Source organism: Erythrolamprus reginae, chromosome 3 (assembly GCF_031021105.1).
Source record: "Erythrolamprus reginae isolate rEryReg1 chromosome 3, rEryReg1.hap1, whole genome shotgun sequence".
In the NCBI taxonomy this organism is placed as follows: Eukaryota; Metazoa; Chordata; class Lepidosauria; order Squamata; family Dipsadidae; genus Erythrolamprus; species Erythrolamprus reginae.
The window spans coordinates 202,276,737-202,853,452 of record NC_091952.1 but is presented as its reverse complement, the minus strand read 5'-3'; the positions used below and the strand labels follow the sequence as shown (position 1 = coordinate 202,853,452).

The 576,716-nt window shown below is 39.2% G+C and overlaps 8 protein-coding genes and 1 long non-coding RNA gene across 18 annotated transcripts; 4 read left to right on the top strand and 5 right to left on the bottom strand.

The window, feature by feature from the left end:
• Positions 1–72,778: 72,778 nt before the first annotated feature.
• Positions 72,779–87,274, bottom strand: IMPACT (impact RWD domain protein). Of its 4 annotated transcripts, none has more exons than XM_070747652.1 (11): positions 87,158–87,274; positions 84,484–84,612; positions 84,015–84,067; positions 82,728–82,790; positions 81,954–82,039; positions 81,256–81,381; positions 80,079–80,173; positions 75,948–76,021; positions 75,449–75,539; positions 73,983–74,117; positions 72,779–73,534 (listed from the first exon to the last, which is right to left on the bottom strand). In XM_070747652.1, exons 1-11 carry the CDS (start codon positions 87,197–87,199, stop codon positions 73,466–73,468), a joined length of 963 nt encoding a protein of 320 aa, XP_070603753.1. In that variant the 5' UTR covers positions 87,200–87,274; the 3' UTR covers positions 72,779–73,465. The 4 variants fall into 4 exon arrangements, with proteins under 4 accessions (XP_070603753.1, XP_070603752.1, XP_070603750.1 ...); XM_070747651.1 differs by having other exon boundaries at positions 81,256–81,384; positions 87,158–87,273; XM_070747649.1 differs by lacking the exon at positions 87,158–87,274 and adding an exon at positions 86,985–87,144 and having other exon boundaries at positions 81,256–81,384.
• Positions 87,275–94,906: 7,632 nt separating this feature from the next.
• Positions 94,907–183,263, top strand: OSBPL1A (oxysterol binding protein like 1A). 4 transcript variants are annotated; one of them, XM_070747643.1, is made up of 28 exons: positions 94,907–95,064; positions 101,443–101,568; positions 107,264–107,349; positions 108,633–108,707; positions 109,857–109,968; positions 115,262–115,347; positions 115,564–115,708; positions 118,362–118,429; positions 118,510–118,554; positions 121,780–121,853; positions 121,957–122,020; positions 123,807–123,902; positions 124,518–124,643; positions 127,973–128,054; positions 128,457–128,563; positions 147,075–147,237; positions 151,449–151,605; positions 163,464–163,539; positions 164,600–164,734; positions 165,120–165,217; positions 165,571–165,753; positions 168,189–168,296; positions 168,566–168,655; positions 168,855–168,981; positions 172,970–173,086; positions 174,301–174,424; positions 175,424–175,514; positions 182,003–183,263. In XM_070747643.1, the coding sequence occupies exons 2-28, from the start codon at positions 101,448–101,450 to the stop codon at positions 182,103–182,105; spliced, it is 2,859 nt and encodes a 952-aa protein (XP_070603744.1). In that variant the 5' UTR covers positions 94,907–95,064; positions 101,443–101,447; the 3' UTR covers positions 182,106–183,263. The 4 variants fall into 4 exon arrangements, with proteins under 4 accessions (XP_070603744.1, XP_070603746.1, XP_070603745.1 ...); XM_070747645.1 differs by having other exon boundaries at positions 94,913–94,959; positions 101,448–101,568; XM_070747644.1 differs by having other exon boundaries at positions 94,913–95,064; positions 101,448–101,568.
• CABYR (calcium binding tyrosine phosphorylation regulated) lies at positions 181,626–204,315 on the bottom strand. Of its 2 annotated transcripts, none has more exons than XM_070747648.1 (6): positions 204,235–204,315; positions 199,010–199,192; positions 198,776–198,829; positions 189,484–189,786; positions 186,200–186,841; positions 181,626–183,825 (listed from the first exon to the last, which is right to left on the bottom strand). In XM_070747648.1, exons 2-5 carry the CDS (start codon positions 199,155–199,157, stop codon positions 186,207–186,209), a joined length of 1,140 nt encoding a protein of 379 aa, XP_070603749.1. In that variant the 5' UTR covers positions 199,158–199,192; positions 204,235–204,315; the 3' UTR covers positions 181,626–183,825; positions 186,200–186,206. The 2 variants fall into 2 exon arrangements, with proteins under 2 accessions (XP_070603749.1, XP_070603748.1); XM_070747647.1 differs by having other exon boundaries at positions 186,200–186,340; positions 188,425–189,786; positions 204,235–204,305.
• A 1,948-nt stretch (positions 204,316–206,263) lies between these two features.
• Positions 206,264–258,446, bottom strand: TTC39C (tetratricopeptide repeat domain 39C). The gene is made up of 14 exons (XM_070747641.1): positions 258,031–258,446; positions 239,986–240,034; positions 236,703–236,831; positions 233,054–233,168; positions 227,833–228,187; positions 225,347–225,515; positions 224,124–224,217; positions 223,389–223,505; positions 221,903–222,012; positions 218,896–219,019; positions 217,034–217,131; positions 215,140–215,244; positions 213,000–213,038; positions 206,264–212,695 (listed from the first exon to the last, which is right to left on the bottom strand). Exons 1-14 carry the CDS (start codon positions 258,165–258,167, stop codon positions 212,606–212,608), a joined length of 1,731 nt encoding a protein of 576 aa, XP_070603742.1. The 5' UTR covers positions 258,168–258,446; the 3' UTR covers positions 206,264–212,605.
• Positions 258,447–272,981: 14,535 nt separating this feature from the next.
• Positions 272,982–446,880, bottom strand: LAMA3 (laminin subunit alpha 3). The gene is made up of 75 exons (XM_070747653.1): positions 446,585–446,880; positions 436,159–436,311; positions 431,185–431,302; positions 430,058–430,176; positions 427,988–428,158; positions 422,093–422,190; positions 420,886–421,001; positions 418,793–418,911; positions 416,976–417,066; positions 413,832–413,963; positions 412,022–412,072; positions 409,953–409,994; positions 409,182–409,319; positions 408,767–408,813; positions 405,817–405,916; positions 404,142–404,194; positions 402,065–402,170; positions 400,615–400,714; positions 399,060–399,216; positions 396,332–396,464; positions 394,203–394,345; positions 392,912–393,006; positions 392,663–392,816; positions 392,026–392,186; positions 389,676–389,784; positions 385,086–385,177; positions 383,431–383,602; positions 381,956–382,082; positions 381,723–381,862; positions 377,420–377,535; positions 377,034–377,245; positions 375,999–376,203; positions 373,356–373,500; positions 367,907–368,047; positions 364,358–364,522; positions 363,284–363,385; positions 360,654–360,737; positions 357,440–357,670; positions 349,635–349,748; positions 344,283–344,392; positions 340,992–341,072; positions 338,601–338,704; positions 334,722–334,772; positions 334,037–334,188; positions 333,023–333,133; positions 331,259–331,370; positions 327,203–327,370; positions 326,101–326,297; positions 321,506–321,622; positions 321,035–321,189; positions 318,726–318,867; positions 316,194–316,293; positions 313,446–313,562; positions 313,014–313,193; positions 307,714–307,856; positions 307,253–307,429; positions 305,863–306,014; positions 305,624–305,783; positions 301,456–301,589; positions 300,488–300,629; positions 296,340–296,456; positions 290,394–290,521; positions 288,846–288,954; positions 287,732–287,872; positions 287,492–287,622; positions 286,996–287,127; positions 285,964–286,105; positions 283,646–283,806; positions 282,661–282,850; positions 281,681–281,824; positions 281,251–281,410; positions 280,118–280,248; positions 278,970–279,063; positions 275,833–275,952; positions 272,982–273,770 (listed from the first exon to the last, which is right to left on the bottom strand). The coding sequence occupies exons 1-75, from the start codon at positions 446,873–446,875 to the stop codon at positions 273,628–273,630; spliced, it is 9,891 nt and encodes a 3,296-aa protein (XP_070603754.1). The 5' UTR covers positions 446,876–446,880; the 3' UTR covers positions 272,982–273,627.
• An 11,548-nt stretch (positions 446,881–458,428) lies between these two features.
• ANKRD29 (ankyrin repeat domain 29) lies at positions 458,429–492,258 on the top strand. Its single transcript, XM_070749147.1, has 10 exons — positions 458,429–458,696; positions 464,342–464,452; positions 466,396–466,494; positions 469,713–469,811; positions 476,400–476,498; positions 478,821–478,919; positions 483,814–483,912; positions 484,788–484,883; positions 488,796–488,894; positions 491,208–492,258. The coding sequence occupies exons 1-10, from the start codon at positions 458,685–458,687 to the stop codon at positions 491,289–491,291; spliced, it is 897 nt and encodes a 298-aa protein (XP_070605248.1). The 5' UTR covers positions 458,429–458,684; the 3' UTR covers positions 491,292–492,258.
• Positions 492,259–501,731: 9,473 nt separating this feature from the next.
• NPC1 (NPC intracellular cholesterol transporter 1) lies at positions 501,732–547,337 on the top strand. Its single transcript, XM_070747637.1, has 25 exons — positions 501,732–502,402; positions 516,691–516,813; positions 518,045–518,151; positions 519,145–519,320; positions 522,750–522,917; positions 524,353–524,602; positions 525,643–525,719; positions 526,289–526,659; positions 527,846–528,072; positions 529,567–529,667; positions 530,073–530,175; positions 531,135–531,324; positions 531,877–532,059; positions 533,556–533,670; positions 534,884–535,011; positions 535,097–535,237; positions 535,650–535,739; positions 536,163–536,353; positions 538,216–538,331; positions 538,444–538,573; positions 539,062–539,262; positions 541,262–541,493; positions 543,341–543,454; positions 544,280–544,442; positions 545,606–547,337. The coding sequence occupies exons 1-25, from the start codon at positions 502,304–502,306 to the stop codon at positions 545,686–545,688; spliced, it is 3,879 nt and encodes a 1,292-aa protein (XP_070603738.1). The 5' UTR covers positions 501,732–502,303; the 3' UTR covers positions 545,689–547,337.
• RMC1 (regulator of MON1-CCZ1) lies at positions 546,087–570,722 on the bottom strand. Of its 3 annotated transcripts, XM_070747638.1 has the most exons (20): positions 570,389–570,722; positions 566,849–566,925; positions 565,399–565,483; positions 564,474–564,530; positions 563,638–563,724; positions 562,346–562,486; positions 560,813–560,916; positions 559,364–559,453; positions 559,149–559,254; positions 556,790–556,901; positions 555,667–555,711; positions 554,559–554,612; positions 554,142–554,270; positions 552,795–552,901; positions 551,654–551,773; positions 551,378–551,455; positions 549,716–549,820; positions 549,475–549,543; positions 547,734–547,959; positions 546,087–546,313 (listed from the first exon to the last, which is right to left on the bottom strand). In XM_070747638.1, exons 1-20 carry the CDS (start codon positions 570,503–570,505, stop codon positions 546,234–546,236), a joined length of 1,989 nt encoding a protein of 662 aa, XP_070603739.1. In that variant the 5' UTR covers positions 570,506–570,722; the 3' UTR covers positions 546,087–546,233. The 3 variants fall into 3 exon arrangements, with proteins under 3 accessions (XP_070603739.1, XP_070603741.1, XP_070603740.1); XM_070747640.1 differs by lacking the exon at positions 566,849–566,925 and having other exon boundaries at positions 570,389–570,716; XM_070747639.1 differs by lacking the exons at positions 554,559–554,612; positions 555,667–555,711 and having other exon boundaries at positions 570,389–570,594.
• On the top strand, positions 550,995–555,636 carry LOC139164924 (uncharacterized). The gene is made up of 2 exons (XR_011558711.1): positions 550,995–551,056; positions 552,547–555,636. It is a non-coding gene; the product is annotated as an uncharacterized lncRNA (long non-coding RNA).
• Positions 570,723–576,716: the final 5,994 nt, after the last annotated feature.

The window sequence follows — 576,716 nt, the reverse complement described above, 5'->3', positions numbered from 1 at the left end:
AAACCTCTGGTATCTTCTTTTCCATGTGGGGCTCTCTAACCTACAATGGATAATCCTAAACAATATTTTCCTAGTAAGTGAAATTATTTGCACAGTTAATTGTTAATTTTTGGAATTAGAATGTAGATTGACCTCTTCCAATCTATTGGCCGAAACATGGTGGTTCAGTAGATTAAAAGATGCTGGTGAAGGTCTATACTCCAGCTCTTCGAGCCCTGCTCTCATATAATAGAGTGAGTTCCAATCACTTGCCCCAGCTTCTGCCAATCTAATAGTTTGGACCATGTAATTGCAAGCAAATAAATAGGAACCACTTCAGTGTGAAGGTAACAGCATTCTGTATTTTGCCGCAGGTTCTATGTTGCAGCATGGTGTCATTCAGGTCACTTGACCATGGAAATGGCCTAGTAATGGAGATGAGCACCATCTTCTAAAGTTAGCTACAACTAGCAGAATAAAATCCACAGGGACATCTCTATCTTTACCTTGATATACTAGCCACTTGTCATTCTCCAGATTTATTGACGTAGCTTGGCTAGAACCTTTACTGATTCTTCTTCTATTGCTTGCCTTATTTCTATGGGTTTTCCATCAGTTCTTATAGCATTCTGACTTGGTAATGATCAGAATGCTGATCAATTTCATCTTTTAGTACTAGCATTCTTCTAAGTAGGGAATATGTTCTAAGGCAGTGATGGCAAACCTATGGCATGAGTGCCACAGGTGACACATGGAGCCATATCTGCTGGCACGTGAACCATTGTCCTAGCTCAGCTTCAACATGCAATTGTCTGCTGGCCAGCTGATTTTTGGCTCTCACAGAGGCTCTGGGAGGGTGTTTTTGGCTTCCAGAGAGCCTCCAAGGGATGGGGGAGTGCGTTTTTATTCTCGTCCAGTTCCAGAGAAACCTGTAGAGCATGGGGAGGGTGAAACACGAGCCTACTGGACCCACCAGAAGTTGGGAAACAGGGTATTTCTGACCTCCAGGGGGCATCTGGGCAGTGGGGAAAGCTCCTTTTGCCCTCCCGAGGCATTGAATTATGGGTGTAGGCACTCGTGAATGCACGATAGCACCTGCCCACACTTCTAGCACCCAAGGAAAAAAAGGTTTGCCATCATTGTTCTAAGGTATCTTGGATGTTGGAATCTCTACCGCACTGTGCAAAAAGATGGAAGAAATATATTTCAGTATGTTCCTTCCATTTTTTAAAATTTATTTTGCATCAGTTATTATCTGTCCATTGGCATTCTTTAACATACCAATTCAGGACTGGTAATTCCATGTTCAGGGAATATTTTGAAAGACTTTAATTGTTATTGTAACATTTAATATAAGATGAAATTTTAATACTAAACTGGGGTGGGGGTTTTTTTGTTTAGTTTGGCTTTTTAAAAGATTAAATAAAGAGATAAAGAACCTGAGTGTCAAATCTGTGCAACAATTTTGTCTTAATTTTTACCGAACAGCAAAAAAAAACCCGCAAAAAAATCCCCCTTCAATCATTTCAATGTCTAATTTGGGTGATACATGCTTGTTAATTGAACATTTAGGAAAGTTATTAAAAACCCTCATTCTATCTCGCATATGCCATCTTTATATTATTATACTAAGGGGACCGAAGCTTGCTAATGTAACACAAAAGCTCTTCAGACTTCTAACTGGGGTACATCTTTTCTTTGCACATCTCATAGAATGCTGTTGAAATGAAGAATAAGTGCAATATTTATTGCTGAGCTGTTTCATTTAAATACGAGCTTGATCAATTTGCATGGATCTAAACCAGAATATACCTATTCTGCACTGTGTCATGATTCTCACTCTTGATTTTTGCCAAAAGCTACAGGCACTCTTGATACTAAGAGTGTTCACACAGAGCATATAGCGAATGAGAGTATAGATGTGCAGTAGTATCATGGGATAATCAATGCAAGCAGTGCATTTATTTTTCTCTAAATGTTTTCATGTATTAAACAAACAGCGCTATGAAGTGAGAAAATATTGAAGCAAATTTTCATTAACATAAAAAGGTATGTGGAAATTGGAAATAAATTAATGTTTCTGCATGTGCTGGGAAGAGTTTTATAATTAATAGCTGAAGTATTCTTGCTTTGCACTTTTACCTTTTATTAACTGGTTAATTAGTTAATAAAAATTAACATAAAATTATAACATTACAAAGAAGTAGTACTTAGAGGAAACCATTTCTCAGGAATGAATGGAAGTACTCGGTCCTAGAGGACTTCACTCCGTGTAATTTATTTATTTAGTATTTTTTTAGCCACCCATCTCACAGCAATTGACTGGACAATTATTGGAGGGAGAACATAAATGGCTGGAGAGGCAACTAGGAGATAATGGTCAGCACAAGTCAACATCTGAAACATCCCAGGATGCTGGCGTAGCATTTGAGATTGTTTACACAGTGAAATGTTGCTGTAGAACATGTGGTTCTACAGAACATCTCCATAGACACTGCCCTGAGAAAAGAAACATAGGATAAGTGAGACAAGGGCATAGGGCTATTCAATCCACAAGGAGTGGTTCTTTGCATTGAACGGGAAATGAACACTCAGACACCAAGCTGGGTAAAATGGGTCACTTTATTAAATATTAACAGAAAGAGCTGCAGGGGTCACTAAATGGGGTGGAGTTTCCTGAATACAATATGCTTGGGCAACTAATGGCGTAACTCCATGCCCCGCCCACACCCTGTCCGTAAAGCCACACCCAGCGTGTGGGAGGGCTCACCCCCCCCATGACCCAGAACCGGAAATGACGTAGGTGAGCCCCAAGGGCACCCCCTTCACACCGCTCCGTTCGGTTAGGCAGCATAAGTTGTGCAATGGGGGTGCCAATCATCTTACAAGAGATGCCCAAAGGAGAATACCCAGTTGCTACTGATACCCTTTCCACCCCATTTCTGCCATATAGTGACCAAGTATATAAACATCCAATTGTTGAATCAAAACCTATTTACATACAGACGCACCCCGTAACCACAAATCCAATCTCCTCTTCCTGCTTGTTATACCTCTAGCTATGCAGCCAAGCATTCTACTTGCTTCCCCTACCACTTGACTGCACTGTTCACCCATTTTGAGACCGTCAGAAATCACCACCCCTAAATCCTTCTCTTCTGAAGTTTTTGCTAACACAGAACTGCCAATACAATACTCAGACTGAGGATTCCTTTTACCTAAGTGCATTATTTTACATTTGGAAACATTAAACTGAAGATTCTATTGCTTTGACCATTTAACTAGTAAAGCTAAATCATTTGCCATTTTACAGACACCTCCAGGAATATCAATATCAACTGGAGTAGGTAGTATTCATAATGAACCCCACAAGAGATATAGTCATGATCATTCCCCAGGGGGGGGAAAGGTAAATGGAGGAAGCGAAAGAGAATGTCAGGCAGACAGATAAACCAAACTGTGAAAAGTAAGCTAGTGACATGGAAAAGTGAAGGAATTCAGCCAAGAAATGGTGAGCATGATGTAATAGAAAATAATGAGACAGAATGTACAGAGTCATTAAAAAAATGAAATTAGGACCAGCTCCAGCAGCAGATGTAATAATGGTACTAGTAGTGTTTGTAGAAGTGAGAGTAGAAGCCAAAGCAGAGGCGTGGATATAACAGAGATAGAAAGCTTGATGAATATGTTAAAGCATTCAGCTGTTCAGCCTCAAATGGGAGGAGTGTCAGGGAAATGATTTAATAGCCAACCAGCTGTTGTAATGCTGTAATGATGATGCAATGGTAGTAATGAGTCAGCAGGGTTATTCGACTCTACCACTTTAAGAGACTGTATTACAAGAGAGATCTTGTGGAGTCACATCTCTCTCTCCATGTGTGCTTCCGTGCTATAGTTGATGATTGATTGTCTGTCTTTGCCTAGTACAAGTATGTATACTGTATATTCCTTGTAGATAAACCACTATTTGAAAGACAAACCTCTGTTTATTGTATTTTGCTCCTGTGTTGTCTCAAAATAGTCACATTGTGTGCACTCTGACAAAATAAGTCTTTGTAAATTATCTTTTCGGGTGCCTTTCCATTTGTTATGTTGGTTGTTGGATCTTAATAAAACACAGGTAGTGAATGAATGAGCCATCTTGAAAAACAAAGGCTGCAGGCTGCATAAATGGGAGTGGAACAACATGTAGGCTATGGCCCATAAGTTGTCCTTTCTTATAGGCAAACACAACTGCTTTTGCAAGTCACTCCACTTTGAAAAAGCTTGTTACGCATCTGTAATAAATTGGGAGGCATTGGATGCAGTAGAGGTGGGATTCACATAATTTCTCTACCAGTTTGCCCATGGGAGTGCATGCAAACGCTTGCTCACTTCAGGGATATGTGCACCTTCCGTGAATGCACACGGCTTTCCGCACGTGTGGCTTTCATGCAGGTGCATGGCTTGACAACTTGACCCAATAGGACAGCATAGCACCAAGGTAGGTGGGTAGGCCCATCTGTAGGTCAGTAGTACCAGTTTGCCCATACTGGTCAACTGAATACCACCTCTAGGATACAGATATTATTTTTCTGATATAATACCTTAAATTATTATATCAGAAAAATATCTGCATCCAATGCCTCCCAAATTTAAGTTGAATGTTAAACCCAACCCAACCCAAATTCTATGCTAGCCTTGCAATTCCTGCTGATATGGAATCAGAAGATAATAATAGCCGTGCAAGTAGTATATGTAGACGTTGCTGCCTCACAGTCACAAAGAACTTTGTGGTGTCAAGCCAGAATGACACCAAAATGTTATGTCCTGTTCTCCATGAATATATCTAGCCCACTTTTAAAGTCATCCAGTTAGTGGATATCACTGTATCAAGTGTTGATGAATTTTATAAATAAATTATGTCCAGCTCCATAACTACCACCCATCAACATTAGCCTTTACAATATTTTAGAATAATGCTATATTCTTAAGTTGATAATAACATAATAATGAAGTTGGAAGGGACCTTTTTGTCATCTAGTCCAACCCTTCAACCCAAGCAGGAGACCCTACCCCTGTGATGGCGAACCTATGGCATGGGTGCCACAGGTGGCAAGTGGAGCCACATCTGCTGGAAGGCAAGCTGTTGCCCTAGCTCAGCTCCAACGTGCATGTGTGTGCTGGCGAGCTGATCTTTGGCTCATGCAGAGGCTGGGGGGGCATTTTCAACCTCCGGAGAGCCTCCAGAAAGGCTGGAAGGGCATTTTTGCCCTCCCCAAGCTCCAAGAAAGCCCCTGGATCTTGAGAAGGGCAAAAAATGTTGGGCCTACCTGAAGTCAGGATATGGGAGATTGGGGATGTGTGGGGGGCATTGAATATGGGTGTGGCTAAAGCGCATACATGCGATAGTATGTGCATGCACTATTTCGGCACCCAGAGGAAAATAGATGTCAGGCCCAAGGTTAATATGTGAGTTCAAAGGCTGGTCTGACACAGTTTGAGTAGTGTTCTGTCGGGCTCTCTGGTAGACTCCTCCCAAAAATTCACAGGTACAAAGTTCAGAAACACACACGTTGAAAAGTCAAAACAATGTTTTTTATAATGAAAATTCACTTAAACCAAGCCCTCTTTTGGTGTAGCAAAGAGCACTCGTCTCCAAACAAACTGGTAATTTGTACAAGTCCCTTATCAGTTCTGTGATACTTAGCTTGCAGCTGTGAGGCAATTCACAGTCCTTCTTTCACAAAGTGAAACACACTTTGCTCTGGTTTAGTTTCAAAGCGGGGGAAAATCAGCACACAAAAGGTCAAAGTCAGTAAAGCAGTCACGAAACACAATGATCAGATAATCCTCCACAATAGCCAAACCCACAGGCTGCTATTTATACCAGCCTCACTAATTACCACAGCCCCACCCAACCACAGGTGGCCTCATTTTCTTTGATAATAATCTCTCAGTTGTTGTTGCCTATGCATCGCTCTCCGCATACGTGGCTGTATCATTAACTCTTGTTCTGAATCCAAGGAGGAGCTAGATAATTGATCTCCTTCTGAGCTGTCTGCCACACTCTCCTCCTCCCTGTCACTCATGTCTTCTTGGTCAGAGGAGCCTTCATCATCAGATTCCACCGGGGTGGGGGGCAAAACAGGCCTGCAGCATGTGGATGTCTCCCCCACATCCACAGTCCTTGGGGCAGGAGCTGGGCCAGAGCTAACCACAACAGGTAGTAAGGATAAAAAAAAACCCACACAGGGAGTGAGAGAGTGAGAGATTATGCCACGTAGCACACATTCCTTCACACAGAATCCAGAGTAACTGAACACAGGAAGGAATTAGAAACCCCTGCATTGGATTTGTCCTCATGATTGCCCTTGTGGGTGTGGGGATGGGAGATGAGCTTTTGACCTGGATGTAATCTTAAGGGACCTTAAGTTGGAATGAAGCATGCTGAATCCAAATTGGCTTTGTTAGTAAATGTGACTCTACGCTAAAGAAATAAGACGTGGAAGTTCATTTATTCTCTCCGATGCTTTTGGTTCGCTTGACAATATTTATTTATTTATTTATTTATTTATTATTTGGATTTGTATGCCGCCCCTCTCCGAAAACTCGGGGCGGCATACAATAGGTTCGCCATCACTGCCCTACACCATTTCTGACAGATGGCAATCCAATCTCTTCTTTAAAGCCTCCAGTGATGAAGCTCCCACAACTTCCAAAAGCAAGCTGTTCCGTTGGTTGATTGTTCTGTCAAAAAATGTCTCCTTATTTTTAGGTCAAATGTCTCTTTGATCAGTTTCCACCTGAAACTTTTCAACACCACTGACAACACACTCACTCTCCAAAAAGACCTGGACTTTGTTTCAGACTGGTCTAACACCTGGCAACTTCAAATATCAACCAACAAATGCTCTACCCTCCACATCGGCAAAAAGAATCCAAACCGCACATACGAACTGAATAAACAATCTCTCACTGCTAACCCACACTCAGTAAAAGACCTTGGAATACTAATATCGAATGACCTAAATGCTAAAGCCCACTGCAACAATATCGCCAGAAAAGCTTCTTGAGTTGTTAACCTGATCCTACGCAGCTTCTGCTCAGGCAATCTCACACTACTCACAAGAGCCTACAAAACTTTTGCCAGACCCATCCTAGACTACTGCTCATCTGTCTGGAACCCATATCACATCTCAGACATCAACACCCTTGAAAATGTCCAAAGATATTTCACCAGAAGAGCCCTTCACTCCTCCACTCGAAACAGAATATCCTACGAAAATAGACTAACAATCCTGGGCCTAGAAAGCCTAGAACTATGGCACCTAAAACACGATTTGAGTATTGCCCACAAGATCATATGCTGCAATGTCCTACCGGTCAATGACTACTTCAGCTTCAACCGCAACAAAACAAGAGCACGCAACAGATTCAAAGTTAATACGAACCGCTCCAAACTTGACTGTAAAAAATATGATTTCAACATTGCATAATGTTGAGTTATCGAAGCATGGAACTCATTGCCGGACTCAATTGTGTCAACCCCTAACCTCCAACATTTCTCCCTTAGACTCTCCATGATTGACCTCTCCAGGTGACTAAGAGGCCAGTAAGGGGCGTACATAAGTGCACTGGTGTGCCTTTCGTCCCCTGTCCAATTGTCTTTCCTTTCTCTCACTTATCATATATATTTTCTTTCCTTCATATATCCTCTCCTCTAAGTTCACTTTACCCTTATATATAGAATAGAATAGAATAGAATGGAATTTTTATTGGCCAAGTGTGATTGGACACACAAGGAATTTGTCTTGGTGCATATGCTCTCAACGTACATAAAATAAAATATACATTTGTCAAGAATCATGTGATACAACACTTACTACATGTTCATTTTTGTTCCTATGTATTTGTGTATTGGACAAATGAATAAATTAAATAAATAAATATGTAACATAAATCCACAGAGAGAGAATACAAATCCATTCCATGTCTTCTATCCCCAGCCATAGGATCGTTTTAAGAAGCTATGAAAGCTCAGCTGTAGAATATTCATTTCAACCATACATACCCATGTCCATACACACACCACACAACATTTTCTTCTTGTTGCACATCCTGTGGATATTTTTTTTCCTTCATTGATTTTTGCCCATCCAAGTTGACAGCCCAGTAATTAGAGGTGTGTGTGAAAAACTGAAATATTGAAATAACTCAGCATTATATTCTAAGAGATTAGTTTAGCTGCTTTGAAGAGGAAGTATCGATCCTCTTGATCATTTTGAATACTGATTTATACTTTGAACGGCACCCCTGGAAATGGAAAGCAAAGCTTTTAGAAAGATGTTTAAAATATAGTCATGACAATCCTATTCCTTCTAATGGTGCTATTATTTAACGTTAGTAAATAACTCCAAATGTCTTCACAAGATGTCTTCATTACTAATTGCATTATTAATTGTTGCCAAGTGTCATTTATGGACGTCTACAAAGATACTTAAAATGCAAGAATCCTCCTGGGTGTGTCTCACTGAGTTTTATAGACCTCATCTTTATGCAATGCTATTGATTTTTTCTTCTGTCTTCATTGTGTTCTATTTCAGATGTTCACTTATATTATTCCAAGCTTCCAAGAAAAATATGGTGATGGGTTATTTTTTATCAGACTTTTTAATGTGCCCAGGCTGTGGTCTACTACAATAATTTCATGAGATATCTAGATGACAATATCCTACCTTAGTTATGTCCTCTTCTACCGGGGATAATTCATTCAGTTAAAAAACAGTTCAGCAACGGAGTGTACATGGTATATCAACACCTTTATAATTTATAACAATTATGGTCTTTATAAAAGAACAAAGAGATCTGCTTTGGCTCTCCATCCTTACACAGTATCACTCCTCTTGATAGCCAATCTGGGGCTAAAGAACCGAAGAAGAGAAAATAGTGATTCTGACACCAACTATCAGTCAAAGGAATAAGAGCCATGAGTTAGCATTCAAACCTGATTTCAGGAAGGGAAAATCAACTAATACCTTGCTTGCTCGTAACGCAGGGAAACACCTATATTGCCTTAGAAGAATGCAAGAAAAACTACAGAGTATCTGGATTACTTTGAAGCTTTAATCTAAGCAATTTAAAAAATGAAGTTGCACACACTGTAGAAATACAAAGCACTTATCCATTCATTCACAAGTACCGCAACATCTAAGAGCACTGAGCAGAGAACAGTCCTACTAACTTCCAGTCATGAGTCACTGAATGGTGTTTTTTATTTATTTTTATTTATTTATTCATTTGTCCAATACACAAATACATAGGAAGAAAAATAGACATGTAGTCAGTGTTCCCTCTAATTTTTTGGGAGGGTGGGCGGAAAAGTATAGTGTCTGAGCGGCAGTCCCTTCGGGACTGGGCGGCACAGAAATAATAAATAAATAAACAAACAAACAAATAAAAAACCCACCCTGTTTTGCCTCAGAGAATTTCAAAATAAAATACTGTACTGTGAGCTCATAATAGGGCAACTCTATCAATATCAAAATACCACTTAAATAGTTGAGCTAGTTTCAAACTAGATTTTGATTTTCTTTCTCTCTTCCTTACTCCCATTCTTTTTCTTTCTCTTTTCCTTCCTCTCTTTTTTCTATCTGTTTCTCTCTCTTCCTCTCTTCCTCTCTCTCTCCTTCCCTCTCGGCTTCTGGGCAGGTTTGGAAAACTCTGAGTTGATGATGATTTTTAAGTGAGCGATTGCTCACTGCTCAGCTTAGAGGGAACTATGCATGTAGTAATATATATAAGGGTAAAGGGAACTTAGAGGAGAGGATATATGAAAGGAAGAGAATATATATGATAGGTGAAAGAAAGGAAAGACAATTGGACAGGGGACGAAAGGCACACCAGTGCACTTATGTATGCCCCTTACTGGCCTCTTAGGAACCTGGAGAGGTCAATCGTGGAGAGTCTAAGGGAGAAATGTTGGGGGTTAGGGGTTGACACAATTGAGTCCGGTAATGAGTTCCATGCTTCGATAACTCGATTGTTGAAATCATATTTTTTACAGTCAAGTTTGGAGAAAAAGGTTTGTATGACAAACTTTTTGCAAGCAAGCATTTAAGAAGAATTACTTGTGTAGAAGCAGTTCTGATATTTGCAAATAAGAACCAGTGGAAAAGTAAATCATAAAAGAGAGGGGAGAGAGGGAGAGAACGTGACATTGATACAAACATAGGCAGATATTTGAAAATCCTCAGAAAGGTATCCCGAAGAGGAGATTTCCTAAGACCTCTAGTTGTGCTGAACTGCATAGCCCAAGTACAATTTGGTTATCAAAAACCAACCATTTCCTGCAGGTGATGAATGCTTCAATGTACTTAGAGGTACCAAGTCCTTGGAGAGGGGCGGCATATAAATCAAATCAAATCGATCAGTCAATCAATCAATGAGTTAATTGTTTTAGGCATGTCTACACACAACAGGAAGGTAGAAAGAGAAAGATTTCAGTTAGCAATGCAAATTTGGGTGCATATCATGCATGGAGGCCGGGGGATTCTGGGAGTTGAAGTCCACACATCTTAAAGTTGTAAAATGTAGGAAACTGACAAAATACAGTACATACCTGGGGAAAGGTGTAGTGCTGTCCTCTGCTGGCTCTTACTAAACTTTTATCAAACTTCCACTAAACTTTTGCCTTAATCAAAAACACTATGCCAATTCTGATTTATGAAAATAGCAAGTTTTCACTTGATTGATTGATTGATTGATTGATTGATTGATTGATTGCAAAACGTCCTCACGCTATTTGCCATTTCATTTCTTCACGGATGGTGACCATAAATGTGATGTCAAATAAATACTATATCTGCCATTCAGTTACCTTAAGGAGTTAGTTTAAAGCTAGCTTTAAGTATCTACATAACCAAATACCAGTGAATTTATCCTTCACCAATTTTCCCAAACAATTAATGCATACAATTAGAACGGGATGGCCTAATTTTGATAAAGTTCAAAAGGACCTCTAGTGAAGGTTCATCCAAGGCAGTACCCTACTCTAAATAGAGGTGGGAAAATATTTTCATTTTCATGAAGCTTACTCAATTCCACATCTTTACCTAAGACACAAATTGAAATTTAGTTATTAAAATTTGCATTTAGTGAGGCAGCTGCAGAAAAATGAATATATTCATGAAAAAATGTACAAAAATGCATTAGGGGAATTGTTTACACATTTCCTAACCTAACAGTTTTGCAAACATAAATGCAAATGTATCAAGAACTTTATAGCAAAATAAAAGTGTGTGTCTCTGTCTCTGTTTCTGTCTGTCTGTGTCTCTCTGTCTTTGTGTGTGTCTCTCTCTCTTTCTCTGTGTGTGTGTGAGAGAGAGAGAGAGAAAGATATCAAGAAGAAACTAATTACATGTGAAAGAGTAACAGAACTGAGATATTGAAATGAACATTTATTTGTTTCTTTGTTTGTTTTGTTAAGTACGTATTGGTGCTATACAGAGATATAATAATATTTATATACATGATACTAGTAAAAGAGAAACAGTAGGACAGGAAATGGAAGGAACTGATGCCTTGATTCATCAAGGCGTACTCATGAAATATGGCACTTTATAGAAATAGCAGTAGCATTTAGACTTATATGCGGCTTCACAGTCCTTTACAGCCCTCCCTAAGTGGTTTACAGTGAGTAAGTATATTGCCCCCAACAATCGAGGTCCTCATTTTACTGACCTTGGAAGGATGGAAGGCTGAGTCAATGTCAGCCTTCTTTATATTGAGAATAAGATTCTGCCTTTTTGACTACATTTGCTTCTGATATCAGGTGTCTTCTATGATGTATGAAACTCCATTCAGTGCTATCTTTTAACTCTTTCTTTCATGTTCTTGTTTTCTAGACTCAAGATCTCAACGCTAGGGCCCCTTCTGTAGCTGTTTCTTCGCATTCTTGGTTTCCTGAAGAATTGTAGCAATGTAGCTCACATGCTCTTGACCGACAGAATTTGCATTTTCTTGGGGCTATTTAAACCAAGAGGCACTGATGATCTCTGACAGCAATAGCTCTGTTATCACATTCATTAACTCCCTCTATAGATGGCAAGTACTAGGTTGTTAAGCAAGAATATTCAGGAGCCCAATTTTTTAAGTTCAGCCTCTTAAATGAATCCGAGGCATATGGCTCTTTTGCTGTTGGTGGGTAATGATGCAGCCGTGTCCCAAACCCAGGTGTGAGTCTACATTTCTGCAGCTGTTCTGATGGGAATTGAATGGCCCAAAACATCTGCTGGTGGGAATCGGAGACATTGTACACCGGCAACCTTTCAGGGATGTTATTTTGGTTTGGTTTGATATTTCTGTCCTTTCTGTTTTTCCTTTGTTTCCAGATGATTTTCTCTATTTTTAAAGCCTTCCTACTGAGGAATAAATGACAGTATTTGAGTCATTAATATAGAGTACAAAATCCCAGAAGTCTAGAATTATGGCTTTATCTGGCTGAGAAATGAGGATCATAGAAGCCTGATGTGAGAGGGCACACTCTGTCATGCAAATAAATAGAAAGGAAATTCTAAAAATGAAGTCATTACTGTCAGTTGCATAAATATGTAAAGCGTGCTAATAATGCAGAAATGTTAGCCTATCTGGTAATTATATATTTAAAATATGGATCAGAGAAAGCTTTTTGAAGATTAGCTGTAGGAAAGTATGTCAGCCATTTTAAGGTCTCAAATCAAAGATGTTGGAGAATACATTATGAAATAATTAGTGACCAAATGTATGGGTAACAGAAGTATGTAAAAATAAATGTTTCTGCAGAGAAAAACAGGCAGAAGTATATCATTTATTTTTAAATATTTTATGATTACATGGATAGGATATTATTAGAAGCGTCTTCTGAAATTGTATTTCAAAGCCTAAAATTGAACCAACAAAGATCTTAAAAGCTCTATGAAATAATTAGGAAGCATCATAAAATACTTTAGAAATCAGTTCATCTTTATTCTTTATATCTAGCAGTGGCATTGATTTGCTTAATCTAGAGAATTAGTGTTAAGATATTCACATGCAAAGATCTGGCATGAGATTTAGGACATAAATAGAAGAAACACAAAATTGTATGACTGATGGATCTCCATTAGTGAAGTAAAACAGGCTTTAACCAAACTGAAGCAAGAAACCATTCAGATGGACATACAAATTGGCGTAGTGGAACACAAATTACTTCAATCAAAGTTGAAAGAAAAATTAAATATGACAAGAAAAATGTATGCTACTTTAATTCCAGATTCTTCCATTGTTGGTACTTTATCTATCTATCTATCTATCTATCTATCTATCTATCTATCTATCTATTTATTTGATTTGTATGCCGCCCCTCTCCATAGCCTCGGGATGGCTAACAACAATAATAAAAACAGCATATAACAAATCTAATATTTAAAATAACTAAAAAACCCTTATTAAAAAACCAAACAAGCACACACACAAACATACCATGTATAAATTGTATAGGCCGAGGGGGAAAGGATATCTCAGTTCCCCCATGCCTGACGACAGAGGTGGGTTTTAAGGGAGCTTACAAAAGGCGAGGAGGGTGGGGGCAATTCTGATCTCTGGGGGGAGCTAGTTCCAGAGGGCCAGGGCCACCACAGAGAAGGCTTTTCCCCTGGGTCTCGCCAATCGACATTGTTTTGTTGATGGGACCCAGAGAAGGCCAACTCTGTGGGACCTAACTGGTTGCTGGGATTCATGCGGCAGAAGGCGGTCCCGGAGATATTCTGGTCCAATGTCATGAAGGGCTTTATAGGTCATAACCAACACTTTGAATTGTGACCGGAAACTGATCGGCAACCAATGCAGACTGCGGAGTGTTGGTGTAACATGGGCATATTTAGGAAAGTCCATGATTGCTCTCGCAGCTGCATTCTGCACGATCTGAAGTTTCCGAACACTTTTCAAAGGTAGCCCCATGTAGAGAGCATTATAGTAGTCGAGCCTCGAGGTGATGAGGACATGAGTGACTGTGAGCAGTGACTCCCGGTCCAAATAGGGCCGCAACTGGTGCACCAGGCGAATCTGGGCAAACGCTCCCCTCACCACAGCTGAAAGATGGTTCTCTAATGTAAGCTGTGGATCAATGATTCCCCCTCCAGGGTGATGGATGGACAGATGGAATTGTCCCTGGGAGGCAAAACCCACAACCACTCCATCTTATCAGGGTTGAGTTTGAGTCTGTTGACACCCATCCAGACCCTAACAGTCTCCAGGCACCAGCACATCACTTCCACTGCTTCGTTGACTGGACATGGGGTGGAGATGTACTACTGGGTATCATCCGTGTACTGATGATACCTCAGCCCATGCCCTTGGATGATCTCGCCCAGCGGTTTCATGTAGATATTAAAAAGCAGGGGGGAGAGGACTGACCCCTGAGGCATTCCACAAGGGAGAAGCCTAGAGGTCGACCTCTGACCCTCCACTAACACCAACTGCGACCGACCAGAGAGGTAGCAGGAGAACCACTGAAGGACAGTGCCTCCCACTCCCAACCACTCCAGCCGGCGCAGAAGGATACCATGGTCGATGGTATCGAAAGCCGCTGAGAGGTCGAGAAGCACCAGAGCAGAGGATAAACCCCTGTCCCGGGCCCGCCAAAGATCATCCATCAACACGACCAAAGCAGTTTCCGTGCTGTAGCCGGGCCTGAATCCTGACTGCTGAGGGCCTTATTATTAATTTTTAAAATAAATGCTATGCTAATGCAATTTTGTACATAATATATATTTGCACTTATGTATGTCATTTATGTGTTTTATATACACATTGCTGTGTATGTAAACAAAAGGATTTATGTTTTACAATAATGAAAAAAGAAATACACAATGTTTTATGGAAATGCTGATTTGGCAATTGCATTATTTTTCTCTAAGTTAGACATTTAATTTAAAAGAGCAAATACAACATATGAAACTTAAGTAAAAGACAATATGTTATGGCTGCAATAATAATGTTATTTACAGATATTTTAAAGATAAGAAATTAGCCCTGACGTCTCAATGTCTAGCATTTATGTGAAATTTCTTTGTCTCTAAGAATTATTTGAAAAGTTTATTTAAAAAAAAAAATCAAACAAACAACCCTCTAGCAACCACAGAGGAAATGGTATTCTACCATTTCAGTTTTATGGTCTCACCATATAGAGTGCTGGTGAGACCACGTTTGGAATACTGTGTTGAGTTGTGGAGACCTCACCTACAAAAAGATATTGACAAAATTGAACGGGTCCAAAGAGGGGCTACAAGAATGGTGGAAGGTCTTAAGCATAAAACATATCAGGAAAGACTTAATGAACTCAATCTGTATAGTCTGGAGGACAGAAGGAAAAGGATGGACATGATCGAAACATTTAAATATGTTAAAGGGTTAAATAAGGTCCAGGAGGGAAGTGTTTTTAATAGGAAAGTGAACACAAGAACAAGGGGACACAATCTGAAGTTAGTTGGGGGAAAGATCAAAAGCAACATGAGAAAATACTATTTTACTGAAAGAGTAGTAGATCCTTGGAACAAACTTCCAGCAGAGGTGGTTGATAAATCCACAGTAACTGAATTTAAACATGCCTGGGATAAACATATATCCATCCTAAGATAAAATACAGAAAATAGTATAAGGGCAGACTAGATGGACCATGAGGTCTTCTATGTTTCTATAATATCTTTCAGAGAAGTCACAAAATAAGATCCCAAATGTATTTTGTTTCTGATGTATAAAATGGTGGCTGACTGCAGTGGTTGCTAAAGTGGTCTGAAGAGGTGAATCAGAATTATTTATGTGATGTAAATTTCATGAATACAAAAAGATACACAGGATGCTCCAACTGCACTCTTCCCCCAACATGTGTCTGCTTTCTCAATTAATCCTTTCCAAGTAAAACATATCAATTTGCGACTTCAAAGCACTGTTTTAAAATTAAATTTATATGTCATGCATCCTTCCTAGAGGTGACTTTAGGTGGCTTACAACCAAATAAGAGCAACATGATAGAACATTAATATATTAAATAATATTAACATTAAAATGACTGAAATATTAAAGATGGCAAGGAAGGGAGCAAGATGGGATGAGATAGAGTCTTGTCTCAGTCCATTAATCTTCTATTTTCATTTATAAACTATAAATATAGAATCTTTGAACCCTTTAGATCACCAGTGTGTAATGTCTATTGCCCAAGAACAGCTAGTACATCAGATACTAGTAGAACCAGGAAAAAAAGAATCAATATTTTCATGACCACTGCCCCTATTCCATTTTCATCTAGCTATATGGAACGGTCATCCTTCTTACTTTCCCCTCCCCCCGCCCCACATGTACTAAATATAGTTTGCGGTTCTGCAAATCTTAGAAACATAGAAACATAGAAGACTGACGGCAGAAAAAGACCTCATGGTCCATCTAGTCTGCCCTTATACTATTTCCTGTATTTTATCTTACAATGGATATATGTTTATCCCAGGCATGTTTAAATTCAGTTACTGTGGATTTACCAACCACGTCTGCTGGAAGTTTGTTCCAAGGACCTACTACTCTTTCAGTGAAATAATATTTTCTCACGTTGCTTTTCATCTTTCCCCCAACTAACTTCAGATTGGGTCCCCTTGTTCCTGTGTTCACTTTCCTATTAAAAACACTTCCCTCCTGAACCTTATTTAACCCTTTAACATATTTAAATGTTTCGATCATGTCCCCCCTTTCTGTCCTCCAGGCTATACAGATTGAGTTCATTAAGTCTTTCCTGATATGTTTTATGCTTAAGACCTTCCACCATTCTTGTAACCCGTCTTTGGACCCGTTCAATTTTGTCAATATCTTTTTGTAGGTGAGGTCTCAAGAATTGAACACGGTATTCCAAATGTGGTCTCACCCGCACTCTATATAAGGGGATCAGCTTCTCTTCTTCAGCTTCTCCAGGACCTGTTGTGTTCCTCTTGTACATTTTAAAGTATAAGTTGAGTTAGGCCCAATCTGAATCTTAGAAAGAGAATTATTAAACTTTATGAGGGTCATGCAGTAGATCCTGCAAACTTAGTTGTGCAGGTCATCTAAATACAACATTCAAGATTGATCTCTCCTGATCTCTAAACGGATAGTACTAGCAGCATACATGAATTGTCACAAGCGATAATGTCTCGTATGCCCACGATCTGAAATGAATTGATGCTGGCAATGTCATGTGAGTTTTCTGCTTTGGATTTTCGATCTGCAGCAATCATTTATACTGCTGTTCCTCCTTAATAAAATCCATCATGCACTCCAAAAGAGTAACTAGGACACTTAGTTTTTATTCTACATGCATCTCATTTGTCTTCAGCAGGTTCCTCCATAATCTCATCATTATTGCTATCACCCTCTGAGGATAGCTGACTTGCATTAATCAGCTAGGCCTCCCTCATCTCTCACTAGATTCTGTGCGGCTTTATGGTGCCCTTGGGCATCCTAACTTTACTTGAAAAATTAATAAACCTCCCTTCTCTTATCTTACCTTATTAATGCCTTGTCTTTGTTACCCATTATACTTGCATCTCATCAGTGACCATTTGAGAAGACGGGGAGTGCTCAAGCAGTGTGCCCTGGTGCGGCAACACACAAAAGCACCCTCCATAAATGCGAAGGAGGAAGTTCTCAGCCCAGCCTTCTGGTTTATAAGTGAAAATGGTTGCCGAGAAGAATGTAGGGGAATTGTGAGGATTCCACTGAAGCCATTAAGCCTTAACAAGATCCCAGCTGCCATATTGCATTGTCACACCTCCTCACTCTGCATCCGGGCTCCCCTTCCTATTGACAAGTTTAGACTTGTTAGCCTTGCAGTGTTTCAAAATACAGATACACTAATCACCTGTGTTTGCACACAGTTTTTGTGGGCTGTTGGTCATGGTTTGTAGTTATCCTGGCTGTCTCCCTTGCTTATTTAAAAGTACAATCCAATTGAAAATAAAGATTTTGCAGGTTTGCTCATTTCACACAGAGAGAGCAGCTGGTAAGTGTCTTTTGCAATTCATCAGAGGCCTCCCCGACCACCTGCTCTTGGCATCCTGCAAACAGCTGGCTCTGTGTATGTACCATAAGCTATTATCTTACTCAATAAATAATGAAATAAAGAATGAAAGCAGGACAGAGTCATTTCTTTGTAAATAAAATAAATTGATCGCCATCTATCTTTTTCCATCTAGGAAGATGCTATCAAGTTAAGAGTGTGCCCTGTTTACAGAATGTCTTAGACTCACGCAGGCACACATATCATACGGCTGGAGCAACTAGCATACTCAACTGCAGGGGGGGGGTTTCTCCTAAAAATTGCTGCATTTTATGAAGACCATTGGGAGATTTTTGTGGAACTTCAGCTAATGGGACCAGATGTCCCTCTATTGAGAAAGGGAATTATGTTTTCCAAAGACTGTCCCACTTAACTTCTCCAAAATTGATTCTGTCCTTTAGTTCTTAACTCTAGAGGGTTTCAGAAAGTTAGGGAGGGAACTGGATCCTATGTTGATGGATGACAATGTTTTCTATAACTTTAGGTCCTGTTTTTTAAACTACAGGAACCAATCCAGATTTGATATATTCTTCCTCAACTCTCCAAATCTCTAACTGGCCATGTTGATGGGCGATGCAATTCAACATACAGCATCTGAAAGAGAAGTCAACAAAGACTGAGCTATACATCAATAAGAAGCATTTGAAACAGCTTCTTATTTAAACAGTCACTTTTATCTGGCAACATATTTCTGCCGTATATAATTCAATTCAATTCAATTTATTAGATTTGTATGCCGCCCCTCTCCGAAGACTCGGGGCGGCTCACAACAATAATAAAAACAATATTCCAGTGAAAACAAATCTAATATTAAAAAGCACATAAAACCTTATCATATTTAAAAAAGCAAACATATACATATCCAAACATAAATATAAAAAAGCTTGGGGAAAAGGTGTCTCAACTCCCCCATGCCTGGCGGTATAGATGGGTCTTGAGTAATTTACGAAAGACAAGGAGTGTGGGGGCAGTTCTAATCTTCTAATATAATAGATATTTAAATCTGATAATAGGGCTATATATGTATATAAACCTTATACCAGAACTTTTGAAGGTGAACATGGGAAAGGTATATGTGTTTCTATGCAGTCTTTGAAAGTAAACCTCAGATCTAGAAAGACTATATAGAACAGATGTGTCAAACTCGCAGCATCACATTGTTGTCACATGATGTATCATGACTTTTCCCCCCTTTCACTAAACAGGAGCTGGGCGTGGCTGGCATGTGACACATCCATCTCACGGTCTGCGAGTTTGACACCCCTGATGTAGAGGATTTGGTAGAGATTGCAAAGTACTATTTTAGAAGGAAGTGTCATTCCTGCAGTTTTTCTCCACTGTTGTAGTACTTATACTTTAACTGATAGAAAAGTGTGCCACTATAAAATCTGCTCTCACCATTGTTAATCCCTGCCCTGCTTCTCTTTCAAGTCATTGTGTCATCTGGCTTCCCACAAAGTGATGAGTAGCAAAGATCTCACATTTTGAAGCTGCTTTTGAGTGTGCTAGAATAAAAAAAAACAAACCTCCCTTTTTACAACCCTGTAATCCCTTAATTTGGGGTAGAATTGGGGATAAGGAGGGAAATACAATTTTAATATCCATACAGCTAACTTACATCTTTCTCACTCATGGACTGGGATAAGGTCAAGGATATCAATATCTCAGGAGGACAACCCAAAAAAAGATTTAACCAACACACATTAGTGCCATTTTTAGGTGCAAATGAAGAAAAGATTATAGATTATAGATATAGTTTAAAAACAACGTGTATCAGAGAGTTTAATGTGTGGTTAAGGCAGTGGTGTAAAGCTGAAGGTTTTGGCTATGTAAGTCATGATGTCAGTAGGTGGTCTAATAGGGAGTTGTTTAAGAGGGATGGTTTGCATCCATCATACAGAGGTACCCAGGTGCTCGGTGAGGAATTCAGAACTTTTTTGGACAGGCATTTAAACTAGGTAAAGGGGACAGAGATGTAACTGATGTGGGTGATTTCTGTCCCCGACCAATGAGGATAAAGCAGTTTTTGGAAGCTTATGAAAAGGGAGCTGCAAATAATAACGAAAATAATGTTCTTCGGGTAATGTGCACCAATGCTCGAAGCTTGAGCAACAAGCTCTGTGAATTAATGGCCATAATATCTAGAGATAATTTGGACCTGGTTGCCATAACTGAGACATGGTTTAAGGATTCTAATGAATGGGAAATATCCATACCAGGATATACACTGTATAGGAAGGATAGAATAGAGAGAAGGGGAGGTGGAGTAGCCATTTATATTAAAGAAAGTCTAAAAACAACACTAATTCAAAATACGTGTCAAGATCTAGAGACTCTCTGGATTTGCATGCAAAATAAAGAAGGTTCTGTCATTAGAATTGGGGTGATCTATAGGCCTCCAGGGCAATCCGAGGAATATGACAACAAGATGGTGGATGAAATTACCCAAATGGCAGTAAAGGGAGATATTGTGGTTATGGGTGATTTCAACATGCCTGATGTTGACTGGAATATCCCCAGTGCCCTTACATGCAAAAGTAAGAATATAGTAGAGGCCTTTACAGGAGCAGCTCTGGCACAGCTGGTTAAGACACCAACTAGAGGGGAGAATATTTTAGATTTAGTTTTTACGAATGGGAATTGGGTTTCAGATGTCAAGGTGGGAGAAAATTTAGGTTACAGTGACCATCTATGTTTGTGGTTTGATGTAAAAACTCATTGTGAGCAATCCTATAATGCAACCAAAGTATTGGATTTCAGAAAAACAAATTTTAATGCAATGGGAGAATATTTAGATAATGAATTAAAGGGGAGGGATAAAATGGCAGGAGCGAGCATCCAGTGGACTGTATTAAAAAAGGCCATCTTAAAAGCCACTGGACTGTATGTAAGACAAATAACTAAAGGTAAAAGGAAGAAGAAACCGCTATGGTTTAGCAATGATGTAAGGGCTATAGTCAATGAAAAAAAGGCTGCCTATAGGAGGTATAAAGAGTCTGGAAGTATAGCTGATAGGGAGGTATATAAAATGAGGCAGAAGGAGGCGAAACAGATAATATATGCTGCTAAAGCCTCAAAAGAGGAAGAAATTGCCAAATCTGTAAAGAAGGGGGATAAAACCTTCTTCAGATATATTAATGATAAGAAGAAGAAAAACTGCGGCATCACGAAGCTTAGTACCGGGAATAATACATGCATTAATGGGAATAAGGAGATCGCTGACCATTTCAATAGCTACTTCTGTTCAGTTTTCTCAAAAGACACCTTACAAAATAATACTATAGAGGGATATAGCATTGCTTCCAGCTGTACGGATTCAGCTCCAGTGATCTTAGAAGCCGATGTCTTAGAAGAACTTGAACGATTAAAGATAAATAAGGCAATGGGTCCAGATGGCATCCACCCCAGAGTTCTTAAGGAACTCAGATCTGTCATTGCTACCCCCCTGACTGATTTGTTTAACCAATCCTTGTTAACAGGAGAGGTTCCTGAAGATTGGAGAATGGCCAGTGTTGTGCCTATTCACAAGAAGGGCAGTAGAGAAGAAGCTGGTAACTACAGGCCAGTTAGCTTGACATCAGTGGTAGTTAAAATGATGGAGACTCTACTCAAAAAGAGGATAAATCAGCACCTAAAAAACAATAACTTATTAGACCCAAATCAGCATGGCTTTACTGAAGGCAAATCATGTCAGACTAATCTCATTGATTTCTTTGACTATGTCACAAAGGTGTTGGACGAAGGTGGTGCCGTGGATATTGCCTACCTGGACTTCAGCAAAGCCTTTGATACGGTTCCACATAAAGAGCTGATAGATAAATTAGTGAAGATTGGACTTAATCCCTGGATAGTTCAATGGATTTGCAGCTGGCTGAAGCGTAGACATCAGAGAGTTATTGTTAATGGCGAGTATTCTGAGCAGAGTCAGGTTACAAGCGGTGTGCCACAAGGATCTGTTCTGGGTCCTATTCTTTTTAATATATTTGTGAGTGACATAGGGGAAGGTTTGGTAGGGAAGGTTTGCCTATTTGCCGATGACTCTAAAGTGTGCAATAGGGTTGATATTCCTGGAGGCGTCTGTAATATGGTAAATGATTTAGCTTTACTAGATAAATGGTCTAAGCAATGGAAACTGCAGTTTAATGTTTCCAAATGTAAAATAATGCACTTGGGGAAAAGGAATCCTCAATCTGAGTATTGTATTGGCAGTTCAGTGTTGGCAAATACTTCAAAAGAAAAGGATTTAGGGGTACTGATTTCTGACAGTTTCAAAATGGGTGAACAGTGCAGTCAGGCGGTAGGGAAAGCAAGTAGGATGCTTGGCTGCATAGCTAGAGGTATAACAAGCAGGAAGAGGGAGATTATGATCCCACTATATAGAATGCTGGTGAGACCACATTTGGAATACTGTGTTCAGTTCTGGAGACCTCACCTACAAAAAGATATTGACAAAATTGAACGGGTCCAAAGACGGGCTACAAGAATGGTGGAAGGTCTTAAGCATAAAACGTATCAGGAAAGACTTAATGAACTCAATCTGTATAGTCTGGAGGACAGAAGGAAAAGGGGGGACATGATCGAAACATTTAAATATATTAAAGGGTTAAATAAGGTCCAGGAGGGAAGTGTTTTTAATAGGAAAGTGAACACAAGAACAAGGGGACACAATCTGAAGTTAGTTGGGGGAAAGATCAAAAGCAACATGAGAAAATATTATTTTACTGAAAGAGTAGTAGATCCTTGGAACAAACTTCCAGCAGATGTGGTAGATAAATCCACAGTAACTGAATTTAAACATGCCTGGGATAAACATATATCCATCCTAAGATAAAATACAGAAAATAGTATAAGGGCAGACTAGATGGACCATGAGGTCTTTTTCTGCCGTCAGACTTCTATGTTTCTAGATGTTCTCCTAGCCAGTATAGTAAAGCCACTAGAATTAGCTAATGAAAAGCTCCATGGTAAATTCTATATTAGCGATTTTTCTCAACTGGGAAGTTTCCTCTGGAATAGTGATCACTCTGTCCCAGCACAATTTTCTCAACTGTCTATTTAACTATCATCTCTGGCTGGCTGTCAATTATCTGGCTTGGTTAGGCAGTTATTTGAATAGCCCAAGTAGAGAATGCAATTATACTTTTTCAAAATAGGAATATTGTACAAAGAAGTGGATTACCTTTTATTTTATTTTATTTTATTTTATTTTATTTTATTTTATTTTATTTAGTTGGATACATATTTGTAATATACATAGATATAACATTGCTTATATACATAAAATGGGTATAGACAAGAGAGAACAATTGTACAGGGGCAGTAGGTACATTGGTGTGCTTATGCATGCCCCTTACTAACCTCTTAGGAATTGGATGAGATCAACAGTGGATAGTCTAAGTGTAAAGTTTTGAAGGTTTGATGATGAAACAACAGAGTCAGGTAGTGAGTTCCAGGCATTAACCACTCTATTGCTAAAGTCGTATTTTCTACTGTCAAGTTTGGGGCAGTTGACTTTGAGTTTATATCTGTTGTGTGCTGGTGCATTGTTGTGGTTGAAGCTAAAGTAGTCATTGATAGGTAGAATGTTGTAGCAGATCATTTTACGAGCTATGTTTAGGTCGTGCCGAAGGCAATGTAGTTCTAAGTTTTCTAAGCCCAGGATTTCTAATCTAGTTGCATAAAGTATTCTGTTGTGGGTAAAGGAGGGGAGAGCTCTTCTAGTAAAGTATCTTTGGACACTTTCTAATGTATTTATGTCCAATATGTGGTGTGGGCTCCATACAGATGATCTGTATTCGAGGATTGGTCTGGCGAATGTTTTGTATGCTCTGGTTAGTAATGTGGTATTTCCAGAGAAGAAGCTAGTAAGGTTAGGCTAACAACTCTTTTTAGCAATGTTATTGCAGTAGACTTTGGCACTTAGATCATTTGATATGAGTATTCCAAGATCTTTGACAGAGTGATGATCATTTGCAAGGTCTTGTTTATTCAGCTTGTATTTGGTATTCTGATTCTTTTTGCCAATGTGCAGGACAGAGCATTTGTTGGTTGAGATATGGAGTTCTCAGATATTTGACCATTCTGACACAGATTCAAGGTCTTTTTGGTGGGTAGCAGAGTTGTCAATGGTGTTGAAGAGTTTTACATCATTGGCAAAGAGAACGCAATCACTTCCAATGTGATTTCAAAGGTCATTTATATAGAGTATAAAGAATGTTGGTCCTAGTACACTGCCTTGGGGTCCACCGCTGATAACAGGAACAGAATTAGATAGGGCGCTCCATATTTTGACCACTTGTCTGTTTGACAGGAACACAATTACCCAGTCATGAAGGGGTCCAGAGATGCCATAGGATTTTAGTTTTAGAAGTAGTTTATCATGAACCACTGAGTTGAAGGCTTTACAGAAATCTATATAAATTGCATCTATTGATTTCCCCTGGTCAAGTTTTGAGGTCCATATGTTTTTTCAGTGTAGTAGTTGTAGATTGCAGGATGATTTTTCCTAAAATTGAATTGCTGGTTTGAAAGTGGGTTGTTAGTTTCTAAGTGGAGGGTAATGGATTGGTTTATGATTGATTCTATGACTTTGCATGTAACACAGCATAGAGAGATTGGTCTGTAGTTTTCTACTAGACGGGGATCTTGCTTTTTGAAGATGGGGATGACTGTGGCTAGTGACTATAGGTTTGGTAGGGAACTGGTCCTGTAGGATTTTTCAAAGATTATGCTTAGTGGTTCAGATATGTCTGTGGAGAGCTTTTTAGGAAGTATGCACATAGTCCATCAGGTCCAATTGACAGGGAAGGTTTTAGGCTACATAGTGCCTTTTCAATATTATCTTCAGTGAAATCTAACTCTGTTAAATTGTTGTGAGTATTTGTGGTATGACTAGGGAATTTTGAGCATGAGCCGTTGCAGTTTACAAAGACTGAGCCAAAGAATATGTTGAAGAGGTTAGCTTTGATTGTTTTGTCATAACATTCTTTATTGCTGGGTACTTTTAGTGATAGGAGAGCTCTTGAGTCCTTGAGTTTATTATTTATGAAGTTGTAGAAGGGGTAGTTGGATTTTGTGGCAAGAAGTTTTCCTCTTGTTTGCTATGACAATTGGAGCATTCTGTCTTTATTTGCTGGCATATAGTCTTATAATGGTTTTTCAAGTTAGCTACATAGCCTGCTTTGCTTTTTTGCCAGAGGGATTTTTTTAAATTATAGTTTCCTTATTGATATGGATAGTTTGTTTTTCTTGTTTATGGTGGTTATCAGTGGTACGTGTAGTCTGATAATTCTTTTGACTTCAAGCAAAAGGTGTTTTAGAGTTCATTGACAGTGTTACTGCCAGAGAGTAGAGTTTGCCAGTCAAGAATTGAGAGGTCGGCATCTATGAGTTCATAGTTGGCTTTTTAAAAGTTGTACTTGGATGTCCCTTTATTAAGGTGATTCTTGCAATGGTGTTGATTGAGGCTAAAGTCTATTGTGTTGTGATCACTGTTGGAAAAGGGTTCTTTTATTTGTAGTTCCATAAAGTATGCTTTTTCTGTTGCAGAATATTTGGTCAAGACAGTTATTGAGTCTAGTATTGTTCATTACTAGTTGGTCAAGTCCCAGATTGGTACCAGCATTGTATAGGGTTGTATGACTGGGTTAAGTCATGCATTCATTTAGGGTCCAGTTAATTAGAGGAAGATTGAGGTCTCCAAGAAAGATAAGGGGGTATTGACAGGAGACTGCCCATATTACCAGTGAGGTTAATTTGTTCACATGTGTGATGTCGTAGTCTGGGGCTCTGTAACAGAGTAGGAAGCGAAGTGTGATATTTAAGGACAGATGATAGTTTCAGGAAATGAGAGATCATGTGTAACTTGCTATCCAGAGCATCCTACAGGTGACAGGAGTTTGAAGGAAAATAGATGGGGGAAAAATAGCCTTTTGAAACTTGGACTTTTTTCTCAATAAATTGAGTGGTTTGGGAAATTTTATGTCTGATTGAAATTGCCTCACATCAGATGAGAAATAAACCAATGTTCTCAATATTCCCTTTGGACTAGGTTTGTTTCTAAACACAGTTTTCTAAAAGTATGTCTTCAAACACAGAGATTAATCACACTACTTCCACTGCTTAACAAAGGCTTTAGCATATCTTTTCAATCTAAACAAATACATTCTTCAGACAATAGCTGCCAATTTCAGAGGCACACTTGAGCACTTCCAAGGTTCCCATATTACTTAAATAAAAATCAATCCAGGGTTTTAAAGATGTGTTGTGATAAATAAGTTTACACATTCAAAGAGAGCTGCGTGGAGGAAGCTTCTCTAAGGAATCTAAGAAAATCTACAAATAGCAAAGTTCCATTCGCTCTCTTTCGTAGAAATTGAAAGCCTAATTGTATGTTCTTCCTCTGTTTATTACTTTCCATTAATGTAGACTTAATGACAAATAACACTTTATTTGACTCTGAGAGTATCCTCTCTGAGAATAAAACTACACATTATGCATCAGAATAGCATGTAAAAGCTCTGTGGCTGCTTTGCTTGAGTCCTGGATAGGCAATCGCCAGCATGACATGAACACAGGGGGCCATTTAAATACATGTTGCATCCTTCACACATTCTCCAATGCACTCACAACTTGCTCCCTCCCAGTGATGTTAAACACTTACTGGCAGGAAGTGGTGAGTGATGAGTCTTCTTTCTTATTCCCACCATCCACTGCAGATTAATGATTCTGCTATCATTAATGACACAGAATCAGTGATCTGGTCCCTATTTGAGAGCTGATTAGTAAGAAATTGGCTGGGAGAATTGGTTCCTGCAGTTAATGACAGCAAAAAAAAATCAGTTATTTGCTTTCTGCTAGCCAGAAAATCATACTGTTCAGCTGGCTACTAGGACAAGTAAGTAAATAGAGATCCATGATATTCGAGGGGCTTCACTTTTTTTCTTCTTGCCAAAGGTCCACTCAGACATGAGTTAAATTGTCCCCTTTCCTTTGCATTCATCATCAACTCTTGGAACCTTGGGTGAAGCTTCTAGAGGTCCAGAATGGGGAATAATATTAACAGGGCATAATTGATTTTAATTACTTAAATTTGCATTTAAATTATATTCAATCAATCACTTCTTTCTCTTGAACCTTCCCAATTGTTCAACTTCTGCTACTGTTAATTCTCTCGTGCTAAACCGCTACAGTTCATTATTTGCTCATCACTTATTGTATATGGACAGTGGCATAAAAATGGATGGATGAGGATGATTTGCTGCGGATCACCTAGGATTTCTAACTCCCAATCCTTTAACAATAGCAACAATATCATGGCCCACCTTGCACTCTAGGTAGCACTGCTCAGATAATGAAAACCTATGTAATCATGGCTACAAATGGTTTTTGTGTGAGAAGAAAGTGTTCCAGAAACTTCAGATCGTGCAGAACGCAGCCGCAAGAGCTGTCGTGGGGCTTCCAAGATTTGCCCACGTTTCTTCAACACTCCGTGGCTTGCATTGGCTGCCGATCAGTTTCCGGTCACAATTCAAAGTGTTGGTCATGGCCTTTAAAGCCCTACATGGCATTGGACCAGATTACCTCTGCAACCGCCTGCTACCGCACGAATCCCAGCAACCGATAAGGTCCCACAGAGTTGGCCTTCTCCGGGTCCCGTTGACTAAACAATGTCGTTTGGCAGGCCCCAGCGGAAGAGCCTTCTCTGTGGCAGCCCCGGCCCTCTGAAACCAACTCCCCCTGGAGATTAAAACTGCCCCCACCCTCCCTGTCTTTCACAAACTACTCAAGTCTCACTTATGCTGCCAGGCATGGGGGAGTTAAGATATTCCTTCCCCCTAGGCCATTACAAGTTATGCATGGTATGTTTGTGTGTATGTTTGGTTTTATAATAAGAGTTTTTAGTTGTTTTATTAATTGGATTGTTACATGCTGCTTTTATCATTGTTGTTAGCAGCCCCGAGTTCTACGGAGAGGGGCAGCATACAAATCCAATAAATAAATAAATAAAAATAAAAAAGAGTATGAGTTTTATTCAGTTCTGAAACACAAAAGCAAAGCCCGTGGTACCAAATCTTTTCATTCCAGTCTCAGTGTTTCTTAACCTCAGCAACTTTAAGATGTGTGAACTTCACCTTCAAATTCTAGCATTCTGGAAGTTCACAGAACTTAAAATTCTGAGATTGAAAAACACTGTTCTAAAATCATTTTCATCATTATTATTATTCACATGCACAGCCATCCCTTACATTATGTGACAGTTATATATTCATAGATGCTAAAAAAAGGCTTATACGCTTTTCCCTGCGCAGCTAACTTTCACTTTTAATTTCTGGGTAATCAATTAAGTTCTTTCACTGCCTTTGTGTCAGCCCCTCTCAATATGTCAACAGTTTCACAGAAATTGTGCTAAAGGAAGGAAATGATGACTAACATCGGTGAACTCTGGGGCAAACTATGGAGTAATTAGCTACTTCCTCCAAACTTTTAGCAGACTTCCAGCAGTACAAGAATGCACTATAAATAAATAAAATAATTTTGGTGCATCCCATGCTGTTGATCCAAGAATAATCATGAGGTAGAAAACATCAAAGGAGAGAACACATCAGTCATCAATTATCTTGCATCACTCATGAATGCTTCTTTTGACAGATCCTGCCCATATTAAAACCAGCAAGAAATTTTCCTCTGATTTCATCAATAAGCAGGAAGAGGGAGATTGTGATCCCCTTATATAGAGCGCTGGTGAGACCACATTTGGATTACGGTGTTCAGTTCTGGAGACCTCACCTACAAAAAGATATTGATAAAATTGAACTGGTCCAGAGACGGGCTACAAGAATGGAGGAAGGTCTTTACTATAAAGCTTAGAGAGGGCTGTAAAAGCACTATGAAGCGGCATATAAGTCTATTGCTATATGCCCAGAACTACAGAGAGAAATAATTTATAATTGATATTGATAAAATTGAACGAGTCCAAAGATGGGCTACAACAACGGTGGAAGGTCTTAAGCATAAAACTTATCAGGAAAGACAAAGAACACAATCTGTACAGTCTGGAGGACAGAAGGGAAAGGGGGAACATGATCGAAACATTTAAATATGTTAAAGGCTTAAATAAGGTACAGGAGGGAAGTGTTTTTAATAGGAAAGTGAACACAAGAACAAGGGGGCACAATCTGAGGTTTGTTGGGGAAAAGATCAGAAGCAACGCGAGAAAATATTATTTTACTGAAAGAGTAGTAGATGCTTGGGAAAAATTTCCAGCAGACGTGGTTGGTAAATCCACAATAACTGAATTTAAGGATAAACATATATCCATCCTAAGATAAAATACAGGAAATAGTATAAGGGCAGACTAGATGGATCATGAGGTCTTTTCCTGCCGTCAATCTTCTAGGTTTCTATCACCTAACAGAAGCATTTTGATTTGTTCACCCAGGCATAATATTTCATATGAGATGTATCTCCTTTTTTCCATTAACGAAAAATTCAACATATTTTTCAATCTGTCTGCAATTGTAGTGAAAACTCACATATTTTAGTTAAAGACTGAAAGTAAATCGAGGATATGGAATATCAATGGGAGGTAGTGTTCCAGCTGCTAGTGCAGCACTGTTAATTACACAATACTTTTATGGAGCAATTCAGTGGTAATTCTTACTGCTATTCCTCCTTAATAAGATCCATTGTGCACCATAAAATAGTAACTAGGACACAGTTTATATTCCACATGCATCTCACATCTCTTTAGCTGCTTCTTCCATATCCATAATCTCATCATTATTACTATTACCCTCAAAAGACAGTTGACTTGCATTAATCAGACAGGCTGCCATTCCCTTGCCAGATTTTTTTTTCCTGCAGTTTTATTGTGCTTTTGGACATTTTAATTAACTTGAAAAATTAATTATGAAATCCAGCCTTAATAATGCCTATCTCCACTCCTCCACTTCTGCAATCCATTAGCTGCAGTTTTGCTGGAGATGACCCATTGGCACGCAAGGTCATCAATAAATTGGGCTCTAAGTATAGACAGTATACAAGGTTCCTTAAGTAGCTGGAAAAGTCTCCTTTCAAATTATAGATGCTGATCGAGTAGATCCAATCTTGTCTTCTCTTCCACAAGCCAAACTCCTGGCCACACAGTGAAAAAAAAATAATCTGCTGGTACAATCAGTAGTGGGTTCTAAATCTCATTGGTACCAGTTCATTCACGCGCTTGCGTGCACACGTAACTTCTGCACATGTGCAGAAGCATCCTGAGTGGGTGAGCAGAGCCTACCACCACCACCGCCACTGCTGGTTCGCAGAACCAGGCCAAACCAGGAGCAACCCACCACTGGGTACAATGATATGATACCCTTGCTCCAGCAGGAACACTCTTTATGTCAGTATAAAAGAAGAACATGCCTTGACAGCAGCATCAAAGACTGTGTGCAAGAAAGATGACATAAATTGAGACGTGACACACTTATCTGACTCCTCTGCCCTACTTCACCTTCAACCGCAACAACACATGAGCACACAACAGATACTAACTTAAAGTAAACCGCTCTAAACTTGACTGCAGGAAATACGACTCTAATAACCGAGTAGTTGATGCATGGAACTCATTACCAGACTCTGTAGTATCATCATCTAACCTCCAAAACTTTACCCTTCAACTATCCACTGTTGACCTCTCCCGATTCCTAAGAGCAGTGAGGGGCCCCACCTGGTACGGATGGGATCGGCAATCCGTTAGCATTTTTTGATGGGTTCCAGAGGCTGGCCCGGTCGCATGCACACCCAACACATATGTGCATGACCCCATGCGAGATTTCGCTTCTGCGCATGTGCCCAGGACACTCATGTGGGTGAGATTTTGGCAATTTTTGCCCCTTTTTTTTTGCTTCCCGTAACAGTCTCAGGATCTCGTACCGGGAGGAAAAGTACGGTAAGTGGAGCCCTTCACTGCCTAAGAGTTCAGTAAGGGGCGTGCATAATTGCACCTGAGTGCCTTCCATCTTCTGTCCTAATGTTTCTCTTTTATTAGTATCATGTATATAAATATTGTTATATCCTTGTATACCACCAGTACATACTTGACAAAACAAACAAACAAATGAATAAATAAAAATAAATTCCAGCAGCTCTGCAAAGTTTGAGGAGCCAGGCTAGAAGGTGCTGCAGATTTGCAAGGAAGAACATGACATGGTTTTGCATTTTGTTTCACTCACCAAGCGTTCATTATTTAGAAAACTTATTTAGTACCAGGGAGATTTAAAAAAAATTAATCCTAACACTATTCATACAATTGGTTGGAAAAAGAATTTGTCTTATACTTTTTTCAAAGAAAAGGAAAATTCCAAACAAATGGAGAAACTGCATACCTAATTAATTACAAAATAGTCAAGAGAGATAGGTGAGTATCTATCTTCCACTGTAAAAGCCAACCTCTCCAGTGGCTTCAAGATTCCCAAACTTCTCACATTTCAATTAAATGATAAATAAATATATGGGAATTCCGGAGGGACCTTCTGTACCGTATGAAAAAGCTGAGGAGGGATATCATGCTGTAAAAGTGGTGAAAGGATTTCAGATTGCAAGACACTGTTAATGTAACTTTACAATAAAGTAGAATTAGCTTATCTGGTTGTGTTTCCTGTTTGGTCTACTTAATAAAGCTGATATCAATCTTGAAAATCTGAAAGCAAAATACTCCCACAGTCACCTTTAAAAATGGTGCCTGCTTGAATGACACATGGGCTGGGGGAGAAGGGCCATTGTCCAGTTTTTTTGATTTGCAGTAGCCAACTCCTGCAATTTGTAGAGGCAAGACCTATTACTGAAGGTCATCATTTCTAAATCTTGGCAACATTGACATGGGTGGACCTCAACTCACAGAATTTCTCAGTTAGCATGTTTGAAATTGCCAAGGTAGAGAAACACTGTCTTAGCGCACTGAGGGACGGATGCCTCATGGCCCCATACTACCAGGATGGGAAAGGGGCTAAAATTAGAAGGTGTTGTTTCTCAGCAGCCATGCTGGGGTTGTGAAATGGTCTCCTGATGCAGATGAGGCTGGCCCTTTTCTTGATGGTTTTCAAAAGTTGTTAAAAACTGTTTTGTTTTGTTTTTTCTAGAGAGCATTGTGATGATTTTCACCAACTGCACCATACAATACCTAGTTACTCATCATTAATTGGTTCCAGGAAGCACAATAAGTATCCAAAATGATGATTACTAAACCATATTTTCCCATTAGGCAGTAAACATTGACAAGTCTAGCTTATGCATTGAATACCAAACAAGTGATGAGTACCAGGACAAACTTTTCAAACGTGATGAGTTTCAAAGCAGTTGAGTACCAAGGTACTACTGTATTTATTTATTTATTTATTTATTTGTTTATTTATTTATTTATTTATTATGTTTGCCTTTGTGATGTTCATAATGTGATGTTATCAGGTGGGGGGGGTTTATTCCCTCTTTATAGTATTTAATCTTACCATGGATATTTATTTTTTCTTTTATTTTTTTGCTTTCTTTCTTTCTTTTCCTTGATCCTAATGAGAATCTTGAGATCACAGAAAGATGCACTTTCATTCAATCAATCAATCATGCAAATTCCATAAATTTGGATTTAATGAGTTTAACAGGTATAAGACACATATGCCTCTTCCTCTAAGGAGCAACTTCCATCAACTTCCCCAGGGGAGAAAAGAGAAGCAAATAATAAGGGACACCTTTTCATCTCCTTCAAATAAAAAATTGTTAGGTTTTGCAAGCTATTCCTAAAAGGAAAAGAAAAGTGGGGGGGAAAATCCCAATGACTCAGTTACTCTGTAAAATAAAAAAGGATGGGGGGGACCCACTGTTCTTTTTGGTAGATATTCATTTTATGTCCACTATAACAGCATCCTCTCAACATTAAAACAAAAACCAATAAACCTAGGGTTTTCTGGTTGAAAGGAACAATAGCTCTGCTTCTTTTCTCCTCTGAACAATTTCATCTTATTCACCCATCCAACCCCATTGGCAAAACACCTAATTTTGTGATGAGTGGGAGAAATGGTCAATGCAGGCCAGCACTAGCTGAGATTCTATGCCCCCCACAAAAAAACATCATCTACATGTATCATCAACATCCAAAGCATTTCTGGTTTCTCTCAATTAAACTTCAGTTTCTTACTCTTCCTCCAGCCACCATCACTATCAATTTTCAGTTTTAATATCACCAGCTTCCTTGTAATTGTATGGAAAAGACCGGGAGAGGGAAGTGGCAGTGATGGGCTCCTACGGATATGGTCAGGTACACAGAACCAGTAGAAAAATTTTGGTCAGGTATACTTCAACAATAGAGAGAGGAGATGCATTAACAAAATAAAATAACTAATAGTAAAATAACTAAACTCACAATTCATGAATTGTATTTTTACTGATCAATCTCAAATGAACTAAATGACAACATAATGTGCAAAACTATGGTTCAGTTTTGCTCTTCTCAAACTACAATAAACTTTTGATGTCTAAAATACAGTACAGGAACATAATTTTGCCTGAACTGTTAGCGACCCACTGGTGATGTGACAATGTCATCACGGATCCAGTTTGGTAGGTACCAGTCCATGGGCATGGCCATCATTTTTTCAGAATCTTACTTTTTGAAGGTTTTTCCTGTTCTGCTGCTTGAAAAAGGGCCCTCCCTCCTGCCCGCCCCGGGGTTTAAAATGACCTTTATTCCTTTGCCCGAAGCACACCTGATCAGCTCCTTGGCTGTGTTTCAAGCCAATTCCTGCAGAAACCACATTGCATGAGGTTCCGTGCGATGCGAACAGTGACAGGGCTGGTAGCAAAGTTTTTGTCAGGTACACCGTACCGGTAGCAAAACTTTAATTTTTTCTTTTTTTCCCTTCGGGGCTCTGGGTATGTTTTTCCTATCACAGTAAATGAGGTTGAATGTGTATAATTTTAGAAGAGCTGTGTGTGCGTGTGTGTACATCCACTTTATATAGTAAATAATCAGGGGTGGGCTACTGCCCGGACGGGGGGGAACGCAGTAGGGTAGCGAAAATGGAGCTCCACCCCAGAAAACCCAATTTGCACTGAAAGATGTTGAAAGAAAATGCATAAGCCATGCCCACACAGTGGTAGTAAAAATTTTGGTAGCCCATCACTGGATGCGAATCAGTGGTGAAGGAAGTGGAACCCACCCCTGAACCTCCCTGAACATATACATATAATTTTGGGTGTGTATCTTAATCTTTTCCCTTTCTTTAGCTGTGAAATGCATCACCACATTCAGTGTGATTTGGAGTACTATATGCAAGCATTCCGATTCCCCTCCAACTTTGGGAGATGTGAACTGAATAAATGCATATAAATCTTTTGATTGACTGAATTTCTCATTCATTCCTGCTCCTCCGAGGCTCTACCTGCATCCCTTCCTGCTGTCTGTTCTTATTACAAAACAGTTCTTTGTGTGTGTATAATTTGTTCTGATCAGTAACCAGGACCATAGGTTGCTGTTCCTGCTTCAGTTCACATACACTCATACACTTTGTTAAATATATACCATAGTTCTGCAGCAACATTTTCTGTGAACCTGACATATTTCCTGCTTAAACACGAGTAATGCCTCATTGTTCCCATGCATCTGAAACAGTCTAAACGGGCCTATCAGCTTGACTTTAACAGGCATAAATAATTGAAAAAATTTCCCCATTGCATGCTGAAGACTAAAAAAATCTGTGTAGGTTGAGCCACCAGTTCTGTTACTTTAAAATGTTTCAGCCACTAGTGAATAGGAAGCCATATTCCATAGGCTGCTATAGATTTTCATAAGATGAAGCGCTATTAAATCTGGAACACAAAGCTTTAGAAATCAGTTTAAAATTACGCAGCTACTGAAAGCTAGAAAGAATGTCCTGAATAATTTAATAATCTCATGATGATGGAGGGAGGGAGGAAGGGGGGGAGGAAGGGGGGAGGAGGAGGAGGCGGAGGAGGAGGAAGAAGAAGAAGAAGAAGAAGAAGAAGAAGAAGAAGAAGAAGAAGAAGAAGAAGAAGAAGAAGAAGAAGAAGAAGAAGAAGAGAAAGGGGAGAACAAGGACAGAAGGAAATAAAACAATTTATTGCCCGATTGGGGATCTGGATAAAGTTGGTGGATGGAGGTATATATTTATTCACTATGGACTTTGATAAATTATTTACCAGTTCAACTGTCATTAACAAGATCTCTGAGTGGCAAGGTCTCTGCTGGAACAAAATTTAATCGCTCCTTTCATTATTTACACAGGTGAGATCTTCACCTTTTAATATAGAAATCTGGTACTGAGTTCCCTAAAGTCACCTGAATAATTGGAACAGCCCAGGCTACCAATTTAATTCAAGCTTCTTCCGCGTCACTACTCGGCACCATCATACTTGCCTAGAATCAAATAAGAGAAAGAGAGAGAGAGAGAGAGAGACCTTCCTTGCATAAGAGCTCCAAGATCAGAATCTCATTTGCCATAATTTGGTTTATTACTGCAGGGAATCAAATAGAAAAATCTGCTGGGAAGTTTTTTTGGAGTGATAGAGAGTAATAAGCTTTTCTCCTGTTGCTGTATGCAAGGTTTCTGTTCTGTCTGGAGAAGCATTTGAAATTTCACTGATCTGCAATTGATTGTAAGGATAACTTTTGCACTATATATATTTATACACACACACACACGAGCGCACACACATTGCAAGCACTCTGCAATTACAGTGATCCCCCGGTTATTGCGTCCCCGACCATTGCGAACAGGGTAATTTGCGATTTTTGAACCCGGAAGTCAAAACACCATCTGCGCATGCGTGCCCTTTTTTTCTATGGGCACGCATGTGTAGATGGCGCCCGGCAGATCAGCTGCTGGGCGGCTTCCCTGGGTCTTCCCCCTCTTGCTGGCAGGAGGGCGAGCGGCGGGCATCAGCAAGGAGTTTCCCCACCGCCCACGCAAACTCCTCGCTGCCGCCCGCCCTTCGCCCGCCCATGCCGTTCATTCTCGCCGCTTTCTACCTGAGTCCTGAAGCGAATTCGCTTCAGGACTCAGCTGGAAAGCGGCGAGAGCGAGCGCTAGCGAACGGCTTGTCCGCCGCCCGCTCGCGCGTCCCGCGCCCACGCCGTTCATTCTCGCCGCTTTCCACCTGAGTCCTGAAGCGAATTCGCTTCAGGACTCAGCTGGGAAGCGCGAGCGAGTGGCACCAGCGAACGGCTTGTCCGCCGCCTGCCTGCCCGCTAGCGAGGAGCCGAAGATTGGGGGCGGCGCGGCTGTTTTAAAACGTCGCCGCCGGCATGGGGGGCTTCCTAGCAGCCCCCCAAACCCGGGTTGGGGGTCCGGGGGGTGCTGGCAAGCCCCCCATGCCGGCGGCGACGTTTTAAAACAGCCGCGCCGCCCCCAATCTTCGGCTCCTCGCTAGCGCTGCGGAAGTAAAAACACCATCTGCACATGCGCAGATGGTGTTTTTACTTCCGCAGCGCTACTTCGCGAAAACCCGCTCGTTGCGGGGGGTCCTGAAACGGAACCCTCGTGACGAGCGGGGGATCACTGTATTTAGTTTTGTTGCATGAATCCATTTTTCAAGATTGATACCATCTATCTCTTACCTCATATCTTCCTGGACATTTTTTAGAAAATCTCAGTATGTTGAAATGAACTCTTTCATAACTTACAGACATTATTAAATATAGAACAGAGCAGAATAGAATAGAATAGAATTCTTTATTAGCCAAGTGTGATTGGACACACAAGGAATTTGTCTTTGGTACATATGCTCTCAGTGTGCATAAAAGAAAATATACATTTGTCAAGAATCATGTGGTACAACACTTAATGATTGTCATAGGGGTCAAATAAGCAATGAAGAAACAATCAATATTAATAAAAATCTTAAGGATACAAGCAACAAGTTACAGTCATACAGTCATAAGTGGGGGGAAATGGGTGATAGGAATGATGAGAAAAAACTAGTAGTAATAGTAGTGCAGATTTAGTAAATAGTTTGACAGTGTTGAGGGAATTATTTATTTAGCAGAGTGATGGTGTTTGGGGGGAAAACTGTTCTTGTGTCTAGTTGTCTTGGTGTGCAGTGCTCTGTAGCGACGTTTGGAGGGTAGGAATTGAAATAGTTTATGTCCAGGATGCAAGGCATCAGTAAATATTTTCACAGCCCTCTTTTTGACTTGGGCAGTATACAGGTCCTCAATGGAAGGCAGGTTGGCAGTACTGTAATAGTTTTTTCTGCAGTTCTGATCAATGTACCCTCTAATTTTTTTTCGGTGTGGGCGGAAAAGTATAGTGTCTGAGCGACAGTCCCTTTGGGACTGGGCGGCATAGAATAATAAATAAATAAATAAATAAATAAATAAATAAATAAATAAATAAATAAATAAATAAGAAAAAAATCCCTTTTATTAAAAGAAATTAATAATTTAAAAAAACCAAAATCCATTACTATTAAAACTAAATCAACCAGCAAAACCAAAAACATAACTATTAATAAAAACAGGTGAGGGCTGGGTTTTTTTTCTCTGTTATTATTTAAGTGCTTTTACCATATGCTTTAAATCAAGTGACTTCTCTCTCTGTTTCTCTCTCCTGTCATTCTCTGCCTCAATCATTTTCTCATTTCTCTTTTCTCCCCTTTTTTCTATCATTTCTCTCTATCTCTTCCTTCCACTCTTCTCTCTCTCTCTTGCTTTCTCTGTCTCTCTCTCTCACTCTCTTCCTTCCTCTCTCATCTCTCTCTTTCTTTCTTTCTTTCTTTCTTTCTTTCTCTTTCTCTCTCTTTCCCCCTCTTGGTCTCTTTCTTTTTCTCACTTTCTCCCTCTCTTGTTTTCTCTCTCTCTCTCACTCTTTCTTGTTTTCTTTCTCACACTCTTTCTCTCTCTTGTTCTCTCTCTTGCTATCTCTTTCTCTCCCCCCTTTCTCTCTCTCTCTCTTTCTCACTTTCTCTCTATCTTACTGTCTGTTGCTCTCACTCACTCTCGTTCTCTCTCCGTTCTTCTCAGCGGAGGCTGGTAATATTCAATGTCGGGGGGGCGCGCGATTGCGCGCGCTCCCTATCTCCATACCAGGCCACTCGGAACATTCAAAATAAGAAAAGCCTTCGCCGGCAGGCGTTCTCTCAACAGAGGCCGGCGAAGGTGATATTCAATGTCGGGGGCGCGTGCGCGGTTGCGTACGCTCCCTATTTCCATACCAGGCCACTCGGAACATTCAAAATAAGAAAAGCCTTTGCTGGCAAAAGTTTTTCTTATTTTGAATGTTCCGAGTGGCCTGGTATGGAGATAGGGAGTGTGCGCAACCTGCCCCGCCTCTCCTGCAACCCCCTTGCTGAGAGCCCGGGATGAAAGTGCTCTCAGCAAAGGGACTGAGACGGGCAGGGCGTGCGTTCCGGGTGAGGAGGAGCCGCGCCCAAAGGTAGGAGGCGGCGGCGGAGCAGAGGGGGCGGATCAGGCGGGGGGCAGTGACAAAAGGCCGAGGGGGCCGGAAGCAGCATGGGGAGGCAGGGGCGACTGCGGCTCCCTTCCCTTCTGCTGCCGGCGCCTCCCTGCCAACGCCCCCACCCCCCGCGGGACTGCGTGCCCATGGAAAATGGGGACTGCGCACCCATGGAAAAGGGCACGCGACCCGGTATTTTGGGGTGCGCGCACGCTCACGTGCACAGCCTACTGGGAACGGTGGTTCTGATTATCCTCTGAAGTTTGTGTTGGTCTTGTTGGCTTGCATATTTTGCTAAACCAATGATTTCTTCATCATTTGTGGACAGTAGCTATTAACATATTTCATTCAGTGGTTGTAGGAAAAGTTTTCAGTTGTTTAAAGATAAAACTTAACCTTTTAGAGAATCACAACTTCAAAAATGCAGTGAAAAAAGATTAACTGACAAAATGGGCTTCAGGAAGCTTCCTTGAACTCTTCAACGTGCAAAAAACAGTACAAGAATAAACTGAAAGTTTGGAAAACATACTTTCGGTTTGGCAATTGTGCTTTTTTTTTTGCACTCTGAGGCTTTAGGAAGCTGCCTGAACCCTCCAGAGTGCAAAAATCAGCACAATGGCAAACCGGAAGTGTATTTTTCTGAACTTCCGGTTTGTCCTTTGGGGGATTTTTTTACCTTTAGGGCTTCAGGGAAGCTTCCCTGAAGCATCCGGAGAACGAACTGGTCTTTCCCAAATCACGCATGTGCACTGCAGCTGAAACATTGCAAAGTCATCATAGATATGGGTCCCCATGCCACCCATCATACGCGTGCCATAGGTTCGCCATCAGGAATCTAGGTCCATCATTGAAACTTATGTCATGCGTGCCATAAGTGGCACACAGGGCCATATCAGTGGGCACCTGATGTTATGCCAGGCTTAAGAGCCCCAATTAAGTCCAAAGTGTAAATTCAAACACACACACTGTTGTAAAGTAAACAAGGTGTCAGTTTATCAAAAGAAAAATATTGTATACACGCACTTTAATCAGCCAAAGTGCTCTCCCACAAACCGCAAGCCTGGAATGCTGTAAAAAGCAAAAACAAAATCAGAGCAGATAAAGGCAGCTGTGAAGACGTCACAGCCACACACACCTTCAAGAGTCCTCAAGCTGTTCTTAACTGTGATATATTCAATGTCAATTTCAAGTGTTCATTTGTCACTGATTTTAGCCAGAATCAATGGCTATCATCTGACTCAGGAGCACTACAGTGCTTTATGTTCTTTTATCACTTTCATTTCCTCAGTTGTCCTTATGGAACTGTGTTTTCATTTGCTACCTATCAAGGATGTTTGCTGGCTAATTGGCTAGCATTGTAGGCCAGTGATGGCGAGCCTTTTCTTCCTTGAGTGCCAAAGGAGTGTAGGTGTGTGCCATTGCACACGCACAAGTGCCAACACTCATAATTCAATGCCTGGGGAGGGCAAAAACAGTTTCCCCTGCCACCCAGAGGCCTTCTGGGGGCCAGAAATAGCCTGTCTCCCAACTTCTGGTGGGCCCAATAGGCTCATTTTTCACCCTCCTCAGGCTCCAAAGGCTTCCTTGGAGCTGGGGAAGGATAAAAATGCCCTCCCCCAGCCCCAGACGCTCCCTGGAAGCCAAAAACGCCCTCCCAGATCTTCTATGCAAGGCAAAAATCAGCTGGCCAGCATACACATGCATATTGGAGCTAAGCTAGGGCAACAGCTCAAGTGCCAGCAGATATGGCTCCACGTGCCACCTATGGCACCCATGCCATAGGTTCGCCATCACTGTTGTAGGCTATAAACTGTTCTGAGTAAAGTAGCCTTTTGCAATTGACTGATGATGATTATTGTTGGGCGAACCCAACGAAGTTCGGGTTTGGTGAGTTCAGCTGAATTTTGCCGTGAAGTTCGCGTGAGTTCGCCGAACCCGAACCCGAACAGCAGCAGCGCTGCTGCGGCATCCTCTCCTTTTTATTTTTACGGAAAAAGATGCCGCAGCAGCGCTGCAAGCAAAAGGAGGTGGGGAATCCCAAGATGGGATTCTGGGGTGGGGCTTTGATGTCACTGAGACTCCTTCCTCCCCATTTCGGCTGGGCAGGAAGGAGTCTCCATGACGTCAAAGCCCCGCGACCCAGAATCTCATCGTGATATTCCTCACCTCCTTTTGCTTGCAGCGCCGCAAGCAAAAGGAGGTGGGGAATCCTATGATGGGATTCCCCACTCTCCTCCCGGGTGGCAGCACTTCACGGTGTTTGAGCGAACGCCGAACACTGCCAAGTTCAGCACAAATCTGAACTTTGCAAGTTTGGTTCGCCCAACACTAATGATGATGAATTTGTCAATGCCAATGGGGTTCAAACAGTGCTGTATGTTTACCTGTCAAGGGGGGGGGAAAGAGGGGTTATCTTTTACATAAAGGAAAATATCCAGGCAAAACCTGCTCATCATTCTCCATCCCCCTCTGGTATTCAACTTGGTCATTAAAGAAAGCTCATGCCACATTTGCTGGAACTGAAATGGGAACTTAGACCTTAACAAAGCAATATTATTCTGTAGCATACTCAAAAACTGTACTCAGATTTAAATAACTGCAAGTACATTTTTCCTTGTGGCTTCTGGCTAAATGTATGGGAGTTCGGTACCAGGAAAGCAGCAGGACCAAAATATGCCTCCTGTTCACTACTTAATTTGAAGCCCTTTGAGGCTCAGCTGAATGTCTGAAGGAGGCTACAATTATGCTTTGCAAATGCAATTGATGGGGAAAGAGTATGCTAAAGTGGAATTGTTTTATATAACATGCAGGCATCATAAGGAATCACACTGTCAGCCTCTCTTGCCTGGTTCCCCCCCCCCTCCCTTTTTTTTTTAGCCGCTACCAATTTATTGAAACTTAAGCTGAAAGATTTGTGGGTGGGTGCATACATATGTTACCTTTTATTCCTTTGCTCAGAAGTCTTGATTAGAAGCAGCCACTGGGGAGCAAATTCCAGTGCTGCATTTAAAAAATTCCAGATGTAGAGCAAAATGGATCAATGTCCTATTCTGTGAGCAGCCTGAAATGAAACACATCTGATCTATGTCGGTGGAGTTTGCCCCAAGCGAAGTACATTCCATTAACAATTCTTTAGGTTACAGAAAATTAAATGTTCCCATGGAGAAATAGCTTGAGGTCAAAGGTAACCTTCGCTATGTAACCCACATGTGTTTCCAATCAGCTCAGTCTTCTGATCAGCAAAGCTCAGTCATGCAAAGGAGTAGATTTGAGAAACAACATAGGGGGGGAGGAAGCAAGTCAGTGAAATCCCCCCAAAGATCAACGTGCTGCGTTCATCAATCACCTTTGCTCTTGTCGTGTGTAAAAAAGTCGCAATGAGCTTGATGCAGCCCGAAATAAACAATGAGGCTGGGCTCCGTCTGGTCCCTGCTTCCAAACGAAACCATAGCACATTTTAAGACTTCGAACAAACTTGATAACATTATAAATACAGATACACTGCAGATGGGAATGGCAGAGACACTCCTTACCCACTTTGGGTCTCTAGCTCAGTTGCAAATGTTCAGACTGCAGAAGCACAGCATTAGAAACTGCTCTAGATTTCTTTAAAAAAAGACGTTTTCATCTTCGTCTACCAAATATTTCTTTTGGAGTGTGATATTTTATGCTGAAAATTACTCAGTCGACCAGTTGTTCTTCAGGGTCCTTGAATTTGCATTTAGCCAGGACGGTTCGTAAGTGGGTAGCAAAATCATTTGTCGATTCGCCTTCGGCTTGTCTCATGAGTGCGAACTGGTGGCGGTAGACCTGAATCGGCATGGTAGGCTGAAAATGGAAGGCTAGTTTTGCTTGAAGAGTGGCCGGTGCATGAGCCATGACGGAGCTCATGGTTGCTTCAGCGGGATTTTGACCTCCTCGTCGCCACTGTTAAATCAGTGCTAGGAGACTACTTCAGTTCAACAGGTTTCTTTTATTCATCTTGGACATACGAAACACTCTCTACAACTATCAACTTGCAACAAGGGCAATGGCTAATCCGTTGCCCTATTTATACATTTCTGTTAGGCGGGAACATTTTCAGACAACCATTTAATTTTGGCAATTCTTTTAATTCAAGCCGCGTCTTAACCAATCAGCGATTTTACTGCTTATTTATTTAAGGACATAACAAATCCAAGATTACTACTCTGCTTGCTCCTACATATAGGTCAGTGACGGCGAACCTTATTTGATTCGTATGCCAAAAGGGGGTGTGTGCATGTACATGTATGTGCCCACACCCATTCCCTTCCCCCTATGCTGCCCCTTTGCATACAGAGCCCCTACACTGCCCCTGTGCCTATTCACAACACACACACCCATTCCCATGCATATGCACAGGCCTCACTGAAGCTGGTGAAAAAACAACCAGAAGTTCAGAAAAATAGACTTCCAATTTGCCCGTTGTGCTGTTTTTTTGCACTCTGGGGCTTCAGGAAGCTTCCTGGAGTGCGTAAAACAGCATAACCGGGAAATGTCCATCCATTTTCTGAACATCCAGTTTGCCCGTTTGGCTGGTTTTTGCACTCCAGGGCTTCAGGAAGATTCACTAAAGGCTCTGGAGTGCAAAAAACAGCACAATGGGAAAACCAGAAGCCCTTTTTTTTTCTGAACTTCCGGTTTGCCTGTTGGGTGGTTTTTTGCATTCTGGAGGGCAAAACAGCCTTCCCCAATGCTGAAAATCAGCTGGATAGCATGTACTTGGGTGCTGGAGTTGACATAGGAAAATACCTCATGTGCCCTCTGATATAGTTCCGCATGCTACCAGTGGTATGCATGACATAAGTTCGCCATCACGGATATAAGTAGTCCTTGACCAGTGGTGGCCTCCTATGGATATGGTCAGGTATGCAGTACTGGTAGCAAAATTTTGGTCAGGTACACAGTATTGGTAGCAATATTTTGATCCCACCCCCTTCTGGGCTCTGGGTATGTTTTTCCTATCACAGTAAATGAGGTTGAATGTGTATCATTTTAGAAGAGCTATGTGTGCATGTGTGTATACATACACTTTATATAGTAGATAATCAGGGGTGGGCTACTGCCCGGATGGGGGGGGAACGCAGTGGGGTAGCGAAAATGGAGCTCCACCCCAGAACACCCAATTTGCACTGAAAGATGTTGAAACAAAATTCATAAGCCATGCCCACAGTGTAGTAGTAAAAAATTTGGTAGCCCCTCACTGTCCTTGACTTACAATTATTTGTTTAGTGACCAAAATTATAACAGCGCTGAAAAATGTAACTTATAATTGTTTTTCACAGTTATGACCTTTGCAGCATCTCCAGGGTCATGGGATCAAATTCCAGATACTTGTCAACTAGTTCATACTTTTGTCCATTTCTGTGTCCCAAAGTCAGTGAAGGGCTACCAAAATTTTTACTACCACACTGTGGGCGCGGCTTATGCAGGATGCCCTGCATTTTCTTTCAACATATATCAGTGCAAATTGGGTGTTCTGGGGTGGAGCTCCATTTTTGCTACCCCACTGCATTCTCCCTCCGTGTCCGGGCAGTAGCCCACCCCTGCCCAAGGTCATGTGATCCCCTTTTGCAACCTTCTCACAAGCAAAGTCAATGAGGAAACCAGATTCACTTAATAAACAGGTTAGTAACTTATCAACTACAGTGATTCACTTAACAACTGTGGCAAGAAAGGTCATACAATTGGGCAAAACCCACTTAACTATTGTCTCATTAAACAACAGACATGTTCAGGGGTGGGTTCCACTTACATTCACCACCAGTTTGCATCACAACGTCTTGCGTCCAACTGCACGATTTCACTTCCACACATGCTCAGTGTTCTGTCAGGCTTTCTGATAGGAGCCTCCCGAAAATTCAAGAGTACAAATTTCAGACACACACACGTTTGAAAATTCAAAACAATGTTCTTTATCACAAAAGTCAAAATAAACTAAGCACTCTTTTTGTATTGCAAAGAGCACGCTTCCCCAAACAACCGGATAATTTGTACAATGTCCCTTAAGCAGTCATTAAGTACTTAGCCAGCAGCTGTGGAGAAACTTCACACCCCTTCTTCTTCCAACGAAGGGAGACACACACACATGCTGCTCTGCTTTGGTTTCAAAGGCGTGAAAAAGCAACAAAGTCCAGCACACAAGATTCCTGACGAAACTGCAACAGATATTATTTCACAATGGCCAAACCCACATGCTGCTATTTATAGCAGCAGCCCTAATTACTGGAGCCCCACCCAAACACAGGTGGTCTCCCTTATTTCCTGTAATATGTTCTTACTTGGTCTCTTCTATCCATAATTCTGCACTTGCGTGGATCCAAAATGTCATCATCTGAAGCTATAGAAGATAAGGAAAATTGACTGCCTGGGCTGTGTGCCAAGCCCCACTCTGCCGAGTCACTCCCACCTTCTTCTTTGTCCGAGGAAACTAAACTCTGATCTGACTCTGTCGGCAGTAACACAGGCCTGTGACATGTTGAATTTTCCCCTGCATCCACCTCCCCATTCCCTGGGGCAGGAGCTGGGCCAGAGCCAACCACAACACTCAGAAGGTAGATTCTGCCCAAAACACAGCTGAGGAGCTGATCAGCTGTGCTTCAAGTGAATAAAGGTCAGTAATAACCAGGGGTGGGCAGGTGGGCTTTTTCCAAAGCACAGAATGAAGGGAAGCCATCCAAAAACAGGAATATCGGCTGAAAATTCAGAAGAAAAGATGGCAGCAAGCATGGACTGGCACAGACAGAAACGGATCCATGACGCCAAAATTATGTCACCAGTAAGTCGCTAATGGTTCGAGTGATCTGAATCAGGAGGAACTCATCCCTGGTTGAGCTCAATTGTGGTCATAAGTCGAGGACTGCCTGTTCAACCTTTCCTGGAGTTCAGGATTACTGCAACATAAAAAATGGATGCTAATAGTAATACTGTTTCTGAAAAGGGAAAGACTTGGAGTTTGCTATTAGGTCTTTTCTGCCTCCCTCCACCTTTTCCTAGCAACTTTTACTAACTTTTACTATCTCATGTTCTATCTCAGTGATGGTGAACCTTTCTTTCCTTGGGTGCCGAAAGATCGTGCGCATGTGCTATCACGCATGCGAGATAGCCCATATCTATAATTTGTTCTGTCGGGCTCTCCGGTAGACTCCTCCCAAAAATTCACAGGTACAAATTTCAGACACACACACGTTTGAAAATTCAAAACAATATTCTTTATAATGAAAATTCACATAAACTAAGCCCTCTTTTTGTATAGCAAAGAGCACTGGTCTCCAAACAAACTGGTAATTTGGACAAGTCCCTTATCAGTTCTGTGATACTTAGCTTGCAGCTGTGAGGTAATTCACAGTCCTTCTTCTTTCACAAAGGGAAACACACTTTGCTCTGATTTAGTTTCAAAGTGGGGAAAAAGCAGCACACAAAAGGTCAAAGTCAGTAAAGCAGTCACGAAACACAATGATCAGATAATCCTCCACAATGGCCAAACCCACAGGCTGCTATTTATAGCAGCCTCACTAATTACCACAGCCCCACCCAACCACAGGTGGCCTCATTTTCTTTCATAATAATCTCTCAGTTGTTGTTGCCTATGCATCGCTCTCCTCATGCGTGACTGTATCATTAACTCTTGTTCTGAATCCAAGGAGGAGCTAGATAATTGATCTCCTTCTGAGCTGTCTGCCACACTCTCCTCCTCCCTGCCACTCATGTCTTCTTGCTCAGAGGAGCCTTCATCAGCAGATTCCACTGGGGGCAAAACAGGCCTGCAGCATGTGGATGTCTCCCCCACATCCACAGTCCTTGGGGCAGGAGCTGGGCCAGAGCTAACCACAACATAATTAAATGCCTGGGGAGGATGAAAACAGATTCCCCCACTCTCCGTAGGCCCTCTGGATGCTGGAAATGGCCTGTTTCCCAATTTTTTATGGGCCCAGTAGGCTCGTGTTTTGCCCTCCCTAGGCTCCAAAGACTTCCCTGGAGCTGGGGGAGTGTTTTGCCCTCCCCTGTCTCCCCGGAAGCTCTCTGGAAGCCACAAACACTCTCCCAGAGCCTCTGTGCAAGCCAAAAATCAGCTGACTGGCCCACACATGCACAATGGAGCTGAGCTAGGGCAATGGCTTATGGGCCAGGAGATATGGCTCTGCGTGCCACCTGTGGCACCCATGCCATAGGTTCGCCATCTCTGTTCTATCTGACGTTTTGCTGTTCAAGGTAGGAATGCACAACATTTTTACGGCAGTGAGCACAGATTATTTGTTCTGGTCTATGGAGTAGCACTTTTTGTGCCTCACGCAAATCTCTGCTCTTTTTCTAAGGTTAACCATGTGAATTGGGTGTGCCTGCACTTTTTAACAGGACTGCCTGAACCACTTTTGTACCCCTACTGCTTATCTGACATTCAATTTTCTCCAAGAGGCAGAATTGCAATTGTATTCTTCAGGGTCAAATATGATTTTGCTGCCAGCAGCTGTGCTAAATCTTTAGAAGAAGAAGAAAAAAGACAATTCCAAATTGATGCCAAATGCTTTTTGGCACTTACACAGGGCAAATTCCCTGTTTGACAATTAATGTTCCCATAAGACTCTGAGGAAAGATTATATTATTATGCTTATATTATTAGGATTGTATTATTGAAATTTAGCATATATGCAATAACGTTTTCCAACTTCTGTTTCATTTGTTGACTTGACCAGCATGATGGAAATATTATGTCTAGGGCTACCCTGTGCAGTGGTACCTCTACTTACAAACTTAATTCATTCCGTGACCAGGTTTTTAAGTAGAAAAACGTAAAAGTAATTTTTCCCATAGGAATCAATGTAAAAGCAAATAATGTGTGCGATTGGGGAAACCACAGGGAGGGTGGAGGCCCTGTTTCCTTCCTGGAGATTCCTCGAGAGGCCCCACAGAGGCTTCTCCCTGCCTTTTCCGGTTACAGTTTCGGAAGCTCAGGTTTGTAAGTGGAAAATGGTTCTTGAGAAAAGGCAAAAAAATCTTGAACACCTGGTTCTTATCTAGAAAAGTTCCTAAGTAGAGGAGTTCTTAGGTAGAGGTACCACTGTATCTTGTAACAACACAGCTATAGGTAGTCCTTGTTTAGTGCTGCCTCATTTGTGATCCTTACCAGTTACAATGGTGATGAAAAATAACTTTATCACAAGTCCTCACACTTATGACCTTTGCAGGTCCGTAAAGCAAAGGAAAGCTGAAGTAAGACTGTGAGCACAGTTGAAGTTTCCCTCAGCAACTGTTTTATTTAGGGATCAGGTTGTCGGTCCCAATTGTGCTAATTACATGAAGATCGGCTGAATTTAATCTATTTTTTTTCCAGTGCTTGGGTTATAAATTATTAATTTATAATTTATAATAAATTATAGCTTGAGAGACAGATTAAAATACTGGGTGGAGGAAAGCCTTACGCATATACAGTGTGTATATTACAAAAATATGATTATCATTTCATTCAATGATGTTTTATTATTTTTCCCTTCTTATATTTTAGCACACATTGATTGAAGCATACATTTTATGTAGGCCCATTCTGCCTGTCCCTGCCTGTAATTTATACTATAAAATTATCAGTAGTTGATTCCAGAGTAGGCTTCTTTTATGTGTGCTTGTGTTTATTAGATTTGTATGCCGCCCCTCTCCGCAGACTCGGGGTGGCTCACAACACAATAAAAACAGTTTATAACAAATCTAATAATTTACAATTTAAGATATTTAAAAAACCCCATTATTAAGCAGAGTTATGAGTTATGGCTGATTGGAGCAGGTGTGGGCAGCAGGCAGGACGGGGTGGTAGATGCGTGCACAACTCCAGATGATCGGCAGCTGTCATTTCCTGGATTACTGATCTCAGCTTGGCTATCCATTTTTTTCCCTGCTGCTGCTGCTGTGTCTGTGCTCCTTGCCTTTTTCCTCTTTCCTCCTTCCTGGCCTCAGACAAGCTTCCCTCTCTCCTGCCCGGCTCCCCTCCAGCCTCATATGGACACTTCCCACCTGAGGCGCAAGCAGAAGGTGTGAGTGGAAGTGGCGCTGGCAGCATTTATGCTTCTGGCAGCACCCATTCGCCTAGCTAACAGGAAGCAAATTGTCACCCCAGTGAGTGACACTGATAAGGTTGTAAGTCAGGGACTTAACAGTTCACGTGAACAATGATGACCATTCAAGCCACTCCCACCTGGTCACATGGCTGGCAAGCCACTCCTACCCAGTCACAGGACCATTAAGCCACACCTACAAAATAAGCCACACCCACAGTGTGGCAGTAAAAATTTTGGCTGGGGAATTCTGGGAGTTGAAGTCCAGATATCTTCAAGTGGCCAAGGTTGGAAAACACTGACAATAGAATATAACTCCAAGTAAATCAAACTTCTGTGAAATCAAACTGTCCACTTAGGAAGCAACACTGATTGACAATCAATTTCATTTTGTTGTCGGCACATTCAACTTTGGACAGAACAAAGTATTCAATAAGAATATTTCATTCATTCAGATCTAGGATGTTTTATTTGAGTGTTCCCTTTAATTTTTTGAGCAATGTACATTTCATTCTGTGATTCTTACTTGGAGAAATATTTCTAATTTGAAAGTAAATGTTGTTGGTGCCTTGCCAGATGTTATTGACTACTATGCAATAACTGCCATTCCCCAGTGGACCCCAGGGACCAAATTTATGTTGTTAATTGAGACATATAAGTCTTTGGAGAGGGGCGGCATACAAATCTAATAAATTATTATTATTATTATTATTATTATTATTATTATTATTATTATTATTATTATTATTATTATTTATTAGATTTGTATGCCGACCCTCTCCAAAGACTTGGGGCGGCTCACAACAGTAATAAAAAACAATATTATAGCAAGACAAATCTAATATTAAAAAGTAGCATATAAAACCCTATCATATTTAAAAAACCAAACAACACATACATACCAAACATAAAATATAAAAAGCCATGCCTGGCGGTATAGGTGGGTCTTGAGTAGTTTACGAAAGACAAGGAGGGTGGGGCAGTTCTAATCTACGGGGGGAGTTGATTCCAGAGGGCCGGGGCCACCACAGAGAAGGCTCTTCCCCGGGACCTGCCAAACGACATTGTTTAGTCGACGGGACCCGGAGAAGGCCGACTCTGTGGGATCTTATCGGTCGCTGGGATTCGTGCAGTAGCAGGCGGTTCCAAAGGTACTCTGGTCCAATGCCATGTAGGGCTTTAAAGGTCATAACCAACACTTTGAATTGTGACCGGAAACTGATCGGCAGCCAATGTAGGCCATGGAGTGTTGTAGAAACGTGGGCGAAACTGGAAAGCCCCACGATGGCTCTCGCTGCCGCGTTCTGCACAATCTGAAGTTTCCGAACACTTTTCAAAGGTAGCCCCATGTAGAGAGCATTGCAGTAATCGAATCTCGAGGTGATGAGGGCATGAGTGACTGTGAGCAGTGAGTCCCGGTCCAGATAGGGCCGCAACTGGTGCACCAGGCGAACCTGGGCAAAGTGAGTTTTGCCCTATTTTACTATCTTTCTTGCCACAGTTGTTAAGTGAATCACTGCAGATTGTGGCTTGGTTAGAGAGACTTTAGGAAGAGCCCCAAGTAGTGAAGACCGACCAAATTTTTTCCTACCACACTGTGGGCATGGCTTATGCAGGACGCCCTGCATTTTCTTTCAACATCTTTCAGTGCAATTTAGGTGCTCTGGGGTGGAGCTCCATTTTCGCTACTCCACTGCATCCCCCCCCCGGTCCAGGAAGTAGCCCACCCCTGACCCCAAGTGTACAAAATCAATTTCTCCCTTTACTCTGAGAATATTTTCCCACATCAACTGCTCAGGTTATATCCTAGTTTTCCTCCTTTCCATGAAGCGCTACAATATCGGACCAGAATATCTCCGGGACCGCCTTCTGCCACATGAATCCCAGCGACCGGTTAGGTCCCACAGAGTTGGCCTTCTCGGGGTCCCATCAACTAAACAATGTCGTTTGGCGGGACCCAGAAGAGCCTTCTCTGTGGCGGCCCCGCCCCTCTGGAATCAGCTCCCCTCGGAGATCAGAACTGCCCCCACCCTCCTTGCCTTTCGTAAAGTTCTTAAGACCCATCTCTGCCGTCAGGCATGGGGGAACTGAGACATCTCCCCCGGGCCTACACATGGTATGTTTGTTTGTGTGTATGCTTTTTTTTAATAATAGGGTTTTTAGTGTTTTTTAAATTATTAGATTTGTTCTTATATTGTCTTAGTTATTGTTGTGAGCCGCCCCGAGTCTATGGAAAGGGGCGGCATACAAACAAACAAACAAATAAATAAACAAATAAATATTGTTCTGTCGAGTTCTCTGGTAGAATCCTCCCATAAATGCACAGATACAATTTCAGACACACACACGTTTGAAAATTCAAAACAATGTTCTTTATACCGAAAATGCAAATAAACAGAGCACTCTTTTTGTATAGCAAAGAGCACTTGTCTCCAAACAACTTGGTAATTTATACAAGTCCTTTATCAGTTCTGTGATACTTAGCTTGCAGCTGTGAGGCAATTCACAGTCCTTCTTTTACAAAGTGAAACACACTTTGCTCTGGGTTAGTTTCAAAGCGGGGGGAAATCAGCACACAAAGATCAAAGTCAGCAAAGCAGTCATGAAACACAACGATCGGATAATCCTCCACAATGGCCAAACCCACAGGCTGCTATTTATAGCAGCCTCACTAATTACCACAGCCCCACCCAACCACAGGTGGCCTCATTTTCTTTGATAATAATATCTCAGTTGTTGTTGCCTATGCATCGCTCTCCGTATGCGTGGCTGTATCATTAACTCTTGTTCCGAATCCAAGGAGGATCTAGATAATTGATCTCCTTCTGAGCTGTCTGCCACACTCTCCTCCTCCCTGTCATTCATGTCTTCTTGGTCAGAGGAGCCTTCATCAGCAGATTCAACCAGGGGCAAAACAGGCCTGCAGCATGTCGATGTCTCCCCCACATCCACAGTCCTTGGGGCAGGAGCTGGGCCAGAGCTAACCACAACAAAATATAATGGGCACTTTTCAAGAAATCATTTTAAATTCCGGTGTTCCTCTTGAAATGCATTTTTCTCCTCTTACTTTCCCTTTTTCGGTGCAAATTTGAGCCTTTGTTCTACATTGTTACCTGGCAGCTTTATCTTTTCCAAAGAGGGTCCTCTTCGGTTCCCTTTTCACCCTGTGCGCACAGGCGTTTCACCAGCACCTCTGCTTTCCCCTTGTCTCTTCCTCTTACCTGTGACTCATCTGCAAGCACAAATTACCCTGGCTAAAGTATTCTTGGGAGAAATAATTAGCCACACAAGCACCTCCTTTGCAGGCTCTCACGTGTGCCTCCGAGACAGAGGTGCTTGACATAAATCATTTAGTCCCGAGCCCTTGCACATGCCTCTCCCAATGGGCTCTGTAATTGGCAAAGTAGTTGCCAACCAGGTTTAAAGTGATTCGAAATTGTTTTCTGTATAGCCTTGCTGATAGCTAAGGTTTCCTTTACCTCAAGCATGAGTTACAGTAACATGATTGAATGTAACCAGTTATTCAGTTCAAGCTGTGATTCTGATACAGTATAGACAATATAAATTCCCTGGAGCTCCGCCAGGCCACCTCAATGGTCCATTGGAGTCCAATTCAATTAGGCTCACTATAGTTCTTCGGATTTCAGAGGTCTGTTTGCGGCAGCCTTGAGGCTTGAATGTGAGAGCAGTATATTCATGGAGGACTTTTAAATTAGGTCTCAGGTGTCATCATTCTAAATGAATTATTACAGCGGTTATGTTGTTCATGCCACTACAGTTAAGGTTATGCGGATCTCTCTAGCCAACCATTTGGGTGCACCAAGAGAGTCTTGCAAGAGCCGTCTGCAACCGTGGTTTTAAAATTATTCAGGAAATAATGACACTCCCAGGAAAATGCAGCTGTTTTTCTCGGGGTGGCAGGAGTAAACTAGAAAGAAATGGGGACTTCCTGACAGATCAGAGTCTCCAAGTGGTGTCTGTTTAAGCAAAGTATTTTCCTGTAAAGTCAGTACCAGTTGGTACCGTGCAGCATTAAGAAGAGGCATCTGCCTCAAACAATTAGCTGTTTGATCCAGCAAAGATGACAGCCTAAGACCAATGCATATTGCCAGGTCATCTTGTGCTCAGAAGGGCTCCCCTTGGGATACAGGATGATACCTTGTTATAAGAAAATGGATATAATTGGGGAAAGTAGGAGGCGATTCCCCCCAAAATTATTTATTTATAGATCTCTATTCTGCTTTCATTGATAAGAGAGTCCTAGAGCAACAAAGTGAGCAATTTGTGGTAAAGACAATATTCGGAGAGGAGCGGCATACAAATCTAATTTTTTTAAAATTATTATTATTATTATTATTATTATTATTATTATTATTACCATTAAAGCAGTACTACAATAAAACCCATTTTAAAACCAACACATCTTAAAATTCATAGAGTTTTTAAAAGTTTCAAATTCCCATATAAGCAGGTGGGATATGAGATGTCCCAAGCAATTAATTTTATTCAGTTTTTGTGTATTTGCCTAGTAAGAAGATGCAAAATAAGCTCACAAATTCACTCCGTTTCTGATATGAGAAAGTAGATTTTTCTATTGTATCATATTTATCTAGAGAACTATTGATAATTATCTATTATTTCATTAATAATACCAATATCCTCTTCTTATCTACCTAAAATATATTTGCCATCATCAATCTTTAACTCATCATTGCATATGCACAATACTCTAATCTAAAAGTTATTATTTATTTATTCATTAGCAGGAACTGATTTAAAAACACAAGATCAGATCTTGCAAAATCCTCAAATCTCATTAATATAGAGGTAACCCAACTGTAAGATCTAATAAAAGTAGCTATAACATCCTGAATACATGGGTAGAAATCAAACATGATTTTAAGAAGATTGCTGTTCTAAATATAAACTCTATTTTAAAAAAAATAAAGTGCTTCTACATTCTCAAGCACAGGTCACCAACCTGTGCTCCATGGAACACTAGTGATCCACAAGAAAATTTTGTGGTCTGTGGAGAGATCTTGGCCTCTGGGCCAGATATGGCCAAGAACAATTGATACAGTCCATGAAGAAAGGAAGGGGGAAGGAAGGGAAGGGGCATGAGAGGAGAGGAGAGAAGAGGAGAGGAGAGGATTAGCTACAGCTCTAGAATATGGGTCTGCCTTTCCCAACAACATCAGGAAGCCACCATCAAATAAGCTTCAATTATTTTGTAATAATTGCACCACCTTTAATAATTTTGATACAATTAAACAACCTTTAAAGATTTTGTTATGATTAAATAAGTATTTATGATTTTGTTTTAATTAAATAAGCATTTACAATTTTCTTATGTTAAAGAGGTGCATTTCATATTAATAAAATGGAATCTCTCTGATCATTATTTTACAAATGTATTTATCTTTTTTAAAAAAAATCATATTAGTGGTCTGTGGGACTTAAAACTATGGATTTGATGGTCTGTGGGATTTAAAAGTATGGCCTTGGTGGTCCCTGAGATCCAAAAGGGTCTCCAAACTTGGCAGACTTGTAGACTTCAACTCCCAGAATTCCTCCCATGCTGACTGAGGAATTCTGGGAGTTGATGTCCACAAGTTATAATGTTGCCAAGTTTGGAGACCTCTGCTCCACAAAAGAAAAAATGGGCACAAAATAATACATGGGTACAAATTCATGATCAGTACAGATATTAACATTATTAATAAGTAGGGGAGAAACATTTCAATCTTGGCCTCAGCCATTTTTAAAGACAATTAGTTGCAATATATTTATGTCAATTCTATCACCTTTGATATGATCAAAGCAGTGACCTTTCTAGATCCTAATATTATGCCAGGATGTTTGTATAAAAACCATCTGTGTCTAATAAATCTTAACATATTGGACTTGGTTATTTTTTTTCTTCCCAACCTTTTCAGATTTTCCTTATACTCCTTGCACCAATGAGCATCTTCTAAACTTACAGATTTCAAACAGCCATTCAAGAGTATTCTGGTCTCAGAAAGTTTATGGTGTGATAAATTTACTAGAATCCAAAGTGCTACTGTCTATTATTTCTGTATTCAGAAATTCTCTAGATTTACCTCCTTTTCCTATTAGCGGAAATTGCATGAATCACATGATTGCCCACATTTCTATTTGTTTGACATTGAAATTCCCATTGGAAATATCTGGTAAATTATTATTATTATTATTATTATTATTATTATTATTATTAATTAGATTTGTATGCCGCCCCTCTCCGCAAACTCAGGGTGGCTCACAACAGTGATAAAAACAGTATACAATGACAAATCTAATATTAAAAGTCTATAATAATAAATCTAACATTAAAAGTCTATAATAATAAATCTAACATTAAAAGTCTAAAAAAAACCATTGTTTAAAAATCATACATACAACATACCATACCGCATAGGCAAGGGGAGATATCTCAGTTCCCCCATGATGGCAGAGTTGGGTTTTAAGGAGTTTACGAAAGGCAAGGAGGGTGGGGGCAATCCTAATCTCTGGGGGGAGCTGGTTCCAGAGGGTTGGGGCTGCCACAGAGAAGGCTCTTCCCCTGGGTCCTGCCAGACAACATTGTTTAGTCAATGGGACCCAGAGAAAGCCAACTCTGTGGGACCTAACTGGCCGCTGGGATTCGTGCGGCAGAAGGCGGTCTCGCAGATATTCTGGCCCGGTGCCATGAAGGGCTTTATAGGTCATAACCAACACTTTGAATTGTGACCGGAAACTCATCAGCAACCAATGCAGACTGCGGAGTGTTGGTGTAACATGGGCATACCTAGGGAAGCCCATGATTGCTCTCGCAGCTGCATTCTGCACGATCTGGAGTTTCCGAACACTCTTCAAAGGTAGCCCCATGTAGAGAGCATTACAGTAGTCGAACCTCGAGGTGATGAGGGCATGAGTGACTGTGAGCAGTGACTCCCGGTCCAAATAGGGATGTTCAGATGATTTACCCATTTCAGAGTTTGCAAATTCCCTCAAAAGTGTATTTCCTCAATATTGCCCTTAAGTGGAATAATATCCATATCATTTCCCCTTACTTTATATCATCATTTTCTTTCCGAGAACTGATAATTGCATTCATAACTATCCTGGAGGGTTAGAATAGTCTGAGATAAGATGTCTTGCCCAACACTGCCTTTCGAAATCCATAATTGAATTGGAGGTTTTATATTAAGAGACATTCAATCCTGCAGTCAAGTTGCTTGTCTCAAATACTGTTCTTGGCTGATTTTTTAGGTAATGTCCGAAACTCAAGTCTATACTGTAATGGGTTGTTAATGGCTGGGACTCAGACCTGAAGGGTTGTTCCTTTGTTTCCTGCCTTTCCTATCCATGCAAAGAAGATTAAAGCCCTACATAGCATTGGACCAGAGTACCTCCAGAACCGCCTGCTACCGCACGAATCCCAGCGACCGATAAGGTCCCACAGAGTTGGCCTTCTTCGGGTCCCGTCGACTAAACAATGTCATTTGGCGGGCCCCAGGGGAAGAGCCTTCTCTGTGGCGGCCCCTCTGGAACCAACTCCCCCCAGAGATTAGAACTGCCCCCACCCTCCCTGTCTTTCGTAAACTACTCAAGACTCACTTATACCGCAAGGCATGGGGGAGTTGAGACAACTTTCCCCCAGGCTTTTTTATACTTTGTTTTATGTTTGGTATGAATGTGCTGTTTGGTTTTTTTAAAAATAATGATAGGGTTTTATATGTTTTTTAATATTAGATTTTTTCCACTGCTATATTGTTTTTATTACTGTTGTGAGCCGCCCCGAGTCTTCGGAGAGGGGCGGCATACAAATCTAATAAATAATAATAATAATAATAATAATAATAATAATAATAATAATAAACATCACCTTTCCACCTTAATAAAATTTTAGATGGATGAGCACCCAGAACAAATGTTAGTATAATTTTCGGGGGGGGGGGGGGGCTGTTGAGAAAAAAAGTTTAGTGAGTAGGAAAAGATTTACCCTGAGATAAACAAAATTAAGATTATACTCTAAATATCATTCCTAATTATATCCTATATAATATCCTATATTATTTATTTATTTTTATTTATTTTATTCGAAATTTTTTATGCCGCCCTTCTCCTTAGACTCAGGGCGGCTTACAACATGTTAGCAATAGCACTTTTTAACAGAGCCAGCATATTGCCCCCACAATCCAGGTCCTCATTTTACCCACCTCGGAAGGATGGAAGGCTGAGTCAACCTTGAGCCGGTGATGAGATTTGAACAGCTGACCTGCAGATCTACAGTCAGCTTTAGTGGCCTGTAGTACTGCACTCTACCTGCTGTGCCACCTCGGCTCTTATATTACATTCACATTCTCTATACTGGAAGAGCCATCCCCTTTTTATATTCTTTCCGCTGTAGATTTTCTGTGATTGATTCCTTGCTCCCTTCTTTATCATGCAGGATTAAAATTATCTTCACCATTAACTAAGAGTAGAATACTTCTGTGCAATGCAGATACTAATTCTTTAGATGGAGGTCTGAGTTTGGCTGGTTTTACATACATGTTAAATTTTAAGGGTGCTTGGTTTGTGTTGTGGTTAGCTCTGGCCCAGCTCCTGCCCCAAGGACTGTGGATGTGGGGGAGACATCCACATGCTGCAGGCCTGTTTTGCCCCCGGTGGAATCTGCTGAGGAAGGCTCTTCTGACCAAGAAGACATGAGTGACAGGGAGGAGGAGAGTGGGGCATACAGCTCAGAAGGAGATCAATTATCTAGCTCCTCCTTGGATTCAGAACAAGAGTTAATGATACAGCCACGCATGCGGAGAGCGGTGCATAGGCAACAACAACTGAGAGATTATTATCAAAGAAAATGAGGCCACCTGTGGTTGGGTGGGGCTGTAGTAATTAGTGAGGCTGCTATAAAGAGCAGCCTGTGGGTTTGGCCATTGTGGAGGATTGTCCGATCGTTGTGTTTTGTGACTGCTTTACAGACTTTGACCTTTTGTGTGCTGATTTTCCCCCGCTTTGAAACTAAACCAGAGCAAAGTGTGTTTCACTTTGTGAAAGAAGAAGGACTGTGAATTGCCTCACAGCTGCAAGCTAAGTATCACAGAACTGATAAGGGACCTATATAAATTACCAGTTTGTTTGGAGTGCTCTTTGCTATACCAAAAGAGGGCTTAGTTTAAGTGAATTTTCATTATAAAGAACATTGTTTTGAATTTTCAAACGTGTGTGTGTCTGAAATTTGTACCTGTGAATTTTTGGGAGGAGTCTACCAGAGAGCCCAACAGAACAGTTTGTGAACTGAATTAATTTATTAATTCCTATTTAAGGAAACTATGGCTAACTAGTTTTCTGCAAGAAGCTGTTGTCAGTAAGTTCCGACACCAAACATGATCAAAGCAATGATGGAAAATGTACCAAAATATAATTGGAGAAGCCAGGATCTTCATTCATATGCTGGATGAATAGCAAATGTGTCCTTATTGGTAGTAAATATATTTCTTCATAAACTTCATTGAGTAGCTAAATATTATTGGAATGAGAAGGCTGCTAAAAAAATTAACAACTAAGCAATGCCTTCAAATCTTAAAAATTAGTATCCCACAATAGTATTTTATCAAGTAGAAATGATGACGCTTCTGGCTTCATACATGTGTCCTGTTTGTATGAATTAATTTATCATTCCTGTTAATTCACAAGCGTCCTGTAAAGGATGATATCTATATTTGCTATTGGACAATAGACTCCAGATCCCCCTCTTTCACACTGCTCTCTTGTCATTGTACTGACTACTGTGGAACAACATTGACCCCTAGTGGCCAGAGTGATGCCAGCAGAGACATTATTGCCAAGCAAAGATATATTTCTTATTCAAGGGCATTTTCATGCCAAAGATTTTTTTTTAATGGTTTAAACAAACTTTAATCAAAACTATTTATATCTTAATGAGAGAAAAAATGGCATATTGAAAAGGAGTCAGATAACATAGTAAAAATTGTGCCCCAAATTGTGTGCGATATTGTAAATACTATTCACCTTCTCTTGTAATAGTCTAAATTATTCTCATTATTTGTCCTTCAGCATGGACAGTCTTAACTGAAATGATTTAAAGTGACAGTATACAAAGCAAGGAAATGCATTTGCTTCAGAACATGGATAACCAAGATTAAGGTTTAACAAACAATTCTCAATTTATATTTTATACTCTATTATATTAAGCCATGTTTTGTTTTACCTAGCCATAGTGACCTTGTTTAGTCAAAACATTACAAAACAATTCTATATCTTTGACATTTAATATTTGAGTACTGTACAGTACAGTGCATTACAGTGGTGGCGAACCTATGGCATGGGTGCCACAGGTGGCAAGCAGAACTATACCTGCTGGCACGCAAGCCATTGCCCTAGCTCAGCTTCAACATGCATGTGTGTGGTGGCCAGCTGATTTGTAGCTCACACAGAGGCTCTGGGAGGGCATTTTTGGCTTTCAGAGAACCTCTGGGAGAATTTGGGAGGGTGTTTTTACCCTTCCCTGGCTCCAGGGAATCCTTTGGAACCTGGGGAGGGCGAAACATGAGCCTACTAGGCCCACCAGAAGTTGGGAAACAGGACATTTCTGGCTTCCAGGGGGCATTTGGGTGTCAGGGGAATCTGTTTTTGCCCTGTTGAACTGTTTGTACATAGTGTACCATTATTTTAGAGGCTTCTTGTGCTACCCAGCCTGTTAGCAATCATTTGCTGCCATTCCAGTCAATTGTTAATAAAAACAATTTAACTATAACGTGTCCAGCCTGGTGTACCTGATCTCCCCAGGCATTGAATTATGGCCATGGGCACTCATGTATGTGCAATAGCATGCACACACGCTCTTTTGGCACCCAAGGAAAAAAAGGTAGCCATCACTGGTGCAGTACCTTATCTGCAGTGTTGCATAAAACCACTAGATGGTAGCAGAAGGATATAGAAAACCTAAACATTGCCAAATATTGATGTATTCATTCATTCTTTCAACTTGTAGGGTCACCTGACTCTAGTGGTTGCTGGGTATTTTGCCAGTCAAACACGGGACTGCAGAGGTTACTTTATTGTCTAGCATTTAGCCCATGGTCAGCATTTAGCCCATGTTAATTATGTTAACAGACTTTCTCCATCACGTGAAATTTTCCATGAAAGATGTTATCACACCATCTTGAATAAGAAATGGAAGAAGATGTGGTTGGACCAATAATATATAACATTTTAAAACATGCTACACATAACAGATACAGCTGAATGCAGAGGGATTGAATAAGATCATACAAATGTGCCTGGAATGACAAGATCCAGTAGACAGTTTTATTCTGTCAATGCCATATTAAACTACCAAGGCAGTGAGAGAATGTCCTATGCTCAAATCTCCAGGACAAATGGAAAACTTCTGTTTCTGTTTTACCAATTCTTCCCAGGAAGCATAAAGACACGAAGAAATTTTAGCCTTCCCCAACCTGGGGTGATAAATACCATTTTCCAAAATCCTAGCCAACCATATCATGGTAGAACATCTGTGCAACTAAATCTGTACATGCATCTAGTTCTTGATTAAAATCGCACAAACCAGAATTTTAGCTAATCTGATATTGTCAGTAGTAAAATAGAACAGATAAAGATGATTTCTTCCAGATTGAAGAGAAAGGAAGACACAACCCAAATAACAGAAAAATGTTTTGCTGAATTTAGTTTCCCTAACTACACCACGTCCTCGTAATTCATAATTATAAGAAGAGGGAGTTATAATTTTGAAAAATTGAAATTAAAAGAGGCGCTTTTGTGTACGTGCATCACAAACTCTACTCTTTCACTAACTGTGTTTGTAATTCCGTGACTCCTTTCAATCTGGAACATGGAACAATTTACCATTGAAGATGAAACTTCTCAAGGGAAGGTTCAGGCTCCTGGGCCATCATGACATATAACCTTACGAAAATAATATTTACGTTTCAAACTGAGCATCTGTATTACAGTAGTATTTGTGCTGCCTAGGAAACAGCAAAAGGTAGAGCTGATGCTTACTCGGGGGCTAAAGGTTACTGAGAGAAAACACATTTAATTTCCCTTATTGCTGCAGCCAATGAATAAAAAAGAATGTATGCAGAGGTGCCTGGACTTGGGGGAAGCAAAGCTGCTTTGCAAAGATGAAATGGTGGAGAGAAAGTATGTTGCTGTCAACTAAGCTATACTTCCTGTTTTTAACCTCATTACTTTGGCTTCCTGTTTTTCTCCCTTTTCTTCCTTTTGTATAATATTTTTAATCCAGAAAGGAATCACATGATGGGTATGCAGGGGTGGGCAGCATGCAGGATGGGGTGGAATGCAGTTCCACCGGCAGAAAGGAAGCTGCATGCTTCTGTATAGTCTGGAGGACAGAAGGAAAAGGGGGGGACATGATCGAAACATTTAAATATGTTAAAGGATTAAATAAGGTTCAGGAGGGAAGTCTTTTTAATAGGAAAGTGAACACAAGAACAAGGGGACACAATCTGAAGTTAGTTGGGGGAAAGATCAAAAGCAACATGAGAAAATATTATTTTACTGAAAGAGTAGTAGATGCTTGGAACAAACTTCCAGCAGACGTGGTTGGTAAATCCACAGTAACTGAATTTAAACATGCCTGGGATAAACATATATCCATCCTAAGATAAAAATACAGGAAATAGTATAAGGGCAGACTAGATGGATCATGAGGTCTTTTTCTGCCGTCAGTCTTCTATGTTTCTATGCACAGTGACCGATGGCCATCACTTCCTGGATTACTGGTCTTGGATTGGCTCTCCTTTTTTCCCTTGCTGCTGCTGCACGCTCCTTGCTTTTTTCCTCTTTCCTCCTTCCTGGCCTCGGATGAACTTCCCTCTCTGCCCGGCTCCCCTCCAGCCTCACGCGGCCATCTCCCGAGGTCAGGAAGGAAGAAAGAGGGAAAAAGTGGGAAACACTAAACTGAGGACTTAACAGTTCACTTGAACAATGATGATCGTTCAAGCCACTCCCACCTGGTCACATGGCCAGCAAGCCACTCCTACCCAGGCACATGACCATTAAGTCACACCCACAAATAAGCCACACCCACAGTGTGGCAGTAAAAATTTTGGCTGCCCATTACTGTGGGTATGTATCAATGCATGTAGGGATGGACTGCCACAATTTCTAGATCAGTGATGGTGAATGTTTTTTTTTCTTCAGGAGTCGAAAGAGCATGGCTGTGCACTATCATGCATGCATGAGTGCCCACACCCATAATTCAATGCCTGGGGAGGGCGAAAACAGCTTCCCCTGCCCCCTGGAGGCCCTCTGAAGGCCAGAAATGGCCTATTTCCCAACTTCTGGTGGCCCAGTAGGCTTGTGTTGTGCCCTCCATGGGATCCAAAGGCTTCCCTAGAGCTGGGGGATGGTAAAAATGCCCCTTCCCCATTTCCCCTGGAGGCTCTCTGGAAGCCAAAAACGCTCTCCCAGAGCCTCAGTGCAAGCCAAAAATCAGCTAGCCAGCACACACGTGTATGTTGGAGCTGATCTAGGTCACAGCTCGCATGCCAGCAGATATGGCTCCATGTACCACCTGTGGCACCCATGCCATAGGTTCGCCATCACTGTCCTACAGGAATTGAGACTGGACACATGCACGCCCTTTCCAGCCTTTCAATGTTAATTCTTCAGAGACTTAATAATCCATCATCATGGGGAAAAAATAAGAGGCTCTCCTAGCTGAATTATTCATGTATTCAGTCTGCTAAGCCAGTTAATACAAGACGGCAGGCTCTTTCTTGGGCTCTCTCTGGGCATATTCATTTGTTTGAAAGATTAATAATCTATCCCAAAATAGACCTCTCAATATCTTTGTCTCCATTCATTGTTTGAACCTTGTTCTCAAGAAACAAAAAATGCCAATAATGTCTACCTCTGCAAACAGATTAATTTCAAGCTGAAACAGAGTGAAGCGGGTGCATATGTATGCATTCATTTCATACGAAATCAATATGAGGAAATTGGGACTGTTAGATCTATAATGCAAATTATGGTTGGTAATCCAAGCTGGGGTTTGACGTGGGCTGCCTTTTAGTTAGGTTGAAGAAAATGCTGATAGGGCTCAGCCATCACAGCTCTGTTTGTTTGTTTGTTTGTTTGTTTGTTTTTAATTTTTAAAAATATTTTATTTACAAATATACAATGAATACATATAATTGCGATTGACAATAAAAACATTTCAAATGACAGAAAACAATAATCATGTCGGGTTATAGTCTAAACAAGTACTTAGACAATAGACCAAGACAAATAAACAAAAAAAGTCGGTAAACATACAAACATACAGAGAGAAAGGAAAGAAAGAAAGGGAAAGAAAAGAGTAGAGGGAAAAAAGGATGGGCGGGTGTATGGTAGATCTGTATTGAAATTATGAACTAGATATATTTTCAGCAGCTCCTTTCCTTATATCTAATATCTGAAATTATAGATAAGTAAAAGAAAGCATTGAATAAATCAAGATAAAGAGGTTTTAAGAAAGCCAGTCCGATTTTAGAGTACATATCGATGTCTCATACATCTATTGAGAAAGAAGGAAAGATTTAATACCAGATTTGTGTCTGTTTGAATATATACAGTACAGTGATCCCTCGATTATCGTGAGGGTTCCATTCCAAGACCCCTCGCGATAATCGATTTTTCGCGATGTAGGGTTGCGGAAGTAAAAATACCATCTGCGCATGCGCGCCCTTTTTTTCATGGCCGCGCATGCACAGATGGTGGAGTTTGCGTGGGCGGCAGGGAAGACCCAGGGAAGGTTCCTTCGGCCGCCCAGCAGCTGATCTGCTCGGTAGCGCAGCAGCAGCGAGCAGACGAAGATCGGGGTTTCCCCGCCGCCCACGCAAAGGGGAAACCCCGATTCGGCTCCTCGCTGCTGCTGCGCTACTGAGCAGATCAGCTGCTGGGCGGCCGAAGGAACCTTCCCTGGGTCTTCCTCGCTGATGCCCCCGCTCGCCCGCCCGCCACCCGCCGCCCACCGCCCGCCAGCAAGAGGGGGAGAGATAGAGAAAGAGAGAGAAGGAAAGAAAGAGATGAGAGAGGGAGGAAGAGAGTGTGAGAGAGGAAGAAGCAAGATAGAGAAAGAGAGAGAGAAAGAAAGATGAGAAAGGAAGGAAGACAGTGACGTCATCGGGTGGAAAAATCGCGATATAGCGTTTCGCGAAGAACGAGATCGCGAAAATCGAGGGATCACTGTACTTGTCATTTGTTAGGCAAATTGTTCTTTTTTTTTCTAACCAACAGTAGAAAGGATCCCAACAGTTGTTAAATGAGGACTCAGTATTGTTTCTAACTGCCATAGTTAACTTAGTCATTTCTGCACAGTATTTGATTTTCCCTATTATTAAGTCATCTTGGGGTATATCTTCGTTTTTCCACCACTCTGTTTGGATGCCTCTTCTAGCTATTTACATGATTTAGTCCCACATGTGACAAGAAGTTCCCCTTTTTAACTTGCAACAAAAGAGAAGGTGCAGTTTGTTGTGTTCAAAATACTTGTGCAAGGCAGAGCCTGTTATCATAGAAACATAGAAACGTAGAAGATTGACGGCAGAAAAAGACCTCATGGTCCATCTAGTCTTTCCTGTATTTTATCTTAGGATGGATATATGTTTATCCCAGCCATGTTTAAATTCAGTTACTGTGGATTTACTAAAATATGTGAGTTTTCACTACAATTGCAGACAGATTGAAAAATACGTTGAATTTTTCGTTAATGGTAACACTTCAGGAAAAAAGGAGATATATCTCATATGAAATATTATGCCTAGGTGAACAAATAAAAATGCTTCTGTTAGGTGATAGAAATGTAGAAGATTGACGGCAGAAAAAGACCTCATGATCCATCTAGTCTGCCCTTATACTATTTCCTGTATTTTATCTTAGGATGGATGGATGTTTATCCCAGACATGTTTAAATTCAGTTACTGTGGATTTACCAACCACGTCTGCTGGAAGTTTGTTCCAAGCATCTACTACTCTTTCAGTAAAATAATATTTTCTCACGTTGCTTCTGATCTTTCCCCCAACTAACTTCAGATTGTGTCCCCTTGTTCTTGTGTTCACTTTCCTATTAAAAACACTTCCCTCCAGGACCTTATTTAACACTTTAACATATTTAAATATTTCAATCATGTCCCCCCTTTTCCTTCTGTCCTCCAGACTATACAGATTGAGTTCATTAAGTCTTTCCTGATAAGTTTTATGCTTAAGACCTTCCACCATTTTTGTAGCCCCTCTTTGGACCCGTTCAATTTTGTCAATACCTTTTTATAGGTGAGGTCTCCAGAACTGAACACAGTATTCCAAATGTGGTCTCACTAGCGCTCTATGTAGCGGAATCACAATCTCCGTCTTCCTGCTTGTTATACCTCTAGCTATGCAGCCAAGCATTCTACTTGCTTCCCCTACCGCCTGACTGCACTGTTCACCCATTTTGAGACTGTCAGAAATCACGACCCCTAAATCCTTCTCTTCTGAAGTTCCAACTATATTTAAGATCACAATGAAATCTCTTTGCTACATTGATGCCAAACTAGAATTTCTAGAATGCGCTCTACATGGAGCTACCTTTGAAGAGTGTTCGGAAATTACAGATCGTGCAGAATGCAGCTGCGAGAGCAATCATGGGCTTTCCTAAATATGCCCATGTTACACCAACACTCCGCAGTCTGCATTGGTTGCCGATCAGTTTCCGGTCACAATTCAAAGTGTTGGTTATGACCTATAAAGCCCTTCATGGCACCGGACCAGATTATCTCAGGGACCGCCTTCTGCTGCACGAATCCCAGTGACCAGTTAGGTCCCACAGAGTGGGCCTTCTCCGGGTCCCATCAACTAAACCAACACTTTGAATTGTGACCAGAAACTGATCAGCAACCAATGCAGACTGTGGAGTGCTGGTGCAACATGGGCATACCTGGGGAAGCCCATGATTGCTCTCGCAGCGGTTTCTGCAGTTATTTACTGATTTAAGAAAATATATGGTGGCTTTAAAGCAGTGTTTCCCAACCTTGGCAACTTGAAGATACCTGGACTTCAACTCCCAGAATTCCCCAGCCAGCATTCGCTGGCTGGGGAATTCTGGGAATTGAAGTCCAAATATCTTCAAATTGCCAAGGTTGGGAAACACTGCTTTAAAGCAGCGTTTCCCAACCGGTGTGCCGCGGCACAGTGGTGTGCCGCGAGACACTGTCAGGTGTGCCGCGGCGAGAGGCGGCAGAGGAGAGTGGGCGGATCGGGCGGGCAATGGGGCAGGGTGGAGAAGCCAGGGGCGCATTTGGCCGGAGGCACCGTGGGGAGGCAGGGGCAGCCGCGGCTCCCTTTACTCCTACTGCCGCACCACCCTGCCCCTGCTCCCCACGGTGCCTCCGGCCAAACGCGCCCCTGGCTTCTCCGTCCTGCCCCATTGCCCGCCCGATCCGCCCACTTTTCTCCGCCACCGCCTCCTGCCTTGGGGCGAGGAATCCAAGAGTCCGGGACTGTGTGGCTTTGCGCCATGAAGAGAAAACGGCCGACTTTTCCCTGCTGCCGTTTTCTCTTCATGGCGCAAAGCCAGGGCCGCCGATAGACGGGTACTACAGGGAGCGCGCTACCGGGCCCCGGGCAAATTGGGGCCCGCAGTCAGCGGCTCCTTGCACTGAGCTCCCGCTCGCAGCTGTCCCCTGGCTCCTGCTCGATGCCACGGTTTTCGGTGCTGTCCTGCTGGGCCCCAAAGACGGAAGGCAGGAAGGAGGAGAGCTCCATTCTTCTCGCCTTTTTCCCGCCTTCCTTCTTTGGGGCACAGCAGGACAGCGCCGAAAACCGCGGCATCGAGCAGAAGCCGGGGGACAGCTGCGAGCGGGAGCCCCAGGAGGGAAGTACCGGCAGCGCCCCGCCCAGCTGAAGCTTCACTGGCGTCGGCGGCAAATGTCCTTTGTGGCCCGGTGGGAGGGGGGGCTGCAGCGGCCGCAGGCAGTCGCAGGGAGATGGCGGCGGCGAGAGGGAGCTCCAGGCGGCGGCGAGAGGGAGCGCTCTCTCTCTCTCTCAGCTGACTGCAAGCGGGAGCCCTGACGTGGCGGTCAATTGAGAGAGAGAGAGAAAGAAAGAAAGAGAGACATATAAGAGAGGCAGAGAGAGAAAGACATAGCAAGAAAGAGAGACAGCAAGAGAGGCAGAGAAAGAGAGAGAGAAAGAGAGACATAGCAAGAGAGGCAGAGAGAGAGAAAAAGAGAGACATAGCAAGAGAGGCAGAGAGAGAGAAAAAGAAAGAGAGACATAGCAAGAGAAAAAGAGAGACTTAGCAAGAGAGGCAGAGAGAGAAAGAGAAAGAAAGAGAGACATAGCAAGAGAGACAGAGAGAGAGAGAAAGAGAGACATAGCAAGAGAGAGAGAGAGAAAGAGGGACATAGCAAGAGAGGCAGAGAAAGAGAGACAGCAAGAGAGGCAGAGAAAGAGAGACATAGCAAGAGAGGCAGAGAGAGAAAAAGAAAGAGAGACATAGCAAGAGAAAAAGAGAGACTTAGCAAGAGAGGCAGAGAGAGAGAGAAAGAGAAAGAAAGAGAGACATATAAGAGAGGCAGAGAGAGAGAGAGAAAGAGAGACATAGCAAGAGAGGCAGAGAAAGAGAGACAGAGCAAGAAAGAGAGACAGCAAGAGAGGCAGAGAAAGAGAGAGAAAGAGACATAGCAAGAGAGGCAGAGAGAGAGAAAAAGAAAGAGAGACATAGCAAGAGAAAAAGAGAGACTTACCAAGAGAGGCAGAGAGAGAGAGAAAGAGAAAGAAAGAGAGACATATAAGAGAGGCAGAGAGAGAGAGAAAGAGAGACATAGCAAGAGAGGCAGAGAAAGAGAGACAGAGCAAGAAAGAGAGACAGCAAGAGAGGCAGAGAAAGAGAAAGAGACATAGCAAGAGAGGCAGAGAGAGAGAAAAAGAAAGAGAGACATAGCAAGAGAAAAAGAGAGACTTAGCAAGAGAGGCAGAGAGAGAGAGAAAGAGAAGGAAAGAGAGATAGCAAGAGAGGCAAAGAGAAAGAAAGAGACATATAGCAAGACAGTGAAAGAGAGAGAGAAAAAAGCAAGAAAGAGATAGCAAGAGAGACAGAGAGAGAGAGCAAGGGAGAGAGAAAGACAGAGGAAGGGAAGGAGGGAGAGAGAAAGAGAGCAAAAAGAGAGGAAGAAAGAAAGACGGATGGAGAGAGAGAAAGAAGGGAAGGAAGGAAAAGAGAGAAAGAGGGAGAAATAGAGCGAAAGGGAGGAAGAGAGAGGGTTTTTTTGTCCAAACTTTTCTTTAGCCCGCCCCCCCCTTTCAATGTTCCCCAGGATTTTGAAAATATGAATAATGTGCCGTGGCTCAAAAAAGGTTGGGAAACACTGCTTTAAAGGATAATGGGTAGGCCAAGTTCGTGCTTCTATTCTCTGTATGGCATCCTTTTGAAATCAAACCTGAAGTACTGGATATCCACATCATATAATCATCTCCTCTGTTCTTCCATAATTGTTCCTCTAAAAATGAAAATATAGCTACAAAAATGGTTCACTCCCCAAAGAGTTCATAGCCTAAATAGAATGTAAATCCAAAAGTGAAAAGCAAGATTCATAGCTGATTCATAGCAAGAGTCAGAATTATAAATGCAAGATTCATAACTATCGGGTCTCCCAGTAGTTGTTTTTCTGAGAGCAGATTTGTGCAGCTTTGCATACTAAAGATAAGCAAATGGAGCAAGTGTCCTCTAATTCAGTAAGATTTGTTGGGTAATTAATCATTTCCCTTTATTAGGATAAATATGGTCCTTTGAAGGGAAGTTTTTGCATCTATAATGGCCTTTTTTTAAAAAAAAAAAGCTGCTCCTTTAGGAATAATTTCTGTGACCTTTACAAATGGTGGCTATAAAATTGTTTTTTTTAATCACAGCTATTGATGATACCATGCATATGTTTATTTTTTTAATTAAAGGTGCACATTTTTATTTATTTATGTATATGAATACAAACAAAGTATAAACATTAATATGAATATATAAAAAGTACAAGTATGGCTTTGAGTACATGATATTTTATGAACTACATGGGGAATTTAGGACCGGGATGGTAGGCACGCCCCTTACAGATCTCTTAGGAATTGGGTGAGGTCAACAGTAGACAGTTTAAGGTTAATTTTTTGGGGGGTTGGGGAAGAAACAGAGTCAGATAACGTATTCCAAGCATTGACCACCCTGTTGCTGAAGTCGAATTTTTTTGCAATCAAGTTTGGAATGGTTTAGATTAAGGTTGTACCTATTGTGAGTTTGTGTATTGTTGCGGTTAAAGCTGAAGTAGTCATTGACAGTTAGGATATTGTAGCATATAATTTTGTGTGCTACACTTAGGTCAGATCAAGTGGGGCGTAATTCTAAATTTTCTAGGTCCCAAATTTCAAGTCTGGTGGCATAAGGTATTCTGTTATGAATGGAGGAGTGTAGTACTCGTCTTAATGTTTGATATATAGTGTGGGTTCCAGATGGATGAGCTGTGTTAGAGAATTTGTCCAGCACATGTTTTATATGCTGTAGTTAGAAGTACAATATTATCAGAGAAGAAACTTCGCAAGATTAGGTTAACTACCTTCTTAGCAATGCTGTTGCAGTGGATCATTGGAAATGACTACTCCAAGGTCCTTTACTGATTAAGGATTGTCCGCAAGGTTGTGATCATCTAGTTTATATTTTGTTCTGATTATTTTGTCAATGTGTAAAACTGATCATTTGTTTATTGAGATTTGAAGTTGCCACTTGTTTGACCATTCTGATATAGTCAAGGTCTTTTTGAAGGGTAGTGTTGTGGTTAGCTCTGGCCCAGCTCCTGCCCCAAGGACTGTGGATGTGGGGGAGACATCCACATGCTACAGACCTGTTTTGCCCCCGGTGGAATCTGCTGATGAAGGCTCCTCTGACCAAGAAGACATGAGTGACAGGGAGGAGAGTGTGGCAGACAGCTCAGAAGGAGATCAATTATCTAGCTCCTCCTTGGATTCAGAACAAGTGTTAATGATACAGCCATGCATGCGGAGAGCGATGCATAGGCAACAACAACTGAGAGATTATTATCAAAGAAAATGAGGCCACCTGTGGTTGGGTGGGGCTGTGGTAATTAGTGAGGCTGCTATAAATAGCAGCCTGTGGGTTTGGCCATTGTGGAGGATTATCTGATTGTTGTGTTTCATGACTGCTTTACTGACTTTGACTTTTTGTGTGCTGATTTTTCCCCGCTTTGAAACTAAACCAGAGCAAAGTGTGTTTCACTTTGTAAAAGAAGGACTGTGAATTGCCTCATAGCTGCAAGCTAAGTATCACAGAACTGATAAGGGACTTGTACAAATTACCAGTTTGGTTGGAGACGAGTGCTCTTTGCTATACCAAAAGAGGGCTTAGGTTAAGTGAATTTTCATTATAAAGAACATTATTTTGAATTTTCAAACGTGTGTGTGTGTGAACTTTGTACCTGTGAATTTTTGGGAGGAGTCTACCAGAGAGCCCAACAGAACAGGTAGCAGCATTGTCAGTAGTATTGAATAGTTTTACATCATCTACGAAGAGGACGCAGTTGCTTTTTATATTATCACAAAAGTCATTTATGGAAAGAAGAGAGTTAGTTCTAAAACGCTGGCTTGGGAAACACCACTCTTAACAGGTAAAGGGTTTGATAAACTGTTTCCTATTTTTGACCACTTGTTGTCTGTTAGACAGGAACATAGTAATCCATTTCTGCAGGAGTCCAGAAATGCCATAGGGTTTAATTTTTAGAAGTAGTTTGTTGTATACCACTGAGTCAAAGGCTTTGCAGAAGTCTATGTAAATTGCATCTATTGCTTTGCCCTGATTGAGTTCTGTAGTCCATATGTTTTTGCAATGTAGAATGATAATATTTTTCTGAAACCGAATTGTTCATGAGTAGATTATTTGTCTCTAAGTGGAAAATAATGGATTAAGTCCATGACTTTGCAGGTGATGCAACAGAGAAATTGGTCTATAATTTTCAGTTAGGCTGGGCTCTTCCTTTTTGAAGATAGGGATGATCATGGCTAGTGGCCATAGTTTGGGTAGGGAACTGGTCCTGAAAGATTTATCAAAAATAATGCTCAGTGGTTTTGCTAGGGCAGTGGAAAGGTTTTTTTTAAGAAATAGACACATAGTCCATCTGGTCCAATGAAGAAAGATGGTTTTAGATTGCATAGTACCTTTCCATCATTGTCTTTTGTGTATTAAATCATTGTGATTGTGGTTTGACTAGAAAATATTGAACATAAATTGTTGCTGTTTACAAGGACTGAGCCAAAGAATGTGTTAAATAGGTTGGCCCATTCTGTCACCACCAGCATCTTGAGAATCCATTTATTGCCAAGAAATATGAGAAAATATTTGGCTTCTAGGTAGGAAAAATTTAGCACATACTTTCAAAAACAAGTTGGTTTTCCCCCCTTTTTTCTTAAAACCAAACTGAAAATCTTTCCCCCTTTAAAAAAAAATGGTACTACATCAAACTGTAGGATTTTCTTAGGGGATACTTTGGGGTTCTAAGGACTATGTTGCATTGGCCATACTAGAACAAGTCCTCTCCTGCTTTGAACAAAATCTTCATGAAGCTCAGTTTTTCAAGTCCAAATATTCCTTCCATGAGATAGGCCAGATCTATCAGCTAAGAAACTATTAAATTATTTTATTCATTCCCAGCACAACTGCAAATTGCCTACAGTTCAATTTCAGATTTAGGAAAAGAGTCAGGAAAGATTTATGTAAAGTTACTTTCCTAAAGCCTTTTCTCACTTTCACGGAAATAGGTATTCTCTCTCTCTCACCCTCACTAAATCATACATGAATGGCTCCGTCGAATAACAGCCACGCACAGGAAGAAAATTCTGCACTGTAGCTTTAAGTGGAACAGTCTTCTAAAAAGGTATGTGTGTGTGTGTGTGATAAGACTTACTTGGCTAGCACTCTCTTATTTGGCTCTGTAACAGTCACAATGCCTACTTGTTTTTTTGGAACAGAAATTGGGGGTTCAGGGTGACCCCCAGAAAGAACGGATTAAAAGAACAGATCTGATGTAAAAATAACTATTTATCTCCCTTGCTTGAACTACTTAATATATACATTGTGTATCTCCAATTATAGCAAGATAACAGATACAACTTTCCAATTAACAAGAACAGTAATGGATTTTCTTTTTATTTAAAGATTACTGCTGCTCTTTGCAATAGCAATTTATTGTGGATATGAAACACTTTGCAACCCTGTAAAACAGTGGTACTTACTTATTAAAGAAGCTAAGTGATAGCCAGGAAAATACTCCATTGTGTTTAGAAAGCATTAGCAGAATGGGGCAAGGTATCTCAGAACAGGTGTAGCTACTAAACTCTGCAATCTCCTTAACTTTTCAGTTAAAGAGATGGCAGAGTTAGTAACTACACCTATTATTTTCCTTACAATGCACAGCTATAGTGTAAGCCAAGCAAAAATGCAGGTTCTTTAGAAAGACACACATAAGTGTGGTTGATGGTGATACCTAGCCCCACTCTGAAACACATTTTCATATATGTACATTGCCCATAGTTTTTGGTTTTTTTAGCCCAATCCACAGTTCAATATCTGGGAGACTGAGGCAGATTTGTTTTTCCTTGTTTTCCTCCTCCAAAACTATTCCAAAACACATACATAAGCTAACAGAAATTCTCACTTCGATTACTTGGAATAATGAATACCTGTTTAACATTTTTCAAATTCATCTGGGTTGCAAAATAACAACATTCCAACTACACTACTTATACTCTGAAAAAATACGGTATGTACCCATTTCATGTAACCCAGGAGCATCCAACTGCCCTCTCAACAGCCACCCTTTGCGGAATGAGATTTCAATAATCTGATGAAATTTGGTGAAAACATGAAGTCAATTCTCAGACTTGCTTAAAGTTTGTGTCACAGTCAAGCAATGGGAAAAGAGAAATCTGAAATTCCTGTGTGGATTAAAATTGACACTTGGCATAAAAGGGGGTTATCCAAGACATTCAAGATTGCTTGATACAACAAATTCTTACTACCAAATATTATTAAAATATTTACCCCAGAAGAACAAAGAGAAGATAATTTCAGAAGTGAAATTCTGTCTTTCTTGTTGTTTTTTTAACAAAGACTAAATTTAGAGGAAAGCTTTTATATTGAAAGACTTTTAATTTGTCAGCAGCTAAAACAGTGAACAAATTGAAGGTGTTTCTGAGTCATCTGCTGCTGCTGCAATTGATTAATTACAAATCAATCAATTAATAAATTAATTAATTATGACAAAATGTTTTTTATTACAGCAAAGTGTATTCACATTTCTGGAACAAAAGGTTTAGAATATTAAGTCATATAGAGCAGTGTTTTTCAACCAGTGTGCTGCGAGACATGGTCAGGTGTGCCGCGAAGCTTAGAAAGAGAGAGAGAAAGAAAGAAAGACAGAGAAAGAAAGCAAGAGAGAGAAAGAGAAAGAAAGAAAGACAGAGAGAGAGAAAGCAAGCAAGAGAGAGAGAGAAAGAAAGCAAGAGAGGGAAAGAGAGGCAGGAAAGGAGGGAGAGATAGAAAGAGCAAAAAAGAGGAAGGAAGGAAGAAAGAAAGAGGGATGGACAGAGGGGAAGGAAGGAAGAGAGAGAAAGAGGGAGAGAAATAGAGTGAAAGGGAGGAAGAGAGATAATTTTTTGTCCAAACTTTTTGTAGCCCCCCACTCCCCCCCCCGCTCAATGTGCCCCATAATTTTGTATATGTAAAAAATGTGCCGCAGCTCAAAAAAGGTTGAAAATCACTGATATAGAGTCACTGAGTGGTGAAGATGAAATACTATGTAATTCTGCAAAATACATCAATGTTCTGCTTTCTTCTTTTCTTTTCTCATTCTTTTGTTCTTTCCAACAGTCATAGATGAATTTTGCTAGAGAAATAAATTAAAGAAAGAAAATAAGATAAACATAACTAATTAATTGTTACTTAATTGTTACTGTTCTACATATTCTTTTCTGAACACTGCTAGTATATATTCAGGGTTAATTATCTAAAATTAATATTCTATTACACTTACTTTATCCCTATCTCAAGAATTTGTTGGAGAAAGTTGTATATGGATAAATCATTTTAAACTATTTGTGTTGAGTAAAAATTGGTTATAAAAATAATAAAAGGTTTAAATGAGAAAAAACTTACAAGGAAGTTTTTGTATTTTTTTCTTAAATAAAAAACACTTCAATAAGTTAACTTATGGGATTCCACTGTAGATAGCATTCATTGTCACTGATTAGGCAGGGATTTCTGCTCTCCCTTACCCATACCAAAGGAACATATCAGAAGAAAGCTACTGCTATAGATATTTTATTAAAACTTACAGATAGATTATTGTAATTTTGCTCCACAAGTATATTTCTGGCACAATTGTTGATGTGTTTGAAACGATCTGGTCCCAAAAGGATACCACCATACCAGCGGGAAACCACCACCAAAACATTTTGAACATTCAGGATCTATTTAAAAAAAAAAAAAAATCACATACATATTTATATTTAGATGATGTCTTAATTGTCAGCTCAACCCATGCTACCTGCAAAATATAATTACAGAAAGACATGTCATATTGTTCGGAGTATAAGACACACCTTTTCCCCTCTAAAAGAGGCTGATAATTTGGATGTGTTTTATATCTTTGCAGGGTTTTTTTCCATTGCTCTAACTTGCTCCAAATAGGTTTCTTTCCAGACCTAACCAGGTGCTAGCAATATTCCCAGCTCTTACTGGCTTGCAAGCTCTTTCATTGTTACTCTCTGCAAATAATATTTTCTAAGCCCTAAGTCTTTCCGTTTTTTCATTGCTCTAACTTGCTCTGAACAAGTTTCCTTCCAGCCCTAACCAGGTGCTAACAATGTTCCCAGCTCTTACCATCTGGCAAGCTCTTTCATTGTTACTCTCTCAGAATAAAGGGGGTTTTTTTAAAGCCCTAAGCAGGTGATAAAATAATGTGCTGAAATTGACCAGACTAAGGACTCTAGCCAGATGAATATCTTCTAAGCAGATTCTTTTCCCTATTTTCATCCCCAAAAACTAAGGTGTGTCTTACACTCTGAAAAATACGGTACTTTCGCATCATCAACTCTACGACTTGAAGCAAGCCATCTTCATAGTTGTGGTTGATGCCATTCAATCAGTTTTACCAGGTATTCATTTTTAGATGTCATGCAAATCCCTCTCTATCTATCTATCTATCTATCTATCTATCTATCTATCTATCTATCTATCTATCTATCTATCTATCCACACACACACAATAATAAGTGAAAGGAAAAACTAATAAATCAAATGTTATTTCCTGTAACTTTAAACTCCTATTTATACTGTCAGACCATCAGCAATGACTAAAAAGAAAGCTAGATACTTCATATTTATTTTCCATACTCTTCCAAGGCAAGGCAAACCAAGATCTGGCCTAGGAGCCCTCAAACTTGGCAACTTGTGGACTTCAACTCCCAGAATTCTCCAGCAATAAGAATAAATCTCCTAATCATAAATATTATGGCTACAAAGCAGGGGTGGGTTCTGACTTACCTTACTGCCAGTTTGCTTCCTCCTGGGCTGCATGGGCACATGCGTACACATTCGTGTGCATGTGAAAAAGAAAAAAAAACCTTTACACTTTTTAAAATTTTGCCCACAGACCAGCACCACTGAACGTGGTTCCGTGACATCATTGAGACGTCACCAGTGGTTTGCTACTGGTTCGGGCAAACCAATCCGAATCGGGAGGAACCCACCTCTGCTACAAAGAATGAAAAATATCTTGTTACCAATTGATTCCTTTCACCTGCATAAGATGGAGAAGACGACCCCCAGCTGCTGTTTCACCATCATCTTCACAATCTTGTAAAAAAGTCTGCTTGTCTTCACAGTATATCCTTAACATGAAAACAATACTAGATCACAATGGAAAGATGTGTCTGACTTTATATCATATTACATTTGCTTGTTTATCAAGCTACTTGCTTTTGTAAAATTCTCTAAAATCCATGAATACTTTATTTGTAAAATTTATATTGCCGCTTATTCGCACATGGGCATAAAAACACCATATAAAAGAAATAAAAAGAATAAAAAGAAAAATAATAAAATAATAACCTCCCACTCCCATGGGAGGTTATTATTTTATTATTTTTCTTTCTATTCTTTATCCCATAATCCATGAACAAACATATGCAATTCTACTGGGTCTGAACATAAAGATCCAAGAGACAGAACCATTAATGAATCGATTTTTATCCTCTTCATTATTTTGCAGTAATTACTATGAAACCTTAGCTTCTTACCTGTAAGCATATATGTTGTGAGTAGCACTGGCTATTTTCTTATTTTTGTACAACTCAGCAAGAATATTTTTCACCTTGGAAGAAAAATAAAGTTTCAGACAATAATTAGGATTCATATGCTTTGCTTGAAGATTTTGCAAACTCGTTATTGATACTTAAGTCTTGTATATTTGAATACAAGTAAGTGCAACTTTGATCTGAGAATATAAAATGCATGTTTTAGCCAACACACTTTCTTTCTCTTATAATATACTGAACTGTGTAGCTGTTTTGTGAAGCATTCTTGACTGACAATTGGGGCAGAAACATAAACTTTAATTCTAACTTCCTATCCTTCAATAGAAAAGAGATCACAAAATTGCTCCTTTAGGGAACTCTGCTTCTAAGATTTGGTAAATTCTTAGGAACAGATGAAATGGCAAATGCCCAGAAGTAACTTTCCTGCTTAACTGAACTGAGTAGGAATTTAAGATGGAAGGCATTTATTATTATATTAAATAAGCATTATGGATAAAATAAAGAAATCAAGGAGGCAAAAATGTAGAATAAAAAATTGTGGAAAGAGAAGTCAAAACGATATAAATTGATGGTGGTTGATCTACATAGAAAATAGAGCAGCTTTCAGATTTCACATTAAATGGTAGAAATAATATCACCAAAATTGTCCTCAAAACAAATCAATTATTATTAGATGCAATGAAAAAGCACACACACACACACACAGCCAAAAGCCGGGGTTAGGTAGAGTGCTGTACTGCAGGCCATTGAATCTGTAGGTCAGCGGTTCAAATCTCATCACCGGCTCAAGGTTGACTCAGCCTTCCATCCTTCCGAGGTGGGTAAAATGAGGACCTGGATTGTGGGGGCAATATGCTGGCTCTGTTAAAAAGTGCTATTGCTAACATGTTGTAAGCCACTCTGAGTCTAAGGAGAAGGGCGGCATAAAAATTGAATAAATAAAAAAATAATATAATAAAATAAAATAAAATAAAATAATAAAATATTTATAGAAACTAAAATGATATTTTAAGATATATATGAAACAACAGTATTTAAGTTAGGAGATTTAATCTCTATGTGATTTTTGGTATTCAACATTAATGTTTCAGATTGTTGGGTTGGATCTAGATTTAGGCCTAATTAATTACAAAAATCAGGAAATCTGCTCTAACTATAACTAACCCATTAGTGATACTTAAATAGCTACATTCTTTAGTGCCTTTCTTCTACTAAATCAAAATGTATAGGACTGAAATATTTTAACTTTGCTTGCATCCTGCCTAGTAAATTGCAGAATCCAATGGGTTAGCTTGTAGTAATACATTCATTTCAATTGTCTGCATTGCGGTCATAAAAGATTTCAATAAATAATTAGGCTGTAATTTTTAAGTTGTCTTTTTCCTGTCTCCCTTCAAATATAGTAACAACTGTATTATTCTTATCAGAGAGATTACATTTCCCTATATAATAAAGGCTGTGTAAAGAAACTGTTTTAATAAACAATGCATAATTAATGCCACTTTAAGCAAAACAATATTAAAGCTCTGAGAGCTTGAGAAAACATGTCTGGCAAGCAAACAGCATTTAATTCAAAAGAGAAAAGTCATTCCTCTAGAGTCATCAAAATACATCTTCAGTATTTATTTTTGTTGTGTTTCCATTAGTTCAAAGCAAATTCTCTTACTATATGAGAAGAACACTGCTGAAGTTTAGTTCATACTTCCTAAATACTGTACAATATATCTCTCTTCCTATACTTGATCTTAGTTAAGAGGCTAAGACAAGTGACCAAGGAGGACAATGTGGCTAAATAAACAGTGCTACAATTTTGTTTGTTTGTTTGTTTGTTTGTTTGTTTGATGGATTTATATGCTGCCCCTCTCCAAGGACTCGGGGTGGCTTACAACATATAATGAGAAAATAATACAGTACAGTGCCCTAAATCCAATTAATTTAAAACTAAATAATCTAATCTAAAATCCCCAATTATATTGAAAGTCAATCATACCCACTCAGACATCAACCATACATAATATTCATCAGCCAGGGGGCTAGAGTCTAATCGCCCCAATTACCTACAGGTTCATTTGTATATTGCAAAAATGTTGCAGAACACACTTAAAAGGAATAAATTGGAACATCATGAGACACATGCATGAAGAAAAGCAGTGAATGGAAAACTTTTAAGTGTAATGGAGCTTATCCCAAAACAAATGGGCCCCACAAGCGGGTAATCCATAGTCTTCCAGATATTGGTGGAGCCTTATCAATAAAACCCCTGTGGATGCCCCAGTTCTATGGAACCAACTCCCCCTGGCTGTCCGTACTGCTCCCCCCTGCTAGCCTTCCAAAAGGCTACAGAGACCTGGCTTTGCTGGCAGGCCTGGGGGCCATGGATTTTACATCTTTCATGGTCAAATCGTATTGAATGGTATGCATGTGTTGATTGGATTGTTGATTTGTGCGTTTTAACTGGGGTTATTGTTTTAATTTATATTGACTTCTTTTTATTGTAAATTGTATTTCTATATTGTTGTAAGACGCCCTGAGTCCTTCAGGATTGGGCAGCATAGAAGTTGAATGAATGAATGAATGAATGAATGAATGAATGAATGAAAATAATAATAGTAATAATAATAATAATAATAATAATAATAATAATAATAATAATAGTAGTAGTAACCTTAATCGTAGTAGTTATAGAGTTATGGATAACGGGCACTGATGTCTCGATGGAGAACCAGGGACAACCCATTTCTTATCAATAGAAGTTTTGTATGTATATTTTATCTGCCCACCCATGCTGTTCTCTGATCTGTGTGGCTGTTGCATTACCATAAGTGAAAAGTTATGGGATTGTTTAATCATAAAGACATGATAGTAGAGGTAGATAAACTGACATTGTCAAAATCTTTGAATAGTAAATTGCCACACTGTCCATTAATATAGATAGTTCCACCCACTTACCTATCTGTCATGGCTACTGTATTTTTGTGTATTTTGCCAATATAAGCATCTGAGATAACTGTTTTTAATTAAAATTATATCCTGCCTTTGTATTTTAAGGTGGCAGGTTGAACAACTAGCCTCGTGGCGCGACAGGAACAATCCGTAGAATTGGTGGTAGACTTTAGGAGGAACCCTCCCATTCTACCACCTCTTAGAATACTAGACAGCCCTGTATCAGCAGTAGAGGTTCTATCTAGGTTCTATTATATCTCAAGACCTAAAATAGTCACCTAACATCAAAAACGTCATCAAAAAACACAACAAAGAATGTTCTTTCTGTGCCAACTCAGGAAGCTCAAACTGCTCAAGGAGCAGCTGATAGAGTTCTACAGAGGAATCATTGAGTATGTCATCTGCACCTCTATAACGGTCTGGTTTGGCTCCGCAATCCAACAAGACAGTGACAGACTTCAGAGGATAATCAGAACTGCAGAAAAAACTATTACTGCCAACCTGCCTTCCACTGAGGACTTGTGTACTGCACGAGTCAAAAGAAGGGAAGTGAAAATATTTACTGACCCCTCACATCCTGGACATAAATTGTTTCAATTCCTACCCTCAAAACAATGCTATAGAGCACTGCACACCAGAACAATTAGACACAAGAACAGGTTTTTTTTCCAAACGCCATCACTCTGCTAAACAAATAATTCCCTCACCACTGTCAATTCCCTCACTAAGGCTGCATTACTATTGCTATTAGTCTTCTCAACGTTCCTATCACCCATTTCCTCCCACTTATGACTGTATGACTGTAACTTGTTGCTTGTATTCTTACGATTTATATTAATATTGTTTCCTGATTGCTTATTTGTACCCTATGATAATCATTAAGTGTTGTAACTCATGATTCTTGACAAATGTATCTTTTCTTTTATGTACACTGAGAGCATATGCACCAAAGACAAATTCCTTGTGTGTCCAACAGTTGGCCAATAAAGAATTCTATTCTATTCTATTCTATTCTATATTACTCAATTACTGAATGGGATAGTGAGGTCTGCAGATTCATATTATCAAGCAATTCTTTGCTGTTTTTTCAATTAATTTATAGATATGAATATGCTGAACTTAACCTATTGGATAATATAATGCTATTGGTTGAAAGCAGACTTTACTAACCTGTTTGAGGCACACAACAGGTGCTAAATGTGCCTGAAATGTGCTTCTTCGGTCTGTAATTGGGTTCCCATGATAAATTGGAGGTAACTCTTCATCTGAAAATTGAAAAATTCAAATTTTGTGCAAGGATGGCTGACCGAACTTTCTACCTATTTCAAACAGAATTTTGAAATATTTTCTTCACAAATATTATCTCTGGGCTCTTTAAATATTAACAACAATCAATGATTTCTAGTCATGTTCATCAATCTTTAAAATTTTCCTTTTCCATGCTTATTGCTTTCAAGACTTCAATCCTGTTTTTCACCCAAATGCAAAGCATGGGTTGGCTCAAACTAGGAAACAAGATAGAAGAATGTAATGAAAAAGGCTCTAGAAGTAAAAAAAAATCATACTTAGCTCATATAATCTAATCACTAGTTCCTCACTGTTCTGTTTAACAAAGAACCAAGATACTAAGTCAAGGAACTAAGATTCCTTCATCTTAAGAATTCTATTATTTGTTCCTTGCTTCTTTCAACTGGGACCTAGATTTTAGAAACTGACATATTTGTTTAGAACCCTGTGAATTATGAAGTATCTCCTAGAAATCAATTCCAAAGGACTGCAAAGTCTTAACAAATATCTGAGATATGGAAATATAAGTAACTGTATATGTCTTCGGAGAGGGGCGGCATACAAATCTAATAAATTATTATTATTATTATTATTATTATTATTATTATTATTATTATTATATGTGTATATGCACAGTACATGTATACGCGTATGCACATTTATGTTGGAATCCTATGTAGTCAGGGCTGCAAATCCTAAAGCGCTGTTTCTTTCAACACTTTTCCCAATACAGATATTCATATCTGAGCCAGAGGAGACTGCATGGGTCTGTCACCTTTGTACAATAGTAAAACATATGTTTGACAAGTAGGATGTCCATGTCCATCCCATTATCTAAGAAGAAAAAAGCACTCTCGTTACCTTATTATCAAGGCAATCTATGTTAACATCCAAAGCTAGATGAACCAGTGACTTGTCTTAATATAGAGTAACTTCTCTGTTGTTATTATCTTGTTCTCTTCATATGGGCTTTGTATTATTATATTCATTGAGCTGCCTTTTCTCTTTATTGTTATATAAGCTTACGTGAAAAATAATGGGACAGCAATAGCACCTTTACCTTCTTTTTCAGGTAGATCAAAATTCAATGTTCTAGCTGTATAATCTGGAAGAAGTTCATATTCCAGTGCAAATTCTTCTTCATAGTCTACATCTGTTTCTTCTGTAATTTTTTTATTATCTGGGCCTACTGGTTAAAAAAAAAATCAGTGCCAGTTAATACTTACAGTATTTCAGTGGCAAGAGCTCTAAAGAAATCAATATTAAAATTCCATTTCCATGCTATTTTGCCCAATAAAACTTTATGTAATTTTTATATTTAAAAATGTATAGGTGTTTGCACTATTTTCCTGACTCTTATGTGTTTTCTATCAAACCTGAAATATGTAACACTTCATCTGTCTGTCTGTCTGTCTGTCTCTCGATTGATCGATCTATCCAATTCATAATGTTTGCATATTTCACCTGCTTACTCTCCGAAATATAACACTGCAACACCAACACCATGCATCTAACTATGACCTCGTGTCAATACTAAAACCACACTATGCAAATCATATATAGAAACTAAAATACAGGTAAGTGAACGGGCAAGAAAGCAAACATTCCAAAGGGAAAAAGTTTGGCCCATTTGCTATGCTGCCATAATGCCTCTCCTATTGCTACATTTCATTTTGTCCACCAATATCTTCTACCTATTTTCAATTACAAGTCAATTTCCTGCTATAAAAAGAGGCCAAATAACACATCACATATTACCCAATTCAGATGACTGGGATTTTTCTATCAAAACCTCACGTATCTTCTCCACCCACAAATAAAGAATGCTTTCACCAAGGTTCTGTCTGAAACAAGCCAAATACAGATGGTAAGTCAAGAAGCTCTTAATTTAAAAATAAGAACTGCATGCGAAAAATCCTATATTTTAATATCACAGAATAAAGTCCCCAAAGCATCTGGTAAATTGACCTCATGTAAAATTCCAATTTTGTTTTTTCTAAACTTTCTCCCAGATAATTACTTTTATATACAGTAATGATCCAAATAGAGAACACCAATCAGCACCTATGTCATTCAGTCACAGGGGCTTTCTCAAGTCTATTCAGATCTCTCAGCATGGGTTTAACTAGAAGCTTTAAAAGGCACAGTTGTGCTGCACCAAACACAAGAGTTTCTACAATGACTCTTTATTATATGCAATTATCGCCACATAACATTAAGAGGGCTTGCAAAAGCAGTTTGGGGTAGACAGTACTTCGTTGCAAAAACATATGAAATTTAATTGATATTCATGTAGATCTCTGGATCCCAAACATAATTCTTAAAGTAATTCTGATCATGAAAGAAAAGAGGTCCATTCTCCCTGTCTAAAATCTAGGTATTTAAATTTTTTGGAAGCATACCTGTTTTACTATACTTTTTTGCATTGTACTGCCACCTGCTGGAATTATGTGTATTTAGATTTTTAAAAATACAATTATCGTACATTTTAAAACTGTGCCTTAAAACAGGATAGAAATATATGCTACTTACACATAGATTTCTTCTAGGTGATTTGCCAGTTCTTCATATTCCTTTTGTGAAATCCAAGGAGCACTTGGAGGAACATAATGAACATGCCAGTTTCTATTGATAGCATTTTCTAAACCATATTCTATTTATATACCATAAAAATTGCAAGTTATTAATAAGTATAATTACAACATAATTATTAAACATGTACACTTAAATTTTTAATTTATATTGTATGGAGTATAATTATTACATAAACACATATGCTCCCCAACTCATTCTAGGTTCTACAATGAATTGGAGAGCATCTATGTTTATGTAATAATTTTGTTTATGTAATAATGTTTCTAAGTTAGTGTTACAGAGTAAAATACAGAATAAGAACAGTGCCATATCTAGCCTCATTTTAGCATGAAATCAGTGGTTCTGAACAAGTTGGTTCACATGTCTTAAAGTTGCTGAAGTTCAGAAACTCTGACCTAAAGTATCAGTGCCCCATCAGCAGCTGTTTACAGTCAGGTAATGCCCCCTCTACTAAAGGCTCTTTGGAAAACCACTGTTACAGTATTCTTGTAAAATGGCAGTAAGGAGGAAGCCAACCTGACCATGGGAAGTATGCTACTTCAGGGAAAGGAAGTTACGACCGAGAAAGTCTGCTTTGGAGTTTCCACCACCTTCACATCTCAAGGGGAAAGAATAATACAAGATCCCCGCTCCAAATGTGTTGGACCGACATAACTTATCCAGATCAGAAAGTAATAAATAAAGGTCATGAGAAACCAAGCCATAAAGGGTAACCAGCCCCTTGAATTGTATCCAAATGCTTACTGCCTATCAATGCACTCCCAACAAAAGTGATACAACTCTACTAAATCTATTACAGTGATACCTCGTCTTACGAACTTAATTGGTTCCGGGAGGAGGTTCGTAAGGTGAAAAGTTTGTAAGACGAAACAATGTTTCCCATAGGAAACAATGTAAAAGGGATTAATGCGTGCAAGGGAAAAAAATAGCAAAACCGGTGCTCCGCTGGGTACCACCGCCCGGCTGTCACCTTTTGAAACAGCCGGGGGGCTTCTCGGCGTTCTCCCGAATCCGAAAAGTTTGGGTTCAGGTTTGGATTCAGGTTTGGGAGGCCACCAAGAAGTGCCGCCGCCCAGCTGTCAGCTTTGCAGAAGAGCAGCGGAGTTGTTGGCCGTTCAGGAGGCTCAAACGGAGGTGGGGAACCCCAATAGGGAATTCCATGGGCGGAGCTTTGACGTTAAGTGTTATTAAAATGATGTATCGTTCTGGAAAACATGTACTTACTTAAGTTGATAAATAGGTGGTGCTGAAGTTGGATATTCAGGAGGCAGAATCACCTGCAAGATTTTAACAGTCAACCAGCAATAGTATCTTCTTTAAAAAATAGCTGGCAAAAATATCAATAAGATTAATTCTGAAAGTACTGTAACATTATAAAAGTACACAAAAAGATGTAGTCTTGGACTACACAGTCCTATGAAATAAAGAAAGTACAATTTGATTTTCTATGAACAGATCTGAGTGTTCGCCAACTTTTTAAATATCAACAAGATATTTAAAGGACATTTAATTCTCCCCCTTCCCAACTCTCTGCAGAACTGTATGCACTACTAGAAATTTTTAAAAGAAAAAACTCTGACCAACATTGAAACTGTTTTAGAGAAAGAAAAAGAAAAACCTACAAATAAAAACCTTATATTCTGATGAGGTCTACTTTCAAACTATATCCCCACTTATATAATTATAAACTTACCTGCAAATTGAGAGTCCAGTTTGGCTGGGCTGAGCAATCACTAATCTTAATGCAAAAAATTTTCTCATCTTCATCAATAGTGCACCATTCATCGCCATATATAGCTGACAGAGCTTCAATTTCTTCAATCTGCAAAATGATGTTATATATACTTAGTTTAAGTTATTTTACATTTAACTCTTTTTTCTATTTTATTTTACTTTTAGCTCTTTTTTCTCTTTTGTTCATTTGTGTCCAATTCTTTAAGACAAATCCCTGCAGTTTTCTTAGCAATTTTTTTTCCAGAAATGGTTTGCAATAGCTTAAAGAGAATGGAAATAAATACCTCTCTACAAATTCTGAGGTGTTTGCAGTAGAAGAATGAAAAGATAAAGCTCAGATACAGCTTTTATTAGAGATATTAACAAGCTCCCAACATAAAGATCAGCTACAATAGGATCTAGCAATCCAGATATATATACATATACAAACATACATACATACATACATACATACATACATACATACATACATACATACATATATCAGACTGCAGAATTTAAATATTTGATGTTACCACCACTTTCAAATACTGGATAAGACGAATATTCACATTTTAACAAACAATGCTTTTTTTACTTCCTGTTATGTATGATTTTTGAACATCCCAGCACAAAGTATCATCTATTTCTGGGTTGTTGTTTTTAAGTCCAAGCACATTTTTATTATATTAAGCAGTGGTGGTGAAGTGATTAGAATGCAGTACTGCAGGCTACATCTACTGATTGCCAGCTACCAGCAGTTTGGCATTTTGAGTCTCACAGGCTCAAGGTTGACTCACCTTTTCATCTATCTGAGGCCAGTAAAATGAGGACCCAGATAGTTGGGGGCAATATGCTGAGTCTGTAAACCACTTAGAGAGGGCTATAAAGCACTGTGAATCAGTATGTAAGTCTAAGTGCTATTACTATATTATGTATTCAAAGAGTTGAAAAAATGTTGGCTGGCGGGACCCAGGGGAAGAGCCTTCTCTGTGGTGGCCCCAGCCCTCTGGAATCAACTCCCTCCAGAGATTCGAATAGCCCCCACCCTCCTCGCCTTCCATAAAATACTGAAGACCCACTTTTGTTGTCAGGCGTGGGGATAATTACCATCTTTCCCCCTTTTTATTATGTTTTTGGCCTTACTGTATGATAGATTAGGTTGAATGTGTGTGACTGCATAGTTAGGTGTTTTATTATGTTATTAATGTCTTTTAAATGGATTTAATTTTTTATTATTAGATTTGTAATGTATTGTATTACTGCTATGCTGTGAGCCGCCCAGAGTCTTCGGAGAAGGGCGGCATACAAATCTAATAAACTATAATAACTATAATTGTGTGTGTGTGTGTGTGTAAAAGAGAACCAACTGCCTTGATCTAACATGTCAGTAAGAAAGTCATAGTTGAGGAAATCAAACCAATAGGAATTTTGTACAAATAAATTATTAATATTTTCTAATTTTAAGGAAAATGAAAGTTGCATGAAATAAATATGTTCCTCGGTCTTCAAAAAGAGACACCTATAACAACAATACACACAATTCTACAAGGTTCTTTGTTTTAGTATTCCCACTCTCCCACCTATTTCAATCTTGCCAAAGAGTGGAGAGGTATTATGGATTTTGAACACAGATTTTGAGCATTCTTTCAAAACACTTTAGCTTTTCAAACTATAAGCTTGCTGAAATCCATTGCACCCAAAGCTTGATGTATACCTGTGCTTTCCCAAGTCTGCCTTGACTTGTGAAATTTACAAGCTTTGATGGTTGCAACCTTCTCTTTTGGTATTAATAGCAAAGGGTAGATGTTTTGAAAACTACTAACAGCAATATAGCTAAATAGAACTTATCTGTCTTTCTATCTGTCTATCTGTCTATTTATTTTGTCAAGTACATATTGGTAATTTACCTAGATATAACATTGTTTATATTCATAAGATGGGTACTGATAAGAGGGAACATTAGGAGAGAGACGGTAGGCACGCTGGTGAGCTTATGCATGCCCCTTACTGTCCTCTTAGGAATCGAGTGAGATCAACAGTGAACAATCTAAGGGTAAGTTTTTGGGGGTTAGGAGATGAAATCACAGAGTTGGGTAGTGAGTTCCAGGCATTAACCACTCGGTTGCTAAAGTTGCATTTCCTACAGTCAAGTCTGGAGCGGTTCACTTTGAGTTTTCTCAAGCATATTCTGTTTTAAGTCCGAGAGTGGGACAGCAGATTACATTATAAGCTTCTGCCTCTATAAGATGTCTAATGTACACAGGGGTAGGTAAAGTTTGGCTGCTCTATGACATGTGGACTTCAACTCCCAGCATGATTGGCTCAGGAATTCTGGGAGTTGAAGTTCACAAGTCATAGAAGAGGCAACTTGGCTTGCCCCTATTCTAAGGCAGTGTACCTCAGAACACGGGCAGCAAGCGCCTATTGCATCACTTATTAACTTCCTTGAATTATTATATTTGATCCCTGCATGGCCACCTGGTCGCCGAATGTTTCCAACGTGGAAAGGAATCCAAAATCTGACCATTCCATTCGAGCCCCTTTCTTCCCCTTGTCACCTTCGCAGAACCAAACTCCCCGTCTCTTGGATAAAACCGAAACCATCAGCACCACTTTCCTATCACATGGAGCCGAGTACTGTACTTGCTTACTTGTTTTTGCGTTGTTTCCGGGTCGCTCGCCGCAGCCTCCATTCCTCCGACGAAAGATGGGTCTCATAATTGTCTTACGGAACTTCACAGATCCTTTGAAGGGAAGGCCGGACGAGTTGGACCTGCACTCCGCGCACGCGCAGTGGTGCGGCTGAAGCTCTTGGAGGAAACCCCGAGAGCAGAGCAAAGACTGGAGCTTTCCGGGAAACTTCCGACACGCTTTGGGGCAGAGGATTGTGAGAAAGCGGCTGCATTCGTAAACCGAGATCGGCTAGTTGGTGGCACAAAGCGAAGTGCAGGATTGCCAGTGCTGGGTATTTAAACTCAGATCTAGGTTTTCCATGTTTATCTGGGTTTCCAGGTTGTAATTTAAAAATCTGTTTTTCTATACATTATATTGCATGCATAAATAAGGATAATATAGTTAAATATAAATAAGGATAATATAGTTAAAAACTGATGCATGGGAGGAGGGTTATGTAGAAACTGGATTTACTTGAACAGCAAATCTTGCTCTTTTTTTTCTTTTTCTTTTTTTTAGAAATCCCCCTGGCAGCCCTGGTGGGGTCCGTGCTCCAATTAATAGGGATGATGTGCGATGTGATTTAAATGTTGTTTTCTGAACAAGAGTATGGGCGTAAGTTTGCAATTGGCTGGAGTAAGAAGGAAATATAATGGGAACACAAACTTTCTACCCACCCACCCACCCCAAAAAAAATCAATTGCAAAGAACTCTGAAGTTAAATAGTGTAGAACTAATAGACCAAACTGCGGGGAAAGAATTTAATAAACTGATATAACTTGATTTTTAAATCTTCGCTTTTTAAAAACTTCAATATTACAGTTACTAATTCTCAGGACAAATATCGACCCTAGGCAGTTTACAGGCAGTGAAAATAGACCTAAATGAAAATGCAATGCATATTGTAATAAAAAAATAACTTACTTAGGTTCTGCATGTTATAATAATAAATAAATAAATAAATCACTTAGATTCTTCCTATATTGTCATTTGTATTACTGTAATGGTTAAGGTTCAGAATACTGTATAGTTCAAGGGTCCCCAAACTTGGCAACTTTAAGACTTGTTGGACTTCAATTTTATGGCTAGAGAATTCTGTCTGGAGAATTCTGGGAGTTGAAGTCCAAAAATCTTTAAAGTTGCCCAGTTTAATTACCTCTGTTCTAGTTGATGTATATGAAAGTTGGATAAGCAGTTCAGAATAAGGGCCACTCTGAATTAGCGGGATATACTGGTTTCTTTCGTGTGTTTTTTTAATTTCTCATTTCAAGGGGTATTATTTTTAAATTTTAAATGTTATTAGTGTTTTTAAAGTTTTTAGCTATATTAATTGGACTTTTTAGATATGTATATTGTACATTATTTTGATATGTTGTGAGCTGCCCTGAGTCCTTAGAGAGAGGTGGCAAACAAATCCAATAAATATAATATATATATTTTATATTATATATATATATATTATATTTTTTTTAAAGCTACTTATTTCCCTGCAGTGTGGGGAAATTTTAAAAAATGTGTCAAGTAAAAAAAACATATTTTAAGTTATGCAATAAAACCATGTGTCTTTCTGCCTGCATGCACATATATGCCTGTACAAATAAATAACACTGAGGAGTCGCATCTCTAGGCAAATAAAAACAACTTTGCTTGAGTGTAAAGCTTAAGTGATATTCTTGGCAATAATAAATGGTACAGACACTTTCTCCATTGTTATATGCAACTAGCCATATAATTAGATCTGATTGTGAGAATATAGAATCACTGGCTGTAATTATGTAGAAATTCAGTGATCTTTTCCATATATTGTTGATAAATATTTGCCTTCAGTGTTTAAATTATATACAGTAGTTCATTCATACCTACCTGATTATGAATATAAATCGCCATGGAACATAAATGTACCTAGATATTACAGTGCAGGTGAAATACAGCTTCCATAATATATTTATACACAGGAAAATATGTTTTTATTTTACTTTTCTTCGGTCTAGATCAGGGGGAAGGCAAAGTTGGCTCTTCTATGACATGTTGACTTCAACTCCCAGAATTTCTGAGCTAGCATAATTGGCTCAGGAATTCTGGGAGTTGAAGTCCACAAGTCATAGAAGAGCCAACTTTGCCTACCCCGGTCTAAATGGTGGAATTAGTTATTCAGATATCTGAAATAATATGTAAGTATTTACCTGATTTCTGACATGAATCAATTATTTCCCAATGGAAAGGACCTGTTAAAATTTCAGAGACCTTTGAGAAGTACAGCATCCTACAATACAGATATGTGTTCATCTTCCTGACACCTCTCTTTTACATATTCACAATCACACACTATTTTTCCCCTGGTGAAATTGCTCTTCCAAAACTTTTGAAAAAGCATTTGTTATTAATTTATCAAATTTAGGACCATCTCACTCTAAAAAGAACATATCCTGTCCTTATTTAAAATATTTATATTTAAATTACATTCTTGATCTATGTTGAAAGAGAGAACACTTCAAAATCCATATAGTTCACTGAACAAGGTGCTAAAAAGATTTATTTTGGATTAATGTAATGGAAAAATGCATAGGTAGGTCTTGGTTAATGACTGCTCATTCAGCAACTATTTGAAGTGGCAGTCCTTTCCCCTGCCTTCACAGCAGCATCACAGCTCCCCTATCTCTCTTACACAGTGCCTCAATCCCTCCCTACAGTGCTACAGACCATTTCCTTCACCTGGCCACACTAATAATTAAAAACAAAATAAAAACAGTAAAGCCACACATTAAAAAAAACACATCAATTTTGTACTATGAAACTTCATAGTGGACATAAAAGGATATTCATGGTGTCCTGCATTGAAATTAACCAGGAAACTGGCCCAGTCATACTGCTAGGACCCTAGGCTAGATCAGCGTTTCCCAGCCTTGGCAACTTGAAGAGATCTGGACTTCAACTCCCAGAATTTCCCAGCCAGCATTTGCTGGCTGGGGAATTCTGGGAGTTAGAGTCCAGATCTCTTCAAGATGCCAAGGTTGGGAAACACTGAGCTAGATGGCAAAGCCAATTTTTAATGCCTTGCGAAAGGCAAATCTGATCTTGGGTGTATGACATTCCAAAAGGTGGACACCAGAGGCAAAAAGACTCTATTCTTCCTGAGTCTTGCCAGATGTAACTCTTAACAGACAGGACCAAAGGCATGTCTTTCCTGCCAGATCTAACAGGATGGGTAGACAGCTGTGAGGGGCAGATGGGCTGGAACTTCCATGCTTCTTTGCTGATGCAGTGCAACGGGGCTGGAGTTATCCCCTCCCCCGCCCTTCGCCCTGCCTGAACATACAGCCGCCATGCCTGCTTCTTGTCTGCCGCGGCTCCAACAGTGGCGGCTTCAGAAGAGGCGGGTTCATCTGGAGCTGCTCCTCTGCAGTTTTTCCCTGCTGCCCCTGGGTGCGAGGAAGAGCCAAGGTGGCGCAGTGGGTAGAGTACAGTACTGCAGACCACTAAAAGCTGACTGCTAGATCTGTAGGTCAGCAGTTCAAACCTCATTACCGGCTCAAGGTTGACTAAGCCTTCCATCCTTCCAAGGTGGGTAAAATGAGGACCCGAATTGTGGGGGTAATATTTGTTTAAAGTGCTATTGCCAACATGCTGTTATGACCTTTGTTAAAAGAGCATTATAAATAATATTTAAAAATAAATAAAGTGGGGCGGGCGAGAGGTGACTGTATTTTCGGGCAGGGCAAGAGGGAGAATAGCTTGTCTGGAGCAGCTCAATTGTTTTAGCAAGGCAGTACTTGGCTTGAATCCAACTATAAAGAACCTGGCCCAAAGACATTGAGCAAGAACCCAGCTCCCCCTCCCCTCTTCCCCACCAATGGCAACAGTCAGACTCAGAAGAATGGTAACAAACCACAGGGAAAAATTGACATTTTTAAAAACTATTGATTAATAACAACATGGGCAGAGTTAGTACATGGGCTGACAGAAATGACCCCGGGCCTGGACTATGCGGTGGTGGGGACCCCAGGCAGCGGCCACAGCAGTGCTTATCCTCGCCTAAAGGTGTTTACTTCAGAGTCCTTTATGCCCTGTCAAGGCCTTGGTAGCTGCTGGTTACCCTGACCATGGGCTCTGTGCATCCACAACCAGCAAAGGGGAAAGCAGCTCCTATCTTTCCGATCTCCCCACAGCAGTCTTTCCCTTCGCCTCAGATGGTGCTCAGCCTGTCAGCGAACAGATTGGCTCACAAATCCCTCATGGCTCCCATCTGTTCTCCCGCCTTCTCAGGAAGGTCAGCGGGCCTTTTTGGGAGCACAGATGAATACAACCTAATACACACACACATATGTAGGGAGTTACTCTCAGCATAAAGTGCTACGAGACTAGACTTCCAATCCTGGGCCTAGAAAGTCTAGAACTAAGACGCCTTAAACAAGATCTAAATATTGCCCACAAGATCATATGCTGCAACGTCCTGCCTGTCGGCGACTACTTCGACTTCAACCACAACAACATAAGAGCGCACAACAGATTTAAACTTAATATTAACCGCTCCAAACTTGACTGTAAAAAATATGACTTCAGTAACCGAGTTGTCGAAGCGTGGAACTCATTACCGGACTCCATAGTGTCATCCCCAAACCCTCAACACTTTACCCTTAGATTATCTATGGTTGACCTATCCAGATTCCTAAGAGGACAGTAAGGGGCGAGTACAAGTGCATAAGAGTGCGTTCCGTCCCCTGTCCTATTGCTCTCCTATATCTCCTATACCTTTCTTCTATTCCTATATCTCTTCTTCTATTCTTTCATTGATATGTTCTATTACTGTATCTTCTTTTCTATTCTTTCTTAGATATATTTTACTATGAGTATCTCCTCTATAACCTTCATCGTGTATTTTACTATATATATACCCACTAAAACCCTCATTGTGTATTGGACAAAATAAATAAATAATAAATAAATCCTCTCCAGGGGTCTCCAACCATGGCAACTTTAAAACTTGTGAATTTCAACTCCCAGAATTCCCCAGCCAACATAGCTTTAAAAAGTTTGTTTGTTTGTTTATATTTATTTATTTATTATTTATTTATTTAGTCAGATTTCTATGCTGCCTTTTCCCGCAAACTCAGGGAGGCTGAATACATAAATAAACTAACTTTGTGCCGCTTCCCCCCTGCCCACCCTGGCTCTGCTGGGAATAAATGTTGCCCTGAATCATTTGGGATGGAAAAAGCCCCCCCCCCTCCTCTCTTTATCCACCAGAGTTGTCTTTCTGCTTTCCCTGGTTACTTCTCTGATTCCTCCTGTTGCCTCCCCCCCCTCCTTCAGTAAAATTTTGCTTTGCACAGGCACAAATAACTCACGTGGGGAGGAACTGTTGGGTTCTCTTTTGAAATTCAGCAGCACTGCTACAAAACTGGGAGGTTTCCTCATACTGATTCTGTGTATTTCTCCTTGCCAGTCCCTTCCCTTCCTTTCTTTTTAGGAGATCCTCCTGCAAAAAGGGTCAATTGTTCTAATTTTTCAAAACAAAATTTGTAGTGCAGGAATCAGAAGCCGCAGGAGGACAATTTCAATGGATAATGTTGGTATGGGGCTTTTTCCAGCACAAATGAGGGGTGAGATCCAATTTAACCTCACTGCTGGTTCGCTCCCTCCCTTCCTCACCATGTAGGCACACCTTTTGGGTGCGCACATGCGCAGTAATGAAAAATACTAAAAAAAAACAAGCAGAAAAAAAGATGCTGACCGCAGGCACAATGCTGGAACTCAGCTTCTGAGCATGCTCAGAAGGATTTTTTTTAAAAAAGATGATGGCGACCTCGGACCACTACCACCTGATTCGGTTCAGTGACATCATCGTGACATCACCAGCAGGTCGTTAGCAGTTCGGGTGAACCAGGAGGAACCTACCCCTAAGCTACCAATACCAGAATTGTATTCTGACACAAATCCGCACTGATGCCAAGACTCTTGAGGGGAAAAAATATTTCTGGGAATTGCAGGAGTTCAGAATGTAGGCAGCCTATGAGACCAACTGGAATGAAATCAGACTTTGTTTCCCTGCCTATGATTGGAGCCAAGAACAAACAGATAAGAAAAAAAATCTACTATATGTTGCAAAAGCCGGTAATAGGCATAAATTTAGAAGAAACAATATAAGTAAGTTGAATTTGATTTTGGTTAAGACAGGAAGTTAACATGAAACACAATATGAAACTAGCAGGTTGTGTTAACTGTCTACAGTACACAACTATTTTTATTCCAATATTTATAAAGACCTTTGTTCAAAGATGAAAATATAATCCTTTTAGTTCAGCTATGTGGAATCATTCTCTTAAAAGTTGGTTGGATGCCACCTATCAGCCAGTTATTCTGTCAAATTGTCAAGCATTGTGGAAATTGTAGCTTAACCTAAAGGCTGCCATTATTTTAACAGTTTCAGTTCAAATAATTTTGTTAAAACATGTCCTATTAAAATCCTCTGAATGGTTGATATAAATTTAAATGCATTAGGTTTATGCATCATTTTAAGATACAAAAAATTTGCATAGAAAAATATGACCATCATGAGATATGCTAGTTTATGCTTGAACAATTTTTCCTGACCCACTTTACAAGATTATCTGAGGAAAAATGAAAGTTACTTTGTTTCAACATCCTGACATGACAGAGGTATTAGCAACCCTTTTTAATACATTTAATATATTTATGTACCCTTTTTAATACATTTATTGAGTCCCAGCCTTATGATGGAATTGTTGCAAAATTATCCTCCTGTAGTTAAGTCTCAATATTTGGCAGACTGAATCCAGTGCAGAAACTACACAGACCAGTTATGAGCGAAGTTATGCAATCAAATTTCCATATACAGTACTGTATTTCTAACCACAGCAGCTATGTAAGGAAGACTAATCAAACATATATTAATAGTGTTATTCATTCATATTATTCATGATACCATGGTCTTTCGAGACTGAAGGATGCCAATGTAATATCATTCTCCCATTTTTAAAACCGTTGTATTATTTTCACTAAATTATTCCCCTTTTTATTTGTGTTGGTGTGCACAAGAAAGTGATTTTTGAGAGAAATGAAGGCATCATTTATATCCTTTAAACAAGCAATTTTCTATGCTATTTGTACCTTGATCTTAGAGATTGGCAGAATTCAAGTTAAAAGTTAGACTATGGGTAGTCCTCATTTTACAACCACAATTGAGACCAAAATTTTTGTTGCTAAATGAAACATCAAGTGGAATTTTGTCCCATTTTAGAACCTTTCTTGCCACAGTTGTTCAGTGAATCACCACAGTTGTTAAATTATTAACAAGATTGTTCAGTAAATCTAGTTTTCCCATTAACTTTATCAGAAAGTCTTAAGAGATGATCACATGACCCCAGGACCCTGCAATAATAATAAAGGTGAGCCAGTTTTAAGTGGCTAAATTTTGATCATGTAAACATAGGTGGTAAATGTGAAAAAGGGTCACCTAAGTCACTTTTTTCAGCGCCTTGTAACTTCGAACGGGCATTAAATGAATGGTTGCAAGTTTGAGGATCACCGGTACTGAATTACCAAGGAACCTGGTTAACCGAAAGCCAGCTGGCTACATTTAGTGCGAGAAAGTCTGCGGTTTCCCACGTGAGAAATTGGGCAATAGGGCAAATTGCCTTTGCGGGGCTTGCCCGCTAGGGGGAGCTTGGCCCTCGCCGTTTATCTCCGACGGCTCCCTTCAAGCGACCGGGGAAGGAGTGGCCGGGAATCCTCAGGCGCACGAAGTCACGTGCAGCGGACGGTAAACTATAAAAGGCCGGGGAGGGGGCGGGACGAGGGACAAAAAGGGAGGGTGCGCGAAAACGAACGGCGGAGGAGGAATCCTTGGTTGGCGCTGCCCAAAGCGGTGAGCGGGAATCGCGACTTACAATAACTGGACTGCAATTTTAAAAAGCAAACCTATTAAGACTGAGGAGAGAGCGTAGGGATATTTACGCGCGTGGTCGCATAGCCCTTCCCCAATGCCCCGAGCCTAGCGGCCGGGTGGGCTGCGCCCCAAACATGGAGCTTTTTTGCAAAGGTTTCGTGCATGCAGCGGCGAGCGCTTCTTGCTTGGAACGGGATAATGCGTCCTGCTTGCTTGCGTCCTTTCCCCATTTCCACACCTGACATAGCGAGCCTTCTTTGGCGGCTTTGCATAAGCTGAGGCTTGACTTGGCTGCGCGCGAGCGGTAATTCGCTTCCCGGCTTCCTATTGTGTATACACTGACCGACACTTTTTGGTGTGGGTGGGGGGGAATCCTGTGTATGGATGAAGGTAGCCTGACAGTCCCCGTCCCCCCCAACACCTGAGGAGCGTCTGCTGTGACAATTTCTGGTTTGAACCATCTCAGCTGTTCGGCAAATTGCTCGGACCGGCTGCTTTGTGCAAACTTTGAAAGTCACGCCACAGTTATTAAAGTTGAGTTTAAAATAAACTAGTTCTCCCCCTCCCCTTTTAGCTAAACTTTTGAGTGCGAGTATTATCGATGGCTGAGTTTCCCTCTACATCTGTGCTAGGTGTGTCGCTTGCTTTTGGATCTAAACAGGCTGCAATTATTTTAAATTGCAATGTTTTTTTAATATTGATCCATGTTTGTTTTTGTTGGAAGCCGCCCTGAGTTCCTAGGAAGTTGGGCAGGATAGAGAGAGAGAGAGAGATCAGACAGACAGATATGTGAAAAAACCAAATTCACATACTTTACACTGAAAATACTACTACCTGGGGGGGCATAATCGTATGTTTTTCATGGTCCTTACAAACCCTGCATAAGGGGATGTACGTGATAAACCACAAATTGATTGAAGGACCTATCTCAGTTTTACAATAAAACGGGCTTTGGATTGACTTAGTTTCCTTCCCTGGAATTGCTGGAGATGAAGTTCAATCATTTGACCTGCTGTTGTATTGATATAATTCACAGGATTGTGAGATGTCTTCTTTTGCCTGGTCTGCTGCTAACATGGAAGCAGCCTTAGTTACAAGCTAATTGAATCCCCTCTGTTTGGCATTTGTGCTGGGTGATGATATTACAAGCAAAAGGTTAAGTAGACATGAACTGATTTCAGCAGAAACGCTCTCTTGCAACTTTAACTACTCAGCGGATAGTATTAGAGGACTCAGCATTTGCCCTTCCTATGCTCAGTATTTGCAAATAGAGTCGCCCTCTTTTTATATTCAGTCTTTCTTTATTGTGAAGGCTGCGGGATTTCGTGGGATTAGACACATGATGAAACTTAACACACCGATGGAAGATAAAGCTAACAGCCCTGCTTTCAACACACAAAATAATTCTTTTACAATGGAATTCTGGGAGTTGAAGTCCTTGTATCTTAAAGTTGCAAAGTTTGACAAACTGTCTTGCAACATACAGAAGCTGTTAGACTTTTAGCCAATTGATTTTACAGAAATTTGTTTCGTTTGACAGCAGGGGGGGGCATTACCATTTCTTAACTTTCCCAGTTCCCTCTTTAGGTTAACATTGAAAATATTACTATAGTAGTCAGTTTCTACAGATGAAATTCAGGACAACAGCAGAGACTAATTCCCCTGGGGATGCAAGACCTGGCAGTATACTTAGTCAGCCGTGAAAATAGTGTAAACAAAATACTGCATCTTATAGGATGGTAGTATAAAACAAAAGCTGTTTTCAATATGTCCAGACAAAAGGTGTTACTTAAGAAATTTAGAGCAGGTACTAATCAGACCTATAAGAAAGAAATTTTATATTTAATTATACACATACTAACTGCGGCTAGAATTATATATGCGCAAAATTGGAAGGGGGGAGAAATCCCCAAGGAAGAAGAAGTCATAGCAAAAATATTAGATTGCGCTGAAATGGATATGATGACAAGACGTTTAAATGATCAAGAAGATACTAAGTTCTATGAAACATGGAACAACGTTTATAAATGGATAGATAAGAAAAAATAAGATATATAAATTTACTTTTAGTTAATTTCTTGTATTTGTTTTTACCTGGGTAATAACAATGTTAACATTAGTTTAAACATACCGTTTGATGATTATGGTACAATTAGTTTACGTATAAGTAACATAGTAAGAATTTTGGTTTATATACATATATTGGTAAAAATTTGGAAAATTCTAACCCAAATATACTAGACTTTTTAATATTCAATATATATTTAACTATGTATTCTTTTTCTGTATTTGAATTTATACTTTCAAGATAAGCGGGGGAAATGTACCCCCACTTTATGTTTAATGTTTGTATGTGTGTTCGTCTATTTTAAGAAAAATTAATAAAAAATACTTAAAAAAAGAAAAGAAATTTAGAGCAGGTACAATGCGAAGCAGATAAATGAATAACAATAACAATGAGTTTTTCATTATGTCACCGAGTTTCTAAGACATGTTCCAAAACACATTACGGTAAATGCATAGTGATTTTCTCACATGTAAACATTGAAAGAATATAGTGCATTTTATTTTCTTCTAGCTATGTGTTGGTTTTGATTCCCCCCCCCTCACATGAAACCTTTAGGGGTGAAGAAATAATAAAATGTATTTGCTCCCCCTCCCCATTCCCTATGGCCTATGTTATCCTCTACATTGCTGATTTGGGAGTTTGCAAGTAATGCTCCAAGGCATGTTTTGAAATAAAAAGCGATGTTTAATTATAGGTCTGAGAACAGAAAGTACAGGTTGTAGAAGCAATTCAATTTCACTTGCTAATTCACATAAAAAAATTTAATTCTCCTGAAATTCAGAAAGTTATTAACCACTCCCCCCATTCTAAAACAACAGTAGCAAAAGATTAACATTCTAGCATAGAAAATATAAAACTACCATAGATTTTAAGCATTTGGAAAAACAGTGACATCCTCAGCTGGCATACCAGTTAACTGACAGACATTCCAAGCTCTGCCAAAGGAACGAGGTTTTAATGTTTTGCAATTACCGGTATGACAAATGCATAGATAAGATAAGCTGGACGTTTGATGTTTTCTAATGTGTTTCCTACTAAATACTGCTTGTTGTGATATGTACAGTAGTTTGCATTTGTAATGGGAAGTAAAACAGGTCCTTTCCCCTGGTCGAAGATACTTTGTTGAAAATAGAATATTTTGCTTTATCAAGAAGAACAGAACAGTTACTGATTTGCTATCTTTGTGGTCACAGTGTTTGCTGGACCTGGGTTCATGCCTTTGTTTAGTCATAGTTATTTTTCATCACTGCCACTGACATTGCCATTTCATACCCCAGAGCTCCATGCCCACATGCCACTTTCCCAGATCAATGTACAGGCCTCTTGCGGGAAATGATTGCAAATAGACTTGTTTCTGAATCCCAGAACTTGATGGAGCTAATGGTGGAATTGCCCACCATGTTGCTAGTCAGAAAACCCAGATGTTATGGCTGGATCCATACAACATTTGGCCTTTAGCTCAATCTTTACAATTGATTGTGGGGTTTTGGATGCTTGATTCTGCGTATTTCCTACTTTTGATGCTATATAGGTTACACTGCTCCATGTAAAACTGGAGTGCAGTTGGGAGAAACCCTTGGTTTAGCCATGGTCCTACCATTGAACATTTTCCAGAAATCAGAGTTGGTTGGGAATTAACTATAGATAAACCTTGGTATTCACAGGCTGTCGTGCATTTTAATAAATATATGGATGTAATTCATGATAGAATAGAAGAATAGGAACAGAACAGAACAGATTTTTTTATTGGCCAAGTGTGATTGGATACACAAGGAATTTGTCTTGGTTCATATGTTCTCAGTGTACATGTCCAGGTTGTTCTTGTGTCTAGTTGTTCTCGTGTGCAGTGCTCTATAGCGTCATTTTGGGGGTAGGAGTTGAAACAGTTTGTGTCCAAAATGTGAAGGGTCTGTAAATATTTTCACAGCCCTCTTAGCATTTCACCAAGGCAGACTTTGGCAGCACCATCTTGGATCAATATGCTGAATTGTCACCTCTGAAACTTTTTATGGTTCTTTGTTGAACCTAACTGGTGAGAATTTATGCCATACTGTTCTCTGAAAATGTTTAAAGGACTAAAAAGGAACTATCTATTCTTTATTTTTTATATTGATTTGCAATCAGTATCATTAGCTTGCCAGTTTTATGTCAGACACTATAGGATTTGGATTAGCCTTTTTTGGTAATTCAGATAAAATTTCTGAATTGCTGAGAAATTGCATTGCTGACGAATTGCTTTTTATTAGCAATGTTCTAGAGAAAACATTTGGATTTAAGCCCTACTAATACAACTCATAAGAAATCTCTGAGCCTGTTCTCATGACCAGTATTACTGCCAGATACAAGTTATTCAAAAGATTAGATCCGTTGAATGAAAAACTAATTAAAATGCTGTAATACCACTAAGATAATTGTTTTAAATTAATATTAGATATCTGTTGAACACCATTCACAACAAAGTATTAGATTATTCTGTATTCATAATACTGTATAACAAAAAGCATTTTTTAAAAATCTTGAATTCAACAATAGTACTTTGGAAGTGAACAGGAGCCTAATTTTTTTTAATTTTCTATTTTTTCACAAACCTTATACTGACATCCACACATATACCATAAATCATATCAAAGCATACATAATTATACAATTCTGTCCAATATGCCAAAAACAAATATTCTACTTTTGCATCTTTTGCACTTTTATCTCCTGTTTTTCCTCTATATTTCATACTACTCCCCTCCCTCTCTCTCCCCCTCTCTTCCCTCTACCTTCTTTCTCCCTCTCTCCCTCTTTCCTACTTCCCTCCTCCCTCTCTCCCCTTCCTTTCTACTTCCACTTCCTCCCTCTGGTCCTTCCCTGAGTATATCTAATCATAATCCACTTTATAGTTAACAGATGAACACCAAGGCAACTAGACACAAGAACAGTTTTTCCCGAATGCCATCACTCTACTAAACAAATAATTCCCTCAACACTGTCAGACTTTCTACGAAATCTGCACTTCTATTCTACTAGTTTTTCTCAACATTCCTATCACCCATTTCCTCCCATGTTGACTATGACTGTAACTTGTTGCTTATATCCTAAGATTTGTATTAATATTGCTTCTCCATTGCTTATTTGACCCCTATGACAATCATTAAGTGTTGTACCACATGATTCTTGACAAATGTATATTTTATTTTATGTACGCTGAGAGCATATGCACCAAGACAAATTCCTTGTGTGTCCAATCACACTTGGCCAATAAATTCTATTCTATTCTATTCTATGAACAAATCAAATCCCAAACTTCATTCCAACATCAGTGCTACTCTTAAACTTGGAAAACTTGAATATTTTTCGTTATCCCTATCTATATCTATATGGATAAGGATATGAATGATGAAAAATATACAAGTTTTCCAAGTTTAAGAATAGCACCAATGTTGAATGAAGTTAGAAGTGTGTGTGTGTGTGTGTGTTAATTGCTATAACTTATCTTCCATACACATTCATTGTCTCTTGTACTTCTTTTCTTATTTATCCTCCAAGTCCATCCTGTTTATATTTTAATTTTGAGCCATACTCCTCCCTTTCCTCAATTTATATCTCTACTCATTCTATTTTTTATTCTGTCATTTCTAAATACCCTACATTTCTAATCTCAAATCCCCCTTATTACTCAATATTTCTTATTTTAGTTCATCCTCAGTGTTTAAACATATTCTAATCTTGCCACTGTACATCCATCCATTGGCTGGTTAACATTACCAACTTCCCAATACAGTAATCCCTCGTTTTTCATGGGGAATGCGTTCCAAGACCACCCGTGAAAAAAGAATTTCCGTGAAGTAGAGAAAAGATATTTTATGTATTTAACGAGTATTTGGACTTTTAAAACCCACCCTTTGCATTAAACAGTCATTCTATAATGTTTCTCAGCTGGAACTATATGTGATATCTTACTAGTTTCTTTAATAGAGTGCTGTAGTACTGTAGAAGAATTTTATGAATTTTTAATGGATTTAATGGATTTAAGCCCCTTTGAAAACCCGTGAAGTAGCAAATCCGCAAAAGATGAATCGTGAAGTAGCGAGGGATTACTGTATACTATAATGCACGAATTATTAAAAATCTCTTCAACATGAAATCAAATTTATGGATTACGTAATCTTCTTCAAAAACATTTGCAAATAATAATTATACAATATAATTTATTGTATTCCTCCTTTATTTCTATAATCCGAGAGATTAAATAAATATTTCTATAATCTGAGAGATTAAATAAAGTCATATTTGTGTTTTAGCAAAGATGAGCACAGAAGCAGAGCAGCAGCTTCTCCACGATGCTAGAAATGGTAAAAATGAAGAAGTTCGACAACTGCTGGAGAACATGAAAAAAGGAGAGATTATTTTTAACATAAATTGCAAAGGTTGGTATAAACTACCTTACAAGGTTACCCGGAATAAGTAGAAGTGCAAAGGCTAGGGATTTTGGGTGGTGGTCACCGTTCCCCGTAAGCTGCGCGCGTGAGCACGCGCGCACCCCAAAATACCCCCCGCGCACCCTTTTCCATGGGCGCGCAATCCCCATCCCCCTGCCAGCCCTCGGGGGGGGCGGGGGCGGGGAGGCACCGGCAGTAGAAGGCGCTGCCCCCCGCCCGCCCGATCCATCCCCTCTCCTCCTCTTCCGCCGAACTGCCTGCTTGAGCCTCCCGTAGCTCCACCCCGCTTCGCCCTGCCTGTCATCCTCCGTTGTGTTTTTGGGGGGTGGGGAGTGGTGGGAAAGCCCTGTGCCGGCCAGGAAAGCCGGCTTTCCGAGAAAGCAGTGCGCCTTTTAAACACGCTGCTTTACTCCCCCCTGCCCAGGAAAGAGTTGCAAGAAAGCCGGCTTTCCCCCCCCCCCCCCCCGAAAACACAACGGAGGCCCAGGATGAAAGGCGAAACCGAGTGGAGCAACGGCGGCAGACCTCCGTTGTGTTTTCAGCTGGGGGGGGCAGGAGGACCTTCCTGGCTTTCCAGGGCAGCTGGCTTGAGCCTTGTGCCGGTCAGCAAAGCCAGCTGCACGCCGGAGACGTGGAGAGAAAGAAGGGAAAGAGAGGGAGGGAAAGAGGAGAGGACAGAAGGAGGGAGGGAGGGAAGGAATGGAGAGAAAAGTGAACGAGAGGGAGAGAGAAAGGGAGGAAGAGAGGAAGGAAGGGAGAGATAAATATAAAGGGAGAAAGAGAGGGAGAGGGAGGGGAAGAGGGGAAGGAAGGAAAAGAGAGAGACAAAGAGAAAAAAGTGGAAGGAAGAGAGAAGGAAAGAAAGGAAGGGAGAGAGAGAAGATAGGAAGGAAGAGAGAGTGAGAGAGCAAGAAAGAAAGAGGGAAAGAGGGAGAAACGCAGCATGTGTGGGGTGTGTGCGTGCGTGTGTGTGCCGCTGATGGTCCGGGAGCTGCAGCGTGTGCGTGGAGAGATGAAGGGAAAGAGGGAGAAACGCGGGGAGAAACGCAGCGTGTGTGGGGTGTGTGCACGTGTGTGTGTGCCGCCGATGGTCCGGGAGCTGCAGCGTGTGCGTGGAGAGATGAAGGGAAAGGGAGAAAGGCAGGGAGAAATGCAGCGTGTGTGGTGTGTGTGTGTGTGCCGCCAATGGTCCGGGAGCTGCAGCGTGTGTGTGTGTGTGTGTGTATGGGGGGGGGGGCGCCAATGCTAAGGCAGTCCGTCCGTGGTGGGGCTGCAGGGCAGGCACAGCAGCACAGGGAGAAAGAGGGAATTGAGATAAAGAGAGAGGGAGAGATGAAGGGAAAGAGGGAGAAAGGCAGGGACAGAAAGATAGAAAGGAAAGAGGGAGAGAAAGATAGAAAGGAAAGAGGGAGAAAGGAAAGAGGGAGGATGAGATAGACAGGAGGGAGAGGGGGGAAATAGGATAGAGAGAGGGAAAAGGAAGGGAGAGAAAGAGGGAGAAAGGCAGGGAGAGAAAGATAGAAAGTCTGGATGTACCAATAGGTATGGTTAATTTATTATATTTGATTTGTTCTAGCACCCACTTAAACACTGCAAACTACCTAAAATTAGCCTCTTACAACAGCTATTGCAAATTATAAATCTTTCCCTCTAGAAATACCAAGATGTATTTGAGAATGGACAAAGACAAAGATGGAATGGTCATCATCAATGTGAGAGACAGATGTGAGAAACTGTAATGCGAGCCAGACTTTTTTGACTTATTAAATACATTTATGAATATATTGGATATTGATAATATTTTTAATCTGAGACTGACAGACTAAACCTAAAGTTCTCGAATACATCTTGGTATTTCTAGAGGGAAAGATTTATAATTTGCAATGGCTGTTGTGAGAGGCTAATCTTAGTTAGTTTGGAGTGTTGAATGATTACTGTGTATTTGAAAATAAACTATTAAAAATATAGAATTATGGCTGCAAGAACTTGCTCATGTGTGATAGCGCACGCCCACACTTTCTTTCTTTCTTTCTTTCTTTCTTTCTTTCTTTCTTTCTTTATTCATTCATTCATTCATTCATTCATTCATTCATTTATTTATTTATTTATTTATACTTTTATGCCGCCCAGTCCCAAAGGGACTGCCACTCAGACACTATACTTTTCCGCCCACCCCGGAAAAAAAGTTAGAGGGAACACTGGTGGTGGTGGTTGTTATGTATGTTTTGTAGTTTTGGAAGAAGCCTACTATAAAATACTATTACTTATTGAAAGTAAAACAATTTTACAAGGCTATAGTAAATCTAAATGTGAATGTTGCAGGCCAGATAACTTGTTATAGTGCAAATACTCCTCAGTTAACAACCGTAATAAGTGTCAGCAACACTTAGCAGCCATTTAAAAGTTATAACAGACCCCTCTACTTACAATCTGGTTCTGAAGTTATGGCTGCTACAACAGCCTCTAGTCATTCACCCTAACAACTGACTGCAGGGATGTTGTAGTGATCCTCCTACCTCTCTCCCCCCAATCCTAATTCACCAAGTCCCAGCAGGCCTTGGGCTTAGTTCTCCCCTTCCCCCCATCACCCATTACACAGCTTTTGAAGATCTCTGAACCTCATGTTGGGAAAGAAGGCACGTCACTCGTCCTTAAGTTACGGGCTAACTCCTTGAAGCATTTTCCATTTTCAGCATGCCCACAATTCCTTAAAGTCATGCCAAAATGGCCGCCACTTCTAGGAGGCTGTAGTGCGGCCCAGGGACAGACCACTTCCCTAACATGGTCTGCATAGTGCTCTTGAGAGCTCCAGAAACTCTGGAGATCTTCAAAAGCGTAATGGGGTGGGAGTGGGAATGAGAAGAAGGTAGAGGTCAGGGCAAAACATCTATGGGGACATGGTGGGGGGAAGCAGCCCCAAGAGCTGTGGACACCCCAAGGGACAGGAAACAGACCACGGATATCTCAGGTGAGAGGAGCCTGGGAGAGGCAGATCTAGGCCTAGGTAGACCTCCCACCCATGTGGCATCCATGCTCCACTAAACAACCTTCACTTAATGACTGCATCAAAGAGAGCAAAGGTCATTAAGTAAGGCTGTCCACTTAACTGGCATCACCTCTTGCTAACGTAATGGATTAATACGTGATTAGCTTTTCTTGGCTTTCCAAATGCAGTAAATCTTAGCTCTCTTAATTCCTTGTCATCGTGGTCAGTGAAAGATATATTATCCCAAAACATTCGAGGCATGTTCATTTTTCATACATAGGTGTAATTAAGCATAGAGGTTCCCTTTAGCCAAAGTCCTTCAGTTCAAAAATGTATGTAAGAACATCTAGTTTCTAGAGCTTGTGTACATCAAAGGGAATGTAAGAAGAGCTTTACTGAATCAGGTTTGCAGGCCATATTATTTATTGATTTGATTTAATTTGATTTTATTTGATTTGTATGCCACCCTTCTCCAAGGACTTGGGGCGGCTTACAGCATATAATATTACAATATAACACAAAGGAAAATCTAATTAAATTTAAAATTACAGTTTAAAAGTCCAATATTTAAAAACCATCATACTAGTTCAGTCATACAACATATATCTCATTTCATTGGCCAGGGGGCTGAGACCTAATTGCCCCAAGCCAGGCGACATAGGTGGGTCTTAAGACTCTTACCGAAGGCAAGGAAGGTGAGGACAGTGCGAATCTTCAAGGGGGACCTGATTCCAGAGGACCGGGGCCCTCACAGAGGAGGCTCTTCCTCTAGGCCCCGCCAAGCGACATTTTCTGGTTGACAGGACCTGGAGAAGGCCAACTCTGTGGGATTTAGTATTGTTTAACACTGCAGTGAACCAGATGCATTAAGGAAGCACACAGACACAAGTAGGAGAATCCAGGTAGTCCTCCACTTTCAACCACAATAGAGATTGGAATTTCTGTTGTGAGTTAGTATGGTTGTAAAGTGAGTCATCACAAGACCAGGCTGAATTTTATGTTTTGCTGCGATTGCTAAGTGAATCATATCATTAAGCAAATCACATGATCATTAAGCAAATCCACCTTTCCCAAAAAAATTTTGGGGGGTGGGGTGTTTTGAAACTGGAAAGGTGACGTAATTGTGATCACATGACTCCAGGATGCTGCAACCAATTATTAACATGGAATCAGTTGCCAAGCCCCTGAATTATGATTAAGGGACCAGAGTGGATGATGCTATGTTCCTAAGTGTGAGGATAGGTCATAAATACATTTTCCCTAGGCCATCTTAACTTTTAAGTGTTATATTAAATGAACTGTCATATGTCAAGGACTACTTCGGTAGCCTGCTGCTGCTTATTGAAAGCTTTTATTTAAGACATGTCACCTTTAATTTAGATGATACTGCGGCCTACCAGATTTGTAGATAGTGATAGCCAGGTTGGTCATATTTTTGTCCAACCACTTTGAAATTAGTTTAAATTAGAAAATGTCACCACACCTGATGGAAGGACAGTTTTAACTATGAAAAGAATATATTTCTAAAATTTACATTCTAAATAATTCTTGCTTCAATTTTATTCCCACCACATTGTGAGGCAGATTGGTTATTATTTCCTTTTTGTTCTGTCGGGCTCTCTGGTACACTCCTCCCAAAAATTCACAGGTACAAATTTCAGACACACACACGTTTGAAAATTCAAAACAATGTTCTTTATAATGAAAATTCACTTAATTAAACTAAGCCCTCTTTTTGTATAGCAAAGAGCACTGGTCTCCAAACAAATTGGTAATTTGTGCAAGTCCCATCAGTTCTGTGATACTTAGCTTGCAGCTGTGAGGCAATTCGCAGTCCTTCTTCTTTCACAAAGTGAAACACACTTTGCTCTCGGTTAGTTTCAAAGCGGGGGGAAATCAGCACACAAAGATCAAAGTCAGCAAAGCAGTCATGAAAAACAACGATCAGATAATCCTCCACAATGGCCAAACCCACAGGCTGCTATTTATAGCAGCCTCACTAATTACCGCAGCCCCACCCAACCACAGGTGGCCTCATTTTCTTTGATAATAATCTCTCAGTTGTTGTTTCCTATGCATCGCTCTCCGCATGCGTGGCTGTATCATTAACTCTTGTTCTGAATCCAAGGAGGAGCTAGATAATTGATCTCCTTCTGAGCTGTCTGCCACACTCTCCTCCTCCCTGTCACTCATGTCTTCTTGGTCAGAGGAGCCTTCATCAGCAGATTCAACCGGGGGCAAAACAGGCCTGCAGCATGTGGATGTCTCCCCCACATCCACAGTCCTTGGGGCAGGAGCTGGGCCAGAGCTAACCACAACACTTTTAATCCTGTATTCCAGTTAATAATAATAATATAACAACACTCGACTCATTTCTACCCAGGTTATTGATTTTATCTTAGACCGAACACTACAGACAACTGTTTTCCTGCATAAATACATTTAATATTTTGCTATTGTTATCTCCTAATGTCTGGTTATCACCTAATTTTGAAACAATCAACATAAAAAATCCTTTCAATTTCCTTTTGATTTTTAGGTGCTGAATAGTATTTTGTTGTAAATTTTGACTTTACTGCCAGTTTTGCATCCTGTTTGTGTAACTGCATGTACAACCAGAAATATCCAAATCCTGTTGGTTAATTGCTAAAAAGGGTGATCTAATAAGGGTTCTTTTTTTTACTTGTGTGTATACAGGAAGAAGCAAATCAAACTTCGGCTGGACACCTCTTCATCTTGCATGCTATTTTGGACATACCGTTGTTGTCAAGGATTTGTTGGAGGTAGAACAGCTTATTATCTCCAATAATTAATATCTACATGCAAGAACAATAAAAATGGAGATGTGGCAGATTTTAATTAGATATCAAGTACCTTGAGTGGATAACCAAAACCTAAAAAGTTTTGTTTTAAGAGAAACCATTTAGAAAGTTTATATTCCCCAAAATATAATATTGTTACGAAGAAAATCGGGTGGAGTGCCTAAAGATTCACCATTCTCCCCACTACCAATTTAACCTCTACATTAAACAAATGAGGTCATTTGTTACGGTAAGAAAAGTTTTCCAAAGAGGGTCCATCTACCAATAATGCTTGATTTATTACCAGATGCTTAGCAACATTCACAGTTATAACCGACCTGAAAAGAGGATTTATGATGTGAAATTCTGAAGGTCAAGTCCCCTCTGGTCACATGACCAAACTGGGTATTTGTCGTTGTTTGCCACATTCCACAGTCACATGACCACATTTTATGGCAATTTTGTCAAAAAACGACATTTCCAGTTTTCAACAAAATCACATCTATAAGCGAACCATTGTTTGCCTTAACAATCATGCTGTTTGCTTAAGGACAATGGTGATTCACTGAATAACTGCTGCAAAAAAAGTTCATAAAATCGGGTTGGTTGCATGAACAACAGGAATAACATTTTTTATATTTATTTATTTATTCAATTTTTATGCTGCCCTTCTCCTTAGACTCAGGGCGGCTTACAACATGTTAGCAATAGCACTTTTTAACAGAGCCAGCATATTGCCCCCAGAATCCGTGTCCTCATTTTACCCACCTCGGAAGGATGGAAGGCTGAGTCAACCTTGAGCCGGTGATGAGATTTGAACAACTGACCTTCAGATCTACAGTCAGCTTCAGTGGTCTGCAGTACAGCACTCTACCTGCTGTGCCACCCCGGCTCTGTATATATTTTCCCATAGTGCTTTACAGCACTCTCTGGGTGGTTTACCAAGTCAGCATATTGTTCTCAATAATCTGGGTTCTCATTTTACTGACCTCTGAAGAATGGAATACTGAGTCAACCTTGAGGCCCATCAGAATTGAACTTCAAGCTATGGACAGAGTTTGCCTGCAATACTGCACTCTAACCACTGTGCCATCAGGGCTCTTGCAACGTATTTTACAACCCTTGCAATTTACAAAGGTCGTAGGCAGGCTGCACAATGATCATATATCAAGGACTACCTGTATCATGTCGCCAAAAGTCAAGATTTTAATCGATCGCTACTTTGAATGCCATACACTCCTGAAAAACTATCTCTCTCTTTATAGGCTGGTGCTGATGTAAATGTGCTAAATGATATGGGGGACACTCCTCTGCATCGTGCATCCTTCACAGGACGCAAGGTAAAAAGGATAAGTATGCAACTAAAATTCAGAATTCTATTGCTTCCCTAAGCTTTCCTGTTTATTAGATGCTTCACTCACCAACTTTCTGCTTTAACTTAGACTTAGAAATGAGTGTACAGTGATCCCTCAATTTTTGTGGGTTCAAACTTTGCGAAACAGCTATACCACGGTTTTTCAAAAAATATTAATTAAAAAATACTCCGCAGTTTTTTTCTATACCACTGTTTTTCCACCCGATGACGTCATACGTCATCACCAAGAGTCACTTCTCTCTCTCTCTCTCTCTCTTTTCTGTCATTCTCTGCTTCAATCATTTTCTCATTTCTCTTTTTTTCTCAACTTTTTTCTATCATTTCTCTCTCTCTCTCTCTCTCTCTCTCTTTCTCCCTCTCTCCTTTCTATCTTGCTCTGTCTGTTGCTCTCTCTTTGTGACAACGCCTGCCCCGCCTCTCCTGCAGCCCCCTCGCTGACAGCTGGGACGAAAGCGCTCTCAGCTAAGGGACTGCGAGAGGGGGGGGGGGCGGGCATTCTCAAAGCGCTCAGAGCGGTTAGCGGCCGAATGAGGAAGACGAGAAGCCATAGCCGCCAGCGCTGCTGCAGGAGGACTTGTGCCCCAAGAAAGCCGGTGAGAGGGGCGGATCGGGCAGGCGGGGGTTAGCGTGAGGGGGCCGGAGGCGCTGGGGGGGCGGGGGTAGCCGACATTCAAAACAATCTTTGCCGGCCTCCGCACTTTCGTCACTCCCCACCCCACAACTTCAGGCCCGGCTCCTTGCGCGGCCTTGGAAAAGGGTACGCGGGGGTAGTTTTTGGCTGTCCATAGCCAAAAATTGTGTTTTTACTTCCGTATCTCTACTTCGCGGAAATTTGACTTTCGCAGGCAATCTGGGAACGCAACCCCTGCGAAAATCGAGGGATCACTGTATTGCTTGGTTCACACAGTTTCCAATTATGGAATCATTCATCAGGTTCGTTAAATAAAAAACCAGTGTGGATTTATATACCCTACTAAGTAAAAGTAAATTCTATTGCTGCTTAGCATGATGTGTGAACCCAGCCTCTTTTAAATTGCTAATGGTCTTCGTTCTTTGAAAAAAAAAATGTGAAGCAAGCTAAAAGCAGATACTGGGTGCTGCACTTGTCTTTCAGGAGGTGGTTATGCTGCTTTTAGAATGTGATGCTGATACTTTCATTGTGAACGGGAATGGACAAACTGCAAAAGAAGTTACCCATGATAAAGAAATAAGAGAGATGCTGGAAGGTATTCATTCTGTATCATGTATGAATTTGAGATAACTGGAACTAAAATTCTACTAGGGCTCGTTAAAGCTATTTCATAGAAACATAGAAGACTGACGGCAGAAAAAGACCTCGTGGTCCATCTAGTCTGCCCTTATACTATTTCCTGTATTTTTATCTTAGGATGGATATATGTTTATCCCAGGCCTGTTTAAATTCAGTTACTGTGGATTTACCAACCACGTCTGCTGGAAGTTTGTTCCAAGAATCTACTACTGTTTCAGTAAAATAATATTTTCTCATGTTGCTTTTGATCTTTCCCCCAACTAACTTCAGATTGTGTCCCCTTGTTCTTGTGTTCACTTTCCTATTAAAAACACTTCCCTCCTGAACCTTATTTAACCCTTTAACATATGTAAATGTTTCAATCATGTCCCCCCTTTTCCTTCTGTCCTCCAGACTATACAGATTGAGTTCATTAAGTCTTTCCTGATACGTTTTTATTTATTTATTTATTATTTGGATTTGTATGCCGCCCCTCTCCGAAGACTCGGGGCGGCTCACAAGTGAAAAAACAATCCAATACATAATCCAATTAATTAAAATATTAAAAGTTTAAAAAAACCCTATACTAACATACACACACACAAGCATACCATGTATAAATTCAGCGGGCCCAGGGGGAGATGTTTAGTTTCCCCATGCCTGACGGCAAAGGTGGGTTTTGAGAAGTTTACGGAAGGCAGGAAGAGTAGGGGCAGTTCTGATCTCCGGGGGGAGTTGGTTCCAGAGAGTCGGTGCCGCCACAGAGAAGGCTCTCCCCCTGGGGCCCGCCAACCGACATTGTTTAGTTGACGGGACCCGGAGAAGGCCCACACTGTGGGACCTAATCGGTCGCTGGGATTCGTGCGGCAGAAGGCGGTCTCGGAGATATTCTGGTCCGATGCCATGAAGGGCTTTAAAGGTCATAACCAACACTTTGAATTGTGACCGGAAACTGATCGGCAGCCAATGCAGACTGCGGAGTGATGGTGAAACATGGGCATACCTGGGTAAGCCCATGACTGCTCTCGCAGCTGCATTCTGCACGATCTGAAGTTTCCGAACACTTTTCTTAAGACCTTCCACCATTCTTGTAGCCCGTCTTTGGACCCATTCAATTTTGTCAATATCTTTTTGTAGGTGAGGTCTCCAGAACTGAACACAGTATTCCAAATATGGTCTCACCAGCGCTCTATATAGCAGGATCACAATCTCCCTCTTCCTACTTGTTATACCTCTAGCTATGCAGCCAAGCATCCTACTTGCTTTTCCTACCCCCCGGCCACACTGCTCACCCATTCTGAGACTGTCAGAAATCACTTCCCCTAAATCCTTCTCTTCTGAAGTTTTTGCTAACATAGAACTGCCAATACAATAGTCAGATTGAGGATTCCTTTTCCCCATGTGCATTATTTTACATTTGGAAACATTAAACTGCAGTTTCCATTGCTTTGACCATTTATCTAGTAAAGCTAAATCATTTACCATAGTACAGACGCTTCCAGGAATATCAACCCTATTGCACACTTTAGAGTCATCGGCAAATAGGCAAACCTTCCCTACCAAACCTTCCCCTATGTCACTCACAAACATATTAAAAAGAATAGGACCCAGAACAGACCCTTGTGGCAGACCGCTTGTAACCTGTCTCTCACTCAGTCTCAAAAAAGAGCTTTTTTTCCTTAGATGATAATTGGGTAAGATGACTGAGGACTGGTTACTTAAAGGCAATTGGAAACTGAGCTTGCATTGCATCATCATATGTGGCACAATCTTCTCCCTTTCAGCACTAAAATACATACTCAGGTAAACATCTACACACTAGCCAAGGGCTTCTTTCCACTCTCTTTCATGCTTCCATGTGTTTGTGATTAAAAACTAATTTCCCTTGGCAGCATGATCTAAGAGTTAGAAGATTGCTATCAGAGTGTGTGAAAGTACAGAGATTTTTCAATCTAATTACCTTAAGAATCCTCTAGCCTTCATTGTATGATGTATAAGGAACATAAAGTAAGCATAATAGCAAATATGTTCTATGTATGTGGCATCTTTTACTCAGATCCTTTCCGTTAGTAAGAAAAGGAATTTGTTGGCTTGCTGTTGCAATAATGTAGGTAAAGAAAACTGAAGCTGTTTGGCTTGTTACACAGGTTAGCTTTACATATCTAATTAGCTTTTTCATCAGCTGATAAATCCTGCATTATCAAATTTCCTGGTGTCTGAAAACATGCAGGTCCCCAGAAGGAACATGGACATTGAAAATATGAACTACGTGTAGTTGGTGTACAGTAATCTAAAGGAAGCTCTGACTTCACAGGGAAGTTTTAAAGAGTTAGAAATGTACAAAAAGGAAAAAAGCAAACTCTTAACCGGAAGTCTTCAAATGTGACCATTTTTAAATTTGTGGACTTCAATGCCCAGAATTCTCCAGCAATCTACGTTGGACGGAGAGTTCTGGGAGTTGAAGTCCACAAGTCGTAACAGTTGCCAAGTTTGGGGAACCCTGCTCTTAACTGGGGTCTAGCTTCAGGCTAAGACTGAGTAAGCAGTGACCTTGGGTATCAAATTAGGAGATGCCAACACTGCCTTCCTTCCAAATCATTCTGAAATGATGAAGTCCTTGGTGTTCTTTGAGCCTAGTTGTTGACTTGAGACATTTCATTACCCAACTAGGTAACATCCATGTGATTTGTAGGCTTTTCTTCCTGTTTATATACAATAGTGTGACTTAATCTCTTACAGGAGTGTGGTTTTCTAAAAGCCACAAATCTTTGTATTGGCAGGGAGGGGTCCATAAATGGATGTGACTTAGGGCCACACCATGTCTTGTGGTGCTGCATTTATATATTCACATAAAAATCACATTCTAGTGTGGGAAAACAGGTTAATTGATGAAATAATTTCAGAACTATAAAACAGTGCCTAATTTCTCTTCCTATTCAATATTACTTCATACAGTTAAGATTTCTCTGCAGGCAACTACTGACAGGAACTGCTCAATTTTGCCTCCCTTTACATTTTCCCTTGTCGTTTTGAATTTCATGTGTCATTAACATCAATAATTTGAATCTGCTATGGAGTTTCACAATATGATGTGACTGATACCAGGAAGAAGGGAAGCCTGTGGTTTTGTCAGGTTGCCGTGGGTGTAATTTGCATATATTGCATACAAGGTTGTTTCCTTGGTGGTCAACTTAGTGCTTAAAAACATCAGCTCGGGATATGCATCCAGGTAACCCAAGATGCAACATAAAATTGACCCTGAGCTGTTCCCCAAGCACTGCTAATAAGAAGTTGGTACAATTGGAAATAATGAGATCTGAGTCTTGAGAGTTCATGTATGCCAACTACCATATTTTTCAGAGTATAAGACATACCTTTTTCTCCCCCAAAAGAATGTGGAAATGTTGGTGCGTCCTATATACCAAATACAGCCGTTTTTGGCCTCCCAAAGCCCCGCCCCCATTTTTGCACAAAGGGTACCCAGAGGGCTTTGGAGGCCCTGAAACCTCAGGGGCTGGGGCAAGGCAAAAACATCCCTGTTTTTGCCTTCCCCCAGCAGCTCTCAGGATATCTGCAAGACCGCCTTCTGCCACACGAATCCCAGCGACCGGTTAGGTCCCACAGAGTTGGCCTTTTTCCAGGTCCCGTCAACTAAACAATGTCATCTGGTGGGACCCAGGGGAAGAGCCTTCTCTGTGGTGGCTCTGACCCTCTGGAACCAGCTCCCCCCAGAGATCAGGATTGCCCCCACCCTCCTTGCCTTTCGTAAACTTCTTCAAACCCACCTCTGCCGTCAGGCATGGGGGAATTTAAACATCTCCCCCTTGCCCATGTAGTTTTTGTGTATGATTCGATTGTGTGTTGTTATTGGGGTTTCTTTTTTGGACTTTTTAATCTAAAACTGTAATCTAGATTTTTAAATATTAGATTTGTTACTATGTACTGTTCTTCACCATTGTTGTGAGCCACCCTGAGTCTGCGGAGAGGGCGGCATATAAATCCAATAAATCTAATATAATCTCAGGAGGCCTCCCAAATCCTCTGCCCACCCCATTTTTGAAAACAAATGGGTGAAAAATGGGCTGCTTTTTGCAAAAAAAGGGGGGGGGCATTTTTGCCTTCTCCCCAGTCCTCAGGAGGTCTCTGCAGGCCTCCTAAACCCTCTCCCACCATTTTTACAAAAAACTGTTAAAAAGGGCCCATTTTGAGAAAAACAGGGTGCGCAGAGGATTTAGGAGGCCTGCAGAGAGTGTTCCTGGGGGTTGGGGGAAGGCAAAAAAAAATTATTACCTCTTTGAAATCTTGGTACGTCTTATACACTGGTGCGTCTTATAGTTCAAAAATGCAGTATGTAGTTCACCATTGGTACTGATCCTACTGCAACCCTTACCACTGCAAATACACTTTAAGAGTAGAAAGTTTAATTTAACCTCCTGCTTCTATTGAAGTGGAGAGTCTTCGGAGAGGGACGGCATACAAATCTAATTAATAATAATAATAATGAAGGCATGCAGCCCTCCTTCAGTGGGTCGCCCTCTAGGGAAGGCACTGCATGCCATAATTGTCACATCAGAATGAAATGACAGAGAGAATGTTTTCTCGATGGGAGGACGACCCTGAATAGATCAAGGTGTCTCCTATTTATTGTGTTTTCACAGTTCTGACATGTGGTACAGAATAACCAATTCGGCAAAGCATTAAGCCATCCTCTAGCTCAGGGGTAGGGAACGTTGGCTCTTCTGTGACTTGTGGACTTCAACTCCCAGAATTCCTGAGCTAGCATGATTGGCTCAGGAATTCTGGGAGTTGAAGTCCACAAGTCATAGAAGAGCCAACGTTCCCTACCCCTGCTCTAGCTACTATTCATTCCTTTCACCATATAAGGCTTCCCTTTACGTAATTAATGGAAGCTACATTCTTTGCCTTTTTCCTGGATTGGAATGAGAGTGAGGCATATATATTTCCTTATATGGAAGTTAGCCATAGGTTTTTCTTCATCTTGTATACCAAGTCCATACATGGTCTGCAGCTTGCTTAATCAGCCTAGACTTTGCTGCCTTTCCATAGAGGAAGAATTTAAGATTTTATTCAGCACATAATTAGGCTTATAACATAACTCTCCAGCAATATCTTATTCCTTAATTTCAGTGCTTATAAATCTATGATTACAACATAATAATAATAATAATAATAATAATAATAATTACTGTTTTTTGAAAGCCAACAATCCAAAACTCTTGACATTCTTTTAATTGATTGTTTTTATTTAGCTGTGGAAAGGACTCAAGAAAGAAAGCTGGAGGAACTTCTCCTACAAGCTGCACGAGAAGGAGAAACGGGAAAAGTTGCTGCACTGGTATACTATACACAATACCATCATCATTCTCACTTTGAAATATAATGTTAAATGCTTAATGAAAACTAGATGAGAGGTGTAACTTAGTGGAATGATCAAGAGGCCTAATTGAGATTCTTGCCTCTAATCCTGGTTGGCTGTCCCTAGAGTATCTGAAGAGATAGCACTCTGAAAGTGTATGGCTGTAATAAATAATGTTTTTATAACTCTCTGTAGTTAAACAGATCAAATCCTCCTGACATCAACTGTACTGATCAGATGGGAAACACACCGTTGCATTGTGCAGCCTATCGTGCCCATAAGCACTGTGCTTTGAAGCTCCTAAAATGTGGAGCAGATACTAATGTAAAGAACAAAAATGGTACGTAACATACCTTCATTTAATGAGGTCAGCCGTCCCCTATAAATCTAAGCATAAAGCAAATAGAAATAAAGTACACTGCTAAAAAAAAAGGGAACACCTAAACAACACAATATGACTCCAAGTAAATGAAACTTCTGTGAAATCAAACTGTCCACTTAGGAAGCAACACTGATTGACAATCAATTTTACATGCTGTTGTGCACATTCAACTTTGTACAGAACAAATATTTCACTTATTCAGATCTAGGATGTGTTATTTGAGTGTTCCCTTTATTTTTTTGAGCATTATATATTGTTTACAATTGAGCCAATTATACATATTTTGGCATTGTAAAGAACTTGCAACTCTGTATTATACAATGTTAAATAAGTACGAAAGTAAATTTGGTAAATTAACTACCGGATGTTGCTGAACACAAATTCCTTTTAATCCTATCACAGTCCTTAGGAAACCATGTTTGAGAAAACCAAATTCTTAGAGGAGTTGGAACCTGTTAGCAAAATAAAAATATAAAAGGAACGTGTGCTAATTGGTACATTGAAAAGGCCATCTTAAAATGCCTGGATTTTACTAAATTTTATCAAAGTGTCTATGGCAATGTAATTGATTATTTTTAGTAAAACAAATATTTTTTGAAGATAGCGATAGTAGAAGGTTGGGCAAATAATTTGAGATTTGTTAATTATGAATATATTACACAGCTAGTCCTTGTGATGGACGATCACAACTGAGCCCAAGATTTCTGTTACCAAGTGAGACATTTGTTAAGTGAATTTTGCCCCATCTTACCATTTTTATCGCCACAGTTGCTAAAGTGAATCACTGCAGTTGTTAAATTAGTAACGTCGTTATTAAGTGAATCTGGCTTTCCCATTGACTTTGCTTGTCAGACAGTCTCAAAGGGGGAATCACCTGGCCCCAGGATACTGCAACAGTCTTGAATATGAGTCAGTTGCCAAGTGCCCAAATTTTGATCACACGACCATAGAGATGCTGCAATGGTCATAAATGCGAAAAATTGTCATAAATCACTTTTTTTTTCAGTGTCATTGTAACTTCAAACAGTCACTAAATGAGCTGTTGTAAGTTGAGGAGTGCCTGTATTTATTACTTATATGTGTGTGTGTGTATCGGGTGGATTCCCATTCCTGCCACCACCAATGCGCTGCACACACAGTTTCGTTTCTGCACGTCCTAGTGTGTTTTTGCTTCTGCACATGCACAGGAAGCAAATTTGGTGCAGGGATGTTCATGCAAGAGAAATTTTGGTGATTTTTTTTTTGCTTCCGCGCATGCGCAAAAGCAAAAAAATTGCCAAAATCTCACATGCGCACATGTTCCCTGATGAGATTTTGCTTCCTGCGCATGCGCAGAAGCAAAAATACACTGGGATGCAGGACAGGTGAAGCTGCTCGACTTTTGCTACCAGTGCGTCATCCTTTACCATTACAGTAGCAACCCACTACTGATATGTATGTACCATATTTTTGCTGATAATGAAAAGGAAGGGAAACTAGTATAGATCTATTTCAAGTTAGTTTGCTCTCATCCGCTAGCCATATCCTTACCGGGATTTGAACCTGGGGGTTCTGCCTGTAAGGCAGTTGCTTTAACCTCTAAACCACAGGTTCTTCTCCTCTCAGCTTGTACCAGGGAAGAGTTTTTTTCTGTCCACACATAAACACACACACATATACACATGACTATCATTTTCCCCTCGTTTCTGAAATACAGTGATACCTCGTCTTACGAACTTAATTGGTTCCGGGACGAGGTTTGTAAGGTGAAAAGTTTGTAAGACGAAACAATGTTTCCCATAGGAATCAATGGGAAAGCGATTAATGCGTGCAAGCCCAAAACTCAGCCCTTTTGCCAGCTGAAGCGCCCGTTTTTGCGCTGCTGGGATTCCCCTGAGGCTCCCCTCCATGGGAAACCCCACCTCCGGACTTTCATGGTTTTGTGATGCTGCAGGATAATCCCAACAGGAGAATCCCAGCAGTGCAAAAACGGGTGCTTCGCTGGCAATGGAAGTCCGGAGGTGGGGTTTCCCAGCGAGGGGAGCCTCAGCGAAATTGCAGCATCGCAAAAACACAGAAGTTCTCGAATCCCCACCTCCGGACTTCCATGTTTTTGTGATGCTTCTGATCTGGAACCTTGACCACTACACTAAACTGGTTTTTAATTGCTCACATTCAATTAAATACATTTTGATCTCACTGAAACAAGTTTTGCTGTTTACTTTTATCTAATATCTGAAACTTTTCAGATAGTAAAATTGTATAGTGTTATGTTTGTGTGATATTTTGAAGATGCCATTTAAACTCTGCCTCGAAGCAGAATAGCAGCCGTTGGTAGAAGGGCAAGAGGGACAGTGATGATATATCACAACATTTTGATGCCAGTGATATAACGTATGTACATATGGTAGAGATCATGACACAAGCCTGTAATTGCACCATTTGGGTGAAAGTGTCATGATGTGTTGCAATTCTGAAACCCTTCTAGGTTGTTGCAGACACCTACAGGTAACCTATGCTTTTATTTTTAAAAAGCCAGTCTTTGCTGTTAAACAGCCTCTGTGCTGTTGTTGTTGCCATATTGATTCTGATTCTGATCTGTGAAGACTAAATCAATTACTCTGTTAAACAGGTCAGACACCTCTTGCTTTAGCCCAAGGTGCAGAAATGAAACAGGTGCTTGGAGAGGGCATTGCAAAGGTGGGTGCCACAGATCATCTCTTAAAGCTATGTGATTGCTCTTTATAATCATGAGTCTTAACATCTTTATTTTTTTATAGATAACCAACAGGATCCTGAGACGCTATGAAGGACTACTCTGGAAGGTGCTTAGCTTCCTCCCTCCACTCTTTTAATATTCAGTCTTTATTCTAAACTTTTAATACCATACCTTTATTGTAAGCTGAGAGAGAGAGAGAGAGCCAAAAGATTTTATATGTTAATGTCAGAAGAAATACAGAATATTTATCAATAACCTGAGCAAATGTCCTACGCCAATGATGGCGAACCTATGGCACAGGTGCCACAAGTGGCATCCAGAGCCATATCTGCTGGCATGCGAGCTGTTACCCTAGCTCAGCTCCAACATGCATGTGTGTGCTGACCAGCTGATTTTTGGCTCGCACAGAGGCCCTGGAGGGCATTTTCGACTTCCAGAGAGCCTCCGGGTGATGGGGGAGGGCGTTTTTACCCTCCCCAGGGAACCTTTGGAGCCTGGGGAGGGCGAAACACGAGCCTACTGGGCCCACCAGAATTTGGAAACACAGGCTGTTTCCAGCCTCCAGAGGGCCTTAGGGAGTGGGGGAAGCTGTTTTCGCCATCCGCATGGGTGTGGGCACATGCGCGATAGTGCATGCACACTCTCGGCACCCAAGGAAAAAAAGGTCCGCCATCACTGTCCTAAGCTAAAACAGTGCTTTTGAGAGAGGACATACGTGCAGAAACAAGGCTCAATTGTTAAATTATCCAATACGAGTTTATTTACATTATTTTTTTCCCCACTGTGTTGCCTCAAGAAGTTCAGGGTTTCTGTTCAGTTCTTCTTAAGCAGATGATTCAGGGAGATAGCAACCAAATTCACCCAATGAGCTTCATGGTTGAATCTCTGTCTGAATTTTCCTTTGTCCCTGCCCACTATATCACCTTGGATCTCACGTCTCATTTAATGCCCTGGTGACATGGCACAGAGGAAAGTGGGACCCAATCAGGGGTGAAATGCTTCCGGTTCACTCATGCCTATTGGTTATCGGAGGTCCGCCCACCTGCCCTGACACCGCCATTTGGGTTCTTTTACCTTCTGCATGCACAGAAAGCTTTGTGCATGCGTAGAGGATAAAATAACGACTGGCTTTCCTAAGACCGACAGGCACAAGCGAACCGGGAGCATTTCACCGATGGACTCAACTAAACATCTGACTAATCTACTGATTACAAGTTTGAAGTAAGCTGCCATATTTATGCATCCTCGCCAGTTGAAGTAATTGTACGTAATAATACACGCAGCTTGAAACTGCTTCTTACTGCATTTTACTTTCAATGAAAATTGGAACTTGTTACTATTCCAGAAGCCTGTGTCCTATCATCAGCTTTGGGAGAAAAGGCAGCAGAATTAACTATTAGCATTTGCTATCAAAAGCTTCCAAAAGAAACAATTTTTATTGAAATATTTGAAAACACAAACATTGTCCAGGCCAAAAAGGCACTTGGGCTGGCAAATCATTAATTGAAGCAGCCTGAGAGACTCCAAATGAATAACTTATTCCTCGATTGGACAAGCAAAACAAACAGCTCAAGGGCAGATCATTCCAACTTAGTTTTGCCTTTCTTTAAGAGGGGGTGTCAAAGGTTTTACATGGATTTAAGCCCTAGCATCGCCTTTCATCACTGGTACTTCCCTCCAAGCTTGTTGCCTGAGAAATAGGCTGATGCGGGCTTTTAAAAAAATTTCAAACATTACACACACACTCCACTCCCTGTGGAGTTAAAACAATGTATCTAAAATTGGAAGTAGAATAAGGATGATTCTAGATCAGTGTTTCCCAACCTTGGCAACTTGAAGATATTTGGACCTCAACTCCTGCCCACACCCATAACGCAATGCCCTCCCTGTGTGCATGCGCACACAACCCCCCCACGCTTCCCCCCCCCCAACGCATGCAAAGGCTTTCCTGAATCCTGGGGCGGGAGAAAAAATGAACCCAAGAGGCCTACCGGAAGTTTGTTTCCAAACTTCTGGTAGGCCCGTTGGGTCTGTTTTTCACCATCTAGATCAGTGTTTCCCAACCTTGGCAACTTGAAGATATCTGGACTTCAACTCCCAGAATTCCCCAGCCAGCGAATGCTGGGAGTTGAAGTCCAAATATCTTCAAGTTGCCAAGGTTGGGAAACACTGATCTAGATTACAGATTACAGATTGTTAAGAGTTGTAAGTGACCTGGTAGGTCATCCAATCCAACCCCCCCTCAAGTAGGAATCCTTACACCATGGCAGTCCAATCTCCCTTTGAAAGTGTCAAGTGTTGGAGCTCTCACAACCTCCACAGGAAAGCTGTTCCGTTGGTTGATTGCTCTCACCATCAGAAAGTTTCTCCTTATTTCCAAGTTGAATCTCTCCTTGGTCAGCTTCCATCCATTATTCCTTGTCTGGCCTTCTGGTGCCTTGGAAAACAGCCTGAGCCCCTCTTCTCTATGGTAGCCCCTCAGATATTGGAATACTTCTATCGTGTTTCCCCTGGTCCTTCTCTTTGCTAAACTGGCCATGCCCAGTTCCTGCAACCGCTTTTTGTAAATTATAGTTGCTCTCCTCCGCACTTTCTCTAGAGTTTCAATGTCTTTTTTGTAGTGTGGTGAATCAAAACTGGATCCAGTACTCTAGGTATGGTCTAACTCAGTGTTTCCCAACCTTGGCCACTTGAGGATATTTGGACTTCAACTCCCAGAATGCTGGCTAGGGAATTCTGGGAGTTGAAGTCATAGTTCCCTCTAAGCTGAGTTGTGCGCTGGAGCGCGGGAGATTTAAAAGCTCAGCCCTAGAGATTGCAATTCTAGAGCAAAGGACCGACCTCTGCGCTAGAATTGGCAAACTGTTGCTGAGATTTTAAATTCCCGCGCTACAGAATCCCAGGGAATTCTGGGAGTTGAAGTCCAGGTACCTTCAAGTGGCCAAGGTTGGGAGACACTGGTCTAACTAATGCTGTTCTCATAGCATTGCCAGTCATTGTATAATTGAGACCAAAGATTTTATTCCTTTAGGGAAAATAAAAACCCTGGCTATTTAGTTACTTGATTTCAATCCTGTAGATCCCAGAAGGCAATATCGCCTCCTTAATCTGACTAGACTTTAATGTTGCAAGTAAGCAAGTGGTTGCAAAATTTCTGTCCTTTGAGAAAATGTAAATCAAGTAGCAAATGTATTTGCATTAGTATGATCATACTTGCATTTCTTACTGTCTCTTATAATTAAACTGTGACGGGCTTTGATTACTGCATACATCACAAGCTATGAAAAACAGATAATTTTATGTTGATTTTTTAAAATTATTTTTTTTAAAGAGTTCAAGATTTTTTGGATGGAAGCCATATTGGGTGGTCCTGGAACATGGAGTCCTCTCTTGGTATCAGAAACAGTAAGTGTAAAACTTCAATGATTGGAATACTGAAAATTGTTCTGATCAACTACTTAACTTCCTGCTGTCCTCCTATTTTTTAATTTTTTATTTGTTTTGGAAGGGCTGATGCTGGAAACACTAATCATCGTCAAGGATGCAAGCACTTAACACAAGCCATTTGCACAGTAAGCAAACTTAGAAATGCTACTTTATATGTGAATAAAATGGATTAGTGTTGTGGATTTAGGCCAGGTTCAAATAGTCAAGCTGTATACCCAAAGCAATGTAATTTTCATCCAGAACTACATTCCAGGCATATTATAATCTGGTCTTTGGTTTTATTATTTCTATTTATAATCAACTTAAACTTTAAAAGAAAATGTAGAACATAAGTGTTTATATTTATTGAGAATAAGTTTTATTGACAGCACAGCTTTTTATATGTGAAGTTTCAGGTGTGTGAGTAACAAACAAACAAACATACATACATACATACATACATACATACATACATACATACATGTCAGAATCACCCTTTTTGCCTCTCGGCCCCAGGCAGGGGCCATTACAAGGCAGAAAAATTGTTTTATAGTCAACAAACTATAATTTATATGGTTACATATTTTTGCCGACAAGTGAAAAGGAAGGGAGCCTGTTATAGATCTATTTCGACATTGTTATGGTCTCATCAGACCGACATACCCTTACTGGGGTTTGAACCTGTAGCATGCTGCATGCAAGGCAGGATATGAACCTCTGTGTTACAGGATTGCCTCTGAATTGGCTTTTAGCAGGGAAGATGCAGATAGCACATTTTTACTTTTGCAAGTAATAGAAAGGGAACAACTGAAGCGTTTGCTTTCAGCCAGTAGAAATTGTATGTACAGTCTCCTGACTACAGACACATCACCATTCTGCATGCATTTCAAATCAACCTTTGCAGTTATGCTTATTATCATTTTTAAAGTTCAAATTCCCAGGATCCTGAATATTCAGTTCTTACATTTTGTTCTGTAATCCTCCCTCTCCTGCAGGCATACGCCCACACGTGTGGGTGAGTTCTTGTTGAATTATACTCACAACCTTATATCAGTGCTTTTTCACCTAATGCAATCTTTCGATGGGTAGAGTTCTGGAGTTTGCATTCATAATGTATCTAGTAGGCGTAAGGGAAGGGTTAAACTAGAATTTCTGGTTGTAACTTTTTTGTGCAGGAAACAATAGTCTTCTAAAGTTATAAAATATTACATAGAAACATAGAAGACTGACGGCAGAAAAAGACCTCATGATCCATCTAGTCTGCCCTTATACTATTTTCTGTATTTTATCTTAGGATGGATATATGTTTATCCCAGGCATGTTTAAATTCACTTACTGTGGATTTATCAACCATGTCTGCTGGAAGTTTGTTCCAAGGATCTACTACTCTTTCAGTAAAATAATATTTTCTCAAGTTGCTTTTGATCTTTCCCCCAACTAACTTCAGATTGTGTCCCCTTGTTCTTGTGTTCACTTTCCTATTAAAAACACTTTCCTCCTGAACCTTATTTAACCCTCTAACATATTTAAATGTTTCGATCATGTCCCCCCTTTCCTTCTGTACTCCAGAATAAACAGATTGAGTTCATTAAGTCTTTCCTGATACGTTTTATGCTTAAGACCTTCCACCATTCTTGTAGCCCATATTTGGACCAATTTTTATTTCATATTTTTCCGAAGAGAAATTTTAGCATGCACAGGCAAGTGGGAGATAAATAGAAATCATGTTTTCTTCCTATAAACGTTCATTTTTGTTTTATATTCTGGTCACTTTTTACTTGAAGCAACTACACAGAAAATTTAAGCATGTTGTAATGGAGCTAAATTTAATTTTCTTAATTTTTCAGGCAATTTTTTCTTGAAACTTTTGCAAATAATCCTATGATGCATTTTTCCCCTCTATATTTTTTCACTCTTTGGTTTTTACTGCAGGTAAAAAATGCAGATGGCTGCCTCTTCTCCATCAAGTGCTTTGATAATACAATTCACAGTTTTAAAGTTCCTAAGGCTGGTCAAGAGACAAGAGAGGTAAGTCCCTTTTTATCTAATTCTAGTTAATTTGTAAAATACAGTTCCACTGAATATGCATTCAATTTTTGGATTGACCAAGTAAAGTCTGCAATGAGGAAATAGTAGAAAATATGCTAGCCCACATGATACCACTTTTCCTAGTTTAAGACTGGTATCTCAGAGTAGGATATTTCATTAAAAGGAACCAATCTTCAATAATTCAAATCTCATCACAATACTTTTGTCACAACTGTTTAATGTTTTGCATTCATATTTTGTTGCCTCTAAATAAGAGCCAATATGGTTGTTTTGTAAATGTCCAATTTACATACTTGGATACTTAAACTTATAGCTCCAGAGTTGAGTTGAATTTAAATCTCATGTGAGCCTCTGGAGCTGTACAAAAAATTGCCTCTAAAATCTTTAAGAGAGAGAGAAAAAGGGGGGGAAATTAAATATGGAAAAATTATCATTGAACAGAAAAACTAATTCAAAATCAGTCTATGTCCTCGTCTTAGAATGAGGCATTTGGCACATGTAGAGATTAGTCGTGTCCTTCAATCTATAAAAGGTATCATATTCCAAGTGTATGTTCTAGCTAAACTGATTTTTTTGTGTCCCACTTTATTTTAGAATTGGATACAGGCAATAGAAGACCATTCAGCATATAGTACACACTACTGTACTCAAGAACAACAGAGTGATGAGGAAGAAGAAATTGATGCAACATGTATTGCTGAGTTACAAGACTCCTTAAAAGTAAGTAAGATGAAGCTTTTTTTATTTATGTCGAACAACCTAGTATGAAAGATTGTGAAGCTACAGAGCAAAATATTTGAGAAGCATCAGGTTTGCCTAATCTGATAATGTATAAAATTATATGTATAGAATTGTGGATTTCTTCCCATGAAATGTCATCGTAATACTAGTAGAACATTCTGCATATAGATACAACAATAAACCCAGCTATGTGCAAAACAGTTTTTTATACACTGCTCAAAAAAATAAAGGGAACACTCAGAGAACACATCCTAGATCTGAATGAATGAAATATTCTTATTGAATACTTTGTTCTGTAAAAAGTTGAATGCACAACATCATGTGAAGTTGATTGTCAATCAGTGTTGCTTCCTAAGTGGACAGTTTGATTTCACAGAAGTTTGATTTACTTGGAGTTATATTTTGTTGTTTAAGTGTTCCCTTTATTTTTTGAGCAGTATATTATGAGTTGTCAAATCCCAAGCAAGTTTCTCAGATGTGGATGTGCAAGCTATAATTTGGCAAAGCCAATAATGTTTTGAGTGTTACCTCTCAAATGACATTCTAGATTAATACATAAATCTTTGAAGAGAAGATTGCATATAGGGAACTATTCTGGACATAATTCTGGACTTATTATACTCTGACCTCATAGGTCTTGGCTTCAGCTCTAAGATTGTGGTCTTTAATATTTGGTTGTACTGTCCATCAATGCGGTATCATCAGGCATTTACAGAAATACATTTTCAATGGCAGAGTCAGATGCTAGAATTTATTTCTTTGGTCTTGTTTGGCCTAAAAGCCAAACTATATACAATTAATCCTTGGTTAACATCATTAATTAGAACTGGGAACTCCATCACAAAGGGTGTGGTCCTAAAACACAACATACGTGACCACTCCAATTTACAACAGCAGTTCCTGCAATTCAAGTTGTGGTCACTATGCAAATCACATATAGTCATTGTTGTGGTTGGCTCTGGCCCAGCTCCTGCCCCAGGGAATGTAGAGGTGGAGGCAGAGGAAACGTCAACATGTCCTAGGCCTGTTTTGTTGCCTGCAGAGTCAGGGAGTGCAGTTTCCTCGGACGAAGAAGAAGGTGGGGGTGACTTGGAAGAGGGGGGCTTGGCACACAGCCCAGGAAGCCAATCACCATTATCTTTGGTCGATTCGGATGACAAAGTGTTAGACCCACGCAGGCGCAGACTTATGCATCGAAGAGACCAATAAAGGAAATATTACAGGAGATAAGAGAGGCCACCTGTGTTTGGGTGGGGCTCCAGTAATTAGAGCTGCTGCTGTAAATAGCAGCATACTAGTTTGGCCATTGAGAAAGATTATCTGATCGCAGTTCTTCATGATCGTGCCTCGCTGTGTCTGAACTTTGTGGATTTTTCATGCCTTTGACCCCAAAGCAGAGTAAAGTGTGTGTGTGTGTGTGTGTTTCACTTCGTGGGAAGAAGGAGGGCTGTGACGTTCCTTCACAGCTACTAGCTAAGTACTTAAGGACTGATTAAGGGACTTGTACAGCCGACAAGGTTGTTTTGGGGAAGAGTGCTCTTTGCAATACAAAAAGGGTGCTTTGTTTCTTTTGAATTTTGTGATAAAGGACATTGTTTTGAATTTTCAAACGTGTGTGTGTCTGAAATTTGTACCCGTGAATTTTTGGGAGGCTTCTACCAGAGAGTCCGGCAGAACAGGTCATTAAGTTCAATATCATATGATTTCCATTTGCAACTTCCCGCCAGCTTCTCCATTGGCTTGGCTTGTTGGAAATCAGCAGGAAAAATTGCAAATGGCAGTCATGTGTCCACAGGATACTGCAATTGTTGCAGCTGTGAGTTAGTTGCAAGTGCTGAAGCACAACCACATAACTGCGGGAGATGCTGTGATTCATTGTGAAAATAATAAAAGGCAGGAAATAAACAGATAAATAATTCTGGCATTCAATGGAAAAGAACATCTAGATTATTTTGTTTTATTTTGCTGTTGCTACTTCTAGCCACAAGAGGGAGATCATCCCTCCTGTTTAAATCTTGAACCAAGATATTGTAACCTAATTTTAAGATTATATTAGTTAGATAACTTAGCATGTTATCTAATTGCAGAATGACGCTATTTCAATGTTACTATTTCCTAGAGATATACATATACAGTGATCCCTCGAGTTTCGCGATCTCGAGCTTCGCGAAACGCTATATCGCGATTTTTAAAAAAATATTAATTTTTTAAAAACCCACTTCCGGGTTTGGCTTCGGGAGTCAGCTGGGAAGCGGCGCGGCTGTTTTAAAAGGTCGCAGCCGGCCTGGGGGGCTTCCCAGCACCCCCCGAACCCCCAACCCGGGTTCGGGGGGGTGCTGGGAAGCCCCCCCAGGCCGGCTGCGACCTTTTAAAACAGCCGCGCCGCTTCCCAGCTGAGTCCTGAAGCCAAACGCCAAAGGCGAACTTCCGCATTTGGCTTCAGGACTCAGCTGGGAAGTGGCGCGGCTGTTTTAAAAGGTCGCAGCCGGCCTGGGGGGCTTCCCAGCACCCTCCCGAACCCCCAACCTGGGTCTTCCCGGCCGCCCACGCAAAGGGGAAACCCCGGCTCCTCGCTGATGCCCGCCGCTCGCCCGCCTGCCAGCAAGAGGGGGAAGACCCAGGGAAGGTTCCTTCGGCCGCCCAGCAGCTGATCTGCTCGGTAGCGCAGCAGCAGCGAGGAGCTAAATCGGGGTTTCCCCTTTGCGTGGGCGGCGGGGAACGCAAACTCCACCATCTCGCATGCGCGGCCATAGAAAAAAGGGTGCGCATGCGCAGATGGTGTTTTTACTTCCGCAACCCTACATCGCGAAAAATCGATTATCCCGAGGGGTCTTGAAACGGAACCCTCGCGATAATAGAGGGATCACTGTATACATTCAGTGCAGATATTGGCAGCAGGAAACTTTCATACACACAGATTGATGCGCAAAAGCTTTCCCCTAAACATTCAAAGGTTTCCAAGATGCCATCAACCCATTTATGCCTTCCTAAACAAGGAAGTCAGTTATTGGAAATCAGTGATCAAATATTCTGATTCTGCAAGGTGTTTATGGTAAATATAAAAAATACCAAAGGTGGAATATAATTCAGGATTGAAGTATGAAGAAATGAACAATCCTTAATTGCTATTGGCTGATTAATTAAAATTTAAAGTCTTCGATATGTTGCCTAATTTGGCAGAAATTTAATTCAATGTATGCATCTTGAGTAGCGTCCTCTGCTTCTGGAACTGTCCTCCAACCTCATTCATTATTTATTTATTATGATTTAGTATAATATGCTAAATGGATTTTTTTCTCTCTCTCCAGATTGCACAATCGTGCCACCAACGACTAGATGAAGAAATATCCAGCTTCCAATCTATGATTACTCCATCTGACAATCCCCAAGGTAACTTTTGTAATCAAAAATCAACTACACAGATTATCTGAACAATATTTAAATCCAGTTGGCAACCTTGTTTGTTGATACACATAAGTCACTACCATTCTCCCCGCTAAACTTCTTTCTCAAGCATATTCTGTATAAGTCTCAGAATGGGACAGTAGATTACATTGTTAGCTTCTGCCTCTATAAGATGTCTAATGTACACAGGGGTTGGCAAAGTTTGGCTGTTCTATGACATGTGGACTTCAACTCCCAGAATTCCTGAGCTAGCATGATTGGCTCAGGAATTCTGGGAGTTGAAGTTCACAAGTCATAGAAGAGCCAACTTTGCCTACCCCTGTACTAGAATTCAAGTGCAACAGCAGTTTGAAAACATAATATAATACTCATGCTTCTTTTTTCTAGGATTACCTACTTTGTTTCTCAAGAGAGCGGAGGAAATCTCTAAAACAGCAAGAGAAACTTGTGAAGCCTTAAGTAACTGCATCAAACTCTTCACTAAGCAACAAGGGGTATGCCATTCTTTTTAAAATGGGTCAGAACAATCACAAGTATCTATAAACCAAGAATAAGAGCATTATTTAAACAAATTATTTTTCTTTCAGTCCAGCTCTGCACTCTGGTAACTTATTTCTTAGTGTTGTGTTTTTAAATAACCTTGTACTATAAGAATTTAAGTGTTTCCAACTGTGACCTCCTGCTGTTTTGAACAAATTATTAGCCATTTAGATAATGGGACTGTAGACTCAAACATACGGGAAGCATTAAATAGAGATTCTTCTAGATCAGTGTTTTTCAACCAGTGTGCCGTGGCACACTAGTGTGCTGTGAGACATGGTCAGGTGTGCCGCGAAGCTCAGAGAGAGAAAGAAAGCAAGAGAGAAAGAAAGAGAAAGAAAGCAAGAGAGAGAGAGAAAGAAAGAAAGAGAAAGAGCGAGCGAGAGAGAAAGAGAACAAGAGAGAGAGAGAGAAAGCAAGAGAGAGAAAGAGAACAAGAGAAAGAAAGCAAGGGAGAGAAAGAACAAGAGAAAGAAAGCAAGAGAGAGAAAGAGAACAAGAGAAAGAAAGCAAGAGAGAGAAAGAGAACAAGAGAAAGCAAGCAAGGGAGAGAAAGAGAACAAGAGAAAGAAAGCAAGGGAGAGAAAGAGAACAAGAGAAAGAAAGCAAGAGAGAGAAAGAGAACAAGAGAAAGAAAGCAAGAGAGAGAGAGAGCAAGAGAGAAAGAAAGCAAGAGAGAGAGAGAAAGAGGGAGGGAAGGCGAGAGAGAGAAAGACATAGAGGGAGGTAGAGAGAAAGAGCAAAAGAGAGAGGAAGGAAGGAAGAGAAAGAAAGAGGGATGGAGAGAGAAAGAAAAAGGAAGGGAGAGAAAGAGGGAGAGAGAAATATAGCAAAAGGGAGGAAGAGAGAGAGAGAGATAATTTTTTGTCCAAACTTTTTTTAGCCCCCGCCCCGCTCAATGTGCCCCAGGGTTTCGTAAATGTAAAAAATGTGCTGCGGCTCAAAAAAGGTTGAAAATCACTGTTCTAGATCAGTGTTTCCCAACCTTTTTTGAGCCGCGGCACATTATTCATATTTTCAAAATCCTGGGGAACACTAAAAGGGGGGGGGGGCGGGCTAAAGAAAAGTTTGGACAAAAAAACCCTCTCTCTTCCTCCCTTTCGCTCTATTTCTCCCTCTTTCTCTCTTTTCCTTCCTTCCCTTCTTTCTCTCTCTCCATCCCTCTTTCTTTCTTTCTTCCTCTCTTTTTTGCTCTCTTTCTCTCTCCCTCCTTCCCTTCCTCTATGTCTTTCTCTCTCCCTTGCTCTCTCTCTGTCTCTCTTGCTATCTCTTTCTTGCTTTTTTCTCTCTCTCTTGCTCTCTCTCTCTCTTTCACTGTCTTGCTATATGTCTTTCTTTCTCTTTGCCTCTCTTGCTATCTCTCTTTCTTTCTCTTTCTCTCTCTCTGTCTGTCTTGCTATGTCTCTCTTTCTTTCTCTTTCTCTCTCTCTCTCTGTGCCTCTCTTGCTAAGTCTCTCTTTTTCTCTTGCTATGTCTCTCTTTCTTTTTCTCTCTCTCTGCCTCTCTTGCTATGTCTCTTTCTCTCTCTCTTTCTCTATCTTTCTCTGCCTCTCTTTCTTGCTCTGTCTCTCTTTCTCTGCCTCTCTTGCTATGTCTCTCTTTCTCTCTCTGCCTCTCTTATATGTCTCTCTTTCTTTCTCTCTCTCTCAGCTGACTGCAAGCGGGAGCCCTGACGGCGGCAGCTGGACGTGCTGCTGGACACCGTATATGCCAGGCCCGCAGCGCCAGCATGTACGACGTCTAGCAGCATGTCCAACCGCCACCGTCAGGGCTCCCGCTTGCAGTCAGCTGAGAGAGAGAGAGAGAGAGCGTTCCCTCTCGCCGCCGCCATCTCCCCGCGACTGCCTGCGGCCACTGCGGCCACACACACCCCCCCGCTCCCATCGCCAGTGCCCTCCCGCCGGGCCACAAAGGACACTTGCCGTCAACGCCAGAGGAGCTCCAGCTGGGCGGGGCGCTGCCGGTACTTCCGTCCTGGGGCTCCCGCTCGCAGCTGTCAACCGGCTCCTGCTCGATGCCACGGTTTTCGGCGCTCTCCTGCTGGGCCCCAAAGAAGGAAGGCGGGGAAAAGGCGCGAAGAATGGAGCTCTCCTTCTTCCTGCCTTCCTTCTTTGGGGCCCAGCAGGAGAGCGCCGAAAACCGCGGCATCGAGCAGGAGCCGGGGACAGCTGCGAGCGGGAGCCCCAGGACGGAAGTACCGGCAGCGCCCCGCCCAGCTGGAGCTTGGCGGCACACCTGGCCATGTCTCGCGGCACACTAGTGTGCCGCGGCACACCGGTTGGGAAACGCTGTTCTAGATCATAGCCAAGGAAACTTTCCCAAATGTTTGGAAACATAGCAGAGCAGTTTTGTAATGATAATTCATTGATAAAGGAAAAATGGTAAAATTGGATGGTACATGGTACAGTTAGAAATTGAAGATGAAGGGTTAAGAACTAACAACTTTCAGAGCTCGGTGGTCATTTTGGAGCAAATTAATTATGATGATTCTCATGATCTTTCACAAAAGCTATCCAAATTAATTGCATATTCTTATAGTGATTCTACAGTTTTAAGCATGTGCTGTGTAAAATAATACATTTAGGATTAGTCTTCAATCTCATTTCATTTGATTTCATTGAAAAATTGTGGTTTATAGTGTTAGAGCTATACTTTCCACACAACCTGCATAATTTTAAATATGTCTATTATATTTGTTTATTTTCTTACAAATGAAAGTGCTTATTTTCATGTTCTAAATTATCCTAAATATTTGCAATTCCTTGTAGGAAATTTAGTTTATTGAAAAATTTTGGTTGATTTTTCTGAGCTCTAGTATATACTTTTTGAGATACTGTATAATGATAAAATTCACATTGTCTTATAAATAACAGATTTAGATAAAGGATTGGTTTTTGAAAAAATATAAGCTTATTTTAGTGGATATGGTTTGATTTTAATGTAATAACTGAATTCATCATCACATAATAGATGAATTATTTTATTTGAATAACTAGGATGTGGAAATGAGAAATCTTGCATTCACTGCAAATTGCATTGTTGACCATATGACAATGTAGTTTTATACAGTGAACTCACTGTGTGTCCTGAAAAGCTGGAATAGAGAAAATATGTGTGTATATCCTGTTAAACGCAAATCAAGGAAATGTTTGTGTGAAATGCTCCTGGTTCTCTCGTGCCTATCAGTCGTCGGAGAGCTGGTCGCGAATGGAGCTTAAGGCTCCACCCACCTGCCTGGTTCTACCATTTGGGTTCTTTTATCCTCTACACATGCACAGAATGCTTTGCGCATGTGCAGAGGGTAAAACAACCCAAATGGAGGCATCCAGTCACTCATGACTGACAGGCATGAGTGAACCGGGAGCATTTCACACCTGGTTTGTATGTGATGAGCAGGAATAATTTATACATACAGTGGTACCTCTACCTAAGAATGCCTCTACTTGTGAACTTTTCTAGATAAGAACTAGGTGTTCAAGATTTTTTTGCCTCTTCTCAAGAACCATTTTCCACTTACAAAATCCGAAACTGTAACCGGAAAAGGCAGAGAAAAACCTCCATGGGGCCTCTCTAGGAATCTCCTGGGAGGAAACGGGGCTGGAAAAGGCAGAGAGAAGCCTCTATGGGGCTTTTTCTAGGAATCTCCTGGGAGGAAACAGAGCCAGAAAAGACGGGGCAAAGCCTCTGTGGGACCTCTGTAGGAATCTCCTGGGAGGAAACAGGGTCGGAAAAGACAGGGAGAAGCCTCTGTGGGGCTTCTCTAGGAATCACCTGGGAGGAAACAGGGTCGGAAAAGGCGAGGCAAAGCCTCTGTGGGACCTCTGTAGGAATCTCCTGGGAGGAAACAGGGCGTCCACCCTCCCTGTGGTTTCCCCAATCGCTTGCATTATTTTCTTTTACATTGATTCCTATGGGAAAAATTGCTGTTTCTTACAAACTTTTCTACTTAAGAACCTGGTCACAGAACAAATTCCGTTCGTATGTAGAGGTAACACTGTAACTGCAAATGAATAAAAACATATACGTAGTTGCTCATTTTAAATACATTACTGTGGGCAGCAAACAATCCATTGAAAAGCAGGATTAAATCCTCCATAACCTATTGAAGTGATCCGATACAAAAAGAAAAAAAAAGCAGAAAACCAATTTGCTAGTCCTAATGCCTAGGAGAAAAACTAGTTTAACAGCCTTTGAGAGGCCAAGAAAGTTGAGACCATTAAATTTAAAGGCAGAGGCTGTTCCACAGATCAGGCAGCACAGCAGAGAAGGCAGAAGCAGAGAATGCTGTATAAATATGTATGGTAAGTCTACTTTGTAAATCATGTGTCATCAAACTGGAGCGAGCATATTTTTGGTTAGGTGTTATGCATCTACTTCCATGGCTTGAATCTGCTGTTGGAAATAAATGTTAAGACTGTATATTAATGAAGTGTTTGTTTAGATTATGTCAAGGCTCTGTATGGTTAGAGGAGGGAAAATAGGCTCTGAAAAGTTGCTGAAGGCAAAAAAAAATGAAAGCAGAATGAATGTATGAAGAACATAACTAGATATCCTACTGTCAGTGGAGTTGAAAGTTAATTACTGGACCAAAGGGGAACAATTATGCTATCATTTTGTAAAATCTTCTGTTTAAGTTTGTGGGCATGAAATATCTCCCGGCGTGCAGTTTATTTTCTCTTTGTTTTGCTTGTGGTTTCACAAATGAGTGAAGACAGTTTTGCTGTGCCTCCACAGTAAAATAAGACCAATAGTGTAAATGTAATCTAATGCTTATGTAGGTTTCTCTTACTCTCGTACACTGTCCTGCCTCACTATTCTTGTCATCTCGAGCCATTTGCTCGAGTCATTTTTTAAAAAATCTTGAATTCCTGGTGATATATTGGATTCTTTCTTTGCATTAGCGTTGCCATTTTCAGCCTGTTCACATCAGGGGTTTCTGCCTTTAACTGCAACTGACCTTATAGGAAAATGTCCATCTGTTAAAATTGTGGTGCTTTCGGTTTTCTACTACCATTAAGATAGAAAAATATTGGGAAAATTTTTATGATTAATATCTCTGTATAATGCTTCATAGAATTGCATAGGCTTAAGGACAGACTAAATATAGATGTGGTTAACATCCATTTTAAAATGTGTAATTAAGCCAGCTCTAGCTATTCGTACCCATTAATGTATAAATCTGATATAACTTGGCCACCTTCCCTTCATGTCTTTCCTTATAGTCCTTTTTGTTGACCTTGACTTGATGTTACTGCCTTTTAAAAAAAAGGGGGGGGGGTTTATCATCTCAGAAAATGGATTTTAAAAATACTAGAGAAAAAAATAGAACGCAACAAAAATGACTTTTTAAGCTATTACAATTGCAAACTCATTCACTACAGAGTAAATCCATTGAATTTAATGGAATTGTCTTAGGATTGTGCAGAACTAACTTTTGTCTTATCGTGCTTGTTTTCCAAGCAATCTAAATGTTATTTGAGGGCTGAGCAACTCCTAAATCCAAAAAATCCTGGACTGGGGCGGGACTGGAGATTTTGCAGTAAATTCCTCTGCCACACCCACCAAGCCATGCCCACAAAACCGGTAGTAAAAACACACTGCTCAAAAAATAAAGGGAACACTTAAACAACACAATATAACTCCATGTAAATCAAACTTCTGTGAAATCAAACTGTCCACTTAGGAAGCAACACTGATTGACAATCAATTTCATATGCTGTTGTGCACATTCAACTTTGTATAGAACGAAGTATTCAATGAGAATATTTCATTCATTCAGATCTAGGATGTGTTATTTGAGTGTTCCCTATATTTTTTTGAACAGTATATTTGAATCCCACCACTGATTACCATGGTCCCATGATCAAAATTCAGATGTTTGGCAACTTCATATTTATGACTGCTAGTGAACAGGTGATCAGCTTTTGTGACCTTCTGACCAGCAAAGTCAATGGAGAAGCCAAATTCACTTAACAACTGCAATGATTAACTTATTTATTTATTTATTTATTTATTTATTTATTTATTTATTTATTTATTTATTTATTTATTTATTTATTCGATTTGATTCAATTTTTATGCCGCCCTTCTCCTTAGACTCAGGGCAGCTTACAACATATTAGCAATAGTACTTTTTAAAACAGAACCAGCATATTGCCCCCACAATCCGGGTCCTCATTTTACCCACCTCGGAAGGATGGAAGGCTGAGTCAACTTAACTATGACAAGGTTATAAAATGAGGCAAAACTCACTTAACAAATGTTTTACTTAGCAACATAAATTTTGGGCTCAATTATGGTCATAACTCAAGGACTGCCTCTCTCTCTCTCTCTCTCTCTCTCTCTGTCTCTCTCTCTCTCTCTCTCTCTCTCTCATTCTCTCTCTATGTGTGTGTCTGTGTGTGTAACATATTTTTGATGATAATGAAAAGGGAGACTAGTATAGATCTATTTCAAGCAATTTTGCTCTTGTCAGCTAGCCATATCCTTACCAGGATTTGGACCTGAGGAGTTTGCCTATAAGGCAGTAGTTCTAACCTCTAGACCACAGATTCTCCTCCTCTCAGCTTGTACCAGAGATGAGCTATATGGGGCTTCTTTGTCGAATCACCCTGGTATACCTAACTATGGGGGGAAGCATACTGCTTCCTTTTTGCCTCAGCCCCTCCAGGGGCCATATCCAAAGTAGTTAGGTTTTTATAGCCAACAAACTATATTCTATATTTGTAACATATTTTTGCTGATAATGAAAAGGAAGGGCAATTAGTATAGACCTATTTTAAGCTGCTTTGCTCTCATCAGCTAGCCATGCCCTTACCGGGATTTTAACCTGGGGAATCTGCCTGTAAAGCAGTAGCTTTAACATACATACATACCAACTAAGGGCTCTACTTACTTTTCCCTACCGATATGGAATCCTGAGTCAGCTGCGGGTGTGGGGACACCCAACATGTGTAGGCACCGCATGCGAGATTTCACTTCTGCGCATGCGCCCAAAATGATACCTCGCACAATGATACTCACACAGGCAAGATCTCAGCAATTTTTGCCACTTTTCTTGCTTGTGCTCATGCGCAGAAGCAAAAAGAGGGCACAAATTGTTGAAATCTTGCCTGCGCAAGCATCCTCATGCAAGATTTCATTTCAAGCGCATGCGCAGAAGCAAAATCTCACACGGAGGCATGCACACCCATGTTGGGTGTGCGTGCGGCCGGGCCAGCCTCTGGAACCCATCAAAAACCATTAATGGATTGCCGATCCCATCCGTACTGGGTCGGTCCCCTCACTCATACATACGTCCATATACAACACTAATAAACAGTGTACAATAAACAAATCTAATATTTAAAAGAAGAAGAAATGTCTAAAAGCCCATTATGTAAAACCATACAACACAAACATACCATACATAAAACTATATAAGCCTGGGGGAAATGTCTCAATTCCCCCATGCCTGGCGGTATAGGTGGGTCTTAAGCAATTTACGAAAGACAAGGAGGGTGGGGGCAGTTCTGATCTCTGGGGGGAGTTGATTCCAGAGGGCCTGGCCCGCCACAGAGAAGGCTCTTCCCCCGGTGGCCCGCCAGACGACATTGTTTAGTCGGCGGGACCAGGAGAAGCCAACTCCGTGGGACCTTATCGGCTGCTGGGATTCGTGCGGTAGAAGATGGTCTTGGAGGTATTCTGGTCTGATGCCATGCAGGGCTTTATAGGTCATTACCAACACTTTGAATTGTGACCGGAAACTGATCGGCAGCCAGTGCAGGCCATGGAGTGTTGGAGAAACGTGGGCGAGCCTAGGTAAGCCCACAATAGCTCTCGCGGCTGCATTCTGCACAATCTGAAGTTTCCGAACACTTTTCAGAGGTAGCCCCATGTAGGGAACATCCTCGATCTGAATGAATTATTCTCATTGAATACTTTGTTCTGTACAAAGTTGAATGTGAACAGAAATTTGATTTATTTGGAGTTATATTGTGTTGTTTAAGTGTTCCCTTTATTTATTTATTTTGAGCAGTGTACATCCATAGATTCTTGTAAAATTATCTTTAAAAGAAATACTTTAAAAGCAATAAATATTTTATTTTAAAAATTTCCTAGCTGGTGAAGGAACTCCGTGAGTTTTAAGTCCATGCATTTTAAAGGTGTCAACATTGGGAAACATCATACACCTGCATTGTGATTATGCTAGTGTTCCATAATAGGGTGCCGATGAGGCCAGCTCTTTAACCTTCAGATAACTTATTTATTAAACTCTCGTTAAATACGTTCCCTAGGTGAGTGGTCCTCTATGCTCCTATTCAGAAGGAAGTTGTTTTCAGTCAGCTTGCAAAGCAATGGGGAGAACAACTCTAAACAAATTACTTCGGGTCCCTTTAAAAGGGAGAGCTGGGAAATTCTTCTTCGGAACGCAGGTGCTTCCAGGCGTCTGTATATAATATTTCCTTTAGGACCCGGCAGAAATATTTCTCCCCGAACTGGGTTAACTGAGTGACGACGGCTATTCAGTTTCTTTTGATGCGCCCGGCCGTTGTTTCTCGTCCTTGGGGAGTGAAGTTCTCTTCAGCGCCTCGCCGCGCCCGCCTGCCCGCATTCCCGAGGAGCGGGGACCGCCTGGCAGCGCGCAAAAGCAGCCAATTGCCTCAGCGGTGCCGGGTCCGGGCTTTGACCGGCGTTGTGTGGTGCAGTCGCGGGCATCCTTAAAGGAAGCTGGAATGGCGCCGGCTTACATCAGCGTCCTTTCTGGCTTAAGGGCAAAAAGCGCGCGTCCGGACCCCGCTTGAAGCCTTCTGCCGGCCGAAAGCAGCGGACTCGGGGTGGGGGGGACCCGGCCTGGTTTGCTCTCGCGATATACGCCCTGCAGAGGTGTCGGTCCGGGAGCAGCAGCGGCAAGGGCTCGGCTGGAGAGGAGAAGCGAACCGGAGGGAGAAAAGTGAGGGAGGCGGGCAGCGAAGGAAAACACAAGCCAACCCCGCCGGTCTGCTGGCGCGCAGCAAACGTCCTGACGAAGTTGGAGGAGCGAATACTTGGCCTGGGACGGTGTTGTGACGCGATTAGTTGCGTGTTGGGTGAAGGACGGTAAGTCAGCCTTGGCGTCGGGTGCGAGTCTCTCTTAGGAGCTGTTAGGAGCTGTTTTTAAGGGAGACTTGGGCGGGTGGGGCGAAGCGATGAACTTGAGGACTAGCCCAATTCAGAGGCCTAAGGCGAGGCTTGTTTATTTTGGAAAAGTTCTGCTCCAGGCTTTTCCTCTCTTGGAAAGGTCGTGTTAAAATCGAGAGGATAAATTTCTTCTGTTGGTTTTTCTTTTCGATAGGACTGCTTGGAAGTTAATAGATGCCGCCTTTGACTTTGACACTCCTCTCTTCCTCTGCACTGGAGTGATTATACACTGCCTAAAAAAAATAAAGGGAACACTTAAAAAACAGAATATAATTTCAAGTAAATCAAACTTCTGTGAAATCAAACTGTCCACTTAGGAAGCAACAGTGATTGATTGTCAATTTAACATGCTCTTGAGCAAATGGAATAGTTGTGCAAATGAAATATTCAATGAGAATATTTTATTCATTCAGCTCTAGGATGTGTTATTTGAGTATTCCGTTTACTTTTTTGAGCAGTATGCTTTTTTATTTTTTTTTAAACCACCCTCTGACTTAAGTTTTCGTAAATGGTGTATAATCTTTAACACGGGTTTACAGCCGAAATGTGCTACTGTAAAAGCCCAACTTCAGAATTGTAACGAAGAGTTACTTAGTGATGTGCTGGGTTAGTTAACACAAGATCACATTCTTTGTCTCCCTTCAAGTAAAACTGGAAGATATTTTTAAAGACAAATTCCAATAGTAGCACTGATGGTTTGGTCATGTCACTGTAGGAATATATTGATATTGATTAAATAGGCTGCCAAGCGTATTGGGGCAGTAGAATACGAGCTATACTAATAAGTATACATGCCAACCTTAAAATTGTGTATAGATGCAATCACTCCAGAAATTGAGATTATCAATGAGTTTTTTAAAGTCTGAAAAGTACTGAAATGAAAACTAGAAATCTGACGGTTTCATTTCATTCTAGTTATAGTGAAAAGTCAAGTAAGCCCGTGTCCTTTCCAAAGCATTTTTTCTGTAATTTCAGAGTCTTGGGGAAGTAAGTATATTTAGAATTAAAATCTTAATCTTTATAATTTCTGTTTACTAGAGTTTTCCATTGAAATAATATTTTTTCCAGATTGGAAAATTGAAACAAAGGATGAGAGATATTGACAGCTTTACTTGTTAAAAAGCTACTTAATCTAATCTATTCTAGTTTTCTCTAATTCACTAATCAGCAAAATTTTGCTTTAGCTTCTCTTTCTACTTGCTGCATTGACGTTTCACCATTAACTTCCTGCTCTCTGTACAACAGTTCTTGGTAATAGATTTATTTAGGAGATACTAATTGGACAAAAGGCAAGAAGCTGGTTGAAGATGTTTTTATTCAAGTCTCTTCAGTTCTGTTCTGATACTAAGCCAATAAAAAAGTAAAAGTGTGGCACACAACTTTTGCTGCTTCCATCCATATAGTTTTGTTGGCATTGTTTTGGACTGCTCTGCCACCTCTACGAAGTTTTTTTTTAAATTATTTAGTGCTTTTGATAAAGATGTGTCTCAATTGTCTTGAAACATTTATGAGATAATACAGTATATCTATTGATGATAATTTAACAGTTGAGTAAGACCTCTAAATTCTGAATCCATATGCTAATGTTCATGAATCATAGGTCCAATTCACAAGTAGCGCATAGCTAGCTGCAGATTTGACTGTTAATAGACAATGTTGGGTGATGTTGGCCTTCATGTAATATAATATGTTCTTTGTTTCTTGTAGACCTGATGTCTTGTAGCCATTTCTTTGACAAAGAATGCCTTACATAGATACTATGGGGTTGGGTTTTTTTACATTATGCAGAATGGTATAAATAAATATACAAGAGGAATGGAAGGCTGTCGTATAGGAATCACACCGTGTCCCATTCCTTCTTTAAACTTCATATACTGGGCTACTATATCCAAGCTGCAGGTGACAAGCAGAGGGATATGCTAAATATTTACTTCCAATTGATGGTTATCCGGACTTTTTCAGGCCAAATGGGGTAAACTTCAGATAAACGTCAAGATGTCTGAATGGAAAGAATGACCTTTTGAGAAAAGATGCAGGAGTGCTGTGTATGACTGTATTCTGGATGGAAGGGTGAGAGGATACTTGGATGATTATCCAAGGAGGTGCTGTTCAGGTTTTCTACTGTATCAAAAAAAGGCTTGGCATTTAAACATCTACCCTCCCCTTTTTTTCAATAGCCACAGTCTGATGAAGGCTGGATCAATGTTGGTGAACCTATGGCATGTGCCACAGGTGGCATGTGAGGGTACGGGAAGCATCAGCCTGTATCAGTTCCAGTGCGCGTGTGCATGCTGGCCAGCTGATTTCCGGCCTTCTTTTTGGTCGTTTTCGCTCTCCTTAGGCTTCAGGAAAGCCTCCTGAAGCCTGGAGTTGGTGAAAAATGGTCCAATGGGCCAACTGAAAGTTCACTTATGTGTATCATCCTCAGCCTTCTTTTCTTTGTGAGAGGTCTTCAGGAACCTCTTCAGCTTTGGACAGTTGCAGCCAATCTTCTCACATTATTTATTATTATTTATTATTTATTAGATTTGTATGCCGCCCCTTTCCGTGGACTCGGGGTGGCTCACAACACAATAAAACAATTCATAACAAATCTAATAATATACAATTTAAAATTTAAAATGGTTAAAAAAACCCACTTTTAAGCAGACATACCTACAAACATACCATACATAAATTATATCTCGGCCCATTTCTACCACAGCCAGCAAGGCTTTCCTGAAGGCCTCTGCAGCCGATAATAGAGCTCCAGATCGATCCTGCTAGGGAGATCTTCAGAAAAGGCCTCTGTTATTGGCTAACGAGACCTTCAGAAAAGGCCTTTAGGAAAGGACTCTGCAGCTGATAACAGCGCTCCAGATCGATCAGTAAAGCCTTGCCGGCAGCAGAAGAAATGGGCCGAGGTATGTGAGGTCTGGTTCCAATTTTCTGAAGGTAAATAGTAGGGTAACTCTACTTCTGTTTCGTTTCCGAACTTCTGGTTGGCTCGTTGGGCAATTTTTCAGCGTCCCCAGGCTTCAGGAGGCTTTCCTGAACCCTGGGGAGAGTGAAAAGCAGCCTGCTGGGCTTATCGGAAGCCCGGAGGCTTCAGTGAGGCCTGTGCATATGCGTGGGGGTGCAGCACAGGGTGAGGGTTGTGCACATGTGTAGGGGGAAGCGTGGGGATTGTGCACATGCGCGGGCGGCATTGCATTATGGGTGTGGGCACATACATACATACTATTGTGTGCATGCACACTCTTTTTGACACCCAAGCCCAAAAAGGTTTGCCATCACTGGGTTAGACGCTTCTCTTTCACCATTGGGGGAGACATTTGAGAAGTTTTCCCAGATAGTTTGATTATACCCTGGTTTATACACATGTGATGGGAAGCCACAGCTGGGAACAAACTCCCAAAGTATGTGCATATATCCCTTTCAGATTGCATTAATCATAAATGCTTGTGCCTCTGAACATAATTTAGTGCTTACCAGAAAATGATCCTAAGGCAAAAGGATCTACTGTAAAATTGCTGATGAAGATATATTGCCTTTGTCATTTAAACCTCTCGGCAGTGATATATTTATTCTTGTTAAGCTTCCTTTAAAGCTGTTTTATGCTTTGCATTCCAAAATCTGTTTTCAAATTGTAGGAAGCAATTCATTTTGTACCTAGAAACCAAGAAATCATGAATTCTAGTCTATGCTTAGGCACAGAAACTGGCTCGGTGAGTTCTTTTAGAGAATCTCACAGTTATGTTGTAGGGGAAAATAGGTAGCAACATTCATGCCATATTGAAATTTAAGAAAATTAAGATGGAATAGATATGTAAATAAGAACACCACCATATGGTAAAGATGTTTCAGCATACTAATATTGTATCATTAATTCAAAACTTTATAAATAATTTATTCACCTTTTTTAGAGTCCTGTCTTTGAGGATAATTGTTTAGAATATACAAAAAGGACCCATAAAAGCATTAAGGGTTTGAAAAGGGAACTCTCAGAAACCTAAAAAAAAAATATTTCAGTGCTACAAAACCAAATGAAGATATCTCAAGCATGTTTAATATTCTGATTTATTGTATTATGTAGGATTATTTGATTGTATTACCTAGAATAAACTCTAACTATGAATGTTGTATGCTTCAAGGATCTTTCTCTGTCAATAGTTAGCAAGGATTCTAAAAGATATACTGACATAAGAATATAAGTTCTTAGGAATAACCTCATACTTTTTTTCTTTTCATATTTGTCCGATTTGTATTTTATTAGCAACATGTAAAATGAGTTGCATGCAAGTTTTGTTTTATCTTAAATGTGATACATATGTATAGGTTTGATCATGTATTTGTTGTCTTGTTTAAACTTTCTAGAAATAAAAATCAGCTAATATTGCAGCAATGGTTAATATTTCAGCTTTTAGTATACAGCTGAAATAATTTTATTTTATTTCAGATGTTGGCTGAAAAGATGAATAACACCTTGCTAGTCCCTAAGCTTGTTACTCACATAGTATCTGCCCAGAAATCTAACACTGGATTTTGCAGTAACTTAACTAATAAATCTTTGTAGTTTCCAAAATGAGGTTGAAATCATAATCTGTTTAAAAATCTGCTTTGGAATATTTAAATTTATTATGCTTGTCTTGAGCCTGTTTCAAATGCCATAACTAGAAAATGATCATTCTGGGACCTAATGCTGTACAACATGTTTGTTTAAAAATTGCTTTGTTTTAATCTTCTATTTCATGCCCAGGATAGATATACAAAACGTCATTATCAAATTACAGGGCACCTGTTCCAGCTATGATAACTTAAATAAGCAACTGCTTTCCCATGGTCAGGCTGCCCTTTTTAGTACTACTACTTGAAATCCTTCATTTAGCAATATAAAAATGAAAAGGTATTCTTTGCAAGACAAATTTACAGTAGCAGTAGCATTTGGACTTATATACTGCTTCATAGTGCTTTTACAGCCCTCTCTTAAGTGATTTACAGAATCAGCATATTTCCCCCAACAATCTGGGTCCTCATTTTATCAACCTCAGAAGGATGGAAGGCTGAGTTAGCCTTGAGCCAGTAGTCAGATTTGAACTGCTGAACTACAGCTAGCAGTTAGTTGAAGTACCTGCAGTGCTGCACTCTAGCCACTGCGCCATCTCGGCTCTTGTTACATCTTCTGTAGCCTCCAGACTAAGGATGAAAATCATAATTTTTAAAAAAATCTGCTTTGAAATATTTAAATTTGTTGTGCTAAATATCTAATACAATATCTAAAGAAAAAAATGTGAAGTTTTTTTCTTTAAATGTTATATTAAATATTGTATTTGCTACTGTAGGTTTTTATTTGTCAGAATTTTATTGGATATTTAGTTCTGCAGGTTCTTATTTCTCAGGAATTCATTTAATAGGAAATAAAAATATTTACTAGAACAGATATGGCCAATTTAAGATCCTATGGAAGTTCTTGAAGTTATTCCAGAAACCTTTCTTAACATGGTCATAATGGGAGATGCTCACTAATATACCAGAATTTATCCAGGATTCATAATGTTTCATTTGTTACACTTTATGGTAATTGTATAAGTAATATTATTTGCACTCCTTGGTAAAATGGAGTGAAAATTGCTGCATTAGTAACTATTTTATGCAGAAATTAGAACCATTTTTTGAAAATAAAAATAAAATGATAGTGTGAGTCTGAATTTGAACTTGCTTTACCTTCAACATCTTTTTTTCTGCACCAGTGACTGAAGGGTATCATGTTTTCTGCTTAGTAAATCATATATTCAGGTATATGATCATATAGAGAAAACTAGGTGGATGCTTGCTGTTCTGTCCCAGCAACGAGCCTCCCAAGAAATAGGCCCAACAAACTGATTTTATAAGATTTAAGCATTTAATTCTAGCATTTTAGGAGCAATGAAGTTTGGATTTAAACATTCAGCAAAAATCAGGAAAGAAGTATTTTCGGTGCTAGATGTTAATTACAGTTTCCACAACGGACCAGAGTCCAAACAGAAACCAAAGCAAACAAATATTTTATTTTATCACATAGATCTTATTCACAGATTCACTCTGAGTTGGCAGGAAGCCTGGAGATAATTAGTCCAAATCGCCAGTTTGTAATTCATTCTTGAAACAATAATATCCAAAGAGAGGAGTCTGAGCGGACAGCTGAAATATAACGAAAGTTGACTTCTGCACTGAAGCGTCATGTGGTTAAGCCTTAACTAGCATAAGCACATGGCTAGTTGTTCTACAGATCTATTCACGCAGAGATCTCCTCTTGCTTAGCCACTCCTGCCTTCTGGCAGCTCTGTATGCTCCTCCTGAGTCACTCTGGTTGGCTTTCAGAGCCTGGTTGGCTTTCAGCCTCTGATACCATATCCTCTCCGACCTCATCGCTCTCAGATTCAGGTGCCCGGTACACAGGCCTAGGGTAGGGCACCGCAACCATCTCTCGATCCTTGGGGTCCATGGCTGTGCAGGACACGGACAGGCCACAACAGCTTGCTATATTTAGATCATCATACTGTTGGACAGAAAATAAGACTTATTTCTGCTCAGAGCTTTATAGAATAGGTTGACAGTGTCAGCACTTGGAGATTATTAGAATAGTACTTTAGGAAAATAGAATTCCAGTTACTCCAGTGGCTATATCAAAAGGATTATAAAGAGGTTATGTGTTGTCTTCACACATTCAAAGGTTAATTCTTAATCTAATTAAGCTGTTATTCTTTCTGAATTGAAACAAGGATCAGGATTGTTTACAAGCCTAATTTGAAGTTAGAACTCAAAGTGTACTTTATTAATTTCAATCTGATGGTGAACTGTAGGTCGATTAATTTAGAAAATGAAATACACTGGGTATATGGAAGAGGACAAAATAAAAAAGGAATATGCAAACACAGTGTTCGTTCACTATTCTGTAAATCATAGTTTGGAGAATGAATGACGCTGTTATAAAGTGCTACTTGAATTCTTTCTATAAGCTGAAAGCTGTTGACTACCCATCTTATATAATAGCCTGCGACAGGAAAACTAAAAAACTGTAATAAGCACTATCCAGTGACAGGCTGGCCTGCGCTCCTGGTGCGCTTCCCACGATGGGCGCAGGATGCATGCATCCAGCGCACGTGCACACCACAAGATTCAACTTCTGTGCATGCGCAGGAAGTGAAATTTCATGCAAGGATGCTTGCACGCATGAGATTTCACCAATTTTTGATGATTTCTTTGCTTCTGTGCATGTGCAGAAGCAAAAAATCCCCCCAATTGGCAAAATCTCATGCCAAGAGCATCCTCACGTGAAATTTCGCTTCTTGCACATACGCAAAAGCTGAATTTCACATGAGTACGTGTGTGCAACGGGTTGGGAACGCGGGGATGCGTGCACATCTCAGTTTTTCCAACTGGTACTGCACACCGAACCACCCATGCAGCAACCCACTACTGGTACTATCCAAGAACTATGAGCAAACTTCTCCTAATCTCATCAAGGCAGTCTTTTCCAACTCTGAATTCCTTCATCAGCATCAGTTGAGTTTCAATTCCTTTTTCCATAGTGGGTGGAGCCAGAGGTGGGCTACTGCCCGGACAGGGGAGAACGCAGTGGGGTAGCAAAAATGGAGCTCTACCCCAGAGCACCCAATTTGCACTGAAAGAAAATGCAAGGCATCCTACATAAGCCACGTCCACGGTAGCCCTTCACTGGGTGGAGCTATCATCCAATAGATGTTTAGTTAAAATTTAGACATCAAGCTGGGTTGTCACTAGATTTTTCTGAGTTTTTACTGAATAGCTTGGCAGAATATTATAAAAATGTTTTGTATAATTAGCTGTCTTAGACTAATGTATAACAACAAAGGCAAGGGCTTTTGCTTCTTAAGCAAGTTGGACTTAAAGCTTCTTTAAGTTTTTATCATGAATAAAACTGTTCATGTGTTATTAAAATGTGTAGAAACAGTGTAAATCCATACTATCAAAAAGGTGGATCTTATGGAATTCCAGAAGTAGAGGACACCACAACAGAAAAGCTCCTAGGAAAATGCTATTTTAGGTCTGCGAATAAAAGAATTTGAAAATAGGGTTTCCTTACAGGACACACATACTGGAAGCTTCTAAAGTATCTATGATATATTAAGCTACCTTTTGACAGTTTTAAAAATCAGTACCAACATTCTGAATAGAGCTTGGAAATTAACTGCCAGGTAATAACGCTCATTTACAGTATTAGCATAATATGGTTTGAGTCGTTAAAAACTAGACAACGAATGTAGTATGTTCAATAATAATAGCAATTACTTGATATTATGATTTAGAAAATGACTTTGCTATGAAGTAGCCTTAGTATTCATATTAAATGCCAGGATTTCCCCCCCCTATGGACAGCATATTCTAAGTTTGGCCTGTTCAGTAGTTTGGCCTATTTACAAAATTGATCTTCAGGTAAAATTATGACCCAAGTTCAGAGTGGTGAGAAGATTATTTAGAATTGAGTTACTCAAGACCAATAACAATTGCTTACATTTGTGTTTGTAAGCTAGAAAAATAGTGTGGGTTTGCTTGTTTAACAGATAATGTGCAAAATGTCTGCTTTTTGAAAGCATTAGATAAATGTTCTGCCGGAGAGAGGCAAATATTCACTAGGATAGTTCCATATGTTACATGGAGTTCTTAATAACTATATAATTAAACTGTGCAAATATGTATTACTTTTCATAATGCTTTAAATTTAATTGTCAGTTTTCACCTAGTGAAGTTTTTTTCTTAAACATTTCTGTTTTGTAATGTTCTAAAATGATAAATTGTGATAAAACCCTAAAGCAACTGCGTAATTTACCTCATTACCCCAAACCCCCAACAACTTATCTTTAGATTATCTACGGTTGACCTATCCAGATTCCTAAGAGGTCAGTAAGGGGCGAGTACAAGTGCACTAGAGTGCCTTCCATCCCCTGTCCTATTGCTCTCCTATATCTCTTATACCTTTCCTCTACTCCTATATCTCTTCTTCTATTCTTTCATTGATATGTTCTATTACTATATCTTCTTTTCTATTCTTTCTTAGATATATTTTACTATGAGTATCTCCTTTATAACCTTCATCATGTATTTTACTATGAGTATATATATATACAGTATATATATACCCACTAAAACCCTCATTGTGTATTGGGCAAAATAAATAAATAAATAAACTGCTTTTTTAAAGCTTGTTGACATGGTTTGCTTGTAAACTGGAGCGTATTCTTGAAATATCTTTTAATCCCACATTCTTGGGAGTGATGAAATTTTATTCATATGTGTTTCTACTTATAGGTAAGGAATCTGAAACTGGAGCATGAGCAAGAGAAAAATAAGATCTTATCTGAAGCTCTAGAAACACTAGCGACTGAACACCATGAATTAGAGCAATCGGTAGTCAAAGGTTCGCCTCCCGTTAGCATCCTTAGTGAGGAACAATTCTATGATGCTATATCTGGTAAGTGTGTCAAAATATATTGCACCAATGTCTTTATAATTGATAGACATATGTAGATGTTAATAATGGATATACACAAATATATAATCTGTAATCCTCATTTAATTTATTGAATGCAGATTAAGATCTTAATGTTATGAAAACAGGTTACAACATGTTGCGTGTAATTATTAGATTATGTTACTAAAGTGTATCAGGTTAACTCTAATAGAATCATTTATCAGATTCAAATGTTGCTATTGCTTTTGCTCTATGCTGTTGGAAAAAATCCAGATATCTTGCCTCTTCAGGCGGGCATAATTTGTCTTATTAAAGAATAAGACAAAATATCCTGCCTGAAGTGGCAAGATATTTGGGTTTTTTCCAACAGCATAGAGCATTATCATTTTGGTGGCTATTTAGGATGACCCTTTAGGCCCCATTTTGTTCTACGGGTAGGGGAAGTGTACTTGGGAACAAGGAATGAAAACGCTGATTACATGAACTTTCATGAATGAATGAATCTGATTTTCCAGTTAGATTTGAAAGAAAAAATTAACATGCTAAGAGTATGTTAAAATATGTTTAAGAGACGATGATAAAATGGATGAGACATATAGGACATACAATAGACATAAATAAGTGGCAGCAATTATGGCAAAGGAATTATAAAATGACGACAACAACAACAACAACAATAATAATAATAATAATAATAATAATAATAATAATAATTTATTGGATTTGTATGCCGCCCCTCTCCATAGACTCGGGGCAGCTAACAACAATGATAAAACCAACATGTAACAATCCAATAATAAAAACAACTAAAAACCCTTTTTATAAAACCAAACATACACACAAACATACCATGCATAACTTGTAATGGCCTAGGGGGAAGGAATATCTCAACTCCCCCATGCCTGGCGGTATAAATGAGTCTTGAGTAGTTTACGAAATGGCAACAGCATTTAAAGAAAATATGTATAAGATGTTTTATAGATGGCATATGTCTCCAGAGAGAATAGCAAAAATGTTTAAGAACAAATTGATGAAGTATAATCATATATCTGGCTCCTTTTACCATATGTGGTGGACTTGCACGGAAACCAAAAAATATTGGACAGAGATTCAAACTCGGATTGAAAAGATTTTAAAACAAAGTATTGATTTAAAACCCAAAATATTCTTATTGGGCATACTGCCAGAAAAATTCAACAAAGAAGAAACATACTTAATTGTACATATAGTAACAGCTGCTAGAATAGTATATGCACAAAACTGGAAATTGAATAGATTACCAACTGAGAGAGACGTACTAAAGAAGATAATTGACTGTGGAGAAATGAATAGATTGACAATGAAAATTAAAGATAAAGAACACTTAGAATTTTATAAAGTTTGGGTGAAATTTTATGAACAATTTGAAAAAGAATATAGATAAAGTTTTTAATGCTAATTTAATATAAATGGGATAAAAGGAATTGAGAAATATGATTGTGATAACTTGGGTGACAAAAATTGAAAAGGAGGCAGCGTTAAATAAGTAAATAACATATACCGAATATTAAATTAGAATACAGTGGAAATAGAAATAAAGATTTAAGAATGTGATTATTAGAAGGGAAAAGTGAGAAAATTTGTTTAATCTGTCGCCCACCCAGAACAAGCAACACTGCCATAGCAGCAGCATCCAAGCCAAAGTACCATCTTTAAGAGTCGTGCCAGCCAGGAAGCAGGCATGCTGCCTTGGGAGAAGTGGGGTGGGGGCTGTGCTGGCTTGTTCTCGGTGTCTGAAAGGGGGGATTTCTCCTCCAGAATCCTGGCTGCAAGCAGCAGAGTGATAATTGCTGTGTAGCCCTAGAAGAGCATCATCATCATCATTATTATTATTATTATTATTGTTTAATTACATTTGTATGCCGCCCTTCTCCGTAGACTTGGGGCGGCTCACAGCAATAGTAGAACACAATATAAAATACAAATCTAATATTTAAAACTAAAAAACCCATAATTTAAAAAACATACACACAACATACCATACATAAATTATATAGGCCTCGGGAAGATGTCTCAATTCCCCCATGCCTGACAGCAGAGGTGGGTCTTAAGAAGTTTACAAAAGGCAAGGAGGGTGGGGGCAATCCTAGTCTCTGGGGGGAGCTGGTTCCAGAGGGTCGGGGCCACCACAGAGAAGGCTCTTCCCCTGGGTTCCACCAGCCGACATTGTTTAGTTGACAGGACCTGGAGAAGGCCAACTCTGTGGGGCCTAACTGGTCGCTGGGATTCATGCGGCAGAAGGCGGCCCCGGAGATATTAGGGGCACAACTGTTCTCAGTGGCTGAAAGAGGGAAGATTTCTCAATTGTGCCCAGGGTGCTGGAGGAGAAATCCCCTCCAGCCACCGAGATTCTTTCTCCTAGCCACAATGGGCTAGTTTGAGCGGTAGCTAAATGAAAACAGACTTCCGTTTTCCCCGTTGTGCTGTTTTCTGCAATCTGGAGCCTTCAAGGGAAGCTTCCTGAAATGCCGGAGTGCGAAAAACAATACAACAGGCAAACTGGAACTTTGGGAAATGGATTTCTGGTTTCTCTGTTGTGCTGTTTTTGCACTCCGGGGCTTCAGGATGCTTCCCTTGAAGGCACCAGAGTGCAAAAAATAGCACAACAGTCAAACAGGAAGTCCATTTTTCTGAACTTCTGGTTTGGCCATTTTTCCACCATCCCAGGCTGCAGTGAGGCCTGCGTGCATGCGTTGCGATGGGAGGGGATTGTGCACGTGCGCTGGAGCAGCGTGGGAGGTACGCATGCTTGGGCGGAGGGAATGAGTGTGGGCATGTGTGCACATCCTAGAACATGCACACACACCCTTTTGGTACGTGAACCAAAAAGGTTTTGCCATCTGTGGCCTAGGTTTAGCCTTTTAATAGCCTTACCAACTGTGTTTCTGTAACATGACTATAACCACTCACCTGCAACCTTAATGTAGTGACAATCCTTAATGCTGAACAGTTTAACTCTCACATGTTATACAACTTCTAGCCATGCTACTTTGACTGTTAAATAAGGTTCAGGAGAGAAGTGTTTTCAATAGGAAAGTGAACACAAGAACAAGGGGACACAATCTGAGGTTAGTTGGGGGAAAGAGTAGAAGTAACGTGAGAAAATATTATTTTACTGAAAGAGGTAGTAGATGCTTGGAACAAACTTCCAGCAGACGTGGTCGGTAAATCCACAGTAACTGAATTTAAACATGCCTGGGATAAACATATATCCATCCTAAGATAAAATACAGGAAATAGTATAAGGGCAGATTAGATGGAGCATGAGGTCTTTTTCTGCCGTCAATCTTCTATGTTTCTATGTTTCTAAATGCTACCATCCATATTACATTGATAGGGCTATTAAATTCTGTGCATGAGGACTGTGTAGGAGGATTCTGTTAATTAATCTGAGAAAGATTAATAAATTGTGTTGTGGTTGGCTCTGGCCCAGCTCTTGCCCCAGGGAATAATGTGGAGGTGGATACAGGGGAAACTTCAACATGTCACAGGCCTGTGTTATTGCCGACAGAGTCAGTTCAGAGTTTAGTTTCCTCAGACGAAGAAGAAGATGGGAGTGACTCAGCAGAGGGGGGGTTGGCACACAGCCCAGGCAGTCAATCTCCCTTATCTTCCATTGATTTGGATGAAGACGTTTTGGAGCCACGCAAGTGCAGAATTATGCATAGAAGAGACCAAGTAAAGACATATTACAGGAGATAAGAGCGGCCATCTGTGTTTGGGTGGGGCTCCAGTAATTAGCTGCTGCTATAAATAGCAGCATGTGGGTTTGGCGGTTGTGGAAGAGTATCTGATCGCAGTTGGTCAGGAATCCTGTGTTGCTGGTTTCTGGACTTTTTTGATTTTTCACGCCTTTGAAAACAAAGCAGAGCAGTGTGTGTGTGCGTGTGTGTCTCACTTCCTTGGAAGAAGAAGGAGTTTGAAGTTTCTTCACAGCTTCTAGCTAAGTACTTAATGACTGCTTAAGGTTAATTGTACAGACTACCGGGTTGTTTGGGGACGAGTGCTCTTTGCAGTACAAAAAGAGTGCTTAGTTTATTTTGAATTTTGGGATAAAGAACATTGTTTTGAATTTTCAAACGTGTGTGTGTCTGAAATTTGTACTCTTGAATTTTCGGGAGGCTCCTACCAGAGAGCTCGGCAGAACAAATTGACACTTGTCTATCTTGCAGATTCAGAATCTGAAATATCATTTACTGGATTTGAAACCGTGACTAGCTTCTCACTGGAAAACAGCGAGGACTCTAGCAACACCGTCACAGCTAACATGTCTGAAGAAAAAGCAAATAAAAACCGAGAGACTCTATCAAATGGCATTAAAAAACACAGGTATGGTTTCGCCTAGTGTCCTGAGAGGTAGCCTCTATTGCTGTGCTGACAAAAGCTCATCTAATACCTCTAACAGATAATTGGGGATATTGCTGCCTCTTCTCTGGAAAACAGAGAAGAACAATAACAGCTGCACCTTAACAGGAACATTTTTCTTTTTGATGAATATTGGAAAATTTTTAAATGAACAATATTATGACTTGATCATGATGCAAACTATATAGAGGAATTCTTAACAGTGCACATTTCTAATTCATTGAAATTAGTCTTATTAAAATCAATACTGTCTCTTATTTCTTCATGTTTTTTTAATGTGTCACTGCTGCTTTTTTTACTTTCCAGTTACTTGATCTGCTCCATCTGTTTATACCAATTAGAGCTAATCTATAATTTCAATATATGTTGAGGGGGAAAAAACATTAAGAGGTTAAAAAAAATGTGACCCTTGGTAGTTGCATTCAGGTATTGCTCCTTCATCTGTTCTTTTTATCTATGACAAAGAACAATAGTTCCTCCGTTACATGTAACAGATACTAGTTTCTCAGGTTTCACTATAATTTAATACCTGTACTTTTTCCCTTCCAATTTGCATACAGTTAAAAGGAATCTCTACTTTTCATTGGTTATTCTGCTTTTCATAGTAGGTTTTTTTTTTCTCATATAATGAAAATAGGACATATGTAAGCAAGTTAGCCTGATGTCACATATCTATTAACAGCTGAATATTTATGGCTGGCTTCGGTAATGCATTCTGTTCAGAGGACAGTATAGCTATAACGAAAGACAAGTGGAAACTTTGATAACTTCACTAATGATCTTGAATAGAGCTGGAGGAAGAAGCAAGTTGAAATGGTTATGAAGCGAGGAATTTTTCTTATCTCATTTAATTACTGTATTTTTGGAGTATTAAGATGCACCAGAGTGTAAGACGCATCTTAGTTTTGGGGGAGAAAAATAGGGGGGAAATTATCTGCCTACCAGGCATTCATCTGGCTAGTCTTAAGTCTGGTCAGCTTCAGCATATTAATTTTACTGGTTTTGAGCCCGCGTGCTTGCTTTTTATCCCCTAGTTGTAGATAAAAAACAGTTTCTAAAACATTTAACTTCTCTATCTCTTCAGAGAGAAACAATGAGAAAATCAGGCAAGCAGATAATTTGCTTTGTTAGCAAACCACAGAAGATCACTTCACTGTTAGCACCTTGTTAGGGCTGAAAAAATGCTCAGCTGACTGTCAAAAGAAGCCGTAATGAAAGAAGCAGGCAAAGGGAAGATTGCTTTGCTAGCAAAGCAGGGAAGATGGTTTTAGCGCCTTGTCAGGGCTAAAAAAAAGCTTAGTAAAAGCTACATTCGGAGTATAAGGTGCACCCAAATTTTCAGCCTCTTTTTTACTGAAAGAGTAGTAGATGCTTAGAACAAACTTCCAGCAAATGTGGTTGGTAAATCCACAGTAACTGAATTTAAACATGCCTGGGATAAACATACAGTATATCCATCCTAAGATAAAATACAAGAAATTGTATAAGGGCAGACTAGATGGACCATGAGGTCTTTTTCTGCTGTCAATCTATGTCAATTCTATGTTTTTTTTGGGGGGGGGGGGTGCGTCTTACACTCTGAAAAATACAGTATCACTAGATAGTAATATGCGTTCACGTTTTCCCCTGCACTAAAAATTTATATTATATTTTTTAAAATTCCTGTATAACAGTATCCTGTATCATTCCAATAATATCCCTAAAATGCCTACATCCTCTGACCTGCAATATGCTAGATAAATAATAATTAAGTTTCTTAAGACAGTTGGCTGCTTTTTCCGCGCAAACAAGCAGTGGTAATTTCAATGTTGTTTTAAGCGTTAGAAGCAAGCCGTAATTTGGCAAGTGTCCATAAAACATTGTAAAATGCCATTGCCAAAATTGTAAACAAGAGGTGATTGGAGCCTCCAGGCTCTTGTTTCCTATTCCTCTGAGGTTTCTTTACTTTCCACTACAGATGTCTCTCATTATGCTTTTGGATCATTACATTTCCACCTCTCTAATCTTGTCCCATTTTTTCCTCCTTTCCCTTTTTTTTCTTCTGTATTTATCAACAATTAAAGATTATTACTGGCTTTTTGTGGATTTGGGATCGCATTTTGAAACCATTGAGCTAGCATATTTCTTGAGAAGTAATATTGAGCCGCATTCGTGCATTTGAATTATTGGTGAATGCCCTATTCCAAACTATATTTGCAGTATTTCATCTCTTTATCTGGCATATGTCTGCATGCATATTGATGTCGATTGTTATGCCTCTGTGGGAAAACAAGTCTAAATTTTGCTTTGCAGCAAACTTCCCCAAGGAGATAAAGCTGTTTCTAATTATCTTGGGATTTTTTATACGGGTTGCTTGTCTTGTCATCTAATTACGCTGCATTTGTAGCATAAATATGTGAATGTTTTATCACAGGGGGTGGGGTATTTATAATTGTGTATTTGGGTACAAGCAAGATATGTTACTGCACATGTACAGCTACTTTGTTTTAATTCTAAACATATTTTAGGTGAAAGTAATAAATACCTATTATGACAACAACTGTAGTATTGTTTATGTTCCACACAAAAGAGAGATATGGCTGCAATCTTAGTGTTCAAACTATTGTGACATTTTTGGTTAGGGAATACAATTTTTATGCATCCTCAAAATTTGCTCTGTTTGTTTGTTTGTTTATTAGATTTGTATGCCGCCCCTCTCCGTAGACTTGGGGGGCTCACAGCAATAATAAACCAATGTACAACAAATCTAATAATTTAAGAAAAAAAAGACTAAAAACCCCATTATTAAAAACAAACATATACACAAACATACCATGCATAAACTGTATAGGCCCGGGGAAGATATTTCAATTCCCCCATGCCTGACGGCAGAGGTAGGTTTTAAGGAGTTTACGAAAGGCAAGGAGGGTGGGGACAGTTGTAATCTCTGGGGGGAGCTGGTTTGAGAGGGTTGGGGCCGCCACAGAGAAGGCTCTTCCCCTGGGTCCTGCCAAACGGCATTGTTTAGTCGACGGGACCCGGAGAAGGTCAACTCTGTGGGACCTAATCGGTCGTTGGGATTCGTGCAGCAGAAGGCGGTCCTGGAGATATGTTGGTACCAGCCCAGAGTAGACAGGGGCACTGATTATAGATACTGATCCTATCCATTGAAAATATTTCTACTGACAGAAGTATATGATTCCACTTAGGGGGGGAAAAAGATACTGTAAAACCTTTTTAAACACTTCTTTAAAAATCATTGCAAAAGAAAACTGGAAAGACATATTAAATAATATTATTTCAAAATTACTGAATCTATAAGCCAAGAAACACATTTAATTATGAGCTTCTCAAAGTAAATGTTTTTTATTTTTCAGATTTTTTTTATCCTACCTTTATTAATTTATAATAAAGGCAGCAAACATACATAACATTCCTTCCTCCTTTTCCCCCATAATAGGTCTATGAGGTGGTTAGGCTGAGATGGAGTCACTGCCCCAAAGTCATCCATCCAACTTTCTTTGCCCAAGGCAGGACTTCCCAGTCTCCTGATTCCTAGGCAAGGACCTTAATCAGTACAGCAAACTAGCTAAACTATATACAATATTAATACAATTACAGTAAACATTTAAGTTTTATTTGATTAAAAAAAATAGTTCTCTTTATAGATTGTGTAAAACCTAGCTGTCACATCTGTATTTGATGAGAGATAATATATTTCCTACCTACACTGTTGTCTGAACCACTCTGTGAAATGTATTAAAATTGAGTGATTTTTTTGGGCCAGTTACTATTTCAAGCATCCAAATTTGAATTTGGATTGCTCCAGGAAGTACCTAAGAATAGGTAGTTGGATTTTTACTGCTCCCATGCACACTTTCTTTGTCCATAAGTGCTTTGTTGATGGTATCGATGGTTGGTTTATTTATTTGTCTTCTGTGAAGCAGTGCCATTTGTCAGTGAGACCAGAAATTAATGATAGAACAGATAAGGTTCTTTCTGCCTTCCTCTTCTTTGATTCCTGTAGATTACAGCGCTTTCTGTGGAAAACGCCACCGTACAAGTTGGTTTCTTCACATTTAGGCCAAAGCAGTAAAATGTAGAGTGAAATGAACAGCGAAGCAAGCTATTCTGTTTTGAAGACAAGACAGAGTTAGTCTTGTCATACCTCATACCTCATACCTAGATTAAAACAAACATCAGAGTGAAAAGCTTGTTCCTAATTGGTCTGAGTGTAAAGCGACATGGAATGGAAAAAAAATATAAGAAATAACTTTTAATGGCTATCATTCTAATCAGGATTTGTTATTAAGGATTTGCTGAGCAAGTCAGATTGCTCAACAAACCAAATAAATGAAATGGTTTCAATAGCTTCCTGTCATTTGTTCCATTGGTATACAAATACCCCAAAGCTGGGAAAGTCAATTTAGTGTTGGAATAAGTTAAAGATTGAGGGGCTGGGGTTTTTTTAATGCATTTTGGAAGGTAAAATTTATATGTACAGATTGTTTTGGCTTTGGATTTTTTTGTTGGGGGCTTGAGTGGGTAGAATAAGTCTTTTGTATAACTGTGTGTGTGCATATCAATAGATAGGCAGGCAGGCAGATACATACATTTACATATATGTATATGTATATACACACACGCACAAAGAGAGAAAGACACACAGAGAGATAATACTTGCTTGTAACATGGATTTGCTGGCATATTTTTGAGGGATTTTGTACGTGTGGACATGCTTTAATAGGAACTCTCTGTATTTTACATGTTTATCTGCCTGTCTATGTATTGTCTATGCATCTTTAGTTTGCCTTCTATAAAAATTGATCTAGTGGGAGAGAGAGATTTAATAATCTTATACTGAAGAAGAAACAAGAAGAAATAGGGCCACAAAGTTTTCAATAACTGAATAAATAACTGCAATTGCTAAGTACTTTTGTAACTAAGCAAGAGGTGGCAGAATAAATCAAGCTAAAATTCTAGTTTCAGATATTTAAAGCTATGGTAAAGCAGACCAGGATTTGCAAATATATTCAACCAAGAATTATTTGTTATTTTGAGCAGAGTTCGATAGTCATACAACTCACAATTAGGCAAAAGACATCCTGAAAGTGTTGTGTGTAAATATCTGATAGAGATGGACTTGGATATGAACAGTGGTGGAGCTTAAACGAAACTCACATTTGTTTTCCTGTGCTTTTTTTACCCTCGTGGGTCACGTATAATTTTGTATTATTAATAAGCTACTGAGATACAGTAGTATTCATGTTCTATATTTCTGTATACTGTATATGTAATATTGAAATCACGTGGTTGAAGAAGCTGAGAATACCAGGAATATTTGCAAAATTAAAACTATGACCAACATTGACGGCTACTGCTCTGAATCGAATGTCCACCCTAAAGAACAAAACCAATACTTTCCACTTGATGGGAAACATTGTCTTACCAGCTTCACTATTTCAAAAGGGAATTTTCATTAGAAATTCCTAATTTTGATCAGGACCAGATGTTTGCCTTTTTGGCATGTCTATGAAGTTTATTCTCTGAGTAGCATTACCATTGAGACCCAAAGAGCATGAGAAGAAGAAATGAAGATTTCCAATGAAAGCTTGGCAGAAAAGGGGGAGAAAGAAAACGAAACAAAGGCCACAAATTCTGACAGTTGAAGAAGAAAAATAAAAGGGATGAAATGGAATATCCTGAAAAAAATTACCAGGTACCTATTTGTTTTAAAACACTATTACAACATTTTGTAGTTGATTCTGTTCAGTAATAATGAAAACAACAACAATAGTTCTGTTTCACATATTAAAGAGCCTTTCACCCCAAAATATCTGAGATATCACAGTTCCTTATTCTGTCACACCCATGATCCCCGTTGACCAATGGCTGATTATATGGGTGACTGCCATTTTGAGGCAGAAAGTACATGAAAACTTTAGTACAGTGATACCTCGTCTTACAAACGCCTCATCATACAAACTTTTTGAGATACAAACCCGGGGTTTAAGATTTTTTTGCCTCTTCTTACAAACTATTTTCACCTTACAAACCCAAGCCGACACCACTCGCATGCCCCGCCTCCAAACTTCTGTTGCCAGCGTGCCTGTTTTTGCACTGCTAGAATTCCCCTGAACCTCCCCTCCATGGGAAACACCACCTCCAGACTTCCGCGTTTTTGCAATGCTGCAGGGGAATCCTAGCAGTGCAAAAATGGGCGCTTCGCTGGCAACAGAAGTCCGGAGGTGGGGTTTCGAGGACTTCGGTGTTTTTGCGATGCTGCAATTTCACTGATGCTCTCTTTACTGGGAAACTCCACCTCTGGACTTCCGTTGCCAGCAAAGCGCTCATTTTTGCGATGCTGGGATTCCCCTGCAGCATCGCAAAAACACAGAAGTCCAGAGGTGGGGTTTCCCATGGAGGAGAGCCTCAGGGGAATCCCAGCAGCGCAAAAACGGGCGCTTCTGCTGGCAAAAGTGGTGAATTTGGGGCTTGCACACATTAATCACTTTTCCATTGTTTCCTATGGGAAACATTGTTTCGTCTTACAAACTTTTCACCTTAAGAACCTCATCCCGGAACCAATTAAGTTTGTAAGACAAGGTATCACTGTATAAGCTATGAAATGATCTTAACATAGTTTTAAAAATAGAATACAGAACTCTGCAACTTTCCCCAATGCTATGAATACAAAAAATGCTTTTCAGCTATTTGCAGCACTACAGTTGCCACACCCAATACCCACCCTCTCTGGGTCAAAACCTTTTGCAAACATTGAAAGTGGCCATTTTTATGGGAATGACACTCAAATGTGATTATATAAAGGAGAGAGATTCATCTAAAACAATATCTTGAATTTATGGCTGAAAGATTGCTGTTTCTTTTATTTTACTTTATTGGTTCATTTCATTTATATCCTGCCATTGGACTCTCCTATCAAGAGTCTCGCTATGTGACCATTAAGCTGCAAACCAACTTAATTGAATGTTTTTTCCTCAGTTATCATGAGCATTCGCTATTCAACAATCCCTTGCTTTTTTATATTCTATCCTTTTGTTCAAATTGATCCGCCCAATTTAGTATACTCTAAGCATATTTAGCTTGCCAAAACATTTTAGACAATTTGAAATATTTTTATCACAATTCTTATTTTAATGGTTTGAAAACAGTTATGGGGGATTGCCATAAATATTTGGAATAATTAAGTTTGAAGCACTTCTGATGCATTAATTTTTAATGGACAACATGTCCCTTTTCTAGGTTGTGATACTAATGTGTATTCTTTACAGTATTGCAAAAGCAAACATAATTTTGTGGTAGTTTGTCTTCTCTAATCATGAAAAAAAATGTGTATACTGAAATTAAAACCATAATCTTATGTTTTCTTTATTTATTAAATTTATATGCCAGTAATATAAAATAAAAGGTGTTTTATCAACTAAAAATTTATAAATAATTTATTTTGTTACTATTTTGCTCCTTTCATAATATCTTCTCGTGCATGCTAATAGCGAAGTGAAGAAAAAAAGATACAACTGTAATGTACTGCCCTTTACAGTGGTACCTCTACCTAAGAACGCCTCTACTTAAGAATTTTTCTAGATAAGAACCAGGTGTTCAAGATTTTTTTTTGCCTCTTCTCAAGAATCATTTTGTACTTAAGAATCCGAGCCCGGAAAAATTTCCCAGGAAATTTGAAAGTGGCACAAAGGCCCGGCCAGTTTCCTACCATTTCCCCTTTAATCCCGGCCATCTTGGGCTTTTCTGAGCTGCCAAAGGAGCCTTTTGGTGGCGCTTAAGGAGGCCTTGGCAGCCCAGAGCAAACGGAGCGTTTCCCTGGGCGCTTGGAGAGGGAATAAACCACTTCACTATGATGACTCTCTCACGCTAGCTCCCATACACCTGGTGCGAGGTTGCCTCCTGGAGCATCTGGGCACGGAAAGACAAAACAGGGCGCTTCGCCACGGCCAGATCAACTCGACTTCAACCAAACCAAAAAGTCACCATAGTGAATGAAAGGCGATGGCTACAAAGCGAGCGAGCGAGAGTAGAGGGGAGCCCTTTAGCATGGGAAGGAAGAGGCAGCAGCCGCCTTTCGTTCAAAGGAGCGGGAGGTTCTCCCCTCTTGCCCGCCTGGGTTTCTCTCTCTGGCGCAGTGCATGGGAGGCAGCCTTGCGTCAGGTAGTATGGGAGGCGCATGTTCCTCCTCACCGCCTCTGAGTCTGTCTTTTTTTCTTTTTTTAAGCCTTAAAGTTTTGGATTTTTTTTTTCCCTTCACCTCACCTTCTTCCTTCGGCAACGACTGTCCTCCTCCTCTTCTTCCTCCTACTCCTCCTCCCATCCAAATTCCAAGCTTTTATTTCTTTCCTCATGGGTTTGCACACATTATTTGCTTTTACATTGATTCCTATGGGAAAAATTGCTTCTACATACAAACTTTTCTATTTAAGAACTTGGTCATGGAACAAAGTTCTTAAGTAGAGGTACCACTGTACTTCACAATGATAAGGAATATTAAAAACATTAAAAATTCCTAGTAAGGAGAGATAATTTTTGCTGGTCCATAGTCCGAAAATTTAGGGATTTTCTTTCAGATGATCTTCATACAGCTTATTTCTGAAATGGAGAACATTTCTCTCACTTGTGAATTTTCTTTCAGATGCCCTGGATCAAGGACTGGTCCTATAAAAGGGACTTCCACTCTGTCTTCAAGTAGATCAAAAGTTTTACTGGATGCAGGTCTATGCTGTGAAAGGACCACTGCTTTTTTTCACATATATAGTATTTGTAAATTAGCTAACACCTTCAAGGTAGAACCTCTAAATAGAAGGATACGACGTTTTCATAAGAAGATACTCCACAGTTTAAATATAGGTTTTATGACTTCTATCTCCATAGCCTGGAGCTGTTTATGTTTTTCAAGGGCTAAAGGTTTTTCAGTATGTGTCAACTTCTCAAAGTTTCATTGGACACAACACAGATGTAATAAGGGTCTGTCTTATACATGTAGTTCATGTAGCATATAATATAAAAAACATTTTTTATTTTGAATGACAATGCCTAGGAACCTATGATTAAATTATGCAAAAATCTATTTCTATATTTGTATGCAATCTTAAAAGTGACCCTTCACTGATCAATTCTGTCTTCACTTTTGGAATGGTGATGTTTCTTTCTTTATTCAGTCTAACGCAGTCTAACAGTTTTGCTAATCAAAGGTTTTAGGAACTAACTCTTCTTCCTATATTGTCCATCACATTTGCTTTTTCCTTCTGGCATCTTGGCTTCTCCTATGCTACTCAATGCAAAACTTGACATCCTGAAAATTTGAACATGCAACATTTGCAATGAAGCATGTAGGCAGGAAATGAATAGAGCTAAGAGTAGTTTGAGAATGATCCTAGTGCTCATCTAGGATAGAGGTGACAGTGTAAACTGCTGTTTGTTGTGATTTCTCTGTAATGTTGCTAATAAAATGTAAGTAAGATCATTTTAATAAATAGACACAAACCCAACCAAAGGAGGAAATTTGCTGAAGGTTGGAGCTAGCTGAATTGCATTGAACTTGAGGAAGTCTTGGGAATTACATTTTGTAAAAATATGAGGAATGAGTCAGTGGGATTAAGGGGGTTTTCTGCTGGACCCTACAAGAGACAGAAAAGCAATTGAAAGAGCAAGAGGAATAAAACTGAGAAGTCTTAGAAAAATATCACTGAAGGGTTTGGTTAACAAATTTGAAAATTTGGGGGACAGAGCATTACACTTCTGTTTTAGATAATCATGGAAGTTCTAAAAGAAATGATAGAAAATCTTCTCTACCTCTCCCCTCCTAGACTTATTTTTGGTGGGAGATTTGACCGTTTGCATGCCATTTTGGAGTGTAAAAATGTGGTCCCTTCCAAGATTTGGAGTAATTGCGGCTTAGACAATATTTTGTTTAAAGAAGGCATCGGGGTAGTTGGATATGTCTCCACAATGGCTGGGACTGAAAACTGTTTGATTACTCAACCAAAGTAACAGTATATTTCTCCTGTGCTATGCCAAAGCACAAAACATCATTTGAATGATATGGAGTCAATTCATCTAGGTGTCCTTAATTAATATATACAATTCCTCAGGTCAAATAGCTAAAAAAAATAGATTAAATTATCCTTTAGAGACGTTTCTTCATACATAGTAATAAAACCACACACTCTTCAAGATTATCTTCCATTTTGATACACTCAGAATACTTGGCTTATAGAACATTGCTTTTTTATTTGTTTTTCTTGACATTCAATGTTTGTTCCTTGGCAGAAGGTTGGACTAGAAAACTAAGGTCCCTTCCAAATCTATGATCCTTTTGGTATTTAATGTGCTTTGGAGATTAGTTCTGCAAATTTATTCTTCTGTATCATACGGGCTTACGGCCAAAATCTTCTCTGCTTCAATTGCATTGTTTTAAAATTTTAATATGCATAGTTTTAAATTTTCAATTGCTTTTCTATTTGTCATTTTATGTTCTGTAATCCACCTCGAGTTATCCTATCAATGAGATGGGCAGCATATAAATTAAATAAATAAATTTCACTTGGAAAGATAGTTTCACAATGGTTCTATCTATCTAAAGAATGAATGAAACATTTGAACATAGCAGTACAGAGAGATATCCCTGATTAAAAACTAATTTTGAAGTTCTAGTAATGAAAAAAAAACCTAGTGTTTTTGCAACACTGATTTGCAAAAAGGTGAAGGCATTTGAGTCCAGGTCAGTCAGTACAGATAAATAAAGGGGAAGTTTCTCTAAAGATGAGTTAGAGGCATAAAGAACTTTTGCAGCCTTCACAATTTGCATGTTCATTTTTCTGACCATGAAACTACTTTTCTGGGCTTCTCTGCTTCAAGCTCTAACTGGGGAAGGTCATATTTATCTTGCAGGGGGCATGATGAGTTATGCTGCAAAACTCATCTGTATTCTGGAGTGACTCTTGCAAGAAACAATTGAACAGTGACCACGAGTGTCCTTATTTTTTGTACAATTTCAGATTAGTTTTGAAGATTTTATAAACTTACATGTATTAGGGGAAACCAACATTAAGCTCAGATAGGTCTCTCTGACCCTCGGTTTTACTTCAGGAGTGGGGAATTTTCTTTTTTTTCTTTTTTTTAGTGTTCCATAAAGCTTTGCACATTATGTCAGAGGCTGAATTCCAAAATTGGGTGGGTGAGGAACTGTTTTAGTGCTTTGAAGAAACTCAGAGTTTTTAAAGCATTTAGTTTAATCCCTTAATATCCTACCCAAAATTGGGGCACGGAGAGATAAAAGGTTTAAGTTATTTAGCCACATGCTTACTCATTCATAGGAGGCTCCAATAGTACAATGTTGGCATTTGCAACTTACAAGTGTTTAGAATACTTTTATCTCTAAAACAATCTGTAGCTGAGTGGGATAGAAATCATTAAAAGCAAGTAATTTAACTTGAACTACTCCCCATAGTATAAACCAGCTGCTAGGAATTCTAGCTAGCACAAGAGACTGAGAATTCTGGGAATTGATACACACATAAGGAAGGTGAAGAAATCTCCTGTGCTCGAATATATAATAAGGCTCACATCAAATCCATTATCTGCACTCGTCTCAAAACCAAAGGTGTGTTTTTGCTTCACACACAAAAATTGGAAGTTTTATAATAGGATGTATAGTCTGGTTTGAGAATGTAATCCTCATGAGTGAGTAGGTGTGGAAGAAAAGGGGTTGTTAAAACCTGGCTTCAGGATTTATTTTAAATAGTATAAAATATATTCTGTGTGATTAATGTGATAGCATATTAAATAGCTTTCTTGCTTCCGCTCCAATCTAGGACCAGCTTGCCCTCTCCAATGTTTTCAAGAAATGACTTCAGTATTTGGAGTATCTTGAGAAAGTGCATTGGAATGGTAGGTAAATAAAAGATTTATAACACAACCTTATTTTAATTACAAATTTGTATATTTATCTCTATAGAAAGTATTAAAGAAATGCTTCTAGCCCATTCCACCACATTGTCAAATCCTTTTTGTCCATTTATTTACTCATAAAATTTGCAGTGTTTTATTTTCAGCCTACTTAAATTTAGAAAAACCAATTGGCAGTGTAAATAGATAGTATAGAATAGAATATAATTTTATTGGCCAAGTGTGATTAGACACACAAGGAATTTGTCTTGGTGCATATGGTCTCAGCGTACATAAAAGAAAAAGATACATTTGTCAAGAATCATGGATCTAAGGAGAGAAGAATTATTCAGAAAGTTAATACTGTATACCCAATAGGCATTGCAGCGTTTTCCTGCAAATATGGAGTTAGATTACAGTCGGTTGTATACTTTCTCCCATTTTCTATTAGCTTCACTAAGAAACTATAGATTTGTACTGCTGGCCAGGAAGTTGTTTGATTATGTTAAATATCCTACATGCATATTAGTAGAAGAATATTTTGGATTTTTAAATGTTTATAGTGCCTATTAATTAGGTACTGTACTTCACAAGTGAAGTCACCTAGTCAGTATTGACTCTTTGCACTAATGCATATTGAAGAGCCCCAAATATTTGCTCAAGTAGTTGTTAGACACTGTAAAGTAGAGACTAATAAGGGCTTGATCTTTCCATTTTTGTGTAACTTTGGTTTTACCAGTATAGTCATGCTATGCATACTTCTTTTCTTGCTTATCCATTTTATCATTATAACAAACCTGTGAAAGAGGTCAGATTGAGAGTACCATGGTCCAGAATCACTATCTTCAGATTCAGTATGGATATACAATTATTTTCTCTAATCTTGAATACGATACTAATCAAGCCAGTATTGGCTATTCTTTAAATTAATGATATCAATTTATATCTAAGTTCATGTTTACTTCTTTTGCTAATGGTCTAACCTTGCTTTTATGTAAACTGAAACTGCTCAGCGATAGTTATATAAACATTTGCTCACATACTGCTTTTAAATTTCTTCTAGGAGCTATCCAAGATCACTATGCCAGTAATTTTTAATGAGCCCCTGAGTTTCTTACAGCGACTGACAGAATACATGGAGCATACATACTTAATTCATAAAGCCAGCTTGCTTTCTGACCCAGTTGAAAGAATGAAGGTACTTCTATTTCAAGAAAATAATTGGGTGGTTTATTTCTAGAAAATCTTGTGAATTCAAGTGAAAGAAATAAAATATAATGAGATTTTTACAGTGATATTATAAAAGTGAAGCTACTGAATATCCGACCTGCAATTTAGCTTTAAGCAGGTTTAACTTTTTAAAAAGTAATGGTGATTATTTAAACTCCCTTTTTAATATTTTAAATGTTTCTTCGCTACCTTTTTCATGAGAACCAGAATGTGTCTGCCTGTATATTCATTAGAAACTGAGCATACTGAGACTGATTTGACTCTAAGAATTAATGCTTTAAGTGCTGCGGATTAAATAAGATTTTTCTAGTAAAAGTCAATAGAAATAACTTATAAAATTGCTTTTTCAACAGTGTGTAGCCGCTTTTGCTGTCTCAGCTGTAGCCTCTCAGTGGGAACGTACAGGAAAGCCATTCAATCCATTACTTGGAGAGACATATGAACTTGTCAGGTAATAAATGCACTATCAAACTGTTCTAGGTTCATCTTTTCTTGGGCATGAAGTAGAAAGACAAAATTACCCAGTTGTGGTTTATGCATTGTTAAATTATTGACTCCCTACTTGGTAGCTGGAATAGTTAATGTTTTCATTTGAGAATTATCTTTCGTATCTTTTCTGTGTAGTTCAGTACTATTGGTATATTGAGAAAGCATAGCTTGCCCTCAAATATTCCAGTAATTAAATTTTTGATTTGTGAGTGAGTGTGTGTGTGTGTGTGTGTGATTGATTGATATGGAAAAGTTTGTGTTTTACTCCATTTGGTAGATAAACATTGCTAATTATTATTTCATTTTCCTGCATAGAGAGGATCTTGGATTCAGACTCATCTCGGAACAAGTTAGTCATCACCCACCAATCAGTGCATTTTATGCCGAAGGACTGAATAATGACTTCGTATTTCATGGTTCCATTTATCCTAAACTCAAATTCTGGGGAAAGAGTGTTGAAGCAGAACCAAAGGGAATAATAACTCTAAAACTTCTTGAGTAAGTTGGTCAGTATTAATCTTGGGCTAGATTAGAAATTGCAAACAATGCAGACATAGAATGAATGGAACTCAATCCATTGTGTGAATACAAATTATATGCAACCTTTATTAAAATAACTTTTTATGTGATTTATAATAAATTGACCTTAATAATCTATATTTGAAAAACAAGAAACTACATAGAACAGTCAAATTTGATTTCATTGAAGGCCACATCAGGTTTCTGTTTGACTCAGGGGGCCAGGGTGGCCATGGCCAGCTTGACGTCACTCATGCACCATTGGTGGCCCAAGCACTCTCCAAGCAAAAATGGTCTCCCATTCTCCGTTTCCAGCTGTGACAGCCAATAACCTTCTGCCAATCAAAATGAAGCTCAGGAAGGCCACATGCAACTGTCCTGAGCGCCATTGTTGTTTTCATAGGCATCAAAAATAAATTTCTTACTGTTACAGGGCAGCCCGATGGGCCAGATCTAAGCACCCCATGGGCAGAATCCGGGCATCGGGCCTTGAATTTGACACTCCTGACACAGAGTAATGTTCTTACCTTGAAAATAACTATTCTGAAATTGCGATGTTTTTAGGAACTCATTGAACAACCTTGTTCTATCGGCAGAACGAGATTGCTTTTTTGGATTATCTATGCTATGAGAAACATAAAGCAAACATTTGTGTGTGATTAAGAGTTGTGGTCCACCAGCGGGCTTTGGAGCTGGCAGCAGAATCAGACAACGAGGATGCTGGGGAGGAACGTGGGCCAGGCCTGGAGTCTGGAGGAGGCTCGGTGCCAGAGGCAGAGATCCAGCCCGCACCATCTGGGAGGTCTGTGCTGACTCCAGAGCCTCCAGAGGCTGTCACTGACAGAAGGCAAGAACAGTTACAGAGGAGAAGGACTACTCGGGAGTAAGGCTTAGAGATGATTGGCCCCTCCTATAGCCTATAAAAGTGGAGCAAACTAATATGCTCATTCCAGGAAACAACTTGTATCACTTCGTTCTAGGAAGCAACTTGGATCACTTCTTAGCATTTAAGTTCTGACTCCGTGTTTCTGTTTGGACTTGCAAAGTCCTTGCCAGTTAGGTCTGGCAGTGTGTCAGAAAAGATAAAAGGTTGGTGATACCAGCCTTCTTCCAAAAGACTTCTGTCAGATTCATTGTTTGTGATTTATTACGGCTTGGAACGAACATAGTTACCTTTATTAACTTTAAAGCTATACATGGCTTAGGATGAGACTGCTTACAGAACCGCCTTCTACCTCACCTCTCAGCAGCCAATAAGGGCCCACAGAGTTGGCCTTCTCCAGGTCCCATCCACTAAACAATGCTGGTTGGTGGGGCTGCGGGAAAGGGCCTTCTCTGTGGCAGCTCCGATGCTTTGGAACCAACTGCATTCAAAGACCCATGTTATCCCTACCCTCCCAGTCTTCTGGGAAGCCATTAAGACCTTGTTTTTCTGGTGGGCCTGGGATCATGAATGATTGAGAGTATGTAAGGTGTTAAGGGTTATTAATGCACTTTTATATCGTTTTTACTATTCTTGTTATTGTATATATTTTAATACTGTTTTTTAATTATTGTTATTTTGTAAGCCACCCGAGTCCAATTGGAGTTGGGCGGCATATAAATTGCACAAATAAATACATTGCACAAATAAATAATTCACAGCCATTAAAATAAAAAAGATGTTTTGGGGACTCAGCTTGTGCTTTATGCCCAGGAAGCCTAGGTCAGAATAATAGTATCACATTTGCTGTTATATTGATATATTATTGAGTCTGTCGTCTGCACCTACATAACTCTCTGGTTTGGCTCTGCAATCAAACAAGACAGACATAGACTTTGATGGTTAATTAGAACTGCAGAAAAAACAATTGCTACCAACCTGCCTTCCATTGAAGACCTGTATACTGCACGAATCAAAAAGAGGGCTGTGAAAATATCTACAGATCCCTCACATCCTGGAAATAAATTGTTTCAACTTCTACCCTCAAAATGATGCTATAGGGCTCTGCACACCAGAACAACAAAACACAAGGATAATTTTCCCCTGAATGCCAGCATTCTGCTAAACAACTAATTCCCACAACAACACTGTCAAATTATCTACTAAGACTGTATTACTATTATTCTTCTCATCCTTACCTCTTCCCACTTATGGTTATACCCATGTTGCTTGTATCTTTACAACTTATATTGTCTTTATTGTTTCCTAGTATGATTTGATTGCTTATTAGTATCCTATGACTATCACTAAGTGATTTGTCAAGAATCTTACAATTTCTTGTGTGTCCAGTCACACTTGGCCAATAAAGAATTCTCTTCTATCTGTATTGCTAATGGGAAACACTACCTTGATTTGTGCACTTTTTAAGATTACATGGACATTTTTGAAGCCTTGCGTGAATCTTAATTGGTTTTATTATTTGCCTTTTCAGACACAATGAGGCATATACATGGACGAATCCTACATGCTGTGTGCATAATATTATTGTAGGCAAACTTTGGATTGAACAATATGGAAATATGGAAATAACAAATCACAAGTATGTTGGAAATTTACTATTTGGTTTGATAAGTAAATTTGTTTCACATTAAGCATTAATAGAACAAGTACTTTAATTTCAAGGCAACAATAAATAACAAATAAAGTTGTCACTGTAAGGAAATAGTAACCACTGGTAGATTAAAAAAACAATATCCATGCTGAGCATCAGAGTAGGGGTCTTTTTTCTTTATGTTTTTAAAAGTTCCATTAGTAGTACACTTGAAGGATAATGTAGTTTATTTAAGAGGTTTCATATTTCTTTCATAGAACTGGTGAAAAATGCATACTAAACTTCAAGCCCTGTGGCCTTTTTGGAAAAGAACTACACAAGGTTGAAGGGCATATTCAAGATAAAAGGTAAATAAAACCATGTATTACTCTAATACTTGAGAAATAAATATTTAAGGGGTGTAAATTATTTGATAATATGATTCAGATAATGTATTGAGAACATTCTGCAGCTTCTGTTTGTGTAACTTTGGTACAAAATAGGAACCTAACTAATTCAAAACACTCTAATGTTTCTAAAATTAATTGTTTTCGGGGGGTTTGACAGCAAAAAGAAACTTTGTGCACTCTACGGAAAATGGACTGAGTGTTTATACAGTGTCGATCTTACTACATTTGAAGCTTACAAAAAGAATGACAAGAGAAACACAGAAGAGAAGAAAAACAATAAACAGGTATTATTAATATTAAAAAATAGATTAGCAACAATAATTTCTCATTAAATATTGAATGAATAAGTATTCTGTTCTTAACTGACTGTTGGGAGATATGCATGATTTTCAAAATCATTCCATAAACTCCATGCTTTCTCAAAAAAGGTCCAAATATGTTTAAAGTTTTCTGGGATTCCACTGATTATCTCACATACATACCATAGACCAATTCAGATACTCTTAGAGATTTCATTACCATGGGTCCCATTCATCTCATGTTTCTCACTTCTGAACCAGCATCAAACTATTTTCCACTTTTGATATACTGTAAAATTTACTTCATACTAGTTTGGAACTGCTCATGAAAACCAGCAAATTTGGTGCCAATTTTGTAATGAATGGGTGAATGGATGGATTTTTTGACATAGTAGCCAGAAAGAAAACTTTTGAGCAAGAGTAAAATATAAACAATGTGTCACATTGCCATCACGTGACGTTTCATGACATTTTTCCCATTCATGGACCTGGGGTGGGCATGATCTGCAATAAAATTAAAATAAAAACACAAGACAACAACAGATTTTAAAAGTATGAGGAATGCTACCCTGTTTCCCCGAAAATAAGACGTACCCCGAAAGTAAGGCATGTCAGGTTTTGCAGAATTTGCTAATATAAGGCACCCCCCAAAAATAAGGCATAGTCAAGTTTACATACGGTACGGTGGAAAAACATACGGTACCATTCAAAGCTGTTCATAGCGGTACCATAATAATGTGGCGTCCCCTGCTGGCCCCTTCCATCGCTTTGTACCGTCCAGTACAGCAGACACAGTCTGCTGCTGTCTCACTGCCATTACAGTCTCCACTACAGTGCATAGACTGTAGTTCCTCTGGTGGCCGGAAGCTGCAATAGCGGGAGTATACTGTTGTACCATATAAGTGCCATCGTTTGTGTGTGTGGGTGCCATACTGACAGGTACCGTACCATAATCAGTGTACCGTACGGTACACTTTCTTTGGGGGTGTCAGCTTTTCTGCCTGTGAATTTGTCTTATTTGAGAAATATAAGGCACCCCCCCGAAAATAAGACGTAGCACAACTTTTGGAGCAAAAATTAATATAAGACAGTGTCTTATTTTCGGGGAAGCACGGTAGTATTCACATTAATAAACTTCAGGTAGTCATTCAAACCAGTGACTTGAATAGCTTGCTTAATACCTAGTAACTACAAATTTAGAAACCCTTGAAAATATTTCAAAATAGGCAATGGTTTTATTTTTATTATATTTTTAATGTTGTTTGCTTTGGCCATAGATTAATTATTGGAAGATAGGTTATTAAAAGTTGTGAGTTTCTTTTTTTTTCTTTGTTCTTTTTTAAGAGAGGGGACTGTAGTGCTCTAAATGTCCCAGATTATGTCCACTATGGGGTTCACCAAATAATGCAGAAGAAAGCCAATTTGGTCTAGTGGTTAAGGCACTGGACTACAAAGCAAGAGACTGAGTTCAAGTCCCACCTTGGCCATGAATGCCAACTTAGTGATCTTGGACTCTCAGCCCAACTTACCCGGTGTTTGTGAGGGAAATAGGAGGAAGATGACACGTTGGATATATTCATCACCTTGGGTTATTTGTAAAAAATAATAAATGTGGGATATAAAGAAATAAAAGACCTCAAGCATTTAGATTATGACGTTATTCAAAGTAAAGGTCATTTTTTATTTGCCAAGGTAGAATCCATCCAAAAGCTGAACATATTAAGTCTTTCTTATTTCAATGGTTTCACTTTTGGCAGATTTTTTTCCCAGTATGTTTTCAAGACAGATCAGGTATTTATTTACCTCTGTTTAGAGTGTCTTCATTTTAAATGCTCCTGAATAGTTCACTTGGTAGCTGTGTCATTGGTCACATGTTAATAATATTCTAAAGAAATGCAGAAAAACTATAGAAATTTATTGTTGCCTCCAAATGGCCTTTCTGCTGATTAATAATGAGCACAATAAGAGCATTGACTTGGTTCTGAAGCCAAGAAAAGAAAAGGAATGGAATATCACAGCTCAATTGGTGAGAGAGATTTAAAGTTGAGGTTCTTTTAGAAACTTGAAGTTTTCTAATTTCACTGGCCCACATTATTTCATCTATCACTACAAAGGCTTAAATGTACCATAACTTGACTATATAAATTATCACTGGGGGAGTTTAAATTTGAAATATGATAAATGTATAAGTTTAGGTTTTTTTGTTTCATGGAGAATATTAAAAAATATACACTCAAAATGTTTAGGGTCATACAGGAATTTTATGTATTTGGTTTATGGCTTATATCATAAACTATGTTTGAAATTCTTAGTTGCAATAATTTGCCTTAGAAATTGTCTGTTTGAGAAAGGGAAGTATTAAGCATTTTCTAATGATGTACATGGCTTTTTATGAATAATTACAAAAACAAACAGATATCCAGCTCTTCTATAAGCTATATGGTACATAAAGGTCATTGAACAAAAGAGTAACCAATGTACTTGGAATTTGAGGGTTTGATGTTTGTTTAATAACATTTTAATAGATCCAAGTGCTATTCTAAATTATTTATAAATATGGTTTTACTATCCAAAAAAAGTAAAAAATCCAATGACAGTATATATTAAATTTAACTGAAGCAAAGGTGTTTAAAGCTGTTTCTTAAAACCTGGGAGGGACTGAACACTTTCAAAAACAAATGAGGCAGGACAGGTATTTCTAGTTTGGGACCTACAGAACAAAAACGTTTAGAAATCAAGAAAAGAATTGAGAAACAAAAAATCAAGTTGGAGAAAAACATAGCAAAATACTTGATGAAATTTACAAATATTTGTTGGTTATTCTCAATTGCATTATATCAGGTTGGGCAAGTACTGTATATCCCACTGGCATTTAGCAGCACTTTAAAATGACATGTTTTAATTTGGGGGATGTTAACCTTGGAGTTAACATTATAACAGCTATCTAATTTATTGAAGTAGATATACTTTCTAGGGCATGCCTATGAGGGCAGGAAAAAAATGAATGAGCCAGTCACAGGTTTTAGGGTTTTTTTAAATCCCCATCTGCTCTTGATTTCTGAGTTGACAGCCAAGGAAGGAGCTTATCTTGCTGTGGCTTCTTCAGAAGATAGTTGATGGCCAGTCCTTTTTCTGCTGGCCATAGGAAAGACTTCTAATAGATTAACAGAGTTGGAAGGGACTTACAAGTAATATTTGCCTTTACCTAGGATCAAACTCACAACCTCCTGATTGTGAGGCACGAGCTCCACCTCTAGGTCACAGCAGCTGTTAGCGTCCACTTGATGTTAGACCTGCTTAAGGAAAAGAGGGCCCTTCTCTGCTAACCTGTTTGCTTTTCTGTGGCATTTACCAGTAGAGGCAAAGCAAATAATCCCAATACTGCAGCCAAACCAGTGAAAAGTCCCTAAACTTGGACATGCCTCCTCAGAGAGAAAGAGATGTTATTATCAAATCTTCAGAATTATTCGTTTTTATTAACCCCTTTGCCCTAAAGGTTTGTTTGTCATTGTAAACATCGTATCGATAAAAAAAGTTCTAGATGTTCTTTTATCAGTTATTTATAGTTGTATAGGGGCGGGATGGCCTAGCGGTTAAGGTGCTGGGCTTGTCAACCAGAAGGTTGGCAGTTAGAGACCCAAGCACTATATGACAGGGTCAAGCCTCCATTCTTGCCGCAGCTTCTGCCAACCTAATAATTCTAAAGCATGAAAATGCAAAGTCGATTAAAACATACCATATCGGTCGGTGGGTAACAGTGTAATTATGCCAGTCACATGAGATGGAAGCATCATCGGACAACAACCTCAGCTAGAAAACTGAGATGAGCACCAACCCTTAGAATCGGACACAACGGGACACAGGAAGCCTGTATCTTTTTATACAGTTGTATATAGAGCTGCATTATGTTTACAGAGGTGCACTTAAATGTTATTTCTGAGTGTGATGTTCCGGTTTTCACACTACGTTGTAGACAGGCAATTCTGATGAGCCGGATGAGATGCCCTTGCCAGAATGTGAAAGTATATGTGTGATCCCTGGAAGTGTGTTGTTGTGGAAAATATCTCCAAGGCCTTCAAACTCAACACAGGTGAGAGGAACCTTGAATTCAATGGTATACATTAGTGTTTTTCAACATTGGCCAATTTATATTTTAATATCATTTATATAGCAAGCAAGCTAGGGAATTTGGGAAGGTGAAGTCCAAACAACTTAAGTTGCCACGGTAGAAAAGCATTGGTCTACATTTTTGTCAGTCTTGCTATTGGAAATTACAGAGTGGGGGAGTGAACCCTTTACCTTAACATAATTATTTTATCTAATAGGAACAGTGACTAGCAGAGTTGCGTTAGTAGCCTAGTTGCCTGAAGATTATCACTTGAATTATTTTTCTTTCCTCTTAGTACTAGTTAGGATTCTACTTTTTTAACATTGAGAATTGAAACCCAGCTTATGCAGGAAAGCCCATTCTTCTTCATTTATGAGAAGTCCAGGGGTTAACTTTGAACCAAATGGGAAGATATTTTGTTTGGGTTCTTATGCATACAAAAACCTCTTTCTCCAAATTGAAAACAATTAAAATCCCACCCACTTTTTCTTTAAAGAGCAGTAAATGCCTGCTACCAGCTCCTGATTCATCTAATATAATTTGTTTTTTTTCCTATGGCTTAATTGCCTCTTCAATAACTTCAATTTTGTTTGCATATTTTGCATATATAGAAATAGAGAGCCAGTTTGGTGTAATGATTAAGGCGTCAGGCTAGAAAACCACAGACCATGAGTTCAAGTCCTACCTTAGCCATGAAAGCCAACTGGGCAACCTTGGGCTGGTCATTCTCAGCCCAATTCACCTCATAGGGTTGTTTTATGTTGAAAGTATGTTGGTTATATTTGTCACCTTGACTTATTTGTAAAAATAATAAAGTGGAATATAAACAAAAAAACTAGGAGCTACTTCCTTCCTCTAGCCTAGAGGAACCTGTCCAACCTTCCCAGCTTTGCGGACTAGTGTGGGGGATGGGATGGTTCTGCACGAGTGGCGGGCAAGCGCACACGGAGTTCCATTTGCATGACTGGTGGGAACATACACCCGCCGCTCACACAAATGAGGCACATGCTTGTATGCTGCTGGAATTGGGAACTCCTGCTCTAGCCCACTTTAATGTACCGGTAATTGATACAGAAAAAGGTCTTGGACTGATTCAATAGTTTGATTGGATACTTTCTTTAGAAGCTGCAAACATATTGACAACTAATATTTCTTTATAAATGGAACATTCTAAAGCCATCTATTTTATTTTTTAGATGTACAACTTTACTACTTTTGCTATGATGTTGAATGAATTGGATCAGGAAATGGAAAGTGTTATTCCTAAAACTGACTGCAGGCTAAGGCCAGATGTAAGAGCTATGGAAAATGGTGAAATAGGTAACTCAATAGCCTGGGTTTAAAGTTTCTTGACATAGGAATGTTGAAATATTTAAGTTTATTGTGGCAATCATGTTTTACAGAATAACTTGTTGATACATACATTAGTGAAAAAAAAAGGTAGTGAAATAAGATTGTGCTTTGGAACACAAAGCTCTTCTTTTCAAAACAGCCCCATTTTAAAAATTCATATAGTTGTTCCTAGCTGTTTCCCCATACATGTATTTGGCAGAGGAAGCTGTAAGCAACTTCTGATGTAGCTGCATAAACCTGGAAAAAGACGCAACTGCTTTTGAGGGTTTTTTAATACTTTTTACAAATTCCCTGCAATGAATTTACAGTAGTCCTATGTCTAGTTTTAATTAGGAAATACCTGAAACCTTTAAGAATATTTGCATTGGATCTCTCTAGGCCAGGATCAATGAGGCAGCTTGTTTGTCTCTTTTTAATCTACATAAATGATACTGTTGCCTGTTTTGGGGAAATGTCATTCAATATTTCTCAAATTTTACAATTTTAGGATGAGTTCAACTTTTGAAGCCAGATGCTAAGTTTAAGAAACATTGCTCTAGCTTGCCTTTCTCGTGAAAACATTAAAACATATCTTTTTTAAATTGGAGATTGTTTGAATTTTTTTGTAACAATAATGCTGTTAAAATGATTCCTTTTATTTAAATAAATATGCAAAATATTATAAATATATAAAGGAAAAATTATTTAATCTTCAAAAGAAAAGAGAAGTGCATACCAGATATTACAAATTAGCCAACTCATTTATTTGGAGCATGGAAGATTAAAGGGTTAATTTATTGTTGAACAATCTGCTACATAATAAAGTTTAGGGGGAAACGTAGAAATGTTATATAAATTATACTAATAAAAATTATGAATTATCGTTACTGAATTTATACATTGCTACAAATCATATTATTCTAATATATTATAATTTAATACATCCTGTCATCCCCCCTTCTTTAAAAAAAAAACACCTTTTGGTAGATGCAGCCAGTGAAGAAAAGAAAAGGCTTGAAGAAAAACAAAGAACTGCTCGTAAAAACAGGTCTAAATCAGAGGAAGATTGGAGCACAAGGTTAGTAAACAGAAAATTGTGTTCATGATAAGATAATGGACAAAATTGCTTTGAATTTAGCTTTTTGCCTAAGTTTGCTTATTACCATTGAGAGGTTCATTGTTTATTAGGTACTGCGCTGTTGGAAATAGCATTCTAAAAGATGGCAATGCTCACCTTCTTGTGTTATCTTAAACAATAGCTGGTCAATATTTTGTTCCTTTGATTCAAAGCTTCTTGATATAGTAATTCTTGCTTTATGGAAAACTTTCGAAGGGTTTGCATTTGGCATTGCCTTCTCATTTTTCTGAAACAGGATTAGCTTTTTGGTTAGTAGTATGCAATCACTTATTAGTGAAATTAAGAACCTATATTGTAAATGTGATCATTGGTCATAAAATTGTTTTTTCATCACCGTTGTAACCTCAAGCTGTTGGTGAATGCAGCAATCTTTAAGCGAGGACTATCTGTACATTTTTCACAATATTAACAGTTTAAGATTTATTTTCAAAATTCATAATTATGTACGGAGGATTGGCAGGGTGGATGTACGGCCCTCCGGGATGGAGAGCAGGGCAAGAGAAGGCTCCGGGTTCACTTGGGGAACATAAGAACACAAGAAGAGCCATGCTGAATCAGGCCAAAGCCCATTGAGTCCAGCATTCTGTGTCACACAGTGGCCCACCAATTGTCCATGGGGATCTTGAGCAGAAAGCAAAGGCAAGACCCTCCCTTTCCCTTGACCCCCAACAAATGTTACTCAAGGGAATCCTGCCTGCCTCAACCAACATAGAGGCGGCACATGGACATCCGTTTCAATAACCACCAATACACTTGGCATCCATGAATCTGTCTAATCCTGCCTTGAAGCTATCAAGACTGACAACTGTCACAAACGCTTCTGGAAGTGAATTAGAATAGAATAGAATAGAATTTTATTAGCCAAGTGTGATTGGACACACAAGGAATTTGTCTTGGTGCATATGCTCTCAGCGTACATAAAAGAAACATATACACTTGTCAAGAATCATGTGGTACAACACAATGATTGTCATAGGGGTCAAATAAGCAATGAAGAAACAATATTAACAAAAATCTTAGGATACAAGCAACAAGTTACAGTCATACAGTCCTAAGTGGGAGGAAAAGGATGCTAGGAATGATGAGAAAAACTAGTAGAATAGAAGTGCAGATTTAGTAAAAACTCTGACAGTGTTGAGGGAATTGTTTGTTTAGTAGAGTGATGGCGTTCGGGAAAAAACTGTTCTTGTGTCTAGTTGTCTTGGTGTGCAGTGCTCTGTAGCAACGTTTTGAGGGTAGGAGTTGAAACAATTTGTGTCCAGGATGCGAGGGGTCAGTAAATATTTTCCCCGCCCTCTTTTTGACTCGTGCGGTATACAGGTCCTCAATGGAAGGCAGATTGGCAGCGATTGTTTTTTCTGCAGTTCTGATTATCCTCTGAAGTCTGTGTCGGCCCTGTTGGGTTGCAGCACCAAACCAGACAGTTATAGAGGTACAGATGACAGACTCAATGATTCCTCTGTAGAACTGTATCAGCAGCTCCTTGGGCAGTTTGAGCTTCCTGAGCTGACACAGAAAGAAGATTCTTTGTTGTGCTTTTTTTATGATGTTTTTGATGTTAGGTGACCATTTTAGGTCTTGAGATGTGATAGAACCTAGAAATTTGAAGGTCTCTACTGTTGATACTGTGTTGTCTAGTATTGTGAGAGGTGGAAGGGTTTCTCCTAAAGTCTACCACCATTTCTACGGTTTTGAGTGTGTTCAGTTCCAGATTGTTAGATAAACCAATGATGCTCTGGGTGAAGAAATATTTCCCTTTATCTGTCCTCGCTTTCTTACCTATGAGCTTTAGGGAGTGCTCCCTTGTCCTAGTATTGTGTGATAGAGAAAATATTTTCTCTCTATCCACCTGTTCTATCCCATGCATGATTTCTCTCTATCCACCTGTTCTATCCCATTCATGATTTTTTTCGATCAAGTCACCCTTTAAACTCCGTCTTTCAAGGCTGAAGAGACCAAGGCGTTGCAACCTGGTATCATAAGGGAGGTGCTCCATTTCCTTTATCATTCTTGTTGCTCTTTTTGGGGAGTCAAGCAGAGGGAAACTCAAATGTTGGGGGCTTCAGAAGGGCAGAATGTGCTTCAGAATGTGCAGCTCCTGCATGTAATAGTGAGTAACGTGAGTGACATCAAGTTGGCTGCATCCACCTGATTACATGACCACCCCCACCCCCAAAAGCCATGCCCACAGAGCCGGTAGGGGGGAGAAAAAAAATCACATTTCATCCCTGCTTTTAACTGTTTGTAAGCAGCGCTGAGATGAAGTTTTAATTGAAAAACAATTGAAAGTAACATCATATGGCAAATATGCTTTTTAAAAGCATTTCAATGCCATGCTTTGCACCATTTGCAACATTTCTTTTGGAATTAGTTTCCTTCCTTTGCCTTTACAGTGGAAGATGTTGTTAGATTTTTACTTTGATGAAGAGAAGCATTCATCACGATTTTCAAAAATGTGGCCTTTGTATTACTCTTAGTAGTGCATGATATAATTCAGGCTTGGACACAATCGTCATTACAATGAATCAGGGGGAGACTAAAACAATGATTCATTGTTCATTTTCAAAAAAACCATGACTACTTGATTGTGCTGTGGGTTTCTCTTGTCCACTCCAGCAAAGAGCCCAGCATTCTAAAGAAAGTGACCTGGAATATGGGGATCAAGGTTCATGCCCTCATATGCAAACAAATTTAATGGCCATATAATTTTAAGGTTTCCAAAAGCCCTACTTATTCTAGTGCACACTTACTCCTTAATATGTACATTCACGCAAACTTTACTTCTTTGTATTAAATAAATTCCAAACTTTAGACCAGTTTAGAACCAGTTACCCTCTGAGATCCAGCCTACCCCCCACCCTATTGGCCTTCCGGAAAGCGGTAAAGATTTGGCTTTTCTGACAGGCCTGGGGCCATGGATCCTATGGTGGTAACCAGCAAGATTCAGCCATGAATGGTATGTAGGGGTTTAATTGTTGTATTGCAAATTGTTTTTAAACTGGTTTTAGAGGTTTTAGTACTATTATTGATCTTTTATATTTTTGCTGTGAGCCGCCTAGAGTCCGTAGGGAGTTGGGCAGCATAGAAATTGAAGAAATAATAGAATCATAGAAACACAGAAGATTGACTGCAGAAAAAGACCTCATGGTCTTATCTAATTTATTTAATTTATTAGATTTGTATGCCACCCCTCTCCCGAGACTCGGAGCGGCTCATCCAGTCTGCCCTTATACTATTTCCTGTATTTTTTCTTGGGATGTCTAGTATTGTGATATCCCAGGCATGTTTAAATTCAGTTACTGTGGATTTACCAACCATGTCTGCTGGAAGTTTATTCCAAGCATCTACTACTCTTTCAGTAAAATAATATTTTCTCACATTGCTTCTGATCTTTCCCCCAACTAACCTCAGATTGTGCCCCCTTATTCTTGTGTTCACATTCCTATTGAAAACACTTCCCTCCTGAACCTTATTTAACCCTTTAACATATTTAAATGTTTTAATCATGACCCCCCCTTTCCCTTCTGTCCTCCAGACTATACAGATTGAATTTATTAAGTCTTTCCTGATAAGTTTTATGCTTAAGACCTTCCACCATTTTTGTAGCCCGTCTTTGGACCCTTTCAATTTTATCAATATCTTTTTGTAGGTGAGGTCTCCTACATAGTCTCACTGTGTATGTATTAAATGGTCATATAAATTTATTTAATAAGTAAATAAATGTATGTTATTCATTATTATGGAGTTCATTGTTTTATCTTCCAAAAGGTATTTTTAGGGTATTTCTTAATCCTTCATGATGCTGCAGAGCATATCTATTATACAAAGATATTGGAAATAGCCTGGAAGATCTGTCCTTTCTTTCAGTCCATAATATGTTATGCTGGATATGTTACATGCAGTGCTGCTGCTTGGAACAAATGGTCTCTGGTTTGCAAGTGGAAAATATGCTTGCTGAAGCAGCACAAGTTACCACCACCCAGTAGTTGTTGACATTGGTGCTTCAGTTCCCCTGGCACCAAGAAGCCTATAGGCACACTTGCAGGTCAGCTTTTGATCCTGAAAGTTTAAATAGGGAATAAGGTAGGAATTTAAATTCCTCTTTCAGAAGCCTCAAGTGAAGATTTGAATACAGTTGCTGAATGCATGACTGTTTTATTTTTCTAGTATATGGGGTAGACTAATTTATAAATTAGCAATTTATTATAAACACTCTTGAATATTCTTTTTGCCTGTTTTTCTATTTATTTCCATGTCAGAACCTAATTTCAATTTATTAGCTTTATGTACCTTTCTGACTTTGCCTTCATATTTTTTTAAAAAGTTGCTATATTTAAAAAGTTGGCATGAATTTCTCTTGACAGGCTGTATTCATAGCTGTTTATTAAAACTCTGTTAAATCCAGTGTATTTTGTTTTGCTTTTTCTAAAAGTTAGTCAGTGGCCCAGACTCTCTTCTAATATTATTTTTGTTACTATGCTGACATGTTTTGATAGCATTGAAGACTTAAAATTATTTGCAATGCCTAAAATAAGTGATGCCATAAGTATGAATAAAATTCCTTTTATCAAATGTATTTGTTTCCCATTCAGTTGGGATTATTGTGAAGTATTTTTCTTTGCTGACGGACTACTCCTTCTACTGTTTCTTCGGAGGATTATCTTAGTTGTCCTATCAGGTTCTCTATTTAATAATGGATGCATTTTTTATTGAAACCAGATTCTGTTCTCACAATGTGAGAAGAAACTCACATCTTTGGTTTCCCCTGAATCACTAACTTAAAATTTACTAGTTGGTCCCATATCTGCCATGATTCAACGGGAACCAAGGTAAGAGGTGGGCTTTTTCAGGCAGCTTCCAGAACTCTCTTCCAGCCTCACAGCTGACCATTTTTCCTGCTCTACCAGCTTTGGTTAAGTGTGTGGATAAGAAGGAAAAGTAAAACCAGCAATCCCAAGGGAAAGTTTCCTCCACAACAGACTTTTTGCCAAAATATCCTTCTTCCTATACTTCTAGTAGTCCTCGTTTAGTGATTTCAGTTCTACGACTCAGTTATTAAGCAAAGTGGTAATCAAGTGAACATGTGACAGCGATTCTGGAAAGCTTGTTTCATTTAAATTCTCTGGTAGTGCCTTGTGCCTATTTTTTATGTATTTGTTTGCTTTGTCTCAGGCACAGAGATTGCTTAAACCAGAGGTCTCCAACTTTGGTAACTTTAAGACTTTTGGACTTTAATCCCTAGAATTCTAGGGGTTGAAGGCCACAAGTCTTAAAGTTGCCAAGGTTGGAGACCCCTGGTTTGAATGAACTATCCCAAAGCAGAGGTGGGTTCCTGATTTTGTTACTGCCCGTTTGCTCAGAGATGCACTGCGCGGGTGGTGGCGTGCTGTGTGTAGGAGCGCACCCACATGTGCAGTATTGAAAAAAAAGCTGCATATGCACAGAAGAAAAAAAACAAGATGGTGCCCATGGCGCCGCCAAAAGAACCAGCTCAGGGGCATGGCAGGTCTCAGTCGTTGCCAGTTCCAGTGACCCAGGCCACCAAGTTACTAATAGTTCTATAGAACCAGTCCGAACTGGTAGGAACCCGCTTCTGTCCCAAAAGTGCTTTTCTTCAAGAGGCAACTGGACTTTGTTTTTTCAGCCATTCCAAGAAAGTTCCACACACATTTGCACTACTCAGGTGACCCTGAGGACACAGATAAAACTCCAAGTGGCCTCAATGACTCACTGAAAGAATGCAAATGACCAGCTGTGTCTTGCAAGGAATATAAATCCTCCTCCCTATCCTGTCAGAGCTGAAGAAGATTCTTGGATTGGAAGCGAAACATCTTCAAAGAAAAACAAGTCCAGTTGCCTCTTGAAAAGGTTTGGGACAACCTTGATCTGGATGGTTGAGAATCTCCATAGACATTATCCTTTCCTGAACTACTTTTCTTCACAGTCCAAGCTTCCCACAATAGCATAACCCAAAGTAAAGCTTAATTAGAACTTAATTAGTTCATTAGAAGCCTCTGGTCACTGCTGTGCCTGAAATTGACACCCAACAGCTTTTGTTGTAAATGCCTGCTTTGGTTGGAAAATTAATTCTTTATTACAATTTATTACTGTTGCATTTCCAGTAACTTATCCAAAGCAGTTACTAAATGAGGACTATCCCAAATGCCTTTTATCTTTACCACAGCACATTGTTAATTCATTTCCACATTTTCATTAAAAGTAAATGATACTCAGCTTTCCTTTGTATTTTCCCTTACTTTCGTTTCAACAGATCGATAACAATAAGTAGCTCAGGAAGCCTGTCTAAGGATCAGGGTGACAATTATTTGCTGCATTTTCTGATTATCCGGGGCCTATGGCAGTTTAAATTTTCTCATAAATAAGAATATGCACCAGTTTCCTTTCCTTAAGCAGTTTCTCTCTTTCAGGTGGTTTCATCAAGGCCCTAATCCTCACACTGGTGGACATGACTGGATTTATTCTGGGAACTACTGGGACAGAAACTACTTCAGCTTGCCGGATATTTATTAAAATGCATTGGAAATTCTGAGGCTGACACAAGTCTTAAATCAGTTTTCAGTGTTTTCTTTATGCCTATATTCTTAGAAAAAAATTAAAAACCAACGAGTTGCAATTGAATACAGTTCTGGTGCTCCTGCCACAGTGTAGCTCAAGGCTGTTATTGGGAGCATTGGGTTTTTGGCATTCTCCCTGGAACGTGAGATGTATTTGCACATAATCACTGGTGCTGTCCTTGAGAGAGACAGGGAGATTGCTACCCAATATTTGTGAACTAAAGATCAGCTACAGGTTTTAAATGGAAACAAAAATGCCTTTGAGTTTTGACTTTCTCCTTGGTGAATAATTATAGTAGCATATAATGAAAAACATGGCATTTCTTCTCAACCCAGTAACCAATGATCATCCGTGACTTATAATACTCTATGGCTTAAAGCATGAGAAGAGCATGACACTTTGGGGGAAAATTAGTCAACTTCCTGAAGACAGCATTCCATTAATTAATGAAATACGGGATGATAGATAATTCATTTATAATTTTATTTTTTACTCTCCGCATCGGGCTACTAGTTAATTAAAATGGGATTAAAGCATAAAATCACTTAGCAATGTCTTTTCCTATTTAGTGCAGTGTTTTGAATTTTCTTTCAAGTTTTATTAACATACTATCTTTAAGGAATTAAGAGCCATTTAAATCTTTTAAAAAATAAATTGAGCTAAAATAAGTATTTTTAAATAACCATGCAGTGCACTAATTTATGATATGGGACTAGTGGTTGTCTGAATATTGTTGGACTTCAGCCCTGGTAGCATGTTGAGCAGTCAAAAGTGATTGGACTGTGGTTTGACCCTGAGAAGGCCATTTAGTCCTTATCCCCACACAAAGAAGTGCTCTGCACTACATGACATAAGAGATGCTCCTGGATCTATGCTGTCATGGCAAAGCCTAGAAGGAAGTGTCCATATTTCAAAAGCAGTTGAGAGACTACTGTACAGAGCAAATTAACCCCATTTGGGGTGCCTTTGACCTTTATGAAATTATATATTTGTACAATATGGAGTACAGAACTTCTAGAGAGATTGCTGCTCTTGTATAATTTAACTGTGGTTTGGAAATAGTGTTAACTGAATATTTTATTGCTATTAAATAAAGGCTTTCGCTGTCCCGTGTGCTGTTTGATTCTTTGCTCTCAGAAGATTACAAGCAAAACCTTTTTGTTTTCTTTTTTCTTTCTCTTTTTTAATCTCTTGTCCCAACGTTGGAAGGATGGCATTGAGAGTGGTTTAAGAGCTTGCAAGGGTGTTCTGGTTCCATCTGGGTTTTTTTTTCTCATTCTCATTCTTGAAATAGTTTCCTATTTTGCTACTTCAAAGTATATCTGTCTCTGGTATTACTGATAAAATTATATACAGACAAGTTTTCAAAACTTTCCACAAATCTAATAAATGGTCAAATAAAAATATATTTGTGCTGAAGGTGTCTGAAGTAAACGTTTCCACATTTTTACTAGCAATCATTTTTAAATTTTCAGTTTGTACAGGAAATCAACATAAGCAAACTTCTGGTTTGAATTTTATGCTACTTGGCTACCGATCTTAAGCCATAGGGAAAAAATGTCTTTAGATTCAGATTCCTTGTACTGCTTTATTGCTTGTACTAGTTAATCAATTTTAAATTAAACATGCAGCTTTCCGTTCTAGGGTGAAATGTTGGACAGCACCTCTTCTCAATCTGGGAGGAAAAAAACATCAGCTCAGTACATTTAGCAATGGCTCAATTCACTAAACCAAAAGTTTTCAAACTTGGCAACTTTCAGATTTGTGGATTTAAACGAAGTCCACAAATCTTAAAGTTGCCAAGTTTGAGGACCCCTGCACTAAACCTTGGAATGCTTTCATCTTCAAAAACCACAGCTTTACAAGCAAATTTCCATATTTCCATTTCATCTTTTTAGCCAGTGTACATCATCTTCAGACTAATGCATGCATGCATGCATGCATGCATGCATACATACATACATACATACATACATACATACATACATACATACATACACACACTATGGAATGACAAGATCATAGCCTGAAATCTGCATCGCAAATAGTATTTGCAGGAAAAACTAGGCACTGATTTTGAAGAAGTGTGTCTTGAATGATTCTGACCTATACAGCCCACCTACATCAGTTGGTTCTAATCCAGTGCCCTATAAATATGTGAGAACACTATTGCCATCAGTATGGTACAGAAACATGCCATACATTGGGGCCTTCAGCTAGTTTTATATACAGCTTTGCATTTCTCTCTTACCTGTAATAGTGGGAGGAAAACCAAACCAAAACTATTCTTTATTAATAAATAATTCTGATAAAGTGCACCATGCATGAAAAGAAGGCAATGATAAAAATGGACCAAAAAGGTTTGTTATTTATCAGTGCTGCTATTGAAAGCTAGGTTACATGTTTTTAATTTTTAAAAAAGCAGATTTAGCCTAAATTTTAAAAGGGTGTGAAAAGAGGCCCAAAACAATCAAAATTTACTTCCTGCAGTCAAAGCACTGCTTGGGAAGACAGCCCTGTGATGTCAGGAAAATATGGCTGCTTGAAAGAGCATTCTGGTACACCTTCAAACCCAGAGGTGCATAGTGCTATTTGATGCCTTTTAACATTTAACATGCTTCCTGGGTCATTAGTGAGCCATTATAATGGAGCGGTCAAACTCGCGGGCCAGATGCATCACGCGCTGGCCACCCCCACCCCCGGTTTAGCAAAGGGGGAAATCTCAATACACCACATGACACCGCCGTCACAATGTTTGATACCCCTGCATTAGAATAATGGTAAAAGTAGTCTTGGAACCAGGAGACCCAGGTTCTTTAAGAGTTGTAGAAAATTAACAGGCAACAGCACTAGGTTTGTACTCTTGAATTATATATAAAAGGTGAGATTTTAAGAAATTTAGTACTAATCCAATGCGGGAATCTCAACCATGGCAACTTTTAAGATACAACAAGGGAATTCTGGGAGTTGAAATCCACAGCTTAAATGTTGTGGAAGTTGAGAAACACTAATCTAATGGATGCTTTTGAGGTGGGCTCTAGATCAGGGGTCTCCAACCTTGGCAACTTTTAAAACTTGTGGACTTCAACTTCCAGAGGCTGACAGGAATTCTGGAAGTTGGAAGTCCATGAGTCTTAAAAGTTGCCAAGGTTGGAGACCCCTGCTCTAGATCATCTCTCTTGGCCCAACATGATAGGATTCTTGTCAGAAAAATAGGAGGCATTATGTATGCTGCCCTGTGCTTTTACACACAAAGTGGGATATAAATTAGAAATATTTTTATAACTTTCTTTTTAGAAAGAGGCATTATCTCTAAATTCACTCTATTCTGATATTTGTTCACCTCAAAGCAGCTGGACTTGCTTCAGTCCCTGCCCTAAGAGGAGAAAACATAGGAACTCGACATGGTATGTCAGCCCCGTCAAATCTTGTGCATCACTGCTGCCCCTCAAAGAAAAAAGGACCGTCCAGTTGCAAAAGAAAAGAAAATCTGCTTGCTCTGCTTAAAGCTGGCACTGTCCTTTGGCTTGTGCCCTTAGAATGACAACTGGGAATGACATCTGGGAACAAACAAGAATGTCGTAAGGGCAGAAGAGCAACTCTGCCGAGGAACATCTTTTATTACGAGCCCTCTTCAGACACGTGTCAGGTTTCATCTCGTGTAATCCCAACCACATTCACAGTCCATATTGGACTGAGGATCAATGACATTGAAGGCTACACATCTGAAAAACGTCAGGTTTGAAAGGGGTCCATGTAAAGCTTTATCAAGCTTCAAGGTGTCTATCAAAGCCTGAATATGAAGAGGCACAGTGGTTAGAGAGCAGTACTGTAGGCTACTTCTGCTGATCATCAGCTGCCAGCAGTTTGGCAGATCGAATCTCACCAGGCGGAAGGTTGACTCAGCCTTCCATCCTTCCGAGGTGGGCAAAATGAGGACTCAGATTGTGGGGGCAATATGCTGATTCTGTAACCCGCCTAGAGAGGGCTGTAAAGCACTGTGAAGCGGTATATAAGTTCAAATGCTATTGCTAAAAATATCCACTCACCGTCTTGCTATTCTGTCCTGCGTACAGAGGCAGTTGTAAATGTGATCTCTCCTGCTATACCATAACTGCCTGCAAAAGCTGCTTTATCCCCAGCTCCTGTGCCATTCTTCCCATTCATTACATCTTCCAGAGGTATGGCAACTGAAAGAAAAACTGGAGTTGGCGGCCTGCCACTATCTTGTGCAGGGTTAAAATTAGGGTTGGCCATTTTTGGATCTGCTGCCCTGGCGATTGGTACGGGGATTGTAGCGAACCTCCTCACAGTACCAGTAGCGTCCGGCTGTGTGAGAACAGCATGGCCTGGGATAGGTTTCCAGTCCTGTTTATTCTGAACAGAAGAGCCCACTAAAATGAAAGGTGGAGCATTTCCCTTCTTCCCATCTTCCATCATCACATAAGTTGGAGAGGACACTTGTGGCGGTTGACCTTGTGGTATCATCTGCGGCTGTAGATACTGCGGCTGGTCCTTACCACTAGATATGAATAGGGTTGCTTGGGGAACAGTAGCACCAGTTCCAACAGGTGGAAGGGGTGGAGGTGGTGGTGGTGACTTACGACCTTGTTGTTTCAAATCAGTTAGACAATAGAGAGTCCACACATTAGAATGTGGTGGTGGTTGTCCTGGTTCGCTTGTTGCCATGGCTATAAAATAAAAATTTAAAGAAAAATTTGCTGGCATGAAAGACCATCTACTAGGATGTATGAACTACATATCTTTACAAACAACTTTATGCCGCAAAGAAGCATGTTACAAAGAAGAGAGAGTCTGCAGGGGGGGAAATGGACCTTGGTATGTTGAAAATAGACAGCAGCAAAAGTGCCTTGTGGGAATGAAGCTGCAGTTCAGTTTTAAAAATGCTGTTTCAGCCAATCTGGGCACATTTTCAATTCAATTCATTTCATCCGTTAGTTACAAGATATTGCCAACATGCAACATGTGCCAAGTGTCCTTTTGTCAACATCAGTCAGTCAATTTTCCAGGCTTGCCCCACAGGTGAAGCCTTAGGGTCTTCTATGAATTCATTTTAACCAGCTCTCCGGTGAGTCAGTGCAAAAGCTGTTGGGTTATAGATGACTGGCAGCTTAAAATATTGAAAAAAATCCATCCAAGACAAGATTCAGGATCCTTTTAACCCTTCAGCATCCTCTCTTCTGTTAACATGCTTTTGTTTTCTTACCTACCTATCTCTCTAACAGAACGTGATTCTTGGGAGATTTTGTAATCGGAGGTCAATGGATAAAAAAAAAACATTAATCTTCTCCAGCTGGGAACAGTGGTGGCTTAGACACTTATTACAGAGGCAAGAAAACATTTGGGAGAGGTCCTGCCAGGGAGGAAAGCTAGGCCTCCAGCTACAACAATCCCATGTTTCTAAGTAAGAAGCAACTAGTCCACCTTCTGTAGGCATCTGGAGAGGATTGGACCTAATGGGACAAGCGAACGCAACCACCACCACTTCCTTTAAATGCAAAAACCATGTCAATGCCACAGTTGAGTCTACTATGTTTTTTTAAAAAATAGTCACAGTCACCATCTCACTTTCCTTCGGCTGCCATGGGCATGTGTGCAATTTTGATTCAAGCTGTGCAGTTTACTGTGAGCAAGTCTTCTGGTAGGAAAATGAAAGGCCAAGCATCTTCTATACCAGTGTCCCCTTGCTGAATTTCATCCCATGCTGCTTCTCCGTCTCTGTACAAAAAGAATATAATACAGGAACAGGAAACGAGGGCAAACTGGTGCAAAGAAAACTTTAGGGCTTATTCACAATCCACTGCACATCTGGAAGCATCCCACAGGCAAAAATTCCACACGTGCGCAATCTGCCTGACAAGTGCTGTGGGCCTGTAACACCCCAAAATGAGAGCAACCTTCCTTTCCTTCAACCCTGCACTGGCATGGCTATTTGCATTTAAATAAGCAAAGTTCCAGTCCTTGAGGCACTTTCTTGGCCAAAGCCATATTGCAGGAGTGGAGAAACGTCTAGCCTTCCAGATATCGCTGAACTACAACATCCAACATCCCTCAGTATTGACTGTAATGGCTGAGACTGTTGGCGGTTCTAGTTCAGCTATAGCTGGAGAACTAACCTCTTTCCCGCTAATCCATCGCCAGCTCTTGCCAACGTAAATGCACCCAAGGAGATGGAAAGGATTACTACTTAAGGGAGCTAAGATATTACTGTGGGAGGAATAGGGAGGATTCAGAAAAATCTTGACTTTCTTACCTGACATAATAAAACCTGGGTCAGTTGATTTCAGTTGCTCTGTAGTATCCATTCTGTCAGGGTCACATTCTGCATCATCTGCAGATGGATCTAGAATACTAGTAAACTGGCCAGAATTTACTGAAGCCGTTAGTGGATCTAAGAGACAGGCTACTGTGTCTACGAAAGGAATGACTATCTGCTGTGGAAACTGCTCTACATAAGGTGGTGGTACAGGCTCTCCACCAGCGCTGGGGTCATCATCAACCGCGGGGGTGATGTGTATGTCTGATGTGAGCTCAATTTCACTTGGGCAACCCTCTGCCTGAAACAGGTCTTTATCAGGAGGCGGTGGTGGTAGCGGCGGGGGTGGCTCTCCTTCCTGCAAGGGATCTGAGGAAGCTTGTTCTACTAGGTCAACAGGTGGCTGCTCCTCCTGGCTGCCCGAGGTAGCTATTTCCTCCTGGACGGAGCTCTGACTTTGAGTGACTGATCCAGCCCTGACAGAAGGTGCAGAAGATATTTCTGCTTCCTCTGGGGCAGCGTCCCCTTCCTCTGGGACAGGTTCTACTTCCTCTAGGGCAAGGTCTGCTTCCTCTGGGGCAGGTTCTGCTTCCTCTGGGGCAGGTTCTGCTTCCTCTGGGGCAGGCTCTGCTTCCTCTGGGGCAGGTTCTGCTTCCTCTGGGGCAGGTTCTGCTTCCTCTGGGGCAGGTTCTGCTTCTGCCTCAGGTTCTGCTTCTGCCTCGGCAGGTTCTGCTTCTGCCTCGGCAGGTTCTGCTTCTGCCTCGGCAGGTTCTGCTTCTGCCTCAGCAGGCACCTCAGCAGGTTCTGCTTCTGCTGGGGCAGGTGCTTCTCCTTCAGCAGGTTCTGCCTCTGCTGGGGCAGGCTCAGGGGCAAGCTCAAGGGCAGGCTCTGGGGCAGGCACTGGGGCAGGTTCCGGAGCAGGTTCCGGAGCAGCTGTTTGACCACCTGCAATCATGGCCATTGCCTCGCTGGGAGTGTGGGACAACGTAGGAAGGGTCTGTACAGAGATGGCCACATCCTTCAACTCAGGCTCAGCACTCATCATGTCAACGTTACCTAGCATTTGTGCTGCTAGCTGAGCTGGATCGGCTGGGATATAAGCGAGTCCTGCCCCCTTGTCGTCCCCAATCTTTTCTACAAATTCGTCAACAACAGATGGGAATTGAGTCGTTTTGGTGCTCAGTTCACGGGACTCATCGCTAATCTGGTCCTCTTCTGTGTCAGTGGATTTCTCCTTCCGTTTGGGTTCATCATGAATTGGAATCGTGTCAAGATCTGACCGAAATGCATCTCCAACATCTGCCCTTTTAGAACGGGGCATCTGTGTTGCTGCTCCTGGTCCTTCTGCCCATCCCTCCACTGCAGGAAGATAAATGGGAAACAAATCAAAAAGAGACCCCCATCAACACAAAGAAAACCACTGACTTCCAAGTCAATTTTGGAAGCTAAATATCTGTTTTTCATCTGCCATTAATACAAGGCTGTACATGATTGGTGAAGCCAAAAGTTACTCCGTTCATTTAACTGCACACATTGGCTTATGGTTGCAGATGAGAAAATGTCTGCAGGTTTTTGTAATAATCCATCACGCAGCAAGGTTGGCCGTTTCCCACATTCATTGTGCGTATTTCTTTAATTATTCATTATACACATTTATAAGGCTAATAGACGCAAGCAAGGTGACTCTGGGTGGCATGGCACCAAAGTAAAGACAAGCAAAAATTAAACCTTCATCACTAGAAAGTCAAAATACATAAAGCACATGGGAAGAGATTTGGTGTCTAACCACCAGCAGTTCAAATGTTGTAGAGAAAAAAAAGTAAGAAGAAGAATCCAATGCTGCAAATAGAAGAGAAGGATTTTAATGCCTATTACTAAGAGATAGGTTGGGGGGGGGGAGCCTTCTTTAAAAATTTGAGCAGTGTTTCTCAATCTTAGCCAATTTTAAAACTTGTTGACTTGCTCGCTAGGGGAATTCTGTGAGTTGAAGTCTTCACATTTCAATCTTGCTGAAGTTGTTAAATGCTGAGCTAGAGAGATTTTATTTATTTATTTATGGATTTATATGTTGCCAGCTAATATAAACATAACTGTTTATGTTCCATCAGATTTAGTACAAAGAAATGTCTTTTTAAAGTTCTTAAGGACTATCTTTGGAGTCCCATATTCTACAGGTCCTGGAAATCATTAGATATTCTTCCATGTTGATCCTTCCACTTGATCCTATATATTTATTGAACCAAACAGACATTGAGGTGGTTGAAATTGGGAAGCCTATTTTTCCTTATGCTTTCCTATCTATTCTGACAGAAGGTCACAATAATTTTAGCTTTAGTAGGAAGGCTTTTAAACCTCTTTCCATTTTAGTTGTTTTCTCCTGCAGTTTACTTCCAGATGATCATCTTTTCTTCTAAAACTGCTTTGCCAAAAGACCGCCACCTGGCAGGAAGGCAGATGGTGCTCCCCACCCAAAAAAAATTTATAACTACTGCTGGGCAAGAAATATAAATAAAAAAGGTGCATTAATAGAAGGATGAGGAAATGCTATAGCTTATTATATAAGGTTTTGGAAACCTACCTGGGATGAGATCAGTACAAATCTATACGGGAAAGCTGCTATAGCCAGAATAATCGAGAGAATATCTTTGCTAAGGGAGGAGGGTTCTCAGCTACTGAGCAAGACTGAGATTTTCTCATGTTGAACCTTGCTGTTTCTACATGTTGATTTGAATAATCACTTTGTTAGAGATACCATCCTAAGATTTTGGAAGGTTTTGGAAACCTACCTGGGATGAGATCAGTACAAATCCATATGGGAAAGCTGCTGTAGCCAGAATAATTTTTTTTATTTATTTGTTTGTTTGATTGATTTTTTTTATTATTTATTTGATTTATTTACTTATTCGATTTTTAATGCCATCCTTCTTAGACTCAGGGTGGCTTACAACATGTTAGCACTAGCACTTTCTAACAGAGCCAGCATATTTCCCCCACAATCCGAGTCCTCATATAAAGTATGGTTCTCTGCGAAGATGCCTCTCTGGATGTAGTCTTTTTAAGAAGTCTTTTTAAGAAAAGAAATGGTGGTGAGGCAAGACTGGTGGACTTATGGTAAAATATCTTTCAATTATGTGACCTTATCCTCAAATCTAAAGAGGATTTGGAATCAGCAGGGCATGTTTGCCATTGATTAAAACATTTACAATTGAAAGATTTAATTTATATATTTTTTAAAACCCTATTGATTTGACTTTGTGAAAAATGAATTGGAAATCCTATCGTATAGTAGTGATGAACATATTATTGCTTATAAAATGTTACTGAAATTGAACTTTGAGAATGAGTATGTAAAGAATTGTATGATTCAATGGACAAAGAAACATGATGCTTGAACAATGGGAGAACATGTGGACAATAGACCCAAAGTTTACATTAAATTATAATTTAAAATAAAATTTTATAACATGATGTACCACTGGTATCTAATACTGTACAAATTATTATCAAGAATGTATAAAGGGACCTCAAATGAAGGTTGGAAATGTAAATGTAAAGAAGGAACTTTTTACCGTTTATAGTGCCCCCATAGTAAAGCAAAGAAACATTGGAGTAGGATTCACATTTTAATACAGAAGATTCTTAAAGTGAATATAAAGATAAAACCAGAGACTCTTAGGTTTAATGGATATAATGAATTATATTAAATAATGAATTATTTATTCGATTTTTAATGCCATCCTTCTTAGACTCAGGGTGGCTTACAACATGTTAGCAATAGCATTTTTTAACAGAGCCAGTATATTTCCCTCAAATAATGAATATAATTCATTATTTAATCTTTTTAAAAATTGGAACTGTTGATGGTAGCAAGAATAGTTTATGCACAAAAAGGAAGGATACATTGTTTCCCACATCAATTGCAAAAGTTGATGGGAGTTAGCAAGAGATGGCAAAATTGACTGCTTTGATTAAAGAAAAGAACACAATTAATTTTGTTTCTATGTGGAAACAGCTTTTTTTAATGTGAAGAAAATAATCACAGAAATGTGCTTTATAAATGATCCTATTTCCGCACCATTCCCAAACAAAGTTTTGAGAATGTTAAGCTTTTTAGAAATCCTTCTAGAAAATGAACCAATAGATAATCTTAACCCTACTCCTAAATTAGTGTACAATGAGCTGTAGCAGAAACACTTGCTGATTCAACTCAAATGTTCAGAAATTAAATGACATAGAAAAATATGAAAAACATATGCTACAAATTGTGACAAATGAAGCCAGTGTTAATATTATCTGTAAAAGGGAAATAAAAGTCCAATTTAAAAAAAAAATCAAGTGAAATGTAATGTTTATTCTAAACAGCTTTTGCTAATTTAGGCATGATCCCACTATGTGGGCCTTTAACTTTCAGAATTCTCAACCATGACCATAAACATGATGACCAGGAATTCCGGAAGCTGAAGAGAGGCACATCTGGAAAAATCAATTTTAATTATATTAATTGCTTCCTCTAAAATCCTAAACCTTTTTTTTTTTGGGGGGGGGGGGGGGTGTTATAAAAATTTTATTTTTTGCCACCTTAAAATAAAACAGTATATGAATATAAACACTACAACCATGCTTAACATAAAACATATATAAAACTTTCTTTTCTACTAAGTATACAATGGAGCCTCTTATAACTTTATCCTCTTTTAAAATTTGGTATCTTCATCTAACTAAATTGTCAGATGTCTAAATCCTAACTTGGATGAACTCAAGGATATGCCTCTGTTTTTTGTTGGAGACAATCTGGATATGGTCTGCCATTAATCCTTCATGGTCTCTGATCCGCCTATTAAACAAGCCCAATCCTATTTAGCTTTTTCAAAGTCAGCTAAGGTCAGTTTGGTACTGCCACCTGCTATAATTTCCATTGTGGATCAGATTTAGTCTTACTAAGGAAAAATTCTGAAATCAGTAGAAAAGCTTGTTATGTATGATTCATTGAAACTCTACTTATTTCTATGGGTCAATTTATAATCCAGGTTCACACATTTGAATGTCATGTTTTCTTTAATCAGGCTTTAACTTAACTGTCATTAAACCATTAGTGATTATTACAAATCACATCATGCTACCACAGAAACATCAATGACTTTGTATAATATGTAAGCCAGCTGGAGTATTGCCACATCTTAGCCCAATTATGACTACTTACTTATGGCAAAGATAAATATCTTATATACAAGATTTCAGACTGGAAAGCCATGCCTAAAATTTCAGACAGTCCTCAGTGGTGGGGGTAGGGGTGTTTGAAACAGCCTTTTCCAACTCGCTGCCTCCCCAAATGTATTGAACTTCAGCTTTCATGACTGCCAGCTATTGAACTAAGAGAGGATTTATAGCTCAGCCTATTTGAAGGGCAACACACTGGAGAAAGTGATTTTATAATATGACAGGGCAGAATAAGATGAAAGGAGAAAGCAATTTGAGATCAACTAAACTTGAGGTCCCTCTGGTGGTGGGAAAGAAGAGATTTTTGTTTGTTTTGACAAAACATGAAGAGGCAAAACCGCAAAGGAAGGCAAGACAGCATGCAGGCATGATGGTTAGCAAATCAAAGAATCACAAAAAATTTTTTTTTTAATTTAAGCTACTATATTATACAGCTTGCAATAAAATCATCCAGGAATTTCTAGCAGAAATAGAGTGAAAGACTACAAACTAGTTTAGCTTGTCATATCAGCAAGCTGCTTTTTTTATTAATTTATCCTTGGTTTATTGTGCAAATCCAGAAATATTAGATTGGGTAAATCATAGCTAAAAGTTGTGAGTAGGCATGCTGTACTAATAGCGTCATCTCAAGTCACAAATGTGTTTTTGCCTGGCATGTTGTGGGAACCTGACAGCTGTCACAAGTACAGTAGTCAAGATAAGAAAATATGTCCAGTTGTACAGAGCTGAAAAGTGAAATGAGAAATGTGGAAAGAGATGAAAAGAATCCCCCCCCCCCCCCCGATGGCTGCTGAATGATAGGAATTTTTCTCTTTCCTACCAACAATCTGATTTTGCTGCCAGAACTGGTTCTCTGGCAGTGCTGTCCCTAGATTTGAATGGGCACACTTAAAAATGACCCAGACAACCTTTGGACAGCCATGAACCCCATCTGGGAAGCAGAGTCTTGAAGATTTCAGTTCCCTTTGGGAGCAGTCGGAAAGTCAGAGCATCCATCTTCCTTTCAGCATTTTGTTTTCTATGCATACATGGGTATTAACTTTCACTTTTTGAATTTATTGCTTTAATTTCTTGCCTTTGGCTGGTTGGGTACTGACCTACTTTGATCCCTTGCTGGATTTTATCTGCCCCCCCCCCCTTTTCCTTTTGATTTATGTTGTGCCTTGAATAATTTTTGCTTCTCTATATAAAAACATGGTGTGTCCTTGGATGGTGAAATGTTTTATTTGAATTACATCAATATTAGCCTTTCACCACGGGGGTTTTATACTTTATTAACTTGCAAAATATTTGGAGCTTATTTTTGAAAATTTTTCTTTTAACTTTGGATCGATATATCCAGAAAAAGTCTTCCCTGTTCATTTAATTTTTTTCCTTCACTTTGCTTTAGTCCGCGGATGTCAAACTTGACCGCATCATGTAGTATTGCAATGCTTTTTGCTTTTGCAGAGCCAGGATGAACATGGTCTGCACACGATACATCCGGCCTGTAGACAGCCAATTTGATAGGCCTGCTTCAATGTTTTTTGTTTCCTGGTTAATTTACACAGAACAACAGTGAATCGAATTACATATGAACAGAGCTGGCTGAAAATGATAGTGGAACCTTTAGTTGAAAGCTTATTTTAAAAGTGTGATGAAATGATAATGGCTATGGAACATATGCATGAATCCCAGCGACCGGTTAAGTCCCACAGAGTTGGCCTTCTCCAGGTCCCATCGGTTAGACAATGTTGTCGGGTGGGGCCCAGGGGAAGAGCCTTCTCTGTGGCGGCCCCGGCCCTCTGGAATCAACTCCCCCTGGAGATTTGCACTGCCCCCACCCTCCTTGCCTTTTGCAAGAGCCTCAAAGCTCATTTATGTCGCCAGGCATGGGGCAAATAGATCAAGCTCCCCTCCTCTGTTTACGAGATGTAATGTGGTTGTGAATGAATTGGCTGACTGATTTTATTATATATGGGATTCTAGTAGTAATTTTTAATTAATTAGATTTGTTGCTGTGTTGCTTTTATATCCTGTGAGCCGCCCCGAGTCTTCGGAGAAGGGCGGCATACAAATCTAATAAATAATAATAATAATATTCAGACGCATGTCGTTCTGGAATTAGATTCAAAAAAGGAATGTAATTTGAAATGTTAATTTGTCAGAAAAAAATTGGGCCCATCCAGACTTAAAATTCTAACTGAGTTGACGGCATACGGCTCTTTGATGTTCAAGCCTGCAGCCTTTTACAACAACAGAAATTACACTGAGTGGAGAAGTAAATTGGCTTTCCCGAGGAGGATTGAGAGAAATGGGAAATGAATGTATCGCACTTAATCAGGAAGCAATTTTATTTGGACTTTGGAGAATAGATCAACTTTGAAGATTGAACTTATTATTATATTTCATAATTGATAAGAAATTGCATTAAGAAACAAATGTAGATATTAGTAATTACTGTTTCATAAAATATGATAAATTAATTTTATAGTAACATATTAATTATTATTCAATGCGGGGTGTTAGTTTTATTTTTATTTTTCTTATTCAATGTGCTTTCCTAGTGTCATGCTAGTTTTTCCCCCTATTTTTTAATTTTTGGGAGTTTTGTACTTTAATCTTTTTTTGAATAAAATAAAAATTTAAATTAAAAGACTATGGCATTGCTGTATTTAACAGGCAGAACAATGGAACAGGTATCTTCACCATGGCTAAGCTGCAGGACTGTGTTCTATACAACATGAACAACTCTTTCTTTCTCCTACTCCATTTGCCTCATACACAAACACAATCACACCATTTGCAATCATTTGCAGCTGGCTGAAGCGTACACATCAGAGAGTTATTGTTAATGGTGAGTATTCTGAGCAGAGTCAGGTTACAAGCGGTGTGCCACAAGGATCTGTTCTGGGTCCTATTCTTTTTAATATATTTGTGAGTGACATAGGGGAAGGTTTGGTAGGGAAGGTTTGCCTATTTGCCGATGACTCTAAAGTGTGCAATAGGGTTGATATTCCTGGAGGCGTCTGTAATATGGTAAATGATTTAGCTTTACTAGATAAATGGTCTAATGGAAACTGCAGTTTAATGTTTCCAAATGTAAAATAATGCACTTGGGGAAAAGGAATCCTCAATCTGAGTATTGTATTGGCAGTTCAGTGTTGGCAAATACTTCAAAAGAAAAGGATTTAGGGGTAGTGATTTCTGACAGTCTCAAAATGGGTGAACAGTGCAGTCAGGCGGTAGGGAAAGCAAGTAGGATGCTTGGCTGCATAGCTAGAGGTATAACAAGCAGGAAGAGGGAGATTATGATCCCACTATATAGAATGCTGGTGAGACCACATTTGGAATACTGTGTTCAGTTCTGGAGACCTCACCTACAAAAAGATATTGACAAAATTGAACGGGTCCAAAGACGGGCTACAAGAATGGTGGAAGGTCTTAAGCATAAAACGTATCAGGAAAGACTTAATGAACTCAATCTGTATAGTCTGGAGGACAGAAGGAAAAGGGGGGACATGATCGAAACATTTAAATATATTAAAGGGTTAAATAAGGTCCAGGAGGGAAGTGTTTTTAATAGGAAAATGAACACAAGAACAAGGGGACACAATCTGAAGCTAGTTGGGGGAAAGATCAAAAGCAACATGAGAAAATATTATTTTACTGAAAGAGTAGTAGATCCTTGGAACAAACTTCCAGCAGATGTGGTAGATAAATCCACAGTAACTGAATTTAAACATGCCTGGGATAAACATATATCCATCCTAAGATAAAATACAGAAAATAGTATAAGGGCAGACTAGATGGACCATGAGGTCTTTTTCTGCCGTCAGACTTCTATGTTTCTATGTTTCTACACCAGTCTTTCCTTGAGCTGAGCATTTTATGGACAGCAATATTAAGGCTACTGAGATCATATCTCTGTCCATCAATCTTGACCAGTCTGAAGTTAGCATTACTTTATTAAATGCAGGCTCTAGCTAACCTAAATTGCTGAAATCATTTAATGTACAATCAATTAGTATAAGTCTCATCCGTAGTAAGACATATGCAAAATGCAAGGAGGGAAAAAAACATGGCCAAACGGGTTCACACACCAGTATAAATCAATTTGTATTAAACCCAGTCTGTTAAACAAAATGCCTTTTTTCCATTATGCATGATAGAAGCCATATTTGCATATGGTTGTGGCTAAAGCATTTTTGTATCAGATAAATGTCTCTGGGGCTCATATGGAATCCAGTGGCATTCTTGGCAAGGAAGATTGGTATCTCTATTTTACAGGATGCCAGATACTCACCTTAAAGTAAAAATACTAGTTTTCAAAAAATGTGGGATCCCTGCATGGCATCCTCAGAGTTGCAGTCAAATGAAAAATTCAGAACAGCTAGGGGCTTTCAAAAACTCCTTAGACTTAGGCAGGAAACATAGAAGAATCACAGAGTGCTAGATTTGCAGGGTACCTAGCAAAGCCGTTAAAGTTTGACCCCCTGCACAGTGACGGAATCTAATTGAAAGCACTCTATCATCCTTCACATTTTAATCATCCTAGCTCCCTAAGTCCCAGCTAGGTAACTGTGGACTAATGAAGAATATGCTAACACAAAATGTTTTTCCATAGTGAAACAGTACAATCTCAGCCCTGGTAGTAACTTGAAATCTTTCCTTTTGCTTATCAACATTCTCTCAATAAATTGTTCCAATCTACAGGACATTCCCAGACTACACTAAAAGTACATTCTCTGACTGCCCAATCTCTCTCTTTCATCTCGTGTTTCAATGAACAAAAGTATGAAGCATTAGGCATTGGCCAATATCCAAATCTATAAAATCAAGAATTTCACACTACTTCTATTTCAACCAAGTGCCCAGCTGATCTTTTTTTAAAAAATTAAGGCTTTGTGTTAAATATAATTCACACAAATATAAATTACCTTTGGTTTTTCAGTTTTATAATCTTAACCAGGATTGATGGATGATTTTTAATGTAAAAACTATGTCAGGTGTGTCTCTTCCACTTTCAATTACTGCCTCAGCAACTACACTTACATTTTCTTTAAAATCTCCCCATAAAAGAAAACAAGTTACATCAGATAATGTGGAGCCAGGCCCTAGCAACAAATCATTTTTAGTGTTAATCTCATACCTCTTGTCACATGAAATTCTCTCACCAGTTCTTTGATATCTAAATTAGGATGTTCTGAAAAGAAAAGATGGAGAAAGGCAATCAATTTATGGACCTAACTCTCTGCTTGTACAAAACTGACATGTGAAATACATTTCCTATCAGAGCTAATATATAAGGACACAATAGTTTGAACAATTGTTGGTTTGTTTATACTGGTAAATATTTAACCTTTTAAAATAAAAGAAGACAAACCTTCTCGAAAAACTATCAGTTCTTTGAAATACTCAGCAGCGAACTCAGTGATGTTGGAGGGACTAGCTTTGAGAACTGCTCTGCTCACTCCTTCAAGTAGAGTCTTGAGGCCATATGGGACCACCATCCTGGGCTTTGCAGTATGCATTGTTGCCAGTTGAACATGAAACTGCAAATTCACAACTGAAAGGAAAGAAGACGCATGAAAAGGAATTGTGATACACCAACGGTCTGTACTTCAGCTTCTCCCAAGCCAGATGTATTGGATTTAAACTGCTGTACTGTAATATTAGACTAAGCATTGTCAGTGATTCGGTGTAGATTATAAGATTACAGGACATTAAGATATAATGTATTTGGAAGGCACCAGATCAGGAAACTTTCATCTAGCCTTATAGTATTTGTGTATTCACCTTTATGGAATGTGAAGATTTATCCTAAGAGCATTTATGAATCAAATCCAGGAAAGTTGGCTTCATGTGCATTTATATGCACCTCTCTTAATGACTGGTGAATTGACTGATGGGGGGGGTGTCTAGTGCATAAAAACTAGACTAGGTGGGGTGGAAATTCGTGTTGTGTCATCATCCAACAAATCATTTCAGAAAATCATGAGGCACAAGATAGCTCTCAAACAATGTTAGCTCAAATTGAATTGATCAATATGTCAGAATATTACTTTCAAAAGTTAAGGTTTAAATTGAATGTGTTACTTCTTGAAACTGTATGTAATATCAAACAAAGACGATAATAAAGCAGGACCAACTTTAAAGGCTTCAGAAATTCTTTAACAATTTTAAAACCAATGTTTCAATTATTTTGTATACAATCTTATTCCCATGTTCTTATAAGTCTCTACTGAATATGGCAGTACACTGCAAATAAATAAATGGCAAATATTTAAGATAATTGCAAATAAATGTTAAAATATGTGGAACTGAAGAATAAGAAATTATAATTAGAAGAAGGAAGAGGGGGAGAAGGAGGAGGAGGAGAGAACATTAAAGTGAATCCAGAATAGTGAAATTAGGATTTCAAATAAAGGTATACAAGGAATTGTGAGCAATGTGGTTAAATCACAAATTAAAAAAATAGGAAAAGTTGTTTGTAAAGCTTAAGACCTACATTCTAATACACAGAATATGGAAAGTAAGGAATGGAAGAACTTTTATTGCAGGGAGAAAAATATGACAATAATCAGAGACTTTCTGATATAAGTCTTATTGGAATGCAGCAATCAAATATATTCTAGAGGAACAAAAGCAATAGAAGAATGAGGAGAAACTGCACTATAAGTAGCTATGTAAGATAAATCCTGCTCGAAACCCCAAATTAATTAATGTATATAGTGTATCTGGATTTTAAACAGAGGAACAAACAAAAACAATATTCTTGTTGGAGTCTATTATTACTCCCCTAATCAAGTAACAAATATGAGTCATGCTTTCTAAAAGGAAACCACAGACATTCCAACAAGACATGGAACAATACTGTATAAACAGTACTGCCTCAGCATCTGTCGAAAGACCAATTTTGTCAAGCATGGATTTTCCAGAAAATTCCTGCTATTTTGCTGATTTTCTCCCCCATAGGGGGCAGTTGAAGACATAAGAACATCGAATATCATTGATTTGATATTATTCAATAGGGAAAATAAATGATAAATGAACCAGCAGCTATATTAGAGGAAAGTAATCATGCAATGCTGAAGTTCTTGATTTTAAGGGAAACTACAGAGGAATTAGTATCCCAGTTTACTCCTAAAAGAACAGCTTCAAGGAAAGGTACTGGAAATGGAAAATAACAGAAGCCACTATGGTTACAAAAAGATTACAGAAAATCACCACCACCACCATCACCACATATAGTCCTCAGAGAGGGGTGGCATACAAGTCTAATAAATAATAATAATAATAATAATAATAATAATTATTATTATTATTATTATTATTATTTTTATTATTATTATTATTATTATTATTATTATTATTATTATATAGGAGATAAAAAAGGGTCCAGGCCATCAAGGAAGAAAGCACAAAGCAAGATTAAGATTATTGTAGAGATTGAAGTATTGGGAGTTTGACAAAGGATGTTAAAACTGTAAAACAAACTACCTCAGATCTCTTTAAAAGAAAAATAAACCAAAAATGGAAAAAGATAAAAGGATAATGAAATGACAGAATTAGTCACTTCTTATTCTGACTCAGCCTTCCCTAGCAAGATATTCTAGATTTCATTAGGTATTTTAAAGAGTAAGATGAAGACCTAGAATTGAAGAATAAAGCAAATGCTTCTCTTTTAAAAAAGAGAAAGAGGACACAAAGAATTCAATTCTTCAATCTGATACCATTATACAGTAGGTTCTAAAGTAATCATAAAGCAAGCAATTTTATGTAACTACCTTGAAAACAATGCAGTAATTTTCAGGATTTGGTCTAGATTTGGCAAGTCTTGCCAAATTAATGTTACTATTTGATGGGATAACCTCCTTGGTAGATTGAGGAAATGCTAGACATAGACTTTCTTGGTTTCTTGGTTTCAGCAAAACATTTGGCACAGGATCCCACAATATTTCAATAGCAAACTAGTTAAGTATTAAGGCCTATGTCCCCTAAAATACGAAGGAAGAAATGGTAGAAAAACTTATCAAATTTGAAGATGGCAGGAAATTGGGAACGATGGCTAAATTTGAAGAAAGATATTTTAAAATAAGCTTAACTGGTTAAAGAAATGGGCCGTAAATAAAATAATGGGAATGAATGCAAAGCTTTTCATTCAGGAAACAAGTGCACAGGTACAGGATGAAAAATAATTGGCCTGACAATTGTGAATAGTATTTTGAAACTAGTTTATTGCAAAATAAATACCAATATGAGCCATTTGTATATGTTTGCCAAAAAAACAAATGCACTTCCAGATTGCATGAAAAGAAGTACAGATTCCAGATCACAGAAAATAAGTTTCACTTTATTCTACATTGAGACTCAAAATTCTAGCTTTTCCATTTTAACAAGGATGCATACAAGCTAGAATAGTTTAGAAAAAGGCAAGAAGATAAACCATCTAGGAACAAAATCCTATGAAGGCAGATTAAAGGAACATGGAAAATTAAATGGGGTTGAACAGAATTGAAGAGGTCCTTTGATTTGATGAAGATTTTAGCAAAGCACTCAAATATTTTTGCTGAAGCACTTGTGTCCTGCTTCTAACCAGTGATGCAAAGCAGAGCATTGAAGATCCTTGGCTCAGGAAAAGTAGTTCCTGTTCATGTACAGTGCATGCACAGAAATTATTTCCACTGAAGCTGAACAGATATTTATGGTAAAACCAGCCCAATTCTACTTCTGCATATTGACAGTTGCATACCTGCATAAGGCCAAGCATTTCAATGATTGAAATGCACCCAGGCCTATAAATGTTTAGCCCTCAGAAGAGGGAATAGGATGGCAATTTTCATGTATCTGAAAGGATCTGAATATCAACATCTGTATTCTTTTAACCCTGATAATAAGACCTGGAATAGTGGATTAGATTTACACAAATGAAGATTTTGATAGTAGGCGGGGAAAAACCTTCCTAATCATAAGACTGTTTGACAATGGAACCACTGAAAAGGGTTTTGCCGTCCTATTCATTGAAAGTACACTGCTCACAAAAATAAAGGGAACACTTAAACAACACAACATAACTCCAAGTAAATCAAACTTCTGTGAATCAAACTGTCCACTTAGGAAGCAACACTGATTGACAATCAATTTCACATGCTGTTGTGCACATTCAACTTTGTACAGAACAAAGTATTCAATGAGAATATTTCATTCATTCAGATCTAGGATGTGTTATTTGAGCGTTCCTTTTATTTTTGTGCAGTATATTTAAGCAGAGACTAGACAGCAATCCATCAAGATTCCTTCATTTGGATTTCTGCCTGGAGCAGAGCTGAACTCAGTAGTTTAAATGTTATTTTTCGATTCTGATTCTGCTCTTAAAACTGCTAACTGTGGTATATCAAGAAAAACCTGGGAGCAGAGGACCATACTTGTACTCTTTGTAGTCATTAGTGTGCATGCTGGGTCAAACTCTTCCAAGAGAGTATGTTTTATTTACTTATTTATTTACTATTCAGTGTTATTTGCCACCCATCCAATGGCTCAATCTGGGTGGTGAAATTGCCACTTACATAGTCCTGAAAGACTAGCATTTTGTAACTCAACAAGTTACTTCCTTCTTAAAAGTCATTTTATGGCAGTGATGGCAAACCTATGGCACGAGTATCACAGGTGGCACGCGGAGCCATATCTGCTGGTACTCAAGACGTTGCCCTAGCTCAGCTCCAACACGTGTGTGCTGGCCAGCTGATTTTGGGCTCACAGAGGCTCTGTGAGGGTGTTTTTGGCTTCCAGAGAGCCTCCAGGGGGGTTGGGGGGGCGTATTTTACACTCCCTGGCTCCAGGGAAGCCTTTGGAGCTTGGGGAGGACAAAACACGAGCCTACTGGGCCCACCAGAAGTTGGGAAACAGGCCTTTTCTGGCATCCAGAGGGCCTCCCGCAGGTGGAGGAAGCTGTTTTTGCCCTCCCTGGGCATTGAATTATGGGTGTGGGCACTCGCACATGTGTGATAGCAGACGCCCATGTTCTTTTGGCACCAAAGTGAAAAAAAGGTTCGCCATCACTGTTTTATGGAGTGATCCGGCAACTACAATAAGCTTTCTGCCTCAGTCAGATACAAAGCTTTTTGTCTCAGCAGTGATGGGCTCCAAAATGTTGATAATGGGAGTTGTGCTACGGCTGTAGAGACTGCCAGGGTTAAGGGAGAACATTTTACGGGTTTTTTCCCCTCAGAAATGTATGCCACGCGCAGAAGTTACTTAATCGCTCAATTGCGAAGGCGGGAAACTCCTGCAACGGACACCGACCAGCCAAAGCCTACCAAAGCAATTTGGTCGGGCCAAAAGCCATCGTGGTTTGGCAATTGTGCGTTTCCAAGCCGTTGTATCGGTTGCCGGCTCGGGTGGCACTCCCGGTAACAAGTGCTGCTGCACATTCCCGCCTGTGCACGCCCCGCACCCCCCACCCCCCCACACACGAAAGGCTCCCCGCGCGGCTTCTGCCTCCCTCTCTCCCGCTTGCCCTCCCCCTCCTTCTGAGACAGGGCCAAGCGTTAAGAGGCCGAGCAAGCCTCCTTCGCCACAGCCCCGCGCTTGCCCTGAAAATTCCCCGACCTTTTTTAAATTTTTTTTTTTTGCGCTTGTCAACGACGAGGCCACTCCTTTCTCGCCCCTTGCCGGAGCCTCCTCTGAAGTTAGAGAAGAGCCCCGAGGACCTTTTATACGGAGAGGCTCTTAGTGGGCGGGACTAGAGTGCACGCATTTATGAGGTCACAAAGTCCGGCTATTGATCGTCCAAATGATCCGCAATCACAGACGTCTTTCACTTATTCGTCTCCAATGTTTTTTCACGTGTTTTATGTACAAACAATTGGGAACGTCCAGCCTTTGATGCATTCCGGCAGGTTTTGACTTGAGTTTTCCTTTAAATCTCCAGGCAGCACGATCTTCAAAGCTCCCAGCTTTTTAAAAAGGCAACTGCTGCAATTTCTCTTACTGAAGACGGCATATAATAAATTTAAAAAACTTTTTTTTTTTAGAAACAAAAGCATTTGTTCATATTTCAGATTTCTTGAATGCAGAAATTGTTCTCTTTACACGATTCCCTGTAGGGAGGAAATTTAGCAATTTGAGCTCTAAGAACTTAAGTTTGTGTACATTTTATAGCACCCTATATTGACAAGTATATAACAGTATATGTGTGTGTGTATGTGTGCGCACGCGTATGATGGATGTATGTATATGTATGTATGTATGTATGTATATATGTATATATGCATGTATATACAGTATATGTATAACAGTATATATACTATATATATACACACACACACATACACAAGCATATAACAGGTACAAACTTAATGTAAACTGCTCCAAACTTGACTGCAGGAAATACGATTTTAGTAACCAGTAGCTGATGCATGGAACTCACTACCTGACTCTGTAGTATCATCTCCTACCCCCAAAAACTGTACCCTTAGACCAGTGTTTCCCAACCTAGGCAACTTGAACATATTTGGACTTCAACTCCCAGAATTCCCCAGCCAGCGGATGCTGGCTGGGGAATTCTGGGAGTTGAAGTCCAAATATCTTCAAGTTGCCAGGGTTGGGAAACACTGCCTTAGACTATCCACTGTTAACCTCTCTCGATTCCTAAGAGGTCAGTAAGGAGCGTGCATAAGTGCACCAGCGTGCCTTCCATCCCATCCTAGTGTTTTTTATTTTTTTACTAGTACCATGCATATGAATATTATATCTAATGTGTTTTTTCCCCCGTTACTAGTATGTAATATGAATATTATTATATCTTTACATATCTCCAATATGTACTTGACAAAACAAACAAACAAAAAATAACTATTTGCATAGATTGGATACTGTTGTGAATAGTCTTATGTGTCGTTTGTCGTGTCCCCCCGCCCCCCGCTGTCCTATTGTGAAAAGTTGGTCTGGGATTTCCGCTGCCAATTACATGTTTAATGTCAATATGGGGATTATAATTAAACAATTGTAAATTGAGTGTGCAGATATTAAAATACTATTATCCCTCTGAGCAATACTTCATATATTTTACTTGGTTTGAATTAAAATATTATATACACCAGTGATGATGATGTTCATCTACCATGTTCAAAGAGGACCTTGACATATAATGTGTTATGGGCTTTACATGATGTGACCACAGATGGCTGGTAAGAAATGTTCTGCCACATGTTAGGCAGACGTGTGGGCACCATTGTCGCACTAGTAAATATCAGCCTGTTACAACGCTCTCTACATCTATTATTATAGATCTGTCTGTAGAGATGTTTTGTATCTGTTGGTTTTTATTTGCCAAAATTACTATAGAAAAATATTCTATTTGTTATTAGCAAGAAGATGTGAACTTCTCAGGTGCTGATTATGAAGACATGAAGACTGAAATTCAATTAACTGCTTTTGAAGTTTAAAGCCATAGGGCTATTATGCCAACTTGTTCCTGCTTTTAGTATCTGGAAGGGATGGGTGTCCTTTTACATTTAATAAATAAAATAGATACAAAATACCTTTTGTCCCCAAATAATATTTCTTATGAAATATTAACATTTAAATGTAACATTCCTGGGCAATATAGTTAAAAATGGAGAGGCTAAGTCAGAAGCAGTTCTTACAGATTTTATTTAAGAACAAATGTAGAGAATAAATATAATATTGAAAATGGCAGAACCAAGTCTGCACCAGAGAAAAACTGAAACAGAAAAACTACATTAAAAAAATACAGATTCTGCATGGGAAGCAAACAAAGTATAAAATACTCTTGTCCAAATCACAGCTGAAACTTTGAACTGAGTATCCAGTACCCAAGTGTATTGCAGAATAACAACCAAAAACAGCATGTGTATATTAAAGTAGCTGGGATTTCCTATATCATTCTCGATACTGATTACAGGGAAAAGGTAACAACTGTATATTTAAAAAAACCAACAATTTAAATAAATTAGCTGTTCTGAATTGATACCACATGTATTTTTACTGTGATAATCATATGTAAATTCTATGGAATATAGAATGTAATATATCTACTAAACATAGAGAACCATAACATGATGGACAGGTAGCTGGTCTAGAAGCTTGGTTTAATTCTCAGGGAAATGATCAGTTAGTGCCTGGCTGTACATAAAAAACTAGGAAGAAGAATCCTATTGTTAGAAACTATTTATAGTGAATAATTTTCTACCTAGAAGAATAATCCAATCTCACAAATGCCCTACAGGTGAATTCAAGTTACATAGCTAGGCATAGGTTCATAGGTTTATTTCAACAGAAAACCAAGCAATTTGGGTCTACTTAGCGTCCTGAGGAATTGAGATGTATATGTTATCTCTCTCTCTCTTTCTCTCTCTCTCTGTGAGAAAGAGAGAGATATTTTCTCCACATCCTAATCTCTCACCCTGCTGCTTTCTTACCAACAAGTTAGAAGAGTCTTTACCATGCTCAAATAGTTTCCTGTGGGGGAAAAAAGCATCAGGAAAAGCAGATTTTTTTTCTATATACTCTCCCTGTTTTTCCTATATTCTGAAAAGAGCCGCTTCTGCTACTTTAAACAAGGATTACAGTATTAAGATACATTCTATACTTCTCTTGTGCAAAATTAATTGGTACCATAAGTAAGAATACTCCTTCAAAAATATTTAATCCCTGAAAAACATGCAATAACTTTAAATCAGAAAACTACCTTGTTGTAGGCAAGAGTGTCCTTCCCATTTTTTTTCAACTACAACTCCCATTATCCTTCACAATTACCCTTCTTAGCTACAGCTGATGGGAGGTGGAGGACAACAACATCAGAATATAATAATTTTACTCATCCTTATTACAAGTAATTGAAACAGGAAAATAGTGAATTTTAATTTAACTAAGCAGAAATAATTTTTTAAAAATGTTAAATGAGACTTACAGTATATTATAGCAAACAATCTAAAGTGACATGTAAAACTTCAAGTTATTCACTGATGCAGTAAAAAGTATCAACAACAAAAATATATCTGCCTTGGTAAAATTCTTAAAATATATATCAACCTATGAGATGTTTAGTCTATTATTGCCATTAGATCATGCCTCCGAGCTATAAAGTATAAAAACGTTCTGATTACATAAAATACAGTCACGATTGTTCTCATCACCAGCATAATCTAATATAAAAATACCTTTCATGTTTACAAGAGATTTCTTCTAAAAGGTATATATGGGAAAAGTAATAGCAGGAGTGGGAATACATGGGTGGATAGAGCAGAAAGCTACTGTTTATATACCAGGCACCCATTTTGCTTGCAAGATTAATGCATCTCAGAACAGACATGGTGACAGAAGCATATCCATGGCCAGATAACTGTGGGTCTATAAAACTCTGGCTTTTGAAGGAACCAGCCAATGGCTCCAAAATCAGAGTATATACGTTTTGCAAGTTTATCTTGTTCACACATTTCCTAGCATGCAGGGGTATTTGCAGAGTATGGTTTTCAAAAAAATAAAGAAGGGCAACTATGATGCTGCAATCAAAGTTTCACCCATTTTTATTCACATCCAGCACCTATTTAAAAAAAAAAGTGGATCTTTGATCACATCACTGTGGCTGCCACCTTGAATATTTTCACCATATTCTGCAAACAACCTTGCTGGCATGTAATTACAAGTCCTTTAAGAAATTTTGTTATAACCTCATAATGAGAGCCTCTAAAGACTGCATGTTGAAAAAACATTGCTTAAATCAATAAGAAACTGTTGCAGAAAAAAATGCAGATATTTTATAGCTATAAATTGCAGCGGATCAATTATTTTAAGAATTACACAGACTTCCCCCATCCTATATTCTCATTATCAAATGATTATTTTCTTATTTTAGCGATCTAAGTTTCCAAATGCAGAATAGCTGGGATTGCTTTGGGTTTGGGCACTCAAAAGGGTCTCATAAATATATAGGTAAAGCTGCTGCTAAAACCAGATTTAAAATGCTGATTAATCTTGACTGTCCAAGAATCTGGTAGATGTTTAGCATTCTGACTAGAATATGCTATAACTGAGTAAGGAACTTTGGGGATAAGCAATTATTGGAGGCAAGTAAACTTTGGGTAAGCAGGGAGTATGAACTGCTGTTGGTAACCGGCAGCTTCAAGTTTCTTCAGGGTTGTGAGATTCGTTTTATAGTTGGATGTGAGGATTTTGAAGGATAATCCAGGGGTGTCATTTGGTCAGACAAATGGTTCATGTCATGTGTTGGAGGGGTAGGAAATAGTAGTTTCTTGTTAGGAAGATCCTAAGAGCAATGGTGGGGCTAGGCCCTTGATCTCACTGAGGCTGAGGCAAATTATCATGGGAACTATGAAAGGAGAAGCTGTTTCTAGAGAAGGGGGATTGTCCACTTGGTCTGTCTCTTTTTCTTCAGATGTCCTTTCCCTGAGCTCAAGAGGCCAGACCGAAGGACACTTTGGCCTCAGATTGCTACTGATGAATGTTAAGGTCCATAGGCCTTTTTCTTCACCCCAGAGCAGATGACTGAGGTTATGAAGAAAATTGCAGTAGTCTTTTACCATGATCAGATCACTTCCCAGTCAATATGTTGCCTGTTGGCACAAATGACATCTGAAAGGATAAGGACTAATTAGAATGGGCCAACTGAATACTTAACATTGTTTTCAGTAGCCGCTCATGGATTTTTGGTGGAGAGTTCTATGGAACCAGTGAAGCTTGAAACTGAGAGATGAGAATGCTTTATGTGTTCTCCCTAGGAATCTTTCCTTCTTCCTTTGATTACCCATTCATTTATCAAAAATTCTGGGAGATGAAACAGAGGAAGTGATGTTGTATTACATTAACTTCCCCCTAGACTCACCTTCCCTTTTAATGAAGATGAAAACAGTATATGACACTCTGGTAGATGATCCAGATCGAAAGTTCAACTCTCCTGATCCTACAGACCTCTCAAAAGCATTTACACCCTCCATGCTTTCCTTCTGGACCATCTGCTAGGATCTGGGGTATGTTGCATTGTTTTGTTTGTCGACTTCATTCTCTAGGGGTAACTCCAGTCATTAGTATTAAGGATCATCAATGTAGCCCTTGATCATTTACTTCATGCCATTCTTGTTTAGCATTTCTACGAAATCAGTAGAAGGGATCATTTCTGGATGAACTACCATCAATACGTAAATATTCCATGGTGTAGGCTCAATATCAGGCCAAACTATTGATGCCTTGGTAATTCTCATATGGTGCCGGTAATCAGTTTGACTGACAATTGAAACAAGCTGAAATTTAAGTCCAACAAGAGTAACGTGCTGCTAATCCAGAAATTATCTGGTCCTTTGTTGATTATTATATTAGCTGTAGATAAGGTTGCACTATGACTTTAAAAAGCAGGTTCATGACTTTTGAACTCATAGAAAATATGATCCACAGATAGAAGACGTGGCCTTTGCTCCACTTTGACCGATGCACTGGTTGAGGTCCTTTTTGACATGCGAGGCTTGTGCCTTCATCCTTTCTAAATGGGATCACAATGATGCACTTTATTTGGGGATACCCTGAAAATTACTATAAAATTGCTGAAAAATGAAAACTACTTCAGCCATGTAACTTCAATTTTGCAGGTACTGTGCTGTTCAAATTAATTTCAAAAGATAACGCAAATTGCTGTTTCTGGCTTATAAACCCTTTGCTTGGCAACTGTCCTTTCCACATATTTGTCCCTGGAGATGATGTGGATGATCCTAGAAGCAGTCTATCTCAATGGCTGCCATCGTTGTGAAATAATGTATCCATGGAAATCTATGGATCACAGTATCTTGCAGCCCTGTTATCTTTAGAAAGTTAATGAAGACGATTTCGCCAGATATTTTGTATTTAAAATACCTGCTTGGATGTCTTTACTTGCAAGACAGAAGTTATATCTTTGTTAAAATTTTCTGGGGTTGTTTTTTTTTCATTCTAATGATTTACCTGACTGCTTTAGAATTACACAAGTGGTTTAGAATTTATACAGTATCTAATTACCTTGTTTTATTTGAATATTTTATGATTCTGAACCAATTAGAGTCACCTCAAAATTCTGGGTAAAAATACTGAAACAAATAAAAATATTAATAAATAGGCATTATTAAAATAGTTAGGGACAAGGCAGTTGAGTGTAAAAAGCCTTATTAAAGGCTGCAAATTAGGTTAATCCTCTTTCAGTAGAGAGCAGGCCCCCAAAGTCTGGAGCTGCTAGAGAAATCTAGAATCAGGATTACAATCAGACTAAGAAATGGCAGCCCCAATGTAATTCTGATGATGATGATTCAGAATGGACATCATACTAAAGAACATAGTCTCCCTGGTTTGATTCCTGGTTTGTAAAGGGCAAATTGTTTGGACAATCATACCTGGTTTCCACTGTAATGTGACTACAAACACAAATAAACGTAAACTGAAATACAAAACAGGCAACTAAATATTTAGAACAAAATATCGCCAAAGCAATAGAATCAAAAATGTTTGACAATAAAGTTTGAGTTAATTGTTCACAGAATATAGTTTTTAAAAAGAGCACTGCAGATTTAGTAGCCGCTAATACTTTTGGGGAGAGTAGCAAGAAACAGGCTATGCAATTTAGTAGTTACATGACATAGTTGGTCATTTGGTTCAAATTCACATTAGATGATCCAAACACTGAGCTCATAACACAGGATAGGAACTATCCTGTGTATGCTCATGACAGCATTACCCAATGCTGAAAGTTAACAGGGAAGCCCTTGTGAATGTAATTGTTATTTGTTTTCTCTTAATGCTCTTTGGAGCTTGTTTGTTCAAGTGAATGGCAAACAAGATAAAGCATTTAGCAGATCAGGTCTCGGTGAATCCAGAGTTGTAAAGAGAAATTTCAGAAATTAAAAATAAGGCTTTAATGCCATAAAAAAAAAAGCTTTACAGTATATAGGAAAAGCTACTACGCTAAAAATTGTTTGTTAAAAATCAATATTTGCCTTAAAAATACATACACACTAAAATAATGTGTGACAACTTTAAAAGTCAGAAAATTGAATATTCTTTTAAAAGTTCAAAAGAAGGGATATTATAGGTTTAAAATGTCAGAAGGCAAATTTTTCATATTTAACCTACATTTTAGCAACATGAGTGCTCCTCAAATCCCTTGTTGACAACCAATTATCCACACTACCATTTAAATAGGTATCAAATGTTTAACACAATGCTTAAGGATTTAAAAAATAAACATTTGGCTAAAAAATAAAGCTTCTAAATATATTCTCATAATTTAAAATAAATATGGGAGCAGATTTCATTATTTACAAATAAGTATCTGAATGACCAAGGAAAGTTCCGCGGACAAGTTTGTTGTGCTGTAAAATGCACCAGGCAAATTTCCAGCTCCATATCAGTTGGCTTTTGAATATAACTATTCATTTCTATACCATACTGAAACAACTTTATAATATTGTTTCCATGAAAAGGGTTCCTTTCTATAGAAGACTGGTTAAGCTATTCAGAAATGAGAAAAAAATAATAGAAATCAAGTCAATATTGATACAGAAAATCAAAATGTGCTCATTGTTGGTTCATTTGTACAACCACAGGCTATGATCTCCCGCTTGGAAGGTGGAGGAAAGACATCTCTAAGCATTGGAACTAAAGGACTTTTAATATTCAAAGGAATTCTCCAGCACCATGCCCTGTCTGTGAGGCTGGGCTTGAACACAATGTCTAGCTTCCCCTAATTTAAAAAGGACATATGCATGAGAAATCAACAGTTGTTTGAGCCTAAGGTCACTTAACCTTTTTGGCTGAGTCCTTAATTGTTGATATTTGTTAACATTTTTCCATCACCAACTTTGCATCTTTAGGAAAACGTATCTTGCACAGGAAGATTTTCTGGATGAAAGCTGATCTTCCTGACAGCTTTGTCCTTAGAGTGCAAAAGTCGAAAACGAAAAGGTGGGAGCTTTTCTGTTCATCACTGGGGGACCACTTCTCGCAGAGAGGCTAGTGCTGCGTGGATGCGAACATGCAACCTGTTCTCAAAATCATACCCTGTGAATTCTTCCTGTAATAGAAAATAAAGGTAAAAATTAAAACCCATGGCAGTCAAGAGGGATGACAACTTAAAGGGATGTACAAGATATGTACAGTATTGTTTTAATTGTATGTTTTTGGAAATTTAACATGTTTTCTAATTCCCCAAGGCAAATACAATAGTAAAGACAAAAGACCCCCCCCCCTTTCACCCTAATTAATGTATGTTTCACACACCCTAATTAAAAAGTCTGTTTCATTCATATACTGCAAGGGTGGGGAGGAGATTCTCAGCATAGAGCAAAGAAAATACTTAAAATCATGCCGACTATTACCTTTGCCTGAAGCAGTAACACTTTACCTCTTGGGACAGACTGTAGGAAGAAGCAAATATCATTTTAGAAATTTCCATGTCATCTTCCAAAAACAGAAAACAAAAATAACAATAACAACACAATATTTAACTCGAAATAGGAAATAAAAGTATGATAATAAGATTATTTAGGAACATAAGAACTACAGAAATATGACTTGCTCTTTTAGTGGGTAACAAAGAGTCAGTTTAGTGTAGTGGTTAAAGTGTTGACTTAGAAACCCGGAGTCTGTGAATTCTAGTCCTGCCTTAGGCATAAAAGCCAATTGGATGAGGTTGAGCTAGTCATTCTCTCTCAGCCTATCCCACTTCACAGGGTTGTTGTTGCGGGTGGGGTGGGGAGAAGAGGAAGGAGTATGACCTTAAGTTACTTAAAAAATTATGAAAGTGGAATTTAGCGTTCCGGCTCGTAGCCCACCCCTGTCCCAGTGGGAATTGTAAGAGAAGAGTCATGCTAGTCTAGGGTAGCCCTTACTGATACTGGTTCTCCTTACCCAGGCTGCAATTCTTGACTTCCTCTATCTCAGCCTTATTAACTTCCTTCCCTTATTCCTCCTAAACATGACAGCAAGAGAAAGAATCCAACCTACATTTATAGCTGCCAATGCTTACAATAATGTGGCTGGGCTTGAACACAATGTCTACCTTCCCCTAAGTTAAAAAGGACATATGCATGAGACCAGAATACCTTCAGGACCGCCTTCTGCCGCACAAATCCCAATGACCGATTAGGTCCCACAGAGTTGGCCTTCTCCGGGTCCCGTCGACAAAACAATGCCGTCTGGAGGGACCCAGGGGAAAAGCCTTCTCTGTGGCGTCCCCGACCCTCTGGAATCAACTCCCCCCGGAGTTTAGGATTGCCCCCACCCTCCTTGCCTTTTGCAAACTCCTAAAAACCCACCTATGTCGCCAGGCATGGGGAAATTGATTCCCGCACTTCGTTTTATGTATGGTTTGTTTGGGTTGTATGAGTGTTTTTAATCAAGGATTTTTAACTTTTGTTTTTAATCACTGGATTTGTATTTTATATTCCTGTTGTGAGCCGCTCTGAGTTTCCGAAGACGGGCGGCATACAAATCTAATTAATTAATTAATTAATCAATCAATGTAAAAGTGAGATAGAACAAGCAAAAAAAGGGGGGGGGAGCAAAAAGCAACCACAAACCACTCTTATATAAGAAAGGTGTAAATAAACCTGGGGCATTCCAATACAGGTATTCTCTAGCTTACAACAGTTCATTTAGGACTGTTCAAAGTTACAGTGGTACTGATAAAAGCGAGTTATGACTATTTTTCACGCTTATGACCGCTGTAGCACAAATACCCCATGGTCACGTGATTTACATTTGGATGTTTGAGAACGGACTCGCATTTATAACAGTTGCAATGTCCCAGGCTCATGTAATCCCCTTTTCTGACCTTCTGACAAGCAAAGTCAATTCATTTAACAGTCGTGTTACTAATATAACAACTGCAGTGATTTACTTAACAGCTGTGAATTGTGGCAAGAAAAGTTGTAAAAGGAGGCAAAACATAACAATTTTTCACTTAACAACATGCATTTTGGGCTCAATTATACTATTGAATTATACTTCTCAGTGACTCCAGGCAGCATGGCATGATTCCAGGAATGTAGAGATAGAGGTCATGTAGAGGTTGTGTGCAGCAAACTGTCTACCTGAAGCAGCCTCGCATACCAACATGATCTCACTCAGTTCACATCACCAGAGATGTGATCTCGGACACTATCCCTGGCTGGTACATGATCTAATCTAGGTTGTATCAACAGGATGTTCTTAATGATTGGCGAGGAGAATTTACCAATCAAAATGTCATTGCTCTTTGTTACCTTTTGCTGCTTGGAAAATGATATAAAATCAATAAACACTGTGAAGGAAGTCAGATATCTTAGCATCCTGCAATGACTAGTTTCTACTTCCATCAGAGGAACCACAATGTAGCAACTCCTGGATGGACACAAGTTTCCCATTTCAGAAGAACAGAGACTATCAATCCAGTCGAAAATACCAATTATCATTTCAACTGCGCAGGGAAAAAAAGTTGGAATAAAAATATGTTCACAACACACACACTTCCCTTACCTGAGGGTTTTCTAGTAAAAGACACCCAAGTTCATAGCAAGCATATGGTTGAACATACAGGTTGTTCTGGCGGCAGATTTCATCTTTAAGGGCTCTTTGAAAGAACTGCAAAAGAAAAATTATCCTATTGTTTCTAAGAACAAAATGAAAATTTGCACTCAACTCAGAAACCTTTATTAGTTCTCGAGTCATAAAATGTTTTCATTTGCCAATTATCATTTCAAACTAATAAATGAACCAAATCAAAACCAGATGGGGAAATAATTGCTAGTGGCTATGGATAAATAGTAGGTGACAGTAGTAAAATTAGCTGAATAGAAAAGACAGACATAATCTCTGCAGTCACAATCAATAAAAGTCATTCTTTCTAAAAAAAACATCAGAAAAACTGTTAAAAGTATTTCTGAAATTCCCCTAATAAAAAAATGACTAAACATGCTGTATTAACTTCACAAGTTGGTTTTATGTAATGCTACTAACGGGAGGGAGGGAGGGAGGGAGGGAGGGAGGGAGGGAGGGAGGGAGGGAGGGAGGGAGGAAGGAAGGGCACATAAGAAAGAGAAATATTGCAAATCACCATAAGTCTCATGAGCATTTCCAGTCTCATCCTGATTTACAATAGAGCAATCATACAAATTACAATAAAATCATTTTTAAAATCCCCATGTCCCAAATAATAAATTATAACACAGTGTAATCATATAGTTATCCTCTTTATCCCAAGTGAAAATAATCCTCATAAGCATTGTAAAATAGTGCAAGCTTCACTGCTTTATGGAAAAACTGCAAGATTTGGTGCCAATTTTCTTTTGGGCAAATGTTATTTAACAAGGTTAGAATCAACAATGATAAACATCACCAATGAACCTCAACTAGCCCCATATCCTATTTAAAATTTCCCCTGAATGACCAATTTTACCCCAAGAAGGCAGACTTACACTGATTGGGAGCCAAGCATTGAAGATTAAAATTAACATTTTGGACTGTGTTTGAAAACTCATTGAAAGCCAATACAATATCTGTAGTACAGACATTACATGGCTAGGGCAGATGCTTTCTACACTAATGCAATTTGAATAACCTTGAAAGGTAACCCCATGTGGAATGCATTGCAGTAGTCTATCCAAATACAGATGAGAACAGCAGCTACACAATCAGACCTTTTCATTCTACATAGGGGCAACAACTAATTCAACATCTGAAACTGACAAGAGAGATACAGTTTCTAAACAGCCCATCCAGCAATAGTCATAAATTTAAGACGATATTCAAGTCTTGGATCTGCTCTTTCAAGGGAACTACTACGGTATCAAATCTAAAGTTGTCATCAGATAAAGCAGGGAGAGAATGGTGATCACTGAATAAACAGTAAATCATATTCACTGGGATTCATCTTCAGCATGTTTCATCCCATGTAGGCTTCTATTGTCTCTAAGCACCAGATCAATACTGCTACAGCATCTCTAGCATAGTGATGCATAACTGAAAATTGTCAAAATACTCGTGATACAAAAAGCAGACAAAGCTGCAATGGAAAACTACAAGACTCTGAATGAATTAGGAATGGATGAAGGCATTCCATAAATAAGACAGAAGATTTTAAAGAGAAAAAATAGTTTAGTGATATTAGGATTAATTAGAAAAAAATCTATTGCAAGCAAAACAAAAAGAGGAAATGGGAAACAAACGAAGAAACAAAGACAAAAAGTGCAAGAATTCAATAGGGTGGGTATGATCTGACCGCCTGAATTTGACCTATAAGATGAATGTACTCTATTTTTGGCTCTATGTATTCTCGTACTAAACATTTCATTTGTTTTATTACCATTATTGGTATGTTTTCTTGTTAATATGCTCAAATATACTAGCAAATTTTCACTCTATTCTTAGTTACCTGAACAGCATCTTCAGCATTTCCTAAGCATTTATGTATGGCACCAAGTAGCAAGTTCTTCAAACCAACAACTGTTGAATCCTCAATTTCCTGGCAAGCTTGAGAAGGAGAAAAGGACAGGAATAAATGACAATGATGACATTTGGCATGCATACTATTCCTCCATTCCACAATCACCAATCTCTAGATTCAAAATTCTTCAAACAAAGGCAGGCTACTGAAAAAGGCTACAGAAAAAGATTTTAATTTAATTTTAATTTAATAACTGCAGTGATTCACTTAACAAATGTGGTTAGAAAAGTCATAAAGTGGGACAAAACTCATTTAACAAATTTCTTTACTTAGCAACATAAATTCTGGGTTCAATTGTGCTCACAAGTCAAGGACAACCTGTATATGGATCATAAAACTAGGACTGATGAGGGTGAAATTCAGGAAGCAGGCTGAAGGCAAGAGCTACAGGTAGGTGGACAGGTGCTATGGTCAGGCGCTTCGATGTTTGGGGGGCAGTGCCATAGGCAATTGTAATGGAGTGTGGGTGGTCCAGCAGGTGCTGGGGTAGGTGCTACAGAAGATGGACAAAACAGGAACTCTATTTTATTTATCTGTTTGTTTGTCAAAACATGTACAAGATAGCAGGTATTGGTATAAACATAAGCCTAAATAAAGTAGGTACAGGTAAATTAGCACAGTAAGACAGGGACAGTAGGCACAATGGTGTGTTTTTAAAGATGCCCCTTACAGATTTCTTAGAAATAGGGTGAGGTTAACTGTAGATAATCTAAGGTTAAAGTTTTGGGGGTTTACGAAAGAAATCAGAGTCAGGTGGTGCATTCCAGGCATAGATCACTCTGTAGCTAAAGTCGTATTTTCTTCAGTCGAGTTTGGACTGGTTAACATTAAGTTTGAATCCAATGAGTGCTTGTGCATTGTTGCAATTGAAGCTGAAGTATTCATTGTCAGGTAGGACATTGTGGTGGATGATTTTATGAACTACATTTAGATCAAATCGAAGGCAACGTAGTTCTAAGCTATCTAAGCCCAAAATTTCAAGTCTGGTCGAATAAGGTATTCTGTTGCGAGCAGAGGAGCGGAGGACTCTTCTTGTGAAATATTTCTGGACTCTCTCAATTTATTAATGTCCGATATGCAGTGCGGGCTCCAGACAGGTGAGGTGTATTCGAGAATTGCTGTAGCAAATTTTTTGTATGCTCTGGTTAGCAATGTAATATTGCCAGAGAAGAAGCTATGCAAGATTAGATTAACAACTCTTAGTGTTAATCGTTATTAACACTAGTTAATAACTATTAGCTATCAATTTAGTTATTAGATTAACACTCTAGAGGGAAGAACAGACAGGCATTATAGAGCATGGAAGGACAGGTAAAAAGATGGCAGGAGTGAAAGCACCTTTTGACTTCATGCCAGCTTCCCCAATGACTTTGCTTGTGGGAAGCTGGCAGAGAAGGCTGCAAATGGCAAGCAGGTAACCATAGGATGTCTCAACCATTGTAACTGCAAGTTATTGAGTGCCCAAATTGTGATCACATGACCATGGAGAAACTGCAATGACTGCAACTTCTAATCCTCTTGTTCAATGCCATCTTAACTTTGAATGGTCATTGAATGAATGGTCATAATCTGATGACTACCGATATTATCAACTTATTTCTTAATATTTTATGCATTAGAATTAATCAGATCAAACTACAGGAATAACCTCAGGAAACTAGCTTCCTGCTTTAAAGTGGCACAAACTGCTTGCTAGCAGTAACTGGGGAAAAAAGGGGACAGGGGAATGTATTGTCTTGTAGAAGACAGACTGTAAGCAAAAGTATGAAAAGCAGAATTCACATGTTTACCTTGACTCATGTGCTGTAGATTGGTGAAAGAGCAGTTTGGAAGGGCTTTCCATAAGTATAGTACCTCGATGGATGCCAATACACAAAGTTGTTTGGTTGGTTTTTGCTTTCTAAATCTCTCTGCCTGGAAAACAGATCAGATGGTTTTATTTTCCAAATAAATTGAGCACGAGTACTTTTAAACATGGAGATATATTTTCATGTTCTCCCACTGTAATACAATGTTCTATATCTATCTTTGTGTGTGTTTAGATAGATAGATAGATAGATAGATAGATAGATAGATAGATAGATAGATAGATAGATAGATAGATAGATAGATAGATAGATAGATAGAGCGGGGAGAGAGGGAAAGAGAGATATACATTACGCTGGGAAAACATGAAAAGCATTAAAACTTCAACATAAAAACTAACAATTTTAGAATGCAGAAATATCAGAATTGAATGTAACAGAACAGAATAACAGACATAGATGGGATCTTGGTCTTCTAGTCCAGGTCTTTGCTCAAGCAGGATACCCTATACCAGTGATGGCGAACCTATGGCACGGGTGCCAGAGTTGGCATGCGGAGCCATATCTGCTGGCACGCAAAATGTTGCCCTAGCTCAGTTCCAATGTACATGTTGTGTGCCAGCCAGCTGATTTTTGGCTCACACAGGAGGCTCTGGAGGGCATTTTTTGTTTCCAGAGAGCCTCCAGGGGGATAGGGAGGACATTTTTACCCTCCCCCAGCTCCAGTGAAGCCTTTGGAGCCTGGGGAGGGTGAAACATGAGCCTATTGGGCCCATCAGAAATTGGGAAACAGGCAGTTTCTGGCCTCCAGGGGGTGAGAGAAGCTGTTTTCACCCTGCCCAGGCATTGAATTATGGGTGTTGGCACTCGCACAGGCACGATAGCGTACGCCCACGCTCTTTCAGCACCCGAGGGAAAAAAGATTCGCCATCACTGCCCTATACCATTTGAGACAAGCAGCAGCTCAATAATCTCTTCATAAAATTTCCCGTGACGCAGCACCAAAAACGTCTGAAGGTAAACTGTTCGACTGATTAACTGTTTTAACTGGCAGGATGTTTTTCCTTATTTCTAGGCTGGTTCTCTCCTTTATTAGTTTCTATCCATTGCTTCTTGGCTCTGCGTTCAGGTGCCTAAGAAATTAGTTTGACCCTCTGTTCTTTGTGGCAACCCCTGAAATATTGGAACATTTCTATCATACCACCCATAGCGCTTCCTTTCATTAAACTAGACATATCCAATTCCTGCAACTGTTCTTCATATGTTTTAGTCTCCACTCCCAGAATGTAGAGCCCTATGTCTCAATTTTCAGGGCTCTAGTCAGCCTAGGATAGGAATCTAAGAGTGCTGTTCCTAATCTTATTTTTTTTACACAGTAATAAAGGTCAGAAGAATAGAAACCGCTTTGTGTTGGCCTTGAAACAGATTGATAGAAAGATATAAAGAGAATAACAATACAGCTTTTAACTGTTGTGTAACTAAGGACTGGTCTGTTTGATCTCTGACATTCAGTTTGAACTTAGAGGCCTTGGCTCCAAATAATGATTTTTTATTTTTATTTTTGGAGGAGGAAATTTTAAATATACACATGAAAGTACAAACTACCAACATTAACCAAACATTAATGATCAAATGTAGGGTTACAACCAATAAATATTTTTTTAAAGTTTTTATTTCTTTAAGTGTAGCTTGAAGTGTAGTTTTTTTCCCTTTTATAGTTTAAGATATTATCAATTATTGCAAATCATAGCATAAAATCCTGTCAGAAACACTGAATAAATGTATATTTTGCAAAAATTCACCATGTGGTCCAAATTATTCCTGGATAGATTACCATCAATTGGTTATTACTGAATGCTAAATGAAATAGTTGCATTGTATATTCCTAATTAAACCATCTGGTATATTTAATTCTGAATGACAATTTGGATCAGGCAGGGATGTCTTTCCTCCACAGGAAAAAGAACACTGACATATTCTGCCCAAAATCTCTAGTCACTGCTGTGTGTGTGTGTCGATTGTATTCCTGCCAAGCAATTCAGTCAACCCAGGGCCTTTTCCGGTGTTCAGGCAGGATTGAATAGAAGCAGTCTGAAATTCCAAGCTCATTCTTTTGCTACAGAAATTCCACAGTAATTTTTTTCTAAAAGAAAAACTTATTAAGCCAGAACAATTTCCTTCAGACTATTATCAGCAACAAGAAGATTAACAGACAAAGAACACCTAGATAAGCCAGGGTGATGTAGTGGTTAGAGTGCAGTGATGCAGGCTATTTCTGCTAACTACTGGCTGCCTGCAATTTGGCAGTTCAAATCTCACCACACTCAAAGTTGATTCAGCCTTCCATTCTTCCAAAGGTGGTAAAGTGAGGATCCAGATTGTTGGGGGCAATAGGCTGACTCTATAAACCACTTTGAGAAGAGTTGTAAAGCACTTTGAAGCAGTACATAGCGGTATGTCTAAATACTATTTCCCATAATTCTTGCCTTGGCTGGAACAAGCTAGCACAAAATAGGTATGAGCATCACTTTCCTCCATGGTGCTTTTTGGAGTAATGTATCTAAGCACATTGTTAACAGAACATGAAAAAAGTACACTATCCCATCTGTTACTTCTTTGACATCACTCAACATCTTATTCCTTCTCCCAAAATGTCACCTGTTGCAAATAGAGTTGGTTCTCATACCCTAACTAGATAAACAAACTACAGCTAGGTTGTTCCCTGTAACCACACCCAACGTTAATTGAATCAAGGCAAAAGATGTAGCTGACGAAAATTGGGAATAGAAGCAAAATGCATGTTTTTTCTTCTTTTTAAATTGCATTTCTTTTACCTTGCTTTTTCTATTATTTTCCTACTGAGGTTTAGCAGCACAGTTAGAAGGGATTTTGAGGATCACAAAAAGGGAGGAAATTTGAGGTTTAAATTTGGTCCCATGGTTGCAGATTGTCCACCCATGAACCAGTTCAGTCCAATTTACATTCACCTGACCTTTTTGACTGAGAATTGTTCAATTTGGTTGTTTTTTCTTTTGAAAAGCTTCTGGACTTCCTTGAAAACAGTCTGTGCAGCATTCACGTCACCAGTAGCTCCTTGACACACTGTAATAAAAAGCAATTCCCTTCATTAATTTAAAACAAAAGGGCCTGTCCACTCACTGAGAATCCTACATGCTCTTTAAACATCTGGAAAATTTTATGAATTACACTTAATTTGATGGTTTTCCTTCTCCCTTCCTTTTCTGAACCATGTCCACTATTCTGCAAATCTGCAGGCAGATTCAGTGTTGCTTTTTGAATAGCCACTAAGGTACTTTAAGCTCTTATAAAAACAAATATATACTGAAATATAGGATATGTTCCTTCTGCAATTTTTGGGCAAGATAATTGCTGTTTATTAGGTTTTGCTCCATTTACATTTTTTTTTTCCTTGCATTTAACTGTTTTCTATCATTACTACATTTAGTATTAGGCACTCAGGATAATCCTGTTGATTAAGTAGATATAGACCTATCAGTAAATAATGCAAGAGCAACATATGTTCAAGAACTCGCTATAAGTGACATGATAGAAATGCACCCAATACAGGTAGTCCTTAATTTACAATCATTTGTTTAGTGATCATTTCAAGTTACACCACTGAAAATTTTAAATGGCTTTTAAGTGGTCCTTACACTTACCACTGCAACATTCCCATGGTAACATGATTGAAATTTGGAGCTTGGCAACTGTCATGTATTTTCAACAGTTGCAACATCCCAGGGTCATTTGATTTCCTTGTGACTCTCCTATCTCCCAAGCAAAACCAATGGGAGAAGCTGGATTCACTTAACAACTACATAATTCACTTAACATCTGCAGTATTTCACTTAATAACCATGACAAAAAAGGTTGTAAAATCAGGTTTGACTCACCTAACAGCTATCTTGCTTAGCAATGGGAATTTGGTCCCAATAAATCAAGGACTACCTGTATATTTTTGACACTGTTGTATTTATTTATGTGAGTAATTTTCTTAATAAAATATGTTGACACAAAAGAACAAACACTATATTATATCCACCCCAATTGCACATACTTATGAACCTATAAGAAAAACCATCACTCCGATATTATTATTATTATTATTATTATTATTATTATTATTATTATTATTATTATTATTATTAATTGGATTTGTATGCCACCCCTCTCCGTAGACTGGGGCGGCTAACAACGATAAAAACAGCATGTAACAATCCAATATTAAAACAACTAAAAAAAACCTTATTATAAAACCAAACATTCACGCAAACATACCATGCATAAATTGTAAGGCCTAGGGGGAAGGAATATCTCAGTTCCCCCATGGCTGACGGCAGAGGTGGGTTTTAATATGATATGCATATTGTCCCCCTCTTTTTGCTTTTGTTTGTAATGTTTTTTCTGCTTTTGTTATTCCTGGTCTCCTGGGTTTTTTTCTTACAAAATCACATAACAATACTTCCCTGCTGTTAAATAGGCATAATAACACTGGGACCATCTTGATTCATTTTTAAGACGTTCAAATGATTCGAAAGCATCCTTGAAGTTCATTTCTATCATGCTACACCAGCCTAAAAGGAACAATCAAAATTGTTAAACACAGAAATTATGTATGTCCTATATATTATTCATAACAATAGAAGATGATTTTTAAAATAATATACTCTGTCAGCTGGTTCCCAATTAGGCTTCTGAATCAATTCAAATTGCTAGGTATTACCTTTAAAGCCCTATGTGGCACAAAAATGAGTTTCTTGAGGAAGCAACAGAAAGGGCATGCTCCAAGTTCCTTTTTAAAATCTTGTCATCTTGTGAAACCTAGAAAAACCTTTTTTGCAGTTGTCCCGTCCTCCTGAACAATTCCCTCTCCTCCCCCATCCGCTCAAATATCACAGGCCCCAAATCTTCTTGCCTTGAGAAAAGCCATTAAAATCTAGCACTTTCCCTAGGCACTGAGTACGACATATAGTCGTTTTCTTGTTTGCATGGTTGCCATTTTATATCGATATGCTTTTCGTTGTTATATTGGATTTTCTTTTGCTTCCTTTTGATCTACTGTATGTTTGTTCTATGTGTCATATAGGGCAGCCCTATATATTTTGAAATCAAATAAATATATGACTGTTGGAGACTGAATCATTCAAATACTTGTTATATCTATACAGAAAGGAAACAATTTTATCATATACCAATTTCATAGAGGCAGACATGCTGAATCTCTCTCTGATCAGTTGCAAGTTCCAAAGCAGTATTGAAGGAGGTCAAGGCACTGTTGATTTGACACTAAAAAGAGAAGAAAAACGGCAATCAATATTTATTTTATTTATTTATTCATTCATTCATTCATTCATTCATTCATTCATTCATTCATTCATTCATTCATTTATTTATTATTTAGATTTGTATGCCGCCCCTCTCCAAAGACTCGGGGCGGCTCACAACAAGATAGAACAATATGTGGAAGTATATAAGTATCAACTTTAAAAATGTTCATTCAAATCATGTTACAACAGTAAAAAATAAAGCTAATTGCAATGATCATCTCGTGAAGTGCTTGCAAGAATTACAAACTCGTATCAGGAAAGACTTAATGAACTCAATCTGTATAGTCTGGAGGACAGAAGGAAACGGGGGGATATGGTCGAAACATTTAAATATGTTAAAGAGTTAAATAAGGTCCAGGAGGGAAGTGTTTTTAATAGGAAAGTGAACACAAGAACAAGGGGACACAATCTGAAGTTAGTTGGGGGAAAGATCAAAAGCAACGTGAGAAAATATTATTTTACTGAAAGAGTAGTAGATCCTTGGAACAAACTTCCAGCAGACGTGGTTGGTAAATCCACAGTAACTGAATTTAAACATGCCTGGGATAAACATATATCCATTGTAAGATAAAATATAGGAAATAGTATAAGGGCAGACTAGATGGACTATGAGGTCTTTTTCTGCCGTCAGTCTTCTATGTTTCTATGTTTCTAACTGTGGATTAATTATTGAAATCTATTTAAAATTCAGCATTCTACTCTTCTTCCTTGTGCTCATCTCCTCAGCTGATTTTTGAGAGTGACAGAAAAAGCAACAACCAGGAGAAATGCCGTAAAGTATACTGATTGTACTTGGGAAAAGAAATAGTGCTCCTGAGGAAAATCTCTCGCTGTTTGTTGAAAACTAAATCAACAAATCCCCACACTATTCTGAAATATCTATCACAAACTACCCCCTTCCGTAGACCCACATTCAACTCTAAGTCAAAGAACTTTAATAACAGAGACTCAACGCATGCCACAATATTACCGTACACAGAACAATATCAAGCACTTCCATTAGTAGTAGCATAGTTCTATTGTCAGACTCTGGACAATCTACATTATAGAAGAATCTGAAAAACTACCAAGGTCAAAGCTTGCAGTACCTCTAAACGTTGTATTCTGCCTTTAAAAAACATAAAGAGAGATGAGTTTGGATAAGCAGCTTCTTTTTTCTGAAGAATCTCTTCAGCCTCTTGCAATCCTGCTTTGGTATCACTGCCATCCAAAGCAAAGAAAGGGCGAACCACTGTGTGGTACCACAGCAAGGCTAACCTAAAAGTATAAAGAGATATTGACATTAGCTAGTCATTAGTAGTTTGGAAATTCAGAAGCATCAAAGAATTTACAGTATTATGGAATAGTCAGTCCATTAAACACATTGCTTTTTAAAACTTCATCAACTTAAACTGGCAGGTTGAGAGCATCCACACAGTATTATCTGTGGATATCTGCTCACAATCATCCTCTGAAACAAGCAAGCATTTCATCTCTCTTTGTAACAAGCTTGCAAGTAAATTACATGAATGGCTATAATAAAAACTTCACATCTCATTTGTGTGAAACAGTCTAGAATTTGAATGAGTTATGATAGGCATAAAGAATATGGTGGGCTTAGGATCCCATTTAGGACCTAAACACTTCTGATGTCCTCTTATGTCTCCTCTAAAATGTGGCATAGTTTCTGTTCTGCCGGCGTGTCCCAACCGCCCGTAATTACAGGGTAATTGGTCCAAAAAGACACACACTACACGATAGAAGGAAAACCCAAAGTCTTTATCAACAGAAAAGCAGAAAAAACTCCCTTTTTAAATGTCAAAGGGATTTTCTGGTACACACAAGGCACAGGTTAAATGCAATCCAATTTCTCACCCAGCAACTGGGAAACTGAGTCCAATTCCAAAGTCCAGAAAGTCCACACACAATCTTGAACAGGGAAACAGCAAAACCACGATCTTGACAAAACTATGAATCAGATAAACTTCCACGAGGCTAAATCAGCACACTGCTCTTTTTATCTGTAGCACTAATTACAGCAGCCCCACCCAACCACAGGTGGCCTCACTTATCTCCTGTAATAATCCTTCAGTTTTTCTCTCCTATGCATCACTCTACACATGTGTGGGTCTGTCATAAGTTCTTGTTCAGAATCCAGGGATGATAAGGATGATTGATCTCCTCCTGGGTTGTCTGCCAAACTCCCATCTTCCCTGCTACTCACGCTTCCTTCATCAGAGAAGCCTTCGTCGGGAGATTCTAATCAGGAACAAAACAGGCCTGTGGCATGTGGATGTTTCCCCCATATCCACCTCCACATTCCTTGGGGCAGGAGCTGGGCCAGAGCCAACCACAACAGTTTCCATAATGTCTAGATAGAAACTAAATAAAAACTGTACTAAATGAGTCTTATTCAGATATTCCTTTGCCTATCTATATAAAATGCCTTCTGCAACACAGATCTTGTCTCTCAAGAAGTTAAATGGAGTGTCAGGTCACTAAATTATTACCAGAGATGTTTTATCAAAACATGAAAAAATTAAGTTAGCTTTTACTCAACAAAAGTGGGATGAAAGAACCATTCTTCAATTTCTGAAGCTGAAATCTGATAGTAAAAGAGATATGGAATTCCCTAGAAAATGCCACCAAACATACCAATTATACAATTGGTATAATTGGTATACAAATTATAAATCAGCCTTCTAAACATAAACTGATTAGTTCCCAATAATTTTAATATACAACAAAGTCACTCACAAAGTCATAAGTATCACTTCAGACATAAGTATCATTGCCACCATTTTCAATTAGAAAAAAAAAAAAAGGTTCTCACAAGAGGAAATAAAGTGCTTAAATTAATTGTATTTCTTCTATTAGTTAGGGCAGCCACTGGATATGAACAAAAATTTAAATGTTCATTGTCTCATTGCAATCACCTAGGAGTTATCCAGATTGTTGAACCACAGATTGTTGAACCCTATGGCAGCTTAAATAGAAAGCAGACCATTTCAGGGCATTTCAGCTTCAGATCCAAGGTAACCTTGAACTTGCAGAATTTGTTAAAGAGGCTCGTCCATTTGAGTCATGACATTCAGTTGAGAAGAAAAGCTATATCTAAGACTTGTGTGTCGAAAAGCAACCCTTTCATTGAAATGGAGCCCAGATACAAAAGCTCCTTGTCAGCTGAAGAACAGCAGAGTGCCAACTCAAGTACTTCCGTTTTTTAAAAAGCATTCTACTTCTGATTTACACAGAAGCATACAAATACAGGGGGGGAAATGCTTCTTAGCAGAATATGCCTGATGAATTTAGTAAAATATTTTAAACAATGAAGAATTTAAGAATGGAATTTCTTCTGAGTAAAAAACAATGTACGGACACAATAAGGTTCTGTTCTTAAAGGCCCAATTCTATAACTTAAAGCATATCAAAACACAGCTCCTAATTTACGTAGGTGATGTTTTCATGTGTGTGTGTATATATATATATATATAAATTTTAAAAAAGACAAAATAATGTTGCTACCTTACATTGGCTTGAAGTTTACTTACTTACTTCAGTTCTAAGCTATTACCAAAGCAATATAGCTACTCACGTAGCTAAAGGGGCCTTCATGTCCTTACTTTCACTTGCATACATCAATGAAGAAAGCCCCTGCAGGCGGTCTCCAGGAAAACCCAGCAGATTGATGATTTTGAGCAGGTTTGGGGGCACCATGGATATGCAAAGGTGAAAAAGTCCATATCCAAAGCTAACGGCACCTTTCAGTCTGTTAAGCGAATCCTCTGTAACACCTTCTGCAGCAATATGATTATCATTTGTAGCATCAGAAGTCAAAGATTCCTGAGTTATCTTCTTCTGACATAATTCCTGAAGTGTATTAATGTCTGAATAGCACTTATTGTAGATTTTCCAAGCTTTCCTAAGGATCCACCCACCTTTTATATAAGCTGAGGGGAACAAAAATATATAAAGAGAAGTTTAGTCAAAGAGAAAGGATTTTCTATCTTAAGAAATTAACAATCCTACGTCCCGTCCAGATGCCCACATCCGTATGCCCTCCAGATTTGTAAACTATAATTCCTATTTTCTCCTAGTCACTATGTATGCAAGGGGTAATTATGTGTAAAAAGATTGCTATAATCCTTTGGAAATATTAACAAATTTTTATAACTAAGTATAGATAGTCATTGATTTACAGCAGTTCATTTAGTGACTGTTTGAAGTTACAATGGCACTGAAAAAAGTGATTTATGACAATTTTTCAAATTTATGACGTTGCTGCATTCCCATAGTCACATGATTTACATTCAAATGCTTAACAATTGGTTCATTTTGATGATGATTGCAGTGGTCCAGGGTCATGTGATCAACTTTGGAGACCTTCTGACAAGTAAAATCAATGGGGAAGCCAGAGTCACTTAACAACCATGTTACTAATTTAACAACTGAAATGATTCACTGAAAAAATGTGGCAAGCCAAATTGTAAAATGGGACAAAACTCATTTAATACATTTCTCACTTTCATACCATAAGTTCTAGGCTCAGCTGTGGTCGTACGTCAAGGACTACCTGTACAAGTCAACATCCTGTACGTCCTCCTCGATCCACAGCTAACATTAGAGCACCATCTTTCAGCTGTGGCAAGGAGGGCGTTTGCCCAGGTTCACCTAGTGGGAGTCATTGCTCACAGTCACTCACGCCCTCATCACCTCTAGGTTCGACTACTGCAATGCTCTCTACATGGGGCTACCTTTGAAAAGTGTTCGGAAACTTCAGATCGCGTGCAGAATGCAGCCACAAGAGCTATCATAGGGCTTTCTAGATCTGCCCACGTTTCGCCAACACTCCACTGCCTGCAATGGTTGCCGATCAGTTCCGGTCACAATTCAAAGTGTTGGTAATGACCTATAAAGCCCTACATGGAATCGGACCGGAATACCTGCGGGACTGCCTTCTGCCGCACGAATCCCAGCGGCCAATCAGGTCCCACAGAGTTGGCCTTCTCCGGGTCCCATCGATTAAACAATGCCGTTTGGCGGGACCCAGGGGAAGAGCCTTCTCTGTGGCAGCCCCGGCCCTCTGGAATCAACTCCCCCTGGAGATTCGAATTGTCCCCACTCTTCCCGCAAGATGTTGAAGACCTATCTATGTCGCCAGGTATATGGGGACTAACTATCTCTTTATTATTAATATTATATATTAGATTTGTATGCCGCCCTTCTCCGGAGACTCGGAGCAGCTCTTCCTCCACCACCACCTTTTTTTCTCTATAATACATGAGAATGGTGTGATTGTGCAGTACCGACTGTTTTTAATATTTATGGGTTTTAAATTTAGCTTTTTACCTAATATTGGATTTGTATTCTGTATATTGTATTATTGTTGTTGTGAGCTGCCCCAAGTCTTCGGAGAGGGGCGGCATACAAATCTAATAAATAATAATAATAGTAAGCATTAAATCATAATAATCTGAGCTCTACATATTTTTAACTTTTTGACTTTGTGATAGATACATCAAAAGCTTTGTAGTTATAAAGAATCACTTTCTAATTTAGTGTGCTGTATGTCCCCAATCATAAGGTTAAGGAACTAAGAAAACATAGTGTTCAATTTACTGCAGCGCAAACAAAATTGTTATATCCTTATTTATTATGCAAAGGCCTGTACAAACAGGGCTGAAAATATTTAAACAACAAACATGTAACAGCAAAAAAATGGAGGAATCTCTAACTCTTTTCATCGTATCTAGCAATCATCTGAATTTTACAGCCAGATATGATAGATTTATTCTAAAGGATTAATGAAGTAAAAGCCTCCAAGATATAGAAAATCAAGCTGTCTATTGCAATAAAACGTTTGTTCCAGAAGCATGATTCAGCTTTAACAGGAAGCTAAAATTACTGCAAGACTCTGCCGTTCAGTCTCTTTCTGCTGCATAGCATATTTGGCTCTCATGTGGTTCACCACAAGGTAAGCATTTGTACAATACGTCTTCAGCAATGCTTCAGTAACCATGGAGAAATGGACAAAAACTCTACCCCTTTCACCTTGGATGGTGCAATCATAAATAAAGTAGGAAATACGAGGAACATTTCAGAAAAGCTTTATCTAGCTAAAACTTTATATAGCTTTACCTGTTTTTATAGCCAGAATACCTTTCTGTTAAACATCATTACTTCATTTAATTACTTGAAGTATCTGTTAGGATATTTTATATATCTCCACATATACTTCTAGATTACTATACATAGATGTTTTTGTACTTAATAATCAGTAAAGCAGGAGGCTTTCTCCTCCCTTCATGTGCAGGAGGGAACCATTATGTAAGTGCCCTGTGCTAAAAGAGCCACGATGGCGCAATGGTTAGACTGCCGTATTGCAGGCTAAGTCAGGTGACTGTCAGCAGTTCAATCTTGCCCAGTTCAAGGTTGACTCAACCCTCCACCCTTCCAAGATTGGTAAAACGGGGACCCAGATGGTTGGGGACAATATGCTGATTCTGTGGTTAGAGAAGGCTATAAAGTACTGTACTATAAATTGGTATATATGAGGGTAATCCAGATAGTAAGGTTACAAGGCACGTGACTCTCACAGGGAATGTTCGTGGGGGAAGTTGGTGTACTATTGTATAGTGGAAAACCAGCGGAAGAAAATGAGCAGTGCCAGTGGTCAGTAGATCATCGACTGGCGTTGTGATGAAGCTGAGAGATTAGTGTCTTTATTCCATTTTCCTCCAAGTGCGAACTGTGCGCTGAATGCTAGGGGCACGATCGCTGCTGCGATGGGTGCCCAAGATGCTTAGTGAAGAGCAAAAAGTCAGTGGCGCCTGAGAATTTCTTGATCATTTCGAGATTGAAGGTGAGGCTTTTCTCAACTATATAGTGACAGGAGATGAAACTTGGGCTTATCATCAACTGCAGAGAACAAATGTCGATCAATGCAGTGGTGCCATACCCATTCTCCTTCAGACAAAAAACTCAGCAGTCGGTGAGAAAAATCTTGGGTACCCATCACGCACAAATCTTGGGCACACTTCGCAGCCATGTTTATGCCCTTAGAATTCAGGTAGAGTATTACAGCGCATCCTTCGCACTTGAAGGGAAATGGAATGAGGATGCTCATCTCTAACCTTCACCACAACGCCAGTCGATGATCTTCTGACCACTGGCACTGCTCATTCTCTTCCGCTGGCTTCCCGCTTCACGATAATTATACCAACTTCCCCTGCGAACATTCCCCACAAGAACTAGGCTAGGTGCCTTGTAACCTATTTGCGCTATGTGCTATTGCTAAAATCCCTTCTGGCCTTTTTCAGTCAGCGTATTTGAGAGCGAAAGAGCTGCTTGATGGAGGGAATTCATCCCACACGGGGCAAATTCAATCTGGCAGACAGCCCTTCAGATTCACAAACAGATCGGATAAAAAAAGGTCCATTCCAATATGGATCACAACTGATCTTTTTCAGCTAGCTCCAAAGAACCAGAGGGAGTCCTTTGGCAGCAGCTTGTGATCTTCCCTGCCAGCCTCCCTGTTGACTTTCTGAAGAAGCCAACAGGGAAGATTGCAAATGGCAAACACAGAAGGGCAGGGAGGCTGGGAGAGTGGCAATCTTTTATAAGTGTGAAAGGGTTGCTAAGAGCCCCGACTGCAATCATGTGACTATGGGGATTCTGCAATGGACATAACTTCAGGCACTCATCAGTTCCTTCGTTCAGCGCCATCATAATTTTAAACAATCTCTCAACAAATGGTTAATAAATATTTTCATACTCCGCAAAATCAGAGAAAATTATATCAAAGTAATCTATTCATTATACATAGATAAACTGGTAAATATAACTATAAATAAACTGTGTTTTGCTTTTATAACTATAAAAAATTAGATATGTGTATGTATGGAGGATATACATAAAGATTAGAAACTACCTAGCACTTGCGAAAACAGGTAATGTAGTTCGTAAAAAAGAGAGAAAGTAACAAGGTTGATGATAATTTAAAAATTGGAAGTTATTTTTTTTCCTTTGATGAATGGCAAGACATCAACTACAAAAACTATGGCAAAGACATTCCTGTTTGTTACACTCAGAGTTGACTTGGATTAGAAATACTTATAATATATCATATTTTTCACACTATAAGACGCTCCGGAAATGAGACACACCTTAGCTTTAGAGGAGGAAAACAAGAAAAAAAAATCTGCCTCTGCCTCCCAGCATCTATCCGGTATTCATCTGGCTAGCATCCTTGCAGCAATAGCAAACAGCCTACCTCTTCCGTTTCTGCTGCCTTCGCTGGGGAACACTGGAGCATTTGCTGCTGAGCAGGTGATCAGCGGTTGGATCAACTTCCCAGAATACCACAGGTAAGCTGTTTTAGGTGGCGGGGATTGCTGCCACCGCCGTTTGCCACCCATTCGCTGCTACCCATTTGCTGCCATTACTTGATCACCACTGCCTATTGCAGCCACCCATTTGCCACAGCCAATAGAAAGTGGCGAATGGGGGGTGGCAAACGGGCTGCGAACAGGTGATGGCGAAAGGGTGGTGGCAAATGGGAGATGGCAAACGGGTGACAGCGATCCCTGTTCTCCCACCACAATATTTACTCTATAAGACACAAAGATATTCCACCTACTTTTGGGGGGGGGGTGAAGTGTTTCTTACAGTGCGAAAAATATGGTCTGTTAGTTCTTAAACCAACGGCATTCATAATACTGTATACAAAGTTTTTGTACTGTATGCCAGCAACCAACTATTTAAGTTACCCTGGTTCTAGATCATATTATTTTTAAAAAATAGACGTCACAGCTTACCTGATAATTCTTGTTTTACAAAAGAGAGCACAGCAAGATAAACTTGACAGTCTGCCACAATGATTTGCCTTTGCAATCGATCCATCATGGATGGGGCAGCCTTCCTCCCATCAACCTATTTGAAAATAATAAAGAGCAGAAATATACCATTCTAAGAATGGAACATTCTGGGTTACAGTAGTACAGTTTATTCTCTATATATACAGTGGTACCTCAAGATACGAACCCCTCGTCTTACGAACAACCCGTGATACGAACCCGGGGTTCAGAAAATTTTGGCCTCTTCTTACGAACGTTTTTCGTCTTACGAACGCCAAACCCGAACTTCCGGGTTCGGCATTCCGGAGGCTGCTGGGAAGCCCCGCAGCCCGGCTGTCACCTTTTAAAACAGCCGGGGGGCTTCCCAGCAGCCTCCCGAAGCTGAACCCGGAAGTTCGGGTTTGGCGTTCGGGAGGCTGCTGGGAAGCCACCCGGCTGTTTTAAAAGGTGACAGCCGGGCTGCGGGGCTTCTCGGCGGCGGCGGCAGCAGGTTGGTAAGACGGAAAACGTTCAGGAGGCCGCTTTGGGTTTTTGGCTGGGAGGGAAGGCAGGAGGTCCGGCGCTGGGGAAGGGAGTCAGGAAGGTCCTCCTGCTCCCCCCTCAGTGAAAAACACAAAGACGGTCTGCTGCCGCATGACAGGCAGGGCGGAGCAGCATGGAGCAGACCGCCTTTGTATTTTTGGCTTGGGGGGGGGAAGCAGGAGGCGCAGGATCGGGCGGGCGGCGGGCGAGGCGTGACCGAACGGGCCCGGCTCAGGTTAGGACGGGGCGGGCAGCGGCTGGGCGCGGCGGCGAGGGTGCGTCCGACTGCTTGGCTTCCCTCGCCGCCGCAGGCAACGTGCGTTGCGAACTTTCGGGCCGGCCAGGCTCAGTGGATCAAGCCGTGCCTCCTGGGCTTTCCGTCACTGAGCCGGCGAGGCTCAGTGATGGGAGGCGCGGCTTGATCCACTCAGCGGCCCGGAAAATTGCAGCTCGTGTTGCCTGCGGCGGCGAGTGAGGCCAAACCGAGAGCAGCATCACCGCGGCTCCTGGCTCGGTTTTCCCCGCAGCCGCAGGCAACACGGGCTGTGATTTTCCGGGCCGGCGAGGCTGTGACAGGAGGCGCGGCTTGATCAGGGAGGCGCGGCTTGATCCGCTGAGCGGCCCGGAAAATCGCAGCCCGTGTTGCCTGCGGTGGGGAGGGAGGCCAAGCCGAGAGCAGCATCACCGCGGCTCCTGGCTTGGTTTCCCTCGCAGCCGCAGGCAACACGGGCTGTGATTTTCCGGGCCGGCGAGGCTGTGACAGGAGGCGCGGCTTGATCCGCTGAGTGGCCCGGAAAATCGCAGCCCGTGTTGCCTGCGGCGGGGAGGGAGGCCAAGCCAAGAGCAGCATCACCGCGGCTCCTGGCTTGGTTTCCCTCGCAGCCGCAGGCAACACGGGCTGCGATTTTCCGGGCCGGCAAGGCTGTGACGGGAGGCGCGGCTTGATCCGCTGAGCGGCCCGGAAAATCGCAGCCCGTGTTGCCTGTGGCGGGGAGGGAGGCCAAGCCGAGAGCAGCATCACCGCGGCTCCTGGCTCGATTTCCCTCGCAGCCGCAGGCAACACGGGCTGCGATTTTCCGGGCTGGCGAGGCTCAGTGACAGGAGGCGCGGCTTGATCCGCTGAGCCTGGCCGGCCCGGAAAATCACAGCCCGTGTTGCCTGCGGCGGCGAGGGAGGCCAAGCCGAGAGCAGCATCACCGCGGCTCCTGGCTCGGTTTCCCTCGACGCCGCAGGCAACACGGGTTGCGATTTTCCGGGCCGGCGAGGCTCAGTGACGGAAGGCCCGGGAGGTGCGGCTTGATCCAGGAGGCGCGGCTTGATCTGCTAAGCCTAGCCACCTTCCCCAAGGAGCCTCCCAACCGCAGAGGAGGCAGGGAGAACTTTGCACCACTTCGGAGCCCAGCGCAGCGCATCGTTGGGAAAACCTTCAAGGAGATAGTGGCAGCAGGAAAGAAATGGGCTCCGAAGCGGCGCAAAGTTATCCTGCCTCTCCACCTCCTACCCCTGCGGCCGCCTTCCCAAAGGAGCCTTCTGGCTGCCCAGGGGACGGGGTTAGCTTTGTCCCGGGGGAGCGGGGGCTGCCACCCGAGCGCTCTTGCCCAGCGGGAGGCGAAGCACTGGGGGGGGGGGCCTGTCGGGACACCTCCTACCCCAGCACTTTGAATCCCGCCAGCCAAGAGGACTCGGGCAGAAGCTTCTGCCAGACACAGGCGATGAGGGGGAAGCTTCTGCCCGAGTGCTCTTGGCCGGCGGGATTCAAAGTGCTGGGATGGGGGTGTCACGACAGTCCCCATCCCAGCACTTTGAATCCAGCAGCTTCTGATGAAGACGGGCGGTGGGCGGGGCGAGCTGCCACAGCCCCTGGCTTCCGCGCCGCCCGTCTTCATCAGAAGCTGCTGGATTCAAAGTGCTGGGATGGGGACTGTCGGGACACCCCCATCCCAGCACTTTGAATCGTGCCGCTTCTGCTGGATACGGGCGGTGGGCGGGGCGAGCTGCCACAGCCCCTGGCTTCCGCGCCGCCCGTCTTCATCAGAAGCTGCTGGATTCAAAGTGCTGGGATGGGGACTGTCGGGACACCCCCATCCCAGCACTTTGAATCCTGCCGCTTCTGCTGGATACGGGCGGTGGGCGGGGCGAGCTGCCACAGCCCCTGGCTTCCGCGCCGCCCGTCTTCATCAGAAGCGGCGGGATTCAAAGTGCTGGGGTGGGGGCCTGTCGGGACAAGCCGCGCACAAAGGCCGAGGCAAGGCTGAGCAGGCTGCGAGCGCTCTGCCAGGCGGCCAAGAAGCATTCAGGGCGAAGTGACTTCGCCCTGAATGCTTCTTGGCCGCCTGGCAGAGCGCTCGCAGCCAGCGGGCGGCGGCGGGGGGGGGGGAAACCTCGCGGGGAAGCCGGGCAAGAGCGATCTTCTGCCGGCCATGGGCGAGCGGCGGGGAGTCGCCAATGGCCGGCAGAAGATCGCTCTTGCTGACCTGATGCCTCGCGGTGAAGCCGGGCAAGAGCGATCTTCTGCCGGCCATGGGCGACTCCCCGCCGCTCGCCCATGGTGGGCAGAAGATCGCTCTTGCCCGGCTTCCCCGCGAGGCAGCAGGTCAGCATCCTGGGCGGGCGAGCGGCGGGGAAGCCGGCGGCTGTGGCAGCTGCTGCCCCCCCACCTCCCCGGCTGTTTTAAAAGGTGACAGCCGGGCGGCAGCGGTTTTTTGGGGTTTTTTTTTTGTTGTTGCACGGATTAATAGACTTTACATTGTTTCCTATGGGAAACAATGTTTCGTCTTACGAACCTTTCGTCTTACGAACCTCCTCCTTGCACCAATTAAGTTCGTATCATGAGGTATTACTGTAATGGTATAAAGGCCAATTTTTGGATAGAAATGCCTACTTGAATGCCATTTGTCAGATACTCTGAAAACAGGAATAATAGGACATCATGATGGCTGAGTTAATAAAAGTATGTCAACATTTTAAAAGCAACAAAACTGAATATGAGCTTACTGCATAATACATGCTATGTAGTCCCATAGGACAGGCATATATAAAACAGTAACACAGGACTCATTCATCTATTTATTGGCAATGTTTCACTTACATTCTTCTTAATTTTATTTTTGATTGTTTCTATGACTCCTGCTTCTTCACTCTCACATAATTTTTCAGTAGCTTTTAAATCGTCACATGCCAGCTGCATTTTCTCTTCTTCAAACGTCATCATGGCATTCTGTTAAAATATAAAAGGGCTACTGAACTTGAAAATGCCAAACTAATCTAAATGTATTTACTACTTTACAAAATAATATTATATTGTTCTTTTAGAAGCTTTTTGAAGCAACTTCATTAACTAAGATATAATTATATATAAGCAACTGTCAGGGAAATTGAGAACTTAATTCAAAAATTATTTTTGTGGCCTTTTAAAAACTAACAAATTATCATATAATGAATATGCTACATGTATTATCACGTTATGCAGCAATAAACCTTAAATTAATCTTTAAGGTTTCATGAGACACTTTTCTGAAGAAACTATCTTTTTGAAAAATCAAAAAATACTCAGGGTATACTTACAGCTGTAAATTGCCTAAAAGGATGAAATCTTCTTAAAAGAAAAATAATATACTATTAAACAACAAATCATTCTAATTACTAAAGTGTCAGATAATACTTCTTCATAATCATGATTCCTTAAATGTGTTTGCATTTATACAGTGTATGTATATGTATATATGTATGCATGTATGAAGGTATGTGTATGTGCGTATCTATTTGACAATTTATTTTAAACTGTGTTTAGCAATTTAGATTTAAGCAATTCCAAATTACAATTTACAACAGAGCATTAGCCCTCTTACTAATGTAAATATTACTAAGAGTCAATCTATTTTTCACATCATCCACAAATATTAAAGGTGTAACTTTGTTAAAACTGAAAACAATGAAAAGGATTAAGATTGTTAGAAGATTATCAGATTGTTGTAAGATTTTGTACAGAGATGGCCTGAAACTGTTGTATTATAGTAATTAAAATATAATTAGATACATAATTTCTCTTCTGGTTATTATTATTACCAACAAATATGTTTTCGTGTGTGTGTGTATATATAGAGAGAGGGTAATTCTCTGCCTTACAAGGCCAAGGTTGCAGGTTCAAGTCCCAGTGAAGGTATGGCTAGCTGATGAGGCCAAAATAAGGCCGAAATAGATCTATCCTAGTCTCCCTTAATTTTCAAATTCAGCCAAACATGTGACACACACACACACACACACATACACATAGACATATAGACATATAGATATAGATATATATCACAAGTTTTTCCTGAATTTTTAAAATTAAGGGAGACTAGGATAGCACTATTTCGGCCTTGTTCTGGCCTCATCAGCTACCCATACCCTTACTGGGATTTGATCCTGGGGCTTCTGCCTTGTAAGGCAGAGAATTATATATATAAATTTGCTAATGGAAAACAAAACCCATAAACGTGTATTTAAAAAATGCTATGCCTTACAACCAAATTAAAGAAATGTTTTAATTAATTTAATCTCCATTTTGGCACAATATATTTTCCTTTTTTTTATTTAAATAGAAGATCTCAATTACACTGGAACATAAACTACTGCAGCTATATTTAGAACAGAAGCAGCTTTGCAGGATATAATGTTGCTATATTGGATTGTTATAGTGTACTCACTTAAAAATCCCACTTTGGTAAGCAATCCATTTAAATAAAGGAGGAAAAATATATTTCCAATATCTTTACAAAAGACAATAATATATTCAAACAAAATTGTCTTCAATTTCAGATTTATAAAAGCACTCGTACATCAACCACTCTATTTACAGGAGAGGTTATCAAACAAGATGTTTCCTTTTTTGTTTTTTGCAGCATTTCTTAACATATTGCCAATAAAGAATGGAAGTAGAGCTGTAATATTCATATATGGGACCCTAAAAGAACCACAACATTCTTTCTTTTCATAGATAATGAAATAACTACTCAATATTACATTAAAATATTTCATTAACTTTCTTATGAGCTCAAGTAAATTGGATACTTGTTTATCAGCATAATAGGCGGCACGTTCTTATTATAGAAATTACTGAATGGTAAATTCCAAACAAACTTTATTAAGCTTTTTGCAATGTATGAATCCAGCCAATGTGACAGAGTAGAAGAGAATACATTTTGCTAGGTTTAGTGTTATGTATGAAATAGGTGAAAATCAAACTGCGAAACCTGGAATTAGCAGAATTAGCTTGCAGTACTACCTTCTAACCACTATGCCACCACGTCTCCATGACTTGCTCAATAACGTTTAAAGAACTGGCTTTATTTTGTGCACATACATTGATAATGAACAATACATATGCACACATGAAGGGCTAGTCCCTTTTTCTGAAATCCACATGCCCTCTGACTGAAAAATGTTTAAGAATACAGTGTTCCCTCGATTTTCGCGGGTTCGAACTTCACGAAAAGTCTATACCACGGTTTTTCAAAAATATTAATTAAAAATAAGGTTTTCCTATAAAATAAAAAAAATATTAATTAAAAAATATGTTTCCCCCCCATACCACGGTTTTTCCTGACCGATGACATCATATGACATTGCCAAAAATTCGTCCACCTTTAATAAATATTTTTTTTAATAAACTTTAATAAATAAACATGGTGAGTAATAATCTAAATGGTTGCTAAGGGAATGGGAAATCGCAATTTAGGGGTTTAAAGAGTTAAGGGAAGGCTTGTGATACTGTCCATAACCAAAAATAGTGTATTTACTTCCGCATCTCTAGTTTGCGGAAATTCGACTTTCGCTGGCGGTCTCGGAACACATCGCCCGCGAAAAGTGAGGGAACACTGTATAGTAAAACTAAGAGAAGTGTTTTATTCTTGTTAGGGAAGCACACAGCCTGGCAGAGAGGTGGGAGGAAGTGTGCAATTAAACTGGAGTCAATGCGCAATTTCATTGACAGGGCTAGGACTAATCCCTCCTAGGTTCCTTGGAGTTTATCTATTATTCCCAAGAATAAGCTGTCAGACTGGAGAGATTCCTGAATTATATGCAGACCGTAATGTAGTAGTTAGATCGAACTCTGCACCTGTGGGCCTGGTTATTGACATGTGACAATTCCTCAGAAAAGTAAATGAAATGCCTAATGAACCATACAAAAATTCGTACACTTATCATTTTATTCTATTTCACTGACACAGCATTTGTATCTTGTGGGTGAAAAAAAGGTGTATCTGTGTCTCCGAACAATCTTTTTAAATTAAAACTACAATTTCAAAATTAATGATACCTTTTCAAAGTCAGTGATACAACAAAGGAATGCCATGCAGTAACAACGTTATGTATTTGGACTCACTTACCAAAAAACTTACAAAGCTGGCTCCAAAACTCATTAAAGGACTATGGTTTCTGTTGAAAGAAAAATACAGTTAATACATATTAAAAGTGTATCTTCATTCAGAATTAACACAATTTTCTCTTTTATTTCAATCATGAATCCTCCCCAGATTTCCAATTTTAAGCATGAAAGTGTGATTTTGAATATCAAATGGAATTTTTCAACTATTTTGGAAGTGTTTTACACTTAACATAAGCCAGTTCTGGATACAAAACGTTTTATTTTAATTTTGCAACTATTCCAAAATGCTTAAAACAATTTGTGTCATGCTTAAAAACTATTTTCCCTTGAAATGTAAAAAAAAAAAAGTATGATGACTTGCACTTGAATTTAACCAGTGTCTGTTGCTGAAGTTGCACAATCAATTTTTTTTATTCTTTTGCACAGAGAGTTTCAAGTTTAGAGGGAAGAGAAACTGGCTTCTTCAGGGAAGAATTCAATGGTGGTCTCAAAAGAGAAATTGCATGTGGTGGTGATGGTGATTCACTGCTGAGAAGAACAGGTCTGCAGAGCAGACATGGTATCAAGGGAAGTTTGTTGTCTTCCACATGCAAAAATATGGGGTGCAACGAGAGAGGCTGGACTGAGTACTCCAACCTGACTGCTATCTTCTTCTTCTGTTTTGTGTTGCAATAACACTCTCAGAACGAGTCTGGAAAGAAATAGAAGAACAAAGAAGAACTAGGAATGAAAACCACAATACTTGAAAGGCAAATTTTATTTTCATCCATACTTCTAAGTGAAGGTCATGTCCCAAGGAAGAACTAGAAGGTTCTGGAGGAGAACCATTGGCTTAAGCGCTGGTGTGCCAAGAGATGGTCAGATCTCATAAAGTTTGGGAAGAATGTATTTCAGTTCAGACAGGCTTTAAACAAAGGGAAAGGAGGTGAAACCATATTGAAGGCAATACACTTTACAGCAAAGAAGAAAAGAGTACTCAAGAATACATCAAGAGATGCAAGAAAAGTAGTACTAAACGACTCAGATTAGTACACTAATGCTGGTACTGAGGACAAGGCAATATATTGTTGGTATTGATGGTACCTAATTCAACGCAATTCAAATATTGGAATATAGCACTTAAAGGATATAATTTGTTCATATTCAACCAAAGTGTAGGGAGTTGCATTACACATAAACGACTACAGATATATGGATATATGGATCAATGGCAAAAATTTAGCCTAGTATGAAAAACTGAGAAATTAATTAATTAATACCGAACAGAAAGAAAAATAGGAGAATGCTGATGTGACTTGCATGGCAGTGTAAAGAGCTTTGAGATGAACCAATAAATAAAAAGTATGAGTTTAAAATAAGGAAGAAGTGTCTATTAAAAAAAAGAATATCAGGAAAAAGTTCAAATCTGTAAGGATGAAGTCAGAAAGACTACCACTCAGAAGGAACTGAAAATGCAAGCATTACAAAAAAGAGAGTTCATTGGATATACAGTGGTACCTCTACCTACAAACGCTTCTACTTATGAACTTTTCTAGATAAGAACTGGGTGTTCAAGATTTTTTTGCCTCTTCTCAAGAAATATTTTCCACTTACAAACCCGAGCCTCCGAAACTGTAACCGGAAAAGGCAGGGAGAAGCCTCCGTGGGATCTCTCTAGGAATCTCCTGGGAGAAAACAGGGCCGGAAAAGGTGGGGAGAAGTCTCCATGGAACCTCTCTAGGAATCTCTTGGGAGGAAACAGGGCCTCCACCCTCCCCGTGGTTTCCCCAATCGCACACAAAAAATTGCTTCTTCTTACAAACTTTTCTACTTAATTCGGTCACGGAACAAATTGAGTTCGTAAGTAGAGGTACCACTTTATACCGTTTCCCCCCAAATAAGACATTCCCTGATAATAAGCCCAATCAGGCTTTTGAGTGCATGGCAATAAGGCCAAGCACTTATTTGGGGGTTAAAAAAAATATAAGACAGGGTCTTATTTTGAGGGAAACATGGTATATACATTTTCTTCCTCCAGATCATGGGAAGTGGTAGTTCCTTCTGGGGGAGGTATGGCAAACTAAAGACAATAACTATGACAAAGGATAAGGAAAGGATATGAGATCTCTCACATGTGTTCCAAATGAATGCTCCTTGTGAAACTACAATAGCTTTTGATCTTAGACATTTTCCCTTCTTTTAATGTTTATTTTTTAAAGTTTCTTCAAAAGCCTAACTATCAAAGAAATTTTACATAACCTTTTATGATATAACATTTAATAACATCAATAGTTATGTAACTTGAACTATCAGCATCGACAAAATCACCATCAGTCAATTGCAAAAGGCAGTTCTGCTTGGAACTGCTTACATCCTGCAACAATGCCTTTAAGACCATCCAATAAACTTTGCAAATAGCGGTAGCATTCTGCTGCTAAGCACCCAATGCTGTTCATTCAGTTCATTTAACTCAGTGGGCTTTTATGTGAAATAGTTAAAATGCAAAAATCCAAGCACCCAGAGAAAGGAAAATGCTTTGTTCGCTCTGGACTGCCAAAGCCTCCTTTAGTACCATCGAACGGCTCCTCTGGCAGCCCAGAAAAGCCTGAGATGGCCGGGATTAAAGGAGGAATGGCAGGAAATTGGCTGGGCCTTCGTGCCGCTCTCAAATTTCCTGGGGAATTTTTCCGGGCTCGGGTTCTTAAGTAGAAAATGGTTCTTAAGAAAAGGCAAAAAAATCTTGAACACCCGGTTCTTATCTAGAAAAGTTCTTAAGTAGAGGCGCTCCTAAGTAGAGGTACCACTGTAATACCTAAGGCAACGGCAATTTCTTTGTTTGCCAATATTCTCTGATTACAAACCTCATAGTTCTATGTCAAGAATTTTGATTCAGAGTTCAAAATATGTAGAAATAATGCAAGTTTACCCCTAGTGTTAGATAGGAATCCCAAAACTATAGACGTTCAATAGTTTTGAAATATTTTTACTGGTTTCTACAGGATCTTTAAAAAACGTTAAATCATCAAATTTATAGAAACATACAGCAACAATTTAAACAGATTGTGAAAGGAAAAGGCCTAACATTCAGCCAGGAACACAGCAAATAATTTTGAATTTATTATATTAGTTTGCAACAATTGATATGTTAAAATCTGTTTGGGCATAGAAGCAATAAATTCTATCTTCATAACAGAATTTAAATTCACTGTGCAACTGCTTTTTATATTTTTACAATACTCTATAAATAACCATTTCCCTTATTTTATTTGTCTGGAGATTGAAATGAAGCTATTATCTGAAACTGGAAATTATATAACTTAACCTTTTAACCTGAAGTACAGTAGCACCTTGATTAAAGTATACCTATCTGCCACCGAATGAAAAGGGGGGGGGGAGTACATTATTGTAAAACAGTATTTCTTAAACCTTTGTCTCCCAGTAGGCACTCCCACTTTTAAACATCATAGAGGACTCAAACAAAGCTTTTATTTGCATAGAGTATATTTATTAATATTAAGAATTACAATTGACGTACTCACTGTCACTACTGCTTCTCACAATTGTTTTGACAGGATTTTAATATATAGTATTATTAAATTATTTCAATATAGGAGGGGTCATAAATTTGATTTTCTTGAGGCTTGGATGGATGGATTTCACTTTGAGAAACATTACTTCAAAAGAGAAACATTTTATAATGATTTCAAAATTAGATGGTCTTTTGCTCAGGTTTTGAATAATCAAACTATTTCAAAGTAAGGTTTAAAAATAGAACATGAATTAATTTAAACTGCTCAGACCTTTACAAAATCTTAAATGGTCCCATAGCAAAGAAAAAGTTTCCTTTATAACTTCTACTCTACAATGAATGACAGAGATTACAACTAAGTGCAAGAAAAAAAAACAGGTTTTCCCAGTGCTTAATTGGAGCATGCAATAATCAACAAAGACAAAACCGATCTGAAGGTCATTCTCCAGAGCTTCAACTTTATCTACAAATCCATGCATATTCATACACATATGATATAAAGTACATTATTGTTGCATATTGATACATAATTGTAATATGTGCATTATATTTTATATATGAATGTAAAATATACATTACATTATATATAACATAGTACAGTGGTACCTCATGATACGAACCCCTCGTCATACGAACTTTTCAAGATACGAACCCAGGGTTTGGAATTTTTTTGCCTCTTCTTACGAACTTTTTTCACCGTACGAACCTGCCGCCGGCCGCTGGGATGCCCGACCTCCAGACTTGAGTTCCTCCCGTTTTTTCCCACCCTGTCCTGCCCCATTCTCCCCTCTGGATCTCCATGGGTTTCCTCCGTTTTTCTCCACTCTTTCCTGCCCCATTCTCCCCTCTGGATCTCCATGGGTTTCATCCGTTTTTCTCCACTCTTTCCTGCCCCATTCTCCCCTCTGGATCTCCATGGGTTTCCTCCGTTTTTCTCCACTCTTTCCTGCCCCATTCTCCCCTCTGGATCTCCATGGGTTTCCTCCGTTTTTTTCCACTCTTTCCTGCCCCATTCTCCCCTCTGGATCTCCATGGGTTTCCTCCGTTTTTCTCCACTCTTTCCTGCCCCATTCTCCCCTCTGGATCTCCATGGGTTTCCTCCATTTTTCTCCACTCTTTCCTGCCCCATTCTCCCCTCTGGATCTCCATGGGTTTCCTCCGTTTTTCTGCACTCTTTCCTGCCCCATTCTCCCCTCTGGATCTCCATGGGTTTCCTACGTTTTTCTGCACTCTTTCCTGCCCCATTCTCCCCTCTGGATCTCCATGGGTTTCCTCCGTTTTTCTGCACTCTTTCCTACCCCATTCTCCCCTCTGGATCTCCATGGGTTTCCTCTGTTTTTCTCCACTCTTTCCTGCCCCATTCTCCCCTCTGGATCTCCATGGGTTTCCTCCGTTTTTCTCCACTCTTTCCTGCCCCATTCTCCCCTCTGGATCTCCATGGGTTTCCTCCGTTTTTCTCCACTCTTTCCTGCCCCATTCTCCCCTCTGGATCTCCATGGGTTTCCTCCGTTTTTCTCCACTCTGTCCTGCCCCATTCTCCCCTCTGGATCTCCATGGGTTTCCTCCGTTTTTCTCCACTCTTTCCTGCCCCATTCTCCCCTCTGGATCTCCATGGGTTTCCTCCGTTTTTCTCCACTCTTTCCTGCCCCATTCTCCCCTCTGGATCTCCATGGGTTTCCTCCATTTTTCTGCACTCTTTCCTGCCCCATTCTCCCCTCTGGATCTCCATGGGTTTCCTCCGTTTTTCTCCACTCTTTCCTGCCCCATTCTCCCCTCTGGATCTCCATGGGTTTCCTCCATTTTTCTCCACTCTTTCCTGCCCCATTCTCCCCTCTGGATCTCCATGGGTTTCCTCCGTTTTTCTGCACTCTTTCCTGCCCCATTCTCCCCTCTGGATCTCCATGGGTTTCCTCCATTTTTTTGCACTCTTTCCTGCCCCATTCTCCCCTCTGGATCTCCATGGGTTTCCCTCCCCCCACTCCGTTTGCCTCAGCTTCGTCTGCTGGCAGCTTTTTTTTTTTAAGCCTTAATGTTTTGGATTTTCCTAATCGGCTTGCACACATTATTGGCTTTTCCATTGATTCCTATGGGAAACATTGTTTCATCTTGTGAACTTTTCACCTTACGAACCTCGTCCTGGAACCAATTAAGTTCGTAAGATGAGGTATTACTGTATATAGTACAATATTGTTGTATAAATGTTGTATGTTCTGAATTTCAAAGCCTCTATTGTCATTGTACAAAATTGGTTTAGCCTCTATTGGTGCAGTCCAGTAACTCCCCGTGGATGTAAGCTAGTTTTTGCCCACACGCTCTATTGCAGTGTTTTTCAACCAGGGTTCCGCGGAACCCAAGGGTTCCACAAGGGCCAGTCAGGGGTTCCACGATTTAATAAGAAGGCAATCCCACCCGCTTCTGAGGCAGGGCAGCGTCTTCCTCTGTCTCGTGTCTCGCAGATCAGTCATGCTCAGCAGCAGCAGCCACCGAGCAGGAGGAGTGGCAGCAGTGGTGGCGTTGGCGTCGGCAGCAGCAGCAGCAGTGGGCTGCAGCAGCAGGAGGAGGAGGAAGAAGAGGAGGAGGCGGGAACGGTTGCCTCTCCAGCACCGACGCGGAGCTTCCCAGTCCAGGGCCGAGGTGCCCCAGGCAACTCAAGATTCTCTCCTGCTCCTCCTCACGTTCCCGTGCCTACATATACACCGCTGCACTCGGCCAAGCGGCCAACTCGTTATCTCCCTTTTCCCTGCGGTAAGAGAATGTGCCCTACTACTCCCCTTACGCTTGGGGCCTGAGAGGGCAGAAGGAGTGAAAGGCAGAGCAGAAGGCGTCCGTTCCGGCTTTGTCTTCACTCCGACCCTCCCACTGGCCCACGCAGCCCCCCAAAAATGGGGAGGCAAAGCAGGTGGAATGGAGTGAAGGATCTCCACTTATTGCCCTGCTCAGGCCCGGCACTCCCGGCGAGGGTACGTGGCGCAGCCTCTCTCTCGCCCTCTCTCTCACCCTCTCTCTGCTACTCTGCAGCCACGGACCCCCACATGGTAGCAGCACTTGCTGATTCTGTCTCCATCCTCTAATTCTGCATTACTATTACTATTAGTCTTCTCATCATTCCTATCACCGATCACTTATGACTATGACTGTCACATATTGTTTGTATCCTTATGATTTATATTGATTGTTTCTTGACTGCTTATTTGACCTCTATGACAATCATTAAGTGTTGTACCTCATGATTTTTGACAAATGTATCTTTTTTTATATACACTGAGAGCATGTGCACCAAAGACAAATTCCTTGTGTGTGCAATCACACTTGGCCAATAAAAGAATTTTATTTCAGCTTCAGGATGTTCAATTTAATGCAGTGTTTTTCAACCAGGGTTCCGCCAGAAATCTGATGACACCAAAGGGTTCCCCTGAAGAAAAAAAGGTTGAAAAACACTGCTCTATTGTGACACCAGCTCAAAGCCCCAGCGTCTGCATGCACCACCATCTTGGAAAATTCAGGTTCCATATTGGAACATGAATTTACGACAAGGTAGACCAAATCCTGCATTTGAAGTTTACTTACAAAAGGTCAGTTTATCAATCCAGTATTGGGTTCCTACTTGGACAGTGGGGGACGGTGTTCTGGTAGCGAAAATGGAGCTGCGCATGCAGCTCCGGTTGATCGGCAGGTGATGTGCCCAAGCGAGATTTTGCTTCTGCGCATGAGTAGAAAGCAAAATCTTGTGAGAGGGCGCACGGGCGCACATGATTTCAGTGATTTTTGGCTTTTTTTTTTTGCTTCCGTGCATGTGTGGAAGCAAAAGAACTGCCGAAATCTCGCAAGTATGCGTGTCCTCACGAGAGATTTTACTTTCTGCTCATACATAGAAGCCAAATCTCGCTGGGGGGTGACCGCCTACCTGCCAGAGACACGGAGCACCACACGGAGCGCACCAGTAGCAGTGAGAGCTGGCAGCCCTTCACTGTTTCAATTTCAATAGCAAATTTATCATAATAAAATTGTTCCATAAATTTCAAAACATAATCCATAATTCTGGCTACATGTTTGGTAAAGTCATACATTTTGGACTGTTGATTTAAACTTAACTCCATGTTGTTGTTTGGCCACAATACAAGTTGTTTGCATTTTCTAGGATTGATTCTTTTTAAACTTTCCTACAATTCTGGGATTTCCTGATAGTTTCTTATCCAAATATTCACAAGGTTCTGCTCAGGGGTTTTTTTGAGACAGCTTAGATCAGCTGTGATTGTAAATTATGTGGGGACAAAAATTAAAAGTCATTAAGGCAATTTTAAGAGACACAATATAATCTGAAAGCTTTTAAAAACTTGTCATTACATAAGGAAAACTGATCAGGACAGGGTAAGAAGGAGAAAAAACCCCTAAGGTCAATATTTGAATATCTTTGTGCCACGTTAAAACATGGCAACACACTGCAAACACACAGACTTCATCTAGTAGGTGTGAAGCTGTTGTTATGTTAAATTGAGGATATTCTCAAAGTCTGCTGGGGAAAAGGGGCAAATAATAGACATATCAGATATGGGTCTATAAAGTAGTGTTTGTTAGCACACTGCAGACATACCAAGATCAGTCTTTAAAAGAACTGATGACATTAGGATGCACTGAGTCTTGATTTTCAGTGACTATTCTTGTTCCTGTTAACTATTCAACCAAAAAATGTAAGTTCTGGACTTTATTTGTTCTTTCTGTTCACCATTTCCCTTTCCAATAGAATTTAAGAGTACAGTACTGTACTTGTAATAATCAAAACATTGAGTCCTATGTAATATTTTGCAGAATTTAGGTCCAATAGTCTCTTCTTGAATGCTTTGCCCCATTCTTTTTCAAAGCTGTCAGAAAACTTTTACTGTTCATCTTAATGTCTTTTTCTAGTTCTTATCACAGTTTTTCCCAGTACTATTGCCTTGATAAGGCTCAATTTCTTTGAACTAAAAAATCCTCATAATGGACTTTACTGATTAGAAAAAAGACCAAATCTATATTGACTACAATCATGTAGTTATCTTCTCAAAAGGCAGGGGTTGGAGAGAGAGGGGGAAAGACTAGACATGTTTACATAAGTTATGATGACATATTAAAGTATTGGACCATTTAAATAAAATTTGTAGGATGGCATAATTAAGATGTTGAATTGGGAGTGTGAAGACCCAAGTTCTAGTATATTCTCAAACACTGTGATGACTTTGAATCATTCACTTTCTCTCTTTTAACCCACCTCCCAGTCTTGTTTTTGGAGAGAAAATAGGTCTCCCGAAATATTAATACTAAAATATTAACAATTGCAATTCTATTGCTTCTTCTGAAATATTTTGAAATTTCCTAGTGTAGCCTACAGCCCCCAAATTTCCTGACAGTTTCCATCCATGAATTAACCAGTCCTACCTGTTATCTTCTAATCTCAGATAAAGTGATTTATTGAAAACTAATTAAATAAGCATTGTAATAAAGTTTGCGAACCAGCCCAAAAGTTGAACTAATCAATTAGCCAATGCTGTAAATTACAGAAAAGTACAAGTCCTAATTTATTCATATTTTATTTATATTCTACGAAAGCACTCAAAGCCTGAAGGCCAAACACCACCTTTTTTTTTTTTACGTTATTACAGATCCTCTTTGAACAAGTCATTAGATAATAGATTATTAAGTCAATGGGAAGATTACCTGTTTTAGGCAACCAAAATTAGAAGAAAGGAACACGTGCAAATGGGGGGGAAATCTATAGTTTGAGCAGGATTCCTTATAAGTAGTGTGTGGCCTACAAACACCAGACTCTAATTAGAACTATAGACACGACCTATAGTTTTGTGAAAATTGTGGATAATGTATTCAAGGTTTTATTGAAATGCAAATAATGGAACTTCTCAAAAAAGTCTGGTATGGTGTGCCTCAGATCAGATTGCATTGAATTCTTACAAACTTGACCATCTCTGCCATAGCCATCAATTTGCTGTGACATGTTTTTTCTTGGAATCCTTAATCTTTCTTCTTCTCGGAATCCAATTTGCCTGTAGGAACTTTGTATACTAATTTGAACTGAACTGGTTTTATTTAGCTGAAATATTTCTTTAATTTTCAGCTAGCGATAGAATCATCAGGCCAGAATATGAAAACTGACTGCCAGCAATTTCTAAGAAATCTAGTAGGCGTAAAAAGAGATAAGAATACAATTTAGTCATGTTTAAGTATTTGGGATCATACAGTAATCTACAGAAAAGAGTAGGGAAGGGCACTGTAAACTAAGAAACCATTGCTAACAGCAAGGCAAGGTAATCTGTTTAGTTAGGAGTAATAAAAATTAAACCAAATATAATTAATATATGTACAAGGTAATTATTAATCAATAGCTGAAAGAATACATATCTACAAATAATTTGAGGCATCTTTACTATTAATAGAGTAGTAAACAAGTATACATCTCTATGTGGAACAGGTATACCACCTCTATCTTACTCGAAACCATTATGCAAAAATCATGATTGATGAAAGCCATGAAGGTTAGTATCCATAGTCTTGTCTGATAACAACCATTGAATATAGAAGACTGGAACTTAAAATGTAAGATAAGAATAAATGACACAACACATATACCATAGAAGAATATCTCTACAGATCTCATCCCCAAGGAATTTGAAAATCTGGGAAAATCTGGTTTTGTTCCCAGGCCTTATAGTTTGGCTGTTTGGTTGAGCAATTTAACAGTTGGGTTTTGTTTTTGTTTTTTTGCAATTTATGGGTGATTTTGTCAAGAGATACATGTCCTTTTCTCTTGTTACTATTTCTCTTCCCTTTAATTATATAAGATATCCAGAAGCATTTGGAGTCAGCCCATCTTAAAAATATAATTAATTAATAACATGATATAGCAAGCGAAGTGATAGTATGAAATGTTTCTATATTGTGAAATGGTGTTCTATTGCATGCAGATAAATACATGCAAGAAAGTAAAGATGTACATACATAAAGGAAAAAGTATAAATAAAAATATTTTTTAAAAAGATGTGCATTTAATCATAAATGAAAATGCTAAAATGTTTATCAGTATTGAATTGATGTGATAAAGTTTGTTTTGGAAGTGTATAAAAAGTAAGAAAGTACGCATCTAAAGGTTGTTGCTAGTTACATGTTATTTTCCCTAACTCATGCTCTGATAACCAGTTTGCGGAGAGGAGCGGCATACAAATCCAATCAATCAATCAATCAATCAATAAATGTACCTTTGTGGAGTGTGAACCCCCACCAACACAGAATAACATCTGTGTTAAAGATTAGAACTGATTGGCATAATTTTTGTTGTTTCTCATGTTTTAAAACAGTTGCATAGTTTTGAATGATTTTATCAGTCTTTTAATTTTTAATAACTTAGAACTGGTTGAATGAGGAATTACTGTACTCCAGTACTTAAAATAAAGTAAAAATGCTGCAGTGATACCTAATAGCCTTTGGGACACAATTCAAAGAGCTAATGGTTATCTTTAAAGTTCCACACAAAGCAGGATTGGAATATTTCAGATAGCGCCTTGCTGAAATTGAACCTACTTGTTCAGTGCAGAAAGTAAGGATGATGTTCACAATGAGATTGTCAAGTGGCAGCAGTCCAATCAGTTCAAATGAATATAAGTTTACTGTTGCTAACGTTTCCCAAAATAATCTCAATTATTAATGGTCAAAGCAAACTGGCGCTAGATAACAATCAACAGGATGGATGGACTTAGACTGTCTTTAGATTCCCTACAGATATGAAGGAACCAGTACCTAGGCAATAAGGATTGAAATATTGTTTAAGGCCTGAGAAACAAGCTAACATTTGGATGCAGTTCAGGTAGATACCCGATTTCAAATAGCCATGCCAGTATCAATAAATGTAGTTCCATTTTCTTAAGAAGTTAATTTCCTGGCCTGGTCTACCTATGGGAGCTCACAATCTATCTAGAAATAGTGTATTGAATTAATTAATTAATTTAACAAAATGTATGTGCTATAATTCTAGACAGCTCATAATAGCAAAAACATAAGAGAAATAATAAAATACATTGGTGTGGCCAAGGTAGCAAATCTACTCTCTAAAATCTCCACTTTGTAAAATACTTTCTCCCAGAAATATGTATGATCTTACTGACTTACTAGTATTTTGCTTGTATAATTTCAACAAATTTTGACACCTAATTAATTGATTTAGGACATCTTACTTAGTTTTGCAATTCTTATTTTACTGCTATGCTGAACTTATTTTTATTTTTTGTTATTGTATGCCATCCAAAGTATTTTGGGATGGGATTGGTTGTAGGCCCTAGTTGACTCAGCTGATTTGAACATTAGGCATGGCAGTTCCACTCTGCTCCCAACAGGTTCACAAAACCTGGAGAAAATGTAACCATTGAAATTGCAATGACTATGTCAACATTATTATGTTATATTTTTGATGATTTTAAAAAAGACTCTAGAAAATCTTAACTTTATATAACTTCTGAAAATATATAGTTTTATATATCCCCCTTTTTTTCAAAATGACATCCATGTCAGGCTAAAATTTTCACTGGAGGATCTCCTATCTTATGTGGATTGGTTTAAGTACTTAAAGCATAATATCTCCATATATCTGAGATTGGTTTGGGGCTTCATGGTCATATCCAGATTATTTTTGTAGAAATAAAACAAATGTACACTGTCGTCTTCAGGGATATTTTTTTCAAACTTCCCCATTTAGTTTACAGCTCTGACATTTCTTTCTAGTCTTCCATCTGTGTACCAAGCAGTTTTGATTATTTAAAGCTTTATGAAATTATACAAGTTTTGATTATTTAAAGCTTTATGAAATTATACATTTGTATGCCGCCCCGAGTCTTCGGAGAGGGGCGGCATACAAATCTAAGTAATAAATAAATAAATAAATAAAGATTGGCTGGGTGCTGGAAACTGCATTTCAAGATATGTACTAAGCTTACTTCCACTGCATAGAAAAAAGTTATCTTGAAAAAGAAAGATAGGGAAGGGAAAAGGCTAGGAAAATAACCTTACTGGGGGAAAGAGAAATGTTCTCATTAACAAGATACGTGCTATTTGCATTTATGCTTCTTTCTCATCAGTAGAACAATGTGTTCTGCATCTTGTGAGTAAATATGGAGAGCGGAAATAGAATACACCCACATGCACACTAATAAAAACAAAGGACAAGTCAGGAGGGGGCAGAAACGGGATCAATGAAGTCAAAATGACATGGCAGTTTGTGCAGTAAGAAACAGCTGATCACAGGTTTCCTTGTCCAAGAGTGTCATGGGAGCACCAGATAATATTGTAAATAAGATACACTGAAGAAGTATGTCTAACCATTTTTTATTGCAACGGTATGTTAAGACTAACAATACCACTAGCAAAATAAGTCCCTTGTTATATAACTGGGGGGAAACTAACACCTACAAAGTCTAGGGTTGATTAATAGTAAACAAAGGAAGCTTAAAAGGGATCTTGTCATAATTACATTTCTATTGCAACCAAGCTATTTGAAACCCAGAAGAACTCTTTGTATCCCTATGCCCCAATTTGAAATATCTGCAGAAAAGGCAACCACCATTGGAAAATACTTGACAGATTTTTGTCTTCTCTGTGGCGGCCCCGACCCTCTGGAACCAACTCCCCCCGGAGATTAGAATTGCCCCCACCCTCCTTGCCTTTCACAAGCTCCTAAAAAACCACCTCTGCCATCAGTCATGGGGGAACTGAGATATTCTTTCCCCCTAAGCCTTTACAATTTATGCATGGTATGTTTGTTTGTTTGTATGTATGTATCTTTGGTTTTAGAATTAGGGTTTTTTTAGCTGTTTTGTATTGGATTTACATGCTGTTTTTATTCTGTTCTTAGCCGCCCCGAGTCTGCGGAGAGGGGCGGCATACAAATCCAAATAATAATAATAATAATAATAATAATAATAATAATAATAATAATAATAATAATTAAAAAAAGCAAGTTATTGGATGTTGTTTTAAGGAGCCTCACAGAGCTTTAGAGCAGGGGTCTCCAACCCTGGCAACTTTATGACATGTGGACTTCAATTCCCAGAATTCCTTAGCCAGTTTTGCTAGCTGAAGAATTCTGGGAGTTGAAGTTCACAAGTCTTAAAGTTGCCATAGTTGGAGACCCCTGCTTTAGAGCAACTTTTCCACAGGTTGGTGCTTTTCAGATATGCTGATGGCACAATTCTAGAAGCCTTAGTCCTGGAAGTAGTTGGACGGAAAAGGCTGTTCTAGAAAAGCAGAAAAAGGAGAACAATAGCCTTCAATTGAATACTATTTAAAATTGTGAAAATAAATGGAAATAAATTTTAGGTGGTCTACCAAGTTGGGAGAAAGAAAAGATGATATTAATAGAGGGAATCTGATATCCTTGAAATAATACCCAAAAGCAAACCATGGGCTGAGGAAAATAAAAACGATAAATGATTACCACTTTTAACATTCTCCAAGTGGACATTAATTAGCCTACAGAAGACTAAATTTAGACCCAAATATAACTCTTTTTGTTACTAAAAATAACTTTAATATGGTGTAGGGCACCTCTGTCTAGTCATCAAACTACTACTGGAAGAACGAGATAGAAACATGGATGAAGATAGGAAGATAAGCATATACAAGGCTGGCTGCCGTCATTAATGACAACAATGACTCTTGCTCTCATTTATGGGCAAGTGAAGCAGAAGTGCCAGCAAGTACAGTGAGAAGAATTGATGGTGTCCCAGAGGGAAGGAGTTTCAGTTAGAATAAAAAGGAAAACAACAGCAGAACATTTCCATTTTATTAGTCCTCTTGTGACAGGGACATAAAACTGTATCATAAGCGGGGGAGAAAACCATTTGGAAATGCATAGAACCCATGCAATGTAAGTATAAAGCTCAAGTTTGTTTTTGTTGTTGCTGTTAATTACAAAGTTGTGTCCAACCCATCGCGACCCCATGGACAACATTCCTCCAGGCCTTCCTGCGTCAGTGACTTCAGCCATCCATCTCATTCCCTGCCATCCCCTTCTTCTTTTGCCCTCAATCTTTCCCAGCATTAGGCTCTTCTCCAATATGTCCTTCCTTCACATTAGACGGCCAAAGTATTCGAGTTTCATCTTCAGGATCTGGCCTTCTAGAGCAGTGTTTCCCAACCTTTTTTGAGCCGCGGCACATTATTCACATTTTCAAAATCCTGGGGAACACTGAACGGGGGGGGGGGGGTGGCTAAAGAAAAGTTTTGACAAAAAAAAAATCTTCCTCCATTTTGCTCTATTTCTCCCTCACTCTTTCTCTCTCTTCCTTCCTTCCCTTCTTTCTCTTTCTCCATCCCTCTTTCTTTCTTCCTCTCTCTTTTGCTCTTTCTCTCTCCCTCCTTCCCTCCCTATATCTCTTTCTCTCTCCCTTGCTCTCTCTGCCTCTCTTGCTATCTCTCTTTCATTCTCTCTCTTTTTCTCTCTCTTTCTCTCTCTCTTGCTATCTCTTTCTCTCTCTCTCTCTCTCTCTGTGTCTCTCTTTCTCTTTCTCTTTCTCTGTCTCTCTTTCTCTCTCTCTTCCTAGCTCTCTTTCTTTCTCTCTCTCTTTCTCTGTCTCTCTCTCTCTCTGCCTCTCTTGCTATGTCTCTCTTGCTCTCTCTCTCTCTCTCTCTCTCTGCCTCTCTTGCTATGTCTCTCTTGCTCTCTCTCTCTTTCTCTCTCTTCCTTTCTTCTCTGTGGAGGCCGGCGAAGGTTTTTCTTATTTTAAATGTTCCGGGTGGCAGGGGGATGCGGAACCCGCACGCACACACCCCCGACATTCCAAATCCTGCCTCAGCTGTGAGAAGAAAAAAGCGCTCGGTGAAGGGACTGCATGCAAGAGGGGCCGGGCGGGCGTTAGCAGCCCGATGAGGAGGACGAGAAGCCGCTGCAGCCACCCCCAATCCCCCCCTTCCCTGGGTACCTTCCAAAGGCCCCTGGAAAAAGGCAGGAGGTAGCAACGAGGCGCGAGGACAAGCAGGCAGCTTGGCGGAGGGGAAGCGCTGACGGGCTCTCCTCCTTCCCCACCCCCGCGCTTCTCTCCCGTCCTGGCTTTTGCTTCGCCCACAGATTTCCCCGCAGTTCAAAAGGAGGCAAGAGGTGGCCTGGATGAAATTGCGGGGAAATCATGGGGCGAAGCAAAAGCCAGGGCGGGAGAGAAGCGTGGGGGTGGGGAAGGAGGAGAGCCCATCAGCGCTTCCCCTCCGCCAAGAGGTTATTGCCGCTGCCTCTGCCTCCACTCAGGGAGCCATCGTGGTTGAGCTGAGCGAGAGGAAAAGGCGCGGTGACCACGGTGGCTCCCTGAGTGGAGGCAGAAGCGGTGGCAATAACCTCTGTGCTTTCTACGGCAGCGTGGCTGAGCTGGACGGAGGGAAGCGGCAGCTCCCACTCGAGGAACCCACGGCAACGGGCGACGGCTTGGTGGGAGGCGACGGCGGGAGACACAGGCGGTGGGAGGAGAGGGAACTAGGAAGCGACTGTGAAGCCCAAGACCATCCACAGGACGACACTCAGGCAGGGGCGCCGGCAGCGCCCCGCCCAGCTGGAGCTTCTCGCGGCACACTACTGTGCCGCGGCACACCGGTTGGGAAACGCTGTTCTAGAGAGTAGCCAGGGTTATCTCCTCTAGAACTGACCAGTTTGATCGCCGTGCAGTCCAAGGGAGTCGCAGGAGTCTTCTAATCTAAAAGTCTCAATTCTTTGGCATTCAGTCTTCCTTATGATCCAACTTTCACAAACCATACATTGCAACTGGGAAAACTATAGCTTGTTTTCCCCAATGGAGCTTGGAATTATGGAAGCTTATTATATTAGCAATGATAAATTGAAGTATTACTTCATTCCACCTAATTTAAAACTGCCATTCATGCATTTCTTTTCTACAAGTTTAAACCTTTTAATCAAAAGGCGGCTTGGTTTGTTGTTGTTTTTCCTTGAAACAATTCTTGAATAGGTTAAGTATTAGGTTCCTACCAGTGCGCTTGCCGCCATTGCACTGGTAGCAAAAATGGAATTGCGCACGTGAGATTTCAGGACTATTTTGCTTCCACGCAGGAAAAAAAAATCGCCAAAAATTGGCAAAATCTCACGCAAGTGCACTTCCTTGTGCAAGATTTGGCTTCCTGCGCATGTGCAGAAGCCAAATCTCGTGCAGGCGTGTACATGTGTGCAACAGTCACCCGGAGCTGCGCGAACAACCAGTAGCAGCGGCAACAAGGAACCCCTGCCCTGAATAGGTTGTAACATTTGAATTGTATTGAATTGATTAGATTTGTATGCCGCCTCTCTCTGAAGACTCGTTTGCCAACAGGCAAGGTAGTTTGGCACAGACTAAGAGGCTCAAGCACCAGGTTACTTAAGACAATATGTCATCTTTCCTACGCTATGGACAACACCCACAAAGAAAACAATCCTTCCTTTGGAAGTCACATTCTAGCTCTCCGCACAGGCACATGCCAGGTTTACACAGGAAGGGCAACCTGCTTCCGAAGCACACTGCTATTAATTCAAAGTAATTCAATTCGAGAATTAAAAGCCGCTCCAGTGGTCCGCTGCCTTCTCCAGAGAAACCATGTGTGCCGGGGAAATGAGGGATTCGCTGGAGAGATGCCAAGCAGGAATAAGAGAATGTTAAAAAAGGAAGCAGCTCCTCCTGTATGATTGAATTGGATGAAGGCTTATGACTGCATATGGGGTTTTTAATACTTTTTAGCAATTCATATCAACCTTTTATAGTAATTCAGATTTCTTTGCAAATTGCTACACTTATAATGTTGTAGGCCCGCCCTGAGTCGTCTCGAGAAGGGCGGCGTAGAAATCTAATAAATAAATAAATAAATCCCTTTTAAAAATAGATAGATAGATGATAGATAGATTAGATAGATAGATGATAGATAGATAGATAGATAGATAGATAGATAGATAGATAGATAGATAGATAGATAGATGATAGACAGACAGACAGACAAGAATAGAATAGAATAGAATAGAATTTTTTTATTGGCCAAGTGTGACAAGGAATTTGTCTTTGGTGCATATGCTCTCAGCCTACATAAAAGAAAAAGATACATTTGTCAAGAATCAGGATTAAATAAATCCTTTTTTAAAATGTCTAAAAAAAGATCAAGTGCAAGGGTTCTGTGCAAGGCTGTCACAAAGACCGGTGTACAAAAATAAAAGCCAAGTTGGGCAGCAGAGAAACCTCGTTGGAGCTTGAATGACTAGTTCCTTACTTGTCCCTGGGCAAATGAAGACCGCGCGGCCCTAAGACAAAGGCCCTTTTTGTGTGCGTGTTAATATAACGGCGCTGTGGTCTAGCGCTGGAAGAGCGGTACTCTGCACTTGCTCAGTGACGCTCTCATTGCGGGGCGGGAGGGGGGCCGCATTCATCACGACCCGCTCGCCTTGAACGCAGGCGGTCCAACCCAGCCGACGGTCAACCAGCCACGGCTGGGAGGGGTGGGGGATAAATCCCCTGCCATGCAAGGGGGAAAAAGAAGCGCGAGTACCTGTATTTCCTGAAGAGCTGATCGGATTCCCGGAATCCGTTGTTGAGCAGCATGTTGATCCCAGCCAGCGCGAGCTCGGCGTCCTCGAAGGGCAGCGGCGCCTCTCCGGTGCCGCCGTCCTGCTCGGACCCGGCCATGGTCGTCGGCAGGTGGGAGACCCACCCAGCAGGTTCCCGCCCGCTGCGTGGCGCTCCGCCGCTCGGGAGGTAGAGGGCGGGGGCACCGGAGCAAGACGAGCCAACCCGGCGGTCGAAGCTGCCTTCCCGCTCTTTCGGGCCACGGTCCGCCGCTGTACGGCTAAACCGCTCTTGCAGCGCTCCGCAGCCAGGGCCCCAAGCCCAGCCGCTGAGGAGACGGAGAGAAAGACCCGGCAACCTTCGAGCCGAGGCTGGCGGCTGCTGCTCGAGCGCTACTAGGGCGCCTGCGCGGGAGGGCAGGAGTCTGCGCGCTGCCAGCTTCTGAAGCGGCTTTTTGCCCTCAGCGCCGGCTTTGGTATCTTTCGCTTCAGAGCGGCTGTTGGGGAAGGTCTTGGGCGGGACCCTATTGTGCGCTCCCGGTTGCTCTCCCTTCGGGAAATAAAGGAAAGGTGGCGGTGGCGGTTTTCAATACAAACGGGGCGAAATGAAACGGCCTACTAAAAGCCGAAGTAGTACGCGCTCCGTTTTAAGGCAGCGCAGTAGAGAATAATGCGGTTAGAGGACCGGTTTGGTTGATGGTGCTGTTGAGGCAGGGGGTCTCCAACCTTGGCAACTTTAAGCCTTGCACGACTTCAACTCCCAGAATTCCCAGCAAAGCTGGCTGGGGCAGGAGTAAGCAAAGTCGGCTCTTCTATGACTTGTGGACTTCAACTCCCAGAATTCCTGAGCCAATCATGCTAGCTCAGGAATTCTGGGAGCTGAAGTCCACATGTCATAGAAGAGCCAACTTTGCCTAGCCCTGGGCTGGGGAATTCTAGTCGGGTACTTTAATTAAGGCAGGGTGTCTCCAACCTTGGCAACTTTAAGCCTTGGAGGACTTCAACTCCCAGAATTCCCTGCAAGGCTGCCTGGGGAATTCTAGTCAGGTGCCTTAAGGCAGGAGGTCTCCAACCTTGGCAACTTGGACCCAGGGGAAGAGCCTTCTCTGTGGCGGCCCCGGCCCTCTGGAACCAACTCCCCCCAGAGATTAGAACTGCCCCCACCCTCCTTGCCTTTCGTAAACAACTTAAAACCCACCTCTGCCGCCAGGCATGGGGGAATTGAGATCCTCTTTCCCCCTAGGCCTTTACAATTCTATGCATGGTATGTATGTATGTATGTTTGGTTTTTATATTAATTGATTTTTAATCATCAATACCAAATTACTATTGTACACTGTTTTATTGTCGCTGTTAGCCGCCCCGAGTCTCTGGAGAGGGGCGGCATACAAATCCAATAAATAAATAAATAAATAAATAAATAAACTTTAAGACTGCAGGACTTCAATTCCCAGAATCCCCAGCAAAGCTGGCTGGGGAATTCTAGTCAGGTACCTTAAGGCAGGGGGTCTCCAACTTTGGCAACTTTGCTGGCTGGGGAATTCTGGGAGTTGAAGTCCTCCAAGGCTTAAAGTTGCCAAGGTTGGAGACCTGCCTCTAGAAAGCAAGAGGATTTGAGTTATAGTCCTGTTTTATGAATGGAAGCCGGCTGGGTTGATTTTTGGCCAGTCACTCACTTCTCAGCCCACAAGGCTCCAGCAACCAGATTCCTGTGGCAATCAATGGATCACAACATTCAGTGGACCCGAAAGAACAGATCCCTATATTTAGGTGGGGAAACGCTAGGAAGGAAAAAAAAATTCAGGTAATGAATAACCCAATTACAATTGGACCATCCTGGGCGAAGTTTCAATACGATGCTACTTTTCTGGCTAGGAGTTTTTGGAATGAGGACCAATAGGTTCTAAACTACGGTGATGCCGCTTCCGCATACGAGTCGTTGATGGGAACTGAAGCTGTCATCTCCCCAGGCGTGCCTGAGGCTGAGCCCTATTAAATTCACTGGGGGTTTCCACTAGCTTCATACATAACATAGGACATACAGAATCTTTCACACTTTGCAAAGTTGAAAAATACTCAGCTATGTGGCCGGGATTTTTTTTTTTAATCTGCCACTTGCTTTATTATTCCTCTTTTATCTATGAGAATAGCAGTCACATTTATCCTGTATCCCGTTAGCGTTTTAAATTGGGGTCTTAAATTGTTAACTGATCAGTTCTTTTAGGTAATGAATAGTTGGGTTTTGATATTCAATAGCAAAAAAAAATGTTTAAAACTAAATCGACATTTTTAACAAGTCCCCTTTCTACAGCGGGTTATTTTGTTTTTTAAAAAAACCTTATTTACAAATTTAAAAGAGATCAATGCACCAAAAAGATTCCAAGGTTTCTGAAATATCTTGCAAGGCTATGCATACCATACAATTAATCTCAAATGCTTGGGGTTTTTTTCCATGTCAGAGATTTATTGATTATCGTCATTTCTAAATAAAGTACAAACCATATCAAGATGTAAACTAAGAATTTATTTTTAGTCTGTTAGAGATAAATTCTAAAAAAAAATGGTGTTATGTTTTTCATTAAGCCATAGTTACTGTGCTTGTTCGTGCATACTGTGAGGATTCAGCTACTGTGCTTTGTAAACAACTGCCAATAGATTTATTGCGTTTGCCAACCCAGCCAATAAACTATGGTCAAACCAGCCATGCGCTCAATTCACTCGGTTTCATTTTCCAATAATTTCCTTATTCTTTACTTTTCTTCCAGAGATATTTGTGGTGAATATAAAAAAAATAAAGAAGGCAGTCACAACTATGCAGTTGAAACCCCACCATTTTTAAACTGCATATATTCAAAAGGAAGGGTTTACACAGTGAAGGGCTACCGATTTTTTACTACCACACTGTGGTAGGACGCCCTGCATTTTCTTTCAATATCTTTCAGTGCAAATTGGTTGCTCTGGGGTGGCGCTACCCCACTGTGCCCCCCCCCATCCAGGAAGCAGCCCACCCCTGGGTTTACAATTATAGAGGAACAGGTAAGATTCCACAAGCAATTGCACCCTGATTTCAGGTTAACCTGAAGCTACAGATAAACCTCCAAGTTCCCTCAAGTGGCAAATCTAATCTAAACTTCTGGTTGACTTGCGACCAACCAGAATTGATTAAACTTCAGATCGTGCAGAATGCAGCTGCGAGAGGAATCATGGGCTTTCCCAAATATTCCCATGTTACACCGACACTCCGCAGTCTGCATTGGTTGCAGATCAGTTTCCGGTCACAATTCAAAGTATTGGTTATGACCTATAAAGCCCTTCATGGCACCGGACCAGATTATCTCAGGGACCGCCTTCTGCTGCACGAATCCCAGCGACCAGTTAAGTCCCCCAGAGTGGGTCTTCTCCGGGTCCCGTCAACTAAACAATGTCACTTGGCGAAGAGCCTTCTCTGTGGCGTCCCCGGCCCTCTGGAACCAACTCCCCCCAGAGATCAGAATTGCCCCCACCCTCCTTGCCTTTCGTAAGCTGCTTAAAACCCACCTCTGCCACCAGGCATGGGGGAACCAAGATACTCTTTCCCCCTAGGCCTTTACAATTTTATGCATGGTATGTCTGTCTGTATGTATGTTTGGTTTTTTATAATAATGGGTTTTTAACTGTTTTTAGTATTGGATTATTGTTATATGTTGTTTCATGTTGCTGTTAGCCGCCCCGAGTCTCTGGAGAGGGGCAGCATACAAATCCAATAAATAAATAAAATAAAATAAATAAACTTGTATGTCACCCCATTCTCATGACTGCAGGAGGCTCACATCAATCAAAGAAATTATGATAAAATAAAAAATCATAGATAAAAGGTGATAAGCATGATGAAATTAAGTACTGTATTTCATTTGCTCCACTGAAGGCCTGGGTGAAGAAAAGAATGAGAACAGCTGGCTACAGACAAAAAAGAGAAATTCTAGAAGCTACTTGAAGACTGGAATTCTCATCTAAGGGAATCTATCAATTTGTCAACTCTGAAAGAGTAGCTAAGTTGCTGTATAATTGGTTCAGATTTTTAAGCCCTAGAGAAGCCTCATGTAAATCATATTATGCTGCATCCAGATTTTGCCCAAGGACTGATGAAGTAACTTATTTTTAAACTGTAAAATCCAGTTATTAATTCTGCATTATCCTTGATGATTAGGCAAACATACAGCTTTGATGGCAGTTGGGAAGAATGGTTTTCTATCAGAGAAATTGTAAGTAGTATACTGGAATAATGGGCCACACAGTTTATGGATTGTAATTTTAGTATAGTTAGACCATGTATAATTGACAGACTGGATTTTATTATACATTTTAGTTGTGATTATTTTATTTTTAATTGTATATTTACTAAGCATTTTTATTTGTTCTGCTCTCTGGTGTTCTTTACCTTAGCGATATATATAAAAACTGTGGCTAACCCTTGCACTGCTTAACCATTTTCCCTTTAGTGTTGAACCCACAATGGGCCAGACAGTTTAGGGATTGCAATTATTATATTATGGACACTGGATTTTATTATACTTAGTTGTCATTCATTATTTTAAACTACAAGTCCTAAGGGTATGTGTGTGTATGTATGTATGTATGTATGTATGTATGTATGTATGTATGTATGTATATGTCACATGTTTTTTTGCTGAATTTGAAAATTAAGGGAGACTAGGATAGATCTATTTCGGCCTTATTTTGGCTTCATCAGCTAGCCATATATATATATGGAGTGCTTTTATTTGTTTCTGATATAAGACTATAATAATAAAAATTGAATTGAGTTGAACTCAACCAGGGTAAAACAATAAACGCAATTTATATAGACTTCTGTAAAGCCTTTGATTCAATGGCACATAACAAACTAATTCAAAAACTAAAATGTTATGGCATTTCTGATTCCCTTTCAAATGGGCAACAAGTAATCAAAATAGGGAAAGCCTTATCAATTCCTGCACCTGTTAATAGCAGTGTCCCCTAAGGTAGCGTTCTAGGACCCACATTCTTTATACTTTACATAAATGACCTTTGCAATCTTAACTTAGACCTTAGCTTCTTCTCCAATAATATTGAACTGCAAACTAGAGTATTCCAAACTTTTGCTAAAGCAATCCTTGAAAACAACTCATCTGTCTTCAACCCACACTGCATATTATACATTAATACAATTGAATGAATCCAGAAATATTTCACGAGAAAAGTCCTCCACTCTTCTGCTCAGAACTGAATATCTTATGCCACCAGACTTGAAATTTTGTGCTTAGACAACTTAGAACTTCACCATCTTTGATCCAACATAAGTGTAGTACATAAAATTATCTGCTACAATGTCCCACCTTGTCAATGAATACTTCAGCTTCAACCACAACAATACATGAGCACACAATAGATACAAACCTATGGTAAACCATTCCAAACTTGATTGCAGAACGTACAACTTCAATAACAGAGTTGTCAAGGCCTGGAATGCACTACTTGACTCTGATTTCTTTCCCAAAAACTTTACCCTTAGATTGTCTACTGTTGACCTCACTCCATATAAATCCCATATAAAAAACCCTGAATCCAATCTAACCACAACATACATACCAGTCAAGCATAATTCGGGTGTGTCAGATGTTAAGATTTATGGCCCCAGGCCTGTCGGCAAAACCAGGTCTTATCAGCTTTTTGAAAGACCAGTAGAATGGGAGCAGTGCCAAACATCGGGAGGGGGGGATTGGTTCCATAGAGCCGGGGCAGCAACAGAAAAAGCCCTCCCCCTATTATTTGTATCCGGTTCATGTATTCATAATCATGTTTATACTTATATGCTATCTAATACATGCTCGATTAAATAAATAAACAAACAAATACATAAACACATAAACAAACAAATAAATAAATAATTTCTAGAGCACAGGTTTCAAATAAAGCTTTCAACTTGTTCTATTGAAGTTGGCAGTTTCAGTGGATAAATAGAACCATTAGGAACTATATGATGGAGGGTAGAGAAAAGCAGTGAGATTTCATCAGCAATTTTTATGTCAGATGGCCTGACATATGCTTCTTAAACTTTGGATAGATAAACTGGTGCTCTCTAGCTCAGTTTCAACCTTGGCAACCGTAAGATGTGTGGACTTCAAATCCCAGATTTCCTGTATATGTTATTGAACGAGGAGGGGAGTAAGCAGGATTTTATCCTTTCCCCGAAGCAACAAAATATGTTGGGCTGATCTTTACTGTCATTCCAAATCAGAAGAAACTGGATGCTGGACGTAATCTGAGGCTACGGCTGACAAATGGTGTAGCCCGCTTGAGAGAACATTGCTTCCAAGAAAGACATATCTAGTGTTCAGCAGAAAAAATTAAGATTGAGAAATGCTATACTGCAGCACGATTGAATTCAAGTATTTTTAAATATTATGCTTAAACAAGGTATTTAATGCATGAGTATTACAGTCATACTCAAGTGCTAAAGGCAATGTTTTGTTCATCGGACTACTGAATGTACAGTTCCTTTCTAGAGTTAATGACACTAAATAGAAAGACAGAGCTGCATATTATGGCCAATTGTTGTCAAACCTCTGAGGGTTTTTTTCACCTGCTCCAGGTTTTTCACTCAGTACCATATTAATTTTTTATTGCAGAAAGGCTGTCAGCATACTACACATGAACAAATAAATGATAAAATGTTAAGAAGGCAATGAAATGAAAGAAACAGCCTTTGTAAATTGAAAGTTGACCTTTAAACTATGTTTCAGTGGATTCACAAAAGGAAGGCACTTGCTTTAACAATATCACTAATTAACAGTTTCCATCAAGGAGTTTGAACTGTCAGCCTTCTGTTCTATTCTTTACCAGATTCTGTTCGTGATATTCTAATAAGTGTTTATGATCTGTATATTATAATGACTTTTTCAGCTTCATGGGTTGCCGGTACGTCAGAAGTGCATGACCAATATAGTATTCAAGGATTATTATGTTCAAGATTCAATGAATCATTCAGGGGGCCAGAAGTCAGTAGAAAGAGATTAAGCAAAGATTCTTGCTACGTACGTAATTCAAGAGAGAGAGAGAGAGAATATGTATTTCAGGGTTGAAGTTGTATGAATATAATTGTAACTATATGCATGTAATTACGGTAATACCTCGTCTTACGAACCCCTCGTCCTACAAACCTTTCGAGATACAAACCCTGGGTTTAAGATTTTTTTGCCTCTTTTTCCGAACTATTTTCATCTTATGAACCCACCGTCACCGCTTTGGATGCCCCGCCCCCAGACTTCCATTGCCAGCTGAAGCGCCCATTTTCGCGCTGGTGGGATTCCCCTGAGGCTCCCCTCCATGGGAAACCCCCCCTCCGGACTTCCACATTTTTGGGATGCTGCAGAGGAATCCCAGCAGGGGAATCGCAGTATCACAAAAACGGGCGCTTCACTGGCAACGGAAGTCCGGAGGTGGGGTTTCCCAGCGAGGGAAGCCTCAGCGAAATCGCAGCATCACAAATTAATCGCTTTTCCATTGATTCCTATGGGAAACATTGTTTCATCTTACGAACTTTTCACCTTACAAACCTCGTCCTGGAACCAATTAAGTTTGTAAGACAAGGTATCACTGCATTAGAAAAATGTATTTTGAAGAGATCTATCCATTTCAGCAATCTAAAAAGGAAATATTGTTCTTTCTTTCTGGTTAATTTTTGTTTCCTCCAATTTAGAAATCAAGAAGGCGAAAGAAGGGTCCATATCTTTGTAAGAATTCCAGTAAAGCCATCTGCAAAAATGTCTTGGCCTGTCTTGGAGAAAGTGCAAATGGCCAAAACGGACCGTTGAACTTACCTGAACGGTCTTCTCGATGCACTGCAAGGAGAGTCCAACATGGTAATTCTACAGTCTGATTGGTAGGGACTGAGTTTAATTTAAATATTAGCCAGGCACCGCCCGCTAGCCCTCCAGTCTAATATGAACGAAGGAGCAGTAATGTAAACAAACATAATTTATTGAACAATAACTTCAAAGAACTTCAACAAGAAACATAAGTAACCAAGACCCTGGTCCCAAGCGGGAGGGTTTGGACTCTCCTTGCAGTGCATCGAGAAGACCGTTCAGGTAAGTTCAACGGTCCTTCTCCAATGCACTTGCAAGGAGAGTCCAACATGGGATATACCCAAGTTACTCATCCAAGGGAGGGAGAAGGCTGGACCAGGGGCATCGAAAAGGAACAAACCCCTTGCAAAACCCTCCTCCCAAAGGCTGCCTCCGCTGAGGCAAAGGAGTCGATCTTGTAGTGCTTTATAAACGTAGACGTTGCCGCCCGGCAGATGTCCTCTAACGGGGCTTGCGTCCGCCAGGCCGAAGAAGTGGCAGCACTACGCGTGGAATGGGCCATAATCCCTTGAGGAATAGGTGTGTTCTTGGCTGTATATGCCTCCGATATGCAGATCCTCAGCCACCTACTGATAGTCTGAGAGGATACCTTACGTCCCATATTTTTGTTGGAAAAAGACACAAACAGGGCCTCGGAAACCCTAAATGCCTGGGTTCGACGAACATATATTTTTAAGGCCCGTCTGACGTCCAGCTTGTGCCACCTCAACTCCAAGGGATGAGTCCCACGGGCACAAAAATCAGGGACTACAATGTCCTGCGACCTATGGAAGTCAGAATTAACCTTGGGCAGAAAGGTTGGGTCCAAGCGTAGTACAACCTTATTAGGATGCAAATTGGCAAAGGTCTGGTCTGGTTGATAGTGCCGCAATTTCCGACACCCTCCTAGCCGATGTAATGGCTACTAAGAAGGCAGTCTTAAGTGTCAAGAACCTTAGAGAGATTTGGCGAACGGGCTCAAAGGGAGGACCTGTGAGGGCATCCAAGACCAGGGCTAAATCCCACGATGGGAATCGATGTACAGTGGGAGGACTAACGTTGGCGGCTCCTTTCAGGAAATCCCTGACCCAAGGATGTCTCGCCAGGGGTTGGTAGTAATTCTTACCCAGAACAGTCGATAACGCCGCCATATGACGCCTAAGAGTATTAGGTGCAAGGCCCTTTTCCAGTCCAGCTTGTAGGAATGCTAAGACTATGAGAACTGACGCTCCCTGAGGGTCTAACTGTTGACGTTCGCAAAATGAACAGAAGGCTCCCCAAGTGGCTTGATAGACCCTCCTAGTAGAGGGTCTACGGGCAGCTAACATTGTGTCTATAACCCTGTCAGGCACGAGCTGATGTTTCAGATGGAGCCGCTCAAGTGCCAGACGGTTAGTTGCCACCACTGGGGCTCTGGATGGAAAATTGTCCCCTGGTGGAGGGAAAGCCGATGACTGGGAATCCTCCAGTGGGGGGAGACTGACAGCTCTGTGAGATCGGCAAACCAACTGCGTCGAGGCCAAAAGGGGGCCACCAGCAGCACCTCCGCTCTTTCCTGTATTAATTTCCTGATCACCCTTGGTATTAAGATGACCGGTGGAAAGGCGTAGAGCAGACCGGGAGGCCACCCTTGGCGCAGCGCATTCACCCCCTCTGCTCCCGGGGAGGGGAAACGAGAAAGAAACCGTGGGAGTTGGGCATTGGAACATGTGGCAAAAAGATCCATCACCGGAGTCCCGAACCTCCCCACAATCTCCTGGAACAGCGAGGGGTCGAGACACCATTCCCCTGGATCCAACGTCTCTCGACTTAACCAGTCTGCACACACATTGTCCACTCCTGAAATGTGCTCCGCAGAAAGGGAAGTGAGATTGGCCTCGGCCCAAGACATCAGGGACTCGGTCTCCTGCATCAATCTCCCGGACCGTGTCCCGCCCTGCGTGTTTATGTGCGACCGTGTGGAAACATTGTCCGTCATAATCAAAACGTCGTGACCCCTCACTAAACTGGCGAATCTCCGGAGGGCTAGCGAGACCGCCCGTAGCTCTAACAGATTGATGTTGCAGTCTCTTAAATCCTCTGACCCCCAAAGGCCCTGGGCCATGTGGGAGGACATGTGAGCCCCCCACCCAGTTAGGCTGGCGTCCGTTGTTACTAGGAGAGGGTCCTTCTGGAGGAAGGAGGAACCCCTCCCTAACGCCGGGGTAACCCACCATTGGAGAGACCTGCGTACCCTGGTGGTAAGGAGTACTTTCCGGTGAAGATGACTGCATTTTGTCCGCTGAAAGGGGAGCAGGAACCACTGCAGTGGGCGTAGATGGTGACGAGCCCATGGTAAAATGTCTATGCAGGATACTAACGTTCCTAAGACCTTCGACAGGAAGGACAGGCGGGGGTATCGTTGTCTGTCCAGTTCTCGAAGCAGCTTTCGGATGGAGGATTGCCTGTCCTGGAACAGAAAAACCATCCCCCTGGTCGAGTCGATAGTTGTGCCCAGATGGGCCAGACGTGTGGTAGCGGTCAGGTGGCTCTTTTCCCAATTTACTGAGAAACCGTGAGCCTGGAGCGTCCTGATGGTTAGGCGGAGATGGTTGTCCGCTTGCTCTGTTGTCCTGGCCAGAATGACGATATCGTCTAGGTACGCCATGAGGCGTACCGACCGTTGTCGTAGCCAGGCCGTGAGGATGTCCAGCAACTTCGTGAATGTTCGCGGAGCTGAAGACAGTCCGAAGGGCATAGCCCGGTATTGGAAATGATCGTCCTGCAGACTGAAACGCAGAAACTGGCGGTGTGAAGGACAAATAGGAACGTGGAGATAAGCCTCCTTGAGGTCGATTGAAGTCATCACATCGTTGAGCCAAACCGAAGCAAGAATTGACCGGAGCGAATGCATCTTGAATCTTCGGTACTTGATGTACAGGTTCAGTTGCCGAAGATTCAAGATGAGACGGACTCCCCCGGACGACTTCGGGACAAGGAACACTACGGAATAAAACCCCTTGCCTCTTTGGTCTGTGGGGACCGGCTCTATGGCTCCGATTTCCAGTAAATGCAATACTTCCTGATGTAAAAGGGACCGTTTGTGGGGGTCTGAAGGCACAGGGCAGTGAAGAAAGCGCTGCGGCGGTGGTCGAGTGAATTCTAGTGATAGACCGTGAGTCACCGTCGCCGTCGCCCAGGCGTCTGTTGATGTGCACTGCCAACGGTGTGCGAAAAGCGCCAACCTGCCTCCCAGCTGAAGCGAATCCTGAGAGTCACTTATTCTTTCGGAAGCCACGATTGGCTCCCCTGAAAGGTCGGCGTCCTTGCGAGGATCTGTAACGGTCACTGAAAGCCCGGTCTGACTTAAAAAACCCCTGGTTGGACGAGCCCTGGTAAAAGGGCCTCGGAGCCTGGGTAGAGGCGGAGGCGGGCTCAGACCGAAAGGGCTGGCGTCGTTGATATGGCGTAAATCGCCTATTCTGACCCCGATTTGACTTGGGCATCACCTTCTTCTTATCCTTGTCCTCGATTAAGACTTCGTCGAGGGCTTCACCAAATAGCTTTTTTCCCGTAAAGGGAGAAGATGCCAAGGACCACTTTGACTTTACGTCCGCTTGCCAGTGGCGGAGCCAGATAAGGCGGCGGGAGGCCACTGAGGAGGCCATGGCCCTGGAAGCGAACTTAGCCGCGTTTGCTGTGGCATCTGCCGAGAACTCCGTGGCCGCCAGCAGCTTATTGAGGTCCTGCCTGAGGCGACCATCCTCCGGATTGACCCTAGATTGGATGTCCCTGATCCACAGCAGCGTGGCCCTATTAAAAAATGAGGCTGCCGAAGCGGCCCGAATGGCCCATGCTGCCATCTGGTGGGTCTTCCTGACGACATTTTCAGCCCGTTTGTCCTCAGCCTTCAGACCTTCTTGGGACTCTGAAGGCACCAGAGCATTGGAAACAAGGCTTGTGATGGGCTTGTCGACAGGTGGAAAATTCAGCAAGTCCTCCATCGCCTGATCGAAGGAATAAAATTTCCGGTCCAGGACTGATGGACCCTGAGCAGCCGCCGGGTTCTCCCAAGGCCGTTGAATAGTCTCTAGGAAGACCTGAGAAGACGGTATGCTTACCGTCTCTTGCTTTGGTAAAACAAAGAGGCGTCCAGTGGTAGGAGCTGCAGCTGTGGCCTCCGATTGGGGTCCCTCCCCTGCCTGATCAATAGTCCATTTTGCTTTATTAAGCAAAATCTTGTACAGGGAAGGCTTGAATAAACCAGTGACCGCGGGCTGCTCTGGTGGTTGCTCATCGCCCGAGAGCTCATCATCTTGGTCACTGAAGACATCTTCGGGAGATCCCTCCTCCTCCATGGAATCAGCCAGCGACCGTGTGGCTGGGGCTGTCCATGGATCTCGGAACCTCAACGGTGGTGGCCCCGCTGGTTGGCGTTGTTGGTGTGCACCCATTGTAACGCACTGGTAAAACGCACTGGTAATCAGATCCTGCAGGGCAGGAGGCATGCTTTGCCAGCTATCTTGGGCGCTGCGTAGGCCAGCTGCTGTAGGCGTGAAGGTAGCCTGCGCTGGGCCATAGGCTGAGTGAGCAGAGGTCTGAGGAGGGAAGGAGCCAGGCCACACAGAAGGTTGTCGTGCAGAGGAGTAGGCCTCAAGAGAAGGGCCAGGACCAAACTGCAAAGGGCGCTCCGGGGACCAGTCCCTCTCAGAAGCCAAGCCTGCTACCCCTGATGGGATCGCGGGGGAGGCTGGCAAGGGATCAGGTCCAGAAGAGAAGGTGGCTAGGGAGGCCTGTTTCTGAGTGGCCTCTAATTGTTTTTCAAGGGCCTTGATACGCCTCTCTGCCTCCCTCAGCGAAGCCCCCTGGGAACCCTTGGACTTCTGGCTTCTCTCCTTGGGGGTACTTGGCTTAGATAAGCCTGCAGCCTCCTCCACTGTCTGGGCCGGTGTTTCTGCCATCATTAATTCTATATTTGAACACTCACGATTCAGAATAGAGACAAGTGCAGACCTCTCAGCCAGACACGACAGAAGGAAAAAAACCGTTTGCCAAGTGTCTTTTTTCCCTTGGCCTCTAGTACGGCTGCGAGTATCAGGGCAGATTAGGAGAGTCAAGCAAGCCTTCAGAACGTGAGTCACGCTGACTGAGGCCTCCAATAGGATGACTTCCGGTTGCCATAGCAACCACCCGAGTCAACAAACAGGCCCTGTGGCTCTGGCTTCAGTAATGGCCGCCGCAACGTTACCATGGAAACGGGCGGGAAACAACCCTTAGTTCTTGCCCAACTTTGTTTCCAAAATGGCCGCCGCCCTGAATCGAGGGCTTTTCTGAGGCAAACCAAGGCAGCCAAGTGATCCTGGGGGCTCTGGGGGGGCGCTTCCAGCTCCGGATACCCCTGCAGCGTGCCCGCCATAGGGAGCAGGCCCCCCATAGCGGCAGCCGCGTTATCTGACACCGGGCGCTACCACGGAGGTAAGCAACCCGGGGGCCCCTTCTTAACCCACACAGAGGCTTGAGAGTGGGCAAGAGAGAAGGGGCCGCAGCTCAAAGGGTTCACCCCACGGAGGGTAGGAACCCTATGCTGCCAAGGAGCTGCCCCCAAGGTGCCTGTAAGGGAAAAGAAAGGGAGAGAAAATCGTTAATACAAATACATATTCAGAACAAATAATTTTACTAAAGTGATATACTAAACCATTGGTTTAACATCAGAGAGAAAAACTCTAAGTCCCATTACTGCGACTGAGTTTTTTAGACTGGAGGGCTAGGGGGCGGTGCCTGGCTAATATTTAAATTAAACTCAGTCCCTACCAATCAGACTGTAGAATTACCATGTTGGACTCTCCTTGCAAGTGCATTGGAGAAAGAGCCAGTTCAAGTACTGCATTGGAGTATTTACAAGAAATACCCTTTTTTGGTCACCTTTCATTTTTCTCATTTAGATTTTATTGGCTGAATCAGAAGAATGAGTAATCATAGCAAAAAGGATTTGTTGCAATATTCTGTTGAATTTCCATAGTGTGGCATTGCAATTGCAATTTTTCTATGCACATTTGAAGCTTTTCTTGTGCAAGAGAAAAAATTTTCAGCTTTCGGAAGCAGGAAGCTAGAGAAAAGGAACCATGGGAAAATAGTAGGATGAATAATTGCTAGTTGCAGCTGCAAGTAGACACTTTTTTAATGATACATTAGATGCATGTGAATGTGCTTGTCCCCCCTTTTAGGCTCCAGATGTTTGTATACAAACTGGAACAAAAGAAGAGGGCACGGTTGATTAGAAAGCAAAAAAAAAACCTGGTTCATACAAAACAGTATGATGAATGGCATGAATAAGACACAGCACAAACCTAAGATACCGATAAGTGCTAATTTATCTTTGGTGGTTTCTCCATTTTAATATGTGAAAAGGTTACCTGTCTAGTTTAGGGGTGATCTTGGTGTTAGCTCTCTGACTGAGAATAGGATGGGATGTGATGGGCCTGCCAAAGCCATTAATCCAGTCCATATGGGACCATGAGGCTGCCCCACCCACATTGAATGGAGGCCTGCCTGGCTTCCAGTAGCATTCTGCCAGCCAAAAATGGACCAGCAATGTGGTATTAGAGGCTGAGAAGACCAAAAACGGCTCATTTTTTGAGAGAAAGGGAGGGGGTGAGAGACGGAGAGATGGACAGATGGAAGACAGACATCTCTTATACACCCTCCAAGGCAGCCACACCCCTTCACTAACCTGCTTTCCACTCCAGCATAATCAATTAAAGTTTAATTTGTGTGTATTGTTTGGACCGCTAAATTGACCACGTCCACCCAATCACATGACCTAGACATACCCTCCCACCTGGTCCGCCCGCCCCTCAACAATCTGAGGGACCGTGAATTGACCCCGTTTAAAAAATTTGAGGAGCCCTGAGTTAAAGAAATCCTACATACAATCACAATCTAGGATATTTACAAATCATTCAGCTAAATCATAAAATTATATTGCAGACATTCCAACTTCAGGTTGAGGCTCCCAAATGATTAAACCACTTTCATTTTCTTAAAACAAGCAAGATATGTTCTGTTATTGCTATTATACAAAAAGCTATAAATTTACTCCATATTGTCTTTATTCAGTCAAACTTTTTGATGAAAGTCAATGGAAATATGAAAATGCAATAAACATATTGATATTTTCCAAAAAGATTCCAAAATGAAAGTTGCATTTATTTAGTCATAGAACTCTTAAGACTATCACCTCCAGTATGCCAATTTTTTTAAAGTGCTTCATACTCAATTTATATTATTTTTTTATCAATTACTCAAAGCATATTTCAGTGTACAACAATTCAGCAATTCAACAATATTTTATTTTTGCACATTTTATTTGTGAAGTACAAGGTTCTATTTGTGTCCAAGGACGTTCCAATTCTTATTTGGGAGTTCTTTTCATTTCAGGAGCTTTAGGAGTCAGGATTTTTGTCAATGCAATTGCTCTAAATATACTCAGTTGTTGTTGAAAGCAGAATATCACCATATCATATTAGAAGGTCATTTTATACATCAAGTGGCTTTATCATGGACAGTTTGCATATAGGACAACAAAAGCTTCAAGAAACCTCAACACAGACCACAATTATGAAAACATAATTTTGAACTGTGATGGAAACGAGAGCAAAAGACCATAGAAAGAGATCAAACCATATTGTGGCTATCCATACAGCACATTAGATCCTCAGAAGATATATATGGAAACAGTTAAACAGGACACCCTTCTAGGCTGACAACACCATGAATGCTTGACATTTTGTTTAGTAAGATAGCTTTGTCATTAATTTTCATATTCTTTAAACAGCCAAGGAACACATCCTGAATTGGAAGCCATGGTGTTTCCAAATTAACTGTAAAGACAAAGCACAAAAATTGACTAAATATACAAAATACGAACAGCTAGATATTGATGAAGATAACACTTTCTGATAAATTTTAATATTTTTATCAACCTATATTTGAATGAAATATGTTCTTATTTCCATTTAAAGCAAACTGGTAGTGATGCATAGCAGTGCTATTACCACCTCTGTCGTCAGGCATGGGGGAATTGAAATTTCACTTCCCCCTAGGCTTATAGAACTTATACATGGTATGCTTGTATGTATGAGTGGTTCTTTAAATTGGGTTTTTTTAGATTATTTTTAATATTAGATTTGTTTTCATTGTTTTTTCATTGTTGTTAGCCGCCCCGAGTCTTCGGAGAGGGGCGCCATACAAATCTAATTAATAATAATAATAATAATAATAATAATAATAATAATAATAATAATAATATTTTTTTCAAATTGGCAATAACATATATTTAGATATAGTCTGCTATAATATACATATGGGAGACATTTCTCTGACCTAGTTAGAATAACGTGAAGAATTAAGGAACAGTGACAATGATAATGATAATAATAATAATAATACAGAAGTAGCTAGCTGATTTGTTTTCTCCTTCTCTACTAACACATATTCACAATAGATAAGTAGTACTAGTAAACTTTGTGTAAAGAATGTGTGATACCAAATGTTTGAACATTTTCTTGCTAAAAGGGTTAGAAATTCAGAATAACCCTAACTTTTTGTCATCTATTAGTCAGTTGGAAGGTGACATTCAGCAGCTTCTGGAAAGCCATAAACTCTTGAATTGTTCTTTATCGTGTAAAGCCACATTTCTCATTCTAACAAATAAACTATCATACTACTTTAGTTGCTCTGAATTGGGTTAATACACATTTCTACAGATAAGCAAATGGATCGGTTTTCTATGCGGAAGACAAGCATGATATGCATTTTGCTTCTTCGTTTTGCAAAGAAGACTCAATTAAGCTATATTTTGCACTTAAAGCTGATTTGTGAGTATTTTCCAAATCTTGACATGCAATTTCCAGTCTCCCCTGTTAACTAATATAGGAAGAAGATCCTCAACAGCAAAATGGTGACTAAAATGAGTTCTAATACAATATGAAACAATTTGGGTGATAACATGGGAAGCCAGAATAACAGAATAGGAAGGGACCTTGGAGATCTTCCAGTCTAACCCCTGCTCAGACAATTTATCCTATGCCAGTGGCCTCCAACCTTGGCAACTTTAAGACTTGTGGACTTCAATTTCCAGAACCCCAGATTTGATGGCTGAAGAATTCTGAGAGTTGAAGTCCACAAGTTTTAAATTGCCAAGTTTGGAGACCCTTATCCTATGCCATTCCAAACAAATAGCTGTCCAATCTCTTCTTGAAAACATCTAGGGATAGAGCGCCCAGAACATTCAGAGGCAATCAGTTCCACTAATTAATCGTTCTCACTGTTAGGAAATTTCACCTTATCAGGCTCTTCTTGTATTTATTCTCCCAAATAATTTTAAATGTCACCATCAAAAAATAATCAAAAATCTTAAGATCTATCTACATTATAATCTTGAACCAGCACTTTGGGAAATTTATGATACGTCTGTACATTGTTCCTTTCCCTATTTGTGCATTCATGACAATGATATCATAATTATATAGTCATAGTTAACATGTCTAGTTTAAAAATGTATGTAAGAGTTATAAGAAATCCTGGTCAATATTCATAACGCATGGTTAGCGGGGATTGTAACCATTCTTCTGCTACACCTGTGCCTGAAATATATTTTTGCTTCTGACAAACATCACTACCAGTTGCATAAAATAAATAAAACCTTCCTGATGCAAAATAGCTAGGACATTTCTCAAAATGATAATTAAAACCCCTGCTCTTGAGTGGTCTGATTACTTTGGACCTGTAGCTCCTACGTATGTTTATTTAAAAAATGATAATAATATACATTTAGGCAATTAACAATGGATTTTATTTCGATCATCAGAGAGAGGAAAGTTAATAATAGGTGAGGATTATCAGAGTTACTTATTTCTCTTCCAAAACAAAGAAATCTCATACCTGGAACTCTTCCAAAATACAGTGGCTGAGCATGTGTGGTAGAATGCTTAGGTGATAGTGTAGCAGTATGATTTCTGTTTCTGTCTACAAACAAGTAGATGATATTCTTCTTCTGAGCCACTATAAAAATCATATGAATAAATCAGTTCCATATCCCATCTGAAACAATATCTATCTATCTATCTATCTATCTATCTATCTATCTATCTATCTATCTATCTATCTATCTATCTATCATCTATCTATCTATCTATCTGTTTATCATCTATCTATCTATCCATCCATCCATCTATGAATGAATGAATGCTTTTCATTCAATTCTGTTTCTTGATGTATTTGAAAATAATTCCTTTATAACATTCTAAGCCAATTCCTTTCAGTGAAATAACCATGAAATAAATCTAAGAGGAAAGTTATGCTACACAACATGAAATCTGTCTCATATTTAAATGTTCTATTAATAACTACCTCCAAATTGGTCTTCCCCATTTATTTATTTTAAAAATGCATACTGTGAGCCTTCTTGCCTATTCAACTCATGGAATTGGTTATATTTTTATCTTGCTAAATTTGAGTCTTGAAACTTTTGCAGAAAGAAGCTCATTAAGAAGAAATAAATCTTAAGGAAAGTAGGCTTAACCAGATAAATTCAACACTCCCTTCTTTCTCCTTTCTCCCTGCTCCCTTCTCTATTGCAAAGTATTCCTTCTCCAAAAGATAATTTTCAAAGGAGAAAATACCATATTTTTCAGAGCGTAAGATGCACTGGAGTATAAGATGCACCTTAGTTTTGGGGAGGAAAACAAGAAAAAAAGGCTTCCGCCTCCCAGCAATTTGCCAAACAGCAAACAGCACAGATGATATTCACTGTTTGCTGTGTATTTCTGTGCATGTGTGCCTGACACATAGAAATAGCAAACAATTGGAAAAATGTACATTATGGCAGTATATTAATGGGAGAAAGTTTTCTTAAATGAAGTCACACTAATTCTCAATTATTCAAATAGTTCTCCTCCAAGCATGACTAAGTCAGGATTTAACTCAGCTGCCTTATCTTAATATTAAACAGGATACTGCTACATTTCAGATTATACTTGCACAGATCTTTAAAACTGATGTGGCTTTCTGGAAGTATACATTATTCTCTATTATTTAAAAGAAAATACAATAGCACTGGGCCTCTTTAGATCAAGCATTTATTTTAAAAAGCTTCTTCATTGTGTTAAGTTTTCCAGAACAATAATAAAACAGTCTTTACAAAATAAGTCTAATAATTTGAACATTCTATAGACATTTATAGCTATTACTTATCTCCTTGCATCCAGATTCAGCAACTGATTAGCAAAAGAAAATAAAATTCTGTGTCTGACGCTTGCCTCCTTGAAACTAAAACTGCACTATAGTTTCACTTTCATTTTAGCAGCTGAGAGAAGCTGGTAATGAGTTCCTTGGCTTAACCAGGCTTTGTTCTCTTTGCTGCAAGGAGTTAAATTGCTGTGAGGCAGAGGCCAAAGGGTGGGGATGGCTAGGTGGGTGGGGCTACATTCGATGTATAAGATGCACCTAAGTTTTAACCCTCTTTTGGGGGGTCAAAAAGGTACGTCTTATACTCTGAAAAATACAGTAGATATTAGGCCAATATTATATTTAGATGACATACAATGTCATTTGGTCTTCAATCAGATAGTTTTTGACATAGGATTTTAAATTACAACATTCATTTATTTCTTTATTATTCAAATGCTGAAATATATCAAAAATTATCATGGACACATTATAAGGAAAACAACAAAAATAATTATGCCAACTTTCATAAAATGTTGTTATGAATAAATACTTTTAGGCAAACCTATAGTTGTCTATAGCAGCGTTTCCCAACCGGTGTGCCGCGGCACACTAGTGTGCCGTGAGACATGGCCAGGTGTGCCACCAAGCTCCAGCTGGGCGGGGCACTGCCGGTACTTCCGTCCTGGGGCTCCCGCTCGCAGCTGTCAACCGGCTCCTGCTCGATGCCGCGGTTTTCGGCGCTCTCCTGCTGGGCCCCAAAGAAGGAAGGCAGGAAGAAGGAGAGCTCCATTCTACGCGCCTTTTCCCCGCCTTCCTTCTTTGGGGCCCAGCAGGAGAGCGCCGAAAACCGCGGCATCGAGCAGGAGCCGGTTGACAGCTGCGAGCGGGAGCCCCAGGACGGAAGTACCAGCAGCGCCCCGCCCAGCTGGAGCTTCTCTGGCGTCGACGGCAAGTGTCCTTTGTGGCCCGGCGGGAGGGCACTGGCAATGGGAGCGGGGGGGGTGGCCGCAGCGGCTGCAGGCAGTCGCGGGGAGATGGCGGCGGCGAGAGGGAGCGCTCTCTCTCTCTCTCAGCTGACTGCAGAGAGAGAAAGAGAGACATAGCAAGAGAGGCAGAGAGAGAGAGAAAGAGAGACATATAAGAGAGGCAGAGAGAGAGAGAAAGAGAGACATAGCAAGAGAGGCAGAGAGAGAGAGAAAGAAAGACATATAAGAGAGGCAGAGAGAGAGAGAGAGAGAAAGAGAAAGAAAGAGAAAGAGAGACATAGCAAGAGAGACAGAGAGAGAAAGAGAGAGAAAGAAAGAGAGATAGCAAGAGTGGCAGAGAGAGAGAAAGAAAGAGACATATAGGAAGACAGTGAAAGAGAGAGAGAGCAAGAGAGAGAGAAAAAAGCAAGAAAGAGATAGCAAGAGAGACACAGAGAGAGAGAGAGAGAGAGAGAGCAAGGGAGAGAGAAAGACATAGAGGAAGGGAAGGAGGGAGAGAGAAAGAGAGCAAAAAAGAGGAAGAAAGAAAGAGGGATGGAGAGAGAGAAAGAAGGGAAGGAAGGAAAAGAGAAAAAGAGGGAGAAATAGAGAGAAAGGGAGGAAGAGAGAGGGTTTTTTTGTCCAAACTTTTCTTTAGCCCGCCCCCCTGCCCCACCCCACCCCTTTCAGTGTTCCCCAGGATTTTGAAAATATGAATAATGTGCCGTGGCTCAAAAAAGGTTGGGAAACACTAGTCTATAGGAATTACATTGAAAGAGTTAAATTTGTATCTTGGAAAAGAACATACACTTTTGTGAAGTTCTTTCATATTGACTTACACTTTGCCCTCTCCCTAAACAATTAATGGATGAAATGCCACCATACCTACTACAGAGTGCCACTGTCCATCGCACAGAGATTGCTGAGGTATGACAGATAGAGAAAATGCTCCAGCACCATTATTTCCAGAGGCAATGACCTGTGAAAAAAAGAAATATTTTCAATTACTACAAACAATAAGAATACATTTAGATATAAAAATACACACAAGGAACACATCTTTAGAAACAGATTGCTATTCTTCAGATTGCGATGCTTCAAGAAGGTTACCATCTACTGAGAATTTCCAGAATTATTTTTTTAAATTCTGTATTTCACTAAATTGGGGGTTTTCAACTGGTTTTACTTGGCTTGGACTGCTAATTTTATTGGTCTCTGGCAACTTACAATAACACACGTACAATAGAGTAAGCCAACTAGTACTGTCATTAACAGGAAAGGGATAGAGTTTATCAATCTCAGAAACATCGAATCCTGCACCATATAACTCAACAGTAATCTTTCAATATAATACCAGCCAAATATTGTTTATGGACGCTATCCTTTGTCATCTTCCCTCTTTTTTTGGTCATGCCAGATTTAACATAATGTATGATTTGTGTACTGTGGTCTAATACTTGTATCTCAGTTTGTAAAAGTACAGAATATGAAAAGCACACCTCTGTAAAATTTCTATCTTTGGTGCCGATGGCTTTATCTGGAATGATGTTGTAGGTATCCAAATAAAAGGACTTCTATGGAAGGCAAAGCTAATTACAAAATCAGCTACGTAAACTTTTGAGTTTTTCTATGTCATTTTGTCAAAATCCTAGGGTACTTTTTACCATTTCCTCTTTATTGTTTTCTGAATTTACCCTCTAATAAGGCCTAGGTTGCACGATTTCATTCTTTAAGAACTCTTAAGGCCTATATAAAGGCAGAGGCATTCTGGGAAATAAAGTGATGGTCGGACTTCCCTTGTTTGATATGAGCTTCCCACTTCAAATCCTTTAAAGTAATCAGATGAGGCAAAAGGCATAACAGGCACATCAGCAATACATTGGGAAATCACAGATTCCCCAAAAGGAGACTCAGTAACAAATGGTACTGCATTTCAGGAACTGAAGGCCAGAATCATTCCCACTCTTCCCAGTCCATACCACAATGTAACATTTGATTTAAGGAAGAGGAAACAAGACAAAAATCTTTCCTACCATGCCTCCTTCCATGTAAAGAGTGAAATAGTTTTCTTGATTGCTGCCAGCATGGATTAAAACGCCAGTGAAACTTCTTGGACGGATACTAAACGCAATCCTATATTCTATGTTTATTAAAAAGGTGTTTTCTGGAATTTAAGAAAGGAATAGTTCCATTCAAAAGAAAATTAAATGCATTACTCAATTTCACACTGCTTCCTACAAGAATTCTTTGAGTAGCTGTTTAATAAAAGGGAGAAGCTCATTGGATTCTTTTCTATGTGTCCATAGTGGTAGGGTAACAACATACATGCATAGTGTCATCCCCAAACCCCCAACACTTTACCCTTAGATTATCTATGGTTGACCTATCCAGATTCCTAAGAGGTCAGTAAGGGGCGAGTACAAATGCACTAGAGTGCCTTCCGTTCCCTGTCCTATTGCTCTCCTATATCTCCTATACCTTTCTTCTATTCCTATATTTCTTCTTCTATTCTTTCATTGATATGTTCTATTACTTTATCTTCTTTTCTATTATTTCTTAGATATATTTTACTATGAGTATCTGCTCTATAACCTTCATCATGTATTTTATTATGTATATATAGATATACAGTGTTCCCTCGATTTCCGCGGGGGATGCGTTCCGAGACCACCCGCGAAAGTCAAATTTCCGCGAAGTAGAGATGCGGAAGTAAATACACCATTTTGGGCTATGGACAAGCCATCCCTTAACACTTTAAACCCTTAAATTACCATTTCCCATTCCCTTAACAACCATTTACTCACCATTATTACTGGTACTAACCGTTGAATAAGACACTTAGTGATCCTGATATTTATAAACATAATTATTTATTAACAATAATTTTTTTTGTTTGTTATTTATTTGCAAAAATTATTAGTTTGGCGATGACATATGACATCATCGAGTGGGGAAAAAATGTGGCATAGGAAAAAAACCACGAAGTATTTTTAAATTAATATTTTTTGAAAAACCGTGGTATAGGCTATTCGCGAAGTTCGAACCCGCGAAAATCGAGGGAACACTGTATACCCACTAAAACCCTCATTGTGTATTGGACAAAATAAATAAATAAATAAATGCAGAATTTTAGATCAGCATAAGTAACTCCTTCTATTATACTCACCAATCATAATATATCCTCCTTCATTGAAAAACAAAACACCATTCTCCAAACTATTGTCCAAGCAGGGCAGGACACCATTGTTTCGCTGGTAAGTATACATGTGTTTTCTCCCAACTTGAAAGTTTCTCAAGCAGCCCACAAAACTCTTCTCTGGAATATTCTGAAAATACATATACCCAATATAGATTGGAATAATAATATTATTATTATTCTATATATTACTATTACTATCTTCATCCCGTGCTATTTATAGGGTAAGATTAGTAGATGTCTGCCAAAATTAAGACAATCTAGTGACTGTCAAGTGGAAAGATGACATGAGTATTATAATTTAGCTTTCCATTAATGACAAGGAATTGAAAGAGTAAAAGAGACATTTGCTGGGGTAAAAAATATTTAATTTCGTATTGGACAACTACTCTATTTTTACCTTAATGTTTAATGATGTAACAGCTCCTAGATATATTGATGGATTTATCTGGGAATAAGGATAAGAAGATGGCAGGATTCCTTCGTGACTCTTCAAACCATCAATTACAAGCCGTATTTTCTTTTCAATAATGCTGAATGCCACCTTTTCAGGAGAGAAACATAATCTTAGACAGACATATCAAATATTGATTAAGCAATACTTAATTGACCTTAGATTTTAAAAAGCACATTTTAAAAATAAATATAACAAACAAATAAACACCATACAGCATGCTGTGGAATATTCATAGTATATTGAAAGCAGAAGCTATTTATCCATTTAACTATGGACTGATTTTTGAGGCTACCTGATTCCAAAAAAGCTCTGGGGAACTTCAAATATTTAAAATACGTAACCCAAGAAGCATGACTGCCCACACTGAATTATATCAGGAACATTTAAGAAATATTTTCAGGGTACTCCAAATCCTTGACCACTAGGCCCAGAAACCAAGCCAGGTCTTAAAAGACTTGTTTGTTTGTTTGTTTGTCAAACATGTACAAGATAGCAGGTATCTTCATTCAAGGATTCCAGAATCTTTGGAGAGTGGGAGATATACCTATCTCTAGGGAGGGCCGGGACTGACATAGAGAAAACATGTTTCTTTGGTCTCACATGATGACAATATTTAATAAAGGAAGGGGCCTAGAACATACTGGACAAATGGAAGGAACTGGAGATAGAATAATGGTTGGCAGCATGGTGCACACAGACACTTGATACACTTTTAGTAGAATATGAAAAACAATCTCAAAACTTGCAACATAAATAGATTTTGAGTTCAGTTTTTTTGGGAGGAGGGGAATCCTAATTTTAATTAAACATTTAATTAAACCAACAGTGAAAGCATGGCTGACCTATGTCTTCAATATCTAGACATTGTGATACATTGATATACTCTAATAAGCATGAAAAAAGCATAAGCCACCCATCCTCACCATATGCCACTGTCCATCACTGTATTTGGCTTTGCTCTTGGTTTTTATCTTTTTTCCATCATAGGCAACTGCAAGGACATACCGTCCTTTTGAAAGGTAAAGAGCAACATATTTGCTCCCCATCTGATCTCCCATGAAGAAGACCATTCCCCTAGACGATGATGTACGGACATCAACAGCAAAATGGGATCTTGAATATGCAAACATACAAAAAATAAGAATCAGAAAAAGCAGAAAAAGTGAAAACTAGAAATAGAATGTGTTTTACTTCTCATTGTGTTACAATTAATGCTCTGCTTCTATAGTTCTTATCTGGTTTGCATTCTGATTTTTTATTTGTAAAAGAGGGTTAAGGCTTGCTAAAATTATCTACCGAGCTCGGTTAACAGAGATTTTAACAGGCTGCAATCATAAAGTCGAAGCCATATTATCATAGAAATGATCAAATGCCATATCCTTTTTTATATTACTTTTATTAAACATAATTTGTTCTTTAGAATCTTGTCTGGAAAAAAAATCACTTAAGAGAATTAGGAACAAAAAATATAAGCTCACAAAGCAGCATATAAACACATTGTGTATCATAAAAAGACTAAACATAGGATATAGTTGGCAGCATAGTTCCCTCTAAGCTGAGCAGTGAGCAATGGCTCACTTAAAAATCATCATCAACTCAGAGTTTTTCAAACCTGCCCAGAAGCCGAGAGGGAAAGATTGAGAGGGAAAGAGTGCCGCCCAGTCCCGAAGGGACTGCCGCTCAGACACTATACTTTTCCGCCCACCCCCCCAAAAAATTAGAGGGAACACTGGTTGGCAGCCCTTCTATCTAAACACGCACAGAAATAGAGAGAGAGAGACCATACACAAATGACCATGTATACATATATGCATATGTTCCAATGGATCAAAAGCTTCGATTTTACCTGAGGCTTAAATTTCAGATACTGGTTTCTATTTAGAATAAAACAACAACTAATTCCATTACCTGTCTGTTGATGTTTCGGATATTGAAAACAACAAATAAGTGCCTGGATTATTGCCAAAGTGGTAGGCTTCAGGGACAAAATTTAACTCGGCGTGCAAAGGACAGTCATTCTTGTTCCGTTGTCTGTTTGAATCTGTCAGATAGGCAATATTTTTCGACTTCTGAAAATGGAAATATGTATATATTTATTTATTTATTTATTTATATTATTTATATTTATTTATATTATTTATATTATATATTTATATATATATATAATTGATGGTTCCAGGAATACAAGATAGAATTTTATTAAGAAAATAATTCAGGGTTATGTTGTTCTTAACAATAATCATGAATTCATTTATCCTTTAGATAGGATGGACGACAACTATTATTACTATTATTAACAAATTCACTTTACTTCTTAGTTCCTGTCACATATCTTTTTAGAGATACCCTTCAAAATCAATTAATCAGTACCAGAAATTAGATCCTATTATCTTCTAAATTTTCATTTTGAAACTTTTATGTCTTGTTTTATGTATCATCCAGCTTCTGCTGTTCATTAAAATACAATATATGGTGTATATATATATATTGTAAGAAAACAGTCTATGAGTTTATGAAAATTACTGAATGTCTTTTTAGTTTAAAAAAGAGAGGGGTCTATAAAGAACTTAAAACATTTGCCTCTAATTAAATACCATAAATATATATTTATATATCTTTCATATGTGGTTGTCCTCTACTACCTCCCAGAATTTGCCCAAATTCATGATCATTGCATTGGTGATACTATCTAACTACTGTATCTCATCCCCTGCCATCCCTTTCTCCTTTTGACTTCAATCTTTCCCAACATCATTCTCATGATGTTTTTTACTTTTATTAATCAATCTGAATTTTCTTTAAATATGGAACATTTCATAGCAGATTTATTTGTGGGGGTTTTTGGAGGGGGGGTAAAGTTTTTTTCTCTCTCTACTTTTAAACAGTGCAATATCATATACCCTCAATCTTCAATACAATACAATGAATTTACGGTACATTTATATTACCCATACTTTATCATCCAACAATATGCTGCCTCCTTTACTTTTATCACCTGGAAAACTTTTGTATAAACTTTTCAATATCGTTATACAAACTTACAATACTATCTGCTATTACATCTCATCTATTTGCTTTCACTTATCTATTAAATTTTATTACATTTAGGCCAAAGTGGTTATTTTCAAATGTCATACATCCTTATTTACCTCTTAAAATTTCTTTACCTTTATCATATACTAATTGCTCTTCAAATAGAAAAGTTATTTAATCTTAAATATTAGTTACTCATACTTTATCATCAAAATCTTACAAGATATTATCATAACCATATCATTCCCAAGGAAAGAAAGGAAACCAAATTATATCACTTTAATCTACTTATTTTCGATCATTACATATCAATGCCATCGGTTTAATAAACCCTTATTCAGTTCTTAATGGAAATATAGTATTCAGTTATCAATCCACCTAATCAGCAGATTTATTTGTTAAATCCATGACCTTGACCCTCTGAAAGAAAAAGCTGTACTCTGAGATACAAATGGTGGAAGATGTTTCCCATCTAAAATCAGTGCATGGACATGGAATACTATTGTATACAGTAGTCCCTCACCTATCGCTGGTGTTACGTTCCAGACCTGGCCGCGATAGGTGAAATCCGCGATGGGGAATTTATCGACTGATAGTACTTATTTAAGTATTTATATTGTAATTGTTTGGTAAGTTTTCATTGTTTTAAGTGTTTATAAACCCTTCCCACACAGTATTTATTTTAGATACAGTATTTAAATACAGTATTTACAATTTTAGATTTTTTTTTTAAAAAAAAAACCTGCCGATCGAGTTTGGCGGGCTGTTTAAATCTGCCGATCGACTTCCTCAGAAACCCGCAATGAAGTGAAGCCGCAGTAGGTGAAGCGCGGTATAGCGAGGGACTACTGTAATAGCATTATCTCTAGCTACTCTCCCATGAAGAGATGCTGCCTTAACGTTGATAATTTGCTATTCATTATGGGACAATGCTGCAGAGATGATTCTGAATATGTGCCCTAATTGGTATTTAGGCTCGTAAACTTTCAGTATCAAGTGAAGATTTATTCCCTCTAAGTTTTGGTTGAATTTTACTGCTGCTATTATATTTTTTGCTGGTTATAATTTCACATAGTCTTATTATTTATTTTCAGTGTTATTTTTCATGATAAAAATAGATAGCAAATTTTTAAATATAGTTCTACAGTATAACTCACAAAAATTAAATAATTTTCTTTAACAAAACTTCCAACCTTTGAAATCTTTGGAGTGTATGCATCTGGTAATTCTTTCAACAGCATTGGCTTTTGTCGTTCTGAAATCATACAGAACCCTACAGACACATCTTTCCTAACAGAATCGGCTAAATTTTGAACCTGAGCCGGTAGCCGTGAACTAGTATGGAAACAAAAGAATAATGGTACTGATTATTGTTTATATAGATTACCGGTATTAAGAAAAAGAACTTGCTGAAAGCAAAGCATGATATGAATAAAGAAGGATCACAGGAATAACAAAAAAAGGTTTGTTTCAATATATTTAGAATAAAAGAATAAATGAACTATCTGTTTATCTGAATAGTACAGTAGTTGCAGACTTGGAAAGGGAAGGACTGAAGCTTGAGTTTGAGAGAGGAATGGACAAGAGGTGTCTATTTACTTTGAATTTAAGTCTCCAGGACCAAATAGAACGAAGTATTTTCCTAAAATGAAATAAATATTGTTTTAAAGAAGAAAAACAACCCATATCTGGTCATGGAGATTTGAACTCATAGTAAACAGGCCCAGACAAAACACTAAAAATGTACTTGATGAGATGATACAGTTCTATTCACATGCATATTTCTTCTGGATCACCTGTTTCAGTTCTCTTGCACTTATCTGTTGTACAGCATCATTGCCATAGTCATGGGGTCTTAATTTACAACATTCCCTAACACCTTCCCACAAGTCAAAAGGGAAGCAGAACAGAATAATGGAGTTGCTCTGGCAAGCTTGCAGGAAGAAAGAGATTGCGTGACTGTGGCTAACGGTGGGAGCACATCAGTGGGTTTGGGTTTGGGAAGCTTGCAGGGAAAAAGTCAATGGGAAACTTTGCAGGGAAGGTCACAAGTTGCTCCCATGCTCATACAATCTCTGCCAGCCCCTCTGCACTTGCAAATATATCTGAAAGGATGATCCAATGGGTCATGCGTTGTTTATTATTTTTAAAAATCACATTGAAAATTTCATGGTTTGCTCTATGGAATAGATTATATATCAATTATGATTACATAATATATTTACCTTTGTATAAAGACATTGGACATACACCCTTCAAAGTTGTTCCCACCCAGTTTTATTGGTTGAGTCATTGAGTTCTTTTCAGGAGTTAAAACTGTTTTTGAGTTAGGCACATCATCAATTAATAATTTCATCCTAGAAGGACAAACATGCATATTAGAGTGAACTTATCATGGCAAAACTATTATGATATTGAAATAATACTTAATTATTTAATTAGATCATTTGTACATTCCACTCTAGGACCTGTTACCAAAGTTCTCATTACTATGTAATTTGGCTTAGAAGCTAACTGTCATACAGTAATTTTGCTTTTTGTTATTGATATATTTGTCATGTTCAAAAATACTCCTGTGAAAAACAAATCATTCTCAGAATCCATATCCATTGACGTATTACTTCTAATGGTGTTTAAGCATTTACAACTAAGCATCAAATTAAACAATAAAGTTATATTTTGACCAAAGAATTATTCAATATAATAATCATTCAAACATACGTATCGCCTTCTTTTATCACTGTTATGTAATGCATTGAAGCAATTTCACATTTTTTGCTAGATTGGATTTCTTCATCTGCCAGGCTTACAACTACATAGCCATTTCTTAGGAAAACGGTAAAAACAGCAAACTAAAAGGAAAAAGAAATATTTTTTTAAAAAAATTGAGATTTGGGATTTTATAGGAAACCAATTTGACTGTATTTTAAAAGACAACAAAAGATAATTCATCTTTCTTACCCGTATATTATAGCTTAATAGCATTCCATTAACTGCTGATGTGCGAAAACCAAATCCAACTTGGAAATTATTAGGGAATGGAAAATCTTTATCACTTAAGTCAAGAACGCCATTCTTGAAAAAGTTTGCAGTTCTCACCAGCTAAAAAATATATATGATATTTACTTTCTTTTTAAAACAAAGTAAGTTTTATTTCTCTTGCTTCTCTATTATTTATAATAAGATTAACAGAGCTCTCATATGATGAGATTTATATATTTCTGGACTATATAGGGCAGAGGTGGGCAACTAATTTTGCCATTGGGCCGCATGAGAAATTGGGATGGTTTTAGAGGGCCGGATTAATATAATTAACTCAGTTCTACCCAATACTGTATATTATTGGGTAGAAGTGAGTTAATTATATTATAATTATATATTATATTATATTATATATAATTATATATAATTATATATTATAATTATAAATTAATTGCTCACCCCTTCCTTCCTTCCTTCCCTCCTTCCTTGTTCCCTTCATTTCTCCTTCCTTCCTTTTCCAGATGGAGAGAAGTTTCTGTCTCTCTGATTTTCTCTGCCTTTTATTTCTGCTTTTGGGCAGTTCTTTACTTCTCTTTCAAAATATTCCTTTCAGGTGCCTCTCTTCAACTGACCTACATTGTCAGTTGAGAAAACACAGTGGAGGCTTTGCCTGAAAGTAGCTTTGGATTCCTCTTCTTCCTCCTCCTCCTCCATCCCTCCACTTCTCCTTCCTTCCTTCCTCCCTCCATTTCTCCTTCCTCCCTCCCTCCATTTCTCCTTCCTTCCTTCTTTCCTCCCTCCATTTCTCCTTCCTTCCTTCCTCCCTCCATTTCCCCTTCCTTCCTCCCTCCCTCCATTTCTCCTTCTTTCCTTCTTTCCTCCCTCCATTTCTCCTTTCTTTCCTTCCTTCCTTCCCTCCCTCCCTCCCTCCCCCAGGCCGCACTTTGCCCAGGTCTGATATAGGGCCATAGCAAATCTTCTTTTAGAAATATTTAGAGGTAGTATAATTAAAGAATTAAAAGGAATTATGATTAAAGAATTGTGAACATTATGGAATAATGCCAAGTAATAAAAAAAAGTGGTGGTTATTTACCTTCCAGTCATCTGGGCATTTTCTGCTGACACCAAAACTTATAGAATGCTCAAATAAGGGTTTAATTTTCATCATGCACCCACGAAATGGTGGTGTGGATATATTATACCTGCATTCAAAAATAAGTAAATAACAGCAACCAGCAAACCACAGCTTAAAAGTTGATATTATGCAAATCTCTTGTTTTGGGGGTATAAGCTACTTTCCTCTATCAGAATGAATCCCATAAACTACGGTATATTTGAAGTTGTAATCACCCTTTTGTTCAAGTGTTTGGTCTTGGCACCAAACTAGAAAGGAGGAGACCATGAGTTTTAGTTCTCCTTGCTGATTGAGTTTGGCCAATCACTGTATCTTAGTCCAATTCACCACAAATGGTTATTATTGTGGGGGAAATGGGAAAAAGGTGGAGCCTTAGGTATGATAACTGTCTTAAGTTATTTATAAAAATAATAAAGGTGGGGCAAAAGAATCTAATAAATAAATAAACTTCCCAATGGTTGTAAAGCCAGGGCAAATAATGTACATCCTATTTGATGTTGATTGAATTTTAATTCTAGGTGTCTGTTAAGAGCAGAATTCATCATACAGGAGAAAACAAATGATTCTTACTCGTCTATAAATTATGTTTATGTGCTTCTCTTCAAAATATATATTTATTCAAAGAATAATGTATTTTTAAAATTATACATATAGAAAATAAACTTCTTTTCTTACCACTTTATATGTTTAAACCAAGTGAATTTTCTGAACCAAAAAAAAGTATTGGAAATTCTGGAATCTACATATATATGCATATATACACTGCTAAAAAAAAAAGGGAACACTCAAATAACACATCCTAGATCTGAATGAATGAAATATTTTCATTGAATACTTTGTTCTGTACAAATTTGAATGTGCTGACAACAAATGAAATTGATTGTCAATCAGTGTTGCTTCTTAAGTGGACAGTTTGATTTCACAGAAGTTTGATTTACTTGGAGTTATATTCTGTTGCTTAAGGGTTCCCTTTATTTTTTTTTAGCAGTATATATACTGCTCAAAAAATAAAGGGAACACTCAAACAACACATCCTAGATCTGAATGAATGAAATATTGTCATTGAATATTTCATTTGCACAACTATTCCATTTGCACAACAGCATGTGAAATTGACTGTCAGTCAGTGTTGCTTCCTAAGTGGACAGTTTGATTTCACAGAAGTCTGATTTACTTGAAGTTATATTCTGTTTTTTAAGTGTTTCCTTTATTTTTTTAGCAGTGTGTACATATATATTCATTAGAATTATTTAGTCACCCACTGGATGATTTATTCTTGCTGCTAACTCACATCAAGCATGAAGAACTTATAACCTATCAAGCCAAATGCACCTCAGTCATTATATACAGTTGCTTCTATATCAGGCACCAATCCCAAATCCATGAAAGGCAACAATCTCCAGCTAAACCACACTCAAGGGGCAAGAATGCATTCAGCCTGGGCATCATGCATCCTTATGCATCCACTCTGCAGCAGTCTCTATCTTCAAGACGGTTGTCACTCACCGTTCTCTTAGAAAGGTCGGAATTCCTCCCAAGTAATATGAATCAAAATGAAATGTATTCATGGGGACCTGAAATCTAACTGTGCCAAATCTAAAAAAATATTGTTTGGGAGAAATGAATAAAACAACCTGAAACAAATAAAAAGGATCAGATTTAAAGCCTTTCGTGTTATTCATTATTTCATTATGATTCCAGCATTTACACTTACAGATAGGATCTTTATTATTACCAATTTTGTGCCCTTTTTATATTTTGTGAACTAGTGAACTATCAACATTATAGGTAAAAAACGAAAATTAAGACAATACTAAAGTACAGTTAGTCAACAGTAAACATAAAATCAGCAAGAAGGGAGAGGAACCCCAAAGTGCTCTTTTAAAATATAGAGTTTTTAAAAGGCCACAGCATAAAGTTTGCAAGAAAAAGATATTAGCTTCCAGTTCTTTTGTAAAAGATAGAAAACGTTGATATGGCCAACAAGCACAAAGCCTTTTCATTTCTTCCCCCTCTTACTTTCAAATAATGATTTAAAAGCATTTCCCTTGGATAGCCATCTGAACCATTTCTCCCAGGCTATCCAACTCTAAAGATGACAAAGCGAAAAATAACCAAAATTGTTTAATATGAACCAAAATAAAGATATGTATAACCAAAAATCGGATCAAAAATAACTCAATCCCTGTCTGAGTTGAATCCATTTGATAACTATTAGAAACCTACTAATATTACAATCTATGATTAAATTCTACTAACAAAAACAATAAATATAATCCATCTAAGTCGCCACAACCCAAACGCCTGCTTGTTTGCAGGTACTACCTCTCATCTTGCTATCTCTCTCCTCTTTCTCTTTTCTCTCTTTTTTTTTCTCTCCCTTTTCTCCCCTTCTATCCTTTCTCTTCCCACATTACTGTTGGATTATCAAATATTACAGCTATAAGATACTTAATTAAGAACTCTGAATACGAAATATTTACATATGGACAAATACCCGAAATGTATATACAATAATATATATAAGCTGTGATACAACAATATTGTTTATCCCACTCCCCTCCCACTTTTCTTTTCTGTATTCCCATCCCCCTTTCCCCCTGTTTTATTCTTTTGTATAAATTAATAAAGTATATTTTTTTTTAAAAAGCATTTCCCTTGAATGACGCAGGAGCCTTTGTATTAATGCCAATCTTTTCTGCCATTACCTTTTATATTGATACCACCCTTAATAAGGATTTAAAATTGTTTAAATCCCTAAGACCATATAACTGAATGTATATAACTGAAAGATATAAAATAGCGCAGACTCTTGGTTAATATAGTAATAAGAGCCGGGGTGGTGCAACAGGTAGAGTGCTGTACTGCAGGCCACTGAAGCTGACTGTAGATCTGTAGGTCTGAGGTTCAAATCTCATCACCGGCTCAGCCTTCCATCCTTTTGAGATGGGTAAAATGAGGACCCGGATTGTGGGAGCGATATGCTGGCTCCGTTAAAAGTGCTATTGCTAATATGTTGTAAGCCGCCCTGAGTCTAAGGAGAAGGACGGCATAAAAATCGAATGGATGGATGGATGGACTTTGCTAAATAATGGCCACAAGATGGAATTTGAAAAGAGATTTACTGATTTCCACAGATTATCTCATAACTGCTATCCCACCCCAGTTGTAAAATGATTCCTGATAAGTATTCCTAGACTTGGATTCTGAGACTATTCTTCAACCATGCATTTCAATCTGTGCAGATGGAACTACTGTATAGAGCAGTGATGGCAAACCTTTTTTCCCTCGGGTACCGAAAGTGCGTGTGCATACACTATCGCGCCTGCGCGAGTGCCCACACCCATAATTCAATGCCTGGGGATGGCGAAAATTGCCTCCCCTGCCCCCCAGAGACCCATTGAAGCCCATTTCTCCAGTTCTGGTGGGCCCAATAGGCCCATTTTTCACCTTCCCTAGACTGTAGAGGCTTCCCTGGAGTCTGGGGAGGGCAAAAACGCCTTCCCCCACCCCCAGGGCCCCTCCTGAAGCCAAAAATGCCCTACCAGAGTCTCCGGGTGAGCTGAAAATCAACTGGCCAGTCCACACATGCATGCCGGAATTTAGCTAGGGCAAAGGCTTGTGTGCCGGCAGATATGGCTCCGAGTGGCACCTGTGGCACCCATGCCATAGGTTCGCCATCACTGGGATAGAGAAATACTTCTCAACTAATATAGAATAGTTGAGAGCTCTCCTCCTGCTAAGAGGAGCAGGAGGAGCACCAGACATTAGGTTTTAATATTTATTTTATTTTATTTTATTAATTTAATTTAATTTAATTTAATTTAATTTAATTTAATTTAATTTAATTTAATTTAATTTAATTTAATTTAATTTAATTTAATTTAATTTAATTTAATTTAATTTAATTTAATTTAATTTAATTTAATTTAATTTAATTTAATTTAATTTAATTTAATTTAATTTAATTTAATTTAATTTTTATTGATTGATTGATTGATTGATTGGATTTGTATGCCGCCCCTCTCCGGACACTTGGGGCGGCTAACAGCAACAATAAAACAGTGTACAATAGTAATCTAATACTAAAAATGATTAAAAACCCATTAATATAAAAACCAAACATACATACATACACACCAGGCATAGAATTATAAAGGCCTAGGGGGAAAGAGGATCTCAATTCCCCCATGCCTGACGGCAGAGGTGGGTTTTAAGCAGCTTACGAAAGGCAAGGAGAGTGGGGGCAATTCTAATCTCCGGGGGGAGTTGGTTTCAGAGGGCCGGGGCCGCCACAGAGAAGGCTCTTCCCCTGGGTCCCACCAAGCAACATTGTTTAGTTGACGGGACCCAGAGAAGGCCCACTCTGTGGGACCTAACTGGTCACTGGGATTCGTGCAGCAGAAGGCGGTCCTGGAGATAATCTGGTCCGGTGCCATGAAGGGCTTTATAGGTCATAACCAACACTTTGAATTGTGACCGGAAACTGATCTGCAATATTATAGTCAGAGGCTATTATTATTATTATTATTATTATTATTATTATTATTATTATTATTTAATTAGATTTGTATGCCACCCCTCTCCGAAGACTCGGCTACATAAGCAACTGGAGTGATATCTCCTGGCAGCAACCTAAACATGAGGTCTTTGCTCTCCGATCTGCATGAAAACATTCTGCTGCCTGAGGAAACAATATGACTGCAGTCCTTACCTTTATATATATATAATATATATAAACAAACCCGAGCTAGTAGTTAACAAGGTGGCGAAAATGGTTTTGTTTATTTGGGAGGAATAGGAAAAGGCTACTCCTGTTTTCCACCAACTGTTACCAAAGGCATTTCTTCACTGCTAGCTGACCCTGTCCATTTCTTACCTCTAGCATAAACACTCTGCTGAATATTAACTCATTTTTGCCTTTCCTAACCTAAGTGCAGATTTCAACGGCTAGAATTTTCTACGCAGCACGGTCAGTGCTGAGAAGCCTAGGTAATGGAAACCACCCGTCTTCTGCATCCTCAGAAGACACTAAAGTTGGCCAAGACTGTCTTAGAACCTTCTGATATCAAGATTCTGATAATACAGAGGTTCCCAAGCATGTTAATCCAACTTCCTCCTGAGAACCTTTTGTCTGGAGGGGCAAAACCAAAGTATGACAAATTTAGTGGTGGGACTAACATATCAGAGCTTGCATTTGCGGAAACTAGTCTGTTTGTGCCCAAGCAGCAAACCAGTCCAGCAAGCTCACCAACCCAACCAGCCAGCCAGCCAGCCAGCCAGCCAGCCAGCCAGCCAGCCAGCCAGCCAGCCAGCCAGCCAGCCAGCCAGCCAGCCAGCCACAGATCAGTAGAAATGGAGTTGAAGTCTTCAATGAAACACAGCAGCAGTAGGAAGTTGTGGAAAAATATATTTACTTCTTTATACTACTACTACTGTCTATACTATACATACAATAAACGAGTATCTTACTAATACCTTGCTACAACTATCTTAGTTCAATTACTCACAGAAACCAACTTTTACAGCGTTACAGCTTCTTTAAGGCATACTTCCACAAACAGCAACAGACAGAGTGAAAGAGCATGGAGCTCTTGCCTAGTTAAATACTTTTTCACATAATTGCTAGGTTGCTGCTGTTATGCTGGGCTTTACGCTACAAGCTCCCAATTAAGTCCAAAGTGGAAACTCAAACACACGTTTGTAAAGTAAACAAAGTTGGTTTATCAAAAGGAAAATACTGGCCAAAACACACTTATAATCAGCCAAAGTGCTCTCCCATACACCACAAGCCTTGAATGCTGTGAAAAACATAAAACAAAAGCAAAGCAGATAAAAGGCAGATGTGAAGACGTCACAGCCACCCCCTTCAAGAAGCTCATGCTGAAACTTAACGGTGAATTGTTCCACAAGATCCTTGAAAATCCTGAAGCAGTTCACAAAAGTCTTTGTAAATTCTGAAGCAAAACCACAAGTCTCTCTCTCTCTCTCTCTCTCTCATAAAACGGATAAACTCCCATGCCCAGAGGCAACAGCACTGGCAATTTATCAGCAGCCCCATTAGCCTAATTACCCCAGCCACAGGTGTTCTCCCTTATTTACTATAATACTTGCGCAGTTGTTCCTTCCTTGACATCAACCTACGTCTGCGAACATCTATGAATGCCTCCCCTTCTGAATCTACTAATGATGATGATGATTCACTAATCGGGTAATTAGCTAATGGCTGCCTGTACTTTCCTCCTCATCCGATGCTGCTTCACTCCCAGAAGCTTCCCTTGACATAGACGCTTCACTGTCGGAAGCTGTTGGCAGTAAAACCGGCCTCTGATAATGTGATGATTCTCCCACATCAACCCCTACAGTCCTTGGAGCAGGAGCTGGCCCAGAGCCCACCACAACAGCTGCAGGCTCAACTGCCTCTGAATGACTCAGCATTCTTACCTGAGGCCTACTTTCTGCATTATGATATTACCTAGGGATTTTTAATTTCTGACATGACACACAGTCCTAATCTCCCACATAATGTCCCCTTATGCTGACATATACATTTGGCAGCAATTTCACATACAGTGATACCTTGTCTTACAAACTTAATTGGTTCCGGGACGAGGTTCTTAAGGGGAAAAGATTGTAAGACAAAACAATGTTTCCCATAGGAATCAATGGAAAAGTGATTAATGCGTGCAAGCCCAAAATTTACCCCTTTTGCCCGCCGAAGCACCCGTTTTTTGCGCTGCTGGGATTCCCCTGAGGTTCCCCTCCATAGGAAACTTCACCTCTGGACTTCTGTGCTTTTGCTATGCTGCAGGGGAATCCCAGCAGGGGAATCCCAGCAGGGGAATCCCAGCATCTCCCAGCATTGTAAAAACAGGTGCTTCGCTGGCAATGGAAGTCCAGAGGTGGGGTTTCCCAGCGAAGGGAGCATCCATGAAATCGCAGCATCGCAAAAACACTGAAGTCCTTGAAACCCCACCACCGGACCTCTGTTTTTGCGATGCTGCGATTTCACTGAGGCTCCCCTCACTGGGAAACCCCCTCTGGACTTCCATTGCCAGCGAAGCACCCGTTTTTGCACTGCTGGGATTCCTCTGTTGGGATTCCCCTGCAGCATCACAAAAACACAGAGGTCCTGCTGGGATTCCCCTGCAGCAGCGCAAAAACAGGTGCTTCACTGGCAACGGAAGTCCGGAGGCGGGGCATCCCAGTGGCGGCGGTGGGTTTGTAAGGTGAAAATAGTTTGTAAGAAGAAGCAAAAAAATCTTAAACCCCGGGTTTGTATCTCGAAAAGTTTGTATGATGAGGCATTTGTAAGATGAGGTATCACTGTATTTGTTTTAAGAGTAAACTTTAAAAATTTCCATATGCATAGCTAAGATTAACGAAATATCTAGCATATTACAAAACATTTTCATAATGATAACTCAGATTGTTTTGGGCAGAGAAACTTACCGATTTTTCTGTTGCGTTGTTCGTGGTTCCATTTAATATTTCTCTCGGAGGTTGTGACTCATCTTTGTATGTGACTACTGGGATGCCATTTTCAATTCGCAAACTAATGAATCTGTCCTATAATGTTTTATGCAAAATAATACATAAACAGACATTAACAGGCATATTTTATTTTATTCTAAATAACCTCTAATATTTATATATTTTCCTAATAATTTGGTTGTTTCAGGTTTCATATTTTAAACAAAAAATACATTGTTCATCTTAGAAAGAGAAAGAGTGCTGCTCTTTCGTACAGATTTCCTGAATTACAATTCCGAATATTATTGTGCAACAACTGGAGAGTATTGGTGGGAGTTACAGTGTTCCCTCGATTTTCGCGGGTTCGAACTTCGCGAAAAGTCTATACCACGGTTTTTCAAAAATATTAATTTAAAAATACTTCATGTTTTTTTCCCTATACCATGTTTTTTCCCTCCTGATGACGTCATATGTCATTGCCAAACCTTCGTCCGCCTTTAATAAATACTTTTAAAAATAAACTTTAATAAATAAACATGGTGAGTAATAATCTAAATAGTTGCTAAGGGAATGGAAAATTGCAGTTTAGGGGTTTAAAGTGTTAAAGGAAGGCTTGTGATACTGTTCATAGCCAAAAATAGTGTATTTACTTCCGCATCTCTACTTCGCGGAAATTCGACTTTCGCGGGCGGTCTCAGAAAGCATCCCCCGCGAAAATCGAGGGAACACTGTACTGATTGAAGCCAATAAAGACCAACATTTTCCCATCTAACTACAAATCCAACATCCAAATATTTTTCATTTTTAATCTATGAGAAAGCCATAATAAAGACGTAATGCATCTTTCTGGTTTGACATGGGGACTATTTGTTTCTATCAGCAGGCAACAATACGATATGGAACCTGAACTAGGAATTTTATATATGCTCATGAACACAGGCAACAATAGTCCTACATTTGCTTGAACAGAGGCTAAGGCTACCAAAATAATATGAACTAAAAGGGCAGTGATTCTAACAGATGAACATTGTATTTTGCTTTCTGCCATTCAAGCCCAACCATTCTTCCTATATCTTTCCTTTTCTTCAAGTGAGTCAGTAGCTCATGGAGCATCAGAAATTGATTGGATTTGATCTGATCTTTATGTCTAAAGACATAAATTATGTCTAAAGACATAAAAACATAAATTTTCCAGCTTCACAGTTTATGACTATATCACTCCACGCAATATTTGAATATTCCTAGGTTAGTGAGAAAAATAGTGAAGACTGTTTGCACTATTGTAGTTTTATAGTAATTTACACTTCCACAAAGTAAATCCATATTACTAAGTACAGTATATCCCGGAATGGATTAACTTTATTTCAGTTAACAGATATTATGCCAATTACAGCCGAGAAAGTAAATTCTCAACATGTCATCATTCATTCATTCATTCATTCATTCATTCATTCATTCATTCATTCATTCATTCATTCATTCATTAGATTTGTATGCTGGCCCTCTCCAAGGACTTGGAGCGGCTTCCAACAAGCAATACAGTTTACAAGTCCAATATTTAAAAACAAAATACATTAAGAAACCCTTATTAAAAACAATCACACAACGCAACAAGCCATGCATAAAACAGGACAGCCGGGCAAATCAATTTCCCCATGCCTGGCAACATAGGTGGATTTTAAGAGTTTGCGGAAGGCAAGGAGAGTGGGGGCAGTCCTAATCTCTGGGGGGAGCTGATTCCAGAGGGCTGGAGCCGCCACAGTGAAGGCTCTTCCCCTGGATCCCACCAAATGACATTGCTTTGTCGACGGAATTCGGAGAAGGCTGACTCTGGGGCCTAATCAGTTGCTGGGATTCGTGCAGCAGAAGGCGGTCTCGAAGGTATTCTGGTCCGATGCCATGTAGAGCTTTATAGGGCATAACCAACACTTTGAATTGTGACCGGAAACTGATCGGCAGCCAGTGTAGGCTGCAGAGTGTTGATATAACATGGGCAGATCAAGGGAAGCCCATGATTGCTCTCGCAGCCGTGTTCTGCACGATCTGGAGTTTCCAAACACTCTTCAAAGGTAGCCCCATGTAGAGAGCATTACAGTAGTCGAGCCTCGAGGTATGAAGGCATGAGTGACTGTGAGCAGTGACTCCTGGTCCAAATAGGGCTGCAACTGGTGCACCAGGCGAACCTGGGCAAACGCCCTCCTCGCCACAGCTGAAAGATGGTGTTCTAATGTCAGCTGTAGATTGAGGAGGATGCCCAAGTTGCAGACCCTCTCCGAGGGGGTCAATAATCCCCCCCAGGGTAATGGACGGACAGATGGAATTGTCCTTGGGAGGCAAAACAAACAGCCACTCCGTCTTGTCGGGGTTGAGTTTGAGCCTGTTGACACCCATCCAGACCCTAACAGCCTCCAGGCACCGGTACATCACTTCCACTGCTTCACTGTATCTGTACATCTATATTTAAAATGTTTTACAAATTAACCTTTCCTTTGGGATTATGCTAGTTAATAGAGCTGTTTTATGAGATGCATTTACTATTGTTTAAATCAAATATTACTGAAGAGAACCTGGAGATGCATGCAAAATGCAAACCTACAGCTCAATTTTCCCACTCAGATTCCCCAACTCAGAAGACAACTTCACCCACCAACAAACTCTACATAATGGAATGAATGAGGAATCTGGATAAGTGGGGAATCACTCATTTGCAGGACGTTTTGTATGTTTTCATTAAAAAACATTTAAGCAGCTATTCTTGTTTATTTAAGTCTTAAACTATGAATAAAATAATTGGGCATTTAAAAACGTCTCTCAGATGCCTTTAGGGCAACACCATTCCTTAATAGGAAAGAGGAAAAATTTAAATGGATTAAGAATAATATTTTTTCCTATGAATGAAATTGAGGCCACGCATTGCAAGCTGCCCTGAATTTTCGGAGAAGGGAGGCTTACAAATCTAATAAATAATAATTATTATAATGTACACACATAATGTACACATTATAATGTACACCCACCCACCATACTATACATACATATACATACACACATACATATACAGTGGTACCTCTACCTACAAATACCTCTACTTACAAACTTTTCTAGATATGAACTGGGTGTTCAATTTTTTTTTGCCTCTTCTCAAGAACCATTTTCCACTTACAAACTTGAGCCTCCAATACTGTAACCAAGAAAGGAAAGGAGAAGCCTCTGTGGGGCCTCTCTAGGAATCTTCTGGGAGGAAACAAGGCTGGAAAAGGCAGGGAGAAGTCTCCGTGGGCCTCTCTAGGAATCTCCTGGGAGGAAACAGGGCCTCCACCCTCCCTGTGTTTTCCCCAATCGCATGCATTATTTGCTTTTACATTGATTCCTATAAGAAAAATTGCTTCTTCTTACAAACTTTTCTACTTAAGAACCTGGTCACGGAGCAAATTACTGTAAGTTCGTAAGTAGAGATACCACTGTATACATATACCTGTGTATGTGAGAGAGATTTTTTTTTTCATTGAGTCTACCTGGTATACCCAAATATGGGAGGAGCATACAGCTTCCTTTTTGCCTCTCGGCCCCACCAGAGGCCATATTCCAAGGCAGATAAACTTTTTATAGCCGACAACTATAGTCTATAAGTGTAACATATTTTTGCTGAGATTGAAACGGAAGGGAAACTAGGATACAGTACATCTATTTTGAGCTTATTTCCTTACAAGCTCGAAATAGATCTATACAGTACTAGTCTCCCTTCCTTTACACACACACACACACACACACACACACACACACACCTACATTCTGTACATAAATACATATATAACAGATCTCTGAAATCCATTTTGACCAAGTCTGTTTCTTTATATCACCAAACTATCAAAACTGTTTATGAATAATTTTTCAAACACTACAATGTATGTGGGAATCTGAAACAATTGGTTATTTGAATCTGTGTTTCAAATTATTTTCAACGATAGGTTAATAGATACAAAAGTTGGGGTTGGTATTGACCTATTTACATTGTTTCAGAACAATTTATCTGTATGGATCTTCTGTTCCCTGTGCCTAATTTTTTCCCTTCCTCTTCCCCCACACTTTCCAGTTTGCCTGGAAGCATTTACGTGAATATTAATTACCTGATTTTCTGCAAAGAACACCAACCCGACATCTGAAGTAGTTTGAATGGTTTGTTCATACCTGATACCTGAGTTGGGAGAAGATTTGATTTGTGCATAACCTATGCCTTCAAAGTAAAACTTAACAGATTGTTCCCTGTATCTGAAATAAAGAAATATGCAGATGAAAATGCTACCAAGCATATTTGATATACTATCAAGAAATGATTTAAACCAAGAAAACAGTCAAGCTAAATGAAAATTGTGTTTCCCTTCCTAAGGAGGGAAACTATGTTAAAGCTACATCATTTCTTCACAGATATTTGTTTTCTTATCGTTTTTAACATTTATAAAGTTTATAACATTTAAAGTTCCTTAACATTTATAAAGTTTAAATAATAGCTTAAGATTGGTTTTGTCAACTCTAAAATAAAGCTGTGTCTCAAAAGAAATTGCAAGTTTACCAAACTTCTTCATCTTTCTTCAATCTGCAGAGGAACAAATTTCTTTGAATTTCAAAACTTGCTTCACAGGTTGCACTAAGCTATTTTTGTTTCAACCATATTTATTGAATAGGGCACAATTCAAACATCATGCTAAGCACCAGTCCTCGTTTCAAAATCACAATCAGTGGATTCTCATAAGGAACGTGTTAAGAAGCTTAAACATGACTCAGACTTAGCTCAAAGACTAAACTAGGACTGGAAACTCAGGTTCTTCATTTTCAGCCACTAAAATTCACCGGGTGCCTTGGGACCATTTAAAGCATTTCAGTACCTTACTGCATTGGGAAGGGCGGGAGGGGGGGGATTGAAAGAAAAAGTGCCATATAATCTTGATTAACTTAAAATCTGAATATGACTTTAAAAGATACATAGAAGTTTTTGAAAGCTGATAATAACTAACCATATTTGGATAGGAGAAATAGGATGTGTTTGACAACTTTCAGCATTGATAATTATCTAAAGAACATCTAGGGAAAAAATTACCTCCTGCATGGTTGCACCGCAGTAGTATTAAGATTAAAAGTCTTCTTGAAATTGTACAGACTGAAAACTCTGTCATTTAAGCTATCTAATTCAATGCAGCCTTGATAACGTGGATAATCCAGTGCTCTCGGAGGCTATAAGAATAAGAACACTCTTTTTAAACAAAATAGCAGTAAATTTCAATAATACTCAGTACTTTATAAACACAGAAATTGCAATTGTCATGAGATTCTGTGGCCTCTGATACATTTTCATTACTGCATTATATAGACCCAACCATTACAATGACATTCAAAATTCCATATCCTTAAAATTCTAATTCTTAATTAAAAGAACTTAAAAAGAAACTTTTGGCTTTTAAGATTGCAAAAATAACTTTGAATATTTGGAATTTACTGATTCACTGAATGTTCGCCCTAAAAGTTAAAAATCTCACTTCCATACAACATTCATCAATTCCTCCAACCTATTTTGAAGTCAACCATGCAGTTATACTCATTCTTCAGAATAAAGAAAGCAGGCAGAGAAAATCTTGAGACAATTGGTGTTTACAACTGCATCTACATGCAGGGATGTATGCAGTGGAATACCCCAAAGCTCTCGTTTAAGCCCAATGTTCTTCAACATTTTCATCAATTACTTGGACAAGGCAGGGGATAGATGGGGAACTCATCAAATTTGTAGATGACACCAAACTGACAGGATTAGCCAACTCTCCAGAAGATAGGCTCAAAATACAGAAGGATCTTGGCAGACTTGAACATTGGGCGCTATCAAATAAAATGAAATTCAATGGTGGAAAAAGTAAGGTTCTACATTTAGGCAAGAAAAACCAAATGCACAGGTACAGTATATGTGGTACATTACTCAACAGTAATAACTGTGAAAGGGATCTTGGAGTCCTAGTGGACAACCATTTAAATATGAACCAGCACTGTGCAGCAGCTGCCCAAAAAGCCAACACAGTTCTAGGCTGCATTAACAGAGGGATAGAATCAAGACCACATGAAGTGCTAATACTACTTTATAATGCCTAGGTAAGGCCACACTTGGAATACTGCATTCAGTTTTGGCCGCCACGATGCAAAAAGAAAGTTGAAACTCTGCAAACTGTGAGTGATTGATATGTATGGTATGTATAGGGTTTTTTAAATTGTTTTTACTGTATTTGACTTTTTTAACAAGTAAATTACATTATTCTAAATAAAACAAATACAGTTAATAGTGTGCTTGCTGTTGTAGGTTTAGGTGTAGGTATAATCTGAGTATTGCATTAGTGTTAACACCGTATTGAAAAATGAAAGGAAACAAACTGTCCAGATAATAATATATGATATTTTAACCCTTTTTTTTACATGGGATGATAATTTTTCATTATATCAAACAGCAAACATGAGAGTTTTTTGGAATGTAATTGAGATTCTAACTAGCTTACTGATGGTAAGAGATGCATATAAGTCTTATAAGGTGTGTTATTGTCTCTGTGATAAGGAATAATAGAATTCTTGGTTGCAAATTTATGGAAAATATGGTTAAAGAATGTTTACTAGAATATACAATGAACCCCAACATTTTATATTCATCCAAGTAGCAGATAAGTAATTTTTAGGTTGATCAGATTAAATTTTCTTTGAAGATATTAAAGTTAAATTTTGGGAAAATAATGAAAAAAACTAGTAATTTAACAGCACATTATTTAAAACAAGAGAAACAGAAAATGTAAGCTAATTAATTTATCACTTGCATTTTAATATAAAATAAATAATTTTCTGATCTTGATGATACGGTAGATCAACAACACATATGTAATATTTTGAGTGAATTTGATATTCAACTGTTACCCCAGGACTGTGTAAGGATTTTGAAAGCAGATTTAGAACTTAAAAAATATTTGAGACAATTCAGCTGATGAAAAGCAGAAAGCCTCCAGCCTAGATGGTTTCCCTATTAAATAGTATAAATATTTTATAGTTATTTTGAGTCCAGTATTATAGGAGGCTTATACTAAATAATTTACATATGATTAATTGACTTTATCTTTTTACGAGACTTATATCAAGTGAATTTAAAATCAGGTTAAGGTTCTAAATTCTATGGAAAGGTATAAAGCCATATCATTAATTAAGGAAGACACTATTAACTGTTTTGTTGGCTAGATCATTTCAATGAATGGTATCATACAAAAGCTATCCATCTCAGTCCAGATTTATTAAAACTAGACATCAGACCATTTACATTTATTAATAGATATTCTGGACATAGTTCAAGATGTATTAGATTCTGCTGCATTAAAATCTTCAGAAGCTGAAAAGTTTTTGAAATGTTTCAGATTAATTTTCTAAAGCAAGCTACATGTGGATATGGATTTCTACCTCCTTTAATTATATGGATTGCAATTATATTTAAGAGCCAGTTTGGTGTAGTGGTTAAAGGCTAGAAACAGGAGATCATGAATTATAATCCTATCTTAAGCATGAAGCCAGCTTGAAGCCTATCTCTAAACATCCCAGAAGAAGGCAATGCCAAGCCACTTCAAAAATGTGGTCCAGAAAACTGTGAATTGTTATGTTCAATTTTACTCCAAAGATAAATAGCACTATTTTACTTGAAAGTACATGCAGAATATGAACTTTACATCATTTATTTTATAATTGATTTAAACTTTAAACTGCTATGTTGTAAGCCGCCCCGAATCTTCAGAGAGGGGCGGCATACAAATCTAATAAATTATTATTATCATTATGATTAAATCAATTATTTTATAATTTTTAAATCTATTATTTTATAATTATTATTTTAAGGAATTTCAATGGCTTCACACAGACTTTTTTTTTGCCTACTATACCACAGTTGGAAAATAATCAGCTGAAGGATGACTTAAAACTGGGGTTTCGAACTCAATTTCATTGAGGGCTGCATCAATGTTGAGGTTGACACTGGAGGGGCCAGTGGGCAGGGACGGATTCCTATTACCACCACTACCAGTGTGCTGCATGCGCAACTTCAGTTAGCTTGCATGTGTGGGTGCACCCCAGCATGTTTTTGCTTCCACGCATGCACAGAAGCAAAAAAAAAATCACTAAAATCTCACGCACACAGAAGCAAAAACACTCTGGGACACACACACACACAAGCTAACTGAAGCTGCGCATGCAGTGCAACTTTCGCTACCAGTGTGGCATCCACATCCAGACCAGTCGCAACCCAATACTGCCAGTGGGCGTGGTTGAGATGGGCATGGCCAACTCAACATCACTTGTATCAAGGCGCCTGTGCTGGCCTGATCACTTTACCAATGAAAACAGGCTCCCGAGTTCCGTTTTTGGCTACGACGGCCTCTTGTAACCCTCTGCCAGCAAAAACAGAGCTCTGTCTTCTCTGGCAGAGGCACTATTAGCCAGTCCTTCACTGTTTCCAGTGCGGCCCTGCAGGCCAAAGCTAAGCATCCCATAGGCCAGATCTGGCCCATGGGCATTGAGTTTGTCACCCCTGCCATAAACAGTTGCTTGAGGTGCTTCAAAGAAACTGAAGTATTCTTGTTTTTGATTAAATTGGTCTCTGAAATTTTATATGATTTTATATTTATATTAATTTTTTTTTAATGTGATAGGTTTGACAAATCTATAAATCCTTTTAACCTTTTCCTATAACGCCCAAAAACAAATCATGAAAGTTGGCTAATTTTTTCCATTTTCAAATTTCTGCTCTTTGTTTCAAAGCTGGGTAATGTTGGACACAGAATTTGAAGAAAAATAAACAGCAGCATAACCTATCAAGGCATATTCTTCAGTGGAGATATTATTCAAGGTTGACTCAGCCTTCCATCCTTACGAGGTGGGTAAAATGAGGACCCGGATTGTGGGGGCAATAGCCTCACTCTGTTAAAAAAAAAAAAGTGCTATTGCTAACATGTTGTAAGCTGCCCTGAGTCTAAGGAGAAGGGGGGCATAAAAATCAATCAATCAATCAAACTAACTAACTAACTAACTAACTAACTAACTAACTAACTAACTAACTAACTAACTAACTAAATAACTAAATAACTAAATAAATATTTCCAAGTACTTTTTTTGTAAGAACAATAGGGTAAAATTATGAGGTGCCATCTCTTAGATTACAAAAAATAAAGATTTTTTTCTAATATTTGCATAAGACATAAAGCTATTACCGTAAATTCTGGTGGATAGCCTCCCACATAGAAAACTACTTTGTCAGGATCCAGGTTAAGAAGAGTTTTACTATTCCTACTGGGATCTTGAGGTTCATATCTGGCTGGCAAATCTGCGGATGCAGAATATCTATATGCTAATTCTGCATACTGGTAAATTCTAGAGAAGAAGAAAAATACATACAACTGAAAATCTTCCAGTATGAGTGCAGGAAAAGATCTATTTTAAGGGTACGTACCTCTTAAATGTGACTTGATCCAAAGCTATGTCCCTAGTACTTTTCTCGTACAATTTTTCCGCCACTAGTATTTCATTTTCAGAGCCTCCTAGGTTATAGGCGCAAATAAGGTGACCATCACGAATAGCCATACCGATATAGTTACTGGAACTCTGAAAATGGAAGTGTAAGTTAATTCTTCAGACAACTCCTATATATTATATAATTCTTTAAAAAAAAAAATCATCAAACATAACACCTGCAAAGAAGTCGTGTGCAAACTTGATCATCAGGGAAGGGATTTATTTTCAATTTTTCTCAGTCTGCTGATTTTTTTAAAAAAAAACCTCATAAGCTTTTGAAGTTGTCTTAGAGATAAATTTAAATTCAATGTAGATATTCAAGGCAGGTGGATGGTAAAAATTCTCCAAAGAACTCTGAATGTTTATAATCCTCTAATTTGGTTGAAATTAATTTCTAGCGCTCAAATTCAGCATTTTGTAGGGTAAATCATTTCCACTAATATATAGTATAAGTAAATATACATACACAAATGCACACATGGTAAACCCTGATTAACAGACTAGTAAATGAAGTGGTGCCCATTTCAGCCAATGTCCTTTAAAAGTTGAATCAGATTTATGTATGTCTAAAGTTTTCATATATGGTTCAAAACACACAGAAAACACAATATCCAAAGCTTCACATGAAACAACAGGCTTAAAACATCTACATTCGAAAAATCAATTAGAAAATTATAATACGATGGATAATTAACACAAATAATTCATGGGAGTACACATCTGATTCTTTTAGAAAGTAATTATGTGGCTCCTTTGACATAATGATAGAAACTTGGCTCTATTTTTAGCTATAACTCCATTTACTTCCTGCATTAAAGATACATTTGGAAGATAATTTTGACCATTATTCAAATGATAAATCCCAAATTGTAAATATTGGATAAATAATTGGTTGGGGTGGAGGAAGTCTGTATATGATCAAAACTCAATTCAGAGACTTATGGGAGAATGAAGAGCTTTTAGAGATAACAGAATCCAATAACCTAAAAGTTCTGGATTGGGACCACTGCTGATGAAAACATCAAAGACAGTATTGTTACATCCATGACTTATTTTTAAAGGTGAGGATGTGGCCTCTGCAATAGACAGAATGCCTCCCTTCATCTCAAATTTATTCACTTATAGTTATTGACCAGCCAGGTAATAAAAAATGGGGGAGAGGGGAGACAAGCAGTGTTAAAATATAGCTAAGACATAAGTTAAAAAGTTAAAAGATTTAGACTTATTTTTTTTAAAAAAATGAATAAACTGCGGTAAAATAAAATATATTTTGGTTATATATTTATGATTTTTCAAAAATGACTTGGTAAAAAATAGCCAACACTTACATCTTTGTTACCCAGATACATGACAAACATGTCGCGTGTTTGTGATTGTGTCCTATCTTCCTTTTTAGGTCTTTGGAGAAGGAAAGAAAGGGAAGTATAACCCTTCAGATCATCCAGGATATCAGGAAGTCGAACTTCAACTCCCGAGTTGCCATTGAATTTCATAGGGATGGCCACCTAAAATAAGGTTTGTAAGTAATTGCAAACTTACTTAGGAAGCAAAGCAAAGCTTCAACTTAGACACATTTCATAAAGCCATACCATACTTACAGTTTATTGTTCTTAAACAATTCTATCAATTTGTATTTACACAGTTTTGTGAATATTACTCTTATCCCCATTGACCTGACCTATGTAGGTATCCCAAATAAAATAGTTTTGAGAAAGGATACATAAAAATATTTTGATAAGTATGTAGGAATAATTTTTAAAAAGGAATGAAGAAAATTTTCCCCACGCACCTTATTTGCAGCATCTCTGGCTTGCTGGATGAGCTCCCTAATGCGATTTATATTCTCAGTTATATTGCTTGTTGATATTACTTGCTGATTGATATTTGTAATCTTGTTAAACAGATCTGGGAGCATGTTCGTTAAGTTATTTACTGTTGAAAGCATTTTAAAATGAGGGAGAAATATAGGATATTACATATCAAATTACAAATTGCCAATTTATATACATAATTATTATAACTATGGCTAAAGTAACTAGAAATTTAATTTTTACTTATTAACAATACAGTGTTCCCTCGCTTTTCACGGGGGATGCGTTCCGAGACCGCCCGCGAAAGTTGAATTTCCGCAAAGTAAATACACTATTTTTGGCTATGAACAGTATCCCAAGCCTTCCCTTAACACTTTAAACTCCTAAATTGCAATTTTCCATTCCCTTAGCAACCATTCAGATTATTACTCACCATGTTTATTTATTAAAGTTTATTAAAAAAATATTTATTAAAGGCAGACGAAAGTTTGGCGATGACATATGACGTCATCGGGTGGGAAAAACCGTGGTATAGGGAAAAAACCCGCAAAGTATTTTTTAATTAATATTTTTGAAAAACCGTGGTATAGACTTTCCGCGAAGTTCGAACCTGCGAAATTCGAGAGAATACTGTACACTAGTTTAATTATTAGCCCCAAGTGGGTACAGAAAGGAAAAATGATAATTGAGCATCTTGCCATGGCCTATTTTGTTTTCAAGGACATAACCTAGAAGAAATAGCTATGCTGTTAAGCTTAAACATACAAACAGCTTTTTCCAGTCTTTCACATCTGCCAAATGTCTTGAACTACAAAAATTATTCACCCATACCCAACATTCAAGTTGAAGAATTTGAGATTCGTTTAAACACCTACTGGGAAATAGAATTATTATTTTGGAGGGAACATGACTAGTATTGTACTATAAGCCCAATAATCACTACAGCTCTCTAACAATACAACAGAAAGTGGAACTTTTTCCAATACAGTGTTCCCTCGATTTTCACGGGGGATGCGTTCCAAGACTGCCCGTTTATTAAAAAATGTATTTATTAAAGTCGGATGAAAGTTTGGCGATGACATATGACGTCATTGGGCGGGAAAAAACGTGGTATAGGGAAAAAACCTGCAAAGTATTTTTTAGAAACATAGAAACATAGAAGACTGACGGCAGAAAAAGACCTCTTGGTCCATCTAGTCTGCCCTTTTACTATTTCCTGTATTTTATCTTAGGATGGATATATGTTTATCCCAGGCATGTTTAAATTCAGTTACTGTGGATTTCCCAACCACGTCTGCTGGAAGTTTGTTCCAAGGATCTACTACTCTTTCAGTAAAATAATATTTTCTCATGTTGCCTTTGATCTTTCCCCCAACTAACTTCAGATTGTGTCCCCTTGTTCTTGTGTTCACTTTCCTGTTAAAAACACTTCCCTCCTGAACCCTATTTAACCCTTTAACATATTTAAATGTTTCGATCATGTCCCCCCTTTTCCTTCTGTCTTCCAGACTATACAGATTGAGTTCATTCAGTCTTTCCTGATACGTTTTATACTTAAGACCTTCCACCATTCTTGTAGCCCGTCTTTGGACCCGTTCAATTTTGTCAATATCTTTTTGTAGGTGAGGTCTCCAGAACTGAACACAGTACTCCAAATGTGGTCTCACCAGCGCTCTATATAAGGGGATCACAATCTCCCTCTTCCTGCTTGTTATACCCCTAGCTATGCAGCCAAGCATCCTACTTGCCTTTCCTACCGCCCGACCACACTGTTCACCCATTTTGAGACTGTCAGAAATCACTACCCCTAAATCCTTCTCTTCTGAAGTTTTTGCTAACACAGAACTGCCAATGCAATACTCAGATTGAGGATTCCTTTTCCCCAAGTGCATTATTTTACATTTGGAAACATTAAACTGCAGTTTCCATTGCTTTGACCATTTATCTAGTAACGCTAAATCATTTACCATATTACAGACCCCTCCAGGAATATCAACCCTATTGCACACTTTAGAGTCATCGGCAAATAGGCAAACCTTCCCTACCAAACCTTCCCCTATGTCACTCACAAACATATTAAAAAGAATAGGACCCAGAACAGATCCTTGTGGCACACCGCTTGTAACCTGACTCTGCTCAGAATACTCGCCATTAACAATAACTCTCTGATGTCTATGCTTCAGCCAGCTTGAAATCCACTGAACTATCCAGGGATTAAGTCCAATCTTCACTAATTTATCTATCAGCTCTTTATGTGGAACCGTATCAAAGGCTTTGCTGAAGTCCAGATAGGCAATATCCACGGCACCACCTTGATCCAACACCTTTGTGACATAGTCAAAGAACTCAATGAGATTAGTCTGACACGATTTGCCTTCAGTAAAGCCATGCTGATTTGGGTCCAATAAGTTATTGTTTTTTAGATGCTGATTTATCCTCTTTTTGAGTAGAGTCTCCATCATTTTAACTACAACTGATGTCAAGCTAACTGGCCTGTAGTTACCAGCTTCTTCTCTACTGCCCTTCTTGTGGATAGGCACAACACTGGCCATTCTCCAATCCTCAGGAACATCTCCTGTTAACAGGGATTTGTTAAACAAATCAGTCAGGGGGGTAGCAATGATAGATCTGAGTTCTTTAAGAACTCTGGGGTGGATGCCATCTGGACCCATTGCCTTATTTATCTTTAATCTTTCAAGTTCTTCTAAGACATCGGCTTCTAAGATCACTGGAGCTGAATCCCTACAGCTGGAAGCAATGCTATATCCCTCTATAGTATTATTATTATTTTGTAAGGTGTCTTTTGAGAAAACTGAACAGAAGTAGCTATTGAAATGGTCAGCGATCTCCTTATTCCCATCAATGTATGTATTATTCCCGGTACTAAGCTTTGTGATGCTGCAGTTTTTCTTCTTCCTATCACTAATATATCTGAAGAAGGTTTTATCCCCCTTCTTTACAGATTTTGCTATTTCTTCCTCTTTTGAGGCTTTAGCAGCATATATTATCTGTTTCGCCTCCTTCTGTCTCATTTTATACACCTCTCTATCAGCTATACTTCCAGACTCTTTATACCTCCTATAGGCAGCCTTTTTTTCATTGACTATAGCCCTTACATCATTGCTAAACCATAGCGGTTTCTTCTTCCTTTTACCTTTAGTTACTTGCTTTACATAAAGTCTTGTGGCTTTTAAGATGGCCTTTTTTAATACAGTCCACTGGGTGCTTGCTCCTGCCATTTTATCCCTCCCCTTTAATTCATTATTTAAATATTCCCCCATTGCATTAAAATTTGTTTTTCTGAAATCCAATACTTTGGTTGCAGTATAGGATTGCTCACCATCAGTTTTTACATCAAACCACAAACATAGATGGTCACTGCAACCTAAATTTTCTCCCACCTTGACCTCTGAAACCCGATTCCCATTGGTAAAAACTAAATCTAGAATATTCTCCCCTCTAGTTGGTGTCTTAACTAGCTGTGCCATAGCTGCTCCTGTAAAGGCCTCTACTATATTCTTACTTTTGCATGTAAGGGCACTGGGGATATTCCAGTCAACATCAGGCATGTTGAAATCACCCATAACCACAATATCTCCCTTTACTGCCATTAGGGTAATCTCATCCACCATCTTGCTGTCATGTTCCTCAGATTGCCCTGGAGGCCTATAGATCACCCCAATTCTAATGACAGAACCGTCTTTATTCTGCATGCAAATCCAGAGGGTCTCCAGATCTTTACATGTATTTTGAATTAGTATTGTTTTTAGACTTTCTTTAACATAAATGGCTACTCCACCTCCCCTTCTCTCTATTCTATCCTTCCTATACAGTGTATATCCTGGTATGGATATTTCCCATTCATTAGAATCCCTAAACCATGTCTCAGTTATGGCAACCAGATCCAAATTATCTCTAGATATTATGGCCATTAACTCACAGAGCTTGTTGCTCAAGCTTCGAGCATTTGTGTACATTACCCGAAGAACATTATTTTCATTATTAGTTTGCCCCTTATCATCAGCAACTACATCTATTTTATTTACAGCTCCCTTTTCATAAGCTTCCAGAAACTGATTTATCCTCATTGGTCAGGGACAGAAATCCTCCACATCTGGTACATCTCTGTCCCCTTTACCTAGTTTAAATGCCTGTCCAAAAAAGTTCTGAATTCCTCACCGAGCACCTGGGCACCTCTGTATGATGGATGCAAACCATCCCTCTTAAACAACTCCCTATTAGACCACCTATTGACATCATGACTTACATAACCAAAACCTTCAGCTTTACACCACTGCCTTAACCACACATTAAACTCTCTGATACAACTTGTTTTACCCTCCTGGCCACAAACCGGTAACACCTCTGAGAAAGTCACTGAATCAGTTATTTTACCCAGCTCCACACTTAGACATTGAAAATCTCTTTTTACTACATTAACATTTCTCTGGGACAAATCGTTTGTGCCAAGATGCACCACCACATCAACGTTATTTTTCTTTCCTTTTTTAATTAATATTTTTGAAAAACCGTGGTATAGACTTTTTGTGAAGTTCGAACCCGCGAAAATCGAGGGAACACTGTATACAAAATGAGGCTGAGGCAGGAAGTGATAGTTCTGTTAGTTGCTTCACCATATAAACTTGCTTCAACTTAACAAGTTAAACCTACCTGTGATCTGTTACACCTACACCACAATAAGTTAAATCTGCCCATGACTTGATTCCTGAAATCATTACAAGCGGTGTTCCCAACTGCTTCAACCCAATGACTATGCCCTTAAAATAGCGGAAGGGTCTTCAAGCATTTTTGCTGCTGCTTAGATTTGATCAAGTCTTTAAAATCAGATATCCAAGAGCTGCCTTCCATATGTCTATGTCATTTAGGTTTTGACAGGTGTTGCTAGGCAACATCTTGGAAGAGATTATTCTAGAGCATGGACCTAGAGTGTGGTTTTGATTTTTCCAGAAAATTCTCCACAATGTTTGGTTCCATAACACTCACAGGGTGTATCTGTTAAGTCAGTGGTCTCCAAACTCGTCCATTTGAAGACTTGTGGACTTCAACTCCCAGAATTCCCCAGGCAGCAAAGCTGGCTGAGGAATTCTGGGAGTTGAAGTCCACAAGTCTTAAAGTGGGCGAGTTTGGAGACCTCTGTGTTAAGTGATGACTCAACAGGTATTTCAAAAACTGGCCTTTTTCAGAAAATATATCCTAAGAAAACTCTGACATTAATTTAAAAATAGTTTAAGGAACCCATGTAAAAGGGAAAAACTACCTGAATGGCTTGCTTCTCTCAAAGCCTGGTTGAAATCAGTAATCTGTACATTTTCATAGGTGTTCTTTATGTCCTCAACTCCAGCTTTAATTGGCTCCAGTTCACTGAGTACATTTGTAGTAATATTGTTGGCATTATTAATCATGGTATTTGCAGTTGTGATTAAGCTCTCTGTATTATCTAGTAGACAGATAAAGTGGCTATAAATTGAGGATAACATTTGTCTTTTTAAGATACAATAATACAGTAAGTAAAATGCTCTCTACTGAAATATACAAGGGTTATAATCTGCACTGTTGTAAGTAAATATATAATTTGTATACAATTTTTTGTTTCTTTTCTTCCACGTAATGCTTTTTTTAATAAAAAGAATATGGGTACAATAAATCCAATAAAATGTACATTAGTAAAAGGCCACATCATATTGCTTACCTCTCTCTATTCCCTGGAGGTTATTTTGGAAGTCATTAAGATCTCCTTGTATTGCAATTTTTTTCCGTTCGGCTTCCTGAAGCTTGTTCTTCATATCATCAAGCGCTGGACTAAGATCTATAAAACAATCCATTATAAATCATCCTGACAATTATGGATTGTCCTCACTTTTACCATCCAGTTTTACCATCCAGGCTCCTATGTAACTCACTGCTTTCTTATGAGGTTTCTGTGATGTCCTCTAGTCATTCTTTTGCCCAAATGGCCAGGCCATGAATCAGGGGTGGCTTCTGGATTCCTTTACTGCTGGTTTGCTCAAAGACGTGCTAGCAGGCAGGTGTGCAGGTGCACATACACATACAGTAGTACCCCTCGATACGAGCATAATTCGTTCCAGAAGGGAGCTTGTATGTCGAGCAAACTTGTATCTGGAACAAATAGCTTTAGATTTTGTTTTTCCCCTCCGAGATAACCAAAATCAAGGATTCTTGCGCCACCTAGTGGACGCTCGGCTCGTATCCCAAATTTGAGCTCGGGACTTGAACAGAAATGTCTCTCCCCTCCTGGCTCGTATCTTGAAATACTCGCATTTGGAGCAGCTCGTATCCAGAGGTACTACTGTACTTTTAAAAAGCTTCTGCGCATGTGCAGAGGCAAAAAATAAGATGGTGGCGTCTAAGGCACTGCTTAATCGGGTTAGGGGCATGGTAGGCCTGCGTTGCCGACAGTTACAGCGACCCAGGGCACCAAGTTACTACCGGTTCTATAGAACTGGTCAAACCTGGGGGAACCCACTGCTGCCATGGACCCCTGGTCACAGCCAAATTCACTTTCAGTGTAATCCTACTAAGCAAATGTAGTTACATTTAAATATGTAGCTAAATTTGAGACTTTAAAAAAAGGTCAGAGACCCAAACATATGAAGAACAGTTGCAGGATTTGTGTTTGGCTAGTTTAGAGAAAAGAAGAACTAGGGGTGACATGATAGCAGTATTCCAATATTTGAGAGACTGCCACAGAAAAGGAGTCCGATTATTCTCCAGAGCAGCAGAGGGCAGGACAAGAAACAATGGTTGGAAACTAATCAAGGAGAGAAGCAACCTGAAATTAAGGAGAAACTTCCTAATAGTGAGAGCAATTAAACAATGGAATAACTTGCCTTCAGAAATCATGGCTGCTTCATTAGTGGTGGATTTTAAGATGACTCTGGACAGTCACTTGTCTGAAATGGTATAGGGCAGTGATGGCAAATCTATGGCATGGCTGCCACAGGTGCCACGCAGAGCCATATCTGCTGGCACACGAGCCGTTGCCTTAGCTCAGCTCCTACGTGCATGTGTGTGCCGGCCAGCTGATATTTAGCTCACACAGAGACTCTGAAGGGTGTTTTTGACTTCCAGAGAGCCTCCAGGGGGATGGGGGAGGGCATTTTTACCCTTTCCCAGCTCCAGGGGAACCTGGGGATGGCGAAACACGAGCCTACTGGGCCCACCAGGAGTTGGGAAACAGGCCATTTCCAACCTCCAGAGGGCCTCCGGGGGACAGGGGAAGCTGTTTTCGCCCTCCCCAGGCATTGAATTATGGGTGTGGGCACTCGCACATGCGCGGTAGCGTGCGCACACGCTCTTTTGGCACCTGAGGACAAAAAGGTTCACCATCACTGGTATAGGGTCTGGTGCTTGAGCAGGCAGTTAGACTAGAGGGCCTCCAAGGTCCTATCTAGCTCTATTCTGCTCCAAATAGGACTTTGGTTTCAGCATTTTAGAAATTTCAGAGCCCTTTTCCCAGATAATTTATGGGTACTAGTATCAATGGAAGGAATCGAGTTCAAACAATTATGGAAGTTGAAGTCCATACTTCTTAAAGTTGCCAAAACTGTGAAACACTGATGCAAGAGGAAGAAACCACTATTCTATAGACCAGTGATGGCGAACCTATGGCACGGGTGACACAGGTGGCCCATGGAGCCATATCTGCTGGCACACAAGCCGTTGCCCTAGCTCAGCTCCATTGCGCATGTGTGTGCCAGCCAGCTGATTTTTGGCTTACACAGAGGCTCTGGGAGGGCATTTTTGGCTTCCAGAGAGTCTCCAGGGGTATGGGGGAGGTCATTTTACCCAACCCCGGCTTCAGGAAAGCCTTTGGAGCCTGGGGAGGGTGAAACATGAGCCTACTGGGCACACCAGAAGTTTTGAAACAGGCCATTTCCGGTCTCTAGAGTGCCTCCGTGGGGGGGAAAGCTGTTTTCATCCTCCCCAGGCACTGAATTATGGGTCTGGGCACTCGCGCATGCATGATACCGCCCGCCCACACTCTTTCAGAACCCGAAGGAAAAAAGGTTCACCATCACTACTATAGACTATTATTAACCACTATTCTATTCTATGGATTCTATAGCCTCCCTTCTCTTACATATAGCGTTTACTAGATTGAGTTTGTAAGGTCTGTTTCTCTGAAACTCATTCTCTTGAAAGGCCATCTTAAAACAAAGAAAAGCATTTTATGCTTATCAAAATAAAGAAAAGAACTTTCACTACTAACTACCATACTCTTTATCAAATATAGTGATTGTGAACTAACTTGATGTGAAAACTTCCAATTTCCAAAAACGAGTCAGTCAGTGGTAAATACAGTATGTTATAATTTATCTCCTAACCAGGTCAGGTCTGGAGCAATCGTACAGAGTGAAATCCTAAAGCTTTTTATCATGTTTTTTAACGCTGGCAATGTATGACGTGCTGATGATACCTTGCAATGTCTTCTGTGTCTCTCGTGCTTTGTTTAACACTTTTCCACTGTTGGTTTTCAGTCTTTCGGCCATTCCAGATAGATCTTTTTCATCCACTATCTGAAAATGAAGCACTCACTGGTAAGAGGTTTGTACAGCAAATGAAGTGCAATTTCATAATCCAAGCCAGCAGGAGCAGAATTGCCGTAACTGTTTTGTGTGAAATCAGAACATTTGGAACTGGAGGTTGGTGCAAAAATTTATTTATTTATTTATTTTTGGATTTGTATGCCACCCCTCTCCGGAGACTCGGGGCGGCTAACAGCAACAATAAAACAGTGTACAATAGTAATCTAATACTAAAAACGATCAAAAACCCATGAATATAAAAACGAAACATACATACATACAGACATACCATGCATAGAATTGTAAAGGCCTAGGGGGAAAGAGGATCTCAATTCCCCCATGCCTGACGGCAGAGGTGGGTTTTAAGTAGCTTACGAAAGGCAAGGAGGGAGGGGGCAATTCTAATTTCTGGGGGGAGTTGGTTCCAGAGGGCCGGGGCCGCCATAGAGAAGGCTCTTCCCCTGGGTCCCGCCAAGCGACATTGTTTAGTTGACGGGACCCGGAGAAGGCCAACTCTGTGGGACCTAACTGGTCGCTGGGATTTGTGCAGCAGAAGGCGGTCTCTGAGATAATCTGGTCCAGTGCCATGAAGGGCTTTATAGGTCATAACCAACACTTTGAATTGTGACCGGAAACTGATCGGCAACCAATGCAGACTGCGGAGTGTTGGTGTAACATGGGCATATTTGGGAAAGCCCATGATTGCTCTCGCAGCTGCATTCTGCACGATCTGAAGTTTCCAAACATTTTTCAAAGTTAGCCCCATGTAGTGTTACAGTAGTCGAGCCTCGAGGTGATGACGGCATGAGTGACTGTGAGCAGTGACTCCCGGTCCAAGTAGGGTCGCAACTGATGCACAAGGCGAACCTGGGCGAACGCCCCCTTCGCCACAGCTGAAAGATGTTTCTCTAATGTGAGCTGTGGATCGAGGAGGATGCCCAAGTTGCGAACCTTCTCTGAGGGGGTCAGTGATTCTCCTCCCAGGGTAATGGACGGACAGATGGAATTGTCCTTGGGAGGTAAGACCCACAGCCACTCCGTCTTGTCTGGGTTGAGTCTGAGTTTCTTGACACCGATCCAGGCCCCAACATCCTCCAGGCACCGGCACATCACTTCCACTGCTTCGTTGGCTGGACATGGGGTGAATGAAGCAAGTGGCAAAAAGAGAGCTGAAACAGGGCTATGTGCTCCAGAAACAGAAACTGTTACGATACAAAAATATATTTCTTTTGAGGCTTACTTATCTCAGGAGGCAAAATCTCCATCCCTTTATCTATCACATTTGAAAGAATTTCCCCGGTAAGAAAACACAATGCTTATCGTTACTTCTACCAGATCAGAACTCTGATAGGACTTTTCAGAATGGCTTGATTTTGTGCTACTATTTATTCTATTCACCCTACCTATGACTGAAGATTACTGTACGTTTTGATCATTGTCACTATATCTATATGATTGTTACTAGATTATTTTTTATGTAACGTTATTGTATCTCTACTTTTTATTTTTATTAATTATAGATTTATGAGTTTTCTTGTAGGATTTTCGTTTAATTTCATTACTTCATTTCATTTAAATCCTCTCCCTCTTCCCCCCCACCTCATAAATCATCTGTCAATCAAACACATTTTAACTGTTTCCCATCAAAGCTATTATGTAGCAACTGTTTTTCCTTAATAATTTGTTTGTAAGAAGAAGAAAAACATGGGAATTATAAATATAAGTTAATGAGCCTTGGTGGCACAGTGGTTAGAGGAATCATGCACCTATAACTGTCTGGTTTGGTTCTGTAACCCAACAAGACTGTCAAGACTTCAGAGCATAATCAGAACTGCAGAAAAAACAATTGCTGCCAACCTGCCTTCCATTGAGGACCTGTATACTGCACGAGTCAAAAAGAGGGCTGTGAAAATATTTACTGACCCCTTGCATCCCGGACACAAATTGTTTCAACTCCTACCCTCAAAACGTCGCTACAGAGTACTACACACTAAGACAACTATACACAAGAACAGTTTTTTCCCGAACGCCATCACTCTCTAAACAAATAATTACCTGTCAAACTATTTACTGAGTCTGCACTACCATTACTACTAATTTTTTCTCACCATTCCTATCACCCATTTCTTTCCACTTATGACTGTATCACTGTAACCTGTTGCTTGTATCCTTAAGATTTTTATTAATATTTATTGTTTTCTGATTGTTTATTTGACCCCTATGACAATCATTAAGAATTGCACCTCATGATTCTTGACAAATTTATCTTTTCTTTTATGAACACTTAGAGCATATGCACCAAAGACAAATTCCTTGTGCGTTCAATCACACTTGGCCAATAAAGAATTCTATTCTATTCTATTCTATTCTATTCTATTCTATTCTATTCTATTCTATATAATGTGCATTTAGAATACTCTTACCGACAAAGCTGAATCTGCTGCACTTGATGCTTTGTTGGCTGCTGTTTCTGCTGCTCTAATAATATCAGAAATATTCTCAAATGAGGTAGCACCTCCCGCAGTACAGGTCACTAGATCAATGTTGCTGGCATTCTTCTTGAGTCTGTGGAGAGGAGGGAAGCCAAAATATAGTACAGGTATCAAGAAAATTAAAATATTTTAGTTGATAATTTGGCTTTCATTAATTACGAAAGAAAGAAAGAGAGAGAGAGAGAGAGACAGAAAAGAAAGATGGGAGGAAGGAAGGAAGGAAGGAAGGAAGGAAGGAAGGAAGGAAGGAAGGAAGGAAGGAAGGAAGGAAGGAAGGAAGGGGATGAATGGGCGAGATGTTGCCCTATGTCAGCTCCAGCTGGTTTTTGGTCTTGGGGAAGGCCATTCACCCTCCAGATGCTTTGGAGAAGCTTTCCTGTAGCTCTGGAGTGCAAAAAACTGCCCAATGGGCAAATTGGAGGTTCAGAAAACATACTTCTGGTCTGCCCGTAGTGCTGCTTATGCAGTCTGGAAGGTCAGGGAAGCTTCCTGAAGCCCAGAGTGCCAAAAACAGCTCATCAGACAAACTAGATGTTGAAAAACACATTTCCTGTTTCCCTGTTTGGCCATTTTTTCATGTCCCAGGCTTCAGTGAGGGCTCCCCCTGGGGCCGGGGAGACTGTACACATGTGCAGCATGGGGTGGTGCACATGCAGGGGGGAAAGGGAAGGGGTCTAGGCACATGTACACATGCTAGCACACCTACACACCCTCTTTTGGCACGCAAACCACAAAATATTTGCCATATACTGGTCTAGCGCTATGTAGCTTTATTAAACACAACATATTTTGCATGAAAAACTAATTTGAAATAATGACATTTAAAGAAGAGACTATCACCAATAGAATTGTATATGAAATAAAAATGAATCCATTCAGGAAATAGATTTTTAAAAATGGGAATGTGTATAATCTCATCACCAATTATTTTGGGGGTGGGGGGTGGGATGGATGGGATTAATTCTGAAAGGGCACAGTCTAAACCAGTGATGGCAAACTTTTTTCCCTCACACCCACAATTCAAGGCCTGGGGAGGGATAAAACAGCTTCCCCCCCCCCAAAGGCCTTCTGGAGGCTGGAAATGCCCTCTTTTCCCAACTTCTGGTGGGCCCAGTAGGCTCGTGTTTCGCCCTCTCCAGGCTCCAAAGGATTCCCTGGACCGGGGGGAGGTTAAAAATGTCGTCCCCCATCCTCCCCAGAGGCTCTCTGGAAGCAAAAAATGCCTTTCCAGAGCCTCTATATGAGCCAAAAATCAGCTGGCTGGCACACACATGCATGTTGGAGCTGAGCTAGGGCAACGGCTCGCGTGCCAGCAGATATGGCTCTGCATGGCACCTGTGGCACCCGTGCCATAGGTTCGCCATCGCTGGTCTAAACCAATATTTTCAAAGCATGGTTCAAGAACCCCTGGGGAGGGGCTCAAAAGCTTAGGGATCTGCAGAATCAATATTATTAGCCAAATATTGAAAGAAAATTGCAGAAAATTAAAACAATCTTACACTGTTTAAAATTTTATTTTCTTCGTTAAAAATATTTTATTTATGTTAATATCCAATGGATCTGATATTGTTATTTTTACATGATTCAAAGAATAAATATTCTAAAAAGGTGGCAACATCGTCACTGAGTAGGCAGTATTTAAGCCCTTCTTCGGGAAACTTAATTATGCCACCCCCCCAGACCTTAAATGTCATTCCTTTCTGCCATACAGTACAGCAGTCTCCCCATTCCACTTAAATCAGTTTCAGCATAACTACATTCATTCATTCATTCATTCATTCATTCATTCATTTATTAGATTTGTATGCCGCCCCTCTCCGAAGACTCGGGGCGGCTAACAACAATAAAGAAGACAATGTAACAAATCTAATATTAAAAAATAATCTAAAAAACCCCAATTTAAGAGACCAATCATACAAACAAGCATACCATGTATAAATTCTATAAGCCTAGGGGGAAGGGAAAAATTTCAATTCCCCCATGCCTGACGACAGAGGTGGGTTTTAAGGAGCTTGCGAAAGGCAAGGAGGGTGGGGGCAACTCTGATATCTGGGGGGAGCTGGTTCCAGAGGGTCGGGGCCGCCACAGAGAAGGCTCTTCTCCTGGGTCCCGCCAAATGACATTGTTTAGTCATATTTGCTTCTACATCAGAAAGGACCCATCCATGTCCAATGTATAAAACACGTCAAGCAAGGAATAAACCATTCTAAAACAATTAATTTGCAAAAATGAAGACATACTCATCCAACTTTCTTGCCAGGTCTTGTAAAGAGTTGGCATACATTTCTGCTTTCACTACCAAAGGCTCCTTATTGGACAATGAGAATTGGCTCTTCAGTTTTTCATCCAGCTCTTTCTTTGCTCCATCCAAGTTGGCAGCTAGGCTTTCATATTCCTGGAATTAGAAGAGAATTGTATACACTGTGACTAAAATGCATAACGTACAAGTAGCTAGAAGAAATAAGTGGCAAGCTATTGTTTGCTTTAATTTCTTATATAAACTTCAGTGGGTGTGCTTTTGAACACAACATGAAGATTACATGCAGCAAATGGGCTAAAACGAAATGCCTTTTTCATATGTGAGCAGTATTTTGTGAACAGTTACTACTATCTCCAAAATTAAGTCCATATTGGTAGTATATTCTTATTTTATTATAATATGAATGTTATTTTTCTCAGTCTTATAGAAATTTTAATTCTTTCAATTTTACCTCCTTGCTCTTCTCGAACAATTCAAATATACTGTTTGTTTGAGACACTGATGCTTTAGCAGAATTCAGAAGATCCCGTATGGTACCCTGTTGTCTAGTCATCTCTTCTGTCTGTTTCTGATAGAAAAATTAAAAGTGATTCCCTTTATTAATGCAAAAGAAAGTTCTATAGCATAATATAATTACTATTTATCTATTATATATTAATTTATATATGATTTTATAACTGCCACAATCATAGTTCCCTCTAAGCTGAGCAGTGAGCAATCGCTCACTTAAAAATCATCAACTCAGAGTTTTCCAAACCTGCCCAGAAGCCGAGAGGGAAAGAGTGAGAGGGAAGGAGAGAGACAGGAAGAGAGGAAGAGAGAGAAACAGATAGAAAAAAGAGAGGAAGGAAAAGAGAAAGAAAAAGAATGGGAGTAAGGAAGAGAGAAAGAAAAACAAAATCTAGTTTGAAACTAGCTCAACTATTTAAGTGGCATTTTGATATTGATAGAGTTGCCCTATTATGAGCTCACTGTTATAGACACAAAGTACAGTATTTTATTTTGAATTTCTCTGAGGCAAAACAGGGTGGGTTTTTTGTTTGTTTGTTTGTTTGTTTATTTATTTATTATTTCTGTGCCACCCAGTCCCAAAGGGACTGCCGCTCAGACACTATACTTTTCCGCCCACCCCCCAAAAAAATTAGAGGGAACACTGGCCACAATCATACACAGACTCTTAGTAGCTCAAAGCATAAAAAGAAAAAAAAAACAATAATAGAAGTTTTATAAAATAAAGCCAACAGAACCTAAACCTAAACTCCAAACGATTTGATGTCAACTTCTAAATGCTTTCTGTTAAAGCTTTGTTTTAAACAGCTTCTATTGGTACTAAAGTCAAACACATTTCTCATAGAAAGATATTCCAAAGAACTGTGCCAACAATAGAAAAACAACTTTCAGAAAATAGTAAAGGGCTACTGTTCCAGTAGTTGGGAATGGTTAGAATATGATTGGGGCAAAAGTGGCTGGCCAGATTCCAGAAGAGAAAAGCATTAGGAAGTATGCAATTCAGCCAATTCCTAGCTCATAATCTCCTTTAGGGATATGGTATAGCAGTTTTTTTAAAGGTGGAAAGATAGATCTGGTATAAAATGACAGTGGACAATGGGGTGTGAAAGTAAAGGGTTTTTCTTTTGAGCTATTTCCTAAGAAACCTGTCCAGCAAATAAATCATTAAATTAAATAGCGACATTGTTCTGTGAGGTGTGGAAATTCTCAGAGTCAGGGAAAGAAGGGAAAGGTTTTCAAAATAAGGCAGCTAAATAGAAGACAAATGTTTCAGCCTTACCTCTTAAGCAAGATGTCAATCCATTTGTTAGGGATTTGGTGAGTAACAAATTCAAACCGTTCATCAACACTCCATCTTAATATGGAGTACTTACCAATAAACTAGGATTGGTCTATACTTTTCTACTTAACTAAAATTTTCTAACTTAATCCTTTTCTTAACATGAAACCTCATTAATGAGAATCTATTTGATTTTATTCTCCCTTGGTCATATGCTGCTGTTAGGTGCTTGAATTTCTGTAAAGTGAAAATAACCCCCCCAAAAAAGCTTCTTCCAATATGTTATAAACAAGAAAAAAGTCAAGGAAACCATTGGTCCATTGCTGGGAGAAAGGGCCAAGAATCATGCAAGTAACAGAGAGAAAGCAGAACTAAACTCTTTTTTTTTCATCTAGGGAAAAAACAGTCAATCTTATCAAAAATAGTACCACAAAAACAGTCTTTAAATTTGCAAATGACACCAAACTCTCAGGAGTAGCCAACACTCCAGAAGATAGATACCCCTTGGCTGTTTTGTTTTTATGTACGGTTTGTTTGGGTCATATGATTGTTTTTAATAAGGGTTTTAAAACTGTTTTAAATATTGGTTTTGTATTTTGTATTGCTTGTTGTGAGCCGCTCTGAGTCCTCGGAGAGGGGCAGCATACAAATCTAATAAATGATGATGATGATGATACAAAAGGATCTTGACAGACTTGAACATTGGACTCTATCTAACAAAATGAAATTCAATGTTGAAAAAAAGGAAGGTTTTACATTTAGACAAGGAAAACAAAATGGTACAAGTACAATACATGTGGTTCCTTGCTCAACGGTAGTAACTATGAGAGATATCTTGGAGTCCTAGTGGACAACCATTTAAATATGAGCCAGCAGTGTGCAGCAGCTGCCAAAGAAGCCAACATAGTTTTAGGCTTCATTAACAGATGGGAATACTACTTTATAATGCCTTGGTAAGGCCACACTTGGAATACTGCATTCAGTTTTGGTTGCTACGATGTAAAAAAGATGTTGAGACTCTAGAAAGAATGCAGAGAAGAGCAACAAAGATGGTTAGGGGATCTGGAGACCAAATCATATGAAGAATGGACCAGAATATCTACGGGACCACCTTCTGCCGCATGAATCCCAGCGACCAGTTAGGTCCCACAGAGTTGGCCTTCTCTGGGTCCTGTCGACTTAACAATGTTGTTTGGCGGGACCCAGGGAAAGAGCCTTATCTGTGGCGGCCCCGACCCTCTGGAATCAGCTCCCCCCAGAGATCAGAATTGCCCCCACCCTCCTTGCCTTTCCTAAGCTCCTCAAAACCCACCTCTGTCATCAGGCATGGGGGAATTGAGATATTAATTCCCCCCAGGCCTATACAATTTATGCATGGTATATTTGTGTATATGTTTGGTTTTTAATAAGGGTTTTAAATATTATATTTCTTATATGTTGTTTTATTACTGTTGTTAGCTGCCCCGAGTCTACGGAGAGGGGCGGCATACAAATCAAATCAAATCAAATCAAACAAGTCTATGAAAAGAAGGATTAGGGAGACATGATAGCAGTGTTCTAATATCTCAAGGGCCACCACAAACAAGAGTGAAGCTATTCTCCAAAGCATCTGATGGCAAAACAAGAAGCAATGATTAGAAACTAATCAAGGAGAAAAGCAACTTAGAACTAAGGAGAAATTTCCTGACAGTTAGAATAATTAATCAGTCAAACAACTTGCCTTCAGATCTTGTGAATGTTCTAACACTGGAAGTTTTAAGAAGATTTTTGTCTGAAGTGGTTTCTGGCCTAAGTAGGGGGCTGGACTAGAAGACCTCCAAGGTCTCGTCCAACTTTGTTATTCTAAGCAGACTTGAAGGAGATCCCTGTTCTTCTCTAATGTCCACCTACTTAGTGCATTATTTATTTATGCTTTGTCTTTCTCCACAGAGACATGAATACCAGGAGTGAAGTCTTGTACCTAATGTCTCCTGCCCAACAAGGACAACTTTAGCCCCTAGACAAGTCCAGTGCCCCACTCTTTCTTGCCTGTTTTCAACCACTTGGTATTCTTCTTCTCTGGTTGGTAACTGTTGTGGTTAGCTCTGGCCCTGCTCCTGCCCCAAGGACTGTGGATGTGTGGGAGACATCCACATGCTGCAGGCCTGTTTTGCCCCCGGTGGAATCTGCTGATGAAGGCTCCTCTGACCAAGAAGACATGAGTGACAGGGAAGAGGAGAGTGTGGCAGACAGCTCAGAAGGAGATCAATTATCTAGCTCCTCCTTGGATTCAGAACAAGAGTTAATGATACAGTCACGCATGCGGAGAGCGATGCATAGGCAACAACAACTGAGAGATTATTATCAAAGAAAATGAGGCCACCTGTGGTTGGGTGGGGCTGTGGTAATTAGTGAGGCTGCTATTTATAAATAGCAGCCTGTGGGTTTGGCTATTGTGGAGGATTAACTGATCATTGTGTTTCATGACTGCTTTACTGACTTTGACCTTTTGTGTGCTGATTTTTCCCCGCTTTGAAACTAAACCAGGGCAAAGTGTGTTTCACTTTGTGAAAGAAGAAGGACTGTGAATTGCCTCATAGCTGCAAGCTAAGTATCACAGAACTGATAAGGGACTTGTACAAATTACCAGTTTGTTTGGAGACGAGTGCTCTTTGCTATACCAAAACAGGGCTTAGTTTAAGTGAATTTTCATTATAAAGAACATTGTTTTGAATTTTCAAACATGTGTGTGTCTGAAATTTGTACCTGTGAATTTGTGGGAGGAGTCTACCAGAGAGCCCGACAGAACAGTAACCAAGAGCAAATGCTATTCTGAATGAAATCTACCTTGCATCCACTGCTGAAAAACTATTTATTTTAATGAACAGTGATGAATATCTTAGGTATTTGGCACAGAAACAGAACATGAACAAACATTTTTTACATGTCCTGGTATGATTGGGTCAATCATGGTATTTGCAGGACAAAAGAATGAGCTGGGGCATGCCAGATGACTAAACTTTTACTTAACTTTCCTTTTAGATAAACTATGCTATAGCGTACTAAAAAAATAAAATAGCAAAAATAAAAAATCCCACAGGAGAAATCTAATTCACAGGGTCTTTTACATAACTGTCTTGAGACAAGTTAACAAGTATTAACACTTGAAAAGGTTCTTGCCAAATGTTCCCCAAATTATGGACGGTTTCCCCATTTAATGCAACATGCATAAAGAGCCATAAAGCCAGTTAGGTAAGTAGGTAGACGGATAGATTTACCTTAATCTCTTCCCAAAGGCGTTTATTTTCTCCATTTAAGTTTTCAGCTAACTTGGTTTGTTCCTTTGCTTCTCTCAAAGATTCATGGAGATCATTGAGCTTGGATTCATATTCATTTAGTGAATCTCTCACACTTTTAATGAGCCCTTGGTTGTTTGTTTTACGCTTTTCTAGTTCATTCCTTATTCGATTTAGCACTGTGCAGAATGAATAAAGCAAAACAGAAATAAATCAAATACCCTGTCAGCATTAGATCCTTCAAGTCTTTTTGTCTCACATTCTTTCTATAAATCAATTTCTCATCGTGACATTATTTTTAGTTGAGTAGATCAACTAAATGCAAATGTAAATATAGTAGGAAATGTAAATGTAAATATAGTAGGAAATGTAAATGTAAATATAGTAGGAAATGTAAATGTAAATATAGTAGGAAATGTGAATGTAAATATAGCAGGAATTAGCCTTCAATCTTGTATTTTTTTATCCAAAGTTTCCAAACTTTCGGTAAAGATTATAGAACAGCAAAAGCTCAACAAGTCCAAGACTAGTTTCAAGCAGCAATGAAGTACAATATTATTAAAGTGACTATTGCCAGTTTTTTCATTGATAGATCACAACTTCCTCCATATCCATTCAGGGATGGGTTCTAACTTACCTTCCTCCAGGTTTGCTTCCTCCTGTGATAGTTGACCGTGTGCACGCAAAAAGTGCACGGGCATGCGCAGTGCTGAAAAATGTAAAAATCCCCCCCCCCAAAAGCCAAAAATGCCTAGTGCTGGAAACTCGGCTTTGTACATGTGCAGAAGAAATAAAGGGGAGAAAGTTCCCCCAAAAATCTTTTTCCAAAAAATTTCCCCCCTCCCCAAAATGGCAGCATCCATAGACCACAACTAACAGGACCGGTTCGGTGACATCATCATGACATCACCAGCAGCTTGTTACCAGTTTGGGCGAACTGGTCTGAACTGGGAAGAACCCACCTTTGCATCCATTACAAACTCGGCGAGCCTTTCCAGATAAGGAAACATCTCCATCTATTCCCACCTTAATAAATCCAATCGAGCCACTTTTACACAAAGTGTTTATACTTTATAGCTCTTACAATGTTGGGCTTTTCTTTTTTCCTTTTCTGCTTCTGTTAGCTGTGGGCCAAAATTGCGGTTTCTCATTTCATTGATCATTTGCTGAGCTTGCACCAGCTCTTTTGCAGAGTGTTCAGTAGGCAAAGAGGTTCCTCCTGTAGATGTGCCATCTATCTGTCCCAAGAGAACTAAGACAAGAAAAACATCATCTGAATAAATAAGAGACTTTTATCATACCCTATTACAAAGATATGTGGTACAGTAATACCTCATCTTACGAACTTAATTGGTTCCGGAAGTAGGTTCGTAAGGTGAAAAGTTCGTAAGACGAAACATTGTTTCCCATAGGAAGCAATGTAAAAGCGATTAATGCGTGCAAAAAGAAAAAAAATCACAAAATGGCGCTCCGCTGAAACAGCCGGGGGGCTTCTCGGCGTTCTCCCAAACGCTGAACCCGGAAGTCTTCGTGACGTCAAAGCTCTGCCCATGGAATTCCCTATTGGGATTCCCCACCTTGTTTCCAGCCTCCAGATCGGCCGAAAATGCCACCGCCGATCGCAAAAACGGCGCTCCACCAAGCACTGTCGCCCAGCTGTAATCTCCTGAAACAGCCGGGCGCTTCTCGGCGGCCTCCAGAACCCGAACCCGAACTTCCGGGTTCGGGAGAAGGCCGAGAAGGCCGAGAAGCCCCCCGGCTTTTTAAAAAGGTGACAGCCGGGTGGCGGCGCCCAGCGGAGTGCCATTTTGTGATCTGCGGTGGGTTCGTAAGCCGAAAAAAGTTCGTAAGAAGAGGCAAAAAATTTCCGAACCCCAGGTTCGTATCACGAGGGGTTCGTATCACGAGGGGTTCGTATCACGAGGTACCACTGTATATTGTTTAAAGTAGGAATGCAAACATGAGCTCTTCAGGGCAGCTGCAAATCTTTCCAGAAGTCACATGAATTTGTAGTGATAGAACTAGGAAATTGTTAAACATATGAGAAATATTAATTGTAATTGGTTTTGTCTTGCTCTGACCACTTCCTGGACTGTAGCCCTAGCAAACCAATCAAAAATCAGATAAAATATATAACCTGTAAACAGTTGCACAGCCCTCTTTTAAATTTAAAAGGTAGAACTTTCCATTCAATAGCCTATAACTAAATTATTAATGACATCTTAATTTATCTCACTGGATATATGTACTTATCAAAACATTGCAGTCTTATCCACCACTTCTCAGAAGTAAAGTTAATTTAGTTCAATGAGATGTACTCCTGAATAGATGGCTCTAGAATAATAATAATATATCTTCCTTGATAGATGTCCCAAGCTAGTATTTCCTTCTACTGTTTTTTCTTTTTTCTTTTTTGCTTGTATGAGCAAGGTGTGACCTTTTTGTATATTAAGAGGACAAGCCACAAGTCAAACTCAGAAAGTTTATGGATGTTATGGTTATCATAAAGGTGCCAAACATATTCTTGGTGGAGGGAAGTTGCCTCATGTCTTAAAACAAAAGTTTGGGCTGTTTTAGAATATTTTTCTCCAATATCTACATTCTAGGGAAGATTATAGAAAAGGTGATGCGTTTGCAACTATCTAGACAACTCAGTTATCTAGACAACTGTGGATGAAATAGATTGTCTAGATTTAGAAGATCATAACAGCTAGAATTCAGATCTGAGTATCAAATAGAAACTGCAGTGGTCATCGTGGAGGATAATGAAACCCAACATTGATTGGGATATCCTTCTAGACCAAATGCAAAGGGTAAGAGGTTCTCCTCCTTCCTGAGCAGCTACTTCCAGTTGGTGAGATATAGCAACTGAGTGCTTGCACATTGTATTATAGGATATTGTAGAGCTCAGCCATTTCCCCTTACAATATAATACAGTGGTACCTCTACCTAAGAACGCTTCTACTTACGAACTTTTCTAGATAAGAACCGGGTGTTCAAGATTTTTTTGCCTCTTCTCAAGAACCATTTTCCACTTACAAACATGAGCCTCAGAAACTGTAACTGGAAAAGGCAGGGAGAAGCCAGCATGTGGCCTCTCTAAGAATCTCCGGGGAGGAAACAGGGCCGGAAAAGGCGGAGAGAAGCCTCAGTGGGGCCCCTCTAGGAATCTCCCTGTGGTTTCCCCAATCGCACACATTACAGTGATCCCTCGATTAGCACGGTCTCGATTAGTGCGAAACGCTGCAACGCGGTTTTTCAAAAAATATTAATTAAAAAATACTCCACGTTTTTTTTGCTATACCACGGTTTTTCCCACCCGATGACGTCATACGTCATCACCAAGAGTCACTTCTCTGTCTCTTTCTCTTTCTTTCCTGTCACTATGCTTCAATCATTTTCTCTTTTTTCTCCCCTTTTTGCTATCATTTCTCTCTCTCTTTCTTCCTCTCTCACACTCTCTTCCTCCCTTCTCTCTCCCCCCCCTCCACTTGCCCACGAGAAGAAAAAAAGCAACCTCTGCCGGGCAGCTCCCCTTGTGCCCCCGCTTTGTGCCTGCCTCTTTTGGGGATTTCTTTTTCTTTTCTTTTTTGCGCTGGCAGCGGGAGCTGTTGGGGAGGGCTCTGCTGGGAAGGCCTCTCAGCTGCAGAGCCAAATGGGGGCGGAGGCAACAGCGGAGCCCGGCGCTGGGGCCATGCGAGGCTGTTCATCCAGGGGGGCGTGGACTGGCAAGTCGCCCTCCTTTCTCTCTCTTTCTCAAGATCGCTTGCCGCTTGCCGCTTGCCTATTGCAGCGAAGGAGGCGAAGCAAGGCTCCAAGCTGCAAAGCGGCAAGCGGCAAGCGATCTTGGAGTTTCCCCTTTGCCTGGGCGGCAGGAAGACCAAGGGAAGGTTCCTTCAGCCGCCCAACACCTGATCTGCTCCGCAGCGCGGCAGCAGCGAGGAGCCGAAGATGGGGTTTCCCCTTTGCCTTTACCCCATCTTCGGCTCCTCGCTGCTTCCGCGCTGCGGAGCAGATCAGCTGTTGGGCGGCTGAAGGAATCTTCCCTTGGTCTTCCCCGCCGCCCACACGCAAACTCCACCATCTGCGCATGTGCGGCCATGAAAAAAATGGCGCACATGTGCAGATGGTGGTTTTTACTTCCGCATCCAGTATAACGCGGAAATCGGTTAGCGCGGGAGGTCTTGGAACGTAACCCCCGCGCTAACCGAGAGATCACTGTATTTGCTTTTACATTGATTCCTATGGGAAAAATAGTTTCTTACAAACTTTTCTACTTAAGAACCTGGTCACAGAATGAATTAAGTTCGTATGTAGAGGTACCACTGTATTTACTTTAAGCTGCCAGAAGATGTCATTTGTCAACATAGGTTGACCTATTATCATTGGTAGAAAAAAATCAACTTTCCTCTACATCTGTACTCTTGGAAGGGCAGGCAGGAGATGAAGATCCTAACCCAGTGCTTGGAAGTGGTTAGGAAATAGATGAGAGGCACTGACCCAGTTGAATTCATCTACAATGGCATAATTGTAGGTTTGAAACTACAACTGTAGGTTCCGAAACCAAATCTATTCTATTTATACTCTGCCTATTTGGCTGCAAGTCATAATCATATGTACTGAGCTGGTTTGCAATCTGGAAATTACCCTAGATTTTTAGCTCCTTCTTGAACAGCACGTAAAGGACAAAACCATGAGGCATTTTACAGAACAGCCTCTGATGTACCAATTACCGTACATCATTTCCTTAATCAGGAGGCATTAGGCATAAACAGTGTTGTTGTAGGTTTTGCCTTCTTGAGGCTTTAAATAACTTCAATTGTTATGAATAGAAGCTGTTTCAAAATCTTATTATTGCAGAAACACGTACTGAGGAGGACAGTAATAAACCTTTTCCACCAAGATTGATTTCAAAAACTGTTCCCACAACTATTGCAGTAAGGTTTTTAAACAGATTCCACGGATATAAGCAGAAAATTGTTAAAGTCTAAATGAAGTGTAAATATCTCTGTTTGCATGAAAGAAACCAAATTGAAAACTGCCTGCTATGGTACTGGAAAAATTAGCCAAGAATTGGTTTGGTTTGCAGGCTGATATAATTTTCCCACCCTTAATGTAGAAGAAAAGACATTACTCTTACCATTGATATGGATGAGAATAGATTGGATCTTTGAAATTAAAGCTCTTCCTCTTTGATTATTTTTACTAACATTATTTAAAAGAGTCTGTGTTTTCTTGTAAGTACCTTCAGCCTAAGATAGTGAGTTAAAAATTAGATAACATTAGTAAAAGTTTGATTTAAAAGTATTTAATATTATTGATTATTTTGGGTGTTTATGAACCACCCTACTTCATTAACACATGTCTTGGTAGAAGCCAGGGTAATTTGCTATTATGATATGACTAATTTGACCAAAGGATGATGAATTTGGCATTTTTAGCCATTCATAAAATATTTTTTAAAATGTATTTATTGCACAAACTTTACCAGAATTATTAAATAGATATCACACAAGGATAAAGATGTGACAACAAAAGAACAGATACTACAGTGGAACCCCGACATAAGAGCTGCTCTACTTAAGAGCAACTCGAGATAAGAGCTGGGAGGGGAGAGATATTTTTGTTCTACTTACAAGCCCAAATTCGAGATACAAGCGCCAAGGAGCTGTCTCCTGAAGCCAAACGCTAACTTCTGCGTTCGACTTCAGGAGACACCTGCGAAGCGGCGCGCGTGTTTTAAAAGGTTGCAGCCGGCCTGGGGGGCTCGGGGGGGTGCTTGCAGCTTTCTTTCTTGCTCTTTTTCTTTCTCTCTTTTACCTTCCCTTCCTCTATTTCTTCTTTTCTTTCTCCTTCCCACCTTCTTCCCTCCCTCCCTCCCTTCACTCATTCCTCTCTTACTCTCCCCTTTCATAAGTTTCCTTGCTTCCTTCCTCTGTTCCTGTCCCTTCCCTCTTTCCTTCCTTTTTTCCCACCCTCCGTCCATTCATTCACCCATTCCTCTCTTGATCGCTTAAAGCCGGTCCCTGGTGCAAAAAGGGTTGGGGACCTCTGTCCTACAGGATTGGGTGGCAGAGAAGTTGAACATATGTAAATTTAAAAGTTTAAGAAAGTTTACAAGTTAAGTGAAAGAAACTTCATTATTCATTTATATGTACATGTACATTTCTTCATTAAAAACATGTCTTTCTGCATAATTTAGACTAACTTTGTGAGTTTTTTGAGGGCTGGAACCAATTAAAATTATTTACATTAATTCCTATGGGGAAAAGTCGTTCGAGATAAGAGCTGCTCGACTTAAGAGCCCAGGTCCGGAACGAATTAAACTCGTATCTCGAGGTACCACTGTACTAATAAAACATAAATAAAAATGATAGGCTAAAAAATGCCTATCAAAAGATGTCATCTCTCCTACACATGTGAAAGGGAATACCTTCAGCAGGATACATTAACAGAATTCAGATCTTCTGAATCTGAGCTGCATTTTTCCACCTTGCACAAGGGTAACATTTTGCCATTTATTAAATATATCCTGTTACATATTCTTTAATACACTGCTCAAAAAAAATAAAGGGAACACTTAAACAACACAATATAACTCCAAGTAAATCAAACTTCTGTGAAATCAAACTGTCCACTTAGAAAGCAACATTGATTGACAATCAATTTCACAAGCTGTTGTGCACATTAAACTTTGTACAGAACAAAGTATCCAGTGAGAATATTTCATTCATTCAGATCTAGGATGTGTTGTTTGAGTGTTCCCTTTATTTTTTTAAGCAGTATATTTATTATTATCATTTTTTCACAAAGTCTTCAAATCTCAAATATTATTAGTAAACACAAACTTTTATTTAAAAAAGCCATGGAGTGATAGCAATATTTGTAAGTTTTAAACACTTACCTTTTCTTTCAGAACATTAATATTTTGATTAAGGTGAGACAAATCTGTCTCCAGTTCATCTACCCTTGAACTCTGAGTTTTAACGACAGAACGAGAGTGATTCAACAGACTCTGAAAATAAAGGCAAAACAAAGCTGAATCAGCAAACTGAACACATCCCAAATACAATATGGAATTAGGAAAAATGTACTGGACAGAAAAGCACTGGAATGAGACTTCTTAAATTAGCTCCTATTGCCATTAAGAGATGAAGAGATGACTAAATCATAAGACAAACTTCAACAGAAAAATGTGGCCCTGAATCCTGGGCCTAGAAAGTTTAGAACTAAGACGCCTTAAACAAGATCTAAGTATTGCCCACAAGATCATATGCTGCAACGTCCTGCCTGTCGGCGACTACTTCAGCTTCAACCACAACAACACAAGAGCACACAACAGATTTAAACTTAATATCAACCACTCCAAACTTGACTGTAAAAAATATGACTTCAGTAACCGAGTTGTCGAAGCGTGGAACTCATTACCGGACTCCATAGTGTCATCCCCAAACCCCCAACACTTTACTCTTAGATTATCTACAGTTGACCTATCCAGATTCCTAAGAGGTCAGTAAGGGGCGAGTACAAGTGCACTAGAATGCCTTCCGTCCCCTGTCCTATTGCTCTCCTATATCTCCTATGCCTTTCCTCTATTCCTATATCTCTTCTTCTATTCTTTCATTGATACGTTCTATTACTATATCTTTTCTATTCTTTCTTAGATATATATTTACTATGAGTATCTCCTCTCTAACCTTCATCATGTATTTTACTATGTGTATATTGATATATACCCACTAAAACCCTCATTGTGTATTGGACAAAATAAATAAATAAATAAATAAATAAAATGCCCCGAGATTTGAAAGACACAACCTCTGATAGCAAGGAGGAGCTGAACTGAACTGCTTCTAAAACATATTTCAAAAGTATATTCAAGCCTCTGGAAAGTGTACTCAATGTTTTTTTGAGTTACCTCCAGTTGCTTGCTGCGGACTTCCAGATTTTTCATCTGGCCCAGCAGTTGGGCAGTAGTGTTGATACTTTGCATTTGAAATTCAATCACTCGGAGCTCACTTCCCATTGTGCTCAAATCTTCCAGCAATGTGATTACACAACTCCCACAAGCTAAACAAACAAACAAACAGAAAAAGAACACACACATGGAAAAGTTAGAAGTATTACTTTTTGTATATTCAAAAAAACAAAGCAAAATAGAATGGGCCTACTAAAAACAATTATGGTACAAAAAATACTTCCAGAAAATGTTATCTGTTACTAACATCAATACAAAACTTTTGAAATGGTGTCATAAAACTATGTCACACAACTGTACTGCTTGTCTGCATTATTTTACTGTTACAACCAACAATAAAACCAAATACTGTATATGTAACATGGTAACAAATCCTTGAAGCCATTCTTTATATGTCTCATGTTTAGGTTTTAACATTTCCTGATTTGCTGCTCTCCAGATGTGTTGGATTTTAGCATCCTCACCATTAACAGAGAGATTCCGTCTCACTACTGTGAGTTTAGTTAACTTGTTCTGGACAAGCTTACTATCCACTAGAAAACACCAGAATTGCTCGTTCTAATCTCTCTTTGTTAGTGCTATACGTATAAGCAAGCTTTCAGACCAAATAAAGTTTATAACTTACAATTACAATCTTCATTTGGATCTATGTCTTTTGGTTCTTGGCTTATGCATTCTGGAAATTAAAAGAAAAAAAGAAGAAAAATTTAGAATTACAGGATTCAACAATTAAGGATGTGATGTTCTGAAATGTCAGAAATCTGATAGTGTTATTTGATGCCTTCTTCACTCCATTGAAAGTTGCACATTGTTATGCAGGTAAATACATAGGTAGCAAGTTGCAAAAGGTGATCACAGGAGGACCTGGGCTACTGCAACCATCATAAATATTATTATTATTATTATTATTATTATTATTATTATTATTATTATTATTATTAATTGGATTTGTATGCTGCCCTCTCCTAGGACTCTGGGCAGCCCACAATATATATAAAAACATAATAATACATCTAAAATACAATTAATACAATTAAAAACCCCAAAAATCCTAATATAATTTAAAACATTCATTATCATTCACTCCATGAAACACACTAAAAAACACTCACTGGTCAGGGGGAAAGATCTAATGACCTCAGGCCTGGCGACAAAGATGAGTCTTTAAGCTTTTCCGGAAGGCAAGGAGGGTGGGGGAGTGCGACTCTCCAGGGGGAGCTGATTCCAGGGGGCCGTGGCCCCCACAGAGAAGGCTCTTCCCCTAGGTCCTGCCAGCCGACATTGTCTGGCTGATGGGACCCTGAGGAGGCCAACTCTGTGGGACCTGACCAGACGCTGGGATTCGTGCAGCAGAAGGCTGTCTCGGAGGTAATGAATCAGTTGTCAAGTATCTAAATGTTGATCAGATGACCATGGGAATATTGCAGTGTCATTTGTTCAGTGCTGTTGTAACTTTGAATGGTCACTAAACAAACTGTTGTAAGTCGAGGACTGCCTGTATAAGCAGCACAATTCTTACATCTTATGATTTCTTCAGAATTTGACTATCACCTCACCTCATTAACTCCAACTTCCAAGCGAAATCAATTTTGCAAGACAACCAAATACAATAATACCTCGTCTTACGAACCTAATTGGTTCCAGGGGGAGGTTCGTAAGACGAAAAGTTCATAAGATGAAACATTGTTTCCCATAGGAAACAATGTAAAATCCATTAATCCGTGTAGGGGGGGGGAAAAACCCGCAAAAAAACGCCACCGCCCGGCTGTCACCTTTTAAAACAGCCAGGGGGCTTCCCAGCAGCCTCCCGAAGCCGAACGCCAAACCCGAACTTCTGAGTTCGGCGTTCGGGAGGCCTCCGAGAAGCCCCTCGGTTGTTTTAAAAGGTGACAGCTGGGCTGCGGGGCTTCCCAGCGGCCTCCCGAACGCCGAACCTGAAAGTTCGGCAAAAGTTCGGGTTCGGGAGGCTGCTGGGAAGCCACGCCGCATGGCTGTCACCTTTTAAAACAGCCGGGGGGCTTCCCAGCAGCCTCCCGAACGCCGAACCCGGAAGTTCGGGTTTCGCGTTCGTAAGACTAAAAAACTTCGTAAAAAGAGGCAAAAATTTTCTGAACCCCAGGTTCGTATCTCGGGTTGTTCGTAAGACGAGGGGTTCATATCCTGAGGTACCACTGTACAAAATTTGAGGCAAATATTGCTATTGAAGATTAAGTAGACCGGTTTTTCTCAGCCTCAGTAACTTTAAGAGGTGTGGACTTGAACTACCAATTACCAAATTTCCCCAACCAGGCTGGATTCCGAAGTAGTCTATCTCTTTTAATCACTTTTATCTCATGACACATAAAGAAGGATGGCAATTAAATATGACATGCTATTACCTAATAGGAATCAGAACATCCAAAGATATGCAATTATAGATCTCAATAAGCTACTGCATGACCACAATTAAACCAAGGCTCAATACAGTACAGCAAAACCACAATGACATCAGGATTTGCTAAAGCAACTGCATCAAGACTGAACTTGTTCTAGCGACTGTTAAGTTTAAGCAGCAGAGCAGCACTTTAAAATGTGTTGTTTGAAATACATGTGCCCACTTATATAATTTTAGTAATTACATAATGGAATTTGGGGAAATAACATTGCCTTTGAGACAGAAAGCATCATAATATATTCATATAAAACAGGTTTCCTTATGCCTATGTGAAACATTTCAGAACCTAAAACTGAAAAAATATGTGCAAGTCTCAAAACAAAAGTCGAAATGTGTCCTTGGCAAGTAAAATTTTCTCTGACATAGGCCTGCTATGTGTTGGTTTGGAAACAAGTTCTACTAGCTCTTATATATTCTTGTTCATGATTCGGATTCCTTGGTTCAACTCCCTGCTTTCTGCTTTCTTGATAATCTCTAATAGTTACCTTTGACTCAGGCTTGAAATGTAAGTGCTCGTGCCTAATTAAAATGGGCACCAAGTCTGACGTCTCCTCTGAGTAATACAAGGGCCGTCGGCAACTTACCGGGCCGTCGGTGTTTGCGGCGTGGGCGGGGGAAGGAGCCCGCCATTTGGGGGTGGAGCCTGCGGCCCCACGTCAGCACCGGGGGCCGCAGTGATGTCAGATCGGTGCGCGGGGCACCGATTGGTCGAGGGGCGGCAGGGAGTCCCCTATATAAGGGGCCTCCTCGTGATGCCGCTCCTCTTTGTTACATCGCTCGCGGAGACACCGGCCACCTCCCTCTGTTACAGGGTGCATATGATGGGTCACCCCTTGGGGGGCCGAGTAGGAATTTTTGGCAGTCACAGCAGATTGGCCTAGCTGTGGCTGTTTTTTCGCCTACTCCACTCTGTGCCTGGGAGTGTGGTTAGGGGGTGTACTCACCAGCTCGTTTCCCCCCAAGGCTACCCAGCCAATAGAGTTCAAAAATCAAGATGCAAAGCACCAAATTCTCTAATACCTATATGTGTTAATTGGCAAGCACCAAGTAAGTGAGCCACAAATCTGTAATGGTACTTGGGAATAACTTTAAGAGACTGGCTCCAGAGTCACTGGCTAGACAATTGTCATTACCACATACTAATACAAACCTTATATAAAGGGATCCATTAAAGTGATCCATTAAAGTGATTATAAGAATATTGTTGTTAGACTAATTTTCGTTTACATAAAATTGTATCTTTTGGGTTAGTGTTTCAGATATATATTATAAAATAGTGTTTGTTTTTCTATTATAATGGGGTTTTTTCTTATACCAAACTTTGTTCTGATTCAGGAATGACTAAATAAAACTATAGAGAGACACATTACTGAAATCAACTGGAATGTTTGGATGAAGGAATATTATAACTGGTGCAATCCATAATATAGAATTCATGTAGGATTCTTTCAATTCTGTAGGTAATTGTGTTGTTAAAAAAAGACCTACATCAGTTAGGCAATTTTACATTTGGGAATTCAATTTTTTCAGCAAACCTTCAGCATTTTTCACTACTGACCATGTTAGTTGAGACTGCTGGAAGTTGTAACTCAGCGATATTTGAATATATTTCCCGTGCCTATTGTTCAAGTTATCTTCCTTGAAACTTTGAAACAATTAACATTACAATTGTATAGAAGAATTTAATAATTCATGTGGATATCTAAATTACCTAAATGCAATCAGCAATGAAATATGTAGGATGTGGGGCTTATAAATCAAGATCATGCTGTTTAAACATTAACTAACACATTTAACTACTTCATTAAAAGCACAAAGGTGTAAAACAGGTTTTTCAGATACAGTGAGATTATAGCAACAGTCAATGGATTTTGAGACTTATACTTCAACAACATCTGAAGAGCTAGATTTTTCTCATCTCTATACTTTGTAGTAAGAATTAAGAGCTATAAGCAGAGAATTGAAAATATAACTTTTATTTGCACAGGAGTCTTTCTAATTGATTATGTTCAAATATTCTATGGTTTCCTTTTCGATATTATTGAGAAATATTTATGTCACTTTACATACCTCCAGTCAAGCTATCACATTTTGTGAGCTGGCCATTCTCCAGACAATTACATTTTTGACAAAATCTGTGTTTCAGTGGATTTCCAAAGTAACCAGGAGCACAGCTACAAAATAAATAATATTTAAAATAAAATATGCATCACATCCATAAATTTTAGCAATTTGTGTTGCAGTTGTCTAACCTGATCAAATAAAGCAAAATTTCAAAATATAATTCACCATGTATTTGATTAAGGTAGAGAGCAGATGCATTATGAACTATTCAAAGAACTGAAAAAGGAAATAATTCTTAACAAGTAGTCTGTGGAAAAATTAGATTGCATCCTAATTATTTCCTAGTTTTTAAGATACAGAAGATCAGAATTTTACATACAAACCTGAAGTCAATGGCTCTTCATATATTAAATATATGAAGAGTTTCTTTCATTAGTGAATCCATTTAATCCAAAAGTTACTTGATTACTACTTATTAAATCTCTGTTCTTACTAGTCATGTAATTTTTAGGCTTATGATCATGTCATTCCAAACACAAGTATTGACAGACAGACTAGTGTAAAATATTATGAAGCTCAATATAATTGCTTTTTCTATTTTAATTGTATCTCTAATTTGATAATCCCCATAGAGACAGCACATTGCAGAAATATATTTATTTGATATGATAAGAAACTGAGTATACTTAGCCCTCTGGGGCTGTATCAGGTTTAAAAATATCCATGGATATAGTATGAATATCTAATACACCAAGGTTCGACAAACCCAGGCGCCTGGTCGCCAGTGGCGCCTAGAAAATGTTGTCTGGCGCCTAGAAGGGCGCTGCGGTGCCTCTGACCTCTCCGCTCCTGCCCGATGCCGCGGTTTCTGGCGCTCTCCTGCTGGGTCCCAAAGAAGGCAGGCAGGAAGGAGACCTCCATTCTTCGCGCCTTTTTCCCGCCTTCCTTCTTTGGGGCCCAGCAGGAGAGTGCCAGAAACCGCGGCATCGAGCAGGAACCGGGAGGTCGGAGGCACCGGCACGGCAGCGCCCGCCCTGCTGAAGGTCGGAGGCACCGGCACGGCAAGTGTCCTTTGGTTGCCCGGCGGGAGGGCACTGGCGGTGGGAGCGAAGGATTTATACTCCTGGCGGTGGGAGCGGGGGGGGGCCGCGGCTGCAGCGGCACAGGCAGTCGCGGGGAGATGGCGGGGGGAGGGGGGGGCGGCTAAAGCGGCCCCGGGCACCGTTCCCTGTACGCTTTTCCAGGGGCGCGCAGGGAGCCGCGGCCACCCGCCCGCCTACCGGATTTCCCTCCGCGCGGCTGGGGAGGTGGATTCGCCGCCCCCGCCAGCCCGATCTCCCTCCAGTGGCTGGTGACGTAGTTCTACCGCCCTCGCCAGCCTGATCTCCCTCCGTGGGGGGGTGGGGGGCGACGAACCGACGACCGGGGGCTGTCCGTCCGTGTTGGGTGGTGCAGGGCAGGCACAGGCAGCCCCAGGGGAGAACAAGGGAGGGAGAGAAAGGAAAGAGAGAGTAAGGGAGGGAGAGAAAATTGAATGAAGGAGGGAGAGAAAGAAAGAGTAAGAAGCAGAAAGGATAGAGAAAAAGGAAGAGAAAGGGAGGGGGAGAAAGGAAAGAGGGAGGAAGGGGGGGGAGAGAAAATTGAATGAAGGAGGGAGAGAAAGAAAGAGTAAGAAGTAGAAAGGATAGAGAAAAAGGAAGAGAAAGGGAGGGAGAGAAAGGAAAGAGAGAGAAAGGGAGAGAAAGGGAGGGAGAGAAAATTGAATGAAGGAGGGAGAGAAAGAAAGAGTAAGAAGTAGAAAGGAAAGAGGGAGGAAGGGGGAGAGAAAGAAGATATGAAGGAGGGAGAAAAAGAAAGAGAGATAGGAAGGAAAGAGGGAGAGAAAGGAATGAGAGAGAAAGGGAGGGAGAGAAAGGGAATGAAAGAGGGAGAAGGGGTGAGAGATAGAAAGGATAGACAGAAAGGGAGAGAAAGGAAAGAGAGAAAGGGAGGGAGAGGAAGGAAAGAGATGAGAGAGGAAGGAGGAGACAGAGGGGGTGAAAGCGATGTCAGGTGGAGACTCGGCAAAAAACCAAGTTTGCTTAAAAAAAATTCTGGCTCCTAAATTTTTTGGCTGGCTCCTAGATTCTGAACAACTTTGTCGACCCCTGTAATACACAACTGGACACTTGCACAATTTATTTCAAAGAGTATGAAATTAAATAGTCCTAAACAAGATGAACAAAGTATTCTAAAATTCTGAATTCACAATAGCATTTTGGACTCCAGCCCAAGCATGAAAACATTGTCTCTGTTTAGAAAATATATTTTTTCCAATGTATTAGTAGTTTCCATTTGAGAAGCAACTGGAGTTTTAGTTTTCTACACAGTAAATCAGTATTGAGGCAAGTTGCATACCTTTCACAATGCTTTCCAGAATAACCTTCTTTGCAAAAACATTGAATTTCTCCATTAACTCCCAGACAGCCAGAAGCAAAACTACATATTAAAAAATATATAAGAAACATGAGAAACCTGAAAACAGTTTTTTTTTCTTTTAAGGCATATTTATACAGCTTATGGGGAAATAAAAATAATGTAAGGGTTATGTTACTGTCTGAACATCAACTAAAAAACGAACACAAATTATTTCAGTCACAGACAAGTTGCAACTATTTTTGCTCATACTTCATTGCCTGTCACTTCCCCCACCCCTAAAATCAGAATACTGTCCTACAATCCTGCAATCATTATAGAAATCCAAATTGTGCAATAATGAAGTAGGGAATTTTTAAAAAGACATTGGATTATATTTTACTATTGAATAAGCTCTGATCTTCTTTCTCTTCTTTCTCTTCTTTCTTGAGGTCTCCAGAACTGTATTCAGTTCTGGAGACCTCACCTACAAAAAGATATTGACAAAATTGAACAGGTCCAAAGACGGGCTACAAGAATGGTGGAAGGTCTTAAGCATAAAACGTATCAGGAAAGACTTAATGAACTCAATCTGTATAGTCTGGAGGACAGAAGGAAAAGGGGGGACATGGTCGAAACATATGTTAAAGGGTTAAATAAGGTTCAGGAGGGAAATGTTTTTAATAGGAAAGTGAACACAAGAACAAGGGGACACAATCTGAAGTTAGTTGGGGGAAAGATCAAAAGCAACATGAGAAAATATTATTTTACTGAAAGAATGGTAGATCCTTGGAACAAACTTCCAGCAGATGTGGTAGATAAATCCACAGTAACTGAATTTAAACATGCCTGGGATAAACATATATCCATCCTAAGATAAAATACAGAAAATAGTATAAGGGCAGACTAGATGGACCATGAGGTCTTTTTCTGCCGTCAGACTTCTATGTTTCTTAAGGAATTGAATTGGCATGTTTACCTGGGAAATCTAAATATCTCCATTTTATGTTGAAAGAATAATCTCCATTTTCACTAGATCATTGAGCAATAAATAAAAGGCTGTTTATACATAGCTATCAAAGTAAATTATTACAACTTTTCCTAGTCTACGATATTATCAGGACAACCTGAGGCCTTCCTGAAATGGCTGCATTAAAACTCCCACAATTGTTCCCCATCAGTGATAGCTTGCTGGAGGGTTTGGCAACTAGAGTTCAAATAACATCTGTAGAGGCATCATTTAGCCGGCTTTATTATTGCCCCAATTCCTTTCTGTTTTGAAATAAACTGCATGAAACCAGGGAGAGCTTCAGTGCTATATGCTAATCAAGAAAATACCCTTAAAAAGCAAATACTGTATATTATTTCATAGCAAACATAACCATATATTTTAAGGAAAATCAGGCAATTAGACTTTATTTATTTTGTATGCCGCCCCTCTCTGAAGACTCGGGGCGGCTCACAACAATAATAGAAACAATATAACAGTGAAACAAATCTAATATTAAAAATAAAACATATATAAAACCCCAGCAATTAAAACCATACAACACATACATACCAAACATAAAATATAAAAGCCTGGTGGCTCTTGAGTAATTTGTGAAAGACAAGGAGGGTGGGGGCTGTTCTAATCTCTGGGGGGAGTTGATTACAGAGGGCTGGGGCCGCCACAGAGAAGGCTCTTCCCCTGGGGCCCGCCAAATGACATTGTTTGGTCAACGGGACCCGGAGAAGGCCAACTCTGTGGGACCTTATCGGCCGCTGGGATCCATGCGGTAGAAGGCGGTTCCGGAGGTACTCTGGTCCAATACCATGTAGGGCTTTAAAGGCCATTACCAACACTTTGAATTGTGACCGGAAACTGATCGGCAGCCAATGCAGGCCACGGAGTGTTGCATAAACATGGGCGAATCTAGGGAGCCTCACGATGGCTTTCGCGGCCGCATTCTGCACAATCTGAAGTTTCCGAACACTTTTCAAAGGTAGCCCCATGTAGAGGGCGTTGCAGTAATCGAACCTCGAGGTGATGAGGGCATGAGCGACTGTGAGCAATGACTCCCTGTCCAAGTAGGGCCGCAACTGGTGTTGTTATCACAACATTATTTTGGGTTTATTGAAATCAATTAAACTTTTAGAAAATTACTCCAATATTCACTTTTTTATGCTGTTATTTTTTTAATGCATTCATATCATATTCAGAGTAGAAGACAATCAAGAAATGTCCATTGTATCTGGCAAAATAAATGAATAAACGCAGGGGACTTGCTTTAAATGCATTTTAAACTAATATCAACAAAATAAAATATATTTTAGGATGAACCAGCTGACAAATTGTAGTCTACAATTTGTCAGCTGGTCTCTTGTACCATAAATTTCTTTTAAAGTAAAAGTAGATTGTAGTTGTAACGATGCAGAAAATGTGTCCTTTCCTGTTTTCTCCTCAAGCTAAATCCCTCCAAAACTGCAGATTTACATTTCCACAACTCCCAGTTAGGATGTTAGTTACCAATTGTTAGTAATTATGGCAATTGATGCCCAGCACATGTAGAGAGTACCAATTTAGCAAATAAAGGCTTTATTAAGGTCATGAGTCAGACTGCAATTGCACTTTTAAAAAATGCAATCCAATAGGAGATCTGATCCAAGGTCATCAATATCTCATTTAAAATGGTTATTTATTTGTATTAAACATACTTAAAATTGGGATTTGTGGAAATTGCATTATGATTTTTTTCTTCATAGGGAATTTCTTATTTCATTTTAATATTAAGATGTTTTTTCTTTATTTATTTTATTTATTTATTTTGTCCAAAGCACAATAATACACAATGAAGGTTATAGAGGTTATAATCGAGAAAAATATATTAGAGAAAGAATAGAAGTGAAAATTTAGGAATAGAATATATCAATTAGAGAATAGAAGGATATTATGAGAGTAGTATAAGAAGAATAGAATAGAAGAATAGTAGATATGATATATGAGATATAGGAGAGACAATAGGACAGGGGATGGGAGGCACGCTAGTGCACTTATGCACGAATATGAATTATTCTTGAATTATGTTCAAGGTGCGTGACCATTATCATCTTACCCTCCTTGCCACCTGTGTTGTCCATAACAGGCCACAATGACACCAAAATTCTATCATTTGTGCCTCATAGCATTATTGCACAAATAATAGAATCGTTTAATAGCTGTTTTCACTATCATAAAGACACAGTATTTTCAGCGGAAAAAATTTGACCCAAGCACAATAAATACAGCTTCCCACTGTCAGCCCATCCGAGTACCTGTTTCTGTAAGGGCAGTGACATTCCTTACAAGGTCCTCGAGTGGCATCTTGAAAGTATCCTTCTTTACAACGCTCACACCTTTCTCCAGCAGTATTATGTTGACAGTTCTTTTTAAAAATATACAGAAACCAGAAGGTTAGTAATGGTCTTATTTTTGAAGTTTATTATTAATAAACAACGTGAGAAAATGGCCATTGATATACTCCAAGCCACCACCTATTTACTTTATTGCAAGACTGAAACAAATAAATTAGACACAGTTAGTATCTGGCTAAAGGGTCAATTGTTTCCTGCTAAGTTCTAGAAGTAATGGCATAATGTAATTACACAGACGGACACTCTTTCTTTCTTTCTTTCTTTCTTTCTTTCTTACTTACTTACTTACTTACTTACTTACTTACTTACTTACTTACTTACTTACTTACTTACTTACTTACTTACTTATTTATTTATTGTATTTGTATGCCGCCCCTCTCCGCAGACTCGGGGCAGCTAACAACAATGATAAAAAACAACATGTAACAATCCAATTTAATAAAACAACTAAAAACCCTTATTATAAAAACCAAACATACACACAAACATACCATACATAACTTGTAATGGCCATGGGGAAGGAATATCCTAACTCTCCCATGCCTGGCGACAAAGGTGGGTCTTGAGTAATTTGCGAAAGACAAGGAGGGTGGGAGCCGTTCTAATCTCTGGGGGGAGTTGATTCCAGAGGGCCGGGGCCGCCACAGAGAAGGCTCTTCCCCTGGGGCCCGCCAAATGACATTGTTTGGTCAACGGGACCCAGAGAAGGCCAACTCTGTGGGACCTTATTGGCCGCTGGGATTCGTGCGGTAGAAGACGGTGCCAGATGTATTCTGGACCAATGCCATGTAGGGCTTTAAAGGTCATTACCAACACTTTGAATTGTGACCGGAAACCGATCGGCAGCCAGTGCAGGCCGCGGAGTGTTGCAGAAATGTGGGCGAATCTAGGAAGCCCCACGATGGCTCTCGCGGCTGCATTCTGCACGATTTGAAGTTTCCGAACACTTTTCAAAGGTAGCCCCATGTAGAGAGATACCAAGATACTCTTGGTAGAAGTGATTTAGCAGTTATAATAAAGTTTACTTATAGGTTTTTGTAATGAATAAATTTGTCTGATATTTTGATTGTCATCTTCAGTTGTATAGATAGCTTACCAATACAGCATTTGACTGAAGATAAATTTGTCTCTTGTTGAAATATTTTTACATTCATATAGATTGATCTTTGTAACTTGTTGATGCATATTTTAATTTATTGGTATCGTTTTTTAAAAATAATTCAAGACGGTGAACATATCTAGCACAACTATTTTCCCCACAACAATGATCCTGTGAAGTGGGTTGTGAGAGAGTGATTGGCCAAATTTACCCAGCTGGTTTTCATGGCTAAGTGGGACTTACCATCTCCCATTTTCTTGTCCAGAGTTTTAATCACTAGACCAGGGGTAGGCAAAGTTGGCTCTTCTATGACTTGTGGACTTCAACTCCCAGAATTCCTGATCCCAATCATGCTAGCTCAGGAATTCTGGGAGTTGAAGTCCACATGTCACAGAAGAGCCAACTTTGCCTACACCCACACTAGACCAAACTCAAACTGACCCTCATTATAGCTTAGAAGGACTGGAAAAATGAAAAGCTCTTCCACCAGCATGGCAATTAAATCCTACTGCAGTATTAATCATCAACCTCACTTTATTGATATTAATATAATTCTTCTGTCATAATATGCCAGTATTAGGCACTGAATAGTGAGGAACATCAAGCTACACGGCTCTCTATCTTCTGGATCCATGTGTTTTCTACCCTTATCAACAGTTCTTAGTCTACCTTCTACTAGTCGCTTAAATTATTTATCTGTGATTATACATTTGTTATTGCTTTTTTATCTAAAGGAACATATAGTAACATAAGGTGACCAGATTTTAACGTTATAAAGCGGGACATCATTGACCGGGGCGGAGGGGGGGAGAGATCCTCGATTAAAAATTTGGTCTAGTCTCCTTGGGAGCCGTGCTGCGCCAGGTGGGAAAAGGACCCTCGCTCTTCCGTGGCATCCCCGGAGCCATTGCTGCTTTCATCCCTCCTCCCCTTTTCTAACCAGGAAGAAACAGGGGCCACGCTCCATCCCAAGATTGGCAGGCCAGCCCATGATGGGACGCACCTCCTTGCTCTAGGTGGTGGAAGAAACTTCCTCCTCCCACTGCCCAGAGAAAGGAAGCACTTTATTCGCTCTGGGCAGTCCAGAGAAAGGGAAATCGGGAGTTTTTTTAAAACCTTGCGGGACGCGGGACAAATTATTAAAAATCAAAACTGTCCCACCAAAAGCATTTTATAGTAACAGAAATGCAATACTATAGTAATCTTATATTATTGCATTTCTGAAGGGAAAGGAAGACTTACCTTATTTTTCAGATTATAAGACACAACTTTTTACCTCCCCAAAAAGAAGGTAAAAAACTTGGATGTGTCTTATACACTGAATGTAACCCCCCTTATCCTCTGCTTCCCAGCAATTTATCTCCTTGCAGCAAACAGCACAGAACCTGATTAGTACAAGCAACTGATTATAAGCAGCTGATTGAAGATGCAGTCAGGCCCATGTGCTACAATGAAAGTGAAATTGAAATTGAAAGTGAAATTGAAACTCCTCATATCCAGTCTTTGTTTAATTGCTTGTAGTTCTTGCCTTCTAACTGCCTTGTCTAATAGATTATCCCCCCCCCCCTCTCAGTTATTTGTCTTATCCCTTCTTCTGTCTGTATGAAATTCTGTTCATAGAATATTTCTGTTTTGCTCTTACTGGTTGTGTTTGCTTGTTATGGCCTGTTCCTCAATCGAAATGCCTTATGATTCACACCTATTTGGAACAAGCTGATTTGGCGAACAGTTCCTACAATTAAACTCAAAATGGTTTGTCAAAAACAAAGTCAAGAAAAGTATTGTGTAATGTCAAAAACTCTATGTGGGCAATGAATAATGAGCAAAAAAAATGTGAGCAAAGAAAGAGACTAGGCTGTAAATGTATTTACTTAAGAAAAAAACCCCTTAAGAATCCCCCCGCCCCCAGTATACTATAGAGAAAAGGGCAATGAAATATTTTGCAGGTCTGTGATCTGCAAAAACATGCAAGCCTTGTCCCCTGAATTAGAACCTTTGTTTAAACAAGTATTGCCAATCATGCTCCTTTATACATATTTGCTTTGATTATCTAATTTCAAAAGGAAATAATACCAAAAATCAACATTGCTGTGTAGCGATCACATGTCTGGGTAGGTTAACATTATACCTCCCAGGTCCTTTCTTCTTGCTTATAAATTAATCCTGCCATTGTTTACTCTTTGGCAAGAACGGCTATTGCATTCCATGGCTACATAGGTATGACCACAGCTTAATGAGCCAAACAAGTGAAGTGAAATCATCTTTAAAGCTGGCTTAACATCTTGGTTTATTTCATTATTCATTGCTTAGATGTATCATAAAAGCCATAATGCCAGATCCATTCTCGAATACAGCTCATCTGTCTGGAACCCACACCACATCTCGGACATCAACACTCTCGAAAACGTCCAAAGATATTTCACCAGAAGAGCCCTTCACTCCTCCACTCGAAACAGAATATCCTACGAAAATAGACTAACTATCCTGGGTCTTGAAAGCTGAGAACTACGGCGCCTAAAACACGATTTAAGTATTGCCCACAAGATCATATGCTGCAACATCCTTCCGGTCAACGACTACTTCAGCTTCAACTGCAACAACACAAGAGCACACAACAGTTTCAAACTTAATATTAACCGCTCCAAACTTGACTGTAAAAAATATGACTTTAACAATCGAGTTGTTGAAGCGTGGAACTCATTACCGGACTCAATAGTGTCAACTCCCAACCCCCAACATTTCTCCCTTAGACTCTCCACGATTGACCTCTCCAGGTTCCTAAGAGGCCAATAAGGGGCGTATATAAGTGCACTGATGTGCCTCTCGTCCCCTGTCCAATTGTCTTTCCTTATCTCATATATCATATATATTCTCTCCTTATCTATCTATCTATCTATCTATCTATCTATCTATCTATCTATCTATCTATCTATCTATCTATCTATCTATATTATATATGTATATATATATATCATATATATTCTCTCCGTATCTCTTATATCATATATATCCTCTTCTTTTTTACTTTCTATCTTTATATATACAGTAACACCTCATGATACGAACTTAATTGGTGCAAGGAGGAGGTTCGTAAGACGAAAGGTTCATAAGACGAAACATTGTTTCCCATAGGAAACAATGTAAAGTCAATTAATCCATGCAACAACAAAAAAACGGCTTTCGACGACTGCTGGGAAGCCGCGCGGCTGTTTTAAAAGGTGACAGCCAGCCTGGGGGGCTTCCCAGCACCCCCCTGAACCCCGAACCCGGGTTCGGGGGGGTGCTGGGAAGCCCCCAGGCCGGCTGTGACCTTTTAAAACAGCCGCGCGGCTTCCCATCTGTCTCCCGAAGCCGAACGCCAAAGCCGAACTTCCGCGTTCGGCTTCGGGAGACAGCTGGGAAGCCGCGCGGCTGTTTTAAAAGGTCGCAGCCGGCCTGGGGGGCTTCCCAGCACCCCCCCGAACCGAACCCGGGGTTCAGAAAAATTTTGCCTCTTCTTATGAACTTTGTTCGAGTTACGAACCGGCGTTCGGGAGGCTTCTGGGAAGCCCCGCCGCCCGGCTGTCACCTTTTAAAACAGCCGCGCGGCTTCCCAGCAGTCTCCGAATGCTGGTTCGTAACTCGAAAAAAGTTCGTAAGAAGAGGCAAAATTTTTCTGAACCCCGGGATCGTATCACGAGTTGTTCGTAAGACGAGGGGTTCGTATCTTGAGGTACCACTGTATTACTTAATGTATATTCTCTTCCATATGTATTGTATATTGGACAAAGAATAAATAATAAATAAATAATAAATAAATAAATAAATAAATAAATAAATAAAAAATTAACATGAATTCTTCAAAGGGAAAAAAGAGCGAATCGACCTAGCATCTGTCCATATTTCAGTTTGTAAACTAAGTTAACTGTGTACAAGTGCAGCCTTGGTAACTCCTGTTAAAAGAGAAAAAAATGAAATGCACGCAAACATAGCAAGTGAAGATAATTCATACTTCAAAGCTGACAAACTTTGCTGTAATAGATATGCCAGTTTTTTCTGTACCTCAGAAACATTTGTGTTTTTGCAGGCACAAGCAATTTCTCTCAGTTATTAGTGGCCTGAAGCAAAAGAAATTAATAAGAGCACTTGCAGCAACATTTGTTGTAAATACTTACAATACAAATTCCAGAACCATCCAGGCATCTATCTGAATTTCCATTACAATTGCAAGGAACACACCTTCCTGTAAATGGACCCGGACTCTCACGATAGAATCCTGGACTGCATTCCTTGGGCATAGAGGAGAAAGGAAAAGTCAAATAATGGCTTGAGAAGATTAGAAAATTCATTGTTTTAAAGTGATATTGGAAAGTAGAAGAAATTTAATTATGGTTCAGGATCACTGACACATTAGTATATATGACATGATAAATACAGACAAGATGCAATAAATTACATAATGCGACTTCTTTTGGTTATGCATACAAATTCAGGTTTTTTTTCTTCACCCAAGTTGGTGAGCAGATCAGGAAATCTACTTTCATCCAGATGTTAGCCATAATACTGGACAATTCCGTCTATTAAGCAAATCTTAGAAGAATAAAGAACTGTATTCAAGGGAAGATGAAAGTTAGCTTGATTTCTCCCAGGAAGATGTTGTTATGCATAGACAAGTCTTATTTACACCTCTGCTTATTATAAGATTAGATTAGATTAGATTTATTGGATTTATATGTCGCCCCTCTCCGCAGACTCGGGGCGGCTCACAACAATGGTAAAAAACAGTACAGAGTAACAAATCTAATATTTAGAAATCTAAATTACAGTTTTAGATTAAAAGGTCCAAAAAAAAGAAAGCCCAATATATAAAAAACAAGCACACAATCAAATCATACACAAAAACTACATGGGCAAGGGGGAGATGTTTCAATTCCCACATGCCTGATGGCAGAGGTGGGTTTTAAGGAGTTTACAAAAGGCAAGGAGGGTGGGGGCAATTCTAATCTCTGGGGGGAGCTGGTTCCAGAGGGTCGGAGCCACCACAGAGAAGGCTCTTCCCCTGGGTCCCGCCAGACGACATTGTTTAGTCGACGGGACCCGGAGAAGGCCAACTCTGTGGGACCTAACCGGTCACTGGGATTTGTGCGGCAGAAAGCAGTCTCGCAGATATCCTGCGCAGATATGACTGAACACAAGCAATATCAATTTCAAGTCCATGAACTACCTGAACACTGAAAAAGTAGTTGTACATATTAAATTACAGATGTCTGTCATGAAATATTTATGAATTCTATCACTATATTGATGATTTGATACCATGCTGTATATTTCATTTGCAAATCAGAATATTTTTGAGTGTGTGGCGAAAAGTTGCATTATTATTATTATTATTATTTCCATCCATCTTTTCTCCACACACTCAAAAATATAGGCTAGATTTTTCTCTAAAGTTTTTCAGTCCATCCATACACTGCCATCATAGAAATACTTTGGAAATTAATTGAAATATATTAATTGATAGTGCACATACATCTCAAATTATTCTGATTTGCAAATGAATCAATATGGTGATAGAATTCATGAATATTTCATGGCAGACATCTATAATTGCCATCATAGCAATTCTTTGGAAACTGTTGAACTGTGCAATGAACCATATTAAACATTGTACGAATCCATATTTTCTCTGTGCATAAATACTAGGGGGAAAGAGCTTAGTGTCACATCTCTTTGGACTTGTCTTTGACCTCTATCTGATTATGGGATTTAATTGAAGTGCTGAAAGCCACAAAGGTTACAGACCACTGGGCTGAGGATTGCCCTACAAAAAGATAAGATATTCATACACACAAACACATTTTAGTCATCTCATGCAAGACAATATTAATTAAAAGATCTCTGATAACGTATACATTATAATCTAGATAATATATATGGATAATCAGTAAAACTAAATGTCTTTCACGAATTGAATGAAAATTGGTAGAAGCAATTCAGAAGAATTTCTTTGTCACCATCTCCATAGTTTTTGTGACACTAGATTATACTCATCAAAAAAGGCAAGTCACTACCTCTAATACATAGCAAATTCATGTATTCTTTTTGTAGTTTCTGCCTTGCCTATTGTTGTACATACTCCTGGTCAGTTGGAGGATGATGAAGAAATTGAGGACTCTGATACAGATAGTGTTTATGAATTAGTGGTGGGCCTGGGGTTACAGGTAGTAGAACAGGTGGGAGGCCAACCACAGGATGTGGCTATGAGTCCAGAATCTAGTGAGGAAGAATCAGACGTTCGCTGGGTCAATCCTAAATTCAGAAGGGTCCAAAAACGTAAGGAACAGGTGTTTGGAAGAAGATATTATTAAATTTCATTTCATTTTATTGGATTTGTATGCCGCCCCTCTCCATAGACTCGGGGCAGCTAACAACAGTGGTAAAAACAACATGCAACAATCCAATACTAAAGTAGCTAAAAACCCTTATTTTAAAACCAATCATACATACAAACGTACCATACATAAATTGTAGAAGCCTAGGGGGAAAGAATATCTTAATTCCCCCATGCCTGACGACAGAGGTGGGTTTTAAGAAGCTTACGAAAGGCAAGAAGGGTGGGGGCTATTCTAATCTCTGGGGGGAGTTGGTTCCAGAGGGTCAGGGCCGCCACAGAGAAGGCTCTTCCCCTGGGTCCCGCCAAACGGCATTGTTTAGTTGACGGGACCCGGAGAAGGCCCACTTTGTGGGACCTAATTGGTCGCTGGGATTCGTGCGGCAGAAGGCGGTCCTGGAGATAATTAAGGGGAGGAATGGGTTAAATACTGGAGTGATGTATTTGGTATGTCAGGGGGTCAGTGGGGAAGAAGGCTGGAGTTTCAATGTTGTAGGGCTAAAATGAAAGGTATTTCCGTTCAGCTCCCAAGCAAACAAATACATTCTATGTTATTTTACAGTCATTTCTGCTGTTTTTGAATCATGCTGTGAGTACATAAATCTTGTTAAACGGAGAAGGCTGGGAGGAATGTATGAGGAATGCAATTAAGAAAGATAACGGGAGGAAGAAGAATTTGCTAGTATGTACTGTATTTTGAATATGGAAGGGAAGAGAAATAAAGATGGAGTTTCTTTGTTTATGAAATACTGCATTTATTAAGAGCTATTTGTAATAGCTACAGTTCTACCAGAAACCAGAACACCTATAATTCTACTCCACGAGTGTCAGCACATTTTTAGTAACTGACTGGAACCATAGTGGATACTATAGAAAGCGATAAAGCTATGCAGGAGACAATTTTAGAGGAAAAGCTGCAGGAAAAACAGTTATTAAGAACCCCTCCTTTCAACATCTCTGCTGCAAACCATCTCCACTGAAATAATTCACCAATTAGATGTTCCTATTGGAGTTTAATTATACTTCCATCTTCACAAAGCCATTATATAGGAAATCACATAATGAATTAGTTGAGCAAGATAATATACTTTCAGATATACCTGGTTACATGTGTGAACTTATGAAAAAAGATATTTTGAAAACCATTAGTTTATGACATTAGCTTGAATATTAGTGAAATCAAGACAAATACCTTGTATGTCCAATCACACTCGGCCAATAAAATTTTATTCTATTCTATTTATTCTATTCTATTCTTTTTGACTAAAGAAAACAATTAATCCCTCCCTTTACTTGCTTGGAAGACAGGGCAAAAGCATTGCCAGTTTTATAGTGTAATGGCTAGCACTCTGGCATTAAATCCAGCGATCTGGGTTCAAATCTCGGTGGAACCTCCTTTTTTTTTAAAAAAAATATTTTTTAATTAATTATTTATTTATTTATCATCATCATCATCATCATCATCTATTAATTATTTCCATGAGCACATCGGGAAGGTTCCCTTTTGCCCCCAAAGACCTGGAGGGTCCTTTTAATGCTTTCTTTTTTTCCCACTAAGAAAGCATTAAAAGGACCCAAACTCCTTTTATTATATAAAGAAGCATGATGATGATGATGATGATGATGATGATGATAAATAAATAAATAAATAAATAAATTTTTAAAAATTTAAAAGGAGGTTCCACCGAGATTTGAACCCATATCGCTGGATTCAAAGTCCAGAGTGCTAACCATTATACTATAGAACCATTGATGCTTCTGCCCTCTCTTCCAAGCAAACAAAGGGAGGTCAGGAAGAAGTATACGTGACGTCAAAGCTCTGCCCCCGGAATTCCATCATGGGGTTTCCCAGCTCCTTTTGCTTGCAGCGCAGTAAGCAAAAGGAGGTGGGAAATGCCACAATGGGATTCCCCACTCTCCTCCCAGGCGGGGACGTTTCACGGTGTTTGAGCGAACACCGAACCCGAACCCCAACTTTGCCTGAAGTTTTAAAAAACGGGTTCGGTGTCACGAACAGCACGAAATTCGGTATGAACCCGAATTGTGCGAGTTCGGTTCGCCCAACACTAGTTAGAATATATTAATCTTGGTGCATTAATTGACTTTTGGTAAAATGTTTAATGAAATCTATGGATATAAATATAATATAACAGTGGTAAATCTATGGTCAGCCAGATATTTCTTAACTACAAATCCCAACAGACTCAGACAATATGCTCAATGATGCTAGAAATTGCAATTCAGTAGCATTTGGAAATCCACAGATGTTCCCTGGTATTTATCAATCAATGCTTAGTTCAATGGAGAACGAATGTGATTCATTTAATAGTTGCAATTTAGGGGTAGATCTGACATTTGTCTGAAAGCCATTTCCCTCTTGGCCAGATTGACTGGATTCACATATCTCATTAAGACATGATCCACCACAAGATTATGTTAGGTGCTCCGTTATACTACGGCAAAATCAAACTAATCATGTTCTGGCTTAATCCAATGACCATTTAACACTGAACACACTGATATGCAACAATCCAAATTCCCAATTTGTAAATATTGGGCTCATGAACTCCCTTACAAGATGCAATATGATTATAAAGCTTTTGCAAATTAGTAATTATATGTGCATGAGTATACTGCAGGTCAGCAGTTCAAATCTCATCACTGGCTCAAGATTAACTCAGCCTTCCATCCTTCCAAGGTGGGTAAAATGAGGACCCAGATTATGGGGGCAATATGCTGCCTCTGTTAAAAAGTGCTATTGCTAACATGTTGTAAGCCGCCCTGAGTCTAAGGATAAGGATAGCATTAAAAATTGAATAAATAAATAGAATAAATACTAGGCAATTATGCTTGCAAAGCCAGGAGAACGGACATTTAAGATGGAAATTATTGCAAAGATATTTGATTAAATTAGAATTAGTAATTATCAATAAAGACACAGAAACTATTAGGGACAATTAAGTAGGAATTAGTCATTTTATACTGAGTGATGTGGTGTAAAATTGTCAAAAAAGCCCTGTTTTAAAACCAACATAAATAAAAATACAGTATTTTTTTTCATTGGTGTATACAAGAAAAAAACCCATCCTCATATAAAACGTCCATATTGTGTGCTATGTTTCTTAAAACGTATTTTGTAAGTATTGAACTTATTACGTGTAGCAGCAGCACCACACCCAATTGAATATGAACCTGTTGGCAGTCCACATTAGGACATTGCAACCCCACGGGTTTAAACAGTTTTGTTTTTTGTATGTTTGGTACAAGGATTACAATCTTCAATTGAAAAGGAAGCAAACGAACCATTTACTGACCCTCTCCACTGGTAGACTATAGTGTAACTTAAGGCTATCAAGAAACAAATCAGTTTGGCCCGCAGGCTGTATTTAACATGCTTCCATATCAGGGTGTTTTAAAAATTCCATAATGCAAGAACAGAAGGGGTGAGAGTAGAGAAAGAGAAGAGTGGTTACCTGTCTTGGTTTAAAATCCCAGGGAACTTGTTGCTGCTGTTGCCCTCGGCCCAAGAGCTGTGGAAATGCTATCCTCTGTTGCGAAACATGTCCCAGGCACAGCCTCAGGCAGAAGGCTAACCACCCAAGGCTGCCCAGCTTCCATCCTGCAGCCCTCATTTTGCTAAGCCTGAAGTGGAGCTGCTCCCTCGCCCCAGCCCTTGTGATTATACAGCACTTTCCCTTATGCTACTTCGTATTATTCCCCTCTTGGCTCTATTCGTGTGCCAGGATCTGCTCCTCCTTTTAACTTTGTACGTGAGTCAGGTTGTGCAATACAGAGCAAAGGCTGATGTTAACGATCACATTGCAATTTCTGAAAACGAGCGTATCGCTGAATTAAGGTGTGGCAGGCATCACCTTTTCCCTCCCTAGCTAAGTGAGACAGTACTAGACGATGAAGCAGCCCTTGTAAATCACAGGCTGAGTAATTCTGAGGAAGTATGTTGAGAGGGTGTGTTCCTTCCTGGAGTGTGTCTAAGTCTACCTTTTGGCTATGTATTTTCACTAGGCTTGAGAAAACAAACCCACACACCCGACAAGGTGTATTTAAGGAACAGGAAAAGCAATGCACTCTTGATCAACTGAATACAGTATTTTATATCACAGGCCATAAAATCGTTTAAACATTAAACAGAAAGTGTCTTCAAAATGACTTTGAACAAGCCCAGTATTGTAACTTGAGGAGAAAATTGAGACCAGTTACAGCGAATCTTAAAAATATTTGCTTTGCAAAATGTTACAATGCTTCCAAATCAGTAATGAAATAATATCCAATAAGGGCAATGGTAGTTTGACATAGCACGGTAGAAGAAAGGAGTTTAAGTAGTGCAGCTTCTTTCACTCTCACCTGACAAACTGAATCTTAAATGTTAGTTGCCTATTAAAAATAAGGAAAGTCTTGTACATTTGGCATCTTTTAATAACTAACAGAGATTCATAAACTATGATTAAGCAAATTTTAGTTTAGAGCCATACATTAACTGGATTACATTATGATGGCCTTACATTTTATTTTTATCTATTTTTTTACATTTGCCTACTTGAATTTTTAATCACAATGTCTATGAATAAATGTATTTTCTACAACCAGTTTAAGTGGATATACAGTGTTCCCTCGATTTTCGCGGGGGATGTGTTCTGAGACCGCCCGCGAAAGTCGAATTTCCGCAAAGTAGAGATGCGGAAGTAAATACACTATTTTTGGCTATGAACAGTATCACAAGCCTTCCCTTAACACTTAAAACCCCTAAATTGCAATTTCCCATTCCCTTAGCAACCATTTAGATTATTACTCCCCATGTTTTATTTATTTTATTTATTTATTTATTACTTAGATTTGTATGCCGCCCCTCTCCGAAGACTCGGGGCGGCTCACAACATGTAAAAACAAATCATAAGCAATCAGACAAATTTAAAATATTTAAATATTTAAAAACCCCATATGCTAACAGACACACACACAGACATACCATGCATAAATTAAACGTGCCCAGGGGGAGATGTTCAGTTCCCCCATGCCTGACGGCAAAGGTGGGTTTTAAGGAGTTTACGGAAGGCAGGAAGAGTAGGGGCAGTTCTAATCTCCGGGGGGAGTTGGTTCCAGAGGGCCGGTGCCGCCACAGACAAGGCTCTTCCCCTGGGGCCCGCCAACCGACATTGTTTAGTTGACGGGATCCGGAGAAGGCCCACTCTGTGGGACCTAATCGGTCGCTGGGATTTATTAAAGTTTATTTTAAAAAAAATTATTAAAGGCAGACGAAAGTTTGGCGATGACATATGACATCATCGGGCAGGAAAAACCGTGGTATAGGAAAAAACCCCGCAAAGTATTTTTTAATTAATATTTTTGAAAAACCGTGGTATAGACTTTTCGCGAAGTTCGAACCTGAGAAAATCGAGGGAACACTGTATTACAGTTTTTCACTGAACTACCAACATGGTTCAAAGTAGGTCCCTGTTGCCCTTATAAAGTTCATTGTGAATAATATTTTATCGTTGCTAGAGCCAAATCAGTATTGTTATCCTGAATGATGTCTCATGGATGATGCAGATCAAAAAGAAAGAAAATTCTTACCTGACATGAATCACCCATATATCCAGGAGGGCAGGAACATGCCTCTACAGCATAAGCGATATTACCATTTCCTGCATTGGTGGCTTCTTCCAGACCAACATCGCCCAAGGTTAACCGCTGAGTTTCTGTGAAGTAAAGACCTCTGATTTGTAATCCATCCAGTCTAGACAGGACCTTCATCAGTTCCTCTCGAGATACTAAGTTATTGCTGCTGGTGTGCCTGAAGTTCTCCTGCACATTAAAGATACGAATGAAATTGGGTCTGGGATGCATTGCAATAATCTACAGTATAGGAAAAAGGGGACATCAATTTTCAGAGAAAGACAGCATGAAAATCAATGCTGGGAATCTAGGGGGAAAGGTGGTAATTGTATCAAAGAAGAACCAAATTTATTTTATTTTATTTTATTTTATTTTTGTTTGTTTGTTTATTTATTTTGTCCAATAAACAATGAGGGTCTTAGTGGGTATATATATCTATATACACATAGCAAAATACATGATGAAGGTTATAGAGGAGATACTCATAGTAAAATATATCTAAGAAATAATAGAAAAGAAGATATAGTAATAGAACATATCAATGAAAGAATAGAAGAAGAGATATAGGAATAGGAGAAAGGTATAGGAGATATAGGAGAGCAATAGGACAGGCAAGAGATAATTAAAAGAATGATATGGAAGGCAGAATCAAAAAATAATAACAGAGCATTGGGAGCAAAATATACACAGTCTATATATATTTTGAAAATGTTCTTAAAATAATTGTCAAGCAGCAACAGCTCCTTATTTATGCCAACCAATTGGAGATACTGTATATGGCAACTTGATTTTATCAAGCTCCTGCCCTAGAAGATAATGGCCATTAAGAGAAAAGTTTCTTGACATCTTATTAGGTAACTTTGTCATATCAATTAGGGAGAACCAAATACACTGAGTATGAAGGGAAGAATTGTTGGAAAGTGTAATACAGTGGTACCTCTACTTAAGAACACCTCTACAAAGAACTTTTCTAGATAAGAACTGGGTGTTCAAGATTTTTTTGCCTCTTCTTAAGAACCATTTTCTACTTAAGAACCCAAGCCCGGAACAATTTCTCAGGAAATTTGAGAGCGGCATGAAGGCCCGGACAGTTTCCTGCCATTCCCCCTTTAATCCCGGCCATCTCAGGCTTTTCTGGGCTGCCAGAGGAGCCTTTCAGTGGCGCTTAAGGAGGCTTTGGCAGTCCAGAGTGGACGAAGCATTTTCCTTTCTTTGGGTGCTTGGACAGGGAATAAATCTCTGCCAGTGCCCAGAAAAAAGAAATGTTCCCTTCGCTCTGGGCAGCGACTGTCCTCCTCCTCTTCTTCTTCCTCCTCCTCCCACCCAAATTCCGAGCTTTTATTTCTTTCCTTTTAAAAAAAATTTTTTTTTTAAATTGAATTTTCAAAAAGACAGACAAGGACATACAACACTAAACATTTAAGGAGCTACCATTGCTCCGCTTGTCGTAGAAGTCTAACTAATACAGAAATATAAAAAATCCTAACTGTAATCAGATCAAAGCAGAAATGCCACACGTGTTAGTTACATTCTTGTTGAATTTAACTCTATATTTTTAATATTAAACTTATTAATTAAATTTCTTTATATTTTAAAATATTCTATGCTTATACAAAAAGGAAAAAAAATTATTATTAGTAGAATAAAAAAGAAAAAATATACACTTCTAAGTTAGTTATACGATTTACTATTTCATTCTATATTATAATTAATTGTTAATACCATTTTTAAAATTCCACCAATCATATACTTTGTCCCATATTTTATAAAATTTTGTTTCAGTTTGATTATTTAAATGTTTAGTCATCATATCTAGTTCTGCATTCTATAATTTTTTTAAATACTTCAGTGTCTTTTGGTATTGTCTTTTCTTTCCATTTCTGTGCAAACACTATTCGAGCCGCAATCAATATATGTATTATTAAATAATAAGTTTCTTTTTTATATTTTGTATTTGAAATACCCAATAAAAAGAATTTCTTTCCTAATGGGCTTGCAAGCATTATTTGTTTTTACATTGATTCCTATGGGAAAAATTGCTTCTACTTACAAACTTTTCTACTTAAGAACCTGGTCACAGAATGAATTAAGTTCGTAAGTAGAAGTACCACAGTATTCCATTTCTAGCATATTAAAACATTAGACAGCATGATGCTATGCACAGGTTCCATTTGGTTTGAATTGCAAACAGCATTAAATGCTATTCACTCCCACTTTTACTACAATAAAGGCATTTATTAGACTGTTTCTAAAGTGTTTTGGAACAAGATTCAATTCCTATCTTCAGTTCTAATGTTTAACTCAGCCTCGTACATCAAAATGTCGGTTTGGAATGGCCTCAATCTTCAAGTACCTCTGTAATTGAACGCAGAGGAGGATGCCAAAAAGCTTTATTTTTCAAGTCTAAACACGAATCAGCCAAGAACTCAGGCAACCAGTGCAAGTAGTTGCTTAACTACAATGTTACACATTATTGTACCATATTACAGAATTACTGGATGGCAGAATATTCTGACGCTGTTCTTCTGTCTTTACAATTTTTACAAAAACTGTCTTTGGCTTCTCGAAATATTCCCCCGAAGTCTTCTGTGAAGTCCCATGATAGCACAACGGGCACATTTACGTAATTACGAGATCCAGCACTAGATAAATATGGTGTCTCTAAAATCTTTGATTATTACAAAGCAACTGAGAGGGAAAGGATTCAAGCATGTATGCAGCACAGCTGTTAATCCTCCCAAATACCTATCGCAGCCAAGAATGCTGTCCCTCTTCCCATATACTGATTAAATAGGCTGTTCTCCCTTGCTGCATTCAAAGTATAAACTTGCTACCTCCTTCTATAGGACATGAACACTAGGGATCCACCCTGTAGTTTTATTTCCCACTGAGAAAATATTCTCAATTATTTACTGAATAATAGGCCATTCTTAATTAGGAAATTAATTACAATAGAAATTCTTCTCGCATATAGAGAGATTCATTATGTACCATGTGCAGAAGTATTTACTGCACAATTAATACATGCTTCTAAGCTTTTTTTCTCCAATAGACAATGGAATACCCTTGGAAATTATTCTTAGAGCAGGAACATTTATGTTTGCTTTTTTCTGATATGGATCAAAATAGCAAAGATTTGACCTTTTCGAAATTGAGTTAATATCATTCTTACCTCAACTAATTGGACTGATCCGTAATACAGTTTGTCTGGCAAAGGATTATTAGGATCTATATGGGATATTTTCATCTCCCATCCCTGTGCAAAAAATAATTGAAATCCAATGTCAATACAATATTGTCCCTATGTGTTCTGTCGGGCTCTCTGGTACACTCCTCCCAAAAATTCACAGGTATAAATTTCAGACACACACACGTTTGAAAATTCAAAACAATGTTCTTTATAATGAAAATTCACTTAAACTAAGCCCTCTTTTGGTATAGCAAAGAGCACTCGTCTCCAAACAAACTGGTAATTTATACAAGTCCCTTATCAGTCCTGTGATACTTAGCTTGCAGCTGGGAGGCAATTCAAAGTCCTTCTTTCACAAAGTGAAACACACTTTGCTCTGCTTTAGTTTCAAAGCAGGGAAAAATCAGCACGCAACAAGTCAGTCAGTAAAGCAGTCATAAAACACACTGATCAGATAATCCTCCACAATGGCCAAACCCACAGGCTGCTATTTATAGCAGCCTCACTAATTACCACAGCCCCACCCAACCATAGGTGGCCTCATTTTCTTTGATAATAATCTCTCAGTAGTTGTTGCCTATGCATCGCTCTCTGCATGCATGGCTGTATCATTAACTCTTGTTCTGAATCCAAGGAGGAGCTAGATAATTGATTTCCTTCTGAGCTGTCTGCCACACTCTCCTCCTCCCTGTCACTCATGTCTTCTTGGTCAGAGGAGCCTTCATCTTCAGATTCCACCGGGGGCAAACCAGGCCTGCAGCATGTGGATGTCTCCCCCACATCCACAGTCCTTGGGGCAGGAGCTGGGCCAGAGCTAACCACAACACTATGTATCAAATTAGAATGCTCCATGAGGAATAGAGAGGCAAACAGAAAAGACAACATAGATAGAATCAGTTACAGCAATGATGGATGCACTGCAGAGATGGGTTCCTGTCGGTTCGAACTGGTTCTATAGAACTGGTAGCAGGAATTTCGCCCTACTCGCCAAACCAACAGAAATGGTTGTCTGGACACGCCCCCTCTTGGTTTTTGCTTCGGCGCATGCGCAGAAGCTGGGGTTTTAGTACTATGCATACACGAGCCCGTGAAACATGCACACGCACCGAGCACACTCCTGTGTGCAGCATTCCCATGTAGTACATGAGGAAGCGAACTGGCAGCGAGGTAAGCCGGAACCCACCCCTGGTGCACTGATGGAAGACTTGAAAGACCAGGTTAAGTAAAGACTGTCAGGTTGCAACGGCTCGGTCTCTTCAGCCATGAAAGACGGCGTTTAAGGGGTGACTTGATCGAAGTGTATAAAATCGTGCTTGGGATAGAAAAGGTGGATAGAGAAAAAATCTTTTCTCTACCACACAAAAGGAGAACAAATTCTTTTCTCTATCACACAATACTAGGACGAGGGGGCACTCCCTAAAGCTCATAGGTAATAAAGCGAGGACAAATAAGGAGAAATATTTCACACCGAGGGTCGTTGGTTTATGAAATTCATTTCCAGAAGAGGCCGTGACAGCTGTGAGTCTTGATAGCTTCAAGGCAAGATTAGACAGATTCATGGATGCCAAGTGTATTGATGGTTATTGAAACAGATGTCCATGTGCCCCCTCTATGTTGGTTGAGGCAGGCAGGATTCCCCTGAGTACCATTTGTTGGGGGTCAGGGGAAAGGGAGGGTCTTGCCTTCTCTTTCTGCTCAAGATCCCCATGTGCAATTGGTGGGCCGCTGTGCGACACAGAATTCTGGACTCGATCGGGTTTGGCCTGATTCAGCATGGCTCTTCTTATGTTCTTATGTTCTTAATCAATCAATGCATTTAAATAACTGGATAATGTCTTAACAGCACTTAGGGAACAACGCAACAATATTTAAATGTATTCTCTATATCCTGTTGTAAGCCCCCCCAGAGTCCTTCGGGTTTTGTATGGCATAGAACTACAAAAAATTAAATTAAATTAAATTAAACACTAAGTTTATAAGTGTCTCCATGGAAACTTGATGTCCAGCATCTCTTACAGCCCAGCTAAAAACCCCATAGAAGGCAGTGCCACTATAAGGAAGGGAGCATGTACAGCATAAACTAGCCTGTAGGAACCCATCAGATACCAGCCCTGGCCAAAGGGGTTTTATAATCAAGCTCATTAATGGGGCATCAAAGAGTATTAATATGCCAAGACCTGTACTCAAAGAAACCAGAAGAAGTAGGACCAAGAACAGTGTTTCCCAACCTTGACAACTTGAAGATATCTGGACTTCACCTCCCAGAATTCCCCAGCCAACATTTGCTGGCTGGGGAATTCTGGGAGTTGAAGTCCAGATATCTTCAAGTTGTCAAGTTTGGGAAACACTGAGTTAGACTACCAGTATAATGGGTTGATGAGATATATTATGAGGCCGTGTTCTCCTTAAAAAAAATAAGATCTTTTCCTGACAATTAGTAGAATTTATCAATTACAGTAGTAGAGTTATCAAAATGGCATATTCAAATAAAGACTTCTCACATTGTGGCTCTGCAATAAGGATCATGTAAAAACAGAAAATGAGTGGCAAAGGGTAAACACTTCTTAAAGCTAAGCTGATGCATTCATGTTTATATACATTGTTTAACTTACAGTTAGCTGTACATCTGGTCTTTTTTCCAGGAGAGCCATGCCTTCGCTAGGCAAACCAAAGGATTTCAACTGATAGCTGAAATATCCTCCATATGAAGAAAGCTAAATAACAAATTACAGGAAATACAGAAATTGGTTTTTATACTTTAAGATAATATTTAGTCTTCACAATATATTCAACTGCTTTTCCAATCCAGTGATACCTTGTCTTACGAACTTAATTGGTTCCAGGACAAGGTTCGTAAGGTGAAAAGTTCGTAAGACAAAACAATGTTTCCCATAGGAATCAATGTAAAAGCAAATAATGCGTGCAAATCTTTCAGGAAAATCCCAAACTTTAGACAGGAGGCGAACAGAGGGCAGGGAGGAGCAGCTAAAGGGGGTGGGTGGAAGAAGCAAGGCTAGGGGAAAGGGTGAGTGGGAAGGAAGAAAGGCAAGGGGGCGCCCCTCCCTTTTCTTTCTTCAAAAGACACCCTTTCAGTGCCTGTGGCTGTTCTCTGCAAAGTCTTTCCCCCTCCAAGCCGCCCCTCCCTTTTCTTTCTTCAACAGACACCCTTTGCAGTTCTCTCCAAAGTCTTTCCCCCTGCAAGCGGCCCCTTCCTTTTCTTTCTTCAAAAAAGGGAAAAAAAGAAACCCCTTGATCTCATTAGCAGCGGCTTGGGTTCGTAAGGTGAAAATAGTTTGGAAGAAGAGGCAAAAAAATCTTAAACACTGGGTTCATATCTTGAAAAGTTCGTTAGAAGAGGCGTTTGTAAGATGAGGTACCACTGTATTGGTAAAGAGATCAAAGAAATTTTTTAAAAACTTTTGCTACTAAAAAGCTTTTTATTTATGTACCAGATTGTCACTTGCTAGAAACTTGAATTTACTTGTTCTGAGTGATACTATAATTTGTTAGATTTTGACTTAGCATATGGCATGAATCCAGCTGCTAAAATTCATAAGCTATACTGCCTGCCACATAGGAGTCCAGTCTGCATTTGGCTATTATAAATAAAATTAAAAAAAGAGAAAATAATATTTGGAGCTGATAATGGGACAATATTGACAGATACTACAGAAAAGATCATATACCTTATTCCCCAAGTAAGATGATGGTGCCACCCAATATAAATTGTGCAGAAGGGGAGGCAATTCTTGGACATCAGCAACAACACTGTTGCTAATAGGATTGAAAGTTGTAGGAATACTCATGGCATTGCCCACTGCTTCCAGATGCCAGCTTCTCATATCAGTGAACTAATAGTAAAATAGAGGAGAGACACAAAAAGTTTTCACTTTTGAACTAAAATTTTCCCACAACACAAAAGTTAATTTGCAAGATGGAGTGGTATTTGATAGAAACTCTTCTCTGGCTTTGCATGAGAAGGTTCCCTGATTCTAACCACAAACAAAGGTTTTTCCTGCCATTATAAAATACTGGCTGTATAAAATTTACCTGTGGAGATCTGCTTCCAACATCACAGAAGGAAATTGTCCACCCATCAAGACACAAGTTGTATCGTAATACAGTGGCACAGAACATACTAATCAGTCACATCGATACATTTCACGAACTCCTTCTGCAAGTTATACAGTAGTCCCTCACCTATCGCTGGTGTTACGTTCCAGACCTGGCCGCGATAGGCGAAATCCGCGATGGGGAATTTATCGACTGATAGTACTTATTTAAGTATTTATATTGTAATTGTTTGGTAAGTTTTCATTGTTTTAAGTGTTTATAAACCCTTCCCACACAGTATTTATTTTAGATACAGTATTTAAATATGGTATTTGCAATTTTAGATATATATTTTGTTTTGAAAAACCTGCCGATTGAGTTTGGCGGGCTGTTTAAATCTGCCGATCGGCTTCCTCAGAAACCCGCGATGAAGTGAAGCCGCAGTAGGTGAAGCGCGGTATAGCGAGGGACTACTGTACAGCAACATCGAGTAAATGCTGGCAAGTCAAATGCCCCGATTTACAAGTGAAGTTTCTTTTCTGAAGGAAAATTTCCCAAGAGACATAGGTCTCTGGAAAAGAAATACAATTTGGACATTGCAACTGTGACAGACATTAACACTTTTGCTCATGACAAACAAACAAGGCAATTTTTTTTGCAAAACCCTGCTGAAAGCTCAAAGAAAAAAACCCAATAGCTTTAAACTCAGCAGGATGGAAATGACTGTATAAGGGACAGTAATGGCAAAAAGCCACAGGAAAGAAAGTTAAAAGCAAGACTCTTGTAAATTTCTTTCTTAGAATGAGCAGATTTTGAATCTGGAAGGCCACTACTGATTTGTGTGCAGTAGGGGTGGGTTACTTTTACCTTTTCCTACCAGTACACATAATGATATTTGGCGTGTATCACCTAGTACAATATTACTTCTGTGCACACTCAGAGGGAGGATTTTACTTCCCATACATGTTCAGAGAGGCAAAAATCGCCAAAAAGTACCCCCAAAACATGGCGGCATAGACAGTATGTGAGCCACCACACCAAAATTGCATCATCGGTGGGCCACACCAATCCGCACTGATAGGAACTCCTCCTGGTGGGCAGCCAGTTCAATCCCTGGCTTCTCTACCATTAGTGCTCTGGTGCTCATTTCAGCTTCAATCAATCATTGCTTTTAACATACAAAGCAAAACTCCAATAACAGATATTTGACTATCTAATCCAGAGGTTGGATTCAGCAGTTTCTGATCATTTTTGGAGAACTGGTAGCAGAAATTTTGAGTAGTTTAGAGCAGTGTTTTTCAACCAGTGTGCCATGAGACATGATCAGGTGTGCCGTGGGGAAATTAAACCTGGGTCCCCAAACTACGGCCTGCGTGCTGGATACGGCCTGCGTAGGCCATTTATCTGGCCCACCTCCAGCTGCCTCCATCCGGACATAAACATTCCCCTCACAATCCCTCCAGCTATCAGCGACAGGGAGAGTGGAGGCACAGGGAACTCTCACTGACCAATCACCTTCTAGGATTCATCCCGACCACTAGCGATGAACCAATAGCAGGCCGCCTCTCATCCACACCCAGGAAGGTCTCTACTCAGGCTGCCACGCACTTGTCATTGTGTAGCCGCAGCGAGTAGTTGAAGCTGCTATTGCTCCCCATGGTCCCGATTTCCAATCGTGGTCAGGACTGGAGGTAAATGTTGCCAGCACTAGATGAAGCCTCAGCTGGTTATGTCTATCCTGATGGTGTATATAGATATTTGATCTTTTTCTTTTTATAAGAGGCCCCCGCAGAGGGTGATACACAATGCATCACAATGTTATCTATGTTGTATATGGCCTCCTGAAGGGCTATCTTCTTAAAGAGCTCAAGTGTCATTTTGTGTCATTTTGGTTGGTGGTGGTGTGCCCCAGGATTTTGTAAATGTAAAAAATGTGCCGCGGCTCAAAAAAGGTTGAAAATCACTGGTTTAGAGAACCAGTAAATACCACCTCTGATTGATCCTGACCCCCTAGAATGGGATAGAAGTGGAGATTTTTCAGTATCCTTCCCAGTGGTGTCTTTCTACCGGTAGGGTCATTCTGCCATTTTGGTCGCAGCCGGCCGATTGCAAAATTTGCACGTGATGGCTCCAATACTGTCTTTCCTGGGCCATCATGCACACCATCATTTTTCCTGAATTCTTTTCCTTTCCCCCCCTTCCTGCGCATGTGCAGAAGCATATATTCACACGTGCGAGATTTCAGTGATATTTTGCTTCCGCACATGTGTAGGAAGCAAAAAATCTTCAAAATTGCACACGAGAGAGAGCGTCCATTCATAAGAGTTTGCTTCTGTGCATGCGCAAGGAAAAAAAGCATTCCAAAGGACACGCATGCATGCATGTGCTGTGTATACTCTCATTCAGCCTGCAGATTTTTTGGATTCCGAAGGGGAAAGCGATTATGAATTGGTAGGAGGGCCTGATTTACAGGAAGGGAGGAGGCAGGTGACGTGCAGATGCATCCCAGTTCTAGCGAAGAAGATGTCAGGTGGGTTAACCCTTACTTCAGATGCTTGCAGAGGAGAAGAGAACAAGTGTTAGGGAAAAAATATTAGAAGGGGAGGAACTGGTTAATTAATTTCCTCATATCCAGTTATGAGCGGAAGAGAAAGCTGAGTCGTCAATCTTGCCGTTTCAAAATGGGGGCTTCTCTAACCAGCTCCGTGTAAGCTATATTTTGTGTGAATTTATTGCCTGCTTTTATGACTCTGGATTAACACTGATCAGCCCATAAATTTTAGAATGACTTGTGGAATGTTTTTATATGACTTTCAAGTTACTTTAATGCTAGAGATGAGAAAAGAAGGGGCTGCGTGCAAAGATGATTGAGGGGAAGAAGAGGAAAGAGAATAAAGTTGTTGTTGTGTTTTACAAATATATGCATTTAGCAATCCTTTATTTCAACTATTAGTTGCCTTAGCATGAAACCAGAACAGCAGACGGAGAAAACATGGTGATGCTCGCACAGCACACTGGTATCAAGGTAAGAGGAGCGCGCTCCTGCTCCTTCCCCTGACATGCCCACCACGCCACACCCAACAAGCCATGCCCACAGAACCGGCAGTAGAAAATTTTGAATCCCACCACTGATCTGATCTATTTGATCTCCAAAGGGGGAATATATATGAAGCATTGCATACCTTGACTCTATGTTTATTTGTACTGTGGCAAATATTGGTGGCTCCAAAACAAAAGCAAGTGGTACAACCTTTGGGATTAGCAGGATCCAGATAAAATGATCCTAAACGGCACATGTCACATTGCAACCCTTCGACATTCTCCTGTAAGTCAATTGGAATAAACCATTAAATGTTTCTACTTAAAACTTTGCAGTAATAGAGAAAAAAATTGCTGTAAATGTTCAAGATACAGTAGTTTCTCCATGTTCTTTCAATATTCAAAAGCACAGATGATACTAAAATTATAACCCTCGCAAGGAAATTTTTAAAGTCTCTTTAGTATGCAACAGCCATGGCCACAACCATTATGCAGCTGTCAGTTTAAATAAGGGGCCTTCCACACAGACATCTTTGAAGTCTGCTGACACAAATGTTATTGCTATGTGACCTAAATGAGTCAAATTGAATGCCCCCAATATTTTTGATCAAATCATAAGAAAGCAAAAATCTATTCTGATCAGAATGAACGCTTCTATTCTTTTCTGTTTCCATATTATTTATTTATTTATATTTATTTATTTTGTCCAATACACAATAATACACAATGAAGGTTATAGAGGATACACTCAAAGTAAAATAGATCAATGAGAGAATCTTACATATTATCCTATTATTATTATATAATATCCATATTATCCTACATATTGTCCTATTATTTTAAAATACACATTTGCATGTAAATAGGCCCTTCTTTCACTAATATATTTCTCAAGAGACATATAGATACACTCTCAAATGCTGCTTGAACTAAGAATTCTGAAAAATTATGAAAGTCGTTAATTACATTCTCCTTCTACCTTTAGTTCAAAAAGGACAGGTCATTCAATTAATGAGAAAATTTTAAAAAGCCGAAACCTTCCTGCATTCCTAGTAAAAATGTAGGCTATAAAGAATGTTGTGAAGAATCCTGCCCCCCTGACATGTTCAATAAACGCAACATAGAGTGTTAATAATGCCACACAGTAATTGTGTCAATTGGGCACTTCAGTTTTTTGCTTTATTTTATTTATTTATTTATTTATTTATTGGATTTGTATGCCGCCCCTCTCCGTAGACTCGGGGCGGCTAACAACAGTAATTAAAAACAGTAAAAAAATTATAATCGTATTGCAACAGTTACACGAATCTGAATGGAAAATAAATTCCTTGGTGTTATACACAGATTAAGAATTTGGTCAGCAGAAAAGAAAATCGATGCTGCATTTTTGATTTAAAACAAGTGGACAGGGTATGCCGATAAGGAGGAATAAATATGATGCTGACTGATACCCAATCACTAATCCTATTCCTAACTTCAGATTAAGCACTATTCACTATAACTCTTGGGAAGTCTATCTCAAAATGCTATGATATTTTGACAATACTTAATGCATCAAGTAAACAAATAATATAGAAACATAAAAACACATAAGTCTGACGGTAGAAAAAGACCTCATGGTCCATCTAGTCTGCCCTTATACTATTTTCTGTATTTTATCTTAGGATGGATATATGTTTATCCCAGGCATGTTTAAATTCAGTTACTGTGGATTTATCTACCACGTCTGCTGGAAGTTTGTTCCAAGGATCTACTACTCTTTCAGTAAAATAATATTTTCTCATGTTGCTTTTGATCTTTCCCCCAACTAACTTCAGATTGTGTCCCCTTGTTCTTGTGTAACACTTCTTGTATATTCCAGAAGTGTTATTAAAATGTGGGATCACAATTAAATAATGCTTATTGGCTGGTTCCCACAAACATAATTCCACACTCAATAGGCCCTCGGTATTGGTTCTACCAATGAAATAGGTATTTAGAGTGAACGTTGCAACATATTTCCATTTATTCCATTGACAAAATAGGTTGGGCAAGATGCATGCACTGCTGGAAAAGCAGAAATACACTGCTCAAAAAAAAATAAAGGAACACTTAAACAACACAATATAACTCCAAGTAAATCAAAGTTCTGTAAAATCAAACTGTCCACTTAGGAAGCAACGCTGATTGACAATTAATTTTACATGCTGTTGTGCACATTCAACTTTGTATAGAACAAACTATTCAATGAGAATATTTCATTCATTCAGATCTAACATGTGTTATTTGAGTGTTCCCTTTATTTTTTTGAGCAGTATATATCACCTGATGAATAACTCTAGAACAGTGATGGCAAACCTTTTTTTTCCTCGGGTGCCAAAAGAGCATGGGCACGTACTATAGTATATGTGTGAGTGCCCACACCCATAATTCAATGCCTGGGGAGGGCAAAAGAGCTTCCCCCACTCCCCAGAGGCCCTCTGTAGACTGGAAATGGCCTATTTCCTAACTTCTGGTGGGCCCAGTAGGATCTCCGGGACCGCCTTCTGCCGCACGAATCCCAGCGACCAGTTAGGTTCCACAGAGTTGGCCTTCTCCGGGTCCTGTCGACTAAACAATGTTGTTTGGCGGGACCCAGGGGAAGAGCCTTCTCTGTGGCAGCCCCGACCCTCTGGAACCAACTCCCCCCAGATATCAGAGTTGTCCCCACCCTCCTTGCCTTTCGTAAGCTCCTTAAAACCCACCTCTGTCGTCAGGCATGGGGGAACTGAGATATCCCCTTCCCCCTAGGCTTATAAAATTTATGCATGGTATGTCTGTATGTATGATTGGTTTCTTAAATTGAGGTTTTTTACATTACTTTTAGTATTAGATTTGTTCATATTGTCTTTTTACTGTTGTTAGCCGCCCCGAGTCTACGGAGAGGGGCGGCATACCAATCTCATTATTAAAATAAATAAAATAAAATAAATCATGTTTTGCCTTCCCCAAGCTTCAAAGGCTTCCTGGAGCCATGGAAGGGTAAAAACACCCTCCCCCATCCCCCTGGAAGCTCTCTAGAAAATCAGCCATAAATCAGCTGGACAGCACACACATGCATGTTGGAGCTGAGCTAGAGCAACAGCTTGTGTGCCAGCAGATATGGCTCTGCGTGCCACCTGTGGTACCCATGCCATAGGTTCGCCATCACTGCTCTAGAGGATTTTCTAGCAATATTTTGTTTACAATAACAGGGAATTTATAAATAAACGCATCCAACCTTTTCTTAATAGTTCTTCTACATTCCTATTCAAGGCAGTCAAAGAACTGAGATGCAATCTGTGCTCAAAAATCAACCATAGCTTCTGCTCTGGCAATCTCACACTGCTTACCAGACCTTACAAAACTTTCGCCAGACCCATCCTCGAATACAGCTCATCTGTTTGGAACCCATATCGCATCTCAGACAATAACACCCTTGAAAATGTCCAAAGATACTTCACCAGAAGAGCCCTTCACTCCTCCACTCGAAACAGAATACCCTACGAGACTAGACTTTCAATCCTGGGCGTAGAAAGCCTAGAACTAAGACGCCTTAAATATTATCTAAGTATTGCCCACAAGATCATATGTTGTAACGTCCTGCCTGTCGGCGACTACTTCAGCTTCAACCACAACAACACAAGATTTAAACTTAATATTAACCGCTCCAAACTTGACTGTAAAAAATATGACTTCAGTAACTGAGTTGTCGAAGCGTGGAACTCATTACCGGACTCCACAGTGTCATCCCCAAACCCCCAACACTTTACCCTTAGATTATCTATGGTTGACCTATCCAGATTCCTAAGAGGTCAGTAAGGGGCGAGTACAAGTGCACTAGAGTGCTTTCTGTCCCCTGTCCTATTGCTCTCCTATATCTCCTATTCCTTTCTTCTATTCCTATATCTCTTCTTCTATTCTTTCATTGATATGTTCTATTACTATACCTTCTTTTCTATTCTTTCTTAGATATATTTTACTATGAGTATCTCCTCTATAACCCTCATCATGTATTTTACTCTCTCTCTCTCTCTCTCTCTGTGTGTATGTATGTATGTATATATATATACCCACTAAAACTCTCATTGTGTATTGGACAAAATAAATAAATAAATAAATTCTCCAAGATGGGAGGAGCTAGCCTCTGAAACTGCCTCATTTAGTGATGGTGATACCTTTATTGACTGCAATTCACTTAGTGGCGATCACGCCTTCGATTAGAGTTCCCAACGGTAAATCTGGACCCAAGAGGGCTGCGCCTATGAAAGGTCTCACTTAGTGACGGTGTTCTCTTGGTGATGGAGACGCCCCTAGTGGCGGTGCTTACCCTCAGTTAATTAGTGGGTTGAGGGGTTTGTTGATCCATAATACTCCCTATGCTACCCCATATGGGAGAGTCCATCTCTGGCTCATTTAATGCTTTGGAAGTACTGCCCGGTAACATACTCCAGTGGCAACCAGGATAAGAATCAACAAGGAACTAATCAAGGCAGCTTCCCCCCCCCCCCAACCCTAGCTCCAACTATCCACCCTGAGTTTATCTCCACCTGGTCCAGCTACACTGGAGTTTCTGTGGGGGATGGGCCGGCCCTCAGGACCCTCCCGGGTCAGCCGGTCTTTCACGCAGCCGTATTTTAACCCTCCCATTTAGACCATATCCTTGGCTGGAGGCATGTGTCATCCATGCACTTCTGTTCCTTCCTTCTTCTTTCCCTTTTTTTTGGGGGTGGTGGTGGTGTTACTTCAGAATTAGGTAAAATAAACCAAAGGAATCTAATCTCGTTTCTAAGAGCTGAGGAAAGCTCACGTCCTGTTTGATAGCGGACTGAATCAAAAGAGAAAGAGGACAGGAAATACTACGACTTTTATAACCTTTGATTCAGTCCTAAATGGTCATGGTGATCTTAACTCATTCTTGGAGGCTGGCTCCCCCCATTTGAGAAAGGATGTATCACAGTATACCAACGCCCCTTTTCTCATGTGTGTTACCACCCAATTAAAGATCTATACAATCTAAGGTACTAAAACTTCCAGAGACGTATATATCTAGGTATACAGTGTTCCCTCGATTTCCACGGGGGATGCGTTCCGAGACCGCCCGCGAAAGTCTAATTTCCGCGAAGTGGATACACCATTTTTGGCTATGGACAGTATCACAAGCCATTCCTTAACACTTTAAACCCCTAAATTACCATTTCCCATTCCCTTAACAACCATTTACTCACCATTATTACTGGTACTCACCATTGAATAAGACACTTAGTGATCCTGATATTTATAGACATAATTATTTATTAACAATAATTATTATTTTTTGTTATTTATTTGCAAAAATTATTAGTTTGGCGATGACATATGACATCATCAGGCGGGAAAAACAGTGGTATAGGGAAAAAAACCACAAAATATTTTTTTAATTAATATTTTTTTGAAAAACCGTGGTATAGGCTATTCGCGAAGTTCGAACCCGCGAAAATCGAGGGAACACTGTATATATATTTAAAGTAATTATGAGAATGAGAATTATTTACAGTTGAATAAGAAAGGACATATAAATAATCACACAAACTTTGAAATGTCAAAGCATCTGACCTTACAGAAGCAAACTCCTGTTTGTGGATTGCAGATGTCTGGTACTGTTCCTCCTCTGTTACATTTACAAGGTTTGCAATTGGGAAAACCATAAGAACCAGGAGCACAATGGTCACACTGCCGCCCTGTTATTCCTGAGCGACATCTTGAACAACAAAAACAAAGCCCAAAAGTCAGTTCTAAAAAGGGTGGGTGGTTTTTTCCCTAGGAGATCAGATTGGCATATAAAATTAATTTTATGTGATAAAGTAGTAGATGTAGTTAGAATTAAGACTATAAAAATAAACCTGCCCCAGATGCTGAGTGGATCTTCATTCCTTAAAACTATTACCTTGCTAAGCATGACATTTTGCATTTCTTTTCCAGTGGCTAGCAAATTTTCTTTTACTTTCTATGCCAAAGACCAAAAACAGATATGATGCTAGAGATCTCTGATTTATCATATCAAGAGTTAAATGGAAACATTCTAAATCAGTGTTAGGCAAAGGTGGCTCTTCTATGACCTGTGGACTTCAACTCCCAGAATTCCTGAGCTAGCATGATTAGCTCAGGAATTCTGGGAGTTGAAGTCCACAAGTCATAGAAGAACCAACTTTCCCTAACACTCTTCTAAATCATTTGAAAGTGAGAAGCATAAAGGTATACTGGATGGTAAGTTTCGGTGCAATGAAAATAAAATATTGTAACTTAGGAACATAAAGATGAACACTGAATTAGATACTACAAAATTAGGTAGGCTGGAAAATGACATTACAATAGATGAGTACACCACCTCCTTTCCAAATACATTGTCTCAGAGAAAATCAATTGCCATCTTAGCCATAAAACAATCAGAATGATCAAGAATACTAGAAGGGCTCTGGAAACCAAGGGTAATTTAAAATAAATTCCACAGCAGTAACTCTCAAAACAGAATGTTCACAAATCACTCATAACGTTTATAATGCTGCCCCCCCCCCATCTTATAGATTGGCCCTAACAATTAAATATGTAACACTATGCTATATCCAATGAAATACATTGCCCCCATACCGAATCATTTATGGTTTAATTTGCATAATTACATGGAAGAATTGCATCCATGGCCTTTCTAGCTCAGCTTGGTACCTACAGTACTGAAATAAGCGATTTGTTGTTCAACAAACAAATTGTTCACTTTAAAACAAAACCTTGTCAGAGACGTTTTCCTATAATTATGAATAATTACTAGTTAGTACAGAATAAACTATTCTTTTTCAGCTATCTAAAGAAACTGGGTTATCATGGACCAGCTTTGTATAAAAAGGTGGAACATTCTCAGTTTTAGGATAAAAGCCATCCAGTTCTCTTTATACAGGATTATGGCATATGCTAAAGCACAGATATTTTGTCAGTAGAAGAATATAGGTAATGCAATGTTTCTCAGTCTTGGCTAGTTTAAGATATCTGGATGACAGCTTCCAGAATTTCCTAGCCAGCATGTGGGGGATTCCAAGCGTTGAAGTCCAGACATGTTAAAGTTACTAAGGCTGAGAAACATTGAGCTAGAAGGTCTGTCTAGACCAGTGATGGCGAACCTTTTTTCCGTCAGGTGCCGAAAGAGCATGTGCGTACACTATCATGTATGCGCGAGTGCCCACACCCATAATTCAATGCCTGGAGAGGGCAAAAACAGCTTCTCCCCACCCCCTGGAGGCCCTCTTGAGGCCAGAAACAGCCTGTTTCCCAACTTCTGGTGGGCCCAGTAGGCCCGTGTTTTTCCAGGCTCCAAAGGCTTTCCTGGAGCTGGGGGAGGGTAAAAATGCCCTCTCCCATCCCCCTGATGCTCTCTGGAAACAAAAAACACCCTCCCAGAGCTCTGTGTGAGCCAAAAATCACACATGCATGTTGGAGCTGAGCTAGAGCAAAGGCTCACGTGCCAACAAATATGGCTCTGCGTGCCACCTGTGGCACCCTGCCATAGGTTTACCATCAGTGATCTAGACAAATACATAGATGCATAGATGAAAGATAAAATCAGTATTTATTTAGTTATTTAGTTATTTACCAGTAGTTATTTAGTTATTTAGTTAATTTGACTTCTATGCTGCTCAATCGTGAAGGACTCAGGGCGGCTTACAATAATATACTACAGAGAGGGGCGGCATACAAATCTAATAAATAAGTAAGTAAGTAAGTAAGTAAGTAAGTAAGTAAGTAAGTAAGTAAGTAAGTAAATAAATAAATAAAACTACAAATACAATAAAAAGAAATGCATACCATTCACACAATTTATTAATCATCTCCCTAATGAAACAGCCTGTAAACATTGCTGTACCAATGTTACTCTTTTCATTATAGGGCAGAACAGTAACCAATATGATACTATCTCTGGGAAGTAAAATATGTCTGCTGCTGAACAATCTGCCTTAGTCGCTTTATTATTGGCTGCTTGGCTAGTCAATAAGCTACAGTCTTTAAAATCAGAAATGTCTGTGTTTCATGCAGAATAGCTCAAGAATTAACTTTCTGGAATAATATCCCTGGTAAACCACTCTCAAAAATCACTTGAAGGTTTTGGACTGAGAATAAGGGTAATTAGTGAATTCTCAGTCTAAAATTTAGCTATAGCATCTAACAAAACAAACAAACAAAAATAATTCCATCATAGAAATAGTTACATACCTGCATTGCCCATCAATTTTATTACATTCAGAGTTCCTAGCACTGATAACTCCTTTGCTTGAGCAATTACACTTTTCACAGCCAGTAAGTGGATGGTATCCAAAGTGCAACCTCACACACACTTCACATCTAGGCTTAATAGTTTGCGGGGGGCAAATACATTTCCCAGTAATATCATCACAAAGACGCCTTCCACAGCTGCAAGCTGGAAACAAGAATACAAATTATTTCATATTCAAAGAACATTTGAATTACATACATTGCTCTTGATGGAGGAAAAATCCACTAGAACTTATGTTGTCTCATTCCAAAATTATTTGAAAAATTTGATTCGGACATACCTATGCTCAATCAAGTAGTCATTTTTATCAAACACATGGCTTCTCCTACAATGTTATGTAAATAACTGCAAAATCTGCTTAATATAATTGAGCAAGAAATAATATACAGTGGTACCTCGTGATACGAACCCCTCGTGATATGAACCCCTCGTGATACGAACCTGGGGTTTGGAAATTTTTTGCCTCTTCTTACGAACTTTTTTGGCTTATGAACCCACCGCAGATCACAAAATGGCGCTGCGCTGGGCGCCACCGCCTGGCTGTCACCTTTTAAAACAGCCGGGGGGCTTCTCGGCGTTCTCCTGAACCCGAATCCGAATTTTTAGGGTTCGGGTTCGGGAAGCTCCTGAGAAGCGCCGCCGCCTAGCTGTCACCTTCTGAAACAGCCGGGGGGCCTCTCGGCGTTCTCTTGAACGCCGAACCCGGAAGTTCAGGTTCGGGTTCTGGAGGCCACCGAGAAGCACCTGGATGTTTCAGAAGGTTACAGCCGGGTGGTGCCGCCCGGCGGAGCACCATTTTTGCAATCAGCAGCAGCGTTTTCGGCCGATCTGGAGGCTGGAAAGAAGGTGGGGAATCCCAATAGGGAATTCCATGGGCGGAGCTTTGACGTCGCGAAGACGTCCTTCCTGGAGGCCAAAACGTGGGCAATGTTCCAAAAAGTGGGTAGCCTCTCCCATTTGGAATGGTGACTTACGTTTGCAGAATGGAAATCCATAGTAACCTGTCTGACACCTGGTACACTGGCGACCAATGACGTGAGGTCTACAGTTACACTGTCCCCCATCAGGGTTGCAAGTAGCACTGGTGGCACCCTTTCTATGACAATTGCATGGCAGTGCCCCGTCATTAAAAGCAGCCACAAGTGATCGAGCTGAATTTTGACAAAATTCTGAGGAATTGCCAGGACTGTTAAACAGAAGGATAGAAGGAGAACACGGATGAGTTCCACTATTAAAAAGGCTATGCTCACTTTCATTTATATTTCTATAATATGTGTTTCTTTAGTATAAATAATCCATAATCCATCTTTTAACATAATCCATAATCCATCTTTCTTTTTATATACATTTGGTGACTTACACAACGTGAAAACTGTTTCCACCACACTGGCGGATGAAATCTGTTGAACGAACCACAGTGTCTTGATGAAGAAGTGTGTAGCTGTAGTTATGTGCTGGAATAACCAGGATATGGTCCTTTAAAATGATAAAATTAAATTGCATATTTTAGAAAGTTAAAGCATTGATGCACAGTTTCCAGATAGTTTCCATGCACTCTAAAGTTGTGCACAACTTAAAATACTTATTTAATATTCATTTATTTAAAACAATTTCAAATGTTTACATAATTATATTAAATAGTCATATAATTATGAATGGAGAAAAATGTCCATTCCTAAATGAGGCTTGCCTTAGTCTCTCTCTAATTCATACAGCTTCCTAGGTCCCCTGTCTTCCCCCCAGTATTAAGAAAGCTCTGCCCCAGAGCAAATCTTTGAAAGGGGAATGAAATTGCTTCCCTCTCTTCTACGAACAGTAATAATTTCTGCTCAAAGAAAATTGTGTTCCAACAAACGAAGCAATGGTCACTTTAGAAACTAAGAATGCAGTGAGCATATTTTACCAGGGTGGTATCTTTGGGGTGGTACGAAGTCAATTAGTGATTTCAAGTTTTTTTTGTGAAAGTAATGAAAAAAAATCAATGTCAAAGAGGATGAATTACAGCACAAGTCTGGAACCCACACCACATCTCAGACATCAACACTCTCGAAAACGTCCAAAGATATTTCACCAGAAGAGCCCTTCACTCCTCCACTCGAAACAGAATACCCTACGAAAATAGACTAATGGATCTTGAAAGCTTAGAACTGCGGCGCCTAAAACACGATTTAAGTATTGCCCACAAGATCATATGCTGCAACGTCCTTCCAGTCAACGACTACTTCAGCTTCAACCGCAACAACACAAGAGCACACAACAGATTCAAACTTAATATTAACCGCTCCAAACTTGACTGTAAAAAAATATGACTTTAACAATCGAGTTGTCGAAGCGTGGAACTCATTACCAGACTCAATAGTGTCAACTCCCAACCCCCAACATTTCTCCCTTAGACTCTCCACGATTGACCTCTCCAGGTTCCTAAGAGGCCAGTAAGGGGCGTATATAAGTGCACTGATGTGCCTATCGTCCCCTGTCCAATTGTCTTTCCTTATCCCATATATCATATATATTCTCTCCTTATCTATCTATCTATCTATCTATCTATCTATCTATCTATCTATATATATATATATATATCTCTCTCATATATACTTGATGAAGCGGACAAGGCCATTGGAGCTGTGAGTTCCGCCACCTGTTTACTGGATCCGTGTCCCTCCTGGCTGGTTTCGGCCAGCAGGGAGGTGACACGGAGCTGGGTCCAGGAGATTGTCAACGCTTCTTTGGGGAGGGGGTCCTTCCCGGATCCCTACAAGGAGGCACTTGTGCGCCCCTCCCTGGACCCAGCCATTCTCAACAACTATCGACCAGTCTCCAACCTTCCCTTTATGGGGAAGGTTGTTGAGAAGGTGGTGGCGCTCCAACTCCAGCGGTCCTTGGAAGAAGCCGATTATCTAGGTCCTCAGCAGTCAGGATTCAGGCCCGACTACAGCACGGAAACTGCTTTGGTCGCGCTGATGGATGATCTCTGGCGGGCCCGGGACAGGGGTTTATCCTCTGTCCTGGTGCTTCTTGACCTCTCAGCGGCTTTCGATACCATCGACCATGGTATCCTTCTGCACCGGCTGGAGGGGTTGGGAGTGGGAGGCACTGTCCTTCAGTGGTTCTCTTCCTACCTCTCTGGTCGGTCGCAGTCGGTGTTAGTGGGGGGTCAGAGGTCGACCTCTAGGTTACTCCCTTGTGGGGTGCCTCAGGGGTCGGTCCTCTCCCCCCTACTATTTAATATCTACATGAAACCGCTGGGTGAGATCATCCAAGGGCATGGGGTGAGGTATCATCAGTATGCAGATGATACCCAGCTTTACATCTCCACCCCGTGTCCAGTCGGCGAAGCAGTGGAAGTGATGTGCCGGTGCCTGGAGGCTGTTGGGATCTGGATGGGTGTCAACAGACTCAAACTCAACCCGGATAAGACGGAGTGGCTGTGGGTTTTGCCTCCCAAGGACAATTCCATCTGTCCGTCCATCACCCTGGGGGGGAGTCACTAACCCCCTCAGAGAGGGTTCGCAACTTGGGCGTCCTCCTCGATCCACAGCTCACATTAGAGAAACATCTTTCAGCTGTGGCGAGGGGGGCGTTTGCCCAGGTTCGCCTGGTGCACCAGTTGCGGCCATATTTGGACCGGGAGTCACTGCTCACAGTCACTCATGCCCTCATCACCTCGAGGCTCGACTACTGTAATGCTCTCTACATGGGGCTACCTTTGAAAAGTGTTCGGAAACTTCAGATCGTGCAGAATGCAGCTGCGAGAGCAATCATGGGCTTTCCTAAATATGCCCATGTCACACCAACACTCCGCAGTCTGCATTGGTTGCCGATCAGTTTCCGGTCACAATTCAAAGTGTTGGTTATGACCTATAAAGCCCTTCATGGCACCGGACCAGAATATCTCCGGGACCGCCTTCTGCCGCACGAATCCCAGCGACCAGTTAGGTCCCACAGAGTTGGCCTTCTCCGGGTCCCGTCAACTAAACAATGTCGTTTGGCGGGACCCAGGGGAAGAGCCTTCTCTGTGGCGGCCCCGACCCTTTGGAATCAACTCCCCCCAGATATCAGAGTTGCCCCCACCCTCCTAGCCTTTCGTAAGCTCCTTAAAACCCACCTCTGTCGTCAGGCATGGGGGAATTGACATGTTCCTTCCCCCCTAGGCTTATAAAATTTATATATGGTATGCTAGTGTGTATGATTGGTTTTAACTTGTGGTGTTTTAAAATTAATTTAAATATTGGATTTGTTTACATTGTATGGCGATTGCTGTGAGCCGCCCCGAGTCTGCGGAGAGGGGCGGCATACAAATCTGATTAATAAATAAATAAAATAAATACTTATATATTCTCTCCTTATCTCTTATATCATATATATATTCTCTCCCTCCCATCTACTTCTCTTCTTTTTTACTTTCTATCTTTATATATATTACTTAATGTCTATTCTCTTCCATATGTATTGTATATTGGACAAAGAATAAATAAAATAAATAAAATAAATAAAATAAACAAACAAGAAGTGTCTGCACAGAAGTAGAGTTATTCTGAGCAGGGTCACTGAAAGAATATACAGTGGTACCTCAAGATACGAACCCCTCGTCTTACGAACAACTCGTGATACGAACCCGGGGTTCAGAAAAAATTTGCCTCTTCTTACGAACTTTTTTCGAGTTACGAACCGGCGTTCGGAGACTGCTGGGAAGCCGCGCGGCTGTTTTAAAAGGTGACAGCCGGGCGGCGGGGCTTCCCAGAAGCCTCCCGAACGCCGGTTCGTAACTCGAACAAAGTTCGTAAGAAGAGGCAAAATTTTTCTGAACCCCGGGTTCGGTTCGGGAGGTTGCTGGGAAGCCCCCCAGCCCGGCTGTCACCTTTTAAAACAGCCGCGCCGCTTCCCAGCTGTCTCCTGAAGCCGAACGCCAAAGCCGAACTTCCGCGTTCGGCTTCAGGAGACAGCTGGGAAGCCGCGCGGCTGTTTTAAAATGTCGCAGCCAGCCTGGGGGGCTTCCCAGGACCCCCCGAACCCCGAACCTGGGTTCGGGGGGGTGCTGGGAAGCCCCCCAGGCCGGCTGTCACCTTTTAAAACAGCCGCGCGGCTTCCCAGTAGTCGCCGAAAGCTGTTTTTTTGCGGGGGGTTTTTGGTTGCACGGATTAATTGACTTTACATTGTTTCCTATGGGAAACAATGTTTCGTCTTATGAACCTTTCGTCATACGAACCTCCTCCTTGCACCAATTAAGTTCGTATCATGAGGTATTACTGTATAGAATTTCAACAGGAAATGAAAAAAAGACCTCTCTGATGTATAAAGGTAAATATAAAAGCTTCTCCTGTCCAGTTGTGTCCGATTCTAGGGAAAAGTGCTCATCTCTGTTTTTTAGCGAAGCTAGTATGGCTATACGCCAAAGATGCACAGAATGCTGTTGCTATCCCAATGAAGTGGTACCTAATTATCTGTATGCTTTCAAACTGCTAGGTGGACAGGAGCTTTCCCCGTTATGCTGTGATTTGCAGCTATCACAGTTACTGTCCGTCATGGCTTGGAACACTTAATTCCGGTTTTACACATTTGGCAAGATATGGAAGGCCAGTCGAAGCTTTAGCTTACCAGAGCATAAGCAAATGTAATTGGATAGTCTCTATCTCAATTAAAAATTAAGACGTTTTTTAACTTACCAATACCATTGTTCTTCCATTAGGAATTTTCATAGTGACCGAGATGTCATGTTTAAGGATATCAAATTCAATATGATTTTCAGACATTACCAGACTTCGACATCCGGAAATATGTGGACAAAATGAAGCGTTGTAAGTACCTAGAACAGTTAGAAGTAGGATGAGGACACATTTAATCTATGAAAACTCAAATATCTGGAAAAAAATCTAAAAAACTGTTAAGTCTAGGTTACCTGACCACAGTTGTCCTCCATCCACTAATACCTGCACTGGAAATGTTGGGTTTTCTGGCTGGTAAAAATGTATGATAAACACATATTGGCCTATATGAGGGACTCTCCCATTCAGGGTAATTTGGTTCTGCCAACATAAATATGTGAAAATTGAGCATTATGTTTGCACACTAATGCTTTCTTGATTTAATACTAAAATGAAGTGAAAGACATTTGATAATTTTAATTTAAAAAACTTTTTGACCCACTTTTGTTTAAATCCTCTCTTTCTCAGGAAAATAAAATAATGAACAGTGTGATATTTTAACTGTTTGGTATTTCAACTATTTTTAGAAACTGTGAATGACTTCAAGCAGTTGCAGCTCATGAAGGAAAAATACTAATAATAATTCACTACTCTTCTTTTTACAGTTCTCTACAACAGCTATCTGGAGAATTCTAGGAGTTGAAGTCCACCAAGCTTAAAATTGTCAAGGTTGGAGACCCTATAGAAGCTCATATTGTAAATAAAAGTAACCTATAAAACACCAGTATAGAGTATTCTCAGATTGCTGGTAAAACTCCATTATTTGCTCTATGTCAAACGTCTTCCTTTAGCTACTCAAAATATGATTGACATTTTTCAGAAATTTGATATATAGCAAAATTCTATTATAAATTAAGCAATATTATTGGCAGAAGATTATACAGTGTTCCCTCGATTTTCGCGGGTTCGAACTTTGCGAAATGTCTATACCACGGTTTTTCAAAAATATTAATTAAAAAATACTTTGCAGATTTTTTCCCCTATACCATGGTTTTTCCCACCAGATGACATCACATGTCATCGCCAAACTTTCGTCTGCCTTTAATAAATATTTTTTTAATAAACTTTAATAAATAAACATGGTGAGTAATAATCTAAATGGTTGCTAAGGGAATGGAAAATTGCAATTTAGGGGTTTAAAGTGTTAAGGGAAGGCTTGTGATACTGTTCATAGCCAAAAATAGAGTATTTACTTCCGCATCTCTACTTTGCGGAAATTCGACTTTCGCGGGCAGTCTCAGAACGCATCCCCCGCGAAAATTGAGGGAACACTGTAATCCTTTTTTCCACCTCCTGAAATTTCAACATGGTGCCTTTTTCTCCTGCTCTTATTATGGCTCAATCAGCATCCAGCCTACGATTGATTTTTTTTATGACATACCACATGTCTAAATACTCTTTCCACTCCTGTTTAATATCAACATGAAACTGGTAACTGAAAGCATATGCACCAAAGACAAATTTCTTGTGTGTCCAATCAACTTGGCTAATAAAAAATTCTATTCTATTCTATTTTATTCTATTCCATTCCATTCCATTCCATTTCACTCCACTCCACTCCACTCTACTCTATTCTATCCGCCTGGAACGCTTCTGCACCTGCGCGCACGTGAATTGGGAGCAATGGGTTTTAGAACCCACTACTGTTTTAATGCAAAAGGTAAATTACCTGTACAGAAGACAGAGTCACACCAGTAGCTGAGTGAAGAGATGACAAAGGAGAACTCAATGAATCCCAGGAGACCACATATCTTGACCCTTCTAAAACTTCGCTGTTCCTGTGAGCATCCAAAACTACAGTTTCAAGAGGCTTTTCATATTGCAATGGTATACAGGAGGCACTTTAAAGACAGAAGAATGCCAAATAAATGTCAAATATGGGGTATTCAAAAATGGAAACTCATTGAAAATAATAAAATATACCTCAAAATATAGACTGTGAAGTCAGTAACTCTGTTCCCACAACAATCAAACCACAAAACATTTACTCTAGCACCAATTAATAATGTATTAATAACCATGTTTATTCATTTTATATATTCAAAATAATGTTTATACTCTTTTTTATAACATACCATATTTTTTGGAGTATAAGATGTACCTTTCCCCCCTAAAAGAGGGTGAAAATGTCATTGCGTCTTATACACTAAATACAGCAATTTTTGCTGTTCCGAAGCCAAGCCCCTACATCCCATTTTTTTAAAAAAAATGGGCCCATTTTTCACAAAAATTGGATGAACAGAAGGTCCTGCAGAGAGCTCCTGGGTGCTGGGGAATGGCAAAAAAAATTGGGGGGGGGGCTGTTTTTCACCCTTTATTTTGCAAAAATGGGATGGGCAAAGAGTCTGGGAAGCTTGCAGAGAGCTCCTGGGGACTGGGGGAAGACAAAAATGCCCCCATTTTTGTGGAAAAAAATGGGCAAAATATGGCACCCAGGAGTTTTCTGCAAGCTTTCCTGACTCTTTGCCCATCCCATTTTTGCAAAAAAGCAGGTGAAAACTTGACCGGGTGTTTTTGGCTTCTAATTATCCCATCTAGCATGATTGGAGGAGGAATTCTGGGAGTTGAAGTCCACTAGTCTTAAAGCTGGCAAGTTTAAGACTTGTGGCCTTCAACGAGTCTATGGAGAGGGGCGGCATACAAATTTAATAAATAAATAAAATAAATAAATAAACTCCCATTCCTGAGCTAGCATGACTGGAGGAGGAATTTCTGGGAGTTGAAGTCCACAAGTCTTAAAGCTGTCAAGTTTGAAGTTTGTAAAAAGTGAGTATGGTTGTAAAAAGTATACATGTTTGTAAAAAGTATTCTGCTACATTGGTATTTTATTAAATATTACTACACCATTTGGTTCAGAATACTTTTTTCCTTGTTTTCCACCTCTAAAATCTAGGTGCGTCTTATACTCTCGTGTGTCTTATACCCCGAAAACTACGGTAGGTAGTTACCAGTTCAGTGTGTTGTATGAATCAGGAAAATTGGATTAACTCAAGTTCAACTGTCCAGTCAACATTTAGGACACAACCAAAGGGTTTACCATATGATGACTCAAATAACAAAATTATTCTTTGAACAGGAATCCTTTGATAGACAAAAGGACATAATTTATCTAGAGGAAAGCATCAGCATCATTGGAAAGTCTTCAGATCAAATAAATCTGATTACTTCAATCAAGGTTTCTTATGTTGAAGTAATAGAGTGATAGCTATGATGCATGATGGGGATTGTAAATAGTTCCAAAGTGCTAAGCAAACTGAGAATATTAACATTTCTAAGTCTTAAAATTCACTTCTGTGGGAAGCAAAAGGGAAGGAAGTATTTTACCTTGAACCGTGGGTATATGTTGCAGTGCAATAAACTTGAGGTTCCACGTAGTCCAGAGAAAAATCCTCAATTGGAATAATGCAAATTTTATGCTAGGAAAGAAAGATAATGAGTCTATTAACTTTTTCCCTATTAACGGGAGCATGTGAAAATATGGCCTGCATAGTATTTTAACTTCTATTCAGGCTTCTAGAAAAAGTAAACATAAGAAACCTTTCTAGCTAAAAACCTAACACAATTTGTTGAAACTTGTGAGCACAGGACTTGTTGGCTTAAGGCTCTGCCCTACAGTATTTTTTGTATTTTGAAGAATGTGTGAGTGTACTATGTCTGCAGCCTGATGCATAGAGAGGAGCTCATTACATGGGATTAACTTGGCCAACAGTTACTCACTCCATTGCCTTAAACTCAGCAGCACTTTTTCATGGGGCTGTTGATAAAAATAGGATTGCCAACATGATTGCCAATGTCTGATGATGGATATGACACAAGAAGAAGAAGAAGAATCTTAAACAGCTCATTTGTTTTTATTAAGGAGAAGGAAGACACAGAAAGATTAAATCTTCATATGCCAAAAGGTGGCAGTAAAGACCTTAGAATAAAAACTACCATATTTGAACCTTTCAAATAGAGAACTGATTGTTTTATCTGGTATACTGTGTAGTTCCTGAAAAACCATACATTTACAGCTTGACCTTCTTCAGGAAAAGGTGGCTCAGGTGGGGATTTCCTCTAGGTCAGTGATTTTCAACCTTTTCTGAGCCGCGACACATTTTTTACATTTACAAAATCCTGGGGCACACCACCAACCAAAATGACACAAAATGACACCCTAAAACACTCTCCTCTCTTTTTCCATCCGTCTCCTCCCCACCCTTGTGTGTGTGTGTGTGTGTGTACACACTCTTGAACCATTTCCAAAAACAGGTGAGGGCTGGGGGTTTTCTCTCTCTTATTCTTTGGGTGCTTTTTATCATATGCTTTAAATCAAAAGTCACTTCTCTCTCTCTTTTGCTTCTCTCTCTTTCCTCTCATTCTCTGTCTCAATCATGTTCTCATTTCTCTTTTTTCTTCCCCTTTTTGCTCATTTCACTCTCTCTCTCTCTCTTCCTCTCCTTTTCTCTCTCTCTCTCTCTTTCTTTCTTTCTCTCTCTCTCTCTTGCTTTCTTTCTCTCTCTTTCTCTCTCTCTTTCTTTCTCTCTCTCTCACTCTCTCTCTCAGCAAAAAGTTGCGAGACCGGAACCTGAGCTTCCTTCTTCGCGGCACACCTGACCATGTCTTGCGGCACACTAGTGTGCCACGGCACACTGGTTGAAAAACACTGCTCTAGGTAAGCTGAAAGAGAGAACTGACCCAAAGCTACCCAGTAAATTAAATGGTCAAGGGAGAATCTGAAACTAACTAACTGACCTGATGTAAATTCCTTATCACAAGACTCACTGATCCATCTCAAAACCCATCACAAGTACCTCACTTGATACACCTGTACCTGAAGCTCTTATAAACAGAAGACCTTTGATAAGGAAGATGTTACCTCGCCTGATGATGAAATGTTTGGAAACCAACCTACCACCTTGGAGGATGAACTTTCACCCTCATCCTACACCTGAGCTACAGATATTCACCACTGTTGCAAACTAGCTCCTCTTGAGTTGCTTTCTGCATTCATAAAAACACATAGTACACAATCATATACCTATATATCAGAAGTGCTCAGTTAATGATAGTGACTAGGACCAGCAACCCCATTGCTAAACAACACAGCTATAAAGTATGACGTCTTGTCTCCAGTTTGAGCAGAAGGTTTTTATTTATTTATTTTATTAGATTTGAAAGGGACCCTGCATAGTAAAATACATGATGAAGGTTATAGAGGAGATACTCATAGTAAAGTATATCTAAGAAAGAATAGAAAGAAGATAAAGTAATAGAACATATCAATGAAAGAATAGAAGAAGAAATATAGGAATAGAAGAAAGGTATAGGAGATATAGGAGAGCAATAGGACAGGGGACGGAAGGCACTCTAGTGCAGTTGTACTCGCCCCTTACTGACCTCTTAGGAATCTGGATAGATCAACCATAGATAATCTAAGGGTAAAGTGTTGGGGGTTTGGGGATGACACTATGGAGTCCGGTAATGAGTTTCACGCTTCGACAACTCGGTTACTGAAGTCATATTTTTTACAGTCAAGTTTGGAGCGGTTAATATTAAGTTTAAATCTGTTGTGTGCTCTTGTGTTGTTGTGGTTGAAGCTGAAGTAGTCACCGACAGGCAGGACGTTACAGTATATGATCTTGTGGGCAATACTTAGATCTTGTTTAAGGCGTCTTAGTTCTAAACTTTCTAGGCCCAGGATTGAAAGTCTAGTCTCGTAGAGTATTCTGTTTCGAGTGGAGGAATGAAGGGTTCTTCTGGTGAAGTATCTTTGGACATTTTCAAGGGTGTTAATGTCTGAGATGCGATATGGGTTCCAAACAGATGAGCTGTATTGGAGGATGGGTCTTTATTTCCAGGTTAAATCTCTCCTTGGTCAGATTCCATCCGCTATTCCTGGTCTGGCCCTATGGTGCTCTGAAAAATAGTGTGACCCCCTTCTCTCTGTGGCAACCCTTCAAGTATCAGTATACTGCTATCATGTCCCACCCTGGCCCTTCTTTTCTTTAAGCTATCCATGCCCAGTTCCAGCAACCTCTCTTCATATGTCTTGGTTTCTAGTCCCCTTATCATTTTGGTTGCTCTTTTCTGTACCCTTTCCAGAGTTCCTATGTCTCTTTTGAAATGTGGTGACCAGAACTGAATGCAACTGGTAGGATTAGAAGACTTGCAAGGTCCCTTTCAGCTCTGTTATTCTATATGGCTGCAGTTCCGGCAGTTCCATTTGTCATTGTTAGGTAAACCTCACATGATTATTAGGTGTGACATCATGTGATCACCATTTATGACTCCTGCCAGCTTTCCCACTCACTTGTTGGAAATTGGCAGTGGAGGTTGCGCAAGTGGTGATCACATGACTGTAAGACACTGCCACGGGACAATTGCAAGGTGGTTGCCAAGCACCTGAATTACAATCAGGTGACCACAGAGACAATACAGTCAACAGACTCAAACTCAACCCTGATAAGACGGAGTGGCTGTGGGTTTTGCCTCCCAAGGACAATTCCATCTGTCCGTCCATTACCCTGGGGGGGGGGAATTATTGACTCCCTCAGAGAGGGTCCGCAACTTGGGCGTCCTCCTCGATCCACAGCTCACATTAGAATACCACCTTTCAGCTGTGGCGAGGGGGGCGTTTGCCCAGGTTCGCCTGGTGCACCAGTTGCGGCTGTATTTGGACCGGGAGTCACTGCTCACAGTCATTCATGCCCTCATCACCTCGAGGTTCGACTACTGTAACGCTCTCTACATGGGGCTACCTTTGAAGAGTGTTCGGAAACTTCAGATCGTTCAAAATGCAGCTGCGAGAGCAATCATAGGCTTACCTAGGTATGCCCATGTTACACCAACACTCCGCAGTCTGCATTGGCTGCCAATCAGTTTTTGGTCACAATTCAAAGTGTTGGTCATGAGCTATAAAGCCCTTCATGGCATCGGGCCAGAATATCTCCGAGACTGCCTTCTGCTGCACGAATCCCAGCGACCGGTTAGGTCCCACAGAGTTGGCCTTCTCTGGGTCCCGCCGACTAAACAATGTCGTCTGAAGGGACCCAGGGGAAGAGCCTTCTCTGTGGCGGCCCCGACTCTCTGGAACCAGCTCCCCCCCGAAATTAGAACTGCCCCCACCCTCCTTGCCTTTCGTAAACTTCTTAAAACCCACCTCTGCCACCAGGCATGGGGGAACTTAACATCTCCCCCGGGCCTATACAGTTTATGCATGGTATGTTTGTGTGTATGTTTCTTTTTAATAAGGGGTTTTTAGTGATTTTTAATTATTAGATTTGGTATATATTGTACTGTTACTGTTGTGAGCCGCCCCCAGTCTACGGAGAGGGGCGACATAAAAATCTAATAAATAAATAAATAAATAAACAAACAAACAAACAAACAAACAAACAAACAAATAAAAATACAACAGCTGCAACATCAAGGATTAGTTCTTATTCAATATTGTTGTAACTTCAGTCAGCAAGCAATTAGTTCCTAAACGAAGACTACCTATATTCTCTCCTGCGCAGACAAAATATAATATTCACACATAGAGTTATATTCATGTATATTTACATGTATATTTCTCATTACAGTATACTTCTGCTGAATTCAGTCCCTGTAGTAATGTTAACAAGAAACAAACATAGAAAGAAAAGGGAAGGATCTTGAGCTTGAAGTTTAGAAAAGCTGGATTTGGGATTGGGAACAAGACAATTGATGGACAGAAGGATATAAAAGGAGATGGACAGGCAGCAAAGGAGAAAAGTTAGACAGAATCATCATGACAACTGGATAAGGCTACAAGAGAGGCATCAAAGCATATAGAGAGAGGAGAAGGATAATTGGTTGAGCTGGAATAAGCTAGCAGCAGCCTATATTTCCTATATAAAATAGTTGCATATTTTCTTGATATGGATATTCAGGAAAATATAATAAACTCACCAGTAGAAAATCTATAGCTGATGATCTGAGATGTAATGTTGTATCAGCCAAAAGATCAAAAACTGCAATACGACCCATATCATCGATCACAACACTGCGACACAGGAAGCTGGAACAGGTTTTAAAAGTAGTTAGTAACTAAGTCCTTTTCCCAGGTTCGCCTGGTGCACCAGTTGTGGCCCTATCTGGACAGGGAGTCTCTGCTCACAGTCACTCATGCCCTTATCACCTCGAGGTTCGACTACTGCAATGCTCTCTACATGGGGCTACCTCTGAAGAGTGTTCGGAAACTTCAAATCGTGCAGAATGTAGCCGCACGAGCAGTCATGAGTCTTCCCAGATACACCCATGTTTCTCCAACACTCCACGGACTGCATTGGTTGCCGGTTGGTTTCCGGACACAATTAAAAGTTTGGTGATCACCTATAAAGCCCTACCTGGCATCGGACCAGATTATTTATGGGACTACTTTCTGCCGCATGAATCCCAGTGACCAGTTAGGTCCCACAGAGTTGGCCTTCTCTGGGTCCTGTCGGACAACTAATGTCGGCTGGCGGGGCCTAGGGGAAGACCCTTCTCTGTGGCGGCCCCAGCCCTCTGGAATTAGCTCCCTCCAGAGATTTGCACCCTCCTCACCTTTCGCAAGAATCTTAAGACTCATTTATGTCACCAGGCATGGGGCAATTAGATCAAGCCCCCCCCCCCCCCCCCCCCCCCCCCCCCCCCCCCGTTTACTAAATGTGATGAGTGGTTGTGAATGAATTGGCTGACTGATTTTAATATATTGGGATTTTAGTTCGTAATTTTTTAATTAATTAGATTTGCTGTTGCATTGTTCATATTGTATCTTGTGAGCCTCCCCCAGTCTTCGGCGAAGGGCGGTATACAAATCTAATAAATAATAATAATAAAAATATTTATCCAATTCCAAAGATGATTTTTTTACTTTTTTTCTGCCTTGAACTTCTTCTCTATGAAGCTATCACCAAATATATGAACTACATATCAATTTTAAATTAAACAAAGAAGGACAGAGTGAATTGGAAACCCCCCCCCCCCCCACTGCTTTCAATCAATACATGCGCATTTCAGATTGCATTCACCATTCGGTTTGTTCTTGTATGCCTGTGAAACAGCTGGTATCTAAGGCTATTCTACAAAAACATGCCTTTACAAAACATGGGGAAAAAATATTGAAGAGTCAAACCAGGGGGGCAGATTTTAAGACTGTGTGGAATACAATAGGAGTCCTCCAACTAAATCCATGATATAAAAAAGTGCTGAAGACCTGTGTCCAAAATCTAATGAAAAAGATGTGTTGAAGTATGAATTCAACCCAGAAATATAGGAAGCTTCTTAAAACCCACCTCTGCCATCAGACATGGGGAACTGAGATATTCTTTCCCCCTAGACCTTTACAATTTATGCATGGTATGTTTGTATGTATGTTTGGTTTTATAATAAGGGTTTTTTAGTTGTTTTAGTATTGGATTGTTACATGCTGTTTTTTATCACTGTTGTTAGCCGCCCCGAGTCTACGGAGAGGGGCGGCATACAAATCCAATCCAATCCAATCCAATCCAATCCAATCCAATCCAATCCAATCCTAAAATAAAATAAAATAAAATAAAATAAAATAAAATAAAATAAAATAAAATAAAATAAAATAAAATAAAATAAAATAAAATAAAATAAAATAAAATAAAATAAAATAAAATAAAATAAAATAAAAAATAAACAAAACAAAACAAAAACCAAATTGTGCTTTTGTACAGCTCTCCATAATTCCACTCCTGGTTTCATTTCCAAGTCTTCATTAGAAAACATACAAAGAAATGTTTAAATTATTGCTATAGTTCAACAATAGAACTAGCAATCAGAATGCCTTTCATTCCTCTGGAAATCATCCCCTTAGCCAGGATGCAAATATAATAATATTAATATCAAGAAGTAGAACCTGAAACATCTTCTGCCGTTTCTTAGCTTACGTTTGCTCAGAATATTTAATATTTTAAAACTATTTCTATATGCATTTCAGTGTAACAGGAATGATTTAAGTTTTTACATTTCATCTATACTTCAATTATACAAGAAAAAAAAACCCTCTTATTTAATGGTATGTGTCTAACTGCACGAGAAAAAAACTACAACTGTTTTCTTGAAAGCAGAATAAAAAAATTGAGTCTGAAAAACATATTGGTATATATTATTGCTATTTTTAATCAAGTAAATAAAGGAGATAAAGAAAAGGAATACATTGGAAACTAAGAATCCCAGGAAAGAAGGAAGAAAAGACAGGTATATTTAGATTATGAAAGCCCCAAATATAAACTTATTACATCCTTCTTACCTATATTTGCAGCTGTATATATTAATTTTAGCCTCCATCACTTGTCCAAGACTTTCAGTCTTTATATTACTGACATACATTAGATCATGATCTGTGACATATTCAAAAATGATTATATAGCGGCCAACTTGGGAAACCTTCAGCTTGATCTGTAGATTCACCTAAAGAAGATTCAAATCATGTTTGGACCTTATCAGGATAATTGAAGGATGGCTACTTCATGCGCTAAATAACCACCTAGGTTTTTAAAGCAAAGGAGAGTAACATCGTAGAGACATACATAAACCTGTAAATGTTTTTTTGCTAGGAAAATAATACATATTTTCTTCTGCATTCTCCAGGGTTAATACTTTCCTTATACATTTAGCTTCCAACATAGTCCTTGGAGATATCTCATGACATTAGCTAGTCTCTTTATCCTACCTGGTGTTTTTATAAATTAGATTTTTAGTACAGTGCTGTAAAACAAAATTCTAACAGTTATCCTGCAATGCTGTATTCTACACACATACTCACCATGGAGGAAATGACTCTACAGTATTATTACACAATATATATCATCTGTGGTGTTTTCAATTACAGAGACTGTCAGGAGATACTGTAGGCGCTATGTAACCAATTTTTATTCGTATCTTACCTCCTGACCACTAATACGAGACATCACTGGATGTTTGACTGTTGGCTGCTCAAAAGTTGTTTCTTGATACTCTCCCCCATGCAAGAAAAATGTCACGTCTGTACCAAAAACACAGCGATATTTGTCCACTGGCAAGTGTTCATACTGCAAACAACTTGAAAATAAATTTTAAAAGTGTTTAACTGGACCATCGTTATAAATTTTACAGATTCGTAATAAAAGATCCATTACTGTCCCTGAGATACTAACTTATCTGTTGTGACATATCCTGTGCAAGGCTGTACAACTGGAAATTGCAAGATGGATGCTTCATAGTAGTCACTTGGTAAGAGGACTAGGTAATCCTAAAATGACAGAACAATAGTAGCATAAACATATTAATAGCCACTAATGTTTATATGAAAGTTTCAACAAATTTACCTAATAAACCAGATTTCTCCAGCCTGTGCATTCTGCAGAGATGTGCACTTCAATTTCCAGAATTCTCAAGAAAAGAGAAGTTAGCTGGGAAACGCAGTAAAAAGTCCACACCTCTGAGGATGCTCAGTTTAGATAAAGTTATAATATACATTTGCAAGCAAGGTTCAGGCTGTTAGATATTTGCCTGGGTGACCTACCCAGACAGGGTAAAAGTCAAAAGTTCAGATTTGTTTATTGCATGTTGATTGGTTGTCTTCTTTTGGCTCTTAAAATGTATCTTTGTAAAACTGCCTGTTGCTGGGCTAGATTGTATAAATAGGAAAACTGTCATTGTATAGGGCTCTCAATACTCCATTGCTTCTTGACTGAATTGACTTCCTTGTCCTGTTAGCGAAATAAACCTCGCTTGATTCAACCTTGCTTTGAGAGTTATTACATTGGCGAAGAGGAAACCGACCCTCCGTGTGCTATCATGGCTACTCCGTCGGTAGTCCAGCCACCTGAATTCTTCGACCCAGAAAGAATGACCTGGACAGCCTACATGGCGAAGTTTGAAATATTTTTGGAAGCGGACGGCATGAAAGATGCCGACAGCGGCCGCAAGTGTGCCCTTTTCCTCAATTACTGTGGCACACAGATTAAAGTTCGTTCAGGATTAAAAATATAATTCACACATCACATAACACAGTGTTTCCCAGCCTTGGCCACTTGAAGATATTTGGACTTCAACTCCCAGAATTCCCCAGCCAGCAAATGCTGGCTGGGGAATTCTGGAAGTTGAAGTCCAAATATCTTCAAGTTGCCAAGGTTGGGAAACACTGACATAATAGTTATCAATCTAAATGTAGTTCACCCATATTGAAACACATTTCTAAATAATCCTACGTATAATTGTGATTCAAAAGCACAATTCTATTGTCAACATATCCATCAGATTCCTACTGCCTTTACAGGGATTAATCTCAAATTTAAGTTAGATTCTTCTACTAGTGCTTGATGCACGAGCCTGCCTTATTCTTTACACCAGTGTGAAATTTATTTCCCTTTTATTTGTTTTGGAGTACTCTAGCAGAGAATTAGCTTCCGAAAATATAAATATTATTTTAATAGCTCTTCTTACCAGAAGGACGCCTTCTACCCTGATTTTAAACATCCAAGTTCCAGGTTCCAATAAAAATGAATCTGCAAAACCTTTTCCTGGAACAGTTACAAAAGCTGGTTCTTTACTGAGTGGGAAGAAGATGTCTTTGCTCTGGTCAGTCCCTGATTAAAAATAATCAAATTAATAATTTATTGAACATTATTTATCCAACAATGCCACTATAGTGGTACCTCTACCTAAAAAAGCCTCTACTTACAAACTTTTCTAGATTAAAACCGGATGTTCAAGATTTTTTTGCCTCTTCTCAAGAACCATTTTCCACTTACAAACCTGAACCTCCGAAACTGTAACCAGAAAAGGCAGGGAGAAGTCTCTGTGGGGCCTCTCTAGGAATCTCCTGAGAGGAAACAGGGCCGGAAAAGGCAGGGAGAAACCTCTGTGGGGCCTCTCTAGAAATTTCCTAGGAGGAAACAGGGCCAGAAAAGGCAGGAAGAAGCCTCCGTGGGCCCTCTCTAGGAATCTCCTGGGAGGAAACAGGACCTCCACCCTCCCTGTGGTTTCCCCAATTGCTGGATTGTAGGGCTTGTTTTCATAAACACTTGTTCAAAGGTAAGTAAAGTTTTTTTTATTAAAGGAAGAGCATGACACCTGAGTAGCTTGGGGGGCTTTATACTTTTTTTTAGTTTGACCTTGTTTATATCCAGAGTAATTAAAAAATTTGTTCTGGACTTGTGACTAAATAGCATATTTCTGCCACTATATATTTATATGTCAGTTCTGTAGCCATAAATAAGGGTAGACAGATCTCCCATAGCTTAGTAGAGATGCCTGCAAAATCTTGAACTGAGCCAGGGTGCCAGTTCTACCTATTACCTAAATTCATTGTGACTTTCAAATATCTTCAGTCAAAGAAGACTGATTTAAGTCACTCAGAACACACATATTTATGATTACACAAAACACTTAACCAGTTGCGGCTCTATTTGGACCGGGAGTCACTGCTCATAGTCACTCATGCCCTCATCACCTCGAGGTTCGACTCCTGTAATGCTGTCTACATGGGGCTACCTTTGAAGAGTGTTCGGAAACTTCAGATCGTGCAGAATGCAGCTGCGAGAGCAATCATGGGCTTTCCCAAAAATGCCCATGTAACACCAACACTCCGCAGTCTGCATTGGTTGCCGATCAGTTTCCGGTCACAATTCAAAGTGTTGGTTATGATCTATAAAGCCCTTCATGGCACCGGACCAGATTATCTCATGGACCGCCTTCTGCTGCATGAATCCCAGCGACCAGTTAGGTCCCACAAATTGGGCCTTCTCTGGGTCCCGTCAACTAAACAATGTCATTTGGCGGGGCCCAGGGGAAGAGCCTTCTCTGTGGTGGCCCCGGCCCTCTGGAACCAACTCCCCCCGGAGATTAGAATTGCCCCCACCCTCCTTGCCTTTCGTAAGCTCCTTAAAACCCACCTCTGCCATCAGGCATGGGGGGACTGAGATATTCTTTCCCCCTAGGCCTTTACAATTTATACATGGTATGTTTGTTTGTTTGTTTGTTTGTATGTATGTATGTTTAGTTTTACAATAAAGGTTTTTTAGTTGTTTTAGTATTGGATTTAAATGCTGTTTTTAATTACTGTTGTTAGCCGCCCCGAGTCTACGGAGAGGGGCGGCATACAAATCCAATAAATAAATAAATAATAACAGAATTATCCTATTTTCTGAGGTTAGATACTATATCGAACTATGTAAATAGGCAGGCACAGCATACTAAGTCAAATGCACCCAGACAGAGTCACAAAGGAACAATTACCACTAAGGAAATAGAGAGTGTTAAAAGCAAGCAACACATGGTCTTTAAGAAAATTGATTAAATATGTTGCACAAGCAGAGTCTACATGTGTGTGGTGATGGTGGGGAAATAATACAGTACAATGTTTATGCAGGGAAAAAAATGCATGGCTGATACCACAGCTACTAGAGGCCTGCCCAAAATGAAAGCTGGCAAGATCACGCACCGAGTAAGAGACCACCAAATGCACAGTACTCACTGGATTATCTAAACAAACCTTGTTAAATACACTCTGAATTGCACTGAATTTCATTGCATGCGATTCACCGAATTCGGTGTCTCTCCTGCTTACCTACCTTTTAGGGTCCGGGATTGATAAGCTGTTATGTGGCCAGTTACTATTGCAGTTCCAGGATTTATATACCGCAAGATAACATGCAATAAATAGGGTTTTGGTTTCTTCGTAGGCAAAGTTATCCTGACTTCATTCTGTAAAATGGAAGTTAATAAAACAAGAAAAAGATAGACAGCCATAAGGTGCCAAAAGGGTATAAGCCATGCAAGTAAAATATTCAATGTCTATCAGAGGGGGGGAAACCTCTCTCTCTCTCTCTCTCTCTCTCTCTCTACAAATAGATACAGACATGCAGCTGAATACTTAGAGAAAGAAGCCTTTTCTGAAGTAAGGAAGAGAGAAGACAGGCAAACCTAGCAAGAAATGTAATTCACTTACAAGTGTTATTAGGGTCAAAATGCTTTCTCTCAGCAATTGAGATCTTCCCTTTAGAGTGTTTTGAAACCAAGCTGACATAGTGCAGTGCTAGATGGAAGAGCTTAGTAGAAGTCACAGTGACAGGAACTACCACCTCTGGCTGGGGAAATAAGAAGCAGAGAAGAGGATAGCAAAGCAAATTACTTAATACTACCACCAAAAGACAGGCAACATCTAGTAACGTTAGAAAATGCAACACTATGGGTAGGCTTTAGGTCCAAAAAGAATAAAACACTTCCCAATAAAATTCAATCAAGTATATAAACTTATATATTTAAATATAATCCCTTGTTTGTCAATAGTCTGAGGCTCATCGCCAAGGCTACTTTCTTATATTCACTTTCCTTAAACTCCATTGAATTCAGGGTCTTCATTTCTGGTATGATTGCCAAGTGAATTATCTACGGTTGACCTATCCAGATTCCTAAGAGATCAGTAAGGGGCGAGTACAAGTGCACTAGAGTGCCTTCCGTCCCCTGTCCTATTGCTTTCCTATATCTCCTATACCTTTCTTCTATTCCTATATCTCTTCTTCTATTCTTTCATTGATATGTTCTATTCCTATAACTTCTCTTCTATTATTTCTTAGATATATTTTACTATGAGTATCTTCTCTATAACCTTCATCATGTATTTTACTATGTGTATATAGATATATACCCACTAAAACCCTCATTGTGTATTGGGCAAAATAAATAAATAAATAAATAAATAAATAATAAATAAATAAATAAATAAATAAAAAATGAAAATGTGGTTATATCCAATTACCTTTGATACTAATTGGTGAAATGTTGCATTCGAACAATTGAATATTATATACAGTACTTTGTATTATGGCTATTCTCTGGCCAATGTTATATTAGATATTTGGAAAATAGGATGTTTTTCCCTTTAATAAATTAATATTGTGTTGTGGCTCACTATCATTAACAATGCAAGAAATACAGCTGGAAAGCGTTCCATGCATTAGGCCTCTTCTTATAATTATTTGAGGACAATTATTTTCTTCAAAATCATTCTTTTTATTATGTTCATAGAAATGTAACGATTTAATTTCAGGTATATTTGTGAGGAAAAGAGAACATTTTTTCCTCATAAGTCTACATATAAATTAATCCTACTCTCACTGTTCTTATTTTCAAATACGATGTTGACCGGTACAGTGAAAGCAGATGGGCTGTAGCCTCAGGTCTCATAGATCAATGTAACACAAAATAACCAAGAATAATTCCCAGTGTTGTTAACAAATTGCTTTCAATTTAACCATACTGTATTCACAAATTGCATTTTAATTGGTGCTGGGCAAAAACGGATTCCTAATGCTAAATCCCAATGCTAAATAGATGCCACTAAGAGGAACTCACTAAGTTAACAAATCAAAACCTACAGGTAATTTAATTTCTGAATATATTTCACTATTTTGTCATTAGACTACCAATAAATGTTTTAAATGTTTTTTAAATTATTAGATTTGTTATAAATTGTTTTATTGTGTTGGGAGCCGCCCCGAGTCTACGAAGAGGGGCGGCATACAAATCAAATCAAATCAATCAATCAATCAATCAATCAATCAATCAATCAATAAATAAATAAATGAATAAATAAATAAATAATATATATATATAAATAAATAAATAAATAAATATTTTTTTCATACAAAAATTCAGGTTTTGTAACACACTACTACTCTTAGTGGGTTTAATTGTATTAATTTTCAGCACTGCTGCTGAAAAAAGGCCTGTCAAATGCTTCTATATGGATATAGGACAGTGGCCCCCAAACTTGGCAACTCCAGCTATGCTGGCTGGAGAATTCTGGGAGTTGAAGTCCACACATCTTAAAGTTGCCAGGTTTGCTGTAGGAGGACCACTACTGTAGAAGAACCATGTGATCCCAAGGCTTATATAAAGTCTAAGCACCAAACCGTTGTGAAAAATTGTTATAGGTATATATCAATCTGCCGTTCCAGGATGTTTTAGTTACTGTTAAGAAAATGAGATGGAATCATCACTTAGGTCTTTCTGCAAACAGTATATAATAAAGAGACCAAAGTTTATTGATGAATGCTATGTTTTCCATCTCCTTTTTCACCACCTAAAACAAGTTTTCCTAACCTTCTTCATTTCAAATATGTTAGATCACAAATATTATCTTTCCTGGCTTGACAGGTAACATGATCCAACAAATCTAGATAGGGAGAAGACAAAACTAAAGAATCTGTGAAAACATTTCCAGTGGGATTAAAGAGATGGTGCAGTCAGACCAGGATTAATTCACACAACAAATCTGGACCAAAGTTAAGTACATGCCTGTATTGAAGACATCTGCACATAACCTCTCCAACTGAAGTCAGGAAACTCTTGAGGATTATAACCAAACCGGACTCCTCTTCCATTAGGAGATGTTCCATCCTCAATTTCAATCTTCATGTGATGTAAATCAGGTAGGTAATAATTCTTTTCAGGCCTTTCATAAATGAGATAATAACAATGTCTTGCCATCTTTTAAACATTAATTTGCTATATATTAACGTAAGACTCTATGCAGTGGTTCTCAACCTGGGGGTTGGGACCACTTTGGGGGTCAAATGACCATTTTACAGGGGGTGAAAAGACAAATTTCCCATAGTGTTAGGAACTAAAGCTTCTATTCTGGCGCCTTGGTACATATTTTTTACATCTGACCAATCAGGCACTTACAGTAGGGGTGTCTCTCTGACCTTCCTACCAATCAGCTTAAAGCTCTGTTGGGAGAATTGGCACTAGACTTATGGTTGGGGGTCATCACAACATGAGGAACTGTGTTAGGGGGTCACAACATTAGAAAGGTTGAGAATCACTGCGACTAGATCAAATATTTATATAGGATACTGTTTTTTTTCACAAGCCATTGGAAAATTTGCATTTAAGTCATAATTTTCCTCCTGCTCATTCCATGTTTTCCCCAAAATAAGACCCTGTCTTATAATTTTTGAACCCCAAAATAAGCGCTTGGACTTGTTTTTGGGGAGGTATTATTTTGGGGTGTTTGGAGCAAGATGGGGCCATCTTACTTGATTTCCAGCTCTGTCTTCCTAACTCTAACCAGAGGAAATGGCGGGGATTGGCTGCACATGCATTTAAATATTTACAGGGAGGGCTTATTTTGGGGATGAGGGCTTATTTTCAGGGGGTGACTTATTTTGGGGGGGAAACACGGTATGATCCCTAGCAAAGTAAAAATGTTGGTAGCCCTTCACTTACTTTCCCTATACACAAAGCTTTAAGTTACTTAACATTGACAATATTTTATCATTTACTCAAGTACCATATTTTCTGCTTTGTGTTTAAAAAATTAACTTCAAAGAATTAGAGGCAGAAGAATTCAGAAACGTAGAGAGCAAAGGTCTGGAAGAAGATATTAAGGAGATGAATGGATTAAATAATTGAGTGATGTAATTGGCACGTCATGGGACTAGTGAAGAAGAAGGGTAGAGTTTCAACGTTGCCAAACAAAAAGATGTTGATTTTTTATGCCGCTCTCCAAGTAAGCCAAGTATTCTGTATGATTAACTATCCGTCTGCTGTTTTTTAGTGATCATGCTTTTATGAAATAAATCTTGTCTAGCAGAGCAGAAGGAATGTAAGGAATGCAATTAAGAGAGATAACGGAGCCAGGAGAGATACGCCAGTATGAAATGTGTGTGTAGCCGGAAGAGAAAAGAATAAAATGGAATTTCTTTGTTTATGAAATAATGTGTTTGATAAAAGTTATGTGTACTTGCTGAATTTCTACCAGAAACCAGAACAATAGCTGGCTTGGGATTTTCCTGCTTTGCATAACTGAAGAGGGATGCCACAAAACAAGTCTTTCCATTCTACTTACTCCATACAAGTTTTCCCAGTTATATGCCTTCTGCACTGGCAGTCACCTGTCACATCATTGCAGACATGACTTACAGACCCTCCCACATCACATTTGCATCCTGCCAATGAAAAATTGAATCAAATCAACTTTTGGTCAGAGAACAAACATAATACACTACTAGAAGTACAGTCAGTTTCTACAGAAAGAAAGATGAACAAGGTGTTTTTAATCACACAATGAGAAGGAACATTGATGACCATCTCATTTATAAAGTCTGGATCATACAGTTTTTTCTATGCTTTCATGAGGTCACTACTGAAGAAGACACTATTATCCTCTAAATGATTCTCCTACTAAAGTCTAAAATATTTTGCAAAACATTGAATACTTATTATATTGGCCTTCTGTTTTAAAATATATCTTATTTAAGCAAAATATTTATAAAAAGCTATCATTGTAAAGGAGTTTGATTGTATTATACTACAGCCAATCTATGAATGGGAGCTTTGTGTGATGCTTGTTCTGTCTTGTTCTAGCCTCTCTTGAAATACCTATTCACTATCCTAACTAAAGTTGATGAAGGTGGATTAACCTCCTAGATTTTACTTAGAAGGCTCCACATGATATACAGTGGTACCTCGTGATACGAACCCCTTGTGATACGAACCCGGGGTTTGGAAATTTTTTGCCTCTTCTTATGAACTTTTTTCGGCTTACGAATCCACCACAGATCGCAAAATGGCGCTCTGCTGGGCGCCGCCACCCGGCTATCACCTTTTAAAACAGCCGGGGGGCTTCTCGGCGTTCTCCCGAACCTGAACCCGGAAGTTCGGGTTCTGGTTCCGGAGGCTGCCGAGAAGCATCCGGCTGTTTCAGAAGGTTATAGCCGGGCAGCGCCGCTCGGCGGAGCGCTGTTTTTGCGATCGGCGGCAGCGTTTTTGGCCAATCTGGAGGCTGGAAAGGAGGTGGGGAATCCCAATAGGGAATTCCATGGGCGGAGCTTTGACGTCATGAAGACGTCCAACTGAACTTCCGGGTTTGGTGTTCAGGAGAACGCCAAGAAGCCCCCCGGCTGTTTCAGAAGGTGACAGCCGGGCGGCGGTGCTTCTCGGCGGCCTCCTGAACCCGAACCCAAAAAGTTCGGGTTCGGGTTCGGGAGAACGCCGAGAAGCCCCCCGGCTGTTTTAAAAGGTGACAGCTGGGCGGCGGTGCCCAGCGGAGCGCCATTTTTTTCTTTTTTCACGCATTAATCGCTTTTACATTGTTTCCTATGGGAAACAATGTTTCGTCTTACGAACTTTTCACCTTATGAAACTACTTCCGGAACCAATTAAGTTCATAAGACGAGGTATTACTGTACTTACAAAATACATTTGAAAATGTTTGTGAACAAAGCTTTTATATAGCAATAATACATAAATAACCTTTTCAGAAATCAAAGTTTTGCTTTTAAAAAGCCATACTGTACCTTGACATCCAAAATAATTTTTTGTTTCCAAGCCATAATAACCAGCTTCACAAGTATCACAAGGACCTCCACAAACATTGGGTTTGCAGTAACATTCACCACCCAACTATAAGGGGAAAGTTGAAAGGAAAGAAAACAAGAAGAGTTTCAATCTGTCCACTGATATCAACAGATCAAAGCTTTGGATATGATGTGGTAAATGGACATATAGACACAAAGAGAATGTTTTATTGGATTGCTTCCTTAGAAATGTACATGATTGATGTTCTCTTACAATTCAGAAAAAAGATTCCAGAACAGACTGAAGACCAGTTAGGTCCCACAGAGTGGGTCTTCTCCGGGTCCCGTCAACTAAACAATGCCGCTTGGCGGGACCCAGGGGAAGAGCCTTCTCTGTGGCGGCCCCAGCCCTCTGGAACCAACTCCCCCCAGAGATTAGAATTGCCCCCACCCTCCTTGCCTTTCGTAAGCTACTTAAAACCCACCTCTGCCGCCAGGCATGGGGGAATTGAGATACTCTTTCCCCCTAGGCCTTTACAATTTTATGCATGGTATGTCTGTATGTATGTTTGGTTTTTATATTAATGGGTTTTTAATCGTTTTTATTATTGGATTAGTATTGTACACTGTCTTATTATTGCTGTTAGCCGCCCCGAGTGTCTGCAGAGGGGCGGCATACAAATCCAATAAATGAATGAATGAATGAATGAATGAATGAATGAATGAATGAATGAATAAATAAATAAATAAATAAATAATCTCATGAATTTCTATTAATTTACAGATTACTAGAGTTGGAAGGGACTTTGTAGATCATCTAGTCCAACCCTCTGCTCAAGCAGGAGTCTCTACTCCACCCCAGACAGATGGCAGTCCAATCTCCTCTTGAAGGTCTCAAGTGTTGGAGCTCTCACAACCTCCATTGGCAAGCTGTACCATTGGTTGATCGCTCTCACTGTCAGAAAGTTTCTCCTTATTTCAAAGTTGAATCTCTCTTTGGTCAGTTTCCACCCATTATTCCTTGTCTGGCCTTCTGGTGCCTTGGAAAACAGTCTGACCCCCTCCATTTCAAGTATTAGAACACTGTCCTCTGGTCCTTCTCTTTGCTAGACTGTCCATGTCCAGTTCTTGCAATCGCTTTTCATATGTTTGTTTATTTGTTTATTAGATTTCTATGCCACCCTTCTACTGTGACTCAGGGTGGCTCACAACAAGTTTCCAGTCCCCTAACTATCCTGATTCCTCTCCTCTGCCCTTTCTCTAGTGTTTCAATGTATTTTTTGTAGTGTGGTGACCAAAAATGAATGCAGTACTCTAGGTGGAAATTCTAACTAAGACTTACAACTAATTAATAACTAAGTCTAACTAACTTGCAATTGCAGCCACTCTATAAGGTTAAATATACTGGAAGTTGTCCTGGGAACATCAAAATATCTGCTATTAAATTCTATTAAGTGAATTTCTTCACAAATTCCAGGAGTCCCAATCTGAGAGTCCTCCATTAGTGATCCTTCCTAATGAGTTATGGCAGAAGATTTTTCTCATTATTGATAAGAACGAGAGACTATTTATGGGGTGCTGAACCTAACCAATAATCTACAACTTGTAATGTAGTTATTTATATATTTTTAACACTGAAGTTGTTTTTAGTATTCTCCAGAACACTTACAGTATGATAAAGAAATTAAAAAGCAATGGCAAAGAACAAAGCTGTATCACTAACTCTACAATTGTTTGCTTTCTATGGATAGACTGTTAAAAGATGTTACAGAAGAGAGACAAGTTTTTAACTGAGACTGAATTGAAAATCTATTTTCAAATGATAGACTACAAGAATGACATGAAAAACAATATTACACTGAACATGCAAAAGAAATACTCTGCTGATGTGTTAAAAAGGATATGCAAATAATAAACCAATACTGGATACTTTTCATACTTTGGTTTTTACAAAAGAGACTTGTTAAAGTTTTGAAGAATTTTATGAGAAGGGACAAAGAAAAAATGGAAAGAAATCAAATTCCAATTCATCATTTGAAGAATGTAGATAAACTGTTAGTAAATTAAATACTTTTACCTGCTGACATTCTTTAATACCACTTAGTACTCCAGCTACTTCACACTGGCAGTCTGCAAAAGGAAACAAAGTTATCTGAATCCATGGTAATGAGACATTGACTATAATACTGGGGTTTCCTAATCAAGTGGCAAATCCTGGACATCTGAGTTCTGGTGGTTTTATGTAGCTGACAGATTTGAGTTTCTCCATAATACCAAAAAAAAAAAAAGACAAACAATGATGCACCAGTACAAGGTATACAAATTTTCAAGTTCTCCAAACCCCCTTAAAATAATAGAGAGAAAGAAGCAAGAGTCTCAAAAGTTTAGACCAGAATAAAAGTTTTGAATTAAATTAAAATAGCATTTCGTATTTCAATAATACGGAGAGGGGTGGCATACAAATCCAATAAATTATTATTATTATTATTATTATTATTATTATTATTATTATTATTATTAAACTTCAAGATGGTGGCAGTGGAGAAACATAGAAACATAGAAAACTGACAGCAGAAAAAGACCTCATGGTCCATCTAGTCTGCCCTTATACTATTTCCTGTATTTTATCTTACAATGGATATATGTTTATCCCAGGCATGTTTAAATTCAGTTACTGTGGATTTACCAACCACGTCTGCTGGAAGTTTGTTCCAAGGATCTACTACTCTTTCAGTAAAATAATATTTTCTCATGTTGCCTTTGATCATTCCCCCAACTAACTTCAAATTGTGTCCCCTTGTTCTTGTGTTCACATTCCTATTAAAAACACTTCCCTCCTGGACCTTATTTAGCCCTTTAATATATTTAAATGTTTCAATCATGTCCCCCCCTTTCCTTCTGTCCTCCAGACTATACAGATTGAGTTCATTAAGTCTTTCCTGATACGTTTTATGCTTAAGACCTTCCACCATTCTCGTAGCCCGTCTTTGGACCCGTTCAATTTTGTCAATATCTTTTTGTAGGTGAGGTCTCCAGAACTGAACACAGTATTCCAAATGTGGTCTCACCAGCGCTCTATATAAGGGGATCACAATCTCCCTCTTCCTGCTTGTTATACCTCTAGCTATGCAGCCAAGCATCCTATTTGCTTTTCCTACCGCCTGACCACACTGCTCACCCATCACTACCCCTAAATCCTTCTCTTCTGAAGTTTTTGCTAACACAGAAGTACAAGATACCTTACAATTTCCATATTTACTGGTATTATGAGAGATGACAACAATTGAATCATAAACTTTCTCTAAATATCAACTTTTTTCTCTAATGAATCTGCTGCAAACATTGTTTTCTTTTTCCTAATCAAACTTCTTTGTCCAGCGTTGACCATCACATTAATTAATAATGTCAGTTCAGTACTAATTTCTATTTTGATTGATTTAAGCACATTGCTATATGGATGATGTAGGAGGAGGAATACACTACACATCCATTTACAACATATTATATACAAAGCAAAGTATGCATTTTGCAAAATACATTAGAAAGTGTTTTGCAACATAAACAAAAAGCAAAGATCTCCATGAATGTCTCTAATTTTACACACTGAAAGGCCTTACAGACATGCCTATCTTTCAGTAGCATGGAACCATTCCATGCTACTCTATTCTGTTCAAAATAGATTTGGAAAATCTCAAACAGTCTGAAAATAATAGGAGGAAAATATAGTTACTTTTCATTACATGCACAGTTACCTATACATCCATAAGGATTAGCACTGGCCAGGTTCCAGTAAAGTGGTTTACAGATGCTACAAGTTGGGCCTTCTACATTTTGTAGACACTGACAATAGCCCTAACAATTAAGAGAAAATACATTTATTAATAAAGAAAAGTAAGTATTATACAGGATAATGATGTAGAAAAATGAGATAGGGAACAATTTTACAAATGTAGAATTGATTTAACGAAAAAGCTGTCAATTATATCTACATGTGAGCCTTAGTCCATAACTATTACACTACACTGACTGTAATATTTGCTGGACGCAAAATGAGAGCTGAGGACTTTACATCAAAAAGTGGGAAATTTTACTACAGAGACAATCTTAGAAATTATTTTTTAACTACCTTATTTAATATAGAACTCTTCCAACAAGGACAAGTTTTCCAAATGGCACCAGAAATATTAGTGTGTGCCATAGAGTGTTACACGAGTCCTTGTCCTCTTAATCTTTTCACGTTTTACATAGAAAATAAACAAGATTGCAATAACAGCTCAGTATTTTTGTTTTATGGAGAAAAGAAAGTAGAGTAAAAAGAAGCATTCACAGCTAATAAAACTGTCACCCATGGCATCCATTCGGTGAATGGGCAAATATCCCACACAGCTGTTTTGCCAAAGAATCCAGAATATATGTGATTGTTAGCTCAACAAAATTTTGGACATTTCTGAATTAGCCTGTTTAAATATTTCTGGTGAAAATGCTTTCTATTATTCCAACAGAATTTTTCATTTCCCACTATCAAGCAGCCCTTATGGTATAAGTCAGTGATGGCGAACATTTTTTGGTTCACGTTCCAATAGGATGTGTGAGCATGCGCTCCCCCTACACTGCCCCTGGCCATGTGCACAATTCCCCCCATCCCTGCACATGTGCACAGGCCTCACTGAAGCACAGGATGGTGAAAAAACAGCCAAATGCCCACATCCCACCATCACTCCACGGACTGCATTGGCTACCGATCAGTTTCCAGGCACAATTCAAAGTGTTGGTTATGACTATAAAGCCCTACATGGCACAGGACCAGATTATCTCCGAGACCGCCTTCTGCCGCACGAATCCCAGCGACCGGTGAGGTCCCACAGAGTTGGCCTACTTAGGGTCCTGTCGACCAAACAATGTCAGTTGGTGGGACAGAGGGGTAGAGCCTTCTCTGTCCTGCCAACCAACATTGTTTGGTCGACGGGACCCTAAGTAGGCCAACTCTGTGGGACCTCACCGGTCGCTGGGATTAGAGGGGTAGAGCCTTCTCTGTGGGAGCCCCAGCCCTCTGGAATCAACTCCCCCCAGAGATTCACACTGCCCCATCCCTCCTTGCCTTCCGAAAGAGCTTAAAAACTCATCTTTTCCACCAGGTTTGGGACTTTTAGATTTTCCCCTGACCACTGAATGCCTTAGTATGTCTGCTGAGTGTTTGGTTAATAAGTTAATTGTTTGGTTAATCTTTTCTTTTAATTGTTTTTAAATTGTAGTATTAATTGGATTACATTATTGTTCTGTTTTTATATATGCTGTGAGCCGCCCCAAGTCCTCGGAGAGGGGCGGCATCCAAATCCAATTAAATAAATAAATTAAATTAAATAAATAATGGGCGAAAAATGGACTTCTGGTCTGCCCGTTGTGCTGTTTTTTGCACTCCGGCATTTCAGAAAGCTTCCCTAAAGGCTCAGGAGTGAAAAAATCAGCACAACGGGCAAACAGGAAGTCCTTTTTTCTGAACTTCCGGTTTGCCTTTTGGGTGGTTTTTTGCACTCCGGAGCTTTAGAGAACCTTCCCTGAAGCCTCTGGAGGGCGAAACGGCCTTCCCCAAGGCACCACAGAGAAATTTCCTTCCATTCTCTGAACTTTTGGTTTGCCCGTTGGGCTGCTTTTCACACACCAGGGCTTCAGGAAGCTTCCCTAAAGGTGCAAAAAACAGCACAACAGGCAAACCAGAAGTTCTTTTTTCTGAACTTCTGGTTTGCCTTTTGGGTGTTTTTTTGCACTCCAAAACGTCCCTGAAGCGTCTGGAGGGCAAAACGGCCTTCCTCAAGGCTGAAAATCAGCTGGATATTGCACACATATTTGTGCTGGATCTGACATAGGGCAACACCTTGCGTGCCCTCTGATATGGCTCTACATGCCACCTGTGGCACACGTGCCATAGGTTCGCCATCACACGGATATAGGTCATGGATGTCAAACTCAATCGTGTCATGTGACATACTATGACTTATTGCAATATTTCTTGTCTTTACGGAACTTCTGCCAGTCATGCATCCGGTCCATGGATTGCCAGTTTTACAGCCCTAGTATAGGTAGTTCTTGACTTACAACCACCAAAGTTACAAAGGCACTGAAAAAAGTGGGTAATAATTGGTCTTCACAATTACAAATGTTGCAGCATCCCCATGATCAAACCTGTGTGACACCATATATTTATGATGGTTGCAGCGTCCCAGGATCATGTGATCTCCATTTGTGACTTTTTTCAGCAGGCTTCCAACATGCAAAGTCAATGGGCGAGCCAGATTTGCTTAAAACCATGATTCATTTAACAAGTGAAGTGATTCACTTTACAAACCATGGCAAAAAAAGTTGTAAAATTGGGTGTGGCTCACTTAACAATTGCCTTCTTGGAGGTGGAAATTCTACTCCCAATTGTAACCATAGGTCAAGGACTACCTGTAACACCTTTTTACCCCCTAATCTTGAAATTAAATAAATATACTTATAATTCTCTTCCACTGGATCTGCTAATTTAGTTACTTGAGTTGTTCTAGACACCTGTAGATGATTTATATTCTCTTTCACACATTAAACTTACCCACTTTTCTGACTTATCCAACTCTTTTGTCTATATATTCAGTATTACCTTAGTGTTTTTAACTGCTGTCCCTTCATGCTATTTATGTAATACCATACTAATTATATAATACTTACAGAAAAAGAATCTCTGGTTCCAGCAGGATCACATTCATCGATGACCCCTTTTTAATAATTTTAAAAAATGTCGTATTATTCTCAAAACTTTACTTTTATCAATTTATACAAGAAGTTCAAGTTCAAAGAATTTCACCTTGTTCAACAATGACTCACTGTGTATCCCCACAGCAGATTTCTTTCAGAATATTAAATAATAATTTATAATCTGAAAAGCATTTCTCTGTGCTGAGTCAGGGCTGGTCAAAAAGCCCATTCAATTCAAGATGCCAAGCATTTTATCAAAAGCAATCCACTTCTTAGGAAGGTATGTTGGGAGCAGAGCTGATCAAAATTTTTCTGATCTCGGACAATTCCGTATCAGCTGCTGACTGTACAATGTTTCTATAAATAAGACTGTCCTTGTAATTCTTACCTTGGCAATGAGGAAAAGTACTACTTGTTGAGATACATCTGTCACACTGCCGACCTATGAAACCAGGTCGACAATCACATTGGCCTGAGGTCGGATGACATGTTTCTTGGTAGGAGCCATACATTGAACACTGACAAGCTGCAAAAAGATGCTAATTTTAGAAAGAATGAAGGTGATACGCTATCTCCAAATTTTAAGTTCTCATCTTTTGATTTACAAATTCCATCTTTCCCAGTTGTTGGCATTTCTCTCTAAAAATTACATAATTCTAATCTCCCATCATTTGAAGGTCAGAACTGGGAAATCATTACTTTAAACCATTTTCCAGTAGGATTTTATACATGCTTTACAACTGCTCAAGCAAACTATGATTTCTTCTTTGTGGAATAATGCATTCCACATTTCTCTTTTGGAAACAGGTGTGTAAACTTGATCAATTCATTAATTGCAAGCCCTACCAACACAAGTAAGCTCTTGAAAGAAAGAAACGCTCTGTTCCTATCGTATCAATGCCTCCATTGGAAATACTGGGGTTGAGTTAAAAAAAGGAAGAAAATCAGGCAAATGTGATCAATGTTAAGCTGCTTTGCAGGGCTCTGAACTTCTCATTTATCCCAGATGACAAATGGCACAGTTCAACAGCAATTAAAGGCCATAAGAAAGAAACTACACCTGCAAAGAATGACAAATAAATACTTTAGGTAAAAAAGTCTCCAATAATATTTGTCTGCAGTTAATTTTGGCATTTCTCAGAAGAATAGCAAAACTTACACTGACAACGTGTTCCAAAATATCCTGGTCTGCAACGACTGCCTAATAACAGAAAAGAGGAAAGCATGACAATGTTACACCGTTTGTCAAGAATATCTTGATTGATTGAAGTTGCAAGGTTGGGAGAGGTTGATGCTGTCTAGACAAAGCTCTAAATAGCTAAAGGAATTGCAGAGTAATAATCCAGGTGCAGAAACAGATGTCAAATAGCTTCCAGTTAAACATTTCCTGTGCTAAGAAGCTTCCTATGCCAGAGGGCCCTTTGATGGATAAACTCTTAATAACCAAAGGTTGACATCTTCTGCAGGTGTCTATTGGTGTCGTTGTACAGTACTTGCATATGCATTTTTAAATATATGTCTGTATGATATATTTTTAAAATTCACGTAAGAATACCATTCTTCTCAGCTGCTCATTCTGGCTAAGACCACTCCCACCACTAGCCTGAATGAACTCAGTCATCAGAATATAGAGAATTATTTGGGCTAATTATCCATCTGGCTATGTCCAGAATCTCAGCCCAGAGTATTTCACATCACTTGCTCACATGGTACAGTATTGTAACAAAGCTTCAAACTCTGGAAAGCATTGCATTCTATAATTTGATTACAATCTTGAAGAAGAATGGACATAAGAATATGAGCAATGCCCTGCTGGATCAGGCCCTTGTTTCATCTACCCCAGTAGTCGACCTTCTGTTGTTTCAAGGGCTTTGGTGAACTTTGTGATGCAGAGTATGTGCGTTGCCTCTTCTTGCTTTTTCCCATGTTGGTTAATTGTGAAAACCTCCGGTGTCCAGCTCTCCTTTTCTCTGTCTTGCTTCTCGGCCTCTTTTTTTGGGGTATAATTTATAATAAATTATAATAAAGCCAAGAGGAACTGCTGCAGACACATTCCACCCGGTATGAATTTTAAAAAGTTTTTTTTTTAATGAATTAAAAGTATAAAATATTTTGTTAAAATGTTAAAATATAAAAATGGAGTTAAAAGTTTAAAATAAATTAAAATTAAGTTTAAAATTTAAAAATATAAATGAGTTAAAAAAGAGAACCTGTTTACTTTTGGAGGAGCTCTTTAGCGTCAGTGATGCCTGTCCTCCATCTTGGCTCCTTCCCCCTCCCAGTAGTCTGTTCTCAAATTTGCCAGTCAACTGCACAAGGAAAACCACTAAGTGTCCCAGAAAATGGCCTTCAGATACAATCAGACTGCTTCAAGTCTAATACCCATTGATCTTCATGACTTCCATGAATTGGTTCAACCCTGTCAACTAAACTTCAAAATAAGGGGGATTATTTATTTGTTAATACAATTTATATATCACCAACTCCCAATGGCTATTGCAATACTGTCCAAACTTCACAGGCAACCAATAATCAAGGAAAATCAAAATAACAAGCTCACAAATGGATTAGGAAACTGACTAGGCTAGGTTATGAGAAAGACTAGATGGACTTGTAAATCTGCCGAGGACAGAAACTGGGCATTTTTCAGCAAAATTTATATAAATTTACAGACAAGTCTGTCATTTAGATTTAATACAATCACAGATAAGCTTAGTTAAAAACAAACTATTTTTTTAATTTGCTCTAATCAGCATATAGCAATAGCACTTAGGCTTATATACTTCTTCATAGTGCTTTTACAGCCCTTTCTAAGCAGTTTACAGAGTCAGCATATTGCCCCCAACAATGTGGGTCCTCATTTTGCCCACCTCGGAAGGATAGAAGGCTGAGTCAACCTTGAGCCGGTGAGATTTGAACTGCCGAACTACAGCTAGCAGTCAGCTAAAGTAGCCTGCAGTACTGCACTCTAACCTCTGCGCCACCTTGGGCTCTGCATGTTAGTTAATGATAGATAAGGAAAGAATAGAAACAGCACTATTTAAATCTGCATATGCCCCTGTATATTTGTGGACCCTGTGTTCCACAGTTTGGGGGCTATTATCTAAAAAAAAATCTGTATCAATGATGCATTTATAATTGATACTCTATAATTGATCTATAATGGATGCTGAAATAATTAATTAGTAAATTATAAGTTATAGACAAAAAAGTAAGAAACAAACTGACCAGGTGAAGAGACTGGTGGGTTCTGAGTTGTAGCTGGGGAGATAGGAATTCCTTTCAAAAGAGGAATAAAAGAAGCAGCCATTTAGATAAATAACCTGAGACAACAAAATCATTTACTATATTTTTTATACTGTGACTGGTCTACCAAGGCCTGTTTAAACAAACCTGGAAAGCAGGAGATTATTAAAACCTTTTTAAAATCTCTTATCTCAGTTGTCACCACTGCTCCACTCTTTGTTTCAACATCTTCTCTATTCTCACCACATTAATTTCCTGGGTCTCATCTTCTCAACATCCTCACCGTCTCTACTTGGTTCATTTTCTCCACTTGGTCTGTTCCAGTCCTCTTCCTCCAATCAGCCATTCATGGCAAAAGTTTGCCTTCCACCTCGAGGGAAACTCAACCATTTTTCTCTCTGTATCTTATCCATCTCTTGCTCAATATTCATCTTCTCTTACCTTGATTTATTATTTCCTTCCAATAAAAATTTCTTTCTCACAAGGTGAAAAAAAAAGAGGTCTGGCTATTATTCTGTAGTTTTTATGCAGTCATAAAATTTAGTGGAATATCATTTCCTTCTCCCTATTTTTTCTACCAAGGTAATTATATTTCTAATTCAGTCCCTCACTTGTTCTATCTTCTCCATAGAAACATAGAAGACTGACGGCAGAAAAAGACCTCCTGGTCCATCTAGTCTGCCCTTATACTATTTTCTGTATTTTATCTTAGGATGAATATATGTTTATTCCAGGCATATTTAAATTCAGTTACTGTGGATTTACCAACCACGTCTGCTGGAAGTTTGTTCCAAGGATCTACTACTCTTTCAGTAAAATAATATTTTCTCATGTTGCTTTTGATCTTTCCCCCAACTAACTTCAGATTGTGTCCCCTTGTTCTTATGCTTACTTTCCTATTAAAAACACTTCTCTCCTGGACCTTATTTAACCCTTTAACATATTTAAATGTTTCAATCATGTCCCCCCTTTTCCTTCTGTCCTCCAGACAATACAGATTGAGATCATTAAGTCTTTCCTGATATGTTTTATGCTTAAGACCTTCCACCATTCTTAAAGCCCGTCTTTGGACCCGTTCAATTTTGTCAATATCTTTTGTAGGTGAGGTCTCCAGAACTGAACACAGTACTGTATTCCAAATGTGGTCTCACCAGCGCTCTATATAGCAGGATCACAATCTCCCTCTTCCTGCTTGTTATATCTCTACCTATGCAGCCAAGCATCCTACTTGCTTTTCCTACCGTCCGACCACACTGCTCACCCATTTGGAGACTGTCAGAAATCACTACCCTTAAATCCTTCTCTTCTGAAATTTTTGCCATGTTTCAGTTCCTGCAATATCTCCATGTTAGCAAATACCTGTGTCTTGATATTTATAGCAATACTTTGGAGCAATTATTCTTCTACTATAACGTGTAGTGATCACATTCCATAAGTGCTATGGTTGCACTAGACTGAAAAACAATTATAGCATTGGGACACCAAGCATTAGAAGTGAGGAGAGCAAATTCATCCAGACAGAAAGCATGTTTAAAAATAGAATGGCCTGCTTTCCAATCTAGGTAATTAATCTGTCATAGAGATATAACTTCAGATGCTTGTTGTAGAAGTTCAGTTTTAGCTCATATTTGGAAAAGATGACTGCATGACAATAAATAAAATATTTACTTCCTTGCCTTATTTGGAAATGACTTGGGAAAAGCTTAGAAATGCCAATAGGATAAAAATGTAAATGTAAGAAAATCTTGAATAAAACAATGGACATTAATTTAAAGATTCACTGGACACTCACGGTAACAGAAGGGAAAACTATGGTATCCATCAGCACACCAATCACAGTCTTCACCCTGATAGTTCAGCTTACAATAACAGCGACCGGATCCTTCTTCACAGCCATTGGAATGTTCAGGGCTACACCTGCAGGCTACAGGAAATGACATCATCAAAAGCCTTCTTCCTTTATTTCCTGAAGTTTACTAAGTTTGCCAGAATTATAATAACAGGAATTCCTACTGTACATCAGATTGCTACTTTGCTTTGGCAGCAATAGATTTAATAATTATAATATTATTTTTATCTTGAAATGCTGTGTCACGCTTATCACATCAATATCCTTTTAATTACAAAAACTTAAACAATTATTAATTCACAATGGAAATGTATTAATTTTGTCAGCTACAACTAGAAGGTTATTGATAATACAGTGATCTGAATCATTTTTCATTGATTTCATCTTGACCCCCAGTAGCTCTCATATTTTAAAGACTTTTGTAATGGAATTATATGACCATACTTTTATGTCTCTTTCAATGGGGCCCTTGATACAATGTTTCCCTTTATTTTGGCATTAGTACTCTGCTTCTGTGGCAGTTTACCAAAAACTGTTAAAACAAAGTAAAACATTGTTTAAATCGTACAAGGGCACACACAAAGAATGTGCAAAACAGCAGAAGCACAGCAGTAGAATGAGATTTTTTTTTAAAAGGTCTTGATAAATAAGGAATTGTCTTTAGTTCCAAAAAGAACATGAGATTTGATACTATACAGGTGAACCTCATTGAATAGTGAGAATATATAGACAGTATTCTATACAAAGTACAGTGTTCCCTCGATTTTCGCGGGTTCGAACTTTGTGAATAGCCTATACCACGGTTTTTCAAAAAATATTAATTAAAAAATACTTCGCGGGTTTTTTTCTATACCATGGTTTTTCCTGCCCGATGACATCATACTTCATCGCCAAACTAACAATTTTTGTAAATAAATAACAAAAAAAATAATTATTGTTAATAAATAATTATGTTTATAAATATCAGGATCGCTAAATGTCTTATTCAACGGTGAGTACCAGTAATAATGATGAGTAAATGGTTGTTAAGGGAATGGGAAATGGTAATTTAGGGATTTAAAGTGTTAAGGGATGGCTTGTGATACTGTCCATAGCCAAAAATGGTGTATTTACTTCTGCATCTCTACTTCGCGGAAATTTGACTTTCGCAGGCGGTCTCGGAACGCATCCCCCGCGAAAATCGATGGAACACTGTACACCCATGTACTGTACATTCACTGAAAACACTTTCCTTATGGATTCTTCTCCAACTTTTAAAAATTTGAGGCATCCAGGGAAACATCTCTAAGATGGTCTAAAAAGCAGACCCCAAAACAGGTTCATTAGCTGTAAGGTTCTTCAAAAGAACTTCCACATGAAGTGCCTTTAAGAATTACATTTAATAATGGGACCTCATTTGCAGCACAAATGTTCAAATTCAAATTATCCTACTTCAAATACATTGTGAGATACTAGTACTGTATATATAATTTATGTATGCCTATATAATTTATGTATGGTGTGTTGTGTGCATGTTTTTTAAATTATGGGTTTTTAACTTTATATTATTAGATTTGTATTGTACATTGTTTCTTTCACTGCTGTGAGCCGCCCCGAGTCTACCGAGAGGGGCGGCATACAAATTTAATAGATAGATAGATAGATAGATAGATAGATAGATAGATAGATAGATAGATAGATAGATAGATAGATAGATAGATAAATAAATAAATATAGCAGTCATGATGAACCTTTTTTGGCTTGGGTGCCAAAAGGGTGCATGCATGATAGCAAGCATGCTCATACTCAGACCCATAATGCAATGCCCTCCCCCTGCACATGCGCACAACCCTCATGCTGCCTCTGTGTGTGTATACAGGCCTCACTGAAGCCTCCATATTTCCAGTATGCCCGTCAGGGTGTTTTTCACTTTTCCCAGGGTTCAGTAGGCCTTCCTGAAGTCTGAGGAAAGCAAAAATGGCCGAAAAGAAGGCCAAAAATCAGCTGGCCAGTGTGTGCATGTGCGCTGGAGCTGACATAGGGCAATGCCTCGTGTACCCTCAGCTATGACTCTGCATGTGTGCCATAGGTTTGCCATCACTGGTATACAGTGATCCCTCGTTTATCACAGGGGTTATGTTCCAGGATCACCCGAATACAGTGGTACCTCGACATACGAGTTTAATTCATTCCAGACCCAAGCTCGTAAGTCGATCAACTCGCATCTCAAACGAATGCCTTTAGACTTTGTTTTTCGCGCCAAGATAACCAGAAGCAAGGATTCTTGCGCCACCTAGTGGAAGCTCGGCTCATATCCCGAATTTGAGCTCGGGTGTCGAATAGAAATTTTGCTCGCGTCGTGGCTCGTAACTTGGAATACTCACATGTGGAGCAGCTCATATCTAGAGGTACTACTGTAAATGAAAATCCATGAAGTAGGATTTTCTCTCTCTCCCCTCCCCACACATTGTCCCTCCCCCCCTTTACCTCTAGTCTCTCTGCCTCCGTCTCTCTCTCTCTCTCTTAGGGAATCCTCACAAGGGGCTCCCGGAGGCTCCGCTCTGCACCCAGCAGCAAAAAATCACTTTGGCAGGGACCTTCTCGGACCTTCTCCCCTAACCCGAGCAGTAATGAATGGAAGGTAGGCTGCTGAGTTAGCCCAGCTCCCCCACACCTGCCATCGCCAGGAATGGCTAACTCAGCTGGAAGCCTTTAAAGCAGCCTACCCTCCATTCGTTACTGCTCGGGTTAGGGGAGAAGGTCTGACTCGGGCAAAACTGCCTCCACCTGTGCTCACTTCTGGGTCTTTCAGCAACCTGCAATGCACTGAAGCCATGAAAGGTGAACTGTGAAGTAGCGAGGGATCACTGTATAGCTTTATAGTAGATATATTAAAAATCAGAAAAACCAAAAGATACAAAAGACACAATTGTTCAACAAGCTTCGCATTTACCATCCTAACAGAGGATTTTTCTCATGTAATCTAAAATAAAAAGCATTATATGTAGTATAAATAAACTTTGGCTTTAAAATATAATGGACCATTTTTTCTTATTAGCATATATTGAGAGGAAGGGGCTGGTAAAAAGAATAGAAAAATAGACATACGTATACAGCCATTCACTGCTGTGACTTGAACACCATACGGACGATAGTATCCTTTTAAACATTTCTCACAATTTATACCAGTTGTGTTGTGCTACATGGAGTAAAATGCAGAAGAAACTGGCATAAGATTAATGCTATCAGAAGAGATAAACAAGAAAAAATTTGAGTTTTTGCAACTTTCAATTTGTTTCCACAATGTAGAAAAAAATTGATATAGCAGAAATACAGTGACTTGGGATTTCCGTCAATGTATCAGGAATACAGACTGAACTAGGAATGTTACAGAAAATTTAGCTTCAACAGAGATTAGCAATATTTTCGGATATAAAATCCACATGATTTTATATAATATAACAGGGCATCAAGTTTAAAGAAAAAGGCAAAATAAAATATAAAATTGTTACATTTTCACGAAATATCTGAATTTTTATAAGAGATCTCATCAGATTTGGGGCATTTCTATTTTTTAGTTTTATTCCCAGCATAGCATTGATATAAAATGCTTAAAATTATAAATATCAATTGTAATAAATTCATCCGTATATGGAAGAGGAATTCAGTTCTAGGCACCCTATTTCAAAAGGACAGTAACAATTATTCAAGGTCAGAGGACAACTATGATGGTTAGGATTTTAAAAAACGAGCCCCACAAGGAACAGTTAAAGGATGTTTGAAGGGTCCTCAAACTTGGCAACTTTAAGACATGTTGACTTCAACTGCCAGAATTCTCCAGTCAGCATAGCAGCATAGCATAGCTGGCTGGAGAATTCTGGGAGTTAAAGTCCACAAGTTTTAAAGTTACCAAGTTTGAAGATCTCTGAAATGAAAAGACAACTGAAGAGAAATGTGATAGCACAGAAACAGAAGTAGACATATTTTCTTTTGCCCAAAGAACAAAGCCAGAACCAGAGAGTTAAAACTTCAAGGAACTAAGCATCAGGAGGTATTTTCTACCATTAAAACTATTTACTGATGGAATAGACACTATGTAGTCTTCAAATCGTTTGGCGGGGCCCAGGGGAAGAGCCTTCTCTGTGGTGGCCCTGACCCTCTGAAACCAGCTCCCCCCTGAGATTAGAACTGCCCCCACCCTCCTGGCCTTTCGTAAGCTGCTTAAAACCCACCTCTGCCGTCAGGCAGGGGGGAAATGAGATAACTTCCCCAGGCCTACACTGTTTATGTATGGTATGTTGTGTGTATGTTTTCTTAAATTATGGGTTTTTAGTTTTAATTATTAGATTTGTATTGTACATTGTTTTTTCTATTACTGTTGTGAGCTGCCCCGAGTCTATGAAGAGGGGCGGCATACAAATTTAATAAATAAATAAAGACCGTAATGGAGTCTGCCCATTACAGTACATTCATATATCTTAATGGCTACAATTTTACAACCTTTTTTTTTGAAGCAATCTTTAAGTGAACACTGCAGTCATGAAGTAAATCAAAGGTTTATTATGGGTTTTGTTGAAAATTGAAAGTGCCAGATTTCAGCAAAACCATCATAAAATGTGATCACATGACCATGGGACAGCTCAAAATGCAGATGTATTGCTGGGTGCCTGAAGTTCAGTCACATGACTGCAGGGAGCTTCCCCATCACTATCTAAATCATGTAATCTTAGAAAAAGCCCTAGTAACCTAAAATAGCTCAATTTTACAGAATAGTCCTGCGCACAGTAGTTAGTAATCAGAATTGAATAAAACTTTGAGTGATAGAAAATTAGTCTCTTCTCTAGCCCAGAACAATTGAAGTTCAGCATGCCATTTGCAATTTTCATGTACTTGTCAATCTACAAAAGGTGTTACAGGGCATTTACCTGACAGTCAATGCAAACTCCACCCCCTTGATACTGTCCATGAAGATTTAAGCTTTCTTTACGTCGATCAACCTCAAGATCATAATAGCAGTCAAGAGCGTGGCCATGACAGTTGCAGGCTGAGAAAGATGATGGGTTAAAATTCTTTTTTAACAAAAGAAGAAAATGAGCAGTTGAACACTGTTTTTTTTTAAAAGCATCAAACCTGCAGTGACTTTTTTTACAATCAGCAGCAATATGTGCTCAGATTATCAGTTTATGAGTAAATCAAGAAGCATTCCCACCTACCAACTTAAATCAAATTGGCTTGATACAAGAGATAAAAAGGGGTATCTGATCCAAAGGTCTTCAAATTTGGCAACTCTCCAGCATGACCAGAATACCTCCGGAACCACCTTCTACAGCACGAATCCCAGCGGCCGATAAGGTCCCACAGAGTTGGCCTTCTCCGGGTCCCATTGACCAAACAATGTCATTTGGCGGGGCCCAGGGGAAGAGCCTTCTCTGTGGCGGCCTCGGCCCTCTGGAATCAACTCACCCCGGAGATTAGAACAGCCCCCACCCTCCTTGTCTTTCGCAAGTTACTCAAGACCCACCTATATCGCCAGGCATGGATGAACTAAGACATCTCCCCCAGGCTTTCTTATATTTTATGTTTGGTATGTATGTGTTGTATGGTTTTTAACAGTTGGGGTTTTTTATATAATTTTTATTATTAGATTTGTTCTATTGTTATACTGTTTTTATTACTGTTGTGAGCCACCACGAGTCTTCGGAGAGGGGCGGCATACAAATCTAATAAATTATTATTAATTATTAAGTATTATTGTGGCTGGCTGGAGAAATCTGGGAGCTGAAATCCCCAATCTTCAAGTTGCCAAGTTTGAAGACCTCTGATTTAATTGCTCTAGAAAATTGCAGAATCACAGTTCAACTTTAAAGAAATACAGAGCTACTGTGGGGTTTATATATGCTTGTTTTACTTCCATTTTCATCATCATCATCACCACACCACCACCACCACCACCAAAAAAAACCCCCAGTAATTCACAGCAAACCAGACTTATATGCTGGATTTTGTATCACAATATCACAAGTTGAATACTTCCCAAGCATCTAGGACTGTGTGATATATTTTCGTATGATGGCTCAGATCCAAGTGCCTTTTGCAACTGACAGATCGTGATTTTGTCAATGTTTATTGTTTGCTCTCCTTAACATAGTCAGCTAATGCATGTTTCTCTTCTTCCACTGTCTGCTTCATTGTTATTATTATTATTATTATTATTATTATTATTATTATTATTATGTCAATACAACACAGCAAACGAGATCACTGGATTTCGTATTTCATCACAAGTCGGGCGCTTCTCAAGCACCTAGGACTGTGTGATGTAGCGGCGAATTATGTGTGCCAATCCCAGTAAAGCGGCCTTTTGCAATTGACAGATGGAGATTTTGTCAATTCCAATAGTTTTCAAATGTCCACTGAGATCCTTTGGCACTGCGCCTAGCGTGCCAAGTACCACTGGGACCACTTTCACTGGCTTATGCCAGAGTCGTTGCAGCTCGATTTTTAGGTCTTCGTATTTCACTAATTTCTCTAGCTGCTTCTCCTCAGTTCTGCTGTCTCCTGGGATTGCGATGTCGATGATCCATACTTTCTTTTTCTCCACAATCAGGATGTCTTGTGTGTTATGCTTCAGAATTCGGTCAGTCTGAAGTTGGAAGTCCCACAGTAGTTTTGCTTGCTCATTTTCAACCTCTTTTTTGAGCTTATGATCCCACCAGTTCTTTGCCACTGGTAAATGGTTCCAGTGGATCATCTGTGCCACAGCATCATGTCTATGCTTGTAGTCAGTCTGTGCGATCTTTTTGCAGCAGCTGAGTATGTGATCGATAGTTTCATTTGTTTCTTTACAGAATCTGCACTTTGGATTGTCTGTTGATTTTTCAATTCTGGCTTTGACATTATTATTTTTATTATTATTATTATTATTATTATTATTATTATTATTATTATTATTATTATTAATTCAATGTAAACCTTGTAAATATGACCTGTGTTTACATTTGTGTTTCTGTGGACTTACGTTCACAAAGATTTGGGCTTTTGGCTGTTGCTGGTTGCCAACTTTTCTGATTATACCCTGGACAGCAACGATCACAGGTTTCCCCACAAGTATTGTGTTGACATTCACATTGGTACCTGTAAGTATGAAATAATTCTCAGTTAAATTTCCCCATTGCACTTTTCATGATTTTTGTGGTACTTTTCATATCTTATTTCTTTATGGCTTTAGAAAAAAATAATATAATGTATAAGTTATGTGCTAATTCAGGGGTTTCCAAACTTGTCAACTTTAAGACTTGTGGGGATTCTGGAATTGAAGTCCAAAAATATTGAAGTTGAGAAGTTTGGAAATTGAAGTTGATAAGTTTGGCTGCATAGCTAGAGGTATAACAAGCAGGAAGAGGGAGATTGTGATCCCCTTATATAGAGCGCTGGTGAGACCACATTTGGAATACTGTGCTCAGTTCTGGAGACCTCACCTACAAAAAGATATTGACAAAATTGAATGGGTCCAAAGATGGGCTACAAGAATGGTGAAAGGTCTTAAGTATAAAACGTATCAGGAAAGACTTAATGAACTCAATCTGTATAGTCTGGAAGACAGAAGGAAAAGGGGGGACATGATCGAAACATTTAAATATGTTAAAGGGTTAAATAAGGTTCAGGAGGGAAGTGTTTTTAATAGGAAAGTGAACACAAGAACAAGGGGACACAATCTGAAGTTAGTTGGGGGAAAGATCAAAGGCAACATGAGAAAATATTATTTTACTGAAAGAGTAGTAGATCCTTGGAACAAACTTCCAGCAGACGTGGTTGGTAAATCCACAGTAACCGAATTTAAACATGCCTGGGATAAACATATATCCATTGTAAGATAAAATACAGGAAATAGTATAAGGGCAGACTAGATGGACCATGAGGTCTTTTTCTGCCGTCAGTCTTCTATGTTTCTATGTTTCCTATTCTAATACAGTGATAATACAAATTCAAGTGTTAACACATTTGTTTATGAAAGGTATATCTCACATTTGTACTAAAAAGTCCATGCAGGAAACTAATAACGTTTTCAAACAAAAACTCAATCTGTCACAGCCATGGTGATGGATGAATGAATAACCTTTATTATAATTGGAGATTTTGGAGAAAAGAGAATCCACAAATCACCTCCATCATTTTATAGACATTTGTAAGAACTGTTGTTTTGATTGAACAGTTGATTACTTTACCTGTAGAAATCCGGATCAGTTTTTGCAGCGCACACATCAGCATGCCCATGACAAACACACTGTCCCCCAACACTGATGTCTTTTATACTGTAGTAGTACTAGATAACAGAAGAAATAGGATTTGTAGACAAAAAGCAGAAGCAATCTATTTTCAAAAAGTTCTGTTAAACATTTTAATGGATGCAAATTGGACACTGATTATTTGCTATGTAATATAGATTTGGCCCAAGTATATTCTCCAAAGATGTATTATTTAATGTAAATGATTAGAAAGGAATTGATAGCAACTTCTGCAAAACAGCAAATGTCTTTTAATATTGTTTGTTAATCAGAAAAGATGTTACCAGATTTCTGGTTTTTGGCCCTTGGCCATAACGGTTCTCCTACTACAATACTACTAAATCATGCATTTGTTTCATTGTTCTTTATGTTAATGTTTTTTTCACAGAATTTGAAAGAATTTTAAAGTACTAAAAAGGCTTAATAGCCTTTTTAGTACTTTATAGATCCTTCTATAAGATCCTTCATAGGGTGACTGAGAGCCCTTCCATGAATGTTCCCTCAATTCTGCCACAGTTCTGCAGCTCATCTGCAACCAAGTCAATTAATTTTTGGTTCATCTGCAATGCAAAAATAGTGCACAAGAATATTTCTGCAGAATACTATATTGATATCCTGAATCAGGCAGATTTCCATCTCATTTTGTCTCTTCAATTTCCCTTCTTCATTCCAGGTACCTTACAGCTTATCATTATTTCAACAATCTTTCACCAACTTTGATGTCACATGCTATAAAAACAACTCTACTGAGTTATTGCTGTGAGCCGCCCCGAGTCTGCAGAGAGGGGCGGCGTACAAATCTGATTAAACTTGAAACTTGAAACTTAAGGGCAATGCCATTTTGTAGTTTGCCTTATTGACTCAGTTAGAAGGAATGATTCTCAGAATTTTATGATATTTGGCAGAAAGTATATACCTGGTGGGAAACAAGGAATAAGAGATAAGTGTCAAGTTATATTATTAGCATATTTGAATTTAGTATTAGAATTGTATAAGATGGTAATTATTAGTATAAATATAATTTTTTTCACCTTTTTTTCTTTTTTTCTTCTTTTCCCTTTTTTCCCTTTGTTTTCTTTTATAAAATTTTCCTTTTTTATATATATCTTTATAAATTTTGATATTGATTTAGATTTATATTAAGATTGAAATTTTTACTCTATATAACAATATGTATTTTACAGATAAACCTTTTACTTTTATATGAAGACTTCTACTTTGAGTGGAGTGACTGTAGCTCCATTAAGTGTTATATGTTTTGTTTGTTGTGTTTGTTACTTTGAAAAAATCAATAAAAATATTTTTTAAAAAAGAAGAAGGAATGATTCTGAGATTTTGGACAGTAAACCCAATAGTACCTTAAACTAGGATTAAACATAGGATTCTTTCAGGACTTAAATAACAAATAACAACAACAGAGTTGGAAGAGACCTTGGAGGTCTTTTAGTCCAACCCCCTGCTTAGGCAGGAAACCCTACACTACTTCAGATAGATGGTTATCCAACATCTTCTTAAAAACTTCTAGTGTTGGAGCATTCACAATTTCTGGAGGCAAACTGTTCCTCTGATTAATTGTTCTAACTGTCAGGAAATTTCTCCTTAGTTCTAAGTTGCTTCTCTCCTTGTTTAGCTTCCACCCATTGCTTCTTGTTCTACCCTCAGGTGCTTGGAGAATAGGTTAATGCCTTCTTCTTTGTGGCAACCTCTGAGATATTGGAACACTGCTATCATGTCTCCCCTGGTCCTTCTTTTCATTAAACTAGTTCCTACAACCATTCTTCATACGTTTTAGCCTCCACTCCCCTAATCATCTTTGTTGCTCTTCTCTGCACTTTTTCTAGAGTCTCAACATCCTTTTTCCATCATGGCGACCAAAACGTAATGCAGTATTCCAAGTGTGGCCTTACCAAGGCCTTATAAAATGGTATTAACACTTCACGTGATATTGATTGAGTGAAGGGCTACCAAAATTTTTACTACCACACTGTGGGCGTGGCTTATGCAGGACACCCTGCATTTTCTTTCAACATCTTTCAGCGCAAATTGGGTGCTTTGGGGTGGAGCTCCATTTTTGCTACCACCACTGCGTTCACCCCCCCATCCGGGCAGCAGCCCACCCCTGCAACTTCCCCCTGCAAACATTCATTCACAAACATGAGAGCTACATGCCTCATAACCTTACTTTCCAGAAAACTATCATATATTGTGGGACCCCTAAACTCTACACCCATTCCCACCCCAGAAGAATAAAATATTTTGGGAAACTTTTTAAAAAGGCAAGATTATTTGCCCTAAAGGAGAAATGGAAAAAAAACTTAAGGGAGGCAGAAACCCACACCCGTCTCCTTGCCCCGCTCCCAAACAGAAACCGAGGAAGGCAGATTTTAGAAATGCAAATTTGGCAATCCATTCAAGACAGGATATTTTGAAACTCTTTGCAGCACAGGTAACAAAGTCAGAATGATAGGATTAGAAAGCAGCCCCTCACCCAAGATCCAACACAGGATGAAAGCCATTAGCCACAATAGGTATTGCCCAACACCCTTTCAGAACACAAGCCTTTTCATTGCACCACCTCCAGAACAGTTAAAACTTCAAAGTCACAGAAACCTATAAAGATCCATCCACTCATTCAGCCATTTGTTCAGCTGACCCAAAATGGCACACTGCCTTTTTGGTTCAAGGTCCCAAAGAGTTGGCCTTCTCAGGGTCCCGTCGACTAAACAATGTCGTTTGGCAGGCCCCAGGGGAAGAGCCTTCTCTGTAGCGGCCCCGGCCCTCTGGAACCAACTCCCCTCGGAGATTAGAACTGCCCCCACCCTCCCTGTCTTTCGCAAACTACTCAAGACTCACTTATGCCGCCAGGCATGGGGGAGTTAAGATATTCCTTCCCCCTAGGCCATTACAAGTTATGCATGGTATGTTTGTGTGTATGTTTGGTTTTATAATAAGGGTTTTTAGTTGTTTTATTAATTGGATTGTTACATGCTGTTTTTATCATTGTTGTTAGCCGCCCCGAGTCTACGGAGAGGGACGGCATACAAATCCAATAAATAAATAAATGATAAAGATATTAGAAAATGAAACATTAAAAAAAAATAATTAAATAATAATAATTAGGCATTTATAAACCAGATTTGTAGACATACTGTTGGTACAAATAGAATTTGTAAGATAAACCATTTTCTTTTTCTGGCCAGTGTGAATAAAAGAGTAAATCTGGTTCATTTTCATCTTTTTGAGTTATGCACCAGTACATTGCTGGTAGGATAAATAATATCTCATATATATCTGGTCAGTATGAATTAAACAGTAAATTTAGTTCATTTTCATCTTTTTGAATTCTGCATCAGTGCATTGCTAGTAAATAGCATCTTACACACACACACACACACACACACACACACACAATCTCTTTTTATTGACATTTTCAGTGAGTCAACCCAGACAAATATAACTTTATCATCAAATGTCTTGGTAATAGGGAGTGGTAGCAAAATAATGAACTGTTAATTCTTTGCATACCATTTTGATTATTAAGGCTTGCGAATGACTTCTAAACCAATCCTATGAGTATTTACTCTGAATAAATCAGTAAATACTCATTTACTTGGAATTACTCTGGTCCAACAAACCTTAAATAAAATTTTAGCATACAGGAATGTAGTTCTAACCTTTTTTAATCTGTCTAGAACTTCCACTCAATTCAGGGAAATTTGTTCTAATTTAGAATTTTTATAAACTTGAAACCCTTGATTTTAATTTGACTCAAGGCATCTCTACAAATACACTGAGAGATTTTTCCCCATGATTTATCCTCAACATGATATTTTAGATTTTTCCAACAGCACACCCTTTATGACTAACAGAGTTACTACTGGTCATCATCTTCTCTTTCCCTCCCACTTTTCTCAGCATTAAAGCTTTCCCAAGAATGCTAAGTTCTGGCATATTGTGTCCAATACTGGGGTTACTGTAAATATAAATAGACAAATACTTTCCTCAAGTCAATGGTGAAAAAAGTAAGGTTCTACATTTAGGCAAGAAGAACAAAATGCACATACAGTATATGTGGTACATTGCTCAACAGTAGCAACTGTGAGAAGGATCTTGGAGTCCTAGTGGACAACCATTTAAATATGAGCCAGCAGTGTGCAGCAGCTGCCAAAAAAGCCAATACAGTTCTAGGCTGCATTAACAGAGGGATAGAATCAGGGCTGGGCTACTGACCGGATGTGGGGGGGAACGCAATGGAGTAGCAAAAATGGAGCTCCCAAAGCACCCAATTTGCACTGAAAGATGTTGAAAGAAAATGCATAAGCCACACCCATAGTGTGGTAGTAAAAAAAATTGGTAGCCCTTCACTGGGAAGTTGGTATTACTATTGTGTAGCAGGAAGCCAGTGGAAGAAAACAAGCAGTGCCAGTGGTCAGTAGACCATTAACTGGCTTTGTGGTGAAGGTTAGAGATGAGCATCCTCTTTCCGTTTCCCTCCAAGTGTGAAGTGTGCGCTGTAATATGCTACCTGAATGCTAAGGGCTTGAACACCGCTGCGATGGGCGCCCAAGATTTTCTGTGCCAATTGCTGAGTTTTGAATTTTTTGTCTGAAGGGGAATAGGTATGGCGCCTCTGCATTGATTGATGTTTGCTCCCTGGAGTATGGTGAGAAGCCCAAGTTTCATCTCCTGTCACTATACAGTTGAGAAAAGCCTCGCCTTCAATCTTGAAATGGTCAAGAAATTCTCAGGCAGCATGGACTCTGTCGATTTTGTGTGCATCAGTAAGCATATTGGGCACCCATCACAGTCTTCATGCCCTTAGCATTCAGGTACCACTTTACAGCACGCACTTTGCACTTGGAAGGAAACGGTATGAGGATGCTCATCTCTAACCTTCACCACAATGCCAGTCAATCTACTTACCACTGGCACTGCTCGTTCTCTTCCTCTGGCTTCCTGCTACACAATAGCAATACCAACTTCCCCTGCGAACATTCCCTGTGCCAGCTACATGCCCTGTAACCTTACTTTCCAGATAACCTTTGTATTTTAATGACAAGGGTTTTAAATTGTTTTTTTAAGTATTGGATTTGTACACTTTATTATTGTTGTGAGTCGCTCCGTGTCTCCAAAGAGGGGCAGCATACAAATCTAATAAATTATTATTATTATTATTATTATTATTATTATTATTATTACTATTACTATTACTATTATTATTATTATTACTATTATTATTATTATTACTACTACTACTACTATTATTACTATATTATTACTATTACTATTACTATTATCATTATTTGCTTTAAGAACCTTTTTTCTTACTATGCAACCCTAATTGTCACAAAAACGCACTATTGAAACACATTGAGAAGTTTACCGTCTTTCATCAATGCAAGTCTTTTACATACAGTACATTAAAAGTCTGCAGGAATTTAATCTTCATAATACATTCAAGAAGAAAATTGTGGTTTGGGAGATATAAAGTGTTATTGTAAAGAAGCTCTTAGATTGCAAAGGTAAATTTATCTATTGACAGGGATTAGACATATTTTGGTGACAGATAAGAGCCCATTTGAGTTGCTATGCTGAGGAGGTAGAGATGTTGCCACATATAAATATTGCTCCTTCTTTTGCCATCTCAAGTTTTTTAGAAGTCCTCTATCTGAATTTCAAGCAATATGCAACACTATAATATGGTAAATTAAATGGAATGTTATATCCTAAATTATCAATAGTAAGTACAACTGGTCAAAAAATGGGCAAAGGTTTCGCAGAATAATGCCATTATTATCTATTGGATTCCTTCCATCAAAAAGAACGGGAACTCACTCTGCGTGTCACAGTTGGATCCCGCTGAGCTTTAGAGATCAAGTGTCCAAGAAGAGTGTTGGTTCTGAGGAAATGTAAACGAATATTTGTGGCTTTAGTAAACTCTCTAAGTATGGAAGAATGGCTGAAATTATTTGCTCCTGGACGACCATTTACCAAGGATATCACAATCTGATTAAAAAAAAAGAGAGATAGATAAATCAATAGCATCTGCTTCATTTTCAATATTTTTAAAAAACATTAAAAATGCATCTATAAATGACTTTAGCATTCATCTTATGTTGACTTCCCCATTAGTTACCCAATTTGCAGGTTGAACACATGGAATTTTGACGGTATGTTGACTTCCAATTGAGAGGGCTTGCCCATTCTCAAATGGTTAATTGGATGAAGTGTATCTAGAAAAGTCAGGTGGTACTTGTACAGAGCTTGACAGAAACCCTTGTAACTTGTCAAGTTACATCTTGTCATATTTCCAGACTTCGATGATATATTGGTTAAGTTCACATTTCATGATAAACTAAAGGACAATTAACATCCTTAACATTGCTCATCTGATTAGAATAAAAATTGAATAAATAACAATATGTTGAAAAGAATTGATTATGATTATTACAAATATCAGTAATAGGTATCTACATCACTAGAGCAGTGTTTCCCAACCTTGGCAACTTGGAGATATCTGGACTTCAACTCCCAGAATTCCCCAGCCAGCGAATGCTGGCTGGGGAATTCTGGGAGTTGAAGTCCAGATATCTCCAAGTTGCCAAGGTTGGGAAACGCTGCACTAGAGGATTGAATGTTGTTAATACTGATTAGTATGTATTTATTTCCTGTTGTAGCAAGAAGAGTCAGTCAATAAATAAGCAGAAAAAGTTCTTTTAATCAAAGGCTTTTCATAGCAAAAAGAATATACACAATGTTCTTATGGAACTTTCCCATCAGCAAGAGCAGGTTCAGAGTTCTTTTTAACAAAAGCTCATTGTAGAATACTAATAAATTCTGCTAACTCAGAATTCAGTTCATAAAAAAAAAATTATGAGCAAACTGGAAACTTTAGTCACAACAGTAAAATTGTATTGGTTTAAGCAAACAGACTGATTTGGGAAAGAAGTCTATCTTTATATTGATGCCCCTAATTCATCTTGGTTTGGTAGTTATATAAAAATAATGGTGTATAAAAAAAGAAAATAATAGCCAGTCTCAAATTGAATGGTCAGAATAGCCCAGAGAAGTGTTTTGCAACCTCGGTGACTTTAACATTTGTGGACTGGGCTGTGGAATTCTGGGAGTTGAAATCCACACATCAAGCTTGAGAAAAAGTTGAGAAAAACTGGACTAGAGAAACAAGAAAGGATATCTGGAAGAAGGAGGTTATCATTAAAGTGGGGTTTTCCTTAAATCAAACTATTACTGAATGAAACCCACAGCAAAGTAGGAAAAGTGGATAAAATGAAATAAGACAGCAAATGTGACCCCCAGATATGAGGTGGACTATTCACAGATAATTACAAACCAAGTTCCTAGAATTTATGATGCTAAAAGTACAGTGGTACTTCTACCTCAGAACGCCTCTACTTACGAACTTTTCTAGATAAGAACAGAGAGTTCAATATTTTTTTGCTTCTTCTCAAGAACCATTTTCCACTTACAAACCCAAGCCTCTGAAACTGTAACCAGGAAAGGCAGGCAGAAGCCACTGTGGGGCCTCTCTAGGAATCTGAGGAAACAGGGCTGGAAAAGGCAGGGAGAAGCCTTTGTAGGGCCTCTCTAGGAATCTGAGAGGAAACAAGGCCAGAAAAGGCAGTGAGAAGTCTCTGTGGGGCCTCTCTAGGAATCTCCTGGGAGGAAACAGAGCCTCCATCCTCCTTGTGGTTTCCTCATTATTTGCTTTTACATTGATTCCTATGGGAAATTGCTGCTTCTTACAAACCTTTCTACTTAAGAACCTGGTCACGGAACAAAATTAAGTTTGTAAGTAGAGGTACCACTGTACTGAAAGAATACATGCAATAACCTTTGAACAATGGCAGAATGGCAAGCATTAGAACATTGATTACTTCAGCTTACCTCTCCATTTTCTAAAGGCACTATCCGAGAATATTCTGTTGTACAAATGACATCATTATCGTTCCTGAGAGGCCTGTTAGCTTCCTTTTTGAAACGCTCCCAACAGTCTGCCTTAGAATCTTTTTTTTAAAAAAAAAGAAAAAAAGAAAGTCACTTTTAGTACAGTCTCTGATATGTTTCAATTGTGTCTTCTAGTCTTGATAATAAGATTTATAAGCAAAACACATGATATCACCAAAGCACAAGAGTTAATGCTGAAACTGCTTTGGCCTCTCAAGTTCTCCAAAGCGTATGGACATACTGTACTCACAAAGTTGTATCAAAGTACAGTGTTCCCTCGATTTCCGCGGGGGATGCGTTCCGAGACCGCCCGCAAAAGTCGAATTTCCGCAAAGTAGAGATGCGGAAGTAAATACACCATCACAAGCCATCCCTTAACACTTTAAACCCTTAAATTACCAGTTACCATTCCCTTAACAATCATTTACTCACCATTATTACTGGTACTCACCATTGAATAAGACACTTAGTGATCCTGATATTTATAAACATAATTATTCATTAACAACAATTATTTTTTTTGTTATTTATTTGCAAAAATTATTAGTTTGGTGATGACATATGACATCATCGGGTGGGAAAAAACGTGGTATAGGAAAAAAACCACGAAGTATTTTTAAATTAATATTTTTTGAAAAACCATGGTATAGGCTATTCGCGAGGTTCGAACCCGCGAAAATCGAGGGAACACTGTATTCTTGGCTTACTAAACAATTAATGTTTAATCAATCTGAATCAGGAAGCAGAATGAAGAAAAAGAAAAGTAAACAGTAACCTACCGGTATATAGAATCCACATTAGTTCTTGAGAGAATGAAGCCGTTTTATAAATTCTTTTAAACAGTAACATGGGTTATCATAGGTATGAACCACAATTTATCTTGGTCCCACTAATATTACCTGGCTTTATTGTTTACCTTAACTATGAATTAGCGAGTAGCATTTTAGACTCATTCTATGTACAATTCAGCATGGCTAACTCTATAAAATTCAATTCGCTTGAATTCTTTTTTTTTTTTTAAAGAAAAGAGTACTATAAACATTGAAATAACTATGATTCATACTCACAGGCAAAATATTGCCATGGTGTATATGTTCTTCCAAAGTCTATTGATCTTTCTAATACCCACAAATCTGGACGAGGAGAATTTGCAAACTTGATAAGAACATAGGCCACATGGAACAACTGGCAATAAAATATATAAAAGAACATTAGAATATACCTGACAGCATCATGATACTATATAGTAGAATAAATAAGCTAAGGGTTTTTTGGTAGTGAGCTGGCATCCATATCTAAGTATCCTATGTACTTTTAAGGGAATTATTAACATTTTAGGGGAATCATTAACATAAGATTAATACTGTCCTGGACACAGTGATTTGAATGCAGTATTGCAGGCTAACTCTGCCTACAATCTAGAGTTTGATCCTAGTGGGCTTGAAATTAACATACCCTTCCCTCCTTCTGAGGTTAGTAAAATTAGTATCCAGATTGTTGGGAGTAATATGCTGATATTGTAAACTATTCAAAGAGTTCTGGACAGCACTATGGAGCAGTATATGCCTAAGTGCTATTAATATTGCTATTTGATATTATGTATGAACTAGCTGATTCCCATGCTTTGCTACAAAACTAAGGGATGGGGCTTGATAAATTGATACTTAAAGCTTGAAAATTAAGATGACTTAAAAAAGGGACTGTATTATTTCGTTACAGATGGTGAGTTTAAGTTTCTGTTATAGTTGAAGACATTATTTGCATAGCAAATACCCTTGGATTATCCTATATTATGGGGCTAGGGTTAGGGTTGCCAACCTTTAGATAGTTGCAGCCAGGCTCACCAGTAGCGGGTCGCAGCCAGAACGGGATAATATGGCCTCCCGGTAGTGAAAATGGGGCAGCGCACGCAGCTCCAGTTGACCAGCGAGCGGGTGCATGCGTCAGCGTGAGATTTGGAAGCAAATCTCATGTGAGGACGCACATGCAAGTGATATTTCGGCAATTTTTGCCGATATTTTTGCTTTTGCGCACGCATGGAACATAATACAAAAAATAGCTCTTGACCATTTTCACTTTAGTTTCCCTTTATGTACCTGCATATAGCTGGTAAATTTCCCCTCGTTCTTCCTTCCCCAGACTAAACATCCCATGTAATTTCAGTCTATCTTTGTAGGGTGTATCCTCAAGTACTTGTGTTGACTTTCTGTGAATGCCCCCCCCTTTAATTTGTAATCCACCAGCGACAAGAGACTTATTTCACCCAGTCCCCATTTTGGGGGTACTTGTAATATTTATTAGTGTACTACAGTAATATTTCTTGTATTATTTCTAAATCCTGGAAGCCTGACTGCACATAGTACTTCCCTGCTTTTGTCTAATAATGCAAAGAAAAGGAAGGAAGAAAATGTTTCAGAGAAATTTCCTGATCAGGCAGGCAGGGATGGACCTGCACACAGAAGTTAGCAATCCACATCAAAAACTGGGGATGTATCTTGATCCCTTTAGCTAGCTGCTTATGGGTGCAATGATGAACAACTCAGAAATAATTATATGGCAACACAGTAAAAAAAAGATAATATAACTTTTTTTGAGATCCTTGAAAATCTGCAAATAAATTGATTTACAAATAAATGTTGATCTGCAAATAAATATTAAAGAAATATTATGTAAGGGAAGATGTTTTTTGAAAAAAAAGAAATCTGGAAACAAGCAGGAACTTGAATTCTCTGGAAGGAAGAGCACCATGGGGTTTGGTTTGATTTTCAAGGGACTCCTTTTAGACAGGAAGGTGTTTCAACTTTGTTCAGTCAGTCAGTTCCTCTGACAAAGGACTGCAAGAGGCCATAAAGTCTATTTTTCTCAGCTTGGACATTGAATGAAAAATAATTCTAGCTAAGGAAAAGAATTGGTGTTAGTATTGTGATGTTATTAAAGTAGTTTGTGTATTGTGTTAAGAATAGTTCATTATTTCATTCATCTTTCTAGACACCAATTTCAGAATGGAAAAGGATTCTACTGTACACGAACTATAGGGCATTTTTGTGGGGAGGGGTAAAAATAATCATCTTAATTGAACTTCCACAGAAGAAATCGTAGACTGAAGATATTTCCCCTAAAAACAGATCTGACAATTGTGACAGAATGAAGATACATCTTTTTTTTTAATCCCAGAAAGGGCACATTAAAAATATAAGATTAAAAGAATTGAATGTGAGGTTCAATTGTATTCCTACGCTGATCAAATTACTGGAGGAAGAATCAAACTCTTTGTAACTAGCCACACAAGAAGCTTCATGTAAAGCAAGTGGAATGGCTTTTCATAATTCCTCTCCAGACAAGGAAAAGTCCTGAGATCACCCACAAGTTCTCTCTACAGTTGCTTCTCCTCAATTGACTGAATGACAGAGTTCAGAAAGACAAGGGTATAGATGTATTTTTGCTTTAATTGCAATGGATTTGCATATTCCCTTTTTTAATCCCTTTCAGAAATTGCTTGTTAACTAGTTTTCAACTAGTAGGAATCTCTGGATCAACAGGTTTTACAGCACTGGATGATTTTCTTTCATTCTATTGTAAAAGACGTTTTAAATTCAAATTTATGGCCATGAAACTTTTTTTTTTAGTTTATTTATTGAAACATTATTTTGGAATAATGTACAAAAGAGGGGATGGGACTTTGATTTCTGAAAGTTACAAACAGGCTAATGGTCCACATGAATTTAAAATAAGATTTGGAACTAATTATAAGAATCCTTCCCAGGGAAAATGCTATTGTCAAACCTGGGTTCAAAGAATAAGCAAATGGAGAATTTTGTTTGATTCATCTTTTTTTTTTCTCCCAGAAAGGGCACATTAAAAATATAAGAGTAAAAGAATTGAATGTGAGCTTCAATTGTATTCCTACACTGATCAAATTGTTGGAGGAAGAATCAAACTCTTTGTAGCTAGCCACACAAGAAGCTTTGTTTAGTTTGCTTTGTTCTGACTTAAGTTGATAAATGAACCCAGCCAAGTCAACAAGCCATGGTTTAAAAATCATAGCTTGGTGCGATGTATGAATTTAGCCATTGAGAAAAGGAACTAGCTGTGGCTATATTTCCTTTGGTTTAATTACTATGAATATCATTTGAAATAGTACCATTGAATTTTATATGCATCTATTCCTTTCATGCTTTCTGGTTAGACTTTATAAACAAAATCAGCTTCAACAATTATCACAGCCCAGGAAGAATGCTAAACAATACCCTTTATGAATATGGGCCACTAGAATCTCCCCTTTGCACGCAATCTAAAAACACATTTAGGTTTTTTACACTGCAGGAGAGAAAACACAAGAATATTTTGTTCCACAACACTTCCCCCACCTTAATGAAATCTGAAATCCTATATTTATCATATAGGAAGGGAAATTAATCACAAAGAGAATAAGAGAAACATGGCATTTTTCAAAAAGCATTTGGGTCTGTTTGCAACACCTTTCCTCTAATTGTGCATATTTTAATGAGTGGCTTGCTATATAGTAGACCTAATGTTTCCTAACAATGCAATGCATGTTTCCCTAGGAAGAAGAAAGAACAAACAAGCTAACTGGATTAAACCCCAGCATGGGCTCCACCAGCACAATAGAAACAGCAACAGGAACAGCTGAGAAAGGGTTTAAGGCAGTGTTTCCCAAGCTTGGGAACTTGGAGATATCTGGACTTCAACTCCCAGAATTCCCCAGCCAGCATTCGCTGGCTGGGGAATTCTGGGAGTTGAAGTCCAAATATCTCCAAGTTGGCAAGCTTGTGAAACACTGGTTTAGGGACTTTGATGTCTAACCCTATGCACCCATTTCCCACAGAAAAGAAAACAATGGAGCCACAAAACCTGGGTGGGCATGGTCAACTCAATGTCACTCCTACCTAATCCCATGACACACACCCCTCCAGCCACACCTAGCCAGATTTTGGAGCTCCTGTTTTTTTCTGTGGGAAATGGGTTCCTCTTTCTCCCTCCCTCCTTCTCATTTCTGTTTTTCTTTCTTTCCTCCCCCTCTCTTTTATTTCTTTTTCTTTCTTCCTTTCTTTCCCCGTCTCTCTCTCTCTCTCTCTCATTTTTTCCCTCTCTCTCATTCTCTCCCTCCATCATTTCCCTATTGCTCTCCCTTTCTTTTTCTCCCCTTTTCTCTCTCATTTCTCTCTCTGTTTTTTCCCTTTTCATCTCCCTTTCTCTCTCTCTTCCCTCTTTTTCCTCTCTCTCATTCTCTCCCTCCACCATTTCCCCATTGCTCTCTCTTTCTTTTTCTCCCCTTTTCTCTCTTTTTTCTCTCTGTTTTTTCCCTTTTCATCTCCCTCTTTCTTTTTCTTTGTTTCTCTTCCTCCTCTCTCTCATTTTCCCCCTGTCTTCTGCATGCGCAGAAGCAAAATCTCACTCGGATGTGCATGCAGCTCCATTTTCGCTACTAGAGCTATGGCGTGGTCAGTACTGCTAGCAACCCGCTACTGAATAAAATGTAGACAGTCTCTCAACCTGATTCACCTCCCAAAGGCTGCAAAATTGAAGGGCAAATTTTGTAATCATATCAATGGGGAAATATATGAATTCTGATGTCAAAGCTGCAAGAGGCTGGTAGTTTATGCATACCACCTTACAACAAGATGCTTCCATGTTTCATGTTGTACCACATCAGCGCTGGGCTATGAGCCGGAATGCTAAATTGCGCTCGCCGCCGCAGCTCATAAGTTCTTGCAGGACCAGCGTGATTTTGCTGCTGCATCTGTGGAGGAAGCAAAATTGCGCATAGAACCACAGGTGCGCCCGTATTTTGGTGAGGTTTTTTGCTTCGCAATATGTTGAAACATGGGTGCACCTGTGTCTCCATGCGCAATTTTGCTTCTTCCACAGGCGAAGCAGCAAAATCGCGCTGATCCCGCAAGAACTGATGAGCCGCGGCGAGCACAATTTAGCGTTCTGGCTTGTAGCCCACCGCTGTACCACATACACAGAAATTCAGCCCATTCAAACTAAGTCAGCAACAAGACCTGAACTGTACTTACCTGTCCTAGATCCAAAGTAACATTCACTTCATCATACTTCAAAGCTAAGGAGAGCGAAGGACTTTGCCACCAACGTTCTGTTCCATCTATAGCAAAGTCTATTGGATGAGCCTTATTTGGATCAGCGCCATTGCAATAGTCGCAAAACTGGCCCTGAAACGAACATGGCAAACAAAAAGATGTAACAATTGCCACTCCGGTTTTGATGCATTAACAGAATCAAAAGTTGTAGAGTCATTTCTGCATAAATGTCTAAAACAGCCTAATTCAGAAATAAAGATAAAAATAGATTCTTCCACAGCAAAAAGTCTTGCTTGACTGCAGTTACCTGAAGCAGAATTAAGGTGTGGTTCAAAATGGCACCTTATTCTAAATAGTCAGCAATGCTCCCCTCCATGGCCAAAATTCACTAACATGTGCTTCCAAATAAGAAAATTAAAATTAAAATACTTAGAAAACTTTTAGATACTTGCTGACTAATTCAGTCTTGAACAATGCCTTCTGTGCTCCTAGCATTATCTCAGAAAGGTGTTCCTTGGGCACCTGGGCACAAGGAATCCTCAATCTGAGTATTGTATTGGCAGTTCTGTGTTAGCAAAAACTTCAGAAGAGAAGGATTTAAGGGTAGTGATTTCTGACAGTTTCAAATGGGTTAGCAGTGCAGTCAGGCGGTAGGGAAAGTAAGTAGGATGCTTGGCTGCATAGCTAGAAGTATAACAAGCAAGAAGAAGGAGATTGTGATCCCGCTGTATAGAGCTCTGGTGAGACCACATTTGGAATACTATGTTCAGTTCTGGAGACCTCACCTACCAAAAGATATTGATAAAATTGAACAGGTGAGCTACAAAAATGGTGGAAGGTCTTAAGCATAAAACCTATCAAGAAAGACTTAATGAACTCAATCTGTATAGTCTGGAGGACAGAAGGGAAAGGGGGGGGTCATGATCAAAACATTTAAATATGTTAACGGGTTAAATAAGGTTCAGAAGGGAAGTGTTTTTAATAGGAAAGTGAACGCAAGAAGAAGGAGGCACAATCTGAGATTAGTTGGGGGAAAGATTAGAAGTAACATGAGAAAATATTATTTTACTGAAAGAGTAGTAGATCCTTGGAGCAAACTTCCAGCAGACGTGGTTGGTAAATCCACAGTAACTGAATTTAAACATGCCTGGGATAAACATATATCCATCCTAGGATAAAATACAGGAAATAGTATAAGAGCAGACTAGATTGACCATGAGGTCTTTTTCTGCCGTCAATCTTCTATGTCTCTATGTTTCCTTATGGCAGGATATCTGCAGCATAGACACATGTGTTTATTTCCACGAGAGAACATTTTTTTAGATTTCTGCTGGAATTCATGGAAGCCATCTAAGGGTCTTTCTAGATTTTTGATGAAGATACATCCTTCTCAGGGGTGAAATGGTACCGGTTTGCTCATGCCTGTGGGTCATCTGAGAGCTGGTCGTAAAGGAAGTGCGAGGCTCTACCCGGACACTGCCATTTCGGTTCTTTTACCCCCTGTACATGTACAGGCAGTGGTGGCAAACGTTTTCTGCATCAAGTGCTCAAACCAGAACATGTGTACATGTGCATGAATGTATGTGATCCAGAGTACCAGAAATCTGAAGACCAGATGTCTGGTGTGCATATGCGTGTTTTTTGGGCATAAGATGTTTTAAGCTGTTTTCTTGGCTGTTTTTGGATTGAAAACAGCCCAGAAAATGGCCTGAAAACAGTCTGGAAAATGGTATTTTTCAGTTTCGTTGGTTTGTGGAATTCACTTCCAGAAGAGGTTGTTACAGCTGTCAGCCTTGATAGCTTCAAGGCAGGATTAGACAGATTCATGGATGCCAAATGTATTGGTTGTTATTGAAACAGATGTCCATGTTCCGCCTCCATGTTGGTTGAGGCAGGCAGGATTCCCTTGAATACCATTTGTTGGGGGTTAGGGGAAAGGGAGGGTCTTGCCTTCGCTTTCTGCTCAAGATCCCCATGGAAAATTGGTGGGACACAGAATGCTGAACTCAATAGGCTTTGGCCTGATTCAGCATGGCTCTTCTTATGTCCTTATGGTTTGGAAATGGCCTGGAAAATTATTTGAAAATGGCCCAGAAAATGGCCCCAAAAGGGACCTATAATGGCTCAAAAATGGCCTGAAGACAGCCTGAAACGGACTGGAAAATGCTCTGGAAAAAGGCCTAGAAATAGCCTCATTTTCCAGCACTCTGGCACCTGCAAAAACCAGCTGGCCGGCATGCCAGAAACCAGAAGTGCAGCTGGTGATGGTGCACATGTCCACAGAAAGGGCTCGGTGTGCCACCTCTGGCACCCATGCCATAGGTTCCAGGGGCAGGTTCCTCTAACGTTTCCTACCAGTGCGCTGCATGCGCATCCCAACAAGGGCCCAGCTGGCAGGAACAGTGATGCAGTGTCCATTAAATCCAGGAGCCAAAAAGGCCCAGCCTCAGTCTTTGCCTGCTGAAGGCACACTAAGACAATCTGAGTGGGTCCGATGTCACCTCTCCTACCTTGCTGACTACGCATGCGTTCACTAGGTGGGAAGGAACGCTATGTTCTCCAGTTTTCTCTCTGGTCCGACCTCAACAGGGGGTGCTATACTCATTCCTGATTGGTTACCTGTTTGACAGCTCAGTAAAAAAGGAGCTGTCAAGCAGGACCTCATCAGCTGAGAGAACACGTGTGTAAGCTGCCATGTTTGGCAACCTGTTAGCCATTTATTGTTAGAAAAAAAGAACTGTTAACCTTTAAGCCTGGCTTGCCTCAGTCATTGAGGCAAACCTCTATCCTCCATTCTGAGAATAAAACACTGATTATCTGGAATATGCTATTTTCCTCATCTATCCCTTTCCCCTAGCTAAATCGGTATATGTGTGGGCATGTTCACTTAAACATAAGAAGAGCTGTGATGGCGCAGTGGTCAGAGTGCAGTATTGCAGGCTACTTCTGCTGATCACCCGCTGCCAGCAGTTTGGCAGATCAAATCTCACCAGGCTCAGTTTTCTCAACCTTCCATCCTTCCGAGTTTGTTAAAATGAGGACCCAAATTGTTGGAGGCAATATGTTGACTCTGTAAACCATTTAGAGAGGGCTGTAAAGCACTGTGAAGAGGTATATAAGTCTAAGTTAAGTTTTATTAGATTTGTATACCGTGAAAATAATTAGAGTAATTGGTTACCTGTTTGACAGCTGAGTATAAAAGGAGCTGTCAACCAGGACCTCAGTTGTTGCCATCAGTTGAGAAAACATGCGTGTTAGCTGCCACACTTGGCAACCTGTTACAAATATTGTCAAACAGTATGACAATATATGTATTGCTGTGGCTGATTTCCCAATCTTTTGAAAGAATGCAGAAGCCCTCTTGAACCACAGTAAGAGGTAAACTACAGAAGTATTCTTGCTATGTGTCTCGATGAGGCGTTGTTAAAACTGCAGAGAAGGACTTTGATGGCTTTCCAGTTAATCATATATGCAAGCAGAATGGCATGCTTTCTTGTGCCAGTCAGTGTAGATCTGCCAAAAACCCTACTTAGATCTTGGATCTGGTACAAATTGTATTTGACCGCTTATCCAAAATCTCCAAGACAAATGTTACATAAGGAAAACTCTATTCTTTTTTATTCTAACGTATGTCAAGTCTATAACTACATTAATTATTAAACCCCAGAGCTTTTATTTCATAAATTGACAAAGAAGCATTTCTGTATATTTTTTTCCTTATGGTTGGATCATTCTTGACCAAACTGATGCTATCCAAATTTATTAATTAATTTATTATTTATTAATTAATTAGATTTCTATGCCACCCTTCTCGAGGCGAAATGTTGTGGCCAATAACTTTTAGGATAATTGGCCAATATGGATAAGAATTATGGGAAATGTAGTCTTGTAAGGTTTTCCCAGATTGGGAAGGTCTAACATGGATTTATGGAAATTCTCAGTCATCCAGGTCAGGTTGTCCCAAAGATGCTTTTTCAAAAGCCAACTGGACTTTATTTTGTTTTTTCTTGAAGATGTTTCACTTCTCATCAAAGAAGCTTCTTTAGTTTTCAGTTCTAGAACTGAAGAAGCTTCTTAGTTTTAGTTTTTCATTTAAAAAAGATTAAATTTGCAAATGTTTTTAAAACATTTTTCCACAAAAAGGCTAGTATTTACAAAGCAGGGATAGAAAGCTGCATTTGTATGCTCTGCGAGTATAAAGCCCATAAAATATTATGCTTAGTCTACCTTGCTGCTCATGGGCCTGTACCCAGTTCCTTACTCAATACTACTATCAGGCTGTCTATTCATAAGTAAATTTCTTTGAATGTAATGGTGCTTACTCCAGGACACTAAATATAAAAATATAGCTGTACAATTTGTTGTGGTTAGCTCTGGCCCAGCTCCTGCCCCAAGGAATGTGCAGGTGGATGTGGGGGAAACATCCACATGCCGCAGGCCTGTTTTGCTCCCAATGGAATCTGCCGACGAAGCCTCCTCTGACCAAGGAAGCGTGAGTGACAGGGAAGAGTGGAGTTGGCAGACAGCCCAGGAGGAGATCAATCATCTGTATCATCCCTGGATTCTGAACAAGAATTAATGACACATCCACACATGCGTAGAGTGATGAATAGGAGACAACAACTGAAGGATTATTACAAGAGAAAATGAGGCCACCTGTGGTTGGGTGGGGCTGCTGTAATTAGTGCTACAGATAAAAGTGCAGCCTGGTGTTTTAGCCTCATGGCAGTTTATCTAATTCATTGTTTCGTCAAGATTGTGGTTTTTGTGCTGTTCAAGATTGTGTGTGGACTCTCTGGACTTTAGAATTGGACTCAATTTCCCAGTGATTGGGTGAGCAATTGGATTGCATTTAACCTTTGCCTTCTGTGTACGAGAAAATCCCTTTGACATTTAAAAAGGGAGCTGTTTCTGTTTTTCTGTTTATAAAAACTTTTGGATTTTCCTTTTATCGTGTGGTGTGTGTCTTCCTGGACTAATTACCCTGTAATTACAAGCAGTTGAAACACGCAGGCAGAACAACAATTATATACGTATGGTAAATCTATAATTCTAAATGTATCCTTCAGGATATTATTACTTTTTCAAACATCTTTTTGTTCATACAAGTATTTTCTGGCATATCATATCCAATAGATATTATAAAATTCTCTAAAAAAAAGAGCTGAATCTTTTTTGTGTCTGTCTTCACGCAGAGTGACACATGTATATTCATATAAATTTATCAGAAGTCAGCTAAAATTCCTGTCGCTCAAATACATACATGACAAATTGGTTGACTTAGAAGTAGACTAGTAGCTAATTTTCAGGACAAACATCTTAAGCTATCCTTAGTGCATATGCAGAATTGATGTTGTGCAATAGTGGATCGCCTGTGTTAGATTTTATTCTTCTACTGACTCCTAACAGACAAGATCCTACAAGTTGCTGCCAAAACACCTGAAGGGAATTTATTTTCTTTAACCCAACCCTGAAAAGATGTCTGTGGATTCTCCTTTTCACTATAACAAAAAGAGGCTGGTAATATCACAATATTGTTGCCCCATGACACTGCTTCGGTTATCACATTGGCCTAGGAGCTTTAAGAAAGAAACCTCTTGAGTAGTACTTTATGTTGGCTAAGGTAAGTTTTTGTGTTGATTAAAATAAGATGTTTAAACCCTTCTTGGAATGGCAGCTAATTAGTAGATTGTGATGTAGCATTGATTTATCATACACAAAAAGAAGCTAGGAATTAAGATTGAAAGACACAGGTTTCCTTTAATAAGGAAGACAATAATACAGTCCAGGACAATCTTTCTCAGCCAAATGCTTTCTAAAACTATTGGATTTCATCTCCTCTGTGTCAGCCATAACTATAAGTTGGTATGCTGGGAATAATGAGAAATGTAGCTAAACACATCATCAGGGCAACTGGTTTGGGAACACTGGTTTGTCTTCTTTATACTGGTATTATGCAGCAAATGATGAACAAAGTACTTGGACATGAAAAAAAAACTCTAAGCATCAAAGAAAAACATACTCATTGCAAAATCTGGTTTTAATCATTTTTACTAGTAAAATCAACCAAAATCTGGTTTTAATCATTTTTACAACAGCCACAATGTTGTTCATTAGAACACGGGAGGCAGAGATGAAACAGAGCAAGAATAAACAGTTTAATCACATATGTAGAATAGTTAATTTTCAGATGATAACAACAACAACATAGGGTAGATCCTGCAGTCCAGGCAACATAGATTATTCAAAACAATTCCATAGCAGTGCTCAGTTATTTTCCTTTTTGAAAGATGTACTTTAGCATCTTTTCTATATTGAAAGGCTTGTAGACCTGTTAATCAGAACAATTATAGAACCCTAGCTCTGCATCCATAAATCTGCACTGGGGAGACTTTGGGGTTTTATTTATTTTAATTTTTCGTGGCCATGTTTATGGGCAAACATCTATGAAAAGTACAAAAGATAACTTCACAACAGAGGTGTAATACAGCAATAAACAAAGAGTGAGGCACATGTAACATGGTTTTTCTGTTGCTGCCTCAGTTTGGGGAATAGTTTGTCGTTTTCCAACTTAAAGATGCTCTCCTCCTCATTGATAGTTAGAAGGTGACTGAAAAAGATCAGCTTCTGCTGGACCCTGGATTTTACTTTATTGGGGTGGGTGGATTGAGGCTAATGTATGAAACTGGCTGGGGTTAGAACTATATGTGTTTTGGTTTCTTTTGGTATATTATAGCCAAAAATATTCTTAAATCAGCAAATACCACTAATTAAAACATTACAACATCTAAGTATCAAAATAGGATATAATTACAGCTAACAAACCAGAACAATAAAACCTTTTATGCCTTGTGTGTATAAAACATAGATTTTACATGAATAAAATACGTGTGAGTTGCAATGGCGACTCTGAAACACAGACAAAGCACTAAAACCACATTGCTGCCTTTTCAATGGTATGAAAGGACTTAAAATATGGACACTATAAATGTCATTACTTATGGTACAAGGGTTAGAATCCAAGTCCGTCCTTTAGTTTAGAGCTGAGGTCTCCAACCTTGACAACTTTAAGTCTGGCAGACTTCAACTCCCAGAATTCCCTAGCAAAGGTGACTGCGGAATTCTGGGAGTTGAAATCCTCCAGTCTTAAAGTTGCCAAGATTGGAGAGCCCTGGTTTAGAGCAATGTAATGGTATCTCAGTAAAGTCATCTCCTAAGTATTATCAGACACATTCCAGATATATAAGTCACAGTATGATTGACAAAATTTATTTGGAAACAGTCTAAACTTTAATCACATATTTAATCATTGACAAATGGAACCTTCTTCCATGGAAGATAAGCTCCAAGGGAAGGCAGACCAGCAACTATTGCAGATTTTAAAACTTTCCCTATAATTTCCACATGATTCTTGACAAATGTATCTTTTTTCTTTTATGCACCTAAATTCCTTGTGTATCCAATCACACTTGGCCAATAAAGAATTCTATTCTATTCTATTCCATTCCATTCCATTCCATTCTATAATTCTGATTCATTTCCATAACAATTCTCAGTTATTTTGAAATCAAAGGTATATAAATAACTAGTAGATTTTCATTGTTTGAGGATTATTTGTATTCCTTTTAGCATTGTGACCATGATCACTGTTCTACATGCCAATAAAGAAGACTTCTGCCTGTGCCATCTCCAATACAGAACCTGTTTGGAAATTCATAATTGGGTTGCAGTACTAAATTGTGTGTCAAGAACTCTGCAGGGATTAGTCTGGGTGAGCTACAACTCTAAATAGAGTTTTAACAACTGATTCTGCAGAAGAGAGTAAGTGGGAATTTTCACAAAACAATTATGTATGGGAAAATAAATTGAAACTCTGTAGCACTCTATAGACAATAGGCGTGAATGTATATTTAATTTGGTGCCCTCTAAAGGTAAATCAGGTAAATGGGATAATTGGAAGAATGCACCAAAACCTACTGAAAATTATTCAAGCATTAGCAGGCATATATTTTTCTCATCCATTCCTGGCATCTACCTGAACAACCAAGGCTGTTTCAACCCCAGGCTGGGTTTGAAGCCTATGTCTAAATATTTATGTTGCCTGGACTGCAGTATTTACCATATGTTATAATTGTTATCATCTGAAAATTAACCAGCTGGAACTGAAGAGAGGTCCCAATTAACCTGTGAGCTCAATGAAGTGGGATAGCTTTTATCTACAAATATCAACATACCTCTAAATATTGACAGAACAGAAATTGTAAAACTTTGGACCAAGCCTAAAAATTGATCTTTTTTAAAAAAAAAATGGAGTTGAAGGCTCTTATTAATACATTGCAATACATTGCAAAATATGCCAAATTGTCTTTTCCCCCACTCCTATCTTCTTTGCTTTCTGTACTATGTAATCAGAAGTATTGGTCATTAGAAGAAGAACTTAATTTAGCCCATAGAAACACCAATCTATGCTTCAACAATGAAATTACCAGTTACCAGATGTGATTTAGACATAAGTAGCTAAATTAGATTAAATATATTTCACTATACTGTATAGAGTTGTCTGAATTTTTCTTCCCAGACCATTAGACATAGAAATTGAATTGGTGCAGTTTTGATCTAAACCTCTAATGGGGAAACTATCTAATCTACTATATAAATATTATAATAGAATAGACTATTCTATTTCTTACTTGTATCCTATGACAATGTTATGATTCTTGACAAATGTATCTTGTCTTTTTATGTACGCTGAGAGCATATGCACCAAAGACAAACTCACTGTGTGTCCAATCACACTTGGCCAATAAAGAATTCTATTCTATTCTATTCTAAATTAAACTCAATCACTTTACATAGCACTTCCTGTTGATATACATTGGAACTACACTGGTCAAAAAAATAAAGGGAACACTTAAAAAACAGAATATAAATTCAAGTAAATCAAACTTCTGTGAAATCAAACTGTCCACTTAGGAAGCAACACTGATTGACAGTCAATTTCACATGCTGTTGTGTAAATGGAATATTCAATGAGAATACTTCATTCATTCAGATCTAGGATGTGTTATTTGAGTGTTCCCTTTATTTTTTTAATTAGAATTAGAATTAGAATTCTTTATTGGCCAAGTGTGATTGGACACACAAGGAATTTGTTATTGGTGCACATGTGTACATAAAAGAAAAGATACATTTGTGAAGAATCATGAGGTACAACACTTAATAATTGTCATGGGGTACAAATAAGCAATCAAGAAACAATCAATATTAATACTGATCACACTAGATCAGTGCCACTGGTATTAGGAGAAGAAAAGGAGGTTTTACGTTGTCTTGATATAGACAGTTATTACAATCCTCCCATAAACGATTTCATGCCTGACCATCCAGGAAAAAAAAGTATGAGATTACTGGATCTCACCCCACAACAGTACAAGATGCTACTTTAATAGTTCCTAGTACCTACTAAAAGAAAAGTAACTAATCCAATATCCAATTTCGAAGTCCTATGAGTGCTGCTTCTCTTTCTGTTCTTCTTCCCAATCTCGCTAGCCCCAACTCTGAAGTACTGTACTACTTTTTGTCTAAAGTAGTGTTGGGTCTCCTCCTGCCCAAGCAGGGGGTTGGACTAGAAGACCTCCAAGGTCCCCTCCAACTCTGTTGTTATTGTTATTGTTATTAGTAGCAGTAGTAATAATACCTTCCGAACCATCTTCCAAATACCTTCGGAACTGTCTTCTGCTGCACGAATCCCAGCGACCGATAAGGTCCCACAGAGTTGGCCTTCTACAGGTCCTGTTGACTAAACAATGTCGTCTGGCGGGCCCCAGGGGAAGAGCCTTCTCTGTGGCGGCCCTGGCCCTCTGGAATCAACTCCCCCCAGGAGATCAGAAAAAAAAACCCACCCTCCTTGCCTTTCATAAGCTACTGAAGACCCACCTATGTCACCAGGCATGGGGAAATTAAGATACCCCTGGGCTTATATTGATTATATTACATGATTGCGTTGCATGATTTTAATAATTGGTTTTTAGATGTCTTTTAATATATTGGATTTGTTACATTGTTGTTTTTGTTGTGAACTGCTCCGAGTCTCCGGAGAGGGGCGGCATACAAATCTAATAAATTATTATTATTATTATTATCATTATTATTATTGTTGTTGTTGTTATTGTTGTTATTAATATTGTTTTGTAGTTGTTGTTGTTGTTAATTATTATGAAGAAGAGCTGCTGCTACTACTACTACTACTACTACTACTACTAATAATAATAATAATAATAATAATAATAATAATAATAATAATTCATTAGATTTGTATGCCACCCCTCTCCGAAGACTCGGAGCGAAGTGGTAGTAATATCTCGTCGTGACCCACCCACCCCATCCCCGCGGTCACTTCTCTCACCTGAATGGTTCGTCCGTCGGGGGAAGCAGCGGGTCCCCCCACCAGCTTGCAGAAGAGCTCTAGGCGGGGCCTGCCACTCTCGTCCTGGCCGCAGGTGGCCGTTGCCCAGATGCGGGTCGCCTCCGCCAGGTTGAAGTAAGGCGGGTGGAGGAGGAGGCTGCGCGCCCTGTCCCCGGGAGAAACCGAGAGGGAGCCCGCGGGAGGGCAGCAGGACCAGAGCGCCAAGGCGATCCCCGCCAACGCTGCGCCCGGTGCCCGTCGAGCCGCCGCCAGCCGGGTCCTCCTCGCCATCTTCGCAAAACCCTTCGCTGGATTTTGTTTACGCCGTCGGCGGGATCGAGCGGTGCGAGAGGGACGGCCCGCCTCCGCCCCTCCCGTGCCCCCTTTGTGCTCAGATGAGCTCTGAGGGCACTGAAAGGGAAGCAAAGGGGAGGAGGGGGAGGGGGAGGAAGAGACACCCTCCCGCTGCTTCGCTGCCACTTGCGCGGGATCGCCAGGGGAAACGCCGCCCGGGGAGAGGAGCTCGGACCTCGTGGGTCCTGAGGCGGCGGCCTCGGCAGAATAAAATGTCAAAAACCACCTGCAGCTGGCGCTTGCTTCGTTAGCGGGCAGCCCCGGTCCCCGTCGTTGACGTGAGGCGAGGACTGAGGAAACGCGTCACTCATTGCTGGCTGCAGACCCGATCAGATTAAGGCTCGTCCGTGGCTGCGATTCTGTATCATAATAATAATAAGGAGGAGGAGGAGAGGAGGAGGAAGAAGAAGGAGAAGGAGAAGAAGAAGAAGAACTACTACTACTACTACTACTACTACTACTACTACTACTACTACAGAGTTGGAAGGGACCTTGGAGGTCTTCTAGCCCAGCCCCCTGCTTATGAAGGAGACCCTATACTACTGCAGAGAAAAAGTAGTACAGTACTTCAGAGTTGGGGTAGAGTGATTAGGAAGAAAAACAGAAAGAGAAGCAGCACTCCATAGGACTTCGAAATTGGGTTAGTTACTTTTCTTGTGGTAGGTACTACTAGGAACTTTTAAAGTCGCAGCCTGTACTCTTGGGAGGTGAGATCCACTCATCTCAGACTTCTTTCCCCCCCTGGATGGGCAGGCATTGAAATCGCTTATGGGAGGATTGTAATAGCTGTCTTCATCAATAAAACGTAAAACATCAGTTTCTTCTCCTAACAGCTAATGAAATAACAACAGAGTTGGAAGGGACCTTGGAGGTTATCCAGTCCAACCCCCTGCTTAGGCAGGAAACCTATACTACTTCAGACAAATGGTTATCCAACATCTTTGCAGGGTCTGCGGAACAGGGTGGCATAGAAATAAAATAAATAAAAATAAATCTTCTTTAAAAACTTCTAGCATTCACAACTTCTGGAGGCAAGCAGTTCCACTGATTGTACTGTCAGGAAATTTCTCCTTAGTTCTAAGTTACTTCTCCTTCCACCCATTGCTTCTTGTTCTACCCTCAGGTACTTTGGAGAATAGGTTAACGCCTTCTTCTTTGTGGCAACCCCTGAGACATTGGAACACTGCTATCATGTCCCCCCTGGTCCTTCTTTTCATTAAACTAGCCATGCCCAGTTCTTGCAACCATTCTTCATATATTTTAGCCTCCAGACCCCTAATCATCTGTCCAAGTTTTGTGGAATTTTCCCAGCGGTGGGCTATGAGCCGGAAAGCTAAATTGCGCTTGCCACGACGGCTCATAAGTTCTTGGGGGATCAGCATGATTTTGCTTCTGCACCTGTGGAGCTAGCAAAATCACGCATGAAGCCACAGGTGGCAAAGTTTTTTTGCTTTTGCACATGTCGAAACATGGGTGCACCTGCGACTCCGTGAGCAATTTTGCTACCTCCACAGGTGCAGCAGCAAAATCACGCTGGTCCTGCAAAAACTTACGAGCCGCGGTGGTGAGCGCAATTTAGCATTCTGGCTCGTAGCCCACCAGTTGAATTTGCCTTTGAATAAATGTCCATCGGATCAGATTACTGGGTGATTGAGCCCTAGAGAGTTTAGGGGCCGAGGATGGCATTTAGGAAAAACAAGAAAATTTCTTCAGAAAATACTTTTTACAACTTGATGCCTTGCAAAGGCTTTGGGGCTGATAACAGCATGTTAAGGATTCCCAGGCAGCTGACTTCAAACAATTCACAATTGCCCCTTTAATTGCTTCACTTGCTAAACCCTCTGGAAAATCTTCACCTCGGATTTTCAACTCAGTTCCATCTTATTGTTCTTCTTTTTAAAAAGCTGACTTCTGCAAGTCACTATTTTTGGAGGGTGTCAGGATCACCTTTCATCCACTGTGTGAAAATTAAGACATTTCCTCTGGAGCAGCTACTTCAGCATTCAAGGTTACAGCAGCATAAGAAAAGTGGCCATGGTTTAGTATAAGTGATTTTCAACATTTCTGCAAGATTAGACCAAGATAAGGCAAACAGAAGAACAGAAGAGGGCCCATATAAGGAATAAAATGTACAGATTAGACATTCAGATAAAATTACAACACTTTCCTCAGTTTATTACATTGTAAATGTATGTTGGCAAATTTTTTTTGTTCTGTTTTGGACATTGCCTTCATTTTATTTGGCATCCATTAAGTGGGAGGAACTTGCTATGCTTTGTTGTTCTAGTTTCAGAGTAGTGTTTCGCCCCTTAAACAAAATAGAAAATCTGATGCCCATTATTAAGCACAATAGTCTATCCACACCATAGATAGGTAACCCATAAGGAGTAGAAACAATCCAGCAATAAAGGGCTCCATTCTTGGTCTCAAACTGAAAATGGATCTGAGCAACCTGTCAAACATTTGTCAGGTGTTTGATAGGTTCCTCTGCACAGCCCTGTAAATGGTCATCTGAATCCTCCTTCCCAAGGAGAGACCAAGTGACCTTGATCAGGGCCATCAGGCGACACTCCACAGATGCAATAAGACCAGAGAAATAATGTCATATTGGCATGATCTAGGCCTTAACAATGACTCTGAGCTGTGTCCAATCAGATGTGTTCTTAAATTTCCCTCCAGCAGTGCGCTAGGCATCTCTGGGCCTTTTCAGCATCTTCAGCTCCTCCATAAGATGGACCATAAGAGGGCACATGGGTCTGATCCTGTTCAGAGCCTTGGCTGTTTTCTGATTCCAGGTTGTAGCCAAAGACTCCACAGGGCAGTGCTGCAGAACCTGCACATCCCCTAGCTTCTTCTGGAACTAGGGTGGGTCTATTCATTGAGGTTGGACCATTCAAATAGATCTTGTGTTCTTGCAGGAGGAGGCAGCACTGAGAATCTCCCAGCCCCCAGGGCACCTTCTGACCTGAGAGGATAATGACATATCCACTACCAGAACAGGTTGCTACTGCTCCAATAATTATATCTGGAGTTGTATGAGTTTTATAGTGAATCTTCTGCTTTGGAGAAAACTCATTGATTTTCCCTAACACAGTGATGGCGAACCTATGGCACGGGTGCCATAAATGGCACATGGAGCCATATCTGCTGGCACGTGAGCTGTTGTTCTAGCTCAGCTCCAACTTGTATGTATGTGCCAGCCAGTTGATTTTTGGCTCACACAGAGATTCTGGGAGGGTCTCTGGGGGGATGGAGGAAGCATTTTTACCCTTTTTCAGCTCCAGGGAAGCCTTTGGAGCCTGGGGAGGGCGAAACATGAGCCTACTGGGCCTACCAGAAGTTGGGAAACAGGTCGTTTCCGGCCTCCATAGGGTCCCTGGGGGGGGGGGAGCTGTTTTCACCCGCTCCAGGCATTGAATTATGGATGCGGGCACTTACACATGCATGATAGTGTGTGCACACATTCTTTCAGCACCCGAGGGGGAAAAATGTTCACTATCATTGCTCTAACACTTTTAGCAGCACTTCACAGAAATATAGACCCTTTATTCATTGCTGGACTACAATATCTTTTGTCACTGCTGGAATTGCTGCTAGGAGTTAAAATTCTCTCTCTCTTCTTAATTAAATATGGAGGAAACACCAAATCCATTTTTCCAAACTGTTCTTAATCTTTAAAAGTGTAAATGTATAACTTACTGTAATGCCCTGATATTAAATGATACATTAAGGAAATACGTTATAGAATATTACGGTGGGACCCAGTCATTCTCTTACAGCCCTAGGAAGAAAGCCCAGGCAAGCCACTTTTTAAAATGTTGCCAAGAAAACTGCATGGACTTGTCCCTCTAGCCACCAGGAGTCAGGATTGACTTGATGGGCCGCAACAAGAAGACTATCACACTCAAGTGGAGTCCTGTTCAAGGCTGTATTAAACACAATGAGACTATTCTTATGAAAGTTGATGCACGGCTATTCCTATGCACTTCTCTCTCTCTTTTTTTGCAAGGTGAGCACATAAAAAGCCAAAAATAACTTATGTTCTCATTAGAAACAGCTTGCAACTGAACAGATATCCCTAAAACAGGACACCAAATAACAAAGTTGGTCTACTTTTTCAGTACTGTACATGAAATTCTTTTTTTTCCTGCTAAACAATAGTTTCAGTGTCTGATCTGTAGTTATTCATAATCATATGTAACACAATGACTTTTAGTAGAAACCTTAGCAGATGGTTCGAGCTGGCGGCAGAGGTGGAGATAGATATCCAGAGAAGCCAACGGGAGAAAAGCCCCTCCCCCAGGGGAGAGAGGGTCCTGAAGACAAGGGGCGTACATAAGTGCACTGGTGTGCCTTTCATCCCCTGTCCAATTGTCTTTCCTTTCTCTCACTTATCATATATATTTTCTTTTTTTCATATATCCTCTCCTCTAAGTTCACTTTACCCTTATATATATTACTACATGTCTATTTTTCTTCCTATGCATTTGTGTACAGTATTGGACAAATGAATAAATAAATAAATAATATTTTTATTTGATCTGTGATTTTGATTTCTGGGTTTTTCCAACCAGCTTGTGCTAAATTTCCTGACTTTCTTCCTCAGGGTTGTTTTTTAAATAGCTGCAGATGTTTTGGAATTACCAACATGCATGGATTAGAGGTTCTGAGGTTTTATTTTTGCTTTCAGCCAAATTCCTGGTGGAACACCTTTATTTGGGGAAGCCGCATGTATCAGGGTTTGGACAGCAGGTCGATCAACAGTGCTTCTGTCCCTGGTTTAATCTGGGATGGAATTCAGTCAGAAGTCTAGAAGCCAGAATTCTGCTATCCAGCTTTGCATCTTTACACAATGTTCCACTAGAGCCCTTAAATTAAGTTCTGCAGAACTATTTTGTAAATGTGGCAAAGAGAAGCTTTTGGCTTATTGTCCTGACAAAACTTTAAGAGTTGGTTTCTAATCTAAAACACACCGGGAAGTTGTACATGCTATTTTAATTCAGGAAAGCAAAGTAAGAAAGATGAAAGAGCCATCTTTATATGTAGCATTTCAATATTTGGCTTTTTATTATTTGGAAAAAATGAAGCACAAAATACATTATATTTTTCCCCTACTATGTAACTGGAGTTTTACCCAGACCAACGTAAAGAAAATAAACCCTTGTCAGTCCTCAAAAATATAATAAAAATAGCCTGAAAATCTTGCACTGAGCAGAAAGTGACTTGAAAGAACTGAAAGAATAAGCCTCTTGCTATAGAAAGTCCAGAACTGACCTGTATTATCTACTGATCTTCCAAAATCTACATATTATATTTTATGCCAACAAGTACTGATAGAGAATAATGGACATCAGCAACTCCAGTCTATTTTTTTAAGTGACAGATTGCCAGCTTCTATCTTGTCATATATATATGTGTGTGTGTGTGTGTGTGTGTGTGTATAAAATGGGAAAATAGTGTTAAATCTTTTGTGTTTCATATCCTGTTTTTAATAAAGTACAGTATTGCCAGTGTTCCTCCCAACCTTTTAGCTGATAAAAGTGATGACAAATGCTTTTTGCCACTGATCGACTTAAAAACATCTGATGCTGAGTTGTGCATGTTTCTATTCCAGGAAAGTTGATATGTCAATGTGCACCAATAGGGAAATAAATCTTTATAAGTGCCAATGGCTCACCTTAAATCAAAGAATCGTTGAGGAATTGCTTATGGACATCATTTAATAGATTTATACACAGTTAATGTTTCTTATATTCTCCAGATGGAGAGAGAGATCTAGGTACTATGCAAGCATCAATATGTTTTCTTCATTGCATTTATTTATATATGTTTAACAGCACTAATTAAGCAGCATAGTGAACCTAGCCAACCCAAGTGCCAACTATAAATTCTTTTCCTGAATACAGACACGCTTCAGTGCTGCATTCTTTTAAAGAAAACTATGTCAGCAATGGGCGATGTCTGAAATATCATACTCACCTCTTTCTATAAAGTGCACATGCATATTTTCAATGCCTCTCTCTTCCTCCCTTTGTAATCAGTCTGCATCTCTCCACCACCTTGCTCTTGCTCCATGCCCTGAGATCTGCCTTTTTATCTGCCTCAGTCCACAGGACTCCATCACTGCTACAAGTGGAATAAGAGAGGTGTTGTGGTTAGCTCTGGCCCAGCTCCTGCCCCAAGGACTGTGGATGTGGGGGAGACATCCACATGCTGCAGGCCTGTTTCCCCCCCCCCCCGGTGGAATCTGCTGATGAAGGCTCCTCTGACCAAGAAGACATGAGTGACAGGGAGGAGGAGAGTGGGGCAGACAGCTCAGAAGGAGATCAATTATCTAGCTCCTCCTTGGATTCAGAACAAGAGTTAGATACAGCCACGCATGCAGAGAGCGATGCATAGGCAACAACAACTGAGAGATTATTATCAAAGAAAATGAGGCTACCTGTGGTTATTATCAAAGAAAATGAGGCCAGCTGTGGTAATTAGTGAGGCTGCTATAAAGAGCAGCCTGTGGGTTTGGCCATTGTGGAGGATTACCTGATCGTTGTGTTTCCTGACTGCTTTACTGACTTTGACCTTTTGTGTGCTGATTTTTGCCCGCTTTGAAACTAAACCAGGGCAAAGTGTGTTTCACTTTGTGAAAGAAGGACTGTGAATTGCTTCACAGCTGCAAGGTAAGTATCACAGAACTGATAAGGGACTTGTACCAATTACCAGTTTGTTTGGAGACAAGTGCTCTTTGCTATACCAAAAGAGGGCTTGGTCTAAGTGAATTGTCATTATAAAGAACATTGTTTTGAATTTCCAAACGTGTGTGTGTCTGAAATTGTATCTGTGCATTTTTGGGAGGATTCTACCAGAGAGCTCAACAGAACAAAAGGAAACATGAAAAATACATGACTTTGGTCCTGTAGCTTACTTGCTTTATTTGGGTTTGTTTGTTTGTTTGTTTGTTTGTTTATTTATTTATTTATTTATTTACTTACTTACTTACTTACTTACTTACTTACTTACTTACTTACTTACTTACTTACTTAATATTTATTTATTTAGATTTCTATGCTGCCCTTCTCAACCAATTCAGGGCGGCTTACAATAGAATAAATATAAATATAAAAGGTGAAAAAAATCTAATATTAAAAATCTAAAAAATTCTAAAACCCAATTTTTCCTAAAAAACACAATCATCCACATTCAATCGTCTGGAATTAGACATTCATTATATCGGCCATAGTTCTTAACACTCATGCCCCCCTCCCATACCTGCCAGCAGAGATGGGTCTTCAGGGCCTTGCGAAAGGCCAAGAGGGTGGGGGCGGTACAAATCTCTGGAGTGAGTTGGTCCCAAAGGGAGGAGCCGCCATAGAGAAGGCTCTTCCACTAGGCTCCACCAGAAGACATTGCCTGGCTGATGGGACCTGGGTAATTATGGAATGTGCACTCTTTACAATATGAATAGACAATACGATATATATGGAAATATTCCTTGACACTTGTGATTAAATAATTTTGCAGTTAAAAACAAAGAAAAAGTATTATTTGGGCACAGCCATATCAAAAGGGAGCTATACAGTATATCTAAATTAACTTGTAAAAAGGGAGGATGAGAACGGAAAGGCAATTGAAATGTGCCCAGAGCAGCAATAGCAATAGCACTTCACAGTGCTTTACAACCCTCTCTAGGCGGGATAGAGTCAGCATTTTGCCCCCAACAATCTGGGTCCTTGTTTTACCCATGTTGGAAGAATGGAAAGTTGAGTCAATCTTGAGCTGGCGAGTCTCGAACTGCCTAATTGCTGGCAATCACCAGTCAAACAGAATTAGCCTGCAATACTGCATCATAACCACTGTGCCACCACAAGTTATTTTATAATTAAGCTTGGAAAATTATTTTGGTTATTTCCCTTCAAGCAGAATCTATACTATGAAAACAAGACTCTGACTTATATTTTTTTAAACTCTGAAATAAGCGCTTGGCCTTATTGCCATGCACTGAAAAGCCCGATTGGGCTGGGGTTTTATATATCTTTTTCTTTTAATATTAGATTTGTTCCACTGTTATATTGTTTTTATTATTGTTGTGAGCCGCTCCGAGTCTTTGGAGAGGGGCGGCATACAAATCTAATTAATAATAATAATAATAATAATAATAATAATAATAATAATTATTATTATTATTATTATTATTATTATTATTATTATTATTATCAGGGGATGTTTTATTTTGGGGAAAACAGGGTATCTATTCATACCTAGTTTTAGATTATGTTTTAATTGACCATAATAGTTTATCTCTTTTAAATAACTGTGAGATAGAATATAATAAAATCCAATCTGTTATTACAAAGTACAACCGAGAGGTAAGAATGTTTATGTAAGTTTAAACTTCAAAAAAATTATTTTATATGGATTACTTTGACAGTGTAGGTGGCAGCAAGATTTTAAAGATAGCTATGCTTCCACAAAATAAATTGGAAACAAGTGATGTTACTTCCCTCCAAATCAATATTGGTTTCAGCAGAGCTCATCAAATTCTCTGTTCATTTAGAACCTTTCAAGATTGGTTTAACACAAAAAACCTAAATGAGAAACTGGCACACTACAAGGCTTTCATATTTATGAAAAAGTCCTTTCAACTCCACACACATTCTTAGAATTTTTTTTTTTAAGAAAGATGGTCAAACCCAGTGCTTTGTTTGCTGGTTTGTCTATCTGCCCAGGAAATAAAAGGGTAGTAGAAAAAGCTAAAGAGAATAACTTCAATTCTTTGCCCTCTGGTAAATGGCTAAGTAAGATTGGCTGCTTCTCCCAGGGGAGCCATTTTATTATTATGTATTTGATTTGTGCCCAGAGATAATTCATTTCTGCCAAGACAGCATTCTTTATGAGAGTGCCTGAAATAGGATCTGAAAAATGCCTATGTGCATGCCTGTCCAAAAAGGTTGCTAAAATTAAATTAGAGAAAGTTTCTGAAGAAAGATTCACCATTCTCACGATGATACTTCGGGACTGGCCTTCAACTCACACACAATGCAAGGTGAGGTATCATCAATATGCCGATGATACCCAGTTATACATCTCCACCCCATGTCCAGTCAACGAAGCAGTGGAAGTGATGTGCCGGTGCCTGGAGGCTGTTGGGGTCTGGATGGGTGTCAATAGACCCAAACTCAACCCAGACAAGACAGTGGCTGTGGGTCTTGCCTCCCAAGGACAATTCCATCTGGCCGTCCATTACCATGGAGGGGAACTATTGACCCCCTCAGAGAGGGTTCGCAACTTGGGCGTCCTCCTCGATCCACAGCTGACATTGGAACATCATCTTTCAGCTGTGGCGACGGGGGCGTTTGCCCAGGTTTGCCTGGTGCACCAGTTGCGGCCCCATTTGGACAGGGAGTCACTGCTCACAGTCACTCATGCCCCCATCACCTCGAGGTTCGATTACTGCAACGCTCTCTACATGGGGCTACCTCTGAAAAGTGTTCGGAAACTTCAGATCGTGCAGAACGCAGCCGCAAGAGCCATCATGGGGCTTCCAAGATTCGCCCATGTTTCTGCAACACTCCGTGGCCTGCATTGGCTGCCGATCAGTTTCTGGTCACAATTCAAAGTGTTGGTTATGACCTTTAAAGCCCTGCATGGCATTGGACCAGAGTACCTCCGGAATCGCCTGCTACCGCACGAATCCCAGCGACCGATAAGGTCCCACAGAGTTGGCCTTCTCCAGGTCCTGTCGACCAAACAATGTCGTTTGGTGGGCCCCAGGGGAAGAGCCTTCTCTGTGGCAGCCCCGGCTCTCTGGAATCAACTCCCCCCGAGATTAGAACTGCCCCCACACTCCTTGTCTTTCGTAAATTACTCAAGACCCATCTATACCGCCAGGCATGGGGGAGTTGAGACACCTTTCCCCCAGGCTTTTTTTTATATTTATGTTTGGGTATGTATATGTTGTTTGCTTTTTAAAATATGATAGGCTTTTATGTGCTTTTTAATATTAGATTTGTTTTCGCTGGAATATTGTTTTTATTATTGTTGTGAGCCGTCCCGAGTCTTCGGAGAGGGGCGGCATACAAATCTAATAAATTGAATTAAATTGTTTCCTACATTCTTGGTTGCTGTAGAAGTTAGGAAATGCCAGTGACGAAAATACAGATAATGCTCCATACGATCTATGCCCTGTTATAAATTATTATTTCAATGTAAGCTTTCAATTGAGATCTACAATGGTAACTCTACTTAAGAACGCCTCTACTTAAGAACTTTTCTAGATAAGAAACGGGTGTTCAAGATTTTTTTGTCTCTACTTAAGAACCATTCTCTACTTAAGAACCAAGGCTGGAAAAATTTCCCAGGAAATTTGAGAGCGGCACGGCACGGCCAGTTTCCTGTCATTCCCCCTTTAATCCCGGCCACCTAGGCCAACAGAGGAGCCTTTTGGTGGCGCTTAAGGAAGCTTTGGCAGCGCCCAGAGAAAAGAAATGCTCCCTTCACTCTGGGTAGCTGAGGAGTCACCACAGCAAAGGAAAGGCACCAGCTACAAAGCAAGCGAGCAAAAAGAGAGGGGATTCCTTCAGCATGGGTTTCCACCCATTGCTTCTTGTCCAGGTGCTTTGAAGAATAAGTTGACTCATTATTTTTTGTGGCAACCTCTGAGATATTGGAACACCGCTATCATGTCTCCCCTGGTCTTTCTTTTCATTAAATTAGACATGCCCAGTTCCTGCAACTGTTCTTCCTATATTTCAGCCTCCAGCCCCCTAATCATCTTTGTTGCTCTTCTCTGCACTCTTTCTAGAGCAGTGTTTCTCAACCTTGGTAAGGCCACACTTGCAACACTGCATTCATTTATATTTATTCTGTGAGCCGCCCCAAGTCTGCGGAGAGGGGTGGCATACAAATCTAATAAATAATAATAATAACCTTAGCAACTTGAAGAGATCTGGACTTCAACTCCCGGAATTCCCCAGCCAGCATTTGCTGGCTGGGAATTCCGGGAATTGAAGTCTAGGTGTCTTCAAAATGCCAAGATTGGGAAACACTGTTCTAGAGTCTCAACATCCTTTTTACATTCTGGCTGAATTCAATTCATTAAATTTGTATACTGGCCCTCTCCAAAAACTCGGGGCGGCTCACAGAATAAGTATAAATGAATGCAGTATTCCAAGGGTGGCCTTACCAAGGCCTTATATAGTGGTATTTTTATTTTACTTTATTTACTTGTCAGACATGTATAGGATAGTAGTAGTTTGTATAAACGTAAGTAGAAGCATATGCACCAAAGATAAATGGCTTGTGTGTCCAATCACACTTGGCCAATGAAGAATTTCCTATTCTATTCTACTTTATTTTAAAAAGTAACGATAAAAAAGGACAGTGAGACAGGGACGGTAGGCCAGTGGCGCGCTCAACACGTCACATGTTTGTTTGCTAATTCAGCAACTCCCGCTTCCCCTGCGGGACCGAACATAAACGCGGGAATCCTCGGAGGTCACCGCGATGAGCCAGCAGAGCCTGCGGCTCGCGTGGAAAAGCGGGCCTCGTGCCGCTGGTTGGCTGGCTGGCAGGCAGCCGCCGTTGTTACTCAGACGCCGGTTCGGGCGCGGGGCTGCCGCTCTCTGCAGCCAGACACTGCCCTGCTCGCCCGCCAGCCGCCAGAGGAAAGCCGGGAGGGAGGAAGCGCTGCAGGGCGGCCAGACGATGCAGCTCCGCTTTGGGCGGTAGGCATGATCCCCTCAGAGAGCTCAAGATGTCTTTCAAGGTAAGTCCGCAGTCGAGCTGTGCCGGGCGATGCTGCTGCGGCTGCTGCTGCTGCTAATCTCTCCCGAAACGTTGCAGTCAGCCGCCAGGCCTGGTTGGAGCGCGGCTGCCTCTTGCCGTTAGCCAGGCTTGCAGAAGAGCAGAAGGAAGCCGGGGCAGAAACCGGCTGCTCCAGAAAAAGAGATCTTTGGCGTGTCACCGCTCGCCGCTGGCGGTGGAGCCGGGCGTTGAAAGGTGAAGCGCGGTTCGGCTGGGGCGAGTCCTTCATGCCTGCATTCGTCTTGGGCGCGCGGGGCTGTCTGTGGTTGGGAAATGAGCCCGGTCAAGAAGTCATCGCCCTCCTCCCCGCTCCCCGCCTAATACCAGTTCAAACGACGCGGGAAAAGACTCCCCCTCCCCATTTATATTGAAAGTGGTGCAGCGCCTCCAGCCATTGAGAACGGCCAGTCAGAGCAGCGTTCTGGGAGGGGTCTTAATGCAGAGTACCTCAATTGTTATTAAATTAAATGTATTGGTGGCCCAACTCCAGCGGAGTAGCAGTCTGAGGGGGCGGTAAAAAGAAACACTGATAGGCCTCGGAGAGGGGCGGCATAGAAATCCAATCAATCAATCAATCAATCAATCAATCAATAAATAAATAAATAAATATCATCATCATCATTAATAAACTTTCCATAGGCTGCCTTAGGATCCCAAAAACAATTCACCAGATTTTTTTTTTAAATTAACATAGTGGTTATTAAAATGCATATTGTGACAAATTAATTAAATGCCTAGCCAATTTTTGCTGAAACAAGTTGGCTATAACTCAATTTGGCAAAAAAAAAAAACACCAACCCACAAACAGAGCAGGGATGCTCTGCCTAAGGTTTTCCCTCCGCAGTATTTATTTATCTAATTTATTTATCTATTTTTATTTTTTATATAATTTATGTGCCTAATATAACATTTATTACATAAATATAAAATATTATATTAGGCATATAACACTAGATAAGTATTCTATTTATTTATCTAATTTTATTATTTATCTAATTTAGAAGCTGTATTCAGCAGCTTGAAAGCCACAGTCAGAAAGGCTTCTTCCACATCTTTATGACCCATTTCTGCACATGGCAACAATAACAATAACAACAACAATGGAATTGGAAGGGACCTTGGAGGTCCTCTAGTGTCTAGTCCAACCCCCTTTGTAAGCAGGAAACCACTACTTTAGACAGATAGTTATTCAACATCTTCTTAAAAACTTCCAGTGTTGGAGCATTCACAACTTCTGGAGGTAAGATGTTCCACTGGTTCTGTGTTTCCCAACCTTGGAAAGTTGAAGATATTTCAAAGACTTCAAGTCCAAATATCTTCAACTTGCCAAGGTTGGGAAACACTGCGACTGGTTAATTATTCTAACTGTCAGGAAATTTCTCCTTAGTTCTAAGTTGCTTCTCTCCTTGTTTCGTTTCCACTCATTGATTCTTGTTCTACACTCAAGTGCTTTGGAGAATAGGTTTACTCCTTCTTCTTTGTGGCAACCCCTGAGATATTACAACACTACTATCATGTCTCCTCTGGTCCTTCTTTTCATTAAAACTAACCATGCCCAGTTCCTGCAACCATTTTTCATATGTTTTAGCATTCAGTCCCCTAATCATCTTTGTTGTTCTTCAAGCTACTTCAAACTAGACTGGTTTCTTATACTGAAAGATACATAAAGATATATAAAGTTATCCACATAATCCCTCCATGTCAGGAAAACCCTCCACACCGGTATCTCAAAATAAAGTTCTTCCTGTTAATATAGTAGACACCCCCCCCCCCCCCCAGATTGGGAAAGGGATAGTACTGGGATAGGTTGAGGTGGGGGAGAGAATTTTAATGAGGGATTACACCGTGTACACAATTATTAGGCGAGTATTTTGACCATATCATCATTTATTATGCATATTTTCCACCTCCAACCTGAAAAAATTGAATGCTTAGTTGGCATAAGCATATCAGGTGATGTGTACTTGTGTAATGGGGGAGGGTGTGGCCTAAGAAGATCAACCCCTTGTATCAAGGTGTGCATAATTATTAGGCAGCTTCTTTTCCTCAGGCAAAATGGGCTAAAAAAGAGAGATTTAATTGACTCTGAAAAGTCAAAATTTGTAAAAACAATCTGTCCGCACTCTTGAAATTGCTAAGATATTGGGACAGAACCATCAACTGTGTTATTGCAAATAGTCAACAGGATTGGAAGAAACGTGTTGAGAGGAAAGGACACCTTAACTGCCAAAGATTTGGGAAGAATCAAACATGAAGCTACCAGGGACCCATTATCCTTTTTTCTTTCCTACCATCTTTTGCCACCTGGACCACTCGAAACAGAATACCCTACGAAAATACACTTACAATCCTGGGCCTAGAAAGCTTAGAACTACGATGCCTTAAACATGATCTAAGTATTGCCCACAAGATCATATGCTGCAGCATCCTGCCTGTCAACAACTACTTCAGCTTCAACCGCAATAACACAAGAGCACGCAACAGGTTCAAACTTAATATCAACCGCTCCAAACTTGACTGTAAAAAATATGACTTTAGCAATCGAGTTGTTGAAGCGTGGAACGCATTACCAGACTCCGTGGTGTCAACCTCCAACTCCCAACATTTTTCCCTTAGACTTTCCATGGTTGACTTCTCCAGATTCCTTAGAGGTCAGTAAGGGGCGAGCATAAGTGCACTAGTGTGCCTTCCGTCCCCTGTCCAATTGTCTCTCCTATATTTTATATATCTTTTCTCCCATCCATATATCCTTCCTCTACTCTTCATTGATGTATTCTATTCTCATATCGCTTCTTCTTTACACGTTTTTATTCTCCTTAACTTTCAATTTGTACTGGATAAAATAAAATAAAATAAACTTTCTTTAGACAGCATGGATTTCCCAGTGTTTGAGGAAAACATTAAGATAATATTGAGTTCTGATTTTAGAATATGTTTTCAATCACAATGGCCATGCAGGCTGTCTAATGCAGCATTAGTTCATAGTATGATATTGTTTCCTTGGTAATGATCTCCAGAGAGACCTCTGTGAGCTCCTTCCTTACATGGGAAAGACTTGAAAGAAAAATCATTCTCCCATGCTGGGAACGTAGCCAACATTCTGTATCTACCTCATAGAAGAATCTTCATACTGACCAAACTCTGGAAGAAGATTTAATAACCACTGTATAAGAGCATTACCTGACAGACCTGAATGAATGAGGACTCCATAGCCATTATCTGACAGAGAAAATAGATATTGATTCACAGTGGATTTCCTCATCTGCACTGCTCCTTTTATTTGGCCGGTTAACAGATGTTTCTAATAGCCATGAAATTTGAAAAGGAAGGATGACTATAATTTTTCTGAATAACCAAATGTGCCAGATAGATAGATATCACTTAAATTTAGCTTTCTCTTCTGTGTGTGTGTGTTTGTGTGTGTGTAAACACACCTAAACACATACATTCTTTGATTATGGATGGTGATGACATGGAATGCAATTTTTTTCAAGTGAAGGGAAGTTGATTAGTAGTAGGAGTCCCTCAGAAAACTTTCCCATTACCTTTTACTTGATTCTTACAGCAGCTGTTTGTGTTGAGGCTTAAATTCAAGATCAGAACAAGGCAAAAGTTTGTGATAAATACAATTAATCCTTAATGGTAAGTAAGAGAGTTGTTAAGTGGATTTTATAACCTTTCTTGCCATAGTTTATTTATTTATTGGTCTTGTATGCTGCCCCTATCCGAGGACTCGGGGCAACTCACAACATATTAAAAAAACCAATATATACAATGAAACATCTGAAATCCAATTAATATAAATAACTAATTTTAAAACCATTCTAAAAAACCTTGAAACATTAAAAATCATTCATTCAGATTCAAACAACAAACATTTTTAAGGGATGTTTTTAAAGTATTAAGGGAATCAACCTGTCACAGTTATTTTGAATTTGCGTTGGAGATGTGGTGGATACCATTGACTCTACACAGTTAAAGTTTTTGGGGTTTGGGGAATAAACCACAGAGTCAGGTAGTGCACTTTGATGCTGAAGTCATAAAATTTGGAGCAGTTTACACTGAATTTGAATCTATTGTGTGCTCATGTATTGTTGCAGTTGAAGCTGAAGTATTCATTGACAGGTAGGACAATGTGGCAGATGATTTTATGAACTACATTTAAATCAGATTGAAAACGATGTAGCATTTGTGTATTATACCTAGTTATGGTGTAAAATTAGTCTGCTAGTGGGTATTAGCAACAGTCTTCAGGCAGGTAGGATATTATGCAGTTATGCTCCTAATCTCTTTTACCTCGTGGACAACTCCAGCCCTAATTAGCCTCTGGTTGCATGGAAATATGTTCTTCTGGACTAATAAGCTCCCATAATTTATTGTATGCAGGATAACTACCGGGGTGGTTTTTTCTTACCTCCCCGACGAGTTTAAAAGTGCGCATGTTGTGTCATTACATCCGGGTTCTGACTGTGTGCATGCTCAGAAGCCTTTGTTCATGTGCAGAGGGTTCGTTGCCAGCCGCTTTCAAGCAGCCGTGACCAGGGAACCAGTTCATGGGCATTGCAAGCTGGCTATCACTACCAGTTCAGTAAACGGAGCCAAATTTCCGCCACCAGCTCGCACGAACCAATAGCAACCTACCACTGATAACTATGTATGTGTTCTTGGGGGGGCGGGGCGCTTGCTTAATAATGATTCCTTAAAGTTCTAATGCATTTGTTGAACAAACAACTAAGTTAGTAGTTTTTATAGATAAAACTACTTTTAAAGATAAAGAACACTGATGATAAAAAATGTTGTATAAAGGAAATGGAGCACCTCCCTTATGATACCAAGTTGCAACGCCTTGGTCTCTTCAGCCTTGGAAGACGGTGTTTAAGGGCTGACTTGATCGAAGTGTATAAAATCATGCATGGGATAGAAAAGGTGGATAGAGAAAGGGGGCACTCCCTAAAGCTCATAAGTAAGAAAGTGAGGACAAATCAAGGGAAATATTTCTTCACCCAGAGGGTCGTTGGTTTATGGAATTCACTTCCAGAAGAGGTCGTGACAGCTGTCAGCCTTGATAGGATTAGACAGATTCATGGATGCCAGGTGTATCGGTGGTTATTGAAACGGATGTCCATGTGCCGCCTCTATGTTAGTTGAGGCAGGCAGGATTCCCTTGAGTACCATTTGTTGGGGGTTAAGGGAAAGGGAGGGTCTTGCCTTCTCTTTCTGCTCAAGATCCCCATGGACAATTGGTGGGCCACTGTTTGACACAGAATGCTGGACTCGATGGGCTTTGGCCTGATTCAGCATGGCTCTTCTTATGTTCTTATGTTCTTATGTTGTACAATGTGCCCGGGATTGACAAGATTCTCCTTCCATAGATTAAAAGAAAAAATAATAATTTTGTTAGATTGCTGTATTTGATTTAATATCTTTGATTTGGGGGTAAATATTTATCATTAAAGTATTCAAGATACCCACCTGCTTGTACGTAATATCATTAAACAGGTCCGAGTCTGCAGAGAGGGGTGGCATACAAATCTAATAAATTATTATTATTATTATTATTATTATCATCATCATTAATTATTTTTTAATATTTGGATTTATTAACAGAAGGAGACACCTCTTGCAAATGCTGCATTCTGGGCTGCAAGGAAAGGAAACTTGGCACTGCTTCAGTTGTTGTTGAATAGTGGGCGCGTCGACGTGGACTGCAAAGATTGTGTAAGGGCTTTCTCCACGGAAAAACATATGATTTGCATCTGTTTTCATAATACACTGTAGTAGAAAAGACACAAAACTGAGGAATGTATTAATTCTAGTTTCTAACTTTTGCTTAAAAGGAATTGCCAGAGAATTTTAACTGCAGTTCCATGCTTGGAACTTGACATATTACTTTCCTCCCCACATCACTGACTTATTGTTAACAATTGGAGGGTGGTGTGTGTGTGCGTGTGTGTGTGTGTGAGGGGGAATTCTAGAATTGAGGAGTGCTATTTGAACAAAATCTGTGACACAAGAAATAGGATTCAAAAATGCTAATGGGTGCTATAGCGTTAATTTGTATGTATTTATGTGCAAAGTTTGAAAAATTTCTGTCAGATTATTTGAAATATTATGCCTCTGACAGGTAGTTCTTCACATAACCATTTGTTTAGCAATTGTTTGAAGATACAACAGTAGGGAAAAAATTCAGAGTGGCATTTGGACCAATATAAAGTAACCCTTCACTTATAGTGGCAATTGGGACTAGAATTTCCATTGCTAAGCAATGTGATCATAAACTGTGATAGAATTGTTTATCGGTGGCAGTTTCTGCAGACTGGCTGCCATCAATAATTATTTATTATTATTTATTAGATTTGTATGCCGCCCCTCTCCATAGACTCGGCGCGGCTCACAACAATAACGGAATCACATGGACAATAAAGCAACTTTATAACAAAAGTCAGTGGAGAAGCTGGTAGGAAGTTGCATGTCCCAAGCTGAAAGGCAGATAAGTGACTGTGCTGAGGGTGGGGGAAGGAAGGGAGAAGATGTGTGAAACTGCAATAGGGTGTGCTAGAAGTGCTGCCTGGGTTGGTGAGGGGGGCACAGACGACACAGAGGAGCTGGAGGAGGGTGCACAGATGGGGAAGACTGAGCTCAGCAACTTGCAGCTCTCCCAATTGACTTCCCGAGGAAGGTCAAATTTTCTGGGAAAAATTGAATGTCAAAGAGCATCATAAATGTGGAAGCATATATGCAATAAATAAAAAAACAAATTACATGTAATGTAGCATCTTTGGTGTTCTCTGAGCTTGCTTGTTTTCTTGCAGATGTTTCATTACCGAAACTAGCTAACAATGCTAGTAAGGAATGGGGTTGGCTTTCAATTTACATTGTAGTGGCTTGCCCTGTCAGTATTGATGGGAATGTAGCATACTAATCGCTAAAGTCTTCAAAAACATCCTAATTAAATCAAACAACCCAACAACTATGATAGGGTTTAATATGTTTTTTTAATATTAGATTTGTTCTACTATAATATTGTTTTTATTATTGTTGTGAGCCGCCCCAAGTCTTCGGAGAGGGACGGCATACAAATCTAATAAATAATAATAATAATAATAATAATAATAATAATAATAATAATAATAATAATAATTATTATTATTATTATTATTATTATTATTATTAACTCCCGAAGAAAAAAATGAGTCATCTGCAAACTATAGTGTAAAGACTGAAATAGATACTAAGCAGTATCTAAGGATGCTAAGGATCCTGCTTAGAATACTAAACAGAATCCTAAGCAGGGCAAACAGGCAGAAGACTAGCATAATGCATCCATGAACACCAAGCTACTAGAATATAAATTGATTCAAACTCCATTTCTTACTAGCACTGATGATGTTACCTAGTTTGGAAAATGAAACATCGGCAAAAAATAACCAAGCTCAGAGAACGTCAAGGACCTTTCATTTCAACCCTGGACTAGAAATATTCTCTTTTATTCGGATATTGAATGTTTGTTCTTGTCTATAAGCATATTGGCCTAGACTTCAACAATGTAAAATACAGAGTTGCCCAAAATATTTTGTCTTCCATTTGAGCCTAAAGCTGCAGAGAAATTTTCAGGGATAATGTACATATTTAAGGTATTTACTGTATTGCTTTGTGCCCAGCTTGGTTCAACAGCCCTTATGGTAGCATCATACTATGGCCACAAAGAATGTGTGCGAGAACTGGTGCTTCAAGGAGCTGATATTAATCTTCAGAGAGAGGTATGTTAACTTCTGTATTTAAAAAAGAAATATCCCTAGGGACTGGTTTAATTAAAAATTCAGCACTGTATTGCATATTTCAAACACCTGCTATAGACAATAAGGATAATTTATTATTTTGAAAATATTATTACTTTTGTATATCTTTTTTATTGTGGTCTTACAAATGCTATCCCATGATCTCAGTAATCAGAGATTTCCACTTGTGGAATGAAAGGAAAACTGATTTGTTTGCTCTACAAATGCCTTTTCCACACTCCTGTGTCAGAATCTTAGGAGCATCTTCAGGACAGAGGAAAATATGTTCCTCCCATGCTCTGTTCTTCTGATGGACGATCTTCCAGATTCAAAGAATGTATAAGTAAGATGAGAGACTTCATAAGATGCAAACTAATTACTGCACAGAAGATTAGCAAATTTCATCATGGTTTGTATAGATAAAAGAAAAAAGGTCTGAAAAGAATAGTAGTTTTACTATTAATCATATTATCTTTGAAAAAACATGATGGATTTTATATTCTGGATTTCTTGAATTTCAGGCACTTACTGTTAGGTTTCTATATAGTCAAGAGAGATGACTTGCTACTGAACAAGAGATAAGTTTTCTTAAGAATGGGGTTTCTAATGTCTCTCTTTTAATACTCAATTTTGTATTATCTTTTTGCATGAGTATGATTATAGGATGTAGGGATAAAGAAATCATTACTGTCTTTTAATGAATCTTATTCAGAGTTATAGTTTTCACTACATTAGTACACTTTTAACACATTACAAGACACCTTTTTACTAATCTCATTGCCACCTTTCTCAGCAATGTTCCTTTGTCCTTTGTGAAATAACATATTTACATAGATGATTTATAGAGCTGCCCAATTCACAATAGGTGAACAGTTTCTCATTATTGTCTGGCTTCTCTGGCATTATTGGTGATAGGAGTCATCAAACCAGCATCTGTCCCAGGACTTTTAAAGACAGAGATGCCATATGAGAAGAAATTAATGACATCCTAAATGTTTGACTAAAAGTTCTTGTTTCTTTTTGCTGCGACTAAAATCTTATGCCCAGAAAGTTTTTGCTTACGATGGACATAGTTGATTGGTACAATATGCTTGATGTGATTTTTAGATGGGTACATAAATTCACAGAACTGTATCAATAACTATCACATTTGACAGGAAGAAAGCACAAGGCAGAAATTGTGAGAAATAAGAGGATGTAATTGATTGGCACATAAAACTCACTGGTGGGTAAAATGTTTTGGCAGGCAAAAAAAAGAATGAGAGTGTAGATAATTTTCAATAATAAAATCTGTTATGGCTTACATGTAATCTGTTTAGATTTTATTTTCTTGAAAACATTAAACATGATAATGGTCTTAGCTTACCATAAGCTTTTCACATTATCAATCTAACAGCAGATAATATGAGTCTTGGTTACGTAGCTATTTAGAATTGCATTAATCCTATACCAATGCATGGATGAGACAAAACAAATCCAGACTAAGCCCTACGACACTGACCTGCTCGTTGCCAGTAAATATCGGAGGATTCCTTTAACATTATCCCTGATAGATCCTCTTGATGGGATAGTGCTTGTCTTGAAAGAGTTGATGTATGATGGATCTTATGATTTCTGATGAAACAGTAAATAAAAACCATGGCCAGTGTGTCTTTTGTGCCAGATTTTGCGTCATCTCCAAATGCAACCCATATGCAGCATATTGCAGAAGGATCACTGTGTGATTGTTTGGGCATGAATTACTGTGCCCAGAACATTAGGGGACAGTTCTTAATCAGGTGTTCTAAGGACAGTAATTCATGCCCAAATAACCACACAGTGATCCTTCTGCAATGTGCTACATATGGGTAGTTCCAGTATGGTGGAAAGGCTCTTGACAGGGCAACCTTATCAGCGTAAAATGACATGTATCCTGATCCTGTTGCATTGGCTGCCACCTGTTTTCCAGGTCCAATTCAAAGTGCTATTCATTCCTTTTAATGCTTTAGTAATATAAACACCCAGAGAAGCCTGTTCAGAGTTCAGAGTTCACTCAGCAAGATTTGTGGTACACAGTTCCTTACTAGCTATCTCAAATGAAACCTCCTGCTGTAGAGACAAAAGGATGGATCCTTCTCAAACCAAGGGTGGACTTTACACTACTGCATAGAAAAGAGCCTTAAGAGGATTTAAAAAAAAAAATCAGGAGATTCCAAAATGATTATGTTTGTTGACAGGAAATAATAAAAGTATTTAAATCATAGCCTGGGAATGAGAAAAGCCAATGCCATAGAGAAAGGAAATAAAATTAGGGTTACCAGGCTATACCAGTAAAGTTGTAGATAATGAAGAAAAAGTTATCTATATGGAGTTGACAAGGATGGAGGCTGGGGAAATGGGCAGTTAACTGTGTTCCTACTCTTAACTTCCTAGAGCTGCTGGGATATGGATAGCATATATGTTGGCTTGTCTTGGTTAGCTATGCTATGAAACCTTCGACAATACCGAGCAGAGAATTTTAGCATAGCGTGGATGTGTGATAAAGCCAAGGCACAGACTTAGTTAAATAAGTATTATTTACATATAAACATAATATAAACAATCCAGAATAAGCACGTAGCAAATACAGAATTATACGCACTGAGCAATTACAAGATTAGCACAAAGCAAAACACAATATAGATAACAAGCATGAAGCTAAAATACAATATAGATAAGCACAAAGCTAAAACACAATATAGATAAGCACGAAGCTAAAATACAAGCAGGAAGCTAATACAACTCTCCCCCCCCCCCTCATGCAAAAGTAAAGTAAAGGAAGTAAAGGACCAAGCAACAATGAGGAAGTGAGGAAACAGCCTTGAATATTAACTCTTCAAGTACAAGTTAACCCTTTAAGTGCACATTAACTCTTTAAGTACAAGTTTGGTACAGTTTACAATATGCAGTTTACAATGGCAAAACCTAACACACATGTACTGTACTTCTGTATTAACAATATAAATGTAATTTATGAACATGCCTTTCTGATACATGAAGGAAATATCCTGGAATCTTCAAAAGAATAATCTGTTGGGAATGTCTTGATTTAGGAATGGTTATTGTTAAAGATCTTTGGTTCAGCACTTCCATCAACTTCCTTGTTAAACTTCGTACATATATTTCGTATGAAATGCCTCTTCATATTTGATCATCTATGGGATTTCTGATTCTCATTTTAGACTGGAGCCACTGCCCTATTCTTTGCTGCACAACAAGGCCACAATGATATAGTGAAGTTACTCTTTGAATATGGAGCTTCCACAGAATTCAAAACCAAAGTAAGAAGTTATACTTGGATTCAAGATGTTGGTGAACTTAGAGAGCCAGGCAGGAAGGAAAGGCGGCTGTTTTCTTCTGATCCACGGCTTGGCATGAAGAACTGACAAGAGGCCCATAGAATAATTTTGCTCCTCCCTGTATAGTTCTCTGGCAGGACGTTGTGCGTGATTCTTATTGCTCAGTTTTCATTATATAAGTATCACTCAATTTGTTTGTTATTTTTGTCATTTCATTTGGAAAGGACAAAGCCAAATCTGACAATGAAAGTAAACTTTTTTAAAAAGATTTTTTTTTCTTTTCAAGACTTTCAGCTTGATTGACACAATTACAGAGAGTGTATTAGTTCGATTTAGAAAACAAAACAATACAGGATTTTGTATTTATTCGGGACAGGAATTGTTCCCGTAGGGTGCTATAGATTGTCACAATATGATAGCAGGGAATGATGGAAACTATAATCCCACATATCTGGGGAAACTAGTTTGGGGAAAGCTGCAGTATATAAACATCCCACCTGAGATTTTCTTACTTTTGCATTTAATAGGAGGCTTCTAGATCATCATATATTGTTGCCATTGTAGATTTATGCAGATCACTTGTTGAACTGCTTTCTCTTTGCTGCAAGGGAGCCCATAACTCTGCAAGTGGAAGAAATTGTGGAATGCTAAATAATATACACAGAACTGACATTAGTCCTAGTAGTTAACTCTTGACAGGGTACTAGTCCCCTTCAAGGGGTGGGTACATAATCGGGGGGAGGGGGCTTCATAGCTCCTGCTGAAACATCAGATAAAAACTATTCTTTAAAGTAGCAGCATCTTTTTGCACAAAAAGGCCAAAAAAAGATTTTGCATTTCTCTGTGATCTAAAATATTTCTAATCATTTTTCAAAATGTGCACACCCCTGCTATATGCCCTTGTAAATTCTGAAATGTTTTATATCATTATTATTTTGATTTCTCTCACAAAGTTCTAATTAGGCAGGTCACTTTTTGTGAAGTTGTGCCTGTCTGAAATGTACTGTACAATAAACCTGCAGCAATATGGAACTTGAAAATGAATCTGATTCTTCCAGGTTCTCTTTGTATGTAAGACACAACAGTTTTATGTGAGGAAGTAGCTATACAAGATCCTATGAGGACTTTACCTTGTAAGAAGAAACAGGCACAAAGACCTGAATTTAAAGCACAGAACAAATAGTTTAAACAGGAAAAGAAAACCAGTATCTGGCTTTAAAAGAAATAACTGTGAAAGCAACCAATAACAATAAAAATGCTTTATAATAAAACTAAATGCAGTAGGGAAAAATAATAAAAGCTCTCAAGAAATCTTAGATAATAATAGAATATATCCACAAAATAAATCCACCAAGAGGAAGGAGACCATCAGCAATAACCTGGTAACAATAGAATCTTTGAATTTTGTGTAAGTAACTTGGCTCAAGGGTCTTTGCCATCAGCTTGAAGAGTCCTCATTCAAATAAAACAGTTGTCCTCTCTATTTCCATAGTGCAAAGAAGTGGATCAGATTATACCAGGCTTTTACTAACTTCTTCAATTATGTGTTTTGGAAGAACAATATTTTGATTGAAAAGGCCATAACAAAAAACGATCCTGGTAAAAGAGAAAAAAAGGAAAAAAATTAATTAAATGAATTTCACTTAATATGATTACTTTGCATGTATTTCCTTTTCTTTTTCTATTAGTAATTCAGTGGCACCTTTTTGAAGAAGGATTCAATCTTAATCCAAAAGCTTTGGAAAGACAGTCTTGGAATTACAAATTGTGCACCCCTGACTTACATTAAGTGTTTTGTTGTTCCTGACATCCTGTTCCATTAATGTGGAAACTGCCTTTTACAGGAAGTTACCCACTGATTAACTACCTGTTTTCTAGGACTGCCATATAAATAGAAAGTTGGTTGAATTCAAATCATAAACTCCTCGAAATTCAGAATACAGTGATACCTTGTCTTACAAACGCCTCGTCATACAAACTTTTCAAGATACAAACCCGGGGTTTAAGATTTTTTTGCCTCTTCTTACAAACTATTTTCACCTTACAAACCCACCGCTGCTGCTGGGATGCCCCGCCTCCGGACTTCCGTTGCCAGCAAAGCACCTGTTTTTGCGCTGCTGGGATTCCCCTGAGGCTCCCCTCCATGGGAAACCCCACCTCCGAACTTCCGTGTTTTTGTGATGTTGCAGGGGAATCCCAGCAGCGCAAAAACGGGCGCTTCGCTGGCAACAGAAGTCCGGAGGTGGGGTTTCCCAGCGAGGGGAGCCTCAGTGAAATCGCAGCATTGCAAAAACACAGAGGTCCGGAGGTTGGGTTTCGAGGACTTCGGTGTTTTTGCACTGCCGGGATTTCACTGATGCTCCCTTCACTGGGAAACCCCACCTCCGGACTTCCGTTGCCATCGAAGCCCCCGTTTTTGCGATGCTGGGATTCACCTGCTGGGATTCCCCTGCAGCATCACAAAAACACAGAAGTCCAGAGGTGGGGTTTCCCATGGAGGGGAGCTTCAGGGAAATCCCAGCAGCACAAAAACGGGCGCTTTGGCTGGCAAAAGGGGTGAATTTTGGGCTTGCACGCATTAATCACTTTTCCATTGATTTCTATGGGAAACATTGTTTCGTCTTACAAACTTTTCATCTTAAGAACCTCGTCCCGGAACCAATTAAGTTTGTAAGACAAGGTATCACTGTATAGAGTTTGTAAGGCTTAACGTAATATAACAAATGTTATCAGAAGGAGATTTCAGCACCCTAAAACATTGCTGTTCAGCTTATTCGTTTTTTGTGCCCAAATATCTTGGAGGAGTTCTGACTAGTATTGACGAATGAGCTCAATATGCACAGCATCTGTTGTACAATTTATGCATTTGCTTTCTGGTTGAAAAGATCTCTTGTGCTTCGTCACAGCAAAGCCATTTTTTGGCAATTGTTCTCTTCATTCTGAGATCTTTGTGTGCAGTTGTTCTAAAACGTGTACTTTCTCAGAGTTTCCAGCATATTTGCCAGCAGCACCAATGCTGATTTAGTTTTTAATGCACTGCAGATGTGACCTCTTTTTGCCAAATTTAATAGGAAAAGTGGAACTCCATCCCAGGCATAATTAGACAAAGTACATATAGGAATATGAAGCACTATATACAGTACTGTGTTCCCCCCAAAATAAGACCCTGTCTTATATTTTTGAACCTCCAAATAAGTGCTTGGCCTTATTTTTGGGAAGGTCTTATTATTTTGAGGCACATGGGGCAAGACAGGGCTTCTCGTGCTGTCTTATCTGATTTCCAGCTCTCCCTCCCTAACCCTAACCAGAGGAAATGGCAGGGACCGACTGTGCATGCATTTAAGTATTTTCAGAGATGTCTTATTTTGGAGGAAGGACTTATTTTTCAGGGATGCCTTATTTTCGGGAAAATGCGGTATGATCTACCTATTTTATTTTTGCAAAGCCACTTAGCCACCAATTATGGAAGAACTGAATTTTGCCTTGTTTGTTTGATTTGATTTGATTTGATTTGTATGTGGCCCCGCTCCGTGGACTGCCTTATTCTCCTAAAATAACATTGTTTTTCTATACAAAAATATAGGTCTGCAATTAAATAGGCATATGGTATAGAACAGTATGGCAAACCTATGGCACGCAGAGTCATATCTGAGGGCATGCAAGGCATTGCCCTATGTCAGCTCCAGCATGCACGTGTGCACTGGCCAGCTGATTTTTGGCCATTTTCACTCTCCCCACACTTCAGGAAAGCCTTCTGAACCCCTTTTTGCTATCCCCAGAGTTCCAGAAAGCCTCCTGAAGCCTGGGGATGGTGGGCTAATGTCCACTTAACTCTCCCTAGGCTTCAGGAGGCTTTCCTGGACCTTGGGAGAGTGACAAACAATCCAATGGGCCTACCATAAGTCCAGAGGCCTCAGTGAGGCCTGTCTGCATGTATGGGGAGGACACAGCGGGGTTGTCCGCATGCGTTTGGGTGAGGGCATTGCATTATGCGGCCAAACATGAGCTAAAAAAGGTTCGCCCTCACTGGTATAGAATATAATACATATTTCCTTAAAAAATAGTGGTTAGCTATTCTTGAAACATTCCTCTCATCTATAGCGAAGAACTAAAACAGCTCAGTTCTAGCTTGTCTGAAAATGAAATTGAAATTGCATAAATTTTGCAATTTGCATGTGTATTCTAGGTGTAACTGATTCAACAATGTAATGGATGTGGCTTGCCTAGCCTTTATTGGCCATTCTGGGCTGGTACAACATCTGTCTTTGCTGCTTTTAGCATGATAGTTCAGCCTACTAACATGGGCACCAGTACATTATGCAGGGAAATTCCTTCTTGTTCAGTTTTGCTTGTACCCTTTTACTAAGAAACCTGTGTTTCAGCTAGCATTGCACTCCCTCCTGCTGATACACTGTGATGGTGATTTTCACCTTGTCAGCAGTCATGGCAGCAGGTTGTTGCAGTGGTGACTGACTCTTTCAGGACAAACCTCAAATCTTTCATCATTGGTGCAGACACAAAATGCCAGAGATCTTTCGGATCCCTGACTATTCTGAAGTGATAGAGTTGAAGTGGGACTCCCAGTTCAGCCAGCACCTTTTTCCCTTGACCTGCCAATATATTGCAGAGTTATTGCTGGTTGAAACAAGAGAACTTCAGCCAGTCTTGTCTCCCTTGAATGGATCATTCATCAGGAGATCATGTGGTGTACTCAGGAGATAACAGAATATGGTCTTGTCTCCAGATAGCCTACACAGAATATGGAGAAGTGGTGTGGAGTAAGAGCTTTACTGGGACCTTACTCCTGAAATTCGACTTTGAGGAAGGGGTAAATCTACCACCCTACCCAGAATCTGTTGGGTTCCATCTCCTATTTGAGCACTCGGCAGACACTTTCCCATTGGCATAGAAATGCACAAGATGTTGCATCTTAAATTATCCTAGAGTACACTGTTTGATTATTGTAATCAGTAAATTTATGATTATTGAAGAAGACCGCAGTACAACTATTTCGAGAGAGCTAATTTGTGCTGTTGTATTTTATGCCAACTCATGGATTGGACCAGTGGTGGGTTGCCACCGCTTCACCCCGGATTAGGCAAACCATAACAGCGGTGATGGGAGGTTCTAGCCACCCACCTGTACATCATCAAAAACGCTTTGTGCATGCGCAGGTTTTGCACACGTACAGAAGTGTTTCATATGAACAAAGCACCCACAGGCACTCACACACTCCCGTTCCCAAATTGATAGCAAGTAAAACCCATCACTGGATTGGACACCACCTTTAAACTATCTATCTGAATGAGCATAAAACTCCTGAGAGCACTTTTAGACCAGGGACATAATTTAGGTAATTTGCATTACGTGTTGAACAAAAAACTGACTCTTACCAGTGTGTGGGGTAAATAGGATATTTTGCAATTATTTAAACATGCAAAAGTTTGGAAAGGCAAGTATGGTGAGGTAATTAATTGCCATGGTAATGTAATTATGGGACACTTCAGAGCCTGCATATGAGCTAGAAGTGAAAAATGGAAATTATTCCCTGTCATCTGAAGCTCCTAGAAGATTGTTAAATGATCAGGACAGGATTTTGTTTGTACTGTATATTCCATGATGCTCCATTTAGTATGAAATGAGGACAGAATATATAGATTTGACAAAGGAAAAGAGAAATGGGGAAACAGCTGTAACTTTACCAGATTTATAGAACCGGATGTGATTTTATGAGGAGCTGTGTTCTGTAATTGCCACGGTTTGCAAAGGGAATAAAGCATGATGGGGAATGGCTTTTTTCTTAAAATGCAAGATTGCTTGAAACACAAGTTATAGGACATTTTAAAAAACGCAGATGTGGAGCAATGAACTTTCCCATAGCTTTTGTTTCTGTGGTCTGTTATGCAGGTCACTGCTACCTTAGGCTCCAGAATTGGAGCCCTACTGATGCCATGTGTGTGTGTGGGGGGGTGTTTGTGTGTAAAATAAGAGAGAAAAGAAAATACAGGGAAGCTTGCAACAGTTCTGGAGAAATGGTTGAGCCCTGCTTTTGCTTTGCAAAGTGAACCTAGCCGTAGTTCCATAGGAACTAATTTAGTTCCTAATTTAGGAATAAACTAATTCGTTCCTAATTTAGGAATACATTAAATTAAAAACTAATATAAAAGAGTAAAATCTTCCATTGTTTCTTACAGTTTGGCCTTAAATGACTCTTCTTCATGCTGAAAGCCAGGTTTCTGCTTAGAGGAAGGAAAAAGAAAAGCACAGCCAAATTTCCCCCTTTAAAAGAGGCCACTGAATATAAATCTATATGGGGGTATATTGTAGTAAATGTAAAATAGTAGCTGTTTATAAGTTGGGATAAAATGAGCGCAAGATATTAAGAGAGGTCTGCTTTTAATTAAGGTTCAAAATGTGTTTTTAAATAAATAGGAATTGCAATGTATTTTCAGGGAAGCAAGTTGCAGCCACATAAACTGCGTTTTTCTACTCATGAATTAAGTGCTAAGAAATGTTTAGCAGTCACTGTTCTCTGTAACTTTCTCTTGTATCCCTTTATATTCTTTTCAGGATGGTGGTACTGCTTTGCTAGCTGCTTGTCAATATGGGCACATGAGTGTGGTGGATACCTTACTAAAGCATGGGGCCAACATACATGATCAGCTTTATGTAAGTTTTCTTTGGGACCTCAGACATTAAAAAAAAAATACAGCCAAACCCCAAATTGCCATCTTTGCTCTTAAAGTACTACTTTCCTATCAGGTTTTGGCACAATAGAGTGTGCATCAAATTATCTCTGTGTTTCATGAAAAAAGTAAGATAGATATATAGGAACTGCACTAAAGCCTTGGGAGGCTGCATGCAAACTATGGCTGCAGAAAATGAGAATAATTCACTGGAGTCTATGAATATAGGTCACTTATATCCAGAGGTGGGCTGCTGCTAATTTGCACCAGTTCAAGCAAACCAGTAGTTAAGATTATGTGCTGTTCACTGAACCAGCAAATGCACCACTGGCTGGGCCCACCCCACCCTTGGCCGTTGGTTAGAGTTATGCCCACGCCCAGCTACCCTCTGCCTCCTTTGCTTGCTCGCCCAGACCATGTGGCCTTGCCCACTTGCCTGCCATCACCACAGCCTACCATGCAGCTCAGCTGATATTTGCACCTTGCCCATTCTTCCCACTATGGCTGCCTACGAAAGTAAGACACCAGTTGCGGCCCTATTTGGACAGGGAGTCATTACTCACAGTCGCTCATGCCCTTATCACCTCAAGGTTCGACTACTGCAACGCTCTCTACATGGGGCTACCTTTGAAAAGTGTTCGGAAACTTCAGATCGTGCAGAATGCGGCCGGGAGAGCTATCGTGGGGCTTCCTAGATTCGCCCACATTTCTACAACACTCCGTGGCCTGCACTGGCTGCCAATCAGTTTCCGGTCACAATTCAAAGTGTTGGCAATGACCTTTAAAGCCCTTCATGACATTGGACCAGAATACGTCCGGAACCGCCTTCTACTGCACGAATCCCAGTGGCAGATAAGGTCCCACAGAGTTGGCCTTCTCCGGGTCCCGTCGACCAAACAATGTCGTTTGGCGGGCCCCAGGGGAAGAGCCTTCTCTGTGGCGGCCCCGGCCCTCTTGAATCAACTCCCCCCGGAGATTAGAACGGCCCCCACCCTCCTTGTCTTTCGCAAGTTACTCAAGACCCACCTATATCGCCAGGCATGGGGGAATTAAGACATCTCCCCCAGGCTTTCTTATATTTTATGTTTGGTATGTATGTGCTGTATAATGTTTAAATTGTTGGGTTTTTTTATATAATTTTATTATTAGATTTGTTCCATTGTTATACTGTTTTTTATTACTGTTGTGAGCCGTCCCAAGTCTTCGGAGAGGGGCGGCATACAAATCTAATAAATTGAATTGAATTGAAGGGCCGCCTTGGAGTGGACATGGCGAGACCTGGCTGCCTTCTGGGCCTGGCTCTTGCCATCCTTATGCTGACTTGCTACCCGCTCCCCTTTTACCTCGGGTCGGGGGACATGCCAGTCTCTGGCTCTGGCTTTTCCCAGGGCCTCCTCCCACATGCTCCCCGCTCTCTATTCATGCCTGTGTCCCCTCCTTCACAGGTCCCAGCCCATACTCAATCTCCCCGTTTCTTCCCCCACAACTGCCTCTTTCTTTGTCCCACAACCTTACCTTCCCCCTGTGGCTGGCGGCAGAAGGGAAGACAAGCCAGAGCTGAGCCGTCACTGCTCAACTGTCCGCCAGCCTGCATCTTGCATCCCTTGTCATAGGCTCAATGCAGAACTCAAGGAGGAACCGAGGTCGGCAGCTCAGTGCAGGGCCCAAAAGGCAACCAAGCCTTGCAACCCCACCACCCCCATCAAGAAGCCTGCAACTGCCTCCTTTTTTGTGTATTCTTCAAAGCAATGAATAAACAGAAGAACCTGATTGACATTGTCATTCAGCTGAGCTGATAAAAGATTTCTGATTTGCAGAGTTCCTTTACAGGCAGACCTCAAATATACCTTGCTCAGTGATGGGCTGCCAAAATTTTTACTACCACAGTGTGGGTGTGGCTTATGCATTTTGTTTCAATATCTTTCAGTGCAAATTGAGTGCTCTGGGGTGGAGCTCCAAATTTTGCTACCGGAACTGCATTCCTGACCGTTCTCGTAGGAGCCCATCACTGACCTTGCTCGAACAATTACTCACAAAACAGTTCTATTCTTTAAATTGACTACATCTCAAGCTAGAAGCAGACTAATTAAAGAGCATCTTTGTATTTTACTTTTATCAGTGTTGCAGGGAGAGCTACATTAAGTGGCAGTAAGTGTTTAATGGACGTGAGAAAAAATCTTAAGTACAAATGGCATTTTTCTATGCTTGAGGATTAATGAAAAGGGAAACACATTCAATGGTTCTATTATGAACATTTTTATTAGTAAAAAAAATCAAATTAATTTTCTGTGTATTTCCAATTAAGGATGGAGCTACTTCACTTTTCCTGGCTGCTCAGGGAGGTTATCTGAATTTAATTCGGTTATTATTATCTTCAGGAGCAAAGGTCAACCAGCCAAGGCAGGTAATATTCAGCATTGTTCAGATACAGATTTTGATCTGTTGCTGTCCCTTTAATTATTACATGCTAAAATTAATCAGCCACATCTTAATATTCAGTAACTTCTAATAGTTGTTCTGCTTTTAATATCGAAGTAAATATTTGATAGATCTTGGGTTTCCGTAATAGGCTTTCTGCACACTGCTAAATATGTTCTGATATTGGGCAATATCAGGAAAAGCAAGTAGGATGCTTGGCTGCATAGCTAGAGGTATAACAAGCAGTAAGAGGGAGATTGTGATCCCCTTATATAGAGCGCTGGTGAGACCACATTTGGAATACTGTGTTCAGTTCTGGAGACCTCACCTACAAAAAGATATTGACAAAACTGAACGGGTCCAGAGACGGGCTACAAGAATGGTGGAAGGTCTTAAGCATAAAACGTATCAGGAAAGACTTAATGAACTCAATCTGTATAGTCTGGAGGACAGAAGGAAAAGGGGGGACATGATCGAAACATTTAAATATGTTAAAGGGTTAAATAAGGTACAGGAGGGAAGTGTTTTTAATAGGAAAGTGAGCACAAGAACAAGGGGACACAATCTGAAGTTAGTTGGGGGAAAGATCAAAAGCAACGTGAGAAAATATTATTTTACTGAAAGAGTAGTAGATCCTTGGAACAAACTTCCAGTAGACGTGGTTGGTAAATCCACAGTAACTGAATTTAAACATGCCTGGGATAAACATATATCCATTGTAAGATAAAATACAGGAAATAGTATAAGGGCAGACTAGATGGACCATGAGGTCTTTTTCTGCCGTCAGTCTTCTATGTTTCTATGTTTAATATGTAACGGTATGCGAGAGTGATCATGGAGGACAGGGAGGACAGCTATAGCCCCTGGACAAGTGATGTGTAAAAAAATCTCAGTTCATCCAGAAGCAGGGGATGGGGAATGTTTCAGAAGAGACCATCCTTTGATTTTTTGGAGAATTAAATTACATGGGATCCTTGGTGCTCTCTGAGCTTGGTTATTTTCTTGCAAGCATTTAATTATCAAACTATGTAACATCATTAGTGCTAGAAGAGGGATAGGATTTCCTCTTATTTTATATACTACTCATACCTTGTCCTGTCAGTACTGATGGAAGTGGTGTTAGTAGTCCCTTGATTAGCCTATTGTTTGTTAGCTTGTTTGTCTGAGTTGGTAATTCCTTGATTGGGATATTGTTTACCACTTGATTGTTGGTCTACCGTTAATCTTGGTATTAATCTCTGCTCATCTGGATGTTGATTGTTAGCTATGAGGTGTTTCAATCTTAAATGTTTCCTTTTTGGCTTTTTGATTGTCTGCGCTTGATGGTGGCTGATTTGTCTTAAATGCTGGACTTCCAGGAATTCATTAAGTGTTTTTGGACTTGGTTGGGTCTAGGTCTCTACTTTAGGATGTTTACAATTTCCAAGCTGAGCTATGGTTGAGTCGGTTGATGTGTTATGAAATTAGGGAGTTTTCATCATGTCTTTGGACTGCTAGTAGTATTCATAGATGTGCCCTGCTAGTCTTCTGTTTGTCGTACATGGTGGCCTGTATGTACACTGTATGTTGCTATATGTTGCATGAGTCAGTGTATGCTGTTTTTCCTTCTGGGTCTTTTGGCTTAGTTGGGAAGTTTTGGAGGGCTTTGTGTGCTATGGTGACACCATATGGTTGTAATTGTTAATGGTTTCTAAGATGTATTTGATGTATGGCAGTGTTAATATTTTCACAACTTATGTTAGTTGTGCTACATTGCCGTGACTGGTCAGGCAATTTTTGATAAACTTGCATAGATATCCATTTTGTTGGAAGATGTTTTATAGAGGATCTGTTTCCTTTTTTCTGATTTTCAGGGTTACTGTAGTGTGTTTGTGCTCATCTAAATTTCTCTTGTGGGAGGTTGGGGTGTATTAGTTAGGCAGTGGAGCACTTGGGTATGATAGACTTGTGTTTTAATTTGCCATCACAGCTTCTGCTGCTGAGCATTTCCAGGAAAGGTAGCTTATTGTTTTCTATGTTTCTTGTGAATGTTATTCCTTTAAAGATGTTATTGATGGTTTGTAGATGGTTCCTTTTTTAGTATGACAAATCTACGCCCATACTTTGAATTCTATGCGTGGGACTACTTGAGATTCTAGGCATTACGATTTCTGAAAGCAATAGTCCCATGTGTATTCCTTTAATTTGTTGCTATATTTGTCCCTCAAATTGAAAATATGTGGTCAGGCAAAGGTTGAATGTTGTCCATGATTATGGATATTTCAATCTTGATTTATTTAGTTAGATCAGGTTTGCTGAATAGTAGTGCTGTTGTGAATTCTTTTGTAATTCTGGGTCTGTGTATGTAAAGAGTGCTATCATATCAAATGAGAAAATGATTTAATCCTCAACTATTTTCAGGTCTGATTCTTTGGAGGCACTGTATTGGGGAGTTGATGGAGGTTTATTTCCCTCTCTGATGTGTCCGAGCTTTCTTGTCAGTGATGTTGTAGGTTGGGGTCCCTAGTAATGATATAATTTGACAGAGTTTAAAGGGAGGGAGAGGAGAAATTCTTCAATGTAGGCTTACAATAAAGATAGACATTATTAACTAGAATCCATTTCTTCCAAACAGTGAAGAAGACGTATCACTAAAAGGTTGGAGAACTGCATACCAATTCAAAGAATCAAAATAATATTACTGTTTCATTCCATCAAAACAGAATACAGTACAGCAAATTTTTGATATATTTACATACATATAAATATAGTATAGTGCCATCTATTGAATAAAATATGTAAGCACACATTATATAATTGCTTATAGAGCTTTTATTGCAATACTGATAAATATCGAATATAATATAGCATAAGCAAAGCAGTAGGTAACTTCAGGACATATATCAGTATAAATAAATAATGTATTCATGTCACTAATCCCACTTTCTGGTCTTAAATCCTTCCTTTCCAAGTATATGAATCCATTTTACATTAAGTCCTCATTTAGCACTGCTAATTTGGACTAGAAACTGTTGTTAAATAATGTGGTCATAAGCCATAACACCATGTATCCCATTTAACTGCCAATGGCATTTCCACCAGCCCTGGTTGCCATCATTAAACAAGGACTGTTTAATGATGATGTCATGACTTCCAACTTCCTGCCAGCAGAACTTTGCTTGTGGATGGTCAGCAGGAAAGATTGCAAATCATGATCACATGGCTACACTGCAACAGCCATAAGTACAGTGACTCTAACTATAATTCATTAAGCCCATTGTAAGTTCAAGCACTTACTGAACATGTCATTAAACAAGGAGCCCCTGGATATGTCATAAGGTACATGTGCATAAACCTTGATTGCATCATTTATTTATTTGTTCCAATTATTATTTGGGTGTATTTTCTTCGTTTGCATCTCTGTATATCTTATACAGGAATCTGATAGCTTTCTTTCCTTAATATCTTGATATGTAAACCTTAAAATAATGTTTACCAATTATTTGAAGTAATTGGAAATTGGCTTCTTAATTATAGGGTCATTTTTATCTGGCAACATGTGATACATCATAACTGACTTGAAGATTTCTCATTTCTTTTTGTGTGTGGAAATACTTGTTGACATTAGAGATCATATAAAACAGAATTAATTCCTATAATGATTAAGCTTATAGTTCTGTTAATTTCATATATTCATAATTAATACTTATTATCTTTGAAACAAATCACAATCTATCTTTATTGTCTGCATGAGATGCTGGCTAGACAGAAAAGTACTAGATTAATGTTCAGAAGGTTTGAGAAGTTTCAAACATGGAAGAGAATTGCAGGAAAACAGCTGCTTAATGCATTAATAAATTTGCTGTTCCAAGTGTCCGGCTGCAGTATCCAACCCTGCTCTATTGTGTGTGGAAAAGAATAATTTGTGGATGGTTTCCAGGAGAGAATAGATGGGATGGAAAACAGCAAGAGGAATTCACAAATTGCTTTCCTTAGATTAGCCTGCATTAAATTAGTAAACCTAGCACCTTTATTGGCCTATTTAGGAATCAGCAATGATGGTAGCAGTTTATGCTGGTTTAGTTTGCTATTGGTAGATAGCACTTTCACGTGGCTATCTAAACAAGTCCATAGTCAAAAGTACCAGTACTGTTATTAATTTAATTGCCTCTTCTCTTCACATGACTAAGTCTGGATCTATCTTGAGTAGTTTTTAAAGAAAAAAATACAGTGGTACCTCTACCTAAGAACGCCTCTATTTACGAACTTTTCTAAATAAGAACTGTGTGTTCAAGATTTTTTTGCCTCTTCTCAAGAACCATTTTCCACTTACAAAACAGAGCCTCCAAAACTGTAACCAGAAAAGGCAGGCAGAAGCCACTGTGGGGTCTCTCTGGGAATCTCCTGAGAGGAAACAGGGCCAGAAAAGGTGGGGAGAAGCCTCCGTGGGGCCTCTCTAGGAACCTCCTGGGAGGAAACGGCCTTCACCCTCCCTGCGGTTTCCCCAATTGCACGCATTATTTGCTTTTACATTGATTCCTATGGGAAAAATTGCTTCTTCTTACAAACTTTTCTACTTAAGAACCTGGTCACAGAACGAATTAAGTTCGTAAGTAGAGGTACCACTGTACAATGATACAAACTGGTGCCATTCTTTCATATAGGCAACAAATATTTTGACTATACTGTGCAAAGTTTTTTTTTCCAAATAGAAGGCACCTATAATCTGCATGTCCTCTTGTCCCGAGTACTGTTTCTTTCCAAAGAAAGGATTTCATTTGGATATCCAAGTTCGTTTGTCCTTGAACTTCAGCCAGATTCTCATTGTAAACTGCCAGAAATTTTTAGCACTGCTTGAATCAACTTGATTAATCCTATTCCATTTCTGAAATTTTCTTAAGGATGGGACAGCTCCGTTGTGGATAGCTTCTCAGATGGGACACAGTGATGTAGTGCGAGTGATGCTCCTCCGAGGAGCAGATCGAGATGCTGCAAGGCTTGTAAGCAAGCACTTTAGTTTTCTAGACTTTATGTCAGAAGAAAGAATGATTGTATAGTAAGATTTATTTATGGTAATTCGGGTGCCTGTTCTGGATGGAATACTTTCTCAAGTATCTGAGTGTTGCTTGGCACATTAGAAGCAGTCCTTACAGAAGTCAAAAGACCAATTGTGGCTCCACAATCAGAATTAAAGTAATCATATTGGGTTTTTAAAAAAAAAATCACTCTCCCATGGCTGTGACACTTTAGGTATGCATGTAAATATATTTATTAGCTTAGCTTATAAATTTGTATCTTACAAATGGCCCATAGGGCTCAGTTATTGAATTTTTCATAACCCATGTTTCAAAAATCATCTTTTAACTCTTCCCTCACATTGTATTTAACATAAATAAAAAGTGGAAGAATAGTTATTTATAACTTCTGCTTATGAAAGAATATAAGGAAGATTAAGATTACTGCACTACTGTACATTACAAGTGGTATATACTGCTGCCTGGTAATTTTTATTAAAACTAGCCAAAAGTTACAATTACATGCTTGTTTTAAAGTTAATTAGAATGCTTTGTTAGATTATAAAAAGCAGCAAATGCCTACAGTATACTTGTAAACAATGTAGATGTCAGATTTACATCACTTCTTTTTTGATGTCATTTTGAATCATGTTATGATGGATCAAAATAGTTACATAAACTGTTTATATTTTATATAAATTAAGAATTTTTATTAATTATGAAGGAAATAATACCCATCACACCTAAAGAATGGGAGAAATCTTTCTGCCATTCGAAAGACAGAAATGAAAAAAATGAAAAATGTAAATGAACCCGTGTGCAATAATCTCCAGTTCTTTCTTTTTCTGTTTCTGTTGAAGGATGGCACAACTGCTTTACTTAAAGCTGCAACCAAAGGATATAATGAAGTTATAGAGGAAATACTTAAATTCTCCCCTGCACTTGGCATCCTGAAGGCAAGTTTTGATGGACAAAAACAGTATTGTAATTTATGACTTATTATAGAATACAATTATAATTTCTTACATATATATGTGGGTGTGAATGTATGCAATTTGTATAGTGATTTTTTTTAAAACAGTACAATTTTATGTTGAAAATAAGAAAAGAAAAATAAGTGAAGAAGAAATAGAAATAGAAAATAAAAGTTACCCAAAAATGCCTTCCCAATTTTAACAGCAGTTATAAATGTGTTTATATTTCCCCCTCTACTTAGATTATATTTCCCTTCCTTCCATAATTTACTCACCAAATCCAAAAATCTTTCCCCCCCCCCCCCCCATTTCTCAGCAAAAAGTCCATAAGGAGTTTCCAGTCACTAATAAATGCAGTAGTTGGTTTTTCTGTAAGCAAACAAATTAATTTTGTCATCTCTGCTTGTTCCATTATGTTCACCAACCGTTCCTCCATTTTGGATATTTCAATTTCCGTGCATATAATAGCTCACAGCAGTAACAATCCCAACAAAAAAAGTTTTGGTTTCAGTTGAATATTAATTTTTAAAATTCTTTGTATTATTGTATTAGAACTTTTAGAAACTTTTTTAAAAAGTTCATCAGCCATGAAAAAATTACCCTTTATGTTGTCTACAATATAATATACATTTGAAATGTCTTTATACATTCCAGATAATTTTTATTGAAATCATGTATCATCAATTTTTATAAAAGTCTCTTAATTTATAACAACATAAAATTCATTTCTTTTAATCAGATTTTTTCAGCTGTTGTGTTAATATGGGATGGCCAAAGATCTTATCCATGTTATCATATACTCTCTCTCCTTCCTTCCTTCCTTCCTTCCTTCCTTCCTTCCTTCCTTCCTTCCTTCCTTCCTTCCTTTCATCAAGTACATATTTGTAATGTACATAGATATAACATTGATTATATACATAAGAAGGGTACTGAAAGGGGGAACATTAGACCAGGAACAGTAGGCATGCTGGTGCGCTTATACATGCCCCTTACTGACCTCTTAGGAATTGGGTGAGGTCAAGAATGGACAGTCTAAGGGTAAAGCTTTGGAAGTTTGATGACAAAACTATTGAGTCAGGTAGTGAGTTCCAGGCATGAATCACTCTGTTGCTAAACATGTATTTTCTACAGTCAGGTTTGAGGTGGTTCACTTTGAGTTTGTATCTGTGCTCGTGTACTGTATTGTTGTGGTTGAAGTTGAAGTAGTTGTTGACAGGAAGGACATTTGTAACTTATAATTTTATGAGCTATGCTTAGGTCGTGCTGATGGCAACATGTTCTAAGTTTATTTGTTCTTCCCTTTCAAATTTCAATAAAACTTTATACATTTTAGTAATTAGGTGTTCATCATTTGTACATAATTTAACTGCAAACTCCATCTTCTGCTGTTCAATTCCAAATGTCCTTATCTATATTGCATCTTTCTCTTAACTCTGCATACAAAATCCACTAAAAACTACAGTGTTCCCTCGATTTTTGCGGGGGATGCGTTCCGAGACCGCCCGCGAAAGTCGAATTTCCGCGAAGTAGAGATGCGGAAGTAAATACACCATTTTTGGCTATGGACAGTATCACAAGCCATCCCTTAACACTTTAAACCCCTAAATTACCATTTCCCATTCCCTTAACATCCATTTACTCACCATTATTACTGGTACTCACCATTGAATAAGACACTTAGTGATTCTGATATTTATAAACATATTTATTTATTAACAATAATTTTTTTTCGTTATTTGCAAAAATTATTACTTTGGTGATGACGTATGATGTCATCGGGCAGGAAAAACCGTGGTATAGAAAAAACCCCACAAAGTATTTTTAATTAATATTTTTTTAAAACCACGGTATAGGCTATTCGCGAAGTTCGAACCTGCAAAAATCGAGGGAACACTGTACACCCATTTATTCTTTAGATTTTATCTTATGTTCTCCATGCTTTTGTTGTAATAACTATTGATTAGTTAACCATTTCTCTCTGCTTGCTGTTTCTTTCCCAAAAAATACTCGTGTTGGCAAATTTAAAATTATTTACATAATTCATTTTTACTTCTATTTTCTTACATCAAAAAAATGTAACTGCCATTTTAAATAATTTGTTGTGAAATAAATTTATTTTATGGGGGGAGTTTAAAATTATTCAATTTTTATCTGATCTAAAATTGCTTTTCTCTAGTATTTTTTAAATTTGCTATTATGCTACATAAAATATCCTCTCAATACTTGACTTGCATCCCAAATCATATTTATTAAGATTGTCCAAAAAAACCCCTTTCCACTTCTTTTTGCAATCTTCCATTACTATTTCTCTGCAGTGTTTAATTTAACCTCCATCTGAAGCAGGGGTTGGTTTTAATTTACCTTGCTGCCAGTTCCCTTCTTCCTGCGCCATTTGGTTGTGCCACGAAGCCATGCATATGTACGCTTTTTTAAAAAAAAGCCAAAACAAGATGGCAATGCATGCACAGTGCTAGCAACTCAACTTCTGCACATGCACAGAAGAAGAAAAAATACCCCCTCCCCAAATGAAACCGAAAAAGATGGCGGCATCCATGGATTGGCACTGACAGAACTGGTTCTGTGACATCACCAGTGGTTTGCTACTGGTTCTATAGAGCTGGTGTGAACTGGAAGGAACCCACCTCTGATCTGGAGGAACTGAGTTTCCTTTTAAATTCTAAAATCACTGAGTTAATCAGAAATAGTATTTTGCAGTATCCATCCATTTTGAACACCACTGGCTAAATTCTTAAATATGCAAATACATACATTCTTGAAAAAAACTGTCTTTTAAAAAAACAAGAACATTATTTTGCATCACCATTTTTGTATCTTCATGCATCTATAAACTCTAAATTATCCATATATATATATATATATATATACCGTATATATATATATATATATATATATATATATATATATATATATATGTGTGTGTTTTCGTAGATTTTCACGGGTACAGGTATGACGGTCTTGGTATATTCGGGTTTCTTCCCGTGTAGGATTTGGAAATTTCTGGCGACGTTTCGACGAGGTCTCACTCGTCATCTTCAGGCTGGTGTTTCTGTCCTTCTTCTCAGGCGAACACTGCGAGACCTGAGCTGCATTCCTTCTATAAATACTGGTGGCTGGGTGTGGTTTGATGGCTCAAACCACACCCAGCCACCACTACATACATATACCCGTGAAAATTTACGAAAACAAATATATATATATATATATATATATATATATATATATATATATATATATATATATGGATAATTTAGAGTTTATAGATGCATGAAGATACAAAAATTGTGATGCAAAATAATGTTCTTGTTTTTTAAGACAGTTTTTAAAAGACAGTGTGTGTATATATACACACGCGCACACACACACGCACACACACACACACACACAGAGTGATATCTCGCCTTACAAACCCCTCGTCATACAAACAAATCCGGGGTTTAAGATTTTTTTGCCTCTTCTTTCAAACTATTTTCACCTTACAAACCCAAGCCGGAATGACTTCCCTGGCCAGAAACCTCTGATGATCACTACGAGATGACATCACCCATCCTTCTGAGATGTACCATAGAACATCACTTGAATACATCAAAACCTTACTATAATTTCAATGGCCCAAACACAAGTGATTATTCATGTCCACACTATTCATATTGCTATTATAGTGTAGTCTTGTGCTAGAATTTTAATGGGTTTACAGTATGTCTTCAAATGTTGTAAAATCAATTCATGATATAGCTGTCAAAGCTTGGATGCAAAGTTTGCTTGCACTTTGTTCTTTTTCTGGAGGAGCTTGTTCTTATTTGGATTTTAAAAACTGAGCTGTTACTCAGCAGTTGTAATACATGGGTGCATTTATACTTTTTCTGCATTTTCTAGAATGGGACATCTGCCCTTCATGAAGCAGTTCTTGGTGGCAATATTAGAGCAGTAGCATTACTCTTAGAAGCAGGAGCAGATCCAATACTTAAAAATAAGGTACATTCTTTATTTTACACTTACTACACTTTTTCAGCTATAAAACAATTGAGTACAGTATTTTAAATTTTTAAGGAAAACATTCTGAAAATTCTTATATGGATCTAAAGCATTTTATCTAAGATGGATAAAAACAATGTTGAGACTCTAGAAAGAGTGCAGAGTGCACTCTTTCCAGAGATGAGTAGGGGACTGAAAGTTAGAATATGAACTGTTGCATGAATTGGGTATGTTTAGTTTAATGAAAAGAAGGACTAGGGGTGATATAGCAGCAGTGTTCCAATATCTAAGGGGCCGCCACAAAGAAGAGGGTGTCAAGCTATTCTCCAAAGTACCAGAAAGCAAGACAAGAAGCAATGGATAATCAAGGAGAGAACCAACCAAGAAACAAGGTGAAATGTCCTGACAATTAAAATAATTAATCACTGGAATGACTTGCTTTCAGAAGTTGTGGGTGCTTCATCATTGGAGGTTTTTAAGAAGAGATTGGACAACCATTTGTCAGAAATAATATAGGGTGTCCTGCTTGAGCAGTGAGTTGGATTAGATCAGGTCTTCAAACTTTAAGACTTGTGGACTTCAACTCCCAGAATTGCTGGAGAATTCTGGGATTTGAAGTCCACAAGTTTTAAAGTTGCCAGGTTTGAAAACCCCTGGATTAGATGATTTCCACAGACATTCCAATTCTTATTTTGTTGTTTAATTACCATAAATTCAGTTGAAGAACAGAGCTGTCCACTAGAGGGCGGCAGAACTTTAGGGAATAGTTATTTGCATTCATTATAGTGTTATTTCTAAAGACCACCAAATGTAGAAGACGTTTTCAATTACTGTTTCAACAATTTGTACTACTTTGTGTGTGTGTGTGTGTGTGTGTGTGTGGTATGGTTTATAGATAAAATTATAAAGCAATAGACATGTTAAATGGGGAGAGATCTTACTAATGAAAAATTAATCACCTTAATGTCAGCAACTTTTCCTACTTTTAATATATTTATCTAATCTGGAATAAGCCTTATAGCAGCTATCCTCCTGAATGCTGAAATCAAATTTTCCTTCTGTCCCCAACTTCAGCCTCCCTGAATTAGTTCAGGAAGCAAGAAACATGCTATTTTACGGAAATTTATTCCATTATAATTGCCTTCATACAGAAGCTTATGTAAATTCTGAAAAAGCATGATAAACCTGGGAAGCACTTTTGAGATATATTGCCATTGAAGACAAAATATTGTTTTAATATATGTTGTGGATTATTTATTCTAGAAAAAAAATGAATTCATTTTGACTTCACACCCATTACTACAATTTCAGCTAGGTAATTATGGTCATTTTTACCAAGGGCTAATGAGAAGTCCAGGGAATTAAAATATAATCTGTACTTTCCTATGTATGTCATCTAACCTTGATCCTCTTTAATCACCTCTTGCTAAATTTACTGCACGCTGGCAAGAGATTGACAAAATCTCTGAGTGACTGACCTTGATGAGCGACTGCTAGGAAGGAAATTTTTCTGCAGCTTTTTTGCATTGAGCAACTGAAGAAAAAGTTCAGCTCAAAAGAAAAATTGGCTAAAGCTCAGATGTGCAACAAACAGCCATGGCAGAAGCTGGGTCCTAAAAGGAGTCATACAGATAGAAAAAAGCTCCAAAAGTTTGGGAAGCAGAAAAGAAAGTTTATTTTCAACATCTGAAAGGGGGGGGAGGAGATAGAGAGAGAAAGACAAACAAGTCTGTCTCTCCTAGTTTTTGTTTACTTTGTTGAAGAAATATGGGTTTCAAGGGGAGGGAGATCATGCAAGTAGCTGACTTCCCCAAAGCCTAGCAAGATCAAAGAACAGAACAGAACAGAACAGAATTCTTTATTTTCCAAATGTGATTGGACACACAAGGAATTTGTCTTGGTGCATATGCTCTCATTAAAAAAAAAAGTTTGTCAAGAATCCTAAGGCACAATGATAGTCCGGATACAAATAAGCAAGCAAACACCGGCTTTCTGTTTTTGACTTTTTGCTGCTTCTTCCCTTCCATTGCAGAACCAACTGGGTGGCAAGGCTACTAAGACCCCATTTTTGCTTAATGACTTTTGTATTCATTTAATGGTGGCATCAGGGGGTAGTAGTAGTTAAGCCAGGCTGTTTCACTTAATGGTTGTCACTACTTGCAGCCGTATTATTATCCATTATTCATAGGTGGAGGATTACCTGTGATCTATAATTGAATGCAAATAATCCTGTTGGTGTGTGTCTTGAACTTGAATATTAAAGCTAATGTTGGCCATTTTTCTGGCTTTTTATTGATTTGTTTCTTGTTTCAGAAAAATGAATTGCCTTCTGATCTGACAAAAAATGACCGCATTCTACGTCTCCTGCAATCTAGAGCAAAACACAGGAAAAGTTAATATCCTTTGACATCTTGAGACAGCTATGAATCCTGTCCCTATTAGGTCTCAAAGTTTAGAAGTGAAAAAAATGTTGAAATTCAAGTATTTATGAACGAAGTCAGGTTCTTCATGGAATGGTAGATTTAAGATCTGTTAATTTGCTATGGTCACCAGCTTTAAGTTGCTGGGTTCCACGTCATAGCTTTCCTGAAAAGCAGGAAAAGACTCTCTAGTATACTGTATCTTTGAAGTAAATTTCCTAATTTGTCTCCAATATTGTAATAAGTAGTAATGCAGGTATGGAAAACATATCTCACCTAACGTTACTGAACTACAACAACTAGAGGGGTGCTGGGAGTTACACCTATTTAATATCTTGCCGGTCACCTACTATCCCAATTATTCTAACCATTTTTTAAAAAAATATGTTGCATAGGCTTGTTTTCTGTAGGCTATTATAGATGTTGAGATACATAAGTGCCTCTCAATAGGTTAGCATCCTATGACGTGTCTGGCTTCTTTGCAATGATTAGACTACAGTACTTTCATTTTACACAGAGAGAGAGGGAGGGAGGGAGAGATTTACACAGAGATATAAACACACATAATACTGAATTTAGTTTTGTATAATTTATTGTTGTTAATTATTATTATTATTTATTGGATTTGTATGCCGCCCCTCTCCGTAGACTCAGACTTCTATGCAGATTTCCTGTTACATATGTAATTTTGGTTTTTGTGTATTTTTTCCATTAGGCATGTGTAAAATCATCACTCATAATATTTTTCTTTTATGAATTATAATGTAAATTCATGTTTTTTACATCTTGGAAAAGCAGAATTTACCGACTGATTTTTGTCACACATTTTATGCATTAAAAACAGATTTATTGGATGCCAAATAGTTTTTGAAAATCTGCTGAATGTACATTGGTAGCAGGCCAATAAAGACATGAAATAAGGATTAAATAGAGTTACTTTCATTTAGACAGTTCTGTGTAATGATCATTTCTCATATTAGGACATGTTTACCTAGACATACCATTAACAAGCTTCTTTTCTGTTTCAAGAATCCTGGCCAAGTATGTTATATTATCTTCCCTATTTAAATTAATTTTGAATGTGATGCTTTATTTTTTGATTTATTTACTTTTCTTGTTTTCCTTCTCTGGCCATTTAAACAAACAGAATCCTAATAACTTTATTTTCTATGTATTTTTTATTCAGCTATAACTGAATGGATTTGTCATTTTTATTTCAGCTATTTTATTATGCCTACTACATATTTGTATTCTGTTTTAGTACTAAGCATTCGAGTTTCTTTATTATTTTATTTGTTTGTTTGTTTGTTTGTTTGACTTCTATGCTGCACAATCCTGAAGGACTCTGGTTTGGTTCTAGTACAATAATATTAGCAATATCTAAACTTCTCTACATGGTATAGACTTTTCTATACCATGATTTTTTTTGTATCATTTCTTCTGATTCCTCAATATATCCATGCATTGGCAAGTTCTGCCATATTTCCATTTCACACCAACATTTTTAACTTAATATTTTTAACCCTTCAAAAAAGTTTTTGAACATTTGTAACTTTGTGTTTTATATCTCCCAAGCTGTTCTGTTTCTGATAGTATTCAATATTGTTGAGATTCATTTCATTACTATTCAACATAGTTCATCTTTTTCCTACAAATATGAAAAATTTCAGATATTCTCCAAAACCTGCAATGAAATATTTTTTCTTAACAGTGTGTTCATATTTGGATCGTTTCCACATGAAACTATCTGACCCACAATCATAAATCTCAAACTAGCAATCGTTTTCCCCCCAACAAGTCTCCTTGCCTACTTTTTCAGTGAGGGTGACAGATCAATCAATACACTATTCATCAGTAATAATTAGCTAAACAATTTTGCAACTACCATTTCTTTGCAGGTTGAGACTTTTCCTTCTTTGCTTTGTCAACCTTTGTCTCTCAATTTTTTTTTACTATTACAGGTATAACTTTGGATTGCCAATTATTGCAGCTGTAATAATTCAAATGAAAAAGCAAATAAGGAATTTAATTTTCACAATGAGAAATGACTACATTGAAGTAATTTTGAGTTATTTTAAATTCCATTTATTTCAGTGGGTCTATTTATAAGTATGTATCCTATCAGACATATTTTTACTGCGTGGTCCTAAAATAAAGCAAACAATATTAGTAATATAGTTCCTAATACATAACAATTTTACATCCATCTGTATATCAAATAGTAATCATTTTTCTTTTTTATAATTTATTTGGTTTAATTTTCCAAAAGCATTGGCTCAACTTAGGATATTATTCATACATTGTAATATTCATTTTAAGTGTTCTCATCTACTAAATTGCTATGTTAGACAAACACAGTAAAGTTCAAGGATAGATTGTTGGGGTAGATATATGGGGCCTTGCTCAGCATAATGAGGATTTTTTCCAAATGATCCTTCTGCTATGCGGAACACTGTTTTTTATGACTAAGTGCATAGATGAATGTCTTGTCAGAGAACTAAATACTGCTATCTAAAGAATCCTTTTCCCTGTAAGTTCATTAAGCTCCAATAAAATAATTAGGGACAAAGACTAATTTCTTAAGTTCTCCATCACTGAGCAGAAGTACTAAAAACAGTAAATAAACAAGTGCTGATCTTCCAGGATGTCTTTATCCCCGTAACATATATTAGCCATGTAATATACATATACATATACAGTATTATAAACAATGCATTTATTTTTAGTATTTATGAGCTTTTGTGTATTGGTGGTATGCCATTGACTGAAGATCAGTTTATAGGTCATTGGTCTTACTGAATATAGACAATACCAATTAGGATCATTGATGTGAATAAAATGTGCTTTAAAAAGTCTCTGTATCTGATAATTGCAAACAGCAAACCAAAAATTCCTGTATAGTATGCAGTCTTCCTTTCACATTTACAGCTAAGTTAATACCAGATGAAACATCAGCACAAGGAATCATCAGCATAATTCTCAGCATAGTATTATATATATATAGCTGGACAAAATTTATATCACCGCTTTGAAAATCATTTTTGTCAATTTCAAAATAAGTTTCTATATTTAGGAGAATAACTTTGGATGAAGTTTAGTTATGTGATTATCAACAATAGAGAGGATAGGTTCAAAGGGCAGTATCAAGATTCAGCCAAGATGTATCTGGATAGAAACTAGCAAGATGAATTCAGGGAAGTATAAATGCAAAGTCTTGCGTTTGGGCAGGAAAAAAAATCAAACTCATCAGGATTGGATGAGCCATATAGGGTAACAGTACATTAAAAATGATATGGGCATCTTGGATCACATAAACCAAAAGTGTAATGCAGGTGCAAATAAATAATTAAAATAAAGAAAATACATGCAACCCTACAGCCATGCAAATATAGTTTGAAGATCAAGAGAAGTCATAATTCTCTAGTTTGCATTCATTAAGCAAAACCTGGAATATTGTGTTCTGTTCCGAGCACAGCACATTAAGAAATACATTAACAAATAGAGTGTATCCAAAAAAGAGCAACCAAGATAAGAAACATGTAAGGGTAACAGATGGAGATTTTTATTATGTTTAACCCAGAGAAAAAAAATAGGTGAATCGGTCCTGGAATTGATAGCTTTAAATCAATATTTTCCCTATCTTTCCATAACGGAACCTATTTCTCTTATTAAACCCCTCATGATTCCACATACTAGGTCATGACTTCCACTATATTTCATACTTGGCCTACTGATATTCGCCCCATACCAATATTTTTACCAGAAGATTAAATATTTCCCAGATACACCCACTATCCCTGTGAGACACGTATAGATCCCAAAGACATTATTATTAATAATGATGCTGGTGGTTTGTGGCATTCAATCATCCTATCTATTATAAAAGTATGTTTTTAAATTGGCCAAAAAAATGTGGGCATACTAGTAATCCTCAATTTATGATCACAGTTGAGCCCCAAATGTATGTTAAGAGAAATTTGTTAAGTGGGTTTTGCCCCATTTTACGACTTTTCTTGCCATATTTGTTAAGTGGATCACTAAAGTTGTTAAATTAGTAACACATTTGTTTAGTGAAACTGAGTTCCTCATTGACTTTGATTGCAAAAGCTGATCACATGACCTCAGGACACTGCAGCCGTTATAAATATGAGTTAGTTACCAAGCATCTGATAGTAAACCATGTAATTCTACAATGGTAGTAAGTGTGAAAAATGGTCGTACGTTTTTTTCAGGGATGCTGTAAATTCGAATGGTCAATAAATGAACTATTGTAAGTCAAGGACTATCTTTATTGATATTTGATTTGAGATAGTGAGTCCTTTTTCCTAAAGGTTTCAAACCAGCTATATACTTTACTATAAAAATATCATTAAAATAGATGTCATCTAACGCAGCCTAGGTAGCTAGTATAACCTAGATTACACAGGGTTTTTCTTAGAAGCCTTTTCATTAGGAATGTCTAATACAAACATACTAAAAAAAATGTCTGGGTTCTTTGTACCATATTATTTAAGTAAAATTCTGCCCCAGGATTTCAGTTTGCAAAAGACTTTAAACAGGATTAGTATTATGGTCAAGAGGTAATTATTGAGTGTTTGCTGCCCAATGCGAAACACTTCAGGTTGCTTTTTTAAACAGCAAGCTGATATACCTACCCACAAATGCTTAACTACAATATCCTGGTTGTTATCCCAGTGTAACTAATTATAAACAGATTTACTTGAAAAAAAATATTTGGCCTCTCTTTCAAAACTGCAAGCAGATGGATATATTGGAAGGTCTGCTGTTTTCCACTCTTCCCCAAGGTTATACAACGCTCCAATGAATCACGGAAACTATTATCCTATTCCCAATGTCACAGTCTTTTCCCGAATTCACTACAGTATTTTCCTCTGCATTTATGAATGAAACTATATTATCATACACCTTCTTTGCACTGATCATGCTCCAGTGCTTCTGAAGAAAGTGAAACTTTAGAATTGGTCTTTCTGAGGTGTAGATCTTACAAGAAATTATGCTCTCAACTAATCTAGAACAGCTAGATTGTTCTAAGCAATGGCATTTAGAATTTTTCTCAACAGAGAAGTACTATATATTTGCTAAATTCTATGCCCAAGTCACAAGGCTTGCTATGTTTAGACCTGATAATACTAGTAGGTGGTAATCTGTGCTAAACTACTTGTAATTGGGAGCAGAATTTTCCTTGCTAAGCAATATGGTTATAAAGCACAATATTACATTGCCACATCACTTACAAATGGCAATCCCAGCACTCTCCAGTTGCCACTGTTAAGCAAATCACTGAAAATCTTTAAGCAGGGATCTCATATACCATATTTTTCGAAGACGCACCAGAGTAAAAGATGCACCTTAGTCTTGGGGGAAGAAAACAAGTGGGAGAAAATTCTGCCTCTGCCTCCCAGCAAACCGTACAGATGATGTACTGTACTGTATAGGGTTTGCTGTGTATCTGACCCATAGAAACAGCAAAGAATTGGAGAAATATATACATTATGGCAATATATTAATGCCAAAAAGTTTTCTTAAATGTAGTCATACTAACTTGTGCTAATTTTTAAATAGATCTATTCCAACCATGACTAAGTCAGGATCTATCTTAATACTACAACAGGACAACTACCATTTGTTCAGCACCACTGAGGTTTGGGTGGTCACTGAATGAGTGGTCATTATGTGAGGACTACTTATATCTAATTAATAAAATTTCTCTATATTCTGATTGCATGTGGTTATTTTTAACCTTAGACTATCTACAATTGACCTCTCCCCCTTTCTAAGGGGTCTGTAAGGGGCGTGCATAAGCGCACCACTGTGCCTACTACCGTCCCTGTCCTATTGTCTTCTTTTGTTACTTTTTATCATTACTTATCTAATGTTTTATTTGTACAAATTATCACACTATAATTGTTTGACAAAATAAATAAATAAATATTTGATCTTAGACTGTAATAGATTGTTAAATGTACAGCAAAAGGGCTCCTATGAACCTTAAAAAATATAGCTAATACTATACAATAGCTGTGTCCTTGCAATAAAGTCAAGAAGTTCCATGTTGAAATTCAATTAAACAAATCACAAGATTATTTTGGTGGTCTCTAAAACATGCTATGTTTGTACATACTGGTAATAATGTCCAGCAGTTTTGTTTTACAGTACTTGTGTTTTAATAGCTGCCTTAATCTCTTGTATTCTTTGAACCAAAATCACTTATCCAAATTCCCTCCATCTTATAAGTAAAACCATTATACTGCACTATGCGGACTTCAGAAATTATGGTGCATTCAATCAAGTTTTTGCATTTGATATTTCAGTCTAAACATTATATAAACCCAGCATTGGAGGATGAATTCACTTTTTAGTTGATAAAGTTTTCTTACTGTTAATTTCTCTGTGGAATTTTCATCATGTCAAAATTTCATCAGTCTCATTTTACTTGAAGGAAAAAAATGGTAATCATACTTTTAAAATATTATTTTGTTTTAAGTATACTTTGGAGATATTTTATATATATTATTAATTTTTAAATATAAATGGGGCAAGTGTTATATTGCTATTTCTAGGAATTAAAAAATTAAGAAGTATCCCATAAATCAATTTTCTCCAAATTGGTATCCTCTGGGCATGGATATTACCCTCAACCAAACATACTCATGCAGGTTTTCAGTGGTCTCGTTGCTACAATTATCTATATCAAATTATTGTAAGTCTGCTTCTATTCTGTACTAAATATTTCCAAACAGAAGATTTGGGAATCTTGTAAATAGATAGGACTGGATAGATTTGCTATAGCCCTGAAATTTTAAATACTATTTATTTTATTTTTATGCTTGACAATCAATGACTATATGTAAAATAATGATTTTCCTCTCAGCAATTAATGTGTCTATCAGCATATGGCTCTGAAGTTTGTGAAATACTTTAGTTGCCATAGGTGTTGAATCCTGTTTATTCATTCTGAGTAAGATGACAGTTTCAGATTAGAAACTTCTGTTATCCAATACTAACAATTACAACACTAACCATGCCACTATAGGCCAGCAGTATGTACACAAACAACATATTGGACAAATTTTCATCTGTGCTGCAACCCCAGTAAAATCTATTCTATCCTATCACACAGCTGATAAACTATCATACAATGGTATGATGGAGCTGCCTAAAACCCTATTAAGAACAGGAACATGCAGTTTGGGCCCCATACATAACCTAGAAAAAAAAACCTGCACTGAAACCAGCTGGGTTCATTTCTATAAAAATATGCAGAAGACAGAAGCTTTGTCTTTTGTTAAAAATCTCATGAATGTCAATACAAACTTTTGCAAGCAGATGAATTATTGCTACCAGATGAACTCTACAAAAATCTGGACAACCATTAGATTAGAACAAACATAAAGAAAACATTAACTCTTTCGTGGCATCTTGGAATTGTCATGATTTTTGCAACCCAGACTTAGCAGTGTTTACCAAAACTATTGGAAAATACTGTATGTAAAATCTGCCTAGAGCAGTGATTCTCAACCTGGGGTCGCCTAAGACCATGGGAAAAGACAAATTTCCCATGGTGTTAGAAACTAAAGCTTCTATTCTGGCGCCTTGAAACATATTTTTACAATCTGCCCAATCAGGCATTTACAGTGGGGGTGTACCTCTGACCTTCCTGCCAATCAGCTTAAAGCTCTGTTGGGAGAATTGGTGTTAGACTTATGGTTGGGGGTCACCACAAATGAGGAACTATGAAGGGGTCACGGCATTAGAAAAGTTGAGAACCACTGGCCTATAGGTTTAACCAAAATTAATCCTTTATATTAGAAATATACTTTTCCTCACAAATGTTTTTAAATTAATGAAGCAAATAATAAAAACAGCTTCAAATGCAGCTACTTTTGTATGAAGTTATTTCTCTGTAGACTGGGATTTGCCTGTAGATTAAAAATGTACGAGTGGAACTATATAACGTAGAATATAGGAATATTCCAATATTAATATGAATCTTCAGACTTGATCAAAGCCCATATTACAAATTGTATATATTTATAGCTCATTTTGCTTCTTATGAAATGTTGAAATGTGCATACAAATTAGTTAGGAATAAAAATCCATCTGCATATAATTCAAGTCCCTAACATACAATATACATGTTCATATATAAATACCGTACATTACATATACCCACTAGTGCATCTCTGTACAAAAAAGAAAACAGTATATTAAAAATATCCAAGCATGTCAAGAAATGGCACTTTTTAAACAAGGATTTTTCAAACAAAACAAATCTACCAATTGTTAAAAGACTTGTGATTGAATTTAGATGAGTTATATTCACGTGGGTCTGCTGACTAGGCACATCACATGACAAACAAGCTTTCACAACAATTGCTTCTCCCTGAAAATCTCACAAAGCTTTGCTTGTTTTCATATATTTTAGATTGCTAGCATAATAAGGAACTGTGGGTGCCAACTCAGTGCTGCTGAACTAAAAGGCGTTACTTTTAAGGAAGCCATCTGGCAATTTATTATTGCCCCCTTGAGAAGTTTAATCATATGCACAATTTATTTTGTATATTTTATTTATTTTTTAATGGAAATTACTGATTGGACCTCTTTGATGAGCCAGTGGATTGTTTTCTTTGCCATGCATGATATTCTCAGGAGTTTTTCCAACCCCGAAGTTAAAAAATGTTTTCTACATCTCTCCAACTTTCACTTCCATACAGTATCACAGGAAACCCATGGCTTCCACTATTTTTTTAATTTTTTTTAAAAAAATTATTTATTTGTCAAAACATGTCCAAGATAGCAGGAATTGGTATCAATATAAACAAAAGCGAAGAAGGTACAGGTAAATTTGTACTTTTCTGATCAAACCCATGAATAGAATAGAATAGAAACAGAATTCTTTATTGGCCAAGTGTGATTGGACACACAAGGCTTTGGCTGCTCTACCAAGTATTTATTTATTTGTTTGTTTTGTCAAGTAGGTATTGGTGGTATACAAAGATACAACAATGCTTATATACATACTAGCAAAACAGAAACACTAGGACAAGGGACGGAAGGCACGCTGGTACATTTACGCACGCCCTTATGCACATACTACCGTGTTTCCCCGATAGTAAGACACCCCCGATTGTTAGACGTATCGGGGGTCTCAGGGGGGTTGGCTAATATAAGCCGTACCCCGAAAGTAAGACATATGTCTTACTTTCGGGGAAACACGGGGGTATTGCCGCCTCCCGCCCACTTCTGCGCCGCCCCCCCTCCATACGTCACCGCCGCCTCCGTCTGATTCAAATGTTGCTGTTCCTGCTGCTTCCGCTGCTCCCGCCGGCGTCTCAAGCAGATGCCGTGTTGCCCGTCCCGGCTAAGCCGGCCGGACGTTGTCCGTCGTCGGGGAACAAGCAGCGAAGCAGCCCGGCGAAGGCTTCTCCTGCCGAAAGGCACCCGCCAGAGACCGGTAAGCTTCGGAGACGCTGGGTGGGCGGACACGTGTCAAGGCCGATGTGTGCACCGGAGGCGGCTGCCACGTCATGGCGGGGCCCGGACAGGGCGGGCAGGCGGGGATGCGGATATGTCTCCGTGTGTTTGTGTGTGGGGGGAGGGTGCTTCGGGCTCTTTGTCCCCGCCGGTGGGTAAAAATGACCCAGATTTTTCAAGATTTTTTAAAATACTACTTTTTACCGGACACGGGTGTTGCGGGTTCGGGTAGGTGGGTTGGCCGGGTGGGTCTTATTTTTCCCAATATAAGACATACCCCGAAAGTAAGACATAGTGGGGCTTTTGGGGATAAAAAGAAAGTAAGACACTGTCTTACTTTCGGGGAAACACGGTAGCAGGCAGCATATTTCCCGACTACCAACTTAATGGTAATACTTGATATTTACAGATTTTATATTTTTAACGGAAATACTTCAAACATGTATCACTACCATATCTTCATAGCAACCCTACCAAGAAAACACAGACAAAAGGGAAATAGAATTCTTTATTGGCCAAGTGTGATTGGACACACAAGGAATTTATCTTTGGTGCATATGCTCTCAGTGCTCATAAAGAAAATGCATTTGTTAAGAATCCTGAGGTACAACACTTAACGATTGTCATAGGGGTCAAATAAGAATAGTATAGAAATAGAATTGGCCAAGTGTGTTTGCACACACAAGGAATTTGTCTTTGGTGCATGTGCTCTCAGTGTACATAAGAGAAAAAGATATAAGCAATGAGGAAACAATATTAATAAAAATAATAAAACATATATCATGAAAATAATAATCAATATTAATAAAAAAATAAAAAGTGCATTCTGAAGGACCCCCCCCCCGCAAGATTAACATTTGAGCAAAGCCATTTGAAATTCAATTTAAGTTGGGGGGAGAGAGAACACAAGGCCTGTCTCATTGAAGTAACTGGCTGCGAGGCGAAGCTAGTATATAAATTCTTCTGCTTGAGCAGGAGGCTGGACTAGAAGCCCTCCAAGGTCCCTTCCAGCTCATTCATGCTACGGAAGCCCGTTGTAAAGACTTACTTTGGAGCAGCTACACCCAAAGGACTCTGAGCTCGGGGGAACGGAACCAATTAAGAGGCGTCCGAAGAGCTGGGCGTGTTCGCGGGGCAGGGACGAAGGGGAGCGCGTGCCGGTGGCGTGAGAGCCAGAGGGCGTTACCTCACGAGAAAAAGGCCGGCTGTTGTCGGAGCGAAGGCGGAGCCGACCGCCTTTCGGCTGCCAGCTTCCACTCCGGAGAGGAAGGAGATTTAAAGTCGTCACGGGGGCCTCCCTTCGGAGGCTTTTCCTTACGACCAAGCAACGCCTCCGCGTAGAAAACCCGTAAGAGGCGAAGGGACGGCTCTTCCGGCTCCCCAGCCATACTGCCTGCCTGCCGACTTCAGTCGGCGTAGCCTCGCCGGGGATTCTTAGAGCTGACTTGCAAAGCGAGCGAGGTTGAGCGGGAGGCTGCAGCAGTTTCTCTGGAGATGCGCGATCAGCTTACGCCACGGGGCCACCGCTGTGGGAGGCTCTGCGGCCTGGGTGTCTCTGTCGTCTTTTTGTTACTAGCCTTTCTGCCCGGCTGGGTAAGTGAGCGAGAAAGGACGAATCTAGAGACGGCACAAATGCCGGTCCGGGAATAATAAAAGCTGACGGAGGGAGAGCAAAAATGGCTTGGGCTTTTCTCAGGCGGGGGTGGGGGGAGGCAGCGTAAGGGAGCTTCGTGCCCCCTGGACGGGGTTGGTCTCGCCCCGCCACAAACTCATTCTGCACCCACCCTGTTTGGGCGGGAGAAGGAGTTCCCTCACGTGTCGGGGAGGCAAGTGGATGAGGTGGATACGCCTGGCAGCTAGGACTCCTGGTCCTTATAAAACGCAGGCTGGCCAAAGGCATCAATGACTCTTAACGGCTGAGAATAGGCCAAGCGTCTGAAGTGTTTGCTCGAAAATAAGACTCATTCAACTCTCCCAGTTTATTGGAGTCGCGCCTTTTCCCGGGTGAACACCTTGGCTACTTGAAGCTATTTGGACTTCAACTCCCAGAATTCCCCAGCCAGCGAATGCTGGCTGGGGAATTCTGGGAGTTGAAGTCCAGATATCTTCAAGTGGCCACAGTTGGGAAACACTGGTATAGATATTATACTATACTGTATATCTATCCGTTTCTATCTCTATCTCCTAGTCTCCCTTAATTTTCAAAACCAGCAAAAATGTGACTATATATATATATATATATATACACACACACACATACATGCATACATACATATATACAAATACCTGTATACCCACACCCACCAATACACATATATATCGCCTATGTAAATTAAATTTCTATGCCACCCTTCTCAAATATACACATATATACAAATACTGTATATACATATACAGATAGAGAGAGAGAGTCCGCATTTGATGTGAAGGAATCTTTTTCGGAGTGGCAATTCCTGAAGATTCTGGCTTTAAAAACTTGTGTCTTGGCAATTGGCACATAACTGAAAATTAGGCAGATTTTTAAAAATAAGCTGGGCTTTTAAGGAATTGAATGAAAAGCAAAAAGGCTGCTAGCTTGATCTCAAGGGTTAGGGTTAATAAAAAAGAGAGGGATGCCGTTTTTTATGAGAGTTTTAACTATGGCTGGTTGTAAATGATCTGCAAAGCAGAGATTGTGAAATGCTGCATATGTGGAATTTAGCAGTTATATTGAGTTGGAGAACAATGGAACTAGCGATCTAGTGGTTTATTGGAGTAGCAGTTTATTGCAATTTACTACTGACATAATTCAGTAGTATGCATGGCATAATAATACATTGCAGCTTTAACTCGGTTTACAAACTAAAACCTACAAAGGGAATGCAAAAACAGGAATAAAGTGGAGAGAGAGGAAGGCTAAGTGTTCCTGTATCAACTGCATCTGCTTAGAATACCTTATTTATTTAAAATAGGAAACAAGGGAAAAAGCCGCCCAAAGTCCCTTTGGAGTTGGGAGGCCTACAAATCCAAATACTGTAAATAAATTAAATATTAAGGGAAGTTGGCTGCGTGTCACAAAGAGGTTCTTAGAATCAGTTTCAGTTATTTTATATGAGGTGTGGAGAAAGGTTTCCATGATCACTTGCCTGATTTTTTTAAATTTTATTTTTTTGCAGAGACTGTTTACTATTGACAGTTGACTTTTAAAAGTGACAATAGACTCATTGTATCCACTTCCATTTTTTAAAAGTATTGAAGTACTGTATTCACAATATGAGATATTGAATCTCCCATAAAGACATTTTATTTATTTAAAAACAGTTTAAAAATGCAACAGATGAATGGATGAATTGTAAATATCCAACTATGTAAGAGTAATATTCTTCCATCATATAAACATGGGAGGTCATTTGGGGAAAGTAACTTCCAAGATGTCACTTTGAAAAGTATCTAAGTAGGAAGGTAGATGGTCTGATAGTGTTTGTGCTTAATTTAAAACCAATATCAGCTTTAGTACACTAGTGCTTAGGATAAACTTTCTATGATATTCCAATATATTTTACATTTATGAGAATTTAAACATAGTGTATCTTCTGCATTTGGCTGTCATTAAATGCACAATGACTAGTTTTCCAAAGACGACCACAATTGAACCCAAAATTTCTTTTAAGTTAGATATTTGGTAAATGAATTTTGCCTGATTTATGACTTTTCTTGCCACAATTGTTAACTGAATCACTGAAGTTGATAAATTAGTAATCTAATTGTTAAGTGAATCTGACTTCCCCATTGGCTTTCCTTGTCAGAAGGTTGGAAAAGTTGATCAGATGATCATGGGGTTGCTGCCACGGTCATAAATATGAACCAGTTGCCAAGCATCTGAATTTTGATCACATAATGGGATGCTGCAAAGGTTGTAACTGTGAAAAATGCTCATAAATCATATTTTTCAATGCTGTTGCCACTTTGGTTTGGATATTCTAGCAACAATAATTTTAGTTTAAGGTGCTGTTTACAGATATTTTTGCTTCAAAAATGTTATTTATTTATATTTCATATTTATATTTCATATTTCTTAACTGCCCATCTCCCTCATATTTCACAGTCTCCAGAAAAGGAACGTGGGTTTAACAGGTTTTACACTTTGTTACAGGTATAATCCATAATGTAGCTCTTTCCCTTTCATGATGTTATACTTCAGAACTATTTGGGCTGATAATGAAGGTGCTTTTCTCCCACTTTCTTGCTTATGGAAAAGATATTCACGTGCTGGAAGATAGCAGGATTGTGGCTTTGGGATTTTCATGAGCTGTACCCCGTAATCATCACAATTATGACAAATCATGGCTTGAACTATCTTGCTTTGCATGGAATGAGTCTCTCTCATATATTAGTTTAATCTTTTAAGTTGTGTTACTGAAATGAATTTTTGCACGACATTCTAATTTTTTGAGTTTCACATGTAAATGTTAGAGTGAAAGATATACCAGTAGTTTTTTCTCATTAGTCCCTTGTTGAAACTTTAAAGTTCTTTATGTGGTTCATTTCTAAGAGGTATACCCAGTAAAGTTGATTTCTGTGGGGGTCTTCATTACAAATTACAGTATGGTTGTAATTTGTATAGGAGTAAAACAGATTTTCTATATGTTGATGGAGAAGAAAAGGAGGAACAGCTGGAACAGATAGTAACAATGCTTTTATAGAACTGGTAATATTTAATTGAAAATTCCTTTTACTGAAAAAAGAAGTGCATATGATAAGGTATATTCATGGTTATATGGACCCATTGGATGTTTAGCTACCATTTTCAATGCACAAACTAGTATTGTATTTAATCAATGGTACTTTGTTCTGCACAGTTTTCTCCACCTACCTCTTCTGCTTTTTATATGAACTGTTTATTTTGTGGGATTTCTTTGTATAGGAACATTGAGTGGGTGAAGGGGTTTTCTGTGGGCAGTGCATTTGGGGAAATGACTCAATAGATACTTGGGAATCATAGTTTAAAGCCTAGGCCTACTTTTTACCAGCTCAGTTGTAATAGGATGATACTGTATTTTACCGGAAAATAGGGGAAAGAATATGCTTACCAGATAATCATCTGGCTAGCATCCTTAGTCTGGTCAGCTTCAGCATATTATTTTATCCCCTGATTAGGGCTTTAAAAAAAACCCTTACTCTGAGAGTAAAAATGAAAGTGCTTGCAAACCAGTAAGAGCTGGGAACATCATTAGCACCTGGAAAGAAACATTCTGAGCAAGTAGAGCAATGAAAAAAACCCTGCAAAGACTTAGGCCTTGGAAAACATTCTTTGCAAAGAGTAACAATGAAAGAGCTTGCTAGCCAGTAAGAGCTGAGAACATTGCTAGCACCTGGTTAGGGTTGGAAAAAACATTTGGAGCAAGTATAGAATGAAAAAAAACCCTACAAAGACAGGGTTTGGAAAACATTCTTAGCAGAGAGTAACAATGAAAGAATTTGCAAGCCAGTAAAAGCTGGGAACATCATTAGCACCTAATTAGGGCTGGAAAGAAACTTATTCAGAGCAAGTTAGAACAATGAAAAATCCCCTGCAAAGATATAGGGCTTAGAAACATTCTTCACAGAGAGTAACAATGAAAGAGCCTGAAAGGTAAGAGCTGGGAAGATCGTTAGCAGCTAGTTAGGGTGGGTGGGGAAGCAACGTTCAGCGTATAAGATGCACCCAAATTATCAGCCTCTTTTAGGGAGGAAAAGGGTTCATCTTATACTCCAGAAAATACGGTAACTGTTTATAGTAAAATTTGATATAATGGCCTTGAGGAAAGACAAGTACAGGTGGACCTTATTTAATTAGCCCTTGTTCAGTAACTGCTTGAACTTGTGCTGGGCTGAATAAGTAGTAGTTACACTCAGTCCTTGACATTCTGTATCATGATCTGAGCATTAGGCAGCCAGCCCAGATTTCAGACCTTTGTAGCATCCTGAGGTCATGTGATCAAGTTTTATAGTCTTTTTTGTTGGTTTCACAGAATTATTTATTTTATTTTATTTTATTTATTCAATTTTTTTATGCCGCCCTTCTCCTTAGACTCAGGGCAGCTCACAACATGTTAGCAATAGCACTTTTTAACAGAGCCAGCATATTGTCCCCACAATCCGGGTCCTCATTTTACCCACCTCGGAAGGATGGAAGGCTGAGTCAACCTTGAGCCGGTGATGAGATTTGAACCACTGACCTACAGATCTACAGTCAGCTTCAGTGGATGCAGTACAGCACTCTACCTGCTGCGCCACCCTGGCTCAATTGGGAATATATGGCAGAAAGTCAGAAATCGCAATCATGTGAAGTCCTTGTTTAATTACACTTGTGGTCCTCGCTTAACAACAGTAACTAGGAATTGGTAGAATTGCCACCACTAACAGTGCAGTCACATATTATTATCATGATATCCACATTTACAACTATATGTATTAGAGATGGAAATTCTACCATTTAGTGTCCTTTACCTATCTGCATTTTGATTTTTAATTATTTTGAATGCATAATGTCTTACTTCCACCATTATCAGAATTATCATAGTTCTTTAAACTTGGGAGGAAACGATATATGTCCCTGCTGCTTGGGCTTCAGATATCCAGGAAGTCACAGATAGTCCCTGCAGAGGGGGATCTGACGTAATGGACTAGAGTGAAGCTATACTTTTCTAGGTAGGAGGGGCTACATTCCAAAAAGAGGGATGAGATAAGAGGCAGCATAACCTGAAACTCAAGGATAACTACTTCCTAGAATATCCCAATTATATCCATTAGAGTGAGAGTAATAAAGGTTTAGTCCGGCAAAATTCTGTCTTGTGTGTAAGCAGATAAAGGAATGAACTCTGATGAATTGTTCTACATTGTTTTTGAGCTTAGTCTGACACAAAAAATATTTTGATGCTGGATGAGGTTGGACTGTTCCAGAAAGACCCTATGTACTATCCTGGGGTACTTCTGTTCAATGAGCAGATGCCAGTTGTAGCTAGGTGGGCCTTTGAGCAACTTCATATTGTGTGCCAGTGGACTTTTTCTGAATTGGGAGGATCTAATCCCTGTCACTGGTGCTGTCACCTGGGATGGATTACTATCACATATTCTTGAAGCTGCATGTGGTTCAGAATGCAGCAATGTAGGCAGTTATTTGCACTTCTTGATCACCACACATTGCAACTCTGCTCTGCCAGCTGCATGGGTTGTCAGGTAGCTTTGAGGTTTAATTCAAGGTCTGGTTATGATCTATAAAGTTCTGCATAGCATGCATCCAGTTTCCTGGTTAAACCTAGCTATCCCAGCAGTTCAGCAAAAGAGGCATGTTATGGATTAATGTATCAAGGAATGCCATATGATGGGGTCTGTTATTAATCTATCAACAACTCCAATAGATGGTTGAATATGAATATACTAGCAAATATGTAGTTGAATAATTTGCCAAGCATTTATTTCAAAGAAAGACTAAAGCAAGTTTACAATAACATCTACCTGTCTCTGAAAGATGAATAGGCAGAGTCTTATTTTCTGTTTTGAAAAATAGTGAAGTAAACATAATTTCCAAATTTTTGAGTTGTCAACATTAAATTGCTGATTCCTGAAACTAATCTCTCATCTCTCCCAACTAAGCCACATAAGAAACATGAATAAATAAAACCATTCCACTTTATTCTGAGACCATATTAATAAAATCTTGCAAGTCTGAAAGTACAAACTTCCAGCTGCCATTTTTAATTGCTTGATCCGATTAGGGAGAGATCTTCCTATGTTCTTCTCTTTGACTTTTAAGCCTCTATAGTGCTGGAATTTCTTAGTGTTTCCCCATCTGTGTACTAACAAAGTCTGACCTTGCTTACCTTTTGTGAGATGAACCATAGTCAGTTGAGCACTGCCTTAGCAAACATGATAAAGGTGTGAAGACCCAAAGAAATATAAATTAAATTCTAAGAAGATTTTATGTACATTCACAATTTTGGTTAGCATCCTGGCTGCAGAGCATGGGAATATCTGGCTTTGACTAGTCCTAGAATATTTGATAACTGCATGTCTTACAGTTGTGGCATTTAAACAGGAGCGAGAGGAATCATGGGCTTCCCTAGGTATGCCCATATTACACCAACACTCCGCAGTCTGCATTGGTTGCCGATCAGTTTCCGGTCACAATTCAAAGTGTTGGTTATGACCTATAAAGCCCTTCATGGCATCGGACCAGAATATTTCCGGGGCCGCCTTCTGCCGCCCGAATCCCAGCGACCGGTTAGGTCCCACAGAGTTGGCCTTCTCCGGGTCCCGTTGATGAAACAATGTCGTCTGGCGGGATCCATGGAAAGAGCCTTCTCTGTGGCGGCCCCGACCCTCTGGAACCAGCTCCCCCCTGAGATTAGGGTTGCCCCCACGCTCCTTGCCTTTCATAAACGTCTTAAAACTCACCTCTGCTGTCAGACATGGGGCAATTGAGACATCTTCCCCAGGCCTATATAATTTATGTATGGTATGTTTGTGTGTATGTTTTGTTTTTAAATAAGGAGTTTTAGATATTTTAAAAATATATTAGATTTGTCATTGTACATTGTTTTTATTATTGCTGTGAGCCGCCCCGAGTCTCCGGAGAGGGGCGGCATACAAATCTAATAAATAATAATAATAATTTCTGGAAAAAATATGAAGTAATTAAAATGCATCAAAAGAAAATATATGGAAAAACCAACCCTTCCACACTGTTCAGATATCTAGTGGAAAACCACAGAATAGATTGCTATTTTATGATTATAAAGCTTATATTCAGAAATTGAAGATTAATTTTTTTTTCAAAAAGATCAGAATGTCTTTATATACAATGTAACCTTACATGATATATTAGTATAATGTTTCTTCCTTGGATGCTTTGCAGATATAATGGTGAAATAGTAAACAAGGGAGCTAACTCTCATATAAGTGGTCTTTGTAAGAATCCAATCAAGTTGAGTGTATATCAGTGGTGGGGGGTGCTGCCGGTTTGGACTGGTTCTTTAGAACCGATAGCGCTGACTCCAAGCCCCGAGAGAACCAGTTTTATGTGTCCGGGAAATGGGCCCACCCACCTGGACAACCAATTGTACAATTTGCAGGTATCATACTGCATCTAACCCAAGAGGATTTGTCTACCCCTCCCCCTGTTCTGATCCCTCTCCTTCCCCAAACTCTGAAATCTGCTGGATATTATTCATTTATAATCTCTTTTACAAGGAAGCAAACTTATGGTCAATTTTTGTTTTCTTCTTGATCTGGTGAGGAGTTACAAGGAGCTGATCCATACGATAGCTCCAGTTTTCACTATGGTTGTTGGCCCAAAGATAGCTGAGCTTTCTTCAGTCTGCCATGTTCGCCAGAAATACCCATGATTTGTGCAATCCTTAAATACACTTTGAAATTCCAATATGCATTTTTGCTGAGTTAAGAGACCTGAGATTCAAAGAGTATTGGCTGCCTAAATGCTGAGTTAAAGTTTCAGTGATGAGCGTAATCACTGTATCAGCTTTTCAGATTTTGTAATTTTCTCTTAGCTTGTTGTAGTTTAAAGAGCCCTGTGCTCTGTCACACTAAGACAAGCAAAACAAGTTCATGATAGCTTTTTCCTCCCAACCCATTTGGGCAAAATATTGTTATCAAGCAATAAGGTGATGTGAAATTTTAGGATGTCTTCCTTTGAGAAATCTTTGCATGGTACTTTTTTCTCTCGTTATACAATAGCAGGGCATTTTAAATACAGAACTTTCCAATTCCCCTTAATAAATTGAAACTCCCTGTATTTATCCAACTCCCTTAGAAAGTAACCTGTGTTTCTCCAGTATGTTTAGAAAGAGGAGATAAAGCTGAGAGGTTGAAACCTGAACAAATGAACAAAAAGTGAAAAAGAAATAGAGATTTTTTTTAAAGGGAAACACTGAGTTCGGGAAAAGAAATCGGGTGTATTCAAAGTATGCTGTGGGGTGGTTTGTTTGTTTTTCTGACTAAGGGAGGGATATTTGCTTGTTTGTGGACAGCTGTTGCATCATGTGGTTTGAAGAGAAGGGGTAATAGCAGCAGAGTCATTGAGTAGAGAGAGCTATATTCCTTAGCCGTGAGCTCAATCCCAGGTAGCACTTGAGAACCTGGTCTTTTTGAAAGTAGCTGCATCTCAGCCAGCACTATTTAAAAAGAAGGCAAACTTTGGGGATTCACAACTAAAACAAGCATAGAAAGTTGGGAGTTTTGTGAGAAACTTGAATAGGAGAGATGGCCTTCGCTTCCGTGGAGTTTAGTGATTATTTAAGAAAGGCAGAGCTCCAATTCTGTTAATGGGTAATATAAGGATATCTTTTCTCATTACCTCAGTTTGGTTTACCTGTCTGGTTCTATCTGTTGCTACATACTCAGGGGTGGGCTACTGCCCGGATGGGGGGGGGGGATGCAGCAGGGTAGTGAAAATGGAGCCCCACCCCAGAGCACCCAAATTGCACTGAAATATGTTGAAAGAAAATGCAGGGTGTCCTGCATAAGCCACGCCAACAGTGTAGTAGTAAATATTTTGGTAGCCCTTCACTGTATGAACTTGATATTCCCACAAATTTATCAGCACCCATTGGGAGTGGGCGAGATAGAAGTTGAATTAATAAATAATAAATAAGCAAATAAATAAAGGGGCATGAACAAGTCCTAGCACTACAAGTGTCTACAAAGGTCAACAGCTATTTGGGCACTTGGAACCACACGCGCATTGGAGCTGATTATTATTATTATTATTATTATTATTATTATTATTATTATTATTTATTAAATTTGTATGCCGCCCCTCTGCATAGACTCGGGGCGGCTCACAACAATAGTGGCAAAACAATGTAATACAAATCTAATAATTTAAACTAAAAACCCATAATTTAAAAACATGCACACAACACACCATACATAAACAATATAGGCCTGGGGAAGTTATTTCCGTTTCCCCATGCCTGACGGCAGAGGTGGGTTTTAAGGAGTTTACGAAAGGCCAGGAGCTGATATAGGGCAGTGCCCCGCATACCCTCAGATATGGCTCCATGTGCCACGCCACAGGTTCGCCATCATAACTTACAACCCATAACTTACATCCAACTTGCGGATACACATTTAATGTTTTATACTATAACTGGAAATATAACCTTTTCTCCTGTGAGCACTCTACCAGATATTTTCTATTTGTCTAAGATTTCAAACTCATAACCCATGTATGTAGGTATCCAGCCGATTTCAAAAGTTTTTTTCATCCCACCTTTATTTTTTTATATAAATAACTCAAGGCAGCTAATTAATATTCCTTCCTTCTTCTACTTTTCATGCAACAACATCCTATAAAGTGAGTTGGCTGAGAGAGAGTATGACTGGTCCAAAGTAATCCAGCCAGTTTTTCATGCCTAAAGCTGAACGAGAATGCTCCTGGTTTCTAGTGTGGAGTCTTAACCACTGGACCAAACTGGCTCTTTTGGTGCAGCGGGTGGTTAATTTTGTTTTTTCTTCTGTTCAGTCATGTGTGATATTTTGACATTACTTGGACAAGTCCCTGCAATTTTCTTTGCAAGTTTTTTCAAGGATGGTTTGCCATTCCCTCCTTCCTAAGGCTGAGAGAAAATGACTGGCCCAAAGTCACCCAGATGGCTTTGTGCCTCATGTGGGACTAAAACTTTGGACCAGTCATACTCTCTCTTAGCCAACTCACTTTATAGGATGTTGTTGCATAAGAAGTAGAAGAAGGAAGGAATATCAATTAGCTGTCTTGAGTTATTTATTTAAAAAATAAAGGTGGGATGAAAAAAACTTTTGAAATCAGGTTTCTAGCCCGATGCCTTAACTATTATGCCAAACTGACTGTACCAGTCTTGGAAGATAATTGATTTTATTTTATTGGATTTGTATGCCGCCCCTCTCCGTAGACTCGGGGCGGCTAACAACAGTAGTAACGGAAAGTATACAGCTTACTGATCTTTAAGCTGACAAATAAGTGGCACAAACTTTGGCATCAGAAGGGCAATCTCAAGGGATACTTGCTGCTGTCTCTGCTGCAATTCCTCCTTGTTGTAACTCTAGAATGGGAAGCATGCCTTTGTCCATGTGTAGAGCAGGCTGAGGTGCAACTAATATTTTAAGCCCTGCGGTAAGGTGCTGGGAGCCATCAGTCAACCACACAGACACATAGTCTGCATTTCATTCTAGAACTGTAATAAAAGGTAGTGGCGGTAGATGACGGGGTTAGTTGTGATGGCATCTCAGTGCCAAGTTAGAAGTGCAGCCATCCCTTAGCGCAAGGGTATCACACTCAAGGCCCAGATCTGGCCTGCAAGACCGCCTTGGAATTAGCGAAGGACCGGTCCACAGTTCTTCTGCCAGTACCAGTCTTGGAAGATAATTGATTTTATTTTATTGGATTTGTATGCCGCCCCTCTCCGTAGACTCGGGGCGGCTAACAACAGTAGTAACGGAAAGTATACAGCTTACTGATCTTTAAGCTGACAAATAAGTGGCACAAACTTTGGCATCAGAAGGGCAATCTCAAGGGATACTTGCTGCTGTCTCTGCTGCAATTCCTCCTTGTTGTAACTCTAGAATGGGAAGCATGCCTTTGTCCATGTGTAGAGCAGGCTGAGGTGCAACTAATATTTTAAGCCCTGCGGTAAGGTGCTGGGAGCCATCAGTCAACCACACAGACACGTAGTCTGCATTTCATTCTAGAACTGTAATAAAAGGTAGTGGCGGTAGATGACGGGGTTAGTTGTGATGGCATCTCAGTGCCAAGTTAGAAGTGCAGCCATCCCTTAGCGCAAGGGTATCACACTCAAGGCCCAGATCTGGCCTGCAAGACCGCCTTGGAATTAGCGAAGGACCGGTCCACAGTTCTTCTGCCAGTGAAAATGAGTTTGTGAAGGCCACCTGTGGCACTCCCGAGTTCTGTTTCCACTGGCAGAGGATTGCAGGAGGTCATCCAGGTTTAAAATATAGCTCGCAAAGTCCACACATTCCCATCCCCCCCGAGCTCCATTTTCACTGGCAGAAGGTTGCATGAGCCCATCGCAGCTTAAGACAGCTCGGGAGCACATTTTCGCTGGCAGAGCGCTCAGGTCACCACAGGCACCCTCCAACACAAGTGCTGGCCATACCCAGCCCTGAGGTCAGACAATCCTGATGGGGCCCTCAATGAAATTGAGTTTGACACCCCTGCCTTAGCATGTCCTGACCAGACACAGGGCCAGATCTCTTGCCTTAAGGTCATAGCAAGAAGGATTAGTGCAAGGGAAACATATCCCAGCCCAGGCTATAATATTTTTTTATTTATTTTATTTATTAGATTTGTATGCCGCCCCTCTCCATAGACTCTTTCAATGTCTGAGAGTCTGTCAGGTATTGTCCATACTTATTTTCCAGATCACCAGAAGGTATGGCAATAAATAATGGACAGAAATGAATCAACGAAAGAAACACCCCGGGATTAAGGAGAAGCTTCCTAACAGGGAAGGCAATTAACCAGTGGAATAATTTGCTGTTGGCAGTTATGGGTGCTTCATCACTGGAACTTTTTAAAAAGAGACTGGACAGTCATTTGTCTGAAATGGTAGGGCTACGATGGCAAACCTGAGCCACTTTGGAGGGCATGCCCTATTTCAGCTCTAGTGTGCATCCGCGTGTTGACCAGCTGATTTTTGGCCTTGGGAAAGGCTATTTCGCCCTCCGGACGCTTCAGGAAAGCTTTCCTGAACTCCGGAGTGCAAAAAACAGCACAACAGGCAAACCAGAAGTCCATTTTTCCAAACTTCCGATTTGCCCATTTGTTCACGTCCCAGGTACAGTGAGGCCTGTGCACATGCGTAGGGAGGGGGGGATTGTGAGCATGTGCAGGAGCAACATGGGGGTGCGCATGTGTGTGGGGAGAGAAGGGGTGTGGGCACGTGCACGCATCCTAGCACACACACACACACACACACACACACCCTTTGGGCACGCAAACCAAAAAAGGTTTGCCATCACTGGTATAGGGGCATGATGGCGAACCTATGACACACGTGCCACGGGTGGCACGTGGAGCCATATCTGACGGCACATGAGCTTTTGCCCTAGCTCAGCTCCAGCGCACATGTATGTGCTGATCAGCTGATTTTCGGCTCACAGAGGTTCTGGAAGGGCATTTTCAGCCTCTCCACGCTCCAAGAAAGCCTCTGGACCCAGGGGAGGGCGAAAAATGGGTCTACCAAGTCCGATGGAAGTCAGGAAATGAGTCAGGCCTCCAGGGGACAGGGGAGGCAGTTTCACCCTCCAAGAACGAAAGCCTCTGGAAGTCAGCAAACGGGGAAGTGGGGGATGGGGGTCATGCGTGGGGACAGGGCAGCCCAGAGAGGTTGTGCGTGCGTGCTCATGGAGGTAGGGCACATGGGGGGTGCGATAGCATGCCTGCGCTTGCTTTCAGCACCCAAGGAAAAAAAGGTTCACCATTACTGGTATAGGGTCTACTGCTTGAGCAAGAGGTTGGACCAGAAAACCTCCAAGGTCTCTTCCATGCTCTATTCTGATTGATTGGCCATGTAGAAGAAAATCCCAAATGGGGATTTTGAAAGCTTTTTGTTGAGAAAAATGGAAAAGAAAGAACATTTTTACCCCACTTTGACCTCCTGTATTAAAAAAACAGGGTGAATACAAAAAACCAGGAAGCAGTGGTAGGATTTGGCCTGCATTAGGTTTTTCATGCAAGAATCATCCAACAGATATTTACCTTTAATGTTATAGAATAGAATAGAACATAATTTTATTGGCCAAGTGTGATTGGACTCACAAGGAATTTGTCTTGGTGCATATGCTCTCAGCGTACATAAAATAAAATATACATTTGTCAAGAATCAACCCTGTCTGCAGTTGCACACATTACTATAGGCCAGTGATGGCGAACCTATGGCACGAGTGCCAGAGGTGGCACGCGGAGCCATATCTGCTGTCATATGAGTTGTTGCCCTAGCTCAGTTCCAAAGTGCATGTGTGTGCTGGTCAGTTGATTTTTTGCTCACACAGAGGCTCTGGGGAGGGTGTTTTTGCTTCCAGAGAGCCTCCAGGGGGATGGGAGAGGGTGTTTTTACCCTCCGCCAGCTCCAGGGAAGCCTTTTGAGCCTGGGGAGGGTGAAACACGAGCCTACTGGGCCCACAAGAAATTGGGAAACAGATAGTTTCCAGCCTCCAGAGGGCCTCCAGGAGACAGGGAAAGCTGTTTTCACCCTCCCCAGGCATTGAATTATGGGTGTGGGCACTTGAGCATGTGTGATAGTGCACACACACGCTCTTTTGGCACCCAATGAAAAAAAAGGTTCGCCATCACTGCCATAGGCCAAGTAGACACAGGAAAACAATGAAAAATATAAGAAAGTTGTTCTATAAAGTATTTTAAAAATATATTTAAGTTAATGGTATAACACAATGCTTTTTTCTTCATTTCTGATTCACCCTAAATTTTTGCATCAGTACATAAAATGGCTTCTCCTCAGGTATTCCTCAAGGTTATTTGAGTTTGAGATCCTTTCTGTGTTAAATATTGGTGCAGAAGTTAAACATGTACCGTTTGTTCCATGTTCTTAATGCCACATAATTGTCTGATTTTGAAATTCAGAGAATTTTCACAATTATTCTGTGATGTAGCATATTGGAACCCTATTACACAATTACACTAAATAATAAAAATAAATCAAACAAGTAGAAATAAATAGATGAAATAGAAATAGATTTCTAATATCTACTGTTTAGCCAGGTTAGCTTTGTATTTTCATTTATGAAATAATCCGACATGTTACTTTTTTATAGGCTTGATAAATCTGCTTTTTGACCAATCAATATGTATCTGTTTCTTAAGTGTTTTTTTTTTAACTTATCTGTAGGCATTCTCAGACTCTTGCATATGGTACGGCCAATGTGACATTTCTGCTGGAAAGGGATGGTATAATTGTCAATATAATGGTTCAGCAATACCACTACCAAAGGATGGGTATGATTTACTGCAAGTAAGTCTTGATGAATTATATTTTTATCAAAATAAATCTTTTGAAAATGAGATAAATGTTTGGTTATTTTTTCTAATTAAAATGCTTAAATGTGTTTTAGTACAAGTAATCGGCATGCAAATAGGCTAATAATGGTCTTAATTAATTAGGTTAGTTTTCTGCGTTTGGTGTGATATAGTTTTGGAACTTAGTCTTAAGAATGTATCATTCTATCTTTGAGAATGAGAAATGTTCCAGGACTAGCCCTTGGTTTACCATTCATTCATTCATTCATCCAGTTACAATGATTCTAATAAAACTATATTTACAAATAGTCCTCAAATTACAGCTGTCATCTCATGTGACATCACATTTTATAGCTGCATCACTTACCAGTGGCAATCCCAGTTCTCACAACTTGAAGACTACCCATTGGCACATCTGGATTTAAGATTATATTGTGAATGCTCAGTCAAGTGGCTTAGTTATAAAGTGTAAATTTATCTGAAGACAAATGAGTTGTGTTCCTTCTCATTATCCATTGAAGACTACCAAGTGATTTTATCACTTTTCAGGTTTACCACATTTCTACCGCATTGCTTGAAAATATATCACTTTCCTCCTTAAAATTAAAAGTTTGTTAAAAACAAACAAACATTCTTCTCCTCCAATAGGTGAGATAAAAACGTTGGCACATTTCCATAGCAAAGGAACTTACCTGTAGACATATTTGTGCCAAACAGCATAATATGTTTTGATTTACCTACATAGGTAGAAAATCTCATGCCTTAACAGTTTTATTTATAAAATGACTGTTGCCACATTGTAAGCTGGAAACACAGTGGATATAAAAAGTCTACGCAACATGGTTAAAATGCCAAGTTTTTGAGATGTAAAACAATCTGACAAAGATAAATCTGAGCTTTATATTTGTTTGATCAGAATAAATTTATTTATTTATTGATAGGTATGTATTTAACATTTGTTTAAATGTTGTACTGAATACATATACTGTAGTACATCATAGTTTTGCAACCAGGCTTTTGTAAGTTTTTAATTGTTATTTTCCCTCTAGAAGATTTCAGTTTGTTTCTCAATTGAGTTAGGTAGTTTACATGTTATATTAGAGATGGAAAAAATTCTGAGGTTATTAATTTTGGTTTGATTTTTCTTTATCTGATACTGAAGTAGAAGAATCAGGTTGTTTTGTCATTTTAGAAATATGTCTTTAAATACTCATTTTTTTCTTCAGGAACTCTGTCCGGGGTTTTTCTTTGAGAATGTTAGCCTTTGCTGTGACGTACAGCAACTTCAGACTTTGAAAAATAAACTGCAACTACCTTTTCAGTTTCTTTCCAGGTATGTGGAGATATAGGGAGATTGACTAGATTGACTATACTTTTTACTCTTCATACTAAATCACTTCTAGTAAGATGAATTATATGAAGTGCTTGTGTAATAGGTGTGTTCTTGATTACTTTTTGATTTTGTAGTACATTGCATGAGTATGTATTTTGGTTTTACTATGCATAAAACCCCCATAAAATAGCCTCTGAAACCATAGATTGTATACATTTGCTCTATTACCGGTATATGAAAATTACCGTATTTTTGGACTATAAGAAAGCACCGGTGTATATGACGCACCAAGATTTCAAAGAGGTAAGTAAGGGGGCTGGAGGCTTAGGGAAGGTAAAATTGCCCCCGTTTTTGCAAAAACAGCCCATTTTTTCATGGGGGTGCGCACAGCGTTTGGGAAGCCTGCAGAGTTCTCCTGGGGGCTGTGGGAAGGCAAAAACACCTCATTTTTTGCCTGTTTTTTTTTTTTAGCAAAAATTGGGGCGTTTTTGCCTCCCCCCCAGCCCTACAAACACTCTGTAGGCCTCCCAAATTCTCTGTGCATCCAACTTTTGCGAAAAACAGACCCTCTTTTCACAAAAATGGGATGTGGGAGCAGAGTTTTGGTTGGCCAAATATGGCTGTATTCAATGTTAAAATGCACCAATATGTCCACCCTCTTTCGGTTTGTGTGTGTGTGCACCTTATACTCTAAAAAATACGGCAATCAGCATGAAAAAACAGTGATTAAAATTTATGAACAAATATACTTGTCTAATACAGTATTTTGTTACTATGATGAACTCTGTATTGTTCACTATGAAATATTTGTAGTCTTTAGGTAAATTATAGCTGTAAGATTTATTGGCAATTTTTGAAATTACACATTCCAGAAGTTTATTATTAATTTAAATTTAAACATTTGTACAAAATTACTTTCCTTTCTTCAGAGAGAATATATGTGAGCTTTATTTTATAAACACATACTACAACTTCAGTGTTACCTCTCCTCAGGTGTCCATCATGTTTTCATAATTTAGTAAATCTGTTTTGTGAGCTAAGCTGTAGCCCTCATCAGTCTGAATTTTTGAATGTTACTCAAACAAAGCCGTATACCGATCCAATTACAAAAGAGAACAAATCCGACGTCATAGAGCTGCAATATTATATTGGAAAAAAATTTGCTGATGGTAAGAAAATATAAATAATATAGTACAGTTACATTTTTTCATTGTCTAGATTTATAAAGAATTCTATAATTCTATAAAATTATCTGTGCATTTATATATAAACACATTTATAATTCAGGTTTAAAAAATGCGATCTTAATCTTCTTGGCTATTGAATTAATTATTTTGTTCTTTGCATCAACCCCGAATTTTTAATTTAAATTGGGAAGTTGCTGGTTTTAAATCAGGTTATTTAAATCAGACCCCACTAACATTTCCTAACAGTGGTGGAAATCAGTGTTCCCTCTAATTTTTGGGGGGGGGGGGGGGGGGCGGAAAAGTATAGTGTGAGCGGTAGTCCCTTCGGGACTGGCCGGCACAGAAATAATAAATAAACAAACAAACAAATAAATAAAAAACCCACCCTGTTTTGCCTCAGAGAATTTCAAAATAAAATACTGTACTGTGTGTCTATAACAGTGAGCTCATAATAGGGCAACTCTATCAATATCAAAATGCCACTTATATAGTTGAGCTAGTTTCAAACTAGATTTTGATTTTCTTTCTCTCTTCCTTACTCCCATTCTTTTTCTTTCTCTTTTCCTTCCTCTCTTTTTTCTATCTGTTTCTCTCTCTTCCTCTCTTCCTCTCTCTCTTCTTCCCTCTCACTCTTTCCCTCTTGGCTTCTGGGCAGGTTTGGAAAACTCTGAGTTAATGATGATTTTTAAGTGAGCCATAGCTCACTGCTCAGCTTAGAGGGAACTATGGTGGAAATGTGACTGTTGAAACATTTATTTTATCTTGGTCTGTCAAATCAGGAGCAAAATTAGCAAAGAAATATACACACAGAGATACATGAGTCCTCAAGTTACAGTGGCAATTGACACTGGAATTTCCATTGATATATGATGTCATGAAGTATGATGTTCTGTTGAGCAGATTGCTTAGCACAGGCAATCCCTGCAGTCCTTGTTTCTGTTGTTAAGTGAGGATCATGAGTTGTTAAGTGGCCACCTGCTTGCAGCTTAATGCAAGCTTCCAGTAACCGAAGTCATTAGGCAGAAGCTAGAAGAAAGTTGGGAGTTCCAGAAGACACGTAACACACTGGCAGGGAGATGAGTGGCTGCTGCCAGGTGGGAGGGGGAGCGTAGGAGTGTATTGGTAGCCAGAGAGGCATGGTGCAATTGCAGCAGGGTTTGAGGTTTTTGCTGTTGATGGGAAAGGATGCACAAGGATGTGCCAGTAAGGGAGGTACGGTGTGAACCTGCTGTGAGTTGGGATTGCTGCTGCTGTGTGGAAATATGCACCAGTGGCTGGAGAAAGAGATGTTGAGAAAAACCTATATGAAAACTTACTACCTTCCTTGCTGGTTTCCTGTTGGCTTTGTTGTAGGAAACTGGCAGGAAGGTTTGCAAACTGCAACTCTGTGACTACAGAATGCTGCACCTGTTGTAAATGTGAGCCACTTGCCAAGTGGTCTGATCGCAATCATGATATTAGGGGAGTAGTAGGACGACCAAAACTTTGAGGACCAGTCATAACCAACCTTCATTCAATACTGTCATAATTTCCAACAAACCCTGAACTAATGTTTAACTAGTTGTATGCTGGTAGTCCTAGATTTACAATAGTTTATTTAGTGGCCATTTGAAATTAGAAAGGCATTGAAAAAAGTGATATGACCGTTTTTCACACTTAACAATCATTGTAGCACCCCCATACACATTATCAAAATTCAGATGCTTGGTAATTGACTCATAAGTCTCATATAATATCTCTGTAGAATTCTGTTTTTCATCATTCAGTATTGTGAAAAAGCCATTGAAATGATTGAAACTACAATTATTTGTAGTTCATTGAGATGTGTAGAAAGACATTGTGTGGGAGGTGAAGAAAATAGTGAGAGGATTTGCCTAACTGGTTAAGCTTGAAATGTTAAAAATCTCTTACCTATCTTAATGCAATCTCAGGGTTGTTTTATTGCTATGGTTTTTTATATTATTTATTATTTTATCGTAAAAGATAAAATACAAAACAGTAAAACGAAGAAAATGAAACAAAAGCATACATTCAACCCTAACAGCAACAAAAAAAGAAAAAAAGTGTGCAAAAAAAGAGGAAAAGGTGATCAATTAAATTTAACTTAACATTTAGGATACACCCTTAGTTAGGCGCTAAAAGAAAAGAAAAATCAGTATAAATTCTCCTCTTTAATATGTATGTATGTATGTATGTATGTATGTATGTATGTATGTATGTAACAAGAAAGAAGAAAAAGGAGTCAACGGGTTGAGCTAAACATTACACTAATCTTCAAATCCCTTTGTTAACCATCTACTATGTACTATTTAGCACATAGGAAGTCCACAAACAGTTTCCAGCCTCTTATAACTAAAGCTGTCTAGTCCATTATCTCTAATCAAAGCGGTTAATTTTACCATCTCTGCTATTTCAGTCAGTTTCAAAATCTATTGTTCAACAGTCAGCATCCCTTTTTCTCCCCAGTGTTTGGCAAGAACAGTCTTCGCAGTGGTCACCATGTGAAAGACTAGCATCCCAAATTGTTTTTCAATTGGCTTGTCCATCATACCTAAAAGAAAAGCTTCAGGTTTCATTAATATATTTATTTTAAACATTTTTTTGTATTGCCATATGTTTTACCAGTATGTTTTCACATATTTGCAAGACCACCCCATATGATAAAAACTGAACCTGGTTTTGACTACATTTTCAGTGCTTTTTAGAAATTCCTTGATACATTTTCTGAGATCAAGTACAATGGTACATTATGTTAAACGTTTTATTTCAAACTGTAATTTAATTTAAAATTTATTCCATTTGTCCACACTTTCTCCCATTTATCTAGCATTACATTATAACCCCCTCCCCATTGCCCATTTTACCATATACTCATTAATGTATTCATCTTCTAGGTCAGTGATGGAAAACCTTTTTTCCCTTGGGTGCCGGAAGAGTGTGTGCATGCACGAGTGCCCACACCCATAATTCAATGCCTGCGGAGGGCAAAAACAGCTCCCCCCCCCCCGGGAGGCCCTCTGGAGGCCGGAAACAGACTTTTTCCCAACTTCTGATGGACCCATTAGGCTCGTGTTTCGCACTTCCCAGGTTCCAAAGGCTTCCCTGGAGTCGGGGGAGGGTAGAATCGCCTTCCTCCATTTCCCCAGACGCCAAAAACACTCCCAGAGCCACTGTGAGACAAAAATCAGCTGGCTGGCACACACATGCACATTGGAGCTGAACTAGGGCAACGGCTTGCGTTCCAGCAGATATGGCTCTGTGTGCCACCTGTGGCACCCGTGCCATAGGTTCGCAATCTAGGTTCATCTTGAGTAATATTTTATATATTTTAGAAATCAAGCAGAGATGACTACTCTAAAAAAAAAAATAGCATATCAACTTGTAACGTTTGTGTTAAAATTGTACTTCCAGATATGTATAACGCCTGCAAAGATGTGGAGGCTCCATCAAGCAATATTAAGGCATTAGGCATATTGTGTGGGAAGGATGCTAAAGACTGTAATGCCACCAATTGGATTCAGTATATGTTTAGCACAAGTAATGGCCAGGCTCCCTTCAATATCATTCCAATATTTTCAGGTAGGTACTATGGACATTTTAATATGTTTTTAGTTTTTGTACAGTTTAGTAGGTGCTAACATTTTATTGTGATATAAATAGTTGGATGATGTCACTTGGAACATTTTAGTATGGGAGCAATTATATTCTACTTGAAGTTTAACATTATTGAAAAATACTGCTCGTATATTGCTGCACTGTCCTTTATATATTGTATTTTTCGGGGTATAAGACGCATCTTTTTACCTCCCCAAAAGGGGGCGAAAATGTGGGTGTGTCTTATACACCGAATATAGCCCCACCCACCCAGCCATCCCCACCCTTTGGCCTTTGTCTCCCAGCAATTTACTTCCTTGCAGCAAAAGAAAAGAGCCTGTTAGACAAGCAACTTATTATCAGGTTCCCGACTCTCAACTGACTAAAGTGCAAGGCAGGCCACTTGCTAAAATGAAAGTGATACTAAAGTGCAGCTTTAACTGCAAGGAAGCAAATTAGCTGAGGCAGAGGCAGAATTTTATTTTCTTGTGCTAATCAGTTGCTGAATCTGGATGCAAGGAGGTAAGTAATAACTATAAATGTCTATAGAGTGTTCAAATTGTTAGACTTCTTTTTAAAAGACTGCTTTATTATTGTTCTAGATAGACAGCTTAACAAAATGAAGCAGCTCTTTAAAATAAATGCTTGATCTGAAGAGGAGGTCCAGTGCTGTTGTATCTTCTTTTAAATAATAGAGAATAATGTATACTTCCAGAAAGCCACATCAGTTTTAAAGTTCTGTAAAAGTATAATCTGAAATGTAATAGTGTCCTGTTTTGGTATTATGATAAGGCAGCTGAGTTGAACCCTCATGTTTAAAGTAGATCTATTAAAATAATTGAGAGGAGTTAGTGTGATTACATTTAAGAAAACTTTCTGGCATTAATATACTGTACTGCTATAATGTATATTTCTCCAGTTCTTTGCTATTTCTATGGGTCAGGCACACATGCGCAGAAATACACAGCAAACAGTGTATATCATCTGTGCTGGTTGCTAAATTGTTGGGAGGGGAGGCCTTTTTTCTTTGTTTCCCCCAAAACTAAGGTGTATCTTATACTCCAGAAAATACGGAAGTGGTGAGTGCTCCAGGGGCTTATCAGTCCATTCCCCTCCCCTTATTTAGATTGGCTTGAGGAGCAGGTAGTATACTTTCTCTTGGAAAAAAAGATTGATCTCTTCATAAAATAGCTAAATTCTTAGGACTTGTTTATTGCCTTTTATATCATTTTATTTCATTTTTAAAATATGTGAATCTTGTGGCTTATGCATAATATATATTAAATTATTTTAATGACACAAAACTAAATTTGATAAACTATAAAAATATTCTTATGAGTTAATTTAAAGAGCAATAGATGATATCTACACAGTTAATGCTACATTCTTGTTTCATAAATCTTATCCTCTTCCTTGTTAGATGTACCTATCCATGGAATGATTCCTATGACCAATGCTACCAAAGGCTGCAATGAGTCTATGGATGATATCACAGGACCTTGTAGTTGTCAAGATTGTTCCGTTGTCTGTGGCCCAAAACCAGTGCCACCAACACCTCCTGCCCCTTGGCTTTTGCTTGGTTTGGATGCCATGTGTGTTATTATGTGGATCTCTTACACAGCATTTCTTCTTATTTTCTTTGCAGTGATTTGTAGTGTTTGGTGTTACAGGTAAATAACCATGTAAAGCACTTTACATTGAAAATAGTCCAAAACTGTTTATATATTATTAAATCAATTATGCTTGCTCACTGTTTAGCATCATTTTTAGAAAGTTAAATAGTCATTTCATATTCTCTACAATGAAATACAAAATATGGAGATGGGCATTCTCTAGATCTGAAAACTAAATAAAGTAAAAATAAAATGTTACATATGTAACTACCTAATTTATTAACATAATCAGATTTGGCAAAATCATATGGGATGAGGAATATACTTTTTGTTAGTGATGATTTAAACAAAATGTTGGCCTTGATCAATGGGGATAAATGAATGGTATGCTTCCAGCTTTATTACTAGTGATTCTAAACTACAGAACCACCAGAAAATGGGCTGAATAAACATAATTTAGAATCATGGGATTTAGAATCATGGGATTTCCCCTCCTCCTTTCTAATTGCTTGCTGAAAAAAGAGGATGGTTGGGTTGAATGGCCTTAATAAATAAAGCATGTAACATACAATCAGTTTTGTTATAAACTGATGTTTTGTAAAGCTGTCTATGCTAGACAGTTTCCCATCATGATAGATCTTCCTTTTTAATACCAAGTCATCTAAAAAGGTGGCACTTCAGAAAACAAGAAAGAAAGGCATACAAAGGCCTTCTCAGTTATCTTTCAGCTGGACTGTCTCTTCTCCACTCTTCATTTCAGAATATTTTTGCTGAAAAATATTCTTAGATCTCTTCGAGTGCCCCAAGTTTCAATAATGTTCAAGTTTGTGGACTACGGGGAATGTTCCAAAAACTTTATTTCCTCTTATTACTTCATGGTTGATTTGGCGACATGTTTTATTTATTTTCAGGTATCTTGCTGAAATATACAATATACAACTTTTCAGGTCCACATTTAATAAGTGTGATAAGAGATGCCTATACTTTTTTATACAATTATACTTGGTCAAATAGCCAATAGTTTATTTACAGTATGACGTAAATCTATGTATAAATGCTTACTTGTGCTACATTGTCTGTGTTTATATGATTTATAGGAAGAGGTATTTTGTTTCTGAATATACACCCATTGATGGCAATATTGCATATTCTGTTAACTCACATCAAAATACTGGTAAGTTCTAAAATATAAAGGAACTAATATTTGTGCTTTCTTCTAGAAATAATGTCCACAAATGTTAATTTGTTAATATTGCATGCTTTATTATGAGACATATTTGTCTGAACTGTTTTGGATTTCATTATAATTTATTCGCTATCAGTGACAAATAATTAGAGGGTAAAACTGTTTTCTTCTTTCCAACTCCATTTTACCAATGTAAAAAAGCCTATACTCCCTAATTATTTATATTGTCTCCAGTCTCACAGCATTAATTCTGTTGTCAAATGGTAGCCCTTTCACACCCTTTTCACATGAAAACTTTAACATAGTTCTTCCCCCCCCTCAAAATCTGAAAACATTCAAATTTTCATAAACATATGTTGAACACAGAATTCTGAATTGTTCGTTCTGATTGTGTCAAATCAAATACTTCTGTGGTGATTTTCTTTACAGTAAAATAGAAAAATAATTTGATACCAACAATTCATAGTTTCAAAAATTACAGAACAATAAAAATATATGTAGTTTAAAAAAAATATACAGTTGTATGTTATTTGGTATTTGTGATTGTGTCATTGCAGGAGAAGCTACTTGGTGTGAAAGATTTGGTGAGAAATTTGAGAATGCTTTAAGAGTTACGTTTACATCATGGGGAGCTTTTTGTGTGCGGAATCCACGACCTGTTATTCTGTTCTCATTGGTTATCATTGCCATGTGCTCCTCAGGCTTGGCATTTCTCAAAATAACTACAAATCCTGTAGATCTGTGGTCAGCCCCAAATAGCCAAGCTCGGAGAGAGAAGGAATACTTTGATACTAATTTTGGACCTTTCTTCCGTACTGAACAACTCATTATTCAGGCGGTGAATACTACTCCAGAGATCTGGAAACCATATCTTCCGGGGCCAGAGGTTTCTTTTGGACCGCCACTTAAAAAACCTATCTTGCATCAGGTAATATAAGAACTGATATATACTGTAGATCAGTGATTTTCAACCTTTTTTGAGGTGCGGCACATTTTTTACATATACAAAATTATGGGGCACATTGAGCGGGGGGGCTACAAAAAGTTTGGACAAAAAAATTATCTCTCTCTCTTCCTCCCTTTCGCTCTATTTCTCTCCCTTTTTCTCTCTCTTCCTTCCTTCCCCTCTCTGTCCATCCCTCTTTCTTTCTCTCTTCTTTCCTTCCTCCCTTTTTTGCTCTCTTTCTATCTCTCCCTCCTTCCCTGCCTCTCTTTCTCTCGCTTTCTTTCTCTCTCTTTCTCTCTTGCTTTCTTTCTCTCTATTTCTCTCTTGCTTGCTTTCTCTCTCTTTCTCTCTTGCTTGCTTTCTCTCTCTATTTCTCTCTTGCTTGCTTTCTCTCTCTATTTCTCTTGCTTTCTTTCTCTATTTCTCTCTTGCTTGCTTTCTCTCTTTCTTGCTTTCTTTCTCTCTCTATTTCTCTCTTGCTTGCTTTCTCTCTGTGTCTTGCTTTCTTTCTCTCTCTCTGTCTTTCTCTCTCTTGCTGAGCTTCGCGGCACACCTGACCATGTCTCGCGGCACATTGGTTGAAAAACACTGCTGTAGATATTCAATTAGTGTCGGTACAGGTTAACTGCATAGTCTTCTGTTTCATCAGCAGAATTTCTAGTGAACATTTAGGTTAGATCCTATGCAAAAGCTGATTATTATTATTTTGACTGTACTATGATAGCTTTGGGGTGAGATTGCTTGCTTGTGGAAAACAAAAGACATAAACACTAAAATGGGTCATAGATTATCTTTCAAATTAAAGAATAGGATCAGTGTGTGTGTGTAGCAACTTTTTTGCTAGAAAACTCACTAAATTTTATGTTCACACAATAAAGCACACATAAACGCACACATACTGACACTTTCTTTTTCAATACTATGATGCTATATTTTATATATATTTGTCAGTTAAATCAATTCTGGTTTGTTTTTTTTTAAAGTACAGTACTGTTTTCCAAATTTGCTGAAAAGTTATTTTGGCTCATTGTGCTGGATATATTGCTTTTAATTAAAATGTTGATTACAATTAACTTCATCTATTTTATTTTAAAGATACAGAGAGAAAAGATTCTGTCCCATTGGTATATTAAGTTATACTTTTTTAAAAATTCTCTCATATTTGCAGATACTAGATTTACAAAATGCTATTGAAAACATAACTGCATCTTATCAAAATGAAACAGTAATGTTGAAGGACATTTGTCTGGCACCTCTTGCTCCCTACAATAACAACTGTACTATTCTGAGTGTTCTCAACTACTTCCAGAACAGCCATTCTGTCCTAGATTCTAACATATCTGATGAGTTCTACACCTATGCCGACTTCCACACTCACTTCTTATACTGTGTCAGGTAGGCCCAGTTAAAAATACCATCTTATCTCTTGATTACATACTTTTGTAACTTTAACATTCTGTTGGGCTGATTTTCTTTTCTTTATATCGATATACTTGGTTAACTGCCTTGAGGACTCACCAGTGTCATTGTATTACTTTTGCTTTTTTGATAAATAATTTTAATTTGCATTTTTCTTCTTTCAATTTATTATTTGTCTTATGTTTTATGCGGCCCAAACTTGCAATACATGCATTTAGCCTTATAAACCAACCAACCAACCAACCAACCAATCAGTATCCACCCAAAGCTAAACAAATAAGTTAGCACAATAATGAATTGAATTTTGAAATATAAGGATGCATTTGCCAAGAGTTAAGACTTACATTAAGATTAACCATAATTCCCTTTCTTGGGACTTTGCTTAATATTATTTAAATCAGATTGGAATTTGATTTATTGAAACATATGTACTAACTAAGCCAGAATACTTCTCAATGTATTATTTTAGCTCTCTGATAATACAAATTATCTAAATATGGATTTATAAAGTGAACTACTGTGCCCTAAAATTTTCAAAATTAAGGCATATTTTGAAAGTTTGTACTTGAAAAAATATTGTTCAATAAGTTCTAATAATTTCTAAATTAAAACTGAAATAAATGACTTTTGATTGAGCATATATTTATTTCTAAAATTTGTGTACTAGTCTAAAGGTCTTTTGTAGAGCCAGGTATTTATGAGTCACTACAATTTACTGCAATATTGTAATAACAAATACAGTGGTACCTCAAGATACGAACCCCTCGTCTTACGAACAACTCGTGATACGAACCCGGGATTTAGAAAAATTTTGCCTCTTCTTACGAACTTTTTTCGAGTTACGAACCAGCGTTCGGAGACTGCTGGGAAGCCGCGCGGCTGTTTTAAAAGGTGACAGCCGGGCGGCGGGGCTTCCCAGAAGCCTCCCGAACGTCGGTTCGTAACTCGAACAAAGTTCGTAAGAAGAGGCAAAATTTTTCTGAACCCCGGGTTCGGTTCGGGAGGTTGCTGGGAAGCCCCCCAGCCCGGCTGTCACCTTTTAAAACAGCCACGCCGCTTCCCAGCTGTCTCCCGAAGCCGAACGCGGAAGTTCGGCTTTAGCGTTCGGCTTCAGGAGACAGCTGGGAAGCGGTGCGGCTGTTTTAAAAGGTCACAGCCGGCCTGGGGGGCTTGCCAGCACCCCCCCGAACCCGGGTTCGGGGGGGGGGGGTGCTGGGAAGCCCCCCAGGCCGGCTGTCACCTTTTAAAACAGCCGCGCGGCTTCCCAGCAGTCGCCGAAAGCCGTTTTTTTGCGGGGGTTTTTTTGGTTGCACGGATTAATTGACTTTACATTGTTTCCTATGGGAAACAATGTTTCGTCTTGCGAACCTTTCATCTTACGAACCTCCTCCTTGCACCAATTAAGTTCGTATCATGAGGTATTACTGTACCAGGTTACAAGTTGTGATCACATTGTATCCGATTTGATAGGGCTCCAGCATCTCTGAACGACACAACCCTCCTTCATGGACCTTGCTTGGGAACATTTGGTGGTCCTGTCTTCCCATGGCTGGTGATGGGAGGATATGATAGTAAGTATGATGTACTAGTTGATTTTATTGCTGAAATAAGCAGGCCTGTAAATCCACTTTCTTTTTTCACAATCCAAATTATACCGTCTCTATATTACAGATATGTAAATTTCTGCTGATATTTATTTGCTAACATGTTATGTTATAATGTGTGCGACATTATAACTAACAAATTACTGCTTCTTGGCTATAGAGAATGAAATGTGCTGGCAGGAATTCAGGCATATGTAAAGTGCTATTTTGCTCCTCTTTTTACAAGTAAGGTAGCTTTATTTTAAATGTATGTGTATAGCAGTGAGGAGCGTGATAACTGTGAACTGGTACCCTTATTTTGTATTTTATGTATGTATGTGTGTGTCTTTGAAATATTTTTTCATCTACTTTATTATTTTATTAAATATTTAGATGAAAATTATAATAATGCCACAGCACTTGTGATCACATTCCCTGTCATGAATGACTACAATGACACAGAAAAGTTGATGAAAGTTTTGGCTTGGGAAAAGGAGTAAGTCTTTTTTTTATAAATTACTCTATTTTTCGGAGTATAAGATGCAACAGAGTATAAGATGCACCTTAGTTTGTGGGGAGGAAAATAGCATCTGGCTAGGGTCCTTAATCTGGTCAGCTTCGGCACTTTATCCCTTGGTTAGGGCTGACAAAAAAACCTCTTCAGAGGGAGTAGCAATAAAAAATCCTGCAAGCTGAGAAGATTGTTAGCCTCTCATTAGGGCTGGAAAGGCCTTTGTTTTGGAGGGAATAGCAATCAAAACAAGCCTGCAAGCCAGAGCCAGGGAAGATTGTTAGCACCTCATTAGGGCTGGGAAAAAAGCTTTGAAAAAGCTACATTCAGAGTATAAGATACACCCAAATTTCCAGCCTCTTTTAGGGAGAGAGGGGAAAGGTGTGATTTATATTCCAAAATTACGGTAGGTTTATCTGACATAATGTTTGTAAACTTGTCAAATTGAAGTTCAGTAAACTCTTCCTGCTTAGTTATTCAAAACTGCTAAGTACTTACTACTGCTATAAAGTTATGCTTTATAACATTTTAAGTGCTTTAAAATAAAGCAGCAACTTCATGCTTTTATAATGTGATTACTTATTTATCTGAATATTTATTCAGAAATAAAACAGTGTTTTTTATATTAATAACTTTTCAGTTATTTCAGTATAGGAATTATGCAAACCCTTGTTTTAAACTTAAAACCAGTAGCTTTCCCGTTTAAAATCTTAATTGGATAGATCAAGGATAGTTTTAATTTGAAATATCTGGAAAAACATTACGTTTAAACTTAAGAAATGTAAGAACTTAAACCAAAACTAGCATGTATTGGCAATGAGGATACAATTTAACAGTAAAATATTGAAATAAATTGTGTAAATTTTGTTCAAAGATTTGTGTTGAATAGAGATTGGTTTGTCTAGCTTTTAAAAAAATAATTGTCATTTTTGTCTATTTTTCAGGTTTATCAATTTTGTGAAAAACTATGACAACCCAAATATAACAATTTCCTTCTCTGCTGAACGTAGTATTGAAGATGAAATAAATCGAGAAAGCAACAGTGATGTCTTCACTGTTGTAATTAGCTATGCAGTCATGTTTGTGTACATTTCCATAGCTCTTGGACATATTAAGAGTGTTGCTAGATTCTTGGTATGCATCTTTTTAACTATTGTAATTAAATAGAGTTCAGTATTTTGCAAATTTAGTTAAAAATTTAATGGTTTTTTTTAATCCTTTTATTTTGAACATTTATTTCTGTAACAGCTAAGTATTAAGGTAGGTGAGTAACATATAGTATCAGGAATATGTGCTGTAAAATATCCCTAGTCTTTATTCTGGAAATTAGAAAATTTATTTATCAATTTTTAAAGCAGTTTTTCCTTTTAAAAATTTATGAAGATACACATGAGGAGCTCCCCAATTGCTTTATTCAATACAGTATATGTTTTAAGTACCGAAGATAGCATGTTTCAGAACAGTAGTTTTCCTACATAAGTAAAAGAGATATGAATGCATATTACATATTTCTTGAATTAGAAATTCCTTATGTTGCCTATTCACTTGATATTTCTTTGAATGAAATATACTTGCTTATTTTGGCACAAGTCATAAAGTGCATCTAGTTTGACAATCAAAATTATTAAATTGTGATTATATTGTTAAAAAAAAAGAATTTCAGTGTATGTTCTCTTTATTTACTAGGTGGATTCAAAGATTTCATTGGGCATTGCAGGCATCCTCATAGTACTAAGTTCAGTTGCATGTTCTTTGGGTATCTTCAGCTATTTTGGAGTTCCTCTAACACTAATTGTTATTGAAGTCATTCCCTTTTTGGTGTTGGCTGTTGGAGTGGACAACATTTTCATTATTGTTCAGACGTTTCAGGTATTTTTGTTAATATAACATATATAGCAAGATGATACTTGCATGTGCACCATTTTGTTGGAATAAATTAAGGGTGTGTTTAGCCTATGATTCTTTCTTTGGCTGGGATAGGTAATACAAGCAAAAATGGTCATCTGTCTAGCTCACCCTGTTGGCAGTAGCTCTCCCAAAGTTTGGATGGAAGCTTTTTACAACTTATCTAGAAACACTGAAAACTCAACTTTGGACCTTTTTTGACAGTGAGCCAGTTCATGAAGGAGCCAGACTCCTATAGTGGTTCCATTGTAATTAATTGGCTTTTTGCAATAATGTGTTAATATTTTAAATACTATTTGGGTGGCAGTGAATATCAGTTTCTGGGAAGCAAGGAGAACACTTTCTGGAAAGCTCAATTTGACCTCTCTGAGAAACAACCTACTCTTCAGTATGGTGCAAGAGTGTGCCTGCCAGCACTTCTCTCATGCCTACAAGCTCCCTTTTATGGAATAGTGGCAAGTGGTGCCTGTTATGGGAAGAAAGGATTCGTAGCAAGCATGACAAGTATTTGAAAGGCATTTTTCAAATATACATATGCTTTCACATCTGTGTATATGTGTATATGCAGATGCTTAACTCTGCTAGTTCCAAAAGAAAAACCATTCCCTCTGTGTATGCACAGACATACAACAAGGAGAAGGCTTTTAGAAAGAAAAAAACCCACCATACATTCCAGGGAGGAAGGGGTTTAATCTTTCCAGAAGGATAGCCATATTGATAAATCCTTCTAGGATTTTGGAAAGCCATTAATAACAAGACTATAAAAGGGGAATTGATTTGGTCTCGTTTACTAAAACATTGGGTTGCATTTCATTTAGACACGAAATAGGATAATTGCTACAGCAGTGAAAAAGATGATTGCCTGTTTCAGAAGAAAACTAATATTTAGGTTGGAGAAACTGTGGCCAATGAACTGCTGTTCATTTTGGATTTTTACAATGTTTTAAAGAGAAATATTTAGAATTACTGTGAGTTTTTACAATGTACGTACCAGAGGTGGATTGCTCCCAGTTCGGAGAGGGGCGGCATACAAATCTAATAAATAAATATAGAACTGATAGCAGGAATTTCTCCCCGTTCAACGAACTGGGAGCGATCACCTGGTGCCCCTGAAGTGGCTGAAAAGGCGGCACTATAGACAACACCATCTTGTTTTTGGCTTTTGCACACATGCAGAAGCTGGTTTTTTTGGTTGCTGTGCATGCGCAGAGGCTTGGTTTTGGCACGTGGTACAGGAGGAAGCAAATGAGCGGCGAGGTAAATTAGAACCCATTCCTGATGCATGAGTGCTGATGTAGGCCTGAATGACTATATAGATATAAAATATCTGATCTTTCAAACAATAAATGGATAGCCTTTGCAGGTTGGCAAGGAGGCATATTTCTACATTTTCTTAATTAAACAATTTAAATCATAGATTTGATATACAATTTGATTTAATGAGTGAATTATAATTTCAGAGAGACGAACGGCTTCAAGATGAAAGCTTAGATAAGCAGATTGGTCGAATCCTCGGAGAGGTGGCTCCTAGCATGTTTCTTTCTTCATTTTCAGAGACAGTGGCTTTTCTCTTAGGTAAGATTTTTAAATTTTTTGGTAATTTAGGATTTTGGAATTAATTATTTTCGCTTATTCCATAACCAATATTTTTAAGAAGTAGAATAGGTAAAGCCATTATTTCCGAATCCTTTAAAGTCAGCAAAAGCCCCGCAGTGAAGTGACTAGATGTGTTTTAAAAGGAACAAGTAAAATACATTTGAATAGAATGCCAAAACTGGTGAAGTATATACAGTGTTCCCTTGACTTTTGCGGGGGATGCGTTCCAAGACTGCCCGCGAAAGTCGAATTTCCACGAAGTAGAGATGCGGAAGTAGATAGTATATTTTTGTCACAAGCCTTCCCTTAACACTTTAAACCCCTAAATTACAATTTCCCATTCTCTTAGCAACCATTTAGATTATTAATCACCATGTTTATTTATTAAAGTTTATTTAAAAAAATATTTATTAAAGGCGGACAAAAGTTTGGCGATGACATATGACGTCATCAGGTGGGAAAAACCGTGGTATAGGGGGGGAAACCGCAAAGTATTTTTAATTAATATTTTTGAAAAACCGTGGTATAGACTTTTCGCGAAATTCAAACCCGCGAAAATCGAGGGTACTGCCAAATTCTTGATACAATGTGGAAACATTATTTTAACCCAGTCTTGTTTATGAACAACTCTGCAGAATACTACCCATATTTTTTACTTTTCACTAAATGTTGGGGAAAGGGATATATTATGAAATAAAATCAGAGAATTTGTTTCGTTTCTGCAAGTCATTTCTGGATTTAAAGCATATGATCAGTTAAATGCTGAATATTGAGAAAGAGCCCTTAAGCATAGTGCTGTATACCAAAACATTGTCTGTGGTCCTTGTATGAGAGCCTTGGTATAATATCTTCATAGGAAAGCAGAATTTGGCCAACAAAAAAATCGCAATGGTAATGCCTACTTTTTGGAATGCTTTTACTGAAGTATTGCCTGTTACCTTGGTATATTGCTTAGGCACATGCAACCTTTCCCCTTCCCCCCATTTTTTCACCAGCATCTTCTTATGAATTGTAGAAATGAACTGGTTAGTATTTTATTTTCTTTTTAACAACAGTGTTTTACGTTAATTAACCTTTAAAAATATTGGTTTGGCAAATTGCTTCATGGTAATTTATGGGAAGTGGTATATAAATGATATATTATTTTGTATTGAGTTAGCATGATGTACATCTGTTTATTCTTCTCTTTTAGGGAGCTTGTCTACTATGCCTGCAGTTCGTACATTCTCCCTCTTTGCTGCTGTGGCTGTCTTCATTGATTTCCTTCTGCAGATTACCTGCTTCGTAAGTCTCTTGGGCTTGGATGTTAAGCGCCAAGAGGTAAGTTCATGATGAAACCTTTTCATATTTGTTTTGGATCAGCATTACTTTAGCTGCACATTCATTTTGGCATTTTATATTCCAGAGTAATCGATGTGATGTCCTGTGCTGTATCAAAGGTCGTGAAGAAATCAGTAGTTTACATCACTCTAAAAGCATGCTGTTTCAGTTTTTCAAAAACATTTATTCTCCGTTTCTTCTAAAAGATTGGATGAGACCACTTATTGTACGTACACCCTCATTGCTTTAGCTAAAGTTCCTTTTGGTTTAAAATATCTAAATTCTAGATAGTAATCTAAACGAAATCATGAACTTTTTAAAAAATGGCACAAATATATTTAATTTTATGCATATTTATATTCTTCTTTGGCTGGTTTTCTGAATAGTAAAAATAAATTCAGTAGTCAAAACAGATTGTTAATTTTAGTGACATGTACACTGTAACAAGAACATGTTAAATATTTCTTCCACCCTATTGTTAGTATACCATGACACTGTTTTAACCTTTAAATGGAAGAGCTACGGTATATTTTGCACTGATTTACTCTATAGATTCCATATACATATATATACCAAATCTTGAACAGCTTTTAGATAAACGCTATTTGTGAGACAAAAATGATTTGACTGTATTTCAGATATCCATATTTGTGGGTGTGTTATCATTCAGCATAGCAGTTGTCAACAAAGTTGAGATTGGCCTGGACCAGAAATTATCAATGCCTGACGTAAGTTTTTCAACTGCTTGTACCACTACTCTGTTTTTTAAGAAAATACAAAAAATTTCCTGAGAATGGCAGATCCCTATTTGTGCATATAAGAAACAGAGGAGGGAAGAAGGGAGGGAGAGAGAGAGTGAGAAAAAGAGAGAGAGAGAAATAGCACTTAGATTTATATATCACTTCACTGTGCTTTACAGCCCTCTGTAAGTGGTTTATAGAGTTAGTATCTTACCCCCCAACAATCTGGCTTCTCATTTTACCCACCTTGGAAGGATGGAAGGATGAGGCAATCTTGAGCCGGTGAGAATCGAACTGCTGAACTGCTGGCAGCCAGCAGTATTGCATTCTTAGCACTGTGCCACCACGATTGTGGAGATATTTTCTGACTTTATTCTCCTATTCTTTGTGTTCCTTCTCCTTTAAAATAAGGATTCCTATTTGATAGTCTACTTCAACGATCTTAGCAAATACCTGCATGCAGGTCCTCCAGTTTATTTTGTGTTGAAAGAAGGGCATGATTATACAACACCAGATGGACAAAATATGGTCTGTGGAGGAATGGGATGTGACAACAATTCTCTGGTACAACATGTGTTTGATGCAGCAGAGATTAGCAGCTAGTAGGTATTCATTTTCCTTTTTCTTTAAAGATTTTCTCTTGCAAATAATGTTCTGTTAGAATAAGCACAAACTTATTCTATTGATATTTAGACTCATGATAAACCAGCCTCTTGTGTAAGTCCAATATAGGAAAATTATCCAGGTCACACTCTTGATTTATTATTTGTATTTATTTTTGAATTATTGCTATTATGTAGCATCATTTTCCAGGTCATTCTTGTAGCCTGTCATTTTCAAATCCATTTTCAAATCCATGTCAGTCTTGACCAATGAAACCTGTTCCTGTTCCACAGCAATTTGTAAACACACAGTCTATCTATAGAGGCAGCCACTCTTAAAATTAACTTCTGGGTCTGTTGCTCCAAAATAGTATGTTCGGTATTAAAATATTTTGCTTCATTCTATATTAGTAAGTCAAATTTCATTCTCCTCTCATCTATCCTCGAACTTTTATTTGAAATGTCTTTCACTAAGAATTGAAGGAACCCCGTGGTATTTTCTAGCTCAGTGATTTTCAACCTTTTTTGAGCCATGGCACATTTTTTACATTTACAAAACCCTGGGGTACATTGAGGGAGGGGCTAAAAAAAGTTTGGACAATTTTTTTCTCTTTCTCTTCCTCCCTTTCGCTCTATTTCTCTCTCCCCCCTCCCTCTTTCTTTCCCTTCCTTTTTTCCCTCTCTCTCTCCATCCCTCTTTCTTTCTCTCTTCCTTCCTTCCTTCCTCTCATTTTTGCTCTCTTTCTCCCTCCCTCCCTCCCTCTATGTCTTTCTCTCTCCCACCTTCCCTCCCTCTCTTTCTCTCTCTCTTTCTTTCTCTCTCTCTCTTTCTTTCTCTCTCTTTCTCTCTCTCTCTTGTTCTCTCTCTTGCTTGCTTTCTCCCTCTTGTTCTCTTTCTCTCTCTCTTGCTTTCTTTCTCTCTCTCTCTTGCTTTCTTTCTCTCTCTTGTTTTCTTTTTCTCTCTCTTGCTTTCTTTCTCTCTCTCTTGCTTTCTCTCTTTCTCTCTCTTGCTTTCTTTCTCTCTTGCTTTCTCTCTTGCTTTCTTTCTCTCTTTCTCTCTTGTTTTCTTTCTCTCTCTGAGCTTCGCAGCACACCTGACCATGTCTCACGGCACACTAGTGTGCCGCGGCACACTGGTTGAAAAACACTCTTCTAGCTTATCTATTCAAAGGCACACCCCAACTTACAACAGTTCATTAAGTGACTGTTTGAAGTTACAGTTCCACTAAAAAAAATGACCGTTTCCCACACTTAAGACTGTTGCAGCCTCCCCATGATCACATGATTTACATTCCGTTACGTGGCATCTGGTTCATATCTATGATAGTTGCAGTGTCCTGCGGTCATGTGATCACCTTTTGTGACGCTCTGACAAGCAAAGTCATTGGGGAAGCCAGATTCACTTAACAAGTTTTGTTACTAATTTAACAACTGCAGTGATTCACTTAACAAATGTGGCATTTGTTGAGTGAATTTTTCCCCATTATATGACCTTTCTTGTCACTGCAGTTGTTAGTAACCTGGTTGTTAAGTGAATCTGGCTTCCGTGTTGACTTTGCTTTTCAGAAGTTCACAAAAGGTGATCACATAACTCTGGGGCACTGCAGAGTCCCAGGGGCTCAGTTGCAAAGCTCTGAATTTTTGATCATGTGACAGGAATGCTGCAATGGTGGTAAGTCACTTTTGAAAAACAGTCATAAGTCACTTTTCTAGTGTCATTGTAACAGTCACTAAACAACCTGTTGTAAGTCAAGGACTAAAACTTATGGTATCTGCATGGAACTTATTTTTTTAAAAAAATATGCAGTTTGTATAGAGTGTACATGAAAATTGACAAATGATGGTACCATTTTCATATTTAGTACAAGAATTGGCTATGCACCTTCTTCCTGGATTGATGACTATTTTGACTGGATCAAGCCACAATCTTCCTGTTGCAGAACGTATAACACCACTGGAACATTCTGCAATGCTTCAGGTACAGCTGAATTTCAAAGCTTAATGAATTAATTAAATCTGAAACAAATCAGCTTTACATGAATGAAGACAAATGTTAATTTTATGAATATTTTCCAATACTATTTATACAGTTGTCAATCCATCATGTGTGCGCTGCCGGCCACTAACTAAAGAAGGAAAACAGAGACCTGAGGGTGAAGTCTTCATGAAATTTCTCCCTATGTTCCTCTCAGATAATCCTAATCCAAAATGTGGCAAAGGGTACGTTTCAAAGGACTGGGTCATAAAATACTCAGTCTGCTTCTTGATCCATACAAAAAGTAGTCCTAAAATTTGGTCAAGCCTACTCAATGGCAAATATGATGCTACGTGTGAACTGTGTTTTTCCCATCCTCATTGTTTAATATTCTAAATGTTTCTGGTAATCCCAGTGGACCAAATTTAAAATTGTCATTTTCTTAAAGTAAGAAACATCATACTATGCCTGCAGCACTCTTTAACTCCTGACTTCTTGAAATTATATTTCCCAGAAAAAAATATCTACTTCATTGTCAAAATAATTTATTCCCTGAATACATCCAGGATACAAATCATCATTCTACTGCTTTTGTTGTGTAGTTTTAGCAAATATTTATCTGTAGCATCTCCTAATGAGATAATAGATGCAAATTGAAATGCCTGTTAGTTGGTTGATTTGAAAGAAGTTAGCAGCTTTTTTGATCTATGCCAACTGTACTCTCTTTTTTCAGAGGACACGCTGCATATAGTTCTGCAGTCAACTTTATAAACAACTCTTCTGAAATTGGAGCCACTTACTTCATGACTTACCATACAGTGCTAAAGACCTCAGCAGACTTTATTGATGCATTCAAAAAAGCACGGATTATAGCAAACAATATTACTGAAGCCATGGTCCACAAAGAAAAAAATGCTGAAGTTTTTCCTTACAGGTACAGTAAGTCCTTTATGGGCAGCCCCCCAGGCCGTCTGTCACGTTTTAAAACACGCGCGCTGCTTCACAGCTGTCTGCTGAATCCGAACGCGGAAGTTAGCGTTCCGGATTCAGCAGAGAGCTGCGAAGCGGCGCGCGTGTTTTAAAAGGTTGCAGCCGGCCTGGGGGGCTCGGGGGCTTCCCCCTGAGCCCCCCAGGCCGGCTGCCACGTTTTAAAACACGCGCGCTGCTTCGCAGCTGTCTCTGAACGCTAACTTCCGCGTTCGGCGGCAGCGGTTTTTTTTTTTGTTGCACGGATTAATTGACTTTACATTGTTTCATATGGGAAACAATGTTTCGTCATACGAGCGTTCCGACTTACGAGCCTCCTTCCGGAACCAATTAGTCTCGTAAGTCGGGGTTCTACTGTAGATTGTTGTAACAGCTTATATATTTTGTTTAATCAAAATTAAATTTTATTCTGGCCCTTTCTACTTGTTTGCTCTGGACCACCATTTTCCTTTTTCTTTTTTGCGCTCTCTCCATGATTCTCCAAGGTAACTTGAAAGCTAGTAGAAATTTTGATTATTATGAAGGGGTGTTTTTTTCTGTGCAACTTTTATATTTTTTTAAACAGGAAAATATTAATAAGCCTATGCAGATATAGAGCAGTTTACAAATAATTAAAGCAATAATACTAATTTAGAATTATACTCAAAGTGTTCTACATTGCTCTGATTAATTCCTAAATGTTTGATTGACTGAAGTTTTGTGGCTTCGGTTCATAAATCTAGAATCAGATTTATTTTTTTTAAATCTAAAACTTCCCAGTTATTTTTTTCAGTCAGCCAAACTTTAATCTGTAAATAAAGTCTGTAATTTTTAGTATTTGTCTTTCCTCTCCAAATAATAAAATTATTTTTGCCATCCTTAATGCTCGAGAAAAATCGGTTTTGGTGCTCTTTTAGTAGAAAAAAACAAAAATGATCGGGGGGGGAAACAAATTTTTTATTTTTACTACCATCATCAGCAGACGTTAAATAATTTTAATCTGGAGAAAGCTATGATGAAAACGGTGGAAGGGAAGAGGACAGCCAGCAGCAAGGTAGATATAAACCAAGTTATAGCAACAATGGGTATGATTTGGAAGGGCCTTTATGGAGAAAATTTATGTGGCTGCAAGAGTTAACAATGACTTAATGGCATGTAACCATCATAATCAATTTCTAAAAGTCACTTTGTACCTTTGGCGGGACTGGAAATCCCAGTCTCCTATTTTCTAGCTTGGCACTTTTACACCAACCAAGCTCTCATAACAATAAATGAGTATGTGTTTAGCTATAAATACCTGTACAATGGTCTTTTGTGTCCTTTGCTCTTTTTAAAAAAATAAAGTTAAATTTCAAATTAAGTTTAAGTTTATTGGATGTATAGGCCTCCCAATTCCTGACGGACTTAGTGCAGAATACAATAATAAAAAAAAGTTTACAACAATTAAAATCTCAATAAATCAATCAATAAAAACCAATCCATAAGAACCAATCATCACTTCCGGGCCAGAGCAGAATATTGTATATAGCTCAACGGCCTCAGCCATGTTTTTAAGGCTTTCTGGAAGGCCAGGAGGGTGCGAGTGGTGCGGATCTCCGAGGGCAGTTGGTTCAAGAGCGACAGGGCTGCCACAGAGAAGCCCTCCCCCGCAGTCCCGCCAGTCGGCATTGTTTGGCTGACGGGACCCGGGGAAGGCCAACCCTGTGGGCTCTAATCGGCTTCTGGGAAGTATGTGGCAGAAGACAATCCCGTAAATAATCTGGTCTAAATGCATGTATGTATTACAGAAGCCTATCTTTAGGTTTGGAAAATTGAAAGGGAACATTGTGATTAGGGTTGGACAAATTTATCAGCTTCTTTCATTGTTGTCTTCAATTTTTGAAAAGCATAGTTACTTTTTTAGAAGATGCTAAGTAAAAAGCTATGGTTTGTACATTTGTTAACTTTACTTATCTTTCTCTTCATAGCTTGTTCTATGTTTTTTATGAACAATATTTAACAATTGTGGATGACACCATTTTTAATCTTGGAGTTTCCCTTGGATCAATATTCATAGTAACTGCGGTGCTGCTTGGTTTTGAAATATGGGCTGCTGTTATTGTTTCCTTCACTATTGCTATGATACTGGTCAACATGATTGGAGTGATGTGGCTCTGGGGTATCAGCTTAAATGCAGTTTCCTTAGTAAACCTTGTAATGGTAAGTTGACCTACACTTTAATCCTAGTCTGTTTAAAAGGTTTGGTGCAAAACAAAAGATGCTTAGATTCTGTGTGATTTAAAGCCTTAAAGATGGATTTAAATGCTAAAAATAATAATTAAAGCAATAATACTAATTTAGAATTATACTCAAAGCATTCTGCATTGCTCTGATTAATTCCTTAATGTTTGATTGACTGAAGTTTTGTGGCTTCGGTTCATAAATCTAGAATTACAAATGAAAAAATAAACTTAAAACTTCCCAGTTTTTTTCAGTCAGTCAAACTTTAGTCTAAATATAGTCTGTGATTTTTGTCTTTTGTCATGTTTGGAGTGATGTAGCTCTGGGGTATCAGCTTAAATGCAGTTTCCTTAGTACAGTGTTTCCCAACCTTAGCAACTTGCAAGATATTTGGACTTCAACTTCCAGAATGCTGGCTGGGGAATTCTGGGAGTTGAAGTCCAAATATCTTCAAGTTGCCAAGGTTGGGAAACACTGCTTTAGTAAACCTTGTAATGGTAAATTTATCTACACTTTAATCCTAGTCTGTTTAAAAAGGTTTGGTGCAAAACAAAAGCTGCTCAGATTCTGTACGATTTATAGCCTTAAAGATGGATTTAAATGCTCAAAAGAATACATGCTGTGCTTGACACACATCATTCCTTGTAAAAGGAAGCGTTGTCCTTTGTGTTTCTATTCATTCAGATCTCTATGAAAATCTTGTGTTTATTAGAATACAATGATAAGATTTGTACCAAAGCCCCAACAAAAAGAATTGTATGAAATAAAATTAATCAATTCTGTAAATTGTTTTTGAAATTAAATCTGGAAAATGTTTGCTGCTTTTGGACATCTTTACCAATTTGGTATTGAAAATTTAAAAAGGAAAAAAATAGACAGAATTCCCCCTTTCCCACATTTTACTCTATGGCAGGAGTCCCCAAACTTGGCAACTTTAAGACTTGTGGACTTCCACTCCCAGAATTCTCCAGCCAGCTGTAGTAGTATTTTGATATCTTCCTAGCTTTATAGTCCTCTTTTTAAGGACTTTTAATTTTTGGGAATCAAGATTTAATGTCTCTTCACCAATAATGCATCTTTAGTTGTGACTGCTTAATAGTTGACTTAATATGTGCTATGCTTAGAATAATTGGTCTAATACAGGTAGTCCTTGACTTACAACAGTTCATTTAGTAACTGTTCAAAGTTACGGCAGCACTGAAAAAAATAACTAATTACCATTTTTCAGTTACTACCTTTATAATGAGGTGTAATGAGGTGTTAAGTGAGACATAATAAATGTCTCACTTAACAAGCTAATTTTTGGGCTGAATTGTGGTAATAAGTAGAGGACTACCTGTATTTAGAGGTAAAACAATATTCAATTATACAATTATTTTTAAAAATCTAATATCCCTGTTAAATGCCAGTTTATTGGAATGTAAAAATAAGACCTTCCACATCCAAAGTGATAAAAGAAGAGGAAGAAGAAAAAATCAAATCAAGATCAATCACTTCGCTTACATCTCAAAAAAATGGCCTTTTAATAGCAGTGTCTACACTTTTTATATCCACTGTGATACTTTAAAAGCTGTGTTCATATCTTGATAATTTCTGAGCTATGATTTTTTCTACAAAGAATGCCTATCTGCTTATAGACATCTAGAAGCTGATAAAGCAACACTTGGTATATAATTTGATTTGCTGCATTTATTATTGCTTTTAGTGTTATTTTGCATATATGTTGTAACAATATTCTAACTTAATATTTAATTGCCATTTATTTGAATGCCTTATGCTTTATAAAACAGTAGAATATCCTAATATGTAAGTTATTTCCTTTGCAGAGCTGCGGCATTGCTGTTGAGTTTTGTAGCCATGTGACAAGAGCATTCACAATTAGTACAAAGGCAACAAGAGTAGAACGTGCTGAGGAAGCACTATCCCAAATGGGGAGCTGTGTAAGTAGCGTTTTGTATATTGTTTGTCAAGCAATAGAAGCCACAGGAATTAGGCTCAATTGTCTTAACAGCAACCGTGTCACTATACAGATGCAATCTACACTGTGCGTCTGTGTGGTGGCAAGGTTCATCTCTTCCTGTAATTTGTAATTATAATTAAAATTTTGGAGTAATCATTTTAACCCTAAGGACTGCAGATCAAGGATGGAGTGTGCGTATGCACCACAGTTCATATGCATATACCCAGGGTGTCAAACACGCCATCACAGCAGCATCACATGACATATTGGGACTTTCTCCCCCCTTCACTAAATCAGGTGTGGTCAGCGCATGACGCATTGGGGCCATGGGCCAGGAGTTTGACAGCCCTGGTATAAACTATTCATTCCATTGCTTGTCTCCTCTTTTACTACTGAACCTTGGCAAGATTGCAGTGGAGAGAGGGAAGATAACATCCCATGCTTAAAAACCAGATCACTGGTTTTGTTGTATGAGAACAGTCATCTAGAGTAGGAACACTGGGAAAAGGAAGAACACAGCAAGCTTCTCTCCTTCATTAAGTAACTTAGTGCAGATCGTATATTTTTATTGAAAACACGATGAACTGGTTCTCACCAACCTGACTAGTTGCTAAGAGGAAAGTAGAAGCTTGTTTGCTAACCATTCAGGAAACAGGATGCTGATAAGTTTATGTTATGGATAACAAAACTGATAACAAAACATAATGTAACCCTAATTCTGACTTGTTGGAAAATGGGGTATGTTGACTATAGCAGGACAATGTGTTTCGCTAGATTTATTATTTCTTTTTTAAAATTTCAATAGGTTTTCAGTGGTATTACACTTACGAAATTTGGAGGAATAGTGGTGCTTGCTTTTTCCAAATCTCAGATTTTCCAGATCTTCTACTTCAGGATGTATTTAGCCATGGTGCTACTTGGAGCAACGCATGGTCTAATATTTCTTCCTGTCCTACTTAGCTATATAGGTAAGACAAAATTTGAATTTTCTTCAGATATAGTAACCTATATGCCACATTTAACATTGTGATATCTTTATTTAACATAATAAATAAAACACTTTAGCAAAATAGATCACTTGGGCATGTGCATACCTGCTATTCCTAATGAGGCCGAAACAAAAATTTTGTTTCTCATCTTAAGGCATAATATGTGCTGGGATTTTGGTAGGGGGTGTTGGGTGTGTGTATTGCTTATTGTCATGCCACAATGGCATACCAAAATATTGCTAGCATAGCATTTTTAAAAAATATGTCTAAATTAAATTTATTAATTTTAATTTAGCTTAAAATAAGCCATTTTCATAATTATAAAGGACTAATTAACATTTTGCTAAAGTAAGATTTAAGCAGAAGCAAATGTGTAAATTTCTTGCTGTAGAAGAAAAAAACTACTGTTGCTTATGGCAGGATTTATGCGTCTTGCTAGAGTCTTCGGAGAGGGGCGGCATACAAATCTAATAATAATAATAATTATTATTATTATATTTTTTGCTTGTATTTGTGTCTTGTTTGTAAACTATGATCATGTCTTAACATGTGCACTAGGCCACACTACCTTATTCTATAAATTACGGCAGTGTGCTATACTTCAGCAGGCAACAACCTCCCTGGCCTTGTAGACTTGCAGTGGAAGAAGCAGGTAATGGGAAGATTCTGCGCAAACAGCAGGCGAGCACGCTCACATGTGCAGCTCAATTGGTGTGAGTGGCAGGTGGAAGCGTCCATTACTTACTCAAAGGGAGCTTTGGACATGAACTGCTCACACAATTGGAGCTGTGTGCATGAGTGCACTTTTCCGCCACTAGTGCAGCCCGGTTCTGAATGGGCTGGGACCCAGGGACCCCTATTATACATAAATCCATATTCTGCTAAACCATGGTTTGTGGTATCAACTTCCATTCTGACCAGTAAGAGTAGAATGAATTTTAACTATAATCATTATGTTAAAATGACTGAAAATTTTAACTTGTTTTCTATGTAAGATGCCGAAACATATTATAGTCATGTTTGTTGTTCCATCTTTTTGCATCGCAAGTGTCCTTTTGTGATACATGTTTCACAATCTAGAATTACTGAACTAATAAATATAGAAAGGGGGAAAAATCAACCTTTTTCTTTTTCCTCTATAGGGCCCTCAATAAATAAAGCTAAAGTTCGTGCAACACAAGAAAGGAACAAAGGTACAGAAAGAGAAAAACTCCTGTTCTTCTAGCCATTTTAAACAAAATGGTCAGTGGACTCTGAATTCTGGCTGAAGACTTATAAATTGTAGCAAGTTTCTATGATTACCGACTCACTACTGTAAAATGATACTTGGGATTAATTTTCTACATAACTGGAAGAAAAACAGTAATTCTGAACAGTTTGGATTCAGGAAGAATTCTATCAACATCAGTTATTTATCAGTATTACTTAGGAAAAATTAATGAGAAATAGTAACTTATTGGGGGGTTTTGTTCCTGAAAATGAAACTTTTGCAATAGAAATAGATTCCTTGTAACCCCTTTAAAGTGACAGGTATGAGATTAGATTGCTGAACCACTGACAATTTTTTAATGCAAGTCAATGCACTTTTTGGCTTTATTTTTAGAAGAAAAAGAAAGCCATCTGTCAAAATGTTGTAATATTTTTAATATTTGCCAAAGGGTCTGTATATATACTTTATTATAAAATAGATCTTTTGTAGCACAAAAGTAAAAGCACATAAATGCAATAAATTAACTTTATACATCCTTATACTGGAAAAGTTTAACTATGTTAGAAAGTGGCAGGCTTCATTAACGCTTGGTCTCCAAAAACCTGCTTAAAAAATGTTACATGTTCTTCACAGTGCTCTCCTACAAGAGATAGAAAGAAAATGTAATCAGTGTCATTTTTGACATTAAGGAAGTATACAAGTATATAATCAATTTTTTTAAAAAAAAATTCAACCTCAGGAGCTACCTCTGCTACACTCTCTTTATTACTCATACCCCAATTTTGAAACTGGGAAGTTGAATCATAAAACAGTTCTATAAAAACAGAAATCAAATGGGCAAAGGAGATGCATATAGGCTATAATACACTGTATATATAGGTTATGTTATGAGTTTTGTATAATAATACTAGGAAAAGTAGATATGCATAATCAAGAACATTGAGGGGGAAATGTTTAGATTTTCTTTGAGGTACTTTCCACAGAATTAAATATGATCTTTTTTCTTATATAAGGTTAGAAATTATGATTTGATTTGATATTGATATTTATTTTGCTTTTGAATACTATTGATAGCTAAAGTTATTAAGAAATGCACAAGGGTCCCTGGTGAAGTAGAACTGCATGCGTGAGGGAGCATTAATAATCAATCGTTTGCTTATTTGGAAATTGGAGCATGGGGATTTTTTTCCTGCAAAAAAACCCTGAACCAAAAAAGACAAGGATTTTGATTACAGGGAGATGGTTCTATTAAATTCTTCTAATCTATTAAATTTGTTACTGGGTGGTAATAAGAATGGCAAGCACCTTTTAGTTTAAGTAAAGGTAAGTTCTAAATGTCTACTTCTATGTCCATAAGACTTACAGCTCTTACAATGGTGTAGCAGGTTATCTCCAACTGATCTATTAACCCTATTGTTAAAATATATTTACAATTTCATACCACCTAGCTGTGTTGAAGTCAGCATTCAAACATTATAAGACCAATTTTCTTCCAATTAAGGATCATGCATATTTTTCTAGATGTTGATACTGCATTACAGAGGTTCCAACTGTTTTAATATCTTTCTCCTAAGCTTGAGGAGGTCTCATTTGTCACAAGTGTTCTCAATATACAAAATTGTGCCTACAGTGCCTTCAGAAATTAAATTTCATTTAAGGAAAAAGCAGTAGTAGTGGCCTATTTTTCATTTTCTTTTCCTGTGCTGGATGGGGCCTGGTTTCTTTTTTAAAATTTATTTAAAAACAAAACCCCATTATCTAATGCATCTTTTAATCAATGTTGAGCAGGAGTGATAAGGGTCATATTCCAACAAGTCTCTGAAAGTTTATATATGAATTACTTACCAAAAATTATACCAATTTGGTAAAATATATTAATCTATCCTTGGAGTAATTTTTTTAACACTAATTAATTTTAATTTTGCAGGAGCATATAGTTGTTTTAAAAAATACCACCTATCTCTATTGATGAAAACTTAGGAAGTTAGTGAGGCAGGATTATTATAAAAATGAAAAAGAGGGCCCAATCTTCTTTATATGCCTATCAAATTGTTGTTTACCTGGAGTGAAGCTAGGGTTTCCACGTATTCGCTGATTTCTCTGCTCAAAAAACCTGAATATGGTATAGAAGAGCATCTCATCTTCCGTTTGCTTTGCTGCATCAAGGAATTTACGAGCAGAAATGCTGTCATGTCCACCAATTCCTCTGATAAATCTCAAGGCAGCTAGCACTTGATGTTTAGACAACAAAACCTCTACTATTTCATCATTTGCTGTACAAAGTCTCTGAAAGCACAAATGATGACAATAAATGGTTGATGAACATGCCTATGACACATTTCCCATAAGCACCTTGCTTTATATATTACAGTTATTAGTAAGTTTATTGTTGCAACCATTAATTATAACATGTAGCATGCTATAAAATGTAATAGTTTCAAATAGGTTTTTTTTTTCAAATGAGAGGGGCAGTAAATACATTAATTTAATAAATAAATAATATTGTAAAACAAAATACAGAGAGCATTGAATGCAAAAAGGTTACAGCAAAATAAAGCCAAAGCTATAACTAAGAATTTAAATATTTCTAAGTTTAAATAAGAGCAGAGCAAAAGTAGCAGCTTGATTGCTGACAGTTGGAAATACATTCGTAAGATGTCTATGGAAATTCTCAGTCATCCAGATCATAGTTTTCCCAAAGGTGCTTTTTTAAAGAAGCAATTGGATTTTTGGTTCTTGAGTTGAAGAAACTTCTTGGATAAAAAGCGAAGTATCAGAAAAAAAAAACCGGAAAGTCCACTTGTCTCTTGAAAAAGCACCTTTGGAACATTTGTAAGATTTATTTATTTATTTATTTTTATTTATTCTTTGTCCAATGCACAATACATATAGAAGAGAATAGACATGAAGTAATATATATAAAGATAATATGTAAAATAGAAGAGAAAATATATGAGAGGAAGAAAATATATATGATATATGAGATAAAGGAAAGACAATTGGACAGGGGACGATAGGCATACCAGTGCACTTATGTACGCCCCTTACTGGCCTCTTAGGAACTTGGAGAGGTCAATCGTGGATAGTTGGTTCAGTGTTTTGAGGCTTAAGTCATACCAACAATAATTTGGCCCTGCTCTCATTGTAAATGGGGCAGTGGAAGACATAATGGATAACATTCTTCAGTTGACCAACATCACAAGGACAGAACTGTTGAATAGGGAGCATACAAAATGATGTGTGTGGATCACATAGTCTACAGATGAAGGGATAATAAAGCCTATCTCCGCAATGCACTCTTCTATTAACGAAATACAAGGAGGAGATGCTATTTTTTAAAATAATGATGATACCAAAATGAAAAGGTGGATGATTGTCCTCCAGTGGCATCTTTATCTATATTACTTTCTTTAACAATATTTTCTGTTTCGAGAGCCAAGTTTTCCCAAAGCTGGTAGAACTGTTACATGAACTGTGACAAAAGTTTTGTCCACTGATTCCCAACTATGTAATGGAGAAAACAGAGTTTGATAAGATAGAATCTTTGAAGGCTTTCTAATTTCTTATAGGGGCCCAGTAATGCACAGCATATTTGAATGGAGGTGGAAGGTAGCTTTACGCTTATCTTTAAATAGGCAATGAGGCTGCCCTAGGGAAGTCCAAAATATTCCTTATGAAGTTCTTTGGATTAATTCCAATTGGGCAATTAATAGATTTTACCTCTACTTAGAACTGCCTTTCCATCATTACCCATAATCAAAGGAAGAAAATGGCACATTTACACTTCCTCTGTCTACTTACCTTTAACATATCCAGGGAGAGTTGATGTGCTGGTGGGTAAATACTTTCAAGAGACAACAATAAGCAAGCCTAAAATAAGAAATACAGTCAGTATCTAGTATTTCACAATTTGCTCCTAAACTAAAAAGCAGATTAGTAAATAATTCTTGCTCAGCAACAAAGCAAAGAGGAAGGTGATGTGTTCATGTTGTTATTTTTAAATCTCTCTGATGGAATGAAAATATTATGCAAGGTTACTCACCAAAGGCTTTGAATCACTGAGAACGTGGTACTGTAGGAACTGATGAAGCATGTAGAATAAATTGTGCTGAACAAGGGTTTTGATTACCAATTCATAAAGAAAATGCTAAGACAAGAAAACAGGGAAATTTCCATGCTGAAACTATTTGTAATTCAGCAAATTTATAAACATTTAGCTAAACCTCAATTTGCAATACAGTAGAAAGAATATTTCAATTCAGTAGATCCGAAAGAAATTACATTTTTTTATTGAAATGCATTTGCATGTGTATTACACTTTTATGAGCAGTGAAGTTTTATGCAGTAGTGGGTTCTAAAACCCTTTACTACTGGTCCGTGTGTGCACGCGCGTGCAACACTTCTGTGGGTGGGTGGAGCCTCCTGCCGCTACTGGTTCTTAGAACTGGGCTGAACCAGGAGCAACCCACTGCTGGTTTTATGACATCCATAACGTTCCAACAACTAAAGTTAGCTGAATAAATACATGTATAAATACATATGCAAATACAATTCTAGAAAAGAACTACTGAATTACAATACATAAATAAAATTTAACTGTTTAACTTCTTTAACTTAACTATTGGCATGAAAGCCACATATAAATATTACATAGCTACTCCCCTACGTATAAAAATTGCTTAAGCTTGCAAAATTGTACACATTTGATGAACTGCTGGCAAAGTTGAAGGTGTACATTTCACTTATACAAATGTGGACAATTTTAATCTAATGATTGCCAAGAGTTATTTGAGGCAAAACCTATATGCATTAGGACTCCAAGCTAAAATGCATTAAAGGTTATTTGCATTTCTTACATTTTCACATAGTTCAGAAATTGTTCCTTGACAGAAAATATAATCTACATTAAGCCTGATTCCACTCTCCAGTATATCCCCATGTATTCTTGAATTATGTCAATTATTTGGATTCATTTCCATAACGCAAGCTTAGTTTTGGAAAGGGTACAAACTTGACCACCTTAAGAAATGATCCTCTGGGAATGAATTAGAAAGTGAAACTGTCTTGGTTCATGCCTAGGCCACTTTGGGGCTTTCAAAATTGACAGTCTTTTTTTCTTCTGAATTTGTTGGCCTTAGGAACCTCAGAACTGAAATTCTTCCAGCACTTGCTGGATAAGCAATGTTGAATTGTCAGATTTTTGTTTCATCTCATCCTACATACACTTCCACATATACAGGAAATAGGGTGTTTATTCAGAGGTTTGAGCCAACATCTATCAATATGAAAAGAATTCTCAGCAGGTGGATTTCTATTGTTTCCACAGAGGTTACAAAATTCTGAAACCATTGTCTGGACATGGTTGGGAGTGAACTAAATCCAGGTAATTTGGATAAACTGTGATTATGTAAATAAATAGTGGAATACCTCTGATGTGCATCAAATTACCTTCTTTGTAGCACCAAATGGGGGAATTCTTCTGGACTTTGACATTAACAGATAGATCTCAATTGGCCTGTTGTAACCTTTTAGTATTTAGATTGAGAGTCACTTCTCTGTTCCTATACTTCCTCTCTTATGTAGGGATACATACAGCTGCCTTTTGAAGAGGTTTCAAGATTTAAATTAATCCGGAACATACTGGATAGCTTAAAGCATAAAATAAAAACACTTAGGAAAAGCTATTTCAAATTATTACACTTACCTGAACAGCTATCTGGAACTGGTTGAGTGAGCGAATATACTCCATTACAACAGCAATAGTGAACTTGTGGGGGGCCTCCTTATTAGAAAAGGATTGGAAAAATATATTTGACAATAAGTTTACAGAATTTGGATTTGAGTTGTATTTAAATAATGATTTGGTGCTATTCAGAATTCAAATTTTGCTTTAGCAAGTTAGCGCATTATAAAACTTTTCATTAACCAGATCAACTGTGGCAGTATAAACAGTAATTAAAACAGAATTCTATTAACTAACCTTTTTTTCAGTAAAGACTGATAGAACGTGAGTATACATGTCTGACTGATCAATAACTGCTTGTGTACGGAATGGGCGCTTTGGTGGTGGATTGCCTCGGCTCTGTCCAGTTTCTAATGCCTGCAAAAGGAGCATAGAACATTTAAATAAATCATGTACTTTTGCTGAAAGATGTCACTAAATAATAGATTTAAAAATAATTTTGTATCTAGGATTTAGAATATTGGTAATCTATCACTATAGATTAAGTAAGATTTGAGACCAAAAATACATATTGGTACAGTGGTATCTCTACCTAAGAACGCCTCTATTTACAAACTTTTCTAGATAAGAACTGGGTGTTCAAGATTTTTTTTGCCTCTTCTCAAGAACCATTTTCCACTTACAAACCCGAGCCTCCGAAACTGTAACCGGAAAAGGCAGGGAGAAGCCTCCGTGGGGACTCTCTAGGAATCTCCTGGAAGGAAACAGGGCCTCCACCCTTCCTGTAGTTTCCCCAATCTAAAGCATTATTTGCTTTTACACTGATTCCTATGAGAAAAATTGCTGCTTCTTACAAACCTTTCTACTTAAGAACCTGGTCACAGAACAAATTAAGTTCGTAAGTAGAGGTACCACTGTACTTTAAAGTATTTCATTAGATTATTATGAAAAATGGAATACATTTTTAAGTGATTTTGCAATAACGAGAGTTGCTATTAAACAGCACTTTCGGGCACTGCAACTCAATGATAAGAGTAGAGTAATATATATTTCTTCCACAAACAGTTCCAACGGGTTTGTGAGTAAGCTACTGGCAGAAGGGAATTTTAAATTTTATATACTGTTAAAATGCAAGAGAAATTGCTTCACAATCATCCTTGTATAATACAGCATTTTTTCACTTTAAACAGTGACATTTTTGAATGATAACAGAACGAGCTGCTGTGTAGAGGATGATAACCAGTAATGGATCAGTGAACTATACCTGCCACATCCAAGAAAAAAAAAATTAAAAAGGCTCTTCTATGTGGACACCACAGCAGCTTTCACATTGGTAACAATATAGTGATCTAATTAATAAAACTAGATCAATATCTTATTTATGATAAAAGGAATTCATGCGAATCGAAGAATATAAGATACACTGTTCACAACTTGCCGTAGTATAAGCCTGTTCTGCTTCTAAGTATCTCTTATATTCATGATTGAGCTTGTCAAAAACAGTGGCAATTACACTCAACGAGCCTGGCTCCGGTTCATTTAACACTGCAACAGAAGACACAAGGGACTAAAATCAGTCAAGTCATAGAATGTAGCAATAACACAATGCAAACTTCATACCATAATAGATAAGTTAGATAAATAGATAAGTTTTGATTTAAACTACAAATGGTATATTATTTCATATGCCATAAAATACTCCTAGCAGATATCATTATACTATACTATAAAGTATAGTACAGTGGTACCTCTACTTAAGAATTTACTTCATTCCGTGACCAGGTTCTTAAGTAGAAATGTCTGTAAGTAGAAGCAATTTTTCCCCACAGGAATCAATGTAAAAGTAAATAATGCGTGCAAACCCATTAGGAAAGAAATAAAAGGTTGGAATTTGGGTGGGAGGAGGAGGAGGAAGAAGAGGAGGAGGATAGTCACTGCTGAAGGAAGAAAGTGAGGTGAGGGGAATCAAAAAAATCCAAAACTTTAAGGCTTTTTTTTAAAAAAAGAGGGACTCTAAGGCGGCGAGGAAAAGCACGGGCCTCCCATACATCCGGTGCAAGGCTGCCTCCCATACACTGCGCCACAGAGAGGAACCCAGGTGGGCGTGAGGGGGGAACCTCCCATTCGTTTGACCGAAAGGCAGTACTGCTGCTATCTGCTTCCTCTTCCTTCCCATGCTGAAGGGCTCCCCTCTCCTCTCGCTTGCTCACTTTTTAGCTAGTGCCTTTCCTTCACTCGGTTTGGCTGAAGCCAAGTTGATCCAGCTGGGGCAAAGCGCCCCCTTTTGCCTTTCCATGTCCAGACACTTGCACCAGCTGTATGAGAGGCAGCGCAAAGGAGTCACCACAGCAAAGTGGTTTACTGTATTCCCTCTCCAAGTGCCCAGAGAAAGGAAAATGTTCCGTTTGCTCTGGGGCTACCAAAGCTTCCTTAAACGCCACTGAAAGGCTCCTCTGGCAGCCCAGAAAAGCCCGAGATGGCCAGGATTAAAGGGGGAATGGCAGGAAACTGGCTGGGCCTTCATGCTGCTCTCAAATTTCCTGGGAAATTTTTCCAGGCTTGGGTTTTTAAGTAGAAAATGGTTCTTAAGAAGAGGCAAAAAAATCTTGAACACCCGGTTCTTATCTAGAAAAGTAGAGGTGTTGCTAGGTAGAGGTACCACTGTATTTTGTTATACATCCGGCATACTTTGTAGAAAAACATTGTGCTATGTCAGGGCTGTTTTTTAAAAGTCACATAAATTTTTGATTCGTAGTAGCTTCCTCAAATGGAGGCAGAAGCTTACTTTGTGAACAGACAGAAAGATTAACCATCTTGCAGTCTTTTCGTTGCAGAAGGAAGTCCATTAGCTTTCCCTTGTCTGGCAAAAGATTTACTGTAGGTTCAAGTTTAATTTGCAGATTCCAGAGATAACCTACGGTGAAAAAAGAACAGTACATTCCTCTCTTAACTGATGTCCTGTATCCCAATAAGCTTCAGTTCAAGAGAGTTATTTAATGGACTGATGTTTCATAGGTAATGAAGTATTTCACCAGAACTCTTTCATCACCACATTCTAATAATAAGTAACATTATGTTCCCCAGGCACTTTGGACATTAGGTATATAATTAATATATTTTATACAGCAGCATATTATTTGTATTATAAACACACAAGCATGCAGATGGTCTGATTAAAAAATGAATGTTGAAAGTTTCATACCTTCACTTGCGCTAATGATAATATCAGGCTGAAAGACAATCCAGGATGATGAATCTAAATGTTAAGCAAAAGTCTTGCCAATTGTCCAATGGGTTTTGCCTTACCAAAAATTTTAATTGTTTATGTAACCAGCCACTAGATCCAGCCATGAGAGATATTGAGAGATACTATATGTATGGCTTTTACTAACGTTTTTGTAATTATTTTTAAAAATTGTTCTTTTAAATATTGTTTTTATTTGTTGTAAGCCACCCAGAGTCCTTGAGGAGTCGGGCAGCATATAAATTAGATAGACAGAGATAGATAGATAGATAAATAGATAGATAGATAGATAGATAGATAGATAGATAGATAGATAGATAGATAGATAGATAATTTGTTCTTTAAGCACATAATGGCCCCCAGCAAATTATCTGTCAATTTTTAAATGCCAAAGAAGCAATAAGATATTGTTTAAGGCTCTGCTTTTTAAAAAGGAAAGAAAGCAACGATTCATCAAGTGTTGAATTTCTCAAATTCATAGAGGTCTCTAGCTGAAAAGAAGCTACTAATGCCAAAGCCTCTTAGAAGAACACTGAAAATGAAACTTTACTTATAAACTTAATTTGCAATATTTTCTCATACATTATCAATACACTTCTGGGAGCAACTCAGAGCTAGCAGGACCTAATAAATTAGTCTTCACTCCTCTATATTTTTGAAAAGAAATCAGACTGAATGCAAATAAATTTCAAAATTGGATTTTACAGGCTACAAAACTACACAATAAGCTCTTATTGTCATAGATTAATGGGAGGAGTGAACCCATTAAAGCATAACATCTGGTAAATCTGAATAGAATTACAAACATCTGTACTGTATGCATTTTAAAATACTGCATCTTAAGTGACAATCCAGGGCACAAAAGTAGATTTTGTTTGTTATATCAAGTCTGCTAAAGTGACCTTTCAGAACAGCACTGTGCATTATTTCTGTATTATTTATTTCTACCCCCCTCACAAATAAAAAGATTCATGTTCACCACAGATACACACTTGTGCTCCTTTCAAATATTAAAAAAACCCATGTTGCTACAGAATAAGATCTATGATTTTTATTTCAAGGATACAGAGTTTACAAGGAACTGGAAATTGATTGGTTACAGAAGCTGGACCTGTGAATAAGAAAAAGGTGTGATTTATATGGATTAGAGAGGAAATTATTTGTTGTGTTTGTCAGAAATAACTCTCTTTACAACCAACTTTGTACTCTGAATGTAAACCTAAAGTCCTTAGCCCACAGGTTACTGTCATATTTAAAGCAGAAACAAAGATACAACAAAAATCTAACTTTCCAAAAAATTTATATTTAATTCTTTTAAAATATTAATTACAGCTTATGAATTATATTCAATGCAAATTCAAGCTTCATGAATGTTATGCTCAGTGAATGCAGATTATTTTATATGATGTAACATCTTCCCTCAATGCAAATATTTCTGTTTTAGGATTCTAGTATGTTTTTCAAGAAACAACTATTGCTAATTATCAGAAGATAAATATATTTTTGAACTATAAGATATACTTTTTTTGTCTCCCAAAAGAGGGTGAAAATGTCTCTGTGTTTTATAGAATGAACATTGTTAAATCCCTGCCTATCTGCCAGCCATTTTTTGGCCTCCACATGCTGCTTTTGGGCCTTTTTTAGCCTGTTTGTGAGGGTTTTTTGGCCCATTTTGGAGGCTTTCTATTTTGAAAAAAACAGGCTGAAAAACGCTTCAAAACATGCTGAAAATGGGTACAAAAAAGCCTAAAAAACAGGCCAAAAAGCCCCCAAAACAGGCCAGAAAAAGCCTACGAAATGGGATGAAAAAAGCCTCGGAAACGAGCAGAAATAGGCTGGAAAAGACAGAAAAAAGAACACCATGACACAAATGGTAGATTAAAATGGTTTAGCTTCCTTTTTTTTATAATAAATTTTTATTGGTTTTTTAATAGTTTACATACAACAGACATATAACAGTGCACAGTGCATGTGCCCATCACCTAACAACAACACACACCCCATCACCCCCACCATGCAAATTTAAGGGTATGCATGTGGGAAGCTGATGAGATTTCACAATTATAGCTCTAGTATAAACCAGAACAAACTTTTAATTAATCAAAAATCTAGCAGTTTTAACTTCAAAACTACAGATATATATGCAGTATTTGCATTTTCAAGGGAATATGAAAAATGCAATTCTGTACCTGCCACAGGAATCTGGTATGGTTGTATGGATCGAGGTGGAAGTACAAGCTGGTGCAGTGTAACCGTGCCATCAAATTCCCCCTTTAATTTGATGTCATATATAATAGAGGTCTAAAAAACACAGAAAATCTATTTATGGGATGTCTTCAAGCACAACTGCATCCATACAGAAAACAATGAAACAATGGGTGTAACCAGGGGTGGGCTACTGCCCGGACCCGGGGAGGGGGGAGCAGTGGGGTACCGAAAATGGAGCGCCACTCAAGAACACTCAATTTGCACTGAAAGATTTTGAAAGAAAATGCATAAGCCACACTACAGTGATAGTAAACATTTTGGTAGCCTTGACTGGGTGTAACCATGATGTTTTTATTCTGTTTGGCATAATAATAAAGATCCTATTCTAAAAATGAATTTCAATTGAATATAAATATATAGGAAAAAATCCTTCTGTTTATGTTCCTTTCTGTTCCTGCACATTTCTCAGATCTATAGAAAAGCTATGGTAAACAAAAGGCAAAAGATTTTCTACCAGCCATATTTGTTTAAGCAAAACCAAATCTGAGTTGCATCCAGTGATGTTATTTTATTTATTACAATAATACAGTCCTTTTCTATGAACACATGAATATTAACTCTGTACCTTAAAAGTCCAATATTGTATATCATTCCAACGTTATTTAATCAAGTTACATTCTTGTCTATCTTGTTAATGGAACTCTGAGCAATTAAGACATTAAAACTATAAAAAATATTACTGGGGAAAAAACCAACAATCTTCAACCAAGGATGAACCTAATAGCAAAAAGAAATCTTTTAACAGGCCAGTGGTTTTCAAACCTGGCAATTTTAAGACCTGTGGACTTTAATGTCCAGAATTCTCCAGCCAGCATAGCTTGCAACAGACTATAATCTCACAATCTTCAGGCTCTAGAGCACATCTCGGGATTAAATTCTTTACAAAAGGTAGCAGAGTTTGTGACATTCTGATATTTAGGAGTATGAACGGATGGGTTCCTCCCAGTTCGGACTAGTTTGCCTGAACCAGTAGCGACCCGCTGGTGATGTCATGATGACCTCGGAAACCTGGTTCAGTCAGTGCCGGCCCATGGGTGCTGCCAACTTTTTTTTAAAAAAAAGATTCTTCTGAGTCTGTGCAGGAGCTGAGTTTCCGGCACAGTGCATATGTTCACCATCTTGTTTTTGGCTTTTAAAAAAAAGTTTATTTTTTATTTTTCGGCACTGCGCTTGCGGGACGGGTGGAAGCGAACCAGTAGCAAGGTAAATTAGAACCCACCCCTGGGAGCATGATAATTCTAGAAGGCAGACACTAAGCCAGAAAAGGTATATCTCTGAAGTCCCATGTGATGACGATTTAATTAAAGGGGCTCAGAACATGCTCCTCTTGTTGGACACAAGGGACAACTGAAAACAACCGGGAGATGAAATCCCATAAATAATCCAGCACCATTTCATGGAGGGCTTTATAGATAACTACCAGCACCTTCAATTTCATCTGGAAGCGCAATGGCGCCAGTGCAGATCACAGAAGTGTAACATGGGTGCACTGAGATGTGCATGTAACTGTCCATGCTTCATAGTTCAGGAATGGGTGCAATTGATGGACAAAATGAAGTTGTACAAAAGACCTAATGGAGATAGCTGCAACCTACTCCTTGAGCAGGAGTGATGAGTCCATGAGGACCTCCAAATTGCACACCATTTTTTTAAAGAGTCATGAAATCCCATCCAAGATTTTTAAAAACCCTGGATTCAGTGAGCCCTAAATTAGGCAGCTACTCAGTCTTCTTAGGGTGTGTTTGGATGCCACTTTTCCAATTTCCAAGATGAAAACAAAACCAACCCTACACAACTATATTAACATGACTCTTCAATTTTAATAAACTTATATACTGTAGTTATATAAGTAATTTCCTGTATCATAAGAGTTGTCTCAAATGTGTTGTTTGCTATAAATAGCAATATATATATATGGGATCTCTATCTATCTATCTATCTATCTATCTATCTATCTATCTATCTATCTATCTATCTATCTATCTATCTATCTATCTATCTATCACACAGTATATGTCTTTAAGAAAATTATTGCCCCCACTCTCAAAGCTAGGCCCAAACTACACTAATATATATGCAGTTGAAAATGTTACCGTAATTATCAATCAATCAAACCTTATTCACCAGTCTTAAATTTTGCATGACTTCAATTATATAGTTATTAAATCACTTCTCCTACCCTGGTATTTTCCAAATGTATTTTAAGCTAAAATATGAAAAAGGGTCTAAATTAGCTGTCTTGGGCTACCCAAAATATAATGTAGAGGGGAAAAAATGTACCTCAGTGTCCTGATGATGAACTACAACTAAATTATCCACAACATTCAGTGCAAACTTCCCAGTCCTATACAACTTCAGTATATGCAATTTCTTACAGGCGCCTTCCCTGGGATAGCATAAATTGAGAAAGAAAAAGAATGTTAATCAGCAACCATAGTAGTCACTTTTTAATAGTTGTTAAGAAATCTGAAAAGGATAAGGATCAACATATTCACCTTGGCAAATGATAAAGAACTACCTCAGCTCCCGTGCTGTTTGAAGTCCTTGAGTGGTGTCTCAAGTAAAGAACATAAAGTTGCCCGTATCTAAAGAAAAGTAATAAATTTTTAACTTCTGAGCAGATAACTTTTATACTTACTTACTTATTTACTTTATCTATCTATCTATCTATCTATCTATCTATCTATCTATCTATCTATCTATCTATCTATCTATCTATCTATCGACTTATATGCCGCCCTTCTTCGAAGACTCAGGGTGGCTCACAACATATAAAAAACAATGCAAAAAGAATTCTAAGCCCAATTATAAAATTATCTAAAATACCCAAGTTATAAAGTCATACAACAACCCCACTCATTCATATCACAATCATGCTGACGGCCAGAGCAAGATGTTAGTGCTCAACGGCCCCAAGCTTGCCAGAAAAGCCTTCCGGAAGGCCAGGAGAGTGGAGGCAGTGTAAATCTCTGGGGGGAGTTGGTTCCAGAGAGTCGGAGCTGCCACAGAGAAGGACCTTCCCCTACAGCCTGCCAGACAGCATTGCTTGGCTGACTGGACCTGGAGAAGGCCGACTCTATGGGCTCTGACTGGTAAGTGACCTGGTCCTAGGCCATATAATTCTATCATGCAGTTTCCTTTTAGGGCAATCTATTTTGGCAGAATGCAATGGAGTAATAATAGCGTAAGAAACCAAAGACATTTCTTGTGAATGTATTGGCCCTCCTGATAAGTTTAGATGCTCCTACTTCAGCAATAAACCACTGGGGAAAGGGGGAAGAGGAACAGATGTCTTTTCCTCACTTAGTTACAGAGAGCTACCCCAAGTCCGCCCTCAGAAAAAAACAGTTGGCTCATTCCTCACTTTAGGGGCCATCTTCTTTTCTCTGGCCAATGCAGATTGCATGTCTCTCTCTTGTTGCTTGCCCTTGCCTTCTTCTTAAAATTACAAGAGAATGACTGACCCCAAATGGAAGCCAGCTTCCATCATTGAGGCAAGATTAAAATGCAGGACTCCCTACTTCTAATCAGACACCTTTGCTGAGAGATCAAAATGGCTCTCTTGTCTGTGAAAATTGAAATGCATTTTTATTTATTTTTTCTGAATAAATTACAGATGGATTTATTTCATCTTCTCAAAGTGATATGGAGATCGTGCTATTAACGTACAAGCTATTCTTACAAATAATTTCTATGATTTTTCAAAGCAGTTTTTAAAAGAATAATGACACCTGTAATAAGATGCTGAACTGGGAATGTTAGTTTTGTTTGCTTATTTGCCATTTCTTCTCTACTCTAGTCTACTCCAATTAATTGACTGAAAGGTGACTTCAAATGGAGTCCATTCTACTGATCAAGAAAATGTTGCTTATGTCTTCTGTAAGAAGACAATCAATTTGCTCAGGAAAAGGAAAGTACAGCATCTTGTACAATAATACACTTACATTGTAGTCAAAGCAATATCTCTTTCAGAAAGGCTAAGCTTGGAGGACTTTGGTGCTGTAGGTAACTCAATTTCAAACTTTGACAGCTTTGACATAGCTCCACCCTATGGGAAAAGTACTGTATTTAATTCCATGTAACTCCTTCATACTTCACTGCATTTCTTACTGTTCTATAACATGTTCCAGCAAAATATAATATTTTTTAAAATCCACATAAATTTTTTTTGGCAGTGCTTTAGGCCAGGTGTCCCCAACCCTTGAACCTCAAGGACCACTACATTCATAATTTTAAATCCCGCAGACCCCTAATATTTTTTCATTTATCTATCTATCTATCTATCTATCTATCTATCTATCTATCTATCTATCTATCTATCTATCTATCTATCTATCTATCATCTATTAGATTTGTATGCCGCCCCTCTCCATAGACTCGGAGCGGCTAACAACAGTAGTAAACAGCATATAACTGTGATATGAAGCCAATGCACCGCTTGCTGAGGCATTTGGACTTCCAATGATGGGATGGGTCCTTCAGGTATTCTCCCCCACTCTCTTTCTGTCTCTCTCAACTCTCTCCCCCTGTCTATCTCTCATCTTTCTCTCTCTCTGACATCTCTCTCTCACAGTCTCTCTCCGCTCTCCTTCCTTTCTCTCTCCTCCCACTCCCACTCTCCTCTACCTCTTTGTCTATCTCTCTCATATCTTTCTCTCTGACATCACTCTCACCCACTCTTTCTCTCTCATATCTTTCTCATCTCTCCCTCCTCTCCTTCTGTCTCTTCTCTCTCCCCCCTTTGTCTTTCTCTCATATCTTTCTCTCTCTGACATCTCTTTCCCCCCCCCCCGCCCCTTTCTCTCTCCCCCTCTTTCTCTCTCTGTTTTGGAGAGCTGGCTGCAACTGTCCAAAGCCGAAGAAGTTCCTGAAGACTTCTGACAACGAAAAAAAAAGCTGAGCGAACTTCTGATTGGGTCATTTTCGCCCTGAAGAGAGTGAAAATGGCCAAAAAGAAGCCCAAAAATCAGCTGAGCAGCGTGCACATGCACACTGGAGCTGATTTAGGGCAATGCCTCACGTGCCCTCAGATATGGCTCTGCGTGCCACCTGTGGCACCCGTGCCATAGGTTCACCATCACTGCTATAGGGCACTGCACACAAAAACAACTAGACACAAGTTTTTCCCTGAATGCCATCACTCTGCTTAACAACTAATTCCCACAACACTGTCAAATAATTTACTAAAATTGTATTACTATTATTCTCTTCCTTACTAGTATCTATCTCTTCTCACTTATTACTATAACCATGCTGCTTGTATCTTTCAATTATACTGTTTTTATTTGTTTCCTAGTATGATTTCATAGATTATGAGTAAACTTGACTATTACTAAGTGTTGTACCTTTTTATTTTTGATGAATGTATTTCATTCTCCTTGTGTACACTAAGAGCATATACACCCAAGACAAATCCCTTGTGTGCCCAATCACACTTGGACAATAAAAAAATCTATTCCATTCTAATATTATTTTACCTTGAAATAGAATGGCTGGAGAACATTTCCCACTACTGTTGTTGACAACAGAATGACAGAACTCTCAGGACAGTACATAAACCAGTTTACATTAATATTCTGACTCTTCAAAAGCTTTAACGTTCGTTTCTCCGGTAATACCTGAAGATATAAAGGTTACAATCAGGCCTATATACTGAATATTTTCAAACTGTCTATATAGTATACAATGGCAAAAATCAAATAATTTGTTTAAAAAAACTTCAGATTTTGAAAATTGCTGCAGTGATTCCCTGGTTGACTACAGACAAATTAAAACAATTAGCACTTTACTTTTGTGAAGTTCTCACTGGACTCTGATTTATTCTATTGTTTTGGGGAGTGAGTAGGTGCATAATTGGCAGTTGCAGAGTAAGTGCAGAGAGGCACGAAAGAGATGCCTGAGCCACCTGCAATTTTCCCTACCAGCTTCTTGATTCCCAACTTTTCCAGTCATCTTCCCAGAATCAAATGCTTTGCTAGTGGGAAGATGGCAGGCAGCATCCTTGCTGGTTTTCTTTTTGCCTTATGGGAGCCTGTCATGGCAAATAAGGATCACGTGACCACATCTGATTGTGACAGCCCAGCAATACTTGAAGCAGCAACAACTTCCCCAAATTTCATATCCACAGGAGTCACGGATTTCAGCATTTTGTAAGTTAGCCTATTTGAGTTACTGTGGTTTAAATTATTGCACCAGACCTTCCAGTTTTGGTCAGTTGAAGATGAAACATTCCAACAGACATGAATTTTAACAGGAAAGAGACACTTTGTGTAACACAGCAAGTATCTTATATGTCTACTTTTTTTGCAGAAGCAATGATTTTTATTATTAAAATATTACTTAGCTAAAAAGGTTTATTTCCAGACTATAATATCTTTCATGAAAAAACTGAAGCTATTTCTAGTAGGTTTATGAGAATTAAACAGATTTCACAAGACCAAAACAAAGATATCTTACCCATAATTAACTATAAAAACCATTTGTTTGCTTGTTTGTTTGTTTGTTCGTTCATTCATTCATTAGATTTGTATGCCGCCCCTCTCCATAGACTCGGGGCGGCTCACAACAATAGAAAACAGTTCATAACAAATCTAATAATTTTAACGATTAAAAAAGGAAAACATTAAAATCCCCGTTATTAAAGCATACTTACACACAGACATACCATACTTAAATTGTATAGGCCCGGGGGAGAGATTTAATCCTTTAAGATGACTCAATATAATAAGTTAGCCATTTTTTTAAAAAAGGTATGTATATTTTTACTTACCTGGTAAAACTCAATTCCCTGATCTGTCACAAAAACGATCTCTGCAGAGCCTGTCCAACAGAATCCTAAAATACTGGCATTCTTAGTCTTTAATTTAAAAATAAAAACAGTGTTTAATAGAAAGAGGCATACACTGTCTTGTAAAGTAAAATCAGTTTATGTACCGGTATGTCCTTTTAAAACCCATTTCTACTTTTCCTTTCAAATATTTAAAAAGCAGCACAAGAAATTTTAAGAATGCCCTGCCCCAGTTTGCCATATAGCAAATGTCTGACAAATGCACTTTCAAAACAATATTTGGAGATCTTGTCCAAGTGGATACATAAATAAAAACACAATCTTGTAGAGGATTTTATATATCAACATAAGCAGCTTGAATGGTTATGTAGCCTATTAGCACCCAAAAAAGCACTTTGAGAACAACTGTAATATATTTTGGACATTCTTAAACAGCTTAGCCATAGCTTTTTATACTAGATGCAGCTTCTAGGTCAATTCTCAAAGCAGCCCCAAGAAAAGCATATTATAACTACCCAGTCTTAAGCTTATGAGTGCATAAGCCACTCTGTTAGCAGTTGATACAATGGGTAGAAGGATTTTAATTCTTGCATCTAAGCAATGTTATTACTTCTCTAACTACTTGGACAAGCTGCTTCTTTTCACTATATACACATTGACTAGGAGGAAAGGAAATTAACAGATGAAGCGTTTTAATGATTTCCAGTTACAACTTTTCATATAATAATATAGAGGTATTGTTGATGTTGCACTGTTACAATAATGAAAGATTCAATATGCCAAGGGATTCCTTTAGTTTAGTATTATATGTACTGTACCTTGCATTCTTGAGTGTATTCTAATTGTGGGCTGTCTGGAATGAAGTTCAGGAAATCCTGGAATGACATAAAAAACAGAAACAATTAAAAATATTTGTGTGGAGACAGATATATCTAACACATGGATTTTCAACAGTTGAATGCATGGGTCTACAAAATGTCAGACTTTATTAATCTATTCAAAAGAATGATATAAGTATACAGATATGTATAAACATATTTTCTGCTTAAATATTTTATCTCATTTTCCTCAATTATCTTTGAACTATAATGCAAACATAATAGAAATTGAAAGGATGAAAGCTTGCCAAAGTAAAAAGTTATGATTAAAATAGATGACAAAATACATTTAATACAATATAACATAATTCAAAGATGCAGATCTAAATAGGTAAATCAAAAGCTTTTCAAATAGCTGTCACAAAAATCACTACCAGTTCCTGATTCCATTTGCAGCCGTTTGTATTATTCTCCCTCTGGAAAAGAGACTCACACAAACTGAATCAAGCATTATTTGGTAAGGACTAGACAAATAATCAAAGTACTCCCACATATTTCTAATGTGTTGTATTCCTTTTTGAATTAGTTCCAAATGAATTTATAATTACTATTACCATAGCTGTAGCTGGAACATTGCCTATATAAATGAAGTTTATCTCACCTACCTATTTGTAATTCTACGTAACATTATTATGTTATTTTATGTACAGTATTCCTTTCTCAAACACCACATCTCATAGTTTAAAATACTACGTACATACAGTAATAAAAATATGAATGAATACAGTTGTGGAAAGGAAACAAAAGAAATCCCAAGCATCTAACATCTATAATTTATTTAATAATAAACAAATAATAAGTAGTAAATTGTGTTTGAATATTTTTTAAACTTGCTTCTTTCTATTTTAAGAAAGATATTTCTTACCACACTCTTCAATGTTCTCTGAACAGCCAGTATCTTATTGCCCAAAGAAAACTTGATGCATTTCACTTCTCCTTTATCTTCCATTCTATAAATATAGAATTCATTTTTATAGTTTAGATACAGGATATGTCTATAGTTTAGATACAGGACATTTCTTTAGTTTTTATTATTATTATTATTATTATTATTATTATTATTATTATTATTATTATATTATTGTTATTAATTTCTAAGATATCTCAACAATAGCCGGGCTGGCCTAGACTGGTAGAAATTAGTTTAAATGATCTGAAGGGACTTTTAAAAATGTTAATTGCAATAGTTTTGAAGTTCAACAAATTAAATGAGGGGAAGAACAATTGTGGATCCCTAATACCCATGTTCATTCCAAAGTGAGGTTTAATGGTAACAAATGATAGCTGCCAAAATATCTGAGACAAACTGAAAGGATTCATTTGTTTGTATGGTCTGAGAAAGCTAACTATTCAACACTCGTTTGATGTTGTTTTGAAATACTATTTAAAAGCTGATTCAAACTGAAGATTTCATAAGGGGAAAAATAGGAGAAATATTTGCGTATATATTTTTTTCAAAATTAAATCAACTGTTCCATTCTTATGATTACCCAGAACATCGTTATGCTCAAACTCCTTTATGCAAGCTAACAGTATTTAAGCAGGGGCTTAAAAAGTAATTTAATAAAAGGTAATGTGAAAAAATATGTAAGAATTATGCATGGGATCCAACCCTTGACTACTCTTGATAGAGGGTCATCTGTTCCAGTTTGAATAAAATAAGCTGTTACGATCTGTGAGGATTAAATGAAAACAACCACAAACAGACTATATTCCTGCACAGAAGGATGTGCAGTGGAAAAAGAAAGCTACGCTTGACTGCCCAAATTTTACCTTATATTCACAAGGTGTATAGATGTGCCTACAATACTGGATTTAATCAGCATGATATAGGGAAATACTTATTCAGTTTAGATTCAAAAAGCCCACATTTTGTGTAAACATTTGTGTAGACTAAATCCTAGTAGGATGTCAGAGTGCTATTTGGGAACTGTTCATATGACCATAATTAGAATAGCTCAGTAGAACAGTCTCTATCAAACTAATTTTTGTAACAGGGAATCAAATAAATTGGGCAGTGCGGATTGATGTACTATACTGTCTAACTATACTTCTAATTTCATGTATTCTACAGTGTCAAGTGCATGTACTCAGGATAAAATAAAAGCTATTGCATTTATATTCTTGAGCTTGGTGTATTTTAAAATCATTGTCGTCATTTACTAGTTAAAGAAAATACATATAATGAAAGACAATTTACAATGAGAAGAAATATCCTTTGAACAGTATGATATATTTGTATTTGCAGAAGTTTGCAAAACAATGCAATTAGCTGTCTATAAAAGCAAGCGGCATTCATGATGTATTTATATCACCTAAATGAGATGGGATTGCGGTCTTCCAAGCCTTTGACCACTACCCCAGTAGCTCCACCAGATCGAACAGCAAAAACCTAAATAGAGAGAGATCTAGTTTCAGTTTCAAGGTAGCAACCACTTTAAAAGTTCTTCATCTTCAAAACAATGGAATTTATTTTCCACAAGGTGTTCTAAATATTAACAGAATAAACAGGCTATTATACACTTTTCTTTTAAAACCAAAATTAAAAAGTGTTTCTCACACATAGTCCCTATGAGCCATACATTGATAAAATGATGTAACTAATGGTGATGAAATCAGAAAATGTTGCCTTATTTCTACTCTGCTCCTCTTTCTCATTTCTTGTTGGGGATGGCTTTTACCAAAATCTTACAAGCCATTTGCTGTTTATTAAATTAAGTTGAGAACTGCATATGACTCCAAACTCCTCATTCCTGGGAAGTGTTCTGTTTTACAGAACGTACACAAAACTGGGGGAGAGGAGGGGAGAGTGAATTCAGAAGAAATTTCAACTATTGAGATTCTCAGCTGTCCTTTGTGACCAAAATCACATGAAGCCACTTTAAAGCAATAAAATAGTACACGTGGACACATCATGTGAAAGCATTCAGACAATTTTCTCAAGAATTACAGTAAAAGATGTCTATTCAGATATTGCCAATGAGTGTGTGTGTGTGTGTGTAATATAATAATAATAATAATAATAATAATAATAATAATAATAATAACAATAATAATAATAATAATTTATTAGATTTGTATGCCGCCCCTCTCTGAAGACTCGGGGCGGCTCACAACAACGATAAAAACAATATTATAATGGCACAAATCTAATATTAAAAAACTAAAAACCCTATCATAATTAAAAACCAAACAGCACATGCATACCAAACATAAATTATAATAAGCCTGGGGGAAAGATGTCTCAAATCCCCCATGCCTAGCGGTATAGGTGGGTCTTAGGTACTTTACGGAAGACAAGGAGGGTGGGAGCAGTTCTAATCTCCGGAGGGAGTTGATTCCAGAGGGCCGGGGCCGCCACAGAGAAGGCTTTTCCCCTGGGGCCCGCCAGACAACATTGTTTAGTCGACGGGACCCAGAGAAGGCCAACTTTGTGGGACCTTATTGGCCGCTGGGATTCGTGTGGTAGCAGGCGGTTCCAGAGGTACTCTGGTACAATGCCATGTAGGGCTTTAAAGGTCATGACCAACACTTTGAATTGTGACCGGAAACTGATCGGCAACCAATGCAGGTCGCAGAGTGTTGGAGAAACGTGGGCGATGGCTCTCGCGGCTGCGTTCTGCACAATCTGGAGTTTCCGAACACTTTTCAAAGGTAGCCCCATGTAGAGAGTGTTGCAGTAATCGAACCTCGAGGTGATAAGGGCATGAGTGACTGTGAGCAATGATTCCCTGTCCAAATAGGGCCGCAACTGGTCGGTCAGACTTCAATTAACTTGTTTATTTGCAAGTTAAACAACAGAACAGCGATACATAGCAATAACAGAACCAACGTAGGATACACAAACAAGAACGCCTCAGAATCTTGACAGCTCTATTTATATAGCAACTGTCAGCCCCAACAGCCAATCCGGACACAGGGATTCTCCCGCTTTTGTTGTCGCCCAATCCTGGGCGACTTCCCTGTTGCTGGGGGCATAACGGGGGTTCTCATATTAAGATAAAATTGTCAGATTATGATTAAAATCAAATCTACAAAGTCCAAGAGATTTACCTTTGTGATTAAAACTAAGATATTAAACAACTTGTCTGTTAAACTCCCTTTGAAACACCTCTTTGTAAAAAGATGCAAGAACCCTTTTGCACATTTTTTTAAAAATGAGAACGATCTGATAACTAAACTATTTCCCACCACCAATAGTGGGTTGCTATTGGTACGGTAAAGGACAGCAAACCAGTAGTGGACGGTGTGCTGCGCGCGCAACTTCGGTTCCCTTGCGTGCGTGAGTATGCGTCCCAGCATATTTTTGCCTCACGCAGATGCGGAGAAGCAAAATCTTGCAAGGGGACAAGCATGCGTGAGAGATTTTGGTGAATTTTTGCTTCTGCACATGCATGAAAGCAAATAAATCGTCAAAATCTCATGTCCGTGTGGATCCCCTTGCAAAATTTCAGTACATTTTTGCGTCCTGCACATGCACAGAAGCAAAAACATGTTAGGATGCCCACATGCGCACACAAAAGCTGTGGGTGTAGCGCAGTGGTAGTGACGGTAATGGCAACTCGGCCCTGCCTACCACCTATATACAAAATATAACTATATACACGTAAAACAGTTGCTCACTCGTATTATAACTATGCAAGTTATGGTACAAATTAGAGGAAAATCCTTTAATCCAATGTTGTGTTTTATCACTAATTTTCCACAAAATCCAGGCATTAGTAATATTGCTACCCTGCTCACAAGTGGATCAAAAGTCTGTTCTTGGAATCAGAGGCTTCTGGCATGCAAAGGGGGCACATTATTAACTGAGCCGAGATGGCGCAGCAGGTAGAGTGCTGTACTACAGGCCACTGAAGCTGACTGTAGATCTGTAGGTCAGCGGTTCAAATCTCATCACTGGCTCAAGGTTGACTCAGCCTTCCATCTTTCCGAGGTGGGTAAAATGAAGACCCGGATTGTGGGGGCAATATGCTGGCTCTCTTAAAAAGTTCTATTGCTAACATGTTGTAAGCCGCCCTGAGTCTAAAGAGAAGGGTGGCATAAAAATTGAATGAATGAATGAATGAATGAATGAATATTGCTGATTTTTGCCACCTTTTCCTAAGAAGATGTGTAAATATTTAAATCTCTTTCTGTCCAACCATGTAATTGTAGGGGGTCATTCTGACAATGCAGGAAGAGTGGGAACCAGATGTGGCACTATGACAAAAGAGATAAACGTGGGGACCCCGTCCAAAGATGGGATGGGATGGAATGGAATAGAATTAATCTGGAAATATCTGGATCTAGAAAAGTAGAAAGAGCCGCAATGGTTAGAAGCAATATTGCAGGCTAGCTCTGCCAACTGCCAGCAGTTTCCATTCCAACCTGCTCAAGGTTGACTCAGTCTTTCATCCTTCTGAGGTGGGTAAAATGAGGAGCCAGATTGTTGGGGGCAATATGCTGACTCTGTAAGTGGGCTGTAAAGATACTCTGAGGCGGGATATAAGTCTTAAGTGCTATTGCTATTACTTGTGTCCAAGATACAGAAGCGTTTTAGTCCAAGGGTCTCAAACTTTGGCCACTTTAAGACTTGTGGACTTCAACTCCCAAAATTCTCCAGCCAGCACAGAGAATGCCCTTTAAGAGAATTCCCTTTAAGACTTGTGGACTTCAACTCCCAGAATTCTCCAGCCAGCACAGCTTGGCTGGAGAATTCTGGGAGTTGAAGTCCACAAGTCTTAAAGGGGCCAAGGTTGGAGACCCCCGTTCTAGCCTAGCCGGATGAACGCGTGACAAAGCGGGTCGCGCGGAAGGGGCGTGTGGAACCAAGGAAGAGGACTCCGCCCCTTTCCTCGGCCCGAGCCTCTCACCTGCTTATTGGCCTCGTCGAAGAAAACGCAGTTAACGGGGCTCGCCTTTTCGAACTGCACGGGCCGCGCGCACAGCGCCAAGTAGTAGTCCTCGCTGGGGGTCGACGTCGTCGCCATGGCAGCAGTAGAACGATCGGCAGGCAGAGCGAGAGAATCCCGCAAGCCCTCCCTCCCCCCTCAGGGCCACGCCCCGACGTTCGGCCGACCTGTTTTTCTCTCACCGCCCCCTTCCCGGCGACACAAAGCGGTTTGTGCGCGAGGGCAGGTAGACGCGCGGGTATTGCTCTCTTCGGTACCGAACAAACCGCTTCCTGGTAGTACCGTCTTTGCGCATGTTCAGAGAGTTACCGTTCCCTTAAAGGCGCAGTACGAGGAGGAGCTGTGGAGATTTGGCACTCGAAGCACCAACGTTAAGCCTGATCTTGAGGGTGATCTCTTGCCTGGTTATGTGAGCAGGAGGTGTACAACAGGGGTTTCCAACCTTGGCCACTTTAAGTCGTGTGGACTTCAATTCCTAGAGTTCTGGGATTCTGGAATTCTGGGAGTTGAAGTCCACACGGCTTAAAGTGGCCAAAGTTGGACACCCCGGTGTAGAATTAACATTTTTCTGGCTGAAGAATTCTGGGAGTTGAAGTCCACACATCTTAAAGTGGCCAAGGTTGGAGACCCCTGGTGTAGAATTAACATATAGAAACATAGAAACATAGAAGACTGACGGCAGAAAAAGACCCCAAGGTCCATCTAGTCTGCCCTTTTACTATTTCCTGTATTTTATCTTACAATGGATATATGTTTATCCCAGGCATGTTTAAATTCGGTTACTGTGGATTTACCAACCACGTCTGCTGGAAGTTTGTTTCAAGGATCTACTACTCTTTCAGTAAAATAATATTTTCTCATGTTGCCTTTGATCTTTCCCCCAACTAACTTCAGATTGTGTCCCCTTGTTCTTGTGTTCACTTTCCTGTTAAAAACACTTCCCTCCTGAACCCTATTTAACCCTTTAACATATTTAAATGTTTCGATCATGTCCCCCCTTTTCCTTCTGTCTTCCAGACTATACAGATTGAGTTCATTAAGTCTTTCCTGATACGTTTTATACTTAAGACCTTCCACCATTCTTGTAGCCCGTCTTTGGACCCGTTCAATTTTGTCAATATCTTTTTGTAGGTGAGGTCTCCAGAACTGAACACAGTACTCCAAATGTGGTCTCACCAGCGCTCTATATAAGGGGATCACAATCTCCCTCTTCCTGCTTGTTATACCTCTAGCTATGCAGCCAAGCATCCTGCTTGCCTTTCCTACCGCCCGACCACACTGCTCACCCATTTTAAGACTGTCAGAAATCACTACCCCTAAATCCTTCTCTTCTGAAGTTTTTGCTATCACAGAACTGCCAATGCAATACTCAGATTTAGGATTCCTTTTCCCCAAGTGCATTATTTTACATTTGGAAACATTAAACTGCAGTTTCCATTGCTTTGACCATTTATCTAGTAACGCTAAATCATTTACCATATTACAGACCCCTCCAGGAATATCAACCCTATTGCACACTTTAGAGTCATCAGCAAATAGGCAAACCTTCCCTACCAAACCTTCTCCTATGTCACTCACAAACATATTAAAAAGAATAGGACCCAGAACAGACCCTTGTGGCACACCGCTTGTAACCTGTCTCTGCTCAGAATACTCGCCATTAACAATAACTCTCTGATGTCTATGCTTCAGCCAGCTTGAAATCCACTGAACTATCCAGGGATCATCACCGACTATTTATTTAGTCATGAAATGTATGTGCTTCCCATCTCAATATCGAGAGAACTGAGCGACTTACGACAAGTAAAAACGACTTTGAAATATTAAATATTGCTGATTTAACCATTAAATTTGGAAAGATTTAAAGCAGGTACATATATATGCACACAGTGTGTTCCTCTGGCACTTTAACCAATGATTAATTAGGTGCCATCAGGTCGGATATTTTCTCCCTCCTCAGCTCTTTCCCAAGGTATGTGCATTGCTACTAAACTGAGTGCATCCACCTTGCTTCCGGTCGTCCTCTTTTATCCCACTTTTCCAGTAGCGGGTTGGTAAAGGATGCTGCACCGGTAGCGATCACTGCGTGCACAGCATCAGTTATCTTTCATGTGTATGCTTCACATGCAAAATCTCACCAGGGGACGTGCGAGCTAGAGATTTTGGGATTTTTTCCTTTGGTGAATGCGCAGAAGCCAGAGATGGCCTGCTGCCGGAATGCCTAATTGCGCGCAGCCCCATGGCTGTTGAACACGAGTGGAGAAGCAAAAAACCTCACCGAAATGCGCCCGCACGAGTGTCCCTGTGCGCGACTTTGCTACCTGCACAGGTGCAGGAAGCGTAATTGCGCTCGATCCCACCCTTGTGTTCCAGAGCCGTGGGACTGTGTGGAACTAGGCGTTCCGGCAGCAGCCCCCCTTTGGCGGAAGCAAAAAACCCACCAAAATCTTTCATGTGTCCCATTGTAAGATTTTGCTTTTTGCGTATGCACAGAAGCAAAAACACGCTGGGACGCCCACGCATGCAAACTAACACAGAGCGCACCAATAGCAGCAGTAATAGGAATCCACCCCTGCACTTTTCCCAGCATTAGTTCACTGCCGCTAGAGTTGGGTCTTTGCATAACGTGTCCGCAATAGGGTAATTTGAGACCCCTGGTCATTTATGCCCCAAGTGAGGAGTCCAATTTAAATCATAGTTTGATGATCCATTCGTTTTTATGATTTTACCCGTGGTATTCTTTTTAGGTTTTGCTCCTTTTTGCCTACCAGTGATAAAATCTTTTGTTTGAAAAGTTTTTGTGAGACGGCAGATAAATTTGCAGTTTGGATCTGCAAACGTTAATCAACAATCCAGTTACATGACTATTAACACACATCCATAATGCAGAATGTATTCAAATGATCCTTGGGATTACAATTTAAGTTACTAGAGCAGTGATAACGTACCTATTTTTACTACTGTTGTATGGGCACATGTGCAATAGCAAGAGCACATGTGCCTCTACCAATATTGCAATGTCCTCCCTCAGCGCATGCATGTACAAACCCCCCCACCCGCATGCACGCAGGCCACAATGAAGCCTCCAGACTTCTGGTAGGCCTGTTGGGCCGTGTTTTGCCCTCTCCAGTCTTCAGGAGGCTTTCCTAAAGTCTGGGGAGAGCAGAAAACAGACCTACTGGAAATTCGTTTCTGAACTTCTGGTATGCCCATGGCCGTGGGGTCTTTTTTTTGCCATCCACAGGCTTCAAAAGCTTTCCTGAAGCATGAGAAGGGTGAAAACTGCCTCACCCCACCTTCCAGAAGGCCAAAAATCAGCTGACCAGCACACACATGCACGCTAGAGCTGACATAGGGCAATGCCTCGCATGCTCTTAAATTTGGCTCTGCGTGCCACCAGTGGCACACGTGCCCATAGGTTCACCATCACAGCACTAGGGGATAGATTTTTTTCTTTGACATGTTAGGCATTTGGACCAGTAATGGCGAACCTATGGCATGGGTGCCGCAGATGGCACATGGAGCCATATCTGCTGGCATGCGAGCTGTTGCCCTATCTCGTCTCCAATGTTAATGTGTATGCCGGCCAGCTGATTTTTGGCTTGCACAGAGGCTCTGGGAGGACGTTTTTGGCTTCCAGTGAGCCTCTGAATGGATTGGGGAGGGTTTTTTTACCCTTCTCTGCCTCCAGGAGCCTGGAGAGGGCGAAACACGAGCCTACTGGGCCCACCAGAAGTTGGGAAACAGGCCGTTTCCAGCCTCCAGAGGGCCTCTAGGGGTGGGGGAAGCTGTTTTTGTCCTCCCCAGGCATTGAATTATGGGTGTGGGCACTCACGCATGCATGACTCTTTCGGCGCTCAAGGAAAAAAAGGTTCACCATCCCTGGTTTGGACTGTGGCTTTCTGACCTGTTTGGAGGTCTGTTTCTTGGGGTGTCCATTCTCCTAAACACAATCCACAGCTTGACATGGTTGATGCAATCAAAGGCCTTTCTCATAAACGGAGAGGGGCTGCATACAAATCCAATTAATAATAATAATAATAATAATAATAATAATAATAATAATAATAATAATAATGTATGCCAGTGTTTCCCAACCTTGGCAACTTGAAGATATTTGGACTTCAACTCCCAGAATTCCCCAGCCAGCAAAGCTGGCTGAGGAACTCTGGGAGTTGAAGTCCAAATATCTTCAAGTTGCCAAGGTTGGGAAACACTGATGTATGCATTGACTTGGGGGGAGGGATTATTTCAGTTATCCACCATGCATCAGCAATAATATATCTTGTTCCTTGACTTTTATTAAAGCCAACTTGAATATCAGGCAACTCCCTTTCCACGTAGGACTCCAATCTGCATTGGATGATCCTAAGCATTATTGTACTAGCATGTGAATTTTTATCGTGTGAGAATTTGCATGTAGTCCTTACTATAGCAACTGGGATCGGAATTTCCATTACTAATTAAGTTGCTTTGTGACAGAGATCCCTACAATCCCAGGTATAATTAAAATTCCCAGTTTCAGGAAGTTGCAACCCCAGGCAGCTCATAAGCAGGTTAACAGGCGAGTAAATACTATGGTTGGTGGGTGGGAGGGCACGAGGGTGTTTGGGAAGTGTAGAAGGGTTCAGGGAGGGTGTATAAGATGCATGGGAGGTGCAATGAGGCATAAGGATATGGAAGCGTACAAGAGAGGCATGCTAAAACCTGGAGGTGAGGGTGCACGAGAGATGTAGGGAGGGGTGAGATTTGGGGAGGGGTGCACAAATGTGCAAAGAAGTTGCAGAAGGGCTTGGGAAGGGTGTATTGGGGCATGTTGTGGTTAGCTCTGGCCCAGCTCCTGCCCCAAGGAATGTGCAGGTGGATGTGGGGGAAACATCCACATGCCACAGGCCTGTTTTGCTCCCGATGGAATCTGCCGACGAAGCCTCCTCTGACCAAGGAAGCGTGAGTGACAGGGAAGAGGGGAGTTTGGCAGACAGCCCAGGAGGAGATCAATCATCTGTATCATCCTTGGATTCTGAACAAGAATGATACATCCACCCATGTGTAGAGTGATGCATAGGGGACAACAACTGAAGGATTATTACAAGAGAAAATGAGGCCACCTGTAGTTGGGTGGGGCTGCTGTAATTAGTGCTACAGATAAAAAGAACAGTGTGCTGGTTTAGCCTTGTGGCAGTTTATCTGATTCATTGTTTCGGCAAGATCATGGTTTTTGTGCTGTTCAAGATTGTGTGTGGACTCTCTGGACTTAGAATTGGACTCAATTTCCCAGTTATTGGGTGAGCAATTGGATTGCATTTAACCTGTGCCTTGTGTGTACAAGAAAATCCCTCTGACATTTAAAAAGGGAGCTGTTTCTGTTTTTCTGTTTATAAAAACTTTTGGGTTTTCCTTTTATTGTGTGGTGTGCGTCTTCCTGGACTAATTACCCTGTAATTACAGGCGGTTGAAACACGCCGGCAGAACAGGGCATATGAGCAACTGGTGAACTGTGAGCACAGGGGGGGCTAAGGGAGGATACGCAGGGGGAGACTTACTTATACCAGCAGTTTGAGACATCCCCATTGACTTTCTAGAAAAGGTAACAAATAGCAATCTTATAGTCAGTCTGTAGAGATTCTCAGGCAACCATGTCGCTTGGCGGGACCCAGGAGAAGAGCCTTCTCTGTGGCGGCCCTGGCCCTCTGGAACCAACTCCCCCGAGATTAGAATTGCCCCCACCCTCCTTGCCTATCGTAAGCTTCTTAAAACCCACCTCTGCCGCCAGGCATGGGAGAACTGAGATACTCTTTCCCCCTAGGTCTTTACAATTTTATGCATGGTATGTCTGTATGTATGTTTGGTTTTATAATAAGGGTTTTAAAACTGTTTTAATATTGGATTGTTATATGCTGTTTTTATTACTGTTGTTAGCCACCCCGAGTCTACGGAGAGGGGCGGCATACAAATCCAATAAATAAAATAAATAAATAAATAAATAATTGTTGTCCCAAAGGTTTTTTTGAGGAGGCAACTGGATTTCCTTGTTTTTTTCTTTTGAAGACATGTCACTTCTCATCTAAGAAGATTCTTCAGCTCTGGCAGGATAGTGGGGAATGAAACGATTTAAATTTGCAAGGAATCCAAATCCTTCCATTCCCCACTATCCTGTTTAACAAGTGGCTTACTTCTATTCAGATGTACAAGCGTCAGGCTGGCTTCAATCAGAATTTAAGGAAAATAAATCTCAGGAGTCCATTTTGAAATTCAGAAGTGAATTTTACTCAAATCAGAACCGAATGCA

Bases quoted from the DNA above. Each gene is read 5' to 3' on its own strand.
- IMPACT (XM_070747649.1), bottom strand. From the start codon at position 87,110: ATGGTTTCGGTTTTATCCAAGAGACGGGGAGTTTGGTTCTGCGAAGGT. The intron at 84,613-86,984 runs GTGGCCATGCAG...ATCATTTTGCAG, and splicing joins TGGAAACATTCGGCGACCAG to ATTGAAGAAATTGAAGCTCT. The intron at 76,022-80,078 runs GTTAGTAAAGTC...TTTTCTTCCAAG, and splicing joins CTGTTGTGTGCCTCAAACAG to GTGAAAAATATTCTTGCTGA.
- OSBPL1A (XM_070747643.1), top strand. From the start codon at position 101,448: ATGAGCACAGAAGCAGAGCAGCAGCTTCTCCACGATGCTAGAAATGGT. The intron at 151,606-163,463 runs GTATGGTTTCGC...GCTCCAATCTAG, and splicing joins AATGGCATTAAAAAACACAG to GACCAGCTTGCCCTCTCCAA. The intron at 164,735-165,119 runs GTACTTCTATTT...CTTTTTCAACAG, and splicing joins ACCCAGTTGAAAGAATGAAG to TGTGTAGCCGCTTTTGCTGT.
- CABYR (XM_070747647.1), bottom strand. From the start codon at position 199,157: ATGCATACTGCAAAGCCCAGGATGGTGGTCCCATATGGCCTCAAGACT. The intron at 198,830-199,009 runs GTTTGTCTTCTT...TTTTCTTTTCAG, and splicing joins ACTGATAGTTTTTCGAGAAG to AACATCCTAATTTAGATATC. The intron at 189,787-198,775 runs GTATGAGATTAA...ATCTTCCTGCAG, and splicing joins AGAATTTCATGTGACAAGAG to TGGAGGGATGGGCAGAAGGA.
- TTC39C (XM_070747641.1), bottom strand. From the start codon at position 258,167: ATGGCCGGGTCCGAGCAGGACGGCGGCACCGGAGAGGCGCCGCTGCCC. The intron at 233,169-236,702 runs GTAAGTGAAACA...ATTTTCAAATAG, and splicing joins AAAATAAAATTAAGAAGAAT to GTTGATGGGAGGAAGGCTGC. The intron at 219,020-221,902 runs GTCAGGTGAATG...TCTGTTTTCCAG, and splicing joins AACAATTCTCAGTCAAAAAG to GCAGAGAGATTTAGAAAGCA.
- LAMA3 (XM_070747653.1), bottom strand. From the start codon at position 446,875: ATGGCGAGGAGGACCCGGCTGGCGGCGGCTCGACGGGCACCGGGCGCA. The intron at 360,738-363,283 runs GTAAGTTAAACA...TTTTTTGCACAG, and splicing joins GACCAGATGTACAGCTAACT to GGATGGGAGATGAAAATATC. The intron at 286,106-286,995 runs GTAAATATATTA...TTTCCATACTAG, and splicing joins TCCAATGTCTTTATACAAAG to TTCACGGCTACCGGCTCAGG.
- ANKRD29 (XM_070749147.1), top strand. The intron at 483,913-484,787 runs GTAAGCAAGCAC...TTTCTGTTGAAG, and splicing joins ATCGAGATGCTGCAAGGCTT to GATGGCACAACTGCTTTACT. The intron at 484,884-488,795 runs GCAAGTTTTGAT...TGCATTTTCTAG, and splicing joins CTGCACTTGGCATCCTGAAG to AATGGGACATCTGCCCTTCA.
- NPC1 (XM_070747637.1), top strand. From the start codon at position 502,304: ATGCGCGATCAGCTTACGCCACGGGGCCACCGCTGTGGGAGGCTCTGC. The intron at 519,321-522,749 runs GTAAGAAAATAT...TTGTACTTCCAG, and splicing joins TGGAAAAAAATTTGCTGATG to ATATGTATAACGCCTGCAAA. The intron at 536,354-538,215 runs GTAGGTATTCAT...TTTCATATTTAG, and splicing joins GCAGCAGAGATTAGCAGCTA to TACAAGAATTGGCTATGCAC.
- RMC1 (XM_070747638.1), bottom strand. From the start codon at position 570,505: ATGGCGACGACGTCGACCCCCAGCGAGGACTACTACTTGGCGCTGTGC. The intron at 563,725-564,473 runs GTACAGTACATA...TTTAAATTAAAG, and splicing joins AATACACTCAAGAATGCAAG to ACTAAGAATGCCAGTATTTT. The intron at 551,774-552,794 runs GCAAGTTGTGAA...CTCCTTTTGCAG, and splicing joins CAGAACAGGCTTATACTACG to GCATTAGAAACTGGACAGAG.